At 43.1% G+C, this 576716-nt stretch overlaps 3 long non-coding RNA genes across 4 annotated transcripts, besides 29 other annotated features; all 3 read right to left on the minus strand.

The window, feature by feature from the left end:
• Window positions 1-16210: 16210 nt before the first annotated feature.
• On the minus strand, window positions 16211-70600 carry LINC00298 (long intergenic non-protein coding RNA 298). Its single transcript, NR_015405.1, has 3 exons — window positions 70495-70600; window positions 61931-62065; window positions 16211-18134 (listed from the first exon to the last, which is right to left on the minus strand). It is a non-coding gene; the product is annotated as a long intergenic non-protein coding RNA 298 (long non-coding RNA).
• Window positions 52430-52610: a silencer, noted in NCBI's record as "fragment chr2:8098775-8098955 (GRCh37/hg19 assembly coordinates)". NCBI's record gives its function as "represses an EF-1alpha promoter that drives an FKBP-Casp9 reporter gene in an ReSE screen in K562 erythroleukemia cells {active_cell/tissue: K562}" and the evidence as "EXISTENCE:reporter gene assay evidence [ECO:0000049][PMID:32094911]".
• LOC124907727 (uncharacterized) lies at window positions 57403-59379 on the minus strand. The gene is made up of 2 exons (XR_007086197.1): window positions 58994-59379; window positions 57403-58364 (listed from the first exon to the last, which is right to left on the minus strand). It is a non-coding gene; the product is annotated as an uncharacterized LOC124907727 (long non-coding RNA).
• A 30956-nt stretch (window positions 70601-101556) lies between the features above and the next one.
• On the minus strand, window positions 101557-422205 carry LINC00299 (long intergenic non-protein coding RNA 299). Of its 2 annotated transcripts, NR_152741.1 has the most exons (10): window positions 422020-422205; window positions 418328-418470; window positions 406512-406635; window positions 393462-393579; window positions 390626-391019; window positions 388560-388665; window positions 388398-388472; window positions 381124-381344; window positions 337351-337427; window positions 300929-301826 (listed from the first exon to the last, which is right to left on the minus strand). It is a non-coding gene; the product is annotated as a long intergenic non-protein coding RNA 299 (long non-coding RNA). The 2 variants fall into 2 exon arrangements; NR_034135.1 differs by lacking the exons at window positions 300929-301826; window positions 337351-337427; window positions 406512-406635 and adding exons at window positions 101557-102545; window positions 154134-154191 and having other exon boundaries at window positions 390626-390729.
• Window positions 113820-114320: an enhancer, noted in NCBI's record as "H3K4me1 hESC enhancer chr2:8160164-8160664 (GRCh37/hg19 assembly coordinates)". NCBI's record gives its function as "activates a minimal SCP1, AML or CMV promoter by ChIP-STARR-seq in naive H9 embryonic stem cells {active_cell/tissue: H9 hESC(naive)}" and the evidence as "EXISTENCE:reporter gene assay evidence [ECO:0000049][PMID:30033119]".
• Window positions 114321-114821: an enhancer, noted in NCBI's record as "H3K4me1 hESC enhancer chr2:8160665-8161165 (GRCh37/hg19 assembly coordinates)". NCBI's record gives its function as "activates a minimal SCP1, AML or CMV promoter by ChIP-STARR-seq in naive H9 embryonic stem cells {active_cell/tissue: H9 hESC(naive)}" and the evidence as "EXISTENCE:reporter gene assay evidence [ECO:0000049][PMID:30033119]".
• Window positions 122251-122752: an enhancer, noted in NCBI's record as "H3K4me1 hESC enhancer chr2:8168595-8169096 (GRCh37/hg19 assembly coordinates)". NCBI's record gives its function as "activates a minimal SCP1, AML or CMV promoter by ChIP-STARR-seq in primed H9 embryonic stem cells {active_cell/tissue: H9 hESC(primed)}" and the evidence as "EXISTENCE:reporter gene assay evidence [ECO:0000049][PMID:30033119]".
• Window positions 122753-123252: an enhancer, noted in NCBI's record as "H3K4me1 hESC enhancer chr2:8169097-8169596 (GRCh37/hg19 assembly coordinates)". NCBI's record gives its function as "activates a minimal SCP1, AML or CMV promoter by ChIP-STARR-seq in primed H9 embryonic stem cells {active_cell/tissue: H9 hESC(primed)}" and the evidence as "EXISTENCE:reporter gene assay evidence [ECO:0000049][PMID:30033119]".
• Window positions 180261-181460: an enhancer, noted in NCBI's record as "MED14-independent group 3 enhancer chr2:8226605-8227804 (GRCh37/hg19 assembly coordinates)". NCBI's record gives its function as "activates an origin of replication core promoter dependent on BRD2, BRD4, P300/CBP and CDK7 cofactors, and independent of MED14, by STARR-seq in HCT116 cells {active_cell/tissue: HCT116}" and the evidence as "EXISTENCE:reporter gene assay evidence [ECO:0000049][PMID:35650434]".
• Window positions 239399-239448: an enhancer, noted in NCBI's record as "active region_15250". NCBI's record gives its function as "activates an Ori minimal core promoter by ATAC-STARR-seq in GM12878 lymphoblastoid cells {active_cell/tissue: GM12878}" and the evidence as "EXISTENCE:reporter gene assay evidence [ECO:0000049][PMID:35858748]".
• Window positions 243650-244150: an enhancer, noted in NCBI's record as "H3K4me1 hESC enhancer chr2:8289994-8290494 (GRCh37/hg19 assembly coordinates)". NCBI's record gives its function as "activates a minimal SCP1, AML or CMV promoter by ChIP-STARR-seq in primed H9 embryonic stem cells {active_cell/tissue: H9 hESC(primed)}" and the evidence as "EXISTENCE:reporter gene assay evidence [ECO:0000049][PMID:30033119]".
• Window positions 244151-244651: an enhancer, noted in NCBI's record as "H3K4me1 hESC enhancer chr2:8290495-8290995 (GRCh37/hg19 assembly coordinates)". NCBI's record gives its function as "activates a minimal SCP1, AML or CMV promoter by ChIP-STARR-seq in primed H9 embryonic stem cells {active_cell/tissue: H9 hESC(primed)}" and the evidence as "EXISTENCE:reporter gene assay evidence [ECO:0000049][PMID:30033119]".
• Window positions 247059-247108: an enhancer, noted in NCBI's record as "active region_15251". NCBI's record gives its function as "activates an Ori minimal core promoter by ATAC-STARR-seq in GM12878 lymphoblastoid cells {active_cell/tissue: GM12878}" and the evidence as "EXISTENCE:reporter gene assay evidence [ECO:0000049][PMID:35858748]".
• Window positions 252797-253298: an enhancer, noted in NCBI's record as "H3K4me1 hESC enhancer chr2:8299141-8299642 (GRCh37/hg19 assembly coordinates)". NCBI's record gives its function as "activates a minimal SCP1, AML or CMV promoter by ChIP-STARR-seq in naive H9 embryonic stem cells {active_cell/tissue: H9 hESC(naive)}" and the evidence as "EXISTENCE:reporter gene assay evidence [ECO:0000049][PMID:30033119]".
• Window positions 253265-253441: a silencer, noted in NCBI's record as "fragment chr2:8299609-8299785 (GRCh37/hg19 assembly coordinates)". NCBI's record gives its function as "represses an EF-1alpha promoter that drives an FKBP-Casp9 reporter gene in an ReSE screen in HepG2 liver carcinoma cells {active_cell/tissue: HepG2}" and the evidence as "EXISTENCE:reporter gene assay evidence [ECO:0000049][PMID:32094911]".
• Window positions 282998-283498: an enhancer, noted in NCBI's record as "H3K4me1 hESC enhancer chr2:8329342-8329842 (GRCh37/hg19 assembly coordinates)". NCBI's record gives its function as "activates a minimal SCP1, AML or CMV promoter by ChIP-STARR-seq in naive H9 embryonic stem cells {active_cell/tissue: H9 hESC(naive)}" and the evidence as "EXISTENCE:reporter gene assay evidence [ECO:0000049][PMID:30033119]".
• Window positions 287357-287932: an enhancer, noted in NCBI's record as "OCT4-NANOG hESC enhancer chr2:8333701-8334276 (GRCh37/hg19 assembly coordinates)". NCBI's record gives its function as "activates a minimal SCP1, AML or CMV promoter by ChIP-STARR-seq in naive H9 embryonic stem cells {active_cell/tissue: H9 hESC(naive)}" and the evidence as "EXISTENCE:reporter gene assay evidence [ECO:0000049][PMID:30033119]".
• Window positions 323655-323834: an enhancer, noted in NCBI's record as "active region_15252". NCBI's record gives its function as "activates an Ori minimal core promoter by ATAC-STARR-seq in GM12878 lymphoblastoid cells {active_cell/tissue: GM12878}" and the evidence as "EXISTENCE:reporter gene assay evidence [ECO:0000049][PMID:35858748]".
• Window positions 347557-348428: an enhancer, noted in NCBI's record as "NANOG-H3K27ac-H3K4me1 hESC enhancer chr2:8393901-8394772 (GRCh37/hg19 assembly coordinates)". NCBI's record gives its function as "activates a minimal SCP1, AML or CMV promoter by ChIP-STARR-seq in naive H9 embryonic stem cells {active_cell/tissue: H9 hESC(naive)}" and the evidence as "EXISTENCE:reporter gene assay evidence [ECO:0000049][PMID:30033119]".
• Window positions 357603-358189: an enhancer, noted in NCBI's record as "OCT4-NANOG hESC enhancer chr2:8403947-8404533 (GRCh37/hg19 assembly coordinates)". NCBI's record gives its function as "activates a minimal SCP1, AML or CMV promoter by ChIP-STARR-seq in primed H9 embryonic stem cells {active_cell/tissue: H9 hESC(primed)}" and the evidence as "EXISTENCE:reporter gene assay evidence [ECO:0000049][PMID:30033119]".
• Window positions 371517-372018: an enhancer, noted in NCBI's record as "H3K4me1 hESC enhancer chr2:8417861-8418362 (GRCh37/hg19 assembly coordinates)". NCBI's record gives its function as "activates a minimal SCP1, AML or CMV promoter by ChIP-STARR-seq in naive H9 embryonic stem cells {active_cell/tissue: H9 hESC(naive)}" and the evidence as "EXISTENCE:reporter gene assay evidence [ECO:0000049][PMID:30033119]".
• Window positions 371753-371802: a silencer, noted in NCBI's record as "silent region_11123". NCBI's record gives its function as "represses an Ori minimal core promoter by ATAC-STARR-seq in GM12878 lymphoblastoid cells {active_cell/tissue: GM12878}" and the evidence as "EXISTENCE:reporter gene assay evidence [ECO:0000049][PMID:35858748]".
• Window positions 375218-375718: an enhancer, noted in NCBI's record as "H3K4me1 hESC enhancer chr2:8421562-8422062 (GRCh37/hg19 assembly coordinates)". NCBI's record gives its function as "activates a minimal SCP1, AML or CMV promoter by ChIP-STARR-seq in primed H9 embryonic stem cells {active_cell/tissue: H9 hESC(primed)}" and the evidence as "EXISTENCE:reporter gene assay evidence [ECO:0000049][PMID:30033119]".
• Window positions 394456-395012: an enhancer, noted in NCBI's record as "NANOG hESC enhancer chr2:8440800-8441356 (GRCh37/hg19 assembly coordinates)". NCBI's record gives its function as "activates a minimal SCP1, AML or CMV promoter by ChIP-STARR-seq in primed H9 embryonic stem cells {active_cell/tissue: H9 hESC(primed)}" and the evidence as "EXISTENCE:reporter gene assay evidence [ECO:0000049][PMID:30033119]".
• Window positions 396118-396177: an enhancer, noted in NCBI's record as "active region_15253". NCBI's record gives its function as "activates an Ori minimal core promoter by ATAC-STARR-seq in GM12878 lymphoblastoid cells {active_cell/tissue: GM12878}" and the evidence as "EXISTENCE:reporter gene assay evidence [ECO:0000049][PMID:35858748]".
• Window positions 397664-397883: an enhancer, noted in NCBI's record as "active region_15254". NCBI's record gives its function as "activates an Ori minimal core promoter by ATAC-STARR-seq in GM12878 lymphoblastoid cells {active_cell/tissue: GM12878}" and the evidence as "EXISTENCE:reporter gene assay evidence [ECO:0000049][PMID:35858748]".
• Window positions 403223-403362: an enhancer, noted in NCBI's record as "active region_15255". NCBI's record gives its function as "activates an Ori minimal core promoter by ATAC-STARR-seq in GM12878 lymphoblastoid cells {active_cell/tissue: GM12878}" and the evidence as "EXISTENCE:reporter gene assay evidence [ECO:0000049][PMID:35858748]".
• Window positions 486410-486955: an enhancer, noted in NCBI's record as "H3K27ac-H3K4me1 hESC enhancer chr2:8532754-8533299 (GRCh37/hg19 assembly coordinates)". NCBI's record gives its function as "activates a minimal SCP1, AML or CMV promoter by ChIP-STARR-seq in primed H9 embryonic stem cells {active_cell/tissue: H9 hESC(primed)}" and the evidence as "EXISTENCE:reporter gene assay evidence [ECO:0000049][PMID:30033119]".
• Window positions 534187-534686: an enhancer, noted in NCBI's record as "H3K4me1 hESC enhancer chr2:8580531-8581030 (GRCh37/hg19 assembly coordinates)". NCBI's record gives its function as "activates a minimal SCP1, AML or CMV promoter by ChIP-STARR-seq in primed H9 embryonic stem cells {active_cell/tissue: H9 hESC(primed)}" and the evidence as "EXISTENCE:reporter gene assay evidence [ECO:0000049][PMID:30033119]".
• Window positions 540886-542085: an enhancer, noted in NCBI's record as "P300/CBP strongly-dependent group 1 enhancer chr2:8587230-8588429 (GRCh37/hg19 assembly coordinates)". NCBI's record gives its function as "activates an origin of replication core promoter dependent on BRD2, BRD4, P300/CBP, MED14 and CDK7 cofactors, with strong dependence on P300/CBP, by STARR-seq in HCT116 cells {active_cell/tissue: HCT116}" and the evidence as "EXISTENCE:reporter gene assay evidence [ECO:0000049][PMID:35650434]".
• Window positions 569244-569413: an enhancer, noted in NCBI's record as "active region_15256". NCBI's record gives its function as "activates an Ori minimal core promoter by ATAC-STARR-seq in GM12878 lymphoblastoid cells {active_cell/tissue: GM12878}" and the evidence as "EXISTENCE:reporter gene assay evidence [ECO:0000049][PMID:35858748]".
• Window positions 575293-575392: an enhancer, noted in NCBI's record as "active region_15257". NCBI's record gives its function as "activates an Ori minimal core promoter by ATAC-STARR-seq in GM12878 lymphoblastoid cells {active_cell/tissue: GM12878}" and the evidence as "EXISTENCE:reporter gene assay evidence [ECO:0000049][PMID:35858748]".

Below are 576716 nucleotides of genomic sequence, written 5' to 3' on the forward strand. Positions count from 1 at the left end.
CTAGTTCCAGCCTCTAGGCTTCAAATTAGGCTACACTTTTCTCTAATCATCATATCCCTTTGCCACCACACTTCTCACTGGCTGTCTTCTTGCTCTGAACAGATGAATTTGCAAGACCATGGATCCTGTCCTCTACCTTCTCTGTAACTATTTTGTTCACCAACTACAGTTACCCAGAAACCAGTGGCAATGTTAGTTAGAATACAAATGGACCTTTTTACCTGAAAACTCCTTTGTTGCTTAGAATGAAATTCAGAGGATTTTGCTGTTTTTTTTTTTTTTTTTTTTTTTTTTTTTTTTGACAGGAGGAAAAACGCACTATACTTGCACAGAACTGAACGAGCTTGCTAAAGATCCGGGCTGTGGATGGAGAAGAAAGGGACTCACCAGAGATCATTAAGCACCTGCTGTGTGACAGAGTCTCTGCCTGGCCCTCATCCGTGCCATCTCATTTGATTCAATTTTGGGAAATAACACAATTATCCTCACCTCGTAGATGAGAAAACTGAAGTTTAAAAAGGTTAAGCCATTCGTTCAGAGCCACAGCTGCAGCAGGAGACAGTGCTGGGATTTGAACCAAGGTCCATATACTTTTAAAATCCAAGCTGTTTCTATGACACCACACTAATAACAAGGCAGATGGTAACAGGCATTTAGGTAGAACTGCTGAAAAACCCTTTTCCCATGTTTTTCATCTCCTGATTTTGAGGTACAAATGTGGTTTCTTTAATATATTCTGCCATCTTGCCTGGAAAGAATGTAGCATATTTCTCTTGAAGAAATCTTTTTGCATCACTAACGAGTCAACGTGGAGAGAAAACACTTGGTGTCAATGTTGGGGCATAGTTAGAGAAATCTGTTTCTTGAATCTCCTCTCATAATGTGGAAATGGTAACAAAGGCAGAAAGAAAACCATACAAAGCAAAATATGGGGGTCCCAGAGTTCCCTGGGAGACAAAGCAGCCCAGCCCAGTGAATTCTCCGCAGCGACCTTCGCAGATACTCGCCTGTGCCCAGCCGGCCGGGTGACCCCGCAGCCCCACTCTGCTCGAGGTCCGTCCCATCATACATCCGGAAGCCAGGCAGCATCCAGGGCTTGCTCATGAGCCCTGCCTTCAGCGGCATCACCTTCTTATACTCATCAAGGAAAGGCTGGACCTCTTCAAAGGCCTTCCTGGCTCCCAGCTCTCTTCATGTTGTCTTCATAAGAAATCTCATCTGGGCCCATGCCATCAAATGCCCATGACTATTTCGCCACTCCTCATGCATGCATCCCCCGGTACACAGTCTGAGATGTTGTACTCAATGGCTTCCTTAGGAAATCTCAAATCCACCTAAAGAAAATGTGTATTACACCACACTCATGATCCCCCACACAAAAAGTAATATTAGCTCAGTAAATGATATCCTCTAAATACTTGCTCAAACAACAACAAAAAAACCTTCTCCCATATCCAATCTACTGCCTGTCTATTTTGCCTCCTAAATGGATCTTGAATTCATCCCTGTTTTTCCACTTTCACTGCCATCATCATAAGCTTGGCTGTTAATTTCACTCACATGAACTTCTACAATTGCCTTCTAATTGTTATCACCTCATCTAATTTTTAAACTGTAACTAGAATAATCTTTTCAAGATGAAAATCTGATTATATCAAATATCCATTAAAATAATGAGAAGGACATCTCAAAGTTCAGAACAGGAACAGAAACAGAAACCATAAAGAAAAGTTTGATAAAGTAGGTCATATAAAAATATTTCTGCGGACAAGATCACACTAAACAAAATCAAAAGATAAAATACACGCTTGGAAAATTAAAAAGTACTGATTTTCTTAAACTATAAAGACACTTTAAAGTAGTCAAAAAAGTCAAACAACTCAATAAAAAAAATAGGCAAAGAACAAGATAGGCAGGTGCACACACAGACTTGCACACACACACTCGCACAAGCACAAATGGCTCTTAAACATTTTAAAAGATATTCAGTGTTATTTATAATAAGAGACAGACAAATTAACAACAAAATATGATACAATTTTTTGCTTGTCAGAGTAGCAAAAGTTGAAAAAGGTGAATTTTTACTAGTAATGGTACAGGGAAAATAATCACTTTCTCTATTGCAGTAACAAAGAAACAGAAGAAACTGGTAACTTCATAATATGCGTCAACTCTATATGCATGTATTCTTTGATCCAGCAACTTTATTCTTCGTAATTTATCCTTGATATATAATTGCACACACATACACACACAAATGCACACACACGGAGATAAATTGCAGTATTATCATAATAAAACAAGACTAGAGATAAATGAAATGCCTCTCAATACTTAACTTGTGAAGTATATTGTAGCTCATTTCTATGATGGAATAATATGCAGTCATGAAAAAGAATGGAGAAGTTCTATTCACACAGAAATGAAACAGTTTCTCTTAAACATATCCCAAAATGAAAACAATATATAATATATATAGAAAGAAACTATATATATGTATATATATATTATATATACATATACACACACACACTATATATATACTTGTATATATTGGGAAATATACAAAAAAAATTCATATCGGTGGTTTCACTTAGGAAGGCAGCTGAGAGTCTAGTGGCCTATACTGGGGGAAGCACTCACTTTTCACTGAATTCCTGTGCACCATTCGAACCTTTTGTGTTACATACATGTGGTTTATTTATTTGTGTGTGTGTGTGTGTGTGTGTGTGTGTGTCTACGTGCCTGCATGTGTGTGTAGAGTGAGAGAGAGAAGGGAGTATGGACAATGCTTTTAGAGGTTTGAGCATGAAGGGAAGGTAAGCACAAGGGTAGTAGCTGGAATAGGGTGAGGCCGAGCAAGGGTTTTATAAGATGCAGGACATATTGCCCATATTTAGACGCTGCTGAGCATGAGACATAGAGAGAGTACTTGAAATTACAGGAATGGAAGGTGTCATCAGACAACTCTGAGGGTGTGGGCAATGAAGACTGTAGCTTAGATGGAGACAGGAGAAGGTAGAAAGGAAGGAAAAGGTAGATAGGCAAATACACCTCATTTACTTATCTGCAGTTTTAATCTTCCGAAAAAGAGGCTATGTCATTCCAACAAGTGAAATCCAAAAACAACAGAACTCCAGTGAGGAAGGAGGATGTGACTGAGTGAGGTACAGCAAAAACTCTTTCCATAACACAACTGCAGCCAGAGAATTTCAAGCCCGGAATGTAAATAAATGTAATCCATTCTCACATTGCTATAAAGATCTACCCGAGACTGGGTAGTTTATAAAGAAAAGAGGTTTAATCGACTCACGGTTCTGCAGGCTATACAGAGGACATGGCTGGGGAGGCCTCAGGAAACTTACAGTCATGGTGGAAGGCAAAGGGGAAGCAAGTGCCTTCTTCACATGGTGACAGGAGAGAGAGAGAGAGAAGGGGGAGTTGCTACACATTTTTTAAACAACCTGATCTCATGAGAACTCACTCACTAGCATGAGAACAGCAAGAGGGAAATCCACCCCCATGGTCCAATCACCTCCTACCAGGTCCCTCCTCCAACACTGGGAATTACAATTTGACATGAGATTTGGGTGGGGACACAGCCAAACCATATCACGGGACTTGCCACAGGCATCTTGGCCATGACCCTTATCCAGAGATAAGAAAAGGAGGATCAAATGGGGACTCACAAGAGCAAGGCCTCTGAGGGCAAACTAGGAAGAGGGAGGTGAGTGGGACAAACTCCAGCCTCTGTCACTGCAGGTGGTTTCAACTCCACACTGGGACTCCTCCTCACCCTTCTCTATTCTTTCGAAATTCCTCTCCCACTCAGCTCTCACCTCACAAGGTCTCAGTGGCTTACCTACCTGGCAGTGCCACCCAAAACATTGAGCCCTTAGCCATCCCACCCATTTTCATTTAGAGTTGCTGTGCATGTCTGCTCACAGTTACATGGGTCTAAGTTTACTCCCTGCTCACAATGTATAAAAACAATCCTACCCTGTCCTGCTGGTCCAGGTCAACTCTCCCTGCCATCTGGTGACTCTTCTTGGCACAAGGAGGCCACAGTGCCTGGTGACAGTGTCAGTGAATCCCAAGTCCCCAGGAGCAGATCTCCTGCAGTATTCCTGCTGCTTCGTTGCCCGGGAGCTGCCCATGGGAGGCAGGGCTGCAGGACCTCCAACTATAGCAGCAGCAAGGCCCCCGGTCAATCATGCTGTCTGCAGCTGGAGATCTGAGAGGTCTTTCTCATGGCCACCATAGGCAGAAAAAAAGAGACATCCGTGGATCCCAGAGCAGGGGCATTCTGATGCTGTTTCTGCCAGCACAGCTTACCCAAGGCAAGACAGGATCAAGGGAAGTTTCACAAAAATTTCTGCACCCTAGCGTGGCAGAAAGCTGCTGGCAGGGCCAGCTCAGAGGGTGTGTGGTCTGTGCAGCCACACAAGCTCTGCACTTGGAAGGGGCCACGCTTGGCTGATGCTCTGGTGGCGCCATCTTGGAATTCTTAATGTTTCTATCTTTGAATTTGTGCTTTGTAAGTAAAATCTGATGGGACAGTGGAGATGTGCCTGTCCCACAATGATACTCACAATGTGTCTATCCACAAGGTGCTTCCTGGGACCCATTTACATACAGAGCCCATAATGCCCCGTAAAGACAGAATGTTGGGGGCTCCACAATGCCTGGGAGGTCAGGGAGACTCACGGTGACACCAGGTAAGCCTGTTAGGTCCACTGCTGAGTCAGCAAGAGGCCTGTGGCCCAGAGATATCATACTTTCTGACTGAACCAGAGCTTGTTTTAAAAACAAAAAAAGAGGCAATAGTGTACTAAGAAACACAAACAATTAAAGAACCCAATTATTTCCTTTCTTACTCAGATTACTTCCCTTACATCCACTTTTACAGAAAACGATGACATACAAGGAAAGGGAAAAATAAGGCAACCCACACTTCCTTTCCTTCTTCCTCATCAGTAAGCCAAAGGGAGAGGATATTGGTAGAGGTGGATGCATCACGAGTGATATAAAAACACTTGAGTGACTTTTGTGTGGAGCTTTCACTGTTTTGGTAAGAACAAAATATATATGCACCTACAAACTACAAAATACATATTGTATAATTTTGGTGATCCTACATACAAATTAAATGCTATTATGTTTGTATTTAAAACTGGTATTACGCAATATAAAGATGAGTGGTAGAATTCACACTATTTGTTTAGATTTTTTATTTTTCTTTACTTAGAAAGATATTGAATGGCAAATAAAAAACACCACAAAAAGATGAAAGGGAGACACCAGAAGAAAGAAGCTTTATGTTTTAGGACCCTTAGTGGCCCCATGTCTTCTGCTTTTTGAACAAGGGGCCCACATTTTTATTTTGCATAGGGCTCTGCAAGTTTCGTATCCAGCCCTGGCCACCAAATCTAAGGGCACCATAGGCACCATGCAGATAAGGACAATGGCGACTTCTGCCATAGGGAGAAAGACCAGAGGAGCAGCTGATATTTATCACCTCTTAAGATCCTAAAATTTTGACCTATACCCAAGAGGTGGGACTATCAAGAAAGAAAGGGACTCCTAGGATGATGAAGTTATGTTTTCCGACAGCTAGGCAGAAACTCAAAGGCCAAATTGTTATACAACATTAAAGGATAATTGGAACACCTGAACTGCAGCCCTATGGTCATACCTATCATTTCTTTTCAATCCATTAGGGGCAATGCAGATGGGAATCAGATGTGGACCCATCTTAACTTCTCTTAACAGGAGAAGTTAAGAACTGGCATAAGGATTCCACTGAAAAACAATAATACAAGAGATAACAATGAAATAGTTTATTTGAATAAGTGAATTTATTTGTCCAGCTAAGAGAAGGCACAAAAATGTAGCTACTTCCTGATATAATTGCTAAATTTTCATTTTCCTATTTATGAAATATTTTCCACAGATATATCATTAGGGTTGTCTTAGTCTGCTCAGTTTGCTGGAACAAAATACCATAAACTGGGTGGACAACAGAAATGTATTTTTTACAGTTCTGCAGGCTGAGAAGTCTAAGGTCGAGGCTCCAGCAGTTTCAGTGTCTGGCAAGGGTCCATTGGCTGCACCATAGACTGCACCTTCTCACTGTAGCCTCACATGGCCGAAGGACAGAGGAGCTTCCTTGAGCCTGTTTGATAAGAGCACTTATCCCATTCCTGAGGGCTCCCCGATTATGGCCTGATCACTTCCCTCAGGAAACCCAACCTCTGAAAACCATCACATTGGGAATTAGGTTTCAACGTGTAAATTTCCGGGGAACAAAAAGATTCAGGCCACAGCAAGCGTATGTAAAATAGGCAGTGCAGCCTCCGACCACAGCAGACGTCAATTTCAGTGCCTTCCTTCTTCTTCACCAGTAAACATGGATGAGATCTGCTGAGCTGCCTGCTGGGCCTGGGCATGGTGCTATGAGTTTAAAGGCGAGAACTCAATTCAGAAATGACTTGTCTGCTAAGTTTTCTCTGAGATGATAGAATTTAAGCTAAGCCCAGAGGAAATGGGAAAACCCAAAAAGGTAAGGAAGTAGCACCATTCTTAGCAAAGAAAACACTTTTCATTTAACAAGAAAACTCTTTCTTTCCCTAAATCTAGTATTTTACTTGGCTCTTCCCGCCTCCCTGGGACTCTAGGACTTTGCTTCTCAAAACATTTGTCTTGAGTCCCTGAGAGGTCAATTCTCTATTTTTCTTGGTTTGGCAGTTGCTCTGCTGAACCTGACAAGATTCTAAAACTTAGAAGTTATAACGTAAGACTATAAGAGCAGACTTTGAAGCCATCTAAGTAAATAATATAACCTAGGCCGGGCACGGTGGCTCACGCCTGTAATCCCAGCACTTTGGGAGGCTGAGGCGGGCGGATCACAAGGTCGGGAGATAGAGACCATCCTGACTAACACGGTGAAACCCCGTCTCTACTAAAAATACAAAAAATTAGCTGGGCGTGGTGGCGGGTGCCTGTAGAATGAGCTACTCGGGAGGCTGAGGCAGGAGAATGGCGAGAACCCGGGAGGCGGAGCTTGCAGTGAGCCGAGATCATGCCACTGCATTCCAGCCTGGGCGACAGAGCAAGACTACATCTCTAAATAAATAAATAAATGAATGAATAAATAAATAAATAAATAAATAAATAAAATAAAAATTTGTTTTATGTGTTTTTTATTAAAGAAAGAAAAAAGACACACACATGCCTCCAAAAAGATCCTCCAAGTAGGAGCAGTGATATCTCTGGGCTGATGGATTATAGGGAATTTGTATTTCTTTTCCTTTCTGCTTTTATTTATGTTTTACTTTTATTTATTTTCAAAATGCTTTACAGTAAACATACTAGTAGTAGTATAAGTTACAAACTCATGTACTAAAAAACTAATAGTGATAAATATGAATAGTGATATAACTGTGTTTATTGTGAATCTACTTTTTGCCAAACCTAGCACTGCAGACTGGCATGGTCTGGTGCTCAGTAAAGACAATGGAAAAAATTACACTAACTCTCTTGTCGGTTTGTTCAGACAGTCAGCCATTCATTCAACTCAGAAAAGAAAAACAGACTGTTGAGCCATGCAAACCGGTCAGTAAAGAAAAGGGGATAAGCTATAACATTAGTGACAACTAAAACCATGGTATGCCTTCCCTTCATTCATAGCATTATTGATGTAGTTCTTGTTAAAACTATTTCAAAGAAAGAATGCACTTTGCTAATTTTGAAGTCTATCTCCTCTGAGTCTTTTCTGGTGTTCTCCCTTCCTTTGCCCAGCTACTGAACGCTAATCATCTGGGTCATAATCCGGGTCCTAGTCAACAGGCCTCAGCAATGTTGCATGTTCGACCATAATTCCTTTAGTGTCATCAGAGTGCATGGAACATGCATTCCAACATCCCCGCTCCAGCCTACCCTCAGCTTTTCTGACAGAGCCTGTCAGCGGCACACTTAACCTCTGCTTAGGGATCGTTAATCTTGTCTAGTCTTGTTAGCGCAGTGCTCCTTAGAGAATCCGAAAGAACCACTGCCTGCTTCCCATATCTCACGCCTTGGACCCTTTTCCTTCCCCACCAGGTTCCCCACTCTGCTTCCCTTGGTGGATTCTCACATCCGTGCAAAAAACTTATAATGTTATCAAGAACAATACTTCTAGGAACTTGCTCCTGGACTTCCACATGTCACCCTAGAGGCTATCAAACTTTTAGGGAGGTTAATATCTACTCAAGTTTTTAGTGGAAATAATCTCATCCAGCTGTTTCAGGCTAATATTTACCAGCTGCTATTTTCATCGTCATTATTCTTATTATTTCCATTGTCATTTCAATTTGATATACATTTATTTAATACCAGGGCACCATTAAAAATGATAACGTATAAAATATGGTCCTTAACTTCAAGGAAATTATTATTTATAGTAAACAAGTAGGAGATATTTCATTATGCTATTATTATAGTTAGCAGATATATGCACACAAATATTATAATTTAAGGATGTCAAAACAGAAATGCCTCATATAAAACTATTGAGGACATAAGAATAGCAGTTTTCTATTTTATAAATAAACATGAAATTTTAAAGAGATATATTTGAGAAGTGATATATTACCCTTCTATCAAACGAACAGAGACAGTTACTATTTTTCCTGCAATAAAAAATGTATAAATGTCACATTCTTTTTTTTTTTTTTTTTTTTTTTTTGAAACAGGGTCTCAGTCTGTTACCCAGACTGGGGTACAGTGGTGTGATCTCAGTTCACCACAACATCCATTTCCCAGGTTCAAGCGATTCGCTTGCCTCAGCCTCCCGAGTAGCTGGGATTATAGGCGTGTGCCACCATGCCTGGCTGATTTTCGTATTTTTGGTAGAAACAGGGTTTCACCACATTGGCCAGGCTGGTCTCGAACACCTGACCTCAGGTGATCCACCTGCCTTGGCCTCCCAAAGTGTTGGGATTACAGGCGTGAGCCACGGCGCCTGGCCAAAAAAAATACATAAGTGTCTTATTCTAATGGGAAAAAAGTTTGAGGCAAAATTTGGCAAATTAGAAAATCGGCTTGTTAGCTCACTGGCTGATCATTTTCTCAAATCCTGCTCATTTGTGATTACTCTTTAGGCAACTGTTGAGCCTGGTGCAAATCTTTCTCTAATTTTCCAGATAAAGCCCATCCTCCTTCCTCCACTCCCCACCTCCGCTTTACTGAGAACTCCTTTGCAGCTGTGTTCCAGCATGCATCGGCTGCGTCCCCTCTCTAGTTCCCTGCAACGCCTTGCGTAGGTCCGCCATGTAGTGCTCAATACCCCACACATGCGTGTGAAGATGAAATTGACCAGTTTTACTTTCACACAATGTAGACAATCAAGTTCTTGTTGGATTTAACTTGGTTGCATTTGCTCATTTCCTCAGCAAGATCGTAAGCTGCCTAAGAGCAGGGACCACATCTTATATGCATATGAAACGCAGCTGGGATTCCTGCCTATAGAAAGTGTCCTGGAAGGTCCAGGGAGTGCGTACCATGGCAGTTTCTGAGATTACCCTGTGAACTCTTCGAGGATATAGGAAATGGTTTGTTTTCACGGTTGTTTCCCTGGTGCCTAACAAGTTACCTGGCTCGGAGATACTCTCCGTAAACATTAGTTCCATAAGAAAACCTCCACTCAATCCAAGCTTTCTTTCAAAGGCATATTCAGAGCAACAGTATCTTAAGTCCCTGGGAACCTGGCTTATCAGGCTGGAGTCAGGGAACAACACCAAGTCCTCTTGAAAAGAAAGGGCTTAATCTTTCCCATGTGTTCAAAAGTGAAACTGAGTTGCCTCTTTCCACTAACTCCTGTTCTTCAGGCAATCTGAAATCATCTTTATTCTCTCTGGACTACAAAGTAGACGGTTCTTCAGCCAATAGTAAAAAATAATCTCCAAGCTCATGACTAAATGAGACACAAAGGAGCTGAAGGTAGAAACAAAATGATCACCGTGTCCAGATGGCTTGTGAATTTATAGACTAGCCTCAGAGCCCCCCGGACCTGAATTTAAAGTGAAGCAAGTTTACTTACGTCATTTCAGCCTCTTTTAAGGCCATTAGTACCATATTATAATTAGAACTTGGTATCAAAAATGTGTTTTGATGGGTGAGCGCAGAGTTTTAAGTGGAGATGAAGGTGTAGTAATGAAATCACATCCAGATTTTGGCTTAAGAACCAGCCCTAAGAGGTGTTTTATAATTGGCGTTAATCTGGCTCTACAAGCATTTCTGCACACTTCGAGATGTACTCATCAAAAACCAAAAAACAGGAGCTATTCCCATCTATATGAAAGAAGTTAAAAATAATTCCCATAAGATATTTTAATAGTATTTCTATAACATGTACTGTTTTTCCTGCAATAAAAAATGTATAAATGTCTCATTCCCACTGGAAAAAAGTTTGAGGCAAAATTTGGCAGTTTCCAACTTCAAATAATATAATAGTATTAATGATGAAGAGAAAAGTTGCCCTAGACTCAGGACTTTACTGCTGATGAGTATTTGAGAATAGATTGTAATATATTGCTGTAGTGTGAATGTGGAGAAGAAAAGGAAGTTATCTGAAAGTACATAGGTAACAAAATAAATACAGGAAGACAGACTTTGGAATCAGACTGCCTGAATTCAAATCCCAGGCTTGCCAATAACTAAGAGCAAATGTTGGCAAGCCCCTTAACCTCGCTGTATCTCATTATCTTGCCTGCAAAATGGGAATAATACTAGTACTGACCTAACCAGCCTATGAGAAGAGAGGGAATTTGTGAATATAACAAATGTAGAAAGGCGCTGGCCCATGGTGAGCTCTGGGAGTGTCAGCTCTGTCGTGAGTGACAATGGGTCATTGCCGTGGTGCTCAGTACACAGGGAGGTATAGTGAAGGCACTGAATTGAAACACCTGAGGTCTCATCCAAGTTGTCACTCAATCGGCGAAGACATGTTGGTCTCTGACTCCCTCACTGTGGACCACAGTGGTTCTCCCTGAAGAAAGAAACCAGCACTCTAGAGTAAATAATCTCCAATTTCCTTTCCAATTGGTGTATTCTATGCTTTCTTTTGGAAGTATAGGGCTAATTTTCAGAAATTACCAAAAATTTCAAGGAACCCATATAGTCTTTAATTTTAAAAGTCAACAGAATTCATTTATCACTCTCCCTTTTATCAAAAGGATAGAAAGCAACTTAGGTATTGAGCCTGGTGAGTAAACATGATGAGTGGTTTGCTTTCTAGCCCAAGTGTGGTGCCTTTCAGCTGAAGCTCGGTAACATGCTTATCTCTTTTGCAGATTTAAAAGGATGCATGTAGAGAGAGGCACTGTTAGAGTGGAGCAGTGACACTAGTGGAAATGTGGTGAATTCACTGTTAATGAAGAGGGAGAGGGAGAGAGAGAGGGAGGAAGGAGATCAAGCCGCCTTCAGAGCTGGAGATCACAGCTTACGTAGAATGGACATATTCTCTTGCTCTATTAGTTATATATCACTGCATAGCAAATTGCTCTAAAACTCAGTGGTTTAAAACCACAAGCATTTATGATCTTACACAGCTTCTGAGGGTCGGAAGCCTGGCTTAGCTGGGTGGCTCTGCCTTGGGGTCTCCCATGAGGCTGCAGTCAGGCTGTCGGTCAGATCTGTATGATGAACATCCTGGAAGGGCCGAGGATCCATTTCCAAAATGGCACACTCGCATGGCTGGCGGCTAGAGTCCTCAGTTCTTCCTGGCTGTTGTATTTGTGCAGGGGGGGTGGGGGTCTCAGTTCCTCCTCACGTGGGCCTCTCCATATGAAGCCTCCTGGGTGTCTTCAAGACATGGCAGCCAGGTTCCCTCAGAGCAGGTGATCCAAGAGAAAGAACCCTAGATGGAAGTTCAGGCCTTTCACATCTAATCTTGTAACATACCATCAGCTCTCCATGTCCTCTTTGTCCTACAGACCAACCCTGGTACAGTGTGGGAAGGGACAGCACAAGGGTATGAATGACTGGGATGGGGGCATCAGGAGCCACATTGCAGGCCAGATACCACACTCGCCAAACAAATGGGAGAGGAAATAAAATCTTTCACTCCTTCAATCTTACCATTTTGTAAACCTCTCACAGAGACAATTATTCTTAGGTTGTTTGAGCAACAAGGTGAATAAGGATACCATGTACTGAGATGGGGTTACCGGGTAGAAATAAATTTGATAGAGTTTTCAGAAAGAAACCATGACATCTGTTTTGGAAATCTTTAGTTTGAAATGTCTATTATCACACTTTTATGCTGGATGTGATTATAATGCCTTAAAATGTATATTCCCTTCAATATGACTGCTAAGTACAAGCCAGTGTGGCCTCATCAAAGAAACAGATTAAAAAAATGGTTAAATGTTCGAACATCAGTGGAGAATACGGCTGTGCTGGACTAGTTAGAGGTGGTATGTCAGTCCCATGCAAGGCATTTTTCAAAATGAATTTCAAGAGCAATTTTGATTAGACTTTGGGAGTGCAAGGGCAAGTCTAGTAATTAATATTATCTTCCTGGATAACTCGAAATTACATCCCAGCTCTGACTTGTCCCCTGAATTCGAGATTTGTGCATATAATTGCCTACTTGACATACACTATGCACTTGAGTGTCTAATGGGTCTTAAAACTTAACATTTTCAAGGCAGAACTCCTAATTTCTGCCTCCCACCACCACCAAATCTGTTTCTTCTGGAGTTTTCCACATTGCAATAAATGGTACCACCATCAATGTAGTTGCTCAAACTAACAACTTAGGAGTCATTTTTAATTATTTACTATTCTCCGTACTCCAAGTGTAGTCATCATTTGATTCTATTGGTTCTATGTCCAAAATAGAGAGTGTTGACCTTTGTAGTCACTGAAATAAATCCAGACCAAGCCATGTTGCTGCCTCACCTGGACTGCTGTTGTTGCTACTAACTGGTTTCTCTGATTTCAGTTCTGGAATTCTCCTTTAATTCACTCTGTACCATAATCAGAATGGTTTTTTTTTTTTTTTTTTTTTTTTTTTTTGAGACAGAGTCTCGCTCTGTCACCCAAACTGGAGTGCAGTGGAACGATCCTGGCTCACTACAACCTCCGCCTCCTGGATTCAAGCGATTCTTCTGCCTCAGCCTCCTGAGTAGCTGGGATTACAGGTGCATGCCACCATGCCTGGCTAATTTTTTTGTATGTTTGTAGAGACGGGTTCAATAAGGCTGGTCTTGAATTCCTGACCTCGTGATCTGCCTGCCTTGGCCTCCCAAAGTGCTGGGATTGCAGGCGTGAGCCACCGCGCCCGGCCAGAATGATCTTTTAAAATGTCTAAGGAGAGGCTCATCTGAGATCCTTGCTTAATCCCCTCCAATGGTTTTCAATCAGAATACATACCAAGCCCCGCCCCTTGACTGGGAGCTCTGTGTGATGACCCCGCCCTCTGCTCCACTGTCCTGACATCACAGACTCCCTGCTGTGCTCACTGTGCCCTGGCCCACTGGCTTTCTTTCCCACCCTCCTTCACGCCATGCTTGTTCCCACATCAAAGCTTTTCCACTTTATCAGGAATCTCTCCCCGGGTACTTGAGTAATTTTATATGCTCTTGATTGTTCAGGTCTCAAGTAAAGTATCTCCTAGAGGTTTTCCATGAGAATCTACACATGTGGGCCCCAGTACCTAGCACTCTCCAGCACAACCAGTCTGTGTACTTTCTTCATGTCACTGGGCAGTACTAGAAGCTGCAATTTGTTCCATGGGATATAGACTTTAGGAGAACATGAATATTTTCTTTCTTACTTATCATTGGTTCCACAGGATCTAATACAATATATAATTGTATTTAGCATGTGGTTGGCACTCAATAAATATTTATTAAATCAATCAATAAGTCATTATGAATTACACAGCTGTCAGGGTTGGGGAAATCCTTTCCTAACTCATCTGAGTGCTTGTATGTGTTCTCTCTAGGTATAATGATTGGATAATGTCTTAGCACTGAGTCCTGGGATGAGAGAGGTATGGAAGTGGTACAGGCAGCAGGGGTGAATACACACAGTCCTGAGTAGCCATAAAGTCATACTTGTTTCCAAGCTGGAGGTTCAAATGGAACTGGAGATGTGGAATAACACAGGTCACATGAATAAGGATTACAAAGGTTCAGCAGAACACCAAATGCGTCAGTTAGGGGAGCACCAAGTATTCTGGCCAAGAGCCTTTGAAAATATTGAAATTTAAACTTGAGGGCTGCTTGGGTTTGATGTTCATTTTGACAGTTTTTCTGCTCTTCCTACCCAGTGCCCAGGAACAGTGCCTGATGCATACTAGGAGCTTGGTGAGTACTTCAGGACTCACATGGAATGATGAAGCTGAACACTAACGCCAGAGTCAGCTGAAAGTCTCCATCTGGGGAGGCAAGCAGCAAAGAAATTCCTCAGTGCTAAAGGCCAATGAGTGCTTTAGAATCCAGACTGAGAAATAACAAATGGATGAGATAAGTAAATGTGATGTGAAAACCTGACTGCGGTGTTACAAAAGACATTACAGACAAATATCCCATATAAACATCGACTCAAAGTTCTTCAACAAAATATTGGCAAATTAAATCCAAATACACACACACACACACACATGCATATGTATACATATGCGTGCATGTATGTAATGTAGTCATACATATGTATACGTATATGTATACATGTATATGTATGTGTGTATATATGTATATGTACGTGTATATATTTATACACATACATATATGTGTATATTCATATACACATATACGTATACGTGTATATTCATATATATACACACATATACATATACATGTATATTCATATATATACACACATATACATATATATATACACACATACACATACACACACACACATATATAAAATGACTACATTATGACCAAGTGAGATTTAGTTTTGGAGTAAGAAGTTTTTTGTGATATTCAAAAATTAATCAATATGTTGGAGTCAAGACAAGGATGCTTACTCTCATTACTTCTTTTTAAACATTATACTGGAGGTTCTAGCCAGTGCACTAAAACAAACAAATGAAAAGAAACAAAAATTATGAAGTTTAGAAAGAAAGAAAGAAGTAAAAATCCTTTTTCTTTAGATGGCAGAATTATGTATGTAGAAAATCCCAAGGAATATAACAATTACTAGAACTAATGGTTGTTTTGGAAAAGTAGCAAGATACATTCTAAATATACAAAAACAAAGATTAGGCTATATCAGTAAAACCAAACTATATTTGAAACAATTCGATTAAATACATAAGCCTTTGGTAAATCCAATGAACATATAAGAAGAAACGACATTGATGAATAATGTATACTCCAGAGAGAGTATATAATTCCAGATTTGGAAAAGCTCTATTAAAATTGCAATTTTCTATTTTATGAATTGTTACCAAAAATTAAAACTGTTAATCAGTAAGTAAAATATGGATTGCAAACATCTACCAAAAAAAGAGGTTGTAAATTAAATAGTGAATATGACAGAGCTAATTATAGATATGTCGATATATGTAGATTAATTTACACACATGTATGTCATACCTCTGTCCAGCTGAGAGGGCCTAGAAGCAGTGACATCCCGGTAGCAATGAGCATACCTAATGCCCAGATCTTGGTTTCCAAATACCACTCTCCAATAAAAGAACCCAAAGCTCCTTAAAGAAATGGCTGATTCTAAAGATGGAGTAAGAAAAATACAAACTAAGTCTGGAACATCTTGAAGTGACAAAAGTAAGAAACTGCTAAAAAAAAATACATAATAATAGATGGGGGCAAGTCAAAAGGACACAGAAGTCAACCTGAAAAAGCCCAGTGGTCAAAGCTGGAATACTCTGAGCAACAAAATATATGATAATGGATTATTCCAATAAAATGAGTATTTATGAGTTCATATTAATAAAAACAAATACATGATAGCATTAAACATGGAACTACAAGAGACAAGACTCCTTTCAGAAGATTGTTTTTTTTAAAGTTCGTATCCCCTATGCAAAAAGGTAAGGTTTAATTTCCCTATTTTTGAGTGTGAGCTGGACTTCGTGACTTGCTTCCAAAGAATTGAGTATAAGAATGAAAAAATAGAAACTTTCCTTGTGGTAACTTGGCAGGTACTCCCTTAACCATGATGTCAAGATTACCATTGCCAGGAATAAGTTAAGTTGATATCCTATATCCATTTATTAGATGAGATGAGAAAGACATTTCCCTTTTGTAGAGTTCTTCCCCAAAACCTGTAAGCCCAGTCTAACCCAGGAGAAAACATCTGACAAGCAAAATTTAGTGACAGTTTACAAAATACTTAACCAGAATTCCTCAAAATTCAAAGCCAGGCAATACAAGAAAAGAATAAGAAACTGTCACAGCCCAGGAAAAACAAAGGAGACGTGATGAACAAATGCAACATGTTATCCAGATTGGAATCTGACACAGAAATAATAGAATATTAGTAAAACAATTGACAAAATCCAAGTAATGTCTGTAATTCAGTCAATAGTATGGTACCAATCCTCATTTCTTAGTTTTGACAAATGGACCACGGTTATGTTAACATTAGGGGAAGTGGGGTGAGGGGCATGTGGAGACTTTCTCTGTAAATTTTCTGTGAATTATTATTATTCCAAAATAAAAAAGTCTTAAAAATATACAGAAGCAATCCTAAATACCATATAGTATTTGCCTTAGCCTATTAGGCACTTCTATAACAGAATGCCGTAAACTGGGTATTTATAAGCAATAGAAATTTCTTCTTCACAGTTCTGGTGGCTGGAAGTCCAAGGGCCAGGTGCTGGCAGGTTTGGCATCCGGTGAGGCCCTGCTTCCTGGTTCATAGATGGTGTCTTTTCACTTTGTCCTCACATGGTGGGAGAGGTTAAAGAGCTCCTTTTGCCTTATTTGATAAGGGCACTAATCCCATTCATGAGGGCTCCACCCTCTTGGCCTGATCACCTCCCAAAAGTCCCACCTCCTAATACCACCACTTTGAGGCTAGGATTTCAACCTAATGAATCTTAGAGGGTACAAACATTCAGTCCATAGCAGTATCTGGACTCCAGAAGAGACACAAAACCTACTGTGTTTTATAAGGTAAATTCTACCAAATATGTAAGGAACTGATCATTCTTATGTTTTGCAAAACACTCCATGGCATGGAGAATAATGGGCTAATTTCCAACTCATTCTATGACGCTAGTGTAATTTTGAAACCAAGAGATAAAAAGGATATCAAGAAAGGATGGAAGGAGGAAATAATGAAAACAAAACAGTAAGTCATTATCACGTATGAACTTGTACCTCAAATCCTAAAAAAATAATAAATTAAATTTGTCAGTACATTTAAGGAACAAAACATTATAGAAAACAAGCACCGTTTAATCCAGGACTTCAAATAAGTTTCATGTTTGATATCGTAATAAATAGGAAAAAAAACCATGATTATCACAATAGTTACTGGAAAAACCCTCTGATAAAACTTAGCGTCTCTTCCTGGTAAATGGCTTTAGCTTGAAACAGAGGGAATTTTTTTAACCTGCCAAAAGGAATTGCCCAGTAAACCACAACAAGTCCCCGTATGAAAGGTGAATCATTAGAGACATTCCCATTAAGGGCAGAGACAGGAAAGTGAGGCTCACTATTACAAAAACTATTCAGAATTGTTCTAGAAGTTTTAAACCATAAATGAGGTGAGAATTTTTAAATATATGAGAAAACATAGTACAGCATTTCTCAAAGTGTGGTCACTGGACCAACAGCATTAGGTGGTTAGAAGAACAAATTATCGAGCCCTACCCCAGACCTCTGGAATCAGAAACTCTTGGAGTGGGAAACGGCAATCTGTGCATTAGCAGCCCCCAGGGAGGCTGGGATGTGTTCTGAAGATTGAGAAACTCGCTGTAGTCAATGCTGTTGGTTTCAATGCTGTTGGAAGCCAGAGCACTCCAACCCCCAACTGCTGTGAGTGTTGGCTTCCAACACTTTGCACCTGTCCGCTTCTCCTGAGGACTGTGCTCAGCTGAAGGAAGTCCACTTGCTCAGAAATGCCCAGAAGATTCTGCTTTCTTTCTGTGGAGGATTGCTTTCCAGACCCTGGAAGATACAAGATCCACAGATGCTAAAGTTCCTGCTATAAAATGGTGTAGTATCTGCATATAACCCAGGCACATTCTCGCACATACTTGAAATCATCTCTATATTACTTATATCACCTAATACAGCCTGTAGCCAGTGACTGACTGATACAGGGCAATGACTGACTGATATTGAAGGCAGCCCTCTTGCTTCAAAGTAGCATAACTCTACGATGCTATTCGCAAGCCAGAAGGCCCTGTGGGGTCAGGCTGAGGTTGGGCCACAGCTGAGGCCACAGCTGCACAGCTTTCCCCCTGCCCTGGCCTGCTGTCCTCAGTCTCTGACAGGTTTCACCTGAGAACACATTTTCCTGGAAACCACTGGCCCAAGAATCCTGTCTCAGGCTCAGCTTCTAGGAAATCCAATCAGACATAGAATATAAGTTGAGAAGAGGGGGTGCTTAATTTTGAAAACTATCATTTTCCACCTAGAGCTTTTTAAATAACCACCTATGAGACTATTATAATAGCTCATACTTAAATAGAACTTACTATATGCCAGGTCCATGTATATGTATATATTTACTCATTGAATATGCACAACATTCCTCCAGTGTAGACATATTATTATTATCCTCATTTTATAGATGAAGCAACCAACACACAAAGAAGTTTAACAATTTTCACATTGCCATACAGTTAAAGTTCTTTATCAATTGAATGAAAGATACAGGTTCAAGTATAATTTAAGAATTTGCAAATAGGTAATTGAAAACTATTGGAAATTTAAATTCATAATTAAAGTTTTTAAATAAAAAGATTTTATCAAGTGTGGACACCGTTGATGATTATATTTGCAAATCACTCTATTTGGTTTTCGTTGCATACATTTACTTATTTTTATAGATAGCTCTGGCAGAAAAAGCAACACTCACCAAATACAGGTATCCTTTGCTTTTCCAATTCTTGCTTTCTAAATTCAGACACTGAATAGATTTAACCAATTTTTGGATTACCCCATGTTATATGAATTCTCCCTACTTGCTATTCAAAACTCAGGATCAAAGAGATTTGGAGAACAGTTTTTTCCACACTATCTGAAGTTGCTATCGAATTCTCACTCTCCAACTTTAGAAATAGAATAGATTGAATTTGGAGAAAAACTTGCATTCCATCCTATTCTCTATGTCTTTACTACATTAGGCAAGGCCCTCATACTAGCTTTGGCCAAAGCAATGTCAGCAGAAGGGACCCAGGATAGCCCTTCCCAGGCTGAGCTTCAGAGAACCTGGTGATCCTTCAGCCTCACCTATGTTGTAATGCTGTGCCCAGGAAAAACACACGTTGCCTTTGGAGCAGCCTCAGGATGGTGGGACCTTCATTACTCTGGCTTCCCAAGCAGCTGTGCTGAGCTGAGCCCATGCTACCTTCAAAGGACATTGGTATGCATAAGAAGAAAGAGCATTGCCATGTGGAACCACTGAGATTTTGCAGTTAATATATTGCCATAGTGTATCCTAACCTATCCAGACTAATACAGCAATCATTTATTAAATCTCAAATAAGAGTAAACTGAGTAGTGTTGAAAAAATTGTCATTACACTTAAAGAAAGATAAAGTTAGACTTCTTTCATATAATGCAAAAATAATGCCCTAATGAAATTAGAGTTGTCCTTCTATATCTGTGGAGAATTGCTTTCCAAACCATCAAAGATACAAGACCCGCAGATGCTCAAGTTGCTGAAATAAAGTGGCATAGTATTTGCATATAACCCAGGGACATTCTCCTATATACTTGAAGTCATGTATTACATACAAAACCTAACACAATGTAAATGCTATGTCAATAGATATTATACTGTATTTTTATTTGTATTTTTAATTGTTGTATCACTATTTTTATTTTGTAAATTAAAAAAAATTATTTTATGTATAGTTGGTTGAATCTGCAGATGTGGAACCCAAGGATACAAAGGACTCACCATAAGAAAAAAGTAAAAGAAAATATGGAGCCTATTTTAGGTAACATTTTGGTAAGACAGGCATTTTTATGCAACGTATAAAATACAGACATTAAAGAAAAAAATGACAAATATGACCACATAAAAATGTAAATGTTTCTTATGAAGAAAAACAAATTCAAGATTTAAAAAACAATTTTTCAGTTTTAGAAACATCTTTGTTATATACCTGTGCATACACACAAACACACACACAAACACACATACACAATATGATGTGTATCCAAACTATATAAAAAGAAACTCTATATATCAATTAAGGACAAGGAATCACCTAGTAAATTTTAAATAATAATAAATAAAGGCTATAAATTGACATATTACAGATGACAAAAACAAATGAAAATTAGTAAGATATTATTTTCATTCTTTAAATTGGTAAAAATTTTCAAAGAATTATAATATATAAAGACAGAATGTGAAAAATCAGACCGTATCATGAAGTGTTGCTTTCTGTAAGTAGAATAGGTTTTTAAAGGACATTTTATTTGCATATGTTGATTTAAAAAATACTTTGGCTCACCAGTTCTATCTCTAGCAACCTCTCCCAGGGGAATATTTACCCATGTGCATGAATATTTGAATACTGTTTTTTGTAACATTGTTTGTAATAGTCCACAATTAGAAATACAATGTCATTAAATGAATAATAAAATAAATTATATTACATCCATATTAAAGAACATCATTTATGTATTAACATATAAATTGTTAAGACATTTAGTGACATGGAAGAATGTCTCATATATAGTATAAATGAAAAAGAAAATGAGCATAGAGCAATTTTTTATATAAAAAGAAAGGAGACATGTATGAGATCACATGTTACCTCTAAGGATACAAAGTAGCTCTTTAAATTCTAGGCTATATGAATTCTTAAATTTATTAAAACAAGACTATATGCAGAGCATTCTATTCAATCAATTGCATATGTATATCCTGGAACACTGTTCGCAAAATTAGTCATTCTCAAGTTTGCAATATTTATTCATACTAATATTCACATATTTTTTAAATTGATTCACTTTTATTCTCAAATAAATTTATTGGTAAACATTTATGCCATCACATAAATGAAAGATAAATACAGTATTAAATGCAAAAAAGTTATTCAGTTTACAAGAAAATTGTGCAATTAAATACTGTGATACATTATGTAATGCAAACATAATAAATCCAAACTTTTTAAAAAATGAATACCTGAAAATAAATTTCTCAATGAAGAAGAGAGAGATGTTTCTGGTCAGTCATATAAAAGATATATGTAGCTGGACATGTGGGAGTCTATATTCATATGACAATTCAGTTTCTTTAGTTTTAGCTAATTAGCACCAAATTAACTTACATTTGGTTGAAAAGGGTAAATTACCTTCTCTGACACTGTTAAATACTGAGATTTAATTGTTATTCTAAAATAATTGAGTTACCTAATAAACTGTTACTTCTGAAACACTCTACAGAGTCACTTCTTCTGCTGAATATGTTTGTTTATGTGTTTGCATGGCAATATCCCAAAAGAAGAGAAATAGCAATGTCTACGAGTCACTGTTGCCATCTGACTTGGAGAAACACCCGTGGATACTGTGTATTAAGTCTCCATTGTCTTTTCATGATGTTCCAAATTGTTTCAGCTACTATATGAGTTTATAACCAGGTTGGTAAACAATAGTGTTTTAGGTATTTGACTGAATGAGTGAATTTCATCAGAAGACTCACTCCCAGGATCTGGGTGCATTAGTGTGATGAACAATTATAATAACCGCTGGCCCTGAGACATCCTATAAAATAGCATGCACACATTATCTCATATAATTCTCACAATCCCTTACATAACTGGAATTCCCATTATACAGTTAGGAATTAGAGGTGCAAAGAGGTAAAATACCCTGCCTGGGATCACATAGCAGTGTAATGATAAAAATCAAAATATGAACCTCAAGAATGTTGAATTCCAGAGTGTCCTCTTAACTTCTAAATTGGAATCAGAGGCTGCAGCTACACACCCGGATGTCCTCAGCACAAGCAGTCTCATGTCCCCACCATGGGGCCTTATCTTGGGGAGGGGAGAATCCCTACTCAGGCACCAGGGCCCCTAGAATGTGCAGGCAAGGGGATACCTGGCACCACTGTTGAAAGTGCCATAGTCATACCTTAAGTGAGCTGTTGGCCAGGGCCAGCAGGGTGCCTGTGAGGCCAAGCGTGTGTGTATGTGTGTGTGTGTGCATGCGCGCACGCTAGTTAAATGTCAACATCAGAAGCCTGGAGGCACAGAAGTCACCCATGAGGAGCTGCCCTTCCTATCTCCTGTTTTCCTTTCCCATCCCTTTCTTCCTCTCAATTCCCAACCTGCACACCCATACAGGCAATCCAACCCTAGCTCTGTCTCTTTTTGCATCCCAGTTCAATGGAAAATCACCCTGAGATTGCCATGGTAAACACATACTTTCCGAAAGACTAAACAGCATTAAGAACAAAAACATTCTAGGGCCAGGCATGGTGGCTCACGCCTGTAATCCCAGCATTTTGGGAGGCCAAGGCGGGCAGATCACAAGGTCAGGAGTTGGAGACCAGCCTAGCCAACATGGTGAAACCCTGTCTCTGCTAAAAATTAGCCAGGCATGGTGGTGCCCACCTGTAATCCCAGCTCCTCAGGAGGCTGAGGCAGGAGAATTGCTTGAACCCAGGAGGTGGAGGTTGCGTGTGCCAAGGTCATGCCACTGCACTCCAGCCTGGGCGACAGAGCAAGACTCCGCCTCAAACAAACAAACAAACAAACAAACCATTCTAATGCCCGGCCTTCCTGGCAGATGCATGATTTATATATGTTTCCCAAGTGTGTGATTGAGTTTTCTTCATTTATGTTTCAATAATCTCTTCAATCTTCACTGAAATCATCAGTCCCTGTCAGCAATTAATGTGCTCAGACCTGCCTATGTATATCTGAATTATCCACTTGCACCCTCTGCATTCTGGACTCCAGAATCTGTCTGACGTTCCAGATGCTAATTGCCATGGTCTAGATCTAGGCAGGACTCTGAGTTGACAATTCGACCTCGCTTCCTCCCTGCGGCATCCACAGTGTGCTCCAGCCCTAACCCAGACTCCACGTGGAGAAGCAGCCTAATGCTCTGATCTGCTGTTGAATTGTGCCATATGGTCTTTAAAAGGCTTTGTCTTTTTCTTTTTTTCCAAACAGTCAAGATGAAATTGGCTTCTGGTCAGTAACTCGCTTTCTTTCCCTCCTCTAAGGTAGAGTCGCCAAAAAGGATTTTGTTTTGTTCCATTTTGCCTGCAACGATATGGATCGCCAAATAGGACTGCAAATTATCTACATTGTTTTTATGAAGAAAAATATATTTATTTTCCTAGCACTTGGAATCGTTGCTTGCTAAGGCCAGGGAACCGATGTTGTCCCCTGATTTCTGTCCCCCTCTCACCCTAATTGGAGAGATCTGAGCACACCAGAGGATGTTTGTGGCTAAATTGGGGTATTATGAAAATAGTTCACAAAGCAAGTGGAAAGCTATATATAAAAATGATATTTACTTCTCATTTTAAATGAAGCCTAAGACAAAAGGCATATAGGTAAACACAGCTGCAACATTTTTAGGCATATAATCAAATGCAAAAATAATATTGGAAAACTATGTTAATTATTGTAATTAAATTGTGAACGGTATTGATAGAAAAATATCTTTAAAACATATAAAATCAAAATGGAGCTTATCACATTATGAGAGTTTGCTCTATTATATATGATGTGCCTAGATGGAGGTGCCATTTAGCAAACTGCCCACAACTCCCCAGCAGTAGAGTAGAGGGAAGGAAGGGCTGAGGGACCAGAAAAGAACTCTAGACCTTTGCATAAATCTTAGCCCCAATTCCATGGTCTTGGGGAATAAGTTTGCCTGACCAACGTCTGAAAAAGTTGATAGAGAAGAGTCAAAAGGGCCTAGATTTTGGAGTCAAGTTTATCTGTGTTTGAAGCATGGCCCACCCACCTCTTACCAGGGTGTTTTTAGGATCCACATCCCCAGCTACAGCAGGAGACAAGGGTCTTGAGACCTTTAGAAATCCAAATTCTACTCGGACAACATAGTTGTCCTGGGCAAAAGGAAATGTGCCATGATCCCAACATTGTTTTCCTACATTGTTACTACATGGCTATGAAGTTTTTAGCCTTACTCCTAAATGTCTGGGGGTTTAAAGAATGGTTCAGCAAACGTGGCTCCCCCTTAAAGCCCACCATGTCCCCAAAGTCTAGAAGACTCTGTCTTTGGCTGCCTTTAATCTTAGAGTTCGTTTTCCTCCTGGATACCTGTGTTCAGAAGACACTTTGGCCCCAATAGAGGTGTCTAAAGCAGTGCCTGACTCTTCTTCTGGTCTACCACGTTCCTCTTGAGGATCCTTCTGAGTGCAGAAGAAAACTGGACATCAACCAAGAGGTTAACGGGTGCCATTTCTCCTCGTTACTTTGCATCATCCAAAAAAAAAAAGAAATGCTTCTTCAAGTTTTCCAGTCAATTGCACTCACAGCAAAGGTTGGTTGAGGAGCCACTCTGGAGCCTTCCCATCTGCTGCTTCATGGAAATGTTTGTACAGGATCTGGGCTTCCTGCCGAGCCCCGTTTCCATCATAAGTCGTGTGTTTCCTGTGCATGTTCTCACTCCACACATTAACCCCCTTTTCAGTTTTCACTTAAGTCTTATCTCTCACTTGATGAGCAATTTTTTCACTGGCTGGATCATTTGCAACAGTTTCACAAATGTCTTTTTCTCATTTCTGTAGAGAGAAATTGGTGAACTTGTTCATTCCTCAGATCTCAGCCACTGCTGAATTCATTTCTCTCTTTAGTTTACTCACTTTTATATTCTGGCGAAGAAACCTACGTGCCTTAGCTTGTCTCACTTTTTCATCATTTTCATCATCTGCACTAGCAGTTGGCCTTTTTTGGGGGGAGAGATGGACAATTATTTCACAGACGAACTAAATTTTTAGTAATTGAATACAAATAGCTGCATATACAGCAAACAGAGACACTCCGAGCCACCCAGGCGTGAGTCAGCTGTCACAGTAGGGGGGCTCAGTCATGGACCCCAGCTGCAGGGGACAAGCAGGTACTTACCTTAGCAAATTATCACAGTATTTGCTAAAGGCCTGCTCAGAGCGGCAGAGCAAGATAGATCTGTTGAACTTTACACCCTGGGCACCTCCATAGCACATTGGAAGTCACGTAAGCCAATCAGCCTCCAATAACCTACCTGTCAATTGAGAATCGTGATGATAATGATGCCTGCTTCACAGTATTGTGATGATTAAATGAAATAATATTTGTAAAAAAAATGTTTGAAAAAGTGTAGATGCTCTGTTATTATTTTCTACCGTCTCACAGAAATCCCATTTAGAATATCCCTCCACTCGGCAACCTGCCAAGGTGAGTTTGTAGTTTAAGGGTGATACGGTTTGGCTGTGTCCCTACCCACTTCTCATCTTGAATTGTATTTCCCATGATCCCCACATGTTGTGGGAGGGACTCAGTGGGAGGTAATTTAATCATGGGGGTGGTTACCCTCACGCTCTTCTTGTGATAGTAAGTGAGTTCTCACAAGATCTGATGGGTTTATAATGGGCTTTTCCCTGCTTCACTCAGCACTTCTCCCTCATGACACCATGTGAAGAAGGATGTGTTTGCTTTTCCTTCCACCGTGATTGTAAGTTTCCTGAGGCCTCCTCAGCACTGTGGAACTGTGAGTCAGTTAAACCTTTTCTTTATAAATTACCCAGACTTGGGTACGTCTTTATTGGCAGCTTGAGAATGGACCAGTAAAAAAGGCTAGAACTGAATCTATGTGGAGAAAATGTAGTGGGGAGGGGGTGTGCAAACTCTTAGGAAGTAAGTGTTTTCACAGTCAATAGAATATAAGATAGCAACCCTTGTGCTTTGCTGGTAGACATGTAAAATGGTTCAGGTTCTGTACAAAACAGTGTGGCCGTTCCTCAAGATTTTAACCACAGAGTTACAATAAAATCCAGCAATTCCTCTTCTGAGTGTTTACTCAAAAGAATGCAAAGTGAGGACTTGAACAATATTTGTACTCCAATGTTCTTAGCAGCTTCATTTACAATAGCCAAAACGTGAAAACAATCCAAATGTCCATTGACAGATGAATGGATAAACAAAATGTGGTAAATACATATAATGGGATATTATTCAGCCTTAAAAAGGAAGGAAAATCTGACATGTGCTACCACATGAATGACCCTTGACATTATGCTAAGTGAAACAAGCCAGACACAAAAGGATAAACATTATATGTGAGGTATCCAGAATAGTCAAATTCATAAAGACAGAAAGCAAAAAGGAAGTTACCAGGGGTTGAAGGGAGTGGAAATGAGGAGTTAGTGTTTGATGGGTACAGAATTTCACTTTGAGAAGATGGAAAATTCTAAATCTGGATGGTGGTGATGGTTACACAGTAATAGCAATGAACTTGACACTTAAAAACTGTTAAAATGACAAATTATATGATATCTATATTTTACCAGAATAAAAAATAAATACAATATTAAAGCTACCTACAACAAACAAATCAATACTGTCATTCTAAGAATGCTAGGTGAGTAATAATGTGTTTTGCAAATTAATTTCCTTTTATCACTCTTTAGACAGTCTCAATAATCATTTCTGTGGTGTCATTAAGATGGCTGTGAAATTCACCTAACTTCGTTGTAGATTATAAACAGACTAGAGGTGATTTATTTTGCCTTCATCTGGTCCTTCATCAAAATACTTAATAAATGTTTGGTCTTATGTATGAAAATGTCCTTCCTTTTGCACCCTAGGTTATGCCATAACAAGCAAAGATTTGTGGATTTGTGAGACATAAAAATGTTTGTAAGTATTTTTCACCATTTTCCTAGATTTTACTAGCTTTCTCCATGTAAGCCCATGTTAGAGTGTGGGCCATGAGGTCCCTGTGGGGTGCCCAGCTCTGAGGAACCCAGCCATGCAGTGCCACATCTAGGCTGCCATCACTCCATCTTTCCTTCCTTCTCTCTCTCAAGACCTCATTGCACAAATCACGTTTTTTAATGTCCTCCATTCTGTTTGTTTTTTCTCTTGATGACGTCTTCGTCCCTCTTTTTTTGCAATTATTCCCAATACAGATGATGTGCAACTCTAGCCACCAGGAGCCAACATTCTTTCAGTGGATAAAAAGGAGTTCCAATACTTTTTCTTACTAAGGAAATGGATTGCAAGGGATGGTGAATTATTAAAATAGTAAGTGTCCAATGAATGTTTGTCAATTGAAGTCAAACTGTTCTGAGAAATAATGACAAGGCATCATTCTGAGGTTTAATTGGAGAAGTCTTGTCCCAAACTCCACTCAAACGTGAAGGAAGGGCAGTATAACCCAGCAGTTAAGAGCATTCACTTTGGAAACAGCCATAGTTGGGACAGAATCCAGTCTTTACCACTGACTAACTAAAGGACACTAAATTTTAGAGTCTTCTTCCTGGGCATAATACTTGTGAAGTGAAATCAGGCTTGCAAAGTGCAAGGTCTATGTTTGTTTTGTACATAGTAGTTACTATGCTTATGATAATAAAATGGAAAAGTATTTTTCTCAGTGTTTTATTACCAGGAATATTTTTACCCTCCATTTTACTCCTTTATAAAGTATGTTTGTGAATTATTTAAAAATACATTACTACTAACCTAGATTTTTTGCTTCTAGAGCCTAAAGCTATAATATGTAATTGGTATTCCCGGAGCCCCTCATCCAAAAGAGTTGAGTGAAGGCCCATGTTGTAGGGTCATACAATTAGTGATTTTATCAGTCTCATCCCAGATTTCTGCCACCTCTGGGTCCAAGCTATTCCCTGAGATATTCTTTACTTGCACATCAATGAGTATTAATGGATCCATATTTATGGTCACTACCTGGAGGGAATGGGTCCCTTGAATTACAGATATCAGTTCATAGCCCCCAAAGCACCTTCAAGAGGCATCTAAGGCTCCATGAGTATAGTGAATGGAAGGAGCGAGGAGGTACGGTTGGTTTTTCCTATTCTCTTCATCTTTTTAATAATAAGTGTATATTCAATTAAGTAGGCTCTCATTACTCAATTTGTGCGAGTTCAAGTCTGGGCTAAAGTAAAGTAGAAAAATAATACAAGTCTGATTATCTTTGAAGAAAGCGATGAGCTTTGCATTCCAGTCAGAGATTTTCAAAGACTGGTCCAGGACTATACAGGTAGTGAAAGTGTGAACTGAGTTGGGAGCATGACTTTTCTTACTCTTGATCAGGCCCCATCCAGTAGCATCTGCAGATCGGGCCCCATGTGATGAATGTTCAGAGTTCACTGCTGTCTAAGCAGTGTATGGAGGGGGCTGGAACTTGGTTGGGTGCAATAGGAAAAGAGCTTTATTTTTCCTCCAATTACTGCTTTCAAACACGCTTTGGAGCAGTACCCTTCCTGTTCATGTTTACACTATCTTCTGGCCAGTCTCTTCTATGATCTTCTAATTTGGTAATTAGGACTTACTTTAAGGCTTAGAAAAGTCCATTTCACCTGATTCAAATTTTCACCCCATTCCCAGTTCAGGCCCGACCCATAGCTAGAGGGCCTTCAGTGCAGAAGGGGATTTGGTCTGCTCTTTTTTTTCTTTTTTTTTTTTTAACTTTTATTTTAATTCCAGGGGTAAATGTGCAGAATGTGTTCTACAGATAAATTACGTGCTGTGGGGGTTGGGTGTACAGATTATTTCATCACCCAGGTAATAAGCATGGTACCTGATGGTAGTTTTTCTATCCTCACTCTCTTCCCAACTTCCATCCTTAATTAGGTCCTGGTGTCTGTCATTTCCTTCCACGGGTGCTCAATGTACAGCTCCCACATATAAGTGAGATCACATGGCAATTTAATTTTCTCTTTCCTCATTAGTTCACTTAGAATAATGTCCTCCGGCTCCATCCATGTTGCTGCAAAGGGCATGATATTCTCTTTCGTGGCTGCATAGTGTTCCATGGTGTATTTGTACCATATTTTCTTTATCCAGTCCACCATTGATGAGCATCTAGATTGATTCCATGTCCTTGCTATTGTGAATAGTGCTGTGATATTCATGTTCTTGTCTGGTTTAGTTACCTGCTCTTACTCCTGAGACTAACACCACACAGGACAGAGTAAAGTAGAAGATGACCTAAGAAAACATACAGAAGTCTTAACTGGATTGCTTTTGTTATGAGATGTTCACTGAAGTCCTTCTTGTGACTGACATTCCAATACTGGAGTTTTACTTGGAGGCAGATGTACAAGTTTTTCAGAAGCCATGGGCAACATGAATACTACATGCTTCCCAGAAACACATGGTGAGCTTGTCAACCCCCTTTTGGTGCCCTCCCTCTCATTGCCAGCTCCTGCACCTGCAACTCCACCCCACAGCCTTGTGATGCTGGCTGCTCTCTTGGTCTTGGTCTCGTCAAAGCATCCCAAGTTTGGCTACTTTCTTCAGCATCCGCATAGCCCAGGGGAAGCTCCATATCACAGCCAAGGCTACCACGTTCTGCCTCTTCAATATCCATCAGCTTCTCCCTGCTCAGACTACATGGAGTGGAGGGTGCAGCAGCTGTGCCAGCTGAGCCCTGGTGTATTTGGCCCAACAAGGATAAATCTAGCACCTTCCTCTTTAAGGGGAGGTGGAGGGATTTAGCTCAAGAAGGATAAATCTAGCACCTCCCTCTCAAAGGGGGAATGGGAGGATTCACTGCTCCTTCTCTTTTCAAGCACTTATCAAATATATCTAGACCAGTAAAGTTTCATAACATATTTTTAAATATATCAAAATAAGCTTTCTGTGAGTGTGTGTTGAATGGACAAATGAATAAATGAAGATATTTTCATGGGTGGAGACATCTCCTGTGCCTGTACTCTGTTCTCAAGAAGATCAAAACTTGCTAATGGTAGAAAAAACACGGCATCCTACAGTTCTTTTAGTCATATGAATGCACACTGACATTAAATTATACCCTATTGAATTGCTTAAATATTCCATTGATATATTTCTTGCTCCCCATTTTGATTATCAATATTTTGAAGTTATTTACCCACTTAATACCATGACAAAATTATTGTACTGATAGGCCAAATTAGAAGTATGAAAAGGATAAAATAGCATACAGAGACAGGCTTGGAGTTCTCGGAGAAGATGGGAAGAGAAAGGCCACTGATATGTATTGATCACCTAAGATGGTAACTGCTGTGTGACGTCTCTCTTATCTCTTATAACAATACAGCAAGGTGGCTAAATTACGGTTGCAGAATCCTGGGCTGCAAGAAATCAAATACGTGACTATAAGGATGTGGCTGCCTAATAAGTTGCAGAAGGGTTCAAATCCATATATGTTTCAAAAACCCCTTTTGCTTAGTCTTGGCGAGCATTGAGGTGGGAGAAGGTTGTGTTTTTGCATGCTCTGGTGCTAAACTGCTCTTCTGAATTTCTGTCTCACTGGACTCATTTTCTGATGAGAATAAACAAAATACATATTTTCCCGCTTGACCCTGAGTTATATGAGACAGGGAATATATGTTCTGTAGATCTCAGCTCCTGGTATTTAGATATTACCTTTGCTAGGCATTCAGTGAATGCCCTGTATCTCTAAATAATTAATACACAGAATTAATAAACAGTATATGGTGAAGCTCAGTGATACCCAAGAAAGAGTAGCAAATACGTAAGTGAACACCTTGAATGTGATCATCTAAAGACAGGTTTCAGGAAATGCCCATATTTTAAAATTTTTAAAAATTCTGAAATTTGACACCTTTATTCTTTTGTGAAATATACTGGTGCAAAAAAGAGAGAGAGATTTTCATTTGAGAATAGTTTTCCTTTATAAGACAGGGATGAGCAGATTGTGGCAGCTGAATGGAACATCCTGGCAGACTGCATCAGGAGAATGATAACATGAGAAGCAATGTTTAAAACATTCCCCTAAAAACCAACTCTCAAAAAAATTTCTTTTAAAAACAATCCCAGAAATGCTGAAATATTTGGAAGATATGAGCAGGAATGAACAACTACCTTCATCTTATTTAAATCTTTCATTTCCTAATTGTTCCTGGTCTGGCTCATAAAGATCTCTAGATAAAGTTAATTGACTTTAAATAGGAGTGGTAAGCTCTTTTACAACTTTTAAAAAATATATCTTTTACGTTCCTGGATAACCTGTAATTTTACAATACTGATCTAGAAACCAGAAGCTGCCACAAATGATGGTGCTAAATCTGTGCTTGAAATGGTGGGACAGAAATGCAAGGTGACTTTACAAAGGATGGATGATTTGAGTCTCTGTTCCTATATCCATGATTTGACTGTGCAAAAGAAGTCCTTACTACTTCTCCACCCACCAATTCTGGTGACAGTTAGGGGGTTTGTGGCCCTAGCCTACATCATTCTCCCCTGCTGGATGCTTCCTGCTCTTGAACATCGGACTCCAGGTTCTTCAGTTTTGGGACTCGGACTGGCTCTCCTTGCTCTTCAGCTTGCAGATGGCCTATTGTGGGATCTTGTGAGTTAATACTTATTATGCTCTATCTATCTATCTATCTATCTATCTATCTATCTATCTATCTGTTATCTATCTATCTATCTATCTATCTATCTATCTATCTATCTGTCTATCTACCTATCCTATTAGTTCTGTCCCTCTAGAGAATTCTGAGTAATACAGTGGGCATGCTGATTTGGGTACAGAAATATTCTTACACTTGGCATTACACTAGTGGAATATATCTTACCTTCTGGTGCATAACCCTCCAAGAGCAGACTTACTAGATATCTTACGATTGTGTTCTTCATCTGTTTCTCAAATTGCTCTGGACTTGATATCACCAGGGCAGAATTTTATAAGGGGCAGCTCTGCCTTCCTGTTTGCATATCTGCATATCTGCTCTCTCTCTTAATCAGACTGCTTAGTTAAAAATGTCAAATACAGCCCTGAAGATTCTGCACTTAGGACTCCATTCTACAATGCTGAGACAGTCCATTTCAAATCCAACTATCAGTCAGTAATACTCCCACCTCACTTGTAAACCATGTTGAGGATGCACTACCAGCTCTCACCTACTCAAGCATCTGTCTGCATTCCTTGCTCCTAATAAGGCAACAAGGCCAGCTTTTAACAAAATAATAACAATGGTGTTCATCATCATCATCATCATCATCATCATCATAGCAATACTAATATGTCCAGGATACATTGTAGGTAAAAGTGACTTGAGCAATAAAAGCATTCATTATCTGCATAAGATACTCAGGGACAGGAGAATTCCTTGGCTAGTCCATTCTCCTGCTCAACTGCATTGCCAAGAACTCAGGTTCATTCCTCCTGTCTGCTCCCCATACTTAATGTGCTGATTTTTGTCCTCAAGCTCCCTTCCTTTGTGATCACAGGACGGACCCCTGCAGCACACATCCCTATACAGCAAATAAAGTCAGAGGAGGCAAATTCTCTCCTTGACTTCAATTTTTAAATGAGAGAAATGAGAGAAAATTCCCACAAGCCCCCTGGCTTGCATTCTGTCAGTGTCATTGGCCATATTGCCAGCATATGGGCATGCCTCAGCCAATCAATCAGCAGTGAGGGCAAAACATTTACTGTGATGGGCTTGAACCAATCACGACACACATGAGACTGGGCACTCTCCTGAAGCAAGTGGCTAAAATGGAGGACATCAAACACAGGTAGCCTCTACAAGAAAGACGGAAGGGCAAGGGAGTGGATCCAGATGCTACCTATCTGCTTTAACAGAATCATGCTACATATGTATTTCATGATGAAGCCTAAAGCCAGTGAACAGAAATTAACCCCATAAAAGCAGTGCCTCATTCAGCAAATGAGCAGATATTCTTCAGTACCTATGGAATGCAAGACTCTCAGCAAGCCACTGGGGAAAACATGATCAATTATACATTATATTGAACATGTTTCAATTCACTTATTTTTTCATTCATTTACTCAATGAATATCCATGCAGTAAATAGTAGTGTCCTTATTACTATTGTTAGTTGGTAAACTACTACCTGTCCTACAGAGTCTTGTCATCTGGTGAGGTAAACAAGGCATTCACATTCTTATTTAAACATCGTTTACACAGTCAAGTATAGTGGTATGCTGGGGCTGGCTCATACAGGCTCCTGAGAACCAATTCTACGTATTCCTTTCCAAATTTAGAGTAGCTTACACCACTGAAATTAGAAAATGCTACAAATCAGAAGACACACACACACACACACACACACACACACACACACACACACACGCCCCACAGAGGCTATTACTAAACATTAACCAGCATGCCACTGGTTATGTGACAACAAAAGTTGAATCATAAACCATGAACTGTGAGTAATACTCAAATGACGAGTAAAACAATGAGCATAAAAAGAAAGCCCAACTAGCATTGGCCCCTCTACATGGTAGGTGCTCAATACAAAAGTGTGCTAGATGGTCTGATTGAGGAAGGAGGGAGAAAATGAGCTACCAAGAAAATTTAGGGGGAAAAGTGGCATTTGAGCTGGATATTGAAGAATGGGTGGAATTTGGATAGTCAGAGAAATAGGAGAGGGCTGTTCATGGAGAACAGGATGAAGACAAATCCTGAGGTAGAGAAAGGTCTTATGATTGTGTCCATGTAGCCAGAGTGCAGAGTGTGCTTGGAGGGCCAGGGAGTGAGGTTAGAGCTTACTGCAAGTCAGTATGCTAAGGCTTGGACATGAAATAGCTTAGCTTCATTTTTACAGGAAGTACATTATATTTCTGCATTCTAGCTCACATGGATGTATAGATTAGTTGGTTAATTATTACTTAGTTATTTTACTGCAAGATGAGATTGACGATTTACCCAAGCCCTGTGATACTAGAAAACAGGAAAGAGTAAAGAAATCTCCTCACGTTTTGTCTTCTGGGAAAGGCTTTTTGCAAAGAAGCACTTCTCCTCCTGTGACTTAGAGAAGACTCATAGGTGCCTATTTATTTGCTTATGACACAGCCAGACATAGACCCTCCAAATTCCATTCATTGCCCCATAAATGATTAACTGAATTATTTGTACCCATTGACCAATCTGGACAAGACACCTGCTAACTTGCCTTAATCAAACTATTTAAGCTTCCCTCCTCCCCTACAGGACCCTAAATTTGGTCCATCCCCAAGCGCTGGAACCACCACGCCACCTGCTCACACCTATCCCCTGTACCTGTTTCTTTCTAGCCTTACTTACATCCCGCTATAAAAGAAAATTCATTTCTGACTTGTAGATATTATGGTTGGAGCATTCTCTCTACAGCAGTAGTCTCTTCCCCGCTTATTGCAAAAATCCTTCTGAAAAATATCTTTTCTTACCTAAATGCGGATTTGTTTTTATCTGACAGAATTATGTTTTAGTCTGTCCCTCTGTGCCTGAAAGCCAGGCCATTATAAGTCCTTAGTGGTCCCAATAGAGACCTAAGCTCTACAAGATAAACAGAAAACTACTCTATCCAGGGAAAACAGCTCATGCTCAATGTCATCAAAGATGACGGGCAGGTTAAAGCAAGGGGATAATCTCACATACACAAAAGAAATCTAGGAAGTGTTTGCATGTGACATCTAAAGAACCTTTTCTGACTTTGACAATTGTAAGGAACATGTGTTGAGAGTCTTTGAGAAGGGTAACCGGTTCATTAATTTGACATTCCTCCACAACAAATAAAAACAAAAATTAGCATCATTATCAGATAATGAATATATTCATATGGCAAGAAAAAATGCTTATTGGTACCAAAGATAAAATATAGTCTATGATTTTAGAATCATCAGTTGGGACTTCTCTATGTAAGAAAGTATGATACCAGAACCAATATTAAAGTGGGCTGGCTGAAATTTACAATTGTTTCAGACCCACTTATTAGAACTATATTGATTGAAAAACATTTGAAATCCTATAAGAGCATATTATATTTTAATGGGCAGCTTGAAGTGCATTTCAATACTCATAACTAAAAATGATGTATTTTACTAAAATTACTCTGATTTAATTATTAACCTGGTTACATCTACTAGAGTATGGTTTCTTATGTCAGTTTAAGTAACTTTACGTATTTGAAATTAATAACATAAAAGAAAGACACAAACAAAAAACTTGATATGAGATCTGAGAAGGCAGAGCTTTGCTGCCTCTTTTCCCTCTCTTCTCTCCCTCCTTCCCTCCCTCCCTTCCTTCCTTCCTTCCTTCCTTCTTTCCTTCCTTTTCCCATACAGCTCAGACAGCCATTTTTTGTGGTTGTTGTTTTAAGCAGTGAAGTATTAAAAATACGTTGTTTTCACTGTAGTATTTCTAAACTTGGAAAGGAGAACTAACTTCCTCCCAGTCAACTCGTTCATTACCAGGAAAGCTTAGAATTCAAAAGAATCAACCATCCCTCCTCTCCACTTCTCTAGCCATTAAAGTGCATGTTTTGCACTGAATTGGGTTGTCAGAAGCAGTATGACATGTTCTTTCATGGCTAATAGAGAAAAGAAATCAGATAACTTGTCCTTTATATCAGTAACATTTATAGGCCTTAAGTATCAGTGAGGTAGAGTTGCCAGAGTTAGCAAATAAAAATATAGAACACCCAGTTAAATTTGAGTTATTTCTAATTGCCTGTACATATGTACACTGAAATAAAAGAAACTGTTGCATGAGACATATGACTACTAAAACATTAATTGTGGCTAATCTGAAATAATTATGTTTTATACTTGTTTAACTATATTTATTACATGTGATTTGGCTCTTCTTAATAGTTCCTTGCTTTACAGAACTTCCTTACACAATTCCTTACAGTTAAAGTCTCTGTTTCTTTACCTCAAAACATAGCTTCTGCACATCTAACTTATTCTGTTCTTTGTTAATTGAAAATTATGCTCAATATTAGCATTACAGACAAGTTTATTGACTAAACATTGGCACTCTGAGAATTGCTCTTCAAATTTGATTTGTTCAAGTACAAACCATGTTTCATGGTATAACTTATTTTTTCCACACTTCAGGATTATATTGAATTTCCTGATCAGCTTCTTGAAATATTATTTTCTGGCCAAAACAAACAAGCAAACAAACAAACAAACAAACCATGTTGTCATCAGATTTTATCATCTTCTTCAACCCTACATATGAGTTTCCTAAAATTTGCTTTTGTTTCTGAAATCGCCTTTGGAAGGGTCTTCACATGAGAAAAAAAATATTACAAAAGCAAAGGGAAATTTGATCTGCGTTTTGATTACTTGTACCTGCAGTTGCCATAAAAGGTGGGGCATTTATATCTTTGATAATCTCTATAATAGTTAGTGGAACTATTACATTTTTAAATTATGCAAGTAAATTTTCACCTGGCACTTAAAAAATTTATTTGCAAATTTGCAAATTTGGAATTAGACAGTGCTTCTGAATGGTAGAAGGACACAGAGTGGTTTAAGCTGAAAGATGGATGACTGACAGACAATGTGGAAGGCCATCACAAGATCTGCTGCCACTCATATATCAGTTTCATTTGAATTTCTCTTACACAAAAAAATGTATTATTATTTTCTATGGCACTGATAAAGGATATCATGCATCTCCCATGCTTAGCTATTAGTATTTGCTGACTTATATCTTACTTTCCACCATTTTTCGTATTGAATGCACAATTGCATACTACACAAAGAGCTTCAAAAAGACATACACTTGTTTGGTAAATGTCTACTGCTCATAAAATTTATCGTGATATTCACATTTGCCTTTTAACATTTTGGGCACTCAAAAGTACACAAATAAAAATGGATAATAGCAACCGTCACAAAAATGGAAAAGATTAAATTTGAGCATCTTAATGTCCATCTTTGGCAAGTCTGAACTGTGAATAGGGGCTGAATGAACTGTCACAATGGTTGCAAATATGTAAGCTAATGATGAATTACACTCAATATCTGTTATGGAGGAAAACTTCTCATTTTCCTCCAAGGAAGAGTTGAAATTGTAAGGGAGGAACGGTCTCTCCCAAATCAAGCCTGAGCTGATCTTGGATGAGGTTTGAAGAAGCCCATCCTGGAGAGGCTGGTGGGTTCCAGAGGTGAGAGTGTGGGGGACTCAGCACGTCAGCTGTGCCCCTGGTCACTGGAGTTAGCTGACTTTCAGAAGCACTGTCACCGGGGTGAAGACCGGCAGATTGGCTGTTGTCTGTAAGTGAGGGGCTGTCACTGACAGGCTGACTTTCAGGAGCTGGAGCTGTCATCGGTTGGCTGATCTTCAGAAGCGTAGTTACTGGAGCGAGGCTGTTGCTGACTGGCTCCTTTTCAGAAGCACAACACAAGTGAGGCTATCAGGGATTGGCTGATTTTCAGAGCATGTGCACTGATGCGAAGTTATCTCTCATTAACGCTGGGCACTTGTTCACTCCTTGGGACTCAGGCCAGAGAGTGATCTTTTCCTTTCTTGAGGGTGAAAAGATGTACTTTTAATTCTTCTCAGTCCCCTCTTTTGGTCTTCCCTCAGCTGACCCTATGGGAAAGACCAGAAGAGGTTGTCCAGATTTTTGTGTGTAGAGGTATGATTGTCAGCTAGGTTAATGACTGAAGCACCAATTACCGTGGCAGAAAAATAGCTCTATGTGCCAGTTGTTGTAATGTATTGGTAAAGGCTGAGTCTGGGACATTTAGGGCTTCCTGATAAAGTCAATATAGGACACAAGACAAAACTCATTAAATTCACAGCATATCCTGTACATGCAGATGTCTGTCACCCCTTCATAGGCACCGACTACAGAGGATATGTTATTACTTCATGACTCCTTGCCACATGGACAACCACGAGTAGAACGAGCTAAAATGTTAAGATCAGGTCTGATTATTTAGCAAATGCAGTAGATGAGATCCTTGTCCGTGTCTACCCATCATTTCCAAATCTATTCATTAGACGCACGTCTGTGCTTTCTTGGAACTTAACATTTTCACACTTCGTGTTTCTCCTGAAGCACATGTGTTTGAGTGGAAGATTTCCAACACGAAAATCTCCAAGATGACACCCCACAAGCTCACATTTGAAGTGTAGGAACACAGACATTACAATATCTGCAAGTTCTCTCTGCAGGGTCTACAGACTGAAGGCTTGAGGGATGTCCAGAGATGGCACTCATCCTGAAACAATATAAACGTGAGGAAAGAGAAAGACCATTCGCTTCACCACATCGCATTGTTTTTGAAATCTAATTGTTGATTTAATGACCTCTCTCTTTTTGCCTTAACTATTGCCTGGTAAGCTATTCCACATATTCATGATTCTCTGCACGGAAAAAAAAAAAATAGAAGAAGAAGAAGAAGAAACACTTCCTGACATCTGTTCTGAATTTGTTTTTCTTTAATTTTCATTTATACCCTCTTGTTCTATCATCTGTGTTGGGCTCAAAATAGGAAACCATGTTGACATTTTCCAAACCATTTAAATTTTATGTTCTTTAATTAAAATCCCCCTCTTAACTAGATAGACATCTAACCTGGTGGGTAGATGCTGTAATACTACATCTAAATGAAGACAATTTTTTTAAAGAATCTTCTCCCTCCTACAGAAAAAAAAATAGAGATCTTGAAGTTATAGTATTTCTGTGTCATCCAAAGCCAAAGGAGGTTCACATACTTTTATTTTTGCCCTAAACTTGTCTGAAACTGTTTGAAATGGTAATATAGAGCTTCATGTCCCACAGCACTGGCGCCACAGGCTGCTTGTCATAAGCAGTTTTCCTGCTGTTTTGGGGCAATAGTATTTGTGTTGGTCAGAAACCCTGGCTATGCAGACTAATTCCAAATTTCTCAGCTCATATATCCTGTTTACAACCTTGAAAGCTAATATAAGCTCCTCTACTCTAAACCACTGCATAAACTACATAAATAAAAGAGGCTTGTATTTTTTTATGAGACATAGGGGCCATATCAGACTTAAGTAGAAACAAGTAAAAGGCTCTCTTCAGGTGAGATTTTTAGTGATGTTGGAACCCATGTGTTCAAGACTAAATTATTTAAAAGCAGAGCCATGAACCTCATTCTGTTTAATATCTGTAGGCCCCTCCTTAAGACTCTAGAAGACTGCCTTGCAAATAACTGATGTTCCATGGTTTTTCTTATTTTATTATTTAGATCAGCATATATACCTTGTGTATGATAAAGAGTGGCAGAATATCTGAGAAAAAAATTAAATTCAGAATATCTGAAAATCTGAGAAATGTCTGAGAAAAAATTTACAATTCCGAATATCTGAGAAAAAAATTAAAATTCAGAAATGTAATCAAAATATATTTGTTTTTAAGTACTATGCTAGAAATTAGACCTATAGTAGCAAACTGAGTAGATCTGGTACCTACCCTCATGGAAACTTACTTTCTAGGATGAAGCTAGACAATAAACAATAAAACCAACAAATGCATGCTATGAATCATAATGAGCTCTATGAAGGAAAAATTGGAGTATTACAAAAGATTAATTAGGAAGCTCAAACTTTAGATTTCGTTGTCCAGGAAGACTGCACCAAGTCTACGACACTTACGGTAAGACCTGAAGGATAGAGTGAGAGGAACAGTGTTCCCAGAGGAAGGAACAGTGTTCCCAGAGGAAGGAACAGTGTTCCCAGAGGAAGGAACAGCAGGTGTGTGATAATGCTCTGTTGTCAAGGCACTGCCCCACTCCCCACTCTCTACAGTGGGAGCAGAAGCTGGGAATGATGCTGTATCTTAGGATCCTTTTTCCCGTGAGATTCCCGGTTTGCCAACAAGAGAAACCTACATGGATCTTGAAGCAGAAGTGGCGCTGACTCCACAGCTCTCTAGAGCTGGACACAGCCAGACCTGGAAGTGGAGATGGGCTTCACACAGGGTGCTGGGCGGGCTGTGTGGGTACACATGCCTGGCTGATGCAGACTGCGGCAGTTGGTGGGAGCTTTCAAAGGCGCTCTTGAAAATTGTAGCAGTTTCCTGGCAAGCCTGTGGAAACAACCACCATTGGCGTTTCAGGCTAAGGTCCCAGTGTCTGTTCTCATCTTTCAACTGGAGTGCACCTGACGTTTTCTCCCACGTTCTCCCAGTGTTCATGAAAGCCTAATGCTCATAGTAAGCCCCGTTTTCCCAGAATACTCACCATAACTCAATTTTTCTATACAAACTCATGTTGACATGGCATGGGAAAGTCTTAAGGAGGGAAGGCCCTCGGCATAGTCAAAGAGGTCAATACCAGTGAGATGCAAAACAATATTGCCTTAGAAAATAATTCTGGGAAAATCCCTCATGATAGCAGGTCTACTAGCATTGGGCATTTGGAAGTTTGTGTACAAGTTTCCACCCGCCACACAAGTTTTCTGTTTTTGTAAGCTGTAAAGATCCAACAAGCTTGAAAAGTACAGATATTGTTGGTCTTTCTCTACTCTGATCATTCTGAAAACAGGTGAGATGTTAAGTAGAAACAAAAAAAAAATTGCTCTTCACTCCCTCTAATGGTATTGTTCGAGCTCTGGAATGGGCTCTGAAATACACTGGGAACGTATACCATGTCAAGGAAACTGTTCCACTATTCTCAAAGCCCTGACACAGCAGGATGTTGATTATTTCAAAATTACAAATTAGATCCCCATTAAAATACATATAATTAAGTGATTAAATATGGGGAAGTAATGTCCTGCAAAATATTTACAGTCTACTAACCATAAGCAAATGGTTTGTTTAAAAAAACAAACACACAAACATAGTCCTCCTCTCTAGGATGGACTAAGATCATAGATCAGAGGATTTTTGTTTGTTTTTAATCACCTCTAAGTCTGACTTTTTCCCAATAAGATTGGGTTTTCAAAGGTACCCAGCTCAGGGGATGAGAGACAGAGCAACTGATGATCCTGTCCCTCTAATGATGATTCGCCTTCCCCTGTTGGGAGCCCGAACTCTGCTAAGCCATGAGGTCAATCATCACAATCTCTGGTTTTTGTTTCTCAAGACATAGAAATTATGAGATACTTGTTTCTATTTTTATAATTAAGATATAATTTATGTATAGTGAAATTCCCCCTTCCAATGTAGAGTTTGTACATTTGGACAGTACAGCACAATAAAGACAGTAGCTCCACCATACTTGGCCCCCCGCCCTTGCAAATAAACCCAAGGACTTTAATAGGTGGATCTGAAACATAAATCCAAAGGCAGCTTTGGAAGAGTGTGCTGAGGCACTTCCCCATCCCGTCCAGCAGTCTCTCAAGGTTTCCAATGAAGGAAGACAAATGGATGACATTAGGAATTCCAGCACGTGTGTCTGCCCAGCCCTGGAGTCACACAGGCCAGGGTCTACACCTGATCCTACCAAATTGCCCAGTGAGTTCTTGGGAAAATCCACTGGAGTTACTAATTCTTAGTTTTCTCTTCTGAAAAACATGATGGGCACAATGATGCATATGACACAGTGCTACTGAGAGCAGTAAATGCAGAGTGAGGTGTTTCACATGTAGAAGGCACGGAGTCAGTGATACCTCTGGCACTCAAGACTTATCCCTGGTGAGTCCAGTGTTTACCAGGGGTGAATTGAATCCTGCATCCTCAAGTCTGGATGCCTCCATTGCATCTGGAAAGGAGGATGAAAGGAAAGAATCCGACCACTCAGACATGGACACGTGACGGAATGAGGGGGAAGAAGAGCTAGCCAGCACATCTGGCCTTTCATGCTTGCACCATTTATCAATCTATTCACATAAAACATGATAAGGTGACTTCATTTTATTTTATCTTTTTCTCTCATTTCAATCTTGGGGCTTTATTGTCCTCTTGCATTTGGTTTTCTTGGTATAATTACTTACTCTTTCTGAACTGCCTGTCCTTTCAAAGTGCTTACTTTGTGCTGTCACAGAAGTACACATTTTTGGCCAAAGTGATGGAATTTGCAGCCAAATGAAAAAGAATATGTGCAATTAATGAAAAAACGGCAATGGACTATAATTTACAGATTATTTGGCAGGAGCTAAAAGAGTGAGACATGGCCCATTTTGTTCTCAGCCCTGGTTCCTGTAAAGTCTTCTTTCCATTTTATGCAAATAATGTAACAGAGAAAGGAAAACTAGGGATTACAAATGTGGGAGAATTTCACAATGCCCTTTCACCCAAAGGGACAAATATTTGATGATCTACAACAAGATCCCGCCATGCCTATTACATGCCCCCAAATGCTACCATATTGAACTAATTCCTCCCTAATTGCTCTGTTGCAAACATAATTTTCCATGTAATTAAAAAGACTTGCACAGCATCTTCAAAGATGTTACACAAACTAAACAATTAACTTGATATTAAGGTAAACTTTCAAGGAATTTGGAGTTTGGGGTCATTTGACACCCACTGAGTTGGATGGAAGAAAGATATACACACTCTTCCAGGGTCTCTGAAAATGATCTTGCCATAAGAAAAATTGTGTATATGGGTTTCTGTGCTCTGATTGTAGGGAATAAGTTAGTGAGAAAAGAAACCATACATCCTATGAAATGAAGGAAAGAGCAAAGATTTATGTAGTCAGAAAGATTTCAGTCTCTGCTTCATTGCTTATAATTTTGTTATTTAGTGCAAATTATTTAACCCAGCTGAGCCTCAATTTCCTTCCTGTTCTATAAAATGAGCCTACTAGGTGTTCATCAAATCTCACATTGGATACATAGACAGGGCCAGATTGTCCAGCACCCTGCAATGCTTGGATTTTATTCTTAGCACACTGGGACACCACTGAACTCATAAGCAGAAAAATAATGTCTCCCCACTACATTCTCAATAGACTGCTGGATTGGTTAAGTATTTCTGATTAAAAACAAAAGGATTTAATTCTGGCTAAATGAAGAAATCTGAAAGGATAAAACCTCTGAAAAACTTGCTCTTAGAAAGGCTCTCCAAGCATCTCAACAGCAGGAAGGAGCTGATCCTCAGCCTCCAATAGTCCCAATTCTTGTCATACTTGCTCAAGATTCCAATTTGGGAGTCAGCATCTGAGTGCTTAGCTTGGATCACACACAAACCCCTTGGCAGAAGTGTGGGGTCAGGGGTGGATCCTCAACATATAGCCCCACCAAGGCTAATGCAATGGAAGAAAAACTGTTCTCAAGGGACGATGATGATGTCTTCACCAAAATCAGGACTTTGATCCTCAAAGGAACTCCAGCTCCACCACAGTTACTGGTTTGGGGGAATCAAGAGTGGAAGAGATGAGATTAGTTGGAAATGGCTGCAGCGACCCAGGCAGGAGCCAAAGGTGGCCTGGACCAGACACAGCAGTGCAGGGAAGGACATAAGGAGAGACCTGAAATCGAGTTTACATGTAGAACCGCAGCACTTGCTGATGGGGTCCGTGTCAGGGTTAAGAAGAGGGGAAGAACGAAGCTTTCAGGTTGAGGATGGCACTCAATGGGCTCGATGATCTGCGATTCATCCTCATCTATCACCAGGACTGCCTTATTAAAGGAAAGAATAGATGCATATGGCATAGAACATGCTGAGCTTAATATATGCATATAGGGAACACAGATATGCACGATGCATATGGGCCATAGCATCTGCAAATCTATTTTAATAAGCACTTTTATTAAGCTTAAAAACAGCCTTCTTATATATTTTTTTAGTTTGATGAACAAATTTTAAATTATTTCTTGACTCAATGGAACATTTTTTAATTTGTACGTATTTTGAGGTCTTCTTTTCTTTCTCTCTCTTTTTTTTTTCTACTTAATGGAGCCCTAATCCAATTTCCCTGGGCACCAGCCCTCTGTGTGCCGCCACCCACCGCCCCGCCCTTGGTAAAGCACATAGCTCAACCGGCAGCGTGAGAAAGAGTGATGGAGGGAGGGAAGGGCACCGTTCATTTCAAGACTAAAAATATCTTCTCAAATTCTAGGATATTGGTTCACTCCTCCTTGAGACTATTAGAATGAGTTTCAAAAGTTCAGAGACTATTTTGGTCGGAAGCCTGAAGTTCTTCGAAATAACAGCGAGCAGCTGCTCCTCTCCGCTCTTTCCAGCTATAAATACAGGGCACTCGGAGACATTTTTGAGTCAGCCACAGAGGGTGTGAGCACTTATTTTCTTTTAAATTTTTCTCCCATTGTGTCATATTTCTCTATAAAGCAGAGGTGGAAAATTAATAGGCCCAGTGGAAATCAAGTTTCTTTTTTTTTCCCTCCCCACGGGAGAAGGAGCCTTATCAGCCTTATTGTTCTGCTTTGGGGAGCTCTGATGTCCCACTGAAAGAGGAAGGTAAAACCTCTCTAAATCACCCTCTGTACTCAGGGGTTCCTCAAGGTTCCCAGGACATCAATATGATAGTGGGGAGAAGCCAGGGCTTTGGGGTCTCTGGTACCTGAAATCTTACCCTGTTTCCCATATCTATCAGCTGGGTAACTCAGAGGCAATCCTAGGTCTTGAAGATCCTTTCTTGGAGGCAATGAAGCTGAGGACGCCACCTCCCAGGGCGGTGATGAGAACGAACGTGGCCACTTATGTGAGAGCATCTCCCGGGCCATGTGACACCTGGTAAGGGTGGAACTGAACACATACTGTGTTCCTTACCCTTTTCTCCATGTATGTGAGAGGTAGTGGAATACACAGGCACGTCTTTGTATACATGTGGGTGCTGTGCCCATCAGGAATGCTGACTGCTCTCTGTTTAGACCTCTTATTATAGCAGGGGGTGCCATAGCTGGACAGAACAGATGCCCTCAGGGAGCCACAGGGCCTGTGAGCAGGTGGACACCATTCACAGGAAGCCCAGCTCTGCTGGCGCAGCGGGCCCAGCCCCCGCCGTGTGGCCTGTACCACATGTGCCTTTGTTCACACTTCAGAGTTGACTCTGGTTGAGCTAACCTGAGTGGCATGGCCTCTGTCCCACTGTAGAGCATCCTTCCTGGTCACCAGCAGTGGCTTGTGCCCAAAAAGACAAGGAAGCCTTCTCTGGAGCTGTTTTTAGGGAAGCCAGGCCTTCATGGGACTGGTGAAAGTCAGTTTATAAAGCTTCTCCTAGGGGCTGCTTCCAAGAGCCTCCAGGTTTCCTGCAAATCCTGCAAGGTGGAGCTACTTCCCTCCCAGGGCAGGGAGAGAGGGCCACCCTGTTCCTCCTTCAGCTCACTGCCAGCAAAGCCACCTGCCATCATGGTCACTGTCCTGGAAATGGCACAACTCCATTTTCTCTTGAAAGACAATATAGCAAAGCTGTTAGGAGCATGGACTCTGAGCCAGAACAACAGGTTGGAAGCATGATTTTGCCATTTATTAGCTGTGTGACCTCAGGAAAGTAGCTTAACCTCTCTGTGCCTCTGTGTCCTCTGTAAATGGCACAATAAGAAGGTCTATCTCATAGGGTTGTTATGGAAATTAAGCAAATGAATGAATGTAAGGTACTTAGGAGAGCGAATAACATAAAGCAAATGTTGGCTATTAGTATGTTTATTTATTTAATTTCAGAGAAAACTGCAGGGACAAATAACCCTGGATTGAAGTTTTTCTTTCTTATCAAGTTGATGTGAGCGTATTTTATTAAGAAAAGCATTATGACAACAAGGGATAATGTAGTAAGGAGAAGGCAGCCCAGCCTCCTTCCTGTTGCCCATTGCCATGGAAATAGTGGACACCGAACTTATTATTCCAAATTACATTTTGCAGAAACAATTGTCTAGGTGGACCTTGGTCAAAGTCAGCTGTGCGGATTCACAAAGCAGGAGATGAGAGTCCTGAACTTTCCAACTCCGTGCACTGCGAAATCACGACCTCGGCCCACACCTCCCACCCCTTCCCTGCTCCCCGCCAGATTTCAGCCCTGCACAGGCTTCTCAGAGGAGCCTCCACTGCTGTGGCTGAGAGCCCTGTGAGGCTCAGCCCTGGTGGGGTGAGGTAGCTAACAGTGACTGCATACTTCCTGGCCACGTTTCTAGGAACAAACAAAAAATGGGGGGAAAAAAAGAAAACAAGAAGGAAAAAATGATATCAAAATGTCAAGAATGCAGTTGTTCAAGGTCTTTGGGCTCTAACCCCAGCGAGAGCCTGGGATCCTCATTTCCTTGGCACCCCTCCTGATGAACCTCCACTGAAGTCAAGCCACTCACACAGCCCAGCGACCCCTCGCTGCCACAAATCCCTGGCTCACAACAGCGCTTTCATTTCTTCTTTTGTTTATTTATCCATCTCTTCCCAGGTCACCACTTCCCAGATGTGGCAATGCAGAGGCAACAAGCTAAGTTATCCATGCAGCCAATAGGGACGTTACACAGACAACGCCACCACGGTGTGGGTGGGTGACCCCGGGGATGCACAGTCACTTAGCATTTACAAGATACTACAATAGCTAAAAACAGCCACTGAAATCATGAGAAACAGCTGAATTTTGTTCATAGTCAATATTCAAAGTAAAAGTATGCATTCGAACTAAAAGAGGCTACAAACTCCTCATCTGGGAACTCCATATTTTTCTGCTGCCCAGAAGGGTGAGCACTCATAAAGTAGGTTCTGGAAGTGACAGAAAAATCAAAAAACCACGTTCTATTTACACATGTGAGCTGAGGGTGTGTGGAATTGTCCATCTTGAAGCTGAAGCCATCTGAACAAGTTGAATTCTGTCTTGGCATCGCTGGGAAGCCATGGATGGGTGGCATTATCAGAAGTACAGGTTAGCAGAATCCTGTGGCTCTCATTATGTTATAAAATGTCATTAATGAGATACCAAGAAGGTGCATCCCATTATCAGTTTTGTATCTATATGAGTGAGGGCAAAAATTCCCTTTAAATTCTCTTTAATGCTGTCTCTTTAGACTTTAATGCTAGCCTCTCTCCTATCCATGCAGGAGCTATGAGCCAACAGCAGGGAGAGGGGGCTTTCAGCAGCTGCCAAACACGACATTTCTGGACAGGCCACCTCACCCTCGGCAGGGGACATCTGGAGAGCAGCCTTTTATCTGTCAGCCTCTGCACGTCTGGCTACCTGCAAGGGGCCTGGAGCCCAGGGTGTGTGTGTAGCTGAAGCCTGGCTCTTGTGCCCAGCTGGGCCCCAGCAGCGCTAGGCAGTGAGGGAAATTTCCTCGCTTCCAGCAGCAACATCTGTTCTGGGAAGCCTTTGTCCATTTCTCTCTGAGATGCACGTATGGCTCCAGCCAGCCTGGAGGAGTGGTCTAATCAATGACAATGCCTGAAATCTGACAGGTGCAGGTCCCCCAGTGGACCACCTCCTGTGGCTTGGGACCAGAGCATTCCAGGAGCAAAAAACTGCCTGTCATGAGCTTGCCACCTGGCTCGGGGGTGTGTGGCATCAAAAAGAAGCATTGCATTCATTATTCACCGATTCCACAAGAGCAGACACTTGCACAGGGGGCGTCCTTTGCTCCCAGGAGATGTGAGCTCAAGATGGATGAACCTGTCTCATGGGGCAACAATGTGGCCTCCCCTCACTCACAGCTCACCCTGGCCATGCCCTCAGGTTAGGATAGTCTCCTGCTGTTTTGATGGAGGAAGCTTTTGCCCTAGAAATATAGAAATAATTTTCGGCCATGTGGGAAAGTTAAGTTGGTTTAAAAAATGGAGAGAAACATTGCCTTGTCTGTCCATTTATAAGCCCCCAAAGGTCATTGTGTGATTAAAGAAGACATAGGTGAAGTGTGTATATATAAGTATATTCATGTCTGTTTTGTAAGTGCACAAAAAAGACCTAAAAGAACACAGAATGCACTGCGAGCAGAAGTCAGTCCTGGGTAGAGAAGGGAATCAAGAGGGTTGCTGATGGTGGTCCTCTATGCTCTTCCCTACACAATCCGTATTCTTTGTTTCCAGTATAATATAATGTGCATATTGAAAATTGTTACTAGATGATGGCATGGATGCTTGGCTCATTAAAGTGAGATTACGAAGCAAAAGGAATACGAGTCTCTGATTTGGGGAACTCTGTGTTGAATTTCTACCCCTCCCCATTCATCCAGAGTTACAGTGAGCTGGACTGTCCTTGGCTTGCAGCCAAGTCTAGGTTTGACCATAGCTCTACCACTAGTAGGTGGCATGTAGACTTTGAGCCTCACCTTCCTCCTCAGTAAAATTGAGATAAGAAAATGTCCTTCACAGGTCTGTTACCATGAGTTAAATAACATAGCTCAATTTTCTGGTGCCAAAGAGTGTTTCCACCAGTGTTGCCATAAAACACTGCCACCGTCCCAACCCCACTGTTCAGGGAGGGCCACACACGCCTTCACATCAGCTCCTCACACAATGCACTGCAGCCCACCTGGCTCATGCTGATTTTCTCAGCAGTCCCTGAGCGATGCGAAGGCAATGTCTCTTTCTTATCTCTGCTTCTGCAGAGCCTAATTCAGTGTGGGGAACGTATTCATTGACGAATAAGGAATAAAGACTAAGTGACTATGTCAGTGGATGATTAAAAGAGTAGATAAAGAGACATACAAGTGAATCAATAAAACATTCAGGTCTACATGTTTAAAAGACTATTATCCTTTAAAAATATGTCTTTCATTTATGGAAGATGAAGATGCTGATGATGATGGTGGCTGGAAATGAGCTGGAATCTGGCCTGAATAAGGAAAGTGAATCTCTTTGCCTTGGCAAGCTCAAGTTGGAGTTGACCATAGATACCTTTCAACCAGGGTTGTTTAGGATGACCCTCAGGAATGATTGCTTGGGTCAATACTGGAGATGTGCAGCTTCATTCTAAAACGGGTCAGGAGATGGAAGGTTGCCCAGGCCCTGTCCCTCTAAGGTAGAGAGTAAATGCTTGTCCTCGACCATCAGGCGCAGACAACACTATCTCTCCCTCACGTCGGATGCTTATGATTTCTTTGAGAACAGCAGAGAGTTCAGCCGCACAATGCAATTCTGTCATAAATCTTGGTAATTCAGATTGGGTAGGGCATTAGTCATTAAGCACTGGTAAATGACCAATTTTCTATCACAGCTGCTTGCAGCTATATTTGAATGCAGAACAGGGGCTTTCAGGCCCACGTAGCAATGAAATTTGCAGTTTCTGGTGGTAATATTCGAGTGGCATCAGACCTCCTTAATGACCAATTTGGACAGAAATCTTGGCAACTTCTGGTTCTTCTCTGGACAACTAAGGAGAAGCAATTGCCATTTAATTTCAGGGATTGACTTTTTCAACTCTTGTAAACTTTCCTTCTTCTTCACACTAACTTGGAAGTAAGAGTCGGCATTTTCACACACTGCTGTCTTCCCCTAGTGCCAGGTAGGAAGTGATTGGGAAACACGGAGGCAGCTTGGGAAAGGAAAAGGGAGAAATCTGTTGCGTAGAGATGGGCACGCATACATTATCTGATGATCAGAATGTTAATAAAAAGATTCTTATTTTGATGAGCATGTTACTTGATGGGAGAAAAAAAAAGTGCTTTCTCTGAAAAATGGAATGAAATTACCCACACTGAGAAGAAAAACTGCCTTCCCTGCTGTGGGTAAGGTAGGCCAGTAAACATGTTTCCACCTTCTGCCACTCCTCCTCCCAGGAAGACAACAAGAAACTATTTTCTACCAAACTGCATGTATTAGATAAAATTTGTTTGCCCATGAGATGAAACACTGCATGGTGGTTAAAGCAGGGATAAAGAGTTGGACCAGTGGTTCTCAACTGGGGTGGTTCAGCCCCCAGGGATGTTTTTGGTTGTCACAACCGGGGACGGGGACAAGCTCCTGCAGATATCCAGTGAGTAGAGGCCAAGAAGACTGTTACATACCCTACAAGGCACAGAGCAGCTCCCTCTCTCTCTTTTTATCTCTCTCTCTCTCTCTCACGCATACACACACACACACACACACACACATGCACACACCCCCCAAAGAATCATCCAGCCCAAAATGAACAGTGCTAACTTGAGAAGCCTCTAGGAAGATAAGCCTGGTTCATATCCCAGCTTTACTCCTTATGAGCTGTGTCATCAGGGGAGCACATTCCTTGACATTGCTAAGCCTCTGTTTTCTTACCCTGAAAACACTGAGTGTTAGAGAACTTCTCTGTCAGAATTGCTGTGAATGATAGAGGACATAACGAAAGTCAGGGAGGGCTTAGTACAATATCAGGCAACCAGCAGGATGCCTCGCAGAGGCAGGTACTTAGAAATATTTGTTGAATGAGGAAACAAGACTTATCACACTAGGCTAAGCACACAATAAATAAACTTGAAGTATCAGTTATATTGCCTTCCCAAGGGTGAATCGATACTGTCCAAAAGGCTCTGGATTCTGGTCTCCAGCTTTCAGCTTCTGACGCTTATGCCCCCGGGGGAATCAGAACCTGCCCTTTTATCTAACTGGAGTCAAAAGCAGAGGAACTCATTCCCTAACACCAAGTCCTTGCCCATTTGGTATTCTAACAGGGACTTTGGTAACTGCTTTTAGGAAGTTGATGGGGCAAGAGCTCATCAAAACCAGCAAAGCTGTGGGCCGCAGAGCATCCAATGGTCTCTCTGCCGCCAACGCTGCCCTTGAAGCCCTCACCGAGGCCCCAGCACCACACATACTTCCCCTGTGTTAGAAAGAAAAGCTAACTCATAAGCCACCTGAGAAGATACCTGAGTCTTGAGGGAGTAGAAAGGGCATCTTGTAAGGTTGTTCATTGCAATGTTATTTATCACAGAAGGAAAAAAAATGGACACAACAGACACAGCCAACAAAAGAATTGATTGAGTAAATCATATCAGTAGCTATTCTGAAAACTATTTTTTACACAGGCCACTATTCGTTACACATTTATGAATAAAACACATATTTATTATGATCTGAGATTTGTAAAAACAATTATGGAGATGTAGAAACATGAATAAAAGATACGTAAATAGAGGATAGGATGGCTAGATAGATAGAAACAGATGACAAGAGACACGGACATATATAAATAAGCGAATGTATAGAGATTACTAGTGGTTATTTGGGGATGATGAGATAATGGGATTTGTATTTTCTTCTTTAGACTTTTTGGTATTTTCTAAATTTCCTACAAAATGAGCACATATTACTTTTACAATTGGGGAAGAAAGAATTAAGTCATAATTATTATGCTATTGGAAAAAGATCCTCCTGTGGACATGGAGTGGGAAAACGTGTATCTCCTCCTCATTTTCTGGAGGATACTGGGATGAGGTAAACAAGTGACCTCCGAGAGAGGAAGGGCATGAGGAGGGAAGAGAGAGACAGTGAGGAAAATAACAAAGAAAAAAGCAATAAACAAACATCAAACCAAACCAAAGTGCATGTGGTCAAAATAAATGGACGCTAGTCTTGGCTGTCCTGGTTCCTGGCTGTGTGGCCCTCAGCAAAAAGTTCCTCCTTGTCGGGATTAAGAACAGCACTGTTCACTTTGTTGTTAAGCTTAAAGGAGGATTTCAGGAACGCCAAGTAAACTGGGAAGTGCTGCCTACCACCTAAATGTTCACTTATTAGGTTAGAAGTGTTATTTCTTGGAAAGAGTCTAATGAAGAAATCTGAGAGCTGGATTCAAATTCGGGCTCTGTACTGCTTTAGGGATATGACGTTGACCCAGTCCCTTCATTGCTTTAGGCCTCAGTTTCCCTATTTTAAAAATTTGATCATTATCACCCAATCCACTAAATATGATATATTCAAAGCCACTACATATAAAAAGAACTATGTTCTTTAAATCAGTATACCTTAAATTTTTACTTTTAGGCCAAAGATGATATTTCTGAAATGAAGATCTATGGTGTCTATGTTTAATAGGCATGTTCGAAATCTTTACAATAAAAAACACAAATATCATATATATGTGAACATATACAGTAAAATATATCATGTAAATGTATATAACCTCTTGGTCGAATAACACCTGCAAATGTACTTTAGCACAAAGGTCTCAGAGAGGTACCACATTGATTACAGATTGCACACAGAAAGTTGTGGGATGTTAAAATTAAAATTAAGGCAGATTATCTGAGATGTACACTGATAATCATGTGAATAGAACATGATATACAGAAAATCCAGGTGGTCTCTGAAAGCCTGGGACATCAAGGGGCAAAGTGTAGATGATCTCAGATGAGCTTTTTCCAAAGATGCCAGAAGGAAAAAGTTAACAGGCAGGTGTTTATGGAGCAAGCAGAATGAAATTTGTGTTTCTGATCATCAGATATGTTCTAGAATGCAGAGGTGGGAAAATGATAATGGCTTAGTCCCCGTGTTTGCAGGCCTCCTCTGCACGGGAGAGCAATGAGGCTGTCCCTGAAGATACTTCAGAAGCTCAAGAACAACGTGCGTGTAAACAATGTGTCCTGCTGGCTCCAAACCAGCATGGAAATAAATCACAGCCACTTTGAACATTGTTATCAAATACCGTGAGACTCTAGGACGCAGCGCCGCTTCTGCAGGGCCACCTTTCCTAGCAAAATCTCCAGAAGCTCGTGGGTGATTTTTAGTGTTCAAAGTTCGCTCTGGAAGCTCCCATCTCATTGTTGGGGCTGGAAACCAGAAACACCCCGTGCAGTAGAGGAATCGTCCTGACCTCCAAAGCCAGTTCCTTCCAAGGCATCAGGGGGTGGATGCATCTGAACCCCAAACTCCTGCTCTAAGCCATACTTTATGGGACCAGACACTGTGGTTCTCTTCAAGTAGAGACAGAGAACAATCTTGCCCACAGAAGCTACCTCCACATGCATACCACACCAACACCAGCCTGGGCTCCCAGGAGAGCTGCTTCTGAGAAGGTTTGGGCACTTACCTCCTCCTAGATGGCAATCTACATTGTCCTTGTAATGGCAGATTCTCCGTGGGATTGGCCCACTGGTTGTCTCTCTATATCCCATGATGCTTTTATTTCGGGAGGCTCATCAGACTCTTCTTCCAGGAAGCCTTGGTCAGAGCCACTCTGGGCTGACTTTCACTGTACCAAGCACCATGCTAAGACAGTCAGTTAAGTTTTAATAACTGAGCCTTGGGAGTAAGGTTGGGCTTTCGAGTCCTGCTTTCTCAAAGGATCCTGGAGCTCTGCTGTGCACGTTTGCTCACATGCCCTCCTTCTCCCCCCACCCATCACAGGTCAGTGCTGTCTCGCACAGGAGAAGGTGCTGGCTTCCCCTGACGTCCTCTGTGGGTAGACTCACAGGAGCTCTGCATTCAGTGATCATGTGATGAGGATCAGGAATTTCAAAGAGGAATTTCAGCACTGCCTGCACTGAAATAATCACGTTTGACCTCACAAGGAACAGCAGGTTGGGCAGAACGTTAAGTGTCAGGCAGCATGAGAGCCCACACGCAGGGCACGCAGCCTGGGACTGAACCAGAAGAAGGTCTGCCATTGAGGATTTAGCAAGGGGAGTAGCTCATGATGAGGCGAGAAACAACTGTTTCCAGTCAGGTCCAACAACCTCCCTGAGGTAATCACAAAGTCATTCTAATATCTGGACTATAGAAATCCAAATTTCGTCTCCATCCTTTGGAGCTAAATTTCTGACGCTCCTTTCAACAAGATGAGAACCTGCCACTTTGGTTGGAACCAGGCCCTGGGCCTCACTGTGAAGGCTGAACGAGGATGACCAGAGCCGGGACCTTGGACACACTGGGAAGTGACCATCCAGCAATGTGTGAGGCCTGGGGGAAGGAGGAAAGAAAGCAGCCGGGGGAGGCCTTGGGGCAGAAAAGAGATGGACATGGAGGCCATTCAAAGCAGGGGAGAGACTCAAGGCGTGAGAAGACAGGCCTGGGGCTCAAGGTGGATCTGTTAAGGTCCGTGGTTACAGCCCGCTGCCCCAGGTGAGGGAGGATGCTACTGAAGGATGCGGAGTTTTTTAGGGAACTACCATGCAGGTTTTCCCTCGACCATCCCCATCCCTTGATTGACCTTACCATTCTCCCTTCAGGTAAACTGAAAAACAGAACCATAACAGAGGGATACTCACTCTCCACTCTGGTACATATTCATATTTCTTTTAGACCCTTCTCACAGGATCCTAGATAGGGAAATAACTTCAGACAAAACTTGGAACAAGACTCCTATCTTCACGTAGCTGCCCAGTAGCACATGGGTAAGTCACCTGAGACCCAGAGAAGTCAAGATTGTTTGTCTAAGAAATCTAATAACTGGCCAGGAGCGGTGGCTCACCCCTGTAATCCCAGCACTTTGAGAGGTCGAGGCAGGTGAATCACGAGGTCAGGAGTTCGAGACCAGCCTGGCCAATGTGGGGAAACCCCATCTCTACTAAAAATACAAAAAAAAATTAATTGGGTATGGTGGCAGGTGCCTGTAATCCCAGCTACTTGGGAGGCTGAGGCAGGAGAATCCCTTGAACCCAGGAGGAGGAGGTTGCAGTGAGCCGAGATCACACCATTGCACTCCAGCCAGGGCGACAGTGTGAGATTCTATCTCAATTTAAAAAAAAGAAAAAAAGAAAAAAAAGAAACAAAAAAAGAAATCTAAGAAATCTAATAACCCAGGTGGGCTAGGACAATTTTATTTACACCACATGCAAATGTTTCTTCCTCCCAGAAAATGTACCTGACCAACAATTAGACTTTGTGAAGAGCTACCTGAAACCCCCAGCCCTATTCTCTTATTTCTCATTGTATCCATTTAGAGGTTTCTGTGAAATCAAAATATTTCTCCTAGCATTAAGAGAAAGGGAAGGCAGATGTTAATCTCAACAAGATTTCAAGTAGTCCCTAATAATCTCTAGGCTAGGTGCTTAAAAAAGCCAGCATAAGTTCTCTGGCTTTTGGACTTCTTCACATTAAGGAAGTTTCTATCCCTAACTTCTCCAACTTCTCCCTTTCTAGGAAGAGTTGGAAGTTAGCATTGGGATCAGGAAACCCACACCCACATCTAACACTTGCTTCTCTCCAACTCTTTGGAACAAATCTTACATGTACAACTAATCCATGAAGACTTTTGATTTCCCTTCCCTGGGATAGAATTGGTATATAGAAGACAAAGGGGACCAGTTCGGCTCACGGTCTATGAAATCCTGTAATTTGGAGATAAACTGGATGCTAATTTCTCCAAATTTTGGCTCCTGATAATCACAGCTAAATTTTGAAATGCAAAACTAAGCTATGACTAATGCTTTTCTCTCTGACTTTCTCTAATAAGAACACTGCTAGTAGGAGCAGGGGAGAAACATGGAAAGAAGGAATTTTAAAATCGCAGAACTTTATTTCAAATACTACCCTCAATGCTCTTGTGTAGACTGCACTGTCATGAATTTTATATTTTTGCGTGTCCTAATGATCTCCATAAACAGAAGTTGAGGAACATTCTAATCTCCTTGAAATAAGGGGTTCCAGTGGAGAGATTTTTAAGAGTCAGTCTGACCAAAAGTCAAGCTTCAGTTTCAACATTTGTGAGTCCTGTGGCCTTTGACTAATTGTTTACTCTAAACTACAATTTCCACAACTGTAGAATGAGTCATAATTGATTTTGCATTTTTATGAAGATTAGAGATAATATATTCAATGCACTGATGTGTAGGTAGATTGATAATCACTAGTCTCCTTCTTTCTGTTTTCTGAATTTCCTGAAGACTCAAACCTAGTCTCATCATTCACCTCCTGAGACCTTAAAGAAGCATTCTTATTGGATTTGTTGATCCTGCTTTTATTCTTAGATTGTATTGCACCTGAAAAACTCCAGACTTGACAAATGCATCTAAACCTGCTGAGTGCATTTTTTACCGAATATCTTTTTGATGACGCTGTTACAGAAAGCATGGCCTGTTCAGTTTCAGGGGGTAAAATGTGTCCCTTTCAATGTGGAGAACTATCTGAGGCCCTTTCTAGGACTGGCTCTGCATGTGCTGAATGATCCATACCAATAACAGGATCTGGTTCTAGCAGGTCTAAGAAGCCTACCCACTACCCTTGTTATTCAGCATCTGTTGTCTGAGTCAGGGTAGAGAGCTGTTACTCCATGGGGACAGTCACAATACTTCTCCCAGCCTCCCTGCTGCAGGACGTTCCATTGTGCCCCACTAAATGCTAACAGACTCAGATTTCTGTCAACACCGTCCTTACCCTCCTGTACTTCACCTGCTCCCCAGGACCCAGGAAGTAACGGCCTAGCTCTCCAGCTAGGCATTGAAAGCCAACACCTGTTCACAACTCATCCTAACTCAAGTTCCTACTGTTTCCCCTTCTGGCAGCTTACACTCTTGCCCCAATCCTTAGCTCAGGCTAAACATTTCCTTTCTTTTCATTCTGGATTCGAATCCTAATAAAAGATGAAGATACAGTTCAAATGCCTCTTCTCCTTGAACCTTGGCTTTCCTCTGTAGTTCTAAATGAGCCGTTCTCCTCTTCCCTTCCACAGAAATGGGCTCAACCGGTCTGCGGCCCTGGTCACTGTGTGTCTAACATCACAGTGGACTCACACTCCCATCGTCTAACCTCGATGGTCTGGAAGGAGCTGAGGGTAGATTTCATGTGTGAATCATCTCTGTGGCCCTGCTGGGATCACATGGCATCCTGAAAGACTGTTGGATGTTTAACACAGTGGGCATTGGGACAAGTTTATCTATTTTAAATCCAAAAACAAACCATTCTGATTTATTTTTAAATTAATTTTCCAGTGTATATATACCATGAGTATAGTAACAGATGTTCCTTGGATATTCTAAAATGTATACTCATTAACTATATGTAAATTCAATTGTTTTTAAATTGTTTCCTGCCCCAGTCTCTCATTATCATGTCATTCTTGGCCATTCCTAAAGGCCCACCCTCACCCCATTAACCAGAGGTTAAAGGTCAAGGATGAGGTGAGAATTTCTGCTGCATACATTACTTCATAATTTATTTTTCTTGGTAATAATTTAGAGGGATTTTTATCTTACATAATGAAATGGATGTAAATATTAAAACTCCCACAGAATCAAAGCAGCCTTGTCTTCACAAACACATCCACCAAGAACCCTTTAATTCAGAACTTACGTTACATAGTAAGTGATTAAATGATAATAACTAATATTTCTTATTCTTCATCTTAACTATTTTCACTGAGGCTTAATTTGATGGCACCTTGGGGTGCCTTGTTGGTATCTTAAGCTATTTCTCCAGCTACTATAGAATGAGCATTAATCATGGAATCAAAACTTGTGGTAAGCTTTATAATTCATCAGTGGTGTTTTCCCTAGGAATTCAGCTAAGAAAGGACATATAGTGAATGTATTAACCTGTTCTCACACTGCTATAAAGACATACCTGAGAGTGGGTACTTTATAAAGAAGTTTAATTGGCTCATCGTTCTGCAGGCTGTACAGGAAGCATAGAGGCTTCTCTTTCTGGGGTGGCCTCAGGGAACTTCCAATCGTGGTGGAAGGCAAAGCAGGAGCAGGTGTCTTACATGGAGGAGCAGGAACAAGAGACAGCAGGGAGGGGCCACACACTTTTAAACAACCAGATCTCATGAGAACTCAGTACCACCAGAACGGCACCAAGAGGAAAATCCACCCCCATGATCCACTTGCCTCTCACCAGGCCCCAACTTTAACACTGGGGATTACAATTCCACTTGAGATTTGGGCAAGGACACAGATCCAAACCATGTCAGTGAGGAATAATGACTCATTTGTAGAGAGTAAACAGGCTTTGTTACAAGTTCTGCGACACTGAACTCCAACTGGTTTTGATGGTATGACTGTTCCCACTGGACGAAGTCTGTTCGAGGTTCTTGCCCCAAATATCACAATTAACAAGTTGTAGAAATGAGATTTGAACCCAGGTCTGTCATTCCTCTGCTTTTCCTATGACCCTGGTTGGCCTTCCTAATTAAAGCCATAAATCTGAGTCGGTCAGGGAAGTTGCTTTACTTCTTAAGTCTAATCTGTTTCTTGCACTGTTCCTGCATTCTTCACTCACCTTGTTAAGGGGAACAGAAAGACTTCCGCCTACTCCAGTGTATCTCTGATGAAAAATGAGAACTTTGCTCCGATCCTTTCTAAAATGAAAATATTCCAGCCAGTGTTCACGTGCAGTGACGCTGTTGAGAGATCATCCCAGCTCCCTAACGGTGTGAAAAGCAATTTCACACACGCCTGTCTCCAAGCGGCCTGTTCCACGGATTAGCCAGACAGAAAACACCTGCCTGCTCCTCCCGCGTGGCCAGGGTCATCAGACACAAAATGGATGTGATCAACTCGAAGCCTTGTGAGGAATTCAGCTGCCCCTGGAAAACCTGTTTGCAAATGGTCACCTGCTTTGCATTGTTTACTTGGTGAGAGGTAGGGCAGCATCATTTTGTAAAACACCGTAAGAAAAGTTGAAGAAGTGATTGCCCGCCCTACCTCTGCTTCTCCAGGCCCACTTCCTTGGGCGGGGATCCGGAGATGCGGCGGGGAGACCTTACCTTCCTTCTCCCCAGCCACAAGTCCTCTCCCACCTGGCCATCCAAATCCCATCTACTGAGGATGAATGGGACCCAAGAGGCATATTTCTGAACTGCTGCTAAAAGAGGTATTTATAATGGATGGAATTTTCATAGTTGCTCTATGTAGGTCTGTTTAAGATATGAAAAAGCTGTTTGAGTTTCATTTGGCGACAGAAGCTGGAGCAATAGAAACCCTCTTAGGTCACTTCATCTATCCCTCTGCCAGCACCTCTTGTATATTGGTCTTTTTAAATGAAACAAGGGGCCGCTACTGCCCGGGAAACTCATTCCGCTGTCTAATAAAGTGCCACGGGGAAAAATGTTCCCTAGTTTCCAACTGAAATGCCCCTCTTCCAACTTGATTTTGTTAACTCTCAGTCAAAGTAGATTTCCCCGTAAAATGATTTTTCCTTACCGCACACACGTCTGATACTTACTTCCCCCAACTGTAGGGCAAAACTTCAGCTGAGCCTGGCAGGAACGGTGGGGCAGGCAGAAGGTGCTGCTCCAACTGCCACCGATCTGGCAGAGTGGCTGCAATACCAGGGATGTGGCCTGGCAAGGCAGCATCACCTGAGGACGGACTCGTTCCCAGCAAGGACTCCTCCAAGGAAACCAGGCTTGTTTTTCCGAAAATTAACTCTGAAATAAAGGGTCTTGCACATGTCTAAGGTTTTACTCTCCAGCATGTGGGCTGGGGGCCGGCTGTATCCACATCCGCTGGAGCCTGTTAGAAATGTAGACTCCACCGGGCACGGCGGCTCACGCCTGTAATCTCAGCACTTTGGGAGGCCAAGGAGATTGGATTACCTCAGGTCAGGAGTTCGAGACCAGCCTGGCCAACATGGCAAAACCCTGTCTCCATGAAAAATACAAAAATTTGCTAGGTGTGGTGTCAGGAGCCTGTAATCCCAGCTACTCGGGAGGCTGAGGCAGGAGAAACGCTCCAACCCAGGAGGTGGAGGTTGCGGTGAGCCGAGATCACGCCACTGTACTCCAGCCTGGGTGACAGAGCCAGACTCCTTCTCAGGAAAAAAAAAAAAAAAAGGAGAGAAAGAAATGTGGACTCTCAGGTCCCAGCTCACAGCTACTGAATCTGAATCTGCATTTTACCCTGGCTGCAGTGGAATCACTTGGGGAGCTTTAGAAATGTTGGATGTCTGAATCCCGCCGCCAGAAATTCGCATTTAATTGGCCTGGCATGTCGCTATGCATGGGGATTTTTAAAAGCTCTAATATTCAGCAAAGTATGGGAACCACTGCTTTAAGACACACTTTCACCCTGCAAAGTTCTTCTAGAGGCCCACCAACCACACCAACCTCCTTGAGCTCACACTGGCTGCACCCTGCTGCACACCCCCTGGCCTTAGCCCACTTTGCACAAGGAAGCACAGTGGGGGCTGCTGGGGGATCCAGCCTGGCTCTGCCTTTTACAGCTGTGCCGCCTTGGCAAGCTTCCTAACTCACAGAGGCACACTTATCTTTTAAATTAGATTAATAATATTACCTGCCTTTCCAGGATGGAGTGAGGGTGAAATGAGCAATGCAAACATATGACAGGCTGGACGAACCCTCTTACCTCTCCTCTGCCTTAAGAACTATTGAACTCACACTCAAAAAAAAAAAAATCCGTAAACCAAAATTGTCCCAAAAGGGAAGGAGGAGGGATTGACTGTCAGCCAGTATAGAACTTCAGTCAACTTCTGAAAGATGACACGGCTGGACCACCCGTTGACAATTGAACCATCAGAGGAAACTGATGTGGAGAATACCCACAGGGAGATGGTGGGATGCAAACTCATCCTCCCAGAACATCCTCTTGGAGATGCCGGGCTGAGGGTCCACAGGACCAGGGAGATGGTGAGATGCAACCTCATCCTCCCAGAACATCCTCTTGGAGGTGCCGGGCTGAGGGTCCACAGGACCAGGGAGATGGTGAGATGCAACCTCATCCTCCCAGAACATCCTCTTGGAGGTGCTGGGCTGAGGGTCCACAGGACCAAGAGGGGCATGAGAAGTGGAACTGGATATTAACTACAGAGCTCACCTCCTTGCCCAACCTGCCAGGGAGAGGCTGTCAGATTGGGTTCAGTTGGCCTCCCAATCTCTTCTTATGTGGATGATCAGTCAGATTGCCATGTCTCATGCTGGTACCTGTTGTTGGACTTGTCCTGCAATTCTGAGACCCTCACCTCTTTCCCACTATATAGTGACCTCCTGGAGAACATGATAAAGCTGTTGTCATCTTGCTGAGCCCACATCTCCATAGTCCACACAAATAATGTTTGTTGAAGCAAAGTGATTTTTCTAATTTGTCTTTCATCCCCACTCACAGCCTGGAAGCTTTACTCCTGCCCAGTATATAAAGCATGCAAAATTGGGGCTGCTTTTCCTCAAACGTCTAGCTTCCACACTCTTCTTCTGGCCCTACTATTCATACATGCCATGCCCACATTCAAGAAATCCTACTTTTTAGCCACATCAAATACAAAAACTCAAAGTAAAGGGATATTTTGCAAATAGCCAAACCATGGCATAAGGGAAGAGCTAGCTGGTCATTTCTCACAAGGTGGCATTTTCTTTGTAAATTATCCTCTATCCTTAGTTTGCTCCTTACCGGTTTGGAAACCTTAATTTATCATCATCAAAATAGAAAGGTTGTATCTTTCATGACAGTCTCACATTAACCAAGTAAGCAAGACTGATTTATAAACTAGAGGCCAATCCATGGCTGATCTACTCACTTTTATGTGCCAATTCTGCCTCTGGATATGTTAAAGCAGTCAATTAATGAATTCACTCAAGCTCAAGCTAAGATTGGCAAAGTGGGAGCTATTCTGATCTGTGAACGTGCTCTTGACTGTCTGCTGCTCCGGACCTGTGTTGATTTCATGAGACAGTACTATAGAGTCATGCAGCACACATATCTCGCTTTGGTCAATAATGCATCACATACAATCTTATGGGACAGTGGTCCATAGTACTGCACCTTTACTGTACCTTTTCTACATTTAGATACACAAATACTTTCCATTGTGTTATAATTGCCGACAGTATTCAGTACGGTAACATGCTGAACAGGTTTATAGCCCAAGAGCAACAGGCTATGCCACATAGCCTAGGTATATAGTAGGCTATACCATTTAAGTTTATGTAAGTGCACACTACGATAAAATCATAGAGAGAGGCATTTCTCAGAATGTATCCCTGTCATTAAGTGACTCATGACTGTAATTCTACTGCTAGACTTTTGGGTGGGGAAAGAAACACCTTGCTGTAGTCCTCAAGCACCAAATTAATTGCTATGCTCTAAATGGCTTATTTTGTATTTTTACACTTGCTTTTTTCTACTGGAATGCACTTTCCATACTTACCCATTTGACATATGTTTACTTGTATTTTCGCTTCCAGCCCAAATGTTACTCCTCTCATACAGTTTTCTTGAATCCCATAGGCAGCTCCTGGGAACATCCATTACACTTTGCTCGGTTCCCATGTGAGAATTTGTTCTGTGAAAGACGTCATAAGGCATTGAGTTCTAAAGCAGTAGAAATAAACAAGGCACCATCCCTGATCTCAAACAACCAATAGATTAGTGGAGGAGACAGAAATTTAGATTTATGATTTTATCTAGCTTTGGTCTCTGGAAACAGTTGAAATAAGAAAACCTCTATTTTTTGTCCAGTGATACTTATATACGTCAGAGTACTCAGTTTGCAAAACAAATAAACTGAGTGTGGCTGAGTTAGGCATAAAGGGATTGTATGAAAATGTTGCAGATTAGCTTGCAAAATCACTGAGAGGGTTTGAGCAGCAGATTTACAGGTGGTTCACTGGGAACAGTTCCCCTAAATCAGGCCACAGAACTGGTCTGCTGAAGACAGCCCTGTGGCCCAGCAGCAGGCTGCATCTTGCACCTCAATGCCACTTACCTGGTCCCTGTATGCTGGCACCAGCACCACTTCCCAAGTAAGCAACTACAACCACCACAGCCACACCATGGCCACGCCACGGAATCTCTGTGGTCTCTGCCCCACTGAGGACTTACAGCCCATGGCATATTTGTCTGGTGGTGAGTTCCAAGTCTGTACCCAAGGTGCATGGGAGGTCGTCAAAGCCAAGTACCTGACATCTGAAATTTCGGTGATGGGAGGTAGCTTCTACGTCCCATCGAGGCTCCCAGGGCCCCCATAAAAGTAGCAAAGATCTTGAAACAGAGAATATATGCTTTGGTGCTGGCAGCCAAAAATATGAGATGGATTCATTATGATAAACACCTTGTTGAAAAAGCAGGAAGTTTGGAGGAAGCTCTTAGCAATAGCTTTGGCCAGTGTCTACCTGATGACAAGACCTCCATAATCCCTTAGATTGGGGGAAAAAAGTGAACAGGGACAATGTAGAAGCTCTATCTTTCTCCTTTTCTTTAAATGGAACTTAACTAGAAATACACATAGAAGTAAGCAAAGGTTGTTGATGAACCTTTAGAAAGTATTTATTATAAGAACCTTTCTAAAACACTTAGAAAGTATTTTATCCAACTACTTGGCCTTACAGATCAAACTGGCGCCTTGAAAGGCTAGGGTCGTATTTCCAGGGATGCATGGCTGGTTAGGAGGCAAACCCAAATTAGAACCTAAATCTCCAGCTTTCTATCCAGTTATCTTTCTACTAATTAGTTTTTTAAAAAATGTGCACTCTAAATTACCTCTGAAAGATTCTTGGCACAATATAGATTCCTAGGCAGGTTGGACTATGGCTGGTCAAAATGGTATCAAGTCTGTTCCATAATAGCTACATTTAACTATCAGATTCTACAATAGGTAATTAAATATTTCCCAGGAAATTTCTAAGATCCTCCAGGACATCATTTTTATAAGACAAAAGGTAAGAGTTTAGGTTAATTTCACTTCCCATACATGTAAGTTTAGAACTTGAACAATTTTGCTTTGCTCTGGCCTAACAGAGATCTGCACACTCCGGTTGGTTGATTAGTACATTTGAGGGGTTCATTTTGGTTGAGGGTGATATAAAAAGCATGTGTGGGACAGTTTTCTAGCAACTAATGCTGTACACAGACTGGGTGATAGATGTTGCATCTGAAGACAGCATTAGATATTCAGCTTTCAATCTCTCCTTATGAGCTCTTTAAAATCCAAGCTGTGAAACAGCAGCTGAGGCTTTATGTTCGGCCGCTGCAGCCAAGACCACACAGAACTGGGACGGGCATATGTGCAGACCTGGGGAGGGCTGCTGTGGGCGGGGGCCAGGCTCTGCCGCGTGGGTCACACTCCAAGTCTGTAACTTCTGCTTGTTTTACAGGACCCTGAGCATCAAAAGGAGCTACCTCTGTGTAATTCAGAATGGCGGAGCCTCATGGGAGGGGATCGGAGAGAAAGAAACAAATGCTTCCCAATGACTAACAGCCAAAATGAGGAAAAGGCTTTCCTCACCTCTGCAGAAGGACAGAAAGTTTCAGGGTGGAAGCAAACTTCTCCAAGCTTTGGAAGTCATCACATGATACTGTGGATGTTCCGTGGGAAATTCCCTTGGAACTGTTTCAAAACCAAATTTCCCACTGTCCCTCTAAACCCATTCTTTCTCCAGGATACTTCCTCAGTGGCTGGTGCCACCTCCCATGCAGCTTCCTTTGCTAGTGTAGGGTGAACACTAAAAATCATGCCATTCAGACTGATAGAAACACTGATTATGGCTATTTCGAATTCCTAGAGAATTGACATTTCTTGGAGTCTATAATTCTTTTGCTTAGCAAAATACCTTAGTGGCCTATTTTCTAAGTTGAAATCCTCAAGACTTGCACTGGAAAAGAAGAGATGAATTACTCAACAATACAAAAAGAGAGGATTCCAAGCAGTCTTGGTACCCAAAGAGCGAGTACAGTGCCCAGAAAAGGAAAACCGGAGAAGACAGGAACAGATAATGAGGCATGAAGTGCATTTTTGTAGATAGTGGTGAGGCCAGAGGTACAAATTATCACGAATAACCATCAGAAAGAGTTGTGCTAATAGCCCTGTGGCATTCTGAGACAAAGCAGGTCTCTTGGGGACAGATACGAGGCTGGAGCGAAGACAGCACCTGGACAGGGAGGGCAAAGCTCCCAATGCGAAAGGGGCAGGTAGGTAAAACCTCAGCAGAGACTTTACTTGCCCCTGTGAATGAAGCAGACACAAGTCATTCTAGGCGGATGGATCTGATTAGAGGGACTGAGAGGACCACAGGGTGGGGCGCAAGACTTCTGAGTGGCAGCTGTTATCACAGTCATGAGCAGCATCTGACTCTGATTGGCACCTCCACATCCTGCTGTCAGAGTTCCTAAATGAGGGAATATCCACTGGACTTCCTTTGCCTCATCCTGTTTGCTGTGGAGTCCGATCTCCTTCCAGATGGCACTGGCATGTGCAGAGAGAGTTGTACATTTTTCTTGGGAAGAGTGATAGTTATTGAATCCTTCTCAGAAAAGCTCCACGGGTAGAGAATAGGTACAAAAATGGAATGCTAGTCAGAGAAGTATGTAAAATGTTCAAAGAAAATTTCTAGGCCCCGGACCATGTTATTTCCTAGAGCTATTGTCTAATTTTCAAAAGGTTCAAAAACACAACCCTCACACAAATATGAACATAATGTCCAAGTTCTATTCAGCTCATTAATTAGTGAGGAAGCCACTAAGATGTTAATAGGGGTTCAAAGGAGAATTTGAGAAGCTGGATATTTATGGACAGTTTAATATGAGGATATTAGGAAAAGATTGCTTAGGTGAGAGACACAATTGATTGATATTTTGTGAGGTCATAAACCATATTTGGGAGGAGGTTTCCCCCAGTGGATGGTAATTATTTGCATCTCTACCTGATGAAAATCTATAACTTTGCCCCTAACGAAGCTGTAAAATAGCTCAGTCAACAAAAAGTCAATCAAGGACGCAAAACCAGCTCTGCACTGAGAAAATACTTACTAATCTTCTTTGCCTATTTCCTAACTTCAGATAACTTTTCTGATATTAGAAAGCTCTCAGACAGCTCCTCTTAGGAGTCTCAGGCAGAACTATATTAACATGAACTACAAAAGACAGTTCACACATCCTATTAATTTCTCAATATACCTTAAAATAAGGGTAAGATGAGGGAATAAATGTCTCCGTGAATGAGACTCCAAGAAGAGCCTAGACAACATTTGGCCAAATTAAAAGAACAGACTGCTCAGTGGCACGTGTGTGAAAGGATATTTCTTCCCCTTCTGTCGCATATGGAAAGACTTCTTAGAGTACAAACTCCCATAGGAATGCATTCTTTTGCTAGTTCTCTAGTGGATGAAGAGTAAAGCTGATATTTTTTCCATATAAGATGAGTACGCTAAGCTACACATCTAGAGGAAATTGCCCTATTCATATATTTTTGTTTTCTTTTTCTGAGCTTGCCCAAAGGAATTTGGCAGTCTATCATCAAAAAGGAAGAAAGTATTGGGTTCTAAAATGCTAGCTTCTGTTTCTTTTTTAATTTTTTAAAATAAAGTTGTTTTACTATCTTACCCTTCAGATGAGAGTGTTTTCTCAAACACAGGTGATATGGTTTGGCTGTGTGTCCTCATCCAAATCTCATGTTTAATTGTAATCCCCATGTGTCTGGGGAGGAACCTGGTGGAAGGAGATTGAATCTTGGGGGCAGATTTCCCCCTTGCTGTTCTCGTGATAGTGAGTGAGTTCTCACAAGATGGTTTAAAAGTGTGGCACATACCCCGCTTGCTTTCTCTGTCTTCTGCCACCATATAAGACATGTCTTGCTTCCCCTTCACCTTCTGCCATAATTGTAAATTTCCTGAGGCCTCCCCAGCCATGTGGAACTGTGAGTCAATTAAACCTCTTTCCTTTATAAATTACCCAGTCTCAGGTAGTTCTTTCCAGCAGTGTGAAAACAGACTAATACATCAGGTATCAGCGTAATCTTTTATTTCAGGAGACTATTTTAGCAGTTTCATTTGTAGCTAGTCCTCCTGCACTGAAATCTTAAGTAGACCTATATAATGGCCACGCATGAAGAACTCTTTTGTATGACAATGAGTGGCCAGCTGGGTGCTGAATGGACACCCGCACCTGCCCTGCCTGGGGGAAGTTTGTCAGTCCACAGCTCTGGCGACCTAGAAGAATCTATGCTCTGCTCAGGCTAGGCTGCGATCATCCAGTCCTGAGTCCCACGTCCATGAGAAACACAGTCAGCCTCAGGGACCAAATCCACCCAGGGAGCTCTAAGAGTTCTCGAAGCTTGTTTGCTTGCTGGATGAGCAGTAAACAGGTGTTACAGCAGCTTCCTAGGAGCTGCCAGTGCCCCCATCCTGGACTCATGACCAACTTTGTGATCTGATCCGGCTCACCAAACAATCTGAAACTTTTATACTTCATTCCCTTTCCTGCTCTAGGAATGAGAATCACTGAATACATCAGCCAAATATCTGTATAGCCAGACTTTTCAGTATAACAAGGTTTCCAAGTCCCAGTCACATTTAGATCAAGGCGCATAACGCAACAGATTTCTAGGTCTAACTCAAGAATTTTGATGATCTATTACGGTTTGTCATAATGAGATTTAGCCTTTACTATAATTTAGGGCAAGAAACACTGAATTGGAACCTCAAGTCCAAAATTGTTGTGTAGAGGAAGCTCTCTCCAATCACTTTATAGAATGCATTGATTGCTGGAAATATCATCTTACTCATTCCATGTGTTTCTAGATTTCAGTTTTCTAAGTGCCATAAGCCTACCTAATTTTACCATGGGGCATCTGTAGATATATTTCTACCATGGAATAAAAACTTCCATAAATCTATCCTGTCAGCTGTAGATGCCATTATAGTTTGAGGGTTTTTTTCTCCTTTTCCTAAGCAAGTTAATAATATTTAAATTGTTTAAATGACCCTTTTCCTGTTTCCAAGCAGAAATTCAGAACTTATTTGTGTATTAAGTTAAAATTCAGGCAAATAATGCCTTAGCCTGGCATCTCTAAATCCTCCACTTAAATGAAAACTGATATCTTCAAGGTCATAAAACCTCTGCCTCAAGAGAAACAAACCAAGAAGCCCTAATGATGCCCATTCAGAAGGCAGGACCTTGGTCAGGGCATGAAGACTCGAAAAATCAAATCAATACGGCCGCCAGAGTAATACAGAAAGTGGGCCGAAGAGAAGTGCCGGCCTGAACTCCTCTGTCGGGGATTATACGAGCAGTTTTGTGACCATTTTAAACATTTCTCACATACTTTTGGCTTTGTGGAAACACATCTCCTCTCTTTATATTCACATCTGTTTCCCATGTTAGAATATAAACATATTCAAGAAGTATACAGAAATCCTTTTCTATACTTCCATGTATTTAAGATTTGAATGCATTCACTTGCAGGCACCAAGTGTACTTTAGGAAGGCACAGTTGATTCTTTTTTGGTGAAAAGTATGTACATTAGTGTTTCCTAAGAAGAATGTGCAAGGAGGAATGTAGGAAATGAGCCTTTCTCTTGCCATGTGGGGCTCAGAGTAATAGTAAACATGTTGTCACTTTTAGCCGAAAAACAAAAACATATGAGAGATGATGGTGAAGGGATGACTTCAGAATGTGTTATCTGAGGTTTTTATTTTATTCCCCAACTCCCATACACACATGCATGGGTGCACATGCATACACACACACACACACACACACACACAGAGAGAGAAACACACACCTGAGCTGCACGTGCAAAGCTGCGGAGAAAAATTTGGGTGATTGGGTTGGTGGGTCTTTGGAATCCAGGAAATGAGGGCTGAGGATTCTGGAATTCTGTGGGATCCATGTGGGCCTTTCCTGAGAGTCGGGGAGAAATGTGATCTTGCTTGACAGGGCCAGACGTAGGGTCTCTGTTGGACACTGACTTTGGCTGCAGATTCTCCACAAGTGATGCTGAAAGAAGGCTGGGATGTCTGTAGGACATGCTTAGACTAGTTGACCTGAGAGGTGCTCTGGTATAATTAAGGAAAAAGACCATGGCTCAAAGAGAAAGAAGGTGTTTTTTCATGAAATGTTAGCAAAGCTGAGAATGGCTGGAGATGGACAGGGCAGTGTGGAGGGGCCGGCAGGGTACTGGGGAGATGGGAGATGCTCACATGGAGGCTGTCCAAAGGGGGCTTAGATGGAGAGCTCCTGGATGCTGTGTAAACACCAAGTCCTGTCAAGATACACATCACCAAGTCAGTGGCTGCTGCAGAATGCATCTTGTGCCTTCACCACTTCAGAGTCAGCTTTTGGGGAGAAGGTGACCCTGGGCCCCTGCTCTTGGTCACCTCTCCTGTCCTTTCCTTCCTTGACCCCCATGCAAGCCTGCTCAGTCCTTTGTCTCTGGGGAGATCACATGAGTACACGACTGTTGTCCAAACTGGGACCTTCTAGGGACAGCAAGGGAGGCATGATGAACTATGACGTGAGACCGCAGCAGGAGCTGGACCCTCTCAGGCAAATACGCAGCCACTGATTTTTGCTCCAACGTGAGTTGACTCCAGTATTTTAATCTTTCACTGGAATTTTTCTTTTATAGATTTTCTTCATATTACTGCAATTTTAGGAATTAGAGAAAAGATGAAAAGATATGTTTGGTGACATAGAAATTCCCTCTATTCCTTAGAAGACAAAAGAATAATTTCCCTAGCTCTATCATGTATTTATGATATGATTTGCGGAAATTCCTACAAACTTTCTGTAGCTCTATTTCTTCATTTGCATAAGGCAGTAATAATACTGAATGATACTAACAAGAAAAGTTGTGAATATTTCATGAGAAAATTCATGATGAAGGGGCTTTGCCAAATGTAAAATAGCTCCTAAACGTCTATTGTTTTCGTCATCGTAGCTGTCATCATTATCAGCTTCTAACTCTAATGAAAGCTAAGGGACACTCTGAAACTACATGCTGAATTATTGATCTCTGTTCATATTCATTTTTAATGTCATCAAATTGTTGATAATATAACATTTAACCCTTCTAAACTTCACTTGAACAAAGGGTAACAGGGAGGTGTGAGTTCAGAAAAGAGTGGGCACCCAACATAGACTGACTTACAATGAAATCCACATTCCAATATTTATGAGGCATGAACATTTTCCAAAGAGTGACATGGGAAAATTTGTTTTCTTGATTTTATATGTTCAGCGCTCCAAAATCTAACATGGCAACAGGGTAAGTGTGGGGGCATCATTGAATGAACATGCATGAAAATGCATTTACAATCTCAAATCTCAAAATACGACATGATGAAGTTGCAAATGGGCAATTGATTCTCAATTATAGAAAGCGTTGGAGAGATTTTCTTTTGTGCTTTTAGAATAGCAGAGTGGAGGAGAGGTCCTGGGAACAAACACTGCAGGAGGAGGTCTGTCCTGGGAATCTACATCAACCCACACTTTACGACCAGGGGAAGTGATCTCAGACTTCTGGGTGTCACGAGGAAACTGGCTGAGCTAGATTCTCTCTAATATTCTTTCTAACACTGTAGCATCTTGTGATTATTCAAGAAAGGAAACACGATTAAACGTAGAGCAAAACACAGCTTAAAACCCCATTTACCATCACGTTCTTGAGTGACTGAGGAGGGAAGGAGAGCCTCTCCATTGTACGCTCCTCTTTCATGTCTTAATGATGATAATGTGACGATGATTATGTTGATAAAACATGCTGAGAAAACCTTTTTGTGTATAGAATAAAATGTTTTCTATGGCATTTTTCTTTCCCAGTGAGAATTGATTTGAATCATGATGCCTTACACACAATTTCCTTATCTGTAAAATAGTCATAAGAATGAGATGAGAGATTTGGAGTCAAATAGAACTAGTTTCTATCTGCCAGACAGAACTCTGCCAAATTCTAGAAAGTATCCTTATTTTCTCCATCTGTAAAATGAGATGAATACCTTATCGTGGAGCGCAATGTGTGATATTATGTGCAGAGCACTTAACTGGACGCCTGGAACACGGTGAGGCTTCAGGCCACGCATGCTTCCTTCATTCAAACTGGCACTCACTGCGGCACACCGGCCCTTTTTGAGCACCTGGGTGCAAAGACAAAATGAACAGTCATTGCTTTTGCTTTCGGAAATCTTAAAGGCTAGTGTAAGGATATTAATTAAATAATGACACTAAGTTATGAAGTCTTCTCTGATAAAGTTGTATTTGATATAAAATCTGAAATAAAAGAACTAATAAAGTTGATGTGGAGAAAGAATATGAATAGCTCTGCATGCAAGCAGAATAGGAGGTGCAAAGATGCGGGGCAGGAGGTGACCTTGGGCAGGATGACTGAGGCACAGTGAACAAAGGGTAAGTAGCAAGTGACAAGGCTGCCTATGCCTGAACCATGGGTGTGGTTCAAGTATGTTCCTGCTCTGTTAAAGAAAGCAGGGAATGAGCTAGCTCAGGGATTGGTAAGGTTTTTCTGCACATGGCCAGGTAATACATATTTTAGGTTTTGCAGACAATGGTCCTGGTAAAAACTATTCAACTCTGCCATTGCAGCATGAAGCAACCTCAGATGATACATCAACGGGTGGGTGGGGCAGTGTTCCAAAAAGCTGAATCTTGAATTTCTGATAATTTTCACATGTCAAGAATTACTGGTCTTCTCTTGACTTTTCCCAACCATTTGAAAATATAAAAATTATTCTTAGCTCACAGTCTATAGTTTGCTAAACTGAGCCAACTAATTGTTGGATTTTTTTCTCTAAGCATTTCATGTTATGTCCAAGACACGCCGAGGACATAGGTGGGAGTGGTAGGGGTGAGTACATACCAGTGCCAGCCTCCACTGTGCCTGCAATCTAAGCTCTGACCTAGCCAAAAAGTCTGAAAGAATTAACAACTGGCTAATTGAATGAAAAAGTGAATCAAATATGAACTGAATGAATGAATGAAGTGAGTGGTTATAGGAAAGAAAGTCTGCCTGCGTCCTAGGAGCAGGTGAACTGGATTCACCTTACCCATCTTCTTGCACTTACATTTGCTGGACAGTTTTTACAAGAAAAGCCTCACTTTGCATAGATAATTAGAAACATTTTGTGACTTAAGAGAGAAGAGAGGCTGGCCTGAATGTTATTATGGAGCATGGGGACATGAAAAAGGATCCAAAAAAAAAGGCTGCTGGTCTGTGCTGGGAGAGGCATCTTCCAATCCCCCCAAAACTGAGTTCAGCCAAGTTGGCGTATGCAAAAGCTTCACCATTTTATCTTTCAAAGAAGAAACACGTCAGGGTAAAAACAAGAAGCCTAGCGGTTAAAGATAAACGGAAAGAAAACACACAATTGCTCTTAGTCTGTCATTTCCCCCACAGAGTAGTAAATAAGAGCTTTGATACATAAAAGCAGTTATCAAACAGTAACAAATTAGTTCTTCACCATCTGTGATCCACGAGAGGGGGTGACAGTTTTAGTGCAAGATTTTAAAATATGAAATCAACGATTTATGAACTGGGTTCAGAGTCTCCGTGTCTACCCGGCCTCTTCAAGCACAGCCACAAGAAAGCACTAAGGTTTTCAGCTAACAAAAGCCATCAGTGGTGGCTCCTCTCTTTAAAATAGGCTAATTACTGCCTGACATTTGTAAACAAGATGTTTCCTTCCATACTGCAGCTCACCATACTCAACATGCTTTCTGTTCCTTTAGAGAAACCAGCTTCACACAAAAGGCTGGTTATCAAAAGACCCTCAAGGCACAGGAAGTGCCGCTCCCTGGCTACCTTGATCTGAGATCTGGCCAGATGCTCCTTGATCAGCCTGGATACTGCGGTGCCCCAAGTCTTGCTCTTGGGCTCCTCAGTAATGCTACTGGAACCCACCACCTTCCTGTCAATCAAGCCAGGCATCCTCAGTTCTCCAGGATCATCTGTGTTGCTTGGCTGTGGCTGACTTCAGGCAGGGCCCAGGCAGGCTTGACCAAGCAGTGGGTCTCCCAGGTGGCAGGGAGCACCTCATCCCCCTCTTTCTCCCCTATCCTACCTGAATCTTCCCTGGAGAAATCAAAGGGTACCAGACCCTGATCCTCAACCAGGGTTGGACCCGCAGTGCCGCCTTCATCTTACCTCATCCTGTTATGTGAGTCACTTCTGAGAAGGGTTGCATGTCCTCAAAGGAGCTCTTGATTCCTACTTTGGGATCTGGGCATAGAGTTTATAAATGAAAGTATATGGTTTTCCAGAAACCGAGGGGGAGAAAACACCACGGGATGTTCAATCTAATGCCTCTTCTGTAAGACATTTCCTCCCTCCATGAGTTATTGTAGATTTCCAGTACAGCTCCTTGCCTCTATCTCTTGCTCTCCTCCTCCTCTTATTTCTTCTTTGTTCTTTTTGCCCAGTGGGAGCAGCATGAAAGTAAGTAAATAACAATTTATGACATTTGCTATTTACTATAACATTATAATAAGAAAAGAACCAGGTTTGCAATCAGAAAGAGAGTGGTGTTCAAGTCTTGCCTTGGTTATCACCTCAGTGTGTGTAGCCAGGGAGTGACTCCAATGTTCTTTGCCTCCATTTTCTTGTCTGTAAAATAGGAATGGTCAAATAGATCGAATGAGGGCATATATATGAGCATGGTTATTACATGCCTGGCACATAGAAAGTGTTTGTGTTAGTCCGTTCTTGCATTACTATAAAGAACTACCTGAGACTAGGTAATTTGTAAAGAAAAAAAGTTTAATTGGCTTATGGTTCCCCAGGCTCTAGAAGAGGCCTGGCTGTGGAGGCCTCAGGAAAGTTACAATCATGGAAGAAGGCAAAGGGAAGGCAGGCATGTCCTACCCGCTGGAGCAGGAGGAAGAGAGAGGAAGAGAGAACGGGGGAGGTGAGGAAGAGAGAGCAGGGGGAGGTGAGGAAGAGAGAGCAGGGGGAGGTGAGGAAGAGAGAGCAGGGGGAGGTGAGGAAGAGAGAGCAGGGGGAGGTGAGGAAGAGAGAGCAGGGGAGGTGAGGAAGAGAGAGCAGGGGGAGGTACGACACACTTTTAAACAGGCAGAGCTCATGAGAACTCACTCACTATCATGAGAACAACAAGGGGGAAATCTGCCCCTGTGATCCAGTGGCTTCCCACCAAGCCCCTCCTCCAACGCTGATGATTGTAATTTGACATGAGATTTGAGTGGGGCCACAAATCTAAACCATATCAGTGTTCAAAAAATATGTAAGCTAAATTTGGTTGGACAATGAGAGCCTATTTCATGTGGGCAGGTGACTTAATCTCTCTGAAGTTCAAGGGAGATCCTGTAAATGGGACCCTTTTACAAACTGCAAAGTGCTATACAAGCAAAAAACAGCATGACCACTCTGCTAAGTCATCATGATACCTTGCAGTATTGATACGGAAGCGGGGCAGGGAAGTGCTGGGAAGGGAAGGGCATGGTCCCTGGCTAGGGCTCCACCCCTGGGCCTGTGCCCATTGACCTAGGTGAGGACAGGCACTCCTGTTTTCGATCCCAAATGTTGCATTTCCCAAGACCAGCGTGGCCCACCACAGCCCCAACCTGTGCCTATAAAAACCCCAAGACCCTAGCAGGCAGAGACACAAGTAGCTGGGCATCAAAAGGACGCCGGTGGAAGAGCACACCGACTGACGCCGGCAGGCCATTGACCGGCAAAACAATGCGGAGTTTGGCCGGGGCAGGCAGAGGAAAACCTGGGCAGCTGAGCAGCTCGACTCCAGGGAAGAACCACCTTCACCTTCCCACTCCATCTCCCTTCTGCCTCCCCCATCTGCTGAGAGCTACTTCCATTCAATAAAACCTTGCACTCATTCTCCAAGCCCACGTATGATCCGATTCTTCTGGTACAGGAAGGCAAGAAACCCCAGGATACAGAAAGCCCCCTGTCCTTGGGATTGAACGGTTAAACACAAGCCACCCAAGGATGGCTAAGCTGAAAGAGCACCCTGTAACACACACACCCCCCCTGGGGATTCAGGAAAGGGAAACATTCATCACTAGACACTGCTGTGGGGTCACCCCACAGCCTGACCATTTGTATGCTCCCCTAGAGGTTTGTGCAGTGGGGCACTGAGGAAGCTAGCCACTCCCCCTGTCACACACCCTGCCTGGGGGACAAGGGAACTTTTACTGTTTCAATATCAATGAGAGGTCCATATCTGACAGTTACTAAGGCCATTTCTTACAGCTTTATCAGCTGATGGACCCAAATGCACATTGGTGATGACTTGTAAAATTCCTTAAGAGGTTTGTGACACTATGACTTCTCCACATGGGGACTTGCAATGATTTGTTCTTTGACCACTGCTTGGCCAGGTGCTGGCTATAGAGATATTCCTATGCTGACTGGTTTACACACAATCAGACTATTGGAAGAGGCCTGATTTTCAGAAACTCTGTCTGGAAACTGGCTGGCTGCAAATCCAGCACAAAGTGTACTTTTCTTCCTCAGCTCTGAAATTAAAGGGTATATCTGTTATTTATTTACAATATTTATTTTGTACTAACATAATTCAAACCAAATCAAACTCAAACCCAGAAACAATAGCCTGATGAATTTTTAAAGAAACTTTCCAAAATAAGTCAATGTTCTTGGCTTGGGTTACGTTTGAGAAGTTTCCACCCCTTAGGAAGAGTTTTGACTTGTTTCTTTGCTTTGTGAATGTTAGAAGGCATTTGGTAAAAGCCATTACATGGGGGATCCCATTGCCTCAAATTGGAGATGCTGCTGACATCTAAAAATTTAGAGAAATGAATCATAATGAGAGTTATTTATTAGGCACTTAATAGTTTATTATATGCCTGGCACCAGGTTATACATGATTAAAATATTTTAACTCTAATGTTATTATCTCTGTTTTACAGATGTAGGAACTGAGATTCAGATAAATTTTATAACTTGTGTTAGATCATACCATAATTGAGGCAAAAATAAAACCGAAACATTTCTACTTCACATCCCATGCCCTTTTAAAGACTACACCAAAAAACTGTTAGAGTTAATAAATGAATTTGGTAGAGTTGCAGCATACAGAATCACCATACAAAAATAAATTAGTCCTATACACACTAAAACAAACTATCCAAAAAATAAATTAAGAAAACAAGCCCATTGAAGATAGCATCAAAAAAATAATAATAAAGTACTTAGGAATACATTTAACCAAGATGGTGAAACATCTGTGCACTGAAAGCTATAAAACAATAAAAGAAATTGAAAAAAAAAACGAATAAATGGAAAGATATTCTGTATTCATGGATCAGAAAAATCAATACTGTAAAAATGTCCATACTATGCAATGGAATCTATACATAAATAATCTCTATCAAAATTTCAATGACATTTTTAAATAGAAAAAAAATCCTAAAATTCATATGGAACCACAAAAGACCCCAAGTAGGTAAAACAATCTTGAGAAGGAAGAAAAAGCTGAAGGTATCACACTTCCTGCTTTCAAATTATATTACAAAGCTATTGTAATCAAAACAGTGTGGTATTTGCATAATGACAGACACATAGACTAATGGAACAGAATAGAAAGCTCAGAAATAAATCCAGGCGTATATAGTCCACTAATCTTCCACAAAGACACCAAGAATAAACAATAGAGAAAGGATCATCTTTCAGCAAATAATGTTGGGAAGCTAGATATCCACATGCAAAAGAATAAAGTTGCAATTTTATGCCATACACAAAAATAAACATAAAATGAATTTAAGACATACCTGCCCTTTCTTTTCCTGATACCCTCCCCTCATTCCTGAACTGCAGGAAACTGAGCCCCTCCATGCTTTTGTGACCTCATCACTGGCTGTGTTTATTTGATGGTTGATTTTGCTGTACCTGGAACCTCCTTTCCCATTTTCTAATCATTTTGTAAGGCATGCTGACTCTTTTCTCTTCCCTTCTCCTTTCCCTGGGAAAATACGATGAAAAAAGGCTGATTGGTACTGAAAGGAAAAAGAAAGAGTTGTATGTAAGATCTGAAATTGCAAAATTTTTAGAAGAAAAAATAAGGAAAAAGCTTCTTGACAGTGGTCTTGGCAGTGACTTTTTGTATATGGCACCAAAAGCACAAGTAACAATAGCAAAAATAAACAAGTGAGACTCCATCAAACTAAAAAGTTTCTGCACAGCCAAGGAAACAATCAGCAAAATGGAAAGGCAACCCACAGAATGGGAGAAAATATTTGCAAACAATACATCTAATAAGGGGTTAATATTGAAAATATGTAAGAAACTCATACAACTCAACAGCAAGAAAAACAACCTGGTTAAAAAACAGGCAAAGGACACGAATATACCTTTTTTCACACAATACATACAAATGACCAGCAGTTATATGGAAAGGTGCTCAGCATCACTATTCACCAGGAAATGTAAATCAAACCACAGTGATGTGTCACCTCACTCCTGTTGGGATGGGTGTTATCAAAAAATCAAAAGGTAATACATGTTAGAGAGGGTGTGGAGTCATAGGAACCCTTATATATTGCTTGTAAGAATTTAAATTGATACAGACATTATGGAAAACAGTATGGACATTCCTCAAAAAATTAAAAATAGAACTACGCCATGATCCATCAATTCCACTTTTGAGTATGCATTCAAAGAAAATGAAATCAGTAGCTAGAGAAGATGTCTGCAGCTCCACATTCATTATAGCATGATTGACTATAGCCAAAATATGGAGAAAATCTAAGTATCTGTGAACAGATTAATAGATTAAAAATGTGATACACACACACACACACACACACATACATATATGTCATGGAATATTATTGAACCTTAGAAAAGAAGGAAATCCTGACGTTTTGCAACAACACTGTTGAACCTGGAAGATGTTGTACTAGGTGAAATAAGCCAGACACAGAAAGACAAATACTGCATCATATCACGTCTATGTGGAACCTAAACAACTTGACTTCTTGGAAACAGAAAGTAGGATGGTTACCAGGGGTTAGGGGACAGGAGAAATGGGGAGATATTTATCAAAAGGGCACACACTTTAGGTTATAAGATAAGGGTCGGGCACGGCAATGCATGCCTGTAATCCCAACACTTTGGGAAGCTGATATGAGAGGATCTCTTGAGTCCAGGAGTTCAAGACAAGCCTGGGCAACATAATGAGATCCCATCTCTACAAGTTTTTTTTTTTAAATTAGCTGGTCATGGTGGTATGAACCTATAGGCCCAGTTGCTCCAGAAGCTGAGGCAGGAGGATCATTTCAGTTCAGGAGTTTGAGTCTGCAGTGAGCTGTGATCGTGCCACTGCAGTCCAGCCTGGTCAATAGAGAGAAACCTCGTCTCAGATAAATAAATAAATAAATAAATAAATAAATAAATAAATAAATAAATAAAAGATGAGCACTACCTAGAGTTCTAATGTATGGCAGGTAACTACAGTAAATAATAATGTATTATGTACTTGAAATTTGTTAACAGAGTAGATTTCAAGTATTCTCACTGCAAACAAATGGTAACTATGTGAGGTTATACATATATTTATTAGCTAGATTTGGCAACCATTTCACAACATATACTTATATCAAAACATCAGATTGTACACCTTAAATATATACAATTTTAATTGCCAATTAAACCTCAATAAAGCTTAAAAATGGAACAAAAGGAGTTCTTTCCACTCATCTTCATCACCCTTCCGTCCCTCATGCACACATGTGTTAACATCTTGTTTTCCTTTTCTTTTTTCCCCCTCATGTATTTCCTAATGAATATTTTCAGTTAGCCCCAGTAGACACTGTGAAGTAGTCAAGGTTCTTCCCAGGGACACTGTTCTTTTCCCAGTAAATAATTGGGCACCATCTTGCCTGTCTTTAATATACTTTTCATTCAGATGTATTTACATCAGCCTTCAGCATGCTACATGCATCTGAGAAAATTCATTGAATAAGGTATTATATAACCAATTATTATATGTAAGGGAATTATTTTCATCATAATCCCAAATCAACATCCCAACTAAAAAGTCCATTCAGAACCATGAGAAATGCATTGTGTGAATGAAACAAGTGAAGAAATGAAAATGGAAAATATGATTCAAATATGATTCAAATATAAACACTACTTCACTTAAAACCCAGCAGAACCTCATTCTCACTTCTAAACTAACTCATTTTCACTTTGCTCCTGTGGTTACTAAGAGACATGATTTATTGTAAAGTGTATCTCGGGGCTGCTTCCTGAGCCAGAAAGAGAAGTTGTCTTTGACATTCCTTCCCCCTCATCCTACCTTGAATTAAATACCAGACCTGTCGATTCTACTCCTCTACAAGGGTCCACTTCTCTCTGCTGTCACTACCCCAATCCCCACTTGAATTCCCGTGTAGCCAGTTGATAGACTCCGCTTCCACTCCAATCCAGACTCCCCGTAGCAGCATAAGCGAGCCTTCTAAAACACATCTGGACACGTTGCCCCTGCAGGAAACTCTTTAGTGGCTTCCCCTTGCTCTTAGGTCATGTTGAATCCATGAGAAGGGCCCCCAGGTTCTTTCTCACCTAGCCTCTACCTCCGTTGCAAACTTCATCTCTCGCTGCACACTACCCCAACCCTCTAAGTTTTAGCCAGAATGAGCTTCCTTCCTTCTTTTTTCCCTTTCTCTTTCTCTTCATTCCCTCCCTTCCTCTCTCTTCCTTCATCCTTCCTTCCTTCAATTTTTGTCAGAGCAGAATGTGTCTCTTGCCTTTTCCTTCGGCCTGGGTTAGCCACGCCTCCTAAAGACCTAGCCAGCTGAGATGCAGCTTCCAAGCTCTGGACTCGAGGTGTCCTTCTCTGGGGAGCCTTCCCTGTCCCCTCCTCTAGTGAGGTGAGACACTGTGGGCCTTCTCTGTCACAGCATCTGCCTCACGTGATGGCCATTGCTTGTTTGGTTGCTTGTCTTCCCCGCAGACCCAAAAACTCCATGAGACAAGGCTCTGTGGCTTTCTCACCATCAGAGTACTACATCTACCTGTAGGAACAAATGGATTTTAAATGCATAATACCATTCATAAAAATGCAATGTGCTATCTAACTTGAAGGTACACCACCAGCAACCCCAGGAAATTTGGGATGGAGCTAGAATCAGAGCCCTTCTCTTGAGACTCCTCATTCAATACTCTTGTAAGTTCGGGTTAAAGAAAGGAGCCTGTCATCTCGGATTGAGTCTCAGCAGCATCATATTCAAGCCAAGTGACTTTAATCAAATAACTCCTTAAGCCTCTGTTTCCTTGTCTGTAAAATGGGGGTAATAATATTCACCTTGTCTAGCTCTTAGTGATGCAAGGGGGATCTATTGAGATAATATGAAAAAGCATTATAAATTTCAAAATGCTTTAAACAGGTAGATATATATTGGTTAGAGAAATAAAAAGAGAAAATACCAGCAGCCCCCACTCTATGCAATAATAGCTAACACTTAGCATGTGCCAAGGACTGCTGCACCTCCAGCCTCCTCTTCCTTCCAACCACCCCAGGCTAATGAGGTGTCTTCATGCCTACAGCAGTGTGGAGGAAGAAAACTGATGGGAAGAGCTCAAGTTTTCATAGACCCACACTTGCATGGCAGGAAACCAATACAAAAACAGCCCAGCAGACATCTTGCTAAGTTGCCATGTTGAAGAGCAGTGATGGTCATTACGGTAATGGAACAGCAGTGGATTAGATTCCTGGGGCTGCCATAACAAATCGTCACAAACTAAGTGGCTCAAAACAACAGAAATGCATTCTCTCACAGTTCTGGAGGCCAGAAGTCTGAAATCAGGGTGTTGGCTGGGAACTTGGGGAGAATCGGTTCCTCATCTCTTCTGGCTTCCAGTGGTTGCCAGCAATTCTTGGCATGCCTTGGCATGTAGTGGCATCAGCTCAGTCTCTGCCTCTGTCTTCACTTGGTATTCTCTCTCTCTCTCGCCTGTCTCTGCTTTCACTTCTTATAAGGACACAGGTGATTAGATTAGTACCCACCCTAATCCAGTATGACTTCATCTTAACTAAACACATCTGCAAAATCACTACTGTACTTCCAAATAAGATCACTGCTATGGACTGAATTGTGTCCTCCCAAAAGTCGTATTTTGAATCCCTAACCCTGTTGTGACTGTATTTAGAGACAAGGCCCAAGGAGGTTATTAAGATTTAATGAGATTGTAAACATGGAGCCTTGACCCTGTAGTGCTGGTGCCCTTAGAAGAAAAAGAAATGCCAGAGCTCTTTCTCTCTGCCATGTGAGGACACAGCAAGAAGGCGGCCATCTGCAGCCCTAGGAGAGAGCCTTCACCAGAACCCAAGCCTGGTACTGTACTTCCAGTCTCCAGAACTATGAGAAGTAAATATCTGTTGTTTAAGTCACCTAGTTTGTGGCATTTTGTTATGCAGCCAGAACAAACTAATACAATCACATTCTAAGATTCCCAGTTGTCATAGTTAATACTGAGTGTCAACTTGATTGGACTGAAGCATGCAAAGTATTGTTCCTGGGTGTGTCTGTGAGGTTGTTGCCAAAGGAGGTTAACGTTTGAGTCAGTGGACTGGAAAGGCAGACTTACCCTCAGTCTAGGTGGGCACCATCTAATCAATTGCCAGCTTGGCCAGAATAAAAACAGGCAGAAGAATGTGAAAAGGCTAGACTGGCTTAGCCTCCCAACCTACATCTTTCTCCCATGCTGGATGCTTGCTGCCCTAGAACATCGGACTCCAGGTTCTTCAGCTTTGGGACTCAGACTGGCTTCCTTGCTCCTCAGCTTGCAGATGGCTTATTGTGGGACCTCACCTCCTTGTGATCCTGTGAGTCAATACTCCTTAATAAACTCCCCTTTATATATACATCTATCCTATTAGTTCTGTCCCTCTAGAGAACCCTGACGAATACACCAGTGAACATGCATTTTGGGAGACATTAGTCCCCCCAGTGGTGTTGGTGAACTCCACTAGCTTTTCTTCTTCAGATACTTTGTTTAAGAAGGCAGAGAAGACAGTAGGTTATTTATAATGATCTTCATTGATATTTGGAATGGAAAGCCTCATTTATCAGAAAAAGTACTTTACAAGGGCTTCCTTGTTTCTCAGTAATGAAAGACAGATGAGAAATCTATGTAATAATGAGAATAATGGTTATTCTTATTATTATAGTTCAACTGATTTGGGGGATAAGATTTGGTTTAGAAACGTTTGCCTTTCATGTGTTTGCAGTTTTGCTGGTTTGGAAATGTTATTTTTGTTGAAGTCTAGTGCTGCTGCCTCTGCACATGCACTCATTATCCCATTCTTGAATGGACATATGGCACAGAAAGTTTAGAAAATACTGCCCAATTTGTCTAAATACCAATTCATGGCCTCATTCACCATGGGGCCCATTGTGCTGGGAGAACACAGCTGTATAACCTTATCAACACTGGCCAGAGGAGTGCCCATGAGTTCAAATGCTAATCCAAAGCCTATATTTGCCTTGGCACAAGGTTGCTGCACACTTGGAATGTGCAGGTTGGTGAGGGACTTTGAAATGGTTGGAAGACAGAAGGTGAGAAAGAGGGTGTTCCTATATCCCTGATCCCTATCTAATTTCAAAACCTGTGGCCAACTTTCCTATGCCAAGAAATTGGAAATGAGTATTTTTTTCTGAAATCTTTCTTTCCCATTCCCAGCTGATTCCCATAGCTCTTATTTCCAAGGTACAATAATCAGAAAATTACTGAACTAATATTTTCCTCCAAGATGAAAGTGGTGTTCTTTTCTTAAATCCTATCTCCCATGCATCTGGGGAAGAGGAGAACAAACACAGATAAATCACGTCCAGAACTGCCTGCTTTTCATCCCAGATCTGCAGAAACTGGGGACTGTGGAGCATTCAGTCAATTTAATGAATGAGTCACTTCTAGCAAACAGTATGTGACAAAGCACTAGAATAATATAGAAAGACCTCCTCTCCTTAGGAATTTATTAATTCAATCAGTGAACATTAATTGAGCATTTTCTACATGCCAGTGACTATGGTCTCCAAGAAAAGATTGAAACCATCATTCTACCAGTAAAGGAGCTTGTAATTATGGGAGGAACACACAGCTTTATTCTTTACTACCTCTATAACCTGGGGCAATTTACTTAACTTTCTGAGCCTCAGTTTTCAAATCCATACAATCAAGATATCGATAATAATGATAATAATAACAACAGTGTAGTACAGAATTGTTATGAAGATTGAATGGATTAAAATTAAAATAGCAGGTAGGACAGTTTCTGGAGAAGGAGTAGGAAGGCCCATTGGGGGAATACATGGCATATAATATCCCACTAAAGGTATAATTGTGCTCAGGCAAACATGATGACAAAAAGTAGGATGGTGCAAAAGTAAATGGCAAAAATCACAATTACTTTTGTACCAACCTAATAAAAGCAGAAGGTTTCTATAAGGACATGAGATGCAACTGAACCCAATATTATCGCAAGAGTCGACCTGGGCGTAGGGCATCTGCGAACAGGCCTCAGGGTGGTCCCACTGATTCACAGCCTCAGACGACCTGTGCTTCCTCACCTCTAAACTCATCTGTGTCCATGCTTCCAGAATGTCCAGCATGCATTAGGGGCCCTCAACTTGGAACCCTGTCTGCTGTCTGAATGTTTTATCACAAACATGTTTGCTTATGTGTTACTTTTTAATAAAGAGGATGTGCTACTGACGTCTCTGGGTCATTTCCAGCTCAAATGCACTTTATTGTCCTTGTCAGTAATGGCATTTAGTTCCCATTTCCACTCATATAAAACATAGCTGGTTTGTGTGTGAGGTTGGGGATAGAAAATGGGAGAAGCGTGCTGCAGGAGTCCGAGGACCAGCTCTTCTCTCTGGCTCCCCTCCTCGTGATAGATGCTGTCTCATCCTAGGGAACAAAAGGGATTTGTTTTGTTTTGTTTTGTTTCTTTCTGAGATGCTGTATCAGCCAAGAAACAGGGACCAGAAAACGTCAAGAGCCACCATGGTGTCAGCAGTCAAGGCCTCAGCAGGGCACGTGTTACACAGCGTGCTGTCATGGGTCACAGTCTCCTTGGATGGGGAGCCTCCCAAGAGCTGGTGCTGTATTCATCGGAGGCCCAGAATGTGAGTCCTGCAGAACACCTGACATGTGGCAGGTGTCTGGTAAATGCCTAAGGGACAAGCGATGCCAGATGCCAGGGGCCGAGTAGAGGTCTGGGATGTGGGAGGCAACTGGCCTGTCCAGGCAGAGCTGGGCTTGAGAACAGGGTCTCAAGCTGCTACCTGAGAGTAGAGGTTACTCTTGGACAGATGCCACCCTGGCTCACTGCAGGGCTCACCCCGGCCCAGAGCCCTGAGCAGAGGGCATCCACGTTGTGACAGTGTGATCTGCTCCTCCCAAGAAAGGCAGGCTTGCTCTGAGGGCATGGAAGGCCCCAGGGCTTGCAGCTTCAGAAGCCAGGAGGAAAAGTTTACCTCCCCCAGTTTCAGAGGGGCCCCTTCTACTTCACCCCCCTTCAAGGGAGATGTGAAGAACGTCCAGTGTTCTCAAGTCCACCCCTTCACCTCCTATGAGATGCTTGAGAGAACAGCACAACTTTCAGGTGTGCAAGTCTATGTTACAGAGTAAACAATGAAAATATTCCCATTAATTGTGAAGGGAAAGAAGAGGAGCGACGAGGGAAGATTCCGGGTCTATGACTGGCTCTGCCATCAACTTCCTGTGTATTTGGGGAGAATCATTCAACCTTTGTGGGCCCATCTCTCCATCTATCAACGGTGAAAGCCACCTGGATGGTGTACGAGGCAGCTTCAGTTCTGGTTTCCTGTGCTCTACTCCCCAACATGTGATCATCTTCCCAAAGATGTCTGCTGGTGACTCGCGCCATCCCTCTCCATATTTCTCTGCAGTTCACTACCTGGGGCTTTGACCCAGAAACTCTAATATGTAAATGCTTCATTTTTTCATCCTCCAACAGATGTGCTTATCTGGTTCAGCTCTAATTGCAACTAAGAAGAGCCATGGCAAGTTCAGTACATTCTGTTTCTGCTTCAGAAATACCTGGTAGTATTTCAAATGCAAAATTACAAAGAATTCAGACATCAAAGTGGCCAAACCATGTGTCCTGTATTACTAGCCTATGTTCTCTGTATCTACTCAGTGATTGGGTTTTAAAAATTGGTTGTAGTTTCTGTGGATTGCAGTAAAAAGCTGAAGATTACCTAAAATTGGGATGGTTTGTATTTAGTTGCTAAAGAAAGTCCTCCTTAACAGAATAGAATAATTACAAACAGCTCTTTGCTGTTATTTCTTTTTCAAAGACTGTTTAACTCTTAATAACTTTATTCAGTTTTAAGCCCTAAGCAAGAACACATGGAACAATTAATAATATTTATCTGTGAAATGAGCTTTCTCCCATGCAACCAATACTTTGAACGTATAATTTGTATGACATACAGTTTTCCCTAACCTAAAATTGGAAAACCCTTTAGCTAGTACACCAAAATGTCTGAGCTGGAGAAGTTTTCATTAATTTGCACAAGCAAGCATGTACCAATTCTTGTTTGGATTAAATTATTTATAACTCTAATGGAAAAGTGGGAGGAGACCTACTCCATTTCTTCAAATCCCTTTGCATCCAACTTACATTTCTAAGACCTTTCAGAACATGTAATATAATCCTTAAGAGTAGGAAGCTGGTAAATCAAGGTAATAATTTCTCTCCAACTCAACTGATTTCATAGTAAATATGGACTCTTACTATTCTCTTGGCTTTGGCTGCCATGTTTATGTATATATTTCTTCAACTCCGGCAGTACTTTTATTCTCACCAATAAGTTTATGTCCATTTCTTGAATCCTTTATGTAAAAGGATATAGCATCTTCTTCACATACAGAAGGAGAGAGTTTCCAACAGTTATTTGGAAAGATTAGCTCAGTCACCTAGGCAGGGGGATTGTGTCTCTCCCATCCTCTCCTCTCAGATCTTTATAGGAATAAATATAGGGTCTTCCATTTACTGCTTCCAAAAGCTCATGCTTTCCTTTCCTTTGATGGTATTTCAGCCTTGCCTTCAGTCCCCTTCACTTCCATTTGAATGAGATGGATTTCGTCATTCTCCCCAAGCTCACTTTCCCACAAAATTCTCAGTTAATGATTCCTCAGATTTTATCCTATCACTCTTGGTTTTCTTCTCCCTTTATCCCAGCCACAGAAAATCCTATGTTCATCCAAACCAATCAAGAGCACCTACTTCAATGTTGATGTGTTAGACACATTTGGAGTTAGTCACTCATCCCCAGTCTTTTCCCACTCTACCTTTCAGACCTGGTAATGCCTGCATGTTCTATGAATTTCCACCTGCTCCCTGCAGTCAAGTTCATTTCTGCAAATAAGCTAGTGAAACACTGTTCACCACCAACTCTGTGTTCTCGGATGTGCAACTTTCTGATTTTCTTATTTTGCCTTTTTCTTCATATTCTCTTACCCAGTTACTAAGGATTTTTGTGGTTCCTTTTATCATTTGACATACACCTTTGGAATGGTCTCATTTCTTTGTTGAGCTGGGTAAGAGATGAGGAGGAGAAATGTTCTATCTTCTTTTCTTCATCGAGATCCAATTCACTCAAAATACATTCCTGTAGCTAATAAATGATCATTCTCTCAAGTTGATGATCTCATGTGTGTTCCAGAGTTTGCCATATTTGCAGCATTAGACTCAAAATACTAAAAATTTAAAAAACATAAATACAAAACCCAGTACATGGAAGAAAGGTCTTCTACGCACTGGGTTTTGAAATATGCAACATAAGCCAAGAAATGTGTCCAAGTCATTATATTCTTAATTGTCATGCTTCTTATTGTACACTCTCCACATTTTGAGAATTAAAGTCACTCATTCTTTCCACAAATATTTACTAAGCAATTGCTAAAATTTGCACAGTGTGCCGGGTATCAGAGATGCAAAGATAGAACCCTCAAGGAAGACCCGGAAGTCATGGCTTGTAACTAATGATTGCAATGCAATATGTCACTCCACTCATGGAAGCACTTAATAGGGTTACTGGAACACAGCCAACGTGCTCAGAGGTGTCAAGGAGTAATACATGAAGGTGGCCAGACTTGGACTGAGACTCCCTGGACAAACAGGAGTTGACTGGATGTACAAGTGAATAAAGGCATGAAAGGCAAGATAAAAGGCATAAAATCACTCAAATCATATCAACCCAGCAAACCAGCATCCTGAAACCAGATTTCCCAAATGTCTCTATAGTGATATGGTGACGGACAGGATGCTCAGATAACTAATGAGCTGCATGTTCAGTTTACTTAGGTTCAGTTTATGTCAATGCTAAAACCAGGTCACTGGATTCCTGCCTCTGGCTTCTTTTCACGTTCCTGAAAATTACATTGAATAAACAATAGACCTTTGGAATCTCTGTGCTGCTCATGTTAGTCACTTTAGTTGCATTAATACTTTTCTCATTGGGTATTTATGATACTGAAATATTAGATATCCCAGATCCTATCTAAGAGAAATAAGCTAAAACACACCAAAAGCTGAAGAATTGCTTTTGCTCCCTATATATATGTTTTTCCACATTTTGCATATTCTTTCATTGTTTCAACATTCAGCCCTTCTCAGTGAGGATACTGTTGGTGAGTCACAGAAGTCCTTCTTCCTGGTTCCAGTTCTAACCACCCCTTCCTGGCCTTGTGATGGAGCCATGTCACTTCATCTCCTTAAACTTCTGTTCTATCAACTCTAAGATGGAAACAATAATAGTAGCTCCCCCATGGTGATTTTTGGGGGTACAACCTGAGTTTATCCATGTGAAACTCTTTGAATTGTACCTGAAACTTAGAAAGTGCCCAATAAATGTTGTATGTGATTTTTGTTTTCTTTATTAAAACAAACAATGTGGATTTACTTTTTTGAGACTAAAATGCTTCATATTAACTTCAGACTTTATGGGTAGGGAGTTATTATAAACTTTAAATGATCTGATACTAGTGCCCAAGGGACATTCTGGTTTCACCCAAGTGAAGATTGTTAATCCTTGCCTTCCCTGACTTCATCTCACTCCCAGGTCTTCTGCCCTGGATAACGAAGGGCTCATTCTATCAAGGGCACTTCTGCGGCTTCTCCTTCCAGTGCCAACCAACTCACTGACTAACTGGGTATCCTACAGTTCAATTCCATCCTGACACTAAATACCCAAAGTTAGGCTCCAAGTTCCACGAGACTGCCCTCACACCAGACACCAGCCATAAATGGGATGTCCAGGTCACCCACACTCTGCCGGCCAACTACAAATTCAGGGTTGCCCACAACCCCCTCTTTAGGTTTGATAACTTTCTAGAATGACTTGCAGAACTAAGAAAAAGAGCTTTACTTATGTTTATCAGTTGATTGTAAAGGATACCACCCAGAAACAGCCAGGCGGAAGAGCCTCACAGGACAAGGTCGGCAGAGGGCACAGAGTTTCCAGTTCTCTGCAGAGGTGCCACCTGCCCGGTACCTCAGTGTGCTCCCCAGTCTGGAAGGTCCCTGAAGCCTGTTGTTCAGGGGTTTTATGAAGGTTCTACTGCCATTGGTGACTGAATTCAATTTCTCATCCTGAAGCTATCTGACCCCCTTTTATTTCTCTAAAAGTCCTCTCACCAGAATCTCCAAGACAGTAAATTCCAAGGATTTTAGGACCTCTGTGTCAGGAACCAGGGAAAAAGACCAAATACTTATTTTCTACTGAACCACAAGGGCCTCAGCTTTAAAGCTGTGCTGGCCCTGTCCAGGCTGACCTGATGCATGAAGCATGGAGAGGAATCCAGGGCAGGCCACAGTACAGATATCTCAGCCCCGTGCTACCCTGGCAGAGCCATGCCACCTGGGACACAGCACTTATCTGCCTGGCCATGTGCCAACCACAGAGACCAGCCACAGCCATCGTGCATCCGTGCTCCTTTCCTGGGAACTTTGTATGCATAGACACTGTGCTGTGATTACACAGGAACTATTGCTAATCCTCCCCACAGCTCAGCTGGGCGACGGTGGTTATCCTGACCTCAGCGATGGAAAGAAAGGGATTCAGACAGGGGAGCTTCTAGTCAAGGACACCCTGCTAGGGTGTGAGGGTCAGCTTTCTGCCAGCAAAACATTTCTGTCTCACTGGCAGCACAGAGACACAGCAGCAGTTTCCACAGGTAACCTTTGGGGGACAGTCACACGCCTTCCCTGGGACCCCTCCACATTCCCTCTCCGTCGGATGTTGTCAGATACCACCTCTACCCCCTCTCCCAGAGTTTATCCTCATTCCCATTTTCTCATGAAACTTTAAGTCCTAACTGCAGTTGAATAAACAACAGCAAGAATTTTAATCGTGCAGAACATGATTGAGCCAGGTGTTGATTTCTTTTGGATGAGCAAGGTTTTTCCAGAATGAGTGTGCCTTCTTCCACCTTCCCTGTGATCTACCTGGTGGACTGACCCCTGGGGTTGCCCGGGCAGCAGGTCTCTCCCACAGCAGCCCCCAAGCTTGTCCTGGCCAGTGCACATCCTAACTCACGCAGCCTTGTGGGGGCTGACCATCTGTCTGCTTCAGGCCTGCAAATATCCACTTCATCAGCTCTTTCATCTGGCTGATTATTTTGAAGCATTTTTTAATTCAAAAATCCAGTGGAGGCCTCTTATTCCCTTCCAAACTCACCAAAATCCTAAGAGTCCTCCTTTCAGCAATGGGCCTGCCCCTGCCTGCCCAGGTTCTGTAACACCTAGGCCACAGTGCCCAAAGGTCCCTTTTCCTCAGAGTTTGTTTTCTGGCTCCAAGTCCTGGGGCCTATTTTACAAGTAACATCTTGTCTGTCTCCTAAGCTTTCTGTAAATGTTCACATGTTCTGGGATAAAAGTTACATTTTTCCCCCAGCAGGTACTAGAAAAGCTAAAGTTCAGAAACATTGAAATCTCTCCTGTGCCTCCTTGGTCATTTCTAATCTTATCCAGGCAGGAACAGAGATTGTTGCTGCATCCGTAACAGACACTAATTAGTCTGAGCTAGAAGCTGGAGATTATTTGAAAAGAAAGCATAAGTGTAATTGTACCAGGCAATCACTACTCAAGCAACTGGTCGTCAATAACCAATATGCATTTCCTGCCAATACTCTCCTCTCAGGACAGAATGGATTCCTAGGACGCGTGCTCTATCCATGCTGGCAACTCACCCCCTCCCACTGCCTTTATCCTGGAGCTTTCTGAGGCTCCCTCCACCCAGGACAGCCCCACGGATGCTGCCAAACCCCTGTCCCAGCTCCTGCTGTCAGCAGGGAGGGGACCTGGTTGAGGGCAGGTCTCACTTTATTTTTGTCCAGATCTTAGAACATCGTGATACACCTTGACAACTACACATGCTGGCATGAATCCACGTAATTCAACTTAGGATGTTTTCATACCACTAAATACATTTTCTCTCTGGTCCTGAAAGGATGTGAAGCAATTTCATCAAAGGAACAAAGTCAGGTGGAGATAAAGTTTTAATGAAGTAGGGGTAGAAAATTAGAAACAAGAAAAAGAGCAGGAAGCCACACAGAAAACAGCAAGGGTTTCACTTTAGCATGCTGTCCTTGCTTTGTTTGTGCTTTAAGTGACAGATTCCTCACAAAAACAAAACAAAACAAAAAAACCCAGCCATTTATAAAAACAAATGCAGTTTGATGTAAAATTGTCAAGAAGGTGCGCGTTCAGGCTGTCAGTTTCACTTCTATGATGCTGAATGTAAGAAATGGCTTTTCAAATGTATTGCCAAAACAGTTTTGGCTACTCAGGTTGGTTGTTTTCTTCTTTCTGATCTTGCATGCCATGCAAAATTTTGTGTGTGTGTGTGTTTCCCCCTGGCAGCCAGGAAGCCCAGAACTAAATCTCATGTTTGTTTGCAGCAACTATGCTAGGACCATTTAGTATTCATTGTGTCTTTCCTCCTTGCTATGGTCTGATTTGATTAAGGGACAAGGTTACTGCATGTTTAGACCGTCTTAAGAATGCTTTGGGGAGCATATAACAAAATAACTGACCAGCTGTGACTTAAGCACAAAGACATTTAATTATTTCATGGGAAATAAGGACCGGATAGAGTTGGTAGCAGAGTTGGTTCCGAAGCTCAACAAACTTGACCCAAGTTGTTTCTCCTTCCTGTTCCTTTGTCCCAGTACTGTCAGGAATGTCTCCTCTCAAAGTCACAGCTGTTGTGGCTTCTAATACCTTATTCTCACTGAGCAGCTCTGAGTGAGACGAAGAAGGGCTGGAGCCATAACGCCTTCTCCTCCAGTGCCTCCCTCTGTTATCAGGGAGCAAAATCTTTCCCCAAAGTCCCTAAGAAGAGCTCTTCTCACATCCCACGGGCCCAAATCCCATCACACCATGAGAATGGATGGGAAAGCGTAAGACAGCCAGGACTGCCTTAGTCCAACCATAACTCATCCCCTGGGCTAAGTAGTGAGTGACCATCTGGCAGGAAAACGAGAATATACCACGCAGAGGAGGAAAAGTTCCAATTAAAGTGTATATGGTACTTATTACAAGTTAGAAGTAATTACAAGCATTTGCATTTACCAATTTTTTAATTCATTCAACAACTCTCTGAAGTGTTATTTTATTTTAATCTCCAATTCAGGGACCAGGAAACAGAGATAGGTTAGACAATGTGTCCAAAGCCACACAGCTAAAGAGTGGTTGAGCTGGAACTGAAACCCAGGCCACCATGTGCCATGTGGTCTCGCTGTATACATTCATTCTCTTTTATGGAAGGAAGTGCCAATACAGATGTTTTAGAAATGCTGATTCTCATAGTTTGGCTTTTGAGAGACCGAAACTAGATAGAAGATATGAAGGCATAACCTGGGATTGCTGTATAAAGACTTTAATAGGACCCAATTCTTTATAGAAGGGGCAGCATCTGTAAAGATGGGCTTTTAGAGCTGACTAACCTGAGTAATTATCAAGTACCATTTCTGCAATGTGTAGATGAGAAGACTTCTCTAGAAATGGAAGCACCTTGTGCACACCTCATAAACTGACAGAGCTGGGGTTAGGGTAGAGTTTTTGTCTACCAACTATTCTGAATACATATGATTAATACTTTTTCTTTCAGTCGGGCGCGGTGGCTCACGCCTGTAATCCCAGGACTTTGGGAGGCCGAGGCGGGCGGATCACAAAGTCAGGATATCAAGACCATCCTGGCTAACACGGTGAAACCCCGTCTCTACTAAAAATACAAAAATTAGCCAGGCGTGGTGGTGGGCGCCTGTAGTCCCAGCTACTCAGGAGGCTGAGGCAGGAGAATGGCGTGAACCCGGGAGGTGGAGCTTGCAGTGAGCCAAGATCGTGCCACTGCACTCCAGCCTGGGCGACAGAGCGAGACACTGTCTCAAAAAATAAATAAATAAATATTTTGTCTTTCATCTATATTCTCCAAAAGCTGCCATTTTCTTCCCCATTTTAACCACAGACGATGTGAATGGACAAAGCCCGTATTGCAATTCATGTAGCGGAGGGTAGCTGTGTGTGAAGCAGTGAGGGCCTGGGGAAATAACACTATGGTTCCCTGGGTACCATTAGCCCAGATCTCATCCAGCAATGGCCTGTGCATGATTAGAAACCGAGCTCACTGTGACAATGTACTAAATAAGAATTAAAAACAAATAAAGCATTGCCTGGGTTCTACTCTTGGCTACTCACAACCTCTTGGAGCCTCAGTGTTTAATTTGTACAATGAGATTGTTATATCTCTTAAGATTTGTGAAGAATCAAGGAGATAATATGCATAAAAGCATTTTTTAACTATAGAGAAAGTCACCTATTCACTTCCATTATTTTTACATATTATTACACAAATATAGGCTCTGGAAATCCCTTAAATATTTTCTAAATCAGCATGGAGATTTTAGGATTTTACTAATTGAAATACAATTGGTCAAATGCTCCAAGTTGGAAGCAGTTCGCCAATGGCAATGGCAATGAAAAGATGTCAGGGCTGATACCTTCTGACGAAAGCACCTCCCCAATACCAGTGGGTCTTCAGTGGCATTGGCCTTACTAGCAGCAGATGTCATCAGGTCCTTTGTAGGTGATGATACAGTGGAACCTAGAGAGTTCACCCACCTTTGTAAAGAGCAGAGCCCATGGCTATGTGCAGGATGCTGAACCTTCTCTAAAGCTTCAGAAGCTGAGTGCCTACCTTGGGAAGAATTCTAGGGCTTGTTTCAACTGGATTATTTTACTGAATTCATTCAGAATCTTCTTAGTCTAATATCAGCAGCAAAGCTAGATATAGGCAGAACAGCACTGCCCCAGAAAAGAACAAGACAGCCAATCTCAATAGTGAGTTCTTTAGCTAGAATTCATTGAGTACCATGTGCCAGGAAATGTGTTCAGTGTAATAACAAAATGATCTCTTCTTACAGAAAAATAGCATGAACAGTTCCCTCCCTCTTGATACTTTCTCTAGACCATTGAAATGTAAAAATACAAGAAAGAATTTGGTAGTAGAAAGAACCCTGGATGGGTGGAAGTCTGGAGATGGCATTTCTGTTTCTGGCTGTATCAGTGACAATGTGGCCTGGTTGGTATTGGGAAAGACCCTTTTCTGGGCCTTGAATCCTTCATTTATAAAACAATGAGACCTGATAAACTCACTTTAAGACCCCCCCAGTGGATAGCATTAGGAGATATATCTAATGTAAATGACGAGTTAATGGGTGCAGCACACCAACATGGCACATGTATAAGTATGTAACAAACCTGCACGTTGTGTACATGTACCCTAGAACTTAAAGTATAATAAAAAAAAAGAAAAAGAAGAAAAAAAAACTATAATAATCCTAAAAAAAAAAAAGACCCCCCCCCGCCCCCCCCCAATGCTGACCTTCTCTGAAACTAGCTCCTGAAAAGAGAGGTTTGGTTTTCGGCTCCTTGAAAGAAAAAAGAAGAAAAAAAAAAACAAACGAACCCAGTGCAGGGAGGGGCATGCCACAGGAAAGCAGAATCTGCTTCTGCCACTGGCCTTGCTGGTGACAATGAAGATGTTCCCTCTTCATGTGCCAAACCAGCTTGTCACAGATAGAGCGTGGTGTGAGCCAGCTTCTCCATAGACTCCTGGCTCCTGCCCATCGGCTCAGAAGGAGCGCAGCTACTGGGGAGAGCAGCTCATGACTCAAAATCACGTCCTGCTGCTAATGCAGCAAGACCTCCATCCAAAGGCAACAGTGTCATTAGGGGACCCTGGAGCTTGTCTTAATCAATAGGGACAAGATTTCCACATGATTTCTATCCCTTGAGAAATTTTCAGTGGCGCCAATGCTGCCTATTATTTAAGGCACAAGTGTTTCCTCATCTGCAAACATCAGCTTATATCATGCTTAAGCCTATTGGCTTGTGCATGTTCATGCAAGCACACACATGCTCAGGCGTGTAAACACATATACACACACTCCTGCACGCACACACGTTCATGCATGCACACACACACATTCATGCATGCACACACACACACAGATTCAGGCATGTGCACACATATATACACACTCATGCATACACACACATACGCCCACACTCACTGAACAATGCCAGCTATTGTCTCTGGACTGATTGATGACACACCAAGTCCTTCATCCTACAGTCTTTGACTTATGCATTGATGAATTCTGGTGACTGGTGACTACACGAAGAAGATCTACTAGGTAACTTATTCTTTATTTGGCCTCAATTTCCACTTATATGAAGCAGAAAAAAACAAAAATAAGTACATATCTGGGTGCTAGAAATTTTCACTTTAAATATTAAAGAATATATGTGTCCCCAGAGTTAAAATATTATAAATCTAAAATAGAATCCTAAAGATTGACGGGCTCATATTGAAGGCACCTGATTTTTAAAATCTATTTATACAACTAATTGTACAAGTCAACGATGTTAAAACATAATAAAGACTAAGTTAGCCCTTTAAGTGATTACATTTTCATATACTTTCATGTTGCTAAAACTGAAATGCTAGTCTGGTTAACCTGCTAGGTTTTCGCTACTAGTCAACAAACTGGAACATGATAGGTGGTTAAACCAAACCCAAACCAAACATAAATCAAAACTCTTTGATTCCTGGTCACTGTTAAAGGTCAAATGTCTCCTTATAGCAACAAGCATACATCTGTATTGAAGTAGCAGGCAGAGAGCTTGCTGACTGTGATTTCAGCTGCTTTAGGGGGTATAATTCTTTTAAGACAAACTGCACTACACAGTATTATCATCAGGATTCCAAAGTGCAAGGAGACCTCCTTGAGTTTGGCCTTGACCAGCAGGTGGCAACAAGCATGGAGATGGGTTTCTGTTTGGGTTGGCGACTTGTTTGGTTTATGTTTCTTTGAGTTGAGTTTGCTTAAATGAGGGAGGATCATGGTGGAGATACCATATGTAATGACAAGGACAGCAGCCTTAGAAGGCAGATGCCATTATTGTTCCCATTTCACAGGTGAGAATATTTAAACTTAGGAATCTAAGTACTTTCCCAAAGACACTAGTCTGGTCAGTAATAGAGTGGATCTGTGAATCCAGCTTTGCCTCACATGCCCAATCTCTTGCTCTTGGGCATGACTCAGTTCCCTGGAGCACATTATAGCATTTCATGCCTCTAGCCAGGCCTGGGCTGTGCTGCTTTGACTGGTTAGAACACCCATGGCCTATTTATCTGCTATTCTTCAAAGCCCAAGTCATATATACTCTTTTTCACTTAAATGTCTCTGGTGGCCTCAGACAGAATTATCTGTTTCCCCATTTATGTTCCCATAGACTATTGTGAGTCCTCATCATTTGTCTGGAACGTGAGGCGGGTAGAAGTGAGTGCCATGGAATGAAGTTGCTATGTTAAGATCAGAAAAGGAAGGGATTTCTACACCATGGTAAATAACTTACTGTGTAATTGTTACAGCCTGAATGTTTGTATTCCCCTTCTTCCTAAAATGTATATGTTGAAGCCCTAACCTCCAATGTGATGGGATTTGAAGATAGGGCCCTTGGGAGGAAATGAGATTTAGAGGAGGTCATGAGGTCCAGGCTCCTTGATGAGTTAGAATCTATAAGAAAAGAAAGGCCATGTGTGGTGCTCACGCCTGTAATCCCAACACTTTGGGAGGCTGAGGCAGGCGAACACCTGAGGTCAGGAGTTCAAGACCAGCCTGGTCAACAAGGTGAAATCCCATCTCTACTGAAGATACAAAAATTAGCCAGGTGTGGTGGGGAGCGCCTGTAATCCCAGCTACTCTGCAGGCTGAGGCAGGAGAATCGCTTGAACCTGGGAGGTGGAGGTTGCAGTGAGCCCAGAGCATTCCGTTGCACTCCAGCCTGGGCAACAAGAGTGAAACTCTATTTCAAAAAGAGAAAAAAGAAAAGAAACAGAGACCAGAGGTCCTTCCTCTCTCTACGTGAGGACACCATGAGAAGGCAGCCATCTGTAAGCCAGGAAGAAGGCCCTCACCAGGAGTCAAATTGGCCTTGAACTTGGACTGTCCAGCCTCCAGAACTGTGAGAAATACACGTTTGCTGCTTAAGCCATCAGGCAGTCTATTGGTGTTCTGTCACAGCAGCCCCCACACACTCATAATACTGTAGTAAAATGAGCATGCAGGATGGATTGTAAACCAGAAAATACCATGGTCACACAGTACCAACAGGTATTCCCAATTTTAAAAGAGAAAACTACACTTTTTATTGTTATTTATTTATACAATTACAAGCATCAACAAACATTTCTGTAAAGAACCAGAGGATACATATTTCAGGCTTGGATGCAGATCCACAGTTTCTGTCTGTGGGCTGCAGGCCGTGGTTTGCCAACCACAGTATAATAAAATAGACTTTCAAAAGAAACTTATAATTTCTCAAACACTTTTGTTTGCTGGGTAGACATCCAAATAATTCTTTTTGCAAGAAATTGATTTAGGTATCATTTTATTGCAGATATAACTGATTAGACACATATGCAAATAACTGTAAACAGTGTGATTTAGCCTCCTTGTGAGGGAAATACACTAAGAACCCATTGCTGTTAACGCATAGACCAATGCATGTGTATTAAGAATCTCTCAAATCTCAAAATTGACGTTTCAGGGGAGCCTCAACTCCCAGGGGGCTCAGCCTCATTCTATAGAAGTCACCAACCCATTATCAAAGCCTCACGCTAGTATCATTTTATAAAAATAGACAAGAGAAAACAAGATCCCACATGGGAAATGCTGCCGCCACAAGAATGTGATCGCCTCTGTCTCTGTTACCTTCTATCTAAAAGCAGATATTGCTGTGGGATCTTTTTCAAAAACTTCTCATTTCACATGAATGTTTCCCCCAAGCGCCCTCTATTTTCAGCAAATCTCAAGGATGTTTTGCTTGCCTTGGGTCAAAGAATCACTCTGACTTGTGTAAATGAAACATTGACCAGGAAAAAGGGAACTGATTTTTATTTGTCGCTTTAAGGCAGACATTGAACTAGACCTTTTGTCTTTATTCAGGTTTGTATCCTGCCCAACAACTTATTGCGGTCATCACTCTTCCCCTGAATTTATAGATAATGAATTTGAGCCTCAAAGACTTTCCAGGCCACACATCTGGTGTAACAGCTGGGTATAAGATTTAAACCCAAATCATATATTCCAAGGTATATATCTGTTTTACCCCATCAGATTTTTTCTTTCTTACGCTTAGTGCTTTTATCAGAGCTCCTCTCCCATCCAAAGCAACCCCTTATCTCTGAAGCAGAATCACTGTCTGCAGGTTTCACATTAACGTGGATTCCTCCTTCCCTTCTTCTCCAGCAAAGCATCCTGAGTAGAGGGGGCTCGCAGAAGGAAGCAGAAGAGGCGCTCCTCTGGTGGCTCTCCAAAGTGCACAGAGCTGGGATATGGCAGGGATGGGGGAGGCTGGGGGACCAGGGGGTCAGGCAGCTGAAACTGATGAGGCAGCCCACCAGCTATGTCAACAGAGCAGGGCGCCGGAGTGTTGGAGCCCTGGGGCTGATGGAGCCCTGGGCTGCGAGCCTGCCCACAGAGCCGCCAAGTCTAGACTCCAGATGTGTGTTCACCGCTACCCAGCCAAGTCAGATCCAGCGGGTAAATATTCCTACCAGATGACAGTGGGCTCAGTTACAGCAGTGATGACAAAAGACAAAAATAGGAACAGAGTGAATACCAGGCACTGCTGCTGCTCCTTGGGGGAGACAAACACACACTCACACACACACGTGCACACACACACTACATACCTCTCCAAGACGCTATTACGGCAGTAAATCGTATATGTTCTTATATTTTCTTGCTAAGTCGAAATAGTTCCAAGATGAATTGAAGGCTATTTAAGTAAATTAAACACTTAAAATGAGCTGAAATTGGGTGCATGAAAAGGACACAAGCAATTTACCTTCTGATTTTTAATCTTTTGAGAGATAGAGAGCTGAGAAAAAGACAGAAAGCAAGTTTTTAAGAAATTGTTTTAGAATACAGAGCAATGAAATGTTCATTTGTTTGGAGAGTTGAGAGTTGCACAATTTTAAAGAGACTCAAGATAAAACTGCATAATAAAAATCTAAAAATAGATCTGTCTTCCAGCTTTCTTCAGGCCAAATGTTTATCACTATCTCCCACACCAGCCCTACCCAGAGAGTCATCAACTGTGTCACCTCGATTACAGCTAGTTCTGATGACGTCATAGGCTGATTTCAAAATGTGGCTTTCAAAATCTGCCTCGAGCAATTGCAGGGAAAGAACATAGGTTTTCAATAATTCCCGAGTTGTAATATCTCTTTGCTTAAAATATACTGACACCTGGTAGGAGGTAAGGTTTCACTTCCTTGTGAAATTACAGCCTTCCATATATCAGAGACAGCAGCTGAAAATGAATGAAATGCTAGAATTTTTTATGAACTCCCTCACTCCATTCACAGTATCCCAGGAGACATTTAGGTAATATTATAGACATCGACACTTTCACTGTTCTCTTACTTTACTTCTTGAGAGGATAGGATTTTATTTGGGGGGAAAATAGACCCAGAACTGGAGTCTAGATCATCCCCTTTAGATTAAAAAAAAGGGTGACCCCTGACAACCAGGGAAGGCAATTACTACTGACCAATTAACCACCACTTTCCAGACACTTCACTTACTTTATCCCCTGTAATTTTCACAAGCAGCCCGAGAAGTTAAGTATATTATAGAATAAACAATTTCCACAGAGTCACAGAGATGGTCCGTACAGAGCTGGGATTTGAACTCATTCTGCCTGAATCCAAATGGAAATCTAACATATGCTGGGGAAAGGATCTGGGTAGAATGACAGGCTCCAGTGATACTGACCACGCCATCTTCTGGATAAAAATGCATTCTTTTCTTTTCTTTCTTTCTTTTTTCTTTTTTTTCTTTTATTTGAGACAGGTTGTTGCTTATTGCTCTGTTTCCCAGGAGTGCAGTGGTACAATCGTAGTTCACTGCAGCCTCCAACTCCTGGGCTCAAACAGTCCTCCCAGCTCAGCCTCCCCAGTAGCTGGGACTGCAAATGTGAGCCACTGTGTCTCTTAAAACTTTATTTATTTATTTATTTATTTATTTTATTTTATTTTTTTTTTTTTGAGACGGAGTCTCGCTCTGTCGCCCAGGCCGGACTGCGGACTGCAGTGGCGCGATCTCGGCTCACTGCAAGCTCCGCCTCCCGGGTTCACGCCATTCTCCTGCCTCAGCCTCCCGAGTAGCTGGGACTACAGGCGCCCGCCACCGCGCCCGGCTAATTTTTTGTATTTTTAGTAGAGACGGGGTTTCACCTTGTTAGCCAGGATGGTCTCGATCTCCTGACCTCATGATCCACCCACCTCGGCCTCCCAAAGTGCTGGGATTACAGGCGTGAGCCACCGCGCCCGGCCTTTATTTTTATCTATTGTGTGTGCGTGTGCGTGTGTGTGGAGACGAGGTCTCGCTATGTTGCCCAGGCTGGTCTTCAACTCCTGGCCTCAAGTGATCCTCCTGTCTCAGCCTCCCAAAACACTGGGATTACAGGTATAAGCCAACACACCCTGTATTTCTAAATGTAAATTTTCTCATATAATTTGATGAGTCCATAAAGTACAAAATCTTTCCATTCATTTTCAGATGAAAAATAAAACTATATCTGCCGGATTTGCTTGAAGGAAAAATTAACAATACATTGAATCTCAGCTAAAAACAAACAAACTCAATAGTATATCATAGATTCAGTACAATCATAGGTCCTCTGACCACAGCTGGCTACATCATTGACTTAAACTTCATAAAAGCACCCAATTTAAATCTGTAATAATGTATCTGAGTCCTTCTCTTATCTCAAGGTCATTATAATACAGCCTCATTTCTTATTATATCACATCAGAGTCTCTAAAATTCAAACTATTTAAATTTTATTTTATAGTCTATACATATAATTTTTATTATTTATTATTCAATTTTTTTATTGATTGGATACTTAATGAAAGGAAGTACATGCTACCCACTTTTCCTTTATTTTTGAAACAGAAAATTTGAGTCACCCAAAGAGGTGAGAAAGATATGGAGGCTGTCCAGATGGTTCTGTCCTTGGCCTTTTTTCTCTGCTTTCACATCATCCAAGATTCCATTCACTGTCATCATTTCAGCCACCTCTGCTATGTAGTAAATGTTCCTGATTGTGCCTTTGGCTGTAGATATGTGTGACAGTTCCACCCTTCACCCCAGGAGGGACAAACCAGGCTTTGCCCCTTCCTTCCAATGACCCTCACTCCTTCCTCTCCTCCTCCCCTGGCTTCCCCTTGCCCTCCTCTCTCTTCTCCTCCATCCTTCTTTTCCTCCTCCCTCTGCTCCCCCTCCTCCTCCTCCTCTGAATTCTCTAAGGACAGCAAAGCCAAAGCTGGCTACCCTTCTCTCTTGCTCCACTCATCTAATCAGTTTCCAAACCACACACCCTGCCTCCTCTCTGCCCCCTGACCCGCCTTTCTCCTTCCCTGTGCCATCACTCAGGTAGAGGCTCACTGTTCTCCTGGGGTCTATACTACTTACTTTACACTGTTCTGCCCATTTCCTGCCTTTCTGCATTCCTTTTGCTTGACATTCTCCTGTAATTGGCTTTCTATTTGTTATGGATGGCATGTGTGTGTGTCCTCCACAAATTCATATGTCAAAACCCTAAGCTCTAATGGGATGGTATTAGAAGGTGGGGGCATTGAGAGGCGATGGGTTCTGAGGTTGGGGACCTCGTGGTGGATGTGTGCCCCCATAAGGAGAGACAGGAGAGAGCTTGCTTCCTTTCTCTTTACTGCCTCTACCATGTGAGGATACAAGGAAAAGAAGGCCATCTTCAAACCAGGAAGCAGACCCACCACACATTGAATCTGTCAGGACTTTGATCTTAGCCTTCCCAGCCTCCAAAGCTGTGAGAAATCAATGTCTGTCATTCAAGCCACCCAATCTATGGTAATTCATTATAGCAGCCCAAACTGACTAAGACATCATTGTTCTTCCTACAAAGGAAACGCACTTCATATGGCTTTTAGGCTTTGTATGCACCAGCCCAGCCTCATCTCCTGTCCCAGTGGCCAAGCTGCAGTCAGAGGACCTTCTTTTTGTCCCTTGCACTTGTATGATTTTGCCTCCACAGAGATTTTGTTCATGCTGTTCCCTCTGCCTGCATTGTCCTTCCCTTCAATTTGGCCTTGGCAATTACTGCTCATCTGTCAGCTCTTGCTTAATTGCTAATGCAACGAGGAACATGTTTCCTATGCTCTCTGGCTAGACCAAGCTGTCATGGTGCTATGGGGGTCTCCTCAGTCATCTAAGTTGCAGCTTTTCATGTATCCATGTTATTTGATTTATGTCTGTCTCCCTCATGATATTATAAACTACGTGAGGGCAGAGAACTTATCTGGCTTTGCTGGCCGTTGTAGCTACTGTTCCTAGCACATGTTCTAATAGATGAATAAATGATCAATAAATATTTGTGGACAGAAGGAAAGAAAGATGGTAAATGAAAAAGAGGGAGGTTTATTAGTTTTCTATTGCTGTCTAACCAATTACTGTAGACACAGTGGCTTAAAGCAACACAGACTCATCATCTCAGTTTCCATGGGTCAGGACTCTGGCACGTGTTCGCTGGATACTCGGGTCAGCATCTCACAGGGCCAAAGGCAAGGGCTCAGCCAGCTTCGTCCTGTTGTGGAGACTGACCAAAGAAAGATTTGCTTTCTTGCTAAAGGTCAGCTGGTGGCCAGAGCTCATGGAGGCTGAGTTCAGTTCCTTGCCAGGTGACCCCACCCATAGACCCTCTTACTTTTCCAATTACTCTACTTCAGAAAGGGTCATTTTAAGCCTCCTTAAGGGACCACCTGATCAAATCAGGCACACCTGGATAATCTACCTTTTGATTGACTCAAAGTCACCTGATCAGTAAAGTAATCACAGGAGTGATAACACCATCTTCACGGGCTCTGCGGGCAATCCAAAGAGGGGGTCACGGGAGACATGCACCTCCAGAAAATGAGATCTTGGGGAACGTCTTGGAACTCTGCTGCCCACAGAAGGACGTGAGTTGTGGCAACCAGACAGGTGAACATCATTGCTCCTCAAGGTAGGATGTTGGTTAGAATAACAGACTTTCAGAACTTTGCCACATGCTGGTTGAGAAATGTTGAATAAGTTAGAACCTTTCAAAGTCTTCATTTCCAAATACATATGATTATAATAGCAATAACATCTTCTTCAGGAGTTTCTATGAAAGATTAAATGTCTTCAGCCACAAAATGCTTTGAGCGGTATCCCTGGGACATAGGACATATCCATGAGAGGGACCTATCTCTGTTGGGATTCTTACATGGCTTTTGGGAACAATGGATCCAGGATTTGAAATGCAGATTTTTCCCGGAATACCTAGAACATATGGTCTCCAAAATTAGAGAGGCAACATCCAATCAGCAATATATTTCTGTGGGAAAAAATCCCCTTGGAGACAGGAAGCTAAAGAGAAGACCAAAAAAAAAAAAAAAAAAACAAAATCAAATCCAGGCCTGGTAGTTACCTATTTCATTAAGGAGCATTTACACCTTCCTTAATCAAAGAGTTTTTAAATGTTATTTGAGAGAAAATTATATTATTTTATAAGTTTTGAGTAATACACATAGCAAGTGGAGCTAAATAAAAGAGACTTTGAACTGACTGCCTGTTTTTATTTTGTTTTACACCAAGTTATCTGCTCCTAAATCAAAGTTAATAATATTTCCCACTTAAAATGCCCCCAACATCCTACCGTAGTTATTTCTCATGTTTCAAACTCCCATTCTTGCTGATGAGGGCTTTCTTTTCTATCTAATTTATTTGGATTCTGTTCTCTCCAGTATAATGTAGGAACTTCCCACAGAGTTGATGAGATCACTTCCTGCTGCCTCAGCACAGGGCTGGAGCTGAGTCAGGCCGGCCAGGCCACCCATCGCAAAGGCTGTCATTAGGACTGATTGTCAGAGATAATGTAAAGCCTTAGGAAATGTCACTGACACCCAGAAAATGGGAGCGGAAACCTACCTTGTAGCACCATCCGCTTATACCCTGTGATTCCACCGAAACGTCCTCCTGATCTACGGCTCTCACCTCCTTCCTATCAGCTTTCCTTGCTGGTGACAGAATGGTACCTGCACCCTGGAGGAGAACCCTCACAGGCCATGCTTGGTCCCTGGGGTTTGGGGGCAGCTTGGGCTCATGAAGAGAAACGATGTGGAGGGAGAAGCCTTAGTCTTAACCTCTGGCATTGCCACTTGCTGGCACCATCTGTTCCTTCGCCTCCGTGGGCTCTGGTTTCTGCTTCTGCACCCCTGCAATGGGACAGTCCCAGCACCTGCCATATTTATCTCCCGTCTCTGTTGTTTGTGGAATCAGATGTTGGATGGGACTTTCTCCGCTTGTGAAATCGGGTTAGAATCTGGAATGGGAGCTTCACGCCATTTCCATAATTTCTGCAAGTCCTCCCACCTCAATGCCTCTGCCCCCAGTTCTGTGCTCATTCATTCTATTCAGCTGCATCTTTTAATCCAACGCCCTTTGGCATTTCAGCCTCACAATTTTACTAAAGGTGTGGGTGCTGTTTGGAAGCATCACATCCTATATCATATAGTCTCTGCTATTTGGTAAATTGCACCCCTTTCCTCTAAGTCTTCCTGCAGTCGAGTCTTCTAGGGAGTGATGTACAATTCCCCAGGCTGGGGCTTTTCCCAGGCCAGCAGGCAGCCCACATAGCCTGCCCTGCCTTCAGGAGAACTTCAGTGGATGGAATAGTCTCCGTCTCATAATAGTAGGGTCTAGTGAGTTATTATTATATTAAGGTCTTTGGGAGCACTTTGATACTGGTGAAGTAAATAACAAATGTCAGGTATAATTAGTGCCTTAGACCATTTGAGCTGCTATGCAAAATAGCACAGACTGAGTGGCTGATAAATCACAGAAATTTATTTCCTATACTTCTAAAGGCTGGGAAGCCCAAAATCAAGGTGCTTTGAGATTCAGTGTCTAGTGAGGGCCTGCTTTCGGATCCTTAGATGGTACTTTCTTGATGTGATCTCATATGGTAGAAGGGGTGTGGGATCTTGCTGAGCCTCTTTTATTCAGACCATAGCAATTCACATTATTTTGAACATCATGGGGCATAAAAACTTCTGCAAGCACAACCGAATGGAATCTGCAGCAAGTCTTAGTGATGGCTGGCCTCATGGCAGAAATCAAACCTTCATGTTAAATGGGCATCTTTTAACTAAAGACATCACACTGTGGAGGTATGATCCATAAATATGCAAGCGCTGCAGCCATAACTCCGTTCACCTTGCAAAAGCAAAAATCCAATTATAAGTTGGGTCCAGAACCAGACCAGAAAGGATGGCTTGGTGAATGGCAACACAGTTTCATTGAAAAATAAAGCCAAGCATGTGTTGGATTACTTCTTTCTGTCTATTCTATCAGTACCATGAAAAGCAGGTTGAGTAAATATTTATTAATCAGTCTCTTGGAAATATTTTACTATTCTTTTTTCTAATATTATATGAATGAGAAAATGCATACAAAATGATATAAAGAAATAAAGAAAAATATAAACAATAACAATGCACCTAAAACCAGCTGAAGAAACAAAATATTGCCAACAGAGTCGAAGCCCACTTTCAACCAATTCTTCCCCCACCTCTCTCTTCTACCTTCCCCAGGGATAAGCTCCCAGAGGTAACCACTGGCTTGAACTGGATTTTTATCATTTCCATGGTTTTCTTTGTATCTTTTCTTATTTGTTTCCTCAACTTTTCCTACATATGCATGTGCTCCTAAGCTATATTTCCACATTTCTGTATTGGAGGGCTTTCTAACCACTGTCCTGGGGCACACTGGTGTGCCTGGAACGACTTACAAGCTGCCAAGCGCCTTAGTCAGCCAAGGGCTCCATAACAAAGTGCCATGGACTGGGGATGTCAACAAGAGATGTTATTTTCTCACAGCTCTGGAGGCTGGAAGGCTGAGATCAAGGTGTCCACAAGGTTGGATTCCTCAGTCTTTTCTCCCTGGCTTAGATATGGTACCTTCTGGCTGTGTTCTTGCATGGCTTTGTCTCTGTGCACCTGCATCCCTGTTCCTTCCCCTTCTCATAAGGACACTAGTGGTATTAAAGTCCCACCTTTGTGATCTCATTACAGGATCTATCTCTAAAAACTGTCATGTTGGGGATTTGGGCTTCAGCATATGAATTTGGAGGGACACAATTCAGTCCACAGTGTCATGTTAGTCATCTTTTCTGCCTTCCACAATCTTGCTGATTTATAAATAAGCAAACCTGAAACAACGTTTCATGAAATCACCGCCCTTGAGACACAGAAGAACAGCTTGGCACATTTGCCCACCCTCCACCGCCCTGGCCGCATTTTTCAGAACTCAAGACTCAGAATTTCTTTGGGGAGCTTCTCTGATTTTTCACATTCCCTGTAAGAATATACTTGGATGATATTCTTGGATATGAGCTTGGTTTCTCTTCAATGGAAATTCAATGCCCGCTTTTTTCATCCTGATCATTCACAAGAATAATGAGTATATGAGGGAGAACAGAGAGACTCTTTCTTATTTAAAGTCTCAACCTGTTTGGTGTACATCTCTCTAGCAGAATCTCTGGAATGTGGAACCTCCTGGTCCATGCAGATCAAATGTCGTTACCAGTTTAAAAACAAATTAGTCCATAATAACTCTTCTGAACCTGCCCTCAAGCAGCCCAAGCCCCTCAAACTAAGAAAGCCAGTGACAAGCACTACGTTTCGGGCAGTCGCTCCATTGTCCTCCCCAGAGGAGCTCCACCAACACTGACAGCTCAGGGCTAACTTATTCTCCAGGAATTATCCCAATTGCCTGCAATGCAACACAGCTGCCTCTGCAGGAGACCCTTTCCCTTTCCACAGGGACAGCCTCCATCCTGTGCAAAGAGCGGAAAGGTCTGGCCTCCTGGCCTCCAGATAGAACAACACTGAGTTCAGAACTCCCTGTGGGATCTGTGAGGCTTTTGCATTAACTACATTTCACTTAAACTCTTTCATTTGTTCAATTGTCCTCATTTCACTCCTCCATAGAGGCACGCTGCCATCAACTCCCTGACTCAGATTTCTATCTGTATCTGCTGCCTGAGGAACCTGACTTAGAGCAGCAGGTGCCAGGCCTGGTCTCAGGAATTTGACTCTAAAATGGAATTCTGGAACTGGGCAGCCTTTCGGCCGACAGGCAGTGAAGACCCCGTCACTAGGAGCCAGGGACAGAAGCATGAAGAGCCCCAGCATGCTGCACTGCAATTGTCCGTTTCACAGTCACGAACTAGGAAGGGACACTCAGCAGGGCATGCACAGGGCGCGAGGCCCCACACATTTGAGAAATTCAAGGGATAGGATAATTCTGAGGACGTGAAACTCCAATGACCATTGCTGAATGTTATTGATACTTTGGGGCAGAAAATTTGAGATTTAGGTCCAGAAGTTCATTGTCAGTGTGGCAGAGCTCCAGTGGAAGTAGAATCTCCACTTCAGCAAAGTTACTACCACGCCAAGATTAGATCCCTATTTGGGAAGTTGGGTGCTGAGATTTGGGGCTGGAGCACAGACATCAGTGCTTCTGAAAATTTCACGCCCCTTCATCTGTCCAAACCTATGGGTGAGCAGAAGTAACCCACTCCTCTCTGCTAAGATCTGGTGACCACTGCCTTACAAGAGAATGAGAGCCAGAACCACTTCCTCCCTATCCCTCACCCCTACTTAAGACCTATCCCACCAGCTCTCCTAGCTACCAGGTCAACACTTACGTCTCAGCACAATATGGCTGGGAACATGTTGGGCCTGCTGAAAAGGAGAAGGACTGTTCCCCAAAAGAGCTGCAAGCCCTTACCAACATGTATCAGCAGGAGCTGGGAGAGTGGAGCCTGAAGGCCTGGGATCAAGGTCAAGGTGAGACATAGGAGGACAAGGGCAAAATCTCCTGTGATCAAGGGTTGAGCATGCAGGCTAGGGCCATGGGGGAGGATGCTAACACACTGTGGAGGCACTGGGAAGCCAGGAGAAAGCACCAGCCTATACTAAGTGAGGCAGAAATCTCAGAACATCTCAGACATGAAAAAAGAAATCAAAAGTCTCAGAGAAATGGGGTTGCTGGCACTAATGTGTTATAGAAGACCACTTGATTTTAACAGGGAGGAGTGGAATACCAGCCAATTAAGCATCACAAGAGAGCATGGAGGCTGTTTTCCAAAGCAAGAAGGAATGTCCTGTTGAATAGAGCATCAGTTTCACGGGAAAACTCAGTGCGGCTGCTTTCTACAAGTCAAGACCGACAGTAGGAATGCTGATACAGAACTGTGTCCCCTGATATCCATAACACAATAGGATTCCCCAAAATCAAAAGCCAGGTGGCAATGCTTGATCATTAAAAGGAAGGTGGGTGCAATGATTGTAATGATTGGCAGGGTGGTATCCAGGGACCCTGGCCCACAGTTAGCTGTGGAGATGCTGAACCTGACATTCCCGAGGGCAAGAGAGATGGGCAGCCAGTGAGTCAGCAGGCAAAGAGATGGAGTTAGTTTATGTGGTACTGTATTGTTCAAGAGGAGGAGAAAAGCACTTGTTAATATAGATCAATTAAGTAGTAGTGTTACAATTCTTAGGGTAGCCACTAAATGAATGCAAGAAAGAAGGGGAAAAGAAGCATAGATAGATAGAAAGCACAAAATAATATAAATATATCTGTAATTTCATTTAATATAAATGAACTAAATGACCCAGCAGAAAGCTAAAAAATGCCACAGAGTGAAAAAAACAAAATCCAAATATAATCTATACATATAAATCATATCTTAAACAAAATGTATAGAACTGTCAAAAGTAAAAAGAAAGAAAAGCACAGACCATGCAACCATCAACCAAAAGAAACCTAGTATATTAGATATAATACATTTTGAGCAAAACTCACTCATAAAGAGGATCAAATCACAACAATGGAACATTAAAGTCACCCAGAAGATAAAAAGCTATTCTAAATTTATATGCAGTCAATAATATAGTCACAAAATACGTAAGACAAAAATTGCTACCACTACAAGGAAAAATAGAAAAATTCACCATCATATTAAAACTTTTGGCACAACTCTCTCATTACTGATTGATTCAAGCAGACCAAAACAACAACAACAACAAACAAACAAAGTGGAATATAGAGATTTAAAGAACTTGATTAATAAACTTGACTTATAAGTACATAGAATGTTATCTCCCAAACTACAGAATACAGGGACTTTTAAAGCACACCAAAGACAGTAACAAAAATTAACTATATACTGGATCATAAACAAATAATGACCAGTTTTTAAAAGAGTGAATTTATAGTGAGTGTGCCCTCTGATGGCAATGCAATTATGATAGAAGTCAAAATGAACAAAGAAAAGATAATTATAAAATACATATATGTTTAGAAATTAAGAATTCCATTTATAAATAATCCGTGAGCCTATGGAGAAATCATAACTCATAACGGAAATTAGAAAATATTTTTAAATGAAATGTTAAAAAATACATTTTAGAATTTGTGGGATCTTTTTCTAAATACATATGTTTAAAAAGAAAAATATCATAGGTTAGCTCCCACTTATAAGTGAGAACATATAATGTTTTGTTTTCCTTTCCTGAGTTACTTCACTCAGAATAATGGCCTCCAATTCCATCCAGGTTGCTGCAAATGGCATTATTTCATTCCTTTGTATGGCTGAGTAGTGTTCCATGATGTGTACACACACACACACACACACACATGCATATATATATATCATATATGATATATACCTTATATATAATATATGTAATATATCATATATGATATATATGTAATATAAATATATATGTATGTAATCTATATCATATATGATATATATAAAAATATCTCTCTATATAATATACATTATACATTATATATACATATAAACATATATGATATAAAATATAGCTTAGCCCTCACTTATAAGTATAGATCATATATATCATATATCATATATATCATATAAATCATATATCATTTATAGATTATAAATATATATAATATATCATATATATTTATATATGATATATATATATATCACAACTTTTTTATCCACTCATTGATTGATGGGCATTTGGGATGGTTTTATATTTTTGCAATTGTGATTTGTGCTGCTGTAAACATGCATGTGTCTTTTTTGTATAATGACTTCTTTTCTTCTGGGTAGAAAGTAATGGGATTGCTGGATCAAACAGTAGACCTACTTTTAGTTCTTTAAGTAATCTCCACACTGCTTTTCATAGTGTTTGTACTAGTTTACAATCCCACCAGCAGTGTAAAAGTGTTCCCTTTTCACCACATCCATGCCAACAGAAAACCATTTCTTAAACAACCCCTACATTATAGGGAAAAAATGGGTTATATTAAATTTAGGAGCTAGCCATGCCTTTGTCCCAGCTCTAACACAGCTCCTTCTAGAAGCTTCCTCTGACTCCTCTGAGCATCTTAATGCTTGCTGTTTTGATCCCAGATCCTAATACCACCCTTATAACGTTGTACCGTTGTCTTATAATTTTCACACCTGTCAATTACACTGAACTTTGAGTTTCCTCATAGCAGAAACTCTGTCTTATTGGTCTTTATCCTCTGAAACTTAGCAAACTGCCTGCCACCTGGAGGATGCACAATAAATGGATGATGAGTTGTTAAATGCAAGAGTGCACCTACTGATGACGTTGCATTTATCTGCTCATCTTACAGGGCATTACTAAGAGTTTAAGATAGTCTTTCCTGCACTTGTAATGAGAAGCTCTCCTTTCAGACTCCCTTCTACATGATGCGAAAGGCAGAATGTGTACAAAAATCCAGAGCAAAGTTTGCTAACAGAGTCCACTGCTGTTCACCAAGTCTTTGTGTTGGAATGCTTCTAGTGAAAACACAAATGTAGTTTATAGAAAAATGTGCCTTTATGTTGAAATCCTCCAGGTTTTCGTGGAAGTGGTTCGGCTGGGCACACAGCATGCACTGAAATCTCCTGTGAACTGCTTGAGCACTACTGGATTGTTGCATTTAATTGGGCAACAGCTGGTGATAATTTTCTGTGTATGGAGTGAGGGATTTAGTGACTGATTCACTCTTTGCATTGTGTTTCATTATCTTCATTTTTGTCCTTTCAGCTTTTGTAATGGGCTATAAAGGAGTGTGAGGCAGAGAGGAACTGAGAACCTGACATGAAGCAGAGTCCTGAGATTTGCAAGCTGGGCACCATGCGCTGTTTCTTCAGGAAAAGCTTTTGTTAGCAAGTGCACAGACTCCCAATGCTTGCCTTAAAGAAACGTCTGAGATTCACTTAATTCAATGCCATCCTTCTCAGCTGGTGAAACAGAGGCGCAGAGAGGCAAAGAGGCCTACCTGTGATCACCCAGCAAGCCAGTTGCTGAGCAAGCCAGTTGCTGAGCAAGGATTCAGGTCTAAGCCTACCTCCAGCTCTGTGTTCTTTCCCCGGTACTATAGTCTCTCCCTCCACCCCCTTCAACTGTCTTTCTCAAACATTACTCCCACCCACTCCATCCTTGATCAAGCTATGAGAAGGTCTGAGAAAAGGGCAGAGCTGTGACCTGCGATGTTTGACCTTTGAAGTCCTCTAGCTCTTCTTGAGTGACTTCAGTAGAAGTCTGAAAACAAAACAGAACACCAAAATCCCTAAGCGCAGTAGGAATCCTCTCCTCCTGAGAATCAATTAGTGATTGTTGTAAAGCATTACACAAATGTTGTACTATTATTGGACAATCATCTGGCATGTGCTGGCTGAGCATGCTAATAGGAACCTGGATAGTCCTAAGAAACGGCTTGTCAATCTACAAGATACCCAAGAGAAAAGGAAGTTCAAAGTTGAAGTCGTTAGAGAAAGAACAGTAGCTTCTCATCATTAGAGGGTAATGGCACTCAAAGGCTCTGTTATCCTACCCACTAGGCCCCTGGTTCCAGGCAAGTAGGCTTGGCCCTGACCGCCTTACTCTATCCTTTTGTGTTATCTGAAATTCTATGTCACTTCAAGTAATTTATGGAAACTGGCAAGGGATGGATGAATGGATGGATGGATGACAAACAGGCAAAGAGATAGAAAGATAATAAAAACAGATGTTATATAAAAACTGTGAAGAAACAGCTGGTTTCTGCAGGGGACAGGATGCACCCTGCCTCAAGTCTCCTGAGCTGCCACTTGCACCTGGAGTGTTTTTTCTTGGCTCCTGGTGACGGACAGGGAGACAGGGCTTTCCTGCTGTCTTGTCTGCAGACAGTGATGGTGGCAGGAGGTGGATATGACAGGAGACCTTGATTCCCTGCCTTGTCTTCCTCTGCATCTGCCAGGGAGCAGGGAACGGCACATGGACACAAGCGATGGGAGTTTCTTGCCTGTGCGTCCAGCTGTTCAGGCATCAAGGCAAATGTAAATGCACCACAGCAAACATGTCACATGGCAGCTGCCATCCCTCAGTTCGCCCTTGGCCAGTCTCTGAGGAAAGAACACAACCTTGGGCAGAAACAAGGAGAGAGAACAACAAGGAAAGCTCAGGAGGCTGTGTTACCAAAGAGGAGCTGCCAGCCATTGTTCCATGGAGAGTGGCCTCAGTTTGGAATAATGCCAGGGAATGGTTCAGCAGCCTGGATGGAGTGAATGGAAGGAAAATAAATGTACCTTTTGTTGAATGACAGATATGACATGTATGTCATCAGACAAAAGAAAAAGAGCCAGAAATAAGACAAAATGTGGCCAGGAAAAGCTTACTTCTGAGTAATTGATATTTCTTTTATGGACAGTGTGAATCTTCAACTGTAGGCTTTCCCTTTTTGCTTTGGTTGCCAGGGAGCCCATGCTTTAATTTTCAATTCAACTTCACTAAGCAAGTAACACCTTATGGAATAAATTCCTATAACTAACTTTCCCTCTGGTTTTATCATACCATTTTATCTATATTTTCTCACATATTGACTTAAAACATCCATCTACATATTGCTATTTTATTGCATTATAGTCTCACAAGCTGCATCAAAAAATTTTTGGAACAAAGCAAGGCAGGAATATATGCATGTAGGCCAGCAAGATTTGAAAATAAAAAAAAGCATTAATGAGTGTTCTAAATGCAACTGGAACCCAAAAATAGGGCATGAGAAGGAGAGCATGGGGTGCCAAGACACTTTTATCCTCTTCCCAGTTGAGTGACCAGATGCCTGCAGCATTGAACTGATTATCTCATCTCCCCTGAACCCAGTTTCACCAAGGGTAAAAAGGGAAGAGTTGTTTAGATTGTCAATAGGATCCCTACCAAATATAATCATTTATTATTTGAAGTTTGTACAGCTTGTGTTCACCTCCCAGGAAGAGGGTTGGACTTGGGAGAGGAGTTTAGGGCCAAAGCGTGCCACCCTGCAATTGAGACACTGCTTGAGGAAGGAGGCACTGAAGGCTGACTGAGGAGTAAATAGAGGTTCCAAGGACTCTGTTATTTAAATGAGGTAAGAGTTGGCTTGGGAATTGGCAATTGAAAAGTGGAGAGAGAAGAATTTGAATTTCCACTTTGTTGAACTCAAAAGAAGAAAAAGGACTTTGCTAAGGCAGGACATAAAGGGGGCTGAGGGCATGCGGCTCAAACCCCAGGGCTTGGGAGAAGTATGGCTAGAGAGAGGAACCACATTCCTGATGGCTCCTCACAATGGTGACCTTTGAGAAATCCCAAATGGAAGTCAAGGACAGCCGCCATATGTCCTGACAAGCGCAAGATGATTATAGGTTCAGGAATGCAATTTAGAACCAGGCCACAGGGATGGGTGGAGCCTGCCTTGGCGAGAGTGGAGGACTCCAATTGTGTTCCATTAGGGCCGCCCAAATGCATGCCATACATTCACTCATGGCGATGGAGCTCGGTAATGTGTTCAATATTCTCCAACATCGTGGTCACATCAGTGGAGCATACTGGCTCCTATGTGGCTGGAAAATGCCAGAACATGGGCAGAGAAGGCTAACATCTTAACCCTGATTCTTTGTGGAAACATCAAAGATCCATTCTGGATCTTAATAAGTGGAATCCAGTAAAAATTTGGTGAAACCTGATCTTACTGCCTTGTTTGGTCAGAAAATCTGGGATTTCTGCAAATTGGTTGATTAGGACAAATACATACCAACATTTCTGACCTCAGAGCCAATAACCACTCTGTCAATCAAGCAGTAGGTTTGTGTGTGTGTGTGCATGTATGTGTGTGAGGGTGTATGTGTATGTGCATGTGTGTATATGTGTGTGTGTATGTATGTGTGTGCATGTAAGTGCATGTTTGTGTGTACATGTGTGTATGCCCGTGCTGTGTGCCATCTCTGCATTATTGTGCCTTACCCTATAAACACAATATATCATTGTTTCTCTTAAATTGCTTTATCCTATGAGTGGGCCACCCAACCCAATGTCTGTGTGGCCCATGGCGGGGTCTAAAGAAAGAAAGATGAATGTCTGTCTCCTGAGACACATAGATTTTTAGAAAGACAACGTCATGTGCAGATGTTTGAAGCAATAGAAAGAACAGAGATATGGAACAAAACAGAGCTGCCTTCAATCCCAGCTGCTCCCAAGCAGCGGGTCCCTAGAGTAGCCTGGACAGCTACCTGGGACTTCACTTACCTACATGTAAAATGGCAGGAAAGCCCTGCCCCGCAAGTGCTGTGCAGAGCGAGTGCAGCACTGTCTGTGGAGGGCTCCCGGTGCTTAGCAAGCCTCCTTACATCCTTCTTCCCTGTCCTGCCCATTCTCTGCTGATAGGAGCCTGGCCAGTCAGGAGCATGGTCCAGCTTTCTCAACTATGTCATCCCTGTGGAATCAATGGGAGTGTGGAATGAAGGGAGACGTAGTTAAGGAGCCGGGAGATGCTGGGAGTGACCTTATTGCCAGCCCTCGGCAGATGTTCCTCAGTGATAAGTCACGTATGGAATAAGAATGGCCTATCACACTCCCCACTCCAGCATAGTCTGAGACTATGGGACAGTCCTGAGTTAGCCTGGCATTGACCCCAGAGGGAAGACCCTGCCCAGAGGCTCCACTTTCCTGGTGCCCTTGTAGGGAGGGGCCAGGCCATGGGGGGACTCCTCGGGTGTCACTGGCACAAAGACCAGAGGCCCGGGTGCTTCTCATCTGCCAGGAGGGAAGCACCGGGGGCTGAAGATTTGACCTGTGAGGATGCTGAGGCCTCCAGGAGAGTCCTCCAGCCCAGGCCCGGCTCTGACACTGTGGGACCAGAGGAGAACTGGAGGCTCTCAGCCCCCAGACGTATGCCTTCTCCCCACCAGCTTCTGCTCGTTTCCACAGTGCAGGGGCCCTCCGAGCCTGAGTGTGGAGCCCCCAGCCTGGGAGTCAAGCTGCAACCTCCCCTTCCCAATAACCACCCCTGCGGCCATGCCTGCCCTGTGATGAGGGGTGTGCAGCCTGGCGTGTAGAATTTTAGAAAGACACTACCGTGGGGTGACACCAGTGCCATGGTTCCTCCTTGGGATGAGCTGATGCACGCCTCAGAGGAGACTTAGGGCTGGTTGGTTAGGGAATTCTGGAGTCATGGGGACTCAGAGCTTAGAAAGTGGAGAAGATGGAGTGGGCTCCCAGTGGGCCCAGCCTCACATGTTTGCCTCATCAGGTGAGGAGGGGCATAGTGGGAGAAGCTGGAGTGGGATTCTCTAAAACGCAGGGCCCAGAATAGGGGACTGTCTTACCTGGGCCAAAGGAATGTACTCTTCAAACCAGGCAGCACCAAAGAGCAAAAGCTGAGACAAGAAAGTGAAATAAGAGCTGAAGGAATGAGGGAGCCTGAGAGGCTGTCAGGAGGATCTTAATGCAGCATGGAAGTCATCATAACTCCATGGAGAGGGGCACTCATGCACCTGCCCATGCGTTTGAGACTCAGCAACATTTGGATACACTGTTGAGTGAGGAACAAGGACACAAGAAGACCACACTGATGCTCCTGGGCATCATCTGGGCTACATTTTGGAGATTCAGGATGGCTTGGACCTTGCCATGGGGTTGCCCAAGAAAAACTCATCACACTTTAACAATTCACTGCTCTCTGAAAAAAATGAATATGGCGCCATGTGAGCCACCATAACGTCTGCAGTAGGGAGAAAACTATTTTTTTCTCCCTACTGCAGGAACATGTCTGCTAAACCTGCTTGTGATTTTAAAATGTGGGAACCAGTTTAAAGTCAGGGATAGAACTTAGTATTAGAAACATGTGTAACCCAGGCAGCCTCTGGCTGTTCACCCCACAATCCACCTGCAAGACATTGGGGAGCGTCTCCTTAGCAAAGCAGTGACCCAGAAAGGTGAGGTCCTGTCTGTCTTGAGAGTATGTGCTTCATGAGTGCTTTCTCAGCCCCAAAGACCTCCAAAAATTGCAGATTAAGTGAAATATACATTTTGTAGCAAAGACTTTACTTTCCAAAGTTTTGGAAACTTGACTACTTCCTGCCAAATTAGAGATATATTAAATCCAGTAGGGTGTGCCATGTAAGTGTCCTGGTCAAATAATTTTAAAAAGTTTCCAATACCCAACAAAGATAAAATGCCCTCAAATTATTGTCTCAGATCTGTTGGAATCAATGTTGCTGACAGTCACAAGCCATTTATCAAAACTGGTTAGTAATCTTTTCTTTGGCTGGATTTTCTTTTCCATCACAACAGTGATGAGCAGATCTTGATTAAGACAGAATGGTCCACACGCATAATAACCTTAGATTTTTTTTAAGTATTTGGCAAATGTCAAAGCAAAGAATAACTTGAACAATTCTATAAAAAATGTGTTCCTGTGGTCATGTTCATATCCTTCCAGTTATAGGAAAATGAAACAAAGAAAAACATTTAGCCTTCTCAAGTTACCGTAGTTTTGAACTGACTTAATTTTCCAAGCCTGTTAAGAAAAATTCTTAGAAGATTGAAATATGTCAGTATACATATCCATGTGCATGTAGGACTTTATGTGAACTAAATTATCTACTCAGTAAACAAATATTGGCAACTCACATGGGATAGACACTTGACTAGGTGCTAAGGCAACTATCCTAGTCACACAGGAGAGAAGGCATGATTCCAAGGAAAGATAATGGGCTCGGAGCTGGAACAGTTTTTGTGACCAGGGACACGTGACTCAAGCTCTCTGGGCCTCAGTTTCTGGATGGTATGAGACATCAGTTATCATAGAGTGTCACTGGGAGAGAGAAGATAATAACCATAGATGCTTCACGAAGACAGGAATTACCTTGACCACCATTGCTTTCTCAGTCCTTACACAAATTCCAGTTAGCTCTCCTCTTCTGTTGGGAGCCTAGAATTCGATCAGAAGCTGTGGGAGAGCAGAATGTTCTCAGCTTTGCTACAATCTACAATCTTTTTATATTAAAAGCCGAGCTTCATCTGTATGATTGTAAAACCTTGGCGGGGGGTGGGGAACTCATTAACCCTTTCCTCAAGAAATCTAAAAATACATATATCTGCTTGTTTTATGTCTTTTGGTTTCAACCTAGAACAGAACATAAAACAAGCTTTAGGGTGACATGAATTGAGAAGGAGCAGAGACACTGGCAAGTATGAAGCTGAAGGGATCCATGCGTGCATGATATGGTTTGGCTGTGTCCCCACCCAAATCTCATCTTCAATTCCCACGTGTTGTAAGAGAGACCAAGTGGGAGGTAATTGAATCATGGGGGCAGATCTTTCCTGTGCTGTTCTCATGATAGTGAATAAACCTCACGAGATCTGATGGTTTTAAAAAGGGGAGTTTCCCTGAACAAGCCCTCTTCTCTGGTCTGCAGCCGTGTGAGACGTGCCTTTCACCTTCCACCATGATTGTGAGACCTCCCCAGCCACTTGGAACTGTGAGTCCAATAAATCTCTTTCATTTGTAAATTGCCCAGTCTCAGGTATGTCTTTATCAGCAGATGAAAACAGACCAACACAGTGAGATTCTGAGGGCCTGAACTTAGGCAGTTTGGGAAGTGAAAAATAAATAGGCAAATCCTCGAGCTATGAGGTGATAGCTCATAGTTAACTTTGTCATACATTAGGGACAGAAAAGAGGAAGTGTGTCCAAGGGGCTGGCACACGGAAGAGTGAGCCACAAGGCAGGAAGTTCCTTAGAGGTGATGGGGGAGCTCCCTCATAGGCAGGAAATTACTATTTTGATTTTTGCCATTAGTTTTCAAGATGAGGCACCCCATACCTTGTGCATCTGAAGCTCCCCGCCACCAGCACAGCAGAGTAAATGTCCAGCTCTAAGAATCGGGGTGCACAGCCTAAACTGGAAACTACAAGCATGACATTACTTCAAATCTTTTCTTCTTTAAAAAAAAAAGTCTAGATCGGTGTATTCTATATATACGTGTGTGGGTAGGGGTGTGTGTGTGTGTGTGTGTGTGTGTGTATATATATATATAAAATTAAGACATATGTATATATATGTCTTAATTTAAAATTAGTGGCATTGCATTTCCCCCAAATTAAAGCAAATTTGACTCTCTATGAAGTCACGCTGCGTGTTTTCTGTAATTGCAAGGGTCTTGCAGGGACAGTGCGCATGCAGCTCCCTGGTGAGAGGCAGACCATGGACAGTTGAGAGGGGATGCAGATGAGATAGGGGTGCAGGTGGGGTGGGAAGCAATGAGACCAGTTGGCTAGGAGAGTTCGGGGCAGAATGGCCATATGCAGAGGTCCCGGTTCAGGCAGCCTGGGAAGCTCAGAGAGGGTCACCAGATGGCTCTGGAAATAAAGGGCAATGGTAGCAAGTGTTGACACTTGAGGAAAGCTCAGAGAGGGTGACCAGATGACCTTGAGGAGTGAGGACAAGTTGGGCAGTGTGTCTCCCAGAGACAGAATGAAGGGCTGGATGGAAGTGAGGACAGATGCATGTGACTTGTTTGAGCCACTTAAATTCAGAAGTTATGGGAGGTGACTGTCAGGCACAGAGGGGTAAGTGGAGGCACTGGCAGTGTAAGCCCAAAGCTGCCTGAAGTCTGAGGTTCAGGACACCAGGGAAAAGCAGGAAGGACACAGCACCCAGGCTGAGAGTGCCTCACAAGATGGGGAGAAATGTCACATCTTGGGCAGCTGCAGAGAGAATGGGCCCCCAGGAAGACTGTGTTTGGCTCATGGAATCATCCAGCAAATACCATGCCAGCCCCATGCTGGGTGCAGCTAATGTGGGTGAGGACCAGAGCCAGGAAACCAACAATGAGTGACACAGCAGAGAGGCAAAGGGGTTGGGCAACCCCGAGAAAGAAAACCCAGGCAGCCGGGAAGAGGGTTTGAGCCATCTAGAGAATAGTGGACGTCCTTTGATGTCCAGTGAAACCCTGGGTATCCCCTCCATGCCTTCCCACCACCTCTACTCTCCGCTGGCCTCTCAGGTCTCCTGGAAGCACAGAAGGAAGAACCCCAGTCGCAGAGGCGTCCTTCTGTTGAGCACTGACCACGGGCTGCCTCACCCAGCTGAACCCCCTCGACAAGTCCACCAGGGAGCTGCTGATGGTATCTCTGCTTTCCAGTGAGGGAGCTGAGGCTACCCAAGATTCAGAAATTTCACTGGGGTCCCAGTGAACAGAGGCACAGAAATGAGACCTAATTTGTCCCAGAGTCTGACTCCATCCTTCAGTTAACACTCTGCATACTACTCAGTTTGATCTTGAGGCTTTGAAAGGAGCCCTCCGTTGTAGCCTTTCAGGTACTTCATTGAGGTTTCATGACTGGCTGCATGGCTGTGCCTATAAGGTTCGATCCATTACCTAGATGCATGTGTGCAGGTCTGCAGAGGTATCCTTGTCTGTGGATTTGCGTCACTCCAAATCGGCAGTAACACAAGGCAAGAAACAGCCTCCCCCACGTGATACATTCCAACCAATTTTTACAAACCGAAGCCTCTGTCTCCTGGCTTGCAGATGTTTTCACCAGTGTCGTATTTTATTTTCATGCAAACCTGGATGTTTCTAGGTAGGATTTGCACTCTCTGGTTCCTGTCCCCACTATGCTACCTGCAGCAACTTCCCGCAATGCTGCCACTCTCCGTGCTCTGAAGGCATCTGAGTTGATTACCCATGATTACATTAATATCAATGGATTCATGACCATTTTTGTTGCATACTTAATACAACTTAAAACAAGATCTTCCAGATCAAAAGGGTCCTCGTCCAAGTAAAGGAGGATAGTGATGACCTGTGTACCATGATTTTGCAAAAGTTAGACCAGACAGAATTGCCTGTGGTGGTTTTCTCAATAATATACATATGAGCCACAATTAAGAAAGCTGCATGTCAGCTGATGCTAAAACAAACAGAATACTCCCCCCAAATAAGCCATGATAATAGGTACAATTTTAGAATTTCACTGAACTTATATTTTATAATGAGTGGAGGGAGAATTATCTGACAGAATGGCCTCTGAGGAGAGTTTGTTGTTAGAATTAATGTTTCTTTAAAAAAAAAAAAGAAAAAAAAACAACTTTGCAAATCTAGAACTATGAAGATAAAAATTTGTTTACCCCTCTAACTAGCTTTTGGCGCAATGAGCAAACCACACACTATTTGGGACTTTCAGGAAATGTGGGGAGTGAGGTGATGGCAGACTGAAGACCTCCCTTTGCCCAGCTGTGTTCTGATACCTGGAAGGGATCTGCAAGTAAGAGTAGAATCAAAATGCAGATGTAAAACCAATCCTGTCTTCCAGGTGGGAGGAATAATGTTATTAAAGCATCAGCTACATCCTGGTCATCAGCACACGTGGCCTCAGCTGCTTCCACAGCAGGTCTGTGGAGCTTCCTGATCCTGCCCTTACACAGCACATGGAGGAGCAAAGGGTGGGCACAAGTCTAGCTTGTGGCGGAGCAGGGTTGCAATCCGGCCCTGCTTGGAAGCCACACCCCACGTTCTCACCATCTACGTCCCCAATTCTATTTTGAGCCACTTTGCAATTTCCCATAACTTTGAACTGCCTCCAGAGAACTGCACCTGAGATTCACCCCCTAGCAATGATGAGCGGAATAGTCACCGTGAGTCCAAGGAGTTTCACCACGTGTGCTGGACACCTTCGCCATGGCCCTCCTCTCTATGTACCCTGGAATGCACAGCTCTGCATGCAGGGTGAGAATGGAAAGTGAGCCCAGATGGAAGCAGTTACTAAGAAGACCAGGACTTCAAGTGTCAGCTCTCAGCCAAGCACAGACCAGCCATGTGTGCAGTTTGCTGTGTTTGTAAACCCAATGCTTTGGAATTGGAGGCAGCTGTGAAGACAGAGTGGGATCAGAACCCCTAGAGTACACCGTGGAGGACACACATGGCCTTAGAGAGCCATAGCCAAGGGTGGTCTGTGCTACTGTGGGTCCCTCTCCCAGCCACAAATCAGAGACTATTCAATTCTAGAGACCCTCCCCATGAATCATCATCCCTTTGTTCAAAAGGCAGAGTCTTTCAGGTAGAGCTTTTCAGGTGGAGGCTGGTGAAAAGTGGAGCTGTGTATCTTCGTCCATTCTTCCAGGCAACAGTAATCCACTGGATTAAGGTCATGGGGTCGCCAAGGCTCCTCTTAGCGGCTACTTTCTCTGGAGTCCAGCCCTGACCATCCATCAGTGCAGACCCAGATGCTTCAGTAATCCACTGGGTTAAAGTCGTGGGGTCGCCAAACCTCCTCTCAGAGGCTGCTTTCTCTGGAGTCCAGCCCTGACCCTCCACCGGTGCAGACCCAGATGCTTCTGTTGCCCTCATTGTACTCAAGACGGGCCCTCATCAAAGCCAGCCTTGGCACACCCTAAGAGTGTGTTCACACCTCTTTCCTGTCCACCCTGAGTACCCCTTGTCAGCAGAGACGAGGACTGTTCATGTCTCATCCTCAGAAATAGATGTCCTCCCTGGAGCAGGATCCTTGCTCAGTCAATGCTTGCCGTTACGGAAGCCCCCGCGATGCCCACCTCCCACTTTCATGCCTTCCCACGACCTGCTCCCCTTGAGTCTAGGAGAGCTCCATGACCAGCTTCTGGTGACTGTCACCATGGCCAAGTGTTGGGACATCACTTCAAAGATAAGGTTATAAGAAGATTATGACTCCGTTGGGAAGCGGCACTCTCATTCTCTCTCTCTCTCTCTTTCTCACTCAAACCTCGCTCCAGGAGAAGCAAACTACCACGTTGTGAGCAGCCCTCCGGAGATGCCCATGTAACACTAAACTGCTGCCTCCGACAACATCCCTGAGGACCCGAGGCCTGTCAACCACGAGGGTGCACCTGGTCCTCCACAGCCTGAACCAAAGCTCGAGTCTCCCCAACCCCTGGCCACACAAACTGCGAGGCAATAAGTGTTCAATGCTTTCAGGCACTGGGTGCTAGGATAATAGGTTAGGCAGCCTGAGATAACTACTGCCCACGTATCAAGAAATGGTGTGGATATACTGAGTGTCCCACTTTATGGTCTGGAAATGTGTCCCCACTTGTGGCTCTCCAGTGCTCCCGTGCTGAGATTGACGGGAAGTCTAGGATTACTCCTGTCCTCTGGGTTCCCTGGCCGGGCTGTCACGCTCTGGGCTGGGTCCCCTGGCCGCGCCATCACACTCTAGCCGGGTCCCCCGGCTGCGCCGTCACACTCTAGCCAGGTTCCCCGGCTGCACCGTCACACTCTAGCTGGGTCCCCCGGCTGCGCCGTCACACTCTAGCCGGGTCCCCCGGCTGCACCGTCACACTCTGGGCTGGGTCCCCCGGTGGCACCATCGTACTCTGGACTGGGTCCCCCGGCTGCGCCATCATACTCTGGGCTGGTTCCCCCGGCGGCGCCATCATACTCTGGACTGGGTCCCCTGGCTGCACCGTCACACTCTAGCCGGATTACCCAGTGGCACCATCACACTCTGGGCTGGGTCCCCTGGCCACACCGTCACACTCTGGGCTGGGTCCCTTGACCACGCCACCCCACTCTGGGCTGGTCCCCCGGCCGCGCCACCCCACTCTGGGCTGGTCCCCCGGCTGCGCCATCACACTCTGGGCTGGGTCCCCTGGCCACACCGTCACACTCTGGGCTGGGTCCCCTGGCCACACCGTCACACTCTGGGCTGGCTGGGCTTGTTCCTGATTATTGCTGGAGCCAAAACCCAGGGAGGCACACTGAGGTCCAGCTTCTCTGCCACAGCTGCAGGAGCTGGCTCCAGGGGACAGAGGGAGGGCTGAGACCGGGCAGCGCGCAGGACCATGGTCTCCTCTACCGCCTCCAGGATCTCCTTTCTCACAGGCAAATCCTAAGCCTGGTTCCTACCCATGAGAATCTGAGCTCAGGTGGATCCAAGAAACATGGACTCCACGTGACTCGGTCATGGCACAGCAGAGAGCCACTGAGCCAGAAGCCACTGAACCCCAGACAGCACAGCCCTGGCTCCCCCTGGCCCGTCCCAGCTGCCCCCTCTGATATGTGGAGCTCGGGGAAGAGGCTCATCCCTCCAGCTGGCTAGGAACCTGCTCAGTGATTTCGGTCCCACCTCACAGCCTTTTGGATTTAATCACTCTGACGGCCTGAGGGTGGACCCTGCACTAAAAGGCTGGAATTGGGCCACTTCCCCAGGAAAACTGCCTCATAGACCCAGAATCACCTGTCCCCCTCGACCCTTCACGGGGGTGCTGGAGCAGCCCATGGCCCCAGCTCTTCCTCTGAAGAGACTTAACTTTGGGGGCATCACTGCCCTTCCCTGCCTCCCTGGCCAAGGCCAAGCAAGGCAGAAGGAGCTATGACGTGGCCTGAGCCACAGCAGCAGAGAAGGCGTGGCCCAGGGTGAGGAGCAGCTGTGAACGTGGCTAGACAATAGGATGAGGATCCTCGAGAACCTGAAGAGGAGGCTGGAAAAGGCATCTGTGGCTGATTTGCAAGAGCCTTGAATTTCACTCTAAATAAAGCTTTGGGGGATTAGCCTGTGGGCAGCCAGTTGTCATTGGAGGAACTAAAGGCAGAACCTGTCCAGGTCAGAGGTGTCTGGAGGTGATCATTCTTAATAATGTCCACCCAGTGATTATTTGTGAAGAATCTACTTTGCTCCTAGCCTGTCACAAGAAAGCTAAAAGCATAACCAAGTGTAGTTTCTGTGTGGATTAAACTGGCAGATGTCTCAGTGGCTCAGGCCCTGCAGAAGAACCTCTTTGCGTGCGAACTCATTTATTATGTGGTCATTACTGTCCCATATCAGTTTGGAACATATAGTTCTTTGTTACCAATTTCTCAATATGCTATCTACCTGCCTAAGTGCTATAGAGTTGTATTTTGTCAATTAGGAAGTGTTTTGTGATAAAAACTTCTTACTGATTCAAACTGGCACCTCTTCCCTAACTCTGACATCCAAACCCCTTTTATTATGAATGAAAAGTGTTTAAGTGCCTTAAAAGAATATTCTACATTCAGAGGATTGGCTCTGTGTAGAGGCAGCATGGCCTATTCCATAAAGCCCTGAACATCTACAGTTTCCAGCCCCAGTGCTAACAGGGTGCTTGAATTTGGAGATTTTGCTTAACCTACCTGAATCTCAGCATCCTTATTCAAATCAGGAACAATAATCATCTCTACTCTCTGGGGACTCAGATGGCAAGTTTAAGGCTGACGAGAAGGTCTGAGTTCTTAAAGACGCCCCTCGTCTGTCTCTGAGGGGAGTCGTGAGGACACACTGAGGATACGGAATTCTGTCAGAATGCTAACATGAACCAATGGTTTGATTAGCCCGAAGCCTCATCATGGTGATCTCTTTCTAAGCCACTTCTGTTCTGTGGGTTCCTCAACCCACAAGTTCTATACTGAGAACCCATCAATACCATTGTTCCAAATGCCTTCTGGTCTTTTCATGGAGAACCTGTAATGTCATGAGTCAAGGATGTGCTCATTGGAATTAAGGAATGGAACTGGGTCCTTGGTGTTCCTGGGGAAAGAATGATGGAGGACTGTCAAATTCAGTGAAAAGGTCAGCATGGATGTAAGCATGCGAAGATTCCCTAAGTCCCAGCTCAAATGAATGGGCGGAATGTCACCTACTGAAGGGGACAGACAGCTGTGTCAAATGACACAAAGGGCTGAGAAACAAACGCACACGTTTTATTCAGCTATTTTGGAGTGATGAGAAAATCCATTTACTTGACACTGAAATGTTAGAATCCCACAATTTATGTTTGTTGTTATGTCATCCGTTTTTATTTTGTTCCCCTAATTCATTTGCTCACCCATTTAATAACTGGGTCATGTACTTCCATGTACTGAGCATCTCCTATAGGCAGGCGATGTGTTCGGCCTGCAGTCATAGCAGTGGGACAGCTTTCATCCTCAGGGCAAGCAGAGGAGGATGGTGGTTACTGCCTCCCAGGGAAGGAGGTCTGCTCACCTAATGCCCACAGCTGCAAGGAAGGCTGTATTCATCACCGTTCAGCTCAGCACAGACCCACGTGGAACCTGCTTCATTGCAAAGATTATATTTAACGACTCCTCTGCCTCTATGTCTGCAAGCATTGCTATGATTTAAGTCATGCTCTGACAGCCTCGGGAACTTGCCAGTCCCAAGCAGAGCTGCATCTTGCCAGCTTGCCAGGTGCCCCTTGCCTCTAACCCATTGCTCCAGCTGGATGAAGCCACTCTTGGTCCAAGATGGGGCTTGCACCACTGGGCTGTAGCACGGTTTGTTGTGACTTGTGACAGCCTCAAACAGAAACCAGGAACACTGAATCACTTTCTCTGTCAAGCTGCACTGAGAGTCACATACACCCTGAGTTATCAGCCTGCCTGAGAATGTTCCAGAATGTTGGAGGTGAAAGCAGGCCTCCAGTGACTAATGGCTGAGATGGCATTCTCCAGAAGGATCTACATGTCAAGGGCAGAATTCTTCATTCCTCCAAGCAACTGCAACGATGGTGAAAATAATAAAACAAGAACAGCAGCAGAAATAGCAACAAGTCCTATCACTATTACTGTGTCATTTACAGCTACTTCCAAAGCAGATCAGTTACAGAAGATCCATTTGGGAGGTGAAGGAAATACAGAGAGCTGGGGAAGGAGCAGCCGCCCAGCTAGGTGTCCTGTTGGTTTTCCGAGCTGTCCTAGCAAAGTGTGACAAACAGAGTGGCTTAAACATCAGGAACTTACTCTCTCACAGATCCAGAGGACAGAAGCCCAAAAGCAAAGTGTCAGCAGGGCCGCACTTCCTCTGAAGCCTCTGAGAGAGGGGCCTTCTAGCCTCCTCCTGCTCATGGTACCCCAGGCCTCCCTTGGCTTGTGACCACATCACTCGATGCTGTCTCCATGGTCACCTGATGTCTGCCCTCAGAACATGAAGCTCAAAGAAGCCCCCAAGACTCAGAGTAAGTAGCACAAGTAAGTCTTCCTCAGAGCCACACCTGCACTGACCCCAAGAACCCCCTTAGCCTGCACAAGAACGTGTCTCAGTGCACACTCCAGCCCTACCTGCCCCCGACGAGACACCCTCCCTGTTAATTACAGAACTGAAGAATATCCAAGGCCACCTCTCCCAATCTTCAGACTTCCATGATGATCCAGTGAGCCCCAAAGTCGCAGCAGTGAGCCCAGGTTTCACAGACAGGAGACAGAGGGCTGAGGGGGGGAGCAGAACAGCCATTCTCTGCAGGGCAGCACGGCCCCTCTGGACGTTGCCCATCAAATCCCGACAGCAGCTCAGAAAACTGCCAGCTCAGCCGCACAGGTGAGGATGCTGACCAGAAACCTGCATTGCATTTGACCACTTTTAGTCACTAGAAAATGATTATTAGAAAATGTGGTTAACCAGACAGGATACAGTGGCTTACACCCGTAATCCCAGCACTTTGAGAGGCCGAGGCGGGCTAATCACTGGAGGCCAACATGGAAAAACCCCGTCTCTACTAAAAATACAAAAATTAGGACTGGGCACGGTGGCTCATGCCTATAATCCAGCACTTTGGGAGGCCAAGGTGGGCAGATCACGAGGTCAGGAGATCAAGACCATCCTGGCTAACACGGTGAAACCCCGTCTCTATTAAAAATACAAAAAAAAAAAAAAAAAGTCAGGTGTGGTGGCGGGCGCCTGTAATCCCAGCTACTCTGGAGGCTGAGTCAGGAGAATGGCATGAACCCAGGAGGTGGAGCTTGCAGCGAGCCGAGATCACGCCACTGCACTCCAGCCTGGGCGACAGAGCAAGACTCCATTTCAAAAATAAAAAAAAAAATTAGGCGAGTGTGATGGTGCACGCCTGTGGTCCCAGCTACTCCTGGGGAGGCTGAGGCATGATAATTGCTTGAACCTGGGGGGCAGAGGTTTCAGTGAGCTAAGGTCACACCACTGCACTCCAGCTTGAGTCACAAGAGCGAAACTCCGTACCCCCGTACTCCGTACTCCAAAAAATTAATAAAAATAAAAACGTAGTTAATCATTTGGGAAAAAAATAATAAAGCTGTATCCTTTCCTCATCCTTTTTAACAAAATAAATTTCATATGGAATTAAGCAATAACGTAAAAAACATACATTAAAATTATTCCTAAAAATCTGGGTGAATGTGCTTATAATTTTGTGGTATAAAAAGACATGGTATGTTATCATGGCTAGAAACATATTTTAGGAAAAGATTTATAAGTTTGAATATATGTTTTTTTATTCTACATAGTCAAAAAACACAACAAAAAAGCTTAAAGAAAAATGACTATTGGAAAAAGTAATCGTCATAAAAAGATAATATTCTTAATATGCCATGAGTGCTTTAAAAGTAACAAGATAAATATTTTCAAAAAGATGAATAATTCCTGAAGAAAATAATAATTACACAGACAATAAATGTGTAAAAAGATTTTTAACCTCTCTTTTAATTAAAGAAATACAATTCAAATAATATATTTGTATATATCAGAGAAAGTCTTAACAATGCTGGAAGAGGATTCAAAACATCGACACCTTTATGAACCATTACTGCAAGTCTGGGGGTCTGTTTATAAAATTATATCAGTGTTTAAAACATGTATATCACATGGCCCAATGATTTTATTATGTGCATTTATCCCTTTATGTTTAAAAATATTCACTGTAATGCTATTAGGGAAGAAGTAAATAAAAGAAACAGAAACATTAACAACTGAAATGTCCATCAATAATGGAATTAAAAAATTATGGCATATTCCTCATTTATGAGGTAGAAAGCAACTAATAAAAATAATAATATGAATCTATGTTCATGGATATGGAACAAGCTTAACTGTGTTAATTAGGTTAATGCACAAAATTTTGGTGATTTAAGAAGATAGAAATTTATTTTTCACTCATACAAACTCAATAGAAGAAGTGCAGGAGTGGGAGCTTCCCTCCACACGGCCCTGTGGGCCCCAGCTTTCCAGAGGCCCGTCACCCTCACCATATGGCTCTTGGGACATGCAGAATGAATATCTGCCCAGCAAATAGGAGAAAGGAGAGGAAAAGGAGAGGGTCACGGGGGCGATTGTTATGTAATGGGCCTAGAAGTAACATGCAGCATCTTGACCCACAATTCGTCAACCAGAACTCAGTCCCGGGGACCCAGCTAGACACAAAGTGCTGAGAAAACAGCCCCTGACTTGGCAGGCTGCTTCTCCTCTGTGGCTCCACTTTATTTGAAAGGGAGGGGAGGGATTGAATGACGGTGGAAAGGAAGGCATCTCTGCCCCAGCAGAACATATCATTGACTGAAAGGGCACAGCTAAGAGGACTGCATCTGCTATGGAGCCATTCTGGGAAAGTCTGGGACAGGCACACACACATATCCAAAGCCTCTCTCATGTCAGGGGTTTAGATAGTGAATTTGCCTAGTGAGAGCTGCCTTGTTATCCAAATCTACTTGGTTCCAGGTTGGGAAAGACAGGGAGGGACACCAGCCATAGCTCAAAAATGATCTGCATCTATAAGGTTTTTTGAGTGTGCTTAGCATGGGTTTGGATGTGTGCGAGTGTTCGTGCAAACGGAAAATCTAGAACAATGATCGCCGTGTGCTTAACAGTAGTTATACCTATGAAATAAGATTTAGGGTTGGTTTTTACTCCTTTCTTTTAAGTTTTCATATACAAAAAAAAATGCCCTCATATTTGACACAGTAATTTGATATTCAGGGGGAAAAAGCAATTAACACTATATTTATTTGGGGTGGGGCTCAAGTGATCCTCTTGCCCCAGCCTCCTGAGTAGCTGGAACTGCAGCACCATGCCCAGTTTCTCTCTTCCTTTTTTCTTTCTTTTATTTTTGTTTATGATGATGAAGGTTTAGACAAGCTTCAACGCCAATAGAAGGAGAGGTTGAAAAGAGAATAAGTTTCCTTGGTAAGTGGGGAGAGACGGTACAAAATCAGAAGAATGACCACTCTTAAATATAATGGGAAAGGAGGAGAAATAACGATGCTTATAAAAGTAAATGCTAGAGTTTGTTGTGAATTCATTGAGGAGACTGCATCACTCAGCATAGGCTAAGTGTTTTAACAGTAATCCCTCAATGTCACTGGCTTCTCCTAATAGTCTTTTTGTTGTTATTTTCTTGGCTCTCATCACAGTTGGTTGTTGGGACTGGAGGTGTTGGACATCACAGTGTTCCATCCAGGGCTCCGGGACCCTTTTATCTAGAGCTGGAGCTCCACAAGCCTCTGGGGCCCCCAGAACTCTTCCTTGGATCTGCTAAATCCAGTTCAAGTAACACTTGAAAATGGCATTCATCACTTCTGCCTACAACTGCACTGGCCAAAACCCAGTCATTTGCTGCAAGAGTACTAGGAATGTTTTCTAGCTGTGGACCCAGGAAGAGAGGGCGCACAGATGTTGGTGAGCACTTGCTTTCTCTGTTAAAGAGAAAAAGAATTTTATTATTGTTATTGCTGCTCCTGTATTGATTTTGATAATAATTGGACATAGGTTAACTTTATGACCTGAACAGCAGGCTCTCAGTAAATCTTTGAGGAAGGAAAAAAGGAGAAGGAGGGACAGAAGGATTGAGGAAGAGAGAAAAGGCTGTTTTTATAGCCCCAAAGCTGGTTTTTTACACAGGTATAGAAAACGCCTGCTTAATTGGTGTGATTTGAGCAGGGGTCTTTTTATAAATTTCTATATCAAAATGAAAACCCACTTATAGCAGTTACCATCTCCACTCTGAAAAATGAAGTCAGCCGATCCAAAATTGAAGCCTACCAGAAAGATGCTTTAGTTATGGGTCAGTAAGAAGGTACCAGAAGCCAGAAGGACATCTGATCTACCTCACACACACACAAACAAGCACTGGTGTTCAGAGTTACAACTTTTATGCCCTTTGGGGTCCCATTTAGCTTTTTGCTTTACTTTCCATTCACTCACTTACTCACTCACTCATTCATTCATTCATCATTCATGCCCTGATGGCATCTCAGAATCAAATATTATTAGTGTTCTAGTATTCCCCATAAAGATATAGGTTTTGGCCAAAGAGTGTCTGGTTAGTGCATTTCCATCTAGGGTAACAAAGCTGGTTTACTTATGATAATAGAGCAACTTGTTCCTCACCCTAAATTATGCAGCAATATGTGGATGAGTCTACAAGGCTCAATATCTTACCAAAAATTTGTAGTGTCAGTCTGAACTGGTATTTACAAATGAAGAGATGTTATTAGTGGAGCAATTTCATTAAATGAATATTGTGCCAAATTATCTCAAATTTATAAGATAACACTTAAAACAATTTTATGGAAAATCGCTTCCAAAATTATGCCCTTATGAAATGCACACACTAATAACACACCACAAGGACACATAAATTATATAAGAGTCACATCCTTTTGCAGTTGCATACATTGAATAATGTGATGTTTTTGCAAGAGCAAAAAGTATACTATGTTATTAAAACATACTGGCATTTTAAAATGTTACATTAAAATCACCATAGACAACTAGAAGATACAGAGGCACTAAAGACATAGTGTTTTGAGCAAGATGAGATTTGTTCCCCCTTTAAAGGGGAAAATAAAAATGCAAGACCACATATATAAAGAGAATGAGATGAGCTTCAAATAGGAACTAAGAAGAGAAAGTCCCACCTGTAGCTATTTTGTAAAGTTTGCTACACTGAAATGAATCAAATCATCAAAAGTGTGAAGAATTCAGTTATTTAGCAATAACATGGAAACATCTCTTTCCATGAACTCCTAGGAATTGTGATGACTATGCCAATGGGAGAGATGAGAACCACTCATAAGGCTGAAAATGATGAGTCAACACCCCACTTGTTCAGAGAGCCCAGCCATGTGGAACGGCCCACAGTTCCATTCATGCACCACGCTGTTGTGTACATGTTCCCATATCCTACTTCTGTAGATTACAATTCTTCTGCTGCAAATACCTTTCCTTCTTGCCTCTCATTCTCTTCTTCTTTGGATCCTCTGGTGAGCCCAACTTCATCTTTCAAGATTTGGCTTTGGAGTAAAATCACTATGAAGACTTTCTTGACCCGAATTACCGCTTCCCCATTTGGCTCCTCATGCATCCCCTTCAGGATACTTGTTGGTTTCTGCATTACCTCTTCACTAGGCTATAGCTGTCTTCATCATCACTGTGAACCTAAGCCTCAGCATTACTACCGTATCAGTCTGTTCTCATACTGCTAATAAAGACATACTGGAGACTGAGTAATTTATAAAGGAAAGAAGTTTAATGGACTCACCATTCCACATGGCTGGGGAGGCCTCACAATCATGGCAGGAGATGAAGGAAGAGCAAAGGTTTGTCCTACATGGCACCAGGCAAGGTAACTCCACTTTATAAAACCATCAGATCTCATGAGACTTATTCACTATCAAGAGAAGAGCACAGGAAAGACCAAACCCTATGATTCAATTACCTCCCACTGGGTCCCTCCCATGACACATGGGAATTGTGGTAGCTACAATTGAAGGTGAGATTTGGGTGGGAACATGGCCAAAGCATATCAACTACTAACACAGATGGGTGCATATTTGTTGAACAGTGAAAGGGGAACAATTTTGCTGTATTGTCATAAGTAAGCCAGTTTTGTTTCCCTAGATTGAGATGCACTAACCACACACTCTTTGGCCATAACCTTTGCATGGAATACTAGGACACTAATAATGTTTGATTCTGAGAAGCCATCAAGGCAGGAGCCTGTATCAAAATGAATAATGATTTGGCAGTAAGGTAACCTAGAATTGTGTGGTGGCTTGGCCATTTGGTAGTTGTTTTGTGGCTTTGGACAAGATTTGGTACTTCAATAATCCTTAGCATCCTCATTGATAATATGAGGATCATGGAATGGGATTGGACGACAAAGGCTTCTTGGAGCATAAAATCCATTATTCCTGATCAACTTTAGTTATATATTATACTAAATATATAACTAAATATATTTATTTAGTTATATATTATTCTATCTTTTTTATGTCTAAGGTCTATATATCCTAGCTCTTCAAATATATTGCAAAGTCATCTAAGACATGGTATGGACCATCTTTTCATTAATTTTGCAAAGCATTTAGACAGGCTTCTGTATTAAGGGCTATGACTGTAGAGCCCAGAGGCCTGTGTTCAGTCCTGGCTCCAACATTTACAGTTTTTAGGTCCTTGGGAAATTTACATTTCTTCTGTGTCTGGTGCTTTGAGTATGTTGTGCAACCTCTCTGAATCTAAATTTCAGTTTATTCACCTGTAAGGAGGAATGATAATGTCGCGCCTCAAAAAGGTGTGTTGTTAAGAAGGCAGTGAGGATTTTTCCAGATGTGCCAGCCTCACACACTGCAAGAAATGCAGCCAACAGCCAAGCATGCAAGTGCTGAGGAAGGAGAGACCATGAGGAAAATTTTACTCTTTCCTTCTAAACCTAGCTTAGCATAGACATCACAAGGAACATTCTTTGCATAGCTGATAATCATGAATGAGGCATTTCTCTTTAGCTCCATCATGGTGCAGTAGAAGCAATAGAAAAAAAAAATTTGAATTGAGACCACAATCCCACTTCATTGAAAAATATACAGCTCAAATGGAATAGGCAGACACAGGCCTTATACCAAGTGATGCACTTTATTCAATCAGGACAAAATCACGTCATGAATTTCTACATAATCGCAAAGCCACTTAGAAGCAGAAAATGCAAGCCACTGTTGAGTAGGATTCTTAGAACAAAGTGGTAGGCAGGTTGGGAGGCTGGCTGAACTCCCAAAGACCTTCAAGTCAGGCTGGGGACAGGATCAATGGCCTCAGTGGTTAGGAACAATGACATCAATGTGCTAATTATCTCTGTGATTCTGAGTGTAAATGCTCTGGTCCCTACAGTCCATAGGCATGACAGATGATGACTAATGGGCCATCGTCTCTCCCTGGCCCAGGCTGTGCTGACACCTAGCCAGTATCTTTAAACAATGAGTGAAGTTTGGAGATGAAACAAACTCCACTAAGCTGTGTCCATTACGGACTAAATCATGGCATGCCATGGTTAGGGGGCAGAACACCAGAAGCTACCTTCTATGACCAAACTTCAATGTGATATAGAATTTTTCATTGACAGATTTCTACCCCTCCTTGAACTCAGCCACTCTTCTTGTATTTGATAGACATTGTCTCATTGCAACTCTGCCAGGAGGAGAAACACAACCCTGTCTCCTAAGGGCTTAAATCTACGGTGACCAGCAGATTTCACTTGCTCTTCCTTGGCCTCTTCTCTTAAGTCTGCACCACTGTTCCTATTCCCAGCAAGGCATGAAGTAGGGTGAGGGCGCAAAAGGAATAAAATAAAACCAAGGGTACCCCCTCCAAGAAATAAATACAGGTCTTCAGAAGGGTCAGTGCTGGCCAACTGTCAATCAGCCAGTGAAAATAACTGATTTTCACCACCAGCAAGCAGCTAAGAAGACAGCATAGCCATACAAATTATTAAGCTTGTGGTACAAAGAAGACGGCCCTAGATTGTTGTTTCAGTACACATCTACCCTTACCACCAGGTGAAAACTGTCTTTCACTTGGATCTGAAATTGCCTCTGCCAGTATGTTCACCATTCAATCCTGAGAGCACCAAGACATCATGCACTGTTTTACAAAGGAGAGCTTTAATTTAGCACCCCAAAATATGTGTGTGAAATCATCAGACCTCGACTTTCTAGATGCTTCTAACCATTGCATACTTTCAAGCGAAATGCTTTTAATAGGCAGGAGTGGAGTCAGGTATCAAGCTAGCAAATGTTTACTAAGAAGCCACTTTTCATCTTGCCCTGTAATTGGCTTTTTAAGATCAAGTGAGAATTTTGACAGAACTCCTGCCCTGAGATTATAATCTGAAAGAACAACACTAAAACAAACTACAAGAGAACAAACAACTTGGGTTCATATATACTTGACGCTCAGTTCTGTGGTCAAATTATGAAAACAAAGTGGGGAAAAATGAATAAGGTTTGGATAGACTTGAGGCTGCTGGATACGTTGATACTTAAGCTGGAGATGGACAGAAGGTTCCCTTCTTAATGTGAGACACCTGCATTCTTACTTAGGAAGCTTTTCTGAGCACCAGATAGGCCTCTGTACTGGGAAGCAGAAGGAAAGTGACAGCTGCCCAGACCTGGCCATGCTCCAGCAGACCACAGACACCCCACAGAAATCTGAGAGGGACCTCAAGGTTCTACTGCAGTGGAAGGGAAGGAGTGCTTCTTGAATGTTGATGCAAAAAAACAAAGTTACTCTAAACGTTCACAAAACCTCACCTAATTCTTTCACCATTTGACATAGGGGTGCTATGGTGGTAATGCCATAGGAATACTGAGAAGTCACACACAAATGCAACAATTATTCCAGTTTGGCGAACAGTCATATGAAGTTGCAAAACTAGGCAATACATTTAGCTTTCTGTGCAGATGAAGGTGGTCTGACAGCCAAATTTCACATGTGCTTGAGAAAAAATTTTCCCCATCCGTGATTCCAGTTGCTAAGCCAGGGCTGTCTTGGATGTTGAGTATTGAGGCAATGTTGAAGGCAACCATCATCAGGGCCCTGAAGGAAGAGCCTCAAGGTTAACAATGCTCTTAGCTGGGACATACTCTGTGTTCAGACCAGTGCAGAGTGCTTCGGTGCTGTTTTTGAAACACGATTCTATCCCACAAACCCATATTGAGCATCTATTGTGTGCCAGGCACTCCACAAGACACAGGAATCTGGAAATAAATAGACTCTATTTCCTGAGAACCTAGTCTGGCAAGAGAAACATAAGCAATAAGTGTAAGTATGTGACAAGTATTGTAAGAGAATTATACAAATGAGGTGAAATGCTTCAAAGCACCACTTTTTCACCATCAGTGCAGGTATAAGGCAGAACCAAACTACAAAATTATTAAGTTTTATGAAACTATTTGCCCATGATTTTCTCCTTCATCAAAAGATCATTAAATATTTGTATACAATGTAGAGTTTTTAATGTGATATGAGCTACAATCACCAATTTTTTTTTATTTATTTTACTTTAAGTTTTAGGGTACATGTGCACATTGTGCAGGTTAGTTAGATATGTATACATGTGCCATGCTGGTGCACTGCACCCACTAACTCATCATCTAGCCTTAGGTATATCTCCCAATGCTATCCCTCCCCCCTCCCCCCACCCCACCACAGTCCCCAGAGTGTGGTATTCCCCTTCATGTGTCCATGTGATCTCATTGTTCAATTCCCACCTATGAGTGAGAATATACGGTGTTTGGTTTTTTGTTCTTGCGATAGTTTACCGAGAATGATGATTTCCAATTTCATCCATGTCCCTACAAAGGATATGAACTCATCATTTTTTATGGCTGCATAGTATTCCATGGTGCATATGTGCCACATTTTCTTAATCCAGTCTATCATTGTTGGACATTTGAGTTGGTTCCAAGTCTAAAATTTTCGCAACCTACTCATCTGACAAAGGGCTAATATCCAGAATCTACAATGAACTCAAACAAATTTACAAGAAAAAAACAAACAACCCCATCAAAAAGTGGGCGAAGGACATGAACAGACACTTCTCAAAAGAAGACATTTATGCAGCCAAAAAACACATGAAAAAATGCTCATCATCACTGGCCATCAGAGAAATGCAAATCAAAACCACTATGAGATATCATCTCACACCAGTTAGAATGGCAATCATTAAAAAGTCAGGAAACAACAGGTGCTGGAGAGGATGTGGAGAAATAGGAACACTTTTACACTGTTGGTGGGACTGTAAACTAGTTCAACCATTGTGGAAGTCAGTGTGGCGATTCCTCAGGGATCTAGAACTAGAAATACCATTTGACCCAGCCATCCCATTACTGGGTGTATACCCAAAGGACTATAAATCATGCTGCTATAAAGACACATGCACACGTATGTTTATTGCAGCATTATTCACAATACAATCACCAATTTTTATAATCCCCAAAGTCATTTCTTGTATTTGGTACCATGATCATCCTTTTAAGAGCAAACAAATTGAGATGCAGAATAAGAGACTATCAAAGCCACATGGCTAAGAACTATCAAAATGGAATAATTAACCTTGGACCTTAGACTTCAAGTGTAGCATTTTTCTCTTTACAACATATAATTAATTCCATCATAACTGCAATTCTACAATTTTCTATGATCCAATTATATAAATAATTACATTAAATGTAAATGATCTAAGTTCATGAGTAAAAGATGGAGATTGTCAGATTGGATTTAACAAAAAATAGGGGAAAAGAAGAAAACCAACTAGCTGCATTTAATATTGGATTTAAAAGGTGAGGGTCTTGTGGATACCACTTAGGATGCAGAAAGCTGGGAAGAGCACTGCTCCTCTCCTCAGTATAACCAGAAAGGTAGAAAACCTGCAAGTTCACAACACTCCTAGAACCCATTAGAGACCTGAGGTCTCAGTACAATCAATTAATCAAAAATATAAGGACAGCCAGGCAACTAGAAGTGAGAGTGGATGTACTTGCTTCCTGGAGACCAATGCCAGACAGGCCAATAAGAGGAATTCAGTGATCATTGAGAACTAAGTGGGGGCTAACATGAGGCTAGAATCCTGGTGACCACAAGCTCAGAGCTCAAGTCCCACTTGCTTCTCCATGAACCTCTCCAGGTACTCACAAGAAAGCTGGGGGAAGAGCGAGCAGCTGAGGAAGCCACCTTGGCAGCTCCTGAGAGGGAAGCAGCAGCAGAAGAGGTACAAAGCCCCACCCAGATCTTTCTCCCCTACCTCCTTCATGGAATAAAAGGCTGAAGCCACTGGCAGAAAGACACAAACCTGATTGGCCAGGTGAAAAGTCACTGCAGGTAGAGAAAGGAACAGAAAACAAACAAAAACAAACCTGCTCTTACTGCAAGGAGGTACAAGAGAAAACCCAGATCTTAGAGAATTAGACTTGCCCTACTTCTGGGGAGGGGATGATTGCTGAGAGGTCCCATCCCTGAGACTAGGGACACAGGACACAGGACCTGCCCAAAATTGAGGCTGACCCAGGATAACAGAGAAAACACCTTCCTGCCCCCACCACTGGCATGAGTGGGGGCATGCCACTGGTCCCTGATATGCCTGGAGGACTTCAGGGGAAGAGAGAGGCTGGGAATGGGGTGGAAAGCATAGCACAGCCCCTGGTTTCTTACAATGTGCCAGGAAAAACCCAGATCATCTCTCAGAGCAGGAATGCATGACACCATCAGGAAAAGCGCAGAACGTAAGCCTGCAGGGACAGAGGGGCCATGGGGCGGGGGGCGACAATGAGCACGGGACTCCAGCAGCAGGGCCTGAAGAGGCAGGCAGCAGGTTGCCCAGGCAGAGAGCCCTGGGGAAGCCTGGGCACCTAAGTGAGTTCTTCAAGTTAATGCCTTCTTGCAGGGAAACACAGGCTCCTAGATTTATCCAATAAACCATATATTTATTGGATTGAAAATCAGGATCTGAGAATGATTCATGATGTTATTGATGGGAGACATGTAACAAAGTTATATGAATTAAGTTACAGTTAGCGGGTTTAGTGAAAAGGTGCATCTGCTCTATAGGCTGACTGGAAGTTGGATCCCTCCATGTGACTAGATATACTGTTGGCCCCCATCCCATCAGCCCCTGAGCCTGTGGCTGGACACCTGTGTTACCCTAGGCTCGGTGCTGCCAGGACACAGGTGAGGCAGAGCCATGCCCTGGGATAGGGGCTGGGCCTCAGCTCCACCACTGTTTTTCTTTACTGGGTCGCATAGTACTATGGTCTGATGTTGGCGTGTCCCCAAAATGCATGTTGAAATCCTAACTCCAAGAGTGATGGCATTAAGAGGTGAGGACTTTGGGGGCATCAAATCCTGAAGGTGGAACCCCACAAATGGGATTTATGCCCTTATAAAATAGGCCCAAGGGAGCACATTTGCCACTATCACTGCAGGGATGCAGTGAGAAGGTGCTATCCATGAACCACAAAGTGGATCCTCAGAAGACACCACCAGTGCCTTGGTCTGAAATTTCCTGGCCTCCAGGACTGTGAGAAATAAATTTCTATTGTTTATAAGTTGCCCAATCTACAGCGTTGTTTATAAGTTCCCCAGTCCATGGCATTTTTATAACAGCCAAAAAGGACTAAGACACACAGGAGTCCCTCCTGAGGCTCAGGGGATCTTCCTGGGACCCTGCCCTTTTCCATGGCTCAGCCCCATACTTCCACCCCTGCTGGCAACTCTGGCCCTACACTTTTGTCATCTTAGATTTCTTCATCCCATGACAATTGGGATGGAGAAATCCACCTGGCTCTCTGTCCTTGCTGCAGCTGAAATCAGGCCCACAGAATCCTCACACCCCACTCACCTCAGAGGCATGTGCTGGGCAGGGGAAGCAGAAGAGGGAGAGCTCTCAGCACCCCTCAGACTGAGCTCTACTCCCCTTCCTCCTTCTCCCTTCCTCTCTGTGCTGAGAGCCTCAGGCCAGCTCTGTTTCCCAAAGCTCCTCCACTCAGCCAATGGGACGCCCCATGCATGCTGAAGATGCCCAGAAAAGAGCATCATTCTGAGGTCCCCTCAGATCCCTCCCACCCCACACCCCCAGTGAGAATCTGGAGCTCCAGGGGCCTGCAGGCAGGTTGACGCCCACATCTGTGGGTCCTGCCCCATGGAGGAGCAGCTCCCTGGGTGTTTCCACACACTTTGAGCACTACTTTCTCTCCACCTGGACCTGGGTGTCCCCACCTGAAAGGCGAGGGAGCGGATGGTTGACATGCTCTCTGAGCTCCACACCCTGAGGCTCACTTCAATCTGGCATCTGCCCCATCTTCATACCAAATCAACTTTTACAAAGGCCATCAATTACCTCCGTGTTGCTAAATCCAGTGGACATATTTCAATCCTCTTCTATTTTGAGCTCTCAGCAGCATTTAAAACTGCTCGCTCCCTCCTTCTTAAAATAACCCATCCCCATGGCTTTCAGGATGAAGCCGGCCTTCCCTCCCAACTCTACAGGCCCACTCTCCCTGATATGGCCATGGCGCTTGGACTGGAGTGTTCGTTTTCTAGCATCTTTTTAGTTTCTATGCTCTCCCTGGATCATTTTGTCCAGACCTTTGCCTTTCTTTCCCAGGTATCATCAAATGCTCGTCGCACCAAAGCTCCAACTTGGGTCTCTCCTCTGAATTCACAAAGCCAGTTTCCTCCTGAAGACATTTAGTGGGATGTTTTAAAAGTATCTCAAATCCATCACATCAGATAGCAGCTTCATAAATCCTTTCCCTGCAAACCTGGTCCACTCCCAATGTTTCTCATGTCATCTAAGCGCCACCAGTCATCCTTTGACATAAGTCAGAAACCTAGAAGTGATCTTCCATACCCTCCTTTTCCTCAACTTTCATACTCAACATCTCATAGAATCCTACCAATGCAATCTCATAAATATCTTTAAAAACCACCCACCTCTGCCCTCTCCATCCCGCACCCCAGGTCCAGCCACCAGCATCTGTGTTGTGGACCTCAGCAATGATCCTCCAGCATGTCCACACAGACCCCTTCTCCTCCTCGAAACAGGCCACCCGAGTCAGCCACCAGAAGTCCACATCTTGCCATGCCGGCTCACTGCTCTTACAATGAAGCCAACATGTCTATAGGCTCTACATGGCCTGGGCCCCCAACTGCCCAGCCTCATCTTGCAAGAGACCACCCTGGCTCTCCCCAACTCCAAGCATGCTGTCACTCTCAGTACCCAGGACCGTGTGACCTCTCCCATGGGGCACTGCTCATGCTCATTCTTCAGACAGAAATGCCTCTTATTCCTCCTCTTCACCTGCATAAATCCCACCCACCCTTCACATCTCAGCTCTAAAAGTTTCCTAGGGGACAATGCCTCTGTTGAGTACCTAGTTAGTAGCACTTGAAAAGCTCTGTTCTTCTCTTTCACAATGCTTTCATTTGGCAATTCTCCATTCATTGCTTGTTATTTAATTAGGCGTACTCTTCCTTACTAAAGTTCTGTCAGGGCAGGGACTATATCTGAAGTTGCTCACATATCACAGTGCCTGGCACATTGGTAGATACTTAATAGAAACCCATCTGAATGAATCAATAATGCTACATCACAAATTAGATTTGATATCTTTACGTCAATTGGCATGGCATTGCAAAAGTAACAATGGGTTGGGAAGGAATCGATGTGGCTTCAAGCCTCACCTCTTTGGGTGTCTTGCTGTGTGGCTGTAGGTGAGTCCCTTCCACTGCCAGCTTCCTCGTCTATGACATAAATGTATTGTTCAGCTGACCCCTGAGGTTCTGTCCAGTTGGTATTACAGGATTTCCTGATTTGCCTTGGAATGGACACAAAGCATGCAATGCTCAGTTGGGGAACCTGGACCAGAAGAGCCAGGACATTCCTAAGATGCTGCAGGTTGGGGTTTATAAAGCCCTGGGGTGTCATCTTTTTAGTCAAAGCCACCCACAGGAACCTTGGTGAAATGTTGCAGGAGCTGAAATCCCAGCGCCTCATGGAACTTTTCAATGCCATACAAAGGAACCCCGCATACGAGGCATGCCTGTCAATCTATCTCTTGGTTTTCAGTTAACCCCTTTGATTTCACTTATAGCCTAATCTCCAGAAAAACTGATGTTCAAGTGAATCCAAGACAAGCAGGAGTTTATTAACTCTATTTACTGTATAACCACAGGTCAGTTTCCTTAATTACTAATGGGATTATTGATAAACTGGGTATAAAACCAGGATGTACTTCTAAGCCAGTTCTAACAGAACTTTCCATGATAAGGGAAATGGGCATATCTGTGCTGTCCAAAATAGGAGCCCCTGGCCACATGTGGCTATTAGCACTGAAAATGTGGCGACTGGGACTGAGGAACTGAATTCTAATTGCATTTAATTTGAATTAAACTTAAATAGCCAAATGTGGCTAGTAGCTATGCTATTGGACAGTGCAGAATCTAAATGATGTGAAGGATACATATGAAGTGGCTGGCACATAACAGATCCAAGGGAATTGTAGCTATCTCCTACACCCAGCTCCACCTTCATGAAAGTGACTAGATAATCTTCCTAAATCTGCCAATCCCCTGAACCCTGTTTAAGTTACTGCATTCAAGAAATCCAACTTGTAAAAAGTAAGTCCCAATGATGTTATAGAAGAGAATCGTTAAGTCCTGACTTCTGTGAGCCCCAGGCACAGCACACATTCATTCACTCTCCATGCATGTGTCCACTCAACAAACTCCCGCCAAGTGTGTTCTCTGTGGGGAACCAGGAGATGGTGAGGAGGCTCCTGCACTTCCGAAGGAGGCGAGGGTGAGTCCTGAGCTGTAAGTTCCTGCTTCTTAGTCATATATATTTCCTTAAAGAGTTTCTCCCCATCTCCCCAAGATTAGGCCACTACCGAGTACCAAGTCTCTTTCTATGTTGATGCAAGTTAGCAGCAAAAAATGAGGTAATAGTGATAGACCCCATTTATAGGTCATAAGTAAAATGTATGAGGCCAGTTTTTTATATGTAATGTTTCACACAAGCAACACACACACATATATATTGTGATGGTTAATATGGAGTGTCAACTTGATTGAATTGAAGAATGCAAAGTACTGTTCCTAAGTGTGTCTGTGAGGGTGCTGCCAAAGGAGATTAACATTTGAGTCAGTGGACTGGGAGAGGCAGACCACCCACCCCTCAGTCTGGGTGGGCACCAGCTAATCAGCTGCCAGTGTGGCTAGAATAAAGCAGGCAGAGGGACATGGAAGGACTAGACTGGCTGAGTCTTCTGGCCTCCATCTTTCTCCTGTGCTGGATGCTTCCTGCCCTTGAACATCAGACTCCAACTTCTTCAGCTTTTGGACTCTTGGACCTAAAACAGTGATTTGCCAGGGGCTCTTGGGCCTTCAGCCAGACTGAAGGCTACACTGTTGGCTTCCCTACTTTTGAGGTTTTGGAACTTGAACTGGCTTCCTTGCTCCTCAGCTTGTAGACAGCCTCTTGTGGGACTTCACCTTGTGATCGTGAGTCAATTCTCCTTAATAAACTCCCTTTCATATATAGATCCATTTGATTAGTCCTGACCCCCTAGAGAACCCTGACTAATACACACACACACACACACACACACACACACACACACACACACACACCTCACCAGCAGACCCCTGCAATTCAACACTCTAAATGATCACCAACTGAAAATGAAAACCCAAGTTAGGGGTGATATTTACCCTGCCCAAAACTCCTTGATCCAATGGAATCTCTGGATCATATGAAAAGATGGGGTAAATTAAGCCTTGATGAAGCATAAATAATCAAGATCAGGCCATGACCAGACAGGAAGGAGATTCCAAAGAATAAAATTAATTTGTAAGGGAATATAACTATCTGTGGCTCACATTTATTTCAGCTACAGCATGTGGAATGTTTGTCTGGCATTTGTCAAATGGCAGAGTTCATTTTTTTGACTGCCTCAATATGAATTTCCAACTAACCTAGATAACCTAGAATTTCAAAGATTAGAGAAATGAGAATTTAAAAACTTGCAGAAAACTAAAGCCAATAACAGTAATCGTGCTTTGCAACATAAACAAAAAAGTCTAATTTTGGCCTCTGAAAACACACCCCACCCAATGTCATTAGTCATTAAAGTATAGACAAGCTCAATCTCACACTATAAGCCTTTTTTACTTTTATCTCTACCTCCCCCTCCCCCCCAAAATATATATTTATAGTTGTACAGTAATTTGTTTAGGTGATTTTAAGCTCAAATGATTATTTTGAGGATGTTTGAAGGGAGAAGAACAGTATAACTTCACAACTTTCAGGGCAGGTCTGCAGATGGCTGAGGACTTTAATCTAGTTGGAGTGGGAGAGAAACCGTTACCTGGGGATGGTTGGTGAGGACAAGAAGCTCGGTTTGATTGGACACCAGTTGATCAGATCTACTTCCTGTTCTCCATCCCCTACTTCCCGTCACAGTGCAGGTGGAACCAGCGGTGGACTGCACGTATGCTCTGAGTGCAAACCTACCCTGCTGGAGTCCACTCTGAGTGGGAGCATCTAAGGCCCAGGAGAGCTGTGAGGTCCAAGCAGATGCCACTGACACCCTGGACACCCCTGAGGCAGAGGAAGATGGAGGAACCCCAGGCTGGGGAGGGCCGAATGCCAAGAGCACCTCCATGTCCCCTCAGCCAGAACCTGCCTCTCCACTTGGAAGATAGATTCCAACACAAAGACGTGTTGAGCTGCATGGAAGGAGAGCAGTGCCTCTGCTCACTCGTTTGGTGTTGTAGAGCCACAGGGACAGGGTCCCTGCTCAAGGCCCCACGCCATAAGCACAATAGGAAGGAGTGGCTGCTGAGTCACCTTTGTGTGTGAAATTTCCAGACTGAGGCTGTGCTATGCTGCAAACCTGGATGGGGCACCTGGACAACAAATTCCCATATGCAGCTGGAGCACCAGAGTCCCCACAAGAATCCCACACAATAGAAAAACGGAGCCCCAGAACCACGCATTCCAGAGCTTCCTCTGGAGCCTGTCAAGCTGGACGCTAACAGCAGCCCCTGGACTCCCACATGGCCTCACTTAAAGAGGCATGTGCACAACACACACACACATATGCACACAGCTGCAGCCTGATTTACACACATACAAATACATCTATTTTCTAGCGTTTTGGTGCTCAAAGTGGTCAGCCAAATGTTGCCTCTGGAGTCTCATTGCAATGCTCTGGCTGAAGCCCAGGGCCTGTGAGGACATCCCTCCAGTGCATAAATCCATGAACACACAGCCTTGAACCTCTATTCCTGTAACTTCTGAAAGTAGAGAATTCCTTTTTGTAAAGTGCAGAGTAATTTCAAAACTGACTCTGGGTCAAAGACATTAAGCTATACTCTTCTCTCAATGCATTAAAACTTTCCTTTCTTCCTTCATCCATCTCTTCTTTCAGTAAACTACTTCTGCACATCCTACCCTATTCTAGGCACTGAGAAAATATACGAATAAGTGAGGCTCAGAGTCTTCCCTTGGGAACCATTCATCCAAAGGCAATGACATAATCAGTAAATTGGTAATAAAGTATGTTAAACTTTATAATAAAATCAAGCCCAGCCCAAGAGGAGTTAAAGCTGAGAAAAAGCATTCTGCTCATGATTGTTAGAGAAGATGTCAAAAAGATAATGATTTTTAACCTAGATTTTGAGCTAAAGAAAGTGCCACAGAACAAGAGGTGGCAGGACCTCCCAGCCATGGTGAAATGTTGGTTCTTAACCACTGTGGTCTTGACCAACCTCCACACAACAGTGTCCAAAAAACTTGTGTATATATATGTGTATATATATATGTGTGTGTGTATATATATATACACACACACACATGTAAAGACACACACACACACACAAAAGAACACACAAACTCAACCACAAGCATGCACACCTAGAGTTATTTCTAGGTACATGCTTATCTAAGAGGTTGGAAAACATCAGTTCACACATATATCTCTGGTTTCAACCCAACACAAAAAGGTTCATTTTCGTTTCCTCCCTTTCTGTATTAGTAACCCTTACTGTTACATGAGAAACCTGGCGTCTATCATCCTGAGGCTGTTTGCTTGTTTCATCAACCTCCCTGTAGTAGCCAGCCACCCACTATGGCCTCATCCTCTGTGCACGCCCTCCTCAGCCTGCTTGGGCTTTGATACCTGTGAGGTCACAGTGATAGCTAGTTTTATGAGTCACCTTGACTAGGCTAAGGGATACCCAGGTAGCTGGTAAAACATTGTTCCTGGGTGTGTCTGGGAGGGAGTTTCTGAAAGAGATCAGCATTTGAATCAGTGGACTGAGTAAAGAAGATCCGTCGTCACCAATGTGGGAGGGAAAAGAAAATGCAGGCAGGTGGCACATTAGTGACCACCCTCCAGAGCCCAGTGCCTATGAATACTCAGCAGCTCCAAGGCTGAGACCCTAACCAACTGTGAAGATGGATCTGGCATCCCAAGGCTCACCTGACAGGGAGAGGCAGGTAATATGGCTTGGCTCTGTGTCCCCACCCAAATCTCCTGTCAAATTGTAGTCCCCATGTGTTGAAGGAGGGTCCTGGTGGGAAGTGATTGAATCATGGGAGCGGACTTTTCCCTTGCTGTTCTCTTGATAGAGCGCTCATGAGATCTGCTTGTTGGAAAGTGTGTAGCACCTCCTCCTTCGCTCTCTTCCTCCTACTCTGCCATGGTAAGACATGCTTGCTTGCCCTTCACCTTCTGCTGTGATTATAAGTTTCCTGAGGCCTCCCAGTCATGCTTCCTGTTAAGCCTGTGGAACTGTGAGTCAACTAAACCTCTTTTGTTTATAAATTTCCCAGTCTCAGGTAGTTCTTTATAGCAGTGTGAGAATGAACAAATACAGCAGGTCAGGAAGACGACCCCTCACTCTCCCTGGCCCTCCTTCATGTCCCTGAGGATGGATTTCACAACGGGAATGTATTATTGTCACTTCAGAATTTTACATAAGTAAGTCTGTTCATTGATAAAGTTAAAAAAAAAAGCTGGTCTTTCTAAAGCTATTAATTTCAACTTGAACATCTTGTTATCAGTTTTATAAATCTATATATTACATCACTTTCAAGGGAGACTTTGATTAATGTTTAGTCCTATTCTAATTATATTTTCTTAAACATTTTCAAATGTATTTATAATTTTAATATCATTTATTTTTATAGGATTTCAATTGTGAAAATTTAGTTATTTCAATAATTCTGATAAAAACTAATAATTCTAACACTTAATGCAAACTTGGTAAAATTTTCATGTCTTTTTCAATTTTAGAATCACACAATCCCTCTTCTCTTTCCTTCCCTTCCTAAACAATTCAGTACTAAAGTCATTTGGTGGCACAAATGAGGCAGGGGTCTGCCCTGGGACAAGGTGGGACAGGGGCTTCAGGGCAGCGTGTGAAGCCAAGCTGGTGATGAGGGTATCTGTGTGTGGTGAGGGGGTGCAGGAGGGGTCCTAGTACAGGATGTGAGACCCCTGTGGGAGGGTTAGGACAGTGACTCTGTGCAAAGGTGGTCTGGCATGGGGGCTCAGGGATGCGGGTGGCGGTGAGAAGGACACCCACATGGGAGCAAGGCAGTGTGGTCTGTAGTGTTGGAGCCAGAAAGAATGCAGAGGGGTCTCTGTGGAGAGGTAATTGTATTAGTCACATTTCTTCAAAGAAATAGAGGATATATAGAGATAAATAGAAAGAGATTTCTCATGAGGAATTGACCCACATGATTACGGAGGCTGAGAAGTCCCAAGATCTGCCTCCCACAAGCTGGAGTCTCAGGAAGGCCATTGGTGGAGTTTCAGTCCAATCCCGAAAGCCTGAGAACCAGGGAAGCCCATGATGTGAGTCAGGGTTTAAGTACAAAGGCCCAGCAACCAGGAGCTCCAATGTCTGAGGGCAAGAGAAGGCAGATGTCCCAGCTCAGAGAGGGGGGACTCACCCTTCTGCCACCTTTTTGTTCTATGGGGCCCCTCCAGAGATGTGATGATACCTGCCCACTTTGGTGAAGGTGGACCTTCCTTATTCAGTCCACTGATTCGAATGCAGATCTCTTCCAGAAACTCCCTCCAAGACACCCCCAGGAACAATGTTTTACCAGCTATCTGGATATCCCTTAGCCTAGCCAAGGTAACTCATAAAATTAGCCATGACAGTGACCTCACAGGTATCAGAGCCCAAGCAGGCTGAGGAGGGTGTGCACAGAGGCTGAGGCCATGGTGGGTGGTTGGCTCCTACAGGGTGTTCGATGAAACAAGCAAATAGCCTCAGGATGATGGACGCCAGGTTTCTCACTTTAACAATAAGGGTTACAAACACAGAAAAGAGAGGAAACTAAATGAACCCTTTTGTGGTGGGTTGGAACCAAAGATATCAATCAAAGGACCTGGTGTTTTTCAGCCTGTTAGATATGTGTGTATACAGAAATCACTCTAGGTGTGCATGTTTGTGGTTGAGTTTGCCTGTGTATATTTGTATATACATGAATACACATAATGGATTTCCTTTCCCTGTCGTCTGGGAAGTTCTGGGATTAGCACACCACAATTGCAATTCAGATCTTGTTTTCTAAGTACCACATTCCACTGGGGGAAGTGGCTAGTTCCACGCTGGGTACAAAAAAGCATAAGATGGGTCTGGACCATCTCATGCCAAAATATAAGGACCTGCTCCAAGAATGATGAAGACTTGTCAATGGACCCAGAAGCCAGCTTGAAGGCTTTCCACTAGCAATATCTGGAATAATTTAAGCAGCAAAATAAAGATCGTAACAGATGATAATCTACTGAATTAAACAGGAAACCATAATTCCAAACTGATATACATCAATAAATCAATAGTTTGAAAACTTGATGAGAGATACAATATATTCTAAAAATATTACTCTATAAAGTATTTATTAATCAAACCATACATCATTAGTAAAGGGGAACTTTGAAACTTTATAGGATGCAATGAGACAAATGTTTGCCTGTCAAAAATGTGTGACCTGAATCTAACCTTAAGGAAATGGCAGATTAGCCAACATTGGGTGAGTTTCTACAATGTGGCCTGTAATCTTCAAGCATTAATAACACAAATCAAAGAAAGACTGAGAAACTGGAAAAAATGACTCAGGAAGAAAGAGACTAGCTATGCATGGCAACTAAACTTAGCACATGATTCTGAACCAGTTCCTTTGGACACTGTTGAGATGGTTAATAAAATGCAAATAGGGTCTGAGGACTAGCTGTGTGAGAATGTTGACTTCTTCATTTTGATAGCTGTATTATGATTTTGGAGAAAATTCTCTTGTTTCTAGAAAATTCACACTGAAGTGTCCAGGTATGATGGGACATTAGGTTAGCTACTTACTCTTAAATGACTCAGGAGAAAAAGAAATTGTACTGTACTGGCAAGTTTTCAGTAAGTTTGAGACTCTTTCACAAGAAACATTATTTTTAAGAAATACAGCTACAAATCTAACATCACTTGAACATTTTCAGTTCCATATGTCAGATCTACTTCAACAAACTAACAAAACTTTTACAAGTTCAAATATCAACTACACAAAGAATATTCCTATACTTATCACTATAATATTAATACTACTAGAATTTTCTTTACCATCTCTAGACTTAGTTCTGCATCTTTTTGGATTAAGATGTTTACTCACTAAGAAAACAATTACACCGTGCCACATAAACTGAGGCCACCATCCAAAGCTAAGCGGGGTTCCCTTCTTTGGGGGCTCCTATTCTAGCCAGGATGTGGGATTTGAATTTGCACACACCTATAATAGTATATCTCACAAAAGACACATTGACCCCTTCTGACACCGTTATGGTAACAGAGACCCCAAATCTACTCCCTACAAATGAGAAAGCCCAAATTATCTAGATTCAAGTCACACATGACCTCATTCTGCACAAATCTGCACGTGTTCATGCACACATTCACACACACACGTGCGTGAATCCACACTCTTTTCACCGGCCCTTTAGATCCTCTGACCTGTCTACTGCCCCATTCCTCCCTGACACCTTATAGACATTCAAGGACATTCAAATTCCATTAGAATTGACTCTGCAGCTCTTCTATGTGTATGTCTTTTATGTTTTTTAGATCGTGACTTCTAAAACCAGATTAATAACCCTCTTCAAAGAAATGGTATGTGACAGAAAGGATATGATACGGACAGAGGTATGAGAAAGGTCAAAATTCCTACAGCATCCAAAAGGATATACAACTTTTGACCTATGACCTATATACATTGCAAAAGCTGTCAGTGTAGTCAAGTTTTGAGAAATGCAAGGGCAATTTAATAGCAATCATTTCCCTTTGCCAAAGAACCCAGAGGCTACAAGGATGGAAATTAAAAGTAATTGTGAGATTACCATTTTTGGAGATAATGATATGTGCATAATAAATGAATAGGCTGCATTTCCATATATTAAGGCATTTGGACACATTAACTGATTCTGCTAATGACATATTTGGGACAGGCAAGTGAAAATATACCTACCGTTCTTCCAAAACTTGACAAATATATTTACCATTTTAAATGAAGACATGCAGTTAATATATCACTATCACACCCTCTCTGTTCTCTTCAAAACTCTCTGCCAGGAGTGTTTGCTAGTGCACTTTCCAGTTCAATGGACCTGAATCCATGTGCTGACAGAAGCCAGTGGTCACCTTTCAGCAACAGGGTACCTGTTTACAGGATTAACAATGTGTTTGCTTCCAATTTCAGGAAAAGGAAGGCTGGCAAGTAATTTGTTTGGCAGGTGGGATTAGTCTGGTTTTACAGTTGTGCCTTTCCTTAATCAAATGAGGAAGTCAAGGCTCCTGAGTCTCTCTGGCGGCTTCAGGCTGTTATCTGTGGGCACTCAAGGAGAGGGAGGTCTCCAGGCAGGACATGGCACCTGTGCAGGTGTTTCGATGTGTTATTGTTAGACATATGCACAGTTGGCATTTAAAGCAAACTAAAAAATTCTTAAAGTTTCTTCTGAGCAACACCATTTGTTGTGTTTTTAAAAAGAAAATAAGCCTTGTCCTCCTTCCTTATCAAGATATTTTAATGCAAGAGATAATCTCTCTGAGATGATTTCCTACTTTAAAAATATGTATCATATTTATTTGTAAAAATAATTTGAGTTTATTTAAGTATATTTGAATGTTCACACTGCAAGAAAATAACTGTTGCAGGATTGTAACATCTTCTCCCTCAGGCTCCCACATTTCGGGTCTGTATTCCCCTCAGTTAGAAAGAGCTGCCATCACTAAGTCAAGGCTTCATTTCATTTTTATATGCTCTTTAAGACTTAAGGCCAGGCACGGTGGCTCACGCCTGTAAACCCAGCACTTTGGGAGGCTGAGGCGGTGGATTACTTGAGGTCTGGAGTTCAAGACCAGCCTGGCCAACATGGCAAAACCCCATCTCTAATAAAATACAAGAAAATTTAGCCAGGCATGGTGGTGCACACCTGTAATCCCAGCTACTCAGGAGGCTGAGCTGGGAGAATCACTTGAACCCAGGAGGCAGAGGTTGCAATGAGCCGAGATCAGGCCACTGCACTCCAGCCTGAGCCACAGAACGAGACTCCATCTCAAAAAAAAAAAAAAAAAAAAAAAAAAAAAAAGATTTGACTAGATTATTTTTAGGTTGCTATTCTAAAATAACCAACTAATAACAATTCAGGGAGACAATGCACAAGGTTCCGTGGGAAGCATGCTGGCTTCTGTCAGACAGAACTGAGTCAGAATTCTTTCTTTTTCATTTAATGTTTAATCCAAGAATAAAGATGGTATACATACAGGCATACAATGTGATGATCTGATGTAGGTATATATAATGTATTGATTACCATAATCAATGACACATCCATCACCATCCATACTGGCTATTAGATCCCCAGACCTTGTTCATCATGTGACTGAACGTTTGTACCCTTTGATCAACATCTCTCCATTTCTACCACTACTCAGCCCCTGGAAACCATGATTGCATTCTTCACTTCTGTGTTTGATTATTTTTGATACCTCATGCAAGTATAATCATACATTATTTGTCCTTTTGTAACTGGCTTATGTTACTTTAGTATAAAGTCCTCAAGGTTTATCTAAGTTGTTGCAGATGGCAGGATTTCCTTCCTTTTATAAGGCTGCATAATATTCTATTGTATATGTATACCACAATTTCTTTATCCATTCATTCATTCATGAACATGTCAGTTGTTGCCATGTCTAGGTTATTTTGAATAACGCTGCAATAAACATGGAAGTACAGATATCTCTTCTAGCTACTGATTCTTGTGCTTCCTTTGGATATAGACCCAAAAGTGGGATTGATGGGTCATATGGAAATTTAATTTTTGTGGAGTCTTCATACTGTTTTAATTAGTATCTGTACCAATTTGCATTCCCATCAACAGAGTACAAGCAGTTCCTTTTCTCCATATCCTTGCCAATGCTTATTATCTTCTGTCTTTTCAATAATAGCATCTTAGGAGGTAGGAGATGGTATCTCGCTATGGTTTTGACATGCATTTGCCTGACGATTAGTGATGTTGATCACCTTTCCATGTATCTGTTGGCTACTTGTACATTTTCTTTGGAGAAATATCTATTCAGGTTTTTGACCACTTTTTCATTGGATTGTTTGGGCCTTTGCTATGGAGTTGTATGTGTTCCTTGTATATTTTGGATACTAACCCCATATCGGATCTATAGCTTGCAAATATTTTCTCCCATTCCATAGAGTTGTCTTTTAATTTTGTTGATTGTTTCATTTGTCATGCAGCAGTATTTAGTTTTATTTAGTCCCATTTGTTTATTGTTGCTTTTGTTGCTTGTGTTTTTGGTATCATTTCCAAAAAGTCATTGGCAAAACCAATGTCAAAGAGTCTTTTCCCAAAATGTTTTGTCTAAGAGTTTTATAATTTCAGGTAGTTTTGGCAACATATTTATTAAAGAGACTATCATTTCCTCATTGTGGATTCTTGGCGCCTTGTCAAAAATTATTGATCGTATGTGTGTGGGTTTATTTCTGGGCTCTCTATTCTGTTCTATTGGTGTGTCTGCCTGTTTTTTATGCCAGCCATACTGTTTTTATTAGTATGGCTTTGTAGTATACTTTAAAATCAGGCAGTGTGATGCCTCCATCTTTGCTCTTTCTCAAGGTTATTTTGGCCGTTCAGAATCTTTTGTGGTTTGATACAAATTTTGGATCTTTTTTTGTATTTCTATGAAGAATGAACTTGGAAATTTGATAGAGATGGCATTGAGTCTATAGAATAATTTGGATAGTGTGGGTGTTTTAACAATATTAATTAATTATTATTGTTAATGTTGACCTCTTAAAATGATTTTGAAAGTATTCCTTTCTCTTCAGTTTTTTAGAATTATAATGAATCATGAATGATCAATTGGTTTCTCAGTTGTCTCTACTGGGGTTCTTTCAAATGAGTCATATTTGTATAATAGCCATATACTATTTTACAGGTAAGAAGGGATCAAGTGTTTTTATTAACTTCACAGAAATACTCCTCATGTATCTGGCTCTCACATTTGTATTCATTTTCTATGCTACATAATGAATCGCCACAAAATGGTGGATTAAAACAGCACATTTATTATCTTACTTTTTCTGTGGGTTAAGAGTCTTGGCATAGCTTAGCTATTTCCTCTGCTTAGCATCTCACAAGGCAGCAATCAAGGTGCGGTCTGGGCTACACTTCCATCAGAGGTTGGATGGGGGAAGAACTGCTTCTAACTTCCCTCAGATTTCCCTCAGATTGTTGAAAGAATTCATCTCTTTGCATTTGCAGAACTGACATTCCCAATTTCTTGTTGGCTGTTGGCTAAGGCAGCTCTCAACTCTACAGGTGTCTTATGGTTCCTTGTTGCATTGCCCTCCCATAAACTCTCTTGCAATATGGCAGATTCCTTCCTCAAGCCTCCAAGGGAGAGAAGTCTTATGTGTGCTATAAAGATGGGGTGTGTGTGTGTATGTTTGTGTGTGTATTTGTGTGTTGTAATATCCCATCACTGTTACCATATAAAATAGCCTGATCACAGGAAAAGATTAAATGGCAAGACCATAGGGCCACCCTACTAAGATCTGTCTGCCACAACATTTAAACCATTTATCTGAAACTCTTTTGGTAAGAAGCATCAGAAAATATTTACACAAGATGTAAATTAGAAAAAATATCACTGTTGGAGTATTGTCATGCAGGCCCTCCTGTGCTTCTTTGGGGAAGATTTGGGCAATAGAAAACCAACAACTCCCCTAGCAAAGGGCTAGACTTTCTGATAGAGAAGTCTAAATACAGACAACAAGTATTTCTTCTTTCAGTCCCAAGTGTAATGGCCTTTTCCCCTACTGCCAATTCAATGAAACAGTGCTAAAATTAGCCATTTGTTTTTGTTATTGTTATTCTTGTTACACTCCTTTGGCACTTAATACAATGTGTCCAACATAAACTTTGTCGTGTGCTTATGTCTTGCCTCCAGAGAGGAAGTGCTCTTTCTCTCCTCTGATCCAGTTGTGCAAAATCGGTTCCTCTTTCAGAGCTGTTATCATTTCCTGCCTTTTTTAAAGCTCTTTGTACATCTGCCTTGTCATTCCTATTGGTCTGAGATTTATTGGAAGTGAATGAAGAATGTTTTATTCCTCTCTAGCATCCTATAACAGCTAGCACAGAGCCTGGCATGTAGTAGACTCTCAGTTAATGTCACTGATTGGATGAATAAATAAATGAATGATTAGATTTTACTAAGGAAATTAAAACCTCTCTTGAGGGTATGCCTGAATTTTTGTATCATTTTACATGTTCCACATGTTTAACATATTTAGATCAAAGAAACCAATAAGAATCAACATCAACTCAATGACTGAAAAAGATGTCACATATTCAATTAGTTATTCAGGTCCCTAAGCTAATGTATGTAAATACAAAGATTAACTCTAAATCCAAAGTAAGCAGTTAATAAACAGATATTGACACACAGTCTACAGGTACACAATGAATGAAATCCCTCTTCTTTTCAGAAACACTCTAGATTAAAAAAAAAAAAAACACTGATCCAGAAAGACAACACCTGTGTCAACATCAGGGACTCCTCCCACCCGTGCACATCCCTCAGTCAATTCAAAAGAAGCGGAGCGTCCAGAGGCTAGAACATGTGCCAAACACCTCTGAATGTGCTGGTGCAGCCATCACTATAGAAAGTGCAGAAGTCAAAGACACCTGTACAATGACTGAAATCTCATTTACTGACCTAGGTATTTTAAAAATTCTATTTACCTGACCCTTTAATAAAAACACCTTTTTATTGCTTAAACATAATACTAAAATATGAGTAAATAACCTTGGCCTTTAAGAGGTGGATAAAAAAAGAGTTGGGAGGGACATATGAAGTCTGCCTTTTTTTTTCCTTTTTTTTCTTCTTTCTCTTCCTCCTTGTCTTCCTCCTTCAATCCAGAACAAAGTAGGCAAGTGAACACCAAGAAATGTAAAGCATACAGGTCTACCCGAGGTACAGAGGTATGGTTCAATGGAAAAAGCTCTGGACTAAGAACTAGAAGCCCCCGGCCGTAATCCTGATTCAACTCTGGACCCTAAATCACTTCCAATTATCAGCCTTAGTTTTCTCATCCATAAAAAGAAGCTGTTGGAGTAGGTGATTTCGCAAGTTCTTAGAAAGGTGTGATGCATTTGGAAAGAATTCTAAAGAGTCCTTACAATCAAAGTAAAGATTTGGAGGGTTGAAATATGTAGTTTCAGAATCAATAATAATAAGTTGTTTTTTACTGTGGAAAACCTCACCACTCTTTTCCAGATGGCTTTTTCATTAAACACCCTCAATATTATTTTTCACTGTGTTCTTGAGACTGCTTTCTAGTTTCAGTTCACACATATTTATGCCCTCTAAAATGTTCTCTAAGTTGGGAGTTCATCTGGAAAAAGTCAAAATGAAAGTGAAGCACCCCACCAAGCCCCCCACCAAAATCAAACTCACTGAAACTTACCTTCCTTGCTAAAAACTTCAGGTTCCTTTCTCTCCTCATGCCAAATTGTTCACAAAATCTAAACCAAGGAAACAATGAGATTTTAAACTGCATTACATGTTTTGTGAAACTCTCTTCTCCTCCTTCCCCAAGCTATCCACTTCTTTGTCTCTAAGGTAGAATATACTGAAAATAAAATGCAAGGATGCACTTAAATTCATATAAATTTTAGCACTGGAAAAATCTTTGGTTTAATCCAACTCTGTTACTTTTTTATTTTATTATTTGTCCCAGATTACCAAGATATTTTATAATAGATGTGAATTACCTGAAAATTCTCTGACAAGCATGGATAATAAAAACAAAATGAAAGAAGGCGGAATGTTTATTCATACCCATACCTAATATGTTGCAATCATTTCTATGACATATATGCCCTCATTTCTTTCACATAGCTTATTTCATTTACCCTTTAGCACAGGTGTGCAAGGTGGCCACTATTACCTTCATTTTAAAGATGAAACAGAAGGTCAGGAGAGCTATGTGACTTTCCTGAGTTCAACAAATAAGCTAAATGAGGAACCATGTCAGTGCTGAGATTTGAATCCACATCTGATCCCAAAGTTTGTGGACTTGCTCTTTTACCAAAGAGATATTCAGTAAGTTTAAAACATTTAGTAACTACATTGTTAAATTCTAAAGGAAACTCATTTTTTTTTCTGTATATTCACTTCCCAGAGCTTTTTAGGATATTAACCAGTCTCTAACACACAGTAGGCTTTGGTCCAACTAGTGTAAAACATGGTGCATAAATTCACCAGAGATAAAGAAAATATTAATACACGAGTAGCTAACCATTGGTGGCAAGTGACAGGAGAGGGAAGGTTTACAGATTTAGGTAAAGTGTTTTATTTATCCGAAGTTTTCTCTTGGGTATTTTCAGACTACCATAACTCCTTCTGAACATGAGAGACTGGACACATCTCTCTGTTCTTTGTGGTTACTCCAACCACAGACACGTCCAGAGAAAAAGTCTGCACGCCTTGTGCAACTTGTCAGAAGATGTCACCAATACACAGTGGTATGCCGCTAATGTCTAACAACCAGGTCTTTGGAGAAAAACAGGTCCTGATTTGTGGTATTTGCCAATTTCCATGGTGTAAATACAACGACCATGACGGATTCAAAACCATAAATATGTCATCGCAGACTGCAAGTAGGGAAGAAATGAACAGTAGCCCATGCTGTATAGTATTTCCACCGTACAGAAATAACAGGAGTAACCGCTAGATTGTGGGATATGGAAACATGTGGTCAAATGATTAGCAAGTGATGAATTTTGAATATTATCTTTTTATATAACCTTTTCCTTGTTGGTTAATATTAACTTGTTAAATTTTACCAATGCCTGTGTATAACAACTGGGTCACAAAGTTTCTGAAAACTTAACAGTCCACTCTTGTGAGCTGGTGCAAGCCAGTCCCAGCCCTCGACTGTGACTATTTCATTCCTGCTCTAGGTTTGTACTTGGGTGGATGTTTAGGGATTTGCTAGCATGAGTTAGGTGTGATTAGGTATACACTCTGCTCCAGCAAGATTCCAAATACGACAGTTTAACCTTAGAAAATAAAGGGTAATGTTAGGCCCTCTGTCTGAAATACTTTCTATTAGGGAAACAGCAGGAGCAGAGATCCTGGGACCAGGCCTGCTGTGCTCCAGGAAGGATGACATCCTGCTCCTAGTCCCTTCTACAGCAGCCTAGGTGTGGGGACAAGCACCCACGTAGCTGAAGGCGGCATGCACACACTTATACTCACTTGTCTATAAGCTTTCATTTTTAAACTTTCCCAACTGTAGAGCTCTGGAAAGATGTTCAAAACTGTGCTTTTGCAAAGTAAATGCTATAATCTGTTGGCTTTCTTTTTATCATCAGTAGTGCTTTCTCATCGTTGTCCAAACTTCCATAGAAAAGGTGAAAACCTTCAGAATAATTGCCACCCTGCCACGTGCTGGGCCTGGCAGCGTCACTCTGCTGGTGATTTCATGCGTGCTGGGCTTCAGAAGGCTCCCTGGCTCCCACTGTTTCCCACTGGGCTCTCAGACCCCCAGCTCTTCCCTCTCTCACAGGCGATCCTTCCCAGGTCTCTTTCCTGGCCCCAGACAATTCTCCCTGGGGTAGATGGACTTTTATTTATACTACCTGAGTCCCTTTTTGCTTTCGTTTTTCATTTGGTCTTTATGTATTTATCAAATATGTACGTGACACCTTTCAAAAGAGCAGATCATTCCATAATGCTTATTATGGAATATAATCCCCGACTCTCTTCCACTGTTCAAAAGCACTTTTAGCCCTGTCAGCTGACTCTATTGGTACTTACAATCATTTCTCTCTGTAAGTCGCTTAGAGTGCAACTTTTGCTTTTCTGTTTTAGACTGTATCTATTAGTGTCCTACAGCAGGAGATGAAGATTTAAACTATCACTTCCTGTATCCCCATCTTCCCAATATAGTTACATCATAGTCAATGTTTACTTAATTATGACCATGTAAACTCTGTTCATAGCTGAGCCATATAATACACTATGATTACTTTTCCATTCTTGAACAATTTTTAAGCTCTAAAATTAAGAATTGTATTTTCTGTTTGCTATGTTTAAAAGCAATTCTCATTTATTCACTCCCAAATTGTCTCCCAATTGTTTAAATACCCTTTTCATACACTGATGCATACCAGGTATCTATTTCTGTCATTGTCTTAGAGGCCTCTCTTTCATAGCCTTCTAACAGGTCCCTTTGGCCTCGTGTTGTTATCCTGAGATCTCAATGCGGCGTCACACTGAGGATTCTCTCTATGATTGAATCCTCTGTTCCCTGGATTCCATGTTTCTCACTTATTTTGATAAAATAACTCTTTTGTAGCCTCCTGAAAAAGAGGTCATAGAAAAGAAGTTTTTCAGACCTTACATGCCTGAAACTGTCTTTTGTCTAGCTTCATATATAATTTATAAAATATGATATGACATTGTAGTTGGGTTGGATATAGAATTCTAAGTTGGACATAATTCTCCTGAGATATTTGAAGGAATTTCTTCTTGACTTTTATCTTACAGTGTGCTCTAGAGAAATCTGAAGCCATACTGCTTTTTATCTTTAGTTAATCACCATCTTTTTTATTTTTTAACCTCTGGAGACATTCAGGATTTTACATTTAACCCCAGAGTTCTGAAATTTCATGATGGTCCCATCAGGTACAGGATAATTTTTGTCTCCTACTCTTGAAAACACAAGATCCTCAATGAAACCTTTTCCTCCCACTAGTTTCTCACCTGGATGTCTCCAGGATGACCCTACTTCTACGGCTCTCAGTTTTCTTGTTTGCAAAATGTGGATAATATTCATGGAGTACTTGAGAAATTGAAACTTTAATATCAGTGACTGTAAGTGAAAACTGAAAAAGCACTCCATATTTTTAAGTTGTTATAATTACTACCATTATTTTATCCGAATGAATCTTTCCATATATTTGCTTTTGTTTTGCTGTTTTTTCTTTCAGAGACAGGGTCTCACTCTGTTTCCCAGGCTGCAGTGCAGTGGTGTGTTCACTTTGAATGAAGACCAGAGATCCTCAATCCTAGGACATTTTTGCATGTTATTTCTTTATTATTTCCTTTCTTCTATTTTCTTGTTTCACACAGAACTCGATTTCTCTTTGAATGCTAGACTTCCTAAACTGATTGTCTATAGTTATTATGTTCCCCTCTTAATTTTCAGTTCTTTATCTTTTTTGCCCCACTGTCTTAGAGATTCCTTCAACTTTATCTTTCAGTCCTGCTAATAGGCTACCCATTTCTCCTATCATATACTTAATTCCCCAAATTTCTCTCTTATTCTCCATTTATTTTCTCTTTCTAAAGAATTCTGTTCTTCCTACACAAAGAAAAAACGTTTGGTAAACTCTTTGATGATGTTAATAATGTATGTTTTCAATTACCATCTTCCTGCATAGACTCTGTGTCCTCTATCTTTTTTTTTTTCTTTTTGTTTTGTTTTGTCTCTTGTTCTTATGGCAGAGGCCTTCGTAAGTTAACTGGTGGACTTTTGTAGCTGTTCATATTTAATAGCGGGACACTAAAAGATTTTTGGAAGTTTTGCTGTGTATGGGAATTGTCAACTGTGGGTTTGCTGATAAAGTGAATGACTGGATCATTTTGGAGGAATTATCTTCATATCAGTGGCTTTTGGTGTTGTATTAGCCCATTTTCATGCTGCTGATAAAGACATACCCGAGACTGGGTAATTTATAAAAGAAAAGAAGTTTAATGAACTCACAGTTCCATGTAGCTGGGGAGGCCTCACGATCATGGCGGAAGGTGAAAGGCATGTCTTACATGGCGGCAGACAAGAGAGAATGAGAGATGAGCGGAAGGGGTTTCCCCTTATAAAATCATCAGATCTCATGAGACTTAGTCACTACCATGAGAACAGTATAGGGGAACTGCCCCCATGATTCAACTCTATCCCACTGGGTCCCTCCCACAACACTCAGGAATTATGGGAGCTACAATTCAAGATGAGATTTGTGGGTGGACACAGCCAAACCATATCAGGTGTCTTCTCTTGGGCTGATCAGATTTCCCAGAGCAGAATCCTTGAATCTGTACCTGAAAGCTACAGATCTGTCTACCTGTCCTCTGCAGGTGAAGAGGGCTGGGGCAGTCTCAATATGCAGCTCATAAAATTGCCTTTATTTCCTGTTTTCTGTGTGGCAGCCTTGTGATCTATTTTGACTCATGTCCTTCAATTCAGAAACTCTGTCTTTATCTCTTCAGAAAATAAAATTCCAGTCTCATCTTGAGGTTGACGAGGGGTTTCCCTGCCTTTCAGGGTAGTGGAAATGAGGGCTTTGATACCTCTCAGACAGCCTTTCGGAGACTCCTTCAGCTTCCAGCCCTCTCTATACTCCAACTTTTGGAGACACTGGATTAGCCAATTCCTGAGACTTTTGTAAAATTGTAAAATCTTTTTTTCACAGGTGATTTAGACATGACTTTTCTAACTGCTAAGTCAGCAACTAACTGTTTTTCTGCTTTCTAACTTCCAAAGTGCTTGCTGTGGAACTTAGAGAACTCCTATTATCTTTATTTTTATGGGTTAGTGTCTTAAAAGTTGTTGTTGCTGATGTGTTAATGGAATTCTTGGAGGAGTCTGAGGCAAATGCAGGTGTTCAATTTGCCTATAAACAGAAGGACCCAAATTAATCTTCCGTCTTCTGCCTTTATTTTGTAAATACTTCTATTTCCTCATGGATGCATTTCCCCTGATACCACCACAACATCCCCCTCAAAAAAATATAAATGAATAACAGCAAAGTTAGAAATGCAATCAATATTTTCATAACATCCTACCTTTGTCTTTGGTTAGGTACTTAACTCTAATAAGACCAGGCCAGTTTCTAGTGAGGTGAAGGTGTCTATAATCCTGCTTCTGTTAAACATTTGGGCTGGGTGCAGCAGTTCACACCTATCATCCCAGCAATTTGGGAGACGGAGGTGAAAGTATTGCTTAAGGCCAGGAGTTTGAGGCCAGCCTGGCCAATACAATGAGATCTCATCTCTACAAAAAAATAAAAAATAGGCAGGCAGGGTGGCACACACCTAAGCCCCAGGTACTAGGGAGGCTGGGGCAGGAGGATGGCTGGAGTCCAGGAGTTCAAGGCTGCAGTGAACTATGGTCATACCATGGCACTCCAGCCTGGGCAACAGAGTGAGACCCTGTCTCTAAAAGAAAAAACAACAAAACAAAAACAAATATATGGAAGGTTTCATTCAGATAAAATAATGTAATAATTGTAACAACTTAAAAATGTGGGTTGGGCGCAGTGGCTCACGCCTGTAATCCCAGCACTTTGGGAGGCCAAGGCGGGCAGATCACAAAGTCAAGAGATCCAGACCATCCTGGCCAAGATGGTGAAATCCCATCTCTACTAAAAATATAAAAAAAAAATTAGCTGGGTGTGGTGGTGCACACCTGTAGTCCCAGCTACTGGGGAGACTGAGGCAGGAGAATTGCTTGAACCCAGGAGGCAGAGGTTACAGTGAGCTGAGATTGCGCCATTGCACTCCAGCCTGGATGACAGAGTGAAACTCCATCTCAAAAAAATAAAAAATAATGTGTAGTGCTTTTTTAGTTTTCACTTACAGTAACTGATATTAATCTCTTTTAATTTCTCAAGTACTCCATGAATACTATCCACATTTTGCAAAACAAAAACAAAAACAAAAACACCTGAGAGTCATAGAAGTGGGACGGGCCTGGAGACATCTCAGTGGGAACCAGTGCAAGCCCAATGCCAAGCCACGACTCTCACTGCAGACCCTGCACTCTATCTACCATGCCACATTGGATCTGGTGCTTTTCTCACAGCTAAACTGATAAGGCCACATTCTGCCCATAAATAAAAATCAGAGTGAATTGCATTCAACTCTCTTCTTTGCAAATGAGGAGAGTATGTAAGGCAACTCCAGAATGAGGGCTCAACTGGAACCTGTTACTTGAAAACAAGAGAGTTGTAGTAACTAATACAAACTCAAGTCAAAAAGTCATATAGAATGAGAGTAGAAAAAAGCCACCCAAATGAAGACTTAAAAATCAAGAGTAGCAAGCTTATAAAAATTAAATTGAATTTCCATCAACGACAGCAAACTGGTAGGGCACTGTTGTGCTGAGCTGTCAGAACCTGCCCCACCCCCGCAAAAATTCCTGTGTTGAAGACCTAACTACCCTTACCTTAGAACCTGATCATATGAAGAGACAGGGTCCTTATAGAGGTAATTAAGGTAAAATGAGGCCATTATGATGGGCCCTAATCCAATACAACTGGTGTCACTATAAGGAGAAGAAATGGCTGAGTGCAGTGGCTCATGCCTGTATTCCCGGCACTTTGGGAGCCCGAGGTGGGCGGATCATGAGGTCAGGAGGTCTTGAACTGGCCAATATGGTGAAACCCCATCTCTACTAAAAATATAAAAATTAGTTGGGCATGGTGGCACATTCCTGTAATCCCAGCTAGTTGGGAGGCTGAGGCAGGAGAATTGCTTGAACCGGGACCCGAGAGGAAGAGGTTGCAGTGAGCCAAGATCGCCTCACTGCACTCTAGACTGGGCTACAGAGCAAGACTCCCTCAAAAAAAAAGAAGGAAAAAAAGGAGGAGGGAGAAGCAGGAGGAGGAGGAGGAGGAATGTGGATCTGCAGAGAGAAAACACCATGAAGACCCTGGGAGAAGACAAGCCACAGAGAGAGGTCTGGAGCAGACCCTCAGCTGCCACCTGCCCCACCCTGCCCACACCTTGATCTCGAACTCCCGGCCTCTGAAACTGGGCCAATACATTTCCGTTGTTTCAGTCACCCCATCTGGGTACTTTGCAGCCCTAGCAAATGAACCAGGAACCCAAAATACATTGAACCTGAAGGAGCCCTATCTATCAACCCGTTACCTACTCAACACTGTTCCCAGGCACTTATAGAGGTTCGAAGACTCAGTGTTATTCGTCAAGAAAGCTTATGATCAATCTGGGCGGGGAGAGTCCAAATATTAAAAAAATGAGAGGCTGGCACACAGCACCAACCTGTCCTGGTTGCTGGCCGCCTGTGCTCCCCTCTGCAGGAGCACGTGCTCCCCTCTGCAGGAGCACGTGCTCCCCTCTGCAGGAGCACGTGCTCCCCTCTGCAGGAGCACGTGCTCCCCTCTGCAGGAGCACGTGCTCCCCTCTGCAGGAGCACGTGCTCCTGGCCCTGTCTGCTCCCTAGAGGCTGAGTCTGGTTTCTCTGCCTGCCCCTCCCTCCTCTCCCACTCCCTGCCTGCACTCTAGCTTCGAGCCAAAATGAACATCTGAGACCTCACAATGTTTCATTCCCTTAACGTTCCTGACTTTGTGTGTCCCAGCACTCCTGATGGTTCTCGCAACTCTGCAAACAGACCTATAAGTTTCCTACAAAATGCTCACGGCATCTCCAGAACTCGGTTGAAGTGTGGCTGCCTTCAGAAGACTTTTCCCTGAGCACTTTCTGAGACCAGCTCAGGGGTTCCTTTTCTCTGCTCCCATCCTTTCCTGGGCTCCCTTCTGCAGTGACACCTGAGTGGCTCTCCTGGCACCCGATTAGGCTTAAGCTCCGCCAGGCTGAGTTTCCTCCAGGCCAGGGTTGTGTGGGGCCTGCTGCGGGTGAGAGGGCAGTGCCCGCATCCCCAGCGCCCTTCTCCCTCTCCCAGCACACACCAAACCTCTCTTTGTGTTGCTTGACAAACACAAGAGCTTTTATTTTAAAACTGGGAGAAAATAAATTAGAGAAAGAAATGAAAAAGCACCTCCCCACCCCTCATCCCTTGGACTGATTTTAAATACCCAGACAGAGAGAAACCAGAGGCAAAAGTGGCCAGGCTTCTCCAAGGCAGTAGCTATCAAAGGCACGTCTGAGGCCTTGGGACCCCAGAGACCTTTGCAAGGGATCTGAGGATTGAAAGCTTTTTTCATAGTGACACTAAGACACGCTTTCCCTGTTTCCATTCTCATTCTCTCAATGGAGTTTCCCGGAGCCTACAGGAACCTGATGGCACCACTGTTCTGACAGTATGTAAAAGGGGTGCATTTTTCAGCTCTAAAAATGTCTCTTTAAAAAAAAAAAAGAAAGGCCAGGCGCAGTGGCTCACACCTGTAATCCCAGCATTTAGGCGGGAGGATCACGATGTCAGGAGATCGAGACCATCCTGGCTAAAACGGTGAAACCACGTCTCTACTAAAAATACAAAAAATTAGCCGGGTGTGGGGGCGGGCTCCTGTAGTCCCAGCTACTTGGAAGGCTGAGGCGGGAGAATGGCGTGAACCTGGGAGGTGGAGCTCGCAGTGAGCCGAGATTGCGCCACCGCACTCCAGCCTGGGAGAAGGAGCGAGACTCTCTCTCAAAAAAAAAAAAGAAAGAAAGAAAAAGAAAAAAAAATGGAATGCTTTGCACAAGGACGAATTTGCATGTCATCCTTGTGCAAAATATTTCTCTTTCAATTTCTAACATAATCAGTATCAGTGTATGCAACCCAAATAAAAAAAAGTCCTGTGGGGACCACAATAATCTTCAAGACTGTGAGAAGTTCCTGCTTCCAGAGAGTTGGAGAATCTCTCCGCCCTAGGGAGATTTGGGAGGATCCGTGTAAAGCAGAGCTGTCTGGACCCCAAGTGACAAATGGAGTGTTCAGAGGTGGGAGGGGACCCTTGTCTCTGCCTCTAGACAGAACCCACTCAAACTTCACAATCCCAAAGAGTGAAGGTTTAGAGAACATCAGAACAGCCACATTGGTGATGACCTAACACCCTGACAGGCTACAGCAAAACCAATTATTAGGAAGAAGGAAGCAGAGACGCATAGGAAGAAGGCAGGAGACCATGCATTCTTATTTAAGACTCAGACGCCCAACTACCTCCACCACCTCCAATAGTCCTGAACTAGGAAGCATTTTTTTTTAAGCCTCTAAGCATGGTGAAACGGCTTTTAGAAAATCCATGCCCCGAGCCGAAGGGGAGAGTGGATGGGTGGTGAAGTCACCCTTTTTCTTCTGAGACACAGCCATTTGTCATTAATGAACACAAAATATATTCAATTTCCCGAAGCTGCTGCCAGCTCTCTTACAAATTAGTTCACTTCAGCAAGATTTCACTGAAAATGTCAGTAAAATTATTTTTCTAATTAATTATTAACTAAATTCTAATCAAAATTCCAACTGACAATTTTTGTATCTTTACAACCAATTCTAAATTCATAATGAGGAATATATATTGAAAAAAGCTTTTAAATATTCTTGTTGTTTAGCAACAGGGTCTCACTCTGTTGCCCAGGCTGGAGCTCAGTGGCACAATCATAGCTTACTGCAGCCTTGAACTCCCAGGCTCAAGAGATCTTCCTGCCTCAGCCTCCCGAGTAGCAAGGACTACAGGCGCATACAACCCCGCCTGGCTAATTTCTTTTATTTTTATTTTCCAAGAGATTGGGTCTTGCTCTGTTGCTCAAGGTGGTCTTAAATGCATTGCCTCAAGTGACTCTCCTCCCTCGGCCTCCCAAAACACTGGCATTATGGGTGTAAGCCACTGTGCCTGGACCTAACCTTAAATCTTCTTAAGAGAATAATGCCGGGAAGGTTACCTAAGTAATAAAACTTGTTTTAAAACAAAATTAAGGAAAAAGACATTGTGGTATTTGTGTAAGAAGAAGGAACAGATAAGTAAATAGAAGAGAAAAGATAGTTATAGAAGATAAGAGTTATGGAAGACACATACCCCTCCACACCACTCATGGAAATGTGTGTGATATTTTCAATACAGAATACATCACAAACCAAAAGGTAAAGATGATTCAGTGTAACTAGTGCTTAAAAACATTTTAATGTTAACTAAAGGTAGAACTTTGCCTTACACTTCACCAAAGATAAGTTCTATATGTATCAGAGAGTTAAATATTTTAAAAATAAAACACAAAAAGGAAAATATGTGTGAATCTCAACTCAATCCTTATAGAGAAGGACTTCCTAAACAATTAAACAATAAAAAATAAAAGAAAAAATATCTGTAAGTTTGAATGATGAAACATAATATAATAGCCACATTATATAGCAAAAAATAAGGCAAAAAAAAAAACTGGAAACATTCATAGTAAGCATGATATAAGGTCGAGGTTCTTAATATATAAAGACCACCTGTTCACCAAAAATGAAACTCAAAAACACTCAAAATCCTCCTAAAATATGAAAATGACTAAAACATAAAATTCACAGAACTAACACAAGTGGTTAACACATTTGAAATGGGGTTCAACCTCACTGATTGGTAAAATGAGATAGCATATTTTGCCTATCCATGCACTAAGGATTTGTGGATGGCAGCTTTCAATGCTAGCAAGAATACTCTGAAAAAAGCACACATATATTTTCCTTCAGGAGGCAAATCTGGAAGTATATATCAAGAATCTTTAAGAAGACTTAGAATTAAAAGGAACACTGTTAATCAGATAGAGAAGCTAAGTTTAATATGTACAGGAATGCGCCCACAGCATTATTTATCATTGCAAACCTAGACAATGCTTAGTATCTCTTAGTCTCAATTCCTCAACTGAACACCAGGAATAGTAACCTACTTTGTGTATATGTTATATATGTAAAGCATTTGAAATAGAGCTTGGCATATAGCGGACACTTAATACATAATTATTTTTTGGATTTTGTGTGTGTGTGTGTGTGTGTGTGTGTGTGTGTGTGTGAGAGAGAGAGAGAGAGAGAGAGAGAGAGTATTACTGTGACGCCCAGGCCAGAGTGCAGTAGCGCGGTCTCAGCTCACTGCAACCTCCGCCTCCCAGGTTCAAGCAATTCTCCTGCCTCAGCCTCCCGAGTAGCTGGGATTACAGGCATACACCACCAAGCCCGGCGAATTTTTGTATTTTTAGTAGAGACAGGGTTCGTTTCACCACGTTGACCAGGCCGGTTTCAAACTCCTGACTTCAGGTGATCCGCCAGCCTCGGCCTTTCAAAGTGCTGGAATTATAGGCATGAGCCACTGCATCCGACCCAATGCATAATTGTTTTTGCCATCTTTTGCTGTACTAGGAAAATTCTGACAGCAATTTCTGGCTGCTGTTTCACCTTGAGCTTCCTGCCAAGTGGCACCTGAGAGATGTAGGGTACTTGCAGCTCCCAGCAGGCCACAGTGGAACGGTTTCCACTCAAACATTGACAATTTGGAAAGCAGAGGCATTTGAAGGAATATATACATAACAAATTCACTTACTGAGACTATTCCCTTAAGATGGTAGATAATTCAGGAATACTATTTTTACAATAGATATTTACATTCATAATTACTGATTTCCGATTGCCAGTACATGTGGCAAAATAATTTTGGGGGATGATGTGTGCTCGAGTGTGAGAAACATAAAGATACAAGATCAGTATAATATATATACACATACAAACACATACAATGAGAATAGTTGTATATGAGATATATAAATACATAGGTTTATACAGATGTAATATCTATTATGTCTACTTAATTGCATATAAAGAGGTAGATAGAAATGAAGAAATAAAATAAATTAGTCATTTTATGAAAGAATTCATGATCCTCCATAAGACTCCAAATCTTATCTAATAGTTAAAATGTAATTAACTGGATTTTTAAAGGTACAATTCATATTCAGTATCGCAGGGACACATATATTTCAATACACGAGGTAGACATGGAAAATAATTCACATTTATTTACACTTGAAAGCCATAGTTATTAATGCCTGCTAATCTCCCTACACAAATTCTGAAATACCAACACCTAGCCGTAAATAGCTTGAAAGTGTGACCATAAAGAATGTGCCCATAGGTGGATTATCTTAGGGAGATTAACCTGCTTTTTAATTCATTCAATTATTAGAATATTAAAAATTAAGCACTAACACTTTCAAAGTGCCAAAAAGACCCAAACACAATAATAACTCAGAAAGCTCGGACAAATAAATATAGGGACTTTAAAACCATAGCCACTTACAAAGGAATTCAGGAAAAATTTAATTTGATTCAAAGAGGTTTAAATCAAACAAATGATTATCAGAATGAAAATAATGCTTTGATCAAATGGTTTTTTTTAATTTTAAAATCTCATACGAACTACAGTGTTATCCTATGTTTACCAGAGTCATTTATCAGTATATCTATCCACTTTCCAGAATGGGGAAAAAAAAATAAAAGCTGTTACATCAGCATTTTTTTAGCCTTCTCCTTTCTACACATTAGGCCTTTCTTGTGTGTGTCTTCTAGAAAATTTGCATTTAGAGAAAGGAAATTTTAATCACTTGAAGAAACATCCTCTTGATCACACCAAAATCTTTCACTCCAAATTCCAAGCCATTAAAACTTGACCCACATTACAGAAATGATGGCACCATGGCCAAAAACTCTGCTTCCTCCCCCTAAACTCAACTTAGTGATTATATTTTCTTTTTCTTTTTTTTTTTTTTTTTTTGGCCTTGTCTCAGTCTCTTATGTAGATCAGTTTCCCCCACAGCTCAGTAATGAGATGAGGTAAGCCACGCCTATTCCAAATTACAGAGACCTAGGAAGGCAAAGGTGGAGAGGAAATAAGAGGACTCTAAAATAAGTATGGAAGTAAACACTCCTTGCTCCCAGCTTTGGCCCACCAGTAAACACAGGCTCACAACGTTTCTCCTTTGTAGATTCTGAACAAGTTTCATGAGCCAGTATCTCACAAACATCTGCCTTCATTATAATTATATTTCTATTTCAGCTGCACCAAGCTATTTACAGATGAGCCTGTTCATAAAGAGCTTTATAATTAAGCAAACAGAAATATCTTTTTATAGGATGCAGATCTAGGGGTGATAATCACACACAAAATACACAGCAACAGTTGCAAATAGAGTGTTTAACGCTAGTTATATAGTTAGTGATGTGCTCAATAAAGCCTGACATGTCTTTGTTCCTAAATACGAGAAAATATGGTCTTTGCTACACAGCAGTGTAAACTGTCTTCTTTTCCTATTTTTTTAAGCAAAGGCCATATTTTTCAGGGTGGGTTCTTAAAATATATGTGTGTATGTGTTTTATATAACAACGGGGTCATAACACACATTCTCTGGCTTAGTAGGGCTTGAAATATGCCTGGGATTTGGAGACAGCTGATTCTAAATATAAGCAGCAACGTATGGTGGCACAGAGTATGACAGATTAAATTAGTAGATAGTAGAGAGTATCTGATGGTACTATGGAAGTTGCTGCCAGACAAAAAGAAACGTACGATACTTATCACGGCAGAAAAAGGAATTGCTCCTGTTCCAATTAAAATCTGCCTAAAGCCTTGGACATTTCCCAAGAAGGCCAGTCTTTGCTCCTGTACGTTCCCGTAACTCTTACCTGAAACCTCCCCCTGTCTCAATGCTTCAAAGCTGTCACTTGCAGAAAATATTTGCAAATCTTCTTGACCATCCAGAAGTCATGAAATCCCAAAGACTGGGCAGGAAAAATAGCCATTGTTTGCTAAGATTCAGCCTTGGCACAGAAAGGTTCACATACATCAAACAACACTTTGTTTTAGAAGATATGTGTGCAGCTCATATACTGCTCCTGAGAGTATATAGTGGTGCAATGCTTTAGAAAATGAATTTAATTAGACACACACACACACACACAGAATAAGTCTAAAAATAGTAATGTCCTTTGACCTGGTAATTACAATTGTACCAATAATTATGAAGAAAAGAAAACCCGAAAAGCATCAATAAAATAACTTTTATGCAGCAAGATATTTGTCATTGTCATAATGTTTACTATTATCATAAAATAAAAATGGAATGTCCTCAGATGTCCAACTATAGGGAAATGGTGAAATAATTTATGGCAGATACATTCAGTGGAATAGCCTATAGCCATAATATATTTGTTGTCTAAAAGTTTATAACGATTTGGAGGAATATTTATAATATTAATGAGTAAAATTGGGTGAATGACACAATATAATCTCAACTGTGTACATATGAAAGTACAATAGATGGAAGGAAATACATCAAAATATTTAAAGTGATTAAAAGGGAAATGGGTATAGACAGATTTCATTTTATTCTTATTAGTTAAATGTATTTTCCAAATTTTCTATAATAAACATTTACAAATTTCAGGTTCAATAAAGGGTATTTTTAAAACTATAACCAACCTCAATGTCCATCATAATGATAAAATTGGAGTTGCTTAGTTCTATTGTGGAAGGCTGGCATCATGTTTTCCGACAGACTCAAGTAACCAAACATTTTCTATGATCGAAGTGTAGCTGTGTCTCTGGTCCACTTTCTACCAGTCTGCTAGAATATGCATGGGAGGATTCCAAGGGTTTAAAGCATGTGTTACAAGCATAACTGTATTTGTTCTTTAAGAAAAGGAAGATGAGGCCGGGCGAGGTGGCTCACGCCTGTAATCCCAGCACTTTGGGAGGCTGAGGTGGGTGGATCACCCGAGGTCAGGAGTTTGAGACCCCAGCCTGGCCAACATGGAAAAACCCCATCTCTACTAAAAATACAAAAATTAGCCAGCGTGGTGGGGCATGCCTCTAATCCCAGCTACTCAGGAAGCTGAGTCAGGAGAATCACTTGAACCCAGGAGGCAGAGGTTGCAGTGAGCCAAGATCATGGCCACTGCACTCCAGCCTAGGTGACAGAGTGAGACTTCATTTCAGAAAAAAAAAAAATGGGAAAAGGAAGAAGAGAGCACTGGCAGAGAAGCCCCTGGCTCCGGTGTGGAATGTGTCATTTCAACATAGTTTGTCTGTCTTTTGCTTGAGTCTCTCTCCTGGTCTGTGTGCGTGTTTATGTTTCTTATTTTCCTCCAAGCCTCCACATCTGCTTCTTAGGCCTTTCTCTCTCCATAACGTGTAATGAAAAAGGGAGAAGAAACTCTATTGAGTTCCTTCAGTGTGCCTAGTGACATTCAGTTTTGTGGAATCTTTCCATCTTCACTCCTTTCATGAGGAATTGTTGTCATAACCCCATTTTAAAGGTGAGCCGAAGTCCCAGCGTGGTGGCTCACACCTGTAATCCCAGTACTTTGGGAGGTTGAGGCACAAGGACCTCTTGAGCCCAGCGTTGGATGCCAGCCTGGGTAACATGGTGAGACCCCATCACTACAAAAAATATAAAAAATTAGCTGAGTGTTGTGGCACATGCCTGTAGTCCCAGCTACTCAGGAGGCTGAGGCAAGAGAAATGCTTGAGCCCAGGGGGCTGAGGCAGCAATGAGCCGTGCTGGTGCAACTGCACTCCAGCCTGGGAAACACAGTGAGATCCTGCCTCAGAAAAAAAGAAAAGGGTGAGCAGATCAAGGCAAAAGGAGTTTGTTCCAAGCTATCCTGCTATTAGGGGCAAAGTAGAAATTCAGATTTTGGGTGTGTCTGTCTAAATCCCAGCTGATGAATGAATCAATTCTTCTCCCATGTTTTCCATGTCGTCTCTCTGATATTGGACTCAGAAGACCCCCTGTAGGGGGACTTGAGTGTGAACTTCAGCAAATAGATCATGCTTCCCAAGTTCACATACAACCCAATGCATATCAGTCACCCATCAATTTATCTAATACACTTGACCTACTTCCACAATCAGCTTTCATAACCTAAACAGTTAAATGTAGTATGAATTAGAAAAAAATAAAGTAAAACCAAGGCAGTTTAAAAGAGTGGAGTAATTGTTACTTAACGTCTGATTGCCCCAGCCAGTGGCTGATTTCTAACCACTGTGTGAAGGGCTCCTTCCTTTCGGTTTCATTAAACCTGCTTCCTTTTTGTTTAAAGGTATGTTTTCTGATTGTTGGTGTCCAGGATTTGGTAAACTTGAACACAGACATTCAGGTTTACTGTCTTTCACAATGGTGTGGGCCTGGAGCACGTTCCCTGGGCTTCCCAGATCAAAGTATGTCTACACCTCTTGCCCTGTCTGGAGACATCAGGTAGCTTTCCTGAAATGAAACTACCTAGGTTTAACATGCTAGTTCTGGATTTGAATGGACTATGGCCCTGTATTAGTTCATTTTCATGCTGCTGATAAAGACATATCTGAGACTGGGTAATTTATAAGGAAAAAGAGGTTTAATTGACTCAAAGTTCCACGTGGCTGAGGAGACCTCACGATCATGGCGGAAGGTAAAAGGCATGTCACACATGGTGGCAGACAAGAGAAGAGAACTTGTGCAGGGAAACTCCCCTTTTTAAAACCATCCAAACTCATGAGACTTATTCACTATCACAAGAACAGCATGGGAAAGACCCATCCCCATGATTCAGTTACCTCCCACCAGGTCCCTCCCACAACAAGTGGAAATTGTGGGAACTATAAATCAAGATGAGATTTGAATGGGGACACAGCCAAACCATATCAGGCTCTTTCTCCAGCATTTTCAATCTTTGTATCTTGCCTAACTTCTTTTCTGAAAACAAACAAACAACCACAACGACAAAACCATTCTCCAAAAGCCCCATCTAAAAAAAGAAAGTTTTTTTTTTTTTTTTTTTTTTTTTTTTGAGATGGAATCTCGCTCTGTCACCCAGGCTGGAGTGCAGTGGCGCGATCTCGGCTCACTGCAAGCTCTGCCTCCTGACTCACGCCATTCTCCTGCCTCAGCCTCCCGAGTATCTGAGACTACAGGCACCCGCCACCACACCCGGCTAATTTTTTTTTTTTTTTTGTATTTTTAGTAGAGATGGGGTTTCACCGTGTTAGCCAGGATGGTCTCGATCTCCTGACCTCGTGATCCGCCCGCCTTGGCCTCCCAAAGTGCTGGGATTACAGGCGTGAGCCACCGCACCCAGCCAAGAAAGAATTTTTACTTGCTCAGATGCTCCTCTATCTGCCATCCTGATTCTCTCCTTTCACAGCCCAAGTATTAATATCCTTTCTCAGAACCCTGGAATTTAGCATCATCCTGGCTGGCTGTCATCTGTGTGGGGCCAGCTTTGTAGCCATAGGAGCTGTACAGTCACACAAGGCTCTGCACCGAGGAGAGTCCTGTGCTTAGTTTAATACTCACTCGGTTGTCACCATCGAAAAAGTCTTATGAATGTTAGAACAAGGGGCCCGTGTTTTTGTTTTGCACTGGACTTGAACTTGTCCACTAGTCTAGTGCCACAGCCCACTTCAGGGCTGGTCACCATTCCCCACCCGGCTGTCCCTGTCTTGTGTTCTTTGCTGGTGAGTCTCTGGAACACTTACACAGTCAGCCACTGCTCCTGAGCCTCCCTTGCTGCTGTTCTGTTTGTTTCTCTCTTCTCCTTCTGAAATAGTTTAGCATTACAGATCTCCTCTAACTCCCAATGGCACTGCTGCTCCGTACCCCATTCCTTTGTGTTGTCTAGCCTTACCCTAAGGTGGTCCCATGCTCCCACACTGGCCTTTTCTTTCTCTTTTTTCTCTTTTTGGAGTTCACACTACTCCTAAAGCTTCATCTAGCACTTCTATGGGATTGACTTTTTAAAAAATGGTGTTTTCCACAACTTTTCTCTCCACCACGTTAACCCTGAAGTTCCAGGTACTGACGTGCTTTAACTCAACTCTGCCCAGCAAATACACTCAGCAAATAGAAAATCCTACTCATCACTGCTCTCTTTAAACTGGTGCTTTCTACAGATTTCTTTCTTTGATCAACGAAGCTGTCATTCTATATGAGACCCACACTTTAGTATAATTTCCGAAATATTTCCCATGGCTACTTCTTTCATCGAACCCATTTTTTAGTCTGCATACATTAACTCTTATAAAAAAACCATTGTTGCAAATCTCCCAAAGCCAAATTCATTGCATCCACAGCTACGCCATACTTTTTGGTGAGGTCTGAGCCTCCAATGGTTGGAGTTAGTGAAAGCTCTAAGGTTTTTCTCTCACAACCTCTGATGGCATGTCATAACAAAAATAAGCCTCAGACTGAATTCTGACACATACATCCTTATTAGTCAGTAGGCACAAATGGCATCCAACAACCTGTTGTGTTGGAGTCATGAAGCCCAGCTCTCATCCTTTCCAACACTCTGTTTTGTGTGAAATATTCACTCGATGCTGATGTGACAATATTCTAGCAGCACCATTCAGCTGACATTCTAGTTCAAGTCAGGTGACAAAAATCCATCCAGAATCAGCTAAAAACAGTCAGGCTTGGAACACTAAGCTGAGGAGCCTATTCCAAAGGATGCTGGCAATTAGGCTCACTGGATTTTTCTCTCTTGTTCGCACAAGGGCAGGATTGACTGCATAATATTTCAAGCCAGTCCACATACGTTTCTTCACCAGTTTTATTTAGGAAGTATTTTAATGATGTATTAAGGACTGATGCAACCACCAGCTGAAAAATAAAAAGACTAATACCTTGAAAGTAAGTCACATCAGTGGTGCTTCCAGTCCAAAACCAACTTCACCTGGAATAACCAGAACTCTGGGATCAATATTCCTTTGCTTTCCTGTTCATGTTCACCTGTTGTATCTGTATGTGTTCCCAAAAAAAGCATGTATGTGCATATTTTTTAACTGTTTAGAATTTTGTATTTTGTAATAATTTTAGCATTATATAAAAGTTACAAAAATCACACAGAGTTCCCATACACCTTTCAATCAGGTTTCCCTAATATTTTCACCCTAAACACATAATAAATTAACATAACTAAGAATTTTTCATCAGCGCCATTGTGTAAACTCTACTACTCACTTTGTTCTGATTTTTCCTGGTTTTCCTAAATTCTTTTTCTGTTCCAGGATCTAATCTGAGTTTTTTACTTTGCATTCAATTTTCATGTCTCCTAGCCTCCTCTAAAACCCTCCAAGACAGTTCCTCAGTATGCCCTGGTATCTCATGAGTATGGCTTTTTAAAGAGTACTTGTCAAGTCATTTTATAAAATATACTTTGATATAGCTTGGTCTGATTTTGAGGAAAAAATATATATATAGCAAGAATATCATGCAAGTAGCATAATCTTTCAGGTGTATCACATCAAGGAGTCCAAGATATCTGAATGTCATACTACTGGTGCTGTTGACCTTAATCACTTGGCTGAAGTGGTATCTGCCCCGTTTCTCCCCTTTAAAGTTACTATTTTTTCTTTGTAGTTAATATATATCATAAGGAGATTCTTTGAGATTATTGAAATATCTTCTCAACTTTTAACTTTTGTGAGTACATAGGTGTATATATTTATGGGTGTATATATTATACCTGTATCAAATGTCATCTACCCCATAAATATATATACCTACTATGCAATTATTTTTAACTTAAAGATAGGTTGAATGTGCTCTTTGGGACTTACTGTTTTTACTCATAGTAAGTTATTAATATTTCTTCACATTGTTGCATGTGGTTGTAGTTTGCTCTATTTCATATCTATGTATTCTTTCACTTTCTAGTTAATGGACAAATTTAGGTTACTCTCAGTTGTTTTTTCTCTGATGATACTGCTACAAACATTCTTGTACAAGTCTTTTGTTACACATATATGAAAGTTTTTCTTGAGTATAAATTGAGTTGCAGAATTCCTGGGCCAACAGGGTAAATAAAGGTTTAGGAGAAAATGTCAAGTTGTCCTCCATCATGATTACAAAAGTGGATTCTCTTTCCAGCAATGTAAAAGAGCTGTTTTGTGACACACATTTCTCCAACACTTAGTACAGTCCATTTTAAAATTATTGCCAAATGTATGGTATGAAATAACATCTCAGTGTCGTCTTGATTGGCATTGCCATGATCATATATAAATCAAGTGTTTATTGACTAGGAAATGTGTTTTTGCCTCTTAACCATTTTTCTCTTGGGCTATGTTCTTAATGATTTTAAAGAGCTTTATGCATTTTTGACATGACTCCGTATAACTTAAACACTATTAATTTCACCAATAGAAAAGCATCCACCTTCTCATAGCAGCCTTTCTGTTATTTAACGAACCGTCTGAGTATCATGGGAGTTTAAGCACCACAGAAGGGCTTATAATGGCATACCCAGTAATACGCGCCTTTCTGAGTTTATATCCCCAGGTGGTGTCTGTTAAATGGTTAGCTAAGTGCCCCTTGGCTATGGTTAATTAGTTTAATTTGTATAGCATGTTTACATATATACATTCGCATGCACAAGCACACACACACGCACAACATACAACAACACTGCCTAAAATGAATGACAATGTAACACTCACTGTTTCTGATCCCATTGACACCACCCTGTTGCCCCACCAACACCTTTGGTGATTTCCAGTGGGCTCTTTCTTCCAGTCTCTTTCCTTCTCAGTGCAGCCTGCGCACTGACCCCAGACTCCTCTCTTCATTATCTATTAATACAAATGAAGTCAAAATGCCTCAGTCCTGCCCTGCCCTAGCCTTCCTTCCCAGGCAGCCCTCCTCCTGCTTCTCACAGGCGTGGAGCCTCAGGGCATGAGCTTTGGCATCGATAACTCTGTCCCAGCCTGAGAACTTGGCAGATGTATGACCTGGAAGTCAATCACACACCCTGATGAAAGCTTGGTTTCTTCTTCCGTGAAAGAAGGAGAATCCCAGTGACTATCTCAAAGGCACACAGAGTCCATATGAGGATGAAGTGAGGTAATGTTTTTTCAATGTTCAGTACAGTGTCGGCAAAATAACAATCAATAAATGTTTGTTTTTATGTGCCTATTATTATCATTAATATTGCACTTCAGGCCACGCGCGGTGGCTCACGCCTGTAATCCCAGCACTTTGGGAGGCCGAGGCAGGTGGATCACCTGAGGTCAGGAGTTAGAGACCAGCCTGACCAACATGGAGAAACCCCATCTCTACTAAAAAAAAAAAAAAAAATACAAAATCAGCTGGGCGCGGTGGTGCATGCCTGTAATCCCAGCTACTCAGGAGGCTGAGGCAGGGGAATCGCTTGAACCCCGGAGGCAGAGGTTGCGGTGAGCCGAGATCACGCCATTGCACTCCAGCCTGGGCAACAGAGCAAAACTGAGCATCTTGTTATTCCCTAAATACTAAGGTGGGGATTCACTTGGCCACTCCCCCTTAGCATCTCCTTAAAGATATCTTACTCAACTGCGTGTATAATGGGAGAGAATGCTATGATCTTCAGAATCCTTAAGCACTTTGCTAACACTTACTTTATAACACTTATGGCTAGCAGTTTCTTATACAAACACATTCATCTCTCTGCTGTCTGTGTGCTGCTTGAGAGCAAGAACTATTATATTAGTCACCTCTTTTTCCACGATCTAGAGCCAGGCCTAGAACAGAACAGGTGTTCAGGAAATCTATGTTGTGTGAATGTCTTCCTTCTTTTTTTCTTTTCCTCTTCTTTACTAATCCAAAAAACATTTTTTTTAAATACCCCCATGGAAAAATTCTTATAAGAAAGTTACTTTTGTCTGTAAACCTTATAAAACCTCATGATGTCCAGCCTGGAAACATTATAGTTTCTTTCTTTTTTTTTTTTTTAAATCCCAAATAATGATTCATTGATTCATGCCTGTTCCCATGAATAGGTTCACACAATTCTTACTAATTTTCTTTTCTTTTTGTATTATATAAACCCATAAGTACCAGGGACTCTCTTATGCTCCTTACAAATTGCCCCCAACCCAGGCACAACATATCCCTCACCTACACCAACTGGGCACAGCCATCTTGGCCTCTTGTCTACCTCTTCATTTCTCCTCTGCCACAAGAAATCTGAACATCACCTTTCTCTTTGTCCAAAGTCTTCAGTTTTCCTACGTCACTCAAGGTACAGATTCCCTGAGAGTTTAGTTCTTATTCTGCCTGGCTGCTTTTATGGGGAGAATGTTCCCAGTCATGATGATGCTTTCTTGCTTTGAAATTCCAGGGAGGAAAACAAAGGAAGCAGACAATCCTTCGATGCTCTACTGTGGCCAGAGTTGGGGTGGGGAGGGGAGGAGACCCACACATCAATACACTCTTGCTGCTGTGGTTCTGTAACATTATGATGCATTCATATGATGCCCGGGGATAGACCATATTCATAAATATAAATTATTCTGTAAGTTCAGCTTTAATGTCTTTAAATATTACCTTTTCCATCATCCTTTCCTGGCCTGAAACAAACCAAGGAGCACAAGCTGTCACGTTCTGTCTTATGTCATTCGCAATCACAATCATTAGATCATTTGATTAACTTCATGAGCTAGAAGAGTCCGTTCAATGAACTGTGCTCATACTCAGGGTCCTAGAGCTCACATCCATCACCACACATGCTCAGACATGATGGAGGACACTCACATTCACCTAGGTGAGGCTTTTCCTCAACATCCTAGTCCAACCCTTCATTTACTCTTATGCTTCAAAAAACATGTACCAGAGGGGGAAAAAATCAGACAACATCTATTATCTATTTTTAAAAATCTATTATGTTAAGGGTAAATAGAGGAGGTAGGGTGATGAAAAGAGAGTAACTATATGCAAATGATGTGATGATTATGTGCATAATCATATTCTTGGAACTCATTACTCAAGAGTTCCAATCTACCTCTGCTCCACGATTGTGTGTGTGAGGATCCAGTGCAAGAGAGAGGAACTGCCCCAGGTATTTGGAACACAGAAAGGTTTAATACAAGGAAGTGGGTGCCCATAAAATCACTGGACAGATCAAGGAATGGGCCTGCTGCTGAGCTACTGACAGCACTATAGAGAAGAACCAGAAAAGAGGAGGCTGCCCCTGACTCCACTGACTCTGCTGGCTCCCTAGAACGGGGTGTCTGGACTCAAAATGCACTCCCATGAGACCCACCTCCTTGCTTTCAGAAGCTGCAGGAGGTGGACCACAGCTGCTACTCCAGATCTACCTTCCAAATCTTCCACAGGTTTTTCTGACTGTGGCAGACAATTCTCAATCTAATCTCCAGCTGCTCACAAGTATCCTTTGCAGCTTCCTGACTTCTCCCAATAGAAGAGGTGAAAGGGGGTGAGAGAGCCAAGCCACCATGCAGTAAAATGAATTGTTTCCCTATTGTGCAGAGTGGGATTTAAGCTCAGGCTCTTCTCTACCACTCCCACCACTCAGGCTGTTTCTTCTGGAGCAATTCTGTTAACATGTGAGCTTTGGTTTTTGTAGCAGCAAGGTATTGTCCTTGTCCATTTGTTGAAGTATTGAATATAATGCATACGCAGGACTAGTATAGTGCCTGAAACAAGGTAGGTACTTGATAAATTGAAACTCTTATTGTCCTCCCTCAAGAATGATACAGTATAAACGTCAGTTACAAACACTGACCAAGCACCAGCTATGTACTTGGATGCTTTCATGACCTCATCCCAGTTAATCACCATAACAATCCCATAGTGTGCACCTTGAAATATCCATGTAGTTGGTGAGGAACCAAGGTTCAGAGAGAACATGCAACTGATCCAAGGTGAAGGCAGGGTCCCCTTCTCTTGCCTCCCCACCCAATTCCAACACACACACACACACACACACACACACACACAATCTGAATAAAATGCCACCTATTTTTCTTATGCCACTGTAGAAGGGCTAATTTTTCTTTCTTTCTTCCCCCGCACCTTATTTTATTTTATTTTTTTAAATGGAGTCTTGCTCTGTCACCCAGGCTGGAGTGCAGTGGCGCAATATTGGCTCACTACAACTTCTGCCTCCTGGTTGAAGCGATTCTCCTGCCTCAGGCTCCCAGGTAGCTGGGATTACAGGCGTGTGCCACCACACCTGGCTAACTTCTGTATTTTTAGTAGAGATGGGGTTTCACTATGTTGGCCAGGCTGGTCTTGAACTCCTGACCTCAAGTGATCCACCCGCCTCAGCCTCCCAAAGTGCTAGGATTACAGGTGTGAGCCACCACGCCTGGCCAGAAGGGCTAATATTAATATCAGACTCTTTCACTCACTCTCCTCTTCATGACTTGTAGGAATGGAGAAAGTGTGGCATCTGTGATCACAGCCCTACTGTCTGCACCCTTCTGCCTCACTCTCCTTTCTTGATCTCTCTGCAGCTTTATACTAAAACCATTTCAGTTGTTTGCATGGACAGAGAATCTTCCAGCTGTGTCATTCTTCCTTCTCTCCCAGCCTTCCAGCCTTGGGGAACTCATTCGTTCATGCAAGGGGCATCTTCTATTAGTGTCTACTGAGCGAGGCACCCTGATAAAGACTCAGAGATGAACAAAGCTCAGACCGTCCCCTCAAAAGTCCATGCAGTCTTATGAGGAATGAAAGGATGTGCACCCAAGGGACTGCAGTGACATTTGAGAAAACATTATTAAAATGCTTGAGCTCAGACTGCAGGAGCTTGCATGAGTGAGTCTACCCCATGATGGGGGAGAAGAGGCAGGATCAGGGGAGACTTCACACAGAAAGCAACTTTTATAACAGCTTTATTGAAGTGTGATTGATATACAAAAACTACATGTATTTAATGTGGACAATTTAAATTGGATGAGTTCGAATATATGTAAACACCTGTGATACCATCACCAAAACTGAGGTAATAGGCATAACCAACACCCCCCAAAGTTTCCTTGTGTCCCTTTTGTTTAGTTTTGTGTTTGTGGCAAGGACGTGTAACATGATATCTGCCCTCTTAACAAATTTTGAGTTGACAATACTGTGTTGACTAAAGGCACTATACTGCATAGTGTAGTATAGATCTCTAGAACCTACTCATCTTGTAGAACTGAAACTTTATACCCACTGAACAATTCATTTTGCCCACCCAGTCCCCCACCCCAGCTCCTGAAAACTACTATTGTATTCTCTATTTCTGTGAGTTCAACTCTTTTGTCTTTGTTTTGTTTTGCTTTTTTGTTCAGATGGGGTCTCACTCTGTTGCCCAGGATGGAGTGCAGTGGGGCATTCATGGCTCACTGCAGCCTTGACCTCCCAGGCTTAAGCGATCCTTTCACCTCAGCCTCCCAGGTAGCTGGGACTACAGGCACATGCCACCATGCCAGGCTAATTTTTTAAAATTATTTTTTGTAAAGACAGAGTGTCACTATGTTGCCCAATCTGGTGTTGAACTCCTGGGCTCAAGCTATCCTCCCATTTTGGCTTCTCAAAGTGCTAGGGTTACAGGTATGAGCCACTGCGCCTGGTCCAAGAGTTTGACTGGTTTAGATTCCTCATATGAGTGTAATCATGCAGTGTTTGTACTTCTGTTCATAGCTTATTTCACTTAACAAAATGTTTCACAGGTTCATCCATGCTGTTGCAAATGTCAAGATTTCTTTCTTTTTTAAGGCTGGGTAATATTCTATTGCATAGATACAGCACATCTTCTCTACTCACTCATTTGTGGATGAAAACAGGTTGACTGCATTTCTTTACTGTTGTCAATAATGCTGCAATGAACATGGAAGTGCAGATATCTCTTTGAGATCCTGATTTCAATTCTTTTGGAAATATACCCAGAAGTGAAATCACTGTGTCATATGGTAAAGCTGAACTTTGATGAATGCTGTATTTCACCAAGTAGAGAAAAAAGAAAAGCATGGGGTGCCTGAAGCATAGGATGGTGTCCTAAAGAGACCCTCGGCCTTTGCAGCTTCACATTAGTAAGCCCTGCTGACACTGTGCAATGTCTGGACATCATTGGGATACTACATTTTGAGAGGGAATAGGGGCATGCTGAAACCTTTCAAATGACTCATGTCTCTTAAGTCCTGGAAGTGCTAACCCATTGCTATTGAAAGCACAGAAACTCCATCTGTCCCCAGATATAATAGACACCATGACAACACTCAGGGGGAGTGAAAGCATAAGTGGAAACCGGGGCCAGAAGATCCTGGCTCAGTGAATGGTGAGTCCTTGGATGCTTGGTGTGATTAATGGGTGGGTTGGGATAAGGGTGGGGAGGAGAAGAGGCTGGAGGGGTGAGGAAGAGGCAGCCATGGGGACAGGCCCTAGGAGAGACATGTTGGGCCCATGCCGCAGAGTCCTTGAATGTCATGATAAGATGTCCAGGCCCCTCATCTCAGATGCAGTGGGGAAGCTCTTTGCTTGTCTTCACTGGCACTCCACAAGGCAACCTTCTCCAGTCACTATCAGCCCCAGGGAAGTTCTGCTGACATTACTGGCAAAACCACTCTCCTCTGTCTCTGTCTCTGTCTCTTTCTCTCTCTCTTTCTCTTTTCCCTTTCTCTCTCTCTCTTTCACACACACACACACACACACACACACACACGCACACACAAACACACAATTATTTGATTATTTGTCAGTGAATCTGTAATGGCTCTCTCCATAGACCCTATGTCTAGGTTAAGAAACTGTATCTGACTTAGTTAATTATTTTTCTCACTGTGCATGTAACATATGTAATTTTTAAAAATAAGGAAAAAGAAAACAGCTCTAAAATTACTATGTAAAGTATGATTTTGCTACTTCTTGGTGTACTTGGTGTACAGCTCATGGTGAGTCACAGTGTTGCATGACTCCATGGGCAGGAACCTAAATATCCATGAAGCCACAAACCACAGCTCACCATTCCCTAGGATCTGCTAACTCTTCCCAGCCCACCGGACAGAAGAAATGCCTGGCAATGTGGTGGCAGGTAACAAGCAGACACACGATGCTGAAGACCCAGTCATCAAAGAGCCTTTACTTCCTTCTGCAAAGGCAAGACTCATGGCAGACGTGTCCATGCACACCAAGTTTGAGAGCTGCCATGAGACTCCCTTCTGTTGTGAAAAATACTCATCAGGCTTTTCAGAACTCTCTGTGCACCCCCAGCATAGCAGTCAGGAGAGAGATAGGAAATGTCCTCCGCACTTTGGAGCCCAGCTCTTGCCAAGAAGCGTTACAAAGTCTTCTAGCTGGCTCTGCTCTCCCAGCACAATTATTCAGGCCCTGGAGAAGAATAGAAATGATGCTTCTGCTGCCACTCCCTTCCCACCAGAGGGTGGTCAGCTCTGAAAGCTCCCCAGGCTGAGTAGGATGACCAGAGGAGAATCTGCCTAGGTCAACTCTGCCCAGGCTCCTGATGCCCATGCTCCAGCCAACACCTTCCAAGTGGACTGGCTCTGCCACCCAGCTGCTTGTGTTTCTTCCTATATGTTAAGTCTGAGCATCTAACTCATCTCTAGGAAGGGAAAATTAGAGCTTTTACTATATTCTCTATTCAGACTGTCTAAAACAGATGGGTCTGGTGTGCTGCTGAGGAGGTGGTCCACCTGATGTGACCTGGAGGTGGGGTGGAGGGAAGTAGCATCACACTGAGATTCATGAAGACACCAAAAAGCAGAGTCGGTGGGGTAGGGAGTGAGCAGAGCTAAGAACTGAGTCCCCAGGGAAAAGCTTAGTCCAATTCACCCAAGAAGAGGATCTTAATGAGTTGCTAATGTCAAGGGATTGGAGACAGATATCAAGACAGAGCACTAAACTAGGGGTGTTTTCAACAAAAATATGATCCGCAGCAGAGGGATATGGGTTTCACCGGGTTCCCTGGCCAACAACCTCCATGCAGCTTATAGGGTGGCAACCTACAGTGTCCCCTTATATTGTCACAGCTTTGGGGTGAGAATCCAGGCCTTCCTTTACAACATGTTTAGCTTCCCTGAGAAAGCAAGAAATAAAAATCAGACAAAAAAGAGGCCGGTTTCTCCAGGTGATAATCAAACCATTAGTTTTCAGTCTAGAAACACCTCAGATGAAGATGCAATATGGGCAACGCTCAGGGATGGGTTGCTCCAATCACAGATGTAGCTCCAGATGGAGATTTTGTGGATCATGGGCCCCCAGCAAGGGGAGGCTGTCAGCATGGCCAGGTTCAGGCCTGATATGAACAAGAGTCCACTGGCCCAGACTTTGATCCATAGAGTTTTTCAGTTATCAGGTCCTAGCATTCCAGAGGGAAGGAGGCAGGTGTCCCCAGCACCTAAACTCTTGAAAGCCAGAAACTCTTCAAGCACCATCCAGTAATACCATAAACATGTGTACAGAGTGAAGGATGAGGTGGGAGAGCTTTTCAGTGGTAATCATGACACACAAAACAGACTAATTATGATAATCTCATCCAAAATCCAAACTCCTAAACCAGCAAAATGATTTGGGAAGACATGCAGAATCTCAGAGCCCACTGCCTGGTTTAACATTTGGTTTCAACACTGTATGCCCATGAGACTTTGGGTTTATAACCCATACTTCTCTGCCAAACTCAGCTCAAGTCCTGTCTCTTCAGAAAACCACCCCTTATTGCTCCTAGCTGCTTTTCTGATCCCCTGCTCTTTTAAAGTCCTAATGCCCTTGAGGCGTATCTTACAATTCAGTACTTGGTGAATTCTGTCTCAGGCTGTTGTAATTGTTCTAGAGGAGAAAGCCCTGTTACAAAAGGTTTGCCAACTGTAAAAGAGTAACTTTCTCTCTTCCTCAGCAATGAGAACAGTTCAAAATATACTGTAGATTGTCAAGAAGGCCTGTGGGTTGGCTGAACCACGTAGATGTAGACCTCTTTTACACTATAGCCAGAGCAATTGTAATTCCATCGTACTAAACCACTCTCAAGGCTGAAGTTACATGTAATAAAAGGACCTGTTCTGGCTCCAAAACAGAGCTAAGCACCTCGTCCTTCTATGACCTGATGTTGTGAATGGCCTCACCGTCTGTCCTCTAACACAAATCAGAAATCCAGATTTGATCATTATCTTTGATTCTTCCTTCCTTCTTCCTCAGCCCCTAAAACCAGTTGGCCCCCAAGCCTTATCAATTCTTACCTGTTCACATCTCTCAGATGGTGTTATGCCTCTCCATCACTCCTGTGACTGAAGTCACACCCTCATCATTCCAACCAGCTTTTGTGCACAACCTCATCATGCCTGTTCGTCTACTTCCACACTGAATGATTCATCCGCCAAATCTCCAATCCATCATGCCTCTTAAAACGGTTTAAAGTCGTGTAGTTGCTTCCCACTGCTTCCAAGATTTGTTTATCTACTTATCACCGTGTTCAAGGTCTTTCATCACGAGCTCCTAGAGACACTTCTTATCTCAGTACCCTTTGGCTGAGTCACATTAACCAATTTGTAATTCCCTGAGGTCCATGCATTTTATGCAACAGTTCTTGCTCTGCAATAATCTACCATCTCTTCGTCCACTTCTTAAGGCTCTGTCTGTCCTTCAAGTCACCACTCAAGCATTTTCTCTTTGTGAAGGCATTCCCAGAGTAGGATAGGAATCTGCATTCAAGTAATTCTCTACTAACATTAAAGCACTTATTACCTCGTGTTGTCATTATGAATCTTATTGACCACCTTGGCCATTATTAAACTACACACTTGCCCCTTTTAGATCAGAAATGGTATCTCATTCATCTGTGAATCCTCAGAGCTTAACCCAGTGCCTGGCTCAATAAATGATTATCAAGTGCATGGATGAATAGAGAAAGAAAAGAATGAATACAAGAATGGATGAAAAAGTGACTGAGCAAAGGAATGAGTAAGTGAAAAATGAGTGACAGCGCAGCACAACCCTTTAACCAGCTCTGCAGTTGGTTATCCATTGCATGTAAATGCCGCAACCGTGGGCTTCTTCTCATTGCCTGAGTTACCCCTGGGCAGCTTCATCTACTTCTTTGCATTAATGGCCTCTTGTAGGTTCTCCCCTCTAATAATCTCTATTTCCAGAAAATGGGCCCATGAGTTTCAGACTCGAACATGCACTTTAGTTGTACATCCCCATGTGGATGTTCCACAGACACTTCAAATTCAGAATGTTCCAAATTCATGATCTTTCTTCTATAACTCTGTTATTCGTGTTTCCTTTCTCAATGAAAAGCATCATTTCTGTAAGTGCAATCCTTATTTCTCCAAATTTCAAACATCCACATTCTATCAAGCCCTAGTATGTCTACCTTATAAATATCTCATACCACACCGGGCTCCCTCCAAACCCGCTGGCATTACTCTAGCCCAGGAAAGAACCCTGGCCCTCCTGGATGATTCCCACTGTCTCCTGGTCTCACTGCTTGCATTTTGTCCTGCTCAAATCTACTTTCCACCCACCAGCCAGGCTGCCATTTCACAATGAGCTCACCCCAGTGATTAAAACCCTCCAGTTGTTTTCCAGTGTCCTCTGGCTAAAGGCCAAACTCTTTTAAAAAGTTTACTGTGCCCTTCCTGATCCCTCACCACTCAGCCTTGAACCTGGTAACTCACTGCCTTCTGTCTACCATAATCTCCAATTGTGTTAAAGCACTTTCAGCTCTTCAAAGACAGGCTGTCCTCTGGGGCTCCAGGCTGACTCACATATGGCTCTTTCATTGTGAAACACCCTCCCTCATTCTGGCTACACAGCCTGCATGACTCCTGGCTCAGCTGATCTGTCACCTCCTATAAGAAGCCTCCCCTGCCCACTGGGTTGGGGCCCCTCCCATGTCCTTCTGTGAGAGCCTGCACTTCCTGTTTCATAGGAATCATAGGACTTACCACGTGATTATAGCTTTCGGTAATATGTCTTCTCTACACTCTGAGAACCATAACTAAACCATTAGATGACGGATCAGGATAGTGTGTGTGTTTGGAACTGTTGATCATTGAGCAATATCCATGTGAGCCTTTTCCTTTGATGCAGGTGACTGATAAATTTTCAGTCTCACAGTAAGTGCTCTGTGAGACACAGAGTCAAGGTGATTCTCTCGTACCTTGAGACCCATCTGTGCTTCTTTCTCCTGTCTCTGAGCCCCTCCTGTATGAAAATGATAGGGAGGCACTTGGAGCTCCAGGAGATTAGATACTTGATCAATCCCATGTGTGATTGGATTTCCAGCATCTAGTAAGGAAAGCTCTAAAAGAATATGTATAGTATATTGAATGAATATTGAACATTTGAACATTTGACTAATGAACAGACACTCACCAAGGACCTGTAACATTTTAGAAATGGTGTCAGGATCCTAGAGGAATACAAAGATATTCCCCACCCATGAGAAGGGCAGGATCTGATTGAGAAGACACAGAAACACATAAAAAGAATATTACTACAGTGCAGAACATTGTCCCAGAGAATCTGTGAGAAAGACTTGGTTGGTGCTTGAAAATTCAAAAAGAAAAAAAAAAGTGGCCAGGCTCAGTGGCTTATGCTTGTAATTCTAGCATTTTGGGAGGCTGAGGTGCATAGATAGCTTGAGCCCAGGAGCTCAAGACCAGCCTGGGCAAAATGACAAAAACCTGTCTCTACCAAAAGTGGTGCACACCTGTAGTCCTAGCTGCCCAGGAAGCAGAGGTTGCAGTGAGCCGAGATCATGCCACTTGCACACTAGCCTGTGCAACAGAGCCCTGTCTCAAAAGAATGAAAGAAAGAAAGAAAGAAAGAAAGAAAGAAAGAAAGAAAGAAAGAAAGAAAGAAAGAAAGAAAAGAAAAGAAAAGAAAAGGGAAGAAAAGAAAAGAAAAGGATAAATGCTCCAAGACATGACAGTTAGCAGAGTGAAAAGAAATCAGTTTGCACTGAAATATATTCTAGGATTAGGAAGCCACGCTTTGGAAACAGCAAGACAAGGCAGGAATAAGTGTCACGCATTTGGGGGCTCTACAGAGAAGGAAAAAAGAAAAAATAGACATTTTGAATAATGTCTATGTGCACATTACAATTTCATGTGAATTACTCACATTGTTTAATTTAATGCACTAGATTAAAAAGAAATGTTACATATTCTAAAAATTGCCCTGTTTTGACAAATAAGGAAAATGAAGCTCTGAGAAGTTCAGTAAATTTCACAGGAGCCTGCAAAAGTTTCAGGACTAGGATTTCAACCCCAACTCCTTTGACTCCAAGATTATTCCTTTCTTCTAGCCTGGCAGGTGAAAGCCTAGACTGGCAAATATTTTGTATGGGATGACGGTGGGAGTTAATGTTGAATCACAGCTGGAGAGCCCATATATTTCCAGTTCTCTGTTATGGCCATTTTCCCCTATCTGATTCCTATTTCCACTTTAATGGGTTGAGAACAATATCTGAGTCCTCTGAATAGTCACAATTTTTTTTTTTTTTTTTGAGATGGAGTCTCGTTCTGTCTCCCAGGCTGTAGTGCAGTGGCGTGACCTCAGCTCACTGCAACCTCCGCCTCCTGGGATCAAGCAATTCTCCTGCCTCAGCCTCCCGAGTAGCTGGGATCATAGGTGTGTGCCACCACACCAAGCTAATTTTTTATTTCTATTTTTAGTAGAGAGGGGGTTCCACCATGTTGCCCAGGCTGGTCTTGAACTTCTAACCTCAGGTGATCCACCAGTCTCGGCCTCCCAAAGTGCTGGTATTACAGGCATGAGCCACCGTGCCCAGCCTTGGATAGTCACAGGTAGACCATTTTTCATACCATGGACCAAGGAGCAAATCTTTTGGATTGTTCTCTGTTGAATTTCCAGGGATTTGTCTATATGAATTGATTCCCGGGTAGCGCATATGAATTATTAAGCAGTCGTATAATATTTGACTTTCTCTCTTGTTTTACAGGCAATCTGTGAGAATGACTGGGTTAATGCTTAAAAAGTCAAAAGAAAAGCAAAAAGTCTACACAGTAGTCTTTTTATTTATTGCTGGTGCCCCTCACTGTCTTTGGGAAGCTCACCATATCATGCCCAATGGATAAGGGATTTGCTGAGCCCTCAAAACCATGTGCTCATAGAACCTGTCTTAAGATTTGCTTCAACTATGAAAATGCTTTCACCTTTATCCTAATATAAGATGCTATTTTTCCCCTTAGAATGTGTAACTATGGTTTTCATAGAATAAATCATGCCAATAAATACTTTCACATATTGCTGGTAGGAGTATAAATGGATTCAACCATTTTGGAAGGCAAATTGGAAATATGTATCAAGAACTTTAAAAATGTCACTTTGGTACAATAATAACATTTCTTTGACTCTATCCTGAGAAAATTACCCAAGAGAGATAGAGAGATAAAAACTTCATATCAAAGATACTCATCATGGATTATTTGTAAGAAACATTATAAATGATGAACGAAAGGTTACCTCCACATAGTAATTTTTATTTTGATGTTTCTATAACGACATGAAACTGGTAACTTTTGGTGGTAAGTGACAAAAGGAGGACATAAAATTGTAGGTAGAGTATGAAAACTGTGAAAATTAGTATGCACTGAGGAAGATTTAATTAAACTACATCAAAATGTAGAAATGTTAGGGTAGTATAATAAATAATATATTGTTTTCTACATTTCTTACATGAAAAAATGTTAAGCAATGATCATGTTTGCTTTTATAATCAGAAAAAAATTATTTAAAGAGCTTTTTCTTGTTGATATTACAGACAAAAGAGAACAGTAGAAATTGAGAGATACTAGTTTTATAAATCAGAAGCAAAAGAAAGACTTTGAGACATAGCTCAAGAGATGTTGACATAAGAAAGTTAAGTAGCAAGCAATAATGGAGTCTGTGTGGTCAGATGCTGGAAAAATCTAGAATGACTTCCAGACACCTTTCCAGTTGCCAGGAGAGGGAAGGAATCAAGACTGCACAACATCCCCAAAGAAAACCTGAACAACAATGTGCACTGACTCCTAAAATAAAGAGACTGAGGAATCGAATAAAGTTGCAGAGAACAGAGGGATGTCTGACAAACAGATAATTAGAATCTTCTAAGGAGAGGGAAAATGTGACATTCACGACTAGCTTTAAAAATAGTGATCTTTAAATCCTGAGTAGCGTCACAGTCACATGAGAATAGGTGGAGCCTTGGCAGGCACGTTACACGAGAGAATATAGAGGGAGAGTCTAAAGAGTTGTGATTGAGTCAGTATGTGTTTCAGGAGCCTCTTCCCTAGCACAGCACATCGCCAAGCCCACACTGTCTACCCTGGTGTGAATTCAGAGCCGCAGCGTGTGCGGACGGAACTGCGAGTCAGTCTCCCTAAGTGTCGAGGCCCCAGAGTCTGACGCGGCTGTAGGTGGTGCCACTCACGGATGAGATCAGCCACTTCATGCAGCCAATGCGAAACAGTCACTCTCCCAATATAGCAGGGACTGACTAACGCAGCAATAATGCCGGGAAGATGCTGGCACCTCTGGGAGAACGCGAAGATGCTCCTTGGTCTGGGCTGAAGGCTGCATTAGAGGGGAGGGTGTTATAGGCGAAGGATTTTTTTATAAGATGCACCAAAAATCCCTCTGGCATCATTTCACCAACATATCACTTTAAACATGTTTGTCCATATATAAAGCCACAGCCCATTACAATAAGCGAGATGCAAACTGCCTGTACTCAACCACTGTTCATCATTCACATTAAACAGAGCATAACTACTTTATTCATTCAAACTCTAGTCCTCATGAGAAACACCTGATAGGTGCCTATCCTTTAGTGTCTGAGCTGTAGGCCTCAAAAGAGGCCCAGGAATTTACATTTTAATAAGCATCTGCATTCATTAAGATAGAGGAAATCCAAAGATTTAACTAAGAAATGCTGCTCTGGGGTATCTATTTATCAATCAGTGAACAAAACTTTTTAAACTACTGTCAGTTTCACAAATATGATTCAATATAGTCATGGGAGGAACTAACACCAGTTCTTAATAAAGCTGAGGCTGCTGGTTCTATATTGAACCCAGTTACCGTCAATATTTTCATTAAAGAGTTGGAGGGAGACAACTAGATGTCATGACTCTGAAATCATCAGATGCCGTAGGCAGAATGAGATAACCAAAACATCAAATGGTGGAATCAGGACTTTAAAAGGTGCTGGCGTATTGAGAACAACGGAACAAAGCTAACCAGATGAAAATAAATATGTATAAATATCCAGTTCTGTATTTTGAATCAAATAGTAACATGCCCAAGGATGAAAGCACCTGGTTTCATCGGTAAACAAGGCCCAGAAGTTTGAAATTAAGTCACCTGGACTGATAGGCTTGCATGCCAGCGTTTAGTGCTCATGACAGAAAAAAGAATGGCCCCAATACATCACGCTGTGCACTCAACACCTGGAGTGCTGGGTTCTGTGTTGGGAGCCACATTTTAATAACAAAAATTGCAAATTGAGACACACCCAATAGTGAAAATTTTGATGGTAAAGGCCTTGAAAACCATTTCCTATGAGGAAAAGTGAAGGAATGAGGAATGTTTCGCCTGGAAAATAGAAGAGTTGGGAGAGAAATTAGCTGTTGTCAAATCTATGAAAAGTACTAATGAAAGAATAATTCAATCCACTCTTTGTTGTTCCAAAGAGTAAAACTGAGGTCAATGGGGATAATAATATAAGCCATAATGCAACTGAAAGCGATGTTGGCCTATGCTCACCACCTCACATTTGTGATGGTGCTCCCTGCACACGACCTGTTCCCGTCTCACAGATGAGTCATCTGGCCCTCCTCTAGGCACTCGCCATTCTGGCCCTCCTACTGGAATGGGCTCTCTTATCTGTCTACCTGGCTGACACCTACTCACTATTGAGGGCTTGATTCTCTCCTCCTCTATGAAATCTTGGCACCAACACCTACAACACAAAGACTGCCACTGAGGTGTCATCCTTGTGCACCCCCAGGCCCCACAGACTTCATCACAGCCGCCTCCCCTGGTGGATGAACAATCATGCAAACTTCTGCTTCATTTGCTGAGCTATGTTTAGGCCTTATTGATTTTCTTATACCCAGCACCAAACAGTACCTTAGGAGATACAGAGAGAGATAAAGAAAGAGAGAGACATAGAAAAAGAATTCGTCTAGGAGCCATAGCTAATTTACTTACACCTCCTAGATGTAAACCAAATCAGGAGTAAGAACCAAACTAGAATCTTCACCCTTAGGAAAAGTTGTTAAGATCTGACTAATGACATGCTTTTAAAAGAGATCAGTCTACAGAGATGAGAACTCAGCCTGAGGCACCACCATGAACTCTATGTGAAAACCACATGGCATGTTGGCAGTGAACTCTTGGTAGGAGATCCAAAGAGACAGAATAGAAATGTTGTTCCTTGAAGGAGAAGAAACATAATCTTGATCATTTGTTTTATTGTAATTCTCTAATTTGAGTGCTAGTATTTCTAAGATAAACCAGCATGTTTATACTTAAAGCTTCTTTGTCCTGAACCAGTAGGATGTCATTATATATAAAGACAATATTATGAAAACCGAAATTATCCTAATCAAGTACATAAAATGAAGACATTAACATTTAAAGCTGAATCGTATCATGTTGCATTGAGTATATGTAATAACAGATTATATGATTATATTGTATCATAAAAGTAGCTATGATACTACATAAAAGTAGCTTAAAATGAAGGTGGGGGGTAATAACACTGCAATTCCGATGTGTTATTAACCATCCTGTTTTGTAGTTCCCAAAATCTGCAGATTTCAGATTATTTGGCAATTGCCCTATATTCTGGAAGGCCACCAGAGAGCTGAAGACAAAGGGGCAATGATGTGCCAAAAGCAGAAGCTTAAAGAATAGTCAGATTTCTCCAAAGAAGATACACAAAGGGCTGATGAGCTCGTGTAAAGATGCTCAACATCATTAGTCATCAGTGGAATGCAAATCAAAACCTCAATTAGATACCACTTCACACCCCACTTGGATGGCTATAATCAAAAGACAGATAATAACGAGTGTTGGCAAGGATATGGGGAAATCAGAACCCTCCTGCCCTGCTGTGGGAATGTAATATGGTGCAACTGGACATTTCTTCAAATGATTACACAGAGAGTTACCATTTAATCTAATAATTTCACTCTTAGGTAGATACCCAAAAGAAATGAAAATATGTCCCCCCGCAAAAAAAAAAAAAACCCACTTACAAACAAATGTTGATAGCGGCATTCTTTATAATAGCCAAAAGGTGGAAACAACTCCAACTGACCACCAATTGACGAACAGACAAACAATGTGGTATATACAAAGATGGAATGATATATGATTAGAAAAGGGATGTAATACTAATACATGCTACAATATGAATGAACCTTGAAAGCACTATGCTAAAGGAAAGAAGCTAAACACCAAAGCCCATATATTATATGATTCCATTTTATGCAATGTCCAAAATAGGCAAATCTATAGAGACAGAAAGTGGATTAGTAGTTTCCAGGGACTGGAGGAGGGGATGGAGTCTCTTGGCGAGTGAGATAGCTAAAGGGTATTGGTTTATTTTGGGGGGTGATAAAAAGTTTCTAATACTGATTTTCATAGTCCGTGAGTCTGTAAATATACTAAAAACAAGGAAACTGTATACTTAAAATTGGAAAATTGTATGGTATATGAATTATATTTCAAAATCTGTTAATCAAAAAAGATAATCAGAAAACCGCAGGAGAGAAAAAACTCAAGAAGATATTTTTCAAAGGTTGCAACTTTCTGATCTTTGGGGAAAATAGGATAGATTCTGAAAAGAAGGCCCTAAACAACGTTTCTGAGAGTTTAATTCTAGTGTCTAAGAAACTGGGCAGGTGTTCCTGTTGGAAAATGCCCAGTTCACCAAATCTGAAATTCAAATATTTAGATGAAGTGTAAATTGCCTGGTAAACAATAATAATGACCCTACAGAACACACAAATTATATAACCAAACCATCTTGGAGGAGAATAGCTGTGACAAAAAAATGCATTCCTGCCTATCCAGCCATTGAGGTCTCCTGGATTAAGACATATTTGTAGGCTATTAAAACCATCCAAACAGAGAGAGAGAGAGAGTTGTTTTATCCTGTCCAGGATCACAAGATTCCAGGGTGGAGAGCCCTCTCCATCAACCCAGGTATTATCTAGATGAGAAGACCAAGGCCCAGCATGAGGAACTCCCTTTGCTGTGGCCCCTATCTCGCAGTAGCAGAGTGAAAACTCAGCCCAGAGCTCTGCCTCCTCACCTCCACATCCTCTTGGCCCACGCCAGGACTCCTGAAATGAGTGTGTGCCAAGCTCATCTGCAAAGAGTGGATGGACACTCCTGGTTTCTCCAGCATTTGTGTTCAGATTGTGGCCACCTCTGCTGTGCTGCAGGGCAAGTTGGAATGAGGGTAGGTCAGGGATAACCACTCCATAACTTACTATTTGCCAGAGAATATTTCCATCTAAAGATTTCCCTTAAGCAGGACTCTTGTGCACGGGCCTCTCATTTCTGTGGTTGTTCCTTCATTTCTGTTCAGTAAAAACATTTATCCAGGGCTCCAAATTCCCCATCCATCATGCACTTTTTATCCAAGTGGGAACAGACCAAAGCTCTGAAGTACAGGCTTAGCATGCCCTGCCCTTCACGGGCTGCCGCCTATTTAGCATCATCTAGTTCAGGGTTTCCACAGACAGCCAGGCATCTGTGAGGACTGAGCAAGTTTGCACTGTGTCTGCCAAGTCACACAGGATTCAAGCAAGAGCCTGCTTGCCAACGTTCATCATTCTCCACCTTGGCCCTGGTCAACAACCTGAGCTTCTCCCCAGTTCATGGTTACACATATTAACAAAAACATGTGTTCACAGCAATAGAAATTGAAAAACATTATCACTGTCATAAACAAAGTGGAAAAGTGAGTCTCCTCTGCTCTTTCAGCCACTCCAAAGCTGCTCATCAACCATCATTTCAGAGTTAAACCGCTTGGCCCCAGTCATACAGCAATCAGGGAACGAACGGGCAGGTTCTCAGTCTTCTAACTCCAAGCTTGTGACTGACATGTGTGTTTCCTACACCAAAATGTGGGTCCACGTTGTGCACCTAAAGCAGACCATGAGTCTATCCCCAGCTGGAGTCTTGCTCATGACTGAGTCTTGTTGATTCCAACCTAAGACCTTCCATCAGCATGGAGATCGGGGGTGCCCAGGATGACAGGAGAGCAGTGAATTTGTGCCTAGGAGGGGGAGGATAAGCAGCCAAAACTCCCTCCATGAAAGCAACAGCCTCCAGAAAAGAACACTTCTCAGGCCGTGTTGCCACCCCAAGTCCATCCTCTTGGGAATATGCCCCCATCCTGCTAGAAATGCCTATGTTGCCGGGATGTGCTAAGGAGATCTACAGGCTCGATCAACAGCCAGATTTGACATAGGATTTCTAAGTCCCTTTCAGTTCTGGGACTAATATGATTGCAACGACCATGACAATCCCAATTTATGGATTGCTCATATGATAATTTTAAATGAAAATGTTAAACTAGACCAGTTAGCAAAAGTAAAACAACACTTTTTCTATGAATTCAATTCAACAACAGTTTGTTAAGTACTTGCTCTATCTCTGATTTTGTGCTTTGCCATGAAGATCCAAAATTGAATGAAGACATAGAACCTGACCTTAAAGAGCTCACACTCACAGTCTAGCAGAAGAAACACAGGCACATATAAGTGTGCACACACACACACACACACGCAATCAACATGATTGGGTGAGGGTGACTGGATGGAGGTGCACAGTACTGTGAGCACAGAATGAGAGCCACGTGTGTTGAAAAAGCCTTCAAAAAGAGGTGACATTTGAGCAGAGAGAAAATAAGAAAACGAATTTGGTCTTTGTACTCTTGCATGGACACTTTAATAACTCTCTGAACCCATGGCTCCTAGCAATGAATTTTTAGAAGTATGGTAAAGACAGCACAGCCATGCTCCATGCCCCAGCCTGCTTTTGGGGAGACACAATGCAATTTCTTTCCAGAAGAGAACAGAATAGGAGGTTTTTAAGTCTCCACATGGCCTTTTGAGGCCCAGTAGATAAAAATGTCTCATCAAATGCATATAATGCCTTCCTACTTACTCAAATAATGTTTTTGGACTTTATAATCCACCTGGAATAATCTTGTTTAAATCAATCATCAGTGGTTTCACTGTTGTGACTAGAGCTAGTATCTTTTATTTATTAAGTTTTCCAGTTGGTAATTGCTGGCAAATTAAAAATAGTATTGATTTTCTATCTTGTGTCTGGACACCTTGCTAAGAACTCTTATTAGTTTTAGTAATTGTTTGGTTCTCTAGTTCTTTGTTTTTCTAGGTCTATGATAATACCAACCACAAATAATAACAGTTTTCCTTTTCCTTATACCTCTCATTTTTCTTACCAATAGCATTGGCCATCACCTCTAGTATTGTGCTAAGCAATGGTGATGATAGTTGGATCCTTTGTATTCTTTCATTTTGTATATGTGTTAGTTTCTAATACTAGTGTTTTCTGCTAGAGTCTGTAGTTTATTGGGAATGACTTTTGGGAACAGCACCAGAAGCCTGTATATAGTACATCAGTTTGACATCTCTCCCTTGCTCTTTCTGCTTCTTCAAACTGGCTATTTTTCAATTTTTTGAAAGTTTCATTCTTTTTCCCATCACTAGTCATTTGCACTTTCTTTTCTTACTGTATCAAGCTCTTTCTTTCTTTTTTGGAACTCCTTTTGCATGATTTATTTTTACAAAAACCATTCTTTATATGCACCAAACTGCATCCGATCTACTCACTTTAACCTCTCTCAGCACCCTGAACGCCTCAGTTCCAATTAAGTAATAACAATTTAAATAACTTAAAATTAAATTAACTAATAATAATGGTTTAATGTTTATCTCTTTCACAAGACCATAATTTCCGTAAAAATGGGAGCATGTTTAACTTATTAGCCCATATACTTTTAGCAGTGTCATGCACATGATAGATAATAAAAGTTTACTGAATAAGCAAATAAGGGAATAGTTTATTACAAATTTTAAAAATCAAAGAATTTATAAACCTTAATAATTTTAAAACTTTTGCCAACTTACTTCTTTTTATATGCCATTCTTATATTCAGTGACTTCTCTCAATTTAATTTTTTAATTGTTCAGTTAAGTTTTGCTATAAACATATGTAAGTGTAACCTGTCCACTTGCCAATGGCAGAGTTGGTGCACTCTACCCCAACTTACATGCACACATACACATGCATCATAGTTGCTCATCTATTTCCCAAAACCTGTATTTTAAGACATTAAGAGCAGTGCTTTCTTGGCTGAAAGAGTAATGGTTAGTTGTTGACAAATGTTTTCACAGCAGCTCCCATAGTAGACAGAATGAGCATGGCTGGCCCTTGGTTTCAAGCCTTAAGTAAACATAAACTTCCCCAGATTAGATTGCTGAATTTTTGAACTTTCTTGTTCTTTTTTGAGGTAGCAATTCCATTCTAAAAAGACTTTGTTTTACATTGTTAAGGCAGACAAATAATTCCTTGAACCTCTCAGTCCCTGGTGGTGTCTACAATCCTTTCTTGTGCCTCTCTGCACCTTGTTGGTCTTTCTCCTGATGAGCTGGACACACAAGACTGTTAGTTGTGTCTGCCCCTCCAGCCCTGCATATGACCTTTATCCTTGATGGTAGCTACCATGGTGGTAGTCCCTGGCTGGAGCTTTCAGCACATTTCATGGGTTCGCTTACTTAAGTCTCCAAGTGACCCATTTTGCTATTGAGAAAACAGAAGAAAATCATATCCGGTAACTTGCCTAAGAGCCTGTACTTCTAGTCACTAACCTAAACTGTCTCCCATAGACAGGGCTCTCTAAAAATCAAATACCTATCCTTTAAAAAATAAAATCAGGTAAATCAAACATCTTCAGGACAGTTTTTAAATAAATTCCATAGAGGAAATACAAACATACTTTAGTACTTTACAAAGCATCTTTCTCTCCTAGACTTTCTCAGGATTTATACATACAGAGAGCCTAGCATGCCTTTTTTTGTCCTCTTCTACCAAAATAAAAATGTTTAGGCACACAATAAATTGTGGAATGCAAGAAGAAATTTTAGATCTTACTTTCTACTCTTTAGCAACCAGAAATCCTACCTCAAGCCCTCAATAAATGAGGAAGCCTGAGACATCCATCAGACAGTAACGTCTGCAGAAAGTTCGTTGCATCAAAGACCCAGATGCAGACTCAGTCCGCTTCTTCCACACTCACCCACAACTTATTCCTCATTGACTAAGCCTAAGATCTATAGGTAAATACAGAAAATTATGGTAGCAAACCTGAGCATTTTCTGGTTAACGGATAAGGCTTTACTTAAGTTGACAAGAAGATTCTAAATTGGTGGATCATTTGTTATATAATTACAATATATGAATCTAAGGAAGATATTATAATTATGACACCAGTTTAATAAAATATTAGTTTTTTCCTGGACTCCATGGCCTAATAATAAGAATGTATGAATATCTAACACATTTACTAAAATTCAAACTTATTTTCTTTTACATACCCACAAGTAGTTTAAGTTGATGCAAACCCCACTGAAACAATTTATTAAATGTGATGCTTCACCTGATACATGGATCATGAATGAGTTCCTGATTTTTCCTGCTAAGAACATTAGCCAACATCCAGTTGTTAATTCCAGCATCAGTATATTAAGCCGATAGTCCATAGTCTACACAGCATGAACAATGTCTGTTTAATCTTTAGCAAGAGTTCAGCCATTATTTATGACTCACATGCGCAAGGGCACGTTGCATAGATTTAAGTAGAGGTCATCTCAGAGACTAAATCAATAGCAAAGTTAGTCGGCTGAAATTCATTAGGGATGAACAGTATTTGCCTGATTATGCAACATTTCCAAAGTTTTTCTATTTCTGTATCAGATTTCAGCTTTACTGGCTACAACTCTTTGTGCACTGCTTTTTTTAAATTAATGAGGCTAATAGGATTTTGATGTTTCAAGCTTTGTACACAAACCTAGCAGGCAAAAATCTTCCGTAAATGTATTCTAAGCTCTTGGCAAACTTTCCTCAGGAGCAAATATTAACTTGAGATAGTGTTTATTAGCATTTATAAAATAATCACTGTAATAGTGGTATGTAATTGGTAGAGATAAGTGCTTTTCTAAGCCAGGAATTAATCACGTTTGCATTCTTTAATAGGACCTGGTCAGAAATAATTTATTTCTTGCACAGTTTACATTTTAAATAACAATGTGATTTTCCCTGATTTCATGAAGATGCACTTCACCCTGCCTTTGCTGTGAGCACTGGAGCATGGAGAAGTGAATTCTGTATTATATAACACAGATAAAGGCTACAAGAGACTCCATAATTTGACTTTTTACCCCGTATCTCCGAGACTGGCCTAAAACTTGCAAATAGAGATTCTTCCAAATTAAACAGTCATTATGCTTCCATATTTATGAAGCATTTTTTGCTATTTTCCTACATCCTAAGAAGTACATCCTGATGCAAAACACCTGCTCCCCATAAGGCCATCCAGCCAACTGACTCCAGAAGAGAAGAAATGCTGTCAAGTTATTCAGAAGCACATTTGCAAGCAATGTAGGCTTCAGGAAGAACAAAAAGGCAAACAAACTTTCCCAATGGGCAATTTCCAGCAAGCAAAGGGAGTGACTCTTTATAGGCAAGAAAGGCCACTGCAGAAGAGTGGGGTGAGACTGAAAACACAAACAGGCAACGGCCAAAGCGTATACGAAAATAGAATTCCGACTACAACCTGCAGTGGCCAGACCAATAAACCAGCCCCTTCTCTACAGTAAATAGCCCAGGAAGCCAACCTGTTGGAAGTCAGACTTGCAGGAAGCCAGATAGCTATTTCTAGGAAGAATCCAGGGATCTAAACAATAACTTCTGTAACAACTGGCCCCAAATAGCCAAGACTTGATTAAAGAACTGACAGCTTTCCTAATTTTTTTGCCTTCTTCCAACTTAAGACCAACCAGAGAAAGCCAATTACGTGCCCCAGACCAGTCCCATAGGAGACCCTGCCTCTAGTGGGCCACCTCTGGCTTCTTCCCGCCAACAGCCTCCAATCAGGGCCACCTGAAGCCTCCCTATTCCACCAGGAAGCTTTTCTGCTCCTCTGCCTGACTTGGATTCTCTGCCAAAATGAAAGGGATGGTGGTTGACTCCCTTGCAAAGAGCAAGCTCAGGATAAATAGCCTTTGCTTCTTCTCATTTGTCTTGTCTTCATTTATATCCAGAAGTGAAATGCTCTGCCTGGCTCTTTTGTGTCTGGAGAAGCAGAGATGGGTCCAGCGGACCTCAGATATTTTCCCTCTACCTCTCTTCTCCTCCTCTTTTGCCCTCGGTTGCCCTGCTAAGATCCATCCCACCCCATTGCTCAGAATCCGCTTCTCTGCTGCAATTGTCCCAAACAGAAAAGGTCCGATCAGTTTGGCTAATCACTAGCTGGAGAGGTGTGTTCCTCTGTGAGCAAACTTTGAGGCAGACATAGACCCCTGTTCCAATGACATAACCGTGATGTTGAGATTCATTTTTCTTAGAGCACATGGCTGCTTTTCTGAGAGATGGTTTATAGAGGTCAGAAAAAGCATAGACAAAAAGCATAAAGTAAAACTTCCATGCCCACAGAAACAAGACATAACAAACAAAATAAAACTGCCCATAAACTTTAAAAAAAAAGTGTTTAACTGCCACGGTGTGAAATCCAGAATCACATGAATTAATACATAAATTGTGTTCTATTTGTTTTGGGAAGGTGTGGAATTGTCCATTTTTCAAGATAGAAATATTGTGCAAATGCAAATGTTGAACTTCTTGATAAATCTCTGCTGATAAAGAAATGTGATCTGTGTGTAATCATGCTACCTCTACTAGGAGAGCATTTGGTTGGCTCACCTGCCTGTGGGAACTTCTTAATTCACACTGACGTGTCACAGTTTCGCAAAACTTTGCTCTCAGAGTGCTCACCCTTGTTGATACTTTGATATCTCAGACATGGTCCACTGTAGTGTCTTTCTTAGGATCTGCAATTATTTAAAGCAATGTCCAAATAAGAATCGCTCCTTGGCAATAGTTTTCACTCCTTGGCAATATGTCACTGGCTACATCTGCCCAAAATCTTCATTTCTCCTTCCATCCTTTCCTCCTATTCTCTTCTTTTTCCTTCCTCCTTTTCCCTCTCTTTCTCTCCCCCATGAGGATTGCTTTTTTTCATCTGATTTAAAATTTCTAAAATAAACAGAACAGGAATCAGCACTTCCCCAGAACCAAAACTATCATATTTCAGCACACCTTGATACATATCATCTGTCATGCACCCTGGCACCTACATTCCAATGCTGTTCAACCTTCGGGGGGCAGAAAAACCAGATGCCACCTGGAGATTGCCAATCCAAAAGCCTTGGCTGGTCTTCTTTCTTCTACCCTTTGAACTGCATAGAGCCACTGGATAATATTTCTTGATCCCTCATCTGGAAGATTTGTGTTTTGAAGAGATGTAAGATTTGTGGGTTGACAAGATGATCTTTTAGCTTCAAGCTCCAACTCAGGGCTTAAAAGGAAACACAAGCTGGTAGGAAAATACATTGAGGGACTATATAACTTATTGTCTTAAGCCAGGACATTTTTGAGAGTGACAGGCGGTGCTATGATAATTTCAGTGGGATCATAAAAATGAACCTGGACATCCTGGGCAGACCAGAATATACTGTCACCTTGTCTGTGGGGTACGACAAAACGGCATCAGGTGCTTAAAAGTAAGGTCTGCACACATCACCCCAAGCAAGTTCCTCCGTCACAGAGAGACTATCCCCACTGTGAACACATTTTTATGCATGGAAAGGAAAGTTATTTATATATTTCATGGTGTGAATGGTCCATATTTTAAAAGCAATGCCTTATATTTACAATGACATGTAAGTTGAAAAACCTGTCTATATTAGCTTTCCTTTACATTGACTTCATAATACTCAAACTGCTACTTCTTTGAGGAAATGTAATGATATTACCAAAATCACATTACTAATTATTTCACCTCTCATGTTCTTCCTTTGCAAAGGCATAGGACGTACTACATCCAGAAAGGATAGTCGAAACAAATAAGATCTCACAGAGAAGCCACCCAGCACAGCATCTGGATGTGTGAGGAACTCAAAGACTGTTTGTTTCCCCCTCTTCATTTTTTACAAATACCTTATATGTAATATCCAAACTACCAGGTATAATTCCTATCAGAAGGAAAGAGCCTTAAAAATCATTAACGTGTCATGTTTATGCTTTCCTTTCTAACAATTATACTTAGTATTAACTATTTTGTTGAGAATAAGTTAAAATTAGCATACACTACTTCTGACTGCTAGTAGTATATGAATACATTGAAATTAGCATATACTACTTAGTGTTAAGTGCTGAGGTGCTTGAATTTCCCACATAGGATGACATTTCCATGAACAAAATGGAGGCTAGCAAAGTCCCTACTGCCATGAGGGATTTCATTGTCAAAGCTAGAAATATACTGTGAAGAAGTCAGAAAAGACCATGTCCCAGTGTCAGAGGCTTTTAAACCAGAGCCACTCCATCTTGTTTAGGCGCTAGGTAAAATAAGGCTGAGACCTACTGGACTGCATTCCCAGGAGGTTAGGCATTCTAAGTGACAGGATGAGATAGGAGATGGACCCAAGATACAGGTCATAGAGACCTGGCTGATAAAACAGGTTGCAGTAAAGAAGCAGGCCAAACCCACCAAAACCAAGGAGAGTGACCTCTGGTTGTCCTCACTGCTCATTATATGCCAATTATAATCCATTAGCATGCTAACAGACACTCCCACCAGTGCCATGACAGTTTACAGATGCCATAGCAACGTCAGGAAGTTACCATATATGGTCTAAAAAAGGGAGGAACCCTCAGCTCCAGGAATTGCCCACCCCTTTCTCAGAAAAAAATCAAGAATACTCCATCACTTATTTAGCATATGATCAATAAATAACTATAAGTATTCTTAGGCCAGCAGCTCAAGCCACTGCTCTACCTGTGGAGTAGCTATTCTTTCATTCCTTTACTTTCTTAGTAAACTTGCTTTACTCTATGGACTAGCCTTGAATTCTTTCTTGCGCGAGATCCAAGAACCCTCTCTTAAGATCTGGATTGGGACTCCTTTTCCGGTAACAACCGTATGACCAGGACCTTGTCCTTGTCTCTAGTACTCCTGAAAGAGTAGAGGGGAGAGAAAATAAAGAAAGGAGGAAGAGGAATCAGGGGGAAGACCGGCTGCATGAGGAGGAAGGAAATGTGAGACTTCTCAGTAACTGCCCCATCTGACCCAGGCACACATGCATGCACACACCCAGAAGGGACATAACTGTGTTACTTGGGAGCTGGAATCCTGGCTGAGCTTCAGCATTGTGTCCCTGTGGCCTCAGGACATCCCTCCCTACTCCCTCCAATGCATGAAGGACCCAATGCACGAAGATGGAGAGTGTCACCTGCCACCCTCCTGGTTCCTCTACACCTAACCACAAGGGCACTGTGAATTACACAGGATTTGGTTTCATACTGTTGTTTTTCTCCACATAAACACAGCCAACTCTGCTGGTAAAAGCTATCTCTGCCTGGGAGGTGCAGGGCACCTGTGTGTGGAGCAGCTCTTCTTCCTCCTGCCTGAGATCCAGCGTCCTTTCCCTAGGTGTCAGCAGAGTAGAGCTCTTCTCTGAAGATGAATATTTATTGTTTCAAAATAGGCCTTCAACAATATGTGGGCCTCAATACTTTTTCCTGTGAGATGTCCCTTCTCAGGACACCTTCAGGACCAACATCCTATGTTTCTATATAAACAAACCTTTCTGCTATGGTATGCACTCACATTCATTTTTAGGTAAATGCAGAAATCTATGGAGGGCTTGCTCCAAAGACTGGTGGAGAATGAGTTGAAATTAGCATATCAATTATTGTTACGTAAATAGGACTCCTAAATAACTTTAAAAGTTTGCTTTGACCAGGCGCTTTACATATTTTTCTGCAATATTAACTTTGTGGTATAGAAAACTTCTACTAAGCAAACATCAACCTCAATCCAACTTTTCTGTAATGTATTTTTTGAAGCCTCCATCAGAGACAGATTTACCAAAAAGCTAAAGTTTTAGGACTTCTGTCCTCCACTGGTTTTTTCCGAGGCCCTTGGGAGGGTATCTCACAATATATTGCTATTGTTGACAGTTCATATTTCTGTGATTTTGTCTGCAGTCTGTTAAGCCAGCTTGCTCCATCTCTCCACTCCCAGACCCTCCATGTCATATATCCTCTGCCCTCAGGTTCTCTTGGCATGGTTTGTGCATGCTTGAGTTTTGGATAAAAAGAAGAATAATTGGGGATACACTTAGTTTGGGCTTATTGGGGTATATTTCTGTGAGTAAGTGCAGGTAAGTTACTGTTTTCTGTCCCAGTGTAGTGAAGCCTTCCAGGAGAATTCCTGCTGCCCAACTCCCATGGTAGGGTGACATGAAAGTCCAGGCCCAGAGATCCTATGGCAATGTAAATGCATCTTATGACATCTGGTACCAAAAGTATGTGGATCACGGAACAGAAATAACCTTTGACGTGTATATAGAGTCAGAAGCTAGACTGTGGGAAATTCTTCTAATTATCAGTCATGTAAAATTGCACAGAGAGATCAGTTTCCACCAATGCTTATGGAAAAACAGAAGCTCTCTCCTATAAGAATATAATCAACAATGCAGCAAATGCAATGATGCATACACCATGCATTTGTTTATGTAAATGCAACAAAAGGAACTTTATCTGAATAGCCATGTGTGCGAGGCAGCTCTGGAATAAACAGCAAGGAGATCCGTGTATACAGTTGCATTTTTTATGCATCTCAACTATCAATAACTAAAATAAATGTTAATCAACTATGCTAAAAGAAGATCAAATTATTCTTCTCCTTTCTCTATGAAAATATTACAAACTATTGTTCGGCCCTTCTTCCTTGAGCCTCAGACTCAGCTTCCTTTCCCTGGCTGTCAGCAGCATGGAGCTCTTTTCTGAAGATAACTATTTGTTATTTCAAAATAGAACTTCAAAAATACTGTTGTCCAATGAAGAGGTGTTTCTTAAGCTACGCAGCCAAAAACATAGGAATGAAAGTATTATAAAGTTATGTCAAGCAGTTATCAAAAGTAATATGCTATTTTTCTAGATTTTTTTGGTATTTGTGCTACTTTATAACTTTTTAAAATTTGGTTTCTTTTCTCATTCTAAATAAATATTCACTTTCATTTTGTGTCATAATTTTTATTTTTTTCTTAAAGAGAGCCCCCCAAATTGTATATGCGTCAGTGCACAAAACCTAGCCCCTCCCCTGGTCTCCATTATTCCACTCAAGATTCTATACCATCCAAATTTAAAAATAATAAATCACAAAATAAAGCTAAATGCAAAATTGTTCAAGAAGTTACTAACTTCTGGCCCAGATTTTGCAGAAACTCATTTTCTAGATGGTGCTGCTATCCCCTTTAATGTTGGAATTCAGTGAGAGAATTCAAAGAAATGAAATCCTAGTGAAGACCCTTTAGTCGTCACTCTGTAGTGGAGGCATGCAGGGCCTGAGAGCAGATGGCTGCCTTCCATCAGACTCATTCAAGAGAGGAGAGTCTGGGGGCTCAGGAGGGTGAGGGTGGGCACCGGGTCTCAGCATGCTCCTGGCAATGCCAGTACCCACACTCTGAGCATGGCCGTCACCCTCAGCAGAAACAAAGATGCCTCCTGCTCAACTCCAGTCATCCCTGGGGAAGGCTGTGTTTTGCCTCTAAGTATTGCTTGATTTCCTCCTGGTATCCCACAGCATGGCCAGGTCGCCCTCCCAGGGGCATTGTCTTCAGCTGGGCCAGGCGGAGGAGCAGAAGGGCTGAGAGGGCTGAGCCCACACCACACTACTGCCTCCTGCCCTGGTGCTGCTATCCTAAAGACACTGTATTCATTAGTCAGGGTTCCACAGAGAAACAGAACCAATAGAAGCAGAACCAGATAGATGTATCATAAGGAATTTGCTCATGTGATGCTGAAGGTTGGGAGTTCCCAAGATCTGCAGTTGGCAAGCTGGAGAAGCATGAAACGTGATGGTTCTAGTCTGAGTCTGAGTCTGAAAGCTTAAGAAAGAGGAAAGCTGAATGCTTTCACAAAATTACATATTTGTGTCCCCCCAGAATTCACATGCTGAAACCCTAACTCCCAATAGGATGGTATCAGGAGGTGAGGGCTTTGGGACATCATTAGGTTTAGGTGAGTTGATGAAGATAGAGCCCACATGATGGAATTGGTGTCCTTACAAGAAGAGAAAGAGACTGGAGCTCTCTCTGCCACATGAGGATGCAGTGAGCAGGAGGCTGTCTACAAGCCAAGAAGCAGAGGCCCTCGCCAGACACTGCATCTGCCAGCACCTTGCGCTTGGACTTTCCAGCCTCCAGAACTGTGAGAAATAAGTGTCTGTTGTTTGAACCTCCCAGTCTATCATATTTTTTGTTATAGCAGCTCTAACTGACAAAGACACCAGTGGTGTAAGTTTTACTGTGGAAAGCAGCAGGCTGGGGACCCAAAAAGAACCAACATTTCAATTCAAGTCCAAAGACAAGAAAAGACTGGTGTCCCAGCTCAAGCAGTCAGGCAGGAGGAGTTCTTGTTTACTCAGCCTTTTTGTTCTATTCGGGTCTTCAATTGATTGAATGAGGCCCACTCACTTTAGGAAAGTCAAACTTCTTTACTCAATCTAGCAACTTAAATGTTAATGTCATCCAAAACACCCTCACAGACACAGCCAGAATAATGATTGACCAAATGTCTGGGCAGCCCATGTCTCAGTCAAGATGATACATGAAATTAACCAGTACAGACAGTGAAGCAGCATAAAATTAAACACCCCCTTGTATGATTCCCGGAATAAGCTCACCCTCCTCCACCACCATTTCAACCTTTGGATCCATTTCTAAGACATAGCACTGAGCAGTTTAATTGCACAATCAGAAAACATCTGCTGAACACTTACAAGGTGCCCAAATTACAAATGATCTTCATGTCATTTTAGGGAGTTTGTATAGTACATTCCCTTTTAAAAAGAATAGAACCTATCTTAGTCTGCTTGGACTGCCATATCAAAGTATCATAGGCTGTGTTTAAATAAGAGACATTTATTTATCACAGTTCTGGAAGCTGGAAAACAGATCAGAATGCCCGCATGGACTGGTTCTGGTGAGGGCTCTCTTCCTGGTTTGCAGGCAGCTGCCTTCTTGCTATGTCCTCACATGGCAGAGAGAGACAGGAGGAAAGTTCTCAGGTGTCTCTTCTTAGAAGAACACAAATCCCATTATGCGGGCACAGCCCTCATGATTTCATCTACACCTGATTATCTCCCAAAGGCTCTACTTCCAAATTCCATCACATTGAGGGTGAAGACTTCAACATAGCAACTTTGGGGGATGCAATTTGGTCTGTAGAAGATCCCATGAAGATTTAAGTTGCGCAGATTGGATTTTGTAAAAGCCACTCTGGTGTCTGTGGGGAAGAATGTTAAGAAGACCAGAGGCAAAGGAACTTTGGATATGGGGCTGAGGAGTAGGAGGGCATTGCACAGTCAGAAATATTTAAGGAAAAATATCCAAAGCACTTAGTAGCCAATTAAAAATTTGATGTGTTACAAGGATATAATATTTTATTGCATTAACCTTTATTGCATTTCACAGATATCACATTTTTTATGAATTGAAGTTTTGTGGCAACCCCACATTGAGAAAGTCCGTTGAAGCCATGTTTTCCAACAGCATATGCTCATTTCATGTTTCTGCATCACATTTTGGCAACTTTCACAATATTTTAAAATTTTTGATTATTGTTATCTCCGTTATGTTGATCTGTGATCAGTGATCTTCAATGTTACTATTGTTAATTGTTTGGGGGGACCAAAAGTGAGGCCCATGTAAGACAGAGAACTTAATTGATAAATGTTGTGTGTGTTCTGACCTGCTCCACAGAATGGCTGTGTCCCCATCTCTCTCCCTCTTCTCATACCTCCCTATTTCCTGAGACACAATAGTATTGAATTTAGACCAATCAATAACCCAAAAATGGCCTTTAAGTGTCCAAGCAAAAGAAAGAGTTGTACATATCTTACTTAAAAACTAGAAATGATTAAGCTTAGTGAGGAAGGTATGTTCAAACTGAGATAGGCTAAAAGCTAGGCTCTTGCACTAAACACTTTGCCAAGTTGTGTATACAAAGGAAAAGTTTTTGAAGGAAATTAAAATGCTACTCCAGTGAACACACAAATAATAAGATAGCAAAACAAACTTCTTGCTGATGTGAAGAAAGTTTTAGTGGTCTGGACGGAAGATCAAAGGAGCCACAACATTCCCTTATGCCATAGCCTAATCCAGAGCAAGGCCCTAACTCTCTTCAATTTCATAAAGTCTGAGAAAGGTGAGGAAGCTGCCAAAGAATAGCTTGGAGCTAACAGAGTTTAGTTCATGAGGTTTAAGGAAAGAAGCCATCTCCAGAACATAAAAGTTCAAGGTAAAGCAGCAATTGCTGATGGAGAATCTGCAGCAAGTTATCCAGAAGATCTAGCTAAGATCACTGGAAAAGGTGGCTACACCTAACAACAGATGTTTAACATAGACAAAATGCCTTCTATTAGAAGAAGATGCCATTTAGAACTTCTATACCTAGACAAGAGAAGTCAATGCCTGGCTTCAAAGCTTCACAAGATAAGCTGACTCTCCTGTTAAAAGGTAATGCATTCAAGTTGACCAATGAGCCATAAGAAAAGAGCTAATGCAACTGGCGACTTTCAGTTTGAAGCCAATGATCGTTTATCAATTCAAAAATGCTGGGGATTTTAAGAATTATAATAAATCAATTCTGCCTGTGCTCTAGAAATGGAACTCTGAAACCTTGATGATAACACCTCTGTTTTCAGCATGGTTTACTGAATATTTTCTGCCCACTGTTGAGATGTACTGCTCCAAAAAAAGAAAAAAAGAGAAAAGATTCCTTTCCAAATATTACTGGACATTGACAATGTGCTTGGCTGCCCAAGAGCTCTGATGAAAATGTACAAAGAGACTAATGTTGTTTTCCTGCCTGCTAACACAATATCCATTCTGCAGCCCATGGGGTCAAGGAGTAATTTCAACTTTCAAGTCTTATTATTTAAGGATTACATTTTGTAAGGTTGCCATAGTGATTCCCATGATGAATATGGGCTAAGTAAATTGAAAACCTTCGGGAAAAGATTCACCACTCTAGATACCATTAAGAACATTTGTGATTCATGGGAGGAAGTCAAAATATCAAGATTAGTAGGAGTTTGCAAGAAGTTTATTCCTATCCTCATGGATGACTTTGAGGAGTTCAAGACTTCAGTGAAGGTAACTGCAGATGTGGTAGGAACAGCAAGATAATTAAAATTAGAAGTGGAGCTTGAGATGTGACTCAATTGCTGCAATCTCTTGATAAAACCTGAATAAATTAGGAGTTGTTTCTTATGGATGAGTAAAGAAAGAGGTTCCTTGGGATGGAAACTACTCCTGATGAAGATGCTGTCAACATCATTGAAATGACAACAAAGGATTTAGAATATTACATAAATGTAGTTAATAAGCTACATTTGAGGGTTTGAGAGGATTGACTCCAGTTTTGAAAGAAGTTCTACTGTGGATGAAATGCTATCGAACAGCATTACCTGCTACAGATAACTTTTGTATGAAAGGGGGAAAAAAAAAAAACAAAAAAACTACTGATGCGTTAAACTTTACTGTTGCCTTATTTTAAGGAATTGCCATTTTAAGAAATTACCCCAATCTTCAGCAGCTACCATATTGGTCAGGTAGCAGCCATTAATATTGAGGCAAGATGCTCCACCAGCAAAAAATTACAGCTCACTGAAGGCTCAGATTTAGTTAGCAAGTTTCAGCAATAAAGTATTTAATTAAGATATGTCCATTTTTGACCATGGCTCAGGCTGTGGCTCATGCCTGTAATCCCAGCACTTTGGGAGACCAAGGCAGGAGGATCACTTGAGGTCAGAAGTTCAAGAGAAGCCTGGCCAACATGGAGAAACCCCATCTCTACTAAAAATACAAAAATTAGCCGGGTATGGTGGTGCATGCCTGTAATCCCAGCTACTCAGGAGTCTGAGGCAGGAGAATTCCTTGAACCCAGGAGGTGGAGGCTGCAGTGAGCCAAGATCATGCTGACAGAGGGAGACTCCATCTCAAAAAAAAAAAAAAAGATATGTCCACTTTTTTAGACATGATGCTACTGCGTGTTTAATAGACTACAACATCGTTGCAATATTCATTTTGCTGCAGTGGTCTAGAACCAAACATGCAGCATCTCCGAGGTATGGCTGTATGAACGGACGTGTATGGTGGGGGAAGGGGAGGGTTAATTTGTGTAGAGATAAAGACACACAATTAATTTCACGGAATTAAACTGGATTCAAATTAGGAGGTGGCTTCACTGTTTTTTGTCTCTTTTCTGGTATGATGGAAGTGGCCAATGAGGCCAAATGCAGACTCTGATTCTGGACTGGGCCAGAACCTGAGGACTCTGAACTTCTCACTCTGCATTTGTGAGAAGTTTCTAAATAATGCCAAGATGCTGGGCCTCAGACTTGCTAGTTTGAGCAGCAAAGGCACCGTAGGTGGAAAAGGAGCCCTGGTCAAAATATCTTCAAGTATCCCTGGTGCTCCCCATGTGGTTGTAACCCTCTCCAGGATGCTGTGTGTGCTGGAAAACAAAAATGCTCTCTCTGGTCCTGGGCCTCAGTTTCTTCATTTGCACAGGTAAGGATTGGAAGGGGCTTCATGGTTACTTCTAGCTTTTTTGATTGTGTGACCTCAATTCTAATGGTCTTTGTTCCAGGTAACAGGGGAAGGAAAGTCAACCGTAGTCAGTCCATAGCATCAGGACCCAGGAGCATGCTATATGCCACCCGGCTTGTAAAATGCCTTCTTTTTAAAGGGACACTTGGTATTAAAGCTAGCTTTAAAAACAGGCCAGTAAGACATCAGTTTATTACAATTAAGTAGGTTTCAAAATCAGACTTTTCTTTGAAATTCTTCCTTCCTTGTACTTCCTCAGTGCACAGGGAAGAGAAGCCGGTCCTGGCAAGTAGGTCACTAGGGCTGTGTGTAATGAGTGCCTCTTTCAAGATTTCAAGTGTGGGCTGACTTGGGGCTTTGATGTTCCCGTTGGGGAGGTTAACCTTTGTATTGCACGTGGTAGGTGAGTTTTTATAACTGGAAGGACCCTTAGGAATTATAAAACCCTTTGATTCATAAAAGCTATTTTGACTCCTCACTTCTTTAAAATAATTTGCCTACGGGGTCCAAATTATGGGGTCCTCATCACCCAGTAAATTAGTTGTCATTCTAATCAATTCCCTTTATGCTCACCCAGAATCCATTGAGGAGGAGGTGTAAAAGTAGGCCAAGTTCACTGTGTGTAATTTATTTGGTGTCAAGAAAATAAATCGTCACATAGCAGAATTTATACAAAGTACATGATTCATACCCACAAACTTGTGCTTTTAATTGGAAATGTGCTGTTGGCAATGCAAATTATGGGTGACTGGATTTCTAGGGCTACTATCAAACCCAGGCTGAAAAGCGGGAGTAACACCCCATGGTTCAGAGCATACACTGAGATGCCTTCCTGAGCCATGGGACTCCAGATTTTAGGTGATGCTCAAACCCCCAAGTCCAAGAGAGGTAAACACAGCTGCTGTTCATGTGAGTTTACATGATTTCCACCCCCTTCCAGGCAACCCCATTCTATCCCGTGTTTTTATTGATGTGGCCTCTCCCTCAGGGTGATGTTACAAATTGCTCTCATGAGCAATTTAGCTATAACGTGCAGGTAAGCATTCTCAGAGTTAGTAAACTGGACAAGTTGAGCCTTCCAGAAGGCTCTGGAAGCCCCCACAAATGGAGTCTTGAATTCAGAATTGCAGATGGAGCTGGCAAGTCCACAGGAAACATCCCCCAAAGGGGGAAAGAGCAGGAGGGAGAGATTTCATACAAAAACAATGACCCCTTCCAGACAGGCTCCTACCACTCTGCTTAACCAGATTCCAACATTACTGTTGCCAGACAAAAAGTAATGGCAACAATAGATACCACATGAGCATCTACCCTATGCTGGCATAGAGGAGGTTGTACACACGTGGCCTCATCCATCTCCAGCCTCACAACACTCCTATGAGGTGGTTAGCACTCGACTCCTTGAATACCTGAAATGCTCAAGATTCAAAAGCATGAAATGGTTCGGTCGAGGGTTAGAAAGTGGTGGAAAGGGAACTGAAACCAGGTCTGCCCGGCTCCAAACCCTATGCTCCTCCCACTGGGCTGGGCTGTCCACACCTCAGTCCTGTCCTCTGCATTGCTCCTTCCTTCACGGTAGCTCTGCTCTTCCTTCCAAGGGAGGAAGCAGACAGCTTCCTGGACCAAGCAGCACAGAGTGACCTCCCTAGGGTGCACCTCCACTGCTTGGAGACGTTTCCATGCCTTGGCTCAGCTCTGAGGATGGCTGCCCGGTTACCTAATGGAGCAGGGAGTTAGACCCCTTAGGCCAGGGCAGATTTCTCTTCATTTCTGGCCCAACTCACCTTGTCTTAAAAGGATGAGAAATAGTAACCAACTTTGGGAGGCCAAGGCGGGTGGATAACCTGAGGTCAGAAGTTCGAGACCAGCCTGACCAATATGGTGAAACCCCATCTCTACTAAAAATACAAAAATTAGCTGGCATGGTGGCAGGCACCTGTAATCCCAGCTACTCAGGAGGCTGAGGCAGGAGAATCGCTTGAACCCAGGAGGCGGAGTTTGCAGTGAGCCGAGATGGCGCTATTGCACTCCAGCCTGGGTGACAAGAGTGAGACTTCCTCTCAAAAAAAAAAGAAATAGTAACCAAAAAAGGGAATTGATGAAGGTATTTTTAAGAGAAAGCAATAGGCTTCACGGTCCGGTATAACAGTTGTCTTGGAATATTTTATGGTAATCACATGATGCATCTTCCCCCAATACTTCCCCAAGCACATACATCTCAAAACAATCTCTATTTGGAAAAAGAGTAGTTATAAGCCATCCTTTGCACCCTAATATACCAGATGGTAGAAAGAATAAGAGAAACTAAACGAAAAAAACAAAACAAAACAAAAACCTTAACGTGTCTTAAGAAAACAGCCTGAGAAGCAGTGTGTCTGATGTTATAGTGGCGGCTTCAAGGATCATAAGAAAATAAATCAATTTGCAGCAGCTGTGGGCTACCAGGTAAGTCCAAAGCACAGAGCTAGAGTCATGTTAAGGAAAGGAAAAAATATTTGGTTGTAAATCCACAACTTTAGATCCCGAAACTCCCAAGGTTTCCTGTCATCCTTGCTACCCGCCTACAGCCCATCTCTGCAGCCCATCTTTCCTGACTCCAGTTCTTCTTTTCATTATCAAATTATTAAAAGGTAATGTGTGCACAGAGTGAAGCTGCATCCAGCTCACTTTGTCCACCTTCCCCAAGCTTCCCATCATTCTCCTTCCAATTCTGAACAGAAAGCAGGCAAGGAGCAGAGTTGAGATGTGGAACCAGCATGCCTTTCCCTCAGGCGGCCTTTGTTCCAAATACATCGTATAAGATTTGAGCAAAGCAAATATGTTTTCATGCCATGCTTGCAATTTACCTGATTTTTCATAGTAGAGAAGGTATATTAAGGGGCCTCTCTGAGGCTGTTGCTGCGCAGGTTTCTTGCTCTGTCATTTCAGGACAGCTGTTCTCATCGTTTCATGGAGACTGGATGTGTCTAGGCCCCAAACCCAAGCTTCCTCTAAGAATACTGCCAGTGTTTGCAGACAGCCTCCTCCAAGGCTGGGAAACAAAAGACAAGGAAGTGATATGAAACCACCTCTGTTACAATGATGTCCGTGCCTCTGAAATGCGTCCACGCAGAGGATCGCGCAGAGGCAGAAGGAGGCTTGGGGGGTGTGAAGGAAGAATGCAGGATGAGGACACTACATGGAGCCTGGAAAACTGACTCTGCTCAGGGCAGTCGCAGGGGGTGGCTTCAGACACAGGTTCTCCCTGGTGAGCTCAGTGTGCGCTTAAAACAGCAAAGCAGAAGGCCCGGAGCCATGGAGAAGAGATATTGGACAAGACAAAGAAAACAAACTAACAGGCAAAAACTTCAATCCTGCTCTGTCGAATCTGAGGCTATATACATGGAGGCTGGAAAAGGGAGCAGAGGAGCTCACAGTGAGAAGGGAACCAATGTTTATTCCAGCTTTGGTGCCTCCCTAACTTCGTGTGTTATGCGCCAGACATGGTAGATAGACAGATAGATATACAGTCAGACAGATGGACAGATAGTTAGATAAAAAGAAAGATAGATAGATGCAAGATTTATAGATAAATCTTATTTAACTTCTATTTAACAAACTTGGAAGGTGAGTATTAGCCCCAATTTACAGATAAAAAAACAGAAATGCAGGAGGTTGAACAGAAGAGCCCAGGAAATAGAGTGATTCCATGGTGTGCTGGGTTGAAGGGCTGCCTGAGCCATTTAGACGCGGGCTGGGTCATGTGGGTGTGTCCTTATCTACCCAGTGCTGTGGGAGGAGCATCTTTCCCTCCCCTGCGAATCCCTGCCAAGCTTCCAAGACCCCTCTCCAAAGCAGCTCCAGGCTTCCTCCAGTCCCCACTACCAACTAGAAAGAAATGCCCACACCCGCTACACGCTGAAGCAAACTTCTGAATTGTCTGGGCCTTCTGAACCTTCTGGAACTCTGGCTTGCCCACAAGGCTATCTCTCCCTGACCTACACGCAGCTGCAGGGCAGCACTTGCTCTGCGCTGAACACACATGGAGCTCTCTGGAAGCATGGACGGAATCCTCTTCCCAACATACCATTCTTCCACGTGACATGGAACAACAAGAAAATGATATAAAGCAAATCCGGGCCCACATCGCAAGATCCCAAAAGGCAGGAGGAACAGGTTGTCATTTCTTCCGAGAGTTCCCCTGTTTCAGTTTTCCCCACGCCTCTCCCAGCAGTGGAGGGCTTGTTTCCTTGTTCCTGAATCCCTGCTTTCTGAATCTATGTGAGTTCACCTGGGCACTGGAAGGAATGAAAGAAAACAGAGTCCCTGCCTGATTCAGGGAAATCTGGAAATTTCTTTTATTGATAACAAGCATAAGAACGACATCATTTGGCTGTGTTTGTACTGCTTGAAAACATTTTGCTCAGATTAGCTGTAAAAATTTCAACACCAACTGCATCGTCTATCAGAGATAGGGAAGATAAGGCGGCTCTCAAATCAGCCAGCCTTTGAGAGTTGGAAAGAACTTTGATTAAACAAAGGGAATGTCACAATGTTTCCTGAGCCACAGACTGAAATCCCATTGTCCGGTGAAAAAACGCATTCAGCACAGCCCTGCTCTTTGCCTTCAGACGTGCCTTTCCCTGTGAAGCACATTCTGACCGTGAACCTAACGAGAAATCCACAACTGTGACTAATTGTTTTCAGTCCTCATTGATTGTCAAGACTCCTGACAAAATTCTCAGAAATAGAAACTAAAATTGCTGCATATGCAAGACTTTCTCAGTGTGTCTGAGAATGCTCCCAATACAAGCCCCCTTTCTCATCTGGCTAGAGAGCTCCTCGGGGAGCAGGCACACTGCACAGAGCCCCAGAATAACCACAACGACAATTTCCTCCAGGATTAAACATTTCCTTGGTCAAGGCCAGAGGTAAATCTATGCCCCTGTGAGTGCACATAGAGGAAAACTGGAACCAACCAGGTAAAACTGGTTTTGTGAATGAATATGATTCACTGGTCCAGCTGTAAAATGAATCTCACAATGTGATTACACCATTCCAAAACAGCTGAGACCATTAAAGTTCAAACTGGCAGACTTCTACTTCTTACTGAGGGAAGAGGAGAGAGCCAAGTTTTAAACAATTACAGTTTGTCACTATAAAAGGCATGCAGGTTGCAGTGAGAGAGTGTGTGTGTTTTCAGGTAGAAGAGCCTCCCTTTGTTGCCTTCAAAAGTTCTCTATGCTTTTTAAAAGCTCATCACAGGAAGGCAGGATTGGACACCACATGGAAATCAGAATCCTCCTTCACTGATCAACGGAAAATATCACCCTATTCCGAAGTTCAATGTAAGAACACTTTCTAAGAGACGCTCAGATTCGACGTTAGGACTCCCGAACATTGTGTAAACTTTTGAATATTCAACAAACCCTTGGTTTCAGTTATGAAAGCAGTCAGGATTCCAGATTGTCAGTTGTTGGTGGTCAGTAGTGAAAAAGAAAAAAGATCTACATATACATATATAAGTGTGTGTATAGATAGATACATACTTAACTACCTATCTATCTATACACACAGTCACTAGTTAGTGACTTAACTAGATAGATATATAGTTAAGTATGTATGTATCTACACACACACAGTCATACTTAAACTCAGAGATAATCTATTTTAATAATAGTACTTTCCTTTTTCTATGAACGTGTTCATAAAGAGGAGGAATGCCAAAGAGGCTGAATCCCAACACTGATCCTTGCATGCCAGAGAGAAGGGCAAGGTACATTTATAGGAGATTTCCATTCCTGCTGCCTGGAATTCAACTAGAACATTTCATCATTATCTGAGAATTTTCATGTATGGGCCAGACACTGGGTTTGCGAAAAAATACGTGCTGAAAATGCATACTTGGAATTCTATGAGGATATCTGTGAATCACAAGTTTCACTAAAACACTTAGTCCTACAAATCATGTCTTCAGGGCATTCATTCCCCCTGCCCTGGTCGTGGATGGAAGGGTCTACCCAGGCATTGAGCAATGGGATGCTTCTGGCTGACACTGCTCAGGGGGACCTTCAGCTGCCTGAAGGGAGCCTCCTCACCTCAGAGCCCACCCAGGTCTATCCGTGAGAGGCACTGGGCAAGGGGCTGTGGGTGGAGAGGGGGTGCCTGGAAGGTAGATGGGGAGAGGAGAGTGGGTGGGAATCCACTGCTCCTCGCCATCCCTGGCGTAGCTATATTATTTATTTATTTTGTATAACAGGCTTTCCAATGGCAGGCCTTTTTTAGAAAAAAGAATTTCACGGTGTAACCAGGGTGAATTTTGGAATCTGCTGGGCTGGGTGGTTTTGTAAGCATTCGAGCTTAAATCCGTTACTGATTCATTTTAGTGTTGCCTCTAGGTATTCTGCCTTCTGCTTTTCTTAAAGCATCTTAAAAAAAAAAAAAAAAAGGCCCTTCTAACTATGATAGTCACCAAGAATGAGATTTTCAAAAGCACCTTAATGTCCTTTGATGTGCAAAGGCGGGTTAGGTGTTGAGAGCTGTCTTGCAGGACAATTCCTGCTGTGGCCATAACCTATTTTAGAACCCACTGACCTATGTCCAAAGAAGAGTAGAGGATGCATTTATTGCTGGATCTTCTTTCCTATCTGCACTTGCCAAAAATTTCAAGAATGTATCATTCTGTAATCACCAAGTTTCATCATTTTCTCTCCAGACTTTTGTACCTTCTTAGTGGTCATTTTGACAAACCTTACACAGATAAAATTATGCCACAGCTTATGAAATATATTATCTCATTCAATCTTCCATCTTATAAAAGGAAGTATCAACTATGTGGATCATTTCTCCTCCAAAATTATCACCTTAAGTATGAAAAAATTAAAAAAAGAGAAAATAAAAATTGGAACAGAATCAGACTTATTTTCTGTTATAAACTGTTGTTACTAACAGGCTGCCCAGGCACTGCTCCAACCCGGTGAGAGGCTCTCTGATGAAGTAGCGTTTCTAAGTGGCATGGACAGGCAAGACCACGTGCACAGATACCCCTCCGTGATTTCAGTCACCACCTTGCTTTTGTTGGACATACATCCAATCTGATGCTTGTTTTGTTTAATATCAGTTTTTAACATCAGACTTTGTAAAAGGTACAACAAGAAATAATGCAAATTCAGAATTTCTCCTTCCATAGATTGTCATCTATCCTCCCTCACTGATCCAGGAACAGAGTTACAAGCTACCATTATTTCCCTTTAAGAAGCTAAGTAGCTGAGCCACCAGACATTCACAGCCCTGTTTTCAGAAGTTCTCCCTCCCTGTGACGCAGCTGGAATGGGAGGCAGAGGGGATTCACGAGGTCCTTTCCTGAGACTTGGAAGCTTCCCGCCGTCAGGGTGTGGCTCATTTCTGGTCATCAGCTGCTGTTTCTGAGCAGATCCTATTAGGCTCCCAATGAAAAATGGGGTTCCTTATAGCTCACTCTCTACCAAGAAACAGCGAATCAGAGCATAATACGCAAATTGCTAATATGTCATTTTTACCATAACGTGTAGGTTTCTATTATAAGTGAGGGAAGAAAAGCAGGAAAGGGTGGAGAAGGACATGAAGCATGAGACTCATCGCCCGTCTGTCCGAGGGTGTCATTTGCTCTTCCACATGCACAGGTGCAGACAAGCCCAGTCCCAGAGGGTATGCAGTGCCTAGGATTTTGTATAATATCACTGCTACCCTTGGTAATGATCGTCGTGTTTATGATACTCACTGAATACTTACTAAATACCAGGCACTGAGCTATTTATTTCTTTTAATACAACATTTATAAGCCCTGAGATGGCTTTGAGACAGATATTGTCATTTCTATTTTAAAGATTTAAAAACATGAATCTTAGAAGACCAACATCATTTGTCCAAGCTTCCATACCAAGCAGGCAGAACCCGGATTCGAACTCTGACCCATCTGACTCCAAACCAGTGACCCAGTTGCTTATTGTGGGACCTAGTTTACACTGTTATCTAAACAGTGAAAGTGCTGAGGAAGACACAGTAATCTAGTGCCAATGCCAAGCATGCCTTCAGACTCAGAGTTCTAATAAAATTGTGTACAAGGCTGCACTCCCTTTAAGGAGAAGGGAAAACCCTACTGTTCATAGCTTTTTCTGGTGACATTTACTTGTTTTACCTTTTGATAAAATCATTTGTCTTTTTTCTGGATCGTGTTTGCAAATAAATCCTTCAATGAAAAAATCCTTTCATCATTTCACATTCCCAGATCCTGAAGGCACCTGCATTCCAGCTCTTCAGGGAGGCAGGGGAGGACCCTGGGGAGGACCCTGGGGAGGACCCTGCACATTCCTGCCAGCTGTATGGGCCCCTCCCCAAATGTTCAGCCGAAGAATTCACCTCTGAACAATTTACTAGGTCTCCCAAACAGCCTATTGTCTTTGTATTTGGAAAAACTAAATCCCCTCTAAAAACAACCTTCAGAGTAGTGTATTTTTATCTTAAAATTTGTCATGCTGATTTGCTCATTACTATAAAGTACCTGCAACACACTGCCTCTGGAAATCATGTCATCCATTTCCCTTCTTTTTTTTTTTTTTTTTTTTTTTTTTGAGACGGAGTCTCGCTCTGTCGCCCAGGCCGGACTGCAGACTGCAGTGGCGCAATCTCGGCTCACTGCAAGCTCCGCTTCCCGGGTTCACGCCCTTCTCCTGCCTCAGCCTCCCGAGTAGCTGGGACTACAGGCGCCCGCCACCGCGCCCGGCTAATCTTTTGTATTTTTAGTAGAGACGGGGTTTCACCTTGTTAGCCAGGATGGTCTCGATCTCCTGATCTCATGATCCACCCGCCTCGGCCTCCCAAAGTGCTGGGATTACAGGCGTGAGCCACCGCGCCCGGCCCCATTTCCCTTCTTTATAAAACATCCCACTAATTTCACAATCCCGTAATAGTATTTTTCAAATGACAAACCAAGATCTGTTAGTGAGTCAGGAAATCAATTTAGTAGGTTGCAATCAGCTTTTCTAAATTAAATAGAATATGATATAGAATCATATAAAAAATAACAGCATGTCATGTATGGTATTAGTTCTCAATCGGTGGTTAGTTTTCCCCCAAAGGAACATTGGCAATGTCTAGAGACACTGTTGTCCTAACTGGAGCAGAAGGGTTCCTGGTACCTGGTGGGTGGGGGTCAGAGATGCTGGTAAACATCCTACGGTTCACAGGACAGCACCTGCCACAGAGAATAATTCAGTCAAAGTTGTCAATAATGCTGAGATGAAGAAACTCTCACCTATAGTAAGGGTAAGACTCATAAAGCTTTTGTTCTGTGACGTGTGTGTGTGTGTGTGTGAAGGTAATTTCATTTGTCTGAGACTTATCAGTTACTCACTAGTAAGTTAGCCATAAGAATGCCTCACCTTGGGTGGTTTTAAGAATGATTCTATGAAATAAGTCATGTGACTAAACAACACACACACACACACACACACAAACACAAATTCCATCCACATAATATATGTTAATCCTTACCCACCCCCCACCCCCGCCCTGCTTTTCTTCTGAATGGTAAAATACCTAAAAAGGTGGCTGACACACAGCAGGTGTTCAAGAAATAAATATCTTGTCTGAAATTCCTAAATTGCTAAGATATCATTTTTACCATAATGTATAGGTTTCTATTATAAGTGAAGGATGAAAAGCAGGAAAGGATGGAGAAGGACATGAAGGATGAGACCTGTCGCCTGTCTGTCCGAGGGTGGCATTGGCTCTGTTACATGCACAGGTGTAGGCAAGCCCAGGGCCAGTGTGCTTCTGCGCATTTTGTCTTGTGTCATCTTCACCATAAACCAATGGAGAAGGCAGGGCAGGAATTCTTGTCCTCCTTTTACAGATGAGGAAACTGAGACAAATCAGGCGGAAAGAAGTAAGAGAAACCACCATGGAGTGAGACTCCAATAACTCATTTCTAAGCTGGGTTTTGGTGTAACTAGCACAGAGATCTTGTCTCAGTCTCTTCAATCAGATGAGCACTTATCCATGAGATCAGGGGAGAAGACTAAATTGTTTTCAAGTTCCCTTTGATTTTTAAAATCATTACAATCAAAGAAGGTATGAAACGTTCCCCAAGCAATGTGGCTGGTGAATGGCAGAGCCAGACCCAGGGCTCTGGACACCTGGCTACACCATGGGCCACCTGGGCATTCCCCACTCAACTAATAGGATCTTGCAAAAATATTACGGTGGTGCAGAGGTAATTGCAGTTTTTTGCACCAACCTAATACTTAGGTAAAACTCACTTAAATGTTCACTTTTAAAAAAGATGAATTTGTGTAACATGGTACTTTGACAAAAGGGGCAGAGCAACATCAACAAAACCCACTGAGTGTTTCTTCATTGCAAGAGGGAGGCTTTGGAACAAAGACTATGTGTTTGACCCAGCATGTGTTTATGAGAACTGAATTATAATTTCATCAGCAAATTCTTATCTGTGTCGTTTTACAAAGGCACATTCTAAATTTTTGAGGGACCAGCTGACTTGATCATTGTGATACTGATAAGATGAAAAAAAGTGAATTTTGAAATGTTGTCATTCCGGTTGCTTTGGTGACACAAACCCTGTAGATCCCAGAGCACAAGGTCACCTTTATCTTCTCAAAGGGCATGTTATGAAATTGCACAATGCCTGACACTTTCATGGGAGTAACTTACCCAAGCCCGTTCTTGGGAAACTACCCCATCATGAGATAGCTGACCTAGAGAGCTCAACCCATCTGAATAATTGGCAGGAAGCACATACGATCTATTTGACTTCATCAGAAAACAAGCTTCTCACTTGGCCTTCAGGGGCCTTCCCAGCCTCACAGCTCCCATGCGGGGTCACCCTGCACGCCCTTCCTCTCACTCTCCGTGCTCTTCTCTGCTCCTATGCTCAGGAGGAGCACATTCCCTCTGCCTGGAATGCCCTACCCGCTGTTCTGATTTGTGGGTGCCTTACTCCCCTCTTACCAGTGTCTCCTCCCACTAGCATTCCTCCACTTCCACGCAAAATTAGCATCGCTGGCTTCTATGAGCTCACAGTAATCTTTATCCTTGCTCTTATAAATGCCACACGACACTGGACTTTTAACCCACATGTCTGTCTCCCACACTGAACTGTGACCTCCAAGGGAGCAGGGACTGTGGGTTTCTTTGAACACTGGGACTCCGCCACCTGTACTTCCAGTTACTTGCTGGATGCCCAAGTTCTCTGCTCCACTGTGAGCTCCATAAAACCCAGGATCAGCTCTCTCATGTGTTCCTGCCTAGCACATAGTTGGTGACTAATAAATATTTATGGAATCTAGTAATCAACTATGAGTTTCTAGAGAGCAAAAGAATTTCCCCATTTATGTGTGTATCCCCCAACACTTAGCACAATGCCTAGCACAAGATTAGGTACCACAAAATGTCTGAATTTGAATAAAGGCAACTTGAGTCCTGCTATAATCCTGGTTTTAGCCTGGCTAGACTTTGTCTACCTCGGCCAGATCTGGCCTGTCAAGGGCTCCTCACTAAACAATTAACTGAGGCTTGTCAGAGGCCTCAGAGCTCAACAAACAGTTCAGCTTGGTCTGACTTATGCTCCAGTCTGCTAAGAATTTCTTGTGCACAAACATCACATGGCCCAGAGTGAACCCAAAGGACTGATGGGGAGAGGAGGGAGCGATGGCCAGGCCTTCTAGAAGTCAGTCACTGCTATTGACAGCATTTTGAGGCACTTGATTGGGATAATACAGTTTTCCCAAGATAGCGTTTCCACTGTTGTGCCAAATTAAATAGCTAACTCCTGCACAGGAGTGAAAATCAGTTGGGATGGCTCAAGTTTCCTCTGTCCTTCCATGTGTCAAACCTCCCAGACAGAACTGGGATCTTCAAAAGCTGAATCTCTGTAAGTTGTGGCTTTCTCCGGTGCTTTGCTATTTTATAATTTAAGTGGTGGAGATGCCTTTGTATTAAAATTTTAACGGGGAGAATGGAACCAAGTTGGAAAACACTCTGCAGGATATTATCCAGGAGAACTTCCCCAATCTAGCAAGGCAGGCCAACATTCAGATTCAGGAAATACAGAGAATGCCACAAAGATACTCCTCAAGAAGAACAACTCCAAGACACATAATTGTCAGATTCACCAAAGTTGAAATGAAGGAAAAAATGTTAAGGGCAGCCAGAGAGAAAGGTCGGGTTACCCAAAAAGGGAAGCCCATCAACTAACAGTGGATCTCCCGGCAGAAACTCTACAAGCCAGAAGAGAGTGGGGACAAATATTCAACATTCTTAAAGAAAAGAATTTTCAACCCAGAATTTCATATCCAGCCAAACTAAGCTTCATAAGTGGAGGAGAAATAAAATACTTTACAGACAAGCAAATGCTGAGAGATTTTGTCACCACCAGGCCTGCCCTAAAAGAGATCCTGAAGGAAGCTCTAAACATGGAAAGCACAACCGGTACCAGCTGCTGCAAAATCATGCCAAAATGTAAAGACCATTGAGATTAGGAAGAAACTGCATCAACTAACGAGCAAAATAATCAGCTAACATCATAATGACAGTATCAAATTCACACATAACAATATTAACTTTAAATGTAAATGGGCTAAATGCTCCAATTAAAAGACACAGACTGGCAAATTGGATAAAGAGTCAAGACCCATCAGTGTGCTGTATTCAGGAAACCCATCTCACATGCAAAGACACACATAGGCTCAAAATAAAAGGATGGAGGAAGATCTACCAAGCAAATGGAAAACAAAAAAAGGCAGGGGTTGCAATCCTAGTCTCTGATAAAACAGACTTTAAACCAACAAAGATCAAAAGAGACAAAGAAGGCCATTACATAATGGTAAAGGGATCAATTCAACAAGAAGAGCTCACTATCCTAAATATATATGCACCCAATACGGGAGCACCCAGATTCATAAAGCAAGTGCTGAGTGACCTACAAAGAGACTTAGACTCCCACACAATAATAATGGGAGACTTTAACACCCCACTGTCAATATTAGACAGATGAACAAGACAGAAAGTTAACAAGGATACCCAGGAATTGAACTCAGCTCTGCACCAAGCGGACCTAATAGACATCTACAGAACTATCCACCCCAAATCAACAGAATATACCTTTTTTTCAGCACCACACCACACCTATTCCAAAATTGACCACATAGTTGGAAGTAAAGCTCTCCTCAGCAAATGTAAAAGAACAGAAATTATAACAAACTGTCTCTCAGACCACAGTGCAATCAAATCAGGATTAAGAAACTCACTCAAAACCGCTCAACTACATGGAAACTGAACAACCTGCTCCTGAATGACTACTGGATACATAACGAAATGAAGGCAGAAATAAAGATGTTCTTTGAAACCAATGAGAACAAAGACACAACATACCAGAATCTCTGGGACACATTCAAAGCAGTGTGTAGAGGGAAATTTATAGCACTAAATGCCCACACGAGAAAGCAGGAAAGATCCAAAATTGACTCCCTAACATCACAATTAAAAGAACTAGACAAGTAAGAGCAAACACATTCAAAAGCTAGCAGAAGGCAAGAAATAACTAAGATCAGAGCAGAACTGAAGGAAATAGGGACACAAAAACCCTTCAAAAAATTAATGAATCCAGGAGCTGGTTTTTTGAAAGGATCAACAAAATTGATAGACCGCTAGCAAGACTAATAAAGAAGAAAAGAGAGAAGAATGAAACAGACGCAATAAAAAATGATAAAGGGGATATCACCACCGATCCCACAGAAATACAAACTACCATCAGAGAATACTACAAACACCTCTACGCAAATAAACTAAAAAATCTAGAAGAAATGGATAAATTCCTCGACACATACACCCTCCCAAGACTAAACCAGGAAGAAGTTGAATCTCTGAGTAGACCAATAACAGGAGCTGAAATTGTGGCAATAATCAACAGCTTACCAACCAAAAAGAGTCCAGGACCAGATGTATTCACAGCCGAATTCTACCAGAGGTACAAAGAGGAACTGGTACCATTCCTTCTGAAACTACTCCAATCAATAGAAAAAGAGGGAATCCTCCCTAACTCATTTTATGAGGCCAGCATCATCCTGATACCAAAGCCGGGCAGAGACACAACCAAAAACGAGAATTTTAGACCAATATCCTTGATGAACATTGATGCAAAAATCCTCAATAAAATACTGGCAAACCAAATCCAGCAGCACATCAAAAAGCTTATCCACCATGATTAAGTGGGCTTCATCCCTGGGATGCAAGACTGGTTCAATATATGCAAATCAATAAATGTTATCCAGCATATAAACAGAACCAAAGACAAAAACCACATGATTATCTCAATAGATGCAGAAAAGGCCTTTGACAAAATTCAACAACCCTTCATGCTAAAAACTCAATAAATTAGGTATTGATGGGATGTATCTCAAAATAATAAGAGCTATCTATGACAAACCCACAGCCAATATCATACTGAATGGGCAAAAACTGGAAGCATTCCCTTTGAAAACCAGCACAAGACAGGGATGCCCTCTCTCACCACTCCTATTCAACATAGTGTTGGAAGTTCTGGCCAGGGCAATCAGGCAGGAGAAGGAAATAAAGGGTATTCAATTAGGAAAACAGGAGGTCAAATTGTCCCTGTTTGCAGACGACATGATTGTATATCTAGAAAACCCCATCGTCTCAGCCCAAAATCTCCTTAAGCTGATAAGCAACTTCAGCAAAGTCTCAGGATACAAAACCAATGTACAAAAATCACAAGCATTCTTATACACCAATAACAGACAAACAGAGAGCCAAATCATGAGTGAACTCCCATTCACAATTGCTTCAAAGAGAATAAAATACCTAGGAATCCAACTTACAAGGGATGTGAAGGACCTCTTCAAGGAGAACTACAAACCACTGCTCAATGAAATAAAAGAGGATACAAAGAAATGGAAGAACATTCCATGCTCATGGGTAGGAAGAATCAATATCGTGAAAATGGCCATACTGCCCAAGGTAATTTATAGATTCAAAGCCATCCCCATCAAGCTACCAATGACTTTCTTCACAGAATTGAAAAAAACTACTTTAAAGTTCATATGGAACCAAAAAAGAGCCCGCATCGCCAAGTCAATCCTAAGCCAAAAGAACAAAGCTGGAGGCATCACGCTACCTGACTTCAAACTATACTACAAAGCTACAATCACCAAAACAGCATGGTACTGGTACCAAAACAGAGATACAGATCAATGGAACAGAACAGAGCCCTCAGAAATAATGCCTCATATCTACAACTATCTGATCTGTGACAAACCTGAGAAAAACAAGCAATGGGGAAAGGTTTCCCTATTTAATAAATGGTGCTGGGAAAACTGGCTAGCCATATGTAGAAAGCTGAAACTGGATCCCTTCCTTACACCTTATACAAAAATTAATTCAAGATGGATTAAAGACTTAAATGTTAGACCTAAAACCATAAAAACCCTAGAAGAAAACCTAGGCATTACCATTCAGGACATAGGCATGGGCAAGGACTTCATGTCTAAAACACCAAAAGCAATGGCAACAAAAGCCAAAATTGACAAATGGGATCTAATTAAACTAAAGAGCTTCTGCACAGCAAAAGAAACTACCATCAGAGTGAACAGGCAACCTACACAATGGGAGAAAATTTTCGCAACCTACTCATCTGAAAAAGGGCTAATATCCAGAATCTACAATGAACTCAAACAAATTTACAAGAAAAAAACAAACAACCCCATCAAAAAGTGGGCAAAGGATATGAGCAGACACTTCTCAAAAGACATTTATGCAGCCAACAGACACATGAAAAAATGCTCATCATCACTGGCCATCAGAGAAATGCAAATCAAAACCACAATGAGATACCATCTCACACCAGTTAGAATGGCAATCATTAAAAAGTCAGGAAACAACAGGTGCTGGAGAGGATGTGGAGAAATAAGAACACTTTTACACTGTTGGTGGGGCTGTAAACTAGTTCAGCCATTGTGGAAGTCAGTGTGGCGATTCCTCAGGGATCTAGAACTAGAAATACCATTTGACGCAGCCATCCCATTACTGGGTATATACCCAAAGGACTATAAATCATGCTGCTATAAAGACACATGCACACGTATGTTTATTGTGGCACTATTCACAATAGCAAAGACTTGGAACCAACCCAAATGTCCAACAATGATAGACTAGATTAAGAAAATGTGGCACATAAACACCATGGAATACTATGCAGCCATAAAAAAGGTGAGTTCATGTCCTTCGTAGGGACATGGATGAAACTGGAAATCATCATTCCCAGTAAACTATCGCAAGGACAAAAAACCAAACACCGCATGTTCTCACTCATAGATGGGAATTGAACAATGAGAACACATGGACACAGGAAGGGGAACATCACACTCTGGGGACTGTTGTGCGGTGGGGGGAGGGGGGAGGGATAGCATTAGGAGATATACCTAATGCTAAATGACGAGTTAATGGGTGCAGCACATTGACATGGCACATGTATACATATGTAACTAACCTGCACATTGTGTACATGTACCCTAAAACTTAAAGTATAATAATAATAATAAAAAAATAAGAGAAAAAAAAATTTTTACATCAGCATCTCTCAAAGTACAGTTCTTGGAACACTTGTCCTCAAGGTGATCCATGGAGAAAGAGCCTCGGCCAAATGAACTTGGGGATGTCAAGGCTCTTCAGTGCAGTTCTCTGGTTAACTTTTCTCACCCCAACATTTCCCATACTCTGGCTGCAGCATCCTTCTAGCCTGAATATGCATATGTCTGGAAGGTACTTTGAAAAACAAGAAAACAGTGCTCCAGAACAGAGGTCTGCACACCTTTTCTGTAAAGAGCCAGATCGTAAATATTCAGGCTCTGCAGGCCACATAGGGTCTCTGTCTTGTATTCGTTTGTTTGCATTGGTTTGTGCAAAAACAGGCTGAGGTGCAGATTTGGCCACAGGCTGTAGTCATTTGTCGATCCAGCTCTAGAATATTTTCCCCTTGACAACCAGTTGCCAGGCTGCAATTGAGTCACAGTGTCTCCTAACATCGCCGTGGAGCTACCCTTGACAATCGCTCACTCCTGTCCTTTTGGAAGCCTAGCAGCACTTCCTCTGCAATCCCAGGCAAATGCTAAATAATAGTAAGCATTATTCCAGATGCCAAACCGCACCTGGTTTTGGTCACTTGGTGTGCATCGTCAGCACTATTGTGCATGTGCTGTCACGCGAGCTCTCTAAGGGAGCCGCTGGGGAAGGCTGTCCTCAGACCCAGCCATGCAGCTGCAGACGTTTGTGTGCTCCTGTGGGATGGCTAGCAGGCTGGCCGGTCTGAACCGTGGCTGCATCAAACCGATTTTGCAACAACCCTGATGTACAGGGCAGGGAGCCACACGCCAGGGCCACCTGCTCTAAGCAACATCCCTGGCTGTGACCAGCTGCTCCCCCAAGTCCTGGCTGTGGGTTTTTTCCCATAGAGTCATGTCCAGTTAAGGGATATAGAATGAAAAACACCTGGATTCACATACTATTTGTGTGGTCTTGAGCATGTTAATAAACCTCTTTAAACCTTAGTCCCTTGACCCCAAATGTGGTACCACCACCTCCTTTGCTGTGTTGCTGGATGCGGCCGCGAGGCAGGGTGGAAAACGCCCTGGAGGCCCAGGAAGCGCCTCTCACCTCTCCCTTTCCCATGGACAGCCCACTCTTCTCGGGAACAGCTCCCCCTCGCCCAGGATGTGGGGCAGAGTGGGACACGCCCAGCCTGCCTGCTCTTCTGAGACAGCCGCATTGAAAGAGTACAACAAAAAATAATATAAAACAACAAAGAGGAATGTGTGGGGCTGGGGAGGTGTAAGGAGTGATTGAGTTTAGCCCAGGAGCTGGGGAAGATTTCACAGGAGACATCTGAGCTAGAATCCGGGGGTACTCAGATTTGAGCAGTGGGGAATGGAGGAAACAGATTTGGGGCAGACAGAGCAATGGGAGCAGGACATAGCACCCGCCCGCCAGGTTTCCCCCCATGGACACACAGCTGATCCCACTGGAACATCCAAGCCCAGCCTCTCTCATACCCAGGATCCTTTTCCTCAGCCAGACAGTGAAGCCACAGAACAAAGCTCATTTTGCCAAAATGGACCGCCAATGTGTCCACGGCTTGTCTCCCCGTTTAGAACACAGCCCCCGGGGGCGCTCTTCCCCACGGTGCGCAGAATGCTGCCTCTACTCTTGCCTGCATGCTCAGACTTCAAACGGGGCTGTGAAAATAAATCTAATGACAGGTAAAACTGGTTTATCACAGGAAACTCTAGAATTTCACGTCTTAAATAGATCACCCTTCTGCTGAATTCTGCATTTCTGAAATGTAGTAAGAACACTTTCTTCTCTAGCACTCTGCTACACTTATTAAAAATTTTATTTAAACCTCAAGGTACCCTATTTTCCTCATTTACAGTTGAAAAAAAAATCAAGTTTCAGTTAATTCAGTGGCATGTCCAAGGACACACTGCTAGTTGGAGGACGAATGAACGATACCCTAGCAATACCTCAGTGGAGCTTCAAGTTACTATATTGAACACACATCGCTGAGAATCTGAACTCCAAAGCAGCAAGGCAAACCCAAATTCAGACTTTTGTTTTTCTTCTTCCTATAATCTCCTTCATGGTTTGCTGTATTTCTCTGCTGCCTCCCTCCTGCCTCCCGCCAGCTTCAGACACACACACACACACGCACACACACACACACACAGAGGATTCAAAATATTAAAGACACAGCCAATTAAGACGTGGTTTTTTTTTATATGAGGAAGCAAAAGGAAAAGCAAGACGTCCCCCAGCATCTGTTTTCTGCCCCTTATCCAGAGGAATATGCCCATTTGTACTGTGACGCCAAGTGCAGTTCGTTTCCTGCTTTGAAACCTACCAGGGAGAAAACGGCCTTCATGACCTTCAACGAGTGTCATTCCTGGTAATTTCCCTGGAATTTTTGTGTCCTTACAAATTTTTCCTATTACAAAATCTTGTACAGAACTGTGCCATCCTGAGAGTGGATGGGTCCCCACCACCCCACCCACTGGTGTCCTGAATCGCCCTGGCGCCGTCAGCGGCTCTTGGTTTTGTGGACAATCTTCCCCCAGCTTCCTTGCAAGCTCTCTGCAGTACCCACCCAAGGGACTATGCATGAACTGAGGGACAGCGACTTGGGCTCTCTCTCAGACAAGGCTCTCTCTCTGAAAAGGGGGCAGGGCCCCCTCCTTGGTGCCCCCTAGATGGTTATAAATGCCCTTGGCATTTGTTTACCCACACTAGACAGTAACCAACATTCAGATAAATGAAGTTGGCGCCTCCAGGATTTATGACCTCCTCCTGTGCTTTGCATTGTTTAATCAGGAAGTCAACATATTACAGAGTGAAATCCTTTACAAGCATGTGCAAACACAGAGCCACCATTAGCGCTGAGGCAGGCCTTGGGGTGGAATGGACCTCCAGCCTCTCACCATCTCGGAAAGGAATACGCAGCCGGCGTCACTCACTGGCTGGCGAACAGCACCAGGGTTCTTTTTTCCTTTGTATTTACTTTTTTCCTTTTTTAAGATTCTCATTTTGAAGAGGAAAGGTGATGAACAGGAACATATGATGGGGCCCTGTCTCTAGACACTCCCCTCCCAGAGAGCCAGGAATTAGGGAAGGTAAATTAGGGTCAGGAAAGGTGGTGGAGTTTAGTGTGTTTGGACAAGGCTGGGAGCATGTGGGGAATCAGCGTGAGGCATCCCACCTGGAGGAGGAGGCCAGGCTGCAGCCCCCGTGCCATAAGCCCGGCTCCACGAAGTCTAGCCAACATCTGGAATGGATATCAAGAGACACAGGCGGCCCTCACTGGCGCGCCGGTCTACCTTTGTACTTTTCGTTGCAAATTGAAAAGCAAAACAGACATCAAGGATATATTTATAAAACTGTCTTCAAGTTGCATTTTCTACTCCCATCTGCTGCATATGATAAGTTTCAAGTGTTTTCTAATAAAAAAAAAAAAAAAAAGGAGGGTGTGGTGGGGTGGAAGGAAGCCTGGGTGTGCGCGTGTGTGCCTGAACGCATGCTCCTTATTTGGTGTGGAGACTGAGCTTTCTCTGGCTTTGTTGAAAAGGAGAAGTTAAAACATGCAGTCTCTGAAGGCATTACTGTTTTAAAATGTTCTGATCATTTGCATGTCATGCTTATTCAAAAAATTTGCATTGGATCACATTAAAGAAAAGGAGGGTATATTTCTGAAATTCGTAAACTCCTTGCTTTAGTGGAGAAGGTTAGTGGGGGAAAGAAGCACATCTTTTTGTTGTTAAGTTTTTGGAGAAAAGAGAAACGTGGAGGCGTGAGATGGTGGAGTGAGATATTTAGGAAAAAATAATACAGCAAAAGATAGAGGTACATCAGGCAGATCCAAGAAAATTGAGGTTTTCTACATTTAGGTAAAGATGTGAATCCAGATGTGACTTGTTGATCTTCATGAACAAAGCTGGATCCACCACCATCAGCCACATTTAGTGCAGAGTTGGGCAGTTCAGAGACTAGCCATGGCCAAAACTAGACCTTTATTTTTCAGTTAATACAAAATGGGAGGAAAGAACTAGGAGAGAGGGACTCTAAAATTTTTCTTTTACCACTAGGCCATGCTAAAACACGATTAGCAAAGTAATAAATCACGAGCCAACAACCCAGATAATTCAGGATTTATTAAAACAAGTGAAGCCAGGCACGGTGGCTTTGGCTTATAATCTCAGCACATTGTGAGACCAAGGCAGGAGGATTGCTTGAGGCCAGGAGTCCAAGACCAGCCTGGACAAAATAGCAAGACCCCATCTCTACAACTTTTTTTTTAAAATTAGCCAAGCATGGTGCTGCAGCCCATAGTCCCAGCTACTTGGGAGACTGAGGCAGGAAGATCACTTGAGCCAGGAGTTCAAGACGGTCATGAGCTATGATTGTACTACTGCACTGCAGCCTGGGCAACAGAGTGAGATCCTGTCTCAAAAAGAAACAAAAAAAATGAGCCTAAACATCTGGATGTGGATAAGTAAATGTAAGGTGTTCTCCATGTTTCCATTAGCTGAATATCCTTCCAATTTGTCACTTTGAAGATGACAGTCCATCTGGAATATTAGAGGAAAGGCTGGATGCCCCGTTGATCTACTGATTGCTCCTCAACCCGTATTTCTACTGGTGATTTTCTCTATGTCCATATGCAGGTGAGCTTCTACTGATCTGGAAATGCCATGTCCTTCACTGACACACTGGACAAGAAGACCATCAGTCATATGCACTTGACTTCTCAGAAAACATGAGGGCTGCCTCCTGATTGCAGCCAGCAGAAAGTGGTAGAAAGAAGAAGACTTTGAAATGAGACAGACATGAGGTCAAATCTGGGCTCCCCCAGTTACTGCCATGTAACCTTGGACCAGTTACTTAAGCTGTTTAATTCTCATCTGGCAAATGAACCTAATAAGAAGTATCTCCTAGGGTGGGTAGAATTCATGGTTTAACGTTTGTAAAATGTTGAAAGAGCACTTTTAGTAGGACTTAGTTTCGAATACATAATTTTACTGTTCTGTGTTGCTAGTTCAATAAGCACTGTGCACGCCCCTCTCAGCCCCAGCTTACCCATGGCAGACGTCCTAATCCATCCCTGCACACCTTCCCACTGAGTGAGGTCTCAGCCTAAGGACCCTTTTCATCGAAGCCCTCCATACACCCACTACCAAGTGATCCGACTCATCACACCAAGCTAAATCTATTTGTTATCTTGACCCTGCCTGATTCAGACCCTCCTGTTAGCAGACAGGAGGCAGTTAGTGGCATCTGTTGAATGCCTCCTACGTATCTCGTGCCCATGACAAGTGCTTTCCATTTGACTGGGCTACTTTTCTCTTCTATTGGTAAGAGGCGAAAGGCACCTGAATTCCTGAGCTCTTCAACTGAATGCTGTTTCTCGTTGACATTTCTTCAGGTTTATTTCCTTATGTAAGAGCCTTGACTTGGGCATGAAACCTGCTAGCAGGCCTGAAGAAGGCACAGAGACGTGCTAAGAATCTGCATGATCAATGTGAGTCCTCACAGCTAAAGGGACCAAGCCATACACTTCCATGCAAAAAGTATTTAAATTTGGGTACTGAATTATTTTCTAAAGTAATACATGCCTTAGCTAAAAATATATGGCTATATTTCTTTGAGATACAGTGTAGAACTCTACTTCCACATAGAAAAGAAAAATCTACAATCATAAAATATGACTTCACCTTTCCTTTTCTCTGTAAGGTGAAAGCTGGCAGCATTCAGAAGTCTGTGGCTTGACAGGGTGAATGGAAGTCTCAGGTCATTCTGCAGCCCAGTCCCCTGACATCTACCCTCCACAAGCACAGAAGCCGCACAGGCTGGAGAGACTCCTGGCAGACCAGCGTTCATGAGACCCCTCTCTGTCTCTCCACAGAGACTAAACAGAGAAGCCAGCAGACCACTCCAGCAGGAGACCACATTGCACAGTCAGCTCCTTGGGCTTTGTTTATCTAAAGAGAAGGAAGCTGATCAGTAAAGAGGAAGAGCACACACCGAAGCTCCTAGTGCTGGTGATGAATCCAGACCCCACGCAGAAACCGCTGAGTGTGCAATGTGCCTCTGTTTCCTGCTGCATAAGAAGGGATGATGATAGTACTGACTTCATGGATTTGTTGGGAGAATTTAAGGAGATGAAACCTGCGAGGCACCTAGGACAGCACCTGACACTTAGGTTTACTCCAGTAATATGGGCGCACCTTACAACTATGGCCTTCGCCATTCCAGGGGCCTGCATCAGGAGCCACACTCCAGCACCCACCCCCACAGGTGAGGGGACTCCGCCCAAATGCTCACCACTCACTTCAGAAGCAAACTCAGGAAGAAATCCAAACCCCACCCACAACCGTGGTGATTTTTAAAGGTTCCATACCTTGTTTGAAAAGCTAATATTGTTTTATGAGAATAAAAATGATTAATGTTGGAGAATGGATAAAAATAATAACTCCTATGATGGTGAAATTTGAAAACACCTATGTCTATGTACTTAAGAAAAGCATTTATAGTACAATTAAAATATATTCAATATATGTATTTGTATATATCGTTAAATAGAATTTATAAGAAGCCATTGGTTTGGACTAAGATCCTGCACTAGGCCCAACAGAATAAACCAAAATGGAGATACTGCTAGTCAAGTTCCATGCCACCAAGCTGAAACTAAGCAGTTGATCTGACCTCCTGAGAAATCAGGAGAGAGAGAAAGATAATAGCCAAATCCGCAAACAGGCCAGTTTCAGCTGGCGGGGTGAGGAAGTCCCCCTGTTTCAACCCTGCAAAGAACATCTCTGCTTTTGATTGGCTATGCCTGACTTCTTCAGCCCTTTCCTGTCTATAAAACCAACCTCCCCAGCTCAGCTCATCAGAACACTCACTCTACTTTATAGAATGAGATGGTATCCAATTCTAGAATCACAAATAAGAGCCAATCCAGATCTTTAAACTAAATCTGTCACGATTTTGTCTTTTGACAGCAACACACACACACACACACACACACACAATATCTTCACATTCACACACACATACACGCACACACACAATGTCTTCACATTCACACACACACACACGCACACACACAAAGTCTTCACATTCTCAACCTTGGGTCCTCTCGTGCTTTCTATTGTCTTTTGCATTGGGGGAAGGTTTTCAATAACGTCAAATTTTATAACTTAAAATAAAAAAGTTTCTCCAAGGTTAGGCAAACACATTGCTATTTGGTTATGAACTTTGGTTGTTTCTCCCTGAAAAAATTTCCAGTCTTGCTCAATTTCCAAAAAAAAGAGTTTGGACTCTTACCTAAGCCATGTTTGTCCAAAGAGGTCAGTATCAAGCCTACATGACTTTTTGATCCAGAAAATAGTAGTCATGTTTTGGTCATTCTGAGATAGTCATGGAAAATTACAACACAGATGTTCATACGGGATCTTCCTTCTATTGCCCAGTGCCCCGTGAAGCCCTTGAACAAAACCAGAAGAAAGTGAAAAATAAACAGCCTTATACGGTAAATGAAAAAATAAGGTAACTTTGTGGTAGTGTCGCTAGGCTGAGGGCAGAGAGGGGAGGAGAGCAGTGAGCAGGGGCCTGAAGCCCACAGGCCTGGCCAGAGCACAGCAGAGGAGAATGTAGCCAAGTGTGTACAAGCAGATTCCAGCCAGGCTGCAGTGAGTGTGCGAGCTGGCTCAGCCATTGACTAGCTGTGGGCTGGGAGAAAATTTCTTCACTCCTTTCTGCCTCAGTCCCTTCATCTGTAAAGTAGGAATAAAAATAGTAACACTCGTATAGTGTTGCTGTTAAATACTTCATCTATATCAAGAGCTTAGAACAGTGCCTGGCACAAAATGTGTTTCATACATTTTGCAAATAAAATAAAATAAAAGGGCTCAAAGGAATTGTTTCCAACACTTTTGATGTTAAGATGCAAAAGCTAATATAGTATAATGGTGGTTGCTAGGGTCTGGGGAGAGGAGGAAATGGAGAGTGGCTACTTAGTGGGTACACGGTTTCCTTTTGGGGTGATGAAAATCTCTTGGAACTAGAGACAGCTGGTGGTTGCATAACATTGTGAATGCATTAGATGCCACTGAATTATATGTTTTAAAATGGTTAATGCACATTTTAAAATGGTTAATGACTAATTTTAAGTTATGTGAATTTTGCCTTAATTTTTTGAAAGACAGAGAAAGAAGAAAGAGAAAGAGATGGAGGGAGGGAGAGAGGGAAGAAAGCTATCACTAGTGGTGGGCTTAAATGGCCCTAGAAAATCACGGCTTTTGAGAGGAATCCCAACCCTCAAGGTTGACCTCAACTGGCTCTCGGGTCAAGGCCATGGCCATCTTTTTTGTTCTTATCACATTCATTGATTCTAATTGAGCCTATAGGTATATATTGAGGACTCTCTATGCATCCATTCCTAGCCTACAAGGACTTAGAATGTGAAAATAAATTAAAGTGATTATTAGCCAGTTTGGGAGTGAGGAGGAGCTATGTAGAAAAGTATCATATCTATCAAAAGATATCTATCATACAGTGTAGGGAAGGTCATGATTGAGCTGCCACAGGCTACAATGGAGGTTACACCCAACTCTAAGACAAGGAATCAGGAAAGACAGGTCCTAATAAGTCTTGAGATTTGGTAGAAAGACATGAGACTGAAAAGGTATTTCCTAAAGGGATTTCCAATAGACATGATCACCAAAATTATGTAAATTGAAAAAGATGCCTTTTAGAATATTTAAATTATTTTATCATTGCTGAATTATATTCCACTTTTAAATGGGCTTAAGCCATTCATGGAAAAAGAAAACTAGAGCATGAAAAAGATCAGAAAGAGGGAGGAAGGGGAAAGAAGAGAAGGAAAAAGAATAATTTAATGACTTTGCTCTAATACCATGCACGGAAGGGTCACCAAGCAAAGAAATACGGGAATGACTCTGTTATAAACATAAATGAGATAAACAGTGATAGAAAACTCAACTTTAAGAATTTAACCAAGTAGTATCTCCAAGTTAGTTAATGGCAAAGACATTAAGATTTCATGTGTGTGTCAATGAATTTGACTTTGACTCACATAATGATGTCCCTCCAAAATGTGTTTTCTTCTCCTTCCATTTTACAACTGTGTAAGTTCTAGAAAGTATTTTTCCCAAAGCAACAAAGCCAGCAGGGTAACAGAGAGTCTAGAAATGAAGCCACAACAAGATAATTAGGGGCTCAGTGTGCTAAGGATGAAGAAGAGAATTCCCCGGGAAAGGCATCGTGGCTGTCAACTAATGTCAACCAGAAATACCTGATCCATGCTTCTCTTCAACAGTGAGAACAGATAATAGCATCATCTGCCTCTTGAAGAGCTAAGCTTTATGTTCACCCAAGAGGGATCAAAAAGAGGTCAGGAGACCATTAACCTTAGAAGTGAGCTGTAGGCTGTGAAAAGTTGAACTCCAGTTCTTGCAGTTGTTTTTAACTCTAAACTCTATAAATCTATGATAGTCATTTTAACAGGAAATTGTACAGACTCAAAGTTCACCAGAAATAAAAGTCTAGAGCCAAACCCTGCTTTCAGATGACAGGGCCACTTGCTTCTGTAGGTGAGTCAGGGCAGCCACAGATATCGGCATGGAATCTTCGCTGGGGAGAGGCTGTCTAGGATCAAAGGAAGCGCTTGCTGATACCTTATTAAAACCCTGTGAAGGCTTGGAAACTTTTAAAATATGTTGGGTGGGTTGAGGATCTGTCTTCCCTGCACCTCCAGGTTTCAACTGATCTGTAGTTCAAACTGAAATCTCCCTCCTGTTGTTCTTATAGCTCTTGATAAAAATTCCAACTTCAGTCGAAACACCAGGCAGACTGTACCATGGAAAAAGTTCTCACTTCAGAAGAACAATTGTCTGCTGCAGAAATAAAGTAATGCCATTCCTATGAAATCTATAAACTCAAAACAGGGACACAGAACTAGTGGTTGCCAATAACTTTAACTTCATTTATCTATATTTGGCAAAAATTGTGCTGCAGCTGGAGATGAAATGCTGAGCTAAATAACTGCAGAGACGTGCGCTCCAAAACAGCAATTACTAAGCTGTGCTGCCTTGTGTAAGATTTCACTTTTATTTATTATATTTAAAGCAACTCTCTAACTCTGTACAGTACAGACAGCATTGTCTATTCGAGTGATAGCTGCTCATAACGACATCTCCACCTCGCTATTTGTCCAGGAAGGTGCTTTCAGGGAGGCAAAAGATCTCTCCCATGGCCACGTTAACACAGTTTAGATGGCAGCCTCGCCACCAAATGCACCTCTCTTTTGTCCATAATTGAAAGAAACTATTCTCATGTTCAACTCAAACTTGGCTTATCACATACTGTGCACAACTCTGATGATGGCTTTTTTTTTATCAGTGGAGATATTGATAATTATAATTGGAAGGCTGAGGAAGAGGACTATAAATATCCCATCAGCTGCCACAGAGCTGGGGGGGAGGAGAGGTGGCAACCTATGCCTCTGAAAGAGGCTGATGGAGAAAGATGGATCCTCACAGCCATTGTCTACCCAGCCCACATCTGTTTCTTATAGTGGGTGATGATTTTCATAGAATCATAGAAATTAGAGATGGAAAAGGCTCATTAGGTCATCCAGCACAGCTCTCTGCCAGTGCAGGATGATTCTCTACATGGAAGATGATCTCTTTGTTCTTCTACAAAGCTGTGTTAAGCAATAACTCATGTAACCACCTTCACGTGCATTCATGATATTCAGCTCATCACATGTGACTCAATAAACACCAACTCAGAAAGTAGGATTTAGCCTTTTAGAGTTTTTAGAGGTACATAGTCCAAAACAGTGAGTAAAGGAGAAGGCTCTCTGAACCAAGTTAGGAACACCAGCCAACTGGGATGTGAAGTATTAATCTCATTTCTTCCTTCCATAGGTTGTCATCATCCTATCCCCAGTGATGGAGCCATACTTGGGTCTGAAATATTTTGACACAGATGAAGCAAGTCTTTGCAATTTCCAAAGGAAAGGCTTCTGTGACACACTCTCTTGTTTGAAGGAGTGACAATAACCTGAGAATTGCTGGTAGTATTATTTGTTGTTATTACTGTCATCAAAAGATATTTAATTAGAATCTCTTTTATATGTGACTGATAAAGCCAGTGAAATGGTCACACTGATTCTACAGTAAGCCATTTTTGAGCACCTATTATACACAAAGCACTGTGCAGGAAGGTTGCATAGTAAGTTGAGTGTGACCCAGACTCCAACTCTGAGAAGCTTATAATAGGGTGAAGGAGACAGAGACAGAAAGGCAGGCTCTTAATCCAGGGAACTACAGGAGGTAAGCACAAGGGAGACAGAAGCAGAGGCGGGAGACGTGACTTAGCCTTACCTTCCGAAACTCCACACTGGCATGAGGAATAGTGATATGCACTTGTGGAGGAATGGTCTATAGAATGAGGATAAAGAGGTTAAAGTTTTGCGATATCTTTCAATTAGTGATTCTGTAACCAAAACCCAGAGAAGCAGGTTATGATGGAGTCATCAGCAACACATCCCTTTTTAGCTTAACTTAGGAGTTCTCTTAAATCAGGGTGCTAAGTGGGAACCAAAAAAACCCCAGCTTTGTCTGTCCGAGCTTGCACTGACTGGGCCACGTCGGGTGGGTTGCTTATTCATTTGCCCAACGTATTTTATTCCAGTAATCATTCATGGCAGTCACTCAATGTCTCTGAGCACTAGTTTCTGCAAAACTTTATGTATGACATAAAGTATAACATACTTTATGCCCATAGAAGTATCTACTCTGTTGTGAGGGTAAATTAGACAACATAGCCAACCTGAAAAGTCTAATTCTAATGAATTTGTAATGAAATATTATCCTAAGTGATTATTTCCTAAACCTGTAAATGTAATCAGTTTCTTAATTATCTGTGCATGTTCACACATAGTTAAAGACATTAAGTTGATGTGTTTCTAAATTTCTTTTTTACATCGTTATGCATTTTTTATTCATTCCACAGATGTTTAGTATGCATTTATTGTGTGCTAGAGCCTGGACAAAGGATTATGAATGGTTACAAAGAGTCCCTTGGCTGAGTACTATTTTAAAAGGGTTTAATTTTAGAGGTGTTGCTTATAGTTATCTTTTTGATATTTTGGGGTTAATTCTGTGTCTAATTCTGTTAATTTCTGGAAAACTAGTCATAACAAACTGTGTGGTCCTACAAAGATCACCCTAGCCAGGCATGGGTAGGAGTGTCCTTTTGCACCTGTGTAGAAATTTGCTGCCATGTAGCCATGAGTGGGCTGGGCTCTTTTGGGGTGGCTGGCCCTGGCAACAAACATGCAGTTCAAAGTATCAAAACGCTATGTGTTTTCTGCTTCTAAGGGATTCCGTGAAAGGTGCCACTACAATCACCTGTCAACTTTGCAAGGAATTTCCCATCCAAAATCAATTTGTTCTCAATGTTTTTTTCTACCTGGGAGATCATGCATAGCCCACAGATAGACTCTCTTGGCCAGAGAGACACTATTACAAACTGGTGTTTCCTTGCTCTTCTTATCTCATTGCAGAAAATGCAGTCTGCCCTGAAGAACTCTGGACTGTGCCCTAACAACATTCATTCTCTTCTTCATTTCCAGTCTCACTGGCTTGCAAATAGTGCTTCCTGCCTCTTTCTTGCTGTTTCCTCATCCTTGATTTTCAGGGTGGAAACCTCAATTCATTTCCTTGAAATGGCAAATTATTGCAAAGGCATCAATTGGTTCTTGTCTAAGTGGACAAGCAAAACTGCACTCTGGCTGAGATGATGGAGACACTCACCTACCATGATGAGGGGAAGAAGCTGGAAGCTGGGTCATCTTGCCAGCCACTTTCTATGGTTATTTCACTCTTTCTTTTACTCATCCCTTTTCTTCTTGCATTTATGATATTTTGCCAATCAGTTTTGAGTTCATAAAGACACAAACCATGTCTGACTCATCTTCTAACATCCTTTAAGCTCCAGCAGCTAGCACAGTTCTGGAAAATGTCCACTAGACACTCAAGAGGTGATTTTGCACTGATTCAGCTGCCCTCCAACCACTGATTATTTTAGGTCAGGCGCTAGTGAGCAGTGCGGCCCATCACCAAGGGACAGACAAAAGTCAATTCATCTATAACAAAACTAGACCAACAAACTCGATCTTACTAGCACCACTCTCAAAAAAACAAAGAAGACCAACCATAAACAAATGAATAGACCATATCTGAAAATATATGCGATCCTGGAGGACTTGCATTTACACTCTATTTCCTAAACTATAAAGATTTGGGTGGTCCCTATCTGGTGAGCTATGCAACTTGGTAATTTTAGGCAAATTGCTTAAGATCTCAATGCCTTGGTGTATTAGTCCATTTTTTACACTGCTATAAAGAACTACCTGAGACTGGGTAATTTATGAAGAAAGGAGGTTTAGTTGACTCATGGTTCTGCAGGCTGTACAGGAAATATGGCTGTGGAGGCCTTAGGAAACTTACAATCATGGCAGAAGGTGAAGGGGAAGCAGGCACCATCTTTACATGGTCAGAGCAGGACAGAAAGGGGAAGTGCTACACACTTTCAAACAACCAGATCTCATGAGAACTCACTATCACGAGAACAGCAAGGGGGAATTCCGTCCCCATGATCCATTCATCTCCCACCAGGCCCTTCCTCCAATACCAGGAATTACAACAGGACATGAGATTGGAGTGGGAACACAGAACCAAATCATATCACTTGGTAACTTCATCTCAGTGAGATGGGTGGATAGCCAATATCATGGCATCCTTTGAAATCTGAAATTCTTTTATTATATTTCTTCCAATGATCACTCAACATTGACTGGTTGGATAGGATGAGCTGAAAAGCAAAAGTTTACAGTTTAATTCATTTCTAGAAAGAAATATTAAAAATTTATTTTAAGCAAGGTGCCACGCTGGGTGATAGAGGTGATAGATGACAATGCTTTTGTCACTGAGGGGTCCTTCTCTGGATGGTGTCATAAAATTGTATTAGAATTCAGGAAAAAACAGCTAGAGAAAAAGCAGTTTATCAGCACTTATGGCACTGCCATCTCATCATCAAAATGAACTGTGCACAATCATGTCATGGGTTTGTTAGGCATGAGCTTTGCTGAGGCTAGACAGGCCTCACATCTGTCACCTAATGCCAATTCACCTCCACACTCCCAGTACACAAAGGCCTTCTCCCTGGAGCCAAACTTCACTCTGCTTCCTCCATGTGAGGTGAGACCTTACTCAGACTGTGCCCTCCATCTGGGAGGTGTTTCTCCTGGGACTTGCTATTTACCCCTTGGCCCCCAGCTTATCATCCACAGAAATTCCACTGCCCTCCCTGGTTTCCATCAGTGCTGGCTACTCCCTCCTCTCGTCCTTTTCAGCAACACTGTGGGATCACAGCTTTCCAGGTGGAGATTTCCCTCCCTGGGCCCTGACTTTCCCCAGGATGAGAACTGCTCTCTAACTAACCTGCCGCTGTGCCAGCCCTTAGCATAGATGGGCATGTGCACCTGCCAGGAAAACAGCTGCTCTTTATCAAAGCCAAGTGGCACAGGTCCATCAGATGCTTTGCCTTCTGTAACCCCAGTATTGAACAAGAAACAACTTCCCTGTACAAAAGCCAGTCTCACATTTGGGAAGCTGACATCCCCTTAAATTCACCCCTTCTTATAATGCTAGAAAGACATAGCTAAACGCTCGAACCTTGGGCAGCATGTCAGGAATCTGACAGAAATGTGCAGAAAGCCAGGGCAATCACAGCCTCTTCTCTATCTAGGACTCCGCCTTTTCTTATCTCCTTCTCCTCAGCATATTACAATGGCCATGTGCCCTCCCATGGGACTGTCTTCTTCCTGAGGACAAGAACAGTGCCCCACCCAATGCCTTAGATCATGCAAAGAGTGTACACAGACTGCAAGTACTAAGTTTAATATGATTACTAACATGTTGAACACTGCTCTATGGACTTCACATGTACCAACTCATTTAATTCTTAAAATGATCCAGTAAGGACGTGTAGTAGTCAGGCTTCCCCAGAAACAGAACCAATGGGAGATATACCTAGATAGATAAATAGGTACATACATACATACATACATAGGCACACACACTTGTATGTGTGTGTGTGTGTGTGTGTGTGTGTGTGTGTATATATATAATATGTATGTGTATATGTGTATATGTGTATATATGTGTGTGTATATATCCACACATATATACACACATACATATAATATATACACATACATTTACACACATACATATATGTTCATGTGTATATATGTGTGGATATACACACATACATATACACATATACATACATACACACATACATATGATAATATGATATATATATACACACATACACGTGTGTGTGTGTGTGTGTGTGTGTGTGTGTGTGTGTGTCTATATATGTATCTCCTGTTGGTTCTGTTTCTGAGGGAGCCTGACCACTACACTTTCCTATTGGGTATTATATCACACAGCCTTTGTAATATGCCAAGGAGAAAGAGATAGAGAAAAGGCAGAGTCATAGAGAAGAGGTTGAGATTCTCCTGGCTTTCTGCATGTTTCTGTCAGATTCCTGACATGCTGCCCAAGGTTCCTGCCTTTAGCTAGGTCTTTCTAGCTAGGTGCATTCATATACATATGCACACACACACACACACACATACATATACACACATACATGTATGTATATTATGTGTGTACATAGATATGCATACATATACATGCATATATATGTGTGTGTGTATATAAAAATATACATATATGTATATATATTTCCTATTGGTTCTGTTTTTGGGGAAGTCTGACCACAACACTCCCTTATTGTGTTATTTTGAGGGTTAAATGAGTTGCTACATGTGAAGGCCCTAGAGCAGTGTCCATCGCGTTAGTAATTATATTAAACTCAGGACGTGCAGTCTGCATACATATACATATATATGTATAATATCAGAGAGAGATAGAGATTGGTCTTAAAAAATTGACTTATGTGATTTTAGGGGCTGCAAGTCCATAACCTGCAGGGCAGGCATGCAGGCTGAAGACTCAGGGAGAAGTTGATGTTGCAGCTTGAGTCCAAAAGCAGTCTGGAGGCAGAATCCCCTCTTCCTCGGGGCACGTCAGTCTTTTTCTCTTAAGGTTTTCAGCTTACTGGATGAGTCCCACCCACACTATGGAGGGTCATCTGCTTTACCAAAAGTCCACTGATTTAAATGTTAATCTCATCTTAAACTACCTTCACGGAAACATCCAGACTTGTATTTAACCAAATATCTGGGTATCATAGCCTAGCCAAGTGGACACATAAAATTAATGATCACAGGAAGGTACCATCTTTACCCTGACTTACAGAAGCAGAAAGGAAAACACAGATTGTTTAAGTCACTAGCCCTGAGTCACACAGCAATACGTAGTGCAATTGGAATTTGGCCTGGGCAGTCATTCCAGGAACTTGTGTTCATAAACCCTGAGCTATGCCACCTTCCTGTGAATTTCAGCATGGTATTCCTTATTTTGGCATGAGGCTGTATAAAGGGAACTGCTGAAAACGAACCATCTCTTTCTGATATTATCAAGTGGGTGATGTTATAACACTGAACCAGAAATGTATTTCCAGGAAACAGAACCCAAAAGGATGACTATATACTTAGTTTGGCCACATAATACCAGCCTGAACATCAACTCAAACCAATTCACCAAGCCCTTTGTGGCTGAGAGGAAGGCATGGCTGTCAAGAGTTCTAGCTCGTCTGTTTTGGTTTTTGGCTTGGGCGTGTGTGTAGATGTGGGTGTGTAGACGTGTATGTGTATGCGTGTGTGCGTATGTGCATGCATCTTAAGGAATCTGCTTCTGGTTCTTTGGGGACACTGATGATGATGGATTTCTCTATTTCACCATATATAATTCCTTCCTGCTGCACAGGACAGAATCCTAAGGGCTCCTAAGCCTGTTCCCAAGCTTCCAAAAGAGCACCAACTCACCGTATGGTTAACAAACCTAGGTTTGAATCCTACCTCTGTCACTTATTAAGTCAATATTCTTGGACAAGTTCTTTACTCTCTCCAAGTTTGGTTCCATCCCTACAATGGGGCTGATCAGAGCACTGACCTGGGATGGTCACCGTGGGGACTCAGGAATGATGCACGTGTGGAATGCAGCCCAGCACCTGGCATGGGGCATACACAGCAGATGACAAACACCATTCCAAAAGACAATTACTGCTTCATCATTAACGTCTCCTCACCAAAACCTTTTCTAGGAAACATGCCTAACCAAGGCAAGCTCCTCCTTCTGAGTTTATATATACCTGGCCGGGCATGGTGACACACACCTGTAATCCCAGCACTTTGAGAGGCAGAGGCAGGCAGATCACTTGAGGTCAGGAGTTCGGGACCAGCCTGGCCAACATGGCAAAACCCCATCTCTACTAAAAACACAAAAATTAACCAGGTATGCTGGCACATGCCTGTAATCTCAGCTACTTGGGTGGCTGAGGTGAAGAATCACTCACACCTGGGAGGTGGAGGTTGCAGTGAGCCGAGATTTTGCCACTGCACTTCAGCCTGGGTGGCAGCAGAAAGAGACTCTGTCAAAAAAAAAATAGTCTATATATACCTGTGGGCTGCAGAAGAGTCAGGAATCCCAAAGGCTGGCTCCAGTGGGAACCTGTCTAGCTGGACCTTCCTTGCTCACCCCATGCCCGGTGTTCAGCAGCCCACTTTGCCCCAGGACACCACCCCTGAGTGAAGCCCTCCACATGCTGTCTCCGTACAGTGCTCAGTCACCTGTGGAGATCCATTCTTTCCATATGAAAGTGTGGCCCAGCTGGAGTCTCCACCGTGGTGTCTGTGGGACTGTGTCAAATCTGGTTACCACTGCCCTCGTTCTGCTAGAGACAACTATACCTTAATCACCCCGTGTTTGTTCCAGGAGGAAAATCCTGGAACTGATCTTCTATGGGGTACTAACTTTTCTCAGTCTTCTGTAGGAGATTAAGTGATTCTGTCTTCTGAGCTCTGACATCATTTCAAATGTATGAACATTGGCCTGAAGCTTAATAAATTTCAGCCATCGTATATTCTTAGCTTTTGCTTGGGCTGGCGTTCCTCTGCTTAACAAAAAACAGTCATGAGCCAGATGAAAGCAATTTTCCCACATGGCACCTTCATCTTATTTTCCAGTCTCTGAGTAAAAGACCGCACCTCTCACCTTGCAGCTATCACAGAACATGGGAACATTGCCGTCTGCATGCCTCTCACAGGAAATCATGCACATTCCCCAAATTCCCCACAGGACCCAGGGCCTCCCTGCTCCTGCCCCACACTGTGCAGAGCACATCCGTGCGGAGGTGTGGAAGACTAGCCAGGCCAGAGACCAGCAAAGGTGGCTGTGTGGCTAGGGGCTGGCCTCCCTCAACACTGGACGAATTGACGTTGAGCACGTACTAAGTCTAAGGAAATCCAGCTGCATGCTGGATTTATAGCTGTGTACAAGACAAGTATCAGCCCTCCTGGTCTTACTTTTTGGGGAATGCACAATTAATCACTTACATCGCAATTGTGACACTTGCTACAAAGGAGAAGGGCAGGCTGTGAGCAAACGCAAAACAGGGGGACTGGATGTAGTCAGGAGGTCGTTAAACGCTGCCCTAGAAAGTGAAATTTTTAGTTGAAATCTAAAGAGTGATTAAGATTGAGTTTGGTGGAAAAGAATCCAGAGAACTTTATAGGCTGAGTTGAAAAAGATGTGGGGCAGGCCAGAGGCAGTGGAAGCCCACTGTAGTCCAGAAACTGAAAAAAGTGCCCAGTGGCCGAGATACGCAAAGCAGGGAGGAGAGAGGCTCAGGCTGGGGCGCCGGGCAAAAGCCAGCACTGGCAAGGCCCTGCAGAACACATGCATAAGTTTCAATTTTATCCTGTAAGACAAGGGAAGCCACTGAAGTTTAGGCAAAGGGGTGAAAAGAGCAGGTATCTCTTCTAAAAGGCTATTTTGCCCTATGGAAAAGAGAGTTGTGGGAGGCAGAAGCAGATGAGATTCAAACAAAACCTTATCCACCCACGTTCATAGCAGTCCTACTCACAACAGCCAGAAGGTGGGAAAAACCCAAATGTTCATCAATCCATGAATGGACAAACAAAATGTGGCATATCCATGCAATGGAATATTACTCAGACATAAAAAGAAATACAGCACTAATACATGCTGCATGAACCTTGAGACTATTATGTTCAATGAAAGAAGCCAGATATGAAAGCCCACATATCATATCACTCCATTTACATGCCACACCCGGAACAGGCAAATCCACAGACAGAAAGCCGATTTGTGATTGCCAGAGGCCGAGGAGACAGAAGAATGGTGAGTGGTGACTTAATGAGTATGGGCTTGAAATATAGGATGATGAAAATTCGGAAACTAGAGAACGGTGATGGTTATACAACACTGTGAGTGCGCTTAAGGCATCACTGAACTCTACACTTCAACACAGTTAAAACAGTAACCTTGGCCGGGCGCAGTGGCTCATGCCTGTAATCCCAGCACTTTGGGAGGCCGAGGCAGGCAGATCATGAGGTCAGGAGATTGAGACCATCCTGGCTAACACGGTGAAACCCTGTCTCTACTGAAAATACAAAAAAAATTAGCCAGGCATGGTGGTGGGTGCCTGTAGTCCCAGCTACTTGGGAGGCTGAGGCAGGAGAATGGCCTGAACCCAGGAGGTGGAGGATGCAGTAAGCCAAGATCACGCCACTGCACTCCAGGCTGGGCAACAGAGCGAGAATCCAACTTAAAACAAAACAAAACAAAACAAAACAAAACGGTAATCTTTACGTTATGTATATTTTACTGCAATAAGAAAAAAGAGCGAATAAGAAAAGAGCAATGAGAAGGTTATTGTAGTGATATAGGCAAAAGTTGAATGCAGCTAAGCTGAGGATGTTAGCAGGGGTAGTCTTAACCACTGGGAGATGGACCAGGTATCAACTTGGAAGGCTGGGTTTTTGTCAAGTTGCGGCTACAACATACAATAGCAGGAAGCCCAGGAAGCTGGACAGCCAGCCTCAGAAGGTCAGCAACAGGAGGAGAGCAGGTTTCCTGTCAGGACAGGAAACTCAGGCAAGTGCAGAATGCAGAGGGGCTGAGTGGAATCCTGGCCAAAGCAAGGGGCCAAGCTGTGCAATCTCAGATGATGCTTGCTATGTCAGAATGCATCCTCATATCACCAGATCTCCTGAGAAGCTCAAAATAAAGATTTTTATATGAAATTTCCCAACCATTAAAGGTAGCAACTCATTCAAAAACTTTGAAACATGTGTAGACCATATAAAACATATCTTACTGGGACTGCCAGTTTGCAAGCTGTAACTTAACACACTCTTAAACATGGCATCAAACCAGGCTGCTGACCTCCAAGAAGTTTACCATTTAATTTGGCAGATAAGCAATTTATCTAAAATAAGAAGATACATGGCAAACAAGGCCATAGGGATCAGTGTCAGATGAGTGGGTCGAGCCTGTGCTTTGTATGCTACATGCCAAGGGAGGAGAGACTAGAGAGTTGACAAAGGATCAAGGACAGCAGAAGCTTCCCAGAGAGAGAGAGAGATGGTGTAAGTCAAAGGAGCAAGCACACCCATGCAAACACAGACACAGAAACCTGGGTTGCATACAAGGAGGGGCGTATACAAGGAGAGAACCAAGGCAGAAACTCTCATGCAAGGCATGAGACAGAGACCCAGGGTCTGGGATGGGCATACAAGGATTGACCCCAAGGAACAAGGCAAGAAATGAGTGACTGAAACCAGGTCAGAGTAGCCGGGGCAGCCCAAGGATGAACCCCTCTCTTCTGCTTGCCCCGTCTTCACCCCACGGGTGCGGGAGGGGATCCTGCCCTAGGGTTCCGAGAATCATCAAACACAAGACACATGACCCAGGAAAGATGAGGCATACAGTTGTTTACTGGCCATGTTTACTCACTGCCTGGGGAGGAGGACACTGCAGGCCATACAGGGCCGGCATTTGGGAGCCCAGTGAGCAACCAGAGGAAGCGGGAGGCAGGCTTTATAGTACCAAGAGTGTGGGGTCCCCCTGGTCCTCAGGGGAGGGTGAGATCGGCTTGTTTGAATGATGTGGTGAGCTAGCAGGAAGTGAAACCTGTTAGGCTGAGGATGGGGTGAGTGCAGCCAGTCCATCCGATACTGCCTCTAGCTGGGTTGGGAGGCCCTCCCATCCATTGGGAGAGTTTCTGGCAAAAGCAGGGGAAGTCAGAGCTAGGACTTTGGGGTCCTCTGAGGTTCAAATATGTCAGGGCAGCACTAAGACATTTAGGCCTTACAGTACACCCTCTCAGAACCATCTTCTCAAGCACAGTGAGACAATGTCACTCCCTGATTAAGACGTCCACTCCCTTTGCAGGTGGAAATCAAGCTCCTTAGAAAAGCACTGTGCAGTTACGCCGCTTGTCCACTCCTGCTCCAACATGCCCCAGGCTCTGTGTCCACACTGCAACCTCTCTGATCCTCCCCGGTCTAGGTCAGGCCTGGCGTGTCCCAGAGGCACAGCAGTGAGAAAGCCAGGGACACCTATTCTCTGGCCTCCCTTGCTCCCTACCATCCCCACATCTGGACATCCCGGTGAGCCGTGTTGGTGTCATTGTTGTAAGAGTTGCCCGTCTGTGAATACTGCACTTCAATGTTTACGGAATCCACTCACAATATATTACTGCATTTCTTCTACTCAGCAATCCTTAAAGTGGATATTATTAACTCCATCTCACAGATGAGAAAATTGGGTTCAGAGAGGTTAATTAATTTGCTTAAGATCCAACTGTGAACAAATATCAGACCAAAATTTGAAATGCAAGTCTTTGGCCTGAAAGTCCAATATTGTTTCCCTAATACCACCACTTCCATTCTAGAAAAATAGCTCTCCACATCTCCATCCTCTTCCCAATAAAATCTCCCTTCAGTCAGAGGGACAAAGTGCTCCAAAATATATTCATGAAAAGCAGTCCTTCCAGCTCTTAACAAATCATCTAGCATTTGGCCATACATTCCATTAGGTCCTTAATTGGAAAATGTCACAGACTGTTCCCCAATTATTTCTTTTGTAAGGTCTCCAAGCTAGAAGCAAATCTTCTTGAGTTCAGGGACTACATTATAAGATATTGCATATATATATATATATATATATATATATATATATATGCACAAATATGTGTAGAAGTGTGTGTGTCCTGGTCCCTTTAATCCCCTAAATATGTGTCCTGTTGATAAACACATTGTAGGCCTGTGATAAATGCTTGTTGCAGTGAAAATAAAATTCATCTGAGTTCACTTAAATTTCACAAATAACACTTCTACAGGCCATTTAACGCTTTGGGGAGAGCCAAACCTCGTAACTCCAAAATGAATGAGTGTCTATAAGCTAGTAGCCATCCTCAGGAAAGGAAAGGTTCGCTTAGGGAAATGACTCACCCCCAACCTGGGTGATGAACTGAGATCAACTGAGTTCCTGTGGAACATGAGTGCACACTGAATGGAAGTCAATTGCAGTTCGTTTTCAAACGTCGTATCAACTGCTCCAACTCCCGTTTTCATAGAAGACAAAGGGGAAGTAAGGTCTGTTAGGAGCCAGGGTTGCTGAACCATTCATCCCTTCCACCCTAACATCTTGTCTCTGGGGACTCACAGGGATGAGCTAGAGTATTTGTCCATGTGGGCCAAGGAGAGATTGGTTATCAAAGCTGGACATGCCCTATCCAGCCCACACCACCATGGCTGGTATCATGAAGGGGGCCACAGTTGGAGTTGGAGGAGGAGAGAGGTATGTGAAAGCAAGCAAGCAATGTAAGACAAAATTAAAGGAAAGGGATTTAGGAAGCCACAAATGAGTTCCCAGATAAGTAGCTGTAGGTGGAGGTAAGTAGACGAGTTGCCAAGAGCCTTGATGAAGTTCACACACACCAGTGCTCTTCTTGTCCTGCACTTGGCGGGTCGTTCATCATGAAGGTCACACCACTGATTGTGTCATGCAAACAGGAACAGATGCACACATTGGGGTTTTCAAGTCTATCCCAAAAATCAACAGACTGCAAGGCACCAAGCGAGTCATATCGGTTCTGTGACTCAGTTCCTCAGCTTTACAGTGGAAACAATGACTATATCACAGGAGTCTTGTAAGACTGAAACAAAATGATACACGTAACAGTGCTCAGAATACTAGTTGAATGAGAATGTGATATGGTTTGGCTATGTCCCCACCCAAATCTCACCTCAAATTGTAATAATCCCCATATGTCAAGGGTGGGGCCAGCTGGAGATAATTGAATCATGGTGACGGTTTCTCCCATTCTGTTCTCATGGTAATGAATAAGTCTCACAAGATCTGATGGTTTTATAAAGGCGAGTTCCCCTGCACAGTTCTCTCTTGCCTATCACCATGTATGATATCTCTTTGCTCTTCCTTAGTCTTCTGCCATGATTGTGAGGCCTCCCCAGACATGCTGAACTGTGAGTCCATTAAACCTCTTTCCTTTATAGATTGCCCAGTCTCAGGTGTGTCTTTATTAGGAGCTTGAGAACAGACTAATACAGTATGTGTGGATGTGGCTGAAAGAGGTGTGTTTATTGAATGAAAATAATAATAATCCACATTTTTGAACACCTGACTAGGTGTTTGGCTTACCTAAAGAGCTTTACACGTATTCTCTACTTCCCCCTTCACAAAATAAATCTATGAGGAAGGAAATTTTATTATCCCCATTTTATAGATGAGAAATTTAGAGAAATTTCCTTGTAGAGAAATTTAGTAACATGCCAAAGATCACACAGCTAAGGAGTGCCACAGAGGCAGCCCAAACACAGGCAGTGGGATAGAAGTCCCCATCATTAACCACAGAACAAGAGAAATAAGGAGGAGGAAGAGGAAAAGTAAGTTTCACTGATTGTATTGTTCGATCCTCACAACTACACTATGAGGTAGGGATTGGTGTAGCCCCGTTTCACAGGTGAAGACATTGAGGGCCCAAGAGGCTGATTAACTTGCACTAGAGGTATGGAGGAGAGAAAACTGATGGGGTGTTGGGAATCACAAATAGTTTATTACGCCTATTTGTGTTAAACAAGAGATTGAATCTTACAGCCAGACTTCCTGGGTTCAATTTCCAACTCCATCACTCACTTCCTGTGTGACCTTAGGCAAGTCACTTCACCTTCCCGTGCCTCAGTTTCCCCATCGGTATAATTGGAATAATAGTACCAACCTCCCTACACATCCTCACATGTACCCCAGAATTTAGAATAATAATAATAATAATAACAACCTCATGATCTGCTGTGAGGATGAAACAGTTAATAGATACTAAGTACCTGCTACTCAGTGTATGATCCCCCCACCATCAGCAGCACCTGGAGGCTTGTTAGAAAGGCAGAATCCCTGCCCGATGCAGTCACTGACTCTGAACCTGACCTCAGGGGATGTGTAATTTGTGTGCATGTGGACTTTTGAGAAGAGCTGTGAACAGTATAGAGCAAGCCCTCCATTCGCAAATATCTGTGTTATCATCACAGCCGAGGCCTGAGTGTGGGCAGGGAGCAGGGAAGACTGGAAAGTGAACCAGGTAAAGTAAGTTGGAGGTAGACTGTGAAGGGCTTGGCTCAGGAAATCAGGCATCCCAAAGGTGACAGAGGGATGCGGGCCTGTGTGCTCCAGGCCTGGCTCCCAAGGAACCGCTGAACAATCAAGTTGCTCCTTCTCACTCTTCCCCACCATGGGGTCAGGACCCAAAACGAATCAAATAAGAAATTCATGGCAAAGTGTGCTAGGAACTGGGAAACACTACACAAAAGTAAGGATTCGTGACTGAGAGAGCAATTGCCTTCCCAGTGTAGGGGAACCTGGGCCCTGGGATTCAGAATGCTATTCCAAGAGGGAGCAGAATGGATCACCCTAGGCATGTGTGTCTGGGGCCAGAGGCTGAGGATGACGAGAAGATTATAAAAGTCTGTGTTTTTAGGACATCCCCAGGTCGTTCCAAAGGGGATGGGTGGCTTAGAGTGTCAGTTCTCAAATGTGAGAGGGCACCAGGTCTTCCCTGAGGGTAATTTGGACACGGGGTCTCAGGCCTTCTTCCAGAGCTCCTGATTCAGTGGCTCTGGGTGGTATTAGTTTGCTAGAACTCATGTAACAAAGTACCACACACAGAGAGCTGTTAAACTACAGGGTTTCATTTTCTCACAGCTCTAGAAGCTGAAAGTCCAAGATTAAGGTGTCAGCAGGGTTGGTTTCTTCTGGGGCTGTGAGAAAGACTCTGTCTCAGGCCTCTCTTCCTCTCTTCTAGCCTCTGGTAGTTTGCTGGTCATCTTTGGTGGTCTTGGTTTGTAGAGACATCACCCCAGTCTCTGCCTTCATGTTCACATGGTGTTGTGTGTGTGTGTGTGTGTGTGTGTGTGTGTGTGTGTGCGTCTGAATGTCCCCTTCTTATAAGAACACCAGTCATATTGGATTTGGGGCACACCAGCTCCAGTATGATCTCATTTACAGGAATTACATCAGCAACAGCCTATCTCCAAAAACAGTCCCATTCCAAAGCGCTCATTGTTAGAACCTCAACATATGAATTTTAGGAGGATGCAATTCAGCTCCTTCTCAATACAGATTTATCTACCATTGTGCCTTTGCTCCTGGACTCCCACAAGTCCTCTGGGAACACAGCCCTGGACTTCTCAGAGCAGTCACCCCTCAGTGCCCACCTCTGTGAAGGCGCCATTCACAGCTCAGTGGTGCTGTGTCCCTCCAAGCCCCTCTCCCTTCCAGGACCCCAGTGATTCCCAGGGCAACTGCCTTCCCGACACATCTATAGAGCTGAAAATCTGCGGTTACCATGGTTAATATTCCTGACTTGATTGGCACCACCAGTAATTGAACTGCAGTCTCTCGAGTGCAACACGCTCTATTCATTAGCTTCTATTGTGTTGGGCCATTGCATCAAACCACATTATCTTCCTGCTACCGAAAGAAAAAAAGAAGAAGAAAGGAAGAAAGAAAAGGCAGTCATGAATACAACAACGCTATGTTGCCATATGAGATGTTGCAGTTTTGCTTCGAGGGTGAAATCGTTCTAGACGGAATGTAATGTTGTACCAGCTCTGGCCCCATCAAGAATGGTGAGATGTAAAGTGAGAAATCTTAATTTTGGTGGCACAGTCACACAGAATCAGAGCTAGAAATCAAAACTAGCCGAGTCCCAGTGTTTGTGTCATGAAGGCAACTGCTCGTTTGTTTACCATACTGTCAACATGCTCAGAGCCATCTCAGAATCCGCGTCTCCCGTACGTCTATTTATACCTTACCCCTCTTCCCAGCATTTGGGAAATCTTTTGTGAGCTTGCGGAAGTTTTTATTTGAGGACTTAATAAAAAGTACATGGGTTGGTAAAATTCTTGGATTTTTATCGCAGGTTTCTATTTTTAATCATCATGAGAAACGTTTTGTTTGTTTTGAAGCTAGAGATGCTTCACTTTTCTTCACTGGAATTCCACTTTTCTTCTTTTATTTATTTATTTCTCACTTACCTCATTCACAGTTCCTGGAGATATGCTAATATCACACTGTGTGGCTATGCACACAATTATGTTTTAAATAATAAAGAAAATGCAATAATAAGAAACGGTGGGCTTTGGGCTTTTGTTTTGATTTTTCTGACATTCCAGCATTTAATTGTAAAACACTCTTCTGGCTTTATAATTGCTGGCTTAGTTGATGGGAAATTGTAAGACTTTAAAATCTGAGTGTGAACAACCTTGACTGTCGCCTGCTCTCTGGGCCCACGTCACTGAAAGCTAAGAAAACAGCTCCACTCAATGGACTAACATCACCGAGAACCTCCTTCTCAACACCGGCTCTTCGCTGTGCATGTGAATACCACCTGGGTGCTGGTAGATTCTCTCTTCTTCAGATCCTGCCTCAACTTATCCCTTCCATTCATGTCTTCCCTATGTTTCTCAATTTACCTTTCTGCCACCTTCCTACAGAACACCTCTTCCCCATCCAGACCTTATCACTTCGTGTCTGGATTTGGAAATCACCTCTTCTCTGACCACTTCTCTCTGCCTGCCTCCTGATTTCAAATCAGGTAACTTCCTAAAACCACTTATATTTAATTTCTGGAGAGAGTCTGCAATATTAAAATGATTTCTTCCTAGAAAAAAAAAGTTGAAAAATTAATAGTCCAATGACCACAACCACCTGCAAAGCCCTGTTTTCCCAGCACAAGGTGAAAATCTGTGCATCTGGTGTCTGTGCGCACCCCCTGCACGCTGGTTCTCCGGAGGCTTCACCACTCCCTGTTGCCCTGCACAAGGTGCTGCCCAATTTCTGAGGGCCGCCCGGCCCTGAAAACATCGGCGCAGCCACACTCATCATGGCACTTGCACTCATCACTGCTGCCAATGCAGCAAACTTAGGCTCACCCATCTGACTCTCCCATCATCTAAGCCCAGTGTCCTCTCCGGTTCCAACTCCCTCCCAGCCTTGCTGGGGGGCTGGTCTCCAGTTTCACAACCTCAATTCCAGCAGCATCTTGCATAGGATGCTTTTGCTCCTCGCCTTCACCCACCTAAACTTTGTCACACTCCAATCCCAGTTCAAGTTCCTGTTTCCTGCTTGAAGCCCTCCCTGCCTTCTACCCCATAGCAGTTTGCCCCCGAGGCAGTCCTGGGCAGCTGCTGGGCTGCCTGGGACAGGCTGAGTCAATCTAACTCCAGGGAAAGCTCTTTACTGGCTGGCTGCACACACTTTCCTGCTTTCCGCTACAGAGCACTAAATATGTCGCTGGTACTGCTCAGAAAGGGCTTTCAAATGCTTTAAAATCTGTATAAAGAAGACACTAGTTACATAGATACGAAGTATTCTGCTCTAAAAGTTTTTTTCCCAACACAAAATGAAGCTTCTCTTCTCTTTAACTTCCTAGGATTCAAGCTCCCTCGGGTGCACTTACAAAGTCCAGAGAAGCTTGCAGGGTGCTCCCAGGGCACTGACTGAGCAGGAGTGGGAAACAGGTTGCTAATTCTCTAGGCCCCTCCCTCTGCCAGCAGAATCGGCTGCATTATGTTAGGGTCAAGTCACAGGAGGACACAGGACTCTCCCAAGCATGGCCTACCCCAACTCTAGGCTCTAGGCCCAGGGGGCTCCACCTCCCTCCCCAAACACCTCATGCCCTAACGCTGGCTTCACTTTGACCTCTACACCCCTTTCTGTCATGGTCTGTCTGCTGGAATGCCCTTCATTTGTGTTATAAGGCCCAGTTCAATGTTCACCTCTCTAGGAAGACTTCTCTCCTCTCCCCAAATGAAGCATGAGCTACCCTCACCTCCTGCATACTCCTGCAGCCCTTTGAACTCGGTTTTCACTTCTGTTTTTTTTGTTTGTCTGCTTGTCTTGCTGTTGCACCTCTCTCTACACTGAAGCTAAGATTCACCATTTTGCTTCCTCCTAAGAATTCCTCTTACACCACAACCTCTCACCCTTTGTCCTTGAGTTTCTCAGACACCCAACTTGAATTCTCAGTGCAAATCTGGGAGTCAATGAAAGAGCAAGTTGGAGCTGTGAAATCACCCTCACCCCACCACCCATCCCTCTGCTGTAAAAAGAAATACATGCAAAATTGCTGAGAACAAGATCTGGAAAACAGTAGGTGCTTAAATGAGGCTAATGGCTTCCCTTCTTTCTCATTGCAGGAAATACGAATCCTAACATGATGAATTCCCAAGTATTTTAAATGATAATAAAATATTTCCAGCTCAAGTAGATATTCAAATGAGAGCGATGTTGCTAAGAGCTGAGCCTTGGAAAAGGCCTGGAAAACGCTGCAGTAAAAACTCTCCGGACTTTCTCTGTGTATTCTCTAACTCAACTGGCAACATGAGCCACTAAATGATGCTAAAGACACAGGTTTCATTGCATTCTTGACTTTTTTGCTCTTCGGCCAAATGTCAGCGCCCCCAATTCACGGCTCCAAGAGGACCTGTCCGTGAGAGCACCAGCCCAGCCCCCACCTGTGTGAATGAAGAGACCCATGTATCCAGAAAACTACAAGTGACATGTGCAGAGTGACAGCGAGAGCCCTGATCACAGTTCCTGTTTCTGTCCAGGGCTGCTTGTACCACAACAGGCCATCAGATGGACGCTGTCCACAGTCTATTACGGCAAGGGGGCAGGAGGCCTGGTGGGAGCCGGTAAATGACTCTGCCCTCTGGGAGGGATACCGGGGTGGTTGGGGAACGCATCTGCTGTGCGCCACACCCTCGTCTCCAGGCCCTGCGTGCTCAGTGGGCTCTCAGTTGCCAGGTCCGACCTGGGTGGAACATCGTTTCCGAGCTCTGTCTCGAAGTGAGTTCCATAGACAGTTTGGTCCTAGGTCCTAAATCTCCCTGCTTTCTGGCATATCATCTTACGGCTCTTATAGGCGCGCGCACACACACACACACACACACACACACACACACACACACAATCTGTCCTCTCCATCCAAACACAAAGGCTTTTTTTTTTTCTTTTTGAGACGGAGTCTGGCTCTGTCCCCCAAGCTGGACTGCAGTGGCGTAATCTTGGTTCACTGCAAGCTCCACCTCCCGGGTTCACGCCATTCTCCTGCCTCAGCCTCCCGAGTAGCTGGGACTACAGGCGCCCGCCACCACGCCCGGCTAATTTTTTTTTTGTATTTTTTAGTACAGACGGGGTTTCACCGTGTTAGCCAGAATGGTCTCAATCTCCTGACCTCGTGATCCGCCCGCCTGGGCCTCCCAAAGTGTTGGGATTACAGGCGTGAGCCACCGTGCCCGGCCACAAAGCCTCTTTAAGTTTACTTTTTTGGGGTTGACAGCAAGTTGTTCAATACAGCCCTTAAAATATTTATTATTTTAAGGAAAGTAGATGCATAGCTGTGATAACTTCAGCAAATAGTTTTAATTAAGCTGATTTAATGAAAATCCAGTACAATTTTGATTTTTTAAAACATTTGTATATGTGTTATCTCCAACATACCTAACAATTCTCTGTGATTCTAACTCCAGCATCTTCTGAGGCTACAAGTGTCACTTTTAAACCAGTGAGTTACTGCAGGGAATTTAGTCAGCCCACCTGGTAACAGCCCATTCGCCATCTTCCAGTTGTGTTTTATCCTTTGTAAATGTCGTAATTTCCAGAACCTTACTCTGAACATTTTCAATATCTACTCAGTATACACTGAGGAATTTAATTAATTTTCATTTTGTTCAAAGTTAAAATTTAATGCAGTGCTCAGTTTAAAAATAAGATATGTATAAATTATAATTTAGCGTGCATTCTAAAGTGAATTATTACCTGGGGTTTATTAAATAAGCTCCTTCTTTGGTATATGAAGGGAGGTATCAGTGGTCACATTTCACTCTGGGGAAGGAAAGGAAGATTGACTGAGGCCCAGCCAGGCACCAGACAGTGAGCCAGGTGTTTCCATGCCCCTCGCCTCCCTGAGCCTTGCAGTCATTCTGCGGGGTGGGCGTCTGTAGGAAGGAACGTGGGACCGTGTGATAATCTGGACATTGCGCTTGCACCGGAATTTCTTCCTGCTGGTTTTTGTAGGTCTGTGTTTCCCAGCCATTCAGTGAGAGGCACGGGAGAGAGCGGACACACTGAGAAAGGCTGAACGGCTGGTCTTTTCTATTTAAGGGAATCTCAGAGCACATGCCATAAATTATCCTCTCCTCAGTTTTCTTGACGCACATGACGAGTCCTGAGTCAACCTTCAGGCTTGGTCCTGTGGCGGCATTGCTTGTGGACTACTGAGCTGCCGCACGTGTCACAGCCAGACACGCACGGGGTCATTCCACCACCCAGGGCTGGCCCCCACCCTCCATGCTCTGCTCCATTGTCTGGGCAATGGAAGGCGATGATGGTGAATGCCTTTTTCTTTTTTTTTTTTCCCCGAGACTGAGTCTCACTCTGTTACCCAGGCTGGAGTGCAATGGCACAATCTCAGCTCACTGCAACCTCTGTCTCCCGGGTTCAAGCGATTCCCCTGCCTCAGCCTCCCGAGTAGCTGGGACTACAGGTGTGTGCCACTGCGCCTGGCCTGAATGCCTTTTTAAAAAAGTAACAGCATACTTAGAGTTTCCAAGTTTCCAAGATACCACATTATACCTGACACGCTCATCTCACCGGACCCAGCCTCTCGGGGAAGAATATTGTAACTTCATTCTTCAGGCCTCTCCTTTCCACAAGGACTCCCTCCCCAACTCCTGATAAGGATGTTATTTTCCACAAAAAAATATTGTATACAATTATTAAATAAACAAAGGATTCTGGACAGTCACATCTCACTAAGCCACAAAACGGCCACCCTGGGGTGTGCCCTTCCTCACAGTGCTTTTCTTTTTTTTTCTTTCTTGTTTTGAGATGGAGTTTTGCTCTTGTTTCCCAGGCTGGAGTGCAATGGTGCGATCTTGGTGCACCACAGCCTCTGCCTCCCGGATTCAAGCGACTCTCCTGCCTCTGCCTCCCAAGTGGCTGGGATTACAGGCACATGCCACCATGCCCGGCTAATTTTGTATTTTTAGTAGAGACAAGGTTTCTCCATGTTGGTCAGGCTGGTCTCAAACTCCCGACCTCAAGTGATCCACCCACCTCGGCCTCCCAAAGTGCTGGGATTATAGGTGTGCGCCACCACACCAGGCCCATGGTGCTTTTCCATGGCCACCGTGCCCTTCCCCAATCTCACAGGGGTGGCTGGGCTCCCACACCAAGGCCTGGCCGCCTTCCTGACCTCCAGCTTTCTTTTTGGCTAATCTTCCCAATCCACAAATCGTTGCATCTTAAGAATAGAGCACGGTTCTCGTCCTCAGTTTGACATACTAAACTACTGGCAAAGATGTATTCTTGGGACAGCTTTTTAAAGTCTGTCTGCAAGCAGCACCAAGATTAAATGCATCTCCCCAGCCTGAATGGGGATGGCATTTTTCACAAAGAGTGGTCCTGCAGGCCAAGGAGATCACAGCTTGAACTGAACACCTGTCAGTCGGTCTAGACAGCAACTGCTCTAATTTTGGAAGTGCAGGCGATCCGTAAAGCCAGCAAGCGGGGATGACTTTAGCTTCATCTATTGTGGACACAATTAAGTAAGTGAGATATATTTATGAATTCAAAACAGCTTCGTCATTCTTTAAAATCGGAGTTGAAAATCCAAACCGGAACTATTCATATGGTTTCTCCTTTTAAGTTACAAGGTTTCCTATCATGTATATGAATGAAATATAGTTTACCAAGTGAGAATAGTTTCTTTGTATTTAATTAGAAAATGACAGCATTTTGGTGGTGGTGAACAGTCAACACAGATCGTCTAACGGAATCCTTTCCTTCACTTTTGGTTCTCTGTATTCCGAGTTTTCTTGTTTGTAATCCTATTGCTGTCTTCATTAGAATATAGAAATGCTTCTATCTTGGCCTGACATTCACTTCTAGCTGCATTATGGGTGTGATTTAAGAAAAAAAAACAAAACAGTTAACTAGGAGACTGTGTTCCTTCCCACACTGTGCCCATGGAGGCAGCACATATGTTAACTCTTTCTAGTTTTGGACGAGAGTGGGTGAATATGATACGTATTGCTGGCCAAATTCTGTGGATTTTTTTTAGCACAGTGCATTGATCTAACAAATATCTTCTTACAGTTGTACAATGCTTTGGTAGGTAGAAAGAGTAACAACCTATCATTTTATACCAAAAGGGAATTTTTACATTTTAAAAAAGCACCGTTGTGAATATAGAATGGAATATTATACAGCCAGTAAAATGAGGTTTATAAAATAAGGTATGTACATTTGCATTTAAAATAATAGAAAATATTCTTACTTCTAAAATTATTTGAACAGTAAAAATACAAAATGTTCTGTAACTATCCCTAGTTGAGATATCATACAGAATTACATAATGTTTATATGAGATTATAAATGTGCATGTATATCTTTCTCGTTGTCTCCATTTATAAACAGTGATTGTTTCTAGTAGGAAGATCAGGGTAACTTTTACTTTAAAAAATGTGTTCTATAGTTTCTGAATTTTGGTGAGGCGTCTTATTTTTAAAAGCAAAATATTCTTCAAAATTTTATTTCCAATAAAATATATTTATTTCAGCAGCCCCATGGGCAATAAAGGAAAAAAGCAATATTGCCTAGTTTTCTAATTCTGAAGATATTTTAGCCTTTCAGTTTTCCCAAATAATAATTCATGTGTAATACAAGGGAGAGATATTTCCCAACAGGTTTAGGAAAGCCTTTTTTTCCCATGACTTGTGACTTTCCAAATTATCTACAAAACGCAGAGCAGAGGGAAGAATGGAAGCTCCCATTGCCATAAAGATGTTCCTGCTTCACACTCTACTATACTTTGGCATATTATAAGCAGCTACGATGAATGAATTGATGTTCTGTCTTGTTGCCACAACAATTAGTCAAAAAGTGAAAGGCTCAGTCAGTTCAGTACGCAAGACCTTGGATGCCACTCAGGAGCCCTGCATGAGGAGAAAGGAAGGTGCAGGGAAACTTCATTGTACCCACCAGACGGCCCGAGAACCATCTCACTGCATTGCACCGAAGCATGTTTGCCTAAGACTTTCACAACCATAATTATTTCCTTTTGAAGGTAGACATTGGTTTCCTAAGGATTTGAACCGATTAACTATTAGCCTGGTGCAAAAGTCATTGCGGCTTTTGCCATTGCTTTTAGTGCAATTACTTTGCACCAACCTAACAGTTGCATGAATATGCACATCTCACCTTAACAAGCCAAGTTCCTCTAACTTGCTTTCTCTGTTTCCCAGATAGCTACCCAAATCAAACAAACCCTGTATCCTTGACCTGTGTATGTTGTTTTGCTTTGCTTTTCATTTTTGAAAAACTGTACTCTTGTGCATGACAGAAAATGCATGATAGAGGTGCATGATGGAAAGTCTTTCAAATATGCCCCCATAGAATCTGACCCAGCACTCCCTTCATCCCTGCCCGTAGTGGCTGAGGTTACAATCCTGCCCTCTCCTCTCTGCGTCTGCTTTAATCCACCATCAGCTGTAAGGAAGGAAATTAGTACGGGGAGAGAGAAGAATGAACACACTGTAATTGTTACAATACACTAACAGTAATATTGTGACAAACAGTTCAGTGCTGTAATTCAGTGCCTCCAAACACTCAAGTATAGTTGAGAATAAGATCTGCATTTCTTCAAGAGCTAACAAAATGATTTAGGGCATCCCAGGCCTCGAGCACTCTAGGTGCTCAATAATTGTGTATTCAGGGAATTATCTCTAATATGTTTTTCAATAAAGCTCGTTATATACCTGTTGTGAAATGTCCTTTTCTTTAATCAATCATATTTATTTCAAATCATGAGTTACAAAGAAATTTCTGGTGCAGTGGTTCACACCTATAACCCCAGCACTTTGGGAGGCTAAGGCAGGAGGGTTGCTTGAGGCCAGGAATTTGAGACCAGCCTGGACATCATAGTGAGATCCCATCTCTACCAAAAAAACAAAAAAAAAATCAAGTGGACCAGAGTATATACATGACACAGCAATCAGGTTAAATCAGAAGAGTCCCTTTAAAAATCAAAGTAAATTTTCCCAAATACATTTTATTAAAGAGAATGGAGTAAACCATGAATAAGGTTGTTAGAAGATTCCAAATTTAAAATGCAAGCAAGTTCCTCAGAAACAAAAGTATACTGCTAACTCACCCACCTTTTACAATATGTATTTTCCAGTACAACATAGCCCAGTGAAGACTGCATTTAGAATGGCAGTTATAATGCTATATGAAAAAAATAGAATAATTGTGGAATTTTTTGCATTTAATGCTGTTTTTAAAGTAAAGAACATTCAATAGCAAGAGCTAAATCAAGCATTGTACCACGTAAGCTATAGAGTAGGCAATCTTCAAACGAGCTCTGAACTATATTGTTAAATATCATTTGAAGTATTTATATGTTAATTTTCCTATAAAGGTATATAAAGGTAGAAAAAGATAAATTAGATGCAGTATTAGAATCAACAACACAACAACAAAAACTACTGAAAACGCTCTTTTGTCTAGATTGAAAAATACTTTCTAAATACACTTAAAATTTAGGTCCTTATTAATTTTATCTAAAACAATACAAATGCTTAAGTGTTCTTTCTTTTTTTTTTTTGAGACGGAGTTTCACTTTTGTTGCCCAGGCTGGAGTGCAATGGCGCCATCTCGTCTCACTGCAACCTCTGCCTCCGGGGTTCAAGCGATTCTCCTGCCTCAGCCTCCTCAGTAGCTGGGATTACAGGCACACACCACCATGCACAGCTAATTTTGTATTTTTAGTAGAGACGGGGTTTTTTCCATGTTGTTTAGGCTGGTCTCAAACTCCCGACCTCAGCTGTTCTGCCTGCCTCAGCCTCCCAAAGTGCTGGGATTACAAGCATGAGCCACGACACGCGGCCAAGTGTTCTTTCTTAATGCATATTCAAGAATACCTTAAGTCAGGAAAACATTGGTTATATTTAGATAGAAAACATAATTGAATGCTAAGTCTTCCCCAACTACTGCCATGTCAGTTCAGCCTGGCACTTATATTTTATTATACAGTTTTCTGGAAAATACCTTAAACCATGTCAGAATAGTAACTCATATATCAGAGCTGGCATAACTCCAGCAGTAGCACTGAGAACACTGCAAATATCGCAAATTTGTTGCCTCATCCTGGGCATGATAAACCCAGTTGAGGTAGTGAGGTTGGTGCAGATCCTAACTAAATGTGGGAAAGAGGACCCTCTCCCTAACCTTTAAATCCTTATGTAAAGTTTGCTATCTTGTACAAAGCATGTTATCCTTATTATAAAAATTATACCTACTCATGTAAAAATTTATTGGAAAATAAAAAAGAGACAGAAAGAAGAAAACCTTGCCTTTAGTACTCAGGTCCTTTCCTTTTAAAACCACATTGGAATCATACTGTATACAATTTCATATTTAGTTGATCTTTTAATTTAACATTATATCTTTAGCATTCCTTATGATATTAAATGTCCTCTGTGGACATAAATCACAATGCATATAACTATTCCCCTACCCTTGGACACTTAAGTGGTTATCAATCTTTTGAGATAATAAATAGCATTACGGTGAATGATAACAGAAATGTTATATTACACCATCAAATTAAAAGCACAGCACGACATGCAACCAGGCACAATTCAATCTGAATCTAATTGATTTTAGACGGCAAGATTATTACAAATCCTGGGTGCATGCATTCAATTTTTCATGATCCAAAAATGTAATAAGTGTGGCTTTGAATGTCTTCCCTGATGTCACTGATCAAGTTGCTGGAAGGTAGAAAGCAAAGAATGGACCATGACACTTCACCAGGGTTTCACCAGATTCATTTAAATACATTAACCAACGTGTCAAAAACCCGCCTTCCTCTTGTAACAACCAGCTCATACTTTCCCTTCCTGTACATGAGCACGTAATAAACATTTTCTCAAAAAGCTGATGGAAAGCTAGGTAATGGTGTGAACATCACTTTCACAATGATCAAAAAAAATGACCTATATTCAGCATGGAGGAAATGTCTTTCAATTCCTAATGATCACCTTTTTATTTACACGTGCTCATTTATAAGCCGTCAGCCAACATAGATCACTTTATGCTTCCGCTTGGAAAAGGGAAAAAAGAAAAGAAAAGAAAAGAAGTACAAGACCAAAATAACAGTGGCCTATCAAAGAGAAGTTTATCTCCCCTGCAGGCTAACAATCCTCTTTGGTTAGCTCAGAATTTCAGGATGCCCTGCCCTTATGTCCCCACCTTGCCTATAAGTGCTTCTGCACAAGAAGCAGGGAAGAGTGGGCTCAGAGTCACCGCCCCCACCCCAGCAAGTGAGGGATTTCACCCAGGACTGACATGCATCTCCTGGCTCTACTCTCTGGGTTATTACCAAAGCAAATCACAGGCCCACAGTGAACTTTGAAGAAGGCAGAACACACTTCTCCCATGACTCTGATTGTTGACAGAACCAGATATTGGCGAAAAGCTCATGCCTACCATACAGCTGTAGAATCAGCAGTGCCTCTTCCTGTCTACAGACACTCAGATTTCTTTTTTTCTACTCAATAAAGGAGCAGTTGGCTCCCCTGTGCTGGTGTGGTCTCAGCTACATGGTTGCTCAAATACTCCCAATGGTGGTTCAAGGCCAGGTATTTTAGTATTGTATTGACCTTGACAGTAATAAATCAACTTTTGGAGACAAGGAATGAGTTCATGAGTTACCCTTTATCTTGGTTGCAGAGCAATGGATGTTTTAGGAAGGGGTTCTGGAGCATAATGGAACTCAGTCCCCAGCTGTGCATCACAATTAGATGGATGGTGTTGGAAAATATCACCTCTGTCAGGTAGAAAAGGACTACAGGTCACCGTGTACGGTGAAATGAAGAACAGCTGTTGATTATCTGAAAGCATGCTTTCCTTCTCTGTAATTCCCCTAAGTAATATTCTCTGAGGACTATATGACTTCCTCAAGGAGTCATAATAATAATATTCCTAATCACAATAAAAACAAAGACTTATATAGTCATATTATTAGATGCCAGGCACTGTTCCAAGTACATTGCACATACATAGACTCTCTGCATCCGTGGGTTCCACATCTGTGATTCAACCAACTGTGGGTTGAAAATATTCAGGAAAAAAAAAATCTGTACTGAATGTGTACAGACTTTCTTTTACTTGCCATTATTCCCTAAACTGTACAGTATAACAACTATTTACATAGCATTTACATTGCATTAGGTATTATAAGCAATCTAGAGATGATTTAAAGTATACGGGAGGATGTGCGTAGGTTATATGCAAATACTATACCATTTTAAATCACAGACTTGAGCATCTGAGGATTTGGGTATCTTCAGAGAATCCCAAAATCAATCCTCCATATATTGATCAACATTTTGAGATAAGTACTATTGTGTGCTCCATTGCAGATAAGGAAACTGAGGCACAGGGAAGTAAATGAACGTGCCCAAAACCACACAGCTAGAAAGTAGGGGAGACAAGATTCAGACCATAGCCATTTGGCTTCAGAGACTCTGATCTCTTTCACTGTACCAGGATGCCTTCAGCAGGTTGTTGATACCTCTCAAGAGAAACACAGAAGGGACACTGTTTCCATCTACAGATGCAGACCTAGCCCAAGGTCACCACTTGTAAGCACCAAAGCAGGATTTGAACCTGGGGTGAATGCAACTCCACAGCCAAGGGTGTTTCCACTCTGCCAAGCTGCTGCTAGCATTACTACCCTAAGACATCAGACCAAGTCCTTTTTTCTGGTTACATTTCTGTCAGTAGACACACTTCATTTCTTCTCCCACAGCCTCTTTCATTTCATTTGATGTCACTCTTCAGCCCTCTTATAAAGAGCTTGCAATCTCCAGACAGTGGCTTCCTTGGATCATGCAAATATTGCTTATTGCCTTTGACCTTGCTTTGAAGACTTCTTTGTCTACAGTGGATGTTTAGCTCTCCTTGGGGAAGCTATTTAATTCAGACCTTCTCCCCTAAAGAAACACGAATCCCTGAAAGCCGACACTCAGATTTCCTGTTACTGAGTTCTATAATCCCCAAGTGATTATTTGCCCTTGAGATTTCGTAGCAGGCTTAACCTTGAGCTCAGCAGATAAAAGCCTGCCTTTTCCCAAGGGAGGTCTGCCCTCAGCAGCACCTTCCACATGGGAAGAGAGGAGGATCAGCCATGCTTCTTCTCCATTGGCAGCTGGAAAGTGGGATGGGTTGGCAAGAACAGGACAGAAGGTAGTTGGTCTCCTTAGGACAAAACACCTCAGAGCAGGCTCATGGCAGTGAAAGATGACGGCAGTGACCAAGCTGATCTGAGACTATGATGAGCCGAGCATTAACTGATTGACTTTTGACCCATGTTTTACCTAATATGTCTTTTTCCTCGTTGAAATTTAGAGCTACTGCCATCTTTAGAAGCTTTTGATGAATATGCAGGATTGCTGGAAGCTAAGCAGCGTAATTGAATTTGCAACTATTTGCTACAGGACTATAATTTAATGGGAGCATAATAATTTACTAAATACCATTACAGTGGCATCACATCCTGTTCATCAAAAAAATGAAAAAGATATATGCAGCAATGTTTCTTTATTATTCATGGTAGCTTTTTATAGAGAGGTTACCTCTAGAGTAGAATGGGTGTTATCATTTTAGCTTCCAGATTCAAATATTCTAAAACTACGTCAAATCCTACTACCTCCAAATTCAATCCATTCAAAATCTAGTACCAGCAAATTGAAGCCGTTTCTAAATGTCTCCTTTCAAATAGCATATCCACCACATAGTTTGCAGCTATGCAAAATACCTTCTATTTTTGTAAAGCAATAAATAATAAGAATTATATGTTGAGGTTCAACTATGTACCAATTATATGGAGCTGGATGCATTAGGGGTATGTGTGTGTGTGTGTGTGTGTGTGTGTGTGTGTGTTCTAATCTGAACAAAGGTTCTACGATGACAGTATTATCATCTCTATATATTTAGAGATGATAAAATAAAAGTTCAGAGAGAATCAAGGTCACCCACTTAGCTAGGTGAGGAAGCCAAGCTCGGGACCTAGCTTTCTCTGACACTGCAACAGCCTGCTTCTGTGAGATTTCTCCAGTGTAGATAAAACAGCAAGTATTTTCCAAGATGATGCATGAACTCACTCCAACTGGTGACTTCCTGCCAGCGTTACTGATTAATGACTAAAATGATGGTGCTCTGAAAACAAAAATGGTAAACCAGCCAAGGCAACAGGCCACCTCCCCCCTCTAAGCACCTGGGGAGGGGTGAACTTCTTCTGTTTTCCTCACTCCAAGCTAGGAATTCTAAGGTTTCTGTAGGGGAACCACTTACTACAAGAAGCAGCCATTTCTGGTCAATATCCCCCTGTGTTAACACTTAAAGAAATACATACTCTCAAAACAGAATCACTGGGAATTTTCATTTTCTCATTTTCCCCCAGAATCGGGAGCACTCTAAAGACCTGCTCCTGTTTTTGTGACAGACTTAGCATGAGTTCCATGGGACTCTGCCTGAACAGCATGTTTGGGAAGAATGCTCTCTTCTCTGCCCATGGTTATCGAGCTTTCTCACAACTTTCCTCGACTCCCTTTCCCGACAGGCCTCAGCCTAGAAAAACTAAAGGCCAGATCTTTGGAGGCAAAGGAAGCATATTTGGAATAGTGCCCATCTCCAGTCACAGCCGGAGTCACACGAGTTGCATGCACGAGGATTCAAGGCCACCTGGAGTAATTCACATCACCTAAAGTTTCTCAGGCCATGCCAACTTGGTATTAGAAATGGGGTCTGGAAGAAGAAACATGAGGTCACATCATCAGGAAAAGTTGCTGCTCCAGTGATTGCTTCGATTCCACAAAGCTAGAATTATATCCCCCTGAAAAATTCTCTTCTTACCAGAAGATCTCAGGGGAGATCTTATATGAGCTTTCATGAGAAAATCCTGTCAACCATGTTTAGCCACCACTGTCTTCCTCTCCAGAACCAAACACCCCTTATGGTAACACTGTGGGAACCTGCTCAAAAATGGCCTAAAAGCCCCATGTCACGGCCTCTGGGGTCAGTGAGTCCCGAAGTCTACCCCAGCTACAGCCCAGCAGTCAGGGCATTACGGGTAATACATGGAAAGACACAGTTTCCAAACTCCTTCACATCCGACTTTGGCGCTAAGCATTTCTCCAGTAACAGAGCCACCGCCATCCCGCCCCGTGCGCCGGCCCCACCCAGAAAGGAACATTTCATGCTCATTAGTCTCCACTGCAAATCCATTCTCCCACGTCGTCTCCAGCAGGCACAGACATCCCCACCTCCAGCAGCTCCTTCGTGCACACAGTCTGTGTCTCTGATCTCTGAAACACACCACAACACGTGCACACGTTGCTCCTCATCTGCCCTCGCCCGTTTTCCATGCCACCATGCGGGTCAGTTCACTTCCGCTCCAGCATTCCCACCGCCCTTAGTACTGGACACTGCTTCTTGAGGCCAGCATTGCTCCATGCATTCTCACAAGGGGTTCTGAGGCAGTTGGCATCCCTGGGGACCCACACCGTGAGTGGGAGAATGCCCCTGGCCCACCTGAAGTTGCTCTTCAGCAGAGCCTCCGGAGCCTGGCTGCTGGGGCTGGGGAGGCCCTGACTACCCACCACGTGGTGCAGGAAAGGCCTAGAGGCTGCAGCATGGGAGAACTTCCCACACAGGCAACACGCCGTCCCCTCTTCTCTCTTGCACAGTTCCTGCTTTACCAAGACCATCCTAGAAGGCAGTGGGATGAGGACAGGAGACCAGCACAAACAGCAAAGGGAAGGACAAGGACCCGGATATGGGTGACGCTGCAGAAACGGAGACGGAGCAGAGGCCAAGCGTATTGTGGGGAAGCATAAACTACCTAGCCTGTGTTCTGCTGTTGATGTGTTGTGTGCTGCCAGGCAAGTTGTTTAATTTTATATCCTCAGTTTCCCCATCAGTGGCATGACAGGGACGACTCTCAGATCCAATATAGCTCTGGCAGTGCAGGACCTTGAGGCCTCAAGTAAGATAACGTGAATCACATGTGGGGTGGATGGGGTGGGATAGTCTCATTTCATGGCAAAGAGATGTTTTGAAGGATGCTGACATTGTGGTGTTAATGAAGGATGCCACTGGCATTGTGTAAAGACACAGAACCAGGAGGGGCAGGGTTCAGGGAGGAATTTAATATGAAACTTGAACCCAGACATAGTCTCAAGCATAAATAGAAATTTAATAGTGAAAAATGTGGCTTTCCAAATCAACGGAAAATAATTCTTCAGTAAATGATGTCAGACAAGTATTTGGGAAATGGGAGAGGAAGTCAAGATCTTTAGCCCCTTTCTTATGCCAGCATTTTTCTAGCAGGATCACAGATTAAAACATAAAAATCATAAAACAAAAGAAACACACTAGAAGAAAATGTGAGTGATATTTTATAACCTTTAGGCACAGAAAGACTTTCTAAAAATGCCTGAATAATAAGATGCACACATAAAGGAAGAATGACATATTTAGCTTCAAATACAGGTTTTATGTATATAAATATGTTTACACAACAGTAAAACAACAAACATTTTAAGACAAATGGCAAAGTAGAAAAAGTGTTTTCAAGGCATATGCTAACAAAGAATTGATGTCTGCGCTATACAAAGACCAAGGCTTTCACATCAGACAGTTCCAGAGGTTCGAGAAAGAGGAAGCCTAGAAAGACAGAAACTTTTAGACACTGTCTGCTCTATTCTAGCCAAACACCACAGAAAAAATGGGGTCCCACCCCTACTCACAACAGCAAAGGCCAAGAGTAGGCTCTAGACTGGCACCCTTTCCAGGCTGTGACCAAGCACCTACAAACCCTGACTGGGGTTGTCTTGAGGAGGAGAGTAGGGACTTTCATCCTGCCAGGTGGTAATGAGCTCTGTGCACCCTACCTCAACTCCCTCAGCATCAGTGGAGACCACATGGGGAGCCAGGACTTCCACCCCCACCCCACCATAACTGGGTGCGTCTCCCCTTTCCCACCGGGGGTTGGATCAACGTTGGCCTAGAGATGAATCAGAAATCTTAGCAATGCCCAGTGGTTAAAAAGCCATCCATGCTTGACATCAGTGGAGGCCACATGAGGAGCAGTCATGAAGCACTCCCATCCCAGGTGGCATCAGGGCGGCTTGCTGGACAGCCAGAAAGTCCACCCACACTCTCGGGAGGGGAAAGCCCCTCCCTCATGCATGTGTCACTGGAGGCTGAGTGGGGATCCTTGACTTCTATTCCTCCCTTGCCAGGAATGAGATGGTGCCACCCTCCACCTCTTTTCCTGGAGGAGTATGTTAGAGGAAGCCAGATAAAATAGAAGATTTAGAGAAGATCCAGAACCTCATGCCATAATATTCCAAATGTCCAGGTTTTCATCAGAAATGACTCATCATACTAAGAAGCAGGAAGATTTCAAACTGAGTGAGAAAAAAAGTCAATAGACTCCAACAGAAAAATTAGAATTATCTGACAAAGATTTTATAGCAGCCGTTATAAAAACAACTTAAAAAGCAGTTATGAGCATGCTTGGAACAAATTAAAAATAGAAAGCCTCAGCAAACACACAGAAGACATAAAAAGGAACCTAATGAAAATGCTTGAACTAAAAAATACAATAACAACCAAATAAAAGTCAGTGGATTTTCTCAACTGCAGAATAGAGGGAAAATAGAAAAAAAAAATCAGTGAACTTGAAGGTAGAAAAATAGAAACTACACAATCTGAACAAGAGAGCAAATAGACCGAAAATTGAAAAATGAACATACCTTCTGGGACCTAAGTGACTATAACATAAGATCTAGCACTCCCAATATCAACATCCCAGGGTGAAGCAGCAGTGTGGAGCTGAAAAAGTACTTGAAGAAATAAAGGCAAAAACACTCAAATTTGGCAAAAGAGACAAACCTGTATATCAAGTTAGCTGAGCAAACCCCAAATGGAATAAATGCAAACAAAAATCCAAAGACACATCACAATCTAACTTCTGAAAACCACAGTCGAAGAAAGATCTTAAAAACAACAAGATACAAAGTACACCTCACCTACAGGAGAAAAACAATATGAATGACAGCAATTTCTATCTGTCTCTCCTTTTTTTTTTTTTTTTAAAGAAAAGGACAGCTAAGAGAGGTGATACAACATTTTTAAGTTCTGGGAAAAAAATGTAAACACAGAATTCTATATACAGCAAAAACATTCCTAAGAAAGGAGTGGGACGTTAGAACATTGTAGATTTAAATTTAAAAAAAAAAAGACGACGAAGAAGAGAACTTGTCAGGAAAACTATCATAAAAGAATGGCCAAAGGAAGTTCTCAAATGGAAAGGAAATGATAGAAGAATGAATCTTGTATCATCAGGAAGAATGCAGGAAGAGTAGAAATATGGGTAAATACATTTGTCTTCTCCTCTTGAGTTTCTTCAATCATGTTTGATAATTGAAACAAAATATATACGTATAAAAAATGTTTGATGCCGTTCTAAATTTATGTGGAAGAAATATTTAAGGCAATTATATTATTATAGGGAATAGTAAAGAGATGTAAAGGAAGATAAGATTTCTTCACTTCACTCAAACTGGTAAAATCCTGGCACTTGATATAGACATATGTAAACAAATATAAATGATTGTTAGAACAAGCAGATAGAATATCAGCAAGGATGTAGATGAACTCAACAAAGTCACCAACTAACAGAATCTAGTTGACACTTCAAAAACACTCTTTCCTGCCCCCCGACAAAAAAAAAAAAGCATACACTTTTTTTTTTTTTTTTTTTTTTTTTTTTTTCAGACGGAGTTTCCCTGTTATCACCCAGGCTGGAGTGCAATGGCGCAATCTCGGCTCACTACAACTTCCGCCTCCCGAGCTCAATCAATTCTCCTGCCTCAGCCTCCCGAGTAGCTGGGATTACAAGCGCCTGCCACCATGCCCAGCTAATTTTTGTATTTTTAGTAGAGACAGGGTTTCACCATGTTGGCCAGGCTGGTCTGGAACTCCTGACCTCAGGTGATCTTCCCGCCTCGGCCTCTCAAAGTGCTGGGATTACAGGCATGAGCCACCACGCCCAGCCCATATACGTTCTTTCTAACAGCACACATATTGTTTTTAAATATCCATAGAACATAAACTAAACCAAGATAGACTATATCCTGGACTGAAGAAAGAAAAGGAAGGAAAGAAAGAAAAAAGAAGGGAGGAAAGAAGGGAAGAAAGGAGGGAGGGAGGGAAAAGAAACTCACCAAACTTTAAAAAGTGAAATCACACATAGTGTGTTAATTACCCACAATAGCATCAAACCAGAAATCAGGAACAAAAAGATGACAGTAACGTCTTGGCAGACTTAGAAACTAAACAACACATTTCTACATAGTTCATAGGTCAAAGAGGAAGTCTTAAAGGAAATAATTAAAATATTTTGAACTTAATGAAAATGTTGCAATGTAACAATTTTGTGACAAACAACTAAAGCAGTGCTGAGAGAGGAATTTATATTACTAGGCGTTTGCTTTAGAAAAGAGAAGTGTCTTTACTTACCAATAATCCAAACTCCTACCTCAACCCAGATAAAGAAGAGCAAAATATGCTCAAAGCAAGCAGAAGTAAAATACTAAAGATAGTAGCTGAATCCAGTGAAATTGAAATTAGAAATACAACAGAGAAAAATCAGTAAAAGAGCTGCTTCTTTGAAAAGATTGATAAAATTGGCAAATCTCTAGCCAGTCTGACAAAGAAAAAAGAGAAGTCATAAATTACCAACATCAGAAATAATAGAGGGTCTGTTACCACAGACGTCAAATATAAGTGAGTACTAAAAACAATCCTTTATTCATAAATTTGACAATTTAGGTTAAATAAACAAATTTCTCAAAAAGCATATATGACCACAACTGACCAAAAGTGAAATGCATAATTTGGATAGCCCTATAGCTAATAAGGAAACCAAGGAGGCAATTTAAAATAGCCCGAAGAAGATGTGTTGGGAATAGTCTGTATATTACTATGATGATGTCAATATTCCATTTGTGATATTGTACTGAGGTTTTGCAACCTTTAAGAGAAACTGTGTAAAGAACACATGGAATCCCTTCACACTACTTCCTGCAACTGCATGTGAAACTACGATTATTTCAAAATTTTTACAAGTTTTAAGAATTGAAACTGAAGTAAAATTTAAAGAACATTTGAAATACACTTAAATGAAAGATTTTTTTCAAAATACAAAACTAACTTGCTTTATATAAAACTCTAGTGCATACTACACTTATATAAAAGTAGACAAAGAAATCTGCATGAGTTTACAATGGCAAATCACTAAACAAAATATAACATATGGTTCAAGTTAAAAAAAAGAAACAGCAAGCCACAAAATGATACCGATATCAACTAACTTAATGGCATATAAAAACAAAAATTCATCACTATTAAACACACACACACACACCCCAAATTGTAGCAAACAACAACATGACATTCACAATATCTAGCATCCAATAAAAACTTACCAGGCCTGCAAAAAAGCTTAAGTTTTTCCATAACCAAAAGCAAAAATAATAGAAACAGACACAGACATGACAGATAAGAAAGAACTAGCTAAAATGTTAAAAAGCGAATATAACTTTATGCCATATGTTCAAGAAGGTAGAAGAAAATATGACCATTATGAGGAGGGAAATAAAATATATATTTTTAAAATCCAAATGAAACTTGGAGAAATGTTTTAAAAACTTCAGCCTGAGCAACATGGCAAAACCCCATCTTTAAAAAAACACAAACATTAGCCGGGTGTGGTGGCACACGCCAGTAGTCACAGCTACTCGGGAGGCTCGGCAAGAAAATCACTTGAGCCCTGAAGGTCCGAGAGCCATGATGGTAGCACAGCACTCCAGCCTGGGCAACAGAGAGTGAGACTGTCAAAAAAAAAAAAAGAAAGGAAGAAAGAAAGAAAACCTAAATAAAATATAAGCACACCTGATTAAAAGCAGATTAAACACGAATAAGGAGAGATAGGTGAATTTAAGGAAATAGCAGTAGAAACTATCCAAAATTAAAAAGAAAAAAAGAGGGAATAAAAAGTGAAAAACTGGTTGTAAGTGACTTACGGGACAGTGACAAGGCTTTTTTGTTACCAAATTTGATGAAAACTAGAAATCTGAAGTTCTTAAAAGCTAAACTAGCTCAAGCAAAAAGCACAAAAAAAAAGGCATGCAAAGTCACATATTTCTGAAAACTACAAACTAGTAAGAAAAGGAAATCTTTAATCCCAGCACTTTGGGAGACCGAGGCAGTTGGGTCACCTGAGATCAGGAGTTGAAGACCAGCGTGCCCAACATGGTGAAACCCCATTTCTACTAAAAATGCAAAAATTAGCTGGGCGTGGTGGTGAACGCCTGTAATCCCAGTTACCCTGGAGGCTGAGGCGGCAGAATAGCAGAAGTGGCAGTGAGCCAGTGAGCCAAAGGGTCATGCCATTTGCACTCCAGCCTGGGAGACCGGAGTGAAACTCTGTCTAAAAAAAAAGAAAAGAAAATCTTAAAAACAGCAAGATAAGAAAGATACAATAAGTAAAAAAGAGCAAGGATACCAAATATAGTAGGCGTCTCACCAGAGACTACACAAGCCAGAATACAATGAAGAAACACATTTAAAATACTGAACATGTATTCACCTAAAATTCCTTAACCAGCAAAAACATATTTCAAAAGTGAACATTAAATGGATATATTTTTGAGACAAAATCTGAGCTAATTCCCTACCATCAGACCTGCTCTACAAGAAAAAGAAAAAAAAAAATCTGTTTCTTCAAAAAGAAAGAAAATAATACCAAAATGAAAATGTGGATGTAAAAAAATGGAATGAAGAATGTTAAGAATGAAAAACATGGATAGTCATAAAAATACATTTAACCACTTTTAATATCTAGGAAACATAATTGTTTAAAGCAATAATAATAATGTATTGTGAGGTTTATGGTATACATATAAATAAAAGGTATAAATATGATGTCACAAGAAGGGGATTATTGAATGCATACTGTGGCAAGGTTCTCACCCTAAACTGAAGTGGAAAATTATTATTTGAGTATGGGCTTTGATAAATTAAAATTGCATAATGTTAATCCTAGAAAAACCACTAAAACAAAGAACATACAAAACAAAACAAAAGAACAATAAAAAGGTGCAACTATTAATCTAACAGTAGAGATAAATGGAATAATTTTTTAAAAAGCTCAATTAATAAAATGCAAAGGATAGTAAAGAATAGATGAAAAAATAGTCAACAAATAGCAAGAGAGTAATTTAAAACACAATCATATTCATTAGTTCAGTAAATGTAGATTAAAAAAAAACACTCCCCAATTAAAGGCAGAGATTGTTAGATTGGATTAAAACAACCACAAAAAAAGATTCAACCATATTCTATTCTACAGTAAATCTAAACTAAACACAAAACCAAAGATAAAAGGGTGAAAAAAAAGTATATACTACAAACACTAATCAGAAGAAACTGGAGTGGCTGTGTTATTATTAAAGTAATATTTCAAAACAAGAGATATATCATAATGATAATTCCAGGGATAGACAGGAATATATCACAATGATAAAGAACCTACAAAAATCCTAAATGTGTAGCCATATAATAAAAATGCACAGCTGATCTCTCAGCAGAAACTCTACAAGCCAGAAGAGAGTGGCGACCAATATTCAACATTCTTAAAGAAAAGAATTTTCAACCCAGAATTTCATATCCAGCCAAACTAAGCTTCATAAGTGAAGGAGAAATAAAATACTTTACAGACAAACAAATGCTGAGAGATTTTGTCATCACCAGGCCTGCCCTAAAAGAGCTCCTGAAGGAAGCACTAAACATGGAAAGGAACAACTGGTACCAGCCACTGCAAAAACATGCCAAATTGCAAAGACCATCAAGGCTAGGAAGAAACTGCATCAACTAACGAGCAAAATAACCAGCTAGCATCATAATGACAGGATCAAATTCACACATAACAATATTAACTTTAAATGTAAATGGGCTAAATGCTCCAATTAAAAGACACAGACTGGCAAATTGGATAAAGAGCCAAGACCCATCAGTGTGCTGTATTCAGGAAAGCCATCTCACGTGCAGAGACACACATAGGCTCAAAATAAAGGGATGGAGGAAGATCTATCAAGGAAATGGAAAACAAAAAAAAGGCAGGGGTTGCAATCCTAGTCTCTGATAAAACAGACTTTAAACCAACAAAGATCAAAAGAGACAAAGAAGGCCATTACATAATGGTAAAGGGATCAATTCAACAAGAAAAGCTAACTATCCTAAATATATATATGCACCCAATACAGGAGCACCCAGATTCATAAAGCAAGTCCTTAGTGACCTACAAAGAGACTTAGACTCCCACACAATGATAATGGGTGATTTTAACACCCCACTGTCAACATTAGACAGATGAACGAGACAGAAAGTTAACAAGGATACCTAGGAATTGAACTCAGCTCTGCACCAAGCAGACCTAATAGACATCTACAGAACTCTCCACCCCAAATCAACAGAATATACATTCTTTTCAGCACCACACCACACCTACTCCAAAACTGACCACATAGTTGGAAGTAAAGCACTCCTCAGCAAATGTAAAAGAATAGAAATTATAACAAACTGTCTCTCAGACCACAGTGCAATCAAACTAGAACTCAGGATTAAGAAACTCACTCAAAACCGCTCAACTACATGGAAACTGAACAACCTGTTCCTGAATGACTACTGGGTAAATAATGAAATCAAGGCAGAAATAAAGATGTTCTTTGAAACCAATGAGAACAAAGACACAACATACCAGAATCTCTGGGACACATTCAAAGCAGTGTGTAGAGGGAAGTTTATAGCACTAAATGCCCACAAGAGAAAGCAGGAAAGATCTAAAATTGACACTCTAACATCACAATTAAAATAACTAGAAAAGCAAGAGCAAACACATTCAAAAGCTAGCAGAAGGCAAGAAATAACTAAGATCAGAGCAGAACTGAAGGAAATAGGGACACAAAAAACCCTTCAAAGAATTAATGAATCCAGGAGCTGGTTTTTTGAAAAGATCAACAAAATTGATAGACCACTAGCAAGACTAATAAAGAAGAAAAGAGAGAAGAATCAAATAGACACAATAAAAAATGATAAAGGGGATATCACCACCGATCCCACAGAAATACAAACTACCATCAGAGAATACTATAAACAACTCTACGCAAATAAACTAGAAAATCTAGAAAAAATGGATAAATTCCTCGACACTACACCCTCCCAAGACTAAACCAGGAAGAAGTTGAATCTCTGAATAGACCAATAACAGGTTCTGAAATTGAGGCAATAATCAATAGCTTACCAACCAAAAAAAGTCCAGGCCTAGATGGATTCAAAGCCGAATTCTACCAGAGGTACAAAGAGGAACTGGTACCATTCCTTCTGAAACTATTCCAATCAATAGAAAAAGAGGGAATCCTCCCTAACTCATTTTATGAGGCCAGCATCATCCTGATACCAAAGCCGGGCAGAGACACAACCAAAAAAGAGAATTTTAGACCAACATCCCTGATGAACATCAATGCAAAAATCCTCAATAAAATACTGGCAAACCGAATCCAGCAGCACATCAAAAAGCTTATCCACCATGATTACTTGGGCTTCATCCCTGGGATGCAAGGCTGGTTCAACATACGCAAATCAATAAATGTAATCCAGCGTATAAACAGAACCAAAGACAAAAACCACATGATTATCTCGATAGATGCAGAAAAGGCCTTTGACAAAATTCAACAACCCTTCATGCTAAAACCTCTCAATAAATTAGGTATTGATGGGATGTATCTCAAAATAATAAGAGCTATCTATGACAAACCCACAGCCAATATCATACTGAATGGGCAAAAACTGGAAGCATTCCCTTTGAAAACGGGCACAAGACAGGGATGCCCTCTCTCACCACTCATATTCAACATAGTGTTGGAAGTTCTGGCCTGGGCAATCAGGCAGGAGAAGGAAATAAAGGGTATTCAATTAGGAAAAGAGTAAGTCAAATTGTCCCTGTTTGCAGATGACATGATTGTATATCTAGAAAACCCCATCGTCTCAGCCCAAAATCTCCTCAAACTGATAGGCAGCTTCAGCAAAGTCTCAGGATACAAAATCAATGTACAAAAATCACAGGCATTCTTATACACCAATAACAGACAAACAGAGAGCCAAATCATGAGTGAACTCCCATTCACAATTGCTTCAAAGAGAATAAAATACCTAGGAATCCAACTTACAAGGGATGTGAAGGACCTCTTCAAGGAGAACTACAAACCACTGCTCAACGAAATAAAAGAGGATACAAAGAAATGGAAGAACATTCCATGCTCATGGGTAGGAAGAATCAATATCGTGAAAATGGCCATACTGCCCAAGGTAATTTATAGATTCAATGCCGTCCCCATCAAGCTACCAATGACTTTCTTCACAGAATTGAAAAAAACTACTTTAAAGTTCATATGGAACCAAAAAAGAGCCCGCATCGCCAAGTCAATCCTAAGCCAAAAGAACAAAGCTGGAGGCATCACGCTACCTGACTTCAAACTATACTACAAGGCTACAGTCACCAAAACAGCATGGGACTGGTACCAAAACAGAGATATAGATCAATGCAACAGAACAGAGCCCTCAGAAATAACACCTCATATCTACAACTATCTGATCTGTGACAAACCTGAGAAAAACAAGCAATGGGGAAAGGTTTCCCTATTTAATAAATGGTGCTGGGAAAACTGGCTAGCCATATGTAGAAAGCTGAAACTGGATCCCTTCCTTACACCTTATACAAAAATTAATTCAAGATGGATTAAAGACTTAAATGTTAGACCTAAAGCCATAAAAACCCTAGAAGAAAACCTGGGCAATACCATTCAGGACATAGGCATGGACAAGGACTTCATGTCTAAAACACCAAAAGCAATGGCAACAAAAGCCAAAATTGACAAATGGGATCTAATTAAACTAAAGAGCTTCTGCACAGCAAAAGAAACTACCATCAGAGTGAACAGGCAACCTACACAATGGGAGAAAATTTTTGCAACCTACTCATCTGACAAAGGGCTAATATCCAGAATCTACAATGCACTCAGACAAATTTACAAGAAAAAAACAAACAACCCCATCAAAAAGTGGGCGAAGGATATGAGCAGACACTTCTCAAAAGAAGGCATTTAGGCAGCCAAAAAAACACATGAAAAAATGCTTATCATCACTGACCATCAGAGAAATGCAAATCAAAACCACAATGAGATACCATCTCACACCAGTTAGAATGGTGATCATTAAAAAGTCAGGAAACAACAGGTGCTGGAGAGGATGTGGAGAAACAGGAACACTTTTACACTGTTGGTGGGACTGTAAACTAGTTCAACCATTGTGGAAGTCAGTGTGGCAATTCCTCAGGGATCTCGAACTAGAAATACCATTTGACCCAGCCATCCCATTACTGGGTATATACCCAAAGGATTATAAATCATGCTGCTATAAAGACACATGCACACATATGTTTATAGCGGCACTATTCCCAATAGCAAAGACTTGGAACCAACCTAAATGTCCAACAAGGATAGTCTGGATTAAGAAAATGTGGCACATATACACCATGGAATACTATGCAGCCATAAAAAATGATGAGTTCGTGTCCTTTGTAGGGACATGGATGAAACCGGAAACCACCATTCTCAGCATACTATCGCAAGGACAAAAAACCAAACACCGCATGTTCTCACTCATGGATGGGAACTGAACAATGAGAACACATGGACACAGGAAGGGGAACATCACACTCTGGGGACTGTTGTGTGGTGTGGGGAGTTGGGAGGGATAGCATTAGGAGATATACCTAATGCTAAATGACGAGTTAATGGGTGCAGCACACCAACATGGCACATGTGTACATATGTAACAAACCTGCACATTGTGCACATGTACCCTAAAACTTAAAGTATAATAATAATAAAATTTTTAAAAAATGTATCAATGTGCATGAAGCCAAAATGTATAGAGCCAGAATGAGAAATAAACAAATCTACAATTATAGGTGGAGATTTCAATACTCCTTTTCCAGTAAGTTATAGATTAAAAGGAAATCAATAAAAATATAGAATACTAAACAAAACTGTCAACCAAGTTGACCTAATTGATATTCATAGAACATTCACCAAACAACAGCGTATTCCAGTCTCTTGAGGTACACATAAAACATTCAAAAGATAGATAAGATGATGAGCCATAAAATAAATCTCATCAAATTGAAGATAATTAAAATTATACAGAATAACTTCTCTGATCATAATTAACTTAAGTAGAAATCAGTAACAGAAAGGCAACTGAAAGACTCCAAAACATTTGGAAATCATATTACACACTTGTAAATAAGCCATGAATCAAAGGAGAAATTAAAAAGAAATTAGGAAATATTTTGAACTGAAAGAAAAACCCAACATATTAAGATTTCTAGATTTCAGCTTACAACTTAAACAATATTTAAAGAACACTTTATAGCATCAAATGCTTATATTAGAAAGGAAGGAAGATCTTAAATAAAATAAATGATATCATCTTCTACCTCAAGAAACTAGAAAAAAAGAGCCAATTTAACCTAAATAAATAAGAAAATATTATAATGCAGGAGTCAATAAAATTAAAAATTGGTGACCAAAAAAATCAGTAAAATTACAAACTGGTTTTATGAAAATATCATTAAACTTGATAAATCTCTAGCCAGACTAATAAAAAAACAGAAAATGCACAGAATATCAATATCAGCAATGAAAGAGGAGACATCACTACAGATACTCCAGACATAGAAAAGATAATAAGAAAATATTGTGAATAACTTCATGACAATAAATTTGACAGCTTAGATGAAATGGACAAATTTCTGGAAAATTACAAATGACCAGTCCTGAAAGGAGAATAATATTTGAACTTTATATTTCTAAAACCCTGTATTTGAAGTCTTATATTCAATGTAGTTGACTTTAAATTTACAATAAAAATACTTTCCCACCAATGAAACTCCAGGCTCAGATGGTTTTATTCAAGAATTCCATCAAACATGTATAGAAAAAATAATATCAATTCTACACAAACTCTTACAAAATATAAAAAGGAAGGAGCACATCCCAACTCATTTTCTGAGGCTTGCATTGCTTTGATACCAAAACTAGAAAAAGGCATTAAAAAAAAACTACACACCAACATCCCTCATGAATATAGACAAAAAAAAAGCCTCTCTTCCATGCAGCATTCCAAAGTTTTCCTAGACTTAATCATTTTCTCCTAGCTGCATTTACACCTTTCTGTGATGTATTATTATAAGCTGTTGTTCACACACCTGCCCTTGTCAGAGGATTACAGGATAGTTTCCATAGTCCTTGCATGTCACAATGCCGGTAAGTCTGCATTCTTTTGATGCACATCCCAAAATTAAATTACACCTGGAAATAATCTCTTTTGTTACCTTTCTTGCCATCACTCTCTCTTTCACACTCATGCACACACATGCACACACACAGACACACAAAATCGTCTAGCAATGATTCCAAAGAATCTAACTTTTGAATTTAATAGAAGTAATACATTGGTTCCTTAGGTTACCATTTTATCCCTGTCACTAAAGAACAATTAATTTTTTTGCTTTATTGTTTTGTGTTAAATATTCCTCCAACTTCAATGCTGATTTCACCTTCCTTCAATTCAGCACTGATTTTCACATTTTAAGGCTGTCTTCTTCTATATATATATATTTTATATAGGCTTTCATTTTAGGTCAGTTCTTCCAAGATATGCTGAAATCTGAATGGTAGAAAGTTAAAAGTTTTCATTAGAGGAAATGATAATATTCTGACCTCTGACACCTCAATATTCTGACCTCTGACACCTCTTAGTGTTGCTCTAAGTTCAGGTCTAAGACTCAGTTTCTGACCTGGGGGAAAAATGGAGCTAATAATTTCCTTGAAGGGTTATTGAGAGATCAAATTTTAAAAAAGGACTTTTAAGAGACCAAATGAGATTTTTTTTTTTTTTTTTTTTATTCAGAGTCTCGCTTTGTCGCCAAGGCTGGAGTGCAGTGGCTCGATCTCGGTTCACTGCAACCTCTGCTTCCCGGGTTCAAGCGATTCTCCTGCCTCAGCCTCCCTAGTAGCTAGAACTACAGACACGTGCCACCACACCCAGCTAATTTTTGTATTTTTAGTAGAGACGGGGTTTCACCATGTTGGCCAGGATGGTCTCAGTCTCCTGACCTCATGATCCGCCCACCTCGGCCTCCCAAAGTGCTGGGAAGATGAGATTTTTTTTAATGTATAAAGATGGTTTTGTGAATGGTAAAATAATGTACAAATGCAAAGAATTGTTGTATTATTTTATACACATAAAAGTAGTATAAATAATATTTAAGAATAGGGGCTTGGGGATAATAGTTCCATAGTTCACGCCCTGGCTTTGACACGTACTCGCTGTCTGACCTTGGGCAAGTGACTTATTCTTGGTCTCAGTTTCCTCATCTATAAAATGGAGATAATAATATCCGTAATATAGGCCTACTATAATAATTAAATACATTAATTTACAAAGTGGTTACAAAGTATTTGATATATACTAAGGGATTAATAGATTGTGAGTTGTGGGCTTGAAAACTAAAAATATGGATTGTGGTGGATTATGAAGGACATTGAATAAAATGATAATGTATTTGTCAGTCCACAAGGAACCACTAGAAGATTTTGAAGAAGGGGAATGGCATTAACGAATAGATGGTATGAGAACAGTAAGCCAATGGGAATACTAAGTATAGTGGGAGAAACTTGGGAGGGAAAGGCATCTAGGAACATACAGCCTGGGTCTTGGTCACTGACGATTAACCACTTTGATGAGATAAGGGGAGGTAAGTGGAGAGGGAGAGAAAAGACAGTGTTAATAAACATGTGATAGGATGCAAAATTCTTTGCCTAACGTAAGGCCAATGATGGGATAATTCACTCTAAAACTTGAATAAGCCCATTGGCAATAATTGATTGCAGAATAATATGAGATTGTTCCTGATTTTGCTCAAAATCAAAGTTCCATGATATCAGGAGGACAGCTATATGATGTTTGTAAATGAATTTCTAAGTGAAAAAATATCTCATTTTCAATTCCAGCCTCACCACTAACCGGGTCATGTTAGGCAGATAACTTACCTGAACCTCTTTTCTTCAACTATGCAATGAGGATAATAACACTACCTCATAGTTTTGGTGTGAAAATGACGTGATGTGACATGTAAATGCTTGATGCAAGTTTCTTACACAAGGAAGGTATTCGATAAAGTATAATTTCAGTCTTTATCTCTCAGATCTATTAAATTATACTGCAATGGTATGAAATGGCAGGAGATGGGAAGCCTGGACCAGGGGCTTTCATATGCTAGAGGTTCCATCTTCTGACAACAGCCCAGAAGGTTCTGCAAAGCTTCTCTTGTTGGCTTAAGATCTCAGTCAAGCTGCAGCTCTCCTGATTGACAACCTTGCTAAATTACACTGAGTGACTATCCAAATTTGGCATATTAATTAAGGTTTATATTTGAATTTATTGCATTAGATATCTTGCAAGACCAACATTGATTCAATGATTGACACTTTTATTAAAATGATCTGTTACATTAGATAAGAAATTAGTTCTTTCTCTCATATACCTCCAAGTTAAAAAAAAGTTCCCACATTTGTTTGATTGTTTCAAAGTTTTGTACCATAATGAATTATTTCTCTTTTCATAGTTTTTCGATAATAATTATATTTTAATTAAATTGGTTTTTTTTAAATCTTCCAAACATAGTTCGAAGTTGTGGCTCCTACCTTTGCTCACATTTTGTTAATTTTCATTTTTAGAATTATATCCTTTAAGGCAGTGGTCCCCAGCATTTTTGGCATCAGGGACCAGTTTTGTGGAAGACAATTTTTCTACAGACCAGGAGGAGGGGGAATGGTTTTGGGATGATTCAAGTGCATTACATTTATTATTTACATTTAGAAATAAATGTGTATATATATACATTTATTAGAAATAAACTGCACTTTATTTTTATTATTATTACATTGTAATATATAATGAAATAATTATACAACTGGGCAGGGGGATCTCTATTTTTTTGTCCTCACACATTTGAAAGATCTTCCTTTAATGGTCCTAGGTTTATGAGAGAGGAAATTCCTATTACATGGCCTGTCTTGGGTGAGTCCAGGTCTTGTCTCCTATTCTTAGTACCCCATGCCATGAAAACTAAAGTTCAAATTCTCCAGGTTCAGCAGACACTCTCAGGGTAAAATCTAACTGCTTGACTTGGCTTACCTAGGTTTTCTCCCTGCTTATTTTTCTAGCCTAAAAAAAAAATTTTCTACCAGCTCATCTATATACTTAAGAAGCAGCAGTTTTTTTAGAAAAATATATTTTTAGTTAGGATATTTAGTCACTTTTAAAAAGAAGGTTGGTCTGAGTACCTCATTCACCATTTTATCAGAATTCTGAAATACAGTATTTCCATAATAATTATTTTTTAAATATTCTGCCATTTTAGGTTTTGTTTTATTTCTAGGTTGTAAGGGATTTGTTTTTCATTGGATTATTCTGCCAGTTATCATTCGACTGCAATACAGAAAACCACAGTTCAGTGTTGCCTTAAACTCATGTGAGGACTGGGCCGCCTTGCCCGGGACAAAGCCCCTCCCCATCACTTCCCTGGGCTGTGCTGGAGATGTGGGCGTGCAGCCACTTTTCCTCATGTCTTTCATTTTGTAGTCACAAGGTGGCTGCCCCCTCCAGGTGTCACATTTGCTTTCCAAGCAGGAAGAAACCAAAAGTGGAGAGAGCATTAAGGGCTAGCCCTGCATCAAGAACGCAAAAGCTTTCCAGAAGTTTCTTACTGGTCAGAATTGTGTCAGATGGCGGCCCAGCTGCAACTGTTGCCACCCAAATAAAACAGAGGTTCCACCAAAAAGGCCAGCAGAAAAAATGACTATGGAGAGGTCCTGAGTAGCATCTACCACAGCTGCTCACTTCCAGCTTCCACAGCACTGTCTTCAGCCAACACCCGAACTGTTTCTACATTCAGAATGTTTCTTCTTTGTGGCCTGACATTTGATCCATCAATACAAATGTATTTTATGTACCTTATAATTATTATTTGGTCTTCTATATTTTTGCTTTTTTTCATTTATTTGGTACAGCATAAGCTAACAAAGATACATTAAAGTTTACTTGTTTTGTTGAGTTTCCCATATGACTTTTTTCACATTCGGTGCCTTAATGTTCATGATTAATCTTCATTACAAATTGTAAACTTTTTTCATAATATAGTATTTATCTTTGCTTCACGTTTTTTGCTTATCGTTAAAACTTGCTAGATACTAATTTTACAATTCTATTGTATTTTTATTTGCATTTCCTGCGCACATCACCACCCTTTCTGTTGCAGTTATGTCTCGTCGTTTGCATCTATTTATTCCTCAGATCTCTCCATCTTCTCTCCTTGCCCAAGCTCAATGTTCTTTTAATTTCTTATTATAATATTTTGTAATATTTGCATCCTACTCTGTAATCATACTCTCCATGGTCATAAAACCTCATGTTTCATTTCAGTGAATTCAATGTTACCACTAGTCTTTTTCTTTTTTTCTTTCTTCCATCCTCCCTCCCTTTTCCTTTCTCTTCCCTCCTTCCCCTCTTCTCTCCTCCCTTCCCTCCTTCATTCTTTTCCTTCTTCTTTACCCTCTTCCTGTTACTCCTTCTCCTCCTTCACCTTAACATATCTCTTCATCTTCTGTTTGTCTACAGTTTGTTCTCTCATACTTTTGGCTTTTTTTTTTTTTCTGGCAGGGCTATTGAGAGTATATACTCTGGAGAGTATTCAGAGTATAAACGCCTCAAGAGACAGGTCTGTTTTTTGTATACTTGGATAGCAGGAAGGTTGCATATAAACATTTTTAGTTGTACTTCCATCCTCTAAGAATTTTGTAAATACTATTCCACTTTCTTCCACATTTGAGTGCTATAAAGGTCTGAGGCTAACCAGCCTTGTTCTCCTTAAGGAAAATTTGATTCTTCCCTGTGTGCCATAGAAATATTTCTGCTAGTTTTAGTAAAATATGTTAGAGTAGTTTTGTTCTGAATTTGTTTTATCTGGAGCATGTCGCCTTTCCATGTGTGGACTCTGATCTTTTAAGAAATTTTCAAAAATTTAAAATCAGCATTTAAGATTTTTACCTTGCATGATTTTTTCCTTCTCTTTTCCAGGTAGGATTGTGATTATATGAGATATCCCAGATCTGCCTTAACTACCAATGCTTTCTACTATAACCCTTTGCAATGCGCTTCTTTTTCTGCTGCATTTTGTCCAGTCTTTCCAACTTGCTCCTTATATCCCAGCATGTATTTTAGCCAGGTATGTTTTTTTAACTTCTTATAATAACTTTCTAATTTCTGTAATGATTATTTCTCATTTAATTTCTTTGTTTCTTTATCTCTACTTAAAGGCCCTATGTTTCTCCTTGAGTCCTTATCTCAGAAAGATCACATTTTCATTAATATGTTTGAATCCACAGAGAACTATGTGTTCATATATTTCTTAGTCTTTAAGGCACCATTTTTTCCTGAGATATCTATCTATACACACATACACATATATTGTGCATACATACACATATACACATATATATACCTATATACACACACGCATACCTATTATATATATATATATATATATATATCCTTTACTTTTCGTATTCTAATTCTCTATTCATGATAGGAGTAAGTTTGCATAGGTCTCATGCCTTTTAATGAATATTTATCTTTGAATGAATCATCTACTTGCAGGATCGTGTTGGAGAGGGGAAGCAGATTGAGCCTCAAGAGTTGGAACTCTAAACCTCAGTTCATCACCTCTGAGCTCTTTCTCAACAACTCACTCCACCAGAGACCTGGCCCTTCTGTGGCCCACATGTCTCAGGCTTTAGATCAACTTTATTTTCAGCTCTCAAGACCATTAGGTGCACTTCCCTTCCATCCATTTACACCAATCATCGTCTTTTTTCAGAGATGCTAACTCTATACAGCTCCTCATTCATTTCCGCTGTACCTTCCATTTCATAAAATCGAATGGAGGACAGAAATCTAAAAGCCAAGAGGCTCCCAAAGCTTGTCCATCAGTGTTTCCCACCTGCCCTGGAGAACTCCTTCCTCTACCCACTGTGCTCAGAGTTCACGGAGATGCAACAACCTCCCCCAGTGTTCTTCCTCGCCCTGAACGTTACTCAGTCATTGGTACTTCTACCCTCCAAGAGTTTTTAATGTGGTAGGGAAATGTTTTTTGGCAAAATAGCAAATGATAAAAAGGATACAGAAATCATATGATTAGAAATGGGCAGAAATTATCAAAATAGTAACAATGGTTATTATTTCTTGAATAGCAGAATTATAGATGATTGTCATTTTTTAAAATGTCCTGCAATAGCTACATAATAACTTGTATAACCAGAAAAATATGATGCATTAAAAAAGACGGGCCTCTTATGTCAGCAAGTTCTAGGGAGACACAGACATTATCATCAAATCCATGACTGGCTCTTCCTCCAGCTCTTGAGTGGACGTGCTCTGCTTCCACAGCCCTAATTGAATGAATGGGGTGCAAAGCTGAAATCCGATCACTTTAGAACTCTTCCAGAAAGCTAGGAAATGTTGCATATGAAATACCTGGAGCTTTCTGGGAAGTGGAAGGAGTTCATGCCATCATTATAAGAAACATTTCTGACCTTCTCATATACATTGTTCTATCCCTAGCAAATCTGCTTTTTACATATTTAAACCTCTAGAATGAATTTACCTCATTAAGCAGAAGCAGGGCAAATGAACAAGGGATGTAATTCCAGAGAACAGAACTCACAGCTGGCAGGGCTAGCACAGCCTCCTCTCAAGGTCCTGGGCCCATCTCTCCTTGCTTTGTATCACTTTGTCTTTATAAAGGAATCAAAAGAGCCCTAGTCCATCACTAATGCAGAAACACAAGCACAATGCTGAGGGTGGAATACTCACAGAGAAACGACCAGATAGAGGTTGGAAAACAAAAGCAGCCAATGTGACTAGCATCCCTTCAAAAGTAAGTCCTCGTACACTTTCTGTATCCTAAGAAAGCAGACACATAAGCTGAAAGAAATTGGGACAATTCGAGAACTAAACTAAATGTACAAATATTTAAACATGGTCTTAAACTTACCTAACATGTCACTGTCTTCATACAAAACACACACACACACACACACATATATATACTCACATAAAATCTATAGAAATACAGGATTTTGCTCAAAATAAGAAGGAGTTCTTTAACAAGTAGAAATTCTGTAAATGATATGGACTGGCTGATGCTAGGGAGAGTTAGGGAAGGTAACTGGAATGCCGCTTTAGTTCCCAGAGGTGAGTCTGCAGTATGTAATTCTTCCGAGTACAATCTGCCTTATCTATGTGATAATACATCTTTAAACATTAGACTCAGTAATTTTAACTGCAATAAACCCAACCCACCCATGTTTTGCCCTTCAACACAAACCACTAAATTCCAGAACATGGCCAAAGGCACAGATCATCTCTAAATTAGCTCTAAAAAATTTTTAGAAGGCTTAATTGTAAACAAAGAAGAGAGTGAACATTTTCAGATGACTGTAGATGGCTAAGATTTCAACTGTTGGATCACTTCCTGAATTTTCTGTGCAAAACATCAAGTTTTAAAATAAGAACTACTGTTTATGGATGCAAAAAATACCCCAACTTTCCAAATGCACCTCATGTCATTAGATTAATTTGCTATGCACCTCAGGCAATTATGTTAGTGGCAAAGCTATTCTTCCAGACCTCGTCCCCAAGCAGGCACTATAATTAGAGAAAGCCTACATCCCAACAGACAAAACCTCTGCAGACTGGAAGGCAGAGCCCATTACGTTTACCCCAAGCACCTCTGACTCTCTCTGTGTGCCGAGGACGAGGTAAATGTGCATTGTGAAAATTAACACAGCCAGAAAGGAAGCATCCCACAGCGCGAATCAATACTCAGCAAAGGATAATGGGATTCCTGCTCAGGCAGCTGTGTCCTGCCCCTCCCATTAGCACCTGTCAGTAAGAGCAGTCAGGGCCAGGCGATGGGCACCTGCCTCCCAGCTCAATCCTGACGACGATCATTAGCTCCAGCCGGCACAGAGGCACCCCACGCTGCCAAATAGTGTCCTTTTCTCCTTAAATGCGAACAAACAATGACTTCTCCTCTAATAGCTGGCACAGATCTTGTTAATCTTTCTTGTTTCACTTCTGTTTTGCCCTTAGCACAGTGTGTAGGAAGAGATCGACTTGAAGGCAGAAATTAGGTTATTCAAGTTAATTTCAGGACATGCTCTACTCAGAGGCTTAGAACCATCTAGGCTGGCCTGCCTCACCTAGAGGTAATCACAGGATGGAAATAATACTCTATCGATCATGTGACCTGGTAAATAATCAATATCTACCCTTTGGACTTTTGTTACTACCACTTGCGAAAAGAAAAGACTGAACGATTTCACATGGCTAAAAATCTCCCCCTGCCTTCTTTTTCCCTTCCTATTACTTACTCCTTCCTTCCTTCCTTCCTTCCTTCCTTCCTTCCTTCCTTCCTTCCTTCCTTCTTTCTTTCCTTCCTTCCTTCTTTCTTTCCTTCCTTCCTCCCACCATCCTCCTCCCTCCTCTCCCCTTCCTCCCTCCCTCCCTCCCTTCTTTCCTTCCTTCCTCTCTTTCTCCCTTTCTATCTTTTTTCCCCTCCATCCTCCTTCCAAAGTAGAAGTGAATAGTCATTGAAAGGAAAACTGGACATATAAAATATCGTTAACACTTACCCCTGGGAAGGGGTATTTTTAAGTGCTTCTCTTAACAGCTGAAGTTCTGAGTGTGTGTGTGTGTGTGTGTTTGTGTGTGTGTGTGCGCGCGCGCAAGTCTCTGGAGGACCCAAAAGTGGAGTAGGGGCCCAGGCCAGGCACCCTTCACTTGCCCTGTAGGTCAAGCTGTTTCCAAATGCTCTATGGTAAGGGGCCAGGAGTGCTAACATCTTCCAGAAATTCATAATGAGCTGTGACTTTTACCCTGGTATATAATATCCTATCCAAAAGAATTGCAAAGAGACTTCTAAACTAAATTGGAGGTCTTTTTTGCTTTTGTCTTTTTCTGTAGGCCTGATTTTCTTCTTAACATTACCTGTATATGGACTTATGATCCAGCCACAGCCTATTCTTAGGACAAGCCAGTTGGTTCAATTGGGAGGAAATCAGCAAAACTTCAGAAAGTATTGCATAATATTTATTTAATCCTTCTTCCCATCATGTATTCACTCCTCCAATCATTCACAAGTATCGATTGAGCACCTGCTTAGGGCCAGATGCTTGTGTCTCATAGTTAAGTTGGGGGAGTCGACTTAGGTAAAAGAAGGGAAGGGCATGAAAGGGAAGGTGTTTTCACTAAGTCTGGTAATTTCTAAAGAACTCTGGAGACCAGAGACTAAAAACCCTCAAATTCACTGACAAACAGTATGAATAAACTCCTGGTCCCATTCTTTTTGCAATGAAAGGTTTGCCACTGGAATATCTAAAAAAAAAAAAAAAAAAAATTCTTATAAAAAAGCAATACACATTTATTCTAGAAAGTATAGATAAGAAAATGAAAAAATATTTAAGTTGTCTATAATCATCATACCAAACTTTTGGTATTTCTCTTCTGTGTGTGTGCATTTTTCTCTTGTCCATATAGTTTGAAACATTTGATATTATATCAAACCACATTTTGACATACAAAACAGCAATTTCATATGGCTTAACCTCATATTGCTGATAAATTTATAGACATGGAAACATAGTGTACATATTTGTATCCTGATTTTTTCATTGAACCAAATAGCATGAATTCTTCTGACATTAAACATTTTTAAAGCTTAAAAGTAAACAAATTAAAGGAAACAATTTTCAATGGTTCGCCATTTTGCATTTTATGAATGTAAAATAAATGCTTAATTATAGCAAACTACTTAAAGAAAAATTTTCTGCTTTTTTGCATTTTCATATTGTTGTGAAAAACTTCCACATCTCAAGCTTCTTCCAGTCATGTCTTTGATGCTTTGAAGTCAAATATGAAAGATGTGTACTTCAAGGCAAGAGCAAACATGACCACTTAGCATTTTGTAAATTAAGCTCGATTTTTGAATAATGCTTGTAAATCAAAGACTGTTAGTATGTGCACTTGACCCTGATCTCCCACAGAATTAGTTTTTGCAATCAACAGCTTGTGCTGCCTAAATATTTACCTTCTGCCATCACTAAGCTATATGCTGCAATATATTTGTTGAAATATTCTTCCAGTTTTAATAATGTCCTTTCACTTAGGGACACCTATAACTGCAAGAGACTCGATACTGGTCCCCAGCACCTCCACTGAACATGTAAACTAAAAGACCCCTTCCAGCTGCCTGAATTGGGTGATGCCCTCATGATTAAGACTAGAAAAGGAGATGGGGGTCACACAAAGTCAAAAAATGAGAAAAACATTCATTTAAAAAGCACACTGGGGGATCATTCACTTGAAAATTGGAAAGAGCAAATACTTCCATTTTATTAAGGCAAAAGCTTCAGTGGGTTACCGTGGGGGAAATTCTGCAAACTGAATGCATCCCAGCTTTTCCCAGGAAATCTTACATGGAGATGAATCACCCACCGTCCATATGCTTTGCCATATTTCACCAAGCACATGACAGAATGCAACTTAGAAAACCCCCACGAATGTCATGCCAGTGCTCAGCCAGCCCTATCCATTTTGAAAATGGTGGAAGTGGGGATTCTGAAGGTGGATTTTATGTACTTGCAATGATGTGCTTTAAAATGCATAAAAATAAAATAAAATTCTTTCAAGAAATTTTAATTCCAAGAAACTACAGAGAATAAAGATTCTTCAAAAACGGTTTTGCCTTAGATAGCTCCCTAGTTTCACATTTGAATTGAAAAGTGTTTATTTGCTGAGCTAAATTCACCCTATACATTGCCATCCATGAAGGAATTTTAGCCAAATAGCCTGAAACGTCTGCAGCAGGTAATCTCGGTTTCCTTACACTCTGAAAGTTGCGCTCCTAATTTTCCATGTTCCATGGAACACACGTTTCCTTTAAAAACTTTTGAGTCTGCTTTGGGTGCTGGTTCTATGTCTCATCCAGAAGTGGGAGGCAGAAGTCAGCTGTTTGTAAATAGAAGGCAGCAACTGAGAAGGGATTATAATAATTTTCACTTTGATAGTATGTAACACTTGAAATTTCAGGGAGCTTTGCAAACTTGTAAGTATTATTTTCCTCATTTCTATTAGGAAGAAAACTGGGGCACAACTCACCCAAGACAATAAGTTAGTTAAAGTCAATAGTAGAAGTGGTAAGTGCAGGATCTCCTTTGCAAGCCATTGAATCATGCTCACTGTAAGTCACACCAAGTCGAGAGATGACATCATCAGGGCCGAACCCTGTCAGAACCGCACATATATAAAGCCCTTGCAACCACATGGAAATCACTGCTCATCCTGGGAAAAGTCTTTTGTTGTCCAAGAGATGACTGATCACATATTCACAGCTGGAGATTAAACAGATCCAAAGATGTAGTGGTGGCCACCTTTTGCCATCATTCCAAAAAGAGTAATGAACGGGGGTACCAGGAACCCAGCCTCCACATGTCCAGATGCTTCTCCTACTCACCCTCTCTGAGTGCTCAATACTATTTTTTTTAATGTCAAGTGCTATTTATTTTGACATTTTAAAAATGTCCCCAAAAGATAAATCAGTGTCTTTAAAGATGAATAATCCTGATAGTAAATTTACAGCTTTGAAAGTCAACACATATCCACATATCCCTCCCTTCACCATGCTGGCAGGTTTTGAAGCCTCTTGCAGGAACTAGAAGTAGCCCTTGTCCTCTTGACCAAGATTGACCAGACATTGAGGCAATGTTTTAATACATTAGCCAAAGCCTAAACTAGCACTCACATGGAAGCCTTTTTTATTTCTAGGACTAACAAAGATCATACAAATAAACACATATAGTCAGATGCACATTGTAGAAAATCAATACATGCAGAATCCATTTTCTGTTTTTCAACCAATGTATCAAATTAAATACAAAGCCAATTGTTCCATAAGATAATTTAATCCCTTGGGCCAAACTCTACCTGCCGTCTGTTTTGTTTAAAACTAAATAAAGTTTTATTGACACCCAGCCATACCCATCCATTCACAGATTGTTTGTGGGCTGCTTTTGTGCTACAACAATGTGGTTGAGTTGTTAACACAGAAAATTTGTGGCCCACAAAGGCTACAATTTACTTTCTAACCCTTTACAGAAACATTTTGACAACTGGCTTAATCTATAAGATGAGTTAGCCATAAAAGATCCTATAAAATAATACGGAGAAAATAGTCCCATCTTTAGAGCAGATTCGGGGGAGGCAGCCTGGTTAAAAATGCCCTCCCTGATCCTGGCTGTCATCCGTGTACCTCCTCACCTACATCTATGATCCCTGAATTGGCCATGAGGGAAGCACCCCTTATTCACAGCTTCCTCACTTAAGCACATATGGTCTTGGCAATGGGTGCAGAAGGAGAAACCCAAGGTCATCTGATCAGTCTCCTGTACTATGGAGGAATCGCATCCTCCATATCCATGCTCTGTAGTCACGGAAACTCGGCTGGAGTCCTGGAGCAACGCCTCCCACAGCACAGTGCGTCTTCTCTCATTCCTGCACAACGGAATTGTGAGTGATTCCTCAATGCTGGGCAGAAACTCACTTCCCTGTCACTTCATCAGTGCAGCAAAATATTGGAATGCAACCAACATGACTCCTTGGACGTGTCCCCAGCCCTGTCCCCTCTTCACCAGGCTACGAAGCTACATTCCCCTACCTGTGGCTTACAGGCCACCACCCTGACACTTGGCACTCCTGGCCACCTCTTCCAGCCACAATCCACGGGCCTTTTCTGCATTGCCACACCAGCTCTGTGTCTCCTGGTTTTTTCTGTTAGCATCTAAGCACTGCCACATCTTCCCCTGAAGTGAAATATTGAAGAAGGAAGAACCCCAGAAGCTGAGGCATGTAGCTTTGTTGCTGCTTTAACTTGCCACACTTCCTCATTGTCACATCTCACTTTGACCCCATCTTTCCTTGCTAAGGAAGGATGGTGTTTCATGGTTCAGTGCAAAGAGTACTAGACAAGAGTCCCAAAGATTCAAGGTCTAGTCTAGTCTCTGGCACTGTCTGAGTTTTATAAATTCAGGGAAATTGTCTAATCTATGTGGGCTACTGCTTCCTCATCTATAAAATTTCCTCAAGACTAATTCAGCAGCACTCCCATTCTGCTCAGAGCTAGATAATAAGCTGTGCTGACACATGAGGCATTCACAGTGGCACAGTTGCTCAGAGTGACAGTCATCCCTTGGTAGAAAATGTTTTAATATAAAAACTTAATAGATGTAATGGCAATTTTCTTTGGGAATAAATTGGTCTCTGAATCATACTCTAAAAACAAACAAAAAAAATTCCTAATGCAGAAAGGACTGTGGTCATTCCTCTTTCTCAAACCCAAATAACACTCTGAGAATCCAGCACATTATTTGATCCTTTTCTCTTAAAAAAAAAGTGCATACATTTTCTGCAGACTGAGAGGGCATGGGGGATAAGACGCAGGTGGATTTCAGATAATCAAAGTCACCCTGCATCTCCTATTAAGCAGCTTGAACTTTATCCTGAAGGCTATGGGACCCCCATTAAAGCTGTTAACACAGGACAGTGACATTATCATATTTCCACTTTAAGAATTTAGAAGATAGTCACGATTATAGAGAATGACTTGGGAGTGCAGGAGTGGTGTGCAGGGTGGAGGCTGGGGTGGAACAGAGGGTGGGCAAGTGGTAAGGCAGAGGGAATGAGGCCTGAGAGAAGGGTAGTAGTTGTTGAGGTCATTACTGTTCAGGGTGAGGTCCAGGAACAAGAAGCAGCCCTTAGGAGCTTGCCAGATTGCAGAATCTCAAGCCCCACACAGATCTTCGAAGTCAGGATCCACATTTGAACATGACGCCCAAGGGATTTGCACTTCCTTGAGGAAAAAAGTGCTGGACTAGGTTTTGGTTATCGGGCCTTAGAGATGCTGTATTAGTTTGTTCTCACACTGCTATAAAGAACTACCTGAGACTGGGTAATTTATAAAGAAAAGAGGTTTAATTGACTCACAGTTCTGCATGGCTGGGGAGGCCTCAGGAAACTTACAATCACGGCTGAAGCTAAAGGGGAAGCAAGGCACATCTTCACAAGGCAGCAGGAGAGAGAGAGAGTGAAGGGGAAAGTGCCACACTTTTAAACCATCAGATCTCAGGAGAGCTCATTCACTATCACAAGAACAGCAAGGGGGAAATCCGACCCCCGTGATCCAATCACCTCCCACCCGGTCTCTCCCCTGACACATGGGGATTACAGGTCAACATGAGATCTGGGTGGACACACAGAGCTAAACCATATCAGATGCTAAGGGCAGAACCAAAACTATGGCAGTGCAAATGGAAAAGCAACAATGAATTTTTTAAGAGTTGTGTATGAGGAAGAATTGACCAAACTTGATGACATTGAAGGTAAGAAATAAAATAGAAGAAAAATTGGGGACATATGCAAGATTCTAGCTTAGAATACTGGAAAGTGGCACTGCCATTTGTCTGAAATGAAGAACATAAGGACAGGGGCTGGGCATGGTGGCTCATGCCTGTAATCCCAGCACTTTGGGAGGCTGAGACAGGAGGATCACTTGAACCTGGGAGGTAGAGGTTGCAGTGAGTGGATGTTGTACCACTGCACTCCAGCCTGGGCCACAGAGCAAGACTCCATCTCAAACAAAAAAGGAATATAAAGAGAGGAACAAACTTAAAGATATTATCAAGTTCCTTTTGTGTGTTAAGGTGAAATGCCTATAACACTTTACTGGAGTTATGTCCAATGAGCATTTGAAAATATAGGTTTATAGTTCAGCCAATGGCTTTAGTAAAAATAAAGATTTGGAATTCAAGATATACTTGAAGCTGGAAAAAAAATGATGATGTCGCCCAGGAAGAACATATAAGTAAGTAGAGAAGATAAGATGAGAGAAGAAAATGAAGAAGAGAAGAGAAAGATATGAGTACAAATCCTAAAATAACTGCCAGTTCAGGGAAAAAGAGATGAAGTTGAGTCTGTCAATGATTCCCAGCAGAGAATTATACTTGACCTCAGAACCATTCATTGACCTCGGATACCCATTTGTCCTTTTACTAGCTACCAAACTCCCTTGTCTTAGCTCAGCACATAGCTGCTCACTCAACACTGTTAGGTGCTTCAGAAGCCAAGGAGGATGAGGAGTGACAGCCTCCTAGTTTGGAAATTAGAGAAACAGTGGTTACTTTAATGAGAGCAGGTACAGGGAGGTGGCAGAGTAGTAGCCAATGTGAATGGAAAGTGGGAAAGAGAAGATGATACATGTCCATTGTGCAGGCTTTTGCAAGAAAGGAAATGAGAGAAGAGGGTTGTCCTCCAAGGAGGAGTCTTGTTAAAAGGATTTTGTTTTGTTTTATTGTTTTAAGGATGGTGTACATTTAAGTGTGCTGACAGGCTGAGATCAAGAATCCAGGGAAAAGCCAGAGGTGGGAATCTGAAGATACAGAACAGATGTAGGGGGCAAAGCAAGAACTCAGAGAATGGGAGGTCAGGGGGTCGAGAGACATGCCTGTGTCTTGGACAAGAGGTGAACCCACAGTGGCTATGTGGACTTCAATCACCAAGGCTCGTTATGAACTATAAAGCAGGTTAATGTAGCTGAAAGGCAGCCCCCAGTGCAGCCGAGGTACTTGTGCCATTGGCCAAAGGGCCAACGACAAACTAACGTTTCAAGTGGCAGTTGAGTGCTCAGGTCCACTGAATAACATTCCAGAGAATCCCTTGCCTTCCCTCGATGTTCTGCCTCCTGGAACCTCAATCTCAAGCCATTCAGGAATGCCTGAGAAACCTCGAAGCTGGCTTTAAAAAAGCTATGTATCTATTTGCAAAAATCACCTTTGCCATTTAACTAGACTTTAGCTCTAACTTATAAACCAGCCCAATGTTTTCATACCTGTATTTGTACAAGATGTAGAGAAAACGTCACATTTCATAAAGAGTGAAAAGCATGGAAATCAGGAGAGCAATTAAACTGCCAGATCAGGAAGCACTTTCTGGTGTTGACACTGACTCTGTTTACAATAGCACTCGTTCAGTAAACCCTCAATGATTCCTACAGAAAACAAAATCAAGAAATTACTTTGTCAGAATGTGCAAATTTAACCTCCAGGGATTTGGGGAGGGGGTGGTGGGAGCAGTTCGGTAATTACAAGTCGCATGGAGGTACTTCATTCTTGGCAGTGATGGGGAAGCGCAAATTGAAAAGTATGTAGTGACAGTTGGTGGCAGAAATCCTAGAGAAAACTAAGCCTGCCAGGTACCAATCCGTGCATGACAAGATCATCGCAAATGCTTGGATGACTCATATTTTCCCCTTACAGTTGCATGCTGGTTCTACGATATGTGATTTTTGAGATTTGATGATTATACCTGGTGTCACACATGGTCTCAGGAGACACCACAATCTTTTTTCTGCTTCCTTCTCTCGGGTCAAAAACCCAGCAGGGTGAAAAATATTCAAAATGTTGTGGAGGTTAGACATCATTTTGGGGTTTTTGAGAGCTAAAGTTAGTTAAACTCTTCTGATTTTGAAATTAACAAGGAGAAATAAAGCAAACAAACAAACAATCATGGCACGGGCTAAGCATCGCATTAGCAACAAACATTGACTATGCACCCTTATTCTAAGTAAGGGGAAGGGCTGAGTGATTCCACCCATCATTTCTTCCTTCTTGCATCCCATAAATAGTTAGAAGACACTATGCTGCCTTGCTAGGGCTGCTACAACAACGTCCCACAGACCGGGTGCTTAACAACAGAAATGCACCATCTCATGGTCTGGAGGCCAAAAGTCCAAGATCAAGGTGTGGGCAGGGTTGGTTCCCTCTCAGGCTGTGAAGGAGACTCTGTCCTGGGCCTCTCCCCCAGCCCCGGTGCTTCGCTGGCCGCCATCAGTGTTCCTGGGCTTATAGAAGCATCATCCGGATCTCAGCCTTCATGTTTACATGGCCCCCTCCTGTGTGTATGCCTGTATTCAAATTTCCCCTTTTTAGAAGGACACTAGTCATCCTGGATTGGGGCCACTCTAATGCCCTTACCTTAACTTGGTGTAAATATCTTATATCCAAATAAGGTCATATTCTAAGGTGCCAGGGTTTAGGACTCTAACATATCTGTTTTTCTTTTTCTTGTTATTTCATTTTTTTTTTTTTTTTGGTGGGATGTGCGGAGGGGCCACATTCCAACTGACAGCAGGCACTTACTTTGAACTTGGCCCTATCCTAGGTGACAGGTGGGCAGTGGTCAACAAAGGAGAGACAGCGCTTGTCCTCATAGAGTTCAGAATCGGGAGGAAGGACCAGTCAGTCTATTAACAGGCACTTAGCAAATAGTGACTTCATGACAGTTACAGGGAATGCTAGGAGGGAAAACCCGCGGGTGCTAGGAAAATGTGCAATGGAGGGATGCACGCAGTCGTGGGGCCAGGATCTGCTCCCCAGGAAACGGCGCTGAGAGGAGGACAGTGTCGCCAGGCTAGGAGGGTGAGGGCGTCAGCGGAGAGAACGGCCTGCGTGGGGGCTGGTGGGCGGAGCGGGTGGATCTTGGCAAACGGCAGGAATGGAAACGGCTGGAGCATATGTCTCAGTGACATCGCCACGGAAATGAGAAAGAGAACCTGCCATTCTCACTGACTGCTCTCTTATCTCCCCACAGGGTACTGTTCTGTGGGCTCCTCTCACGCACTCCCTTCCTCCCCTCTTTTTATAACATTTGGAAGCTTTTCATTTTGTGTTTCCTTATTTTTCAGGAATACATTCATGAACTACCCAAGGCCAATGCCCTGTTTGTATAAGGCATGTTCCCCATACCTGGTTTCTGGCTACCACCTTATAAGAAGCAAGCTGTGACAGCTCACAGCCCCCAGCCCCCTTTGCTGAATTGGGTACTTCTTCACTACGTTCTAGCAACTTCTATGGCATCCTCATTAAAAGCCCAGATTCTGGATTCAGGCTGCCTGGGTGGGAACTCTGTCGCAGTGAATTGCTCCGAGTCTCCCCTTCCTCAGCTGTAGAACAGGCATGGGGAGAGTTCAGCACTCCGAATACCCTGCTCCCCAATTTGTTATGAAGATCAAATGAATGAGTCCAGGTAACGGACTTGGAACATTTCCTGGCATAGAATAAGCAGACAATAAGCATTAGACATGACAACACTCAATGTAGGTCCTGCCACCTTTAAATGCTCTTTCACATGATTTTAAGTTTCTTAGGGACCTTTTTACCCAGTGCCTAACGAATCACGTGGATATAGTACATGCACAGTCAATACTCATTGAGTGAACGAATACAAGAATGAAGCATGTATTGAAGCAGTGCCTGAAAACGACAGATTCTAATTCCTGCTTCAAATTAGAAATGGCTTAAGAGAAAAGATTAAGGTCCTTTCTAACTTTAAGAATCTTTTCTTTAAAGAATTACTACATTCATATTCTATGAATTTATGGATTCATAGCTTGTTTATTATTTGTGAGCTACTTTGTGAATTATTAATTGTGAGCTGATTTGTGAATTATTTGTGAGCTAATTTGTGAATTGTTATTTGTGAGCTGACTCACAAATAATCTGACAAATGAAGAGACCACAGTTACAAAAAAAAAAAAAACCACTTCGTGCTTGTTTTATTTAAAGTGTTTTGAGGCAATAACTATAGGTTCATATTTTAAAATATATAAATCACCATAAAATGTCAGGGGACATCCTGAAAGCTCCCTATTAAGAGGGTCTCTGTGTCAGTAAGGTAGGCTGTAAGTCCATTCAATCAAATGAAGTATGAGTGTGTTCAACACAACATGTCAGTTGTTGTGGATACTAAAGGTCTTCAGGCAGTACTCGTGATGCATCATCATGCAGTAAGTGTCAGCTTTTACACTTAATTCTCACATAATCATGGGAGGGAAATGTTATCATCACATTATATGGAAGTAGAAAAATGCAGAAGCTGTTTCAAAGCCAAGTTTCTCTTCAGGGACTTTCAAATAGCCTTTCTGGTTTTATCCTAGAAATATGCTTCTTAAACTCCATTTCGAGTTTGGTTCACAAAGGCATACAACAAGTTTATTGTGTGTGTGTTTATTGATACATCATAATTGTACATATTTACAGGGTACATATGGTACTTTGATACACACACACAATGTGCAATGATCGAATCAGGGTAATTAACATATCCATCACCTTGAACATTTATCATTTATGTGTGTTAGAAACATTTCAAATCTTTTATTCTACCTATTAGGAAATATACAATATATTGTGGCTAGGCATAGTGACTCATGCCTGTAATCCCAGCACTTTGGGAGGCCAAGGCAGGTGGAACAGTTGAGGTCGGGAGTTTGAGACCAGCCTGGCCAATATGGTGAGAAACCCTGTCTCTACTAAAAAGACAAAATTAGCCAGGCTTCGTGGCATGCCTATAATCCTAGTTACTCAGGAGGCTGAGGCAGGATAAACTCTTGATCCTGGGAGGCAGAGATTGCAGTGAGCCAAAATCGTGCCACTGCACTCCAACCTGGGCAACAGAGCGAGACTCCATCTCAAATAATAATAATCATTATATATATATATATATATATATATATATATAAACACACACACACACAATATTGTTAACTCTATTCACCTGACTGTGCTATTGAACACTAGAACTTATTCTTTCTGACTAACTCTATGTTCATACCCACTAACAAACCTGTCTTCATCCCCCCTACACTTCTCAGCCTCTATCATTTTACTCTCTGCTTCCATGAAATCAACTTTTTTAGCTCCCACCTATGAATGAGAACATGCAATATCCCTGTGCCTGACTTATTTCACTTAATATGATAACCTTCAGTTCCATCCATGTCGCTGCAAATGGGATAAGATTTAGTACTATTCTTAGAGCTGAATAGTATTTTAATATGTATATTTACCATATTTTCTTTATCCATTTATTCACTGATGCTATACAATAAAACTCAAACTTGTTTTGTCCTCAAAGCCAGGGTAGACATTGAGGAAAGGAGAAAATGTAATTAAACATGGCACTTGGTGTCCTCTAGTGGCTCAAGAATGTTGGCTCCAGGAGTGGGAAAACCCAGTGGCTGGAGAGTAGAGGAGAGCCACTCACGCTGCAGGGCATGGTGTTTGAGCAAGGACAGCTCCTCCTCACACGGGGTCATCCTGGCTGCCTCTCACATAGGAGATGGTGAGAATGGGTATGCCAGCCACCTTTCCAGATATTGCTGAACTATATCAGCATGTGCTGCCATCAAAGAATCAGCAAAGGTAACTGACTAAACCCAAAGGGAGAAAGGTTGATGACTTTGATTTATTCAGGCAGAAACATTGAAAAATGATCAACTTGTACACTCCAATAAAGGTAAAGAGAGACAAATAACTGAGGCTTGGGACAGTGTTTTCAAATGTTTTTCAGCTGAACCTGAGTATCATTATTGTAAAAATCACAGAATCATCTGTGAATGATGAAGTTCAGAGATGTCCTCATCACACATCAGATAATAGACATCAGAGTCAAAAAAAAAAAAAAAAAGTTCAAATAATCTAATGTGCCAGAATTCCATCCTACAGTTCAGGTCTCATCTTGGTCATCACTATCAGTTGGTAAATGTACATTAGATTTAAAAACATCATTAAAATTCAAGTGGAATAACCCAAGTTTTTCCAGTGGCAGCAGATATGACAGTTGCATTTAAACACCTTTCACTTGCAAATAGACCTACTTAATATATCAGGCAACATCTCTAAAAAAGAGATGAGGGATGAAGAAATGTTGAGATACAACAAAAGTCATTTTACTACATCTGTGCAGATCTGGAAAAGAGACTTGTCAGTAAGATAACTGTACGTAGATCAAATAGTGTACAGGCATCATTGTAATTGTTCAGAAGAAATTTTTTATAAAGTGTTTTTTATAGAGTGTTTATAGCCGAGTCTCCCCTTCCTCAGCTGTAGACCAGGCATGGGGAGAGTTCAGCACTCCGAATACCCTGCTCCCCAATTTGTTATGAAGATCAAATGAATGAGTCCAGGTAATGGACTTGGAACATTTCCTGGCATAGAATAAGCAGACAATAAGCATTAGACATGACAACATTTAGAAATTTTATTTCTAAATTTGCCAATCTAGATTTTATGAAATTCATTTTAAAAAGAGTGAAAATATGAATTAAATACATTTCCCTTTCTTCTTGAGTTTCCTAATGCATGATTGATAGTTAAAGCAAAAATTGTAAGGCTATCTCATATACTTGTTATAAATATATGTAGGAAAAGACATTTAAGACAATTATATTATTAATAGGGAGGGATAATGGGTAAGATTTCTACACTTCACTTGAACTGTTAAAATGTCAACATCAGTAGCCTGTGTTATAAATATAAAATGTGATATTTGAGCAATAACTAAAAAGTTCATACAAAGAGATATAATCAAAAACTCTATAAATTAATCAAAAGGAGATCTAAAAAATGTTAAAGGGAAGAGAAAAAACAAGACAAGAAAGACAAGAGCAAAAAAGAAACAGAAAATAAGGAGAAGACAAAAAATAAAATAACAGACATCAGATTAAACTATGAATAATTACATTAAATGTAAATGGTTTAAAAACACTAATTAAAGGCAGGGATTGGCAGATTGGATTAAATAAATGACCCATGGATAAAGGGGCCACCAAGCTAGCCTGGATATTTGAGAACTGGGACAGCAGCTGCTAAAGCTACATCAGTGGGTAAGCTATAATGATAGAGGTAAATTGGAAATTAAGGAATAGCAATAATATGCCATGCAGACATTAATTTTAAAAGTAAGCAGATGTGGCTATATTAATATCAAATAAAGTAAATCTTGGGCCAGGCATGATACCTCACACCTGTAATCCCAGCGACTCAGGAGGATGAGGCAGAAGAATCACTTGAACCTGGGAGGCAGAGGTTGCAGCGAACTGAGATCACACCCCTGCACTCCAGCCTGGGCAACAGAGCGAGACTCTGTCAAAAAAAGAAAAAAGAAAAGACAAAGAAAAAGTAGATTTTAGAGCTAATAAAACTACCAAGAACACAGAGGGGCATTATACAATGACCAAATGGTTAATTCACCAAAAGATATACAAATAAAAAATGTGCGGGCATCAAACAATAAGTTGTGAAATATGTGAAGCAAGAACTGATTGAACTGAAAGGAGAAAAATAGATAGCTGAAAACTTTAACACCTCTTTCTTGACAGTTGCTAGAACTAGACAGAACATCATTATGGATATATAAGAACTGTAACACCATTAATCAAATGTATCTAATAGACATTTATACAATACTCTGGCCCAAAACAACAGAAAACACATACTTTCTAGGAATTCTCATATAATAACAACACAGATCATATTCTGGACCATAAACCCAACCACAATAGAACCAAAACAGAAATCAATAACAGAAATATAACAGAAATATATTCAAGAACTTGGAAACTAAACAGCAGACTTCCAAATAACCCATGTGTGAAAGAGGAAGTCTCAAAGAAAGTTAAAACAGAAACAAATAAAAACATTGAACTGAATAAAATGGAAATGCAGTGAAATTTGTGGAACATAGCTGAAGCAGTGCTGAAGAAAAATTTATAGTACTCAGTGCTTACATTACAAAGCAGGAAAAGCCTCAACCCAATAATATATGCTTTCACCTCAGGAATCTAAACAGGAAAGAGAAAAATAAACTCAAAACAAGGAAAGGGAAGGAAATACTAAAGATTGGAGCAGAAAACCATGATATTGAAAGCAGAAAACATAGAGAAAATTAATGAAGCAAAGAAACAGTTATTTGAAAAGACCAATAAAATTTAGCAAGCCTCTAGCAATACAGAAGACATAAATAATTGATGTCAGTAATGAAACTGGGCATATCACTACAAACCCTGCAGAAACATAGATAAAATGAACCAATTCCTGAAAAAGCACAGACAACTATAATTCACTCAATATCAAATACATACTTTGAATAGCACTAGAACTATTAAGAAAATTAAATATGTAATTTTAAAACTTCAAAAGTAGAAATATCTAAGCCCAGATAGTTTCACCAGAAAATTCTTCCAGGTGGTTAAAGAATAACTAAAGCCAATTCTATACAATCTCTTCCAGAAAATAAAATGGAGAGAATACTTTTCAATTCATTTTATGGAGCTATTACTACTATCCTGATAACAAAGCCATACAAAGATAGTAGGAAAAAAGGAAACTACAAATCAATATTCCTCTTGAATGTAGGTGTAAAAAACCATTAACAAAATATTAGGAAATAGAAATCATCAATATATAAAGAAAATTATATACCATAACAAATTATGATACCATCACCAATTATTCCAGATATACACGACCAGAATGCATGAATGTTCAACATTCAAAAATTAGTCAATGTAATCTGCCATATTAACAATCTAGAGAAATTCCAGGATTGTATCAATTGATGCAGAAGAATCATTTAACAAAATTCAACATCTATTTATGATAAAATCTCTCAGCAAAATAAGAATAGAGGAAAACTTCCTCAATTTGACAAAGAAAATCTATTTTTAAAAACGCAAAAGGTAGCATTATACTTAATGTTGACAGACAATGCTTTTGTTCCCTAAGACTGGGAACAAGGCCAGTGTGTCCACTCTCACGGCCTTATTCAACATAATATTGGCAACCAATAGACTAAAGCAAGGAAATAAAGGCATACAGATTAAAGAGGAAGAAATAAAACTATCCATATTTGCAGATAGTATAATTATCTATGTAAAAAATCCAGAAGAATCTCAAATAAAGTTCTAGAATTAATCAGCTCAGAAGGGTTCCAAGCTGCAAGATAAATAATCAAAATCAAATATATTTCTGTATACTATCAATGAACATGTGGACACTGAAATTAAAAATATTATTAACAACTGCTCAAAACATAAGATATTATTAGTGGCAAATATAGCAAAATATATTAAAGACTTGTAGGCTGAAAACTACCAAAAAAAACTGATTAAATAAATCAAGGAAGATGTAAATATATGGAAAGACATACCATGTTCATGGATGGGAAGATTCAACACAGTAAAGATGTCAGTTCTCCCCAGATTGATATAAAGGTTAAATGCAATTGCTATCAAAATTGTAGCAAGATTTTGTGGTAGATATAGACAAGATTATTAAAACATTTATATGAAAATGCAAAGGAACTATAATGGCAAAAATAATTTTGAGAAAATATGAAGTGAAAATAATTAGTTGATACAACTTCAAGACATTTTATACCCACAGTAATCATGACTGTGTGGTATTCGTTGAGGGGAAGACATATAAGTCTAGGGAACACAATAGTAAATAGAGAAACAGATACACACAAATATGCCCAACTGATTTTTGACAAAGGTACAGGAGCAATTCAATGAAGGAAGGGTAGCTTTTTTAAACAAATGGTGCTAGAGTAATTGGCCATCTATAGGCAAGAATTCCAAAGTATCTCCAAAAATCTTCTATAACTAATATGCAAGTCTCAAGATAAAATATAAGCATGCAAAAATCAAGTATATTCCCACAACATCTTCAACCTAAACTTCACAGCTTATACAAAATTTAAATCCAAATAGATCACAGGTTTAAATGGAAAAACAGAGCTATATAATGTATAGAAAACAATAAGAGAAAATTTTAGGATCTCAGGCTAAGCAAAGATTTCTTAGACTAGACACAAAAAGCATGATCTATAAAAGAAAAAAATGGTAAACATGGATGTCATCGAAAGTACAAACTTTTGCTCTGTAAAAGGCCTTGTTAAAAGGATAAAAAGACAAGCTACTGACTGGGAAAAAATCCAATTAGAAAATGTACAAAAGCCATGAACAAATATTTCACTGCAATCAATATACAGATGGCAAGTAAGTACATGAAAAGATGTTTAACATCATTATCCATCAGGGGAATGCAAAATAAAATCATAATGAAATATCACTACATACCCATTAGAATGGTTAAAAAAAAATAGTGACAGCACCAAATACTGGAGAGAATGTGGGGAAACTGGATCACTCATGTGTTGCTGGTAATAATGTAAAGTTGTACAGCCACACTGGAAAACAGTTTAGCAGTTTTTTATAAAACTAAACTTTCACCTACCATGCACCCAGCAATTGTAGTATAGGGCATTAATCCCAGAGAAATTAAAATGTGTGTATTGTATCAAGGGTACATGAGATCTTTCTGTATTATTTCTTACAACTGCATGGGAATATACAATTTTCTGAAAATAAAAAGTTCAATAAAAATAGCATAAATTTTTAAAACACAAAAGATTTACAGACTTCATAGTTGTCTGTTTGCTGTCTTCCCAGACCCCACTGCCAGAATGCAAGTGGCAAGAGAGCTGAGATGAGATGTGGTAGATGTTGACCACTTCTGTGTCTCCTACTCCAAAGAAGTGCATGGTGGACAGTGGACACTGAAATCTTTGTTGAACATGTCAGGGCAGGGACAGGCGCTGCAGAGTGACTTTCATAGAGCAAGGTATCCCGGACTGAAGCTTAGCAAATAATTCCACAGTGCAGGGCCCTGCCCATGCTTTCAAACATGTCTTAAACCCACGCTCCACCACTGACAGGTGCCCTGCCTGGCTCTGTTCTGGAATTCTTCAAGAAACCTGGAGATAATGTAGATCTAGTGCTTGTCATTTCAATTCTGCCTTATGAAGCATGTCATTCAGTTTGCTTTGTGAAAATATCATTAAAGCTGTATCCTATAATGAAAATAATGGCAGCTGACATTTATTAAGCATTTACAATGTGCTGGACATGTTTCTAAGCATTTTAATCTATTTTCCCATTTAAGCCATACAACTTGGTAATTCTGTCATCTTCATTTTTAAGACACTGAGGAGGAGAGATATTAAGTAATTAACTGAGAGTTACAAGCCATTAAGTGTTTGAAGAGATATCCAAACTCTGGAGTTTCATTCTTGAACCCTGTAAACCATTCCACTGTGTGGCCTCACATAGCACAAGACTGAGTCCTGCATAAGGACAGGAGGTATTGACTTCCATAAATTTCGCTATCACATAGTGCATGAGGTATTTCAATTATGGTTGTTTTGTTTTGTTTTGTTTTGTTTTGTTTGAGATAGGGTCTTGCTCTGCTGCCCAGGCTGAAGTGTAGTGGCATGATCATGGCTCATTGTAACCTCCACCTCCTGGAATCAGGCAATCCTCCCATTTCAGCCTCCTGAGTAGCTGGGACTACAGGTGTGTGTCACCATGCCCAGCTTATTTTTCTATTTTTTGTAGAAATGAGTTTTCACCATGTTACCCAGGCTGATCTCAAATTCCTGGGGTGAAGCAATCCACCTACCTGGGCCTCCCAAAGTACTGAGATTATAGGCGTGACCCACCACACCCGGCTGATATTTCAATTATGAGTCATTTATATGCTGAGTGTTGTAAACCTATATTTCCTTCCTTCCTCTCCCTCTTTCTCTATTTCCCCAACCTTCTTTTGATAGGAGATACTATTTAAAAGACAGTTATTAACTCGGGGCATGTAGAAATATAAAAAAAACAATTTTGTAAACCACCAGAAGAAACTAGAAAAAGAATATCTATCAAAGGCCAGGAAAGTAAATAACAGTTATAAACCCTTCCCCACTCTTTTTATAAATAAAATGCTTTAAAATTGCAATATCAATTAGGGTTTTCTTATTCCACAGAATTTTACATTTTGTGATGTTTGGGACAAATGGCTCCTCAGTCCTGGGGGTCAACGATGTCATCAAGCCATTTTATTGTAAGAGGAATTTTTAAAAAATTCTTCATTATTGGCCGGGTGCAGTGGCTCATGCTTGTAATCCCAGCACTTTGGGAGGCCGAAGCAGGCGGACCACTTGAGGCCAGGAGTACGAGACCAGCCTGGCCAACAGGCTGTCTCTACTAAAAATACAAAAAATATTAGCTGGGCATGTTGGTGGGTGCCTGTAATATAAGCTACTGGAGCGGCTGAGGCAGAAGAATGACTTGAACCCGGGAGGCAGAGGTTGCAGTAAGCAGAGATTGCACCATTGCACTCCAGCCTGGGCAACAACAGTGAAACTCTGTCTCAAAAAAAAAAAAAAAAAAAAAAAAAATTCTTCATTATTTTAAATACTCCTTCTCCAGTCTCAAGACATTGAGTCCCAAGGATGGCCCTCTGTTTTCTGAGACAGACGGGGAGCAAAGGTGAGGGCTGGAAGGAAATACACTGAAAAGTCAAGAAAGAACTGGATTATTCCATATGAAAAGTAGAGTGACTAGATGAGAAGGAGAGACCTGGAAGGAGGAGGTGCAGGTTGGCCAAATGCAGCGGCTGCCTGAGAGAAGGGAAATGAGGGTACAAAAAGGGGCATGAGGAAATCCATTCTGAAACAAAGAATGTGGACCCATCGCTGTTTAGAGAGAGCACCAGGAGAAAGATTGAAAATGTTGAAGGAGAAGTTTCTGAGGTTTCATGACACAATGTACAATGGAAACCATTTTCTGGGTCTCTCCACAAAATCCTTAGCAGAATTTCTACCTCCAAGGAGTTGTCTAGAAAATTCAGAAGCTTGCTACAATCTGATAACAAGAAATTTCAAATTGTAAGGCATAGACAGAAATGTCTATTAATCAACTCATTAATTAAAAGAGTAAAACAATTTGGTTCGTGTCTTAAGAAAATCAGTTCTACTTGTTCGGACTAACATGAAATTTAAAACTAAGTTTGATATTACTTATTACAGCTTATTCTCATTCAACTGTCTTCTAAAACTTGTATAACAGACCACTTTGAACTATTGTACTAAAATCTGCTTTGATGCAGAGTGATTCATGAAAATACAATCAGAAGAACCATTGAACTGCCTAGTGAAGGGACTGCAGTTGCCTTCAGGGCCCGGACCTCAGAGTTCCCTCGATTCTGCAGCAGTCTTACTTTAGCCCAAGAAAGAAAAAAGCCTGAAGACTCTGCCAATGAGACCAGCAGTGACATGGTCAACAGGCAGCAGAACCAAAAGCTAGGATAGGCTCTATGCAGAGCTCCAATGACTCCAAATACATTCGCTCATTTGAACTTTTCAACCCATCCTCCCACGGCTGAAACCAGAAAACAAGACTAAGTTCCATTTTTCCCCAATATCCCATTGGGGAAGTTAGAAATTCTGCTAATGATTTTGTGGAGAGACCCAGAAAATGGTTTCCATTGTACATTGTGAGATGAAACCCCAGAAACTTCCTCTTCAGCATTTCCAATCTTTCTCCTAGTGCTCTCTCTGAACAGTGATTCAGAATGGATTTCCTCATGCTGCCTTTTGCACCCTCATTCCCTTCCTCTCAGGCAGTCTTCCTGGATGACTCAGAAAGAGAAACTGAGTCACCAGTGAATCCACAGTGTCAGTCTGTCCTGATTTCTCCTCCAGAGTATCAAGTAGCAAACTGCCAGGGATATAAGCTCTTCTTGGGATGAATGCAAGCATCACTGGACCACTTGCCAGGAAGTCATTTCCAAACATAGTAAATTCGGATAATCGAACCTATCTATCCGCCAGTGGAAAGTAAAACCCTTCCCAGTTAGTAGTAACTGACACCCTAGTCACTTGGTCAATTGCTCATCTTGGACAACAACTAATTGATACCCTCTCCCACATGTAAACATGTGAATGTTAACCCTCTGCACTTGAATGTTTTTGTTTCAACTACTTCTGTAGGGGGAAAAAAGACCAACTGGCTGATTGGATAATAGAGAGCAAAAATAAATAAGAAAAATGTTACAGAAACAATTTAATTTTCCAACAGACACATTCACTGAGTTTGGGTACCAGTCATCTTTTTCCTGATGACCAGTCCCATCATCTGAAAATACTCCCATGAGGAGCTACTTTTCTGGGTTTGGCCCTTTTTCTACAAATCTGAGTAAAACTTTCATCTTCACTAAAAGCGGGACCCTAAGTCGTTTTCAAAGCTACAGCTATTGGTATCCATTAGTTATGAGTCAATATTGATATGAGATTTTTTTACCTAAGAATCTCCCAATAGAGTTTTGTCTCTGAAACCTCAATCCTTCTTTGAACATGTTCCAGTCTGTTTTCATTTCCGCCCATCCAGAACCAATAAGGGCATGGCATTCATTTTTAGTGTGGCACCACCAAAACCAGAGAGTGGGCTGGCATCTCCTCCATCACTATCAACTTAATATCACCTCCTCCTAGGCCACCCAAAGTCAAAGGAAACCACATGAGTGTAGGTATATGCAAAGTCTATTGCCCTATAAATGGAATACATCATAATCATACAAGTTGTTCTTCTTATTCATTTACACCCCGCTCTATACCCCACGCTCTGCTGAAATCCTCACTCAGTCAACCTTTCAATGTTACTGCAGACCTGAGCTGTTGATGTTATATGTTGATTTTTTTTTGCCACTTCCACCTACATTCCAAACACCTTGTATATATACCAATAACCAGCATACTTGTTATTTTTTATATCACAAACATTTCAGTCTTGCTATTACAGAGGACCACATAACTCAATGTCTAAACTGCTACATGTCGAGAGTGAAAGACAATGCTATTAATAATTATTCAAGGACTTGAGGCAAGAACTGAGACTATGCTGGGCAAACCAGGATGTGTGGTCATGCTGACTACAAGCCTCCTCTTATGGAAACTCTATTTCAATGCATGTGTTATTTTACAATAAATAGATAAAAGCTGATTAATCCTGGGGCTTAGTCTTTTTCTTATTACTTAGCATTCATTATGCGGGTGTTTCTGGAGAAGAGAAAACTCTTCTCTGGTCATTTTCAATGTTTTTATCTCTGGTCAATTTTTTTTTTCTATTTGAACTGGCTCCTGCCTAAATTGCACTACTTTCTATTTCTCTTTGCCAATATTTCTTTATTTGTATCTTTAATTTTTTTTTTTTTACTAATGTAGAAATGTTATACCATAGTATTTGGAATCATGTCATTTCCATTGGGATGGTATCTTTTATTTTTAAAAATCTAAAGTTGCTATTTTGAAATCTAATTGCATGACCTCGAATATGCTCATTGCTCATTCGTTATAACGAAAGCGTCCTTCAACCAAGGCTTCTGGGTTAGGACACGCCTACTTGGAAACACTATGCTCCGGCCAAAAGTGTGTAAGGGAGAAAAGAGAGAAAAAGGCTGTCAAGTATCACAGGAGAAGGTGAAGGAGCAGGTGCACCCTTCTACTGGATTTTAGAAGCCTTGCCTGGGTTTTAGACATGTTAAATGATAAAGGAAATTTATGTTCCACAAAGATCACTTTTTTAAAAAAAGAAAACAGTTTGATGAAGAACAGAAAATGATGAGGAGAGTTCCACTGAGAAATTCAAATAAAGTTTAGATTTGGGAAAGAGGAATGCATTTATCCAAAAAAAATAGACTGATTTAAAAATTTCATCCACAAGGCTCATCAAATGAAATAAAACTAGGATTTCACAATCTTGCATCTCCCTGCTCCCCTGCCAAAAAAAGCTACAAAGGATAACACATTTTATGTCATGTAAGCAAAAACAAATAGCCTCTCCCTAGGCCAAAAAAAAAAAGTTGCTTTAAAATAACTATGCTAGTTTGCTAGTTTACATTCGAACTAAAGCTTCCATCAAGGTAGGTAGGTTTGTTTTTTAATTCCTCTCAAAATAAACATGTGGCAGGGAAAGTGGTATTTTAAGCCAGAAAAAAAAAATATGTTTTAAACCAGAAAAAAAATATGTTAGCAAAGTTGTTTAATAATATTGGAAGCCTTACTCAAAAACAGGACTCAAAATTAAATCAGTAATACAATTGTACCCATAGTAAAAATGATTTACACACACTCACACATACACAGCTTAGTCAACTCTCTTCAAGAGACTAGAAATAAATAAACCAAAACATTCATTATGGTTGTTCCTTTCTTGACGGTGGGATCATAAATAACTTTTTCTTGGATTTTTTCATAGTTTTTCCGAACTTTTCACAGTAATATATGCCATGAGCATATATTACTTTTAAGATTTTTTTATTACAAAAAGAAACAAATAGGAGAGAAAAACAATAGCAGTCAAAAGACTAATAGCTCCTGAAAGCTTTTTAAACAAAAAGTGTGAGTAACAGTGTTGTCTGTTTGCTCCACTCCACTGCCATCCCTTGAACTGAAAATCTTTGATATTATGGGAATCCCATACACAGTAACGTCAGGACATTCCCATATTAACTTGGCAAACTCAATCAGATCCACAAAGACAGGATAGGTGGCTTTGGCTGAACACTTTCTAACAGTGCTGGGTAGATGGAGGTGTGCTGTCACAGCCTCAACACAGACAGACACAAACCATATACTCCTTGCCTGCGAACTACCCAGCTTGTTCCAATGGCTTACATTCTTTGGCCGTGTGTGATGTGGTCACAGTCACATGCCCTAGTGGGTCCCATGCGTCCTCATGGGTGGAGAGCAATGTCTGAAGCACACTCACACCAGCTGTGGGGAGCGTGCACTCTTCTCAAAGACTCACACGAAGGCTTCACACTAAAGAGGAACATGCTGTCAGAACAGCCACCACCATTCCCTGAGTGTTCTGTGCCTCTAGAAGGATGCAGACTCCGCTTGAATTGGCAGTCTCTCCAAGTCGTGAGGAATATCCATCCAGCCATGTGCCACGTGCTGAATTCATTTTTGTCCATGGAACAGCTGAGCCTCTTCAAGTTCCAGGAAGCAGTTAGTGGAGGGTTTCTCCCTCCAGCCCCTGCCCCCACTTCTATTTTAATGATAGGCATGGACAGAAGGAAGGCAAATTGACAAAGCCACCCCTTTGTCAAGGGAGAGAATAGCCACAATAACGTCCCTTTGCAAACTGCCTTGGTCTCCTGGCGTTAATGAATCTCATTAGGATGTGCAGGTGTGTGACCTCTGACTCCCAAGATTTTGATGAGTAGAACTCTTAGGGAGGCTATTTCATTTAGTGAAAGTGGATGCCCTAATCATTAATGTTATCCTGCCTTTTTGTTAGAATCAGAGTTCAGGAAAAGCAGCAAATCTAATGGGTGTTGTCTCTCATTATGCTGGCTTGGCTCGGCCTGGGTCAAGCGTCTGCACCCCACCACTCCCAAAGCAAGAGCTGTATAGATCAGTTCTCTCAAAATGATTTGTTCTATTAGCTAAAATTGAAACAATCAAGCTGAATGGGGTGGGGCAAATTATAATAGCCATATTTCTGAGATAAAACTATAAGATCACTAGGTCAAAATTGCCTGCAAGAGAGAGGGAACGTGAAAATCCAGTTCTGGCAAACATTCCTGGCACCCGTTTCTAGCTGCACCACTAGTTTTAGAGAGGAGCACAGATGCCAGGCGTGGTGGTTCACACCTGTAATCCAAGCACTTTGGGGGACTGAGGTGGGAGGATCGATTGAGGCCAAGAGTTCAAAACCAGTCTGGGCAACAAAGTGAGATCCTCTCTCAAAAAAAAAAAAAAAAAAATTCAACACAACGATTCTATACAACACACATTCTCTGTCCTTCTCATTTAGTGCTTGTCATTTACTCTCTTGACTTGCTAACCACCCTTCCTGAGTGTGTGTCCTTCCCATGAGAATAAGATCTAGCTTTTCTATCTGTGCTTCTGTATGCACCAAAATTACATGTGCATTGATCTTCTACATTAAATCTAAATGTGGATGAACACAAAGAACAAAATAATAAGTAGCACGGCTTCAGGGAAAGAGCACAGGCTTTGGAATCTGAAGACATGCAACAACTCACTGTATTTGCTACTCTGTGTGAAATTCAGATTCCTCATCTTTAAAATGGGATAATCATCCATATCTTGCAGGATTGTCGAGATTATTAGAGGTCACGAGTGTGTCACATGAAATGGTAGCTGTGACTATTACACTATTTTCCTCACTAGAAATAAAGCTTCTTTTCCTCAGGTAAAACTTTGCATCACGTATACAGCACAACTGTTTTTTTAATTTTTTTAAGTTTCTTGTTTATTATATAATAATTATTAAAACATTAAATAAAGACTTCATAAAATCCCTCTTCATCAGGATGCTGTGGGATGTGGTTACAGAAAGAAGTCTCCACCCTCTCGGAAGTTAGACTCTAATTGCAGAACCCAGACTAGCACATTACAGAAGCCCAAAAGCCAACGGTACCAACCTCTGCACCTTGCCCGATAACTGCTGGTCTCTTGAGTCGAATAAAGATAAGGACGGGAGGGTGTGGTGAGTGGTGGCAACTAGGAGAATGTGGGGTTTATTCTGTGGACTCCATCATCCAGGGCCCTAGATGACCTGGGTTTGTGAGCTGTGTGGGTGGACCGAGTCCGTAAATGAAGGAGAGAATGAAGGCAGGTGCTCAGTGGGCCCCAAGGGGCACGCAGGTGGTCCTTGAACAGCAATAGCAGGAGTATCGTTTTCAAGAAAGAAGGGTTTTAGATTTTGTAATGGGTATTTTGCCTGTTTGTCTGTTTGTTTGTTTATTTTTCCTGGGGCTAGTGGTGGGGATTATTTTACTTATTTCAGCCCCAAGAACCACACGGGGGACTCTTCCCGGTCAGCTCAGCTTGTTCAAAAAACTGTCTCCCAGGAAGGAAGTTGCCCATGAGCCTATTCCATGTCCCTCCTCCTGGCACGGAATGCTGGCAGCAACCATGACGAGGCCCTGAGCTGGTGTTGTGAACTCTAGGGATGAGTAATGGTGCCATCAAGGTGGGATTGCCCTGGCACTGTGCCTTGCCCAGCACAGGACCAGGAGGCCGGAAACCCGGTTCTGGTTCCAGCCCTGCCATCCACCACCATACCCAAGCTCCAGAACTGCCCTGGACCGGGCCATTTCTAACCCTCACAGAAGGCCCACACCACTCTTTGGAACATATGTGACGTGATGCCCACACACTTGGGTCTGAAATAAGGGAAGAAACGGCAACCACAGCTCTGATGTCTGCCTTCTCCCGTTAGCCTCTGGGGGAATCCCGACATCTCAGAGCAGGAAGGTCCTTTAGAGGCTCTGCAGATGAGGAGCTGCACCCGCTGGCCGGCCGCTCTGTGCCCAGTGGACAGGACAGTGGGCAGAGGAGGCGCCGTGCCAGGAGGCACAGCCGCTCCAGCAGGCTCCCGTGAAGTCATCGATGTTATATTTAACCTCATCACAGTTGGGCCAGCAGCCGGTGCACCAGACATAACTGGCTCCAGGACGTTCCCCACATAACTGAGCACAGTTCACAGGCTGGTTTAGGTCACCGTCTGGAGGCGCCAGAAAGAAGGCATCCTGGCACTGCAGAAACAGACAGCAGCCCATCCGTGTAGGAATAGATCCATTTAGGGAGCTGTGGCCGGGCACTGTACACCCAAGAATTCCATGAAGTAAAAAAAACTAAGGCTACAAAAAGAAGTTTCTCACAGTCTTCTTGTTAATAAGCAAAAGAACCCAAATGTGCACTCGGTTCTGTCACACTAATGCCAAGGGGCGATTTGCTTTGCTGTGTTTCATTCATTCACCCCAACTGTTTCATGGGCTGCTGTTGCCCTTAAATCCATTTTGGGATTCAGTACCCATAAGCTGCCAGAATTACAGTTCCTTCAAGGTGCTGTTTATACCCAGTCTACCTAAACAGGTTCTGTTCAGCTGAGCTTGTTTGGCCCGTGTGCCCTGACTATCTAATTGGCATTTGCCACATCAGAAGTGTGGGAAGTGCTCAGTGGAGGTGAGTGCAGAGCAGTGGCATTTATTTATCCCAACTTGGAGGTGCAGAGAAGAGCTCCTGGCTACAGAGGATGGACCAGGCTTTGGGATTAAGATTGAAACAGAGAGCAGGCATGGTGGCTTACGCTTTGGGAGGCCAAGGTGGGAGGATCGCTCAAGGCCAGGAGTTTGAGACCAGCCTGGGCAACATAAAAAGACCCTGTCTGTACCCCCCCCCCAAGAAAAGTTGCCAAGTTTACTGCTACACACCTGAGGTTGCAGCTACTCTAGAGGCTGAGACAGGAGGATTCCTTAAGCCCATGGAAGTCAAGGCTGCAATGAGCTATGATCATGTCACTGCACTCCAGCCTGGAAGAGAGCAAGACCCTGTCTCTAAAAACAAAATAAAACTAAAATTAAAAAAAAAACAAAAACAAAAAAAACAAACAAAAAAAATTGAAACAGAATGAGCAGGAGAGAGGGACTTTGGGCAGAGAGGAGAGCATGACTGGAGGGGGCTGGAGGGGCGAAGGGCCTGTAGTACTGCCATGCTGCTCAACCTCTTTGCAGTTCAACAGGAGAGCCCAGGCCCCAAGCCCTTCACCCCATGAACCAACCCAAGAAGAGCAAGCAAGTCAGGGCCCCATGGGGTCCCTTGCCCTCTGTGCACAGCCCACACTGTGCCCCTCCTGGACTCTCACCTTCTGGTCTCTCCTCCATTGCTGTTCAGATTCTGCTATTCATCAAAGACCAATTCCTGCGCTGCCTCTTCCCTGAGAAGCTCCCAGCTTCCCAGCAGTTGGAATCCATTTCCCACTGCGCTATGCGGGCCCTTTTAGCTCCCTGAGGGAAAAGGCACCTGGCTCAGCACTGTGGCTCCAGAAGCACCTTCCCACCTGGTCCCTGAGGCACAACAGATAATGCAGGAAAGTCCGCAGGAGTACCTGAACTAAACTCCAGGGCCGATGGAAGCAGCCAGTGACCGATGTGCAGGAAGGACAGGTTAGAATGTTTCACTGAGACATGAGGATTTGGCCTCATAGGAGAGGAGAGTGTGTCTAACAAAGCCTAGTGCCAAGTGGGAGGCAATATGGGGCAATGTGAGTGGCAATGTCCTTGGGAGTAGGACAGACCTGAGTGACTGCATCGTCCACCCCTATCTAGCTACAGAGGATTCTGGGAGGGCTAAATGGATAGTGTGTAAGAAAGGCATTCAGTACATTCTAAAGCACTCTGTAAATGTGAGCTAAAAGCCTGACAAACGTGAGCTGTAGAATCACTATTTCTCCTTTCCGTGTGGCTTCAGGTCATTGAGGTCTGAAGCTACAGATGGTTTTCTGAATCTGCACTCAGAGTTGGCTCATTAGAGGCCAAACAATGACTTAAGGGCTGGCCCTTCATGGGGGCAGTGGAAGGAGCTGGCCCTGGCAGGTAGTGCCCAGGGCTGCCTGGAGCCTCGTCCACGCGCCCTGTGCCTCCATCTCCCCGTCTCTCGTGAAGGCCTGGCCTGAGAGTTCACGGACCATCTCCAGATTACCAATCCCCTGTTCTACAACCTCCAGGATGAGAATCCCAGGGTCTCAGGGCTGCCACAAATACACAGGCCAGTGACACTGATGGCTTCTTTCTTTTCTCACTGCTCCTCTAGTTTCACAAGTTCTGTCCAACTGTCCCAAGAACAATGATTACCGACCATGTTTGTTTGTCCTGGCTGCCATAACAAAATACCACAAATGGGTGGCTTCAACAATAGAAATTTATTTTGCCACCATTCTGAAGGCTGGAAGTCCCTGATCAGGTTTGGTTTCTGGTGAGGTCTGACACCTTGTCTTATAGACAGCCACCTTCTCCCTGTGGCCCCACATGGCCTTTCCCCTGTGCATGCATGGAAAGAGAACCCCGGCGTCTCTTCTTCTTATGAGAACACCAGTCCTGGAGGATGAAGGTCCTACCCCTAACTCTTCATTTAACCTTTATTACCTCCTACAGGCCCTATCTCCAAACACAGCCATGTTGGGGGCTGGGACTTCAATGTATAAATTGCAAGGGACGCATCTAGGTCCACAGTAGTGACCAGACGCCAGCTCTCGTTTCCTCCATGCACAGCCATCAAAGCACACCAATGAGTCCTTCTTTCCTACCCTAGTGCACAATTCCACGTAGCAATGACCGTGGCTAGGCCCCTTTCTACAAATGCTGCAAAAGAAATCCAGGTGCGCTTCAGCAGTCTTTTCAGAAGACAGGAGTTGTGAGCTCAGGCTCCCTGCACAGGGTTTAAATAAAAAAGTACTAAATCAAGATGGGTGTTATCAAACAAACTCCATGTTCTCACCAGGAAACCTCCCTGGTGGGGAATTGAATAGAGGAAACTGCTTGTGTTCAAGCTGAGCCTCTGAATCACAGGGCCGTTATCACACCCACTAAAATCCCTATTGTGCTTTGGACAAGAATCGGGGACATGCACAGCAGGGGCCTGGAAGGATTCCACTGGGATACTTTACCAGGCCCCAAGGGCCTCCCTGTCCGCCTCCCTTTGAAACACTATTAGGAGACTGGGGCATTTCCAAATGTGACCGACCCATGTTTTCAATCATGTTAATCACATTAAATCCACAAACACAAACTCCACCTCCCTCTGTGTGCCAGGCTCTGAGCTAGACTCTGGGGAGCCCTCGAAAAGCCCTGAAGGCTTCTTGGAGGGAGAAGAAACTCACCAGAGCTGAGACTTTTTAAAGCATCAAACCACATGAGCGTTGTGTCAAAGGGGACTTCCAACTAAGAAAAGCTGATATGAAGGGAAGACCAGAGGGAGGGACCAGCAGGGACGGCACCAGAAGGATGATGGAGCTGAACCCACAATGAGGGAAACTGCACAGCGAGAGGGAAGAAAATGCCCCAAAACAGACCTGGCAGCCACATCCTCAGCAGGCTGGAAGAGACAGAACTGTGAAAAGTGTGTTCGTCCCACTGGTGGCAATTTGACCTCCTTCACGTGTTGCCAGCACCTTGGAGCCTGAGGAGCTGAGAAAATTGCCCATTTTCTGATCTCAACGCACACGTAAGGTTTGGTAGGTACTGCGGCAGCCTGGGTGGGGGTGGGAAACACAGCCGGCGCAGGCGCAGTGAGCATCCGCCCTGGGACCTGGCACCCGCCACGTTCCGTTCTCTGGGCCTCAGTTTCTTCACTTGTGAGATGGGGAATGATACCAGCAGTCCCTCCTACTTGCTGGGGTCCTTGCAAGAATCAGATGAGAAAATGGATGTAACAGAGGGGTAGGACCTCAGGTGCTCTGTGGCAACAGGGCTGGCACCACTCAGCACAGAAACAGCAGCGGAAGAAACAGAGCAGCAACGTGCACCTGTCCATCAAAGCCCCAGCTCTGCAGCCGGAGAGACCCCCTGCATTCTTACCTCAGCTCACCCAGCTACTGGCTTGGAGAGGTCACTTTACCTCGCTAGACCTGTTTCCTCACTCATTAAAAAGAGACGACTCCCTACACTTCTAGGATTAAATGAGGCAATGCTTATAAAGCCCCTAGAACAGCTTCATAGAGGGTCATTTGTTCCGTTAACAGGAGCTATTGTTATTAGTACAGTGGTTTTCATTATTATTGAGAGGGATCAGTTATTTATAACCCTCAGAAGCCCAGGCGCACATTCAAAGGGAGAAACCCAGGGAGTGCGGGCTCGAGCTCGGGATTCCAGAGCTGCTCGCTCCTCCCTCCTCTGCTTCTTGCTTTGCTGGACACCCGGGTCTCCTTGGTCTTCCAGATCTTCCCCGTGTTATTCCCTCAGACTGGAAACTGCTCCCCTCTGTGGGGCGTGGCCAATTTCTGCTCGTTTTTCGGAGGTGTCACTGTGTGACACCTGTGTGAGTGTCTAAACCCCGCCATCCCTGCTACGCCTGCCTTCAGTTCTCTGTTCCCTCTCCGGATGGTAAGCTCTGTGAGGGCAGGTGTATTAGTTCCCCAGAAAAGCAGGGCAAATAGGATGGGAGGGAGAGAGAGGGGAAAGAAAAGAGAGAGAGAGAGAGGTTTTAAGGAATTGGCTCATGTGATTTGGAGGCTGGTAGGATCTGCAAGACAGGCCCAGGGAAGTGCTGACGTCACACCTTGAGTCTAAAGGCCTTCTGGGGGCAGAATTCCCCCTTCCTCTGAAGACCTCAAGGTTTTTTTTTTTCTTTTAAAGTCTTCAACTGATTGGATGAGGCCCACCCACACTGCGGAGGGTCATCTGTTTTCCTCAAAGTCTACTGATCTAAATGTTAATCTTATCTAAAAATACCTTCACAGCAGCATCTGGACTGGTATTTGGCCAAGCATCTGGGTGAGATGGCCCAGTCATGCTGACACGTGAAATTAACCCTTGCAGCAGGGGCTGGCCCTCCCTTCTTAACCTCTGTGGCTATCACTGAGCAGAGGACCTGACATTAGCAGGTGCTCAATAAATATTTGTCAAATAAATGAACAGATGGATGGATTAGTGGTTCTATATAATCACTTAGAGAGAAACTATCATATGTCAGAGATAATCTGTTTTAAAAATCCACTTTTAACTGGTTTGGCACAAAACAAATGGACTTTTGGAATAAAGCATGTGTTCTATTTCGAGTCTTCCTCTTTGGACCCCAGAGGTCGACAGCATCCACAGTCCAGGCCAGCTGCCCCTCCCAGGCCTGGCTCACACCACGTTGCAGAGAACACCATTCTCTGGAGGCCAGGATAGGAAAGGGCAGGAGACACTCCACTCCTGCCAAGAAACTAGCCCCTGCTCTTCTGCCTCAGGAAACAGCCAAGGCTAAGAGGAAGCCCCTGCAGGTGTCTGTTCCAGGGGCTTCTGTGTTTATTAGTATTCCCATGAACTGGGAAAAACAACGGTGCAAAGCGAGCTACCCAGTGTGTTACAGGTTGTTTGGAAAACACGCTTGTAAATGTCTGGTTAGATAATTTATATGAATGTGCCTCAGATACAAAATGACCCTGGGCCGGGCTGGTGTGGCTTATTTGCAGTTAGCCTCCTTTCCTCTTGTCGCATCTTAAACATTATGCGGGGTGAGGCTTGGGATCACAGAAGCTTATCTTCTAGGGAATGAGATGTTTGCTCCAAGATAGAATTCAGATGAGAGAACTGCAAAATTGATGAATTGGAAGGAACACGGAGATCATCTGAACACCAGCAGATGAAGCAGAGGCCCAGGAAGGCCAAGTGCTGGGCTCAAAGCCACAGGGCAAAGTCATCCCAGAGCCAGAACCAGGGTCCAGTTCTCCTCGCCCTGTTGCTCAGGAAAGTTACAGCCTGGGTGGACTCATGAAAGTAACCGGTTAGACTATAATTCGCAAAGATAGAAAAATGCCTTCTGGTCTAAAATTCAAGTCACAGTTTAGACCAGAGATAAAGTCCATGATTTTTCCCTTGCTAAAACCAGTATTTATGGCATTTGAGTGAGCAGTAAATTACTAGTTGCAAGCAAAAAATGTGCTTTCTACATGTTCACAAACATATCATCACCTCCAATACTGCATCACTATAATACAGTATATGGCAAATTAGCCTGTTATATTTGGGGTAATTTAATCAACTGTCTAATATATACTCTACCAACCCATGTATGTGACTCATAATTACAGTGTATTGACTCAAATAACTTCATATTAATGGGCCAACAAACCACTTTAAAATGAATATCAGCCTTACCTCATATATACATGTTGATTTTATAAATGCGCGACTGTAGGATGAGATCTAAATGTGCAAAAATACATTTACCTACCAGAAAATTCCAATGACATTTGGTTTCAGAATGATGAGGAAAAGCTCCAAGACCCAAGTAGAAAAAAGAATATATCCGTTCCAGAGCGCCATTCATCCAACTCACGGAGACAACATTTTCCTCAGTATCTTTTGAGATACTGGGTTTCAAAAATTCAATTTCCTAACATATAAAATCCGTGCACACACATGTTGGCAATCAGAACCTTTCTGGAGGGTCTGCCTGGTAGGCAAGCACGTGACTATGAGGTCGCACTTGAACTACAATAAGACAATGTCCGTGGAGCTCAGAAGAAGTTGCCTTTTCTTTTATTGACACATGTATGTTATATCAAAGGAAAATATTTTCTCAACCCTTCAGGAGGGACTTGCCTGGCAGGCTCTTGTTTGTGTGGGATGAGGTTAAGTGAGCCATGCCTTGGATGAAGAGTGTTCCGTACCTTGCAGCTCTCACCTCAGGAAGTAGTTTTCAGTGTGGACTCACTCATCATCTTCCTTTTTCCTCTTGTGCTGGGAGGACACTGTGTTGGTTCAGGAAAAGCTTGGACCGTGAAAGGGCAAATGCCTAGGGTTTGAGCCTCCCCTAACAGTCCTTGCCATCCCATCTCACCAAATTGCCAAATTCTTCCTCTCTTCTCTACAGCATTGACAAGAGTTTCTGCTGAATGCTTCCTTTGTCAGAGCAATTCTCCTTGATACTGTCAGTTTGTTAATCATCCCACTCCCCTTTCTAGCTCAACCCTTTTGATTGTTTTTTAATTAGTTTGGTTGACCAAAAAAGAACAAGAATTTTAATCTTAGTTGCTTTGACATCATAAGGTAGCATTAATTGTGATTGCCACAAGCCCAACTGAGATGCAAAGAGGTGCAGAGACACCATTTCCCCTGTTGGTAAATACTTCCGATTTTTGCAGGAGCACTTTCCCATCATTGCAGAGTATCAAGGGAGAAAAACCCAGTCTTCTTCTCCTGCTGGAATTCCCAACAAACTCCATTACTCAATGAAAGATAGCCATCGATGTTTCTATGCAGGATTCCTTTCCTGCTTTTCTCAGGGAATGTATGTATTTCTGAATCCCAAGTCCTAAGAAAAATAAGTTGTGAAAACAGGAAAGCTGGAGGAACTATCATAATGTTCCTACAAGAAATAGAGTTAGCAATCAAGACATTATTTGTTCAGAGGAAGCCACTGATTCAAGTTAAAAAACAAGAGCAGAAAATGTCTTATGTAGAGTCCAACATTAGGGTCAAACTTTCTGGAAATCAGGTGGGGGCAAAGAACTGAGAAGCAAGGTAATGTAATCAGTTGGTTTTGCTCATAGCTGTTACTATAAGAGTGAGTTCTGGCCCTGTCTGCTGCAAATGGTGTGTCATTGTTACAAACAAAATAAATATGAATACCTTTATACACAGAGTACACTTTACACAAATCCGATGACTGGTGTTCTAAGAAATAACAAATTTTGGAAGCAAAATAAATCCTTAACTTGGCAACACTGACATGATTCTGTGTAGTTCTGTTAAAAATGCTGGGAGATCCAAGTGTTACATTATTGGAATAATACCCCAAGATATTCCTTAGCATTTTCCAATGTTTGAATATTTACTAGAGGCTACAGTTCTTTGTGAATACTTTAATAGGAGAAATGCAAAGATAAGACATCAATGTGGAATACTTCTACATGAAATCAGAAATTGATATGAAATTCAGATTAGCAAAAGTAAGATGGCTTTCGAAGGCAAAACCAAAATGAGGACCAGTAGACAAACTATTTTCACTGTTAAAATAGGAGACAAGCAACATGCCCCCTAATAATCAAATTGAGGGTGCTTTTGGAGGCACATTTATAATTCGACCAACTCGACATGAAATAGAAAAAAACTGTGTGCATCTTAGGTATTTGTTACAAAACATGGATCAAAACTATTGCACATGGCAACTGATGTTTTGAGTGTTTTAAAATGTTATTTTTAAGAATGGCAACTTTTAGATATTTAATATTTTGATAATATCTTTCCACTTTTAAATAATTTTTATTTGGCGTATATTTTGTGTTAAAGTTCTCTTAATGTTTTCTATTATGGAATGGTTCTATCAAAAAGAGATCACTCTTGCAGTTATGAAAATATTTCATCTTGTCAGCAATACATCACTTCATAATCATAATAAACCATGCATTTGCTATCATATATTTTGTTTGCAGAAAGTTTCTGAAAGTTTTATCATAGCACTATTAAAAATGATTTACTATTTATTAGTATGATCACTTATAATTAATTTAAAATATTTATATAAAATATTACTAAAAAATAAAGACTAACTTACAATTTCAGGGATTCCCTAGAATTCTCAGGAATTCCAGCTTCTTATTCTCAAGTCCCAAACATTAATATTTCTTGGGAGTGTGAAAACACTACGTACAATGGTGCTTATGTAGATCTTGTAATGTAGATTTTGGCAGACAGAAAGTACAAGTTTCGCCAAGTAACATTATCCAGCATCGTAATAAATGCTAATATGAAAAGGCAAGCAAACTTAATAAGATTTATAAAATGAAAGCCACATTGCTTTGATGATGTGATAACGTAAAGGTAAAATGTCTCTTCCAACTTGTAGTACTTCTTTAGAGCTAACTTTTATTTCACTTAGAAATGTGTGGAAGAGTTAATCCCTATAAATAGTAATAATTATTACTGAAGTAGAAACTTAAATCCTTTGAAATTTAGATTCTAAACTAACATGCATTCTTTAAATCATTTTACACATGGTATCCCTTGATATTGGTGGTGAGAAAAAAGAATGAAAACAAAGAAATAGAAAAGAGGCAGTTCTTATATAATCTCACAGAAAAATAGATTTCCTTGAAAACAGTTTTTGGAGAGAAGCCTTGGGTCTGAAATAATTCAATAAAATAAACATCCTCTGAGCTATTCCTAATTTATCTTTACTTGATGGTGGTTGCAGATTGGATTCTCCAGGAAGCAGATGCCCAGATGGAGGTTGAGAGTCGATTCGCTTTGTTAGAGACCGACACCTATTAAGCAAGAAAAGGGAGGACGCAGGATTGGGCAGGGTAGCTGGCAGAGAGCAACGACAAATGATGAAACAAAGTCTCTGCCAGGGAGATCCAAGGCTAAGGTTGTCTTTGAGAAGTCCCATGTGGGGCAGAGTCGGTTCTTTCTTGTTACCACAACTTTGCAGGGGCAACCGGTAGGGCCGCCCTGAGAACAGCATGACTCAGCAAAGCTGAGGCAAACCTCCAAGCAGCTGCAGCTGGAGACTATGAGTTAGCCACACTCTACGCCTCAGGAAGCAGGTCCTTTTCTTTCTCTTTCTTTCTTTTTCTTTCTTTCTTTCTTTTTTTTTAATTTGAGATCTTGCTCTGTCACCAGGCTAGAGTATAATGGCGCAATCATAGCTCACTGCAGCCTCAACTTCCAGGGCTCAAGTAATCCTCCCACCTCAGCCTCCTAAGTAGCTGGGACTACAAGTGTAAGCCACCATGCCCAGCTAATTTTAAAATTTAGCTATCTCACTGTGTTGCCCATTCTGGTCCTAAACTCCTGGGCTGAAGCAATCCTCCCATCTAGGTCTTCCAAAGTACTGAGATTATAGGTGTGAGCCACCGTGCCTAGCCAGCAAGTCCATTTTTTAAAGGGAATCTGAACAGCACATCTCTGCATCTGCCAGACAGTAAATAAGACCAAAAAGGCAACAACAAAAGGGGTCTTATGTTCTTCCTCATGAACAACAGAACCTCAGTAACCACTTGAAAAGTTCTTTAACAAGTATAATGTATATAGAAACTTTTTAGGAATTAGAACTACTTTTGATATGTGTGTCATAATAAAATAGTAGCAAATTGAAGTATAAATTATATTCTGGGATATTGATGGATTCCAATATATGTAAATTTCTTACTAAACCAGAAAAGTATAGGAATGTTGGCACTAGATTACTGACATTAATTGGTGTGCAGCAAATAAAACTATATATTTTCTCCATCTCTTCCTGGGGTCACCTTGTATTTGCAAAGGCTCACAATGAGATAATAGGCCAGATTTGTAAAAGGTACTCTCCGTTTTGGCCCAGGCAATTAAACAGAAACACAAAAACTGCCCCCACAATTGCCTAATTGCAGGTGCAATCAGTAACTGGCAGGTGCAATTAGACAGGAACCTCATTCAGGAGCTGTGAGTGACAGATTAGTCAATTATTCAATAGTAGACACAATGATTTTCACATGCAGTTTTGTATTCAAAGCTACTCATAGACTTTAAAATTGATAAATGATGGGTAAGACTCATGAAAAAAGTCTTTCCCAAACTAATTGTCTATCATTACCAAAGAAGAGACTGATTTGATTCTTGACCTCATCTATGAACTTGAGTCAACAAAAGAGAACAGTCCAATCCCTGGCTTAACCCAAATTTCTTAAGAATCCTTTGAAGAATGAGAAATTCAGGATCGTCTTAGACCTTCTAAGGCCTCTCCTCACCTTAGCAGATCTTTAATACTCTTTCTGTCAAAGCACATGACATTGGAGTCAATCTAAAACTTGCCCTGCATGAATCATTTATTCAGCAAAAATTGTGAAGAACCATCTCTGTATCAGGGACTGAGATATGAGTGATAGGACATGATCTCTGCCAAGAGGTAATGAGATGCAATAATTGAAGAGATGTGAGGGCAGAGACAGAAGAGAAGGAACCCCACCCCGCCTAGAGTAGACTGGCAGACTCCATGGGATAGGAGCAGGCATTGGACAGAGTCAAACAACAGGCTTCAATGCAAAGGGGTATATATTTATGTGAGAGTATAATCACCTGTCAATCATCAGGGATAAAATGCCATCTAATAATAGCATATTCCGTTTCACAAATTAAAATGAATAATTCTTCTTTAAAAGGATGATTCTACTACATTGATTAGGGTAAACTAAACGCTTTACTAAATATACCTAAACATAGTTTTGACTCAAATGCCACAGAAATCCATTTAACAAGATAATAGATTTCAAGTCAAATAATCAATAATTTTATCAAGTATAAAAACACTACATACCATAAGTGAAAGACAAAGATCATCAGCCTGAATTTACAAAAAGCACAATCCAACTATATGCTGCTTATAAGAAACATACGTAAGTATAAAAAAACAGAAAGTTTCAAATAAACAAATGGAAAAAAATATACCATGTAAACATTAATTTTAAAAAAGCTATTCTAATCACAGAAATACCAAAGGGTACATTTCATTATGACAACAGGATCAATCCAACGAGAAGACATAACAACCCTAAATGTGAACACACATAATAATATAACCTCAAAATATATAAATTTAAGAATTGGTAGAACTAAAGGCAAAATAAATGAATTCACAATCACAGTTAAAGACCGTGAAACACACCCCAGTAACTGATGAAACAAGCAGCCATAAATATCAGTAGAGACACTGGAAATATGAACAATACAAAAACATGTGATGTAATTAGCATGCATAGAACACTACACCCAACAACTAAAAATACACGTTCTTTTCAAGTGCACTTATTCTAGGGCTAGCTATGACCTACTACTGAGGCATGACGCATTTGGTATCTCTGAATGCCCCAAGCATTCAGTGAGGCCTACTGACTTTGGCTAGATAGAATCTGAACATCTCCCAGACCTATGCCAGCTCTAGGAATCACAGACTTTACATCTTCCCTGTCCTTCTTGCCTGGCATCATGGAATTTCATCCTCTGCATGTTCACTTTAGTGATCAGCAAGGGAACCAAGAGAAAACCAGCACAGATCTCTGGCACTCTTTCCCTGCATGGCTCCTTCTAGTACCCTGTCCCACCAGTTCCAGCATCTCCACCACCTTGAGCCCTGGTCTCTGTCTTCTCAGCTCAGCAACACCACCATTCTCTGCCTGGAATCCTCTCCCTACACTGAGGTTGAGAAAGTGCTTCCAGGCGGGAATCCATGGCTGTTGGTTCACCTCATTTGTTTCCGTTACCTGCAGTCTATACTCCAGGGTCTGACAACAGTTGTTTCATAGAGTTGATTCAATTTTCTACTTGTTTAGAGCAGAATAGTAAGTTTGGGCCCCATTATTTCACTATGGCTGCCTGGGTTTTTTTAATCCCTTTAAAATATTTTATTGATCATTGATGTGTATGGGCTCACTAAACAATTTTGATAGAAGCATTTTTGTCCAGTTTCACCATTCTAGTACTGTTCATTTTTTATATTGCTGAGAATATACTTCATCTTTGTGATGCCATATACAGATCAGCTCACACAAAGTCATTAGGCTATGAAGGGCAGAAATCTTAGAATCTTGCAGTAGTTGAATTCAGATCTAAAAGGGTACTTAAAAGGTCTATTCCAACCCCTCATTTTCAAAAGTGAAGTAGTAGAAACTGACTAATTGTTCATTGAATCTGTTTCCCCTTCTTCCTGGCCAAAACTAGTATGTATTCACCAGCCTGATGTGCAATTAAGTATGGCCATGTTACTCATTGCAGCCAATGAAATGTGAACAGATTCTTCAATTCTTTCTTCATCTACCAGCTCGATTACTGAATGACCATGTGGAAGTCTGGAGAGCAATAAGAACACCCAACTGGCCTTTGTACAAATAGGCATCCTATCTACTTTTAAAGTGTGAAACCACTGGGAGTTGGCAGCTGCTCTTACCTTCATAGATGCATAAATGGGAACTGATGCCCAGAAGGGAAAATGACAGAGTCCATCAGTCTAAGATACTTTTCACACCCAAACTGTTTCCATATTAATTCTATAGCAAGGGCCAAGACCAGGCCTGATGTGTTGTTGAATCATTTTTCAGTACCTACAATAGTGCCTCTTCTTTTTCTTTTCTTTTTTGAGATGGAGTCTCATTCTGTCACCCAGGCTGGAGTGCAGTGGTGCAATCTCAGCTCACTGCAACCTTCACCTCCCGGGTTCAAGCGATTCTCCTGCCTCAGCCTCCCGAGTAGCTGGGACTACAGGCATGTGCCACCATGCCCATCTAATTTTTGTATTTTTAGTAGAGACAGGGTTTCACCATGTTGATCAGGCTGGTCTTGAACTCCTGACCTCTGATGATCCGCCCGCCTCGGTCTCCCAAAATTCTAGGATTACAGGCGTGAGCCACTGCGCCCAGCCAATGGTGCCTTCTTAATGTAGCTTTTCAATTTTTATATACTATATGCCAGTAGAATATGATGAAGGGAAAAAGGCTCATTCCCTTTCCGTATGCCCTAAAATAGCAGGGCCCAATCAGTAAATACCTTCATAACGTTTACCCCAAACATATCTGGCCAAGCACATGAAAGGGAAAAAGATCTTCATCAGAAATTGTAATCCAGAGTAGGCTGGGGGACTTTTTATAGTAGTGGCTATTTGCCCAGGAATTTTTAAAGAAGGGTAAATTATGAAGCTGAGCGAGTAATCAAGTACACCTTCATCTGAAGATTTAAATACCCATAGGTAGTACTCTGTGCAGAACTCACAGATGCCAAAAGTCAATTGTCTCTACCAGATAAGGACCTTGGTCATGTAACTTAGCCTCTGTGCAGCTATCAACTGGTTGCCCTTCAACTCCAAATCCACCTTTCTTTGACCTGCTTTGTAATACTCTAAGACTCGGCGTTGCCCTCTGAATAATGGGACATGACATTGACACTTGCTTTCTCTATGTCAAAGAATTCCTTGAGGATCAAACACAGCTGGGCACCAACGCACTGCATATGGTGTCAACAAATCACCTCTGTGTTATTATCATCAGCACACTCGCCCCAATCCTGGGGAACTATTTCATGTCAATACTTCTCTCACAAGAGGGAATTTCTGTCCCGGAAACATGTCAGCCCTGATGACACACAGTCATATGGAAATAGGAAGCTAACAAGCATTTCTCCTCTCTCCAGTCAAAGCAGCTGTTTCTACACCCTTCTGCTTTTGCACCTGCCCCCAGTGCTGTAAGTTCTATGGAAATTCCACCCTGGTGTCAGCTCCACACTGAGAGGAAGGAAGGAAACTCTTCCTCAGGTCCCTCTGACCACTGTGGGAACCAGTGGTCATCAGGGTTGAAATGTTTCCATGTTCAGGGGATGTAGGATGGTTTTCTCTCCCTCTTCTTTTATTGAAATAAGCTCTCAAGTCCTGTCATGAAAAGGTAAAGCTTTCCTTTACAGGTAAAGTCCTGCAAGACAGGGCTTGAGAGCAGCACCATTTCTGAGGCTATTTATACACCCACAGTGCCCAAGGGTCAGGTGCGGCCATGAGCATAAAGCCAAACGACTGAGCTCTGACAAGGCTGACTGATCACTCTCCGCAGATTAGTTATTTTCAAGGCAAAGAAGTGCAGGTGCATGGCTTCCTGCAACTGAAATGACTTGCCCAGTGAAGACAATGCAGGCACATACGTCGTGCTTCTCTGACACAGCCAGTACAGTGCAGAGAAAGTCTCTAACCACAAGCTGACCAGGCTGTGGCCTTGTGGCCCCGGAGTCCCAGTCTCCCTGCCAAAGCCCAGATTCATGGACCCCACGCAAAAAACAGGTGTGAGGCAGTGAGGGCGGTGAAATGGTCTCTATTGTTTTTATAATAATCTCTTCTCGTTTTCTATACGGCAGCTTTCATTCAGTCCATTAAATGCAATTTCCTGGCATCACCCAAGCTTGAAAGGCCAGATCAAAAGTACAGAGTGTCCCAGCTGTGTGGTCCTCGTTCAGACCGAACATTAACCACAGCCCTTGCAGATGATTTATTCCATTGGAGACATGGAGACACCCTGTGTGCTTCCTCTCTATGGGATTGGCTTTATTGTTCTCCCGGCACTCCAGTTGTGCAGACATTTCCTTCATGTGCTCGTCTCTCCTACAACAAAACAATTTTGCCCCTCCTTTGATTTTACACCTGTAGGGCACATAAATGGGGAGGACCTTGTGGAGCTGGGAGAGCCCATATAGCTCTGACAGACAGACAGACACACTGCCTGCCTCTGTGAAGAAAGTCCCTTTCAACCTCATGTTTTGGGAAATGTAGTAACTCAGAAAGCTGAATTCTGTGCCAATGATCACATTTTAAGATTATATTTAAGGAACCTAAAAGGGAAGATGCAATATGCTTGGTACACAATAGGTGATAAATAAATAGCAATAGTCAAAGTAATGGGGAAGGGCAGGGTGCAGTGGCTCATGCCTGTAATCCCAGCACTTTCGGAGACTGAGGTGAGTGGATTACTTGAGCCCAGGAGTTTGAGACTAGCCTGGGCAATATAGTGAGATGTCATCTCTACAAAAAATTTTAAAATTAGCCAGGCCTGGTGATGTTTGCCTATAGTCCTATCTGCTCGGGAGGCTGAGGCGGGAAGATGGCTTGAGCAAGGAGGATGAAAGTTGCAGTGAGCAGAGATCGTGCACTGCACTCCAACCTGAGAGAGAGAGTGAGACCCTGTCCCAAAACAAACAACAAAACAAAAAACAGGAAAAAAGGTAACGGGCGTTAGAGGAGCATGAGGGCTGAACCAAGGGCCCTGACTGTGACTGCAGCATTGGGCGATGGCCCCTAGCTTCGTTAGAGCCCAGAATCAGTGTTTGTTTATCTTTTAAGTTCATAATCACACTCATCTTTAACATTTTCTTACACCCATAAAGAGGTGGCAGAGGAAAGAGCACTGGACTAAGGGACCAAGTCTAAGGTCCTGTTGCTTTTCCTCCTTAATCAGCTCAAGTCATCTACCCGCTCTGGTCCCTGTCTGTTAAGATCAGGAAGGATAACCCTGACCTCCTACTTCCCAAGGGTTGTGGCAAAAACTAAATGAGACCAGGAAAAAAAAAAAAAAAGGCTTCAAGAAAGGTAAAAACAGTAAGTGGAAAAAGTTGTTTTTATCTATTAAACAAGATAACTAAAAAGTGTAACGAATCGTTTGGCAAAATCTGAATTAGCTCCAGAATCAGAGCTCTCCATGAGGACAATTGCTTTTCCCCTTCAAACACTTGCATGTGGCTATTTCAGCTTTATGGCCCTTGTATGTGGCTACTTCCCTATGACAAAGCCAACCACTCATAGGTAGAACTGCTCCATAAGCAGGCTGTCCATCTTTCCATTTGAGTTTTCCTTGAAGGAAATCAAACCATTTTATCCCATACTTTGAAATGGCTGCTGCAGGGCAGGCAGACTGAGGTGGGGGAAACTTGCATCTGTAGAGAATCTCCAGTGATGTAGCCAGGCCTTCTCTTTCTAGGTCTTTCCTGGATCTAGGAGAAAAACTGAGAGTCTGTCACCTTTAAAAGCCTGAAAAGAAGCAGCATCTACTCTCTCTGAGGGCTACTACCTGAGAGGCTTTGTCTACATACTAAGGTCACCTTTGCCACCCAGGCGTCTTCCTTTTCCTTCTCACAATCTGTCTTTCCACTAAATCCTAATTTACCACCATAACCTGTTTGGGGCCATGCTCTGAGTCCACATTCTTTTTGCAACCTCAGGAAGCTTCTGTACCTCATCTGGGCTTGGGGCTTCATTCTGAAGTTTCCCGTGTATACATGTGACATAAATGTGTACGCTTTTTCTCCTGTTAATCTGCCTCATGGTAGTGATTTTTCTGCAAACCTTTAGGGGGACAACCCTTGAGCCCCACACCCTCCTGGAATTTTCTACCTCCAGAATCAGGTAAACTGCATCCTCTTCCTCCAGTCTGACTCTTTAGTAACAACTAAAGCTTACCAAGATTTGGCTGCCAAGAAACCTCTGCATTTCTGTGGAGTTTCTTGAAGACCCTACTATCAGCAGAACGCATAGGAATGGGGTTATAATGGTAGACCAACAGGCAGTAGGGCAGATATTTTGGCTAGATGAACTGCCCTCTATTCATTCGTGCTCTCAGCAACCTGCTCCTCCTCCAAGAACTCTGAATACAGCCTCATTTCAGGAGAAACTCATTTTCAGGAGTTTTGCTGCTGTCACAAAAACTACTGTCATCTGAAACATTCATAAATAGATTTGCCTGCAATTAAGCGACATGAAATAAATGGTGAGGCCAATGATACCAAGAGAAGAGAAGATGTCATCTGTTTGTTAGTTTTTTTAAACCAATGAAGCCAAAGCTTTGGAATGCCCAAGTAAAAATTCAGTGTGTGCAGTGGAAGGCAGCATGACCCAGTTCTCAAACTTTCTTTGCTCAAAGTGCCCTAGCATCTCTGTAATTTGTTCACAGTGCCCTTGTGCCAAAAGAAATTTCTAATGGTTCCCCTTATTAAGTACTTCTTCGGTTATAAGCGTGTATGTCCTAGGAAGCTAGAAGCCATTTGAAAAATAAGACACAAATTGAAAGAAAAGAGGCCATTTTTATTTCATTCTAAAATAGTTATTTACTAATAGCTGTATATATCCTTAGGGCCCCACACAACTTCTCAATCCCTGGACTCAGAGTGGACATTGCTACTCTCATTTCCAGTTTCATACTGATTTTTCCACAATAGGGACTTTTTATCTAAGCCACTTCCAAAAATCCAGCTTTGCAAAGGTATGTTATTAAAAGGAATACAGCAGGACCCACTGTTGAGACTGAACCATCTCAACTAGTAGTCCACACACTGCCTGACAGATGTTGAGTAGCACTGTGTTTCCCTAGAAAACTGAAAAATTTTCGATAACCTGCAGGGCTTGTCTGCATTCACTATAGTCCACTGGGCTGCTTCAGAGCAGGACTAAGAAATCACAGAAATCACAGAGCAGGACTGAAAGATCCCTGGGTGGGGCAACTGAAGGCCTGGGTTCAAATCCTGACTGCCTCCAGCAGCTGTGCAACCTAGACCAAGTAGCAAACCTTTCTGGGGTTCAATTTTCTATGTATAGAAGGGAGGTGAGAATCCCTAAAGCACAACTTACTCTAGAATTCTCCCCTATAAAAGGGTAACTCCAAAGTAATCTGCACATATTTTCAAAAAGATACAGAGAAAGTGTGACCATAAAACTATGCTCCAGTTTCCCAAACCAGTCTACAGATCTCCTTAAAACAGAGACATGAGCTGTGACCACGGCAATTCTGATGTGGGTCTGAGATGGGGCCCTAAATGTGTATTTTTTTAAAGTTCCTCCAGATGATTCTGTTGCCTGGATTAATTTGGGAATCATTTCCTACTGACAACACAGCAAAATCGACAGCCTCGTGCTCCAAAGCACCAAGTCAGCAAAAAATGTTTGTGCATATTAAAATCTATCTCATTATTTGCTTTTAATGATACTTCATTATATTCTCTTTTCCCTTTTAATTTGGTTGCATCACTCAAGTGGTGTGTTTGATTCCCAGTTTCTTGTCAGAATAGCCATGATGCCTCACCCTGCCGCCCTAAAGCTCACAGAGACAGGAAAACCAGAGTCCCCAGTGTGGCTGCACCGGGTCTCCAGCTGTCCGTTTGCAAAAGATACAAAAACCGTTTCATTTTCACAATAATTTTTTTTAAAGACTTCCCCAGATATCTACATTTTCTTTGGCAGTTTGACTTCGATGACACAAAAGTTCAGGGTCAACTTTCCAAAAAATAATGAGGAAAGAGCCAGCCAGCTGCTCAGTTGTGTCCTCACTTTCAATGCTGATTGCTGCAAAAGTACACATGAAATTCTGATGCAGACAAATTGTTCCTTTCTCACTGAACTCAGCTAGAAGGCTGGAAGGGACATTTGGAAAGATGGTCATTCATGGGACTTATTTTTTAAAACATGAAAAAGAAGAGAATTTTAAAGCAACATCCACAGAGTCGAAGTTTAGCTTCACCAACAATTATTTCCTCTTCAGTGAGAGTTAGTGGCCAGTTACAAAGTTCAATGTTTGGGTTTGGGTTTGAGGGATATTTTTTCCCCCACTACTGAGACAAAGCCGTAATCCATGAAATATAGCAGATATCTCATGGACCTAGTTCTGCATGCTTGCAAACATTTGAAATTGCACTTGCGGTACATAAAAGATTTATAATGATCTTACCCACAAATATAAATTCTGTCCCACACAGGATAGAAAGACCTAGAAGCAGAAGCAGTGAACAGCTGAATGTGAGCAGAGTCATAAATTCAGAACACTTACAGCTTTGTAACAACCCTATCATAAATGTGGCTGATTTCAATTTAATTTATAGGACTTTGCAGCCGGGTCCAAGAATGTCTTTTGAAAACTAAGAAGTTAGAAGCAATAACATATAGTTTCTATAGTTTCAGTTTCCAAGAAAATGTCCATGGTCTTCAGGTGGCTCTGATGAGACAACATCCAGGCCATCCTTGATTATGCAAAATGACTTGGGGGAAATCCCTAAATTCATTGCAGCAAAATGCAGGCGTCAAAAGAAGGCTCAGAACACATACTAATGTCAAACCGCGGTGCACATAACAAAGGCTTGGCAGTGGGTTTCCAGGGAAACCATCCGGTAGAGTAGGAAAACCCCAATCTTTTGTAAGACAGATCAATCTGCATTCAAAACCCAGTCTCTCCTCCTTAGCTGAGTAATGATCACATGAGGAGCTGAAGTCCTCTGAAGCTCAGTTTCTCAATTTGGAATAAGGTATTTACTGAGCATTCTTTGCTAAGCACTATGCTAAATGTTTGCTTATATCATCCATCTCAGCTATACTACAACTTCATGGTGCTTTTTAAATCCCACTTTACACATGAGACAACTGAGGCACCCAGAGATGAGCCCTTTTCCTAGATCTGACCTTCTTTTTTTTTTCTGAGACAGAGTCTCGCTCTGTCACCCAGGCAGGAGTGCAATGACGCCATCTCGGCTCACTCCGACCTCCGCTTCCCAGGTTCAAGTGATCCTCCTGCCTCAGCCTCCCAAGTAACTGGGACTACAGGCATAGCCCAGCTATTTTTTTGTATTTTTAGTAGAGATGTGGTTTCACCATGTTAACCAGGATGGTCTCGATTGCCTGACCTCATGATCCACCTGCCTCGGGCTCCCAAAGTGCTGGGATTATAGGCATGAGCCACCGTGCCTGGCCCTTACCTTCTATACATGGAGAAAAGATTTGTACGTAGGCAGTCTGACTTCAAAGTTCTTGTCATGACCATTATACTAAAGTCCTTCACTCTAAAATGCAAGTACCTGGCCGGATGCAGTGGCTCACCCCTGTAATCCCAGCAATTTGGAAGGCCAACGTGGTAGATTACCTGAAGTTAGGAGTTCGAGACTAGCCTGGCCAACATGGCAAAACCCCATCTGTAATGAAAAATACAAAAAAATCAGCGAGACATGGTGGCACACACCTGTAGTCCCAGCTACTCCGGAGGCTGAGGCAGGAGAATCACTTGAACTCATGAGGTGGAGGTTGCAGTGAGCTGAGATCACACCACTGCACTCCAGCCTGGGCAACAGAGTGAGTCTTCCTCTCAAAACTCAATACGTAAATAAATAAAATGCTAATACCTGAATCCACCTCAGAAAATGATGGATTGATGTAAAGTACACAGGACAGTGCTTCTTAGCTCCCTTTTCTGAGATGACATAAAGTCTCATCCACTATTATTTTCAATAATTCACTGCATTGGCCCAAATAAAGTGATGAAATCTGCTAAACTCCTGGCCACTTATCTGCCTAAAATGTCTTCATCCCCTCAACCCTCATCCTAACCTGGGAATCATAGTGTAATGAACCTTCATCCCAGGCAACCTCTGCATAGCCCTCTCAGTTCTAGGGAGATTTTAGGGTCAAATTTTTCAGGTTTTATAAGAGTGTATCTCATCTTCAAAGGAGAGTCTCTGTGTGTCTCCTCTGGGAACTCCCAAATATACTCAATTATTACTTTTTCTAAGAGCAACAGACAGCAGTCAAGCACCCACTACATATCAGGCCTGGTGCCACCTGCCAGAGACACCAGAGCAAGCCCAACCCACACATTACACCCATCGAGCTTAGAGTTCAGATTGGAGACAGCCAGGAAGCAGCAAGGTCAGAACTGTGCAAAGGTCCAGAACGTTCAGGGAAGCAGGGAGGAGCCACCCAGCAGTGGGGAGCCTGGTGGGCAGATAGAGCTTCCTGAAAGATGTGGCCTCAGAGCTGACACAAAGGCTGGAAGGATAACCAGAAGAAATTCCAGGAGAAGCCACCTAGGTAGATGTGGCCAGGATGCACGGCTGCCATCAGAACAGGAGAGGCCCAGCTACAGGGAAACAAATGTGGAGGGCGGGAATGAGAAGAGAGAGGCGCGAAATGGACCAAATATCTCACCAAGATGATGCATCGCTCATTCGCTTAATAGACAAACTCTGGGAAGTGCCAGCACATTCTGTAACCTTACTACAAGCCCTGAAAGTAGAAAAGACGCACGCAGCACAAAATGACTGTATGGCTCTTTGCTCTGGATACAACCCAGTGAAAGTTAAATATAAATGCTTGAGAATAAATCAGAAGTCATATACTTATAAAAACTTATGGTATCAAAATTGCTTTGCAGCAAAACGTAAGACGTTCTAATGGTCTTTGCTTCCCTTTCCCCTGAACCCAGCCCCTGTGAAGTAAACACCCTGTATCCCCAAAACTACTTTGCAAACAATATCTTGCATAGGTCTGATTAACATGCATGATGTATAACGTATTTCTGTATGTGCAAAGCAAAATTCCATTGAGTAAAATGTACTCAGTATCTTAAAGCAAAGAATAATAACTTCTTTCCTCTGAGTCTAGGAGTTAATTTTCATGCTGGACAATTTTTTAATAATGTTGGACACACCATGGGATTTTTGGAAGTTCATTTCGTTTTGAGACTTCTTAAGTTATAATTTTTCTTCTGGCTCAGATGGATCTTTTATCTGTTCTACCCTTAATATTCCTGCTAATCTTAGTATAGAAAAGCTTCATAATTTGAAAAAGAGAAGTTTAACAAGACATGAGGCTGATTGTTTGCACAATCAGAACATCTAATTGAGCTATAGTATTCTAAACCATGCTTGCGTGCAGGGAGATAATTTTTCCTTCATTTCCTATTTTATCAGAAAATTAACCTTCATTTAAAACACTGTGGTCTGAAACACTTTTATAGCTACATTCTCTCCGCTGTTCAAAAGAATTTGAATTTTAAATTTGCCATCCTGGTCTTTAAAAATGAAACAAACTGCGGACGCTTTGGGAACCAGGTGTTTATGATCAAGGAGACATCAGAATGTGACCCGGGTCCAAAGCACTGCTCCTGCCAACCAAGGGGACTATGCTACCAGATCTGTTTTTAGTTTTTCAACCTTTGGTGAAATAATGAGGCTCTGAATTTGCATAGCAATCTTTTTGTCTGAGAACCTAACAGCCCCGCAGATCTTTCATTTCATTGCACAAACATTGGAAGCCTTTATTAAGTACCTCTCTGCATGGAGAACTCAGCTTGGCCCCAGACAAGCCAGACTTGAATCCTGCAATGATGACACAGAGTTGGCCATGGTACAAATGAAGTTAGGTAATTCATTTGACACACAGTTCACTAAGCACTCATGACACGTATGTAACCAGAGTGGGCCCAAGTTCATCTGGGGTCACCTTGTCTTATAATATTCTGGAAAAAATACCCAAACTGTCATTTCAGAGATTGCTGATATTTCTACCAGGAATTTAGTCTCCATCAAAATATTTCTAAAGATTTTGAGACAGAGTGAAGGGTAGGAGGGGGCACCGTCTCACATCTAGCCCTCTGTTATAGGTTGAATTGTGTGTGCCCTCAAAATGGATCTGTTCAAGTCCTAACCCCGGGCGTCTGTGAACATGACCTCATTTGGAAATAGGGTCTTTGCAGATGTAATCAGGTTAAAATGAGGTCATTAGGATGGGCCCTCTGTCCTTATAAGAAGAGGGAAATGTGGACATAGATGCACAGCAGATGCAATGTAACAACAGAGGCAGAGACTGGAGCAACACAGCCGCAAGACGGGAGTGCAAAGGATGGCCGGCAACACCAGAAGCTGGAACAGACAACAGAGAATTCTCCTTCACACATGAGAACACGGACAGCCCCAGAGATTAGCCTTTCGCCCAGCTCTTGCCACTTACCCATGGTGATGAGATCTGCATGCAGGCATTCTGACTCCACGGTTCTTGTCTTGACCATCGTACTAAAGTCCTTCACCCTAAAATGAAAGTAACTGGGTCCACTTCAGAAAGGTTTCAGGTTTCAGAGAGAGTGAACCCCTGCCAACACCTTGATTTTAGACTCCTGGCTTCCAGAATTCTGAAATAATGAATTTCTGTGGTGTCAAGCCACCCAGTTTGTGGAGTTTTGTCATGGCAGCTTCAAGAAACAAACACACCATCTCAGTTATGTCTATCTTCCCTGCCACTCGGCTCCACAGGTAAGCAGGGATCCAGGCCTTTAACTCTCAGACTTCCCTCATCCAGTACTGTCACGTGTAACAGACCTTTAGTGAAGGGCTGGGTATAAAAGAGGAGAATTGCTGTACAGACCAGAAATAAAACCCCATGTCTTTGCTGCTGAAGTTTAGCTTCCAGAGGGGACCCTGGCTGGCCCCGCCAGGGCTGTGGTCCCAAACTGTTGGCAGCGGCCAGCAAGCTTTTTCCCCTAGAGTTCTTATCCTACCTCCCACCACAATTCTCAACTGAAATCCCCATTTCTAGGATTTGCCCGTAAGAAAATGCAAATTACTTTATAGCAGAACAACCTGTCTACTCCAAGAAGGTTCCTGTTTTCCTTCTATGCAAAACACTTACATCCTCTTGGTCTCAACCACTCCAAACTAGACTCCCCCAGAACCATGATCTGATCAAATAACCAAAAGGCTCCTTCACAGATTGTCCAATAATGTGTCCTCACCATGGGGGCTCTGGGAAATGGTTTGCAAAGAACCCCTCACATCATAATCACTTTGAGTGCCTACTAAAATGCAGATCCCACTGGATTACAGATTTTTTAGCGGGAGTTTAGGAACCTTCGTTTTAAAAGGGTCCCAGTGACCAAGAGCCACAGTGTTAAAGCCAAGAGCACAAACTTCAGCCAGCCTTTAAAATAGCCATTCTTTCCCCCCTCGATAACAATGCCAGGGGTAGAGACTGACAGGCTCGCTGCAATGTCCCCTTGGACCAAGTTTGATTTTACTCCTGTTACAAATACAGTATGGAAGCTCCAGACACCCTCCCACCAACCTCTCCCTTCCCAGCACAGGGATGGCTCCTCCCTGGCCAGGCCTTAGTCTCACAGGTGGCACCCCCTTTGCTATTGAACTTGAACCCCGATGCCACTTAGCAGTGGAGACTTTGGGCACTCTAGTCAGAAAGAGCCACTTCCTCCTCTGGTCTCCTCCCACTCTCAGGCCCCAGCCAGATCCTCCAGCAGTGGCCACCTCCCTCCTCACTCCAACTTCCTCTTTCCTAGTATCTCCTGAGACTTGGTAAGACCACCAACATATATTAATAGTTCCTAAATTATTTTAATGCAATAATTCAGGCCAGGTTATTTGGTCTTACTGGAATTGAACATAAAATAATTCTCACCCTGAGGTCGATGCACCTGCCCTGTATTGAAGGCACAGATGAAGCTGAGGCCCACAGTAGATGTCTACTGTTATCACCGGCTTGCTCTCTTTCCTTTCTCTTTCCCTCCTGTTTATCCACTCTAGGGAAGAAGAAAGCACTTTCCTTCAATAAATATGCATTAAACTCCTACTTTGCTCCAGGCAATGGATATAAATAACTCAGGGACTTTACCACTGAAGAAGGCATAAAAAGTAAACAAAAGCTATGAAATAAATATGGACCATGTTCTATTGGAGTTCAGAGGAGGGAACCTCTAATGCTGCATGACCTAGTCAAAAAAGCCAGCACAGAGATGCTGGGACCTAGAGCCATGAGGTCACCCTAGAGGAGGCATGAGAAAGGATGAATCCTGTAAGGTCCTTTTGCTCACAAGCTACAGAAATGGACAACGTGATTGAAATACTTAAACAGGCCATGTGGCCCAAGCATTAAAGCACCAGCCTTGTTTGCTTGAGGGAGCTACATAACCTTTCTGAGCCTTAGTTTTCTCGTCCGTGATATCAAAGTAGTAAGAGTTTTTTAAACAAATGAAAGACGATACATAAAGTGCTTAGGAACGCACATAATAAGCTCTCAATAACTACCTATTACGGCTAAGGAAAAAAGTGGACTTTATAAAGATAGATCTCAGAACAGAAGGAAGACTGAAAACTGAGCCCCATGGAGTGGCCAGAGCCAGGGAAGCTTCACAAACCATGTCTGTGGCCCTCAGGTGGCTGTGCATCAGGCCTCTGTCAGGTAGGCTCCAGCCAACTCTTGCAATTCCCAGGAGAGAGATTCTGGCTGCCCGGCTTGGGGCAGAAGGCAGGTCCCAGGGACATGGCACAGGAGACTCAGTCATCCCACTTTTGAAGAAGATTCCAGACAAGGAAACTGCCAGATCATGGTCTGGGGGGCAACCCAAGAGGCTATGGTATAGAGCGAGCCTGGAGTTTGTGTAGAGAGTGGCAGGTTGGAAGACATGTGTGCCTTTTCCCATGGGCAGTGAGGAGCTACTGAAGAAAGGGAAGGCAGGAGCACTGAGTGCTCGCCCAGGGACATGGGTGCTTCAGAAGGAACCATCAGGCATTGAAGACCATGGAGCAAGCTCACCTGATATGGTTAGGCTTTGTGTCCCCACTCAAATCTCATCTTGAATTATAGTTCCCATAATCTCCACATGTCACGGGAGGGAACCAGTGGGAGGTAATTGAATCATGGTGACGGTTACCTCCATGCTGTTCTCATGATAGTGAGTTCTCACAATATATGATGGTTTGGTAAGGGGCTTTCCCCACCCTTCACTCTGCACTTCTCCTTCCTGTCACTATGTGAAGAAGTACATGTTTGCTTCCCCTTCTGCCATGATTGTAAGCTTCCTGAGGCCTCCCCAGCCATGCTGAACTGTGAGTTTCACAAACTCACTTTCCTTTATAAATTACATAGTCTTGGGTATGTCTTTATTAGTAGCGTGAGAACTGACTAATACACCACCTTACCCCCGTCCCAAGCCCTAGTGCCCCAGCAGGAGGTCCCAGCCCACTGCACTCTGGTCTCCCTCAGGAGGTGTCTGTGAAGGGCCCTTCTATGGCCCACGGATGACTGGATACTCGAATGTACATGTATCCAGGTTCAGATCCATCTCCTTGCATGATAAAGGTCGTTTCTAAATGGCTCTCTTTTCTAATGTGCACACTAAACTACATGGAGATCCTGGAATTTAAGATACAATTTTCAATCTACTTGGCCCCCAAATTCAGTAGAATTTGGATCTTTTCAAGTGTTTTAGAAACAATCTGTGCTAATGGCACAATGTTCTTGCTAATGCCCTTTAAGGGCCAAATTTTCAAAAATGGCAAATAAATTTGTTTGTCATTTCCATGTGTAGTTTTATGGGTGGGTATAAATACTGCAGTCGAAATAACAAGCTGATTTTTTCCTTGCAAACATTTACACTGAGGATTGAATGAGGTGTAAATTGGAAAGGTTATCCCTGTCTAAGGAAAAGGGCAGGGCCATTCTCAGCTAGGGACACACCAGGCAGCCAGGGTCAGAAAGGGGCTATGACAGAACAGGCAGACAGAACACGGTGTTCTCCCTATGCCAGTCTTCAAGAGAAACTGGAATGGCCTATCTACACAGCAGGCCACAAGAATACCAGCTGTGGCTTGTCACTTGCCTCAAGTAACTCCTCTTCTCCCCTCTCCCACTTCGCCTCAGGAATTACTGCAGATCACCAACCCTGGACATCACTGGAGCCTACATCTCCAGGCTCTCTGATCCCATAATACCAATGCCTATATTGGCTCCAGGACCACTCTATTTGGACAACAGATTGGACATTGGACTTTAAATTTCAGTGGACTTCAAGTTTCACCCATATCACCCCAGAACTCAGATTTGTTCCCTGCCTTAACCTCTGGGTCCTTAGGAGTCCAGATGAGATCTCCCCTGCCAGCCTGAGTCCCTCAGACTCCCACCAGTGGGCTGGTCCATACTATATACAGCCCCCAGCCCACCCTGCCCTGGGCAAATGCAGGAATCCAGGCAACCACATTCATTGCATTCTGACTCTTCCTCCACTCCAACAGCTAACATGACAGACTCCAAAGCTCAGGGCAAAACTAGAGACTAGGGTATGTGTCTTCATGCTCCTCTGTTTCCAAATATATTCAATGGCACTGTAGCAAGGACATCACCCTGGGCTATGCCAGGATAACACGGCTGGAAGCTCACAGCTGAATGGCCACACTTATACTCTGCTAGTCTTTGTGTGTTGAGACCATCACCTCTAGCTGCACCCAGTTAAAAGTGAGAAGCAAGAGAAAAGTCCAAGTTGTGGAATCAAGTTGTGTTGCACTGGAGCCGGGAGAATTCAGGCTCTTGGCATATAAAGAAGGAGTTAATACAACACACCCAGGCACCGGGCTTCTGCCTCTCCCCTCCTGGAGAAGAGCAGGAGCAGGCCAGGGGCTGGAAGAGACAGCTGGCCCCCTCTCCTGCTGTGCAGGCCAGGCTAGGCAAGCTGAGCAGGCATCGGGAGGGAGGAGTTGCTGAGGACACTTGGGTGACCATCAGCAGCCAGGCCCTGCTGCCCACAGGAATGTTCCCAGAGGAAGCCACGGGCTTCTAGAAGTCTCAGGTCTTCCCTCCCAACACGAGGCCCTCCTTCCCTGTAGCCTCACCCTGTCCTCAAACACTGTGCATTTGGCAACATGTGAGTTGGGTCTTCATCCTCAAAACCCACCCTCGAAACACAACATGCATGTCTATACCTCCACCCTGGGGTCAACACTTGGCCAGCCAGGAGAGGCCTTGACCACACTCCTGGACCCTGTCATCTTTCCTTCCTCCATAGGACAGCACAGAAACTCAATAAATGCCTGTGGAATAAAGCACACATTTTATTTTTGAATCCAGTCTCTGTTCCCCACAGAGCACGTAAGCGTGAAGGCAGGTCTGTCTGCTTCCTTCACGCCCATATCCCAGCACTTACTCAGAGCCTATCAACCAGCCGGAGCTCGAGAAATAGATGATGACAAAGTAAATAAATTCATCTATGGAGATACTAAAGCTTTCCTAGGACTGGCAAAAAGGAAAATCTTCAACACAGCTAATACCCGATTTGCAGATCAACTTCGTGTTATTGTCACTCATAAATGCCCTAGCTGATTTGCATAGCAAAAATAAGATTTCACTGAATGCCACACTCAAATCACTTTGCTCAGAATTACTCAGCAGAGGGCTGGATTTGTAAATGTGTTTAGTTTGGAAGTTCCTGACTTCACAAAAGTTACTTTCAGTTACTAGGAATTTTCCAGTACATTTTCTTTGGCTTTATAAAAAAAGATCTGATCCAATCATGATTTTTCTCTCTAGAATTTCTACATTTAGCTTCAGGATTTATCAATGACATTTTTTCAAAGCAAAAAAAATCTCTTCAGCCAACAGTATATCTGTTTCAGAAGGGAAAGTTGGATTTTTATTTCCCCCTTTTTGAAGCCGTTGGTGCATCTGGGAGAGCTCGCAGTCTTACCAAAAGCTTCTCTGTGGTGGCTTTGGGGAGAACAGCAAATTTGGAATCTCACTTGCCAGTGGTATAGGCATCAGAGTTCTTAGTGGACTTTTGCCAAAGGCCATTAATAAAATACAGTCCAAATGTCCTAATTAGCATGCCCTCGAGTGTGGCCACGTGTAGAACTTGGACTGGCTCTTGGCCACGAGCTGCTGTCGCAAAGCTCAGATCCCTGCTTCAAGCAGGCTATGTCACAGAGAATCCACTGCAGAGAGCCTTCTGGAGATCGGGGCAATGTGCGGAAGGGCACGTCCCTGCCAGCCACCCGTACTCTGGCCAGGACCCGGAGCTGGGCACTGGCCGCACCCGGCTGAGAGGTGATGTCAGATGTTCCTGTCGGGATCTGGCTTCTGGCTAGCAGCAACTCCCGTGTAATGGAAGAGTGGCTTCCCTGCTAAGCTTCAACCCTGAAGCCAATTAACGACTCAAATCCTTCAGGAAGCACTGCTTGGGTTTTACCAGAGACATAAAGGTCTTATCCCATTAATTGGTGCTTAAATAAAAAGAATAAATACTGCAGAATCTAACCTAGAGTTGGTCCCTACCTTTCGCTACCCTGAATGTACTATGACCCTAGAAAACACTTATTTTATAAGTAGTTTTTTAAAATAAAAATAAATACCCTGAAAACTACTCCAGGATAGATTTCTGCATAATGGAATTGTAAAGAAAAGAATAATGATTACTCCCTGTTTTTAGAAAACTAGATTTTTGTAGTTGAACTTCCTTTGCTACTGAAATAGTGGACAGAGTGTCCAAAGATAAATTTACCCAAAGATAAAATTTTGCATCCTTACATGAGATGACCCTGGGACACCCAGCAGTGCTAGGTATTTACATAAGCTGGACCAGATGGATAACTCAATGTACTCCAAACAATACGCCTCTGAGAGCTGGTTTCCTTAACATCGGTTCAGATGGGAATAGCCCTGTATGCACAAAGGGTGGTAGGATTTTTTTCACAGTCCCTCTGTCCTGATATCCAAAATCTGATGTTATTTTCTAACATTTTAGGTTTTGTTCAACCTAGAACCATTATTGATCCCTGCATCCTTGGCACCCGGCACAGAGACTGTTGCTTAGTGGATGAACAACAAATTTTTGCCAAGTGAGTGGTGATCACCATCCCTGAGCTCCCTTAGATATTCTTAGATATTTGTTCAGTAAAATCTGCTTTGAGGCCACTGATATAGTTTGGCTGTGTCCCCAGCCAAATCTCATCTTGAATTGTATCTCCCATTATTCCCGTTGTTGTAGGAGGGACCTGGTGGGAGATAATTGAATCATGGTGGTGGTTCTCCCATACTGTTCTTGTGGTTGTGAATAAGTCTCAACCTGACGGTTTTATAAGGAGAAACCCCTTTTGCTTGGCTCTCATTCCTTTTGCCTGCTGCCATCCATGTAAGATGTGACTTGCTCTTCCTTGCCTTTTGCCATGATTGTGAGGCTTCTCAGCCATATGGAACTGAAAATCCAATTAAACCTCTTTCTTTTGTAAATTGCCCAGTCTCTGGTATGTCTTTATCAGCAGTGTGAGAACAGACTAATACAGCCATGGTGAGGGTCATTGCCAAAGGCAACTTTCCTGAGAGCCTATCATAAGCTGACACAGCTACAGTTGTGGTGTCTCTTGAGTAGCCTGCCCTTTACAAGGACATAGTCTGTCCCTAAAAAAATTATCTGGTGGTGTTCACTTCTGAACAATACCCCAAGAACATATTGCTTGGTGCCCACTCTCCTATTTCGTCCCTCCAACCTCTGCTCCACCCTCCCCAGCCCACAATCAGCTGGAGGTGTCTCCTGCCAGAGGCTCAGCACTCCCTTCCTGAACAGGCACCACTCTCCAAGGCTGACAGCCTCCCCTCAGCCAGGGTGGGTTCTGCCCCATGCAGCTGAGAGTCCAGCAGGGAAGACGAAAGTCACCAAGTAGAGCAAACAAAGTTCAATGCAAGAGGACCAGTAGCCGCTGCTCCCCAAGTCTCCCCAGATACTCTGGACTGTTCCTCAAGGATCCCACACTTGAGCTCTAAGTCCTCGGGTTCTCATCTGGGTCTCCCCAACACAAACACCCAAGGCTCGTGCTTTTTGTTCTAAAATCCTGTGCCACGCACACTCCCAATGACGAGTGCTTCAATAGTGTTGAGGAAATGTTGTGGGGTATTTTCCCATCAGTAGCATTTTTAATAAAAATATTCTAAAAGCTAACTGAAGCCGGGATTGGCCCATGGGCTTGGGACAATCCCCCACCCATTCTGACAAGGGAGCCCAGTAATTCTATGTGCAGAGTCCTCCTCCCAGGAAAGCCCCAAGTACTCGATTCTTTATCAGGAGGTGTCACAAAATGTCACTTAGAGCTAGAGGAACTTGCTCTGTCTCCAAAACTATGTTCATTACTTCCTCTGAACCACCCACCCTGGGGAGCTCAGGTCGGTTTCCCTGTTTCTTTGCAGGCTGTCTGGGCAAGCTTGGTTCCTCTTATCAGCACGGTGACCTTGCCCGCCCATCAGAGAAAACATGGATCACAGTTGGGTTTCCATAATTTTTACCCTATCATAATATAAACGAACTCAGGTCTAGGACACTTGATGCCTGAAAGCCAAAAACTCAAGAGAGGAGCTTTGGTGAAAGGAAAGTTAGCTTCATTCCAGAAGCTGGCAATGCAGGGGAGGCCGTGAACTAGCATTCAAAGACCACCTCTCTGAGATATGCCTCTGGATCAGGGATTTTTAAGGGAAAATTAAGGGAAACATCATCAAAACATTATCGTGAAACGTATGCAGTCTCAGGTGGGAAGTTAATCATTGCTTTCTTGGTCAATGTTTTGAGATCTTCCGCAGGGGCCACCAGCCTATTCTTATCAGGTGCGTCAGCCGATGCCCAGAGCCATTGGTCTGGTATTTTCTTTTATCTCTTTTGAAGGCCCTGTTTTCCCGAGGCTGTTTTCAGTGAATAATCTACACACCCAAACAAAGCAATAATTATATTCAAGCAAGCAGGTTTTTCTCTAACATGGACTAAGTCCCATTGCAAGAGGGCTGCCTGCCTCTAGAGCTGAAGCTCCTATAAAAAGCAGCATGGCGTGGTAGTGACAGCACCAGCTTCAGCTGCAGCAAATCTGGTTTCCAGTTCTGCTGCAACAAGTAGCGCCTATGACTTTTGCCTGGTGACTTCACCCTTCCAAGCCCTATCAGAAAGTACACTGAAAATTATTACAACAAATGAGGATTAAGGACAGTACCATGTGAGTCTAGAATATAATTAGCACTCAACACATAGGAACCATATCTTGAAGCTGGTGAAGTCTTATTTTCATCTCTGTTTTCATAATTTAAAAGGCTTTGTTGGTTGTTGAAATAATTTGGTATGATAACTCATGGGCGTGTTTGTAGTGAGAAAAACATGAGTTTTTGGCATCAAACGGAACACTCCTGGGTTTGTATTAATCTGGCAAGAGCTAGGCTGTGTTTAACGGGTGCTGCAGATACTGGTGCCTGAAGCTTTTTCCCTGGTGTCCTTATTCGTGTCTTCCCCCTTGGCTTTGGGCCTTCCCTCTGTGTTGCTCCCCAAAGAGAGTCTGTGTCTTACAGATCCTTCCTTTTAACCCACTTTATGATGCTGGATGCCACTGGAGTGGCAGTCTGGGCACATTCTACCATCTCAGGAAGCCTCAGCCTTTGGGCAGGACTGTGTCTGGGGCTGGTAGTGTTTCTTTCCCTCCCCCAGGGTATAAATGTTTTTCCTTCCCCTAGGCCTCTCCTCAGCTGTGATGGTCCCAGTCTATTTTTTCAGAGCCATGCCCCCTTGTTGATGAGGTTTGTTAGTGTGGGGTTTTGTTAATTTTTTAATTAATTTATTTTTTGAACTGACGCATTGTAATTGTACTGTTCGTATTTTGTTCTTAGGCAAATCCAGGAAACCTGGAAAGAGCTTCAATCTGTGGCAGTTTCCCCACTTGGCCTGACCAGAGGTGACACATCTCACACAGCCCTAGCCCCACTCTCTTGCGAGGCAGCACACTGCAGTGGTTCCCCCAGGCCAAGGAATTCTCAACTCTGCCTGTTCAGCAGCCTCCCCAGAGTGCTGGAGGATGAATACCAGGGCCCAGCCCCGACCCTAGTCTCTAAAGCCATCCATCTTTGGTGGAGTCCTGACACCAGTATTTTTTAAAATCTCCCCAGGAGCTTCTTCAGTGAAGCTTGGTTTTAGAATCTTTGGTCTAATGCCTTGTTCCTCATGGTGTGGTCAGCAGACCCACAGCACTGGCAGCAGCCGGGGGCTGTCAGTCACACCGAGTGTCTGGCCCACGCCAACCCTGCCAAGTCCAAACCTGCATTGTAACCTGATGCCTAGGGGAATAGATCCACCGAGAGGTGTGAAGAGCCCAAGCTGCTCAGCGCCATTGTAAGGGCTGCCTAACGAAGCATCATAAGCCTGTGGCTTACACAAGAGAAATGTGTCATCATGCAGCCTTGAAGGCCAGCTGCCGGGGAGCCAGGTGTTAGCAGGCCAGTTCCTTCTGAGGGCTGGGAGGGAGAAGGCTTCCAGGCCTGTCTCCCTGGCTGGCAGGTGGTCCTCTTCTCCCTGCGTCTCTTCAACTCGTCTTCCCTCTATGCATCCGTCTCTGCATCCAAATTTCCACTTTTAATAAAGATATGGGTCATGCTGGATCAAAGCTCGCCCTAAAGGACTCATTTTAACTTGATCGCCCTATAAACATCCTATCTCCAAACACAGTCACATTCTAAGCTCCTGGAGGTGAGGACTCCTACATATAAATTCAGGAGGACACCATTCAGCCTGTGACACACATTCTAAGCCTGATTGGAACCTGATTTTACCTCCACCCCCCACCCCCAGGCCTGGGCATGGTATCAGGGCACAGAGCTTCCTGCCACCCCTGGAATCACAGTGGTTTCTCACTACCCTTTCTTTGCCCACATGGTTTCTTCCCTAGCCTATGAGGACTAAGCTCTGATTTTTTTTATTTTGCCCAAATTCCTATTTAAGGAGTCTGGGGAGTCATGCCCTACAAACCATACATTCTCATCAGATGAGTTTTATTTGACCCTATATATTGTGACTTACTTTCCAACGTGACTCTGGTATAACATTACAAGACAAGGAAGAAAATCAAAATATTTTACCCCAAAACATGTTTATTTGCTGTATCTTGAAATGGCCCTGCAAAGCTGTCCTTTGTGGGGGAAAATCTGCATCTGCAAAGAATCTCTGCTAACATAGCTAGATCTTTATCTTCCAGGCCCTCCCACTCCTCAAGAGATTAACTAAGAGTCTAGCACCTTTTATAGATCTGAATAGGAAACATTTGTCATCTGTTGTCTCTAGGGCAGCCACTACAAGACTTCAAAGGAACTTTTGTCTCCACAATCTTTTATCTTAACCTTTCTATCAATCCCAGGTCTTTAGACAAACTCAACCAATTGTCAACCAGAAAATGTTTAAATTTACCAATAGCCTGGAAGCCCCCACTTTGAGTTATCCCACCTTTCTGGACCAAACCAATGTATTTCTTAAATGTATTTGATTGATGTCTCATGCCTCCCTCAAATGTATAAAACCAAACTGTACCCGACCACCTTGGACACTTGTTCTCAGGGCCTCCTGAGGGCTGTGGCATGGGCCATGGTCATTCATATTTGGCTGAGAATAAATCTCTTCAAATATTTTACAGAGTTTGACTCTTTTCATGGATACCTGGCCTCCTGAGGAGTGCACTTCCTCCTTTGAGAAAACTTAGATCAGGGTCCCTGCTCTCTGACAGCTTTCCTCACTTCCAGCCCCTCACTTTCTCCTGGCTCTGGAATCTCTGCAGGAATCTTCTCTGAGCTTGGCTTCCTGGAGCTGTGCCTCCCACTAGGTATCTAGCAGGCCAAGGGCAGGGCAGGGTCTCAGCTCACTTTACGTCCCTCTGGCCTGGCACCTGGTGGACGTGCCTTCATAAGCAAGGTTGGTTGTAAAAATGAATGGAACACCATAGGAATCCAAACTTAAAATGAACACCAGGAATGGCCCTAATTTTTACACCAGTTGCTGAAGAGCAGGCCGAGAGAGAGCTGTCCAGCGTAGAGACACGGAGGCTTCTTCAAGGGCTTTCACTCTGATACTCAGCCCCTTGTCTTGGGAATTACTGTAAGAGGCTGGGACCTGATGGGGCCCCCACCTTCCCCCTAGCTTCTCTTCACGTACCTGCATCTCACCTGCCCTGTTCATTTTCCCAAGAAATCCTGAGGGCAGTGCTGAGGCTGTCATTCAACTCCCCACTTAAGTTTAAGAAATGGCTCCAAAGCACTCGTGAAACTCCTTGATATTACGGGGGCTGCAGAAATGATGACCGTGTCCTGAGAAAGGCAGGATCCTTGTTCACACTCCTCCAGCCCCACTGGGGCCCAGTCCCAGCCCAAGCCCATGTTCATCTGGTGTGGCTGCTTCTTCCAGAGACCAGGCATTTTTGCAGGTTTGTCCCATTGAAGTTCACAGGCACAGGGGCAGTGGTTTCCCTTGGCCTCTATTGTGAGTCATCCTGAATGCTTTGTTTTAATGCAAAAGCCTAGATGTTTTCACATTCCAACTCTAATCCCAAACAAGTTATTTGTTATTGTATTTGATTTCTTATCTTCTCCCCTTCACATAACTGACCAACTGACTGACAAATATGGAGTTTGTTGATTTCCTGTAACAGATGCATTCTTGTTTGTTTGTTTGTTTGTTTGAGACAGAGTCTTGCTCTGTCACCAGGCTGAAATGCAGTGGCACGATCTTGGCTCACTGAAACCTCCGCCTCTCAGGTTCAAGCAATTCTCCTGCCTCAGCCTCCTGAGCAGCTGGGATTACAGGCGCCTGCCACCACGCCCCAGTAGTTTTTGTATTTTTAGTAGAGACGGGGTTTTACCATGCTAGGCAGGCTGGTCTCGAACTCCTGACCTTAGGTGATCCACCTGCCTCGACCTCCCAAAGTGCTGGGATTACAGGCGTGAGCCACCATGTCCAGTCAACAGATGTATTCTTAGAAGTTATTGTAACTGCAAAATTAGTTCAAAGGGAAAAACTGAAGTGAGTGTGGAATGAGTTAGGTGGCTGGGTCCATGTCAAGGCAAATAAACACAGAGTCACAGCCAAGGCAATTATAATTATAATCTGGCCATAATCCTATCAGCAGAGGGTACACGATCTACTGCAAATTTGCTCTGAGGTGTGCGGTTGTCCTCCACTCTCCCTTTCTTCCTCAAAGGTAATACATAGCCCAGTGCAAATACAGACTTCTTCTTTCCCCTGAGAGTTGGTTATTCATTTCTCACAATATTCTGGGGGAAAAAATTAGCATGCTAGGTGAATTCATGCATGATCCATTCTTAAAAAGCACTAGGATATAAAAATTACGTTCTCTTGACCTCGGTCTTTTTTTTAGGATAGGGCTCTCTTTCTAAATCCATCTTCCTATGCCTTCTCTCCCTCTTTCTCTTCCTTTTTCCAGCTGATATCACATAATGGACTATGCACTTTAGATCTGAAAATAGGTGAAAAGCTTGAGCCCAAAAAAGCTGGTGGCATTTATGAATACGTATCAAAGTCCATTCTCTAACACCATCAAATAGAACATGCATTTGGGCCAGGAGCGGTGGCTTATGCCTATAATCCCAGCACTTTGGGAGGCCGAGGCGGGCAGATCACCTGAGGTCGTGAGTTTGAGACCAGCCTGCCCAACGTGGAGAAACCCCATCTCTACTAAAAGCACAAAATTAGCCAGACGTGGTGGCACATGCCTATAATCCCAGCTACTCGGGATGCTGAACCAGGAGAATCACTTGAATCCAGGAGGTGGAGGTCGCAGTGAGCTGAGATGCTGAGATCGCACCATTGCACTTCAGCCTGGGCAACAAGAGTGAAACAACGTCAAAAAAAAAAAAAAAAAAAAAAAAAACAGAAGGAAAGAGAAACAGGCAGTAGACTCTGAACCCATTTAAAAATAGATTTGCTCATTGCGCTATTATAAACTTAGAGAATTTTCTCCTGGATCTACCTGTCATAAAGAGGGCTGTCGAAGGGGTCATTGTAAAGACAAATATTACTTTTTTCTTCCATGTCCAAGGAAATATATCTTTTGCTCAGGGGAAAAAGAAAGAAACAATGCTGCCTCTTTTGTATGGGGAAAAGGCAGCTCCTTATTTTTATGTTAAAGAGTTGTCAAGACACTTATATTTGTCATAGCATTAAAAGTTATTTTTTATTCTACTTAATTGTTCATTGAGATTTCAAAACCAAATCTGCCTTCTTGCCAAATATCTTTGTAATATGTACATTTCACACTGGCTTATTATAATGGATTTTCTCATGGGATCTAGCATTCTGGCATCTGCTTTGTTATGATATTATAACAATAATTAACATTTAGCACTTACTGTATAGCCAGCCTTTGATCCATATTTTTAACAAAATGTAATAACAATTCTCTTTCACACAGCATCTTTCATCCCAGAGCCTCAAAGTGGCTGGCAGCATCGTATTATAGCCTGAGATAGTTGTATTCATTCCTGAAACCCTCCCAACGCCCCCATGGGGTCTATCCACAGCAGGCGTCTTCCTTAGGGGAAAAAAAGGGAAGAAAGGTCAAGTGAATTGCCAGGCAGCAAGACAACAGCAGCAGGGCCAGGAATAGAATCCAGCCCCGTTGCCTTCTTGGTCAGGGACTCCAAAGCTACAATAGCATCTATTTTTAAAATAAAAGAGATGGAGAGTGAGAAGCAAGATGCATCTGGTGTATTCTGACAGGGATTTGGATATGCCCTAAAAGTCATGCTATATCTTCTGAAATGAACCCCTGGGAACAAAAGTCTGATGCGATGGTGAGATGCCTTTTCAGCAAACAGCACCTAACTCCTCTCTGTAAGTACTTGAGTACATACTTGTGCCACAGGCTGGGTCCCTTTCCTCTAGAGAAGAGTTAGAAGGAGGTACACAAAGACTCCAAGAACTCTAACTCTGAATCTCTCTAATCAGGGCAATCAACAGACACCGTGAAGCATATCTCATACTCAGTACTCTGTTGAATAGGTGATCAATGTGAATCAATTTCACCCAAAGCTGCTGTTGGAATGGTTATCTTACATCTTCTGCTTTTCTCCTTTGGATCAAACCTCTTAACTCTTAGACATCCTCACAAGAAAAAGAAAGAATATCACCAGGTTAACATTTGGATCATTTGGAAGAATAATTGTCATGATTATGAACCAAAAGAAGCCCATTGTCACCTTAAATTCACAAGAATAAACATGGCCATTATAGGAAAATTAATCATCTATATATAGCTAATTAATATCTAATAGATATGAGCTTCACTCCAATTTACAGTATCTCAGGCAAGTGTAAAGGTGCAGATGTGGGTCAGAGACTGACATGAGAAAAACAGCAACATACTTGGTGCAAAGAAGATGCTCAAAGGATGCCTCTGGGGTGAATCACAGTGAGAGCCACAGCGTGAGGGAGAATGACCGAATGGCTTGCACATGAATGAAAGAACAGCGGTAACCACCATCACTAAGCCACATCAACACAGCGCTTCCCAGTATGGGAGCCATTACTGTCTCCACCTAAAAGTGAAGACACTGAGGTTCACATAGTTTAAGTAGATTTCCCCAAATTATGGAGCCAGTAAGGAATGGAAGCCATCTGACATACATGGATTTATACAGCTTCTGGTAAAAACATCTGTAGCCTCCAAAAAGCAGTTTAGATATGATCAATAATGATTATGGTGATGATGATCAGTTGTAGTAGTAGTAGCAATAGTAGTAGCAGTAGTGGTGGTAATAGTACTACTAGTAGTAGCAGCAGGAGTCGTAATAGTACTAGCAGTTGTAGTAGTAGTAATAGTAGTACTAGTAGTAGTAGCAGTAGCATAGCAGTTAACATGTATTTAGTTTTATGTGCCAGCACTGTTCTAAACTCGCTTTAATCTATCAATTAGTTTCATGACAACCCTATGAGGCCTAATTATTATGCCCATTTAATGTCTGAAGAAACCAAGTCCTAGACGAATGCACCTAGTGAGTACTTTCTTTAACGTATCTTTTTGCATGAAACCATCTGCCAGCCCCCTTTCTTTCCTTTTCTCAACAAGAGAGGGAAAGAGAAGACAATACCACTTTGTCTGATCGGATTCTGGAACAGTGGCAGCACTGAAGAACAAAAGCCTGTGTCCATTCTGGCCAGTTCTTGTTTGTCCTTTCCAAGTGCATGAACCACAAAATATATTATTCTCTGATCCTGCATGATGCCCTGATTTCCATTTCCACTGAAATAAGAACGAACAAAAATGACTGATTCAGTAAAGCACATTCCAGGCCAGTGCATAATGAGAAAATCCAATTCAATTTTAAAATGAATGTAGCCCAGGTCTACAATTTTTACCAACACCATATGCATCTTGCTGGGCCTTCCTCTTAGTAGATTCTCACTCCACATGTAAATAAAAATAATAGCACCCATCAGAGCAGATTTCTGAAAGGGAGACTTCCTCATAGCAAAACACACAGCAGAAAAATGTGTTTGGCTGGCCTCCAGTGCCCCAGAGTGGAAGTGCCAACTAGAAGCATCAGTCTAAGCCCCTTGGTGCAGTTAATATCCCAGCAAAGCCCACAGCCATTCCAAACTGAACATGAGAGACCACAGCATCAAGAAACCCAAGTAGAATTCCATTTCTTGTAACTTGGGGCAGTAAATGGAGCGAAGTTATAAATACTTTAATTTACAAAGAACTATCAAATGGGGCCTCGGCACATTGGTGCCAACTTGGGTTGCAGAACTGAATCTTGTTTCATCTTAAAAAGAGTGTTTTGCCATTTGAATAAATTCTGAAATGGTTCCAATGAGACTGATGTAAGTCATTATAACTGGTCCCCACGGGATGGCGTTCTCATCGTCCTCTCCATCATCTCATTCCCTGCAATAGTGTTTTTGGAAAATGTCTTCATCCCATTGTCTTTCTAGAAAAGGAACTCTGATAATGAACAGTGCTTGATATGAAAAGCTTTACCATCAAAGCAATGGAGAAAATCATGGACTGTCTAAACAAGAAACAAATGCTCTTCACATGCCAATGTGGAAAGGCCCAGTCCTAGAGCACATTGATGATTAATTCCATCAGAAAGAAATGAAGCTTGCCGTAAAGTCATATGCTGGGATGTAGGTGGTGTCCTAGAACGGGGAGTCCTAGGCAAATGAAGCAGCTGAGCGTCATGCGTTCGCAGCTAAGATAACCACATGCCAGCTTCAGAAAGGTGCTAAGATTCTGTCTCCAAAACACACACCCGCTCTCGGCTTTCTACGTATTCAGCCAGCAGCACCTTCCCTTCCCTGGAGCCTTCCAGAGCTGCCTCTTACTGGGTTGTAGGAGTGAAGTGATCATATGCAGAGAGTACCCGAAATACTCACTGTGTTTCTCCGGCTGCTGAAAAATTCTAGGGAAAAATGCTCCGTCTGAAACATGTGTTGTTTGTGATTCCACTCTGCACCCTTCCACATTCAACTTCCTATGGGCACTAGGTAAAAACGGAGGTGGCAAATGCTGGTGAGCAGGAAGAAAACAAAAAAAGGAAGGAACGCTGCTCAGTGAGTCAGAAAGACAATAACCCACTTGGAAATCAACAATTCTCCTCCTGTCCCTGCTCGTATTCTAAATTAAAAAAAAAAAAATTCAGATTTTGATCTCAAGTTTGCAACATTATTTGTTCAGGTAAAATGTTGTTTAATCAAACTCGTTAAGAGCTAAGTGCTAGAATAAGGGTAAAATTTGTTCCATGGCGTGGGAAGCTGCACTTGGTTTAAAATGTGCTAATCTGTAAGAAACTGGAATTTAGTATCTTTTATTATAGCTTCCTAATCCCCCTCTAATGCAGCTCACTGGCTCTGCCTACCACTCTCTGCATGGAAGGAACACTCAGCAGCATGTAGACCTGCACCTGCTCTTAGAGAAACTCTTTTAGCAACCCAAGTTCACAAACTGCATCCATATTTGAGTAGCCACGATCTGAAAATTAGGAGGCAGAGGGGTAGATGGTTATTTTGATTAAAATTAAGCTGGGTCACGTCCGTGACTTGAGATTTGGAGAAAGATAAGGAATCGGGGCTTCCACTCTACCTGCCGGGCAGGTGGCAGGGTCAAAGAAGAAGGTGGTGAGATGGAATGAGAAAGGCCACGCCTCAACTTGCTCTTCAGCAAGGACCTATCAATATGAAAATTAATGTAATGTAATGGGCTGTTTCTTTTAATGCAGGGGAGAGAGAACCATGAGAGATTATTTTGCAGAATGATAAGGCTTCCCTATCTAGTTCATAACCCTGGAGACATCCAGAAAAGTATGGATTTTGATTTGAACAATAATGAACTGGTAAATGATACAGCTTTCAGCCATATAATGACTGGATTAATTTGCTGGCTCTGGAGTTAAACCCAAACAGAGGCCCCGAAGAGATAGGACTGTTATCTAAGCAACAATTAATATGCTGAAAATGCTATTTAGAAATAGCCTCATAGTTCACTCTGCTATCATGGCCTAACTTTTATTGCTTGGCCATCTTTATAAATTGTCATAAAAATTTAATAAATGTGGTATAATCTAAAGAAGAATAGGATTGTCATTTACAAGTAAGTGCCCGTTTCAATTGCAGTTTTAGATCTCAAACTTGAAAATCACATTTAAAAGGAGAAACTGTTCCTGTGTTCCAACCTACATTATTGCTCCAGTTTAGGAGAAATGCCTTTGCTGTGATAAAAAGATTGAATGTTTACCTCTGCTTGGCATTGTGTCAGCAGGGTAGACCTTTATCTGTTAATTTGCCAGTGAGATGTTTTTTGTTTTTTTTTCCAGTGGTGCTTTTTCATTCCCACAGTGAGAAAAACCTCTTTCAAGTTTAAGTTGAGTGTTGAAAGGCAGCAAAGGACACAATCGAACTTGGTGCATACTAAGAATGGATCACTCCATTTGCCAAGCTTAATACAGCCCGTGTAGGCAGCGCATTTAGAGTTGTTTGGATTTTATGTAACTACTAGGAAAAAGACAACATGACCAGCACAAGGGGCTGCCTTATCAGCAGCTGAACTGCAGCCATATGGGGCGATTATTCTATACTGGATTGGGGGCATTTCCAGCACATTCTAAACGTATTGTGCTCAGGACTCATCTCTCCAAAGGCATTTCAGAGCACAGGATGCAGGATGCAACTGAGGGAGTGTTTGAAGACTGTGCATTATTGGCCGGGCACGGTGGCTCACACCTGTAATCCCAGCACTTTGGGAGGCTGAGGCGGGCGGATCACTTGAGGTCAGGAGTTTGAGACCAGCCTGGCCAACATGGTGAAACCCCATCTCTAAGAAAAATACAAAAATTAGCCAGGTGTGGTGGTGCATGCCTGTAATCGCAGCTACTCGGGATGCTGAAGCAAGAGAATCACTTGACCCAGGAGGCAGAGGTTGCAGTGAGCCAAGATTGCACCACTGCACTTCAGCCTGGGTGACAGAGTGAGACTCCATCTCAAAAAAAACAAAACAAAACAAAACAAAACAAAAAAATTATGCATTATCTGTGCTACCGCTTAGCTCTGGGTGGCCCACTCTGCTGCTTATGTCTGGGGTACAGGTGCTCTCCTGATCCTGAATCTGGTAACTCAGCCTGCCTGTGCACCGAGAAAAGACCCCAGTGCCGAGCGTGGCTCCAACATGCTAGGTAAAAGGAAAGCAAAGACCAAATCGTGCCCACAGGTTGGCAGGCAGTGCTGGCAGGGAAGCCAGCAGCTTCTTATCTCTCCAGTCCTTCCACCATGTCTCATCCCTGAACCTTATGATGCATCCGGTAGACTAAGGAGGAAAAGAGGAGCATGGCTCTCTTTGAATAGGTTTCTGCTCTAACCAGGGGGCACACTCTCCCACCCCAAACCTACCCTCAATTCCTGAGCCCATTCAACAGAGTCGTCACGGCAAACAGCCTGGACAAGATTGACTGGGAAACAGATCCAGCTGCCATCTGCTAATTGTGTGACCTTAGGCTAGATGTTTTTCATTTCTTAATTCTCCATTTTCAAATCTGAAAATAGGGATAGTAGAAATATCGGCTGCATACGGTCATTGTGAAGTGTAAATGATTTTCCTCTGTAAATGCTCCAAGGGCCGCTAAGCAGCCAGAACTGATGCTGTTTCTGATAATGCGTGTTGGTGGGTCTCTCCTGTCATTTTTCATACATTTGTGGCCTTGGCATAACAGTTTCATTTTCACCTGTATGGGTCCATCTCATAAGCTGTTGGGAAACCGGGCCACATGGTGGGCAATTTTAACATGAAGAAACAGAAACAGGGTGATAACATCTGCCTCTTGAGCAAATGATAAATTATGTTTCCTTTCTGTACCTCCATTTAAAAAAAAGGATGTTAAAGAAAGATCCCAATAATAACAGTACCAAAGAGCTGTTAACAGGATCAAAATGTGATAACAACAAAAATAATTCCATACATTCTAAAGCACTTTGCTAATGCCTCTTACTATAACTATTGGGCATGCAAACATAATTTTAGTTGTTGGAATCCATGATTCCTCACTAGAATTCCAGTTTTCCAGAGTAAAAGTCTCAACAAACCCAAATAGATTTTCCTCCTCTTCCTCCACCTCTTCCTCCTCCTCTATAATCTGCCCCATCCCTGCAAGGGAATACTCCCACAGAGGCACCCTGTCTTACTATGATTATCTTCAACCCCAACCCTTTAGCTACAGAAAAGGACCTGAAGGAATCCCACTCTCAAAGACTTGTCGGAGCCACCTCAAGTTTCCCTTCAAAGGATACCCTCAAAGTCCCTTTAACGAGTGTTTAAATGGATAAAACAGGAAAGCCTCTTCAAAGGAACAAATCCTTTTGTGACACGCAAAGTTGTTCTTCCTGAAAAGGCTAAAAGCACTTTCCCATCAATGATCTCCTGACCCCACACCAATCCTCGGAAGCAGGTATTATCAGCTTGGTTTTGTTGCCAGTGAAACTGAAGACAAGGGGTTAAATGGCCCATCAGCACTCCACAAAGGCCTTTTGTCATCTGGGAGAAGCTAATCAGGCAAATTCATCTAGGGGCAAACAAAACCCACTAAAGAAGGGGAGTGTAGACCCTAGAGGTTGTTGGGTATCTCTCTCTCCCCAAAGGCAAAAATAATAAATCAAATCTGCTTAAAGAACTACAGTATAAAGGGAATGTGGAGGCCTTGGGTATTCCCAAGCCAAATGAGTAACAGAGTCTACAAGAAAAAAAAAATGAGAGTAACACTAGCCAAGTCTGGATTTTCAAACTCCCTGTTTTAGGAGCCCCACCTGTGGCAGAAAATACCCTCTCTTCCTCAATACCCTCTAGCCTCTCTTGACTCTAGTCCATCCAGCACACCACTGACAGAAGTCTTCTGTAGTAAAGAAGCCTTCTTTATCATCCTAGATTGTAGCAATCTGCCCCATGCCCTGTTACCTGTGGACTCACCCAAGGGCTTGAGTAAATGTAAGACCCTCCATCAGTTCATATCCTGCTCCAAGATATTTAATCGATGGAGCCAGCCCAGCAATGCCAAGCTTCTTCCATCACTTCTCTCAAATTCTCTCCATCTTTCAGCACCTGTGCAGACTCTGATCTCCTCCAAAAAGGCTTTTCTTGCCTCTTCCCTCCCAAACTCCACAGCCCCGATTCTGAACTTGGTCCTTCAACAGCTGAGTATTTATTAAGTTCTCACTGTTTGCCAGGCATAGTTGATGGGAGGAACATGTAGGGACCCTTTTATTTCTGCCTTTCCTAAAGATTGTGTGGTCCTTTATACCGATCCCATCTCTTTATTTGTGTAGCCTAGGCCTGCCCGTGCACAATAGCACTTCTTTTCTCTGAAAGTCCAGCGTGCTGGATGCCTAGATGGAGAAGTGGGGGTAAAAGAACCAAGGCAGAAATGGAGTGGGAGAGTCTCAGTTCAACATTGCCCCAGCAGGAGACCTACCCACAGAGACCACGAAACATCCCTGCCAGGAGTGCCTGGACTTTGCCACCTGCAGCTTTGGAGGCTGGCTGGTGGCTGTGGGGACTACCAAAAGCATGTGCAAACCACCCAAGTTTGACCACTTCATAAGAACTCAGCCATTAGCAGCTGGGCTTAGTATTCCATCACCTCACCACCCCCAACACCCAACCCCAAGCTCTCTCCTTTCTCTGCAGGAAGGATGAGATCTAGGGAACTGATATCCTTCAGGAAGGATCTTCAATACTGGCATTTGGAATCTATACTTACATTTCTGCATTTCCCTATATGTGCTTTAGCACACATTTTCTCAGTTAGTTTGCACAACAATGGCCTGCAGGAGATTTTACTCTCCTTAATGGTATTATACAAGCAGAGGTAGTAAGAAACAAAGTGGGCTGGAAGGCTCTCTGAACACAAGTGCCTCCCTGTGGGCCTGAACCCAGGGCTGAAATCCCACCGTGATGATCAACTCTGGAGGAGGTGGGAGGACACACTCCAGAGCATGGAGGGGGTGGGCAGGATACACCCACATAGCAAAGTGAGATACATTGGAAAGGGAACTTGAAGGGGATGTTGTATAAGAGGGCATTTCAGGGGGGCATGGCTGGAGGAAAGCCCAGATTTTAAACATGTGTTCCTGCTATTATTCAGAGTTTGCACAGCACTTTTAATTACAGGAGAGCCACAAACAAGGAATGCCCATGGGTCGTCATGACTGGTTCCATTTTTAACATGGTGAGAGGTGGGCATGGATGGGTTCATTTTGTGCCAGGAAGGGCGAGCCAAGCTCCCACAGACTTCAGATTTCCAACCTGCTGCATCACATCAGCTGTTTATGCTGCCTCCAGCCTCCCTGAGGACCGAGGCTCAGGAGTTGGCCATGGCCTAGGTCACACTGCCCCCTACACAGATGCCCATCCCCAGGCTGGCTGTGCTAAATATCAGCATGGGAGAGCCAAGCAGGGGCTTCTACTTCCCTAGAAAAAGGCGGGTTGCTACAATAGAACACTCCAACCACTCCCTCCAGATGTAAGAGTTTATAGCCAGACAGGCCTGGGTCTGACCCAGCTCTTCTCTGGGACACAATCACGAAGATGGGAGGATGGACGGATGTTTCAGAAGGTCAGGCTAAGACGTGGTCCAGTAGCCTAGCAGAGGTCCATCAGGTGTCGCCAGTTGCACTGTCACTTGTCCTAAGCTGTGGAGCCTACATTTCTGTCAAAATCCTGGAGCAAGGCTTATTTTCCAAGTAGCTGTTAATGTGGCCAATATCGAATCCCTTCTACATCAGAGTCCCAACCAAAGCATTCCTTTCATCAGCTGGAAGTCAGAAATGTTTTTTTTATTTCCCCCAGGTCATCCAGTTTGGTACAGTGATCATTATTTCCTACCAATTTTGAATTTTGCATTTAATTAATTGACTTTGTCAGTTGGCATGCAACCTTTAAAAAATTTACTGAAATGCCAGCCTTGAAAGAAAAAAAAAATCATTTGATGAATGTAATCAGAGTGTCAGCAAAAGCACAAATGTTCCCATGGGTCTATTACAATACTGGAGGTTCACAACTGATCACTCGAGAATGTGCAAATTCATGCAGCCTGATATTTACTAGCTAAGCAAGTGTCATCTATTCCATGCCTCATGCATGTCCAGAGAGCCACACCTGTGTCCCGGAAACTACCAAAGCCTGAAACTGGTTAAAGTGAGTGAGTAAATAAAAGCAAAAACCACCGAATTTAAAAAATAAAAACAGTGGTAGGCCAAGAACATGGATTTCATCCCACAGAAATGCAGAACTAAACAAGAACCTAAGACCACCCTCTCTTTGCTTACTGCACAGTTGCATGGCAGAAAAGAAAAATATAACCAGAATAGGACGCTGTCAGCAATTGACCTCAGGTGCCATCTGCATATATTCCTGGCACTGCTAATTTGCAATTAACAAGGGCCTTATGTTTTATCGCCTGTAACTTCCTGTCTTCAAGTCTGAGGGAGGGGGTTTAGCAGAAGGGAACATGCAGGTGGGTGGTGAGCCTTCTCAAAAACAAATAATTCTGCTTTTTGATACTGAATCACTGGTATGTAAGCTGCTCTCTCAAGCTAATAAAAGGTCATTCATAGAAGGGAAATGGAATGGTTCCATTATGTCATTGTGTGAAGCAACTCCTCAAAAGCATGGCAGTACATTGCGGAGTTGAGGAGTGAGCCATGCCCCAGGCTGGTGATCTCTGTCCACGCTAGACACAATCCATATTGAAAATCCATGTGGATGTGCAAACTCCTCACCTGTCGGAATAGGCAGAGGAGACTGAAATCTTCGGGAAGCCTGTGGGCCCAGGAGAGTACACAGAATGGATTATAGGTTTGGCCCATCCCTGGCTTCTGATCCTGGATCTGCCACTTACCAGCTATGTGAACTTTGGCAAATGACTTAACTTCTCTGTGCCTCAATTTCCTCATGTATCAAATAGTATTGAAAGCTCATTGTGACAATTAACTAAGATCATTGTGAAGTGTCTGACACAAAATATGTACTTGTAAGGGTGGGTAACTACATGTCAGGCACTTTTGCTAGAACTTTATTTGGTTGTCTCAAAGTTTATGTATCATTTAAAAATATTTCATCCATGTTTTCTTAGAAGAACAAAGCCCTTTATGCCCATTTTACTGAAACAGTAGTGAGATTCTCCATGGCTTCCTCACACTGCTCCAGTGTGGACACAGTCTTGGATGCTGCCGTGGGAACGCTGAGTTTGTCCAACATGGACATGGCCAGCTCTCTAGAACAAATGACTTCACCAGGCAGTCAAGAAGGCATAGGTCACTTCTATATTCCAATTACTATTATCAGAACAGCTCATTGCCTAATTTGACCTTGTTCTTAACAAACAAACAACAACAACAAAGAAAACATTGGAGTGAAAGCTCGAGAGAATTATGTGGTGAATCCAGCTGATCTGTGATGTGAAAGTGAAGAACTGATTGAAAGAAATTAATCTTTTTTTGCTTAACATTGGACAATCTATGTAGCAACAGAGACCTGCTGGAGTTGACAGAAGGCTGATGTAAAGCGACATAGCTAATCAGTAGTAAACTGGGAAATCATAGCCTATTCCAATGCAACAACTAGTTGTTTAATAAAGGCCAAATAAGTAAGAATAGCAACAATAAGGCAAGATGCTAATCATATATTCTACCTCTGTCTAACAGCCAAGTCAGCAGATAAGCAGGGATGCGGAAGGTTTAAGTTAAAGTCTCCATGACACTCAGGAAAATATAACTCCCTCCAAAGCTGGTAGAGAACTGCAGGTGCTTCTGCATCATCCCAAATCCCTGCCACTTACAGAAAGAGCATTTCGTGGTGGTAGTGGCTGGGACACAATTCCCTTGAACACCCACTCCCGGGCCAAGACATCAGGACATGACTCATCTGGAGTGAACAAGGCAATTTTCTGTGGGGAAAACGTGTCTCCACCCCAGATGTTAGCCAAGTTCTGCCTAATTAAGTAAAATTCTGTGAGCCTGCACACGTACCAGCAATGCCTGCACTTTCCCTTTAACAACTGTGGGAAAAAATAACACTGGACAAGGGGGAGAGATTGTGTGCTGGCACATGCGCGAGAATCAAAGGCAATTGGTGAATGTCAATTATTTGTACAAAGGTAATTGGCCAGGAAGTTACCATTAATTATATCTAAGGATTTTATGCTCCACAGAAAGGTCAATGTAATTCAAGATGTACTTATTGATCATCTACCACCACGTACAAGGAGATTCTGAAAAAAAATGTTTGGGGTCAGTATGTGGAAAAATAGGGACTTGTGATGAAAGGAAGTGAACAAAAATGTCAAGGAAAACATATCTTCTCTGATAAGCTTTTAATTTTGTGAGAAAATCTGCAAGGACAACCATTATATAAGATAGAATACATAGGAGTTAAAGAAAAATTAAGGAAACTTTCTATAAAAGAACAGAGAAAGAACTTACTAATTCTCACTGGGAACGAAGTTGGAGGGGCTTCACAGAGACATTTATAAATGATGCCCCTGCTAGCTGTTTTATAAATTATACCCCCTACTAGCAATTATACCCTTACTAGAGAATGTCACAGGAAGATGAAGGCAGAGGCTAGGCTGACACTTCCACAAGTCAAGGAACACGAGATTGCTGGCAAACAACCGTCAGGCGGGAGACGGGCATGGAATAGACTCTTCCTCACGGTCTTCCAAAAAAACCACCCCTGCCAACATCTTGATCTCTGACTTCTGGACTCCATAACTCTGAGATGATAACTTTCTGTTGTTTAAGTGACCCAGTTTATGGTACTTGGTTATGGCAGCCCTAAGACAACATGTTTGCCATTTTGGAAGGCAGTCTCCTAGGGTTCAAGATCTAAGCCAAGGTTCTCCAGAAATTTGCAAGGAGATTCATTGAGGTACAGGAAGAAACTTCTAGGACTTCTAGATATCTCATTAGTTTAAGATTTCAGGAAGAAACTTCTAGGACTTCTAGATAGCTCATTAGTTTAAGATTTCAATTTTAGCTTATGTTTTAAAGCACTATACATTAATGCAATGATATATCATTTATAAATAATTATACATATATAAGATACTTTATTAAAAATACTTTATTGATAGTGATGAAGACTCAAATAAATTGTACAACTGTTAAAAGAGATAAAAGTCTGGATAATCATAGAAAGAAAATGATGACTCATATCTGTAATCCCAGCACTTTGGGAGGCCGAGGTGGGCGGATCACCTGAGGTCAGGAGTTTGACACCAGCCTGGCCAACATGGCAAAACCTCATCTCTACTAAAACTTCAAAAATTACTGGGGCATGGTGACAGATGCCTGTAATCCCAGCTACTTGGGAGGCTGAGGCTGGAGTATTCCTTGAACCCAGGAGGCAGAGGTTGCAGTGAGCTGCGATCGTACCACTATACTCCAGCCTGGGCAACAAGAGCAAAACTCCATCTCCAAAAAAAAAAAAAAAAGGAAAGAAAATAAAAGAAAATGAGATACCTGATTCCCTTAAATTTCTCATGGCTGAAGTACAATCTCCAATGGCATAATAATATGGCTTTAAACTACTGTGATGCGCGTAATCAGAGGAAGGCTTACCTTAGTGGTACTTTACAGTTTCCTGGGTGCTTTCGTGTGGCTAAAGGAAGATGAGGACAATCCATCATCCAAGGACGTTCTATTCTAGTCTTAGGGTAAGGAGCCCAGTGCTGTGGGTGTACACTGCCCTGTGTTTCAAGAACCATATTTTGCCATTTCTCCCCATAGGCCTTTCAAACAGCCAGCACAGAGGAGAGAGTGAACAAATCTGGGGGCTTTTATTAACTAAAAGCCATATTTTTACCCACGCCTTTCTTTCTTCTGCCCAGTCTTATGCCCACTTAGAATGACCGCTTTCCATCGCCTACCTGTCCGGATGCAGACCCTAATTATACTTCCAGGCAGACATCAAGTGCCCTGAGCAGACCTTTCCCTCAGTACCTGAGGGCTCTGTGAACCTCTTTGAACCTATGGGTTAGGATCAAAAAAATGAACCTTTCATGAAGACCTGACTGAACTCTTATTGAATGTATGGTAGGTATCCAGACAACTTCAACTAGAAAACAGCTGTGTTCCTTGAGGCCACAGACAATGGAACATACCATGCTTCTCTGGGGTGAAGCTAAGATGAACCTCATTGATCACATGAAGGGCACTGGAAATTTGAGAGCATTTCTCTTTAGTTGTGGAACACTCTGGACTTTGGTGTCAGATTGACCTAGATTTGAATTCTGGGTCTGACACAAATTTCATGGCCTGGAGCCAGTTACTGCACCTTTCTGAGCCCCAGCTCCCTCACTTGTATGATATAGACAACACTTCCCTTCTCAGGTCCAGGGGGCATTCAGTGAGCTAATGCACAAAAGATCTGGTCCACAGTGACTGCTTAAAAAACATCCAACAAGCGCCTCTGAACCTGTCTCTCATTCTGTTCATTATGCTCATTCCATCTCTCTGGTCTGCTAGCCAATGACCTTCTTCTAAACACAGCAATATTTAGAACACTGCTAGGTATTCTATGGAAGAATAGGTTCTTTTTAAAGGAAGCATAGTTTGAATGAGCCTGCCTTCCTATGGCCCCTTTCTCGGTAGAGTTATTCAATTTAATGATGACTCTGATGACAGACGTAAAAGGTATGTGTCACCCACGTGATTCTAGCATCTTCCTTCATTGTGTCTCAAAAGAGTTGAGGGAGAGCTGGCTCAATCCCCATTTGATATAAATTTGTATTTGATATTTGAAGATGATGGGTTCATTTCTAGCTTCTTCTAAGTGGAACAGCTAATAAGTCAATAATGTCAGGAGGACCAATTAAACAAGATTTATCAATGGCAAGTGTTGGGAGGCTGGCATGGGTAGAGTGGAAGGCAGAGGACAGGAAGTGGGAACTCTGCCTCAGCCAAGAGGAAGTCAAGACTCTATGAAGGAGATCATGGATATCCAAGTCATTACTTCCCTCTGGAGCCATCAGTGGGGTTTGTGGCTCTCTAAGGAAACTTTTCGTGAGCTTTTGCTGGTTAACTCATGACTCTCTGGACATAGATCTTAGCCCTGTGGCTCAGGCCCCGTTTAGCTGGGTATCTCAGGGAAGGCAGCATTCTCGTGGGCCTCTGGGATACATCTAAAAATATTGGATCTGTGATCAAGTCCCTTGACTCTTTGGTACTGACTGTAAGGAGATGGGAAGACATTGAGAGGATGGAGTTTAGTTTGGAACAGCGAGAGACTACATTAAGAAGTGAATAGCAGGACAGGTTGACAGAACGCAAGCAGTGAAGAAAACAGAAAACTCAAAACTGTTGACCAGACCTCACCCATCCAAGGACATCATTCCAGCAATAACCCCTCCCCACAATATGATTCCTTTTCCATCTGCACTAGGACACTCACATCGGCGTCAATACGATATTGCTCCTCTCATCCTGAGAAAGTCTTTTCCCGACACCACTTGCCCCTCCAGCTCTCATCCCTTTCTCTGTTTCCCTTTCAGGAAATCTTCCTGAGAGTGTCTTCTAAACAAAGGGCATCAATCCTCAGCTCCCATCCTCCCTTATGTCTTCAGACCTGCACCCTCTTCACACACTGCAGTTGCCCCTGGCAAGGTGGCCGATAGCCACCATGGAATGCAGTCACAAAAGCAGCAGTTGACATTGTTGACCTCTCCTTACTCCTGGAAACGCTTTGCTCACCTGCCTTCTAGGGCACCACATGCCTTTGCTTTTCTCACTGGATACCCCTTTTCAGTCTCTTTTGCCGATTTTAAATTTCTCCCCCAACATCTTAACATGGTACTTCCCCAGGGCTCAGTCCTTGGAATTCATCTCCCTTCAGTATACATTTGTCTCACCTGGTCTCACGTGCCAAGGATTCTAAAATTGTGTATCTCCACTATGAACCTCTCCAGGAAGCTCTAAATGTGTATAGCCACCTATCTGCTTGATAGCTCTACTTGGATATCTGATAGAAATCTGAAATGTAATCTATCCAAAATTAAGGCTTGATCTTCCACCCCTCACTGTGCCCCACTTGAAGTCTTTTGAGTTAATGGAAATTTATCTTCCAGTTGCTCAGGCCGAAGAGTTTAGATTTAGATTCTCTCTTGACTCCTCTTTTTTCTTCTCGTACTCCAATCTTACCTGCCAGTAAATCACATTGACATTACCTTTAAAACACACTCAGAGTGAAATGCAGGCCTATTTAAAGGAATGTAACATAATTCAGAGTTTCTATGTTACATTATAAACACCAGCATTACCTCAAAGATATTGCAGGTTCAGTTCTAGACGACTGCAATAAAGTTAAGGGCACAATAAAGAGAGTCATACTAATTTTTTACTTTCCCAGTGCATATCAAAGTTATGTAGTCTATTAAGTTTGCTATAATATTATGCCTAAAAATGTACACACCTTAATTTAAGAATACTTTATTTATTGCTAAAAACTGCTAACAATCATCTGAGCCTTCAGTGAGTTGTAATCTTTTTGCTGGTGGATGGTCTTGCCTCAATGTTGATGGCTGCTGACTGATCAGGGTGGTGGTTGCTGAAGGCTGGGGTGGCTGTGGCAATTTCTTAAAATAGACAATGAAGTTTGTCACATCAATTGACTCTCTATCATGAAAGATTTTTCTGTATCAAGTGATGCTGTTTGATAGGATTTTGCCCAGAGTAGAACTTCTTTCAAAATTCGAATCACTTCTCTCAAACTCTGCCACTGCTTTATCAACCCAGTTTATGGAATATTCTGAATCCTTTGTTGTCATTTCAACAATGTTCACAGCACCTTCACAAGGATTAGTTTCCATCTCAAGAAACAACTTTCTCTGCTTATCCATAAGAAGCAACTCCTTATCCACCCAAGTTTCATCATGAGATTGCAGGAATTCAGTCCCATCTTCAGACTCCACTTCTACCTCTTCTGTTATCTTTACCACATCTGCAGTTACTTCCTCCACAGAAGTTTTGAACCCCTCAAAGTCATTCATGAAGATTGGATTCAACTTTTTCCACATTTCTGTTAACGTGGATATCTTAACCTCCTCCCATGAATCACCAATGTTCTAAATGGCATCTAGAATGAGGAATCCTTTCAAGAAGGTTTTCAATTGACTTTGCCCAGATCCATCAGAGAGGAATCACTAGGTACAGCAGCTATAGCCTTACAAAATGTACTCCTTAAATAATATGCCTTCAAAGTCAGAATTACTCCTTAATCCATGGGCTGTAGAATGGATGTTGCGTTAGCAGGCATGAAAACAATATTAATCTCCGTGTACACCTCCATCAGAGCTCTTGGGTGACTAGGTGCATTGTCAATCGACAGTAACATTTTCAAAGGAATCTTTTTTTGTGCTAGGTCTCAACAGTGGGCTTAAAACGTTCAGTAAACCATGCTGTAAACAGAGGTGCTTCATTGTTCCTTTTATAGAGCAGAGGCACAGTCGATCTATCATAATGTTTAAGGACCCTAGGATTTTTGTAATAACAAATGAGCATCATCTTCAACTTGAAAGTCACCGGCTGCATTAGCCTCTAATAAGTCAGCCTGTCCTTTAAAGCTTTAAAGCCAGGCATTGGCTTTTCCTCTACAGCTATGAAAGTCCTGGATAGTTCCTTATTCCAAGAGAAGGCTGTTTCATCTACATTGAAAATCTGTTGTTTAGTGGAGCCCCCTTCATCAGTGATCTTAGCTGGATCTTCTGGATGATTTGCTGCAGCTTCTTCATCAGCACTTGCTGCTTCACCTTGCACTTCATGTTCTGGAGACGGCTTCTTTCATTAAACCTCATTAACCAATCTCCGCTAGCTTCAAGCTTTTCTTCTGCAGCTTCCTCACCTCTCTCAGGCTTCATAGAATTGGAGAGAATTAAGACGTTGCTCTGGATTCGGCTTTGGCTTAAGGGAATGTTGTGGCTGCTCTGGTCTTCTTTCCAGACCACTAAAACTTTTTCAATTTCAGCACTCAACCTCTTTTGCTTTCTTATCATTTCAGTGTTCACTGGAGTAGCACTTTTAATTTTCTTCAAAAACTTTTCCTTTGCATTTGGAACATGGTTAACTGGTGCAAGAAGTTTAGCTTTCAGCCTGCCTCTTCTTTCAACATGCCTTCCTCACTGAGCTTAATCATTTCTAGCTTTTGATTTAAAGTGAGAGACATACAACTCTTCCTTTCACTTGAACACTTAGAGGCCCTTGTAGGGTTATTAATTGGCCTAATTTCAATACCGTTGTGTCTTGGGGAATCGAGAGGCCCTAGGAGAGGGAGAGAGATGAGGTGGCCGGTCAGCAGAGCAGTCAGAACACACATGACATTGATGGATGAAGTTGGTCATCTTATATGGGCCTGGTTTGTGGTGCCCTAAAACAATGTCAATAGCAACATCAAAGGTCACCGATCACAGATCACCATAACATATATAATGATAAATAAAGTTTAAAATATTGCGAGGATTATCAAAATGTAACACAGAGACAAATGTGAGCACACACTGTTGGAAAAAATGGGCCAATAGACATGCTTGACCCAGGGTTGCCACAAACTTTCAATTATTTGTAAAACATGTAATAGCTGGAAAGTTAAATAAGGAAAGCACAATAAAACAAGGAATTCCTGTACATCAGGTTTTTCCAAACGTTGTGCCTGTCACATCTCTCTCCTCCCCTCCTGGGATCCCAAAGTTATAAATGCTAATCCTGTGACTGGGTCCAACAACTCCCTTATAATCTCTTCTGCTATTGTCCCATTCTTATTTTTTTTTTTCTGTGTGCTTCAATCTGGAAATGTAATGACTTGCTTTGAGGAATTCAAGCTCACTTTTCCTGTCTCTGCTGTGTCCACTTTACTATTAAAGCCATCCAATGAATGCTAGATCTTTCCTTTGCAATATGTTAGACATTGTTCTTAAAGTCAGATATTGCCTTTGGCAGTTGTAAAATTCCCATTTGATTCTTTTTTATATAATTCCAATTCTTTGTTGAAATACTCCCTCTCCTCTTCCATGTTGTCTGTCTTTTCATCTCTTTCCTTTAACAAATGGATCACAGTTATTTTGAAGTCTGTCTTCTAACTGCATCCATTTGCTTTCATGGACTGTTTTTTAAACTTTGACTTTTGGTCACTTTTTCCTACTTCTTCTTACATCTAGTAATTTATTATTGTGTAATGTACATTGTGGATGATACAATGCAGAGGCTCTGAATTATGCCTTCTTTGTAATGAGGTAGGGTGTTTTCCTGGAAGGCAGATAAATACCAGTGGGTCATTTTGATCCTGTCAATTCTTGGATTTCAGCTTTCTTAGGGAAGTCTGCTTTGGTTTTGTCGTTAGTCCCTGGGTGACATGGTTTGGCTGTGTCCCCACTCAAATCTCATCTTGAATTGTAGCTCCCATAATTCCCAGATGCAGTGGGAGGGACCCAGTGGGAGGTAATTGAGTCATGAGGAGTGGGTTTTTCCCATGCTGTTCTCTTGATAGTGAATAAGTCTCATGAGATCTGATGGTTTTATTAATGGGAGTTCCCCTGCACACACTCTCTTGACTGCCACCATGTAAGACGTGACTTTGCTCCTCATTCAACTTCCGCCATGATTGTGAGGCCTCTCCAGCCCCTTTCTTTTATAAATTACCCCATTTTGGGTATGTCTTTATTAGCAGCATGAGAGTAGACTAATACAACCGGTTTACTTTTTATTCCTGGGCATGACTTTCTGGGGTTTCATATAAATGTCTGGGGGTGTGTGCCAAAGCTCTTACCTGTAAATGGAAGATACTATCATCTACCATGCATGATTATGATAAAGTTTAATGGACAATAGGATTTGTTCTAAGCACAATACACTGAGGTCTATGCATCTAGTCCTCTATCTTCCACTCCCCATTCCTGGGCAAACATCACCTCTCCCTCCCTGCCAGCTTTCCCATCTGCGACACTGGAGTCCGTTAGGATCATCAAAGAAACTGAGCAAGGCACCTGAGCCCTGTGTTCAGGAGGACCTGAGGACAAGGCCCAGGAAGTTCCTCAGTTTCTCTGAGTCTCAGGTTCTTCATCCAGAAAGTGGCAATAATAATGTCTATTCTGGAATATTGTTACGAAGATGTATTTAAAGCAACTAACATAGTTTCTGGGAAGCAATCAGGTTGCAAATAAGGATATCCATGTTAATGTTCTGACCACCCTACCAAAACAAGATATAGAATCAGGAAACACGGGCATTGCTGTTAGTAACATAAGAACTTCTGTTATTTCTCCTCAGTCCTAAAGATGGTTGTGAATTCAGATCCTATGTCTATGCCTCAGCATTTTCCTGTAGTGAGTGTAAGAAGTATTCATCCCAACTGGCTTTATTCCTAATATTTAGAAACAACTGTGCATAGATAAAGCGGTCTCCTAAGCCTCAGTTTAAGAACCAGAATCATTCTCTGCTTTCAGTTACGAGGAAGCTAAGCTATACGTATAAAAAGAAGAGATTGAAGGATCTGAAAGTGGCCACGTTGCCTCACTGCCCACCCTGCCTCCCCAGCACACACCCAGACTGTCTCCCATCTCCATCGCTAACTTTTGAGAACCGGAACTGAGTGTGTAAGGGACAGAGGGTGGCATCCATCATTTTTATATCAAGATGCCAATATAATCACTTTCTGAAAAATAATTGCAAGCCTAAGTATATTAAAGGTCTCCTTTCAAAGGCTGCATTCACAATATTCCCTGAATTTAACCTAATGGGAACTAAATTGTGTTGTTATTCAAAGAGATTCAAGGACTGATTATTATTTCAGAATATAAGCAACCTTTGGATTAGTTTTGAAAGATACACAGGAAAAATCTTAGGTATGGCAATCCAGCATTAGTGCATTAGTGAGCATCTACTATGAGCTAGATGCTAGGGAATAAAAAATGTAAATGAGAAGTGATTGCAAGATTCCTGCAAGGTGCCGGGCGAAGTAACAATCCCACTGGGCAGTTCTCTCTCCATTTCCCATCCCCATGGGAAGCAGACACACATACCACTCACCATTCCTTCTTCGTGGCGTTCTTTCCTGGTGTGAATCCCAGGCCACGGGAGCACAGAGGAGGAAGTGACCACCGGGGACAAATAGTGGGCAGAGCAGGATGGACTTCAAAGAAGGATATTTTAAAGCTGAGGGATATAATCTGAAAGTGACACTTTTGAAGACTAAGCCAACTGGAGCTTCAGCTTGCTCTCACTTTCATGTCACCCTCAGGACAGGGCTGCCTCTGCCCATCCCTGGTTGCTACCAACAGCACTTTCAGATTTACAAGGGCTGTGTGAGGCTGGTGCTGGCTGGGGAGGAGGAACCCTCAGCTCATCTCAGGGCTCAGACAGGCAACATTCTCAATCACACACAGCAGCCTGCCATCCAGTCCAGAACCGTTCAGGACCAACTTGAAAAAGTGCCTGATTGCGGAAAGCAAGCCCCCAGCACATGCTCCTGGTCCAGGCTGGCACCCTGAGGCCTGGCTCCTGCTGGCCACAGCCTCACCCTCCCACCTCCTCCCGCACCCCAGCTGCCCTCTGCTGCACCACGAGGGTCTGTGGGAGAGAAAACAATCGTTCAGGGAAGATTGAAAACACCCCTCTTGCTTCTTGCCAGAGAATTTGCATTTTTGGAACAGGTTCTTATTTCTTTTTAAGGCTCAGAATGAGAAGCTTTTAGAAAAGCTAAAAATATCTGTTAACGAAGAAGCAAAAGAAAAAAAAAAACTATCCAGCTTTCTCTTCTTTCTGTGCAAAAGGCTCGGCAGCACCCGGAGGTGCAGAGTCAGCTTTTAGATTCTCTCGTGGGCTGAAAGTACTAGGGAGGAAAAGGTGTCATCGAGGCCTGGATCTTTTAGAAACAAAGATACACGGAGATAAAGATAAAAGAAACCCGAGAGCATGCTACAAAATCATAGGAGTTGAAAACCGAAAATGGTCTGTTAGAGTTAACTTAATATAAATTCCTTGTTTTACAACTAAAGAAACTAACATGCAAACAGGTAAGATGGCTTGCCCAGAGGGGAGGCACAGCAGCTGGGACTAGGAGCCCGACTTCCCCACCCCGGCCAGTGCCCCTTCCTTGCCTGGGAAGACCTCCCTCCCACCATCACAGCACTTGGACCTACAACCGTGAAAATGACTTTAGAGGATCTGGTCCAACCACTGCTAATAAGGTCACCAGCCTCAGCAGCAAGCTGCCTTCCATCCAAGCCTGGGTTTCCCAGCAGCCAGGATGAGTTGCCCCAACTCTGCCTCCTGGGGCCAGGCTTCCAGAACTCAGGGAAACACAAAGGCTTCTGATGGAGTTTCCACCTAGGACTTGGCGCATCAGTAAGAAGGTCATGAACTCGTTCAGGATCAGAAGCATTTAATTATTGGTGGACATTAGAGCTAGAAGGACCCTGCCCTCCATTTAAGCGACAGAAACAGAGGCCAAGAAGGGATATGGCTTGTCCAGGGGCACCAGCAGTTCAGTGGGATTCTGCTTTGACAGGGCTGGTCCTGCAGTCCCCTGCTGCCTCTGCCAAGCTTCTCCTTCGTTTGGATTTTTTGTCCTTCGTGTATTCTCCCAATCGATACCCTCTACCAAGTGCCTACTATGTACCAGGCGTGGTTCTAGTGCTAAGGATACAACATAGAGCAAGACAAGATTCCGACCCTGGGGATTTTATGTTCCACAAACCCCACGTGACCCACATCAGCCCATGAGACATGGGACTCCTGCACGGATGTAAGGAGGTTTCCCCACCCTGGCTTCCCCTAGAAAATGCTTTCCTTCAAGTATGTGCATCCTGTCCCATGGCTCCTGATCACCCTACAAGATGAAGCCCAAGTTCAAAGCCTCCATGACTGGTTCTGCCCACCTTTCCCACATTTCTTCCCCCACCCCCACCTGCCAAATTGTGCTGCAGTCACACAGATCCATAAGATCCACCTGGAACTCCTGCGTGGGGCATTGCTCAGCCTGCCACCCACCTGGGGCGCTTTTCTTCCTACTCTTCCTCTCCTACTCTGCGGACCCTCTTCCCAAAGCAAGGCGTGGGCCATTTGCTGCATTCTAATTGCATGTCTGATAGTCTGTGAAGTGCTTTACAGATGCTACATCACCTAACCCCACAGCGTCGCCGAAGAGACCACCGGCTCAGCCTTGCATGCCTGAGAATCACCTGGAGGCGCTGTAAAATATAACGCCCCCAGGTTCCACCCGAGATCCTCATGTATTTGGACTCTGGTGCTTAGGCATTAGAAGCTGTAAATGGTCCCCTTGGGATTTCAATGTGCAGCCAAGACTGAGGACAACTATAGTCTCTCCATTTTGCAAATAAAGAAGAGAGGTGCAAAAAAATTACCAAACATGCCAACATAAATTCATTGATTCCCATTTCTGTTAAAAAAGATAAAAAAGGCTAGGCACTGTGGCTCACACCTGTAATCCCAGCACTTTGGGAGGCCGAGGCAGGTGGATCACCTGAGCTCAGGAGTTCAGGACCAGCCTGGCCAACATGGTGAAACCCCGTCTCTACTAAAAAATACAAAAACTAGCCAGATGTAGTGGCAGGCGCCTGTAATCCCAGCTACTTGGGAGAATTGCTTGAACCTGGGAGGCGGAGGTTGCAGTGAGCTGAGATCGCACCATTGCACTCCAGCCTGGGTGACAAGAACAAAACTCTGTCTCAAAAAAAAAAAAAAAGATAAAAAAAAGCAGTTTATGTGAAAATGGGATTTCTCTCTCAGGTGTCTGCTGTAAGGACCTCCAGTATACGGTGGCCAGATTTAGCAAATAAAAATGCAAGACACCCAGTTACATTTGAATTTCAGATCAATAACAAGTACTTTGTTTGGTATGTCTCAAATATTGGACATACTCATGCTAAAAAATATTTGTTGTTAATCTGAAATTCAAATGTAACTAAGCATCCTGTATTTTATCTGGCAACTCTACTCCGGTAAATCAACACAAACAGAAGACTGAAATAGTCGTATATTATTAGGAGACAAATCCCCAGAAAGTGTTTTCAAGTTGTTATGTAAAATTTGACTCTTGCCTTGACTTTACCTGCATAGTTGTATATTTACTAAAGACTCACAAACAGAATGTCCATAATGCAAAAAATAAAATAAAGACAGGTGAGCTTTCTTTTTTTTTTTTTTTTTTTTTTTTTGAGACAGGGTCTCACTCTGTTGTCCAGGCTGGAGTGCAGTGGCATGATCTCAGCTCACTGCAACCTCTGCCTCTCGGGTTCAGGTGATTCTCATGCTTCAGCCTCCAAGCAGCTGGGATTACAGGTGCCCACGACGACACTCGTGTAATTTTTGTATTTTTAGTAGAGGTAGGGTTTCATCGTGTTAGTCAAGTTGGTCTTGAACTCCTGACCTCAAGTGATCCACCCACCTCAGCCTCCAAAGTGCTGGGATTACAGGCATGAGCCACCGCACCCAGCCCAGGTGAGCTTTCTAGACCTCTGTATGCCTACTCTTTTATGTGCCTAATAATAAATCTCTCAGTTCAGGCTGGCATTGCACTGGAGATTTTTCAGCGCATTTTGTATATGTATATTATCTTTTGGTTCTCACAACCAACATGTAAGAGAAACAGGTTTGGTGCTATTATTCCCCGTTTACAGATGGACAAGCACCGAGAGTGGTAATTATTCAAAGCCACGTGGACCTGGGCAGAACTAGAAGCCACATATTTTAGTATCAATGTTGATTTTTAGAAGATACAGTGCTGCTAAAGGTGAAGGTTCAGTCTTAGGTTTTATTATCTCAGCTCCAAAGTTCACAAATTTAAAAGCAGTAAATGAATGGCTAGCTGAATAATTGAAATAATTTTCAATTCATAAAATCACACCCTCAAGAAAGGCAGGCCTTCAGGAAGCCCATGGTTGTGGCCCTGTGGTTCAGCCAGCCCCACTCAGAAAGGTGAGGAGGGGGCCTGGCTTTCAGCCCCCACCCGAGACTCCGCAACTGTCCACCCGCCTCACCCTTTGCTTGCTGTACTTGCAGCCTGTTTCTTCCTGCCCTGCCCTGCCCTCGAAAACACAGCAGCTCCCCACCTTCCTCTGAGCATAATGCTTCCATACAATTATCGTAACAATTCAGACAATTTCAACAATTTCAAACAAGTATTGAAAACCCCTCAACCCACAATCTTCTGAAACGTCCATATCAGGTATTGGCAAATTGTTACACTGCCTGCACCAAAAATAAACAAGGACAACAGAGACGGAGGAAAATTCCCTTCCTGCTCTTTAAACTCCCACAAGCACCAACAACCTTCAGTGTTAAAACGTATCTTCAGTTTTGTTTCTGAAGTCTCAAGACTTCAAGTGAGGACACGCCCTCCGCCAGCTAGCCGGCCCATCCCTTATCTCGTTCCGCGGGGCAAAGATGAGGAGAGACCGACCCTCTGCTCGCTTCTTCAGCTTTGAGGAGCAGCCACCGAGGCAGCCTCTCAGATGCCACATCACACCCCACGGTGAAACTGTGTCACCTTCTGGCCACTGGGCGGGCCACACAGGAGCTGCGGTGGTCATCCAGTGTTTCAGCCAGGGTGCTCCAGAGGAACAGAATGAATAGGATAGATTATAAATAGAGAAGAGGAGGTTTATTCTGGGAAGTGCCTCACACGGTGGAGGCTGAGAAGTCCCACGATCTGCCGTCTGCAATCTGGAGACCAGGAAAGCTGGGGGTGTGGTTCAGTCTCAGTCCAAAGGCCCAAGAACCAGGAGCACCAGTGTAGGACAGCAGGAAAAGACGGACGTCCCCGCTCTATCCGAGAAAAGAGAACCCCCGCTTCTTCCCCCTTTAAGTTGGGTTCAGGCTGTCAGCAGGCTGACTGATGCCTGCCCACACTGGGGAGGGCAGGTCTTCTTTACTCAGTCTCAGCTCCTCCCAGACACACCCAGAAGTCATGCTTACCAGCTGCCCGGGCATCCCTTAGCCCAATCACGTTGATTCTCAAAATTAACCGTCATATCCAATTATACCTTTTGACCCAGCTGGTTAGCAGAACCAAGCTCAGAGAGCCTCCTGCCTGCCCACCCAAATACAGCCCTAAGGCCAAACAGATGCATGTTTAACTGGAGCCTCAAACTTAGAATGAGAGAAAACAGAAAGGCAAGTAAAAAGTAACTGTTTTGGTCAATAACCCGTGTATTCATCACTTCACTGACAGAGCTTATCGTATGTAAGTTCCTCATGGCAGATGGGCGCGTGGCCTGTGCACGCATGCAGGCCTGCACACTCACATGCACGCACACACACCGGACAGGTTAATCCCCGTATCATTGGCTGCCACGGGTTGCCTAAGAAGCTTAACAGGGCATGTTCTGACTTCAACAATGACCTGCTAATGGTTTTGCATTTTTCTCAAGTATTATAACCCATCTTTGTCCCCCTTATCTCCTAATGAAATCAGTAAATTGAGGTGACTGCAAGAGGGAGCGCAAAGGAAACACCAGAGCCAAGGGTGCCGCGAGGCTCTACTAAGCCACAAACCATCATCTTGAGGCGATTATCAGACCTTGACTTTTGCTTCGAGAAATAAAGTTGCAGATATCCTGGCGAAACAAAATTTCTTTCCGTTTTACTTAAAAAAGAAGAATGCAGCCCATATAGTTGTGATTTTGCTAACACTGAGAAAGCTGTCTCTCACTGCACTCTCCATTTGTGTGTCTTTTCCGCAGCCTATAGTTACAGCATGTGGCATTTCAACCTTCTGTCCCTTTTTTTTTTTTTTTTTTTGACTCTCGCTCTGTTATCCAGGCTGGAGTGCAGTGGCGCAATCTCAGCTCACTGCAACCTCCACCTCCCTGATTCAAGCAATTCCCCTGCCTCAGCCTCCCGAGTAGCTGGGATTACAGGTGCATGCCACCATGCCTGGCTAATTTTTTTGTATTTTAAGTAGAGAAGAAGTTTCACCATGTTGGCCAGACTGATCTCGAACTCCTGACCTCAGGCAATCCACCCGCCTTGGCCTCCCAAAGTGCTGAGATTACAGGTGTGAGCCACCGTGCCCAGCCCCTTCTATCCCCTTTCTAAAGTGTGTTCATAGCCATCAATACGTAGGGGCGCAATTCAGATTTATTCCCACAATTTGCCTTGATCCTTTTTAAAGGTGGGTGATTTGGCCCTGCATTCATCTTTCTCTCCAAGTTGCAAAAATCATTTTATATATTTAGTTACTTATTTCTTACCAATCCTCCCTAGCTCTGGGACACATCCCATCAGTCACCACCAGCCACTACCTTCGGCTTAAATTACTTTCAAGGCTTCTCATTACTAGTAGGAATCAACCACAGCAGCTAAGGTCCTTAAAATGGTCCCCACCTACTTCACCCAGAGTCCCTCCCCTTCGGTGCCCTGGCTTCAGCCAGGCTGGTCCGCTCTCATCTCTTCTAACACATGGCTTTGCATACACTCGTCCCTCCTAGAGCACTTTCACCCCGGCCTGCATGTCTCAGGGGTCCCTAGTCTGCCTCTGGACTTCCCTCCAACTGTCCCTTTCCCAGGGATCCTTCCTGGTCTCCCTCCCTAAGTTAACTCTCCTTCTTACACTGCTTCCCAGCACTGCACACCCTTTCTCTCACATCAGCTATCGCAGCTATGGTTTTACATTTATTTCAGTGGTTATTTGATTAGAGTCTATCTTCTTCCCTGGATAGTAAGTTTCATGAGAGCCAAGGCTAGATAGCCCTAGGATCTAGCACAGAAACCAGCACGTAATAAACATGCCTCATATATTCCATGGATGAAAAATACAGGCACCCAGCCTAGTTAAAGGACATGAAGAGTCTGATGCTATTTTCTCAAATACAGTCCTATTCCACATGATGCACAGACAGAAGTCAGATCGCAGAATTACTGTGACTCAGCTGCAGTCATTCCCAATCAAAGTGGCCCTTTGTTCCAAGTCTCAGGTCCCCTAGGTGTCAGATTATCCCACATAAGGCCAGGTTGAATCAGCCTTTGTCAGGAGAAAAGGGTCGTATAGTACAGACATATCCACAGTTGCCTGCCCAGTGGGCCATGAAGCCTCCCCAAAATAAGAAACAATGAACTGAGCAGGCACCCCAAAAGTCATTCAACTGCTTCCTATCATTTAGCTACACGGGAAACACAACACAACACAACACAACACAACACACACCCATAACATTATCCCATGCATTCAGAAATATCCCTGCCTAACACAATACACTGATGGAAACACATTCCCCTTCCCAACGAAGACAGGTCAAGTTGATCCCAAGGCAAGGCCACGCCACCGCCACTCCAACGTCAGAACTCATCAGAGTCCAAGGTCCCTGGTGACCCTTCTGGGTTTCTCTTACGATGATGCCTTGTGAGCTAAACAGTAAAGGTAACCACACAAACACTCTTGGATTTCAAGGGGGAGGAAAAGAAAGAGAAATGAGAACAAATATCTCCCCCTACAGGCTGGACCTCTAGAGAGGAGCTAGAGGAACTGAGGAATCCAGGAGAGGATTGGATGCTCATGAGGGGCACTGGTCTGGAGGCCAGCGTCTCAGCACATGGGGAGAGGGGAGCCACTCAGCATACCAGGAAAACATTTGAAAATCCTGATTTGACTGCCCCAGGATGACCCTCACTTCCCCCTTCCACGCCCACCTCTCCCCAGCACTGTGTGTGGTATGTTCCAGGCCAGCCCTTCTCAGGCTCACATGTGTGGCTGGAGTCTCCAGGGATGGGCTGCTGGCTTGTTTACATGAAGCCGGGCCTCCAAAGGTTTGAGATTCCACACTTCTTTTTTTTTTTTTTTTTTTTTTGAGACTGAGTTTCACTCTTGTTGCCCAGGCTGGAGTGCAATGGTGCGATCTTGGCTCACCACAACCTCCACCTCCCGGGTTCAAGCGATTCTCCTGCCTCAGCCTCCCGAGTAGCTGGGATCACAGGCATGCACCCCCACACCTGGCTAATTTCATATTTTTTAGTACAGATGGGGTTTCTCCATGTTGGTCAGGCTGGTCTCAAACTCCCGACCTCAGGTGATCCGCCCGCCTCAGCCTCCCAAAGTGCCGGGATTACAGGCATGAGCCACTGCGCTTAGCCGAGATTCCACTCTTCTAATGAGCTCCCAGGTGGTGTCTCTGCCCTGGCCCAAGGACCACACTTTGAATACAAGGTTCTAGGATTCATTAGACATTCGCATAGCTCTAAGTCAGGCTAAAAGTCAGCGAATAACTAACTGGCTACCAGTCCTGTTGGTTGGCTGTCTAGACTATGTAAGGCATAAATCCACAGACTTCACCCTGTCCTTGATGACTTGCATGAAATGGCTTTGACCTCCCTCCTGCATGCCCAGGGAACAGCTCCAAGTCCTCCCCAGATGCCTTTTAATTCGAGTCACTGATATTGCCAGGGGTGGCTCTTGCCCACACCTCACCTCATCTGACCCCACTGGGGACTGTCGTTCCTCTGCCTCACAACAAACCCAGGGCAGCTCCCAGCTGACCTGTCCCCAAACATCATCACACCAACGAATGCTAAGGTTTTGTTCGCAGCACACTTGGCCAAAGATTTGGAGTAAAGGGGTTTTGTTACATCAGGGGCCTTCACTGCCAGGGACATGTACCTTGACTTTTAGATGCCCCTGTTCTCAAGAATCCCATCAGCTCTGTAAGAAAAGATGTTTGCTCACCTCCACAGGCCTCTCCTTCCCATCTCCACCCTCAATTACTCATTTCTTCATGCAAAATGGGGTACTTTTATCTCCATTTATGGTTTTCTTCCAAACTATGCCTTTCATCCCAAGGAGGAATTTTGCTTAAAAAGAAAACAGCATATACTCCAAAGAGAATTTACACTGTTCTCTTAACCACAACACATTGCAGTTGAGGTCTGCATTAAAACTTTTTGTTTTCCTCTGCACAACACCTGGGTTAGACTGAGCCATGGAGAATCACTTATTCCACCGAGTCTTAGCAGCTGGCCTGGGACAGCTACAGGGGTTCACACAATCCACGGCACACCATGACCTTCCTACCTGCTTTCCCAGAAATCGACTTTCATGATCATTTCAACATTAGTCCCTTGTAGCAAAATTAGAGCAGCAAGTCTGATGAATTGAAGGGAAAAGAATAATCCAGGCCATTCATTAATTGGAATGATCCATGCCACCCCATCTTTCAACAGCATGGATAACTGAAAGTTGACTGTACTGTTAAATTAACATCAATGTTAAGCTTTCACTGTAATAAAACCTGCATTACATTATTCTTTAGGGCCAAGGCATAAATCCCTTGGTGGCTCATGAGTCAACACAACCAAGCCCAGGAGCTGGCTTTCGTACGCATGCAGCCAGCCCATGGAGGAGCCACACTAGCAGTCCTTATAACAAGAAGCCATCGTATTTTTATTCCAAAAGTCCTGGACCAAAAATCAGAAAGCAAAGCAGAAAGCATCTGAAAAGAAATGTACCATTTGGTTTGCCTCCAAACACACTTGTAAAGACACACGCCCTTCTGTTTCTGTATTTTCCCCTTCAGATTTATGACGTACACAAACAGCGAGAAGACAAACGTCCCCATTAAAACAAATTAATCCTGTAATAACAAAAATTATAATAAAACAATTGAGAGGAAGCTCACAGGTAGCAGGTATCCTCCAGGTGCTGGATAACCCTCCATGATGGCAGGTGTCCTGGAACATTACAGCCGTCGGAAAATAAAACTTGAGAGGGGTGGGTGCAGAGAGTCCTGGTTCATGTGCGTCTCCACAAGGATGGATGCTTGCTACTCCAAGTGTATCTGGACTCTGTGCCTGATCATGATGTGCAACTCGAAAATGCGTTTCCTTTTAGTTTTTTTCCCTTTGAACAAACAAAACCGGAACATAGGCATTAATGCAATTGAGCCCCTTTATAAGAATCCCAGCTGCCAAATGAGAATGGAACATTGTCAGAATGACAGGAATCGGGCCCAGGAAGAACTGGGGCCCTGAAGCAAGGGGGCAGCTCAAAGGTGGCACTCCTGACACAAGGACACCATGCCACAGTTGCACCAGCAAATGCACTTTAGAGGGAGAGGAGAAGAAGAGCAGGGAGAGAGCAGAGAGATCATCCCAGAGTATGGAAAACTCACAGGATTTGACCCCAACCGAAGGAGCAAGTATAGCCTAACCAGGACTTGAGTCTCAGAACACGTTTTGCAAAATGAGTGATATGGCATGGCTCAGTCCCTGCCTGATCAGGAGCAGAGACTGTGCAGAGGGGGAGCTGCTGTGAGAAGTCACGGTCGGAGTGTGGATGGAAGCACCCCTCGGTCTAACTGTCCTCAGCCATGAAGCTAAGCTGCTGGCTTTCCTCCCTAGTCCTCACCACCCCCAAGGCAAGGGGGACGTATCCCATTTGGAGAGTGTTTCTAAGGGATATTAGTGCCCAATCTCATTCAATCTATGCAAAAGCTGCAGGTGGGGCTGGGTGGTGGCGTGGTCACCCCTACTTTACAGCCAAGCACACACTACAAATAGGAGTAGTTACAGCAGAGAGATGCCTCCTATTCAGGTCTTCTAAACCCCAAACACACAGCAACCAGTCCCTTCAGCTGATTATGATATCACCAAGACCTACACACCCAGAAAGCTTGTACAATTTCCATGAAAGAAAAGAAACAACAAGAGAGCACCCTTTATAGTTTCCACATGATGGTCAGTAGACATTGGAACTAATTCAACAAATCTTGAAACATTAGAGGAAAGCTCTTTGCCCTTTACTCAGCGTTTTGATGATAAAATGCAAAATCAACATCGATTAACTAAATATTATGTTAACTTTATGCTGCAAATAATCACTGACTTCTGTTCTTATCTTTGTTTCTAAGCAAAGGATAATGCTAATTATCATTATTATTATTATTAATGAGAATTGAGTGCTTTGTATTCACAAAGATACTTGGTCAATAGCTTTTCAAGGATTCTTTTAAAGGAAAAAACAAAAGCAAAAATCTTGGAACTGTGTTTCAAACGTTAAAGCTAAAGTAAGATATTTAAGATATACAACCAATTTATTTCTACTTTGACTTATGATTTTTCCTAGGTATACAGGGATGGTTCAATATAAAAAATATGTATCAGTGGAATTCACCACATTAACAGATTTAAGGGAAAAAGTTATAAGGTTAGCTCATTCGATGCAGAAAAAGCATTCAATAAATTTCAAAATTCCTTTAAGATTAAGAAAAAAAGCTTCTGAGCAATATATAAGAATTTCTTCAGCTACGGATATAGTATTTAGCCAAACTTTCCACAATATCATCCTAAATAGTGCAAACTGACCTCCTTCCCATCAATATCAGTAACAAAGTATATTAGTCCATTCTCAGGCTGCTGATAAAGACATACCTAAGACTGGGCACTTTATTTAAAAAAAAAAAAAAAGAGGTTTAATGGTCTCACAAATCCACATGTCTGGGGAGGCCTCACTATCATGGCAGAAGGTGAAAGGCACATCTCACATGGCGTCAAGCAAGAGAGAATGAGAGCCAGGCAAAAGGGGTTTCCCCTTATAAAACCATCAGATCTCATGAGACGTATTCACTACCACAAGAACAGTATGGGGGAAACCATCCCCGTGATTCAATTATCTCCCTCCTTCCTCCCACAACATGTAGGAGTTACAGAAGCTACAATTCAAGATGACATTTGGGTGGGGACACAGCCCAACCATGTCACAAAGCAATAGTCCCTACAGATGCCACTGCTACTCACGAGATGGGTGGGAAACATTGACCCTAAAGCCAAACTATCAGGATTTCAAACCTAGCTGGGCTCTTACTATTGTGTCATCTCAGGCAAGATTTAAATTCTGTGCACCTCAGTTGCTTACTGGCAGACTCTCTCCACACCAAACTTCAGTCAAGCTCCTCTGAGCCCTCTTTTCAATTGAGCCTCATCCTTGGGCCCTGCCTTTAGCCCACCTCTTCCAGTCATAGCAAGAATTCCACTAAGTCAGTTTATTGGGAATCCTTGCCTTGATATCTGATCACCCTCCATATGTGATCAGTTCCTCATCTTCCACCTGTGATGTCTGAGTCTTCCACCTACCTTCAGCAAGAATCCCCTACCCTCGATGTCTCCTCTTAGTCATTTTCTATCTACGCTCCACCCCACTCCCACTCTGCTCCTTGGCCATAAAGCCCCAAATGTCTTGCTGTATTCACGGTTGAGCCCTATCTCTCTCCCAATTGCCACAGTCTTGACACCTATTTGTATCACCCCAAATAAAGCCTTCTTTACTGTTTTAACAAATGTCTGAATTATTTTTTTCTTTACCACTACCAATAAAATAGGAATAATAATACAACATACCTCATAGAGTTGTCACAAGGATGAAAAGAGTTAATGCATGCAAAGTGTTGAGAAGAGTATCTAGCACTTAAAAAAACCTCTATAAACATTAATAATTATTATCGCACAGTTATACATAAAAATATAAATGAGTGGAAAGCAATCGAGAAAAATGTTAGAAAAAGTATGAGAAAACCACAAATAAATTATTAAATATAAAGTTGCTGGAACACAAAACCAGTTTTAAAAATCAATAGCAGTAATAGGCTGGGCGCAGTGGCTCACACCTGTAATCCCAGCACTTTAGGAGGCTGAGGCAGGTGATCACTGAGATCAGGAGTTCGAGACCAGCCTGACCAACAGAAAAATCCCATCTCTACTAAAAATACAAAATTAGCCAGGTGTGGTGGTGCATGCCTGTAGTCCCAGCTACTCGGGAAGCTGAGGCAGGAGAATCACTTGAACCCAGGAGGTGGAGGTTGTGGTGAGCTGAGATCACACCATTGCACTCCAGCCTGGGCAATAAGAGCACAACTCTCTCTCAAAAACAAAACAAAACAAAACAAAAAATCAATAGCAGTAAAAAACAAACACTATTTTTAAGTTAAACAAAATAAAATAATGTTTAAGTAACAACATAAAAATTCTTCAGTAGCAACAAACTATAAGTTGCCTGGAAATAACCTAACAAAAAATGGGTAAGACATTTATGAGGAACAATAGAGAGCATTTTTCAAACGCATGAAGACAAAGTAAGTTGATAAGTGTACGTTTACATGTGGAAAGACTCAATAATCTATGCAATTCTCTCAAAATAATCTATAAATTCAATACTATTGCAATCAAAATCTTAATATTGCTTTTCTCAGCGCAAGCAGAACCATAGCAATGTTTGCTACGTTTACTCTCAGGTATCAAGATTACTATAAAGCTATAGTACCTGAATTGCTCATCATTGATATAGATATGGTATACTAAACCAATGATACAAAATAGAGAACCCCAAAGCAGACTTACCTAAAGTAAAAAGTATAATACTTTAAATGAGATAGTTAACATTCACGGAGTATTAGTGCCAGGTTCTGCATGAAGGGATCAAAGTTCAGTATTGCTCGTTTAATACTCAAAAAGTAGTTACTCATAGTTTCTCCTTTTACAAGCGCAGGGAACTGGGGCAGAGATGCAGAGAGTGTGTGTAAGCAGTCAAAGATGGCACACTCACCTCCTCATCAGTCATGGAGCCGGATTTTGGAGCCAGGCTGTATGCCTCCATGACCGCTGCTGTACTATGTCTTTTAGAAACATGGTACTTTATGGAAGCAGCCTTAAAATTCAGTGGGTAAAAACTAGAATATTCATTAAATTGTGATGAACAATTGGCTAACCATATCTAACACACACACACACACATTCCAGAATGATTAGACCTCAATTTAGAAAGTAAAATTTTAGAAGATTTAATTGAATGCCTTCATAGAGTTGGGAAGAGCTTTTCTAAACAAGTTAACATTTTAGAAAAAGATTGATAAACTTAGCTACATTAAAATTTCAAATTTTTCTACTGTCTCTCACACTTGTGCACGAAGATTTAGGCACATAGATGTTCCCTGCAGTGAATTTTACCATTAAATGCCTAACAACAGGAAAATGATTAACTACGTTGTCCTATGTTTATATAATGATAGTTATTAAAGTGAATGAAGCCAATCTATGTACATTAACATGTATACACTTCAAATATAATTCTAAAAACATCAAGTGCCAGAAACCTCGAATACAAAACACTTATGTAAAGTGTAAAAACATATCACACAATGCCATCTATCCTTGGTGAGAGCTGGGGACAGGATTAAGGAGGAAAAAGTAGAAGACTTCACAAGCATGTGATCATTTCTTTGTTTTAAAAGATAATGATATAAAATAAAATGTTAACAACATTAAATCTAGGTGATAAATACCTGGATGCTCACTTTATCACTCTCTGTATATTTTGGAAGGTTTTAAATTATTGCTAATAAAAGTAGTTACTAAAACTTAGCTCTTGGGGTCAGGCAGGGTGACTCATACCTGTAATCCCAGTACTTTGGGAGGCCAATGTGGGTGGATCACTTGAAGCCAGGAGTTTGAGACCAGCACTGCCAACATGGTGAAACCCCATCTCTACTATAAACACAAAAAATAGCTGCGCGTGGTGGTGGGCACCTGTAATCCCAGCTACTCAGGAGGCTGAGGTAGGAGAATTGCATGAACCTGGGAGGCAGAAGTTGCAGTGAGCTGAGATCGTGCCACTGCACTCCAGCCTGGGTGACAGAGCAAGATTCCATCTCAAAACAACAACAACAACGACAAAAACCTCAATCTTGGGTGAAAGGTAGACCTCAGATGGGAAAAGCAGAAACAAAGAGAGCAGTTGAGTGGCTGCTTCTCAAGCCCAGGCAGGAGGTGGAGGAAGTGTGGAATCAGTGATGGCAGCTGAGGTACTTTGCTCATAGATTAGATGCAGGAGGTAGATAAAGTAAATTAGAATAATCCAGAAGATTCCTAGTTTTTTCTTCAGGTAACAAAGTGGATGGTGGAGCCATTAACAGAGATAGGAAGGGTGCAGAAAAACAGGTTTGGGGGAGAAATTCAGAGGCTTTTGTAGATATTTTGAGTTTGAGATCGTTATTAAACATCCACGTGAATTGTTGGGTAGACAATGCACACAGGTGGATACAAATACAAACCTGGAACTCAGGGGCGATGTCCGGAGTGGAGATAGAATTTGAAAAACCCCAGCTCAAAGAATGCATTTACAGCCACGGTCCCTGGTGAGCTCTTCTCCTCAGAGAGTGTGGATGGAGAAGAGAAGTGAGCAGAGAACAAAATTTGGGGTGCTCCAAAATTAAGAGGTGAATTTAGGGAGAGGGATTGTGGCCTGCTGAATAATGACCCCTCCAAGGCATGTCCACGTCCTCATCCCCAGCACCTGTGAATCATTCTCTTATGTGGGAAAACGGACCTTGCAGATGAGCTCAGGATGCTGCAATGGGGAGGATTATCCTGGATCACCTGGGTGGGTGCCTGTTTGACAAGGGCCCTTAGAAGAGGAGGGAGAAGAGTTCAAAGCAGGGAAAGAAGATGTAAGACAGAAGCAGAGGCCAAAGAGGAGAGAAGACACTAGGCTCTTAGCTTTGAAGATAGAGGAAGAGGTCACAAGCCAAGGACTGCAGGTGGCCTCTAGGATCTGGAAAAAGCAAGGAAGGAATTTCTCCCTTATAACCACCAGCAGGAACACAGACAGCCCTGCCACCCCCTTGGTGTTAGCCCAGAAAGATCCTTGTTGAACTTCTAACCTACAAAAGGGTAAAATATCAAATTCACATTGTTTTAAGCCACTAAGTTTGTGGTGATTTTTCACAGCGGAATAGGAAATTAATGCAGGGAGTCACTATGAGAGAAAGAGTGGCCAGGGAACCCGGGCAGAACAGCACCCATAAGATTGTTTATGTCCCACAAATCCATGGGGGAAACTATTTCTAGAAGAAAGGAGCAGAGCTCTGTGCCAGACTTTGCTGAAAGATACCACTGATGTAGAGAATGAACTTTGCACAGGATTTGTTAAGGTAGAGGTAACCTTCACAGAGCAGCTTCATGAAGTATAGGCTTCCAACCTGCATTGATTGGAGAGGATTAGAGAGTGAGGCATCTCAGCAGAGGTCTCCTGTAAGGAGCTTGAGAGGCACAGGAGGTCAAACAAGGGTCCTGGGTTTACTTGAGAGGAGTTTGAATGCTGATGGGAACGTGCAGTAGAAACTGAAGAACAGGTCTTCATACAGAGGCAAAGCCAAGGAGTGCTAGGGGGATGGAGTGCAGGGCACACTCCAAACACTGGCCATGGAGAGAAGCTACAGGGGGATAGGTGGGAGTGGAGGCAGCTCCCACCCTTCATCTCTGAAGTTATGATGGGCCTTCAGATTTGTTCCAAGCTGAGACAAGGACTGGTCCTTTGCATTCCTGTATCAGCCAGGAATTGAACATGAGCCAACCTCCAGAAGGTGACTGACCCTTGAGTAAGGCAGTTCCCTATGGCTGAGGGCAATTCCCAGAGCAAAAGGCAAGCCACCCCCAGCTCCTGTCTGTCACAACTCAACAATGGATGTGTTGGCCCTGAAGAAAGATCTGGGGAGAGCACCGCAGTCTCCTCTATAGTCCATCCTCCTTTACATTCACTTGCTTCTTCTAATAAGTGTGCCCCATCAGGGAACAGCTCTGCCAGGATCATGGATGGACTGATTACCTGGGAAATTTACAAGAGAAGATTAGATGAATAAATTTCAACCACCACTGCTGCAATTGATCTCAAGTATGGAATGTGCGTAGGAAGATATGGGTGAAAAGATGAAGTCGTTACCTGGGTGCCTCTGTCTGCTTAGGGACATGAGATGGAGGAGAAAGGAAGGGAAGGGAAGGGGTTTAGGAAGTTGGAGGGGATCCAAGAAGTGAAGGTGTCATTTGGCAGAGCAGAAAAGTGTCCCACCATTTATCAGGTAGAAGACCAAGGACAAGTTACTTAACTGCAGAGTTTCCATTTCCTCACCTTCCTACCAGTCCCATTCTTCAATGGTACATTTCTTGAGTGCAGAATCCACTTCAAAACTGAAGCATCAATAGTCTAAGGTATAAGGACACTAAAATAAATCATGGGTTTTCTCTTATATTCCCTAGTAAAAAAACTTACAAATTCTCCCAAATATCATACCTTGTATTTTGAGGAAAACAAATCTTAAAGGGAAAGCCTGTTTCACAAACTTGAACATCAGGAAGATGGTCCCAAAGAATTAATGAGTTCAACAACTCAAGGTTCTCTGGAAAAAGTTCAAAACATTAAAACTTAGTTTTCAGTGTAATGGTTATTAAAAGTCAACACGAAGCTTTCTCATCAGCTATATAAAACCTGTTATCATTTCTTAGCCTTTGTGGAATGCAAATCTACATTGCTAACTGTGTGTTTCCAGAGGAAAAGTCTGCTATCACTGCCTCCCCATTTAATGAACTATTTTGTAACCATAAAAATGTGATTAGTTTATTTATATTTAATCAAAACACACTACAAAAACTTGATAAACTTACTCCTGAGAGCTTTGCATCATTGATGAAAAATTAGAAAAAAGTATTCAGCAACTTAATCTGATTTACCATCATAAATATTCAAATTTTACATATTTATTCCACAAAACAGTTGTTTAAGTGGCTTTAATTTATTTTCAATTTTATTGTCTCGACTGTATAATGCAAATCAATTGTTGAAATTGTTCGGAAACACCATCCAATAAATGTGAAACAGTCTCTCTCTCTCTCTCTCTCTCTCATAAAGTGAACTAAAATGAACATGATGGAGCCTCAGGATCCCATAGTGCATCATGCCAATTTCAAAGTGTATATTTGCACCATACCAATTAAATGAGTTCCCTGCATGTGCAGAGTGAGTAGATGCTAAAATTTCACCATTATCGAAATTTTCTTTGTTTAAAAAATTACCTCTAGGATTTCTGTTTCCAGTAACATGCAAGGCTGAGTATTTTGATCAAACACTAAAAATTCTGGATTAAAATGTTTTAAAATTCTTAAAAACATCTTTATTACATAATAAGGAATTATCAGGTCAAAATCTAAGGGAAAGTTGGTAACGAGGAATAAGAGCAATGAAATAATTTCTGCCTTAAAAGCAAATCTGGTGAACTTTCATTTTCACAGCCTTTATGAAAAAGCCCAGGTCCCATTAAAAAGTAGAGAGTCCAATAGGAGAGGCTTCTTCCATAAGTCTGGGATCCCAAAATATTATATCCTCATTGTAAGGGTATAGGGGAAGTAAATCCCACACCCAAAAACACACAGGGACCGCCTTGGTGCTGAGAAGACTGGACTAAGAGCAGGGGAAGGCTTTGAGAATTTACAATGAAAAATAGGCTTTCTACTCAAATCAATGCAAATTTGCATTAACTAAAACAAAACTCATAGCTTGAAGATTTTTGGTCTTTCTGGCAAATATTACTACCAATAAAATGAAATTAGCTCTATGAATATCAGACAAAAATAAATTTTAAAGCAAAACATCCTTAGGGATAAAGAGAGTCATAGCCACAGCATAATAATAAAAGAGTATTCACTGAGAAACTTTTGTCCTAAGTTTCTTTTTTTGTTTTGTTTTATTTTGTTTTTGTTTAGTGAGGAGTCATTATTACTCTTGCTCATGATCGTTTTTTCTAGAACCTGACATATTCCATAAAGCCTAATATCCTAGAGGCCTAGGATGTTCTAAAATCCAGCTTACGGGAAACAGCCTGAAATTGCATGAAAAAGGTTACTGAGAAGTGATATAGTTTAGCTGTGTCTCCACCCAAATCTTATCTTGAATTGTAGCTGGCATAATCCCCACACATCATAGGAGGATCTTAATGGGAGGTAACTGAATCATGGGGGCGGCTCTTTTTCATGCTGTTCTCATGACAGTGAATACATCTCAAGAGATCTGATGACTGTAGAGATCTGATGATTGTATGAAGGGGAATTCCCTGCACACCCCCTCTTCCCTGCCACCATGTAAGTAAGACGTGACTTTGCTCCTCATTCGCCTTCTGCCATGATGGTGAGGCCTCCCCAGCCATGTGGAACTGTGAGTCCATTAAACCTCTTTCCTTTATAAATTACCCAGTCTAGGGCATGTCTTTATTAGCAGCATGACAACAGATTAATACAAGAAGTGTTGTCAAAGAAACCTCTTTAAGGAAGGAAGGCAGAGTTGGGCAGAGAGAGAAGACAACTCACCATAAGGTTACAGGGGAGACCTCAGCCTTCTCCAAGCATCTCTGAAGCTGTGATGGGCCTTCAGATTTATTCCAAGCTGAGACGAGGGCCAGGCCTTCATATTCCTGTGTCAACCAGTAATTGAACATGGGCCTCCTCAAGGAGATGCCTTAACCCTGAATGAGTTCCCTACTGCTGAGAGCAATTCCCAGTGAGAGAGGTGAGCCACCCCTGACTGCTGTCTATCACAGCTGAGCAATGGATGTGTTGGCCCTGAAGAAAGATCTGGGGAAAGCATCAGAGATTTGGTCGTGAACTCCTCTACAGTTCACTCTGCTTTAAATTCACTTGCTTCTTCTAGGAAGTGTGCCGCATCAGGGAACAGCTGTCCCAGGATTTTGGTTGAACTGGTTACCTGGGAAATTTACAAGGGAAGATTAGTAGAATAAATTTCAACCCCCATTGCTGCAGTTGATCTCAAGGCTATAACCAATATTCATCATTGTCCTCCTCCACCCTTGGTTGGAGATTCCCCCCATCCTCAATTCGCACCTCTGCTGGTCTACGTAGCTTGCCTAGTGAGGCAGTCCAGACCATCATCTCTGAAGGGTCTGCACCTCTAGTTATCATTCCCTTTGCAAGCTATGACATCTGCACTTGGCCACTTGTAGTTAAAACTGAGCATGGGAGCACCAAGAGACACCCCGGTGCATCCTCTGAGCAACAATCAATTCTGCCCTGGCCCTGTGCATCCTCAGCCCCACTTCCCCTGGCCAGCTGTGCCCACCAGGATGATATCTCCCTTCCTTTATGGCTGATCCTTGTCATGAAGACTCTAAGTGACAAAGTGGCTGGTGTAAATTAAAGTTCGTTGGGACTTTTGCTGTGTCCTCCTGCAGAGGCATCCTTGCTCTGCAAGCCAGGATCTCTACACCCACAGAACCTCATATGTCAGAGAAAGAAAGCACACATTCCCTAAGTAGGTCACTGGGGGTGTTGCTAAGTACGGCTGCTCCTACTACTATTCTTTTCTTTGGTTCCAACCTATTTGGGACACAGCAGCATTGACATAGTATGTGCACTGTCCTGGAGGACAGTGGCCCATCCTCATAGGATATCATCTCTAATCTGGGCCCTTAACTATTTACAGAAGGCTCATCCACCTCTCTGTCAAGCTGGTAGCTTCTGGGTGACGTCATATGCGATGGGGAAACTGGAACCCATGGTTATGTGCCTACTGCTGAATTTCCATTGCGATAAAATGGGTTTCTTGACCTAAAGCACTGTTAGGTGGAACCCTGTGTTGGTGGATGGTGATGCTGGCGTAGGCCCTGCAGGCAGGAAAGATAAACTTATGCCAAGACTATCTGATGACCCAGGTCTAGAGGAGTCTCTATCCCCTGCATGGGAGAAAAGGTCCACAGAGCCAACTTGCTACCAAATAGTTGATTAGTCTCTTTAAAAGACTAATATGGGGGCTTGGTGTTGCTAGTCTCTGCTGCCAACAGATTAGACATTCAGCAGCAGCAGCATGTAGAAGAGCCACGGAGAGTGGGAGCCTGTGCTGATGGGCTCTTGCACAGCCTCATTTCTGCAACTAGGGCATCCATTGTTCCTGCACTGGGTGAGACAATGACAGGCTCACTAATGTCCATCAGCCAAGTCGCCTATGTGGTTGTTTCTGCCCCTTCCACAGTGAGTGCTCTTTGCTGGTGATCACCATGTGATACCCAGATCTTCACACCCTGCACTCACCCTGATAGGTCCATCCACAGGCCCCTGCCCCAGACTTCCTTGTCTCTTGTGTTCCAATCTTTCTCTTTTTCTAACATCCTACTGCCCATGAGCCTTGCCATAAATGTCACAGGGCACATATGCTTACCTCAGGCCACCTCACTTTCCCTACACAGTGGATGACCAGAGGACCTCCCCAGATGGAAGTGCATCAGAAGACTTCCCCTCACTGCTGTCTCCCAGGGCCATCCCTGAGTGTTGCTGCCTGCAATCCATATTAAATGCACATGCGCCAATGAATCAAGCCATCCTGGCCTGAGAGAAGGCGATCAGTGTAAGCAGATGGAGAAAGAGCAGAACAAGAGTGGTGGATGACCTGAGGGCCAAGCAAACCATTTGTGCAACTTCCTTGTTCTCTCTGGCCCTGCTCATGTTCAGTCCTAGATATCCTACTTCCCCTTCTGTTGGGCCCACCCAAGTGTATAAGCAATTGAGTCTGACAGAAACCAGCCCAGCCATGTGGTTACTCAACCTCGCATGATGAAATGCTTCATCTCTATCAGGGCTGAGAAGCACACCAGGAGCCACTTCTCAAATGATGTATTCTTTGGTGCTGATGGCATGGCCTTTCTCCAGAATGCCAGGAGTGCAGTGATTATCCCAGGGCTTGCCATGAGCTCCACATGATGTCCCTTCCATACCTCTGTGATGTATCATACGTGCATGCAGTGCCGTCAAGTTCTGCCACACCACACCATAAATGCCACAGAGTACCATACAGTTGTCCAGGTCGTATGGCACAAATGACAAGGTTACTTTCACCATCATCACCTGGACCTACTGAGAATGCTTTTCTTTCTGGGTCCCAATCAAAGATGACAGCCTTCCACACCACCCAGAAAATGGGTTCAAAATGTGTTCACGAGGGCCAACTATGCTTCCTCCAGAAGCTAAAGAGGCACCTCAGCACTGTGCTACCTCTTTAATGGGAGGAGGTATGAAGTGCAATCTCTCTTTACTTTGGAGGGACTCTCCTGTTAAGTCCCTAAAAACTCCACCAATGTGGAAGGCCTCTAAGTCTTCACAGGGCTGACCTCCCAGCCTCGCTATGCATGTGGCTTACCAAGACCTCCAATCCACTTGCCACTGCTTGCTTATCTGGTCCAATGAGCATGCCACATCGAAGTCGTGGGTAAAAGTGGTAGTCTATGGAATGTCCAGATAGGGCAGGTGACTTCAGACTAAAAAACAACAAAAGTTAGCATGCTTAAAAAATAACTGGATAATTCTAAGCTCCTCAGAGACAACTGAAATTTGCCTCATTTAAAAACTAAAGATGCACTTAAAAATATAAAATCAACAAACTGTATGATTTAGTCTCTACCATTATCAAAATATTATGATTTTATTTATTATATGAGGAGTCTGTTTTAGAAACAAATATGCAAAATAAACCATAAATAAGAATTTTTTTAAGCAACAAAGTGAGAGAGTTCACATGGACCAGGAATGGGACCATAAAAGTATTCTTTGTTTGTTCCAGGTCAATGTGAACTGCTTCTGATCCTCCTTTGTTCAAGGATGAAAAACAACAGTTCACCAAGTCAATAGCTTCCTTAGAGAGGCCAAAGACTCCGTTTAATCTTGTCTAGCAAAAGTTCCATGCTTGGCACAGCCACTGCAGGTGGAGATATGACTTGACTCGCTGTATGGATATTTACTGTCCCCCATCATGGCCCACCAGGTCTGTGTGAGGGGCAGCCACCATGGTGAATTAAATGAGGCTATGGCAAGGGCCACAGCCCCTGCATCCTTTAAGTCTTTGAGGGTAACACTCATGTCTGACATTCCTGCCATCAACGCAAGATGTGGTCATATCTGTGGTTTACGATCTCGTAGGGGAAGAGGCCTACCCCACTACAACATCTTTTATTCTAGGCCAAGGAGCCAACGTGCAGGTTCTGCCAATGAACCTGCCATTCACTCCTATTATACTAGAGAACCAGGGAAATGAAGAATGTGAGCTAGGCTTGAAAAAAGATTCCATTTATTACCTGCCTTCCTGGTCTCCAGTCTAATAGGAGGGCTATGGTAGCATCTTGGGTCTCCAAATATCAATGTTAGCTTAATAGTCCTTGAAAAGCTAAGGCATTCGTCTTTCCCCAGTGTGCATTTGCCTAAATAAATGTCCTAGATACCTTTAGGAGAGAAGTGGGGGAATTATTGCTGAATGCACCTGCTGTAATATGGTACCATCCTTCCTGGGAAGAGCTCTGCTCCTCCTTCAGTCAACAGATTCTGGGGCTGAGAATTAGCTCCATTCAAGAAACTAGGCAAAAGATCCTGACTTTTGTACCTCCTGGTAATCCACACGTGCTTTCTTGTAGAAATTAAGCATTGCCCTTGTTGGGTGCCCATCTATCTCCTTCCTAAAACAATGAGCCTATTGAGAGCTCTCTGCAGGGCAGGAACCCCCTGGGTGCCCCACTGATCTTGCCTCTCATTGTGATCATGGCCTCTGCCTTGCATCCAATGGTGAGCATACCACCTGGCCTTTGTAATCCCAGGATCCTGTCATCCCCGTTGCTACCAGGAGCCAGTTCTGTGATTTCATCATCTGTCATCAGCTCTGGCACATAGAGCACAGCCATTCCTGAGCTCAGTGACTTTGGGGCCACTCTCACCAGTGCATTCCTTTGTACATGGGAAGTCCTCCAGGCCATCTCGTGAAGATAGTCAGCACCATGGATGCTAGCATGTCCACTCCAGCATGGCCACTTCTCTGAGCCATTTGGTCCCTCTCTCCACCATCTGCCTGAGTGTGGGTCACTGCTTTCTCTAGGCTTTTAAGCAACATCTGAGTTGAGTCTTAGCATTCTCTCCAGGGATCTTGACCAAGATGCTTAATCCTGTACCACCTAGATTGCTCCCTCTCAATAAACTCAACCTTATTCGATTTTATATCTACACTCTTTGATCCAATCCCATGAATATATTCCCAGGTCCTCTGCAACATATTAGCTCGACCCCACAGCTCCTTCACCTGATATCCCCTTTTGGCCAAGCCAGCCCAGCTCATCCCCAGTCGGGCTGTGCTGAGATTTGGTTCTTGTTATTCTTTGGTTTTGCCAACAGGAAAGATGAGGGTAGATCCTGATGGGTCAAGCATTGTCTTGTATGATACCTACCTCATTTGAGACCTCTGTATGATCTTCAGAAAAGGAAAGTCTTGCTTTTTTTTTTTTTTTTTTTTGACCGAGTCTCGCTCTGTTGCCCAGGCTGGAGTGCAATGGTGCAATCTGGGCTCACTGCAAGCTCCGCCTCCCAGGTTCAAGCAGTCTACAATCTTCTACATGACATGAGAAATAGGCCATTTCTGCAGGCCCAGGGGACTCAGGGGCATGTAAGTGTTCAGGGTTCCCAACTGTCCAGGGCTCCCACCCTAAGTGTAAGGGTCTCACCTCTTTCCCATTAGAGCCCTGTGTCTGAAGGACTGAGAACTTAACCTACTCAGGGTTCAGACTGGTCCTCCAGCCAACCTGCCTTCCAGCTGCAGATCATCGGGGTTTTCTTAAATGCTGCCAAGGAAGTGCTCTGGCTTTCACAGTTTGCCTGAAACCAGTGATGAGTCATCCTGCGCCTCTGCCTCTCTCTCTTCAACACTCAGTAGCCTCAGCCTCAGCCACCCAAGCCCACAGGCCTTCTGGTTATCATTTCATCAGCCGGCCACCTGCTTCCTCTCCAATTTTTCATTAGGGCCTGCAACTCACAACCACGTCCAGTGTCAGCTGCCTGAAAGTCTTCCTAGAAACAGAGTCTGAGATGGAAATTGCATGCAGAGTGCTGATCAGAGGGTGTTCTCGGGAGATTCTCCTGTAAAGAAGTGAGAAAGGCAGGATGCTGCAGAAGCTGAAGCTGGCTGCAACGAGGCTACACTTGGAGCCACCCCCAGCCAATCCTAAGTGGCGCTCTCGAGCTGGGACGGCCCATCAGAGTTGTCCCAAGTTGAGGCAAGAGGGCCGAGCCTTTGCGTTCCTTCCTCGGTCAGTTTCAGAACCTGGGGGATATGACCTGAAAAGAGGCCATTCCCTGCAGCAGGAGGGGGCATCCAGTGCGGGCTCTGCCATGGCCATCATCAACTGTCACTGCAGCTAGCGGGGAGACCTGGGCAGAGCACCCCAATGGTCACTGCAGCCGAAAGAGGACTGCTTGTCTTTCTGCTCTCACACCCCTTACCTAGGGAAGAGCAGAGAAAGGGTTGCTTGAATGGGAGGAATAGCAAAGAGAACAAAGAAATCCCAATGAGGGGAAACCTCTCAGCGCACCAGCCTCACTGTGTGCTGAGAGGCACCCACTGCCTTCCCTGCACTCCTTAGATCTTGTTCATGGGTGGTTGTTTGTTGTTGTTGTTGTTGTTGTTGTTGTTGCTGTTTTTAATGTAAGAAACAGAATCTTGCTGTGTTGACCAGGCTGGTCTCAAACTCCTGGCCTCAAGCGATCCTCCCCCCTCAGCCTCCCAAAGCACTGTGATTACAGGCGTGAGCCACTGCATCCAGTCTCATTCATCTTTTTGTACCATATTCTCTGTCCCACCACTCAGAAATATCTCAGGTGCTGTACTAGTGCCTTACACATCCTGGACCCTCAGTGCTGTCTCAAACTCCTGGCCTCAAGCAATACTCCCCACTCAGCCTCCCAAAGCACTGTGATTACAGGCGTGAGCCACTGCATCCAGCCTCATTCATCTTTTTGTACCACATTCTCTGCCCCACCACTCAAAAATATCTCAGGTGCTGTGCTAGTGCCTTACACATCCTGGACCCTCAATGCATAGCATGGTAGCACCAAAAGGTGTGAAATACAGAAATGAAATCATTAAGTGAGTCATTCATACCCATCATGGTTATTTATACGGTAATTTATATGGTCAAGCTTGACCGTCTTGGAGGGCTGCTGTCATCACAAAGCAGAACAAGGCCCACCAGGACACCCTGACCTCGTGCAGTGAGCCGGCCCTCAGGCTTGCACAACAACAACCCCCAAACACTGGCATGTTCCCAGCTGAGCCAACATGCACCAGACCCACCCAAACGTGGCCACATCGGAGCCATCTAGAAACCGATTTGAACACTGCTTCTTGTGGTGAGGGACAGGAAACCAAGAGGACACAGGGGGCCGTGTCGAGGTTAACAGGGAGGGCTGCAAGCCCAGATCTCTGGTTTCTGTTCCTCTCCAGCGTTCATCCTCTCCTACTGTTGTTAAAAATCAAATGTAAGATGCAGAGAGCCAGTCCAGGCTGTCCAGAGGACAGGGCTGAGCCTCGCTCCCCACTCCATTCCCAGGGCCTAGCACAGGGCCTGGCACAGAGGCCATATCACAAGTCAAGAAGGAAATCTTTCCTTTCTGCCAACCCTGGATCTTCCCAGAGAGGAGCCCTGTGTCCTCTTGAGGGCAGGATGGGTGGTCAAGGCAGGGACGCGGTAAAAACTAAGGTCGTACACCAGCAAGCTATCGACAAGCATTTAGAAAGCTGTGTCTCAACCAAGATAGTTATTGCAGCTTTATTTGTGTTATCAATAGTCAAAAAAAGGGGGGGGGGAAGACAACTTACTCTGAGCCCTAGGGTGCCTTGTCATAGGAGGTTCTGGGGGTAGGTACACAGTTACTATTTATCCCATGAATAAAAGGGTGGATGGAAATAGGCCAGGAGTTGGGGAACTTCACACAACAAAATCCAAACTGAATGATGGTGAGCCAAAACACAAAAATAACACAAAAGACCCCAAATTGTTACTGTATTTAGAAATAAGACCCAAATTATTATAAAAAATTGTCAGATTGCTACAAGGCAATTTTTTGGGTGCTATAAAAGGCCTCTGGCCCAGGGGCCTAACAGCCTCCTAAAAGAGGATATCAGGAAAAGCAAGTCGCTAAATAGAAGAAAATAAAAGAAAAGGAACTCGTCAGTCAAACTGCATCCTGCCTAGCAGGGAATCCACACACTCAGGGAATCTCAGATCCCAGGACTTCAGACTGAGATGGACTCGGTGTCTCTGGCCAATGAGAACCAAAGTCCTTCACACATCATGCTCCCTGAGACAAGAAAACGTAGGTATGCTTTAGGGGAAGAACAAAAACAGACAAGGGCAGTGGGAGTTTTGATTAGCATAATCTTTACAAATCCTTGCTTTGGAATTCCAGCTTGGCCACCTACTACATCATTTGGGCAAGTTTCTTAACCTCCCAGAACCTCAGTGTCCTCATCTGTAAAATGGCAATTATGAGAACGCTACCTACTTCATCACAGTGGCGTAAAGACTTACTAAGATAATTCCCGTTAAGTGCTTAGCACGTCGCCCTCCAAGCAGTCTGTTATTTTTCTGATGTGTCAATGTCACCATTCACCTGCTGTGCAGTTTTGAGCAGATGATGAACGCATGTGTCCTCCAGGAGCTCCTTCTGCGACATCCCCTAGGCAGCCCGACATGACTCAGCAACACGGTGCTAGGGCCAGATCCCTGGCTAGACACCGAGGTGTGGGGCCCTCGTCTCTGACCTGCCATTGAGCCACAGTGTGAAGCCTAAGCAAAGCCATTTCTCTAGGGACCTTGGCTTAGTTTTCTGGTAAAATACAAGTTTCATTCTAGGTGTTCTCTCAGCTATCTTCTAGGATGTTTTGGAGTCTGTGCTTTCATACAAACACAGGCTCATGCTGGAGCAGGGATGGCCATGGACATCCTTAACTCTCCTAAGAGCCACCCACGGCCTCCCAAGTCACCTCATCAGTTGTCCTCACAGGGAGCCACCCTCTGGGAGTATTTATATCCCTCTACTTTGATTACAGCTGATTAGTAAATTTACAATGTGTTTGAATTTCACTAGACTTACATTTCACAACAGAGAGCAAGGTTTAGTCAACACTTTCATTTGCTAAGGGCAACCATCCAGGCTTAATAAGGCTTTCCCTAAACAGACACCTTCTTTACAAACTTCTAGGAAGCCAAGTGTTAAACAAAAGTCTAACTTGAGACTTTTCTCTTGATTCCTATTATGGGCATTTGCAGTTTGCTTTGCAATTGCATTACCAAGTGCACACTTGCGCACATGCCTGGAAACGTGCACACACGCACAATGGAGCAACGTCCCAGTGTGACGGTTCCTGCTGGCCAAGAACAGCACTGGGTATTTGCATGGGCAAAGACTTTAACAGCGTGAACAGGATTTTCTGAACAAGTCTGGAAATAAAATACCTACCAGCTTTCAGAGTAAATTACCAAAAAAGCAAAGGAGAAAAACAGTTCTTCCAAAAGACAGTCATCTAACCTCCTTACTCCCTGTGCACAAATTACCAGGCTTCCCAGAATCCAATCTTAGGTGAGATGAGGAACAATGGAAGGTATTTACAAGTTTAAAAAATATCAAATTTTTGCTTCTGGACTCCCATGCTATGATGTCACTACCTTGTTGCACTGGTCTGAGAAAAAGAATTATATCTCTATGGGCCTCAGTTTCCCTGTATGTGAAATGAGAGTTTCAATTAAGCACTATCTCAGATCCTTTCTGCCTTCAAAATCATGGGAAATCTCTGTAACAGATTTTTTAACCCATGAGAGGCCTTAGGGTCACTATGAGTATCTGATAAACAGGTGGGCCTTCCCTCCAGAAATATAGACAAAGGCTCATAAACACAGAGAAGTTTACACAGAATGTGAAAGAGGATTCAGAGAACCCCTGAAGCCTGTCCCGGAGGATGGGTTTAAAACTCTCAACTCTGGAGGAGATGTTGAAAGACAATTTCTCCAAAAGAGAGGGAGAAGATACAGTAGCTAGGGAAGTCTGGAAATCTGAATTTTTAATTTAGAAATAGATATTGTGGTTTTGTTGTGAGCTTTGAAAAATTGAGCCATGATTCTGTATAACGCCTCTAAGACAAAGATAAGATGTTAAAGCAGGTTCGTGACCATGGTCAGCTATGGAAGCGGTACACAAGGCCAGTTAGCAGGGTGGAGTCAGGTTCTGAGAGATGAGGTGGTATGGGAATGTCTGGGGCTGTGGGTAATAAGTTGAGCTTTTTCCCAGATGTTCTCTCCATGTTCCAGAGAAGGTAGAAAGCTGGCTACCGACCAAATCTGATTTTGACATTCCTGTAAGATAGTGCCAAGCACTCAGATCTCATCAGCCCCGTGTCAGAGGCAGCAAGGCACCACACCATGGTTGGATAACCCCACATTCAATCCATTTTACTGAAAGCAGCACAAATAAACTAAGAATCAGAGCACTCAATGACTCATATCAGAGGTATGAATTGAAAGTCAACACTTGTATATAATCTAACTGAAGGAGAGTTTATAGCGCAGAATTCTCTCTGTTGGAAAGAAAAACTCCAAATGCGTGTGTGTGTATATGTGTGCACACTCACTATCTTACACAGCACTGCTCATTCTAAGAAAATGAGAAAGGAGAAGAGAAAGCAACTCAAAACTTTTGTTTGATTTAGAAACAAAATTAAATAATAATTGTCAAAGGTATCGCTGGAATAATGATATTAAAAGAGTGATTCATTCTGGTATATTTCCAGAGACAATGTTTACCAGGAACTCCCTACTCCCTCTGTACCCATCACTCAGCATGATATGTTTGCCCTGGCTTCAATTCTCTTTTTCAAAGGAACATTTTGGAGTGTGCAGCTACCTGTACCTCTCTGTTTAGTGATGATGCCACTCAGCGCTGTGTGTCAATTTAATACATGGGAACCTTCATCCCCTACTAGACTGTAGTAATATGTTTACAGGCCAAGGCCCTACACTCCTTGTTGGTGTAGCCCCGCAACACCTAGTGCGATGATTGGCATATAAGTGTAGCCCCACAACACCTAGTGCGATGATTGGCACAGAGGTGATCGTAAGTGTTGGTAAATTACATTAAAAGTTCGCTCTGGGTCAGGCGCGGTGGCTCACACCTGTAATTCCAGCACTTTGGGAGGCGAATCACCTGGGGTCAGGAGTTCGAGACCAGCCTGGCCAACATGGCGAAACCCTGTCTCTACTGAAAGTACAAAAATTAGCTGGGTGTGGTGGCAGGCACCTGTAATCTCAGCTACTCAGGAGGCTGAGGCAGGAGAATTGCTTGAACCCAGGAGGCAGAGGTTGTAGTGAGCCGAGAACTGAAAGTAAGGTAGTGGCGAAAACCCTGGTTGTGAGGCAAGGCACTGAGTCCTCATTTTGCCGCTCACTAGTTGCTTTAACTTCGAAACTTCTTTTAACTTCCACCAGCCTCAGCTTCCTTAATAAAATCAAGAGTCTGGATCAAGTGTGAAATCCAAGTCCAATTTGGTTTTATCTTCTATGTGGGATTGTTACCCAAGGACTCAGCTTCAGAAGTGACTCACCTGAGCTCCTGCCCATCCAAGTAATTGGAGTTTAAAGACACAGGCAACCCTTCAGGCTTACGTGCTGGCTCTGGGCCTTGTCGGTGCGTGGGTGGATGTATGGAGGCTGGCTTCCCTGTTTCCAAGTGCCTTCTGATTTACATGGAGCCTGAAACCTATTCTGGAGGCTATCTGCATTTTAAAGGCCTTTTTAAATGGTCTTGTCTGAGGATTGCATTTGAAACTTGCACTAAAGGCCCACGTTGCCTTAGAAGAACCTGCGCTTATCAAAGCTCACAGGTAGTGAAATGGCCTTTATTTGGGGAAGCCTTTAGAATCCATTACAGTCATTGGAACGTAGGCTCTGGGGGGGGCTCTGGGTGGAGAAGCAGCTCCACTTTCCTGAGACCACTTGAATGTTGCCAACAAGTGAAAAGAACGGTAGAAAGAAGGGAGAGAAAGGAAGGGACACAGGTGGTCAACCTCCGGAGGTCTGTTCCTCCCTCTCGACCGAGTGATCCCAAAGGATCTCCCAGAAGCCAAAGCAAGAAGCTTTGGTGGGAAATCAGGCAGCACGGTCATGGAAAGGCGGCCTGCAGACTCAGGGTGCATCTCCTGCCGACCTCAGGGCCCTGCTGTCTGGCTCTTCTGCCTCAGGGCGACTTCTCAGTTCTCTCTCCTCCTGGGCGGGGTCTTCCCTGACCCCTCCTCTACCCCCCACATACCATGCCCTTCCCTGCCACCAGGCCTGGCTCTCCTGAATGCCTGTCTTGTCTGCATTGCTGCGTTCACCTCATTGCAAGATGATGATCTGTGTACATTCGCATCTCCCCTATTGGAATGAAGTTTCTTTGAGGCTAAAAGTTGGTGTCTGTATTTTCTGTACTTAGCACACAGTTGGCACACAACACGAGTTCAACAAAAGACTAACTGAATGAGTGAACAAATGAATGAGCAAAACTGGGAAGGTGGGGATGACCCAGGAATACATTTATCCAATAAACTCTTACTGAGGGCCAACTCTGTTGCTAGACTGAGGGGACAGTGGGACTCACAGGGTGGCGGGAAGACAGGGATGTTCTCAAGCTTTGCCTCCTCTCAAGAGGCAGGCACCCTTCTAGAACTTACTGGAGTGCATTGCAATTCTGAGTTCTGTGTCTATGTCTTTGGTCCCCCAGCTAAATGACCCAGCATGGAAACAAGGCAGCAAGTGCTGATGAGGGTCACTTCTGGTCCACCGGGTCATGCTTTGGAAGGTCCTGTCCTGTAAATGATCAGCTTCCCCTGGGAAAGAGCTGAGAAGCTGACAAGACTGGTGACCCGGGAGAAGGCAGCAGTGTTCTAAAAAGGAAAGCTGTGATCTGTGTCAGGCCAGACCCTCTAGGACAGCCAACAAGATCCGGCATGCTCAGTGTGCAGAGGGAACAGGACATTGACACAGCTGCAGAGACGGCCAGAGTGTGAAGGAAGAAGCTGCAGCAGGAACCTAGGAGGTGGGGAGGCCCGGCAGGGGACTGAAGCCCCGGCCAGGGCCAGGGCAGGATGTCTGTGCCTGATCTGCTCTGTCTTGTTCCAGCCTCCTGGGACAACTTACCACGTCTGAGGTCAGGCCTATGACAGTACAGTGGGATAGAGTCTGAAGTTAGCACATCAGAGCCCTGACAATCCTTTCTTTCACCCTAACACCCAGAACACAAGGGGTCTTGAGTATTTCACACTGTAAAGCATATGTGTCCACATATACATAGATTTTGAAACTGGACTGCTTGTGTTCAATTCTGGCTCTGTCAATTACTAGCTATGAGACCTTGGGCAGATTACTTAACCTCTCTGTATCTCAGTTTCCTCACATGAAAATGGGATAATCATAGTATCTACCTAACAGAATTGTCAGGATTACAAGAGGTAATATATGCAAGTCACTTTGAATAAGCCCTGGCACATAGTCAGTGCTATATATGTTGTTGCTATCACAATTGTTAATATTATTTATATATTAACATATAGTTATAGAAAGGGGGGCATATGCATTCTGATTTTATAGTGCTGTATATTAAATGCTGACAGGGAGAGAACAGTCACCTGGTTAACATGGCTATGTTAAAAGAGGGGGACTTTTACTCCATCTGAAACCAAGTGGCAGAGAGCGTGTGGTGGCAATGGGGTGGGGGTGGCTGGGTATGTCTGCATTCCCTGGATAGAAATTTATAGCGAAATGGGTGGCAATCATTTCTGGTTGTTAGATTACTTATCTGACACAGGGCTAACAACTAAGAGTTGCTGAGAAAGGCAGATGTAGTTTAGAGCAGAAGGGCACGGGATCCCACTCCTGAGTCCTGCAGTAAAGTGGCTGTGTGTGGCCTGGTCAAGCTGCCCACTGTGGCTGGGACTAGGGTTCCTCCTTTAAAATACAAGGGGACTTAAACTAGAAGCGGCGTGGAGAATGACTAGCACCCCAGCTCAGCACCCTGGTGGCTTCCCATAATTTACTCCTCCAACTTCTCGGCAGCTCCGAGACACAGGCAAGTGGACTGAGCAGCTTAACTTTACAGATGGCGGCAAAAGCGTGGCTCTCATGGGAGGGGGTGACCTATCCTTGAGCTCAGATCTCTTGACCTCTGGGGTCTAAAAAATTACCAAGACAAGCCTGGGGGAGTGGGCCCCAGAGAAGGAGGGTGACCCACAAGTAAACAGGAGAAGTGGGGTGTCTTTCTAACTAACCCTCTTATCAACGTTCCGAGTATTTGCCCTCAAATGGTTAACCAAAGTGACACCCAAGGCAGAAACGGGCCTGGAAAGGTCCCTGATGCACAGAGGCTGGTGTGGCGGGAGGGTGTGTGGGAGGAGGGGAGGAAGTGGCACTCTGGTGGCTTTGTGCAATTATTTTCCAAGACTAACAGGATGCTGTTTTCTTCAAACAAATCTGATGTCCTTGTGCCCTATTGCCCTTGATTTAGATCAGTTTCAAAGACAACTTCCCCCAAGGTGATCCAGGCACGTGATGCTCCTTTTAAATTGTCCTTCAGAATGCGTTTGAAGTATTGGTCCTTGCTAGTGGGTACATTTTCCTTGGCCCAGCTAACTATCAGGTCGTTTTCAAAGTAGTTTCTTTCAAAAGTAGCCCCTTTGAAGTAGTTTCTCAGTAGACATTTTGGCATCAAACTGTACAGACATTTATGTAAAACATCACATCAGCCACCAGGCTGCTTCAGAGGCCGAAAGCAGCTCAGGGTTTATCATGATCTAAGTGTCCTAGCCAGTAAGTGAGAGAGGGCTCCCAAAAAGGCAGAACAGAGACAAAGGTCGAAAAGCAAAGCCATCTCACTCCCTCGGTCACTTGCCCACTCATTTCAAAGAGGCATAAGGAGCCCCAAATCCACGCTACCTCTATTCTAGAGATGAATGAGGCACAGTTCCTGCCATCAAGAACTCTGCAGAAGGAAAGGAAAGGCTGACACCAGCCACAGTGTTGAGAGGGAAGTGCAGGACAGGTTAGGAGGCTCCGGAGGGCAGAGAGGCTATTGGCTGAGGCTAGAGGAGGCTTCTGGGATGGATCCTGGAAGGATAAATGGGGTTCCTCCATGTGCTCTATCTCTAGAATGCAGTGGCTTATCCAGAGGTGTGCTCAGTTGAAAAAAATAAAACTTGATTTTCAATGTTTGCCAATTTCCTTGTTGTAAACACTCCCACCTAAGAATAGCAAATTTTAAGTTACCAATGGAGACCAACGTGACTTCACTGAACGCAGAGTTGGGAAGAGACAGGCAGTGGCCACCGTGATATAGTATGTCACCCTACAGACAGGAGGGGCATAGAATACCTTCAGGAAAATAGATCATAGCAAAATCATTAGGAAGTGATGAATCTGAGTATTTATCACCTTTGTTTTTGCTACCGTTTTGTTGTAAATTTTTAAAATTTAATGTTTAATAATGGCTGTGTTTAATAACCAGCTTCCCAGGTTCCTCAAAGTGTAATAATCAGCTCTCACAAACTGACACAAGCCAGCTCGCACACTCCGGGCTATTTCTTCACTCACCTCTACAGCTGTGGTTTGAGCTACCATCGCATCTGCAGGAATGCGACTCTATCCTTCTGCTCGGTCTCCCTGCCTCAAAAGCAGTGGCTACTCCTCCCATTGTACCCTGCTTCCAACCCATTCTCCACAGGGTAGCTGTGGGAATCTTTCTAAAAGGCAAATGTGACCCCACCATTCCCCTGATTGAACCCTGTGATGGTTCTCTGTGTTTTTTCATTCTCCCCGTGGTGTGGACCCCTGCCCATGCCCTGAGTCCTCCCAGCCCCACCTCCTGCTCTCTACATTCACAGGACCCCAGGACTCCCCTGCCCCAGATGTCTGGAAGTCCCTTCTCTCATTCTTTATGAGAGGCAAGCTCCTGCCTGTCCTTTCAGATCTTCACTTAGATTTGACTTCCCCTGGGAGATACTGGTTGGCCCCTGAGATCAGAGGTGGTGCCTCCTCTGTGTGCTGGTGGGGTCCTGGGCTCTAGCCACAGAAGCACCTGTCAGCTACATGTTGGTGAGATGGTTTTATGGCACCTGGCTCAGCGCGGGCCCTGATGCAGACAGTCCAGGTGTGACCCCTGGCTCTGCCATTCACTGGCTTTGTGTCCTCTGAAAAGCCACGTCACACCCCTAAGCCTCTTTCTTTCCCTGTAGAATGAGGACAGCAGCAGCCTCTCCCTCCTCCCTCGGAGGGTTATTTTGAGCCTTGAATGATTTCATGTGGATTGAGTGCCTTGAACATGGGTGTATTGTCAGTGTTAAATACGAGTTAACTAATACCTGTTTTGTCTCCTGTGTTTGCCCCATGCCTGATCCCCATGCCGGTGGAGGCTGTTTCCATCTTTTGTCTGTGGTCTCCATAAATGCAGCCAGTGTTGAACACCCAGTAGAGGATCAGGCACTGCTGAAATGGAAAATTCAGAGAATGAGTGGCCCATGGAAGGCAGAAGACGTGGGCCCGCCTGCTGAGGGAGAGCAGGTGAGGAGGCCAGAAACCTATTCCTCACAGTTTTGGAGGTTGGAAGTCCAAAGTCAAAGTCCAGCAGGTTTGGTTTCTGGTGACGGCCACCCGCTGGCTATGTCTCCACATGGCCAGAAATGTGCACCTAAACTGAGAGGCAGGGAGCTCTCTGCTATCTCTTCTTGTAAAGACACAAATCCGATTAAGTCAAGGCCCCACCCTTATGACTCATTTAACCTTAATTACTTCCTTAGAGGCCCCATCTCCAAATACAGCCACACAGGCGGTTAGGGCTTTAGCATAGGAATTGCAGAGACACAGACATTCAGTCCATAGCAACCCTCCTGCCCTAGACCCCCTGGCTCTGTATACAGAGAGAACAACACTGTCCTCCCCACATTCTCTGGTGTGAAGAGGTGAAAGGGAAAATCATTTCATCAGCACTCCACCTAAGCCAGCTGCTCTAGCCACGGCTGCTAATGACCAGCTAAGCGTGTCCATTGCTTCTGGAGCCTGAGAATTTGGTTTTTTTGTTTTTTTTTTAACAGGGGACCTTATTAGCTGCTAACTGCTGAGATGAGAAATTGTGGTCAGACCATTCAGGTGCTCAGCCTTTCAGCTGAAGTCCCCTCCCAGGGGCCTGCCTCTGCCTCTGCATACTCAGAATTTTCCAGCCAGTTCAGTTTCTGTCAAGTAATTATTTACAAATTAGATTCCCAGGGAATACATGATAAGAGAATGTAAGCATGGCACCCTTAAATCACAACAAACTATTGCTCAATAAAAGACAAACCATTAATCCAATAGCCAATGCTAGAAAACTCAGGGACCTGCCACAGTACCAGCCCACAACTGAGGCATTTATCACCACTTAGTCTTCCTGAGTACAGCTGAGAATTTATACAGGGACAGTGACAGATAGAGGCTCTCTAGTCTAGGGCATCAGTACACAATACTTTTTTTCAAATCATTTTCTCAATTCAAAATACCTGAGCACTCTATAAAATATGGGAATTATTTATCTGTGGTTTCATTAAAGCTATCATAATTGCTTGTTTTAAAGCATGTACTATTGCTAGGAATAGGTTACGTATTATGACATATCCTGCAAAATATCTTCAAATAGCCAGTCCCTCTGCCTCCCTAGAACATGGCATATGTTATTCAATGTTACGGATGTTCCACTGGAAAGACTACATTTACCACCCTCTCTCTGGCTGGGTGTGGCCATCTGAGCTCTGGCAAAGGCTGTGCAAGATGAAATGTATATGTGGGGGTGAAATGGCAAGGCGGGGGCTGCCTCATGAAAGCAGAAGGGAAGGGAGTGGCACTCTTTTCCCTCTTCCTCTTTTCTGCTCTCTGAAATATGGATGTGATATCTAGAACACCCACAAATATCTTGACCATGAGATAACCTTGAGATATAAGCAAGCCATGAGCTAAGATAGTTGAAGAATAAGACAGGAGGGGCCTGAGTAGGGGTGACCATGCCACGGTCACCCAGCCATCCACAGCTTCACAGAGAGAGTGAACTAGCCTTTGTGTCATCAGAGCCTGTGTTCGTGAGGTGTTCTGTGATGTGCACCCGCACCTGATCCTCAGTGCTGCCATGCCCATGTCACGCTAGGGTCCATAGCGGGCACATTCATCTGAAACCCGGAGCTCATTCACAGACAGTGCATTTGTGATTCTTTCACTGATTCACTCACAAATTATTTGCTGAAGCTCTGTTTGCTAAGCTTCCAAAAGCCAATTCTGTCCCCTAAAGTTTCCAATCTAGTTCAGACATAAAATCAGCCATTATGTGGTTAAGAGATAAGGCAAGACGCCTCAAGCAGGACGACTCTCCTGTGCTAGAATTGTACCAGGGTCAAAATATTGGAATTGGATATGGCTAGTCTTTTTCTTTTTGAAGGTCTTCAGGATAGAAATTTGGGAGAGAGGTGGCCAACAGGGCAATGCGTGTGCGTGTGTGTGTGTGCATACCTGTGCTCTTGTGCATGTGAGGATGTTGGAAGATGGAGAAGGAAAGATAGAGAAACAGAAGAAAAGCATGGGACGCTGCAGATAAATGCAACCAAATTAACATTTCCTCCCAAAGTACCATGATTCTTAACATTTACATCTAAGCACTAACTTATCTGCACTTAAGGGTTGTGAAAACTCTAGCCTCCATAGCAAAAAATTTAGTATAATAGCTCAACTCCATATAATTTTATTATTTCCAATAAAAACAAAATGTTAAGTATATAACTAAATAGAATTGAGTTTTTATGTTTATGTAAGACTCTTCGCATCATTAGACTCACCCATCTATAAACTGCATTTTCTACCATGGCCCCAAGTATAAAAAGGATGATATGATTACCATAATCTCAAGACATCTACACAATCCTGGGAAAAACCCAAACAACTATGAATCTCCCAGTGGGGGAAAGGTCATTTTGATATTTCTCTGATGTTACTTATTACTAAACTCACAAATTTCAAATTATAGTCATATTATTTGAAATTATAAATATGATCTGCCTAGAATAAGCCCCACTAACATGTGAGCACAGCTCGGAGGTAGAATCAGCCACATCATGTACTTTACACTGAAAATTCCACTCTTTTTCAAGAGTGTGTTAATGGCCTCTGCCTGCAAGTGTGGGCCCATGTGCTTTTTTCCAAAAACCAAAATGACAATAATTAAACCAGGCAGCTGCTGCCCCTAGCAATATGACAACCTCTCCCTGCTCCCTGGAATTTGCTGGAATCACCCTACTTGAGCTCATCCCGTTCGAATTAGCTGCTCTCTCCCTGTGCCCTGGCGATCTGGGTGAGTTTCCCATCTATTAGCTGAATTATTCAGATGTTTTCCCACAATGGCCCTAGCAGTCCTCATATAACTAGTTTCTAAATCAACAGTGAATTACATTATTGACAATCTGAGCAGATTAATTAAGAAATCTGTCAGGAATGACACGATGAGAGCTGGCTCCTGTTCAAGGCGGATCCGCAGTCTTCAAGACAGAAGTACGCTTGATGTGGCTTCAGAAGTGAGGGGTGAGTAACAGCAGCAGACCCAGGCACAGGCCACACCCACTGGGCTTAGCAGGACAGCCAGCATGGGAAGGCTGGGCTGGAGGTAGTAAGTCTCACACTCACACAGCTTCACAGGGCTGCTGGCTGGCTTGCATCAACTAAAGTGTAGGGCTGAAAAAAACATTCTGTGAACCCTCAAGCACTTTTTCAATGTGAGCTATGTATTGTTATTCCCATGCACAGACCCTGGGTGACAGAAACCATCATAGCTATGTCAGAAGAGGCTACTTTGCTTTTAAGCTTTTAAATGCCTGTTTTGGGGGGCTCTCAGGCCCCCCAAAAGCCAAACATCCTAGAAAATCCATTTTGGTGCCCAGCAACAAGAAAGCAACTTCTGTTCTATATACATCTATTCCTTCATGCATTAGTCCATTTTCACACTGCTATAAAGAAATGTCTGAGAGTGGGTAATTTATAAACAAAAGAGGTTTCATTAATTCACAGTTCCACTTGGCTGGGGAGACCTCAGGAAACTTAACCATCATGGCAGAAGGGGGAGCAAGGCAAGTCTTACATGGCAGCAGGCAAGAGAGGGAGTGAGCAGGGGAAACTGCCACTTTAAAACCATCAGATCTTGTGAGAACTCCCTCACTACAAGAACAGCACAGAGGAAACTGCCCACATGATTCAATCACCTCCCACCAGGCCCCTCCCTTGACATGTGGGATTACAATTCCGGATGAGATTTGGGTGGGGACACAGAGCCAAACCATATCACTTCATAATAAAATTATAGTTGCTTTCTCCAGAGAATCTTGCAATCGAAACCCAACATAAATGCAAATAAATAAATAAGAATTAAAAATCAGAATATCACAGAGTTCTGTTTGATCTAATTGATTTAATTTGAGGATTTTTTTTTGAGACCCTACTAGATCCATCAGCAATAATTTTGCAAATTTTCAGTGGATAACACAAAAGTTGTAAATTCCGAAGTCCTAGGTTCAAGTTTGAATGAAGCCCTCAGGAACTGGGTAGTCTTGGACCTGCCACTCCCAAAGCTGAGTGTTTCCACCTGCAAAGAAAAGATCCCTGCCTCCCACGCGGCTGTGAGGATCAGGTAGAAAAATGTGTTTGAAAGAGGGATTGGCTGATGTGTTATCCAACACACAACTTAAATATCTCATTTCATTTAATATTTACAACAACCTGCAATAAATGCATTATCTCTGTTTTAAGAATAAGAACAAGGAAGGTGAGTACATTTTTCAATATCAGAGGGTTGCTAGTAGCAGAGGCTGGCCCTAAGCCCCAGGCATCAGGCTCCCATATGAGGTTAGGGGTGTCCTGGGGAACTTGGGTTGTAGCTGAGCTCCAGAGGGTGAGTCAAGGTTTTCAGGAGAGAGGGAACATGGTGAGGGCAGGAATGCTGGAAAGGAGGGTGCCCTGGGCATCCTGTAGAGGAGCCACTGTAGGACCGGGGTGCTGTGTGGGGTGCATGGTGTGTCTGAGAACCAGCAAGTGGTATAATGAAGCCAAGTGGTGCCAAAGAAGCCAGGCAGAAGGTGAAAGAGAGGCCATGACAATTATCCTAATAGCAACAACCACAGCAGCAACCTGATTGACACTAACGAGAATGAGCTGGGGGTCTGATGGCGTTCAGGGTGTTTCACACATGCTAATTAACCCAGTGCTCCTTTCACCACGTGATCAATGAAGACAGTGAGGCCGAGAGGGGTGACGTCACTGGACACTGGCTATGAAGTGGACTTTGAGGGCCTGAAGGACAAGAAGAAATGTGTGGCCCCGAACAACAAGAGACCATCATGAGAAGGGCAGATGGCCGCGTGAGCAGTGAGCTTCGCATCACTGAAGCTTTCACGCAGGAGTTAGAAGAACATTTTCCTGGAATGCTGTAAAGCAGTTCTGACATCTTATCTCTTCTACCTCCAGATTCTGTAAGGTTCAGAATTGGGATCAGTCTCCTGACCTGGTGTTCTTAAAAGTTCTCATTGTGCACACCCAGTCACCTAACAGAACCTAGGGCAAAGAAGAGTGGAGTTTACTGATACCAAAAATGGGAATAAATTAAAAGGAATATCTTCCTAGATCAGAGATGAGACTGTTCAATCCATGATGATATGCAGTTGGGACACGGTCAGGAATGAAAAGAAGCTACAGAAATGCAAGTCAGGAAGAGAGACCTTGACCAGAAGGAATGAATGCAGATAAGACTGTCTCCAAAGACTCAGAGCAGGCCAGGCACAGTAGCTCAAGCCTGTAATCCCAGCACTTTGAGAGGCTGAAGTCGGTGGATCACTTGAGCCCAGGAGTTCGAGACCAGCCTGGGCAACATGGTGAAACCCTTTCTCTACCAAAAATATAATAATTAGCCAGGCATGGCGGTGCATACCTGTAGTCCCAGCTAGTCAGGAGACTGAGGAGGGAGCATCACTTGAGCCCAAGAGGTAGAGGTTATCGTGAGCCATGATCTGCCACTGCAATCCAGCCCAGGCAACAGAGCAAGACCCTGTCTCAAAAAAAAAAAAAAAAAAAAAGACTCAGGGCTGCCTGCTGGACCTGCTTGGACCTGCAGGGTGGGTGCTGATTTAGGACAAGAATAGGATCAATTCGAGGTGCATTCTAGAAGCTACTAGTCTACAGCAGCCTCACATATCATCACTCACTGCTGTTTGCTTGGAAATCTGCAGTCTTCAGTTCCACTACTCAACTGAAGCACGCAGAGCTCTGGGGGTTCCTCTCAGGGACAGGCTTGGGGCATCAAGCATCCTTTTCAAGCATTCCCCTTCCCCCCAACCTCAGCCAGAGCACAAGTCTCTGATTAATTTATCATATTTGGTTTATCTTTGAGACTGTGTTGAATAAAAGGGTTTGGCTGCTTCTGTAGACTAAAAACGCTCTCCAAAAACATTAAAGACTGTTTTTAACCTACTCTTTAAAACACCTAATTCTATGCACTATGCTGAAATATTTTTGGGGGTGGCAATGAAGATTTTCACAAAAGAGTGTCCTGATTTTCCCGGAATTCTTAGATTCTAAAATTCTGCATTTTCTGACATTCTGATTTCCTACTGCCAATCAAAGACTGACAGTCCACACCTGCCTCTTTGCCCCAGGTTTTCTGTGGTAGAAACTTCCTTTCCTTAATGAGCTGGAAGAGTTTTTGAAAACATTAGAAAGAAGGAGACAATATTAAAATGACAAAGCCTGTGAGTAGAAAAAATTCAAGACCAGAGAATAGAAGAAAAGCTGCTTTAGTTACTGAGAAATTCTCCATGAGGTAGCCAGCCAGAGGGACATAGAGTGGTGGAGATAGCCACGTTCATCACATGAAAAGCCAAACCCCTCCATGAACCTCCCCAAGCATATACCTGTCTCCAGGCTTACGTAGTGGAGACTGAATCATTCCTTAAGTTGCTAAAATCTACCTTTAAAGGTTCCTGAAAGATGTTGCAATCATTCTGGGAAATAGATCTATGTGTCATTCAAAATGAGCTCATCAACATGATGCATAAATTGGGCACCAATACAAAGTTTAATATTTCAGAGTAAATGGTGAATCTTTAGGAATTCATCTGTTTAGAAACCAACAACTGACTAGGAGGATACATTATTTCTTTTGATGGGCTTTTCACCTATATTATCTCATCTAATCCTTCAACAATTCTCAGTGTAGCTGCTATTATCCCCATTTTATAGAAACAAGAACTAGGGCTCTGCAACGTCACATGAGCTACTTGCCCAAGCTACTGGTACTTGAGCCCAGGTCCTCTGATTAAGCATCTTGCATTCTTGCTCCTACACTGAAGGCTTTCAAACAGTGGCCCACAGAGACCCCAAACTAACAACAGCAGTAATAATAATGATCCTAACAGCCACGACAATAGTTCACACGTATTGAGTACTTAATATGGACCAGCCAGTCTGTTGAGTGTTTTAGACACCTTATCTTTTTAACTTTCTCCGGAATCCCATGAATAATTCCATCACTTGACCAAGGTCACACAGATAACATGGGGCGAAGCTGAGCTAAAACCCAGGAGGCATCAGGTTGACCCACCAGCACCTCTCCTTCCATGGGATACATCAGGGACCATTTCTGTGGGTGGGAAAATGAGAGGTGGGCACAGTGGCAGGTCTTGGGGCTCCCAATTATTCCTTAAACGGACCAGCTCTTCTTTCTGTCTTGGGATTCCATGAAGGCAGTGATAGAGCAGAGGGTCACAGTAGGGCTTCAAGGTGACATTAGCCCTACCTTCTCTGGACTTACACAATCTCCTACCCAATCACCACAAATGAACACATCCACAAATTAGAAACAAGATTCTTGCTATGCAAACACAGGTGCAAGGCAAGTCCCCAACCAAAGGACTCATCTTCACACCCAGGTACCACTTGAGATTTCATTTAATGAAAGAGTTCTGTGGCAAGCATAAATAATTTACTTAAAGTTTCCAAATGGCTGCAGTGGCAGCCAAGCAATGGTATTTCTACTGTTCCAAGAGGGGGTGATTCAGACTCTTGCTTCTCAAAGAAATAGCCCACAGACTGGCAGTGTCAACCCCATCGGCCAGTTAGTTAGAAACTCACAACCCAGTAGGTTCCACCCAAACCGATGAGTCAGAACCTGTATTTTAATAAGATCTCCATGAGTTTTGCATGGAGATGAAAATTCGCAAGATAGAGCTCTAAAAGACCACCAAGTAAGGTGATTTGAAAAATGGGACAAGATTCTAAAATTTCCAAGTGATTTCCAGCACTGACTTGGGATCTCTCTTCTCCATTATCCATTTGATGAAGGCTGTGCCTTCAGAAATCCCTCAGCATTGGTCTATTTGTCCTCATTAACATTGCATAGTTCATCACAGACTTATCCTGGTACAGCGCTTGCCCCTGGGAGTGGAGCAGAGGCCAATTATGGTAGCCTCACACAGAAGCATATGACTTTCTTTTAATCCTCGAGTGGGGAAGTGAAGTCATCTTTGGAGGTCTGAAGCTGCCAAAGATGAGAAACTTCTTTTATAATAAAACCCAGAGGGAATTACACCTTGTTTACTTTAAAAGTTTTAAACAGAACACATGTGCACTTACATTCGGAGTCCATGGAGAGGCTTAATCATATTTTACATGAAGAAAGACCTACTCACAGTACCCTGGGCAAGTTACATAGACTTTCTGAGCCTCAATTCTTTTCATCCATAAAATAGAAATAATAATAGTATCGACTTCACAGCATTGATTGAATATGTGCAAAGTGCCCAGAACACACAATAAGTATGTATATGGGGCACACGTGCGCGCGCGCGCGTGCGCGCGCGCACACACACACACACACACACAGAGAGAGAGAGAGAGAGAGAAAAGAGTTAAAAGTTAGTGTGTTATTTCTGCACAGTTAAATTCCAGAAGTAGAGCGGTTATTATTTTCTTCCTTACACTATTCTATATTTTCAAATTTTCTACAATGACTACTTGTTATTTTAATAATCAGAAAAGATAATCATTTTTAATGAGGATGATATGTCACTAGAAATGGCTAACGGAAAGCCATGACTTCTGGAAGGCTGGTGGTGGAGAAGCTGTGGAGCATAATGAGAAAAGCACAGAATTACCACATCATGACCTTGCCACTTCAGGGCCATTATATCTTGACCAAGTCGCTTTGCCTCTCCAGACCTCATTTCATCATTGGCAAAATGGAATCACAACGTCTTCTCTGTAACTCCACTGCATTTCTAAAAAGGTCAAATCTGATCATGTATATAATGTGCTTTCTGTAATATAAAAGGCCTCCCTGTTATTATTTCTGTATTATTATTATTATCATTTATGGACAGAAAACATTAACACTCAAGAAAAAATGTATTCACATTTTTTACTTTATATGAAAATGTTGACATAGATTATATCCATTCTTTTAGGAATATTACATTGGAGATGAAAATAACATGGGCCCCTCCTTGGAGATGAAAATAACACGGGCCCCTTCTAATATGGTTGAGTTTTACTGATATTCATTTATCTATTAAGACAGGTTGAACTGCTTTAAAATACAATTGATTAAACAAAAAACTTAACCAGTGATGTGGAGAGTAAGAAAACATCCTCCTCATATCATTCTTCCCAGTTTTAAGATGAAAAACTACAGACTGTTGAGTCCAGACTGGATGGGGGTTCCTTCACTAGGAATACAACATACTGTTGAGAATTATTTTCCCCTGGGCAGTTTTCCTTGGTCCTGACACTTTCTTCTTCAATCCTTGGTCCTGACACTTTCTTCTTCAATCTGTCCATCTAAAATATATTTACCCTTAGCAAGTTCAATCCTTTTCAGAAAAAACTACAAATGGTCATGTCAAATAATCACAAATTTATTTATTCTAAATATTATTACCACACAAACCTGCAATGTAAAATACTTTCTAACCTCGCACTCCACATTAAATCAAAACATATTGTGCAGACCCTTCTTAATTTATGACCAAGAAAATGCAGCTAGAAAGATGGAATCCTCTCATTTCAGATGATTCTATAAACGAAAACGAGAGGTTTGTCATTAAGTGGTATTGATGATACCCACAGTGTTCATATGTTTGTCAATTTCATTAACCTCTCAAATTAGGTATTCATAATGTGTTAATGACAGTGTAACACATCACTACATTATTCAATGTAATTTCGTGGATATTATGTATAGTTTGTAATGTTAGAATCTCTTGTCTTTACAGCTGTTAGAAAACATTATACTTTCCAAGATGATTAGGGGACATGTGAATACCAAACGGCAGAATCCACAGCTCAAACAATGGTCCCTGCTTGGCCTTGAATTCTGATCACGGTATGACTAGACAGTTTCCCCTGACAAAGGACTAAGCTCCCTTTAACGTGTTATACAAGAACTAAAGAATCACAAAGCTGACAGACAGCTTGAGAATTTGTCAATTAAATTTCTTCCCTTCAGGCTAGTGGTGATAAATTGAATTATTATCTATCAAACAGTCCCTCCCTCTCTCATTGGAATAGAGCACACTTTGCTGCCCCACTGACTATTGAGGGGATTGGCCAGTGTCTTGTTTTGGCCAAGGAAATATAAGCAAACCTGATAGGAGCAAAGGTTTTAAATGTGCTGTCATGGCTGGTTTGTCCTCTTGCACTCCTGTAATCCAGCATGAGAAGAACATGGCCCAGAGAGCCCCTTCCCCTTTAGTGTGGGCCCCAGAATAAGCCCCCTGGAGCAACCCTGAGCCTGAACAGAGCTTGGAACAAAGCCTGCCCGAGCCCAATAAGATTAGCAGAACCTCAGCCAAACCACAGACACACGGCTAGCTAAGAAACACAAATATTCATTACAAGACACTGAGAATCCAAACTTTTTTGTTACACAGCATTCTCGGGGCAATAGTAGACTCATACAATGGCAGAACTCTTTAACTGTTCTGTTAAACTGACAGCTGTTGCAATAGGATCATGGAATCTTCCGAGCTTTGATTTCAGAAGACAGCATTTTTGTCTCTTTCACTAAAATCTTGGCACTTATACAAAATGATATTGGGTATATCACTTAACTTTTTGTGTGTACTTCAGTTTTTTAATTCATCGATAAGTCAGTCACTCACATACATTTTTTAAAGTTATTGTCATGTTCGTTCATGTTTATTATGCTAACCACTACAAACAAAATAGGGAATAAAATTGACATGTGTTTTTTGTTTTGTTTTGTTTTTTAACTACAGGTACCGACATTCTATAAAATGGGTATAACTCCCGGTCTGTTAACCTCATGAGGTAAGTGGAAGAGATTATAAAAGAGAGAATGCAGTAAGATCATCTTTGTGAAAGTACTATAAGAGTTGAAAGCCATGAGCAAATTTGAGGGAATTTTATTTTGAATTTTTAGGATTTTTATTGTTTGAAATCTATCCCAAATTTTAAAAGATCCATGATCCCGCTTATGATAAGTCTGTGCCAACTCTAAAACAGCTATTCTTATCTTCAGCTGCAGGAAAATGGAAATCTTCATTTGTTTCATCAAATATTGTATGTGTTTGATATTAGCCAAGTTCTGAACCCAGCGTAAGAAAACTAGGAATCCCTTACTTCATCTCTAAGGCTATTCGAGAAAAGATGAATGAATTCTTCCCTTCCAATTTTTTCAGATTTATTTATATTTTTCGAATTTGTGTGTGAATTGATGCTAATTCCTTCACTTTGGCGATTGTTTAGTAACAAGGTTTAAAATGGATACATTTGAATGGCAGGACTTAGGTAAGTGGGTGTCAGTGAAGCGAGAGACAGCCCAAGGATCATAGACAAGTCGACTCCTAGAGCAGAAAGACACTCAAAGCATCACCCAATCAAACCCCCACCTGCATATGCGAAAGCTCAAACCCAGTGGCTGCAGGACCACACTTCGGAAGAGCAAGAATGACACTGGCAGCTCTCTACCACAGTCCCATGTCCTCACTTTAGTTAAACTTTACAGAGAGTGAAACAATCAGCTAAGAAAAAAAACCAACAGGCAAGTATCTTTCATCTGCAATGCTCAGTTCTGGGTTGGGAGATGGGTAGTAGAGATGTATATACTTACCCAGAAAGCATTTCCAGTCTCTAGGTGATCCGATCAGCTCAGCCAGGCAGCCTCCTTCAAAGTTATCACGTGCTTTTTCTCTTTGAACCATCGAACCCAGCAGTCAGTTAAGGGCCCCTGCAAGGCGCTTATCTTGTTTCTGGCTGTTGGGGTAATGATGTGTCACTGACAGCTGTTGCCCACATTTGCTCCTTCACTCTCCCTTCTATGTAAACATAAAGATGCAGTTCGCGTCTGTGGAGCACCCTCTATCCTCTCACTATCCAGTGGCTTTGTTTTCACTCTCTCCTGGCCCACCAGCTGTATGTTAAAATAAAAGTAAGCGACTTGAAACAGCCCTCTCTACTTCTTTGCATGTATTTTACTTCTGATCTTTATAACTCTTTGAGGTATCCATTATTATCCTCCTTTTACAGATGAGGAAATCAAAGCTCAGAAACCAGCTTGCCTAGGGTCCCACGGTTAATAAATATCTGAACCAAAATTCACATCCAGATCTGCCTTCAGAACATTTCCCCTTAGCCCAAAGGCACACTTCTTAACAACGGAAGGAGCTCCGCAGCCACATGGCTTTTTCTGCAGATGAATCCAGCTGGTCCTACTTCTAAAACCCACAAATATCAAATGAAGCGGGAAAATGAAAACTGGGAATTTCATTTACATTTCACTCAGCTCTATAGTGTTACCTACGCTGATAAAGCCCTTCTACATTTCCTCTGAAAAGGAAATCAAAATGTTCTTTGTAATACCTGAAACTCACCCAAGATCTTGTCATCCTGCCTCGCAGCACTTTAAAGCCCCATTCGCATTTGCTGGAAAGTATCTCTTGGTTATCACAGTTTAGAAAGAGGCATTAATCTCACTAAGCTACTGGAGGGGTGAGTTAGACAAGCAACCCAGTAAGGTTTAAAAATATATATAAAGCACAAGATGTTCTTATATCTGCCAGTGACAGCATGTTCCTTGAGACTCAGAGAAGAGGCAAGGGAGACAGCATGGGGAGACCATGGCCAAGCTCAACCTAGAAGAGAATTAGGGGTGAGCACTTAGTTAATGACTGCAAAGTGCTTTGAAAATGAAAGTGTATCTTAATCCCAACACCTGCCTGGTAAACCGTGGTTTTTCCCGTCTTGTCACCCCAGAGTAGTGGATGGAGTCAGCCAATGCTCTCCCAAAAAAGCCAACAGTGCTTGTCACCACCTTACATGGTCCTCTTGCCTCACCCAAGATGACAACATATTCAAAGTGGAGAAAGAAGTCCTTTTTTGCATCAACTTAAAAATAATAATAACAGTTCTGCTTCCACTGCTTAAGGCCACAGCAATCTTTCTCTCGTGGGGAGTGAATGATGGAGCTCAACTCTGTATCCATAGAAGAGGTTAATTTGAGCCACTTAAGGCTGCCTTTCTCATGGCTGCTCACATTTACCAGGGACTGTCTAAACACACTGTCCTGCTCTCAGAGGAGAGAGGCATTCTGTGTCATCGGGGGATGTCTAACAGACACAGCTGACCCAACTGTCCCCAGTGCAGGACTTCAGCTGCCCTCCTGACTTGGGAAGTGGCTGCGGCATTGCAGGCAATGGTGAGAACCAGGTGCCCTAGGGTCCTGGGCTTGGCGGACTTGCCTCTCAGAGTCAGGCTGTTCTTTTCACACCTTCAAGTGAAGCCAAACTCTGTTTGTCAGCTTTACAGCACTGTTGTACCCATCGAGAGAAGCCTGCTTGCTGGCAGCCCCTGCCTGGAGCTTGCCTCTTTGCCTGCTTTGCCCCCAGACCCCTCCTTTGGTGGAAGCCCTCTACTGTGGCCCAACATCCGGTCTTTCTCTTTATACTTCAAAGTCAGCTCTGGAAGCTCCATGGTGAAAAGATGGGGCTGGTGTTCCTGGGAGAAAGGGAAGAATGAAAACCTGTTTCAGCATCATGGAGTGGAAGGAATATAGGCTTCTGCATCAGGCAAACCTGCGTACAGCTTCCAACTCAAGACATTCACCATCCAGGGGACCTTAAGCCTCAGGCTCCTCACTGTTAAATGCCAAAGAGTCAAGTGAAAGAGCTTGGGCAAAGTTATGGGCATATGGAAGATAACAAATGGTAACAATTATTAACTATTTCAAGAGAAATTAAGTCAAGGAGGGTAGACTTCCACTGAGCAGCTCCAAGTGATAACTGACGTTTATCACACACTTACTGTGTGTTTGGCTATCTTCTCTCATTTACTCTTATTTCATTTACTCTGCTCAACTATCCTATGACACAAACATTGTCAATGTCTGCATTTTCCAGAAGACGACTGTAAAGCCCAGAAGGATTAAGTAGCTTCCCCAAGGTCACACAGTAAGTACTGGGATTCAAACACAGACAATCATCCAACAGAGGCCATTCTCCCGAGGACCAGGACATATCCACCCCCTCCACAGAAGCTGGTGAGGCTCAGGGTTTCCATTTGAGGATCTATCATTCCATGGCTCCCTGTTGTTGTTTTTCACCAGGGAAGTCAGAGTAGAAGAAAAGTTGACAAATGTTTATGAATGCTGGGAAAAATTAAAAAGTGCCAGAGCAAGAGCGGAGTGGAGAATTGTCTGCAGAATGAGAAAACCCAGGTGGCAGCAGCTACCTGCAGACTTGACTTAGCCCAGATTCCCCACCAAGCAGAAACTGAGGCCGACTTAGATGCTAACGTTTTATTGAAAGATCCAATCCCTGGGCAGAAACAATGAGAGGAAAGGGAAAGATTGAAAGCAAGCACAAGGTCGGTGTGTAAACACGTGGTCATTGCTTCCCAAGCCACCAAGAGATTTAAGGGTCCCTGGGCCACGTGGGGCCCCTGGAAACAGGCTGCACAGAGACCTGCCCTAGAGCCTGCCCAGGAGGCCAAGGGAGGAAGTGGTCTGCCAGCTCCCTCATCTCCCACCTTCGATTAGTCACAGTCACCCCACAGGCAGTGACACCCATACTTCCCAGGGGGTCATCTAGCCTCTCCAGGTAGCTACAGGGGACACAGATCCCCCTCTGAGGCATTTCACCCTGGCCTTGGAGGGGCAGGGGTCAGGGGCCCCCCAAGCCTAGTGCAGCCTCAGCCACCAGAGTATGAGAGTGGCCATGTGGAGTCTGTCATCACCTCCAGGGGATCGCGGATGCAGGAGGGTAGCAGCTACCTGGGTGCTTCACAAGTAAGAACCCAAGGCCCCTGGAGACAAGTGAGGCCCAGAGAACTCAAGGACCCAAGAGGGGCCTTAAAATTGTGCCTAAACAGGACCTGGAGTCCCTCTGAGAAGTCATGGGCCAGGCACAGGAAGCCTTGCCAAGCTGCAGTCCTGGGCTAACTCACAAGTCTAGGGGCTTGGAGGGGCTCCGTCCAAGAATACCAGAGCTTCCTGGGCACCCAAAGCCGTAGAGTCAGGCCAGCTAGGGCAGCACACATGGCTGTCCCCACTCTTAAGACTGATAGACCAGAGCCCAGGCCGCCCCCAGAGCCAGGCAGGAACCATTCTGACCACCGGCCTGGGGAAGGCCACTCTTCCCAAGGGCTGGTGTAAGGAAGAGGCTCCTGGACTCGGAATGAGAAGTTGCCAATTCATGACCTGCCCGGCCTCCTACTAGCTGCACACCTTTGGATGAGGCCTTGAACCTCTTCTCTGCAAAAGCAATCCTAGCCGAGCCCTGCCAGCCTCTGGAACCTCTGTCTCCTCACCTGTAAAATGGGGTAAGGGTCCAGGCTGGTCCAACTCCTGGGGCTACTGTGAGGATCACGGGGCTTTGCCGATGAAAACCCTACTGCCCTGCCCTGCCCTGCAGGCCTGTCCTGCATGCCCCTGCTCATCCACGGGGCCCATGGGCCTGAGGTCAGGGCGAGGCATGGCCACCCTAGCTCAGTGTCAGCCCAACCCTTCCTATCAGAGGGAAGCAGAAATTGCCCTGTGCAGCCTGCTTCCTGCCCCATGACAAGGGGCTTCCCCTTAAGATGATTTTGTTTGTCACAGCCCATAAGGGGAAGGGTATTCCCTGAACCAGCACAGCCCTTTGATGGGACCAGGGGGCCCCTGTCCTGGGTCCAGCACTCCTATCATGAAGAGAGGGACAGGAGAGTCGATGGGGGAGGGCACGAGCCTTCCCAGGGAGACCTGATCCCATCCACGCCTTGTACCCAAGCCCCCAGAATTCCTAGCCTAAATGTCTCCAAACCTACTTCCAGGGCCCAAGTCTGATCCCCTGGACATCCCAGAGCCTGGGGAGGCCCAAGGCCCACCCCTGTGGGTGGAGCACCCTGACAGGGAAGAGTGAAGTCCAGGGAGGGAGGAGAGGAGATGTGAGAGGGGGAAGGGAGGCCGAGGGCAGCAGGGGCTGGAAGCAGCTTCCTCCAAGGCCTTCTGCTGGCCTGAAGTCTCAAGGAGTCTGAATTCCAAATTCGAACCTAGCCATCAAGGTCAAGGTAGTAGGAGAGAAACCATTTTACTCAACAATGTATAAGCAAAATGTGTCATTTTTTAAATATGAAGATCTTTACCATGTGGGCCCCATTCGAACTCTTGCTCTGGGGACCTGCCCATGTTCAGGAGCTATGTCATTTTACTCAGCCTCCTTCCAGCAACTTCCACCCTCTGCTGCCCCAAATCTCAAAGCCTCAGGTGCAGTATTCTTCTAAAACCTGGATACTCCCTTCTGGTCCACAGGGCATCTGTTCTAAGGCATCCCCCTTGCCTTGATCATGAAGGGAACGTCCTTTGAAAAGGCTGCCGTCCAAAATATTCCCTGCTGTCCATTCATTCACTCATTCATTCCTTTATTCAACAAATGCTTGAGTATATCCTTCTGTGCCAGGCCACACTCTGGAGATAGTGCAATGAACAACACTGGCAGAAGCCCCTGCCCTCATGAGCTTCTATCCTGGTGGACAAAGACACACAGCAAGCCGGTGAGCATGTGAGATGAACAGAGCATCAGGAAGGGCCACCAGCACCCTGTGCCTGCACACCCACTGTGACTGCCCATGGCTGGGGGCCTGGCCCACTGTACTTCACATGGTGGACAATGAGGCCCTGTGAGGCTCCTTGTGGCCCCTAACTCCTAAGTGACCGGGCTGGGATTCCCACTCAGATGGTGCTGAGGTCAAAGATCTCAAAGGCTTTCCACCGCCAGGTCCCTCCTGAGTCAGGACTAGCATTAATTATAATAACAGTATCAATTAGCTCCTCTTGGCTCCAAAATATAATGGCTGCTTCCTCTGGTACAATATTAGGAGCAGGCACCAGATGAAAAAGCAAACGGATCGAACACCACCCACAGAGATAAACTGGCCTCGTGATCAATGATGGTGGATTTTTTTTTCAACACAGATAAACAGGAAAGGAGTTTTGGTTTTGAAACTCAAACGATTTCCTTGCTGTAGCCGTATCTAGGTTGGGTATCGAAGAAAACAAAAATAATTCTGGGCACAGAAGGAAGATGGAATATTTCTGCACTCAACACTGGGCCAGTTTGGCTCATTCCCAGACATAAAGAATTCTGGTGTCCATTTTTAAATAAAAATAAATAAAGCAGTTCAACCCAGATGGGGGTGCCAGCAGATGTGACAGAACCATGGAGAGTGGGTGGGTGGTGTGCAGCACTTGGCCATTGCTGACAGCAGCCCTGTTGTGAAGTACACAGCTGGGAGGACGGCACAGGTGCGCTCACATGGCCGGCATTCCCACAGGCCCGCCCACTGCCTTGATTGCGGGCCACGGCTGACGGCTGACCGCAGAAGCCTCCCAAAAGAGGAGGCAGGTGTGGGAGGGTGGCTGCTGCCAGGCCAACTCCCCTGCAAGGGTCAGTCCCTGCTCTCTCTGCAAGGTCCCCTGCCCCCAGCAGCCCTGGCTCCCCTTCAATCCAAGGCTCAGCTCCTGGACCTGAGGCCACAGGCTCTGCTTCCTGGCTGCCTCCTGCTGCCTGAAAGCCTCACAAGCAACTTAATTAGATTAAAAAATACCAAAGGCTACTTAACAATAACTGAGCGTGTATTTTCAAACAGCTAGAAGAGAGGATTTTGAATGTTCCCAACACACGGAAATGACAGATGTTTGAGGTGATGGATATGTTAATGACGCTGAATTGATCATTACCCCTTGGATCCATGTATCAAAATATCACTGTGTACCCCATAAATAGGTACAATTATTACATGTCGATTAGAAAAAAATACCAACGGCAGGACTAGGATAGGACAGGCTTCAGGGGGGATTTCAGGAAGTTCCATGTTCAAATTTTGGCTTGGGTGAGTCAACCCCTGGGCATCAAGTTACATATGGGAGCTGAGAAGAATCTCAATCGTGCATGTAAATATCTCGGCATAGCAGTAAGTAGTCGTAGTTCTTTATGATAATTTTAGCAGCGATACTGGGGAGGTTTCTGGAACAAGTTAAAGAAATTTAATAAAGGTGAAAACCTCTTTCATGATGTTAGAAGAAGTTTGTCTCGCTCCGCAGTAATCCCACCTACACACACAAGAGACCTTTTCCTGGCTTTTCATGTTCTTTATGTTTGAGGGGTATAGAATTATTTTTCCAAGCACCTTTTGTTCTGTCAAACGGATAAAGAATTGATAGATACATAGAAAGTATTGGCATTCTTGGGGTTATTTCTAATGGTAAATGTCATAATTTCATTAAACGAGACAAATATTTAAAAGACAACAAGTCGACAGTGTTGGATGCCTTTGGTGTGGTTCATTTTGCATGACAGGTGACAACCCCTTTTCTTCTTTCAAATGCAATGTTTCTAAAGCCAGATAGAGCCGGGGGCCTTTAGTGCTCCTGAAATTGTGTATGTGTACTCCTTTTTCTACAAGAGTGTCCACAGCTCTTACTGGCATCTCAAAAAGCCTCCAAGCTACCTATGGGGATCACCCTCTCTGGCACCAAAGGGGAATTAAACACCAGTTTGCTGAAGACCAACTAGACATCATCAGTTTTCCCCTTTCAGGACCCACCAGTGAGCACCAGGCATGTTCCTGTTCCCTGTTTCCAATTCTCCCTTTTGGGACCCACCAGTGAGTACCAGGTATGTTCCTGTATCCCCGTTTTCAGTTCTCCCTTCGCTTTCTCTGTCTGCCTACTTCACATACTCAGGTGCATCTTACAGGGATCCTTTTTCTGAAAATAAACACTTGGACATAGCATAGTGCAAGGAGGCAGGGGAGTGTGTTGCCAGGAAAATGGAAGCAGCACAGTGAGCCTGCGGGTCAGGGGGCAGTGGGGACAGTGGGGCAGCGTCCTCCCCACTGCCCCCACCTCCAAGCCCTGCTCACTAAGGGGCCCACCCCCAGCCACCTTGGTGCTGTAAGAGCACTTCCACTGGGGCCAGAAGAGAGGCCAGTTGCGCTTTTTATGAACTTGATCATCGAGTTATCCTGGTCATCTACTGCAGGCTGTGGGGGCCGGTCATGGGAGATTCAACAACGGGGAAGCTCTGCAGCCTCCGCTCCACCGAGCAAGGCCAGGCCCAGGATCCTTCTAGCTCTCCCAGGAGACCTTTGAGCACCTGGTTCTCAGTGGCTTGACTCAAACAAGGTGATACTTACACGGCTGAAAAAAAAAAAAAAGAGCTGCTAGTTGGGTAACTGCACTTATGCACATGCTAGAGTTTGACTTCAGTTCTGTAATGCACCTTGCTTTCTCCCCAACCATGGGGTGGCCTTGGGAGTACCCACCAAAGGACCCAGGCAGGGACCATCTCCAGGCAGTGACCAGTGCCACCACCAGCAGCCATGAGACTGTGAACATGTTTATTTGTTCATTTGTTTATCTGATTCCTTTAGAGCCAGCTACTCTGGGTTTCTGAGAAGCCTCACTCTGCCGCTGTACTACCAGCTGTGTGGCCAGACCTAAATTACAGCCTCTGCTGACCTTGGTTTCCTCATCTGTAAAAGTGAGGAGAGTTCTGCATTCCTCAGAGGTTTGTTGTGAGGATGGAATGAAATAATTAAGTAAAGCACATAACACCACACCTGGCAGGTAACAGGTATTCAATACATACTATGAGTTGGATGGCACGCTGGCCCCAGCATTGGGGTAGAGAACGTTCAGACATTGTTAGCTGCCACTTGACCAAGGTTCACAGATTCAGAATAAGTGAGTGAGTGCTGAAATAAACAAAAGGAGTGGGGTGGGTGCTAGTGGAGCCGTCACAAGCACTGTAAGCGACAGTGCAAAGCTGGCTTGCTTGTGGCAATACAGTTGTCATAAATGCCCCAGACAGCTGGGGCTCTGGCTGGGAGACACGCGGGCCGCTATGTGGCCCTGGAATCCGGGTAGCCCATAAATGATGCATCAAGTGCAGAGCTGGCCACAAACCATGGCGATGCAGGCCACGGGAACATCTGTGCAAACAGAGAGGCCTCTGAGCAAAGGCAGCCCCAGCTGTGCAGGCCTGCCTCTGCAACCCCACACTCCCCACCCCTGCACACCCTCGCCCCCACACCCCCACACACCCCACCCCACCCCTGCAGGTGACCACTCACCCTAACTGTCCAACGGTGCAACCTCGAGCAAGTCCACCCCCTGGTCCCCAGCTTTGGTTTACACAGCAAATGACATGTATTGCAACCTTTAGATATATCAAATGTTTTAAAGAAAATAGGCACAGGGGTTCCCCATGGCAGTACATGCAGTTTTCTCTACTATTAGGTGGGAGGATGGAAAGGAAAATCTTACCTCTGACTCCGAACACGGAGCCCTGTAGGAACGGCCCCCATTTAGTGACCCTAGTAAGTCCCCGGTACCCAACTCAGGCCTGGCACACAGGGCCCCAGGCAAGGCTCTGGAGCAAGTGTTCTCACAGAGCCAGTGACCGTGGAGCCTGTGACCGTGCAGAGGGAGACAAACACCGGTGGGAGAAGTTGGGAATCGCCCTGTCCCACATTCTCGTTCCCTGGGAACCTTCCATCTTCTTGTCTCCACCCAATCTGTCTGGATGGAACTCTAATTTTTTCAGCAATTTTCATCTCAGAAGTGAGCAGGGAAGGACTCCAGTATATGTGAGAGAGAAGGATCCTGAAAACAAGTCAATATCCTGGCCATGGACACCCAGTGAATGTTTAACCATGCAGGACAGCTGAACTGGTACTTGGTGACCCAGCAGGCGATCGGGATCTGCTGGTGATCTTGGTCCTCTGGGTGATCCGTGGTCCTCTGGGTGCTCTGATCTGCCAGGGGATCCTCCAGGGCACTTTAGGGCTATAATCATGAGCTTCAGAGGTACACAGTAGAATGGAATCTTGCTCCACCACTGCAGCAGCCACCCGACCCTACCCAAGCCCTTTCACCCCTGGAGCCTGGGTCTGTTCGTTTGTAAAATGGGGGAGTCTGATCTCTATCTCACAGGGTTGCAACGAGCATTAAATGAATTACTGTTAGTGAAGTGCTCATCAACGATAGACTGGATAAACAAAATGTGGTACATCTATACCATGGAATACTATGCAGCCATAAAAAGGAATGAGAAAGAAAAGGGACATGGATGGAGCTGGAAGCCATTATCCTCAGCAAACTAACACAGGAACAGAAAACCAAACACCGCATGTTCTCACTTATAAGTGGAAGTTGAACAATGAGATCACATGGACACAGGGAGGGGAACAACACACCCTGGGGCCTGTCAGCGGGTTGGGTGCGGGGAGGGAGAGCATTAGGAAAAATAGCTAAGGCATGCTGAGCTTAATACCTAGGTGATGGGTTGACAGGTGCAGCAAACCACCATGGCACACATTTTCCTATGTAACAAACCTGCACATCCTGCACATGTGTCCCAGAACTTAAAATTAAAATCTAAATGTATTTTTTAAAAAAGTATCTTAGCAGGACTGCCACAGCAGAGGGCTCTGTGGTTTGCTATCTTTTCAATACTAGTTTTAAATTAAAATAAAATTAAATGTTTCTAAGACCATAAGTGCAAACTGCAGAGACCCTTATTGCAACTATTAGTACTATCATTATTATTTTCATGGGGAAAGGAGAGGGAGGGGTAAATTATAATAATATAAATGATATGTTTATCAGACAAGACTCCTACCTGAGAAAGGATATTAAGAAAAGTAAAAACTAGCCCAAAGAACATATCTGTCTCTGCGCTCATTTCTTTTATACAACGACTTCAGAGAAAATGTTTTCATTCATCAAATGGTCAAACAAATGTTAAAGCCCTGAAAATTATTTGGAAAATCCAGTGTAAACTAACACAAGATGGGATTTCCCATGGGTTAATCCAATGGGAAGTTTCACTTGGTCCTGAATTTCCTCACAAAATTATTTAAAACGCTCTTTTGTTCCTATTCTCCTTCGCTACCAATTTAAAGGAAAGAAAAGTGGGTCATGCATTCAACAGAGGAATGAACCAGGCCGCAAAACAAGCCGAGGGTGAAAAGGGAAGTTTTCTGACAGCGTATGTGGCCTCCAACACTCAGTGGTGAGAAGTGCAGAAAACTCAGTCTAAGGGGCAATTATATTTTAGAGTCAAGAATGGGAACACTGTTTCAAAGAGGAGCAGAATTTAGAAAAGCAGTTAACTGCCTAAGACTGCTGAACCCAAACTCTGTCCAGAGCCCTGACCACAAGCAGAGCTGCCGGCAGACGAGCTTGAGGCAGTATCTGCCGGGAGTGTGGTCAGCGGTCAGAGTCCAGGGCTGCACGCTCACGGCTCTGCACACGGGGCTGCTAACCCTAAGGCCACGGCCAGGAAGGAACCCCAGGGACACTTGACCTGCCCACGATGAGAAAAGCAGAAACAGCAGCTGCTGTCCTGCATGTCACCAGCATCACCACCTCAACTGCTGTGCAGAAACACCTGCCCAGAAACACCAAGAGCTTGTCCACCAGCGCTGTGCATAGCAAGCTGTCCTGTAGAGTGGGCCAGCAACCATTCTCCTAACACACAGAGCGCAACGTACACATCCAGCCATCCAGATCAACTTGTAGTCAGTTTCTCAAAGGCAGGAACAATGGGTTATCCCTTGCTCTATCTTATCCCTCCCAAAACATAGTCAAATAATTTGCATAAAGTAGACGCTCAGTTAGAGTTGATGAAATAACTTAATAAATGATGAGAGGAAAGAATCCTCATTCCACAGATCCAGTTCAGCTTAAACCTGATCCAATAGATGAGCAGTTCTCAAACTTTTTGGTCTCAGGATTCCTTTGCACTCCTAACAATTGAGAATTCCAAAGAGTTTTTGTTTATGAGGGTTATCAATATTTATTGCGTAAATAATTAAAACAGCCCACACATTAAGTCACTAGGAATTGAGAGCAAAATGTTCAATGTTCAACCAAGCTTCCCGTAGGTAAAATGTGTGCAGAATGAAGCTGTATGGCAGTCACCAGGAGGTGCAGAGGAAACCTGGAATGAGCCGTGGAGTACAGACCAGCCACAGGCGCCAGGTGAAGGGTCTAGACGCATGCCTGCAAACAAATCAGTACCCTGTCAAAACTAATTGTGATCACTTCTGAGAGCTGAGCAGTTCCAGCATAGGGAGTGGCACTGTGCTCGGCATTTTTACATACGTCACCTTGAATGATTCTCCTAACACTGCAAGGATCCATACTACCTCCGTTTATCAGAAGCTGTAAAGAAGAGTCGATGAGATTCACTTAGCTAACATCAAACAGCTCCTAGAGGCTGGAGAGGGATTCCAGTGGGGCCATTCATATTTCCAAAATCCTTGCTGTCTCCACGGATCAAGCTGTTTTCCTAAAATCGATCATTTCTTTATTTCGGGTCCCCAGATCCCTGCCACCGTTGTTCAGAAATGAACAATATGAGAATGTTCGCAGCAGGCTACTCTTATAAATTCTTTGTTGGTTTGTCTTCTTGAAAAAAAATTTGATTAAGGGTGAACAGAGAGTGGTCGCTCAATGTTTTGAATCAGAAATTACATTTTTAAGATTTCAGAAGTGGTAGAGCTAATTCCTATTCATGTATATTCTTGGACACGGCTGACCTTCCCAGGGGCTGGAATTGTTACTCATTCACGTGTCCCCAGGGTCTGGTATGGTCCTGGCTCACAGAGATGTTCAATATACATTTGTTGAATTGCTTATTAAGTATATGTATTATATGTATATACATATATAGATAAATAGATTCTCTTTGATTAAAATTTATTTTTTCAAATTATATTAGAATAACACTAAAGGAAATCTATAGTAATTGCTGTTAATCTGGTAAGGCCAATGGAAAAATTATAGAGCCATAATGAAATTTTCTTTCTCCTTTAGACATTTTATTTGCATTGATTATTATTAACAGGTACCACATATTGAGCCCTTTTTTAACATGTCAGTCCCATTTTAACTTATTTATGATGACATGTACTACTTGCTTACTGGTTTAGACCTTTCTTATAAATTAGTAAAAAAGCATAATTTAAGGATATATGTGGATGAGTAATTTAGACAGAGGATGAAAAAGGGCAATCATTATCCTAGAATATAGAAAATTAAAATTTCACCAAAATTGCTAAGACACGTTTTTCCGTAGAATGTTCCTCCAGAACTCCAGCAAGCTTCCACAGAAGCATGAGGTTCATCAACACATTGGGTACCAGATGCTGCCGATCAGAAAGCTGGATTGAGTAGAGGTGATGGGGTGAGGCTAGAGTGACTCTTTCATAAAAGAGAGGGGGACAGGGCAAAATAGAGCAATCTTGTCAACTTATAAATAAGTCCTTTATTCACAACCATGAGCTAATGTGAACCAACATTAACCATGAGCAATTTAAAAAAAAAAAACAAAACAGAAAATTAGGACTCCCAAATAACCATTTAACAAGCATTTTTTGAGCACTTTCAAACCTAGAAATAAAATAAATTGGGCCTTTAGAAAAAGAAGGAGCAGAAAGAGACAAGTCAACCAAGCAGTTCCTATCGCCACTCAAGCCTGGCGTTGCTCTGAGCTGTGCATTTCAATGTCATCCTTTTTGCTTGTTCTTTCTCTGATTCAGAGATTAGCCCAGCATATTATATGTATGTTTCCCACTTCCTGACCACACACTTTTATCTAAATTTCTTCAAGGTCTCACAATGAGACACCAGCAGCTTCTTTAAGAACTGATGTCTTTTTCTTAGCCAGCTCTTGTGTAATCATTTCTTGTACAATTTCGAGATGGCATAAGTGCCTTTGTTCATTCAACAAATGTTTATCGAGCTTTTTTGTAGGTACCTAGGACCCAGATTTGAGCAGGTGGAAAAGGGCCTTGCCTGCATGGGACTTGCATTCTAGTTTTAAGGGGCAGAAAATAACAGAGGTAATGAGTTAGACTGGAATTATACTACATAGTACAGCCTAGAACCAGAATGGGGAGAAGGTAACAGGCTGTGTGACAAGTTTTGGAAGAATATTCAGGAGGAATTGAAAATACAAGAATGCTTTGGGACAGGAATAAGCTAGGCACGTGGAAAAACAAAACAAAACTATAAGTCTAAAATGTCTGAAATACCATAACAAAAACATCCAAAATGAGATGAAGGAGAAAAAACAGGTAGAGGCCAGATCCTATAGAGATTTCTAGGTCATAGTGAGGATATTGAAATTGACGCTAAGGGCAATGGAAGTTCATGGAAATATTTCAAGCAAAGTAGTCAGAAAGTGTGATTTATCTTTCAGAAAGTTTTGACTAATACTTTTAAATACACCACTCCAAATTCTAGCCCCAAGTTCTTCTTTAATGGCATGAATGCCACACAGATTACTTGGAGATAGAGCAGAGGCTATTAGGACATTTATTAGAAATTCCATTTTTAATAGATTTCTGATTCTAGCAAAAAAAAAATAGCTCTAGGCTAATACTTGGCTTGGCATATATTAAAAATCTGTTTGGAAGCAAACTGTTTTTAAAGTACCTTGGTTTTAATTAGTTTAGCATTTTAATTCTAAGAAAGGATGAGAAACCTTAATAAGAAGCATTTTCCATTTGGGTGTTTAAAACTGCACCATAATGTTACATTAAAATCATTTCTGGTGTGTTAATTAATAATTATGTTAGGAATATTGCAAATGTGAAAGGCCACTGTGACTCACCGAGCTTCATCTGAGCTCATTCCATTTTAAAATTCTATTAATCGTTGTTACAAATGACAGGATCATTTAATTTCTTAAATGAGACATTTTTATTACACATCGGGCCTTTCATCCAAGTGAATTTTATTGGCTGTGACAGGTCCTGAAACTCATTTTTATTTTTCAAAATGCATTTTGTCAAATATTTTGCCTCTAATGAATGAATGTTTAGACTCCAAATAAATCCGGCTATGCTTCCCCAGTTCTCTTCCCAAGGATCGGAAGAGCACTCACTGTATACAGAGCTCAACGGGGTAAGAACAGAACAGGCAGGTGTCAGTCAAGTCCAGGGTACATCCATGAGCTTTGCAATCACAACCAAAGCAACCACGTGGAAATGCACTTTTGTGCACATAAATGGCCTTTTACCATTTTTAATTTGCAGCCTATAAACAGCAGTATGATGGACAAGATAAAATCATTCAAAATGTTAAAAAGATAAATAATTTAATATTTATAGCAAGTTAGGATACATTGAAAGGCTTGGGTTGGGTTTACAGAAAATTGATGTCCTCTAAGAGGTGACTGCCCCATCTAATCCTTCCTTTCCACAGTCATCGACATTGGTTTAAAAATATTAAAACATTTAAAACATTGTTCCTGAAGAGACTCCTTGGTCAAAGGCTGGAAAAGTTGTATTCACTTTTATGCTAAACCCACTCAATAATTTGGCATTTTCAACATTGCAAGGGAGCCAGAAGTCTGTGGGGTTCAAGTAGTTTGCTCAACTCCTAAATTTTATTATCACTAGTATTCTAATGATACTATCTATTAGTATCCACCTCTTCCAATTTCATATCTCTTCTACTAGCTAAAAAGTAATAGGAATAGGTGCCCCTTTGGTGGAAAAAAATGTTTTGTTATTGGGTGCTTTGTTTTTTATTCCTTTTTTTTTACCTCTTTTTAAAAGTAAAGATCCTTTTTAAAGGTACAAATCCTTGCTGTGACCTGTGTGGTCATTTTGATAACCATGAAACAAGTGGGGAAAACTGAGGCTCCAAGAGATTAAGGTACTCACCTCAGGCAATGCAGGATTCACATGCAGATCTATCTGGAACTTTCCATGGGTGCCATGCTGCCTGCTGTGTTAAGGTTATTGTGACTTGAGGCAAATGGTGGCCTGGAGTCACTAAGCACTCAAGACCACATATGAAGGCACAGAAAGCAACAGCACTTAGTTTCTAGGTCCCAAACAGTGAGTAAATCTCAGGAGAACTTCAGTGGGGGTGGCAAATTAAAGAAAGCCACACATTCTTTGACACTTGTCTCACGGAGAGATGAGTTCTATTTTCCCTCCCCTTGGATCTGGACTGACCAGGGGCTGCTTTGACACATAGAGGATAGTGAAAGTGACTCGAGGCTATGGCTGTCAGAGAAAATACAGAACACCCAGCCCCATTTGAATTTCAGATAAATTACAATTTCTGCATGAGTATGTTCCATGTAATATTTGAGACACTCTTATACTAATAATTAGTGTTATTCATCTGGAATTCAAACTGAACTGGGCATTCTCTCATATTTCCTAAAGCTGGCAACCCTACTCTAGGCCAGTTCCAAGACTTGCCTTTAGGAGAACTGGAAGCTTTCACCTTGGCCCCTTGGAGTCCTCAGCTCTCATGTAAGGAGTCTCTATTGCCCTGATGGAGAGACTGTGTGAAGAAGACTTGAGGGGACAGGGAGGTAGGGAGGGTCCCATTGAGCCCAACCCTGCAGCCCACCCTGCCAAGGCTTTAAGTATGGGAATGAAGCTGTCTGGGATGGTCAGACCAGCCCCCAGTGAACTCCACTGTGCAGTCCTGGTCCACACCAAGTGAAACAGAAGGCTCATCAGGCCCTTCCTGAAACCCTTATCCACAACATCATAAAGCATGATAAAATGGTTATTGGTCAGGCGCAGTGGCTCAGGCCTAATTCCAGCTCTTTGGGAGGCCGAAACAGTGGATCATGAGGTCAAGAAATCGAAACCATCCTAGCAAACATAGTGAAACCCTGTCTCTACTAAAAATACAAAATGTAGCCAGGCGTGGTGGGGTGCACCTGTAGTCCCAGCTACTTGGGAGGCTGAGGCAGGAGAATGGTTTGAACCCAGGAGGGGGAGGTTTGTTGAGCTGAGATCACGCTACTGCACTCCAGCCTGGCAACAGAGCAAGACTCCATCTCAAAAAATTAAAGAATGGTTATTGTATTTAGTCACTACATTGTGGTGATATGGTTTGGGTGTGTCCCCACCCAAATCTCATCTTGAATTGCAGTTCCCATAATCCCTATGTGTCGTGGGAAGAACCCATGGGAGTTAATTGAATCATGGGGGCAGGATTTTCCCATGCTATTCTTGTGATAGTGAATAAGTCTCTGAGATCTGATGGTTTTATAAAGGGCAGTTCCCTGCACATGCTCTCTCTTGCCTGCTGCCATGTAAGATCTGCCTTTGCTCCTTCACCTTCTGCCACGATTATGAGGCCTCCCCAGCCATGTGGAACTATGAGCCCATTAAACCTCTTTCCGTTACAAATTACCCAGTCTAGAGTATGTCTTCATAGCAGAATGAGAACAGACTAATACATGCAGGGTAGTTTACTATGCAGCAATAGATCACTGGAACAGAACTGAAAAAAGAGGAGGAGGAAAAGTGAAATCAAAGCTAAGGCCCACAACCATTGGAGGGTAACAAAAATCACAAAATGGCCTTGAGACATTGGAAAACAGACAACTGTTTATTCCACATCAATTTTTAAATTAAAGTGTTGAATTTATTATAACCTTTACTTTGGCTTTTTGAGTGAAAGTTGATAATTCACAAATACAGTTTTAAAAATATGCCCCGAAACTTAAGAATAATTCTAAGGAATATTTCTCAATCTTCACCTCGATAGGTCTTTCCTTTTACTGCATGGTACTTTTTAAAGAATAATTTAGAATAGCTTGTTTATGAGATATCAGCAGCTGTTGATTCATTTGCTAATTAATGATTCAGGCAAAATCAGTGTATAATATCCAGTGATAACCAGTTTATAATTATGAGTTCCTTCCTTGTCATAAACCTTATAAATTACAGACAATTTCAGAATTTTTACTCATCATTAGCTGCCGAATAGACTCTTTGAACGATTCCATTCATTATCTCATGAATTACATGCAAGCAAGAGGCCCAAGCTTTTTCTTTGTCTTTCCTTCTTTATTATCTCCCAGGACCAGTCAAGGACCAATACCTGTGGATCCTGCCTCCTAAATTGCTTTCAAGGCCATGCCCTTCTCTTTACCCCCTCATGGTTTAGGACAGTGATGACGATATTTTAACCAGTCATCTTGCCACCATCATTGTCCCTGGGCCAGCTGAATGGTATCACCTTCAGATCCCGGGAACCTCTTTGAATTTGTTACCTTACCTGGCAAAAGGGACTTCACAGCTGTGATTAAATAAAGGCTGCTGAGGTAGGGGGATTTTTCTGAATAATCTGGGTGTGCCTCATGTAATCACAGATTCATATAAGAGGGAGGCAGTCGGTTACAGTCAGAGGGAGTGAGGATGACGGGACAACAGAATGAGAGGCTGGAGTGCTGTCCTCTGAAGACCGAGGAAGGGACCATGAGCCAAGGAACACAGGAGGCCTCGAGGAAACAGAAAAATCGAGGAGACAGACTCTCTCCTGAAGCCTCTAAGAGAAACACAGCTCTGCCAACACTTCGATTTCTACTTCTGACCTCCAGACAGTCACAGAAGAAATATGTGCTGTTTTAAGCCACCAAACTGGTGGTAATTTATTACAGCAGCAATGGGAAACTAATCCACTCCCTGATTAGTTCTTCACACCAGCAGGTCTCTTTAAGACATACATATGTTCATATCATCCCCGGCATAAAACTTTTTATAAAGACTTCCAATTTATATTGGAATAAAGTCAAAATTCCTTAATGTGGCCTGCAGGAGCTGTTCCAGCCTAACCTTTGTCCTCATTTGTTTTCATTCACCCGCTTGCTTGCTAAACTCTAAGCAAAGTGGCCTTCCTTTTGTTCATCAAACAGTCCAAGTTCTTCCTGCCTCAAGACCTGGGACAGAGATCAGAACCTGTCACAAACCTCATCTGTTTTCTTCCTAGTGCCATAGAGAGGTTACACTTCGAGTCTCCCTTGAAGTTAACTAGGACCATGTGACTCTTTGGTCCATAGACCAAATAGAAGACTGATCTCTACCCCTGCTGACCCAGGCCCCTGCAATTCACCCTGCCGCCCTCTGCTTCCCTCTGACAGCTGAATGCACAGGACATGGGGTTTGGAGGTTGGTAGAGTCCAATTACCATGTGGCTGAACGAATTTCACTTTGGCAGTGATGTGAACAGTGGTGGACTGGGATAGAAAGACTGGAGGTAGAGGGACCAGTTAGGAAACCACTGGTAAAAAGAATAACAATAATAAATGTATATTGTTATATTGTTAACATTTATTATATCATAAGTATAATATATACCAAGCACTGCACTAAGAACAGAATTCCATTAAAACTCATTTACTCTTCATAACAACCATAGGGGCAAGACGATATAATTACGCCTGTTTTACAGATATGAAAACTGAAACAGAGAAGTTAAGTAACTTCCCAAGATCATACAGCCAGTGAGCAATGGAATGACAATTTGAACCAGGCAGTCTGATGCCAAGTCCAATGCTTTTAACTACTACTTTATACTGGGGTTGCTGTTACTTTCAAGGACAGTGGCAGCAGAGAAAGAGAAATCCCAATGTAAGGAAAAAGTTGTCAGACATGACACAAAGTGTTTAACCACAGTGAAAACAGAGGAGCTGTGTTATTCTGGCTCTTTCCAGTGTTTAACCTAGCCTCATACAAAATCCCCTGGATACTAGATTCCCTTTTTTAATAGAAACCAAGCCTTGGAATCAAGTAACATTCCCACCATTAAGGTGTCCTCAAACCTGTGCCTGGTTACTTCTGCCCTTTCACTCCACATCTCTCACAACCTCTAGACAAGGAGAGGCCAAGAGAACATTGCAGGGAACTAAACAGAGATCATAACCAAGGGCAAAAACGAGGACGGTTCTTCTTGGGAAGTTGGAGTGAGTATTTGGGATTACTACAGACAATTGTAATTCTCCTGGGTGCCTGTCACCTTTGCCTTTCCAGTCCTAATCTCGGTAGTAGGTATTTATAAACAGTACCTGTATTAGTTCATTTTCATACTGCTATAAAGAACTGCCTGAGACTGGGTAATTTATAAAGGAAACAGGTTTAATTGACTCAATGTTCTGCATGGCTGGGGAGGCCTCAGGAAAATTACAGTCACGGCGGAAAGGAAAGCAAGGCACCTTCACAAGGCAGCAGGAAGGAGAAGTGCCTGATGAAGCAGGGAACGGCCCCTTATAAAACCATCAGATCTCGTGAGAACTCACTATCACGAGAACAGCATGGGAGAAATTGCACCCCCATGATTCAATTACCTCCACCTGGTCTCTCCCTTGACACTTGGGGATTATGGGCATTAAAATTCAAGATGAGATCTGGGTGGGGACACAAAGCCTAACCATATCAGTGCCCAATCGAGCTGCTCCTGATTAGGGAGTGACATTAATAGAACGCCCCTCCATAGTCCTGGATTCATAAAGAGTTCTCTGCAGTTAGGTCCCCTATTGATTTGATCACATGACTTTTTTTTTTTTTATTTCTTCAAATAACAAGTCTAGTCCTGCATGCGGGCCTGCTTCAATTAGACGCCAGCACTACGATAATTGTAATTTTTTCCTTTGGTATGCATGAGTGTTCCTGTGGGAACATAATTTAGCTGGACATATTAAATCATGTCATCGGCAGTCACAAGCCAAATGAATTATTGATCAATGGCTGTGAAATCAAAGTGCATCTGCAGAATTACATTTGGAAGCAGGGATTCATTTACAGTAAACTTGACTCTGGAAGTGCTCCATCTGACTGAGTGCAGGGTGGAGTGATCTCTCCATGGCTTTACTTCTTATCCTCTAAGTATCTGTATTGTGTCTTTGAAAGGGCCTTGCTGAATCTAAAGTAAATACAAATGCTGCCGTGATTATCATTTGAGGTGATTGTCTTCTATTTAAGAGTAGAAATAGAAAATTGGAGTTTCCAGCCTGTATGTTACCTCCTACCCAAAATGACACCACTGCTACCAATATTCCTCAGCAGCCATTGAGTGACACTGTGGCAGGCACTGCCCTCCACTCACAGGGCTCCTTCACTGGCCTTCCTTGCTGGGATTGTTCTTCCCTCACACAGCCACATGGCTAGTTCCCTTGCCCCTTATGTGTCATGCTGTTTAATCGTCTCCACCCTGTTAGGCCAGCACAATTATTATCCCCACTGGACAAACAAGGAAACAGACAGGGTTAAAGAACTCTCCCAGAACTGCACAGCTAGCAAGCAAGACAGGTAAGATTCAAACCCAGGCAGCGTAAGTCCACATCAGATGTGCAGCGCCTCTGCCCATGGGAGACAGGAAAGAAGAACGTGGGTAGCAGGTGTCTGGGGAGCCTGCCTGGCTAGTATCGAAACAGGCCATGGAATGTAGGGTGGGGGGTGATTTCACCTTCATACCCCTCCTCCCCATTTCCCACAGGCACTTTTCAAATTTTCACACAGGTCACAGGGGTCTTCTGAAAATACAGATTCTGACTCCCTCGGAGCAGGGTAGGCCAGAGGCTTTGCATTGCCAACAAACTCAGGTAGTGCTAATGCCGCTGGCCCGTGGCCAGGTCTGGAAGGCTGGGTCAGGGGGAGGAAGGCTGAGTGAGGAGGCTAGTACATCTGTCAGGGTCCTGGCAGACCAAGATGGCGCATCCAAGGGCTATGGAAGAGCTTATTGAAGAGACTGTTTCCAGAGGGGCGAACAGGTTAAGGGAACCAACAGGGTGACTTAAAGACCCAGAAACTAGCAGCAGGAAGCTGCTACCTGGGTCTGAAGGGTGATGAGGAGATGGGTCTGGCCCTGGGAGAGGGGCCATCAGGGGAATCATCTCCAAGGGAATCATCTGGTGCCTGTGCCTCGGCTAAAGAGGTGCCCTCCCAGTGGCTGGTTTGTGTGGTCTCCTGCATATGGTGTTCAGCTACACCTTGGCCTCCTAAGCAAGGAAAGCCATGCCTCCTCTGGGCACCCTGTAACCACAGTCTCAAGGATCCCATGCCTCCAGTAACCTCCATCCTCTCCCACATGGAGCCACAAGAACCTGAGACCTCTTCTACACCTTCTAATGGACTCAGAAACCTGGAATGGGGTGAGGGTGACCTGCATCTTTCTCCCAGGCATATAATACTGTGGTCTCAGCTTGCCTCCTGCCTTCAGAAATCTCTGGACCCAAAATAGACAACAGCCTCTATGGCCGAGCACATCCTCCAACTGCAGGGAACCTGTGTGAAGCTCTCCTAAAGACTCCCCCAGATTCCACTTTGACAGCAGCACCAAGACGGGCCCCGGGACTTCTGGAGCTCAGCAAGTGTCCAGAGGGAGAAAGCTGCCAGGCTCCTCATGCTGCAGACACTTCCATGGGCCCTAATAATTCCCCTGGAGACCTGCCCTTGACTTCAAGGAAAGACACCACCTCTACTGTGGGACTCCCCCACCGCCAGACTCCATGTACCCAAGAACGCCAGCCACCCGACTTCCTGGGGATGGCAGTGGCAGGATGGTGGCTGCTGTTTATAGGGCCTATGGAAGGTGTCCAATATTAATTTCTAACACTCTCTTTAGAATATGAGAACACTTAACACATTTTGTTTTCAATTATGGGTCTTAGTTGCACGAGAAAAGCTTCATGCATCATCTTACTACAAATGAAACCAGAACATACCCGTAGATGGACTTGTTAACAATGCTGGTAAAAGTGTGGTTAGGAGAGGTTGCTGCACCTTCTCAGAGAAACGAGCTTTGGCTTTGGGTTTTATTGCAACTCTCACCTTTACTGCAACTGTAACTGAGTCTCGTTACAAATCCTGCACATTTACTCTTCCCAAGGGCCTTGTGTGTGACGGATACTCAAATATTTTTTGATGTTTGTAAAGCAACCCCATGTTCTTTGACACATGGATTTTAAGCATGTGATTAGAGGTCATAGCTGCAAAACCAGCTGGCGCCAGAGGTCCTTCCTCCTCCATCTGAAGCAGCAATTCCTCAGAGAGTCCATGGAGTTTGGGAGAAATGGACAAGAAAGAGTTGAAGGAAAGGGGATCCCCACAACGTCAGCTACACCAGCCAAATAAACAGAGGCCATGGGAGGGGTGACAGATGTTGCTGTCAAAACACATCATCATGAGCATTGTGACACTAAGCTGACAGTGTGTCTAGTAATAAGATTGACATATGAGGTTCAAGTCATACAATCTGGGAGGTTTAGTTGTAAAATGATCAAAATACATGCAATTTCTGCCAGGACCTCATCTCACCATATATTGTTGGAAGGCATCTGATTCCAACTATCCTGGCCACTCCTAATGGGTTTTTCTTCAAGCAAATTTTATGGCCTTCAGGCTCCAAGAAGCATGATATCCACTTTGTAAGTCCTTCCTAATTGGCTATCCACATTCCTACGCACTGCACCCTATCTCCCAGGGGCATGTGGTGGCTGTGGAAGGCCTGCTTTTTCATGATATCTGTTCAGCTGAGCATTCTCTTTGAGGACTAGGATCCAATTTCAGTCTGGACTGTTCATGGCATTATAACAACCATAATACCTAACAATCATGATGTGCTTACTGCATGCCACGCTCTGTTTTAAGAACATTACATGTGTTACTTCACTTAACCCTCCAACAATCATATGACGCGTGCAGATTAGGAAATTGAGGCACGAAGCTGGATAGACTACAGTGACCAGTGACAGGGTGAATCATTGAGACAGTGAAAAAAACAGAGATGAGGACTCGGTGCACCTGCTTTCTACTCCAAATTTCTATGGGTGATCTGTTATGTTTTCCCTCTCTGCTGACTAGTAGATGATAAATAACTCTGTATTTGCAAGAAGAATCTCTCAGGTGTCCATGCACAGTTCGCTTTCACTCTGTGAGTCTAACTGCAAGACTTCTTTAGGGAACATCACCCAACAGCATAGACCTCATAGTGATGCAAAACAAATAAGTCACATTTGTGATAACCAAAAATTGCTTTGTGTAGTAAAGCGTGACTTTAATAAGCTTTAAATGGTACAATTGCATAATTTACAATGGATATACTCTAATAGCACCATTTCTATAGCTCACACCCTGGCAAAAATTTTAAAGCCTAATTTCCATTGGAAAAATAACTTTCTCTTTTGCAAGTGGTCTCTAAATGAGAAAAGGCATTTGTATCAATTACTCGACACAGGAGACACAGTGTTGATCTACAAAATGAATTTTAGAAGGGAAAGGGATGGGAAGAGAGAGAGAAAATAATTTTAAGTAAATTGCATGCTGGACCTGCCAAAAGAGTATCTGGGTCCCAGCAAGAAGAGAACCTAGTTACTCCAAGGCATCTCACACCTCACGCTCTCTTTCCACTGCCTCTTGTTCAACTTCACCTAACACCTAGTCCCACTGTACTCATGTACATTATTTACCTATTGAGGCAAAGCCTACAATAGTGGAAATGGACACAGAAGTGTTGCTTAGGAAAAGGAACGTCATTTGAACAGCTGAAGACTGCATGTTATTTATCAGGATATTCAACCAAGCCAAAGGAAAAAGCAGCCACCGTGCACAGGGAGTTACAGCCCTGCTTGGCCCAGCTGTGACACAAATGGAGTGACAAAGTGAGCTGGGAGAAGAGAGCAAAAACATCCTCCCAGGTTCTCCTGGACAGAAAGCGGGACCTCTCCATCCCCTCTACAAGCAGAATTCGTGTGCTTTTCAAGCTCATTTCAAAACAATGGAATCCTTGAAATCAAATCCCAAACAGCCTGGAAAAAGAAGATACTGACAGTTATGAAAACCAGAAATGGTTATTTCTAGGTAGGTTCTGATTTTTTTAGTTACTTGTTTTCATCTGTTCTGCACTATACCATGCATATTACACATCTTACTGGAAAAAAATGCATTGATTCTGAGGCCACACATCAATAAATCAATTCCTGCTAGACAAGACATAGACAAATGAGTGTTGCAGAATGGGAGGAGCAGATACCAAAAAGGGCTCGTGACCTAGCCCCACTCCCTCTTCCACAAATTCTGTTACTTTCACCCTCTCACGAAAGCCCTTTGGGCCTTGTTTTCATATTTCAAAACAGCATTATTATTTTATCTGTCTGTGTCAGGCCTGATTTTTCTGCCTGAAATTGTACCAACTGAGTTCATGGTGCAAAAGGATTCTGCATTTTGTAAACCTGTCTTTAAAAGCCTCCCTTGCAGACAAGGTACCTGTCAGAGCCTCCTGTGGTTAGCTGGGGCCTTTTGATTGTTTGAGCAAACAGAATGGGTAGAAATGGGCCAGGCGCAGTGGCTCACACCTGCAATCCCAGCACTCTGGGAGGTCGAGGCGGGTGGATCACCTGAGGTCAGGCATTTAAGACCAGCCTGACCAACGTGGTGAAACCCTGTCTCTACTAAATATACAAAAATTAGCCAGGTGTGGTGGCACATGCTTGTAATCCCAGTTACTTAGGAGGCTGAAGAAGGAGAATGAATCACTTGAACCTGGGAGGCAGAGGTTGCAGTGAGCCAAGATTGTGCCATTGCACTCCAGCCTGGGAGTGAGACTCCATCTAAAAAAAAAATGGGTAGAAATGCATTCTGCATGTGAGAAAGACATGAATTTTTAGGGGCCAGAGGATGGATTGAATTATGGCCCCACCCCCATAAATCTTTGCCGTTCGTGGAAATGGGGGCTGAAGGACTCTGTTTGTTTGGGCTGCTGAAACAGAATCCCAGAGACTGAGCAATTAATGAAAAACAGAAATGCATTCCTTACTTCTGGGGCCTGGGAAGTCGAAGATCAAGGTGCCAGCATATGGTAAGGGCCTTCTTCCTGTGTCCTCACATGGCAGAAGGCAGAGGGTGAGAGAAAACAAACTCCCCGCATCAAGCCCCCTTGTAAAGGGACCTGATCCCACCATCTACAAGAGAGCAACCTCATGGCCTAGTCACCTCTCAAAGGTCCCACCTCCTAATACCATCACATTAGCAGCACCTGAATTTTGGAGGAGGCACACTCAAACCATAACAAGGATCAACACAGTGAAGACACCAGAGATGAAGATGGGATAGGGGAGAAAGCACCAAAAGAAAGTGGAGCTCACAGACTGAAGCCAGCACTTACGAAGAAGTCTGAGTTTTGAGGCAACCCAGGGAAAAGCGGAGTAGATGATTATCCACAGTGGGAATAAGGAAGAGGTGGTGAAAATGGACACTAGGCTAGAAATGCCTTCCTGCCATCAACAGCCTAAATTGGGGCTGGAACACGACCTCAAAGTCCTGCTGTTCACAGACAAACCCTCCCAGGCAGTAATAGCCCATTGGCAAAGCATCTTCCTTTCCCTATCAGAAAGCAGCCCCCACAGGGAATGGGGATAGGGGAAATGATGGGAGAGCCAGAAGTCTTCATCACACCCTAAAATGCCAGGGCACGAAACCTTTCACCAAATTCTCAAAAAGATCCGTCATTCTATACTACTCAGCCATAATATGGAACAAAATAATGGCCTTGGCAGCAACTTGGATGGAGCTGGAAGCCATTATTCTAAGTGAAGCAACTCAGGAATGGAAAACCAAATATCGTATGTTCTCACTTATAAGTGGGAGCTAAGCTATGAGGATGCAAAGGCATAAGAATGATATAATGGATTTTGGGGACTCAGGGGAAGGGTGGGAGAGGGATGAGGGATAAAAAACTACTTATCGGGTATAGTGTACACTGCTCAGAAATTACCACTATAAAACTTATCCCTGTAACCAAAAACCACCTGAACCCAAAAAACTACTGAATTTTAAAAAATAATAACTACATGTGAAAAAAAAATCTATCCTAATAATTCTCAAATAAGATTCCCTGCACCCAGCATATCATTGATTCTCACAGAATTCCCCTAACCAGCTGGATTCATCCAAATATATCGATGGTTATGCAAACACCTACCTAGCAACAGTCCTGGGTTGAATTGTCCGGAGCCTAGAAGGAGATGGAATCTCCAAGATTCATACCTGAGAATGGACACCATTCCTGGACAGGCTGGGGAAGGCCTAAGCTGTAAGGAGTTGCATAAGCATGGGTAGGCACAGTGGTGATGTGGTCAGGAACTCATTGTAGGGACAGAGAGACAGTCCAGTCTGCTGGTCACAGCACATGGTAGATGGTCAGTGAGGGCACCATCTCTATGTGTGACAGACCCCAGGAAGGGAGCTCTGCAGAGCATCTGTCAGCAGGTTGCAGGATTTCTGTGACCACACCTGGAGTGGGAGGCACACATCAACACCAGGGAAGATCAACAGAGGAGATGGTGCTGGGAGACCTGGGATGCTGGTAGATTACAAAGGCAAGGACTTAAGGACAGAAATCGGCAATAAAAAAAAAAAAATCAAGGACTAGGATTGGGACTTAGCAACAAGGCAGAATTCCAGAAAGGCAAACTGAGCAGCCCTACTGTAAACTCAGCTCCAGAACGTGGAGACCCAGAAAACCTAGCTCATGGGCCTCTGCCCACAGTCAGGCAGGCCCTGGGGACAGGGAACAGACAGTTGGGCCAGCAGGAAGAAAAAGGTGGTTCCTGGTTCTGAGAAGTAAGAGATTTCAGGGTCTTGGAAATAAGCCCAGGCCTGAGAGACAAAACCAACAGCTTTAGGTTATTTTTTTATATATACTAAAATAACAGTAATGTTGTTTAGAAAATAATCAGATAATAAACAAAAACACAAAAAAGAAAGCTAACCCATATTGATTCTCCTAAGTGATATCCATCATTAACACCCTGATATATAAACTTTCAGATTTTTCCTATATACACACACACACACACACACACACACACACACACACATATACACACATATACATTTGTGGGTTTTACATATATCAATATGCAAATTTTATCCAAAAAATGTATTTATATGAACTGGCTGTTTCATGACCAGCTTTTTAAACTTAGCAATATATAATGCATATTTTCCCATTTCCATAAATATAGATCAATATTCATTATTTTGCATAACTGATATAGTATTTATTTTATACATGTAGCATAATGTGCTTTACAAATCCCCCAATGCTAAACATTTCTTTCCACCTTTTTGAATTCATAAATGGTGCTGCAGGAAACACCCTGTATGTTATTTTCTCAGTCTAAGTTTGCGAAAGTGAAATCATCAGATCTAAGCCCATTTTTAGTTGTTACGTATTGCCAAACTGACTCCATGTAGCAGCTTGCACGCTCATGAATATTTATGTGAGAGGTCCAGGATCCTGTCACCACCATCTTTAATACCTCAAGGGCATTTATCACTTGGAATGTCACTTGTTTAGGTCATTCAGAAGGGGTCTCAAGTCACTCGTAGCTCCCTTCCCCCCCAGGTAAGATCTCAATATGACACTTGCAACTCACCAGAGCACAGACCCCAAGAACCGTGTAAATCATACCTTCTTGGGAAAATGTATGTGTCTTTATTCATTTTTACTTCCATATTAAAATCTTTTCTTGGAAATTTTTAGTATTCTATTTGAATATGGCTTCTGTTTCTCACAATTCAGATCAATGGGCCACCAAACAAATCTAATAACATAACAAAAAATTGTCTTACAAGAAACATTTAATATCACCCTCATTATTTGATTCCATTTATGCAGTATTAATAGTCCTAGCCTTGTGCAAGCAGAGGCACTGAGTCATGGTATGAGAAGCCACGTGCTACACTGCATTTGGACTGGAGCTGCTGTGCACGTTGCATGTGGACTGAGCCGTCCAACACATAAGCGCAATTATGGGGGAGGGTGCACATAGCTTCTTCTTACAGCAATACCTAACTGGAATTTTAGAGAAGAGAAGATACTTGGGGGAGAAAGACAGACTACAGTCTATTTAGACTTTCAAAAAAGATATTTCACAAAGTCTCAGAGACTGTGTGTTAGTAATAGAAATGTTTTTGTCGCAAATGTGACATTGGGTAAGAACTGGGAAAGACAGGCATAGACGAATACAGACTGAACGAGGAAACACAACAGGAAGTCCTTGAGATCTCTTAGTCCATGGAGGGCTCTGGTCTGCAGGAAGCTTTCCCAAAGCTGAAGAGAAGAGAAAGGGGAGGGGAGAGGAGGGGAGGGGAGGGAAAAAAGGAAAGAAAAAGGGTAAAAGGAAAGGAAAGAGGAAAGGGAAGGGAGGGAAGAGGAAGGGAGGGAAGAGGAGGGAAGAGGAGGGAAGAGGGAAGGGGAGAGGAGGGGAGGGAAGAGGAGAGGAGGGGAGGGAAGGGGAGAGGAGGGGAGGGAAGGGGAGAGGAGGGGAGGGAAGGGGACAGGAAGGGAGGGAAGGGGAGAGGAGGGGAGGGAAGGGGAGAGGAGGGAAGGAAAAAAGAAAGAAAAAAGGAAAGAAAGGAGGGAGCAAGCAAGATGCATCTAAGATAATACATTCAGGAGAAATAATCTAAGCCAGGATTTCATAGGGGCCAGCGACATAATAATAGATAGATATTCTGGGGAAAGACAGTTCTTTGGATCAATAATTGAAAGAAACACCTCATTTTCAATATCTCCCTCTCTTTCTAGAATATTCCCAATGCACATTATCATTTTTAAAGCCTATAAGAAGTCCTTTGATTAGGAAAATCATCTTTAATTGTGTTTATCCCACAATTATTTAAAAACCCATTTATAAATGAGTACCTAGTATGGTCTTACAGAATACCAATGTTTCATGAACCATAAGTTAATCTGAATTGCACATATGCAACCATGGCTGCCAGAATTCTTGTTTATAACCAGTGGTATGATAGTAAACTGGCTCACCATTAAAAAAGAAAGAAAAAAAAAAAAACAACCTGATTTGAAGTGTTTGCCATTTCCCATGGTGTAAATACTCCTACTGTGGCTGATTTGAAGGAGGGCTGTTTAACAACCAAGGAAGGTTTTAAGGAATGGTGTAGACTATTTCTCAAAAGCCCAGAGTGCTCTGCTGTCCTGTACAGCAAGCCAAACTATTAAACAAAACCATAAATGTAAGCAAAAAGCATTTCTCAGCCTTTACAGAGTTGATGATCCATAGTTCGTATGAAAAAAGATGAGATTAAATCTCTGTGAAATGGTAAATGGATTAATTTCCCCATGATATACCTCATTCTTTTCTGGTGAATATGTCTACATAAAGAGATTAGAGAACTAGAAGAAAGGCAACAAAAATAATAAAGATTACAGGAGCTTCTGTGTGAAAGTAGAGTCTGGAACAGTGAAAACTGAGACTGAACTGATTGAGGCCTGCAAAGACACTAAATGGTACATGAAAAGGGAGAACATTTTTTAAAATACCATTTGTTGATCAATTCTGTGGGTTCAGTGGTGATTATACAAACAGAGCCTTCAGGGAAGGCATCTTCTGGCTGTGGGATGTTTTTAGGCATAAGTAGGAGTTTTTCAGATACACAGAGGAGAGGAGAGCATTTGAGGCACAGAGAACCCACAAATACCCCAAAAGTCTGAAAGAATCTGGTACTCATTTATTTCAAAATAAATTTAAAAATACACCCCCACATTAAATTAATGATATAACATATTGAACTGATAGCCTTGAGTCAGCCACCTTGGGCTGAGCAAAAACCAAAGTTGTGCCACCAAACCCCTCTGACGGTAGAGACCACGAAAGGTGGTCATCACATAGAGACGCTATAGTTCTGCCCCAAATTTAAATCACCCTCACTGTCCAGCCCTGAGGAGGGAACACAGCATCTCTGGGCAGGGAAGATCTGTTCATTGCCCAGCCCTCCTCGTCCTTCACCATCAGTGTCAGGTAGGCTGATGATGAGCAGATGGAAGCCAAACTTCCCATTGACACGGTGTGCATTTGAAAGCAAGCATGCCTTGGCTGTTCCCCAAAAGACCTACTGGGAAGGACTGTTTTTGTCATGCTGTTGTCATGTTGTCAAATTGCTAGGCCTGAGAAACTTCTACTCTTCATAACGAGGACTTTAAAAATCAACTTTCCTGATACTGGATATGCTTTCTTTCAGCCCTTACTTGCCAGTTTCAAACTCTGGAGTCCTGAACTCAGAGAAACAGAACTGCTAAAAACACATGACATGGCCCTCTCAGTCAGTTCCAGGCTGCTATGACAAAATACCTTGGACTAGGTAATTTAGAAGTCATAGACATTTATTGCTGACAGTTCTGGAGGCTGGGAAGTCCAAGATCAAGGTGACGACAGGTGTGGTCCTGGTGAGGGCTGCTCTCTGCCTCACTGAGGCACCTCTTGCTACGTCCTCACATGGGCAGAAGGGCAGGAGGGCAAGAAGGGACATGTCTCTAAGGACATTAACCCTTCAGGAGGGTGGAGCCCTCCTATTCAATCACTGCCCCAAAGGTCCCACCTCTTAATACCATTGCATTGGAGATTATGTTTCAACATGAATTTTAAAGGGACATAAACACTCAAACCATAGTAATATTTTTCCCTAACGCATGATGTAATTTGGGAGCAATCAAACAGTGTAGCATTCCTATGGAAGGTACAAAAAGAAATCTGGACTTCCCCTACTTTTAATCAGGAATGGGAGGTCTAAGTTATCAGGAGCTGCCCAATGAGATTGACACAGTTTCACGGGTCACATGGCACTCAGCTGCACGGAGCCTCCAGGGACCCAGACACTAAGTACACAAGATGTTCATGCACCACAATTAGGATTAAATGAGCATATGGCAGAAGAAATCTGCTTGCAGGAGAAAAAAATGAAAACTAATATTGCAGGGAAAATGGCACAAATTAGGCAGAGAGTCATTCGTGGGTCTGTGAACAGAAGAGTACCAACCTGCGGAACCACTGCTAGGGAGCAGGGCATGGTGGGAAAGTTCCTGGAATAAGGCTGCATGCAGAAGTGCAGATCACGCTTGGTTCCTGCCTGCAAATTAAAAATCCAGCTGTCCTGCTCCCTGGTGATGTGTGTGTCTCTGGCAATGATTTAGCAAGCAACGTGGCTTGCTTTGAAGAAGCCATCCTTTAACTATGATTGAAAGATAACTTCCTAGAGAAGGAATGAGCAGCCAGTTTAATTTCTTACCTTAACTTATATTCAGTTGCTCTGGCTTCAGAGAGGACTTCCCTGAATACTCCTCACAAGTTGACACATGAGTCAAGGAGCCAGACAGGACATGGGTACTCCCTAATCAGGAGGCGGAATAGTTGTGCAAATAAGCCCTCACGTCTTAAAGTCAGGCTTAAAGGCTTTATAAAAGGCATCCTTTCTTAAATCATTTTGCAGCAATCAAATTGGTCAGAAATGTGTTCCTAGCCCCCATTACTGGGAAACTTTGGCCCCTGGTTGGGCTGTCAGGGGAGATCTAGGCTTGGACATTTGTACATAGTCATCCCGGCTCTTGTTAAGGGGACCTAGGTATTAAATCTGACACTCCTCTGGTCCAGTTTTCTTACACAAAGAAAATAAATTTTGTGGTGCCATTGCCAGTTCAAGTTCTTTACAATCATCAAGTTCTTGACAAAGTCATATCATTAACCATGAGGAAGGTGGAACTCAGTGCAAACTCGATATTATTGCCTGAAACACACTTCTAGAAACTACTTTCCAAAGGTGTCCCCCCGCCAGTTAACCACACCTCCCAATACTTATGTCCTTCTGTAGCCCTTCCCACATTCTGGCTGGCTGGTATAGCCAATAAAATATGATGGAAGCAATGCTGCTTGACTTCTGAGGCAGGGTGCAAGTTTCTGCATTTGTCTCCTGAAAGACTTATTTAGGAGAAAGCCAGCCACTATGCAAGAAGCCTAAATATCCTGATCCTGCCATGCTATGAGGAAGCCCAAGGTACCATGTGGAGGAGCAGTATGGAGAGAGGCCCAGGCAACCGCAGTTGTTCCAGCCATCTTAGTTGGGTGCCAATCATATGAGAGAAAAAGTCATCTGGGACCCCAGTCCAGACAAACTTTCAGATGAATTCTAATTATAGTCACCATCTGACTGTAAGGACATGAGACTCCATGTCAGAACTGCCCAGCTGAGCTCAGCTGAGCCACAGAGCTGTAAGACGCACAATACATTGTTGTTTTATATGACTAAGTCGTATAGCATACAGCAATAGATAGAAGGACCAATGTTCCCCTCATATTTCACATCCAAGGTTTGAACACTGTCTTGGAGTCAAGAGGCAAAGGCATTTGCTCACTGAACAGAGACTGTTCATTCAGAATGAAGCAGAGTATAGCAGGAGGTAGCAGTGTCATACCATGAAGGGTAGCGGATTGCAGGAACTGGTACCATCTGGGCCGCCATCATTGCCTGAGGGACTAGACAAAACTCTTCCACAACTGCAGCTCTCCCACACCCTCCTAAGTTTGCACAAGGGTTCACTATTGCCCAGGGAGCTTTCCTCTGAATGTCTGCCTGAAAACTTCGTATTCACCATGTAAGTTGTGACCTCAATGCTTATTCCTCCAAGAAGCCTTCCTGCCCTTTTCAGGTGGCCTTTCCCCTGACTCACATCTGACTTTCTACCAAGCATCTTATAGCCCGATCGGTTGCCTGCCACCATCGTAAGGGTGCCTGGCTGCATCTTTAGCTCCTGTGCAGCAGGGCCCCTGAGGGCAGGGACAGTACCTGTATTAGCCTCCTAGACTGCAGTCAGAGAGAATCACAGACAGGAGCTTCAACCCCAGAAATTTATTTTTTCACAATTCTGGAGCCCAGAAGTGGAAATCAAGGTATGAGTAGGGCTGGATCCTTGTGAGGCTGTGAGGGAAGAGCCCTTCCAGGCTCTCTCCTGGCCACGGAGATGGCTTTCTCCCTGTCTCTTCATACCATCATCTCCCGCTATGTGTGTCTCTGTCCAAATTGTCTTTTCTTAAAAGGACATTGGGCATATTGAATTAGGGCCCATCTTGGACCTCAATTTTAACTGAATTGCCTCTGTAAAGACCTTCTTTTAAAACACAGTCAAATTCTGAGATATTGGGCCTTGGGATTCAAACATATGGATTTACTTGGGGTGGAGAGCAGTTCAGACCACAGCAGAGACTTGTTCTTCCCTGTGATCCCACCTCTTAGCCCTCAGCAGGAACCAACCCTGCTCACACCTCAATTTCTACCCTGGTCTCTAGAACTGTGAGAAAATCAATGTCTGCGGTTGAATCTGTCAGGCTGTGGTTCTGACAGCAGCCTGGGAGACTAATACTGGTACCATCCCTGCCCTCAAGGCCCCCACTGTACAGGAACTAAGGATGCAGGCAGGACCCATAAGACAGCGGCGGGCACTCTTTAACTACAAGAAGCTCAGTAGAAAGTCAGAAGGAGGTCTTGGCAAATAGATGCTCTAGGAGGGAAGAGGAGTAGGGAGGGAAGGCCACAAGGGAGAGACAGGAGATGGAGGGTGGGAGAGAGAAAAAAGGGAAGAGGGGTGCCGACTCAGTGTGGCTCAGCAGGAACGAAACCACCCAGTCAGAGTTTGCTGCAACTTTGAAAAGGCGGCTCCTAGAGTTCTCCATATGTAATCTGAAAGAATAAGAAACAAACAAGATAATAACAGTATAGAGAAAGGAAAGTTGGCAAGACATGAAAAGTGGTTTGGAGAGGAGCGTGAGTAGAAGAGCAGAGAGGAGGCAGGGAAGAGATGCTAAGAATGGGAACTGAAAGCTGCTGTCCCCAGCACACTGAGTGCAGGAATCACATAAAATGCCACGAGGGAAAGAGATGAAATCTAATCCTCCCACCTTGACTACCAGACTAGAAAGCATTAGGATAATAAATGCACAAGAGAAAATAGAAAGAAAATAAGTGGACGGGGCTCTGACTCAAAATAACAGAATTTCCTGTGAGCACCAAAATGGAAACATATCTATACAAACCTTCACAATTATATACACAGGAATATATGTAATCAGAGCACAAACACATCGTGATATTCATAGCTTTGCCGCATTTAATTTAAAATATCAAGGCCAGGCATGGTGATTCACACCTGTAATCCCAGCACTTTGGGAGGCCAAGGGGGGAGGATCACTTGAGCTTAGGAGTTTGAGACCAGCCTGGACTATATCGTAAGACCCCAGTCTCTACAAAACATACAAAAATTAGCCAGATGTGGTGTTGCACACCTGTAGTCCCACTACTCAGGAGGCTGAAGTGGGAGGATCACTTGAGCCCGGGAGGTTGAGGCTGCAGGGAGCTGTGATCAGGCCAGTGCATTCCAGCATGGGCAACAGAGTGAGACCCTGGCTCAAATAACAAGAATAATAATAATATCAAGAAATATTCTTAAATCACTTTGCCTAATTATTAGTAAAGAATGTAAATATTTAGACATGTGATGAACAAGATGGGGAAAACCCAGCTTCACCTCTGACTTTAATTCTATGAGAGAAAAACATTTATTTTACATCTAACAATCATGACCTAAATAGATGTTTTATAAACATAGCACCAAGTAAATATCTTGATCCCTACACCACCTTCTTCCTGAAATTATTTAGGTTGTTAAAAAAAAATGGTTAGGAAAGGCCGGGCGCGGTGGCACACGCCTGTAATCCCAGCACTTTGGGAGGCCGAGGCGGGCGGATCACGAGGTCAGGAGATCGAGACCATCCTGGCTATCACGGTGAAACCCCGTCTCTACTAAAAATACAAAAAATGAGCCGGGAGTGCTGGCGGGCGCCTGTAGTCCCAGCTACTCGGGAGGCTGAGGCAGGAGAATGGCGTGAACCGGGGAGGTGGAGCTTGCAGTGAGCCGAGTTTGCGCCACTGCACTCCAGCCTGGGGGACAGAGCGAGACTCCGTCTCAAAAAAAAAAAAAAAAAAAAAAAAAAAAAAAAGGTTAGGAAAATATTCTACATGAGACATACAATCTCCTACCACTTTGCAAAGGGCATGAGCACACCCACCGACATGCAACATGCACGCAGCTGTTTGCAAGTTGGTCTGCAACAGGAGCCATGGCTTCTTTATAAACAATACATTGTTTAACGAAACCCCCTAGTCCACTTAGAAAAGATCGTTTTAAACCCAGCAGTAGCCAATATAGAGAGCGTTTGGAAGTTTTCAACACTAACTTGCAAATAGACTCACTATTTTCTGAAAACAACACTCCTCCGGTTATCCCGGCGCTGGAGAATCAGGCACAGGATGGGACAGAGCACGTGGATAAAATGTTCTCCCGATTAAATGTAGGCCAGAAGTCAGGGGAGGTGGGGAGTGGGGAGGAGATAGCGATGTGCTTAGAAATTCCCGGCTTCTCATTATTAAAGTGCTCTCGGCTCACCTGCTACGTCCAAATCAAACTGGCGGGATTGGCGTCAGCACCTGCAAATCGGTATTGTCTGAGCGGTGGGCAGCTGGAACCCCCTGAGAGTCTTCTCTTGTCAGGGATGAATCAATCATCTCGAAAGATGTCAGCATCTGCCCAAACCATTTTATATTAGAATAAATGGCAGATGGTGGTGTTTTTATATTTAATCAGTTCCACCAAATGCAGTTTCATCTCTTATAAAACGAAACCATCTGCAGCATGTAGGTGCACAGATCTTGCTACATGCCCACCATTGAGCCCTTTCCCTGAAAGGTAGAGCTAGACATGCGAACATTGGCTGACATTAGGCACAATAAGCCCAGAAATCCTTTAAAATAAAGCCCCATGTTTTTAATAAATACTTGCACGTAATCATACTAAATATTTCTGATTGATGTGCCTTCCATATGCAGTTTGAAACAGAGGTTTTCCTTTCATGCCCAGCATAGGTTTCAAACATTTCTGGAAGTCTCTCATTCTAAAATGCCTGAAAATATTCTCATAACAAAAAGGGTCATTTTTTTTGCCTGTGAATCTTCTTTATAAGCATTTTATCTTTACTTTGACATGAATTCTTTCAGAGCAGGTTGGCTATGGCTGCCACAGTAGTCAACTTCACACACACACACACACACACACACGCCCCCAACAACAATATAAAATATCATTAACACTTACATTTGTGTATCACCATTTGGGTGGGTTCTGACCAGATGTAAAAAAAAAAAAAAAAAAAAAAAAAAAAAAAAAAAAAAGACCTACTTATTTCAAAATGCTGGCAGATGGAACCCCTACGTTTTGGCCACAGAAAGCAGCAAGCAATCTTACCACCAACAGGACTTTCTATGCTTTATTTCTCCTAGAAGTGGAAGCCAGGGTCAGCATAACGGGGTCCCGAGAGGGAGCTCTGTTCTCACCACGAGTGCTGGCTGGGACCCCTCTCCCCAGGATGCGGAAGGCTACAAGGCTGGGTGATGCGCTCAGTGTATTTGATCCCGCTGGGAATGGAGGAAGCAGCGTGCTTTTCCCATCAGACTCGTATAGTCAGCAGGTGAGACGCCATTCAACCTGACGACGTCCTTTTATTATTGTTTTGAATTTTGACCAGCTCCAGCCTCTCAGAGCCCAAATTCCTGAGCTTGGCCTCCAGAGCTCTTTCGACCTGGCCCCAGCCTGCTTCACTCTCCAGCTCTGCTTCCTGAACTGCCCATCACAGACATGTTCAATACATCTTATTTTATAAAATAGATGTCCCCCAAATCCCCCCAAATGAATCCTCATCGATCTGAGACTCAACATCTGTTTCCTATAAATAGGTGTCCCGGAACCTGCCACGTGCAGTCTACTTGTTGAAGAAACAGTCTCTTACCCATTCACAGATGTTCATACAGAAATTAGGACATAAACTCTCTTAGAATATAATGCTAGAAAAGATAGGTATAACAGTGCCTACCCGAGCAGAGAAATCTTTATTGCCCCTGAAAAACTGATTTGCTTTCAAATGTCAGATGGTTTCTCTCTTTGCCCTGGCTGCCAGGAACCTCAGAGTTGAATGTGATGTCAAATCCTACTTACTATTACCACCCTCATGTTTCACCCTCTGCTTCCTGCTTTATTCCCCAAAATTTCTATTTTATCTTTGTTAAACGTAGCGAGTTCTCATTATTGCTACCCTTTGGGTTGGTTGATGTTCCATTTGTAGGTATATTATAAGGGCATGTGTGACTGAGTATTTCAAGATATAAAAAAGCCTCAGATGCTTTTGAAAATAGAATCATATAATAAAATTCAAAGTTTTAGATCTGATTTCTTTTAACCTGGGTATGTGTTTTATGAGAGTGGGGATGGGAGAAATTAAATTCATTTTCTTTTGATAGTGGCAGTGAGAGGGCCCTGATATGATTTGCGTGTTTGTCCCCTCTAAATCTCATGTTGAAATGTGACCCCCAGTGTTGCAGGTGGGGCCTGGTGGGAAGTGATTGGATCATGGGGTGGATCCCTTATGAATGGCTTCGCACCATCCCCTTGGTGATGAGTGAGTTCTCGCTTAGTTCACGCGAGATCTGGTTGTTTAAAAGAGTGTGTCACTTCCTCCCCCGCCCTCGCCTCTTGCTCCCATTCTTACCATGTGATGTGTCTGCTCCCACTTCACGTTTTGCCATGATTGGAAGCTTCCTGAGGCCTCATCAGAAGCAGATGCTGGCACCATGCTCCCTGTACACCCTGTAGAACCATGAGTCAATTAAACCTTTTTTCTTTGTAAGTTACCTAAATGCCTCCAGTATTTCTTTAAAGCGATGCAAGAGCAGCCTCACACAGGCCGTCTTTAGGCATCGGGAGTCTGTCCTGATTCCTGGGCATGAGCCGTGCAGCTCAGCAGGTGATCTTCTGCACACATTGAAGGGACGAGAAGGCAGCCAGGGATCAAACAAGCTGTGAGGGAAGAAATGTGGAACAGGGAGATAAAACTCCTTTCTACTGGGAAAACAGTTTTGTTCAAACTAAATAGGGAAGAAAAGAAGGAAAGGAGAACGTTTGGGTTGGGAGGAACTGGTAAGTGTTTAACCGATTGGATGGCAAACAGGTCTTTGAATTCATAGTGACTGCGCTTTCTCCCTGGAGGACTCCATTGTGACTTCTGCCCAGCATCCCTGCTTTCCAGCTTCATCCAGTGAAAATCAGCCAGAGAATCTCATCGCCTTGGCCACAGTCAAATGAGTACACCTGTGCCCAGGACAGACCATCGGAATCCTTCCTTGGAATCTGATGTAAGGATACTTGGAGGAAAGAGCTAATTTTTCTCTAAGTGGCCTCCCCTGGGGTGGGAGGCTGCTGCCATGTCTCTTTGCCTAAAGGAAGCAGATTTGTAGGCCAACATAAAGAAGCTCAAGCTCACAGAACCTGAGTTTCTGTCACTTGCATCTGAACGAATTCTGACTCACATAGTCTCATTTTACAAGTCAGGGGAGAGAAGCCCAGACAGGCAAAGGAACTTCTTGTGGCCACCTAGCAAGGGGTCTGGGGCTCCCAAACTTGCTCAGGGCCATCCTAGCTACACCCTGCCACTCATTTCCCCTGTGTGGGCTCGAGGTAACCAATGCCCTATGTTCAGAGTTCACTCCCAGGAAGAGGAAAGACCGCAATCTTCAATGAGTTCCCTCTCAGTCCCCTTCATCCTTGTTCTTTCCCCTCCTTTATCCTAAATTCACAGGGAAGAAAAAAAAACTACATGACTATGCATTCTCTCTGAAAATCTACCAAAATTGGGAACTCAGCCATTCCCCTGAGCCCTGCTCCCGGCTGGTACCCGTTAAGACGTTTCCATTTTTTTCGATAAGAACTTGCGTGGTGAGATTCCACATGTGTTTGAACAACAATTCATGTTTGTCTCAGCCTCCCTCTTGCTGAAAACCCCCAACTGCTTTGTGAAAATGATACTTGCCATTCTCTCCATGGAGAAGAGGAAAACAGAAGGAAGCAGAGGTGTTTCTCCCAGGTCCTCTATCACAGCTACACAGAGAAGCGACGTCTTGATTCACACCATGTTGGAGGCAGCCTTGGGATCAACCCCTGACCTAAGCCCCATTTAGTGACCGTGCCAGGGGGGTGAGTTACTTCCTGTCCTGAGCCTCCTTTTTTTTTCACCCATAAAATGGAGAGAATAGGAATGTGATTCAGTGAAATCCTGTATTCAGAGCACCTGACACAGGTCTTGGAACATGGCAGGTCCTGCGTTAATGTTAATTTCCTCCTCCTTCCTGTCTCTGCTGATGAGGAAAAGAGTGTTTCCTGTGATACACCACTCTACCTGCTCCCAAGTAAGCCACACAGAATTATCATATCTTCTCATACATAAATATACATCAGATGAATGGTGTAACATTATTAGCATAATGAATATTCTAATTATGTCTCTAACATTAAAGCTGGCACCAAACATTAATCTCTAGGGAATACCAATTGCCAAGGTTGTAATTACCAACCTGTGATGGGGGGGGAGGTTACAGAAGGGATTGAACTTGTGAAATCAATGAGCCATTACATTTTTCAAAACACAGGAGGAAATCTATTACAATAGAGCATTCACACACACACACACACAACACACACACACACAACACACACACACCACCATCCCGCCACTCTCATATCATTTCTTTTTATATCACGTTACTGAAATGACAGAACAGGTGAGTACCACAAATTTAACTGGTACCTCTGACAGAAGATTTACAAAGGCTAGGAGCTGGCTAGGAAACTTCCCCATATTTCTCTAACAACAGCCCTAGGCAGGTTTTTAGCAGAATAGTCCCATTTCTCACTTGGGAATCTGAGGTATAGAGAGGTTAAGTAATAATAATTGTAACCAAAACAAAAAGTAACACTTTTAAGTGTTTTTTATCAGCAACATTTCCAGAGTGATTTACACAAATTATAGTTATTATCACCCCTGTTGTATTCCATGATACAAACACTTAGCAAAAGTCATTTGGCTAAACTTTGGTGGTGCCAGCGTGAAACCAAGGTTGTCTGGAAATGCTGAGAAACCCTTCCCAATGTCCAAGCTCACACAGGTCCATAGTCAGGAAGCTGTGATTCAAACCCAACTCTGGAATATGGCAAAGTCTACACTCTACACAATCATTTCTGGCATTCAGCAATTAATGTGACACGATTTCTTATGGGTTTCTGGAAAATAAAAGAAAATATAGGTTCAACTGGTTGCCTAACTGAACTGGAGTGCTGATCACAGAATTTCTGGTAAGCCAGGGCAAAGTCCATCCTAGGCATTGTCAGGAACCAGACTTGAGTCAACAACTCAGATGGGAACAAATGAGGTCACAGCTTATAGTTTTAGAAGACAAGAATATAGGCAGAAGAATGTGCAGATGAGGCTAGGGTGCTAACACTGGGGAATGCATACACATCTCAGCCATCTCATCAGGAACATAGGCCTGGCTTTGTCTGGAGTTCAGGGTTTAAAGCCCAGCTTGTCCACATCCTTATTTGTTTTCTGTAACGCACCTGAGCCCGCTCTTGGCCTCAGGCATCCAGGGGCAACTGAGGTCCAGAAGCCTAAGCCTTGAGTGGATATTGTACCTGCTCAGTTAAAGAAAGTGTGTGGGCCTCCATCCACAGGCACCACAGGCGCCAAGTGCTGGGCCAAGTCCGTGTCCCTCTGTGTGTTCAGCGCTGGAGACCACGTGGGGCAGAGCATCCAAGAGCCGGTGCTTGGACCTCCTCTGGGGTTTCAAGTGAGAGCCTTCACAGCCACAGAAGCCACGATCGTTTTTCTCTCTACACACTATGCCTTTGCTTTCCCCAAATCCCAATCAATCCTTCCATCAATGTGCCCATTCACTCAGGCACTCATGTGTTCATTATTCAGTGCGCATCCTTGATAGGTGGAGACGCTGACCCCGCCCCAGCTCTGGGAGTGAGCATGCTAGCCCGGCGTCCTCTGGGGTTTCATGAGGGCCAGGCATGATTAAAGTCCACTGGAATTAAACCTGGATATTTGCTGCTGGGGGTTACATGGGGGCAGCCTGAAAACAAAGTCTCAGAGGAAGCCGAAGCCATGCGATGCAGAGAACAAATGGGTCCGATGACGCCAGCCAACCCAGCTCTCCGCTCCCGACTCCCTGGCACATTTCAGTAGGCAAAGCCAATAAAGCCCTTTCTCCATCCTTTTTTTTTTTTTTTACTTTAAATCTGCTTGAATTAGGTTTCTTGTCATTGCTTCTGGAAGAATCCTGACTTATAAATTAGCCTTCAAGGGCCAGCTCATGGCCCGCTTCCTCCGCAGAACTCTTCACTCGGTGAAAGGAGAAAGCAGCCCCTGCCTGGCTCTATTGTGGATTGAGAGTCATGCTACTGTGTGCTTTCTCCTAATGCCTTCTCAATCAAATGCTGAGCTCCTGAACCAGGCAAGCCTCTCATTTTAGATTCTGGGATGCCACAGGACCTGAGAGTGCTGAGTAATAAATGCTCGGTAAACAGGACTTCCTGCTTGTTTACTGTCTAGCACACGTTTACCCGCTCTGCTTTCATTCAACAGAATTTTTCCCAAAGAAGAAAATCCCTATCTGTCCCCTCACCATCTTTCAAAGGGAATATTCCACAAACTAGCCCTATTCATGCGTTCAATCAGTGGATATTTCCTTTAGCGCTTAGTATGTGCCGGACCTTGGTGCTGGGTACAGGTGGTGCAGGTGTCAGTATGTCCTCGTGGCCTAGTTGGCCAACAAGTGGCCCTCAGTGTGAGAAAGGTCATGGCAAAGGATGAAGATGCTATAAGAACCCTCAGGAGGAAGCACCACCTCTAACTTTGATATGATCTGCCATGTGGCTGCTGATGCAGAACTGGAGACGGGATCTGGATGTACAGACAGGTGGGGATGATAGGAGGCAGAAAGAACTGATAACTTCAGGAAAAATTAGCATGCTGTTTGTATAAGGGAACATATATTGAAATCCATCTGTCATGGTCTCCAAGAAGATTCTGCAATATAAAATCAGTATAAAAATACAAGAAAAAATAAGCACTCACATGACATCATAAATAAATAGGTTTGGCAAATACTCACTGAATTGGCAATTTGTTACCAGAGGCCACAAACTCATGGCTCCCTTCAAATTTTAATTTAAAAACTTACAAATGCAGAGGAAAACATCTGCATTGTATTTCCAGAGGAATACAGCCCTGTGACCCCAGAACCTTATATTCTCAGTTTCCCAGGGAACCAAATCAAAGGAATCCATCTTGATATGCCTCCTCTCTCTGAAATCTTACAGCAAATTCATTCATTGAATGCTTCTAAAACCCTGTATATGTTAAGCAATATGTTAGATGACCACAATACAATGGCATATGTTCCCAGAACTTCTAGTCTGATGGCAGATCGAATCAGGAAACATTGATCACTTGCGACGCACTGTGAACCGATGATCATTTCTATGGAATGCCACAGTCAGTGATGACAGCCTGATAATATTCTGACTGTGCATTGCTTTGCTGTGTATATTGCAATATTTGCCTATCTAACACCTGTGGGGGAAAGGACCATGCTGACCTTTTAGGGTCCTCTCACCACTCTCAGTCCAGATAGTGTGGGTGGGGCTGGCAAGCAGTCCTGACCCCTAGAAAGGATAGGATGCCCAGGCCTAGGCAATGAGAACATTCCATCACTCTGTCCGCAGCCACTGGGTCAAGGGAGAATGTGACCCAATATGGGCCGATTAGAGCCAGAGCATCAACCTTGAGAACGCTAGAGACAAACAGGAAACTGAAGATTGCTTTCCATTGGCTTACTGACCTGAGAGGACAGAAGCCTGAAGTCTCCTGGATCCACTATGTGGGGAGCATGCCCCTGAGTATGAAGCCACGGGAAGGGGACAGATTCTGTCCCAATGATTTCAGTAACCACTGCTCTAGTTCTGCTCACTGGAACCAGATGGTTCTGCCCTGACACTTTTCAATTGCATGAACCCACAAATTCCCTCTTTGGCTTAAGCTATAGAAAAGAATTGCTGTCACTTGCAATCAAAACATCTTAATTAACACTGTGTTGAATCCACTCAACTCTGGGGTAATCAATTAAGGTGAAGCCATGTATCTTTTCCTGTGTCCTCCACTGGCCCTTGTCCAGTGCGCCCTGAAGGACCCACGCAGCAAGTACTCACTAGGAGGACGAACAACCCTGATTATAACTTTACAGGGTAATTCACACCATGTTCATGGAGCAGGACCCATATCCTGGTTCAAAATATTCTATATTCTAGCAAACAGGCATCAGTGACTGAGTCTGGAGGCCATAAAGTTGTTCTTAGCTTTGTGGTTTCTCCCCAGGGCAAGCTGGCTCTGGGAAACTAATAGGTTCAGATGAAACTCACAGGAGAATGATTAAAGCAGATGGTAATTTACTAATAACCACAGTAGCTGCCAGTCATTGAATAGTTACCATGAGACAGACTCTAGCCTAGACATTTACACATCTCATCTCTGTTGCTGTATTATAGGCTCAGGAAAGAAAAACAACATCCCTCATCCATCTTCTCTTTCAGAAAGGGTCATGACAGCCAAGGATGGCTTTGCAAGCAGATGCCATCTGCTGATGCAGCCGAAGCAGCAGGTCCCTTACTTGCCGAGGCCCCTTCCACGGCCCTGCATGCTCTCCTTGGAGGGCATGGAAGGAAGAAAGGAGGGCACGGAGAAGGAAGGGTGCAGCTCTGCCCCAGCCTGGGGTCTTCCTCTTCGCCCTGGCGATGGTCCTGAGCATGGGGCAGAGTCGATAGGCTGCAGCGCTGTCTCTACACCACACCAGTGTCCAGCCCCTGTCTCTGACCCTAACAGGAAGAATCTGAACAAGCAGCTGCTTTGGTCCTGCTCCGTGTTTGGAGGTATCACACCCAATCTCACTCTCAAGGGCCAACTCACCCCCAACAACGGCGGAGGTTGGAGGGCAGGGTGGTGCATGGACCTCGCTAAGCAGCACCAGCCACTGAGGCAATAGTGTGACAGCCTATGCCTAGTGAGACCCACAGTTGACAGTTGCCCAAGGTCATCTCTGGGAAGCAGCTCTGCACAAGCAAGAAATGGCAGGGGCGGTCCCAATGACCGCAGTGAAGAGTCCTGCAGGTGAAGGGGACTTCCCTAAACAACCGAGAATCCACAGCAAGCTCCACCAGCCATCCCTGAAGAAAGACTGAATTCTTCCCACTCACTCAAAAGGAAATAACCTTACAAAACTGTTGTCATATGAAGAGGCAATCACAGGACATGAAGCCAAAAATCTGGAGAAAAAAATATATACTATAGAGGTGTGTTGGGCAGCTAACTAGCAATAGTGTGCTATTTGTGGGGGGTTCTGTCACGACAGTGATATTTGTCAATTTTTAAATTTGTCGTGTTTTTTTCCCCATTCTAAATAAATTTTTATGCCCATTCCTCATTGTGTATTTAAAATCTGTACTTTTAAGAGAGCACCAAAAATTGTACAAGCTTTTGACTCCACACAACCTGGATGTACCCTTGGCTTTGAGAAATCCGACATCAAAAGTTAACTCCCCATTCCCCAGCATGAGGCCTACATCTGTTTTCTTTATCAATAGAAATGCATCCCTTATTTTTAAACCTAAAGGGGGAATACTTTTGACTACTTTGTTTTTTTATTTTTATTTATTTATTTTATATATATATATTTTTATTATACTTTAAGTTCTTGGGTACATGTGCACAACCTGCAGGTTTGTTACATATGTATACATGTGCCATGTTGGTGTGCTGCACCCATTAACTTGTCATTTACATTAGGTATATCTCCTAATGTTATCCCTCCCCCCTCCAACCACCCCACAACAGGCCCTGGTGTGCGATGTTCCCCTTCCTGTGTCCAAGTGTTCTCATTGTTAAATTCCCACCTATGAGTGAGAACATGCGGTGTTTGGGTTTAGCCTAACAAGGTTGATGAAGGTGAGAAACGCCAGTTCAGTACCTGGAATTCACCCCTGGGGCTGCAAGAGGGTGAGAACCCCTGACAGACAACCAGTCAGAAGGAGAAGTGGAGGTGTCCAAAGAAAACGTGAAACTATTCCACGGTTGTATACAGGATCAGTGCTGAGGATAAGAACCCTCTTCCCACTACAGCCAGCTGATTAACTGCCAAGACAAACCTGGACTCCACCTAATCCAAAGCTATCAAGTGGTGGCCATTTCCAAGTTTCCCTACTCTACGTCCACCCCCAAACCCACTATCACCCAAGCCTGGGTGGCTTTCTGCCCTGATCTCCGCCATCAGCCACTGGCCTCTCCTTTCTGCCGCGTTTTCCATTTCCTCCTCCCACCCACAGCGTGGGAGGGAAGAAACTCCCAAACAGAAGCCACCTTAATCCTACTGGCCTTCAAGTTTAATTCCATGCATCCTCTCCAGATAACCTCAGCCAGCACCCATCAGCTTCCCTAGAAATTGCCAAGTCTGAGCTTCTGTTTATAAATTCCCCCCCCAGCCTGCAAGGGAATGCTCTCTGTCCTGGTCTTCCCGATCTCCTCCCTCATTTGCCCAGGGGCTATCCAGTCCTCTTCTTGCACAAGCTGGACATGTCACCACCTCTCCCACCCCCTCGTCAGGGTCTCGTATTGGTCCAAGAGTTGCCACACAGAATTTGAGTCCCTCTGAAGGCCCCCATTCTCTGCTTAAGAAGTAAGCCCCCAAACAGATGGATGTAAAAAATCAAGGATGCAGAAACACTCCATAGAAGCTGGTATAACTAAAATACTTAATTCATTGATGTGTCTCAAGAAGGGAGAATTGATAAAGCCATGGACTTAAAAAAAAAAAAAAGTGAACTCTGCATGCTTGTAATGCAGTGGCCAGCACATGCCCGATGTCCCCTGGGAGAGGGCCAGGCTTGGAGTCTGTTGGGATACCCCGGAGCTGGGCTATCAACTCCTCTGGGAGGAACTCCCCAGCAGATCCACCTGCTGCAAAAGCTCCTTGTGAGAGCAGACAGATGAGGGGGCCACTTCCTCAAGTGGGCAAGCAGCTGCCAAGAGTGTGATTTAAAGGATGCTATGAAGACACTGTGCCCCAAACATCTCCCTGCTATGCCCCCCAGCACACCCTGGCTGGAACTAAAGTCCCCATCATTGGAGCTGCAGGCACCCAGCCTTCTCAGTTACTGAGCAGATAATGCATAGATGTCTTCACTGACCTTCTGGTCCCCAGAGCCTAAATGCAGGTGAGGGGTAAAACAAGCACATTTCCTGCAAGGACAGGGTGGGGCACACACAGAGTAGGATCTCACTCTGTTGCTTACTTCTGTTCCTTCCATTTTCTCCCCTCTGCCATGCCACATTCCACACAGGATTCAAGGCAGCGCCAGGCCTTTTCTGGCCTCCACCATCATGAGCACATCCCAGGGGTCAGCATGAAGAATGCTGTACCGGTCCCTTCAGAAGGTGACTGAGACCCAGTGCCGAGGGAGCCAGAAGAGGCAGGAAGGACACAAGAGCCACAGGGGCTGTGCTAAAAGCCAAAGGCTAAGATGGCCCAGGCCATGCCAGGGAAGGGTTATGAGAATAAAGAGATGTTATTTTGCAAGTCTCATCCCATGCTTTCTGTATGAGCCACCTCTGCAGAAGACCAGCCACCCCTTCTTATCTCCACTCTACCTCAAACCAGCTCCTACTTTGCCCCAGCAATTACTTCCCTGTATCATCACTTTACACATCCAGTTCTCTACTGCCTGGCAGTGATTGTTGAACAAGAAAGTTATGAAAGCCTTTTAATGATTTTAAAGACACATTAAAAATGATAAAAGGTGGAATCACCAAATATTTGCATTCATGGCTATACTATCATTTTGTAATCTAAGAAGTGTATATTTAATTTTTAAAAAAGAAAAGTCTGTTAGGAGAATATAGCATTGAATAACTGTAAACACTCCCCAGGGATTTGGAAATGAATAACATAGACCCTCTCTCTTTTTTCTAAAGAAATTTAGTAATTATATTGCTGCGAAATGCAAACTATTCGATATACTATCTGGCCACTGAAATTCAACCAAGAGACACTAACAGTCACCTGCTCCCTTTTGGAAGGTCTGTTACATTTCTACCTCCATAATGAGCGGATGTGTAAATGTAAAAGAAAAAAAAGTGTTGAGGCCACAGTTATGTGAAGCTCCTCATCCAAGCTCTTCATGTAAGCAAATTACAGAAATCATTTTCCATCCAAGGGTCGAGGCTAATGCAATAAGCCCGAATCAAATACGACATGGAGAAATCACATATGCTGATGCTAGATAAACAAACTAAGCAAACTTTAACTTACCAAAGAACAAAGGGGTAAAATGATATTGAAGGAAGGTTATGTAATTTCTGTGTTAAATATTGGATAAGGTACTCACAAGCAGTTCTTTACACATGGCCACAGACTCACTTTTGCATATGATGCTATTCACATTGAAACATTAAAAATGCTGTGGATACTTAATATATCTCTGTAGTTTGTGTAATGACATTAAACTGTTGTACTTTCTAATTATGCTATTTTTAATTTTTATGCAATAATCATGTCAGTCAACCCAAAGATCCTAACTCAATTAACTATACATAGAGAATATTCCTGAAAATTTTATCAAGATTTTGACATATTTAGCACCACCTGATGGTACAAAAGAGAGATGGGAATGGGTCTTAATATTTGAACCACAGAAAGGGAAATTATGTCTTATTATATTAATGTATATGTTTTAAAACACAAAATATTTTGAGAATTTTAGGATGGGGCATCAATTTAGAAGATTTTCATGTAAAATCTATCAAAATTATATTTATATAGAAAAAGGAAAACTGAGAATAAGAATTCACAAATCACATCATTATTTCTTCATATCAAAACATTTTATTTGATAATCTAAGTTATAAAGAATAACCCATATACAATTATGTATTTAAAAAAACCCTTGAAATGCCAAAAAAATGCCAATAGAGAATACCAAATATCACACACGTTGCAACATGACACTTCCCAAAATTTGGACTCTTCCATATTTAAAATACAAAGACTTAAAATATGATGGAGAATTCCAGTTTTACTATGAAACAGAAAAAAGCTATTTTAACCCTCTTGCAAAACCAATCGGCAAGTTGTGACAAAACTCAGAGGCTTAGGCAACCCAAACTATAACATATGAGGAATAGAAGCTGAGTCTACACTCAAACAGGAGAGAGGGTTCCAGGGCTACAGAGTTTAGACAAGGGTTAGAAGCCAAAGGTCCCAAAGGAAATGGCATACTCACAGAGTCAAATGAACCTCCGTTGTTGGGGACAGCAGGGAGAGGTGGGGAGTGGGTGTCTTCCACGGACGCAGAAAAGGAAAGCAAGACATGGTGAGCTAGATGGGAAATCTATCAGACATGCCATAAATGCAGGAAGCAGACTCTCAGTGAGGCAGGAGGCAGAAGAAATAGTATTATGGGCAGGGTTGCATCTACACATTTCAGATGACTTTCAGAGTAAAGGCTGGAAAGAATGCCCTCAAACAGGCTGTGTCCTATGAAGAATTCCTGCTAACGCATTCATGGCCCTGCCCTCCAGTGTGTCACTCTGCAATTAACTGGACCAGAAATAATTTGCTTCATTCAAATATAATTATAAGAAAAAAAAAAGCCAGCACCCAGATGAATGAAAAGAAAAAATACTGCAGGAAAAGAAGTAAATCTTACATAAACGAAAGACAAACATCAACTAGAAATATGTTACTATGGAGAAGCTCAAAAGTGTGATCTATAACATATAACCGTGTGTTTTGAGCAAATCACCTTGACAGAATATGATCTCAAAGTAGCTGCAAGAACTCAGGAAAACTATATTTCACCAACAACAGGTGATAAAACGAGTTGGTAGTACTCAGCAAATATTTGGAAGAGAAATTAAAACCATCACAGAAACAAAAGCCCCACTGACAGCAATTTTGAGGAATAGAGAAACTGGTAACCTAGCAAGACATAGCAATCAAAAGACTGAGAAATGCAATCAATCAAAATAAAGTTAGAATAAGCAAAGGTTTAAAAGAGCCAGAGAGAAAATGAAAGATAAGAAAGACAAACCAAGAGATCCAACATATGCCTAATTGGTATCTCCGAGATGAAACAGTTAAAATATGTTTATATTTGTATATATCTAAATACATTAGGAAAACTTTTGAAAAATAAAATGTTTTAATCTACAGAATCAAAAAACATATCCCAGAGAAAATTGAGTCAAAAAAAATTTTAAGAAATTGAAGACTAAGTGTATTCTATAAAGTAATAAAAGAGAACATTAAAACAAATACAAACTTTGAAAATTGTGGAAACAAACACACAGATAAGAAAATATTAGGTCACAAAGAAAACCTCAATTAATTCCTCAAATTGGAAATAATAAAATGCCCTGATCACAATGAACAAAGCTAGAAATTACTAATAAAACTAAAACATAAAACTAACAAACAAATTCCTACCACTTGGAAACTTAAAGGCTTTTTCTCAATTCATAGCTAAATAAGAAATCAAAACTGAAATTTTGTTATAATTAGAAAATAGCAAAAATTAAAATGCTAATCAGTAGAACCAATGGGTTACATCTAGAGTGGAACTCAGAGAAACACCCATAACCCCAAATACATTAATATATTAATAAACAGAAAAAACTAAAAATATTTGAACAGTTCATCCAAAGGAAAATAATAGAAAATAGATCAAGTAAAGTCAAGAATAACAGAAGGAATGAATTAGTAAGCATAAAATGTGAAATTAATTAGGAAACTAAAAAATGATAGTAATGATAAATCCAAGAGCTATAAATAACTGAATATATAAATATATAAGTTAATTATTTTCTAACCTAATTTTAACAAATAAAAAATACACAAATAAACACTGTAAGACATGATAAAGGGAGAAATTTTAGGACTCATAAGAGATCACTTTACTGAATTCTCTGTAACTCTAAGAATCTGAGTAGGTGAAATTATTTTCTAGAAAAGATAAATCACCAAAACTTTCATCAAAAAATTTAGGAATTCTAAGTAGACCAATTACTCTAGAAGAAATAGAATTGTTAAAGTGCTAATACCTCCCCAGAGCAGTGAGTTCAGATAGCTTCACAAGAGAATTCTATGAAACCTTTAAAAAACAGAAGTCTCCAGCATTCTTTCAAACTATTCTAGATGGTGAAAAAATAAAAAGACTCTTTTTTTTTTTTTTTTTTTTTGAGACAGGGTCTTGCTCTGTTGCCCAGGCTGGAGTGCAGTGGCGCTATCATGGCTCACTGCAGCAGCCTTCACCTTCCAGGCTTAAGCAATACCCCGACCTCAGCCTTCCAAGGAGCTAGTACCACAGGAACATGTCACGACGCCCAGCTAATTTTCCGGATGTTTTGTAGATATGAGATCTCACTGTGTTGCTCAGGCTGGTCTTGAACTCCTGAGCTCAAGTGATCCACCTTTGCCTCCCAAAGTGCCGGGATTATGTGTGAGCGACCGTGCCCAGCCTCCATTCTTTTTAAAGCAAGCATTATATTGATGAACAACAACAAAGAGGACCCAAAACAAGAAAACCTCGTTTTAGAAGAACAATGAAAAATCCTTAACAGAAATATTAAAAGAACAATATATGACAACCAAGCAATATAAATTTCAGAATATAAGAATTATTAAATATCACTGAATCTATTAATATAAATCATTATATCAAAAGAAAAATCAAAAGATCATCTCCATATGTGATGGAAAAGACATTTTACATAAGTCAACACCCATTTCTATCTTTTTATGTTGCTTTTAACCACAAAGCATCTTAGCATCATTATAATGTGACTGTGTCATCCATTGTGTGGCATTTCTATTAATTATTCTTAAATATGGTAATAGGTAGATGATTCCTCAATTTGATATAAAAATATAACATTTATTTTAAAATGCCAATTAAATATGTGTTTGTGTATATTTAGTTTGTGCGGGTGTGTGTTATCTAAAAGTCAGACTTCCTAATAGAGGAAAGCTAGAAGCTTCCAATTTAGTCAAGAAAAAGATAAGAAAGCTCATGAACACAACTACTGACTTTGTTTCACAGGTATTTGGCCATCCAACTGATAAGAAAAATACATATGAAGTATAAAACTTGGAAAAAGAAATTCAGATTATATGACTTTTAGCTTGGAAAATAAAAGGAAATCATTGAAAAACTATCACAAACAAATAATTTAGTAAAATATCTGGATGCATATTTTATATAAAGAAATCAATCACTTTCCAACTCATGATCAGATTGATGAAATTCAATATGCTGCTATAGACCAAGTTCATATTGAACTTCAGCATATAATTTAAAGTGAAAATAGCAAAGCACTGAAGTATTTATACATAGTAAATTACTGGCCAGGCACAGTGGCTCATGCTTGCTATCCCAGCACTTTGGGAGGCTGAGGCGAGTGGATCACTTGAGGTCAGGAGTTCAAGACCAGCCTGACCAACATGGTGAAACTCCGTCTCTACTAAAAATACAAAAAATTAGTTGGGCATGGTGGCAGGTGCCTGTGGTCCCAGCCACTTGGGAGGCTGCGGCAGGAGAATAATTTGAACCCAGGAGGTAGAGGTTGCAGTGAGCTGAGGTCATACCAATGTACTCCAACCTGGGTGACAGAGTGAGACTCAGTTTCAAATAAATAAATAAATAAATACTTTTGTGCCCTCCCCACCAAAAAAAATTGAAAATAACCTATGTAGACACATAAGCTTACATATGCATAAAATATCTATAGAAGGAAACTCCTAACACTGGTTGCCTCTAAGGAAGGGAATCAGATATGGAAGGGAGGCCGCCTTTTCACTGTCCTCTCTTTATACTTTTGAGTGTTGTATCATATGCATATAAGAACTGTCCAAAATATAAATAAAATATATTTTGACCAACATGAAGGAAATATATACTTACTGGCAGTGTTTCTCATTCCACAGTTAGTTCTTAAGGATTCTTATCTTTGGAGTCTTAAAATACTCCTAAAAATTCTGGGCCTCAAAATTTATATCTTGGAAACTGTTGAGAAAAACAATAACTATTCTAATCCTGATTCTAACATTTAAAGTTGTTTTAAACTGAAAGCATAGCCTTATATCTTTTTATGTTGCTTTTAACCACAAAGCATCTCAGCATCATTATAATGTGACTGTGTCATCCATTGTGTGGCATTTTGCCCTCCTCAGAATGGAGGGAGGGAGGCAGTGGGTGAAAACAACATGAGTCTGCATGGGACCTGCCCCCCAGATCACCAGGACTCAAGCCACAGTGCTGGCACCTACAAGCTGGTGACCCTGAGCAAATTCTTAACCAAAGTCCCCATTTGTAAAATAAGGATGATCATAGCCTCCCTCTCAAAAGGCCGTTGTGTGGACATTGAGTGAACTCATTCTCACAGAACACCGCACAAGTTACCAGCCCGTGGTAAATGGTATAGACGTGCAGCTAGGATGGTTTTTCAGATTTGGGGTCTCAGCTCAGTTCTTTTGGAAAGTGGTATGCCCTCTTAGATGGCCCTGCTGAGGAAGATGAGCCCACGCCGCTTGACTCTTTCCGTCCTAATTCCCCGTTTGTGGTTTCTTTGTGTGGGAAGGTAAGAAGTCTGAAAAGCAAGAAACGCGTGCCCTACTTCTGAGTGTGGCAAAAAGGGTACCCACAGCCTGTGGGCTCCTCCTATTTTAAAATTCTAATTCTCAAAAACAGAAACCACTGCTTTCTTCCATTGGGTCAGCGAGGCAGTGGATCACTTAGCAAAATTATTTTTCACTTTAGAAGAATCATGCTGATTTGTATACAAAGAAAAAATAGGCTTTTTCAATGCAGAGTAAACTTAACTAGAGACTGTAAAAAGATCATCCTTATATCCAAGATAGCCATTAAATTACAAACTACAATTACATTTTCTTCTACTACTAATTGTTTAGTGTTAAAAAGGGACCAAGGAAATAAAAATTTAAGAGTTAACTGATTCTCCCGCAAACACGAACTTAGCCTCTGTTCTGTACCAGGCAATAGTGCTAATTATTGAGTATGGAAAACAATATCAGAGTTCATTCTTTTGAGCAGTTCAGCCTAGCACCCCCTCTAATGTGCCTCAATAATCAATGTTCTAAGATATCAATTAAGGAAGGTTTAATTTTGTATCATTTTTGCATTTTGGAAAACATATCTTACTCAGATATTGTCTTTACAAATCCTGGTTTCTATCTGTGTCACTGAAACACCCTTTTCTACTTTTTGCCTAAAGAACAAATCAAAAGTGGGTCAAATGTCTTCCTCAGAAACTTGTCCCAATACCCCTCCATGCCCCCATCAACTCCACTAGGTTGGCTGGTACAGGGCCTAGGCTCTCTGGGGTATCCTTGCCATAGCCCTGAACATGCTCTGTTACCAGAGTCTCTCTTTCCTGAGAAGCCCCCGCTCCTTGAGGGCATAGATTCCATTGTCCTCATCACTATATTCTCAGCACCAATTACAATGCCTGGACTGCAAGAGGTATTTCATAAACGGTGGATGAAGGAATGAATGAGCAGTTTCAGAAACATTCTGGCTCTCCCTTTACCCACCTGGCTCAACCTCAGCTTCCCCCTGGGATTTCTATGGCATGGCCACTGTCTTAGCTAAAGTCCACTAAGCACTGCTTACAGTGCTACCAGCAACTATATGCAAATCTAGAAAATCCTGACAATCGGTAGGACATCTTTAGGCCATATCATTCTCTAATAGATTCATATCATGATTTATAATTTGAGTAGAAACAGAACATTTGGTATTCAGTGAAAATAATTTGTTTTGGGAAAAAAAGGATAAAAATATCCAAGAATACCCAAATCGATAGTAATAGCATGCAGATGTTCTTTGTCATGAACTTTACTGTCAGCGCACTGTTAGGAATTCCCTTCTGTCCTTGAAAGAATAGACTTCGAGTTCCACCTGAAACCGCAAAGTACACAAATGCAAAACCGCACACACTAATGGGTACAAAATCATCACCAAACCAAAAACAGGTAGTAGCTTACAAGATGACAGTCTGTCTCAGTCATTCTAGGCAAAGCCTCCCATGCATGGTTCTCTGAGCCGTTTGCATCTCTTTCCTTCTGTTGGTTTTTGGGCATTTTTCTACTCTCTTGATCATTTCAGTACCAGCAGGAGGGTAGGAGAGGCAAATAGAGATGAAATCATAATCCTCTTTCCTTCCCCCTCATGGTATTTATGATAAAAGGCTTGAGGGAAAAGAGAGCTAAATTTAAGAGCTGAAATGAGGGCTTTGAATAACCCTAGGGTTTTGATTATTCATGGCAATGGCTCTCTCCTGTTTTCACAGACATTTGATTCAAGTCAACAAGTGCATCCTGAGAATCAATTCTTTCCCATACAAAGTGCTAGGCATTTTGAGAAATACAAGAGAACCAAAGATTTCAGCTCTGCTCTCAGGAAGTTTTTTGTCTCTTGAGCAGTACAAGGTTGACATATGTGAAATAACCATGAGCCATTAAGACAGTAAGGATAATCAAAGATCCAAATAAATAGAATAAATACACGTATGATGGAAATTCCCAGCGTCAGTTGCACACGCTCAAACTGGCTCTTCTCTCTCATCCCCAGCTACACAATGGCTGATGAGAACTGGCCTAGAATCTTGTCTCCCTCTTTTATAATATATTAACACCAAGAGCAGCAATACACCAAAGTTCAAATATGGTAACAAAAATGATGACAATGCAAGATTTTTTACTAACAAAGATACCCTGAGAGCCTGGCAACCAGGCCACGCCAACATCGAAAGGAATTAATTTTTTTGGTTTCCAGCACTGAAGCTTCTCACTCAGGATTCCAACAAACCACTCTCCCTGGTGACCTGAAGACCCAAACGGTCACTATCTCATCCCTGCCCCGTAAAGAACGTCACACAAGGGCACTTGTTCTACAGTCGTGGTCAAATAGCCAGTGGGAACGCTTTGTTCCAATTTGGAATCTAATTCTGTGATACGTGTAGATTATAATACATTGCAATTTTTCTTCATTCTCTTTGCATGTAAATTAATCCACTGCACTGGAACTACTACTTAAAACAAAGGGTGTTGATTTATAGTCAGTCTCTCCCTCATAAATCACACCTGCAGCGTGGTGCTCAGGGCCCGCCAGGCTGTGCCAGCACTTACCTTTTATAAATGATGTGGGGTGACCTCCCATTGTGAAGCAGCCTGATACAATCCCATTCTTCCTTCCCACATTCACTTTTCCTTGGCTGGTTATTCCCACAGGGACTTCAGACCCTGTGTTTGCAAGCATGCCAGTTGTGTTCTGTTTTGTTTTATTTTTTACATTAAGGAGTGTCAAAATTAAAATCTATGGCTTTGCCCCCCTGTATTTGCTATCTATGGAAATACAGCTGTGCCTCTTGTCCCCTCCCTTGTAACCAACATGCCTTTCAGCATCTCATCTGGGTCACTTTTAGAGTCAGAAGTCTGACCTTTCAAGAGCCTAGAGTGCGAGGGGGCAGCCGGCTTTCTCATTCAGCAGAGGAAGCTGGCTAATAACCACAGAAGTTCCCCCATGAAGTGTTCTGTTGGGTCTTAGGGGAGAAATGCTCAAAGTCCGTCATTTCCCGTGCATCTGGTTTCCCTGCCACTTTCAGAGACCTACAGGAAGCCAGGCGGAAGGCGTGTCAAGGAAGCAGGGACTCAGGATAGCAGCCATGCCTGGGAGAGCTAAAATCAGCCCTCACCAGACCCTTTCCTGATGGAGTAGGCAGTGTCAGGAGAGAAAAGGGTGACAACATGTTCTTAAAGCCCAGGGTAGTGACAGCAGGTCCCTGAGCCCAGATCTGAAAACGTATTTATCTTTCCTGAAGTCTTGAGATGTTAAAGGTTCCTAGTACAATACGCACAGCAGAGCTGGGAGCATCCCCTGTATATATTGCCCTGTTGTTAACGGCTGTTATAATGGTAATGGTATTGTTACAAGAAAAACTTTAGATAAATTAATTCAACAGAGTTTAATTGATCAAAGAACAATTCTCCAATTGGGCAGCGCTTGGAACCAGAAGAGAGGCTCAGAGAGCTCTCCACTCTGCAAGTGCGCAGGCAGCATTTATGGGCAGAAAACAGAAGTGTGGTACAGAAAGGGCCTGACTGATTACAGGCAGCCTTTGCCATATTTGAATGTGGTCTGAACAGCTGGCGGTCTGGGATTGACTGAAGTTCAGCTGCTGTGATTGGCTGAGACTCAGTTATGATACAAAAGTATACTTCAAAGGTGGGCTTTCAGTGAGTTTACATACTAAGTTACCTTGCAATTTGTTACCCAGGGACTCAAAGTAGGGAGGCCTCCTCAGGCCACATTTAGCTTAATTTAACAGTGTCATTATTAACAAAAGTGAGGGGTGGGCAGCTTCACCTTCCTGTTAAAGGGGATGGGAGCCTCTGGTCGGCCTCCACTGGGTCACCTCGGGCAAGCCACACAACCTCAGCAGGCGTCACTTTATTTTCTAGTGCAGTGAGCATAGGGGCCATGTTTTAACTTACTTCTAGCTGTAAAGTTAAATTATTCTGAGATGTATGCAATCAAGGAAGATTGATGTTTATTAGGAAAGCACTCCCCCAAAAATTTGGTGTAAGAACCAGTTAAGTGTTACCTAGTGGGAAACATTTGGGACATACTAGGTTTCCTTATGGCAGGCCTTCTCAGAACATTTTTTGGGTCTTCTTTTTTTTTTTATTGTTTTCTTTATTTTATAGGATTATTTAAGTTACAAAAAAAATACATGCTCCTTATAAACAATACAGAGGTTAGTTAATTAAATATGGATAACCTCACCTTCGTTACTCCAATACCAGCCCCAGAGGTAAATAACACTAGGGTTTGGTATGTCTGCATCTTCCCAAAATCTCAGGTCCACCAGGACTCTCTAGGAGGAGGATGGAGCAAGAAACCTTACCCAAATTGTTTGACCATCCTACCGTTTTTCACATAGCATCTCACAGGTCTGTGTCTTGCTCTGGTTTACATACTAAGGGAAATCTTGAAATAAAGCTAAGGATTGCTTTTGATGGAATAAGATTCTTTTACAAAATCTGTAAGAAATCCACACAGGTAAGAGGTCAACAAAAACAACACTATTTTGACCCCAGATCACAGGACCCATTCATTCTTTTTTTTTTTATTTATGTATTTATTTTGAGACAGAGTATTGCTCTGTTGCCCAGGCTGGAGTGCAGTGGCACAATCTCGGTTCACTACAACCTCCACCTCCTGGGTCCCAGAGATTCTCCTCACTCAGCCTCCCAAGTAGCTGGGATTACAGGCGTGCATCACCACAACCAGCTAATTTTTTTTTTTTTCAAGACGGGGGTTTCACCCTGATGGCCAGGCTGGTCTCGAACTCCTGACCTCAAGTGATCCACCTGCCTCAGCCTCCTGAAGTGCTGAAACCACAGGTGTGAGCCACAGCACCCAGCTGATCCATTCATTTTTAATAAGATTTGGGAGAATCTTTAAATCACCAAGATGCCACAAATAGCTTCTCTGAAGGAGGCTCTCAGACCCAGTGTCCAGGTTCCTCCCAGCTTGGGCTATCACTTACCCTGTGTGTCCTCAGCTTCTCCAAGCATCAGGGATGGAAGATGGTGGGACTCAAAACAACCCCTGCCACACACACAAAGGCTGGCAGAGGCTGACACTGTGATCATTAGGTTCCCAGCTCCAGCAGCCCCTGGCGCATAGCAGGTCCTTGGCAAGCACTGTTGAATTTGTGGAGGAATAAATACAACACTCATTAACAAAATGAGAAAACAGCTAACAAAAATGTAAGGCCCATCACCTGGCCTGGCCACTGGTCAGAGCCTCTGTTGTCCAGCTTGTAATATTTTACTTAACACAAAAAAAAAACCTCTGAATTCACCAGTACTATTCCTGTTTTGCTGAGGGTTCAAGTTTGTGTGACTAGAAGTCCAAAATCTTGGTTCTATAGCCTCTGATTACAAGCCAAGTCATCACACTCCACCACAGTTGCCTCTATCCTTCCTTCCTCCAAGTCCTGCAGTCTAATCCTTAGGGATTGTGGATTGGGCACGACAGAGTGCAAGACAGCTGGATGCAGGCAGCACACCTGAGGTCTGGGCAGATTGAAGGGTAACTGTGCGGTCTTTAGCCTAAGTGAGCTCTCACGGGTTTCACTCTATCAGCACCCCCACGACACTGTCTATTTCATCCTATCTTCCATCCAACCTTCAGCCTATTCTCAAATGAAAGTGATTCCATTATAGTGGCAACCTTGGACATTTTCCAAACATAAATAGCAACATTAACACATCATAACCAAAAACACAGGGAAAATATTACTACTACTGTGTGTCTTCCCAGGTCACAGACTGAACTTGATTAAGTACTGAAATACAAAATGTCCACGTTGGCCTCTAAACCATAGATCATTGAGATGCACTATCATTTATTCACTGAACATGTACTACAACATGTACCTGTGCCGGATCCTGAGTGAGACACCAGAGATACAAAGGTGAATAGGACAGGTGCCCTGTCTTCCCAGTAGTCACAGGCTGGAGAGGAGGCCAAACCTGCATTCAAACCATCACAGCACAGTGAGTACCTAATAGTGGAGGAATTAAACCCAGGTGTAGACAAAAACAGAATCAAAACAACGACAAAACATTTGCAATAAAATCCAGGAAAAAATAGAAAATATTTTTAAACTGAACCCTAGGAACTGTATTTTAGGCCCAACTATAAAACCTGCTCTGGTTTAGTTTCTGTAGACTTACAAGTTTCCATTTTCCACATCCAAATGTGCACAGAAGAGATTCAATACCTGTGAGGTTCCAGTGGATTTCAAAATGCACTCACCTCTTGGTAGTGAAACAAAAGCTTATTCTGGTGAAGAATATCTCATGATATGTATGGAGAAGATTTCAAATATCCAAGATTAGATTGACAGATTAAATATTTGGTGTTGGAGTAGTATAAAGGGTTCTGAATCTTCAGAGGGAATGTTCTCAGCAGAAGACACAGCAAATTCAAAGTCCCTGCAGCAGGAAGGGGCATGGCCCAGTACAGAATATTAAGGTCAGTGTGGCTGGAGACAGGCAGCCAAAGGGAAACAAAGACACAAAGGCAGAGAGTTAGATAGCACGGTAGGTAGTTGTTTTAGGACATGAGGACATGTCATCCTTTTAGGACATGAGGTAGTCCTTTTAAGATATGAGGCGTGGGGGAATTTCACCTTTTTTTTTTTTTTTTTTTTTTTGAGACAGAGTGTCGCTCTATCACCCAAGCTAGAGTGCAGTGGTATGATCTCGGCTCACTGCAACCTCCGCCTCCTGGGTTCAAGTGATTCTCCTGCCTCAGCCTCCCGGGTAGCTGGGACTACAGGCATGCACCACCATGCCCAGCTAATTTTTTGTATTTTTAGTAGAGACAGGGTTTCACCATGCTGGACAGGCTGGTCTCGAACTCCTGACCTCATGATCCTCCCTCCTCAGTCTCCAAAGTGCTGGGATAACAGGCGTGAGCCTCCGCTCTCAGCTCATCTTTATTACGAATGCAATATAAATCTATTGGGAGATTTTTAATAGAGGGGTAATATGCTCTGATATACATTTGTTAAAAGGTCATTCTGGCTGCTTTGGGGGAAAGGAATTTAGGTGGGAAAGACTGGTTGTAGAAAGGCCAACTCAAGATTAAGAGACAATAACGGAAAAGTCCAGGGAATAGCTGGTATTGGCTTGGTCCCGGGTGGTAACATTGGAAATTGTGAGAATGGTGAGACTAGAAAGATACTTTGAAAGTAAAGCCAGTAAGGTGGGGTGTTAGATTAGATGTGAGGGTAAAGGAAGTGGTTAATCCTCAATGAACCCTGGGTTTTTGGAATAAGAAACTGGGTGGATGGTGATGCCATGAAGCAAAATAAGTTTTGAGGGATGAAAGTGGGAATCAACAGCAGAGCTTTGGCCTGGTTAGTTTTGAGATGACCCTAGGACATTGAAGTGGAGCTGCAGAACAGACAGTGATGTGTGAATGTGACCTCCTTGGCAGGGTCTGAAGGAGGGATACCTTTATGGTTCATCACCATGCATCCTTTCACTGAATCTGCTAAGCAGTGATATGGTGAGTCTTGTAGAGTAAATAATTATCCACATTTTCCAGGGAGAGCACTGAGGCTCAGAGAGATTGAGTTAATTCAACAAAAGCCGCATCAACAGGTAAATCATACCTCTGAGAATACAACCTCCACCAGCAAGTCTAGTGCCCTTTCTACTACACCACAAAGAAAACCACAGAGAACGTAGCAAGAGAGGGCTAAGAATAATCTGAAATTAGCATATCGGAAATTCCTGTTTTGATTACTTACCCATTAATTTAAATTTTGGGCACTAAACTCAATTATAATCATTTTATTATTATTATTATATTATTATTATTATACTTTAAGTTCTGGAGTACATGTGCAGAACATGCAGGTTTGTTACATAGGTATACGCATGCCATGGTGGTTTGCTGCACCCATCAACCCGTCATTTACATTAGGTATTTCTCCTAATGCTATTCCTCCCCTAGCCTCCCACCCCCCGACAGACCCTGGTGTGTGATGTTCCCCTCCCTGTGTCCATGTGTTCTCATTGTCCAACTCCCACTTATGAGTGAGAACATGCGGTGTTTGGTTTTCTGTTCTTCTGTTAGTTTGCTAAGAATGACAGTTTTCAGCTCCATCCATGTCCCTGCAAAGGACATGAACTCATCCTTTTTTATGGCTGCATCGTATTCCATGGTGTATATGTGCCACGTTTTCTTTATCCAGTTTATCACTGAGGGGCATTTGGATTGGTTCCAAGTCTTTGCTATTGTGAACAGTGCCACAATAAACATACATGTGCATGTGTCTTTACAGTAGAATGATTTATAATCCTTTGGGTATATAACCAGTAATGGGATTGCTGGGTCAAATGGTATTTCTGGTTCCAGATCCTTGAAGAATCGCCACACTGACTTCCACAATGGTTGAACTAGTTTACACTCACACCAACAGTGTAAAAGCGTTCCTATTTTTCCACATCCTCTCCAGTATCTGTTGCTTCCTGACATTTTAATGATTGCCATTCTAACTGGCATGAGATGGTATCTCATTGTGGTTTTGATTTGCATTTCTCTAATGACCAGTGATGATGAGCTTTTTTTTTCATGTTTGCTGGCTGCATAAATGTATTCTTTAGAGAAGTGTCTATTCATATCCTTCTCCCACTTTTTGATGGGGTTGTTTGTTTTTTTCTTGTAAATTTGTTTAAGTTCTTGTAGATTCTGGATATTAGCCCTTTGTCAAAATGATAGATTGCAAAAATTTTCTCCCATTCTGTATTTTGCCTGTTCACTCTGATGATAGTTTCTTTTGCTGTGCAGAAGCAATTTAGTTTAATTAGATCCCATTTATCTATTTTGACTTTTGTTGCCATTGCTTTTGGTGTTTAAGTCATGAAGTCTTCGCCCATGCCTATGTCCTGAATGGTATTGCCTAGGTTTTCTTCTAGGGTTTTTATGGCTTTAGGTCTTATGTTTAAATCTTTAATCTATCTTGAATTAATTTTTGTATAAGGTGTAAGGAAGGGATCATTGTTAAGATGTTCTACTAGCTCTCCATTATCCCTTCTTTGAACTTATAATCAGGCAAGTGTCTATAAAAATTGTGTAAGACTTTGAAATGGACCAGAAAAAAAAAGATTGTAGTCTGTCTTGCCTAGTTCACCCTTCCAAGTTCTCACAAACTTTCCTTGTCTTTGAGCTATTTTACAACTGTAAACTGTAGAAAACTGATAGTAATGCAGGTGATTTGTGTCCATAGAAATGCAAATTGTGTTTGGTGGTGATGCACTTGGTTACTTCTCCTGGGATATTGACCAGTTTTATATCTATTTGTAAATTTACTTCAGTGTCCCTGATTGCCTACGTATGCATATTTTAAATTCTCTTTTGAACTGGTAGTAATATCTTATTGGTTCTTTTATTAATAAATGAGTTAAAGTAAAGCTCTGATAGCCATTCATTCGTGTTTGTATAAGCCGTGATTTTAACACTTTTTAAAAATTATGTTTAACATAGATTACTTTTTAACAATAGAAATGTTAAAATCATTTAAAAAATGTTCCCCCAAATTTTGAAGAATTTATTTTTCTGAAATAAATTGCTTACATTTTAGAAACCACTTTTCGAATTTTAGAACTATAGGTCAATGTACCAGTAAATTACCTGTGAGATTTTCTTTTTTTTTTTTTTTTTTTTGAGATGGAGTTTCGCTCATTGCCCAAGCTGGAGTGCAATGATGCAATCTTGGCTCCACCTCCCGGGTTCAAGTGATTCTCCTGCTTCAGCTTCCTAAGTAGCTGGGATTACAGGCGTGCAGCACCTCGCCTGGCTAATTTTTTGTATTTTTAGTAGAAACGGGGGTTTCACCATGTTAGCCAAGCTCGTCTCGAACTCCTGACCTCAGACGATCCACCTGCTTCGGCCTCCCAAAGTGCTGGTATTACAGGCATAAACCACCCCACCCAGACAACTAGTGAGACTTTCTTATATTGAATAGTTTGTAGTGAGATTAAGGTTTCCATAGCCCACAGATCATGAATGCTATATTCAAACCATTTTCTAAATGGTTGTGGCCAGGTGCAGTGGCTCACACCTGTAATCCCAGCACTTTGGGAGGCCAAGGCGGGTGGTTCACTTGAGATCAAGAGTTCAAGACCAGCCTGGCCAAAATGGTGAAATCCATCTCTAATAAAAACACAAAAATTTAGCTGGGAGTGGTGGCACACACCTGTAATCCCAGCTACTCAGGGAGGCTGAGGCAGGAGAATCACTTGAAGCCAGGAGGTGGAGATTGCAGTGAGCCGAGATTGCACCACTGCACTGCAGCCTGGGCAACAGAGTGAGTGAGACTCCATCTCAAAAAAATTAAAAATAAAAAGTTTTTAAAGTGGTTGTGAGTCTTTCGTAGCTGAATGCCAAAAACTATTTGCTCCTCACCAACCACTTAACTCTTCATTGAACGAAGAAGATGGGTTTTGAAGCAACTTCATACATCCATTCTGACAAAGAAGTGTTGTGTAAGTGTGGCTGCAGTGATGGATAGGGGTTGGTGATCTAATGAACATTTTATATTAGAACAAAAGCAAATATCTCCTCCCCTGGGTATGAAGAACTGGCCACAGAAGATGGGAGTTGAAAAATTTGTAGAAGAAGCCAAAAGCCTATTAGGAAAAAAAAGACAGACCCAGACATTCAAAATTGAGAATCTGTCAAGACTAATAGTGTCCCTGTCCCAAGATTCCCAAGAGGAATTGAGCAGGAAGTCACTGAGAGTTTATTTGCTGGCTTGGACTCAATACAAGGCCTGAAGTCTTGTTGAGAAGGGCTGCTCCCAGCATAGCTTGTGCTGGTAACTCCTAAACATAGCCACCCAAGCACTGTGTCCTGTGGCAGGGAAAGCTTGGCTAAGCCTATCTGTATGAACTGTGGGAACTGTACCCTGGGAGGCCACACATAGACCACAATCTCAGCTTGTGCAGAAATGGAGAAAACAAGGGCATCAATACAATGGATGTGTGTTCACCGGGCTGTGCAGGACAGATCTTCAACAGTGCTGCCATGTGGTTGTAAGGAACAACTGTTAATAGTGGCTATTGAGCACCTTCCCAGTTCCTTCATGGCTGAGATTTAGAAGCGGAATTGACTGAACCTGCATTATGTTTTAACTGGACCTCATAAGAGATAATTTAAAAACCAGAATTGGAAAAAAAGCAGTTGACAACTCTTTATAGCTTTTCAGCTCTTTCAACTTCAGCTCCTGCCCTTTCTGAAGGACAGAGGAGAAAGGGGGCAGGAATTGCCATCTATTGCTGGTAAAGCAGGTAAGATTTGAGCCAGGGGCCCAGGCCCATCTGATCAGAAGCCCCTGGTCTCAGATTTTAAGACTCAGGTATTCTGGCCATAAGACCAGGACTCAGTGACGTTCTGCCAAGGGCCATAAAACTTGGGACAAAAATGCAAGTTATGGAAAACTTCAGTTGCAGATATCTTTGCTTCTAATGCCAATAGAGCTTCTTGGGACAACTGAAAGATAAGGCTACATATAAAGGCTTTTTGAGTTCCATAAAGAAAGACACTAAATAAGTCCATGCCAAGCCAGCCCTTCAGATAGGTGAGCGGAGAACCAAGTCAGAGCCCCCAGAATAGACACTGGATGCCTACCACTGCAGTTTTCACTTCCACATGACCCAGAGTTGCACTTCCAGGTAGGCCTGGTGGTTACTGAAAGTGATCCAAGGTGGTGAGGCTGTTAGTCCAGGTTCTCCATTAACTTTGGCCCCACCTGCAACCATCGTTAGGTTAGGAGAGGAACTTCAAGTACAGACTTCACCCAGAATGAAACTAGCTCAAAGCAAGAAATTCTTAGTAACACCATCACCTCCTATTTCATATAGACTCAGGGTCCAGTCTCTGGGTCAAAGTCCCTTTTGTTTCCTTATGTGCCTTCCCAGTGGTCCCCTGTCCTTAGTCTCTGTAAAATGGAAACAATTCGATGGAACTCAGTAGCTCACTCAAAGTGTGCATGTTTTCTTTAATATCAAAAAGATCTAGACTTCTGGAGGGTTATAGAACTAAAGCCAGAGAATCTTACAGTGATCGAAACTGGTCTAATGCCATTAGCTAAAAATCTTTCAGGGTTTTCTCTCTAGAGAAAACAGAAACCAGGCAATTTTCAGCAATTTTATCTGTCCTAAATCTATCCAAACAAATATGCTGGGGAGAAGAAGATATAAGCACTTAATCATGAGAAACATCCTTGACAAAGAAAGATCAGAATAGGAGCTGAGCAGGAAAAGAGAGCACAAGGTGAGGGGCAGGGGAATAAAATAGGATGACAGGAAGAATGAATTACTTCCCTCTTGGTCAGTCATTAAACTTCACCCAGGCTAGTGGTGAAGGAAAGTCACTCCCACACCATAAATAGGAACGGAGCCGTCCTTTTTCACCTTCAAATTTCAGCCAAGGGTCCATATCACGAACCTTCCTTCAATGTTTACAGGAAAAAGGAGGTGTTACAAAATATATTCTCCTGAATAAATCTTAGATAGCTTCAGCTGTAAGATTGTTAAAATTAAAAGAAACAAGTGGTTGAGCAATTGGAGATTATCAATGCTAACTGGCAAAGGAGAGGATGGCTGGGTATGAGTCACTTTGAAAATACTGGGTCTAGTTTCCTGAATGCAGTATTATTCATTAATTATTCCTTCCTGCCTGCCTTGTTTCCTTCCTTCCTTTCTTCCTTCCTTCCTTCCTTCCTTCCTTCTTTCCTTTCTTTATTGTGCTTTAAGTAGTTCACAGCTTCATGGGAGAGAGGTACCTAGTACACAAATAGCTGCATTAAAATGGGAACAGTGGTAACAGTCACAGAACGGGCCTGTTAAGATACCTCCACTGCTTGGCAAGTTCAAAAAGGGCAGAAACTGAGGTTGAAGTAGCTGAGAAGTTATCATTATCATTTAACTCCAATTTTACCTAATTTGATTTTTTTAATTCTCTCTCCTGAAGCCCAGGTAGGATACAAAACCAAGTCTGGTGGCACGTATGAGGAGGAGCTCAGGACACGAGCAGGACCTGGGTAGCAGGGTTAGCTTGTCCTTGGTGGGGAGAACAGGTACTGACTTGCTCATGGGCATGACAACCAGTGAAACAGCAGTCGCTGTCATTTATTTAACGTGGACTATGTCCTCCGCATTTACTTACCTGCCAAAGGGGATGACCTTGCCAATTCGCCTTTTATAGGTGAGAAGACAGAAGCTAAGAGGTTCAGTAGCAGCCCAAGAATACATACCTTTGGATGGGGTGGGATGGGGTGAGATGGGGTGGGATGGGATGGGATGGGATGGGGTGGGATAGGGTGGGAAGGGCTGGTATGGGGCAGGATGGGATGGGATGGGATGCCCTGGGGTAGGATGGGATGGGAAATCTGGGATAGGGAGGGATGGGGTGATGGGATGGGGTAGGGTGGGATGGGGTAGGATGGGATGGGATGGGGTGGGGTGGGATGGGATGGGATGGGATTGGATGGGATGGGATTGGATGGGATGGGATGGGATGGGATGGGGTAAGGTGAGATGTGATGGGATGGGGTGGGATGAGGCAATGGGATGGGGTGAGGTGGGATGGGGTGGGGTGGGGTGGGGTGGTGTGGGCTGGGATGGAATGGGATGGGGTGGGATGTGGTAGGATGGGGTAGGATGGAGTGAGGTGAGGGGATGGGATGGCATGGGATGGGATGGGATGGGATGGGGTGGAGCAGACTGTACTGGAGGGAGTTCTAGGGGACAGGGATGGATAGTGCAAAAGCACAAGGGTAAGGAATGCACAAGCTGGCTCAGGTTGCCCAGATCTCAGAGCCATGACCAGAGCAACAGATGAAAACGAGGTCAGGGGTCAGCTGGCGCCCACGCAGTGGGAGCCTTGATGCTCCCTAGCTTGCATGCACCCATCACTGCTTCTTCATACAGATATCTACAAGAGTGAGGTACAGGAACAGTTGTCTCTTCTTTCTTGAGAATGCAGCACAAGTTCTGTTTTTGTCTTCAAGTATTGCAAACAGCAAGACAAGATCACCAGTTTCCTCAGTCTGAGCCAACGTGGAGGTGGCTCGGAGGTCACTTGATGCCACCATCAGCAAAGCCTGAACAGGGTCCCTGAGGCCCAGGGACTCAATGGAGCCTCAGAGCTGAGAGTCAGATCAGAGCTGGGATTGGGGCAGCCTGGGTCTAAATGGAGCACCTGCTGCTCAGGGCAGCCTGTCAGACAGGGAGCCATTGGCCTTTCCAAAGGGCCAAGAAATGGGAAACCCAATCTAGGCCTTCAAAGGTAGGGGAAAAAGTCACATCTGGGCAAACCAATCACAAAAGCCCCTCTGTGCAATGGGCAGAATGTCCTTCAGAAAGCTGTCCTCCTGGGTCACTGACAGGAGATCCTCTGCTGCCTTCAGGGGTGACAGGAGCTCAGGTCAAACACAACTTCGGATCACACCTTCTTCCAAATCAACCCCATGCTCTGCAGACATCACTCACAACACAGGCCTAAGGCCACTCTCCACACACAGCACACACACCAGCAGGCCGGCTGCTGGGAGGAGACACAAGCCGTGTGGACACTGTGGGAAGGAAGGTGTTGAGGAAGTTTAAGAACAGGCCTCCCTCCCAAAAAGAGCTAATGTGTGGGGTCCCAGTGGGGGCCCAGCCTGCCCAGGAAACCCCTTAGTGACTAATACTGTGGGCAGTCAGAATTCTCTTACCTTAGGCAAACTCCTTGTAAGAAAATCTCTTCTTAGAATCAAAGAATCACAGGATTTTTGAGCTGAAAAAGCCTTTCGTCTTTGTCTTGTGTAGTTGCTCATCTCAAATGGTGCTGAGAGGAATTAAGGACTCCTGAAACAAAAAAAAAAGAAAGGAAAAAAAAGAAAAAAGAAAAATACGACCCAACAGGGGGCCTAGGCAAATTTGCTTAACTAAAGGATCCCTGTGAATAACACCTACTAGGCAAAGAAAGTCACATTCCATCAGAAGACACCAACAGCATCTTTGGTTAGGAATCAGCCAGTCTCTGCCAGCCTCCAAATGCTAGCCACGCAGCCTGCCTCGGGAATGCAGGAGGTCCACAGGCCATGCCTTCTCCAGCAGAGCCAGGAGGCCAGAAGCCTCTCAAGGGGGTGTTGAGCCAGAGGTCCGAGGCCTTGCAGATCTGACGCTCCAGAACCAGGGGTCTCCTCCCTGCCCCCCAACTATGGGAAATGGAGATGTGAGGTCCTGGAACCCAGTTCAATCCAACCTAATTCCTTCAGGCCCTACCAGGGTCCAAGCTCCAGGGCCAGGCCTGCAGGGTCAAACACAGACATTTCCTGCCCAGGAGGTTCCTGTGAGCCAGTGAGACACCCCAAGACAGCGTGGGGTGGGGCTCTGGCCAGAGCCCGCCTGGCCCTGCTCTCCTCAAGGGACTTGATCCAGCGCCTCACACTTGCCCTTTGGTGTTTTCTGGGCCTTGCACATACCTTGTCCACGTGATCAGTGCTTGAAACAGAACCAGGTCTGGGCAGGTCACACCAAGGGCTGATCAATAGGCTTCCCGAGCACGTCCATCTGTCTGCTCTGCCTTGCAAGCCACTAACAGGCCGTGAATACTGATTCAGGGTCCTGGCTCCAGGGAGATGAGCAGTCAGGAGATTGGAGGGGTAAGGATTCCCAGCTGCTCAGAGGCAGAGTGTGAAAAGGAGATGCTGAGAAGCTCCCAGGTTCCCAGTCCCTGTCACTGTCACTGGAAAGAAAATGACGCCATTGAGAAAGATGTGTGGAGGGCAACCTGAGGAGCCACTTATTTGAAGAGGTGTGAGCTGAAGGGCCTGTCACCCTCCCCAGGACCACCTGTCCTGCTACCTGAAACTCAGTGGCCCGGGCCATTGCTCTGGAATGATTCTGGAGCATAGACATCAACACATTCATGTAAGTTCTATCACAGACTCCATGAAACAAATCTCAGGTCCCAGTTACCAACTGAGGAGGAGGAGGATTAGGCTCTGGGAAACCTCCAGGGACTTCAAGGAGTACAAGACTATTCTGAGGCTAAAACAGTTGCAAATTCTAAGATGGAAACCAATACTGTGCAAATTAAAAAATGGAGGGAAAAGAAAGTTCCCTTTCTTTGCAGGCGAAACAGGAAGAGGTGCACTTTAGTTCTGAAGTGCACCTCTTTCTGTGTGCAGTCTTGTCTTCATGGGGTTTCTAATCCAAAGGAAAGCTACACTGCAGCCCAGCATAAGCAACTCATAATGAGGTAGCCGTGACTTAAATGCTAGTGGTGTCCCCGAGCAGTTCAGTCAGTGAGTGAGCAGCGTCTGTCTGAGATTCCAGGTCTTTGAGTTGACTGGACCCCGCAGGCCTAGCTCTGGAGCCTGGACCCTGGCTAGGCCTGAAGAAATTGGGTTGGATGGAACTGAGTTCCAGGATGTCATATCTCCATTCCCCATAGTGGGGGCAGCGGGGAGACAACTGGTTCTGGAGCTTCAGATCTGCAAGGCTTCAGGCCTGTGGCTTAGCACCGCCTTGAGGGGCTTCTGGCCTCCTGCCTCCGCTGGAGAAGGCACTGCCTGTGGACCTCCTGTGTCACCCTCCTTTGGGGTCCCATGATAGGTAGCCTGTATTACATGCTCAATAAATATTTGCCAATGTTTAAAAATTCTTTGAAAATACAGAAGAGCCCCAGAATAAAGGGATCTGACAAATTAGAAGTTTCTCTTCAAGAAATTCACATTTGCAAAGCAAAGAGTCTCTCCCTTGAAATAGGCTCACTGTTGTGCATGTGGAAATGCGAAGTGAAGGCTTTCTTTGGAAATCACTTTGTACGCTGCCAACACCTTCCTGTGCTTTTGCTCCAATGGCTGATCCACAGAAAAAGCAGGGTGACAACCTCATTGTTCCTGGGTGACCAGCACCTGCCTGTGGGGTGGCCTTTCTTTGAGAAGCCGTGGAATACAACGCGTGGTCCTTTGTCAGAAGCTCCAAAGGGAACCAACCTTCCAGAAACAGAAACGCTCCCACAGCTCCCTTCCCCCTCTACAGGCCAAGAGCTCAGACCACAGCCTTCTGAGGGTCTCCAGCTGCCAGGTCTGTTTGGGGGGGAAGTTGATGAGGTCAGGCAGGAGAGAAGGAGGAAGTGGGGAGCCACAGGGAAGCTGGGCTTGGGAGCTTCAGGGCCTCTTGCTGCTTCTCAGAGGTCACCTGCCCTTCACCTTCCCCCTGCCCAGCACCTGACACAAAGGACCTCCCTAAGGCTGCTCTCCCAGGCTCACGTCAATGCCAGAATGAAATGCAGAGGAAGGCTTCCTGTGCAAATGCCTCCTAGAGGGGTAACTGGCCTGAGCTCTCCCTAAGGCGCGAATAGCTGATATCTCTAAGGCAAAGATTGATGGGAGAATAGGGAACAGGCAGGTGTGGGTAGGTAGCTCACTGGGGATACAGAAGAGGCAGCACTGCCACCTCATAATTCTATCTCAGGCCAGTCCCAGGGAACCCACAGGGAAGGCCAGCTACACAGCCGCAACACCAGTGGGCAGGCCAAGCTCCCAGGTCTGGCTGTCTCGGCATGGCCAGCCGGCCCCAGAGTTCCCTTGTCATTTTGTCTTTTAGGAAGGCCACATCAAATTATCAACCCAAGGTGTTATTGTGATGAGTCCATAGCTTAGGTCCTCATTCCTCCTGCCTACCTCTACATAGCATGTGGCTTTGGGCAAGTCACACCATCTCTGTGGACCTCAGGTTTGTGAGGCTCTCTAAAGTTTCACTGTTGAAAGGAGCCCTTCATTCCAGGGAGAAATCCTGATATTCCCAGAATGGGAACAGCTTTCCCAAAAGACTATTAATTCATGTCCCACCTGGTCCAGACAACCCCATGAGGGGGTTACCGCTGTCCTCATGAGAATGAGGACAATTTCTGGAATGCCAATCTAGAGACATGTGAAGAGCTCCGCCTAGGCTGGGCAGCGGCTGCAAAGTCGAGGTTTGCAAAACACACATCCTCTCTATAGCTTCCCCTCCTCTTTCCAACTCCCCTTTCCATTCTGCTCCTTTCCCTTCTCTCCCCTTCTTTTTTCTTCCATTCCTCCTTCTTTCCTTCCTGCCACCTCTCTTTTGCTATTCTGCCTTTAATCCTACAGCGGATCCCCCATGATTTCCATACAGAATGTTCTGTATTTCCAATACACTGAGGCTGAAGCCACACAGAAATTGAGCTATGAGGCCGGGTGTGGTGGCTCCCACCTATAATCCCAGTACTTTGGGAGGCCGAGACGGACAGATCACCTGAGGTTAGGAGTTCGAGACCAGCCTGGTCAACATGGTGAAACCCTATCTCCACTAAAAATACAAAAATTAGCCAGGCATGGTGGCAAACATCTGTAATCCCAGCTACTCAGGAGCCAGAGGCAGGAGAACCACATGAACCCAGGAGGTGGAGTTTGCAGTGAGCAGAGATTGTGCCATTGCACTCCAGCCTGGGCAACAGAGCAAGACTCTGTCACAAAAGAAAGAAAGAGAGAAAGAGAGAGAGGGAGGAAGGAAGGAAGGAAGGAAGGAAGGAAGGAAGGAAGGAAGGAAGGAAGGAAGGAAGGAGCTATAAGCTACTAGCTCAAGTGTATACCTCGTACTACAAAAGGGAAAGGCTTCTTTAAACTAACTTAAGAGAAAGAAAGACAAGGCAATGTGATTGCTCATTCAAGGGTGCAAGAGCTTTACTGTGTAAGCTGTCCACCTGAAGGGTCTGCAGCTCCCATGCTGGTGTGAACAGCTTCTCTGGGAGAAACACCCATCCAGGCCATCCCTTCCTCAGAGCATCCCATCAGAGCCTAATAGGGAAATTATTGTTATAGTTTATTTAGGGAAAAAACATAATTCAACACATGACCCTGCAAAACTGTACAGTATAACATGACATTGAAGTGACTTCTGCTCTGGCACAAAGGAGCGCTGAGTGAAAAGATCTCTGGATTCTGAAGGCCCAGTTGTCCCGGGCTGCCACTTAGGTTGGCGTGCTCGCATTAATGTTCTGCAGCAACATACAGTCCATGAGCAACCACGGGACTTTTATTGTCTGCCTTCCTAAATCTGTCCTGCTATAACTTAAAAAAGAAGTTACAGCATCTCTATAACACTATTTGGTTTTAACTAGGTTGCTAAATGTGTTTGCTGAAGTCAGCTATAAGGCGTTAGGCACTTCAGTGGTACAGGGTGTCAGAGAGAAATTCTGCACTCAGTGTGTGGCACTGGATGAGATTTATTTTGCAAACTTTGCCAACCCCAAAAAGGAGATTATATGTTTTGGGAGACAGGGCACCATCCTGTTAGTGAAGTTCATTTAGATGTATTTCTTATACCAAAGGGCATTACGTCTGTCTATAAATATTAACAGAATTGTGTTGCAAAGTATAAGTCCCAAATCGGGGTGTCATTTGGCAGATCATGCCCGCCAGGTATGGATTGTGCCATCCCCGGGGAGAACTGGCTTCTCTCTCCTGCATGGCATCAATTTTATAGGCTTTCATTCCTCCGAGAGAATTAGAAAACATCTGGAGTCAGCACTTCCACAATCTTAGTTTTGTTTCTCAGAGTAGCTGCATATTTGGTGGCAATTAGGATGTTCAGGTACTAAATCAATGATTTTCTCCACGGCCCATGACTTACGTTTGTAATATAATAGACATACCAAGGGTTCCATGCCCTTACAACTGTTTATAAAAATAACCAAAAAATGAACCTATTAATTTTATTTCTAAAAATGATTTTATTTAAACCAGTGGTTCAAATAAACTGGGGGCAATTTTGCGCCTCCTTCCCAGAGGCATTTCTCAATGTCACTTTTTGTGCCACATCTTAGGGGCATGTATTGGCATCTCCTGGATAAGGCCAGGGATGCTGCTGGACATCCTACAATGCACAGCACACCCCAGGCTGGAATCATTCAGCCCAGGATGTCCACAGGGCCAAGGTGAACAGACCTGGCAGAAACCTGCTACGAATTCTCTTTCTTATAGAAACAAGAGACAGATAATTCTCTATGTATGAGTGTTGAGTGTTTCCAATGTACCAGCACTTTGCTGAGGTTGTCTTATTTAATCCTGTCTCCATCAGAAGCAATCTTTTCTGATATGACCTGATAATTGTGTTGTATAAAGTCCTGGTATGATCAAAAATGGCCAAAGTCTTCAGTATCTCTACCTCCAACCCCAAATTTCTCTCCCGCATCTCACTTAACTTCCTGGTGGCATTCAACACTGTGGACCACATTTCCCCCTGAGAAACCCTCTTTTACTCTGTCCAGCAGCTACCTCACCGGCCTGGCCTTGTCTGCAGCCTTCACAGACCTTCTCCAAGCCAGTCAGCGCTGCAGCGACTCAAGGTTCAAGCCCAGGTCCTCTTCTTTAGGGCTTCCCAAAGGCAACTCAGCAAACACCCAACACTTAACCCAAACACCTAATCTCCTTCTCTGAATCCTTGTCCACTTCCAGGTCTCCCAGGCTTGGTCAGGGATGGCCCCACATTTATCCACTTCTGGTGTCAGAGCCCACAGGTCTTCTTTACCCCTCAGTTCCCGGCTGCCCGTAATCCAACCATGAACTAGTCCTGAGCTTGACTTTCAAACGTCTTCAAATCCATGCATTTCTCTCCAATCCTATACCACCACCTTTGCACAAGTTACCGTTACCTTTAACCTGGACAGCTGAGGAGACTCTTGCCAGATCTGCCTGCCTCCCCTCAGCTCTCTCTTACCTGTGGCCACAGTGATTCTACCAAGCATGCATTACATCATGCTCTCGGGTCCTCACCCAGCCTACCTACACGCATACATGTGCACACACACACATACATGTACATGCACACACGTACATGCACACACACTCAAATGTGCACACATACATTCACACACATACACGCACACACATACATGCACACACACATACATGCACACATACATGCACATGCACACGCTTACATGCACACACATGTGCGTGCACACACATACATGCACATGCACGTACATGCACACACACATGCACACACGTACATACACACACACTTAAATGTGCACACACATACATTCACACACGTACATGCATACACATACATGCATACACATGTACATGCACATGCACATACACACACATACATGCACACACGTACATGCACACACATGCACACACATGTACATGCACACACACTTAAATGTGCACACATACATTCACACACGTACACACATACACATACATGCACACACGTACATGCACACACATACATGCACACACATACATTCACACATGTACATGCATACACATACATGCATACACATGTACGTGTACATGCACACACATACATGCACATGCACACACATACATGCACATGCACACACATACATGCACACACGTACATACACACACACATCTTGAGGCCTGTTCACTGGCTTTCTGTGGCTCTTAAAAAACTTCTGAACTTGGCCTATATGACCCTATGCATTCTGGTCCCTGCCACTTACTCAGCCCTTCAGACACACTGGCCTCGCATCCCTCACATTCATCTTCCCCCTCTGACCACAGGACCTTTGTCGAGGCTCCTCCCTTGGCTGAGATTGCCTTTTCCTGATCACTTTCCCCCTTAGCTCATACCTGTCCTCCAGATCTCAGTTCAGCATCATTTCCTCCTGGAAGCTCTCCTGCTCTCCCAACCAGATCCCTGTGGCAGCCTCTCAGAGCACCATGCTCTGGTCCTCTGAAGCTCTCAGCAGCTGCAATTTGGTCTGTTTTCTTTGAGTCATTGTTTGGTTGTTCTCTATCTCCCAGACTGGACTATGAGCAACTTGAGGACAGGGAAACTGAGGCCCTAGAGACACTAAAGAACTTGACCAAGGTGAATGAGTACATACAGTGGCCATCTGACCCTTCGGTCCACCGTTCCTTACCCACTGACTATGTGATGTTGAGGAATTGCAGTGAAACATGAGTAAATATCTAAACTCTGGCTTAATCTCAATGTCACCTAAATAACAATAGGACAGATCTTTTAAACAGGATGGATGGATGAATGAATGAATGAAGACTTCTGCTTTCCATTTGCCCTCTTCAGACACTTAGTTGACTTTTAAAGTTTGCAAAATTCAAGAATTGGCTACCTAGGGAGACACATGCCCACTTTCACCATCTTTATTCTGATTAAGCATTGGGTCACACCTCTCAGCGCCATACTACTTAATGGATGTTCTTCCATCTCAGTCAGTAGCAAGAAGGACCACTTCTGAGTCCATATCTTTTTGCAACATTCACCATTTGTTTCCAAGTAAGGAAGCCACTCGGCTTTTAGTGTCCAGCATACCTCTTGTTTAAGATCACCCTGACTACCACAAAGGCCTTTTTGTTGTATCAGCTTCACTACAAGGAGAAATGCTTTTAAAATAAACCATGGAGTATCCCTTAATAAAGGGATAATTGGCAGCCAGTAATTCTGCTGTACCTGAGGAACACTGAAATAAATCATGGTTAAATCAAGTTGTTTCCATAAAGGAAGAGTGTAAAACCCTGGAAATATCTATGTAGTATAGAAATAGGATGAGAGGGAAACACAACTCTTAAAATAGAGCCCGTAGGAAAGTTCATCAAAGGCAGATGCTTAAGAAAACGTAACTTTTATGGTTTCAAAAGGACAGTAACGTGCATCAACTGTCCAGTGATCCTACCCAAAACACAACCACAGCTCCTTGTAAAGTGCTGAGTTAATAAATAGGTGGCTTTGTTCTAATTTTCCGTCTCTAAATTTAGATTCATTGCAGTATACAGCTCAAGGTCTTAAAATGCATACCAGGGAGTTTTTACTAAATTCCAAATTGACTTTATTCATTTTGTTCTGCACTTAAAAATGTGAGATGTATTTTGCACAGCCCATGAATGACAGTTACCTGCTGGGATGGGAACGGGTCTTTAGTTTTTCATTTCTGGGACCACCATTGGATGGTGTCTGACAGCTTTGAAAGACAACACGGAGCTGGTTGGAGGCGGGGGGCGTGTGGGCAGGAGTGCTGGTGCCTCTTGGCACCACAGGGCGATGGGCTCCACTGCCTTGGCACCAGAATGGCGTGAGCCCTGGGCTCTGTAGGTTGGGAGTTAGCAAACTCCGTAGATAGGCACCAGTTAAGCCCTTGTTTTACTCCTTGCTCACAGGTCTCCTCTCTCCCCCTTTCTTCCCCTGCCTTCTCCACTCGGCCCAAGGGAGCAAGACTGGGAAGCCCAGCCCTTCTGTCAACCAGGGTCAAGTAGACTCAAACCAGAAGCCCAGCTCTGCCTGGCTTCCCTTCCCCAGGTGCCACATCTCCATCTGCAAAAGGACATCGCACTGCTGGCCTCGCGAGGCTTCCTGAGGATTTCATGGGAGGACGCAAATACGGAACTGTCGACCATCCACATTGATTCACGTCCCCCGCCCCCACCCGCCTCCCTGATACTAAATTCACCTGAGTTGTTCTTATGACAATTTCTCGAACTGCCACCTGCGTAGACCAAAGCTCTCCTCTCATCCATTCCTCCCCTTCTTCTCCCACAACCTCATGACCAAGTCCGCTCCTGCCTTCTGTGTACTTTGGAGTCTTATTTAGCTTCTAACACTTCTGGACCAGAATCACAGCTGGTACAGTGTCTACTACGCCTAGATCACAAAGAGGCAGAAGTCATCAGAATCAGCTCCCCACAGAATAACTTCCAAAGGCAGCACTCACCAAATGCCACTTGTGTAGGTCATCTCCTACAAAGTTCTGCATGCAAATTATAATTTGTTTTAAAGGCAGTGTTTCCGCTACTGAATCATACACTATCTCAGGCAGTCCCAGGAAAGACCTGGGCAAACGCAGACATGTAATATCATACAAGGACGGAGCTGGGGGAAGGAGAAGCATTGCTGGGCTTGGGGAGGCCGCTTTGCCCAGTCCGGGCTACAGTACCCGTGAAGTCACTGCTGTCCTAAGAGCACTCCCATTATAACAGACTGGCTTCCGGGGTGCAGGCAGAAGGGGAAAGGCCAGGATGGGAAGAGTAGAGACCATTAGGAGTTGGGAATGAAGATGGGAGGAGGCAAACCAAATACAGTCCCAGAGCTTGGTTTTACTAAACAGCTGCCCTGAGCCCGCCCCTCACCCCAACTGCCCAGGCAGCCCGTACTAGATGGTGATGGTTCAGGCTGGGGAGGACAGCTGTGGCTCAGGAATTAGGGGCAAGGACAGGCCAAGACACCTTGATTTTTCACTTTGGTACCTGTGATTCGAACTATTTCTTTCCCTTTTAGGAACATTGAATGATGCCATCAGTGAAACTGCAAATGACAGGCAGGTCCGAGTTCACCAACAGATTACCCCAGTCACCGACGTGATTCTTTGCCACTTATTAAGGAGGGTTGGATTCACTTGCTACGAATGATGGTTGTAAGGACTCCCCAGCCACATAGAATTCAAAATTCCAGCAACAGTCCCAGCATAGGCACACAGGGGGAAGGCCCCTGAGGATCCTGGTGCATGCCCACCCTGTATCTGCCAGCCTCTCCCTGCACCAGGCCTGCAGGGAGGAAGGAAGCAGGCAGCCTCCCCAGCACCATTCCTGAATCCGGGCCTGAAAAGCAGTGGCCCCTGGCTGCAGTGACAGCTTGACTCCAGAACTACACCCTAACAGGGCCCCTTGTAGGCCACTCTGTCGTGGAGGCACACCTCACGCACAGCCTGGCACGGTGGGGACTCACGGACTCTGAGGGCCTCACACCATGCAGCTCAGCCATTCCTGTGAAAAAGAATGTGCAGACCCCAGGTGTTGGTACGAAGAGGAGGGTATTGTCTTTTACAACCACAAAACATCCACAATGCAATCATCTCACAACCTCAATGCCAGAACCCCTGTGGCAAGCTGGCCAGGTGAGGTGGGTTGCTCCAGGTGGCTGAGATCACCTCTGAAGCTGCAGCACAGCTGGAGAGGGGTGGCCCTGGCCCCAGCATGGTGCATTTGCTCTGCAGGAAGAGGCACTGGAGCTGAGTCCCCCGAATGATGCAGTTCTCTTCTCCCCTGCCTCTCACAGGCACAATTTGATATATTTTTCAGAAACCATTAAAAAGCTTAAGCTCATTAAAGTCAATGTTGCCCCACCTGCCCTCTCCACCCAGGTGCCTGGTCATGTGCCAACTGGCAACTGTCAATGATAATTGTGCCAATTCACCAGGGATCATCCTACCAGCTCCCTGTGCCTCTCAGCTCTTCTCCTGGAGGTAAATGGCATGGCATGGCTGCCTGGAGGGCCCTGGAGCATCAGCAGGTTTTTGGAATGGGCAGCCTCTAGTTTTGAATCAGTCTATAGCAAAATCCCAGAATGGTGGGGGCAGACATCTGGGGCCTCTGCTCCACATCCACCAGTTGGAAACTTGATCTCAGCATTCCTTTCTAATCCACATTCTGCCCTGACCTTCAGCTCAGATATCATCTACTTAGAGTAGATGGAGAGAAATAAAATGGCCAACGACTGTTGACTTGTCATTGGGCTTCTAATGCAAAACACCACGTGCCCTTCCACTGAGACCAACCCTGGCTCTTCACTTTAGAAGCAACCCAGATTCAGCCAGTGACTTGCCTTAATCCTGGTACCTGGCACACCTGATGATAGAACTCAAGAGGGAAAAAGAAAAACATAAGAAATAACCAACAGGGGGAAGTAACTATAGTCCTAAACAGTTCAAAGATAAATGATCTGGGCATTACTGTTCAATGGAAGACAATTAACAGTTTAACAATGTTCATGGAACTGGAAAGCCACTTCACACTACCAATATGTCTGGGTTCTTGAATATGATTTAGGTCTATGTCACCACCAAATCTCACGTGGAATTATAATCCCCAATGTAGCAGATGGGACCTGATGAGAGGCTCACGGGTTTCCCCCTTTGGTGCTGTTCTTATGATAGAGTCCTCAAGAGATCTGGTTATTTAAAAGTGTGTGGCACCCTCCTCTCTCTCTCTCTCTATTCATTCTGCTCCAGCCACGTAGCTCACAGTTCTGGAGCCTGTACAGGATTCAGAGTGGCTTCTGCTTCTGGGGTGGCTTCAGGAAACTTTCAATCATGGTGGAATCCTCCCCAGAGGCGGAAGCCACTATGCATCCTGTACAGCCTGCAGAACTGTGAGCCAATTAATCCTCTTCTTTCTAAGTCTCAGGTATTTCTCTAGAGCAGGGCAGGAATGGACTAGTATATCCTTCAATTAAAATCACAGTGTGAAAGAGAAATGGCAGTCTGTTGAGGACTGCTTTGCAGTTAGTTTGATCAATCATGGCTGAAAGCTGGCCAAAAGAAGAAAAGGAGATCAACTCTCTCCTGTAGTTAATTTCTACACTAGAAATTCACTGCATTCATACCACTCATTGTCCGCTGTTCTAAAACTGCATCTATTCTTCCAACCTGATTTTGCTGGTTTTATCAATTCCTCTTACTTTCCCCTTTCCTTTTCTTTCTTAAGGATTTCCACCTCTACTTTCAACCCTAACCCTCCTCCCCCTGAGGAGCAGTATCAGCAGGTGGGGCAGTGAAGGTCAGTATGTGCCTTTTCCACTTGAGCCTCCCAAAAATATAGTCTTTGATTAGGGACTGCATTTTTTTTTTCAACTTGTGTTTGAGCCACTGTGTTTGCCCAGTTTCTGAAATTGTCCTGTGAGGCTCAGCTGTCCACTGTCCTTCCAGCCTCATGAGCAACATAGTTCACTGTCTCAAGAGGGGCTCTGGGAAGTCCCAAAGCCTTCCCAGGCCGTGCCCCAATGCCAGTCCCTCCCTGCTGGCCCTGACATGCCAGCGAACTCTGCTCTCCCTATCCCCAGCACCACCCAGCCAGGCTCTGGGATGCCTGTCTGGCCACATTCCAGGACAACCTGATCGTCCTTCCTCTCTGCCTGTTCTCTCCACCTGTTCTCACACACTCGTCTCTCCTCCTCTGACCTCCACTATCTTTTCCATGGCAGTTAGAAGTCAAAACAGACCAGATAGAAAAGATATGCTGACCCTCGCTCGTCCACTCCCTCCCTCTTTGTGTATCACCTACAGCGTGCTGGATAAATCTCTGGTGCATGTGCAATTTGGAGAAATTCCAGAGGTCTGACCTCCTTGTCTCCCTGGGTCACAGGGAGGTAAATGACAAGGAGTTGGCTATGGTCCCCACTTTATAAATGAGGAAATGACTTCTCAAGGGCACTGAGAAGTCATTTTTTCTTTTATAAAGTGGGGACCATAGCCACTTGACTATGGTCCTGACTCGAGCAGGGCCACACAGCCAATCATTGGTCACGCCTATGCTCAAACCTCAGGTGTCAGCTTCCAATTCCTCCAATCTATCAACGTCATCCTGCCCCTCAGTTGTTGGCAAGTGAAGATGCGAAGTAAAGTGAGGCCTTAACCCTTGAGGAACTTAGGCTTATAATGGGTCCAACAATAGATAGGTGAAGGTAAAATTTACAAAAGCAGCAACAGAGAACAGACCACGATTACATGTCCAAGGAGTGGTGCCCACAATGGGGCATGGAAATGATGAGATGCAAACATGACAAAAGTAAGACTGGACCTGAACCTTAGCCTTAAAGGGAAGCAGTAACCAAATTGATGAGAAGAATGACCGTGGTGGATTGGCAGGTAGCACAGTCTGGGGAAAGGCAGTAAGACAAGAGTAGGTAGAGCTTAATCAGAGAACAGGGAGAAACCAGGCTGTCTGAAGGAGAGAGCCCCATCCATGAGTAGCAGTAACCAGGTTTGCTAAGCTGGCTGGGACATAGGGACTGAATGGCAGACTAAGGATCTGTCCCGGCCTTCCCATGTCGTTCTGCCTCCTTGGTAGGAATGGCATGCGTAGCTGTTCTGTTTTACAAATGCTACTCGTGTTGAAATTTTAAATATTTTCCTCCCCTATTTTTATTCCGTTGCCTGTTTTCTCTTGTTTCTAATATCAGTGAACCTCCACAATTTTAGAAATCTTAATGAATTTATTCACATGTATTTAACATCGATGTAAAGAAACTAATTCCCATCTTCTTGTATTAGCTTATAGTCAAACTAAGAGCTCCAGGCCTGAGAATAACTTCCCCTAAAAAGAGATGTATTTTCTCTTTTCTGCTGACAAAAACTACATAACAATCCTCTTTTCCTTTTCACCCTTGCTGGTAGGAAGCTCAAAGACACATTTTGACTCAGCCACAAAAATAAATTAACCCCCCCGGTTGTCATATTTGCTTTGCCTCCTTTCTCCTTTATTTCCAGTGCCTTGTATGTTTATAAAGCTTATTATCTCTATATCCTTTGTTGAAGTTCACCTCAAAGCCTTTGTGGAAAGAAGCAAAGTAAATAAACATCAACCAACCAACAATATCGCTTTCTTTTTCACTCAACTCTTCCTTCATTCACTCAACAAGTATTCAGTGAGCCTCGACAATGTGCTAAATCTGTGCTGGGAGCTTAGGATTCAGAAAGAATGGGCTGAGTGCAGTGGCTCATGCCTGTAATCCCAGCACATTGGGAGACCAAGGCAGGAAGATCACTTGAGGCCAGGAGTTCAAGTCCAGCCTGGGCAACATGGCGAAACCCCCTCTCTACTAAAAATGCCAAGAAAATTTAGCTAGGCATGATGGCACATGCCTGTAATCCCAGCTACTTGGGAAGCTGGGGCACAAGAATCGTTTGAACCTGGGAGGCGGAGGTTGCAGTGAGCCAAGATCACACCACTGCACTCCAGCTTGGGCGACGGAGTGGGACTGTGTTTCAAAAAATAAACAAACAAAAGAAATATATACATATATATGTCATAAGGCTTATTGCTTCTTCTCTAAAGGAAGAAGATAAATTGATTTGAAGTTTCATTAAGTGAGGCATATGGGAGAATTCGCTACATAAGGAAGCAGGAAAAGGAGTCCATTTCCTTAAAGTTACTTTTTAGAAGCAGGCAGGCTTCTCTCACACATCTGAGACAACCTGGCATCCAGGCATCCTGTGATCTTTCTAAATTTGGTCTCACCTAGATTTTATTAGAGAATTGATCTAAGCAATACACTTTTGGGTCTGTTTTTTTAACTGACAAAAGTTGTCTATGCCTTATATTTATATTTTATTTATATTTTTCACAACATCATATGTGTATATTGTAAAATGGCTAAGTTGAGCTAGTTAACATATGCAATACATCTCACATACTTCTCATTTTTGTGGTAAGAACACTTAGATATGGCCTATTAGTAAGATAACATAGTTATTGGTCTATGTAAGAAGCTAAAATCCTCGGGCCAGGCGCAGTGGCTCACGCCTGTAATCCTAGCACTTTGGGAGGCCGAGGCAGGTGGATTGCCTGAGCTCAGGAGTTCAAAACCAGCCTGGGGAACACGGTGAAACCCCGTTTCTACTAAAATACGAAAAAATTAGCCAGGCATGGCAGCATGCGCCTGTAATCACAGCTACTTGGGAGGCTGAGGCAGGAGAATCACTTGAACCTGGGAGGCAGCGGTTGCAGTGAGCTGAGATTGCGCCATTGCACTCCAGCCTGGGTGACAGAGCAAGACTCCATCTCAGGGGAAAAAAAAAAAAAGATAAAGCTAAAATCCCCAATAAAGGAATCCTTGCTCGAAATTAGAAAATATTTTATTTAAAAATTATGCTTAAAAAAATCCCAATTAAAATGATGCCATTAGCACTGTCCACCCTCAACACACACACAAATTAATTTTAAAAATAAAGCTTATTTCTAAATCCTTACACAAAAGAACTGATTTTAAATGACACGCAGTTGGTAGCAGATCTGAACCACACAGAGCCCCAGCTTGGTGCTCCGTCTCCCCGGCCATGTGAGGACACAGCCCTCTTGAACTTCTAAACTGCCCCTCAGGAAGCAGAGCAGCATGGAAACGGTGTGAAAACCAAGCCAGCCTTTCCATTCACCAGGGGTTTTCATTCCTATTCCATATACTGGACAAAGTCACCCACAGAGCAGCTGAATTACTTCCTGGTCTTTCTTGAAGTATTTCAGTTCTCAGGCAGACCCGGGGCATACAAAGTTGTGTCCAAAATCATCACTCTACCTCCAGGTTTCTCTGTAACCAGCAATTTACTAAAAGTACTTCCTGGGCCTCAAGGTGGGAACTTTATGAGCTTCAGATTCTGTACCTTCCAGTCTAACCAAAGTTATACGTGATCATTAATTTCATGTTTCAACTTGACTGGGCTACAAGATACCCAGATAGTTGGTAAAACAGTATTTCTGGGTTGCCTGGTACAGCGTTTCCAGAAGAGATTAGCATTTGAATCAGTGTACTGAGTAAGGAACACCAATCCTCATCAATGTGAGTGTCATCATCTATCCAATGAATAGAGTAAAAGGTGAAGGAAGGGTGAGTTCACTCCCTCTGCTTGAGCTGGGACATCCTTCTACTCTTGCCTCCTGACATTGAAACTTCTCGTTCTCTGGCCTTCAGACTTGAACTAAATTCCCCACCAGCTTTCATGGTTCCCCAGCTTGCAAAGGGCAGGTCACAGGACGTCTGGACCTCCACAACCCTGGGAGCCATTAACATTGTAAACCTCCCACGTGTCTATCTCTATATGTCCTACAGGTTACGTTTCGCTTAGAGAACCCTGACTAATACTGTATACTTCCCAATGCCTACTTTAATCCTCAAAAGAAAGCTGAATCTGATTCACACAGTTTTATTCAATAAAGATCTCGATGACAATGTCAATTCAGGTGATTGGAACAGTTAAAACTGAGCCAAAATGCTGTGTGACACTAAAAATCCAGAAAAATTTACAGAAAAAAAGTTATTTGTTATTATTTATTTATATTTATTTTATTTTATTTTTGAGATGGAGTATCACTTCCATTGCACAGCTGGAGTGCAGTGGCACAATCTCCGCTCACCGCAACCTCCACCTCCTGGGTTCAAGCGATTCTCCTTCCTCAACCTCCCCAATAGCTGGGATTACAGGCTTGTGCCACCACGCCCAGCTAATTTTTTTGTATTTTTAGTAGAGACAGGGTTTCACCATGTTGGCCAGGCTGGTCTCAAACTCCTGACCTCAGGTGATCCACCCACCTCAGCTTCTCAAAGTGCTAGGATTACAGCTGTGAGCCACTGCGCCCGACCAGCAAAAAGTTATTCTTACTCTGTTTTTCAATGCTACTCTATACCAAGCTGTAATGGGTATACATACATAGATTATAAAGCAATGAGACCCCTTGTTTATGTCCCACAGTGATGCCCAAGTTATCTGCGATATGCTATATTCATTGGTTAATGTGAGTACTTGGGGAGTTTCTAATATAACCTTTAATGTGTGTGAACAAATTGCCAATAAATCCCAGAATAGACTTTAAGAAGTCAGCATGATTTTTCCCTGTTAGATATCATCTTTAAAAAGGGTAGGAGAAAGTTGTCTGGAAAAAAAAAAAAAAAAAAACTTCAGCATGTAAATTAATTTTAAAATGGGCATGGTAGTTTTACATTTTGAAGATAAGAAGATTAACCAGAAGGAACTGAGAGAGAAAATTATCAAACCTGAATGGGGAAAAATGCCTGAAAAAATATAGCTGTGAAGAGAGCTGAGTCATTTGTGATAGAATTTTAAGGCCCTGCAAAAGTCCCGAACATGGTCACAAGTGGTTTACATAAATCCATGTGCCCTCTTCTTCGAGCCAATCAACTGCTCTCCAGCCCTGCGGCGAGTGGCATCGCTAGGATGAGTCAATGACACTGTCACACAGTAGAAAACACAGCCTCCTTCCATCTCCATGATGTGCTTTCTCACAACTTCATTAAACTGAACCAGAAATCACATCAGACAACATGGAAGAGTCATGGGATGACTTTTGACATGAGATTGAGAGACAGGTGGGTGAGACTTCAAGAAAAATGACACAAAGATAAGACAGTTTCAGATTCAAGATGATCTTACACTTCTGAAAACCCAAACATCAACGTCTTAGGGCCAGAAAGTAAAACTTCTAATGAATAGGATGTGAAAGTCGCCAGGCAGACTCCTTGCATTTCACCATGACACTAAATGAAAGCACAGAAAGTCCAGAAGCTAAATGAATGTGTAAGATTTCTCAGACAAGATCTCTGGGGTCGCTCTAATTATAACACCCAAATGTTGTTAGCAACAATAGAAAGAGCAATTTAGATATGTGATTTGGTGATTGTTTAAAATACATTTGGGGCTCTTTTGAGAGTTCTGAAATTTCCATAGCAGCTGCGTACTTCAGACCTGGTGGCATTTGGGGAAACACTTGTCAAATCCATACTTGGAGCCCAGGCTGCCTGGTGAAAACGGATTTTTTTCCCTATTGTTAAGTGAAAATTCCATGAGCAAAATATTCTTACATTGTGCCCAGTAGAAATGTACCTTTCCACTGAAAATATTACCCTAATGAGCTTGCTTGTAATGTTCACACTGGAAATAACAGAAACATGCAGGCCCTCCCTGTCTTTTTCTCTTCTATGACCTTCTCCTCCACTTTACTGACAGAGTATGAGTAAGCTGGCAGAAAATCAACAGGGACAAAGGGAACTACTGGCCTCTTGGTTACAGAGGGCCCTTTCGATACCATCCTACATCTACAATACACCACCAGTTTCCTCCTCCATGATGTGACGTTCTTTAAGGAATAGTTTAGAAGGGCCTGACTTAGAACTATGCCAACAGCTCTTGGCACCACTTATTTGCAGACTCTGGCCCAACTGGCTGAAATCAGTCTTTGCTAATTTATCAGCCAGCACAGGTCTCAGCTGCAGTTTTCAGCTTTGATCAAAGCTGAAGCCCATATCATCGTAACATCATGTGTGAGTCTGGGTCTGGATCAGCAGTGGCTGGGAAGACTAAGGAGAAGCACAGAAGGGACCCAGAGTATGGCTGGGCCACCTGCTCCCCTCATTAGGATGGGATGAAATAGTGCAGCTGATTGGCCCAGGGAGAAGGGGGTGTGGGCTGGAGATGGAACAGAGGAGGGTTAGAGAGGGGCTCCCAGGAGGCTGGAATTCTATCTCACCGGCTGCCATCTATTAACCTTGACTAAAGACCTGGCACTGGCCTTGGCACTTACAGATGGTTAGGAACCCAGCCCTCGAGGACTCAGAGACCAGAGACCGCTAGTTCTAATATAGGTCAGACCTGTAAATGCATGAATGGGGAAGAAATAATCAACAATGGGACTACAGAGAAACAAAGAAATATCAGAAGGACAGACTACAAGGATAGTTTAGCCGCAAATTCACCCAAAAACAGGGAAAATTAGAGGAGGAAAAAAGGTTCCAGGACCTTTTTTCCCTTCATTCGAATCCACTTATTAAGCACCTACTAATGCAACCATTTATTAAGCACCTTCTACATGCAAGACACACAAATATTAATAGATAGAGTTCCAGCCCTCCGGGACTTCAAGACACAAACACAAACAACTGTGGAAAAGATTGCATGGTAATAAGATATTTCCCTGTGCAAAGTACTGTGAGTGAGAGACCCTGTCTGGGGGAGGATCTGGAGAGCTTCCAGGAGAAGTTGCCATTCACAATGAGCCTTCCAAGGTGAGTAGGGCTTCAACTTGCCAAGATGGGAGGTTAGCTTTGGCTCAACTCTTGTAAGCCTGAAGTTAACAATGCCAGGTGCAGAGCTTTCTTCCCTTTCCTGGAGGTTTGAAGGGGGAGGCTCACAGCCTGCAGGCAGCATGGCCTGCATTCTCTTACGAGATGTATCTCTTTGAGATACGGCTCCTTGCCCTGCAGAAAAGTGCAGCAGTTAACTGGAGCAGCAAGGAGACCCGGAATTCTGGGAGACCACCGGGCAAAACAGAGGCTGACCCAACCCAGTGGCTCCCGTACCACAACTGCCCCATGGATTTCAGTTCAATTACAGGCTTCTCAACCTCCCTCTCTCAGTCCTCCTGTAAATGGCCCACACTGTGTCCCACCCACCGCTCTTCTTAACAGGCTGTGCAACCTCAGGCAGCTGCTTGAACTGCTCTGTCTCAAATTCATCCTCTGTAAAATGGAGACCATTAAAACCAGAATCTCATAGGGTCCCACTGAAGAGTCAATGGAGTAGTGCTTAGTACAGGATTTAGCCCAGAGCGAGCTCTCAGGAACTTTTGTTATATTTAATGATCATTTTGTACCTACGTGATCTCCACCACACCCACGACTTCGCCATACCCCCACATCCGCATCTGCAGCTCTCTTCTCTTCCCCATGGCCTGCCCTAGAAGTCTGACAGCCTTATGGGCATCACCCCAAAATTACAACGAACACCTCTAACTTTTCAGACTCCTCAAATTAATCGTCTTTCCTCAACTGTGCCTCCTTCTTCCTTGATCTCGGGGATGACATCAGCACGCAATGCTTCCCCAAAAAAGAACTCAGACACCAGCAAAGACTCGCCCTCTCATTTCATCCAATAAATAGATCTGATTTACTAGAACCTCTTGGCTGGATAATCTCCTTCCCCTTCCCAATACCATCTGGGGACTCGTTCTCACCTGCCCAGCCCCAGTGCCCCCAGGCTGGGGTCCCCAGAATGTCTCGCACACGATGGCCGACACACACGTCTGATCATGTCCATGTCCTGGTGAGAGCCACCCTGGCCCTCCATGGCTTTCCAGATAAGGCCTGTGCTGCGGTCGGCACCTGAGGCCCTCCCGGTCTCTCCTGCTTTTCTAGCCAGGCCTCCATAAATGTCGGCCTCACATTTAGTAAAGCATGATGGGTTCTCCATGAATAACTAGAATGGATGAATGAATGAACCTGCCACTTGGTGCCCTGAAAGAACCATTCCTCTGGCCATTCTGAACTATTAATATTTCCAATTCCCTCAACGTGGCACCCTTGAAGACAGGCCTGTGCCTGCTGCATACCCAGGCTAGCTGGCTCCCTGCTGGATTGTCTGCTTCCCAGGCCCTTCCCAGGTGGAGATGGTGGCCCTCGGTGCCTTCACGGTGCTTCAGATCTGTCTCCCCACTTGGGAAGTTATTCCCTCGGCATCAGCTTATTGCTGGTCTTCCCACTAATCTCAGAGTTTCCTAAAGTCAGGAATGACGTCATATTTGTCTAGGAGTCTCTGAGCACTGCCCGGTCTAACACCACGTTCTGTTAATGATTTATTAACCTGCGAAGGAATGGGCCACATGCCAATTGTGTCATACAAACAACACAAGCGAAGACATCAGTGTGGCATCTGTCTTTTTCCTTTTGGCTTTATTTCCATAGGGCTTTCCAGTACATGCCCCATTCTGTCTTATGAGAAGAGAATGGACCTTGAGGGCTTTTTTTCCCCTTCCTTTTTCTGCCAGACGCACTTCCTGCTGCATTGAGAGACTTTTGGAAGGTTCGCCTTTCCCTCAAATTTCTCATGATGTTGAAGAACTATAATCGCCACTGAATGGTCCAGTTTAGCACAGAGAAAGCCAACCAACATTCACCAGCAGACTTTAAATGCTGACAGTTGAAACAGCCAAGAAAAGTTCATTAAGTGCTAAGCAAGAAAAAGAGCAAGAAAATGAGACAGAATCGCTCCCTGGGGCATTGCAAAAGCAGGCCTTTGTGAGGAAACATTCCTGAAGGAATCTGGGGAAATGACATTGTAAAACTGCAACAGACGGCAGGATAGGACAACAGGCTCCCAAATAACTGCATGGCACCACACCAATGCTCCTTGTGGAGGGAGAGCACATCACAGAGCCCCTTGAGAGGCAGGCTGGAGAAGGCTGCCCCAGCACACCCGAACATCAAGGCGTTTTCAAACTTCTCAATTTTCTTTTCTTTTCTTTTTGTTTTGTTTTGTTTTGGAGACACAGTCTCTCTCTGTCACCCAGGGTGCAGTGCAGTGGTGCCATCTCAGCTCACTGCAATCTGCCTCCCGGGTTCAAGCAATTCTCATGCCTCAGCCTCCCAAGTAGCTGGGACTACAGGCACACCACCACACTCAGCTAATTTTTGTATTATTAGTAGAGACAGAGTTTCACCATGTTGCCCAGGTTGGTCTCGAACTCCTGGCTTCAAGCGATCCACCCGCCTCAGCCTCCCAAAATACTGGAATTATAGGTGTGAGCCCCCGCATCCAGCCTAAACTGTTTCTTTAAAGACCATTTGTACTCCCCTTGCCTCAGCACCAAAGGGAATGAGAATTCAGGGAAGCATGCCTCCCCCCTCTCAGTTTGCAGTTGAAAACTGGTCAAGAGGAACCAGGTACATTTGGGTTTTTTCTAAAGAAGCCAAGGATAAAAACCATGGCCACTATACCATGGACAGCTTTGAAATGAACAGAATTGTTTTCACACACAGGACCAGCCAGAGGTAAATGTGCCTCTTCAAAAAATGTGGTGTCAATGCAATGTGCAGAAACTGTCAGGGGTGGGGGAAGGGGACTCTAAGTAGGATGGTCATATCCTGTATTGTCCACACAAGGTCATTTTTGAGAGCAGAAGGAGAAGTTACTACTTACAACACCTGGACAATTCGTTGCAAACCAGCGCTACCCAGGCAAATAAGTGAGTCTGGCCACCTCACCCTGAGTAACGTACTCTGTGAACAAATTGCTGAGGTGAGGAGAAAGAATATCTGGGTTGTAGAGGCAAACACATACTTTTAAAAAAATAAATAAAGAGGCTCTCTCTGGACTTAGTACTTTGACTTTTTCCTGATGCAGTTACAGTCCAAATCACATAGGCATTTCTTATCAGCAAAAGCAGCCAATAAAATACAGAAGGACCGTGAGAGAGATGGGCCAGAGCTCTTGTGAAAGTCTTTCAACACACTGGCGGGCTTCTGCCAACAGGAAAACATTTAGCAAGAGGTGTGCAAGCTATTTGTAGATACAACCCGATCATTCAAAGGTAACTATGATCTGGCACACAACAGCATGTACCCTTTAAAAATAAGCCCATAAAAGTGAAGCTTTGCTTCACATGTCTAAGTGTTTCTGCATTATATATATGATGAATATATATATATATATATTCCAATCAGGTGATTTTGAAAAAGTGAGAAACAGATATATTACCTGGGCACTGGAAATGCCCAGGTTCCTCAGACTTCAGAACTGGCTGAGCCCACAGCACTGCCCTTGCCGGCTACTTCAGGGACAGGTGATTTGAGGCAAGCCTTCTTCAAGTCTGCACCCCAAAAAAATCACCTGGAAAAATCTGAAGTCAGGATAACTACAGTTAAAAAAAAAAAAAAAAAAGCCCAGCAGATAGTGCGAACAAACAGACAAACAACAAAAATCAAGAGTGTTGTCTTGCAGCAGGTTCTTCTGTTCAGTGGCCAAAATTTTACTCCTGGATCCTTCATTTTAAAAATTAATAAATATGGCCAGGCGTGGTGGTTCATGTCTGTAATTCCAACACTTTGGAAAGCTGAGTGTGTGGATCTCTTGAGCTCAGGAGTTCAAGACCAGCCTGGGTGACATGGTGAAAGCCCATCTCTACAAAAAATTCGAAAGTAGCCAGGCATGGTGGCATGCACCTGCCTGGCTACCCAGCTACTCAGGAGGCTGAGGTGGGAGGATCAATTGAGCCCAGGAGGTCCAGGCTACATTAAGCCATGATCACATCACTGCACTCCAGCCTGGGTGACAGGGGGAGACCCTGCCTCAAAAAAATAAAAATAGACCTAAGTCCTCTTGACTCATCCTCAAATGCAAACCTAAAGGAGAAAGGGGGCTTCCCGCCCACCTCAGATCTCCACTTCTGTGCAGCCACCTCGCAGTGATGCTCCTGGTGCTGGAACATAATGAGGGGTCATGAGGAAGACATTGTCAAAATCCTCAGAGAGGGAAGAAGGAGTGGCTGCCTCCCAGCACAGAGGCCAAGTTGCAAGTTGACGCAGCCTAGCTGCGAGGCAGCCACACAGGCACACGGCACTGGGTGGGAACAGTTGGCCCTCTGGGCTCAGCACACCTACTGGTCTTGAGCAAGTCCTTCATCCTCTGGAGACAAGCTGTGACTTGGCTCATCTCAGATGGAGACGATGCACAAAGAGCAGGTTGCTGAGCACTCAGTGCCAGACAAGCCCACCAATTTTTAACATTGTGTTAAAAACTGTGTATTCTGTGTGTTCTGGGTGTGTGACCCACAAAGAAAATGGAAGCTCCTGGAATTCTGCTTTCTGTTGACTGTCCTCACAAAGTCTATTCACCCCGAAACACTGCCTGCACCACTTCCCTTTCCCCAAGCATAGTTCACGTTTTGGCAGACTAAACCTGTTCGTGTGAACTAAGGTAAAATTTCATTAACTTGGAATCGGCTGATTTGGAATCGTTCACACTAGGCTGAAGTTTAACTTTACACCCAGCAATCCTTTTCTTCTTTCACACAGCAATTTAAGTGTATAAACAGTATGTGGAGGGGGAAGTATCAAAATGCATCAGAGAATACATTGTTTCAACACATCCAAAGCACTCACTCACAAATAATTGTTACAGGAAATAAGTCATCGTTAAATATTCGTAATTGTAGCTCCCTAAGGACTCCTAATAGGCGACATTTCTATCTTAGTTTTGTTACTGTAGCTCATTCAATTCCTCTACTATTCAGACTGGTGTTTCCCTAAATTCTCCCAAATGAGTGTCATCTTACTCCATTTGAAATGAAAAGGGTCCTATGTCTAATAAACGTTAACTTTACAGTGCTTCATTTAGTACCCAATAAGAAGGTGGTAAGTACCCAATAAGAAGGTGGTATTGACTGTGCTGATTTTTATATTTGAAAGTGAAAATCCAAAAGTTTCCAGTTGCTCTGCTACCAAACACTTTCTTTGTGTCCCATACCATGCTCTGTGTCCTACAGGAGATACGAATCCAGCTAGTCAGGCAAGTCTAGCCGTTGCGAGAATAATCCGATCCCAAAGTCTAGAGTACTAAATCCAAGCAAAATAGAAAATCTCTGAAGGCAAGTGACTGAGCAGAATTCATACCTGAGCCCAGAAGACTGTGTCAGTCCTCTTGAACTTTGCACATGCTATATTTCCTTGGGTTAAGAGAGTCCTTTCTCACCACCAGCTCCTGGGCTGTCTGCAAAAGTCAGCTCAACAATGCCTCCTGAAATGTCTCTGGGCCATGGTACTCTTGATCTAATAATAGCATCAATACGCCTGCCATTTGCCTCACACTGTACATGCCTCTGCCATTGCACATTACATTTCACATTCCCCTGCTCATCTCTAGTTTCTCCACAACTGGACTGTGCACTTCTTGAAGGCGGAGACCATGCCAGTGCCTCTGGGAGTGACCACCATCTTCCAAGGAACCAGGAACTCATTGAGCTCTTGATAGAACTTTGTCAAATGAATGAATGGATGAACTTATTCCTGTGTTCTCCCTCTCTGTAGAAATGTCCTGGCTTTAGACATTAAGAAGTAAGTCAGGGCTGTCACATGGTTGCCCAGTAGCCCTCCTGCATCAGAGGTTGTGCAGCCCTGCTGAGTGTGGTCATCATTTTTAAACATCACCATTGCCAGACAGTTACAAAGGTGCTACCATTCTTCCACAAGGGAAAGTCCCTCAGCAGAGTGGACAGTGAGCTCTCTGTCTCCATGACCCACACCTACCAGCCCTCAGCCACCTTCAGCTGGTCCCTTTGAACTGCTAGCCCGTCTTCAAGCATCAGTCTGTAATCATCTCCATGGCAAACACATTGGTTACATGATAGTACCTGTTCATAAGAATAAGCTCATCTTCTGGAAAGAGAAAAGCCAGTCTCATAAATATCCTGAGCAGTTGAACAAAGTACTAGTGTTCTCGAGGTAGGCTTACTTCAAGAGCCTCTAAAATAACAGTGTGGACTATGATTCAGCCCATGAATGCAAATAATGCATGAATGCCTAAGGAACAGATATTTTGCTGCCTTCTTTTCATGTATATTTTAGTGTTTTCACTTACTGGATCTACATAGTCTGCTGGACTTCATTTCTTTTTTACTTCAACTTTTCTATTGTTACCCTCCCTAATACATCTGTTGCCAAAGAACTTGTACTCCAACGCCAAAATCTTACTTAATAGAAAATTAATCAGTCTTTAACCTTTCCTAACTTCATGTGGGTGACCCATTTTGTTCCTGAGGTTTGAATTGCTCTTTAACCTGAATTCAAACTTTCAGTGTTCTAATTAAACTTGATTCTAACCTAAGCTTCAATTTAAAAAAAAAAATGCCCTCTAGAACCCCTCACCCTGCCAACATATGGTCAGATTTTATCACTGGATTTATGAGGCAGGGGACTGTACTGGGCTCTGCCTCTGATGTGTCAGGACCTCCTCCTGGCGCCACCACCAGGGAGAGGTGTCCTATCTGCACGTTCCTACCCCCACCCCACACTTCCCTTGAGCCCTGTGCAGGCAAGAGACCAGAAAGTCAGCCTAGCAAGACAGAGGCTCCAGTGGCACCCAGATCTCCATGATGCTCACTGCCTCTCCACAGCAGCTTTCTCAATCCATCGTCAACCACATCCTAGACTAACCAGAGAGCTGGGCCTGCTGCAAGCAGGGAAGCGGCGAAGACGAGGTGCCGATGTGGCACATGGGAAAAACCACTGTCTTCACATCATCAAAGCCAGCTCTGAATTCTGCCTTCCTGCTTAATGGTCACATAAGCTTTGACAGATGGGCCACCCTTCTGTGCCTCAGTTACTCAGATGTAAATGGATAATAATAATAATATCAACCCCACGAGGTGGTTGCAAAGATTAATTGAGATTATATAATGAAGGCCCCAGAGCCTGGCACACTATAAACACTCAATAAATGTAGACTTTATCTGTCTGTCATCTATCTGTCTATTATCTCTTATGTATCTATATCTAAATATGTCTTACCCCTCTAATCAATTATCCACTTCTTGGGAACAGATACCATTCTGATTTATCTTTTCACCCATCAGAGAAGGTAGTCACTAAGTGCTAATTGATTTAATGTTGTTAAATTCTCAAGCTAACCCAACTTGCTGTCATTTTCAAAACATTTTAATTATTATAAGATATTGCTAAACAAACATATGGACTTCTCTTTTTCCTTTCCATACCAGGCTTCCTGGGATAATCTTTTAAACCTCTATACATCTTGCTTCTTATGAGAACATCTGCAAGCCAAAGCAGCCAGAAGCTTGGGAAATAGTCCAGCAGAGAGTTGCCACCTCACATAGGTAATGTCACATGCATGGAAGCTGTCAACATAGAGAGACAGAGACAGAGAGAAAGAGAGAGTTGGAGGAGACAGAAAAAGACAGACAGAGAAAGAAAGAGAAATAGGAAGACAGAGTCAGATTCAGACATGGAGAGAGACAGAGAGAGGCCAAGACACAGAGAGGGAAGGAGAGAGATGGAGAGAGAAGGAGAAAGAGACAGAGAGAGATCAACCAAAGTGAACTACTGAATTATAAACAGATGTGCGTCTTACTTTGGGAGTACTTCACACAACCCTTCACTACAGACTACACCGTATCTGGCAAGACCAATAAGTTGTTTACTGGGGCAAAATGGAGGCAGAGGGTGGTTATGCATCAGGTAAAAAATAAAATTTTCCCTAACATACAGAGACTGTTAAAGTCAAGTTTAATTTTTTGGTTTGAAATAACTGGGTAATGTTTCAAACATCTACTTCATACCATATGTGAAAGATATACTCTAAAGGAATCTTGAGCATTAAAGGCATTTTCAGCAAAATGCTTATGAGTGTTGACTATGTGCCAGATGCCGCAAAAGGTACGGGTGGCAAAAAGATGTTCTTGTCTTAGCAGAGGGGAAGCAGCAGTGAAACAAGGGCATTGCAGTAAACAAAGCCCATCAGTGCTGTGATAGATGCCGTACAGTGTGTGTGTTAGGAGAGGGGGATAATTTAAACTTGCAAATGAGCTCTACAAGTGGGATCCTTTTTTATATATATTTTGAGATGGAGTCTCACCCTGTTGCCCAGGCTGGAGTGCAGTGACGTGATCTTGGCTCACTGCAACCTCTGCCTCCCGCATTCAAACAATTCTTCTGCCTCAGCCTCCCAAGTAGCTGGGACTACAGGTGCATACCACCACACCCGGCTAATTTTTGTATTTTTAGTAGAGATGGGGTTTCATCATGTTGGCCAGGCTCGTCTCGAACTCCTGACCTTGTGATCCACCCACCTAGGCCTCCCAAAGTGCTGGAATTACAGGAGTGAGCTACCGCGCCCAGCCAAGTGGGGTCCATTTTAAAAAGTAGATAAAGTAAAAATTCAAGTGTATTCAAAACCATACTTAGGCTGGGCACAGTGGCTCATGCTTATAATCTCAGCACTTTGTGAGGCTGAGGTGGGCAGATCATCTGGGGTCAGGAGTTCCACAACAGCCTGGCCAACATGATGAAACCCCGTCTCTACTAAAAACACAAAAATTAGACAGGCATGGTGGTGGGCACCCGTAATCCCAGCTACTCAGGAGGCTGAGGCAGGAGAATCGCTTGAACCCAAGAGGCCGAGGTTCCAGTGAGTGAAGATGGCACCACTGCACTCCAGCCTGGGCGACAGAGTGAGACTCTGTCTCAAAAAACAAAAAAACAAACTACACTTGGCATGGGGCCCAAGTGTTCCCATCTAAGACCAATTCATCAAAAACCCTGAGAAAAATGTTCCCAAATCATCCCTCTTCCACTGCTGTGATTGTCTGTTGGGGTGGCAGCCACAGAGGCAAAAGCCCAGCCCAGAAAGTGAAATGTCTGTCTCTCACCAGTTTGTTACAGGAGGATTGAATCTACCCTGGGACAGAAGAGACTCCTGCAGCAGGATAGTTCCCAAACCAGAGGCCAGTCCCTCCAGCACCACCAACAAGGAACACAGCTCCTCCTCTCTTAGACTCCAGCACTCTGTCTCGCTTCGGCTCACCAATATGTTTTTCCAGTCAATCAGCAAACATTATTGAGTGGCCATCATAGGCACCCCAGGTTTCCCCTGGAAACACCAAAGTGAAAAGACCTCTCTACCCAGGATGCAAGCACTGATCCTTGATGTAGCGTTTCAGTAACACATGACTCACGGTAGGCAAACTACAGGGATACAAATGAAACTGGGAAATCCATGCATGAGATTCTTCTTGCTTGGCCTCTTCTCCCAGATCAGTGAGCGTTCCCCTTGGAGCTCTCTGGAGGACAGAGCAGAGCTCATCTTGTGCCTGAGTTATTGGGGCTGCTGCCTCCACTCAAGAGGCTCCTATTTCTCCATCACCCAATCCAAGAATCCATCAAGTCTGACCCTAGAAGGCGCAGCAGAGTGACTTCCAAGACCTCCTGCCCTGCTGAGCCTCACTCCAGTCCTTGATGGCTGGAGCACCCGCTGACCTCTGTGTTTGTGCTGCCTGCTTCCCATACCCTCAGCCACCCAGGTCACTCACAGGAGTGGCCAGCTCTGTCTCGGAGCCAAGTGTCTTCTTTCTACCCCATCATTGTTTGGCCTCCCATCAATCAATTTCTGGCTCATTATAAAATTAGCATACCCACAGTTGCCACAACCTACAGATGACTGTTTTTGTCTGAAGCTTTTTAAAAAGCAGATTCTTCAGAAGCTATTCTAGATAAACATATGCCACCCTTATATATAACCAGGATTTTGGAAGAGGGCTATGCATTTTACCTTCTGATGAGAAATGTCATTCTTCCACCAATCACCAGTGCCCGTCAGCCTCCCCATCCCAAACCAAGTCTATTCTGGTCCCTGAAATTCTATTCACTCCTTGGAGTTAAAACTTACAGGATCTTTGGGAAGCTGAATATATACCAGCTATAATTCTTGCTGCTGTGGGCTTTAGCGATCAGGTCAGTTGTCCATGACTGTTGATGAGAAGGACCCTGCTAGAAGGAGGAAGAGAGGGTCCAGAGGGACCCCAGGACCAGGCAGTGCCAGGGAGCCGAAGAGGGAGGGGTACGGAAGGAGCAGTCTTAGGACCCGGCCTCACACCTGCATAGCAGCACCTTGGCCCCGTGGGAAAGCAGAGAAAATGTGAACATTCTCCACTGTGCCTAATTCATTTGGAAGGCACCTCCCTTGAAAATCACAGCTCGTGAACTTCTGTCATATCTGCAATGCCCTTTCCCTCAATTTTACACAAGTTATCGCATGTCATTATGTCATTGCGTCACACACCTTAAAGGGATGGGGTAAATTTTTTTTTAAATTCTTAGAAAAATGGCCATATTTTAGCATCTTGATGATGGTGTGGAGGAAGCCCACCTTGCTTTCCTTTTCAGGTGTTTATCTGCAGAAACCATCCCCGTTCTCAGTCAAGAGCTTCATAATGCATTTCCAGAAGCAGGAGGCCCCATGGGAGCCCAGGCAAAACTTTCAATCCCGATTGAGACGTCTGGGCAGGTCTGGCTGAACCGTGGGGTGGACTCTCTAGAACTCCATTTGCACCAGAAACAGAAAGCCTCCTGGGAGACTCCTCCTAAGGTTCTGGAAGGCCAGGAACACAAGGTTCTTCAAGTCACAGTGCAGTGGGTTCACAAGGGAATGAGCATCCCCAGTACAGAGTGGCCTCGGCATATCTTCACCCTCCGCAGTTTCCTGAGGGTCCCCGGGATCACAGGAGGGGGTGGTGCACCCACGAGGAAGGCTTGGGGCTGAAAGTGACAGAACAACCTAACCACAGTGGCTTAAACAAATAAGGGACTTATTTTTTAGCTTAGTGGCCAAAGCTGAGGTCTCTGAGACCATCTTGGCCCCTCCTTCAAGGTCTCCAGTAGTGGGAACTGCGCCACCTATCACATCTGCCTCTCTTTCATAAGAAGAGAGGAAACAAACCCTGAAGCAGAAGTTTTCAGGAACTCTAAGCAAACTGTGCTTTCTTATATCTCTTTAGCCAGCTGTACCCACATGGCCACCCCCAGCTGGGAGGCAGCCAAGGCAAAGGGGATTGGAAATGGAGGTCGGAACAGTCAGCCTGCCCCAAGGGGAACACAGCAAGAAGGGATGAGCTTGGAGTCAGCAGCACTGCTTTCGTGCCCAGTCCCAAACTGAGAAAGCAGTGCCCACCATCTGCAAAAAGTACAGCGTAGCTTGGACACATGGTGGACGGCTTCACATTGGTGCCGCCTCATGGCTGTGACCCTCCCTGTGCAGCAGTGGGAGGTGGTCCTGGGGCTTTGGGACAGCCCCACAGAGATGTAGGTGAAGCCCTGAAAGCACCTTTGTGGTGTACATGGGTCTCCCGAAGGAGCTTGAGTAGGAAGGGGGGGGCAAAGAGGATGCCACGTAGGAAGAGAAGAGGAACTGCCACCGTCCATATGGGAGCCCCTGGGTCCTTCCAGGAATAACTGAGTGAGATTTCTCCTGGGCTTGAGTTCCCACGGTAGCAAGAGATCATGTTGGTATCCTTGGCTTCTCAGCTTGGGGAAACAGTGACCTTCAGCAACTGGAATCCACTAATCATGTGACCGAACAAATGAAAGACCAAAGGACCATTGGTTAGGGCACTAACTTGAGAATTTATTTCTGAAAAACAAAGTTTTCTTTTCAGATGAAATGGGATATGAAACATTTATAGAGGGTCTAATGCATGCCAGATACTTTACACAGATTGTTTTATTGAATCCTTATAACCACCCTATAAATAGCCATTATTTTCATTTACTGATAAGAAAACTGAGACTCAAAGATTTTCAAAAACTTATCTAAGATCATGCACCTAAAATGTGGAAGAGCCACATAAACCCCATAGATTTTCTGAATCCAAAGTCCACAATCCATCCTGAACAGTGCTTGGATGCCAATTCCTCAAGTTTTATCTGAAGAATTATTTGTGTTCTATGTAATACCCCACCTATATCTAAGAAGATCTGAAATAGCTACTCCTATAAACATCTTGCCACCAGCTACCTAGTCATGCCCCTCAATGTTGAAGATAATGAAAATGCTGGGACTTTTCCCAAATGCATAGGAAGGTGGGAAATCCAGGTCAGACCCAGACTCCCAAGTTCTTTTAACAGTGCTGTCTACACCAAGGCTAGCATCCTGGCTGTGAAATCCACAGTCCCCCATTAAACGGCTCAGGGATACCCAGAATGAGGGTCAGCCAACCGAGATACAATTTAAGGAGAGCCAAAAATCTCCATCATCAAGATAAATAATATTTTCATGCCACATTTGTTTTCTTAACTATTATGGATACATAATAGTTGTACATATTTACAGAGTACGTGTGATATTTTACTATTAATAGAAGCATACGATGTGTGATGATCTAATCAGGGCAATTGTGGTATCCATCCCTCAAGCACTTATCATTTCTTTGTGTTAGGAACATTCCAATTTTTGAAATTGGAATTTTAGTTTCTTTTTAGTTTTTATTGAAATATTCTTTTTTTGAAATATACAATATCTGAGTTATTTTTGAGTTTTTGAAATATACCATAAATTATCAGTTACTATAGTCTCCCTATTGTGCTAGTAAACACTAGATCTTACTCTTTCTATCTAGTTGTATTTTTGAACTCATGGTGGGGAGGGGGAACCAAAAGAGGGGATGGTTAATGCAATACTTTTAAAAATAAAAATTAATGCAAAAAATCCATGATGAACAAAATATCAACATTTTAAATAAAGACAAGGTGCTTGTATGCTTGTCTGTTTCCAATCAGCTGTGGTTTCTGGGCCCCATGGCCTCCATGTCCCCATGAGACTGCTTCATGAGGGCTGACAGTGGCATGCTGTATTAGGCTGTTTTTGCATTGCTGTGAAGAAATACCCAGGACTGGTTAATTTATAAAGAAAAGAGGTTTGATTGGCTCCCGGTTCTGCAGGCTGTACAAGCATGGTGCTGGCATCTGCTCGGCTGCAGGGAGGCCTCGGGGAGCTTTTACTTGTGGCGGAAGAAGAAGGGGGAGCAGGCCCTTACATGACAAAAGCAGGAGCAAGGGCTGGGGTGGAAGTGCCACACACGTAAACAGCCAGATCTCATGAGAACTCACTCGCTATCAGGAGGACAGCCCCAAGCCCTGAGGGATCCTCCCCCACGACCCAAACACCTCCCGCCAGGCCGGCCTCCAACACTGGGGATTACCTCTCAACATGAGATTTGAGCAGGGACAAACATCCAAACCAAGTCATGTGCGGACAGAACAACATTGGGCTTCATATCTAGTCATGGGTTTTGATTCCAGAGGTTCTATTCACGTTTTCTGCTTGGTTCAGAATATGGGAGGACATTCTAACAAGTACATATGGGGGTGCATGTGCTTCCTCTTGCCTCAGGCTCCAGTTTGGCCCCATGTGGCATGGGCACAGCTCATCATTTAGTCAGCACAGAGAGGCGACAGGAAACTGAACAAGGAAGAGAACCTATGGTGGAATTAGTACGTTCACAGCTTCTCATGGGCTAACAGCATCCACGCACACGCTACATGATGTGAACTGCCACGTCCCTTGCAAACATCCCTCTCTTTGGGAGAGTCTGTAATTTTTCAATGACCCTAACAACGTTGACACAATCTTTCCACTCTAAAAGACACTAGTGTGTCATAGGAGCAGATGCAAAACATGTTCCTTGTTCATGGGAGCAATGATAATTACTTTGACGACAATAGAGAAGCTAGAAGGTATTAGGCTGGGAACAAGACAATGCAAACAGGACTGGATTAATTTGCATTAAAAAGACTGCAAGAGCAATTAGCACCTCATTAATATGACATAAATGTTAATTTATACAGATCCCAAGTGACCCTCCACTTCCTTCCTCCCCACCAGTGTGAGTGTTATGGTAGGAAGCACTCCATGAGAATGGCTTTCAAAGGCTGGGAGCAAGTCCATCTGCCCGGCCTTTCCAAGGAGGTGCAGATGAGTTCGAGTGTCCACTTAGCTGAGGCCACAGCAACCTTCTCACACGAATGGGCCGCCTGTGGGAATTACACTGCAGCCCGCAGAAGGCTCTGCGTTCACAAGGGAGCCTCGACACTGCTGCACACAACAGCGCAGTGGCCGTGGTGGCCCAGGAAGGGCTGCATCCACGCTGGGAGGGGCGGAGCCCACAGAGAACTGCACAGCTAAGGTTTTCCACCACAAACCTGAAGCTCGTTAGGATCAAAGCAATTGCCTTGAATAATTGATTTCTTCATACCAGTATGAAAATAAAATAAAATAAAACCCTGGAGGGTTGTGAATGGCATGAGATATAATCACACCACTTGAGAGTGAGAGGCACTTAGCGCCCTGAGGGTGTGATTAGGGCATCCTACATCAAAGGACGGTGTCCTAAAATAGTTCACCCAGTAAATCATTTCACACAATTCATTGTAAATGACACTGCCAGGAAGAGGAGATTCTGGAGAGCTTCTACCACCCCTTTTATTCTCCGTTGACCCTTAGGAGGAAGGAGACAGGATGGAAAAGGAGTATGAGGGTAACTGGGTGTGGGCACCTCCCTGTGGGAAAGAAATCTCACTGTTATTCTCACTTTGACTTGCAGGGACACTGACCTCCAGGATGTGGTTAAACACACACACAGTCACAAACAAACAAACTCCCACATATTCTCCCACACATGCGCATGTACGCGCGCGCGTGCGCGCGCACACACACACACACACAGAGCTTATGCCAGAATCTACCTCCATTCAAGAATTGTCCTGGGTGTTCGTCACCACGTCAGTCTTGCAAAGCCTTCTGCAACTCTGCCTAGGGACATGATGGCAGGACCCCAACACCTGTCCCACCACCCCAACACCTGTCCCGCCACCCCAACACCTGTCCCGCCACCCCAACACCTGTCCCGCCACCCCAACACCTGTCCCACAACACCAACACCTGTCCTGCCACACCAACACCTGTCCCGCCACCCCAACACCTGTCCCGCCACCCCAACACCTGTCCCACAACAGCATTCACAGGCTCCATGGTGCATCCATGATGCAGGAGAGTCTCCCAAATCCAACTTAACGCCAAAGATGTGCGGAGCAACCAGTGTGTTGAGAACACTCTGCCAGGCACAGTGGGGTGCAGGGGATTCCGAGCAAGTCCCCGGGGGGGGAGGTTAACACAGTGACTGAGATGGACGGGCCCCAAGAAGCCATTCGAGGCCATTACCAGGATAAAGAAGAACGAGGACAGTTAGGAGGACTCCATGGAAGAAGTCAAATCTGAGATGGTCCTCCTGAAGAATGAGGCAATTTCAGTAGCCCCACGTGGATAGAAGCACTCACATGAAGGGAAGAACGCAGGCCAAGGCACAGCACAGGTGACTCGAGATGGGTGCTCAGAACCCAGGTCTGGGCTGCAGTTCTCGAAACCCTCTGAGACGTGTCACATAGCAAGCACATGGACAAGGAAGCAGAGTGTTGGAAACGGGAATCGACTCAGAGAATGTGAGATAGAGTCACTAGATTGGTGTTTCTCAAACTCAGATCCCAGGAAGTATTCTCAAATCTGCAGCTCTTCCTTGGAAAGTTAAAAGTTGACTATTTTCCTCGTGATAAGCATCTTAGAGGAAACGCTGCTCTATGCCTATCTTGCACCGCCTAGTTCACTTCCTCACAAACCTCCGTCTTAGTGCCTGTGTTTGCGTCTGTGCTTATGGGGGTGTTGGCACCGTGGAATTCTGCTTTAATGGATGCAGGCTAGGAGAAAAGAATAGAGGCGACTTGATACACAAAGAGTGAAGTTGAGCCAAGCAAAAGGTCAGATGGCCTCGCAAAGCACAGTGTGAATGAAAGCTTCACAGAAGTTCACATGGAGGACTCTGGTGGGAGAAGTGAGTCTCCAGAGACAGGGCAGATTACGAGGCTGGTTTCACCGGGCCTGGCCTGGCCACCAGCACCAGGACACAGCCGGGTCAACAAAGCATCATCGTAAACTCCAGCGGCAGTGGGTTTGGGTTTGGTGCATACTTCATTAGAAAAACTCTCTAGTTTTGTAGACGTATAGGACTACACACAGAGGTTGACTCCTAGTTGTGTTTTTGCACAAATAGAACATATTTAAAACAACACCAGGGGACTGGTTTTTTTTTCCCCCTTTTCAAAGGAGTTGCTACATTACTCCAGTCCAAGAAATGCTACCCCAGACAGTGAGCTTATTGAGGGCAGGGACCAAGTCTCACTTATCTTTGGACTGCTGTTTCCAGCTGGGTGCCTGGCATGTGGTAGGGATTTGACAGAAACCGGTTGAATCACATGGACATCTGGGCGTGTGACATCTGTTGGAGGCAGGATGGATTAATTCTCAGGGGCTGTGGTCGCCCTTGGGCAGAGCAGCTTATGGCAGATGATAGTGAGCCATGCACTTTGGATGGCACAGAGTCACCGAGAGGAACAATTGTACCTCACTTCAGGGCAGCTGTCCACACTAATTTAGAGGACAGCAGTGAGCAGAATGGAAACTCAGGAATGGGGACTCCAGGTCAACGAAATTCCAAGATACTGTCCCATTTTCTCAAGGGATCCTTTATGTATATTTTTAACTTTCTGAATTTTTACGAGTATATATTACTTATTTTTAGGAAAGTTTAAAATACTAAAAAGTACAAGGAGTAATAGAACAGACACTCATATTCTCAACATCCAGAATTAACAATTACAATTGGCCCTCCCTACCCACGGGTTCCCAAATCTTCACAGATTTAATTAACCCAAGATCAAAAATGTAGTTAGAACTACGATGGTTGCATCTGCACTAAATATGTACACTTTTTTCCCGTCATTATTCCCTAAACAATACAGTATAAGAACTAGTTACACAGCATTTAGATTGTATTTGGTATTATAAGTAATTTAGAGATTATTTAAAGTAGAGGGGAGGACATGTGTAGGTTATATGCAAATACTACAGAGTTTTATATCGGGGACTTGAGCATCTGAGGATTTTGGTATCTTGTGGGATCCTGGAACTAATCCTCCATGGATACCAAGGGATGACCTTATTAACATTTTCTCTAATTTGCATCAAATCTTTTTATGTATACACATTTTGAATTACAGAAGTAATATGGATATAGTATCTATTAAAGTAGGAGGAGGAAGAAGAAGAAAGAGAGAGAAGGGAAGTAAGGAAAGAAGGAAGGAGGGAGAAAAACAGATAAGGGTAGAGAACTAATCACACATAAAGCAGAAGTGTGCCAGGCATGGTGGCTCATGCCTGTAATCCCAGCACTTTGGGAGGCCGAGGCAGGCAGATCACGAGGTCAGGAGATCGAGACCATCCTGGCTAACACGATGAAACCCCGTCTCTACGAAAAGTTCAAAAAATTAGCCGGGCATGGTGGTGGGTGCCTGTAGTCCCAGCTACTCGGGAGGCTGAGGCGGGAGAATGGTGTGAACCTGCAAGGCGGAGCTTGCAGTCAGCCGAGATCGCGCCACTGCACTCCAGCCTGGGTGACAGAGTGAGACTCCGTCTCAAAAAAAAAAAAAAGCAGAAGTGACTTTTCAACCAGTTCCAGGACTATCGAGCTTATCTGCCTCACCTTCTTTTCTGAAACAACCTCCCTCCTAACCTTTTTATGTTCACATGCATATATATGAATCCATCTATGTATGCATTGTTTTGTGTGTGCTTAATTTGCATGAATATCACACTCAAAGTTCTATTCAACTTGTTTTTTCACTTATCACTATAGTTCTGAGTATCTATTCATGTTGACGTATACAGATCTATTTCTGTCCTTTTAATACTGTGCAGTATTCCATCTTATGAAAATACCACACGTCATCTATCCAGTTCTCTATTAAAGGACATGTAGGCTATTTCAAATATTTTGCTATTAGAAACAAGGCTACAATTAACATCTTTGTCCATGAGTTTGTATGCATTTGTTGGAATGTTCTTCTAAACTGTATGCCTAGAAATGATATTGCAGAGTAGCTGGGCCTGCATGTTTTTAGTTTTACCAGATATTGTCAAATTGCTCTCCCAAGTAGCTCTGCAAATTTAAACCTCCTCCAACAACGTGTAATGCCCGTATTTGTGCAAAAACTTGACACAATCATACTTTAAATGTTTGCCAACTTCCCTCATGACTTTAAGTTTTGGTATCTTGATTTCATATGCAATTTAGATATACAAGTAAAAGTGAACATTTATGTGTATGTTTACTAGCAGCTGTGTGTTTCTCATCCATGAGATGACTTCATATCCTTTACCCATTTTCCACTGCATTTTTTCTTTTTCACTTGTAGTTCTTTACATACGTTAAGTCCTAAACTTTTGATATTGGTTAAAAATTAACATTTTTATAGAGTCGTTGATCATGGAGAGAGTTTAAATATTGATATTGGCTAATCGCGTCTCGTTTCTGAAAGTTCCCTCTGTATCTTCTTCTGTAATTTTACATTTTTTATTTTTCAAATTTAGACACTGAGTCCTCCTGGGATGTCTGTTTTGTATGTGGTCTGAGTTAATGGTGATCTATTTTGTCCATAAGCAAAGACAGTGATAGCAACATTATTTATTAATAGTCCATGCCACTGCACTCATCTCCCAAGCTTCCCTTTCACATCACAAACTCCCACATGTGTCTCTTGTGTGCTCTTCCTCCACCTGCCTGGCCACCCCTGTGCTGGCTCATCCTGCTTCCATTCCTATTGCTTTATAACATGTCTTGATGTCTGATAGAGAAAAATCTCTCTTATCCTTTTCCTTTATAATCGTCTTGGCTATTCTTGCCTTTATTCTACTATACACATTTTTTATAATTTCATTTGGACGTACGAATAAAGGAATTACAATGACTTGGATTTAAATTGCATGTGAATTACAGGTTATTTGGAAAGACCAACAGCTTTACAAAAATAAGTCTTTCAATCCACCAATGCCGTATGTCTCCCTCCATTCTTGTCCTTCCAGGTGGGCTTTTATCATTTTCCCCATGAAGATGTTATATCATTTTGTTATATTTGCTCCAAATTTGTTATACTTTTGTTTCTTTTGTAACATAGATATTTTTTCTTACATTTTCTGCTTGGTTCTGACATATACAGGGGTGGTTCAAAGGGAAGTAAGATCAATTATTTTGCAGAAGCAAAGAAGCTAAAGCTAGTTCTTTGGGGGTAGAAAGCAAGTGGTTGGAAGATGGGCCTTCCAAGCAGAGGTAACAGAAGACCCCACTCAAACTACTATAAGCAGCTTGGCTGGGCTGAGTGGAGTGGCATGGAAGCTTAGTGGGAGAAGGTGAGATCCAGTACGTGGGAAAAGGCCAGGCCGCAGTGGGACACAGAAGTCAAGCCCATGACTGTGATGACGGAAGGGCACAGTTTCTCTCCATCAATCCCCCAGTTTGACCAATGGGGCTTTCTCCAAATTTCTCATGGCCCTGACTTGTTTTGAGTAGCCAGACATGGACGCAGCCCTGGCCTTAGAGGGAGCACTGCCTTAGTAATGCAGAAGGAAAGAAAAGAGCTAATTACTGGACTTTTAAAAATGAAAATACACTTTTGGACTTTATAGAAGAGATAATAGTTTCAGAGAGCAGACATAAAAGTAGCTTGGGACTAGACAAAGATTCTCAGACAGGGCAAGAAAGAAGAGAACCAGAGGGGAAGCCAGAGGGTCCAGACAACTGGAAGCAGACGCTGGAGGTGTTTCCAGAAGATCTGAGCATCAGGAGGACCTGGGTTTGCCTCCAGGGGGTCCCAGTGAGCAGTAGGAGCCCAGAGCCCTAGGGGAGATGCATGTCCAGGCAGTTGGGCCCAGGACAGCCTTCTGGGGCTTCTGGGCGTGGGCCTAGGAGTCTCCCATAAGAGGTGGAAAAGCTTTGGTAGTTTCCCAGTTCCCAAAGACCCCGAGGTATTTAAGAAAGCAGAGCCACGTAACCTGTGGTCCCAAGATGGGGCTGAAAGCAGCTAAAGGAGAGATACCTGGCAAGGCCCTCTGCCTGAGACCGTCCATCAACAGCTGGGCCCAGACCACATTACACAGTCACAGTTGTCAGAGCTAGCACTCATTCAGCTCCTACCGTGTGCCATTGTTTTACGCACTCACCATAAAGTGACCCATTTAGCCAGTACTGCCCACGAGACACGCAAGAGAAGAAGAGGAGCCCCTGCCTAGGCCCATGCATTAGGGAACAACATGTCACAAGTGCAAACAAATTTACATATAAAGAACATACATGGAAATGCCTTGTCATTCATGATTGGTACTCAGCACTGACACAGTGTGGTTCATCTGTGGTTGGCTGAATAATGCCCCCCCTAAAAAATATGTACATCCCAATTCCCAGAACCTGTAAATGTTACCTTAGATGGGACTTTGCAAATGCAATTAAGGTAAGGATTTTAAGATGGGGTCATTATCCTAGATTATCAGGGTGGGCCTGAAATGCCATCATCACAAGTATCCTTATGAGAGAGGCAGAGCAAGATTTGACACACAGGGGAGGGGAGGAAGCAATGCAACCATGGAGGAAAGATTGGAGTGGTGTGGCTAGGAGCCAAGGAATGCAGCCTCCGGAAGCTGCAAGAGTCAAGGAACAGAGTTCCCCTGGAGCATCTTGAGAGAGTGTGGCCCTGCCAACACCTTGACTTCAGCCCAGTGAAAGTGATTTCAGACTGTGGCCTTCCAGAACTGAGAGCAAAGAAATACCTGTTGCTTTAAGCCACCCAATTTGGGTAATTTAAGAGTAATTTTTTAAAGGAAATTTAATAGGTCATCCTCAATCCTCTGCTCTCATGACTAATGCCATTCAGGCCCGGGGAGGCTTCTTCACACAATTAGACTTGTGTCCTTGAAACAAAAGAAGACTGTACCCAATGGCCATGAAAGTCTGAAGGCTGGATACAGATGCCACTTAGGAGCACTGCAAAAGATGAACAGTGGAAACAATTAGATGAGAGGAAAGACAGAGGGATGCCTCTCTCCAATCCTCCCTCTCAGAGGGCAGCTCTACCGTAGATCCCTAGAGGTGCCAACTGTCCTGTCCTTGCTTCTACTCATGTTCCAGTTCATGGTTCCAGAGATATACACAAATCGGTATGGTGTCTGCAGCAGATGGTGACTGAGGAACATTCTGCAACATTAAATGATTCATACTACTGTCACATTCATAGATAGGTGGATATAGACATCATATGCATATAACATGACACTAATCTTTTACATGGGCAACCAAAGGACTATTGAACACTAGAATTGCAAGGAGTTGCTATTAAAACTGTAATAAGGTATTTATTTTTCAAAAGTAACTAAAAACTTCACCTGTATTATTATAATTTGATGTTAATCGTTGAAATGTATTAATTATAACGTATACTTTTGAGCAAATTATGTTAAACAATTTGAAAGAAAAATAACTTTTTGAAAACATACATGGAAAAGAAATAACTTTAATGTCTTGAATTAAAATATTTTTAAATTTATATTTTAATGAAAATGTATTCAAATTTTGTATATCTTGAATACAATTGTATTTGATATTTTAATCCTTTAGATCTTTACTGTTACCAGAACCCAAATTCTGTGGAAATCTTAAGTATAACAATATAATTTGTTATGTTGCTAAAATGATGACAAGAAAATTAAGTTTCACGTGGAATGAATATACGATAATACATAAGTTATGTGTCTTTATTGCTCATCCAAACATCACTGGCTCCTTCAACAACACAAGAGTTCCAACATGGAGGAGTCTTCTATCAAGGTAGATACTTAACAAATGTTCACTGAGTGAGTGAGTGAATGTGGGTGAGTTTACATGGCGGTAAAGCCAGATAGTGCAGGTCCTTGATCACTGGTCAGACTTTAGCCAGGATGTGATCAGCATAGAGACTCCTCTTGCGCAGGGGAAAGATGCTATTAGAGCAATGTAAGGGAGATTAATCGAACATTTGGATGCAAGAGAGGCTGGAATTAGGAGAAATCAAAAGTAATATAACTATGCACTTTTGCTTTCACTTTTAACTTTTATGTTTTCACTTCTTTTTTTTTTTTTTTTTTTTTTTTGACAGAGTCTTGCTCTGTCGCCCAGGCTGGAGTACAGTGGCGGGATACGGGCTCACTGCAGCCTCCACTTCCCAGGTTCAAGCAATTTTCCTGCCTCAGCTTCCAGAGTAGCTGAGATCACAGGCATGCGCCACCACTCCCAGCTAAATTTTTTTGTAGTTTTAGTAGAGATGGGGTTTCATCATGTTGGCCAGGCTGGTTTCAAACTCCTGAGCTCAAGTGATCCTCCCACCTCGGCCTCCCAAAGGCCAGGGATTACAGGCGTGAGCCACCGTGCCTGGCCTGTTTTCACTCTTTTTAAGCTGTGCTTCTTTTTTCTTTTGAGCCATGGGCAGGAATGCCCTGACCTCTCAGGTGCAGGTGTGCAGTACTGCCCTCTGGAAGGAAGGCCTCTGTAAGTACTGCCCTCTGGAAGGAAGGCCTCTGTAAGTACTGCCCTCTGGAAGGAAGGCCTCTCTGTAAGTACTGCCCTCTGTAAGGAAGGCCTCTGTAAGTACTGCCCTCTGGAAGGAAGACTACTCCAGCTGTTGGGGGTGGCTTGGTACTGGGGAAGATCATGGACTTGGAGTTTCTCAGGCCTCATTTGAGTCCCAGCACCACCACTTCATTTACGGGGATTCTTAGGCTCCCATCTTAACTTCTCTGGACCTCAATTATTTCACCTGTAAAATAGAGACAAGGCTACCTCCCTCACGAGGTGGTTGTGACATGAGAAACGGTGTGCAAAGCATAGTTAGTGACTAGGAAATAGTGGGTGGTCAATAAATAGCAGCTGCTACGTTCCTTCAGGCTCCAGAGCCTGCACGCTGCGTGCAGATCCCATACTCCAGACCCCTGCCGCAGAAGGGTGGGCCAGGAAGCAGCAGCTTTGCCTTAACCATAGCGAGAAGCTTGTCAGAAGTGCAGGGTCTTGGCCATTTCCCCCAGGCCAACGAATCAGGGACTGCATTTCAGCAAGCTCCCAGGTGACTGGTGCACAAGATGGAGTCAGAGAAGCATCTAGAGCACTAGTTTCTAGTCCTGACCACACATTCAAATAACCTAAGGAGCTTTAAATAACCAGTGCCCCAGCCCCACCCCAGACATATTCATTCAGAATCCCAAAGAATGGTGTGAGCCTGGGCTTTATTCAAAAGCTCCCCAGGTGACTTTACTGTCCAGCCACAGTTGAGCCCCACTGGCTGCATCAAAATACATGAAGCCTCAGGACATGGTCTCATTATGGCTTTGGTGGACTCTAGGCACCTTTGCCTCCAGGAGTCCCTTCCTATGTAAAATAATATTAAAAATTAGTTTACTATGTCTTGGTATAAAGAGAAATATGTTAATACTATATAGTAAGATATTTTCTTTAACGTTTCCTTTTTAAAATTTTTTTTATTATACTTTAAGTTCTGGGATACCTGTGCAGAACGTGCAGGTTTGTTACATAGGTATACACGTGCCATGGTGGTTTGCTGCACCCATCAACCTGTCATCTATATTAGGTATTTCTCCTAATGCTATCCCTCCCCTAACCCCCAACCCCCCAACAGGCTCCAGTGTGTGATGTTCCCCTCCCTGTGTCCACGTGTTCTCACTGTTCAACTCCCACTTAGAAGTGAGAACATGCGATGTTTGCTTTTATGTTCTTGTGTTAGTTTGCTGAGAATGATGGTTTCCAGCTTCATCCATGTCCCTGCAAAGGACACGAACTCATCCTTTTTTATAGCTGCATAGTATTCCATGGTGTATGTGCCACATTTTCTTTCTCCAGTCTATGATTGATGGGCATTTGGGCTGATTCCAAGTCTTTGCTATTGTGAACAGTGCTGCAATAAACATACGTGTGCATGTGTCTTTATAGTAGAATGATTTATAATGCTTTGGGTATATACCCAGTAATGGGATAGCTGAGTCAAATGGCATTTCTGGTTCTAGATCCTTGAGGAATCGCCACACTGTCTTCCACAATGGTTGAACTTATTTATACTCCCACCGACAGTGTAAAAGCGTTCTTATTTCTCCACATCCTCTCCAGCATCTGTTGTTTCCTTTTTTTAATCTTCTGATTCAAAACACAAGCATTAACACATTTCATAGGTCCCTGAAAGTGTGCAGGCCTGAGGCATTGAGCCCCTGGATATGTTGGCCCTGCTTTGGGATATTATATAAAGGTAAGGGTGGAAAACATAGTTAATGAGAGAAGAGAGTTCTTCATGGAGCTGTAAAGCTGATGGCTCACAGAAAACCTGATCCAAGGAAGAAGAGGGAGGAGGAGAAGAGGAAGAAGAAAAGGAGATAGCAAAAAAGAAAGGAGGAAGGGAAGGGAGGAAGGAAGGTCCAGATTTTAATAAAATTCTAACCTAATGGAGGAAGTGCTGGGCGGGGTGGTCAAGAAACACAAACACCTGCATCTGTACAGCTATGATGAGGAGTTAATGCAAACAATGTCTACTGCACACCTCTATCCACTCATCCATTCTTTTAATCACTCGTTCTTTTGTTTCTCCAGTTCACAACAGAACCCCACACATATGCAAAACCCTAGCAATTTAAAGATGCAGAAACTATCATCCCTTCCTTCTATGGGCCAAACACTTGAGTCAGGCAACCCCATCCATGCCTGGTTTATTTCATTACTTTCTCAAGAATGTTAATGCAAGATTGCTGGGATGACCACACTTAATTAAAGCAACATGACCAAGAAGAAATCCCCAGGAACCACGTGGAAGTGCAGCGAAAGCTTCAGATATTCCCCCTGTAATTATAAGTTGTGTGGCCTGACAGCTGCTCCCAAGAGAGGCTTTTTGTAAATTATTTTTATTATTATTTTTTTAGAAATCTGGCATGAAAGGATTGGTTATAAAGGCGAATCCTTGCTGGTAGAAATCTTGAGTGGACTGTCTCCACCCCGTAGCTGTCCAGACATAGAGAAGAGGTTGAAAAGAGAGCAGAGAACTAAACAGAGACCACCCCACATAATGGAAGTCAAAACCAGTGGAAATAAAAATTTGCCTTTTCATGAGCACTTTGTTAGAAGAGGAAGTGAAGAGAAAAGTAGTATTCAGAAGTTGCATTTAAGCTGAGTAATTAGAAATACAGTACCACCATTCAATGCACAAAAGAGCAGGGAGTTTGGATGTGAAAATTAAACATTTTGAATGTGAAAGTTTCAGTAAACAAAAGATTAATTACTATATGCATCGACTTTTGCATTAAAAAACAGCCGCCAGGCCTGCATGCTTCTCTGTGATTTCCTGTGTAAAGGATAACTCTAAACTATGAGTTTTCCATAATGAGATTTTTTTAATATGAGGAAATGTATGCAAAATATATGCAGGTGGTAACATTTCATAACTAAGATGCCTTGCCAGGCAACATGCTAGAAATCACTGAAACTCAAGAAAACGTGTTCGAATCTAAATTCACATTTGGTGAATACTTTGCTTGTTCAACACACTTTATAAATACTAACTAATGCTCCTGAAATTGATGTAATGTATTATTTCATCCATTATAGAAGCAGAGAAACTCATCTAAAGAGACCCAAATGCATCAGAGAAGGAACATGGCCGAATGGGGCCTGGAAATCTCAAGTTCTCAGAAGCCATCCTCTCACTGACGAGGTCACTGGGAAAGGACCAAACAGACCATTGCAGTTTTGTGATCCCCAAACCAGAGCCGCACCTGGGCTGGGGTGGGCCCTCAATGAATGTATAAGGAAGGGAGGGTGGGAGGCAAGAGGCAAATAAGGGAGGGAGGAAAGGAAGGAGGCAGGAAGAAATGAAGTGGAATGGGATGGTAGAACAGACAGGTTTGGGGGTGTCATGGTAAACCCCTCAAGAAGTTATTCCAAGGTCTTTTCCAGGGCAAAGTGATACCGAATAGTGTAGCTTTATTAGCTTGATGGTGAGTATTAAAGGATTTATTGTATGTTTTCTAGAAATCTTGAAAAAATATAAATTTCTATGCAACAAAAAGGCTATTGATTCACCAGATCTTCAAATCTTGTCTTTCTCTATCTTCATTGAAGTAAGTCTTTATCCACTTCTGCCTTTTAAAATGAGTCGATTTTCGGCCTAAGTTTCTCCTCTCTTCTGGACTGTGAAGGCTCCTAGGTCTTTCTCAGAGCCCTGGTCACTCCCAGTGGGATTACCATCTCCGGCACTGACAGGTGTCTGCCCTGACCTCCGTATACACGCACAGACATGGATTAATATCAATGCAGAGAGAACGCACGTGCATCATGTGCTGTTCATTCAACTGAGAAGTGAAGGATGGCATCCCCATCACATTCCCAGAGTGCCTGATCCATTACAGAGCATCTATAAATAGCCATCGAGAGAGAATTTGGCATTGGAGAGCACAGCATTCACCCCCCAAACATGCACAGCTGGCAATAAGGCCCAACACCATGGCAGGTGGAATACCAGAGGCTCCCATCAGGCTGTGGTGTGCAACTGTGAGAGCTTCCACCAGTGGGGAACTGGACAGACACCACGAGTATAATGCCTAAGACTCTGGAGAGGTTCTGGGGAAGTGGTCATCACAAGGATAATGGAATTGAATGGCCGTTGCTAAGTGGCATCATTTATTGGAGAAAGACAATGAAAGCCTGAGAGTTATTAATCACCAACCTCAGGTGAAGCGTGTGAGTCAGAAAACCTTCCTGGCAGCATATAAGTAGGTAGGCTCACATCTCCTTCAGCCAGATGGCAGGAAAAGCTGAAGAGCTGGCTTAGGCTTGAATTACAAGGGCAGAAGAGCTCCAGAGATGGCTGAACTTTCAGCCCTGACAAGTCTGCCATGCCAGCTGAGGACCTGGTTGTAAAGGAGTGGGACTCTAATATTTGGGATGGGGACATCCGGGTCAACATCCCCCCAACAACTGTGAGAACACTCTGGCCTTGCAGAAGGGTCTCTCTCCTCCTTGTTAAAGGCTAGTGCTCCCCCCACTTGAAAAATGCTGCAAGGCAGGGGTCCCCAACCCCTGGACCATGAACCAGTATCCATCCATGGCCTGTTAGGAACCAGGCCACATAGCAGGAGGTGAGCAGCGGGCAAGTGAGCATCACCACCTGAGCTCCGCCTCCTGCCAGATCAGCAGCAGCATTAGGTTCTCATAGGAGCACGAACTCTGTTGTGAGCCGCACAGGCAAAGGATCTAGGTCACATGCTCCTTATGAGAATCTAATGCCTGATGATCTGTCACTGTCTCCCATCACCCCCAGATGGGACCATCTAGTTGCAGGAAAACAAGCTCAGGGCTCCCACTTATTCTACACGATGGTGAGTTGCATAATTATTTTATTATATATTACAATGTAATAATAATAGAAATAAATTGTACAATAAAGGTAATGTGCTTGAGTCATCCTGAAACCACCCCCCACCCCCAGTCTATGGAAAAACTGTCTTCCACAAAACCAGTTCCTGGTGCCAGAAAGACTGGGGACCCCTGCTGCAGAAGCTCTGCCCCACAAGACAATGTGGGCATCTCCCTGATGCATGCACCCCTGGGCCTCTGCCCCCACTTCCCCTCCCGCTAACCGGGCTGATCATGAGGTTCAGGTCACAGCAGTACATAGATGGGGAAGTGCAGGAAGTGCCTGCTACAGGAAGAAAGGCCCCCAGAGAAGCTGCAAGACCTCATGGAGAGGCATGGGCAGAAACCAGGAGAATGTGTGGGGCTGGGTTCTGAGGGTACAAGACTAAGACGGTCAGAACCTAAGCTTGGAATAGGGAGAGTTTATCAGTGTGGGCCTGCCCTTCCATGATCCAGGGTTGTAAACTCTGGCAAGGCCCCTAAGCAGTGCTAACGTGCTCTAGGAGGGCTCCTAGGAGCCTGAAGGAAGCAAAGGTCCATACTAAGTTAAGCAGAAATGCCTGGGCCGCCCTCCTGCCCATGAAGGAAGGGACAGAAAGGCTCAGAGGAGTATGCCCTCTAGAGCAGGTCCAGCACATCAGCTCGGAAAGCCAGCCACGCCCTTCAACCAGAGAACATGCCAGTTACCAGCTAGATAAAGAACGCACTGCTGAGAGGGAGCCTGCGGAAACAAGCGGGGCGGCTATGCTGTTGTTACAGAATTGGACTCTTGAATGCAAAGGAGGCCAATGGAATCCCACAACAACAGAAGCTAGTGTGTCATTTGGCAGGGAGCAAGGTAGGCACAGTGACACAGGGCATCAAGCCCAGAGTGGCAGCTGGAGCACCTGACCCCATCTGCAAAGGGTAGATATATAGCAGGAGAAAAGGGCACCTCTCAATCCACACACCCTTAGCAAAAGCTTTTCTCAAGGGAAACTAGTCAAGAGGCTTCAGGAAAATGACCAATAGAAAGCTACATTTCAGCCCTGGAGCTGAGCTCATTTTCAGACCTGGAACCCACTGACTGAGGGAGAGGGTGAGCCCCGGGAGGAAGGACCCTCCAACATCACAGCAGTGTCTATACAAACATTCTCCCCCATCACAGCAGTGTCTGTACAAACATTCTCCCCCAGATCGTCCACAAAGAGACACATGCCATGTGAGGACCACTGGGCACAGGATCTGAGGCGACACTGGTACCTAGGGACCTAGGCCTGGTCCTGAACCCTCTGTTAGAGTGGAGGTGTGCAGGGGCCGGTTTTGAAGGAAGAGGTAACCAAACCCAGCTCACAGTGACTCCCCTGGGTCCATAGACCCAACCAGGAGCCCTTTCCCCAGCCTCCAAATGTAGAATTCAAACTGACTTTTGAAATTGGTAAAACTGCCACATTAGTTCCTAGGAGTCGGTGGTAGGAACTACCACCATGGGGAAGTTCAAGTGGAGGCCCCCCACTCCCAGACACACACATCAATGCAGGAAATCAAAAATAATATCACATCCCAGAGGAAATGCCAGAGATTAAACACCTAGAGGATGCGAGGGCTGCACCCAGCACACCCCTATTTAATTCACGTCTGGCCCTAGAAAATCCCGACAGACCCTAGAGGATGACAATGGACATCTGCAACTCGATCAGGCAGTTGCTGTTTGTAACTGGTGGGGAGCAGCTTTCCTGGTGCAGGTGAGCTTGGTGGCCTGTGGCCCAGGAATGCAGCCCATACCGGGTGAATGCATTCTTTTCCACTCTTATCAGGAAGGAGAACCAGAACAGGCTGCGTTCATGTGGGACACCTGGCAGGCTGCTTGGGAGAAGAAAGCAAGATCAGAAGATTGAAGCGAGCTCATGGGAGCAGCACATCATGGGTGCTGGGCATGGGTGCAGAGCGTGTTCACACCCGCCAGAGCGCAAGCACCACTGGGAAGAACTAAGCATCCAAGTGTGCAACTGGCCAGCTGCTGCCAGCCCCTATCACTGCCACCATGGTGCTGACACAACAGGCAATTTGTTGACTAGAATCAAATCATCATTCACTTACAGCCTGACCTTTCCTGCCCAAGGGCTTCAGCCAGCTCCAATGCCCAAGGGCCCATGGCATGTTTGATTTGCCAGCACATGATCCCACAAAACATTGCATCAGACCAAGTGTCCGACCTTGCAACAGAGGTGGCACAGCATGGGATCATGAAATCCGTGGCCATCCTTTTGGGTCCTACCACCATCCAGAAAGCTGCTGGCCTGATAAAACCATGGAACTGTCTTTGAAAGATGTAGCTGAGGCTGGGCACAGTGGCTCACACCTGTAATGCCAGCACTTTGGGAGGTGGAGGTGGGCAGATCACTCGTGGTCAGGAGTTCAAGACCAGCCTGGCCAACATGGTGAAACTCCATCTCTACTAAAAAATACAAAATACATGGTGAAACTCCATCTCCACTAAAAAATACAAAAAAAAAAGCCAGGCATGGTGGTGCATACCTGTAATCCCAGCTGCTTGGGAGGCTGAAGCAAGAGAACTGCTTCAACACAGGAGGCAGAGGTTGCAGTGAGCTGAGATTGCGCCACTGCACTCCAGCCTGGGTGACAGAGTGAGACTCCATCTAAAAAAAAAAAAAAAAAACGTAGCTGAAACACCAGCTTGGAGCTGATCCACTGCAAAGATGGCACACGGCAAAATCAATGATCATCAAATAGTACTGTGTCCCCAGCAGGTAGAACACGTGGATTCCGAAACAATGGGCTGGATGCAGGTGTGACCACACCATTACTCCCACTCCAGGAATCTGTGCTCCCAAAAGGGGCCCATGTCTGCACTTTGGGCCCCTTGCAGCAAGCATCCAGTAGGCAAGGAAAGGAACTGCCAACCTGGGGAATCGCAGGGGGATTCTCAGGAGGATGAAGCTACTGCACAATGAAGCTACTGACTCCATTCGGCACTCAGGAGATCCATCAAGGTGTCGCCTTGGACTCTTTCATCCATATTTGATGGTGAATGGACAAGAGCAGCAGCCAAAGCCAAAGGAGGACGTGACGACCAAGGGCTCGGGCTCTCAGGCGTGGAAGTCTGGACCACCCAACCAGGTAGGCCACCTAGAAATCGAGGTTAGAGATGGAGAATTGTCAGCACAGAGGCAGTGGTTGACATGGGGAGAGATTACAGGAGCCTCAGAACACAGTGAGGAGACGCTGGCACGGAGGATCAGTAGGAAGAGGCGATCGCATTGATCAAGCTAATAAGAGTCCGAAACAAGCAATGCTGTTGTGGGAATGGCCCAGCCTATCACACCATCAACATCAATAACAACAAAAAAGTTAACGACCCACAGGACTTGCAATCGTGAATGAAGAAGTGTGATGCTGCTTTGTCTCTGTCAATGTTTACGCGACTGGACAAATTCACTCATTCCTTGATTATCATTCATCTCTTCGTATTGGGGTGCTTTGCTGCCTTCTCCCCTCAATGATAAAAGAGGATAAAATTCAGTTAATACGTGCATTTTCATTACAAGACAACTAAAGAAATTACCCTTATTTTACTTGATATGTTTTTACACTCTGAGGAATTGGGATAATTTGGGAAAAGTGGCAATTGTGGGAGGTCCCACACCTGCCTGCTCTCTGCTCTAGCACCTTTGGGGAAGCACATCTGTCCCCAAGAACTGCCCACGTGCATGGAGCCTGCAGGCAGCCCTCCAGCCAGCGGGAGACAGTTCTGCTTTAGAGACCCACACATTTGCAAAGGAAACCACATCAACTCCCTTTGCTCACCAACATAGTTCTTCATTCATAGATTCAACCCAAAACCATCAGGTATTTGAAGAAAATAAGTAAATAAATTGTTAGAAGTCTAGATAAAGAAACAGGACAACTGACCCTGGTGAAAAGAGGAATAATTATTGGACAGAAAACAACTTTAAAAAGATGTAACTGGCATGGTCAGAGAGACTGGCTATGCTGTTATAGCCATCCCCAAAGAACTCACTGCTTGGGGAAAGGAGGAAGCAGAGAACAAGAAAGTACCTTGGCAATTTAGAATCTATTTGTGAATATTAAACATTCAGTATACAGGTTAATTAAAATTTGAACACAGCTAAAGACCAAGTTACTAAAGACCAACAGCACAAGCTGCAAAAGACAGAGAGAAAGAAAATATGAAAGGAAAATGAAAATGTAGAGAAGCTAAACCCAGAAGGTTCAATATCACCTAATCTATCTCCAGAAGCAGATAACAAAGTGCCAGGAAGGATGAGTTAAAGGGCGTTTAAAAAAGACCTACATATGTCCTGTTAACATTTCAGAACCCCAAGGCTAAAATAACAACTGCAAATACTTCTAGAAGGAAAAAAGAAACCTATAAAGAATAAGAAGTAACTCGGCCTCAGATTTATCAGTAGAATGTAATATTAGAAGACAAAGGAATAAAGCATTCAAAAATTATAAGGGAAAATTATTTTGAAACTAAAATTACATTCCAAACTATCAATCAAGTGGGGCAGTGGAAAATAAAGATATTTTAAGAGTTGTAAGACTCAGAAAGTTTTACTTCCCTTTCTGGGAAAAAAAAAAAAAAAATCACAGAGCAGTAAATACTCACCAGGTACTTTTCTTAGCACTTTTCATGTATTAAAACTCCTTGAATCTTCACATCAACACTATGGCATTATTAATATCCTAATTTTACAGATGAGAAAATGTGGCACAGAGAGGGTTACACTCTGTCAAAATGAAGAAGAAGCTCAAGGAAAACGATGCTATGCAATTTAACTCATGGTGAACCACGGAGGAGATCAATGATAAGAAATCTGAGATTGACAGCTATACCCTGTGCCTAGAAAGCAAGTGACCAACTAGAAGAGAAAGTAGGAGGGATTGGAGAAAAAGGCCTTCAAGACAGAAGTGAATCCAATTACATATATTATTTGATTAAGAACCTGGAAAGTCTAAAAGATGCGTATGTCTCTTCTCTCAGTGGTTAGAAAAAACAAACAAACAAACAGGAAGCAAGAAATACCAAGGTGGGGGGTAGAGGAGATAGCTCCATAAAACATGCATGGACCAAATATGAAGCAGATTTAAAGGTGGCCTAGTTTTGAGGAATGGTTGTAGTTTTAAGAAAAGTAAAAATACGGCCGGGCGCAGTGGTTCACGCCTGTAATTCCAGCACTTTGGGAGGCCGAGGCGGGCGGATCATGAGGTCAGGAGATGGAGACCATCCTGGCTAACACGGTGAAACCCATTCTCTACTAAAAATAAAAAACAAATTATCCAGGTGTGGTGGCGGGCGTCTGTAGTCCCAGTTACTAGGGAGGCTGAGGCAGGAGAATGGCGTGAACCTGGGAGGCGGAGGTTGCAGCGAGCTGAGACCGCACCACTGCACTCCAGCCTGGGTGACAGAGTGAGACTCCATCTCAAAAAAAAAAAAAAAGTAAAGTAAAAATACATTTAATCTTGACCCTTGGAAGATTATCCTTCAAATGGCACTGTTCAGTGACATAAAAGTACTTTTGTTTTGCAGTGAAAATTTTTAAATAATCATAATAAAAGAAATGCTATATTTTAACTTTTTATTTTTATCATAGATTTTAGAAGCGTAGAAAGTTTAATTATAGTTACTGTAAAACATACACATATTTTAAATCTTAATGATGTAAAAATAATGGCATAGCCAGCCAAAAAGGAAAGAGAGGTAGGATGTATAGGGATGCTAATTTTCTCACCAACAGATAACATCTACAGTTGATGGAACTACAACACCAAAGGTACAATCCATTAAAGAAATAATTAATAAGGTAGACTTCATTAAAATTTTAAAAACTCTTGTTCTGCAAAAGATACTGTCAAGACAATGAGAAGACAAGTCAGTCTTGGGAAAAAACACATCTGCAAAAGACATGTCTGATAAAGGACTGTTATCCAAAATATACAAAGAACTCTTAAAACTCAACAAGAAAGCAAGCAGCCCAGTTGAAAAACAGATAAAAGATGTGGACACTTCACCAAAGAAGATATACAGCTGGTAAGTAAGCATATAACATCACGCGTCACTAGGGAATTCCAAATTAAAACAATGAGATACCCGTCGTAATAGGTAATAACAATAATGTCCACTATTAGAATGGTGCAGATCTAAAGCTGAAGGGTCAAGAAATAGAGAAGCATATTACTTAAAGTTTACAGATAGATTTCACAATAAATATAATCAGCAAGAATCAACATATGAAAGAGAGATGGTAGAGTACGGAAGGGCCCTACACTCTTTATCTTTCCTAGTGAGGAGTTAATATACACTTTCCAAAGCTGATTGATCAAGAATAAGGTAAAAATAATTTGAGATGAAGTTATGATGATAATGTCTAAAACAATTGAAAGCAAAAGTACTTATCTTTGGGGCATGGGTGTCCAAGAATGGGGAGATGTCTAGAAAGAGACTTATTTTGTATCCTTCTGTGCTGCTTGGATTTTTTTTAATAGTGTGCATGTAGTGTTTTTATAATTTAAAAAGCAATTTTTAATCATCAGTAATTTTTCTGTTAGGGAAGAAAACAGCTGAAGCATGAAGTTTATGGAAATTTTTTCTAGAAGCTTAATAGATGTCAATAACAAAGCATTGCTGAAAATAATGAATTTTTGAATTATGAAATGTCTTTAAGTTTTTCTCAAATTGCAAATCTCCCTGAGGGTGTTCCTCCAAGTCCTACTTATCAGACATACTACTAAGTTTAAATTATAAAATTCTTACCTGTAATTGAAGCCAGCTGCAACCTTTTTGACAAGGACTAATTGCCGATAATGATTTAAGTGCTGCAAATTCACATGCCACAATTGTTTTAAATAGGGGAACCTCTCACAGCTTTCTCTGAAAAGAACTGTTAATCTTTGCTGCTGACTTATCAAATCCTTCAGTCACCTGTTTGCCATCATTTTCACGAGCTGATAACGTGTTTATTCGAGTCCTAATGTGCAGGTGGAGGAATAAAGGTCTCATTTGATGGCACTGGAATTTCATCTAACATTTCCACATGGAAAGAGCTGGCACAAGCCTCAGGTTTGGCTTAGCAGAGAAAGACAATAAAGGCATGTATTTTTTTTTTAATTTGAAGCAAATGAAAAGTGAGCATTTATTTAATGTCAATAACTTTAGATGACAGAGCTGGGTAAAAGCCATGACCTGTAATGTCCCTTTAGCCTGCTGCAAATCAAGGATCCCTGGTGCTGAACAACAGCCAGGGGGCTGCTACTGGGGATGGCTCCTCCTCGCCCCGCCTCCCTGTCTCCTTTCACTGCATCTGATCTTTTCTTCTCTTCCTCAGCATTGTATCAGTTCCCCTTGGCTGCTCATTGCTGGTTTTGGAGGCACTAAATTGTTACAACCTCTGCTTGTTGGGTAAGGAGGAGTTTGGCAGCATATATTCAAAAGTTAACACAACCTTTCTCTTTGCAATTCTACCACTAAGGATTTATCTAAAGAAAATAATGGATCGGCCTGGCTCGGTGGCTCACTACTGTAATCCCAGCACTTTGGGAGGCCGAGGTGGGCTGATCACCTGAGGTCGGGAGTTCGAGACCAGCCTGACCAACAAGGAGAAACCCTGTCTCTACTAAAAATACAAAATTAGCCAGGCATGGTGGTACATGCCTGTAATCCCAGCTATTCAGGAGGCTGAGGCAGGAGAATTGCTTGAAACCGGGAGGTGGAAGTTGCAGTGAGCTGAGATCGTGCCATTGCACTCCAGCCTGGACAACAAGAGCAAAACTCTGTCTCAAAAAAAAAAAGAAAAAGAAAATAAGAATGGATCATGTGCAAATTTCTAGCTGCAATGATTTCAATTAGAGTATTTTTTATAATGCTGGGACACTGGGAACAATCTAAAGGGTCAGCCATAGGGGGCTGGTCTGATGCCTGAGAGCTCAGACACGGGAAGGATGTGCATCCACTCAGGATATCTGGGCTCCATGGCCTGGAAAACTGTTGCCAGAAAGGGGTCCCAATCCAGACCCCAAGAGAGGGGGATCTCGTGTAAGAAAAAATTTGAGGCGAGTCCATAAAGTAAAGCAAACGCAAGTTTATTTAAAAAGTAAAGGAATAAAAGAAGGGTGGGATATGTAAGGGAACTCCATAGGCAGAGCAGCCCGAGGGCTGCTGGTTGCCCATTTTTATGGTTATTTCTTGATGATATGCTAAACAAGGGGTGGATTATTCATGCCTCCCCTTTTTGGACCAGATAGGGTAACTTCCTGACATTGCCACGGCATTTGTAAACTGTCATGGCGCTGGTGGGAGTGTAGCAGTGAGGACGACCAGAGATCACTCTCATCACCATCTTGGTTTTGGTGCGTTTTGGCCAGCTTCTTTACTGCAACTTGTTTTATCAGCAAGGTCTTTGTGACCTGTATCTTGTGCCAAATTCCTATCTCATCCTGTGACTTAGAATGCCTTAACCTTCTGGGAATGCAGCCCAGTATGTCTCAGCCACATTTTACCCAGCTCCTATTCAAGATGGAGTTGCTCTGGTTCAAACACCTCTGACACTTACAAAGGTATGACCTTTAGCCAATTGCTTAAGCACTGTCAGGCTCAAATTCCTCCTCTGTCAAATGGGAACAACAGCACCTAGCTCACCTGATCACTGGGGAATTAAAAGGTCTCAGGAACACAAAACACTCCACATAGTGCCTGGTCTGTTGTCAATATTTGATAAATGCCACTTAATGATAATAGTGATTATAATAAGGCTAGCAGTAATATTAAACCATAACAATCATGTTGAAGGGGAAGATGGACTGAGGGAAAGAAATATCCCTGTGGGAATTCAAGTCAGGAAACAAAAAAGTAGCTGTTCTTGAGCTCGTTCAAGTAATACATGCAAAATAAAAGACAAATTATCAAAGTAAAAGGTTAATGGGGATTATTCCTGAGTGGTAGAATTATGCTGATTTTCTTTTCTTTTGGATTCTCTGTATGTAAAACTTTCTACAAAGAAAGTATTTTACTTTACTAATTAAGAGATAATTTTTTTTTTTAATTCCTCCCTTAGGTGACCGCAGTTCACAGAATTTCAGAACCGGAAGACACTTTAAGTACCATCTACTCCAACCTCATCACTCTACTGATGAAGAACCAGAGCATCCAGAATGGAGTGCTGTCCCCACTGGATCCTGCAGGGAAGGACCCCCAGAGCCCAGGGGTCCCCACAGCCTCACAATGTAATTGGAATTAGACTCAAGGCACAGTCATCTGGGCATCTCCAAGGACTAGATCTTGGTTCTCTCCTTTTATCCCAGATATGTGTCATAGTGCCTGGCACATGGTAGGATGGCAGTAAATATTTGTTGAATGAATACACATATGAATATGAGTCACTTGTGCTCCCATAAGCGTTAGAAGACAAGCAAACAGCTCTGAAAGCAGCAGTTAGTCTCCTGGGGGTATCTGAGAAAGCTTCCTAGGAAGGAAATAGCAAAATCAGGTCCCAGAAGGTGAGTTCAAGTGAGTTCTGTCAGAAGCGTCTGAACCAGAGTGACTCCATCTTGAATACAGGCTGGGTAAAGTGAGGCTGAGACCTGCTGGGCTGCATTCCCAGAAGGTTAGGCATTCTAAGTCACAGGATGAGACAGAAGGGTGGCACAAGACACAAGTCACAAAGACCCCACTGATAAAACAGGATGTGGTAAAGAAGCTGGCCGAAACCCACCAAAACCAAGACAGTCATCCTCAATGCTCATTATATGCCATTATAAAGCATCGCATGCTAAAAGACACTCCCACCAGTGCCATGACCATTTACAAATGCCATGGCAATGTCTGGAAGTTACCCTACATGGTCCAAAGGGAAGAGGAACCCTCAGTTTCAGGAAATCCCCACCACTTTCCAGGAAAACTCACCAACAATCCATTGTTTCCCATATGATCAAGAAATAACTATTAAAATCGCCAACCAGCAGCCCTCAGGGCTACTCTGTCTAGGGTACTCCATTCTTTTATTTCTTTGCTTCTCTGATAAACTGCTTTCACTTTACTCTGTGGACTTGCCCCAAATTATTTCTTGCATAGGATCCAAGAACCCTCTCTTGGGGTCTAGATCAGGACCCCTTTCCGGTAACAGTTCCAGACCAAGCAAACAGCCATGGAATGAAAACACACTTGGAGTTTGGGGAAGAGGCTACCATCCTCATCTGGCAAAACCTAAGGTCTGTGCAGGAAAAGGTGCATGCAAAGAAGCAGGAAAGGAGAAGTGGCCAGAATGGACTTCCATTCTTTCATTTATTTCTAGGCCACCTTCCAGGCCAGCTGGTTATTTGTGAGAATGACATAAAATACATTGCTAATAGCTGAAAATGGTTTAATGTTTTTGTTTTTTTTCTGTGCAGGTAACATTTTCATTTTCACCCCCAGGGCCTCTCTGACTTCACCCCTCCTCAGGAGAGAATTGCAGGTAATTAGGGCTGTCAGCGGGAGGGATCTCAGGGTGGGATCAAATCACCTCCCCTGACAGCTGACTTCCCCACCTGCCAACAGCCCACCAGGGAGACCATAAAAGATAACCCCACACACGCCCTGCCAGCAAGCACCCAACCCAGCCCAGTCCCACCCTCTCCAACAAACATGCTCCGGGGGACAATTTTATGATGGATTTTTTTCATTTAAAGCTAATCACATTATCCATTTCATCTGCTCTTCTGTACCTCTTACAATTAAAGAGAGGTTGAAAGAGATTTAAAAAAAAATACAGCCACTGATTTCCCAAGACTTGATTTTTCACCTCTAGTCCCCGTTCGTAAGCGCTTAAGACGTTACACTTTGTTCTGCTGGAACCCATTATTTCCCTGGGAGACTCGATGTCTGCTTTGATAGGAGCAATTTATCACCCTGGCGAAATCATGCTACTGTTTGGAAGGCAGGACCAGGATTTATGAATCCTTTTTTACTGAGAATGAATTTAATTCCCAGGGGTGGAAGTGGTATTAAAAGATTCAGCCTGCTGCACCTGTGGCATCTGAGAAGGTGGCTTCCAATATGAGTGGCACGTTCACCCCTGTCCTGTGCTATGAAAGCCTTCACCTTCCTAATGGAGGAACCTTGATGAGGGCATGAAATTCAATTCAGTTGGGTGTGAAACAATGGTTGTACTTAATAATGAATTCAAAGCAATAGAATTGACTTGCACAGCATTTTTACTCTATTTTTAGAGTGTATGAGTTTTTAAACTATTATTTATTGAAGATACTTTTTCAAAATATCCATTTTTAAAAATTTTTAAAGCACCAAGCCAAATTATTGATCTATTGGGGCCAATTCCTTCTTGCAATTTATAGTGTCCAGTTTCCTTCCATGTGTTATAGCCCAGGTAAGACGCCACAGGGAGCACACTGGAATCACCTGGGGAGCTTGACAAGCTATTGATGCCTGGATCCAACTCCAAAAGGGTTTAAGACAATGTCTAGGTACAGTCTCAGCATCAGGAATTTTGTTTAAGCTTCCCAGGTGATTCTAATGTATTATCGAGTTTGAGAACCACTGCTCTAAGATAATAAGTTTGGTATTTTTGAAACGAGCATAGCAGTTTCAAATTAAACATCCTTCCTGCAAATGGTCATCAATTTTAAATGAACCAAGCATGACTTCCTACACTATTTCATTGATCTAGTTGGTAACTGGAGAAATATGTCTTACATCATCATGAACAAATGTACAGTTTCCATAATGAATTGTCTTTACTGTCCTTGAGCTTGTGTGCAAGTCAACAATTCTTGCTAACAGCGGTACTTTTGCTCTATGGATTATTTCCAACCCATCAAACAACTTCCTTGCATGACTTCAATCTCATGCATTACTATTGGATATTAATTCATTGTGCCCAATAATGGTCACTCTTTTGTGCCCGCACCTCTACCCATATTCTCTGCTCCTCACTCATCGCCCACCCACCCATCCATCTAACCTTCCTCCACTCCGCCCTTTGTTTGGCACTGGTATTACAATGACGAATGAGACAGTCCCTGCCTCAAAGGAGCTCACAATCTGGTGCGGAAAGCAGACAAGTCAACAGAAACCATAGGAAAGCACGCCTATGCCATGCAAGAAGTGAGCTGAGGGTCGCAGGGAGCACCAAGAGGGGCCTCTCATGCTGCAGGGGGCAGGGAAGACGGCCGTCCCCATCACAAGAAGTACTGCCATTTGCACAGTGTCACTTTTTGTGTCACTGAACTCTTAAATTATTTATTGATTGTCAGTGTATAACACAGGGATAGAGAGATGCCCACAATAGGTATGTATTACCTGATTCTCTTTGCATCTTTATTCAGTCTTTCCTTGGAACTAAATAAGTATATGCATTCAACAATTAGGTTAATGGTCCCCGTCTTCTTTGGCACTAGAGACCAGTTTTGTGGAAGACAATATTTCACAGACCAAGGTGAGGGGGATGGTTTTGGCATGATTCAAGCACATTACATTTATTGTACACTTTATTTCTACTATTATTACATACCTATTATAATGTAGAATCAGTGGGAGCCCTGAGCTTGTTTTCCTGCAACTAGACAGTCCCATATGGGGGTGACGGGAGGCAGTGACAGATCATCAGGCATTAGATTCTCATAAGGAGCAGGCAACCTAGATCCCTCACAGGTGCAGTTCACAATAGGGTCCGTGCTCCTATGAGAATCTAATGCCATGCTGATGTGACGGGAGGTGGAGCTCAGGGAATGCTCACTCATCCACCACTCACTTCTGCTGTATGGCCCAGTTCCTAACAGCCCACAGACTCATACCAGTCACTGGCCCGAGGTTGGGGACCCCTAAATTAGGACATTAGTGAAAATAGGGAATATCAGGATTTGTGCACCTTCTGATTTAAACATGTTTCTTTGTTTGGGGGTGACGTATGTACCAAAGACTCTTCGTTTTGGTCTGGCTGGTTCCATGGTTCTTTTGAAAGTACAAAGCTTATACCCAGGCACACATGGCCACACCAGGAAGGCCGCGTGCTTACTGGCTGTCATCAGGGTCAAGAATGCTGTGATCTTCCTGGGGCTTCCTTTATAAACATCATTGACACTGGGGATTTCTTCACATCAGAAGGTCAGCACATGATAAAGCATGTGCCTATTTTAAGACCAAATGCAGGACACTGGAGAACAGAAGATAAACACGAATATCAAGAGCTCCTAGACAGTCACCTAGGAGAAATGCCACCATGGAGACTCGGGACAGCATAGGACAAAGTCACCATGTCCACATACTTGAAGGAGCTGAATAAAAAGTCAACACAAAATGGGATATAAATTAAATGAAAGGATCATGGGAGGGTCAGTCACATCAACAAGGGGCCCGGGGCTCACGGCATGTTTGCCTTTCTCTATTTCAAAGGAATTTGGGGTCTGATTTTAATGTTATGATCTCACAAAGTTGGAACTGTAAGGGATATTAGAGATAATTGACCCAATATTAACTTATAAATGGGGAAACTGAGGCCCGGAGAGGCAGATCCATGGCTGAGGCTGTGCTTGGAGCAAAGGTCAGAGACAGGAACTGAAACACTCAGATGCTTCATTGCCAGCCCAGACCTGGCACCATCATCACAAAAGGTCGACCTAAAACCCCTCCCGTGACCAAGACCTCTACTTCCCAGTGCCACAATGACAGCAAACCCATTGGTGGTTAACTCAGACATCAGCTGCAAATCTTGGCCTCCAGATTTGTAGAAGAAACATGGTTTCTCTATTTTCACGATGACAAATTTCATCTCAGAGTCTCGTTAAGCTCCCAGAGCACCTGGTGCCAAGACAAGGGGGTGCCGCAGTGGGAAGGCATGGAGGGAGCATCTGTGGTCCTGGCCCTTGGTCACTATCATCTATCAGTGGATATATTTTTGTTATCCACAAAAATGTTCTCCTTCCATCAGGTCTCAGGGGTCCAGCTCATGCCATTAACTGCTACGTGCTCCTGTCCCAGTTATGGCCCCCTTCAGGTGTCGCAGCCCCCAGGCCTCCCTGGGGACAAGTCACTACTCTGCCCTGTGCTTGTCTGCAGGTGGGTGAGAGAAGGCACAAGGAAGAACCTGTGATATGAGGGACTGCTCCAAGCCTGTCCACCTGAACCGCCAGTGAAACAATTCCACCTGCTGCCACCTGGGAGACTGAATTAAGGCTCCTTTCCTAAATCCTACCCAGGGAACTTCAGCAGTGACACGGCGTTTCTGTCCCCCAGGAATCCTCAAGCATGTCTAGGGTTTCAGTGGGAACCCTCCATTACCCCCTCCAACAGAGGGTTCGGCACTGGCCAGGGTCTGTGCCTGAAGACAGAGCCTTAGACACCTTCTCAGAACTTTTCTCCCCTTCTCCCATCTCTAGAATCTTTATTTAATCTCAGAGCAACAAGGAACAAAAACTGGCTCTGTGCTAGCATTCTTCCAAATGTATTGCTCATACCCTGAGTTCTTCTGAAATTCAAAAGCCAGGTTGGGGTTCCCTGTGCTGTTTCCTTACATCTTCCCTGTGGCAGTGAATGCTTCGCTCTCCAAAGTGGGGAGAAGGCTATGGAACAGCAGGGAAACCAGGAGAAAGAGATTATGAGGAATGATTGAAATAGACTCCACCTCACCAAGATCAAAGTGGCAGCACCTTGGTGGGTGGATGGCATTGCTTGTTCCTTGGCCGCACCTTCAACACCACACCCAGTCAGGTTCCAAATGTCAGTTCCACAGCGGAGATTGCCACAAGCAAGAGACACTAGAGAATTAGGACCGGCCACTGCCCTAGCAGGGACAGAATGCAGCCAGCTAATGGTACGGCAGCAGCGTTTCACCCTGAGGTCCACCACAAGCTGACTTCTCTCTCAGCCATGTCGTCCTTATCTGTACAAGGCAGAGAGCAAAATCTACTTTGCAGTATTCTCATAAAGATTGCATTTAGGGGAGGAATGTCCTGAGCAAGGTGCATGTGTGTGATTGTTGCAGGATAAATAGCAGCCATTGTTGAGATCTTTCTCCTCTGTCACTGCTCACATCCTTTAAAAGAATTGTGAAATTTTGATCTGGCGTCCTTCTGGGCTTACCAGCTGGCATGGTATTAATGAAGAGACACTGGGTCATAATTTTGGTCACAAAACAGGCCATGTGGGGAAAGATGTGTTTGAGAGAAGCCTATATTTATAAGATTATCTGGAAAATGTGAACAATTGCTAACGAAAGCGATTTGGCAAGGGCATAAATGACTCAGGCCCGTTCCCGTTTCTAGAAAAACAACTCAGACCACTTTGTCTCCCCAAGACTATGAATGTGGCAGTTGCTGTGAGCTGCAGCCCATGATACATGCTGTGCAGACCAGGGGTCTCCATCACCCATCGCCCTTCCCTATGGCCACACTGAATCGGCACATGCTCCGGTGACTCACAGGTTCCCAAGCCCACCCCCCAGAGCTCTCAGTCCAGAATTATTGCCATAAAGGGATTCATGGAGGAGAAAGAATTTCAGAAAACATCTTCAGGACTTGCACCTGAGAATGCAAGGGCATTCCAAGTGAGAACAGGTGCAGCCTGGCGGGCCGCATACGCGCTTCCTGCTGGAGACATCCCAGCCTGACCCGCTGCCCGGCACTCACTCATCAGAAGCACATAGCACGCCTCCGCCCAGCCCTTGGCTTCATTTGGGTATTCCAGAGATTTTCCTTTGACGAGTCATGCTACACTCGGATACGCATGGAAACTGATACAACCGCCATACTTTCCATTGTTTTATGTTCAAAGAGCTGGGGGTATGTTGATTGATAATCTCCTAAAGCTGCATTTCATATAAACTTGGAGCTAGTACTGACTAGACCTAGACCAACACCTCCAGGAATAGGTTGCCCTTCAGTGCAGCCCTTGCCAGGGTAAACAGTTTATGATACCGATGTTCAGATCCAGTTTCTTCTAAAACACAACCCAAGTTTCACTATCCCAAGCTGTCTAAAGACCTGGAAGCTCCCATGAAGTTAATCAGTGATGCCAATGTGAATCCACTAAGAAATGGGAACCCCAGAGCACACATTAGCAAAGGGTGTCCAGTCAGTCTCGCAGTGAAACAGGTCAATTATATTTTCTCCCTCACTGTCTCTTTTTTAAAAAATAAGAAAATTCCAAGTCACATACCAATAGCTGGATTAAGATATATGGCTCAGCCAAACAACACAGCAGTGAAATGACCGCCGCAGGCCCTCACCACATGGGCTGTGCCTCCCAGCCCCCATCCTAAGTGCTTCACTTACATTCACTCATTCAACCCTTACACCCACCCTGTGAAGCTGAAACTGTTATTATCCCCAATTGGCAAAAGAGGAAACCAAGGCACAAAGAGACTTAAGTCCTACAACTAACGATTGGCAAAGCCTGGTTCCAGCCCAGACAGTCCAGCTCCCGACTCCACATTTTTGAACACAAATATTCAGGACGTGCAGCCAGACAGCCCCAGGTGGCAGGCCAAGGATGACAGAGTTCCAAAGTGAAGGGAGAGGATTTGCAGAAGCATAACAGCTGTTACACAAATGCTATAAAATCTGCCCAAAGCCACAACCCTCTCCAAGACAGCAGCATCTCACCACCGCACACCCAGTGGATCACAAGATTCGCTCTTCTCTTTCCTCCATTCACCTGTCGCCCAGTCTTGAGACACCCTAGCACCATGGTGCATCCTCACATGGGTGAGCAGGGCCACTGCAGCAGGAAGAGGGGCCCCTGCTTTATGGAGACCAGGAAAGTCAGCGGCTCTAGTGGCTCTCTTAGGGCCATTCCCCAGGGAAGGCCCGCCGGAGTCCAGCACCCCTTAAAGTTCCTCTGGACGTTCCCTGCAAAGTGTAACCTAAGGCTGGGTCCTGGCCTGGATGCCTGCTGTCTTGCCTGGCCTCCACCACACTCAAAGACTGTGAGCTGTGACCAGTGGAGCCGGGGTATTGCCGCAATGACTCCCCGCTCACAAAGACACAGGAAAAGCACCAGGCTGGGGAGATGGCCCTGCGCCTGCCTCCGCCTCCCATTTGGAAAACACACAAAGAAAGGGAAATGGTGCTGTCCAAGATCAGAGCAGACATGGCCAACCAAAGTAGCAGACAAGGAGATTTCATGAGCTCAGTGGGGTTCTTCCCCATGTCGATGGTCAGCGAAGAGTTCAACATTTTCATTAAACACCAGAAAGTATGTCTTGGAGAATTACTGGTGAGAAACCTTCTAACAGAAAAACTTTTTTGGTGTTTTTTTTTTTTTCATCTTGACCCAGATACTAAATACCACATAACTGACACGGCCCCCTTGGAAGGCCCTCTTCATGTTGACCACAGTGCTGAGACACTCAGGGTTGTGCTCAGACCTAGAAGTCAGGGGCAACTGACTAACAGAGGCGCTTAGGCAACAGCGCCTGTCTTCTGAGGATGCTTAGAATATTTTTTCCCAAGTTCTTTGAAACTAGGACAGGCTCTCTCCGACAGTGCGATGGCACACGGAGGGGACGCTGCCATCTCAGAGGCCATTCGACACTGGCACTGTCCTGCCCCTAACACTGGTTCCCCTGGTTCTCCGGATCTCGCTGGGAGGGGACAGCAGGCAGGGACGCATCCCAGCCTCCCCTATTCACCGTTTAGCACAGGGCCAGGCAACAGAAGGGACTCTCACAACGGGCCTTATTAGAGCACAGTGCACACTCAGCAAAAAAAGACTTTCTTCAAAGGGTTCTGGGCAGGAAACGTCAAAGAATGAAGTATCTTGATAAAGAAGGCAACCAAGAAAATGAAAGCAGTCTGCTTTCGGAAACTAAACCACCCTCCCGCTTCCAACCCGGCAAGCCCTTCAAAGGCTCCCGCACGCAGGCCTGTCTGCAGCATTAACCCAAAGCCAGGCTTCTCCCTGCCCGTACAGAGAGCATCAGCAATGCTCCCACCGCCACCCCACCCCACCCAGGCCTGCAGCCTCACCAAGCGGGAGAGGGGCCGGGGGTGCTGCAGAGGAGGCTGGATAAGGCCGGTTTTCTTTGTAAGGTAGCAGATCCCTGAGATTCCCTGCGGGCTCTTCCAAAGCGCGGACTCTGGCCAGAGTTCACGGCCCCTCTGCAGAAGCTTCAACCACGCTGTTCACAAACCCAGCTGAGCGCTCTTACCCAAGGCTGCAACATCCATCATCCGCTATTTCACGGCTCATTTTGGGGACCTAATTTGGAGATGGGCAATGGGCAAGTTGCCCACTAAGCCAAGGGAGAATAGAGGCGCTTAAAAATTGTATGACAAGAGGTGCTTTGTGGCCCTCCACAGACTTGGGCAAGAATCACGCGGACCGCGGGCAGTGGTGCCCACCGAGAGCACCTGGAAGGGCCAGCGTCAGGGGGCGCGCTGGTCAGGCCCCGTCAGGCCCCGACTGCAGCCTCGTCCACTGTGAGGCTGGGGGGACGCCTAGTCGCTAGCTTCCCCGGTCTGGGGCCGCGCTGTCTGAAACCTCTCCAGAGGGGAAACTGAGTTCTCTCAGCTGACGAGGTTTCCAAGAACCCCAGTCCCCAGGGCCCTAGAATGCTGGCTGTGGACCGATGGGATTCTTAGACCCGGGTCACCTGCGTCAACAGCCCTGGGCTGGGCGGAGGGCAGCCCCGCACCTGCACCTGCCCGGCCGCCTAGGGGGTTGGAGGTGGCTCCACCGGACTCCTGTCGGGGCGCAGCCCGGACGCGCCCGGCGGGCGTGGAGGCCGCTCCCGGGCGGGGTAAACGGGCTGGGGCGCGGGGTTAAGGGGCGGGGTGGGGCGGAGGCTGTCTCCCGCCGCGCCTGCCTCGGATGAGGGCAGCACCTGCTGGGCCGCTGAACGCCCTCCCCTCTCTCTACTACCCACCCCACCACCACCCCGAACACCGCCGCGCCGGCTTCTGCGCTCCCTGGGCCCGATGCGGGGGACGAGACGTGGGTGCGGGAGTAATGGAAGGTGCAGGGGAGGTCGGCGAGGGGGCGGGGGTGGGTGCAGGGAGGGCTGAGCCCGCTGTGCAGGTCTGCGCAGCAGCCAGGCCACCCAATCTTTGTGTTTTTTTTACCAACTTTACTGAATACATATTTAGGAGCATGCATACATACATACATACATACATACATACATACATACATACATCTTTTTTTCAGCCTTTCAGGAAACAGAAAGAAGTGTTGAGAAATAAGTAAGGTCTCCTTTACGTGCTGAAATTGATTAAATAAATAACCGAAGAAGCGCCAGGGAGCATCCTGAGCCCGGGTTTGCTAGCCTTCCTCCCCGCGGTGGGTGAACCCATAAAGTGAAATAAAACATCCAGGCCGGAACCAGCGAAGGCGACGTGGAGAGATGCGACTGCAAACACAATCTGCCCCCAGGAACACCTCCCCCCTCAGCTGGAGGTGTGGACAAACAGGAACCAGCGATAGCATTCTTAAAAGGTTAGATAAGGAAGGCAGGTGCAGCCTACCTGGTATTTATCTTCTTGGCTTTTACTTCCTAGAAATATTTATCCTTTATTACCTACTGTACTATATTTAGGACCTCATTGGGTTTCCGGCCGTTTTCTGTTTGGACCGGTTTTTTTCTTGTTACCTTGTTAATATAAGCACGCAGGTTTAATTCCGTTTAAGACTTGTGAAGGATTCTCACCCCTACCCCCATCCCACAGTCTGCCGTCTTACCAAGTCAAGTCAATTTCACAGGTGTTAAATAACATTGAATAAGAAATATATAATCAGCATAAAAATTAAGTGCTGCATGACAACACAGGAAAATACCTCATATTCTGCCTAGTTTCTATAACATTTCTGTGAGCGGCCAGGGATCCTGGCCCCACTATTGCAGTATTTATTTTCGTACTGGTTTTTCATGTATTACTTGAAAATCCTAATTTCCAGCTTAGAGAAGGAATGCATTTCAAATGCGACGTGCCAGCAAGTTGAAGGGCTGGAGAGAAGATTTAAGTCATTTTTTTTCCTTTCTCCAGACTTTCTACTCCAGGTGGGAGTGGGGTGGCTGTTCTAATGGGGTCAGGTTTGAGACTAACGTGCATTTATTGGCCTGCCCCCACCTCTGGTTTTGTAGGTTGTTTTTGTGTTGAGAGCATATTTCATACTGAAATGAGAATTACCACCTTCCTCACACCGCTACTCACATGCACAGAAGACGGGGAGCATGAATGTCTGATGCTCATGTTCTCACAAGTGCCAGCCAGAAACAAGCAGGACACCAGCCCAGACCCCGCACCCCACATGGGCCAGAGCCAGTCTGTGACCAGACCTTCTGCTGTAAGCTGTCGTAACGGAGTCCCAGCTCTGAAGTGATGTCAGGACTCAAACTCAGGCCCCTGGGCCTTAAACATTTGGGCATTAAATCCCATGCCCTCACCACCTAAGCTACACTGACTTGACCCGGCAGAATTTTGCAAGGAGTTGCACACTAACTGGCATCCATGGCATAAACCACATCAGTCATGCAAGTGGAATTTTCAAAAGCCAGAATGAGTTCCCAAACTTTGACTTGGCTCTCATAATCCTAGTGGTCCCTTCCACTTTAGGAACATCACGTCCTTCCCAGGCTGGTCATACAGGTTTCCTGCCACTACTCTGCATACATGCACACACATGCATCTGATACTTCAAATTCACCCAGGCATTCTTCTCAATAACTGATGCCCCAAAGCAATTGGAAATAGAAAGTAGTGACTTTGGACCACTTTTTGATTTCATTTGGCCCTTTAAACACTACTTATTTTGATGAAATAAGCGTGGTTATTCAGTAACCTAGGCTGTATCCAGTGCTGCGTCCTGATCAGGCTAGGTGTTCAGTAAATATTAATTGTTGGACCCAAATGCACTAAAAGAGCCTCTGGCATGATTCTCCCTTACAGCTCTTCAATCTGGATGTTCCCTAGGGGCTGAAAGGTTTGTTCTGGTTCCTGGTTCTCCTCCTCCCTCTTCCCTCTGCTTATCCTGGGGACCACTACCCATGAAGGCAGACCCCTGTAATCAACATAAGCCAGGCTCCAGGAGGGTCTCACAGGACATTGACTTTGCCTTCTCCTCTAAGACCAGCACAAACACAGCCTGAGACTCACCTTCCCAAAGACCAGCACTGCTCACCACCAGTCTCCACGGAAGTCTGCAGTAGCTATAATTAAGCAAGGCTTCCAGGCCAGTAGGTGTTTGCTGAGTGAATGAATGAATGAATGAATGAATGAATGAATACATAACATAAATAATAAACAAGGTTGCCGCCAGTTGGCCCCTTCCTCTCCATCCTTTTCTCTCTGTATTCTTGGACCAGCGGTTGGTTCCCAGGTTTTAGATTGTATAGATCACTTACTTTTTTTTTTTTTTATCTGAGGGCTGTATGGAGTTTCTAACTTTTAATTTTGTCAAGGAAGGTTATTTTTGAGGGACCACTATCCCCATCGTTTCATAAAAGAAACAGCAATTTTCAAAAATACAAGGCTATAAGCTGAGTGCATTTAGGAAAAAACCGTACCATACTTTCCCTTATTTCACCCAGACCATTGAGAACTCTATGGAGAAGTTAGCCCAGTCAGTACCAGTGGGGGAACCTCCCTCTAGGTCATGCCCTCTGCTGATGGCCTCACGTCCCAATCCTGTGCCGTTCCCCAACACCATTCCGTGTACCCCAACTTTGGTGTCAGCAATGACCTCCTTCTTTGTCTCAAAGTTTCCACCTCTCTTCCTTTAAACCCTGCAAAAGTTCCCAGTTACTGTGAACTAGCCTAGACCTTCCTCACACACCAACATTTGGGGAAGGAGATATCTCTCCCTGCTGTTGACAGGTCCCCCAAATCCATGCATCTCTGTATCTTAACACTCCCTTTTAGTTCCCTCCACCCCCCGCTGCTCCATGTTCCCCAGCATCCAGCCAAGTCCTGTCCATATTATTGATGGACTGATCCTTTCCACTAAAGGTAGAGAAAATGAACGCTGAGATTTCTTTAACTGGCAACATAACTTAACTAGATCCTTCAAATCTAGTCACTGTCCAAATATGATTCCTTACAACTGATGTAATAGGCCAATTTATTTTAGAGTCTGAATAAATATCAAGTCACTTTGGCAGCTTTGGAGGTTACCTGCCATGTCGTCAGTGTGCCCAACACAAACAGTGCCACAGAGGTGTTCTGTCTTTTAGACATGAAGAAGGCAGTGTCTGAGTTGTTTCCTTGGCCTAAAATGACCTCTGCCCCCTCCAAATCCCGTCCCCCTCTCAAAACTTAATTCAGGTCCCTCCTCTGTGGAATCTTTCTTGCCTATTCCAGCTCTCTTGAATCTCTTCTGCCTCTGAATCCAACATCACTTCTAGTCCTTCAAATTAGCATTTTATTATCAGGTTGTCTTGTCTTGTTCACCACGGTTTCACGTGGGTTATTCTGGTCTCCCTAAGTGGATTGTTGTGGGCAGGGCCAATCTCTTCATGCCTTTTTCCTTGTCTGGGTCCTGCCCAAGAGTACCAGGCATAGGGCTGAGAACTAGGAGGAGCACAGATGTCCTTACCAGGTGCGTGATTAGATCTCTCCATCCATGGTTGGTCCCTAAGACAGTTCCTTTGTGACCAGAGACAGGAATCCACAGAAGAGTTGGCTGGTAAGACTGTTACCAGAAGCAGGGGAAGGGATTTTACCCTGACCTCATTAAAGCAACATTCTGGAAAACAGTCCCACCTTCTCATAGGATTCTAATTGAGAAGTTAAAGGGGGAAAAAGTGAGCAACGGTAATACTTGCAGTGCATTGTACGGCCTACCCAAATAACTAGACTAAGACATGGAACACAGGCACTGTAAAAGACATACGGGATGCTAAAGGGGCTCCGAGGAAAAGGAGCACTTCCCTCAGGGAGACATGGGCAGTGTTCACAGAGATGGAGGCAGTGGTAGGAGGCACCTGGACTGTAGAATCAATCAGACTGGGTTCAAGTCCCAGATCTGTCATCTGCTAATTGTATGGCCTTGGGCACTGGAGTGCTTTGCTCCTGGAAATGTGGTCTGGGTCACAGGCATCACCTGGGAGCTTGTGACAAACCTGGATCTCCAGTGGGTGGGAGGCCCTACTCCAGGCTTGCTGGGTAAGACCCTGCACTGAAGCAAGTTCCCCCGAGGAAGTGCAAGGGCACATTAGAGGTGCTGCAGGGAATGATGCTCAGGGCTTGTCACCACTGTGTATGGTCTTACAGAGGATGTGTCACTGTTGTGTGCAATACTATAACTACATGGGACATAAAAATGGGTCCATGGACCAAGTATGGAGAGCAGTGGAAAGATAGATACCAATTATGATAACCTTCTTTGAGCCTGGATAGAGGGAGCTGGGTCTAAAAAACTGTTTAATTACATGACCCAATAAATTCCCTACTGCTTAAGTCAGGCAGGCTAGGTTTTCTACACTTGAGAATTAAACAAGAGTGCATTTCTAAAGCATCTAGTGCCCTGCTTTGGCCCACAGTGGGAGCTTGGGAGCTTGGTATTGAGAATTGCTACTGCAGTGATTGTTATGGTGGTTGAACTTGAACTTGAACTTGAAGTCTCTGTAAACTTTCAATGACTCCAATTTAAATGTAGACAAAGAAGGAAAAGCACAAGACAAATGGTATTGACCTTTGGCTAATCTAGACAAAAATGGAGCTTGGGAGACTATTCTCTTTGGGAGAATAAGACTGGGGACACAAAAATGGAGGGCTTGAATGTATCTGAGCAGGAGATCAGGGTCAGCATGCAGACTTTACAAGGTTGGTCAGTTCTCCTAGAAGGAGAAATGCTTCTTCCCTCTCTAGATGCTTCCTTTCGGTAGCCTTTCCTACTGCCCACCAAGGGACAGAGAGTGCCTTCCAGTTGATATTTTAGGATGCATGACTGGGCAAGCTTGGTTCAGTTCTGGTCTTCTTTTTCCTCTCTGGAGTGAGCCTGTTGGTGAAAAATAGGAGTTCTCTGCTGCTGCTCTGGCCTGTTGTCACCCTGCTCCAGGAAGTCATCCTTGGGCCAGCCCCTCCAGTGGCAGACACCTGCTCTGGGTTACTGCTGCAAAGACTGGATGGCTAAGTCACTTAAACTGAGGTCAGCACAGCCAAGCACTTAGCCACTGCATGCAAAGTCGTATTTGCTAATGTGACATCTGTCAAGAATAAAGACACCTCCATCTTTACTCAATGTTTCATCTCTTAACCTACTCAAAAGTCAGGCAGGGAGGAGGGGGGCTCTTTTGGGGACCCCATGAAAGCTGCTATAGTCAGGATAAATCGGAGCGGGTAGAGATGGAAATTGGGGAGCAGCTTTGAAGCCTCTGTGAAGGGTGAAGGCTGTGCTGGTGAGACAGCAGGTAGAGGAAAGGACAGAACGGGGCAGATGTCAGAGAAGGAGAAAGGAAAGCCCCACAGGCCTCACGGGGTTGGGGGTGTGGCGGCAGCCAGGGGTGAGGGGCTCTGGGGCTGACAGGGCATCTCGATGGAAAAATCCAGTGGGAAACAGAATTGTGGGCTGCCAGTCATGAGGGAGGGAGAGGAGTATTGCATGGAAATAAAACTGACACATAGTGTGGATGGGATCCAGGGGAGAAATGCGGAGCATGCAAAGGAGTCAGCTGAGGACGGAGCCACGGGACCTCTGCACTCGGGAGGCTGGAGGAGGAGGAAGATGGCGCCTAGAAGAGCGAGTTCCCCGGGAGAGAGGTCAGGGAGCGAGGAGAGGCAGGAAACTGCAGGGAGGCAAGGCCGGCTGCAGGAAAGGAGCCCGGAAACCTCACACGCTCATAAGCAAACTAGAGAGTCCAGAAGGCCACAGAGAAGACCCAGGTGGGCTCCAAGGGCAAACAGGTCCCAGACCTGAAGGACCAGACATCTCTTAGGAAGCCCCTGTCCCAGCAGACAAGGAGAGAGAACCTGTGCCAGGGGCTGGGGAGAAACCCGCGCAGGCAGCCACACAGCCAGTTTGGATGCCAAGCAAAAACAGCCAAGGGCATCCGGGCCAAGTCAAATCACAGGCCACCAACCATGGCATGGCCACCCTGTGGGAGCATGAGCAGGAACTCTGTCTCTGAGGCAAGCAGAGCCCCCTCCGCTGCCCGCTCCCCAATTCCTGCTCCATTGTGGGTGCAGCTTCTGATGACTTCAGCGGAGATGAATCCCAGAGAGATGACTATTTTCTCAAAGTCATGCCTTTTTTAAGCACTAAGTGGGGAAAAAAGTTAAAAAAAAAAAAAGGAAGAAGGAAAGAAAGAAAGAAAGGAAGGAAGGAAGGAAGGAAGGAAAGAAGGAAGGAAGGAAGGAAAGAAAGAAAGAAAGCAAGCAAGCTGCACAAAAAGAACCACAGAGACTCCAAAAAAAAAAAAATCTGATAAGCTGCATTCAAATCACCTACTTAGAAGAGAAATTAATGTTAACTGCTAGGATCAAAGAATGAACTAAAGACACGGCTCTGAATTTTTAACCCCAATTTTTCATTCCAGTCACATGCTATGACTTCTCTGTGGACTTCCGACATTGATTCCACCATTGGAAGCAGTGAGTGCCTGGACCCTGCAGCCTGCAGGGGGTTCCCACCTGCCCGCCTCAGCCTGGCTGCACCCGGCCTGGTATAAATGGACCCTCCTACTCAGACATAGGCCGGGCATCCTCCCTTAGCCCCACAGCCCCCACTTACCATTCAACAGGTATCCGACATGTGACATTTGAAGAGAAAAATTATCCACAGGATCATCGAGGGTCAGAATCTTACTAAACTGGCCTGGTGTGGTGGCTGAAGCCTCCAATCCCAACACTTTGGGAGGCCAAGGCAGGAGGATTGCTTGAGCTCAGGAGTTTGAGATCAACATGGGCAACATAGGGAGACCCCTGTCTGTATGTCAGAAAAAAAAAAAAAGAAGAATCCTACTAAACCATCTCTCCTGGGGATGGGTTGTTTTTTAAAGGGGAGGTCAATCATTAGGGTGGTACAAAAGTGACTGTCGTTTTTGCCATAGAAAATAATGGCAAATGACTAATCTAATATCACAAGAGAAACATTATACTCAAAGTATTTTACAATTAAAAAATAAATTATACTTTCTATTTTGTAATATCTCACTGTCTCCACTAGTAAGAATGGAGGGTGGGAGAAGATTTGTGGCATTCTCAAATAAAGCTTCTGCAGCACCAAGGATATTTTCAAAGACTCTGCAAGGCCAACTGAAAGAAACTATTTTCCCAACAGCATTTCAGGAGAAAGTAAGTGTTCTACCAAAGTAATTTTTCTAATACGCTTGGGCTGAACACTTAGACATTCTAACTTCAGTTTAGAACCAATCTTATTGTTCAGCACTATAGACATTATGGAAAGAAGACTCGACTTCCAGTGAACTAAAAAGAAAAAGCCCCAGTGCATCCAGGCCAGCTGCCCGACTATTCAGCTCGTGCACTGTTACTACGTGCTCAGTACTCATTAAACCTTTCGCTAGCCCTAATTACTCAGATAAAAGCAAATGTGTGTATAAAGTCCATATTAAAATATTATCACATCCTTCCACACTATCATTGGGCACTGTTTTCAGATTTTCTCCATTAAATTGAAGACATTCTCAGCCAGTGGCTCACACCGGTAATCCCAGCACTTTGGGAGGCGGAGGTGGGTGGATCACCTGAGGTCAAGAGTTCAAGACCAGCCTGACGTGGTGAAACCCCATCTCTACTAAAAATAAAAAAATTAGCTGGGCATGGTGGCGCGTGCCTGCAGTCCTAGCTACTTGGGAGGCTAAGGCAGGAGAATCGCTTAAACCTGGAGGCGGAGGTTGCAGTGAGCCGAGATCACGCCATTGCACTCCAGCATGGGCGACAAGAGCAAGACTCTGTCTCAAAAAAAAAAAAAAAATTGAAGACATTCTCAGTCATCCCTCAAAGCCCAAGCAAACCCATGTGAGGAGCCGTCAGCACTGGTCCTCTTCTGTTGTCTGGATCTCAGCTAAGGTCATGATCATTACTGGCTTTCCTCGCCAGAGTAACAGAAAGCAAGAACTTTCACTGCAGGCTTTCCATGGTACTTGGCACTCAGTTGAGAACATGCCTGATATATTCTGGTGAACCAGAAATGACACAGTCATGGGTTCATTGACAGTGCATTAAGCATGTCCCTATACACATGTGGGCAAAATCAAATAATTCTATATGAAAGGGGAAACAGTTACTCTCTCTTCACATATGCACACGGGCACACACACCCAGGTGCTCTCTCTGCAGCACTATCTCATCCTTTGTTTCTGTTAACTAGCAACTACCCCTTACTCACTCCAAGAAAAGAACCACCTCAGCAAAATAGAAGCATTCTTTCTTTCTGCCACTTCCACCTAAAGCCCAGCATCTCAGCCCACCTTAGCAGGGAAACTCACACTGGCCTCCTTCAATACAGTTACTGCCATTTGTAAGAAAGGGGGGCTGACGGAGTTTCACATCGCTGTTTTGATGAGTGCTGCTTCCTTGTAATTCCCAATGGTCACCCTTCAGATTGGTTGTCATCCCACACGCAGTTAAGAAGTATCTTCCAAGAAAGAGTGAGTGCCCCTGTCAAGTGAGTCCTGTAACATATAGGTTTACACTTCAGTCTGAAACAGCAGGCCAAGGCCAAACATCTTATAAGGATAACTTTGGGATCTACCAGGCAGAACCCATGAAGGTTTTAAGACACCCTCCTCTCTCTAAGCCTCATACAAGTCCTCAGGTTGAGATCCACATTTCCTATCTGTGTGTTTTGGGGGAGGGTTCACCCACCTAAGCATTTACGCCGCATGCCATGCTAGGACCAAAAGCACAAAGCTGGGCAGGACCCAGGACGTGCCCTCAAGTGGCTCACACCAGGAACGATTGGAAAGGAATGATTGGAACGATTGGAAAGGCTTTGCTGGCTGACCGACCTCAGAGGCTAACTCTAGACCCCAGAAGCAGTGACCCATCTGACCTGCGCAGACTTCCCAATTGGGTCACCATTAACAAGGTGTGGGGAAGCATATACGCTTTCCAAAATAATGCCTGTGACCTCAAATATACAGCATCATGTAGGTCTTTTTTGTTTTTGTTTCTCTTAATTTTAAGTTCCAGGATACTTGTGCAGAAGGTGCAGGTTTGTTGCATAGGTAAAAGTGTGCCATGGTGGCTTGCTGCACCTATCAACCCATCACCTAGGTATTAAGCCCCGCACGCATTAGCTGCTTATCCTGATGCTCTGCTCCCCCCGCTCCCCTGACAGGCCCCAGTGTGTACTGTTCCCCTCATGTAGGTCTTTAAAATGTTCTTTGAATTATGAATTATTTCAAGAATATAAAAAAGTATAAAATAATATAACAAACACCCATATCAACACCTGTGAGATTTAATCATTCTTAACCTTTCGACACACTTGCTTCAGACCTTTCATTTTAGAGAAGAAAAAGATCTACAGAAGAATACAGGTAGAGGTGAAGTCCTGTTTATAAATTATGTAAATGTGGTTTTCCCTGTTTTATAAACATTGTGTAAGTGGGGTGTTCTACTTGCCTTTCAATGTTTGGTTTGAAAGATCCATCCATATGAATACAGTACACGGGCAGTCCATTTTAACTGCTGTATAGTATTCTACTGCCTCATAAACAATTCGCTTATCCTGTGTCCTGAGGTGGACATTTAGGATGTTTCCAATTTTCTTGATATTACAGTGCCACATTGACGTTTTTACACAGAACTTCTACACACACATGAGAAATTCCCCGGGGTACATCCCTAGAAGTAGAATTGCTGAGTCAAAAGTGTGCGGTTCTCCCCATTTGCCAAATATTGCCAAATTGCTCTCCAAAGAGTCTGTACCAATTTACGTTTCCACACAGCGACTCGTGATGGTTTGCGTTGCTTCACGTCTTCCCCGTTACTGGGGATGAAAGGATTTGAATTCTTGCCAGCCTGATGGGTGAGGTGGAATCTCACTGTTGCTCTGATTTGCATTTCCCTGGGCTGAACTTGTTCTCATATATTTACTGGCCTATCAAGCTTCCCCCTCTATTCTTTACCCGGTTTTCTCTTTGTTGTTTGCCTTTCCTAATTTTGAAAGAGTTATTTATATATTCTTTTTTTTAACTTTTTTTGTAACAGCTTTATTGAGATATAATTCATGTGCCATACAACTCACCCACTTAAAGTGTACATTCCAGTGGCTTTGACAATATTCGCAGAGTTGTGCATCCATCACCACAATCAATTTTAGGATTTTTTCATTAGCCCAAAAAGAAACACTTTAGCCCTCAGCCCCAGGGCCCTTCACTCCTCCATGGCCCTGGCCACCATGCTTCTGTTTTCAGTCCCTCTAAATATGCCTGCTCTACACGTTGCATGGAAATGGAGTCATACAGTGTGTGATCTCCTGTGTCTGGCTTCTTTCGCCGAGCATAAATGTTTTCAAGATTCGTCCATGGTGTAGCATCTGTCAGTACTTCATCTATTTTTTCACTGTGGTAAAATATACATAACATAAAATGTATCATTTCAACCATTTTTAAGGATACAGCTCAGTGGCATTAAGTACATTGGTGTGGTTGACCAACCATCCCCACTCTCCACCTCCGGAACTTTTTCATCTTCTCAAACTGAAACTCTGTCCCATTCGACACTCACTCACCGTTTCTCTCTCCCTCATCCCCTGGAACCCATCATTCTACTTTTTGTGTCTGTGAATTGGACTACCCTAGGTATCTCATGTAAGTGAAATCACACAATATTTCCTTCATGTACACTGTCTTCGCATAATTGTGCATAATTGCGCCTTAGCACGATGTCTTCAGGGTTCATCTGTGCTGTAGTGTGTGTAGGAATGTGCTGTTTCTTTTTTTTTTTTTTTTTTTTTTTTTTTTTTGAGACAGAGTCTTGCACTGTCACCCAGGCTGGAGTGCAGTGGTGTGATCTCAGCTCACTGCAACCTCCGCCTCCTGGGTTCATGCCATTCTCCTGCCTCAGCTTCCCAAGTAGCTGGGACTACAGGCACCCGCCACCACGCCTGGCTAATTTTTTTTTTTTTTTTTTTTTTTTTTTGTATTTTTAGTAGAGACGGGGTTTCACCATGTTAGCCAGGATGGTCTCGATCTCCTCACCTCGTGATCCGCCCGTCTCGGCCTCCCAAAGTGCTGGGATTACAGGCGTGAGCCACCACACCCGGCCAGAATGTGCTGTCTTCTTAAGGCTGGAGAGTATTCCGTTATATGGATACTGTGCATTTTCTTTGCCTGTTCAACCACTGGTGCACGCTAGGGTTGTTTCCACCTTTTGGCTCTTAGGAATAGCGCTGCTGTGAGCACTGGTGGGCACATATTTATTTGAGTCCCTCCCTTCAATGCTTTGGGGTGTATACACAGAAATAGAGTTGCCAGATCATATGGTAACTCTATATTTAATTTTTTGGGGAGCTGCTATACTGTTTTCCTACATATATATTCTTAGCACTTGTTTTTTCTTAGTTATGTTTGTTGCAAATACCTTCCCCCAATATATGGTCATCTTTATCTTTCTTGCCTAGGAATTGTAGTTTTAATATCAAATGTATGAATCTTGCCTTTACGGCCATTGCTTGTTGTATTTTGTTTAAGATGCTTTTCTACCCAATGTTGGAAGGTATTCTATCATTCCACTTTTGTGTATAAATCTTTAATCTATCTGAATTGACATATTTATTTGTTGTGAGGTAAAGAGCTAATTTAACTTTTTTTCCCATTTGGATAACCAAATGTCCCAAACAGCAAATATTTCCCACTGATGCGTAACTCTGCCTCTGTCCTAGACCAGCGAATCTTTCGGCCAGTTTGGCCAATTGATCTGCTTTCTGTTCCTGCCTTGATGCTGCACTGTCTAAATGACAACAGCTTTTTAATAAGTCAATGCTTGGAAAGCAAATCCCACAGCATATTTTTTCCATTAAAATTGTCTTCATTTGGTCCTTTACTCTTGCATGTAGGTTTTAGGATTATCTATGCAAACTCCATGAACGCCATTGACTTTAGAGTTGAATGTTAAAGTGTGCACGGAAATCCTCATGATATTTTACCTTCCCTTCCATGATTCCAAGATCCCAATTCCACCTGCTTCATTTTGTAAACAAGGACATGTTGGCATTCCCACAGCCATACAGGGACAGTGAAAGAGACCAGGCCAGCGGCCTTGGCATATTACTCCTTCCACCAACTTCAAATAGGAACTTCCCCACCCTAATGCCAGAGCTTTGCCCTCTATTCCCTTTCCACCTGCGCCCAGGCATTAAGTCACTCATTCATTCAGTTAGCATTGTTGAGTGTCAACAGGCCTTTGGGCTATGGTTGTGGTCACACTTCCTACTTCCAGGAGCCTGCAATAGGACACAGCTCTGAGGACTGAGCTGAGCCCCACAGTTATCTCTTGAGAGTTAAAACTGGCTCTGAGCCCCTGTGTATGGTCAGTGAAGATGGGAGACACAGCGGGTGGGAAGAAAGAGACAATGGTGCAGGGCATGGAAGGGGCATTGGGGGTCAGCGGCTGTGTGTGACTCACGCCAACCAACCCACAGGAAACCAAGTAGAGAAACCAGAATGTCAATGCATTAATTTTTAACTGAAACAAAAGATGACCACCAACTTTACCAGCGCTTACTTCCTGTGGCCAAACATTTGCTCCGTGTAGACAAATTACACTGGGAAACCAAATGATAATCAGAAGTTTGCTCAACAACCTTGGAGGGAAAAGAGTGAGAATTGTTTCCAATTTGAAGGCGTCCTAACATCACGTGAACTCATTTCTATGGCAAGGCATTGCTGGCAGCTACAGTGGACCCACCTCTAGGCCGGGAGCCCTCCCTGTACCGGGAGGACACTGTGTCTGTGTCTGCCTCTCTGCTTCTTCTGAAACATTCAGCCCATTCTCCAGAAACACAAACCCTGTCTTTGCACGTGATCATGCTCTGAACATGGCTGTAGTAAAAGTATGTTCAGAAGACAGCCAGGGTGTTTTGCTCCTCTGATTTGACTTATAATTTAACTCTTTAAACAAGTTATTTCTAATTTCTTGGGGACAGGAAGAATGTGCATTTGGCCGGCAAAGGAACTGAGGCTCAAGAGTTCACAGGACTCAACTATCCCAGGCTACCCAGATGATGGCTGCCAAACTGGATTACAACCCAGGTTTTAATCTAAACTAAATCCAACTAAAAAGGAGTAAATGTCTGAAAATGCCAGTCAAAGCACGAAAGGTTAAGTGGCTAAATTTGGCACCTAACCACATCAACCTCTGTGGCTAAGAAGCTGGAAAGTGGAGACCCTGACTTCTACTCCTTTATAACTTCCCACAGTACCTGGTCCAAAATGTGCTCAGGCAGGCTATTCATACGTGTTGACAGCTAAGTAACCCCCTTCCCCAGATGGTCCCAAACATCCACAGAGGCCTAAGGCTAAACCACATATTTTTTTCCCTTTTCCCTTCAAGTCACCTTTCAACCCACACCAGGACTCCTTCAGGGAACAGCTGGGGGTCCCTGAGTCTCTTGCTGGAGGGTCTGCACCATCCTCTCCCTGTCCCAAAGTTCTCTGAGTCTCTGGACCTTTCTGTCCCCCTGTCTTCCCCACTTGGACTCTACTTCATCTTAGAGATGCTCCCATCGGGTTTGGGTTGGTGACGGTTATCCTTAGAGGCACAGGTGGGTCCTACCTCCATCCTGGACCAGGGCACCCTTCCTTCACGGTGGCCATCCCCTCATTGCTAGCAAAGCCTCTGTGGCTCCCTGTCCCACTGAAGATTCCCACCCTGCCAGGACTTTGGAGCAGAAGGAAAATTCCATCTGGCCTCACATTTCACAGGTACTTCTTGAGTGCCTGGGATTTAACCTCTCAGCTCCTCAGTTTCTCCATCTGTAAAAGTAAAGGAGGTCAGGTTGGATGATCTCTAAGCTCCCTTCCATCTCTGTTCATTGGTGATTCTCAGTGCATGAACATTTTTAAGGATCACTGGAAGGGAGTATAACATAAATAATCAATTTAGTGAAAACACATACATTCCAATGAAATGCAAATTTCTTTAAGATGACTATAGCAGTAGTGTAAAGTGAGTCTGGGTGATAGCATGGAAGTCATCCCTATACCACCTGCAAAGGGACTGCCCTCAGGGAAAAATAACTGAGTAGTAAAGGAAAAGGAAGTGATGCTATTTTATCATGTCGACTTCCAGGTATATTGTTTTAAGCTATTTGATGTTTTGGCTTTTATGGTAGGAAAAAACATCTACCTGTAGAATGTTCAAATGAGTTGTCCATTTTCACGTGCACATTACAAACCAGAAGAACATTTATCATATAAGGTAATGGAAGCCTGTTTATGTAAGCTTGTTATGTTCAAGGCAACAAATTCAGAGTGTGTAGGCTGTACGTACAATGCAGTTTTTAAATCTGCTTACATTAAAAATTCTTTCTTTTCTGACATCTTCTGGTTCCTTTTTTCCTTATCACAAGGTTTCCTGAGCTGGGCTCCATAGACATTAAGAGACTTCTGGATGCACCTCAGAGGTGCCCTCAGCCCCCTAAAGTTGTGGGGCATATGCACTCTTTCATAGTGGCTTTCATCTGATTTTCAAAGGGACCCTTGCCCCGCAAAGTGGCCTCTGATTATGCTTCTCGTTCATAGGCAGGGGAGAAAAATTTCCCAACAAGACCTGTATATGGATAAGCCACCTAGCAGAAAGAATCTCAATTCTGGATCAGAGAGACCTGGGTTCACGTCAATTTGCCAGCTGAACTCTACTTTTGGACAAGTTAATTAAATACTGTGATTCTGAGCTGCCTCCTTTCTGTAAAATGTGGGTGATAGCATTTGTCTAGTTTACGAGTTACTGTGAGGATGAAATTATTTGCTCTCTGTAAGCCCCAGCACACCATTTGTGCTCAATGGCTGGTAGACCCCTCAACACTAAGGAAAACCAGAGCTGCCTCCCCAGGGTAGCTCCCAGCTCACCAGCACATCCTGCAGAGCTGTAAGACTAAAATGCAAGCACAACTCAGTCAACTAAACCTCACTGAAATCAATGTTTCTTTGCCTTCACAAGTTCGATTTCTCCTCAAGATGGTTTCTATGCAGTCCCCGTGAGAGTTGACTGAGAATCACCATACACCAGATGTCTAATCCCCAGGTTCCAACACCTCCCTCATGCAGCCACTATAAGAGGAAAAATGGCTTCCACACCCACCCAAAATCTTCGCTGCAATGCTGTTTTGTCCTTCCACCTTGGCCAATAAAGCCACTTCCTTGTGCTTGAGGCACCTCAGTATCCCACTTCTACTTCTTTCTTGACTTTCATTTCTTATACCTTGTCTTGAGCCACATCCTCTGTGCTAGAAACAGCTCCCACTTCCTGCTGGCCCAGCACCTCTGAGCACTTCCTCTCCATGGCTATACTCTTTCAGGAGTTTCTACACCCATATCACTGGGGGCTGTTTCTAAACCCTCCTCCGGTTGGGAAAGTGGAAAGTTGGTAAGTTCCCTGTAAAATATGCTGTGTGCTAGAGACCAGGAGGCCTGTCCAGTTCCCTATGTCCAATATGGGACAGCTCAGAACCTCTCATTCCCACCTCTAAGCAAAAGCAAGAGTTTTCATGTGAGTTTCTGAAACTTGGCACTTAATGCTGTTGTTCTCATGGTGTTGAGATAAGGAATACGGGTCAGTGTATGAACTCCAGCTTCCCCACTAACCGGCCTGCGATCTTGAGCCCTTAACCTCTGTGAGCCTCAATCTATTAAGTAGATAAGACGCAGTCTGTATTCAGATGACAATTACAAGGTTGGTATTAGATTCTATGGTCAGGCAAGACAAGGCCTGCAGGAGGGAGGAAAAGGGGGATTCTTCCTGGCTGAGGTAAGGAGGAAGGGAACATCAGAGCTGAGCCCTTCCAATTCCCATAAGCCCTATAAAGTTAGATTTATGTAATAAGTTTATTATAGAAGAATAATAGTAACCATTTATGGAATACCTACTTGGCAACAAGTGCTAAATATGCCTTGTTCCTTACCCTGGCAACATGGACCTTCGTGTTCCCATTTTGCAGATGTGGAGTATGAGGCTGAGAGGTACATGACTTCCCTCCAAAGCCTGGTGGAACCAAGTCTGTCTGGAGGCCCTACCACTGCCACACACCTTCCTGGTGTTATTTGTAGCTCTAGAAGAAGAGAAGGACTCTAAGGTCAAAGGTGTTAGAGGTATTGTAATGAGATGATGAACCAGGAGGCCTCTGGCATTCCCTCTCCCTCTCCTAAGATGGTCCTTCTTTACAGACATGGGCAGAACTAAAGCCTTGGAAAGAGCCTAAGCAGACAAGCAGCCAGGGAAAAGGGCACCCAGGTCCTGGCTGGCACCAGCCTGGCTATGGAGTCCTCCCCACAGGAAAAAGATGCCGATGTCAAGAAACTCAAGCTTAAGTCAGTAACAGCACCCTGATGGCCTTGGTCACTTCCTCAGGGCACCTGGACACACCCCAAGGCCTTACAGAATTTCAAATTTGGTTCAATGGCAGTGTCTGATTTTCTAGACTTACAAATCTGTAGATTATCCAGAAGAGCAACCAAAGTGCAATTATTTTTATGGTGGTCTCTGCTGTAAGACATTTTGCAAATTCAGAGTCCTATGCTTCAGAATGAAAGCTCTTCCCAAACTCCAGGGTCAATGGATTAAAGGAATGGATCTGGCTCTTGGCAGTGCCTGGGATGGCCAACATGCAAGCTCCCTAACCCCTTACCTCCTCCCTAACCCCTCACCTGTGTTACAGGTGAGACAGCCCTGTCGGTTCTCCTAGGGAAGGGGAGATGCATCAAACTGATGACAGCTACAGAGTGCTGAGACACGGAGTGGACATGGACACCAAGATGGCCGTAGGAGCTGCTGATGAAGCAGTGCCCGAAGTGACTGCTATTAGGAATAGCACAGAACGAGTTTCTTCATCACCTCCTTCGAGAGGGTGCCGTGATGGAACAGACGTAATTTTCACCCTCAGCTGGGGTGGACACCCTGCTATACAGTGATTAGCTCTGTGATCTTGAAGAGGTCATTTCAATTCTTGGCCCTTTGTTTCCTCATCTGTAAAATAGGGTTGACAACGTCCACCTTACAAAGGTTTCATAAGAATTAAAGGAGAGGGCTGGGCACAGTTGCTGACACCTGTAATCCCAGCACTTTGGGAGGCCAAATAGGGCAGATCACTTGAGGTCAGGAGTTCTAGACCAGCCTGGCCAACTTGGTGAAACCCAGTCTTTACTGAAAATATAGAAATTAGCTGGCCGTAGTGGTGCATGCCTGTAATCCCAGCTACTCGGGAGGCTGAGGTAAGAGAATCGCTTGAACCTGGGAGGCGGAGGGTGCAGTGAGCCAAGATTGTGCCACTGCACTCCAGCCTGGGTGACAGAGCAAGACTCTGTCTCAAAAAAAAAAAAAAAAAAAAAAAAGAGAGAGAATCAAAGAAGGGGATGTGGGAAAAGCCTTTGGCCCATAGTAGGTCTTCAACAGAAGGGAGCACACTTTGGTGAGAGCCTGAAAGGTTAGCGACCTATAGCTAGGCTTCTAAACAGAAACCCCAAGAATGGGATTCCCCATGGCAGCCAGGAACCCCTGCAGCCTGCAAGGTGTGTATATGGCCCAATGGGCCCACCATGGAAAAGAGCACCACCCCCTGCCCTAATTAGCCTCAGGCGCTGAGGGCCCTTAAAGAATTGTGAGAGATCTCTGATGCACAAATTAGATGCATTTGCCAAAGGAAGTTACAATGTTTAGCTTTCCTTCTACTTCCAGAATCAAGTGCTCCAAATAAACACTTCCAAAAGTGCAGGCCTAATGGCTGCATTAGGTGCTAACAAATCGTTAAAAGGTGGATGATTTTTTCTCGTGGTTTCTCACCCAACTCCCCCCAGCAGGCTTCCTCAAATGATTGATGGTCTCCATGGCAACCGTGGAAGTCCTGCTCACCTGAATTCCCCAACCCCGTCACTCAACCAGTTTGCAGGACAGTCGGGACTGCACTGAGCCCTCCGGGATCCCTGAACAAAGGTTATTTTGAAATAGCTTACGTGGCCAGGAGGTGAGTACTTTGTTCCTGAAACCAGGTGCTGAGATGACAAATACTTCCCCTTAACGGTTGGGGCTTCATCAGACAGGGGACCGTAGGTCTGATGTACATTAGAATAATCAGATGAATTGAAACAAGGAAGAGCATCAACCAGGCTATAGGCCTGTGAGCAATTTCTGTAGAAATGTAAGCCAAAGAAGTGATGTTAGGCTCCACAAGTAGCCATTGTTTGTAACATTTCTGCAATAGCACCACCTGAAAAAGCAGCCACTTATTGTCAGGGCTCTTAAAAAAAAAATAAATACTTCCCTAAAATCAGCGCAGCACACGTCAGTATAACGGCTGTCACCTGCTAGCTGTTTGGACCGTGCTAAAACCTTTTTCCATATTCAAAAAGGTTGTTTCAACTACATTTAAGCAGGAAAAATCAATGAGGGAAAATCACAAACTGGATCCGGCTACAAGGAGCTCAGAGAGGAGAAAATCAGGCTTTCCCAGCCTGCAGAGCTCCCTGCCAGACAAATGACAATGACAGGGACTGAAATTAAAAGAGAAGGGACACAACGCCCTTTCCACTTAACTCCAAGGGCAAGCTCTTTTGGTTTGCAGCTACATTTGCCAACCCCTCACCTAGGATTCTCCCGAGAGATATAGGAGACATTTCCAGACTCTCAAAGGAGCCCATAAAATTGCTTTAGAAATGGGACTAACCTTTTGCAAGGTGAGAAGTCTGCCTTCATTACATATCTTAGGAAAAAAAAATAACTATGAGAAGCAAGACTCGAAATCTACCACAAGAAAACACCAACAACAAACGGAATTAATAACTCTGAACACCAAAGAATGTACCTGCTCTTTCATTCAACCAGCTTTTATTAAACTATTACCTACCAGACACTGTGGGAGTTACTGGGATGTTGGGGTGTATAATTCTGGATCTGTGCCCTGGAGGAGCTTGTATGGGAAAGACAGACACTAAACAAACAGTTGCGACACCGTGGACTAGCCCTGTGCCAACAGCAGGAATGAGGTGATATGGGAGCCAATTCACCCACTTGGAGGCTCAAGAACAGGGGGATTTTGCCAGATGCAGCAGGGTGATGATAGGATTAGACAGGATGATAATGGAAGTCCAGAAATGTGAGTTACAGCCTGTAATCCCAGCACTTTGGGAGGCCGAGGCGGGTGGATCATGAGGTCAGGAGATCGAGACCATCCTGGCTAACAAGGTGAAACCCCGTCTCTACTAAAAATACAAAAAATTAGCCGGGCGCGGTGGCGGGCGCCTGTAGTCCCAGCTACTCGGGAGGCTGAGGCAGGAGAATGGCGTGAACCCGGGAAGCGGAGCTTGCAGTGAGCCGAGATTGCGCCACTGCAGTCCGCAGTCCGGCCTGGGCAACAGAGCGAGACTCCGTCTCAAAAAAAAAAAAAAAAAAAAAAAAGAAATGTGAGTTACAGCCACACCTTAAGGCACACCTCTCACTTCCTTAGTGCCCTATGAGAATGCCTGGCCCCTACGGCTGCAGAGCAGTACAAAGGTTAACGAGATGTGGGAAACCACTCAGAATTTTTATGCTAAAGTCATTACATTTGAGAGCGATTTCATATTGGCTGGACTTTGGTCTCAGTCAATATGATTTCATCTGGCACCATTTATGTTACCAACTTAAACTGGCTGCTATTTCCCCAAAAAAGTATTTCCCTAAAAATCTTCACATATATGTCTGCCTTTTCATCAATTAAGGAGTATTTACTGCACACCTCCATGTGTTCATATCCTATTTGACATCTATAAATGAATCTTAAAAAGTGCAACTAAGCAAGCGTGTATCAGTGGCATCCATCTTCTGGTTTTCCTTTTCATTTTGATTGGTTTGCTATTCAATATGTACGTGCAATTTTTTTCTTCAAGAAAGGATTCAGCCTATCACACTTGTCTGTGTTTTTGGTTTCTGTGGAAAGAGCCTAACATGCAGTGGACACCAGGATAATGGCATTTGGCAACAGAGGTCAATGCTACCTGTGGGGACTGGGGTTTCACTATCCCCAGGAAATGGACCTACATGTTAACAAGGAAAGTTTGCCATTTACCGGGCTTCTGATGGTAACAGATTTGAGAGAACTAGCTGGTGAGTGGCACCAACAAGAAGTCAGCGATCCATCCGGGGTGGCCCAGGCTCAGCCACACAAGAGAAACTGCACTGTCCTCTGCACCCACGTCTGACATTGGTCCTCCCGTGAAGCTTCATGGGGGTGAGGACCAATGCTCCAGGGAACTCCTCCAACACACAGGATCGGGCCCTCCCCCTCCTCATCTGAGTTATATCTGGGCTCTCTTTTTCTTTAAGGGGACAAAGGAGAAAGAATGCCAAGCTTACTGGTGCATTAAATGATTGAGAAATGTTTGCCATTTAAAGCTGTTTCACTTCCTGCCTGATACCACAAAGAAGCTTTTTAATGAAGTTAGCCTTTGCCTTTCTCAATGCCACTATGCGCCTGGCTTGTTTTGCCCACTTTCTGTTTTCAAAGCTAGGTATGATCAGGAAACACGTGGTTTCTATTGTTTCAAACAAGTAAATTTCAATTCAGTCAATTTAGGGGAAAAAGTCAGGGGGCGTCCAAAGGACAGGGTAGAGGGGCGGAGCATACGAGGATGGCCGAGGGGGCACAGACAGCAGGCAGCGGGGTCCAGGTCTTCACCCTGCTCTGAAGGGGCCTGGCTGCCCTAAGTCAGCCCAGGCTCCCACGGGAAGCTGAGCCCTCAGGCTTGGGGGGTACTATGGGCTCCCAGAGTAGGGCCCCCCTCATTCCACACGTGCCCTTGCTGACTAAACCCTAAGCCCCAGGGTTGGCACATGACTTTCCACAGCTACAGCCAAAAAGACAAACACCACAAATTGCTTCGTGACCCCTTGTCAAGAGTGCTCCCAAAATGAGAAAATCTATACCACAAGAGTCCTACCACTGGGACACAGCCAACTTCAGGACCAGCACGAAAGCCCTGGCCAAACCATCCTGCTGCTACTAAAGTATGAGTTGTCCATATGACTGACAGAATCTCTGGTTTAAAGTAACTGTGGCTACTGCTTCTTCAGTGCTTATGGGCATGTCGGGTACTTAGCACTTGGTGTACGCCTATTCATTTAATCTTCCCAGCATCTTGCAAGACAGGTGTCGCTATCTCTTTTTACAGATGAGGAAACAGAGACAGAAAGAAGCTAAGGAATTCCAAGGTATCTGGGTCAGCTGCTGATGCAGCCCTACCCAAGGTGTGAGAATGTAAGTCCATGCTCTGTATTACCAAGTACAGTGTTCCAGGGTTTTCTGTTCTGCCCCCACCTCCACCCCCAGCCAATACCTATGTTTGAAAAAGGCCCGTTTCTAGCAGCGTGTTCATATTTATTCATTAAGTACTTATGAAGGGTCCACTGTTGGTCAGGTCCTGGAGATAAAGAGATGAATATCATGGTATCTGTCTTCTACACGTGTACTCTCCAGTACCCTCCACGATGGTGCCACTAGCCACATGTGTCTATTGATTGCTCAAAATTTGACTAATATGAATTGAAATACGTAAAGTGTAAAATACACACCAGGCTTCAAAATCTTCTTATGAAAAAAGTGTAAAATATCTTAATCATGTTTCTATTGAATCTTATTGAATCTATGTTAAAATTATATTTTAATATATGGATTAACTAAAATCATTTTTATTTCCATGCATTTCTTTTCCTTTTTAAAACGTGGCTGCTAGATAGTTTGAAGTGACCTACGTGGCTCACGTTCCATTTTTATCGGATTGCACTGCGCTAGAGGCACATGTCTGGAGAGGAGGAGACGTGAACAGAGCTGTCCCCATGGCCCAGGCAGGCAAGGAAAGCAAAGGAAGCATGAAGGGAGGCCAGAGGAAAGCAAGGGAAATGCCACGCCTGCCTTACGAGCTCCGACAGGGAAGTCGAGCCCTCTTATCAGTGGTCTAGTTGACTGGAGAGATAATCTACCACGCTCGCCAGCCTGTTCTGGAGAGACTCAATGACAACCCTATCACGTTAGAGGACCTGGCTCAGCAGTAGAACACAGGCTGGCAGCAGAGACTGTGGGATTCAGCTCTGGACACCAGCACCAGCTCAGATGGGAGCTCTGCTGTGGTTTTCACTTTGCTCTGGCTTTATTTTTATCAAAAGTATTCCAGGCCCCAAACCTCCCTCCTTAAACTTCCAGGAGAGGTTCAAAAATCCCACCTGCCTTATTTATGTAAACCATTCCTCTCCCCTCAGCCCCTTGGCAGCTCGTGATATACACTCTTTGTTGCTTACTCAGTGTCCACTCCTCTGTCGTATCTTACTGGAAGAAGCCCATTTGGGTTCAGAAAAGCCATGGGTCCAGCAGCCCCAGGCGATGGGTCCTGATCCTCTGTCTAAGCCAGTCTTGATAATTTCACTCCTCACTGCCCAGCCTGCCCTGAAGTTAGGGGTGGGCTGTCACTCAGTTCTGACATGACACCAAGGCCAGAGACTGCTTTGGGGCCAGTGTCTAGAAAACTTTGGATTCTTGGTAAAATGAGACAGATGAGGTTCAAAATGTCTCTCCTGCCCCAAACATCTTCATTCTGCCCCAGACGTGACCACTGCAGCTCCAACAGCCATATTGCAAACAAGAGAAGAATTCTAAGAAAACTGCAGAAGGTTAGTGCTAATATCACCGAGTTTATGAACCAGCACCAGTAACCACTGACCTCCAGTCTTCCTGTTACATGAGGAAAAATAAACTCCTCATTACTTAAAAGCCATAGAGTCAAGCAGTCAGATATGCTGTTACTTGCAGCCTTTGACATATACAAACCAAATATAAAGCGGGAAAATCGTTTGTCCAAAAATGTAGACTGTTCCAAAGAAACTCAACATCAACATCAACCACTTCCCACATCACTCTCTGCCTGATATTTAAGCACATTTTAATCACAATTCCCAGGGAACTCTGTGTGTTCTTCTCCTTTGAATGTATTGCGTCCATATAAGAGGTGGGAAAACTAGTAGTTATGGTTGAAGACCTACACGTGGCATTCTTAATTCTATATAAACCTCACAGTTCCAGGAAAGTTTCTCTCCACCTATGCAACATGTATAATTTTTTCACTCCCCAATGTACAAGAAATTACAGGGAATATTTTATTGTTCCTCAAAAAATTAATATGGTCATTGTCATTTAATATGGTTTAAATTTTTTAAAATTTTAAAATTTTTTTTAAAGTGTTTCTTCCTCCCCAGACACTATTTGGCTGCCTACTCAGTGACAAGTCCCTGCCAGACCCGGTGATTCAAAGCCCAGTTTTGCTCAGGTGTGGACAGCCCTGGGCTTGGGGTGACCAGGGCCCTCCCTGGCCCTAGGGAGTAAGTCCTCATTCATCCAAGCTGATCGTAGCAATTCCCTTCTCCTTGATGAGACAGGTTTGGGAAAAAACATAAGGCATAATTCTGGCTAACAAGCTGAGAGAGGAAGTCCGCTGGGAAACTTCTGAGGAAGCTCCTTCCTCTGAAAATGAGGCATTCACACGGGCCAGGCTGCAGGCACCACAGATCTGAAGCTGCGGTCACTCAACACAGAGATGCCTGTTATGCTCGTGTGAGAGTCCAGGGCAGTTCCAAGTGGCTGGGACAAGGGAGCAGTGGGCACAGGGAGCTCTGCTCCATGCAGTTATTGAGACTCAAGCACAGGCTGTACCATCTTCAAAACCTGGCTTCCACAGTTGCCCTGATGGTCAGACCCCAATTAACCAAAGGGGGAAAGAGCCTGGTCTGCTGTCCTTGGCAGCATCTCCTAGAAGGACAACTTAGTGACCCCAGGAACAGTTGCATTGTTGTTGGATGACAGCAGTAAAAGTGCACAACATACCGCCCTGCTGAAATCGAGAATTCTTTGCACCACCTGAACCAAGCTCATGTGTTTTAAAGACTCCTGCACAGAGACGCTTCTGGGCTGGGCATGCAGATGGCTTTCACCCTCCATCCATCAGACTCAGCCACATGGCCATGCCTGACCGCAGGGGAGGCTGGAAGATATGGTCTGGCTGTGTGTGCAGAAAGAAAAGGAAACAGCTTTGGTGCAAAAATGAAAATGCAGAGTGCCATGTTCATAATTACTAAGAATTTCCAAACAGAGGCAGCAGAGCATTACATCAGTGTAGGACCCTTCTCGGCGTGGGTTCTGTGTGGCTGCACGGTTAAACACTCAATTCAGGCCTGGACAGAGGAGGTGCTTGTCATATGGCAGCCAGCACCATCTCCTCCCTTCCTGACCCACCATGTACCTCCAGCCCATGCTACCTGTTTTCCCATTCACATTCTATCTTACGTCATCTTTCCCCATAGCTCCTTGTGGTCAGGAACCACATCACATGCCTGAGTGCACATAGGCACTTTGAGTGACTAAAGGTATCCCCAAATCAAATTGATTCTAAGTGTTCAGGGTAACAATTTCATGATGCAAAAGAAAGCACACAGATTTGAAGGTTTGATGTGGCTTTGACAGGAGTAACTAAAATCAGTTTAGCAAATCAGATTAAATTTGTGGCCCGTTTTCCTTGACAGCATCTCCTAAAAGTACAGCTTAATGACTCCATGAACAGTTGCATTTTTATTGGATGATAGTAGTAAAAGTGCACAAAATATCTCTCTGCTGAAATAGAGAATTCTTTGGCACCACCTGAACCAAGCTCATTTGTGTGTTTTAAAACAATTTGCATTTGGCCTCATGCTATGTTGTTCTTGCCTGCATGGCCCTGATGGTGCCAGTGTGGGATGATTCTGCAATGGTACGTACTCCTATAGCCAGGATGGCCCACAAGCCCTGTCACCCAGACATCCTCCTTTCCAGCCAGGTCACCTAACAGTGACAGCAGTGGTTTCCCGAAAGGGGTACAGTCCAGTGCAAACCTGGCAGTTTCCAGGCACTTAAAAGTCCAGAAGGAGGGAACCAGCTGCAAAGGGAGGGCCCAGGCCACACCAGGCTCTGAGCTTCCAGGTGAACACCCAGCTGTTCATTATGTTGTGATGATGATGGTGATGGTGATAATGATGGTGATGGTGATGATGATGGTGACAGTGATAGTGATAGTGACGGTGATGATGGTGATGGTGAGGATGATGCTAATGTTAGCCTCCTCTCAAGTTTATCATTCCCTCATTGAGTCAATTTGTATTTGCAACTGTTTATTGACTTTTCCACTCAGCAGGTGCACCTGGACATCGGGGTCGCTGAAGGCAGCTATGGTCCAGCCTCATGACTGTGAGGAGAGTGGAGAGGGAGAGTCCTCAGGGCTGGCCAGCAGTCATCCCCCACTTCTGCTGTGAAGAGAGGAGAGCAAGAGCAACTGTGTCCACATGGAGCTGTTGACTCCCTCC

Source organism: Homo sapiens, chromosome 2 (genome assembly GCF_000001405.40).
Source record: "Homo sapiens chromosome 2, GRCh38.p14 Primary Assembly".
In the NCBI taxonomy this organism is placed as follows: Eukaryota; Metazoa; Chordata; class Mammalia; order Primates; family Hominidae; genus Homo; species Homo sapiens.